Genomic DNA, 576,716 nt, shown 5'->3' with positions numbered 1-576,716 from the left:
CCCTTTACCTGTCTGACCTCCTAGCTTTCCATTGTGGTGGCATCACAATTGAAAGGGTGGTTGTCCTGCAGGTCGCAATGGCCATAGCAATCCCAATCCTGGGATCTCCAAAATTGGTCACCAGGGTCAGGGCTGCTGTTGTCCCTGACGCGCTGACTTTGGCGGTTCTGGCAGTTTGCTGGCAGTCTTTTGGCAGTCCGACTGCCAAACTCATAATCTGACGGTCTGACCTCCAAAGTTGCAGCGGTGAGAGCGCTACCATTGTAGTCCAGGGACCACCAAACTCGTAATGAGGCCCACAGTCCTTAAATCCAAAGGTATATCCAGGAGACAAAGAGAGTGATCCATCCACCTCGAAACCCACGTGAAAAGTGACCAGGACATGGACAAAGCACTGGGAGGAACCTGTCCAACAGAAACAGGAAGTTGGAGTTACTGATGCACTTCCTTCCTGTTTGAAAAAAAAAAAAAGGCTTCTCAATCTGAAAAACAAATTACATGGTCCACTGGAGTAGAAAATCTAATCAAAAATCTCTTTTTGACTAGATTAATAGTCATAAATCTCTTTTTGACTAGATTTAGTGGCTCTGGGGTAGAAAATCTACTTCAGAAATGAGTTTGCGCTTATGAGTGGCAGTTTTTGCTCCTGAGGTGGCCAAAAGCAGTGTGAGTGAACGTGAAGTCTTGCGCATGCCTGCTAGCAGCCCAGGAGTATTGTGGCGCTCGTGAGAGAGCACCAAAACCCAATCTCACTGGTGCAATTAACTCTGCTCCATGCTAGAGTGCAGAATTCAGGAACTCTGTGGGCGCTAAACAACACCCCAGGTGTAATATGTTGTCATATGAAAGCTCAGACCAGAAAATAGCATTCAGAAAGATATGATTTGAGGTACACATCCCATTCTATTGTGCTGCAATATCATGTGTGACATCTTCAGACATTCCTGTCATTTTACCCGAAAAAAATGTTGTATGATGGGACTTGCACATATATCTTTTTCTAGGATATGGTAGAGCCTAAAACTTTCAAAGTGAAAAGGAAAATACTGTTGGTGAAACATCTAGGAGAAGCTGAGTGTCTTGTGGTAGATGGCCGCAAGGGGATATAGCACATCTATAATTCTATGGGTGATGATGCAGGATGAGTTTGGAAATCACTTTTGATAATTATAAGAGCTGTGGCCCAGGAGGTTGATCATAGTGTAGTCACCTCACTCCATGAGATGGAGTGAAGTGGACATCCTATATTTACATTGTTTAGGCAGGGGCAGGCTACACATTGAGTTGGTGTAAGAAGCATGTTACCCACCTCCAGCTTTACAAGTCAACTGGTGTTAAAGTGAATCTCAGAGACCAGCATCTCTTCCCAAAAGAGTGATGTGCTTGGCCCAGAGGCACATGGCAGTCTTCAAACACAGTTCAGCTGGTATTCTTGATGTAGGGACTCCCATCAGCTATACTGACAGCTGATAGCCAACAAGGTGTCCCATGTCATAAGAGAGCATTTCCTTCAGTTATCCTGTTCTTTTCTTTGATTAAAACTACTTGCAATTTTTCATCTACTCTGGTGAAATGCCATACTTTAAGTAGCAAGAAATTCATAGCACAAAATTCTACTCTGACCAAACAAGGAACAACTTGAGCTCCCCTTTTGCTATAGCATTATCAATAACATAAGGTTTTGCCAAGTTTAACTCCTGATGTTCTAGAGAGGTTATGGGGACTGAGATGTGTAATAAGTGCTTCCCATCTTCTACCTTGGCTTATCACTAGTACTTTAGATACACAGGTGACATGAGGATGTTCCTTTTTCTTTTGTAAGTAGCTAATCCACTGCCAGAATACTCTGAGCTTTATAATGCTTTTAGTATGGCATTTATTATGGGTGGGCAGGATGTTCCATTCTGCCCACACAATTGGCAAAATTTGGCAACTCCATCTTATTCTTGTAATGCAGAGTTCAGACCAAAATCTGACAATTGCCATGGGGTGGAACTTTTTTCCTGCGAAAATCTGGAAATTGGATCTGGTGAGTGAGTGTCACCTAGTGTGATTTTCTAACGTGTGCGATTGTGAGCTGCTGTGCTTCTTGAGTAAATTTGCTGGGCCCAAGTAGATTTTCTACTTGGTGGCAGCAAAATCAACTTGAATGGCTGGATGCTCCTGCACACCACATTGTGCCTTTCAGACAGATTTGTCTGCACTGTACATGCAACAGGCACTAAATTGTAGCGCAAGCAGCATGACGTGCATATTTTCTGCCTATTGGCAAACCTCTGCAGAATCTCATTTGTATGTAACTCTACAGAACTCCACGAAGTGGAACTCTGTGAGGTCTGTCCATACCAATTACTTATAACAACATTATTTCTTTATACAATTGTATATACAATGTTAATTGCGTACACAATTATCTATAATGAAAGTTTGCTGAAAATTCACCCTACTACCAAACTTGATTTTGGCAACTCTGCTAGTCACTTTTTGTCGAGGCATTATTATTATCTGGAACATATTTACTGTCACTGTATGGTAACTCAATGGAAACACTTCACTGCCTTGCTTTCAACTATTTACTATAATTCTACTGTCCTATGAGCTGTTGAGAAAGTTGAAAAATGTTCTTCAAAATAAACAAGTTATTGTCTGTTGGCTTCCAATGGTTTTTGTTTGTTTTTTCTTTACAGTGGAAAGCTTGTGCAGCCTACTACGTTCAAGGGGGCTGAATAAGAGTTTGGCAGACAGAATCACCCATCCGCCCAACTCCTGACGGGGTGGTCTCCACCATGCTAGAAACCTTCCCGCCGCCCCTATTACAACTTCCCCACTGGGCTGACAGGTGGAAACCAGGGTTTCCTCCAGTCAGCCCAGTGGAAGAGGGGCAGCATCATTGTCTCTGGCTCATAATAGGGCCAGCAGCAATGCTCTCATATGCAGGGGGCACCAGCACCCTTGAAATGCTCACTGTCTGCACAGCAGATGTGCTGGGCAGGGGAACACCTGCACTGCCCATGCCGCAGGCATGTGTAGTGCAGGCTCCCCCATGGCCCACTGCACCTGTTCTCTGCCAACCTTTTTTCAATGCATTTGAAAGCCATGAAAAAGCTGTTGGAGAGCCAGGTTGAAATCAGCAGGGCTTTGTCACCCAGTTGGGATCACTGAGTCGGTCTGGGATGGCGGAAGGTTGGTAGATCGGCCTGCCAACCGTATAATGTGGCTGCACAGCCATGGCAGATCGACAGCCACCACAATCTGGCCCAAAGTGTTTTTCTTATGAATGTATACTTCACATCGTAAGTGCGCAGGACACCCGTTTCCCTGTTCAACAAAGAACTGTAAGACGTTAAAGACCACTCTAGAATGTCTCTTAATGCAGTAAAATATTGACAGCTTTAAAATGTTTGTATAAATAAATCAGCCAAAACATCTCATTTACTATAGAAATGTGCTTTAGTAGATACTGCTCTGGTACTGGAGTTTAATCAATGTTTATGTGACATATACATTTTTTTCGAACTGCAAATGTAGAACAGCCTTTTTTGTAATTATCTCAATCTAATGGTGCATGAAGATCTCCTGCGTGGGAAGGAAGTATACATGAAAACAACAGCTGCTAAATAGCAGCTCTTACAAGAATGGCCAGAGCAGAGATAGATAAATGACTGCATTTTCTACCAAAAATGCAATCAGCATACGTGAATTCAGATAGAACAAAACCGTATCTGTGATCATGTGCATCCTCTTTCTATACCACACAATTGAATGTGTTCATTACCAATCTGGTATTTACCCTATGGTAGAAAGTTACCACCATTTAATATATTCATAGTAACACTGCATTCTTAATTAGCAGAGAAAAATTAATGAGAACCCATATGTTGCAAAATCTGAAGAATATAGGAAAAGCGCAAAAATTCAGCCTGGCGTGCCAGGTTTTATTTCTCTATTCCTGTAAATACACAATTGTACCTCAAAAATCAAATCTTAAACTTAATGGATATTATGGTTATGAGTCAAAACGACACCCCCAGAAAAACACAGTCTTCCCAAATCAGTGGCTAATATCGCCCAACTTCGCACTTAAAGTCATACCTATAGGCTAATACACCAAAATTGCAAAATAGGTTATTCTTCATTAGATGTTTAAAAGTACAGGTGTAAAGATAAAGTGCAAAAAAATACAAGGTGGTGATAGAAGTTGTCAGTCACTCACAACATCAATGCTTCACCTAAACAAATAAGCTTTCTGAAGGTCACACGACCTTCACAATTATTATAATATAGTCACAGCATTAATTGAAACAACTTAAATATGCTCAGATTGAAGAAGTGAACACTTGCAAAACCATAATCCCTGAAGCACACAATTTCTCAGAGCTATACCACAGAATATTAACTACAAAAACATCCAGTTTAATGTATCTAAATGATTGACAAACATATGGACAGCAAAAATATCACCATTTAAAATTCGATATAAAAGAATACCAAAGATTAAAATAGGAAAGGAACATTATGGAAACATACAAAACTGTTAACATTTAAAACTTACAGCATTTCAGCAAGAGAAAAGCATTATTCAAATATATATATATACATTGATTTTAATAATCCCACCGAAAACGTAAGCAAGATTTTAAAGATCTATAATAGGCAGCAAAACAATCCTTTTCATCTAAATTAGGCCCATATTTATTAGCCCAGTTTCATTGCACATGTACCACTTAATGTGGTGCATGTGCAACACATCTCAAAAATGTGATTTAAGAAGGTACGCAAGGCTACCTTGAGTGACAGTAAGTGGTTTTATAAATCTGGAGTAAAGCAACACAACTATAAACCAATTTGAACAAAATATCAATTATTAAAGCACTATAAACCTAAGAAATCCCAACTATTATTGTGCCAACCCCTGGGAAAGAGTACCTAAATACAGCAACAAGTGATCATTTTCCAAAGAATAAAAACAGAAGACTCTGGCCCATATTTATACTTTTTGACGCAAACCAGTGCCGGCGCTGGTTTGCGCTAAACATTTTACCGCCGGCTAAATCCATTCCTATTCGCCATGCGGGCTCCTTATTTAAGGAATGACGTTAGCCGGCGCTGCGGTCTGGTCAGAGTAAAAAAAATTACTCAAACCAGGCAGCGCCGGCGTAGGGGAAAATGGGGGTTGTGTGTCAAAAAATGGTGCAAGTCAGGTTTGAGGCAAAAAATCATGCCTCAAACCAAACTTGTGCCATTTTATGACGCACAACCCCCACTGAAATGACTCATGCCCCCTTGCCCAATGGCCATGCGCAGGGGACTTCTGTCCCCTGGGCATGGTCATTGGGCACAGTGGCATGTAGGGGGGCCCAAATTAGGCCCCCCTATGCCACTTAAAAAAAAGAAAATACTTACCTCAACTTACCTGCACTTACCTGGGATGGGTCCCCCCATCCATGGGTGTCCTCCAGTGGTGGGCGAGGGTGGCAAGGGGTGTCCCTGGGGGCAGGGAAGGGCACCTCTGGACTCCTTCCATGGTCAGAGACCATGGAAGTGAGCCCACAGGTCTTTTAACGCCTGCCCTGACCCAGGCGTTAAAAAACGGCGCACATCTGGCTGTGCGCCATTTTTTAAGGCCCGCCCTCTCCTGTGCGTCAAAATGACGCAGGAGTATAAATAAGGTGCATAGGCCTTAAAGTAATTTTTTGAGGGGGAACACCTACCTTGCATGTCATTAACGCAAGGCAGTTTTCCGCATTCAAAAAATTTGTCACACGGAGGAATTTTGACATCCGCGGGCTCGGGCGTCAAAGTTTAAATATGGTGCACAGTTTGTGCCGAATGTGCGTCAAATTTTTTGACACACATTCAGAGCAAACAGAGTATAAATATGCCCCTTTGGGCCTTATCTAGATCTCAGCAGATGGAATGTTACAAACCTCACTGGATGTAATAGGATCATAATACGGCAGATGGGATCTTCGTCATGTTTGTGACGGAGTACCCTTCCACCAAGATCTAAATCAGACCCTTTAAGCTTAAAAATGCCCTGTCGTTTTGCATTTGCTGCCCTCAGTGCACCAGGTAAGCCCAAAAGTGGGCTCCGTGCACACTGTGCCACTGGAACCAAACTACAGATGGCTTAAGAGACCTAACTAGAGTGAAATCGGTGCGAAGTTGCTTATGTTCTGGTTCAGGGAGGACCTGGCCTGGCAGTTTGGGCTGAACTGTTCCCATGAGGAGCAAGGTTAAGACTGCTTTGAATATGGCTGAGTCCAAACTGAGGTGGCATGCTGGGCAAAACAAATGATGGATTGGGGTGCCTCCCCAAACAATTGCCAGTGGCTAAGATTACACAATTCTAACATATACAAATTGTACAGTCATAGATAGAAATATTTTAGTTAAGTATTAAATCAAAAATGTAAATAAATGCATGTATTTTTTTATCCTATTCTAAAGATTATCATAATTACTAGAATATTAAGGAACACATTTACTTTGATATTGGGTTGGGGCTGCATCACTTTTGTGGTACTGCCTAGACGCAAACTAATTTTGGGAATTACTAAGCCACACAAAGCTACTTTGCATGGCTTTGCATGGTTTAGTAAACACAAAGGAACATAATGCAGCGCACAGTGCTATCCTGTGCTACTCTGTGCCATGTAGGCATTACATGGGTGGAGCATGGGCATTTCTATGCATCCCCCAAGAATTTTGATGCAAAACCAGATTTACAAAGACTTGTAAACTTGGGTTTGCAACAAAATGATGCATATACCAGGCAGAGATGCAACAAGAAGAAATATCTCCTTGTTACTTTGTCTCTCATTCTATGTGTGCTACAATGTGAAGCACACGTGCAAAGAGGAATATGCTTCTAAAGATTGTTTTTGGGAAGTAAAGTGTTCCTTAATTCACATAAAAATCCTGTCCATAACATTTTTCATACAATTCTTGTTTGAATACTTTTTGCACCCAAATCCCCCACTTTATTTTGCAGTCCTGAAGTGCAACCATTGGACTACTCAGGGGGCTACACTGAGTCCTGCAGTAGTACCCTGCGAGCTGTGGTACCCCAAAAAAATATATGTATTCATTTTGGCTCCAAGGGTTGACCCTGAGCCCCACTCACACAAAGGCCAGGGAGTCAAGGTTCCCCTCCCTGCCACCTTGTATTTCATAAAAAGGACAAAGGGACTGAGCCCCAGAGTCCTCAAAATGGTGGCCATAACATTTCTATTGATGTTGTTCATAAAATTGTTTAGTCTCACCCAGAAACTACTAAGGCCCTGAGTGATCCTTTTTGATGCAAACCTGCATTAGTGCAGGTTTGTGTCAAAAAGTTTACCGCCGGCTAGCGCAATTCCTGGATGCCAGGCATCATTTTTAAGGAATGACGGTAGCCGGCGGTAAGGCCCGATTAACATCAAAATAAATGACGCTAACCAGGTGGGGGAGTCATAAGGGAAACAGGAGGTTGTGCATCAAAGAATGACGCTAGTCAGGTTAGCATCAGATAAATGACGCTAACTTGACTAGCGTCATTCTTTGACACACACCTATGTCCCCTGGGCATGGCCCTTGGGCACAGTGCCATGTAGGGCGTCCCAAGTTAGGCCCCCCTATGGCACTTTAAGAAAAGTAAAAAAACTTACCTGGACTTACCTGGGATGGGTCCCCCATCCTTAGGTGTCCTCCAGGTGTGGGTGGGGGTGGGTGGGGGTGTCCCTGGGTGCAGGGAAGGGCACCTCTGGGATGTTTCCATGGCCCCTGACCATGGGACCCATAACGCCTGCCCTGATCATTGTGTTAAATAATGGCGCTAAACATGCTTATCACCATTATTTAAGGCCCTCCTCCTCCTCCTGTGCATGATTTTTGCACAGGAGGATAAATAAGGTGCAAAGGCCTTTGATCAAGTCATTTTTTGCCCTGGAACGCCTACCTTGCATCTCATTGATGCAAGGTAGTTTTCCGCAGGCAAAAAATGACGTTAACTCCAATATTTTTACACTAGACGGGTCTAGCGTCAAAATATAAATATGGAGTTAAGTTTATGCCGGATTTGCGTAAAAAAATGATGCAAATCTGGTGCAAACAGAGTATAAATATGCCCCTAATGTAAGGCCCATATTTACAAAAAATTACGCAACACTGCACTAATGCAGTTTTGCATCATTTTTCTTAATGCTGGCTAACGCCATTCCTTAGAGCCATCTTAGCACCATATTAATTAAATGACACATGATGGTGCTAAGGAATTGCTAGCGTCTAAAAAAAAGACACCAGCTGGTCAGGGATGGTGTTAGGGAAAATGGCACTAGTGGGTCTGAAATGACGCTATGCTGGCTAGTGGCAAATAAAATGCCGCTAACCAACCTAGTGTCATTTTATGTCGCCCAACCAGCCCAAAAATGACTCCTGTCTAAGTTTAGACAGGAGTCATTACCACCACCCCAATGCACACCACAGGGGACTAGTCTCCCCTGGGCAGCTCACCATACCCTGTGCCAGGCAGGGGGACCCATGTAAGGGGCCCCCAATGGTACTTAAAATAAAAATAATTTTATACTTACCTTAACTTACCGGGGATGGGGTCCTCCTTCTGTAGCGTCCCTGTGGTGTGGGTGGTGGTGTTCCTGGAGCTTGGGGTGGGCATCTTTGTGCCTATTCCATGGTGTACCAATATGGAAATGGAAATACCAGCATCCTAATGCCTGGTCTGACCCAGGTGATGAACAATGGCGCTAAGTGGGCTTTGCACCATTATTAAGGTCTGCCTCCTCCTTGCACATTGTTTCTGCACCTGGAGTTAAATATGGCGATAGGTGGTTAGCATTGTTTTTAGGACGGGAATGCCTACCTTGCATTTCATTGACGCAAGGTGGTTTTGTGCATCCTAAACATGGCGCTAGCTCCAATATTTGTACGCTAGACAGGTCTAGCATCAAAATATAAATATGGAGATAGGTTAATGCCATTATAGTGCCAAAATTAATGGTGCTAAAGTGACGCTAAGGCCCATAAATGTGAAAAAAGATGCAAAACTGCACTGATGCCTTTTATACTCAAGCCATTCATTAGCGTCATATTGTGTCATTTAATAAATATGGCGCTAAAATGGCTCTAAGGATTAGCGTTAGCCTGCATTAAGAAAAACTACACAAAACTACCTTAGTGGAATGTTGCGTCATTTTTCATCAATATGGGCCTAACTGTCTCAAAAATGGCTGAACATTTTTGCACCAAATCTCAAAAGGCACCACTTCTGAGTACAGATCAAATTTTCTGCCAAATTTAGTGTACTTTTGTTCAGACATTGTTTATATATTGGTGGCTAAATAGTATGGCAAAAACATATTTTGGGACCTACAATTTTCCTTGGCCGCCGCTTGACTGTTCAGTCTGAAAGTTCCCAGGGAGGAGCTGGAGTGGATAAATGTTTTTTTTGGGAAAGTTGCTTCAAGATTTGTCAAACAGTGCCAAAGTTATTAGCAAAACAAAAAAAGTTCTTCCTATGAAAACTCTGACCTATGAATAACTGCACAGTAGAAAAAAGTGTGTATTATGTCCTGTAATTGACAGTGCTGAATTAATTTCCAGTATATTTATCTTCCCTAAATAAATGAAAATGTTAAGCATATCATTCCATCGTTCTCTCAGTGCTCTTAGAAAGAACAATGCTTTCACAATGGCAATTCTGCTCTAAGATCACCACACCTGACAAGCTCAGTGCAAGAATGTACCTATTTTCTGTTGTCTTACCCATTTTTCTCTGACTGGTGTTGCTGGTTTTTAGACTCTTCACATAGGAGCACTGCAGTCCAGGCCTTAGTGTATTTATTCAAGCCCCTAAAACATAGACGAATTGGCCAATCGCCTATTGACATATTTAACTTTACAGTAAGGCCTTAGTATATGGTGCCGGGAAATACACCAATGACATGGAAAGGTAACTGTCTCCTATTGTCAGGAGATTACCCATAAAATCAAACTTCCACAGGAGCAGATGCCTTTTACTCATCTCCATCCAACAGAAGTGTGCTCAGACTTTACTGATTATCTGAACCCTGCATCTGCTAGGGGGCAGGGGAATGGGAATAGAAAAAGAGAGACCGTCTCCAGTTCAAGTTCCAGCCTGTGTTTCTCACTTGAAGATATGATATTCAGTGTGTGCTTCTGTAACCTATATTCTTATTGGGATTTATTTAAAGAAAGAACCTGCAGTCGGATGAAAAGAGAATAGATACGTATATTCCTACTGCGCATTCAACTGTTCAGCCATTCCCATTCACCCAATTCTATTGTTCTCCTAACCTCGATCTTTTAGGAGACTAGCCTCTCTCCAAGAGAACAATGTTAACTTAATATCTTCTTTTCTCCAGGAGTCAAAGGTATCCAAGGTTCTCTAAAGAACAGTCCAAAGGTTCACAAATATACAATCTACTAATGTCTTTTACAGGAAATGAAAACTCCTTCTCAAGGTTCAGTTTCTCAATCACAGTCTCTAGGAATTAGTCTGAGCACTGAGGTTTGTCTCTAAGAATGGCAAGTCTGCAAGGCACAGAGTTTTTGAATATTTATGTACATATATATATATATATATATATATATATATATATATATATATATTGACAAGTCTAGAAACCATACAAAAGGGTTCCTTACTGTAGTTGCTTGAAGTTCTGTTGAGCCAAAACAAATTCTGCTCAGAAAGCCGACAGCCAGTTGTTGGAAGAAGGAAGAAATTTAGCTTCTCCAAAAGGGAAAAAGTAGCTGGTGTGCACACCGTAACAAGAAACAGAATTAATTACTCAAAACTGGAAGAATTCTCTATGAAACGTAGCATCTCAGGAACACTGCTCATTCTCCTCAGGATGAGAGTTAAAGTGCACAGCTCCCAGAGAGAAATAGCTGGAGGGAAGCTTTAGCACGAGACTAAGGTAGAAATTCTAGAGCAATGACCTCACAAAGGTATACGGCCACCCTCTTGAGTGGCAGTTGAACCCGAAGAAGCTATTTCTAAAAACAGCCTCTACAAGAGCCACCAGGAGTGAGGACGCCACTGCAACCAACGTGGGTATGAGGAAAAGGGGAATCAGTTGGATGAATGGTTTACGATTCCTACAAATTAAATGGACTATGAAGTAGGTCAACAAAAGTCTACATGTATCATTAATAAATGTTTCTTTTATGACAGCTCACAATACCACATCTAAATTCCCAATCCTTCAGGGTTCTAGATGTTGTCAGTAACCTCAAACATGACCACTCCAATACCCAAGGAGTTCCTGGAAACAGATCTAAACCTTTTGTTTGTCACTTTTGCATGCCTAAGGTGTCACAAAGAAAGAAAGGATCCTATCCTTGTGAATGAAACATGAGCTGTGATTATTAAGCAGATGAGAAACTAATGAGCATTATTAGAATGGTGAGAAAGACAAACAATTCAACCATACTAACTGTTCCTAAAGTTTCTCTTATCTGTCAGTAGGAGCTTAGATTTCGCATAGCCAGAATACCCTTCTGCCAGATCTGTTGGAATGATCTAAACCCATACCTTGGCACTATGTGTCAGGAAGCTGGCCTCTGTGCATTAACAAATACACCTGACTAGGTGCAGGCACAATAACTTCTCTTGCACGGCTATGTTTCTTCTCAGGATGAAGGTCTGGCCAGCAGAGCTGCATCTCAGTTACAGCTCACAGCAGTTCCATGATAACTTCAGTGTGACGTGTCTCTCATCAAACTTAGCATGTATGCTGGGTATATAATAAAACATCATTCTTAGCATACTGTGCCAGAGGTGCAGAACAGCCTCTTTAGTTAGACTGGGGAGAAAGTGTCGTCGCCTATGAGCACAAAAATATAACAAGGGCATTGTATTCTAATTGTGTGACTCCGGAACTCATTTTGTAGACTACAGGGTGACAATGCTTACCAGGAACAAATGAGTGTGTAGCACATTCTCATATTAGAGAAAAATGTGCAAACCACCATTAGAAAAAGCTAAAAATGAATGCTAAAATTAAAACTAAAGGCAAGCCCTTCCAACATGAACTTTTGCATGGCTACAAGAGGTCTTCTCCCTAAAGTGCCTAGCTGACCAGTAATAACTGAAACTAGACTCTGCCCTGCTGGTGGCCCTTGCTGCGAATCAGCCCCTTTGCGATTAGAAAACTGATTCATACATCTGGCCCCTAATTCCTTAAATACCTTGATTAATATAAATGGCAGCCTCTGATATGTTCAGGGAACCTTATAAAGTATAAGATTCAAAGTCTTAGAAGAAATGGGAGATTGCAACTCTGCAGATGAAAACGTAACTGTAGTTCAGATAGAACTGATCAAGAAACAATACCATCTTTTAAGTAATGTGCAAGTCCATGTAAACACAGATAGAGGGACTCCAACAGGAATCATTTCCACTGAAGAAATGTGGTCAATTCTACAAAGAAAATAATCTGAAGAATTTCCCAGCACTATTCAGTCTTCAACTAAGCAGGATGCCAACAAACAAAAAAGGGCCATTGGGAATCAAAGCTCTGCAGAGTAAGTGCTTTGATATGCTTGAGATCTAAATGGCCGCACATTTTTGTTAATTTTTGTTCTCATTTGGGATGTGACTTTCAATAGAGAGGACATCTTGTTGTAGGAAGCATACACCAAACACTTCCCATTTTGGCTTCAATTGTAGAGTTATAGAATACTTACTGCATGCAATATTAATTACGTGAAAACAATATTGAGGATGTAAATATTCTAAATGACTATGGGGGTCATTCTGACCCGCAAAAATGACTAAAGCACCGCCAACAGGCTGGCGGTGCTTTCTTCCCTATTCTGACCGTGGCGGTACCGCCACAGTCGCACTGCCGGGGCCGGCGGTTTCCCGCCATTTATGCCCCGGCGGTGATAATCCGCCAGGGCAGCCTGGGGATTATGACCCCCTTACCGCCAGCCTGTTTCTGGCGGTTTGCACCGCCAGGAAGAGGCTGGCAGTAAGGGGTGTCCTGGGGCCCCTGGGGGCCCCTGCACTGCCCATGCCTCTGGCATGGGCAGTGCAGGGGCCCCCTAACAGGGCCCCGGCCAGCTTTTCACTGTCTGCATAGCAAACAGTGAAAAGCGCGACAGGTGCAACTGCACCCGTCGCACGGCCGCAACACCGCCGGCTCCATTAGGAGCCGGCTCCTGTGTTGCGGCCTCATTCCCGCCGGCCCAGCGGGAATGTCGGAATGGGGGCCGCGTGAGTGCGCCCGCATTGGCGGCCTTATGGCGGTTTCCGCCTGGCGGGCGGCCGTATCCGCCCGCCAAGATCGGAATGACCCCCTAAGTCCCTCATTTTGACATTGGTGGTAAATCCCACTTACCGCCATGCTGACGGACGCCTATTTACCGCGGCGGCAAATATCCATTCACCATATTATGACACACACACACCAATCCGTCAGTATGCAGCCACATACACAAATCCACCAGACCAAAGGTCAGTGATAAAGTGGCAGTATCAAAACCCACACTGTTACTCCAACAGAACAACGCCCATCACATTATGACCCACGAATCACCACGGTGGACATTCAAGGGTGGTAACCCATTGGTGGTACATACCAGCACACTCAAAATGGACACACACATACAAAACACCACCACATTGGACAATTTAAACAACACACACCTGCCACCCATACACACACCACACCAACACACCCACACCACTATAAAACACACCCACACTACCCACAACCCTTTACCATTACAACCATTGCCAGCAGAGAGACACCAAGACCCACTGACACAACTAGAGCCACACACTATCACACCTATACACCACTCACACACTCCACATCACACACCCCAACACATTACCCAACACACCCACACCAACACACCTCACAGAACACCCATGGCACCACAAAGATACCCCTGTTTCACAGAGGAGGAGCTAAGGGTCATGGTGGAGGAAATTGTCAGGGTAGAGCCACAGCTATTTGGAGCACAGGTGCAGCGCATATCAATAGCCAGGAAGATGGAGCTATGGCGGAGAATCGTGGACAGGGTAACACCGTGGGACAGCAACCAAGAACTAGGCATGACATCAGGAAGAGATGGAATGACCTACGGGGGAAGGTATGTTCAATAGCAGCACGACACCAGCTCGCTGTGCAGAGGACTGGCGGTGGACACACACCTCCTCCACCACAACTCACAGCATGGGAGCAGCAAGTCTTGGCAATACTGCATGCTGAGGGCCTGGCCGGAGTTGGAGGAGGACTGGACTCTGGTAAGTCAACTCTCCACTATTATCACCCCCAAGCTGCATACCGTCACATACCCTCACCCTCACTCCCATCACTCTACTACTTCCCACACACCCCACCATCACATCTCACTCATCCCAATGCCAAGCCCTGCATGCTGTACCAATGCATGGACACCCCTCATAGCCCTGCATGGGCACTCATCACTAAAGCATGCACACTGTAGAGAATTAACTTCTCACCATACAATAACATACACAAGTGAAAGATGGCAGTGCAAATCCAACCATAGAGGACTCTGCCTCCTGGGTCCTGTGGGATGCAGCTCCCTCAGTTGCCAGTGCCCCTGCTCCTTTGCCAGATGACGCTAATGCACACATGAACAGGATGACAGAAGAAAATATGGGGAGAGAGAGAAAGGGAGCACTGGGTCAATTACAGCACCAACACCACAGTTGGCATACACATTACCATCACACACAGGGATCAGAATTGAACACTATGCATCGCACTGGCATTCCATTGGCTAAGTGCCACAGCAAGATGAGAGCCAACCACCGCCAACTGCACCCTCCAGGGACCACTAAGCCCTGTCTGACATGGAATACATCCTAGCTAGGTCACTAGATTTTGCTATACACACATTTATCTTGTGCTGGATCATGCAGCGATGGCTGAGCTGGCATTAAGGGGCACCCACTAACTGAAACCCCCCACCAGGATCCCATGCATCCCAACAATAACTGTTGTCACGCTCACTGTATTCACCCCCTTGTGGCTGCTGTGCTGCCCTCAAGCACCCAACCAGCTCGGGGTAGGCCACCGCCAGTATGCGGGCCATCAGGGGGGGCAGGTTCCGATGGACACCCCGCCCTTGTTGGGAGGCCGCCCGCATCTGGGCCTCCGTCTCGGGCTCAGTGCCTCAGGTCCTCCCACCTTTTCCTATAGTGGGTTCTCCTCCTGCTATACTCCCCCAGGGTCCGCACGTCCTTGGCGATGGCACGCCACAATCCCTTTCTCCTATGGGCACTGATCTGCAGAGGTAATACAGACAGGAGGACACCATTAACTATACAATCCAGCCTGTCACACATATGACCCACAAATACCATTTCCATCTCCATTGGCACACACATCACCTGGAGCCCTGCATGTACACTACCACCAGACATACCCCCACCCACATGACAGACGGCTAGCACACACATCTCCATGCAACCTTGTCACATGCATCGTGCCCATGGTGTAGTCACCTGTTGTTCTGGAGGCCCATACAGCTGTCTATACAGGGGTCGGACACCATCCCAAGGCGCTCTAACCTCTCCGAAGCAAAGGCATGGGCCCTTTCCCCAGGTCGCAGCAGCACACGCAGTGGAGGTGTTGTCCTGTGGAAAGTAAAGCATCAAGTGAGATTTTAGACAGAAAATGGTGGTCACATCCGCTGCGGTGTACACAGTCACCCCCGCCAGTGATCCCCATTGGGCACTGTACTCCATAGAGCCCTATTTTAGCCAATGAGGAATAGCACAGCGGTGCAAGACCATCTTCCACCATGACACCCAACGTCAGCGGAGTTACCTCACTTCCACCTTTCCATACTTACAGGACAGGTGGTCACCATTTTATGGTGGTGAAACCAACCCTTGCTGATAGTATTGCCCAATTGGCCAAAGGACAAAGACATCTGCAGATCTTATGGGAAGAACAAGTTAAAGAGGCTTGTTCTGATAGAGACGCTCTGCAGAACGCACTAAAGAACCACGCTTTCATAATAGCCAGTAATCAGTTGGTACATGAACCGGCCCTTGCGAAACTGACAGAAAGCACTGCTACTGCTAGGGTACAGCCAACAGTACCCAGCTCTGTGCTACAAAAAAATCAGGAAGGAGAAGACCCTGACTCATTCTTTACTAATTAAGTCAATTGGCCACCTGAGCGTTGGGACCAGTATATAGCACCCCTTTTGACAGGAACTCTACAATCGGCCTACCAAGCCATCAACCCAGGGGGAGTGACACCTTAAGGGGATATAAAGAAGGCTATACTAGAGCGGGCGGACTGGATAAGGAGAGTTATCGCCCACAGTTCCATCGTACCAAGTGGAATCCATCAGAGAATCCCTGAGGTCTGTTTTATCGAGTACAGGATGAGGGATGTAAGTGGTTGAACCCAACAGGGAGGGCCAAAGAAGAACTTTACAGGCCATATTACTGGAACAATATTTAGATGCACTTCCCATAAACACAAGAAATTGGATAAGACAACATCCCAATATTACTATTTCTTCTGCGATTGAATTAGCATGTGCATATCATGGAGTCCCAGACTTTCGAATGACCCAGGGAAAAAACCTACCGCCAGTCCAAAAGACTCCACATCCTCCCACACTCCCTAAGACTCCTATGGGATTTCCTACAGATAAAACCCTAACTGGGCACTTTCTAATTAAGGAACCCCTTCCAACCCCACAATGTTACAATTGTGCTCAGTGGGGACACATAGCATGGAATTGCCCTCACAAACGTCCAACCCCTGAACCAATGGAAATAGGTCTGGCAAGAGGAAGAGTCTTGTGGGCTGGAGGGAAAACTCCCCAATTCATGACCAGCTTGACTGTAAACCATATACCCAAACACGCCCTAGTAGATTCCGGATGTAGCCAGAGCGTCGTTAAGGAAAACTTGGTTACTAGGGAACAATGGTTATGAGAAGAGACTGTGGTCATCACACGCGTACACAGGAACAGTAAGATATGTCCAGTGGCAGAGATATTGCTGGGAGGAGAAAGTTCAGGTGGGAGGGGTTCCTAACCTAGTAGAGGACAATATAATAGGTACTAATTACTCTGCTTTCCAGTTCCTATTGGATAGCATCAACACACAAAAACCCACGAAGTCATGGTTGCATGAGGTGCCTTTCTCCCAGGAAGAAAATGAACAGACGAAAGATAAGAATTAAGGGGGTCATTCTGACCCTGGCAGTAATTACCGCCATGGCGGAGGTCGGCGGTAGCACCGCCAACAGGCTGCCGGTGCACCGCTGGGCATTCTGACCGCGGCGGTTCAGCCGCGGCCAGAAACGGAAAGTCGGCGGTGTACCGCCGACTTCCCGCTGCCCTTGAGAATCCTCCGCGCTCCGCCGCCATGGGGATTCTGACACCCCCTACCGCCATCCGGTTCCTGGCGGGTCTCCCGCCAGGAACAGGATGGCGGTAGGGGGTGCCGCGGGCCCCTGGGGGCCCCTGCAGTGCCCATGCCAATGGCATGGGCACTGCAGGGGCCCCCGTAAGAGGGCCCCACGAAGAATTTCAGTGTCTGCTTTGCAGACACTGAAATTCGCGACGGGTGCAACTGCACCCGTCGCACCTTCCCACTCCGCCGGCTCCATTCTGAGCCGGCGTCCTCGTGGGAAGGGTGTTTCCCGCTGGGCTGGCGGGCGGACTTTCGGCGGTCGCCCGCCGGCCCAGTGGGAAAGCCAGAATGACTGCTGCGGTCTTTCGGCGGGAACCGCTAGGCGGGCGGCGACCGCCATCCGCCGCGGTCAGAATCACCCCCTAAATGACCAAAAATCAGAAAAGGTGTCAAAAAGCAGCATATTGGTTGAACGAAACAAGGGGAGACATGGAAAGTGGATTAGAAGAGAAAAGAGTACTGTCTGATTCAGGGGAGTATAGGGTATGCCAGAGGGATGACCCTACCCGTAAGCACACTTTGAGTATGACTGTTGCTAATCCTACAGATCAGGTAGGTCCCTATTTTCTTGTAAAAAATGGGTTGTTATATAGGTGTGTCCAACAACAGCGGTCCCAGAAAATACAGCTAGTCGTTCCACGAGTACACAGGGAACAGGACCTTCATTTGGCCCATGGTCAGGTAGGAGGAGGTCACTTTGGTAGGGACAAGACAGAGGAATACTTACTATGCCATTTCTATTGACCAGGATTATTCTGTGATATCAGGAGATACTGTTGAGCTTGCCTCAAATGTCAATTGATTAACCCCAGTAATGAGCCACAGGCCCCACTAATCCCCTTACCCAAAATTGAAACACAACTTTCCAGAGTAGGAATGGACTTGGTAGGTCCACTTGTAGCTTCATCTAAAGGTTATCAGTACATATTAGTATTGGTGGCTTATGCTACCAGATACCCTGAAGCCATCCCACTCACTAGTATGATGACCAAAAGCATAGCACATGCCATGATTGGATTTTTTTCTAGAGGGAGTTTTCTGGAGAAATCCTTACTGAACAAGGAACCCCCTTCATGTCTTGCTTAATGGTTGAAGTCTCTCAGTTGCTAGGAGTCCAACAGATATGTACCTCTGTCTATCATCCACAGACGGATGGGCTGGTAGAGAGGTACAATAAAACTATCAAAAGCTTGTTGAGGAAGACCCTAACAGAGACACGGAAAGACTGGGACCAAAAGTTACCTTTAGTCTTATATGCTATCCGGACTCCTGTTCAGGCATCAACTGGACATAATCCGTTTGAACTGCTATTTGGGAGACAGCCATGAACTCTGTTAGATATGGCCACAGATCAGTGGGAAGAGACAAAGGAAGAGTCTCGGGATATATTGACCTATACCAGAGAGTTAAAAGAAAATCTACACACTGTAAGGGAGGATGTAAGATTCTATCGTGAAGAGAGTCGAGAAAGACAAAAGAAACAATATGACTTGGGAAAGAAATTAAAAAACCTGTCAATAGATAGTAAGGTCCTGATTCTCTTACCCTTAACCGAAAACAAACCTTTGGCCAAATGGCAGGGACCATACAGAATAATGGAGAAAATAACCCCTGTAACATATAAGATAGAAATCCCGAGGGTTCACAAAAAGGCCATATATACCATAATAATTTGCTGAAAAGTTGGGAAGAGGAGGATCCACCTATCACCACGAATAACACAACCTTACCCATTACAAAAACAAAACGCCTAGATATTCCTTTACTTCTTTACAAGAGGAAGAAGACCAGGGAACAGAACCTTCCTATGGAGTAGAAATAACCGAAGAACAAAAAGCACAAATAAAAATAGTGATTGAAAGAAACAAGAAGGTGTTCTCAAAAAGCCCGGGTAGAACTAATTTGATACAACATCAAATTAGAACCACAGAAGGAAAGATTGCTAGAAGGAAACCCTTTTGTCTTCCTGAAGCCTGACCCCAGCTGGTAGAAAAGAAGTAAAAGACATGTTAGAGGCAGGTATTATAGAGACATCCATTAGTCCCTGGTGTTCTCCAATGGTTTTCGTACCAGAACCAAATGGAAGTATCAGATTTTGCATAGATTTTCACCAGCTCAATTCATTTCACAGTTTGATACTTATCCCATGCCCTGGGTTGATGAATTAATTGAGCGTCTCGGCCAGGCCCGGTTTCTAAGTTCCCTAGATAAAACAAAACCCCTCGGATAAAGAGAAGACAGCCTTCTCTACACCTTCCGATCTTAATCAGTTCACAGTATTGCCTTTCTGACTACATGCAACTTTTCAAAGGCTGATGAATGTAATTTTAAGGCCCAACCAGAAACATGCAGCAGCGTATCTGGATGACATTGTTATATATAGTCACACCTGGGACCAACATTTGGAACAATTGTCCAGAGTTCTACAAGCACCTACAAGAGGCAGGATTGACCGCAAATGCAGAAAAGTGTAACATAGCCAAGACTTCGATGAATTATCTTGACTGTGTCATTGAAGATGGGAAAATTAAACCTCAATTGGATAAGGTTGAAGCCAAAAACAAATACCTATCCCTAAAAGCAAACAAGAAATAAGGGCCTTCTTAGGGATGATAGGGTACTATAGGCGATTTATACTACACTACTCCACCCTAACAGCACCCTTACCAAACCTTCTAAAAAAGGTCCGACCCAACAAGATAACCCAGTTGACCGAGAACCAGTATCAAAGCTATCTGACGCTCAAAGAATGCCTGACTACTGAACCCGTGTTACAGTGTCCCGACTTTAATAAACAGTTTTCCCTACAGACAGAAGTGTCTGATCAGGGATTGGGGTCTGTACTTTCACAGGATGATGAAGAAGGAGACCCCCATTCTATTGGGTACATTAGCAGAAAGTTACTGTCTAGGGAGAAGAACTATCCCACCTTGAAGAAAAAATGTTTTAGTATAAAATGGGCTGTTGAAGCCCTCCAATACTACTTGTTAGGTAGACCTTTCTTGCTTGTCATGGATCATGCCCCTTTAACCTGGCTGGCTCGACATAAGGACTTGAATGCAAGGGTTCTGAGGTGGTTCTTATCCCTTCCATCCTTTATATTTCAGGTTCAACATAGTCCGGGATCTTTACTGACCAATGATGACTATCTATCCCGATATCCTACCGACTCGTGGCAACAACAGCCACTCTTTGGGGAAAGCGAGGGTGATAGGGCCCGGAAGCCAGTACAGTGTGGGTTGTTGTTTGAGTCCCCCAGGGGGACTCAGAAGAGCTTCGTAGACACTAGCACAAAGAAACGTGCTTATGTCATCTGTGTGCCAATTCATCGGTAAAAAAATGCCAGGAAAAGGAGAACAGAGACACAGAAGAGCCGGGCTGAGACCGAACCGGAGCAGACAAGGGGAGCAGGGGAGCAGCTGCAAGAAACAGCGATAGCGGAAAAGCCAGCCACTTCCCTGGAGGGACGTGGGTAATTCAGGTAAGTGACAGCTTGCGTGGTCAATTGTCATAGCTAATAGGGAAGGTTGGGAGGGACTGGGGAGGAGGGCTGGGGAACGGGGAGTCACAGGCACAAAGCTGTGGAAATGGGGAAGTCCCCATTAACCATTCAAAAAGAAGGAAGGTACGTCACGAGGACTATAGTTTTTTTTATGTTTTGTTTCTCTCTCTATATAACTGCACCAATTACACAAACCTAAAATAAAATAAAAACAAAATACCGGAAAGACTGACATCGGACACTTTGGCAGCACTGTTTGGGAGAAACCCTTGTATATTCACAGAGAAGGACTCGTTCCCCCAGACCTTTCTAATCACTTCAACCTGCATGCTCAGCATAAAACAAAGCAAAAAAAAATATTATAAAAAAAAAAGAAAACACTTACATGACAAAGGCTTGTCATTTGTTTTCTCCCCCTTCTCTCGCTGGCTACTTGGGAGCGGAAGGAAGAAGAAATCCTGACATCCTACGCAGATAAAAACAAAGAGACTGTCATATTAGAAAGGAAAAAAGAGACCTGATAAATACAGTGTCACAGTATAATCTAAGAAACTGTGTATTAGGGTACAAATAAAGAACTTTTGTTCCAATATACCCTGTGCAGAGCACTTTAAAGAAGTAAAAGAAGCACTAAGGACCTCCTTAGGTACAACTCCCCTATCACAGTGTTTTTTTTAATATCTTCAGATTATCTTTGATTTATGTTTCTAATAAACTTCCATAAAATTCACATGTCGCATTGTCTTTTCAAGTCAGATGCTCTCTAGTTGACTAATAACATCTCTCTTGAATACATCGTCATTTTGACATTTCTAATTCCTAGACTATGGGCCTGATTACTAGTGCGGCAGTCTTACGACCAGAGAACCGTCAGCTCCGCCAGAATCTTGGATCTTGGTGGTCTGGTGGTGGCGGAGATCCTAATCCTCCAGGGCAGTGCTGCAAGTAGCGCTGTCCTAGAGATTACAACTTCGTTCTCTGCCAGCCTTTTCATGGTGGCAACACCACCATGAAAAGGCTGGCAGAGAACAGGTGCGGGGGCCACAGGGGGGCCCTGCACTGACCATGCACTTGGCATGGAAGTGCAGGGGCCCCCCTGCCCAGCACCATTGCAATGCTCTCTGTCTATTTTGCAGGCAGTGAACATTGCGAGGGTGCTGGTGCACCCTGCTGGCTACAGCATTGCCACCAGGAATTGCACTAGTTTTCTAGGTATGCAGATAAGCTTCTGCATCAGGGGCAGTGTCACCCCACCCTCCCAACCTGCTTTAGCAGTTACAGCAGGAATGGAGCTCTTGATGGACCTCTTCTGTCTGCAGCTCAGCAGACAAAAGTTCATAATTAACTTGGGAGGGTGAGTGAGTGAAACAAAAGATACGTGGATAGATGGAAGAAATTGTGGATGGATAGATGCATGCATAAATGAGTGAAAGGATGGATGTAAGAATGGAACAGTGAAAGGGAGAGAGGATGTAGGAGTGAAAGGGAGGGTGGATGGATGGATGATGGATCGATTGATGGATGAGTGAAAGGGAGAATGGGTGGAGGAGTGAAAGGATGGATCGATGGATGATGAGAGAAAGGATGGATCAATGGAAGAATGAGCAAAAGGATGGATGGATGAGTGGATTGATGGATGGAGTGGAAGTATGGATGGATGAGCAAAATGATGGGTGATTGAAAGGATGTATGTAAAGCTGGATGAGTAAAACAATGGATGGATGAGTAAAAGGTACGGTAGATAGAATTCTGGATGAAAGGATGGATGGATGGATGATGGTTGGTTGATGAAAGGGTGAATTGATGGATGGATGGATAGATGGATGAGTGAGTGAAAGGATGGGTGGCTGAGTGAAAGGGTAAGTGGAGGGATGTATGAGTAGATGGATGGGTGTAAGGATGAATGGCTGAGTAAAAAGGGTGGATAGATGGATGAGCCAAAGGGAGGATGACGGATGGATGGAGTAAAAGGATAGATAACGAAAGGGTGGATGGATGAGTAAAAGGATTGATGGATGATTGAAAGGATGGATGAATGGATGAATGGATGTATGGAAGATGAAGGCTAAGTGAAAGGATGGATGTTGGAGAGTGGATTATTGGTAAGGGCAGGTAAGTACCCACATTTAGCAATAGGCCACTAACCCCTGCTAGGTCCAGTTAGGTCTCAATAAACTAACCCCAGCTCAACCCTTGGTAGCTTGGCAACAAACAGCAAGGCTTAACTTAGGAGACAAAGGCCCTCATTACAACCCTGGCGGTCGGTGATAAAGTGGCGGTAATAACGCTAACAGGCTGACTGTAACTACTGCCAAATTATGACCATGGCGGAAAGTTCTACGAAAGACAGCCAATGTACCACACTGACCGCCAGGGCAGAAACAACAGCCACCACGGCAATAGCCGCCTACAGCCAGGCAGAAGTCAAAGTTCCGCTCATCATATTATGACAACACAATCGGCCACCTTTTCTGGGGCGGTACCAACGACATCAAAAGCCTGGCGGAAACTGAGCACAGAAGTGAAAGGACTCACATTTGGAGACACAGGGAAGAACCACGGCACCATGGAGCCCGAACTGCATGTTTTTCCGATGATATTCTATGTTCTGCTCTACCACGAACACCAACGTCGGTGAAGACGATGACGGTGAGTACAGCCCCCTAGCACACATGGGAGGGGGGAGGAAAAGAGAGTGACAGACACACACATGCACCATACACACTCCACACACACACACACCATACACACAACTAGCTGCACAAGAAAACAAGTTAAACCCCCTAAATCGGCTGAATAATGCAAGGACAAAAAAGAATTTACCAGAAAGTGATTCACCACTTTCTGGTGGCAGGTACAGGCTCTTTCCCCTTTAGGTTGGCTGGTGCAGGATCCTTCCCCTTCAGTAAATGTGGCCTGGATTCCTTTCCACCACAAGTGGATGTGGATGGAACTGGACCCGTGGACTGTGTGGCTGAGGTGCTTGGCTGGGTTTGTGATACCCTGGTCATATATGCAGGACGGGGGGAAGGGGTAGGAAAGAGGTCAATGGTGGATAGGAACAGTGTTTTAGGGACATTGGGGAGGGAAAAGGCAGAAGAAATGGGAGTGGAGATGAGGGAGTGGTTGTTGGAGGTGTCTGTCTGTTGGATTTGGGAACAGGTGCATGGGCTGTATGCTGTTGTGAGGTGGATGGCTGTTGGGTGTCTGAGTGCTTATGTCAGATACAGTGGGAGAGGACACAGGGGACGTGTGCATGGATGTTGTGGAGGTTTCTGCCAGTGAGGTGTGTGTTCTGCTTGGTGTGGTGATGATGCTGGTAGTGGATGATGATGTAGTGCATGCAGGTGTGAGTGTTGACATAACTAGGTGGGAGGTGGAGGAGGAGGAAGAGGACATTGGACAGTGGAAATAGTGGACATTGTTGTGTCTGCAACTGGATGATGATTTTGTGAGTGCCTGTGGGATGAAGTGTGGTGCTTGTGTTTGCCTGTGATACTCTTGGGTGTTGTATGGTGTGCATGCTCGTCTGCCTGTGTGCTTGGGACAGGTTGGGGTTGAGAAGTGTGGCACAATGGTTAGAGTGGCAGACCGTGATGCAGAGATCTGGCCCGGGATCAGGGTTCAATTCCCGCCTCAGCAGGTCTTGGGCTCAATTCCCTTGGACCAGATAATTCTTACCTCGGTGCCTCATCTAATTAATGGGTCCCACTCTGTAGCTCTGGGCAATAACTTGCCTAATCTCCACAACAGCCCTAACAGTGCTTGGATACCTGGCTTCACCCTGTGGGTTGCCCAGGAGTGGGCACCTCACAGGAAAAAGCCAGGAGGGGTTCCACAGCGGTATGTGTGCAGCGCCTTGAGACCCTAACGGGTGAGTAGTGCGCTACACAAGTGCAAAGTTTTAAGTTTTGGGTGTTGTATGGTGTGCATGCTCGTCTGCCTGTGTCCTTGTGACGGGTTGGGGTTGAGGAGAATGGGACTGGGAAGTGGAAGTTGGAGGGGGGACAGTAGAAACAGGGACAATGGCAGACATCAGAGAGGAGGCCAGAGCCTGGATCAATCTGCATTAGATTGTTTCATCTGGGCTGCCACCACCTGGATGGCATTCACAATGGTTGAATGCCCTACAGAGATGGATCTCAGGAGGTCAATAACCTCCTCACTCAGGGCAGCAGGGCTTACTGGGGCAGGGCCTGAGGTTCCTGGGATGAAGGAGATGCCCACCCTCCTGGGTGAGTGGACAGGGGCAACTTGATGAGGGGCTGCTGGGAGGGCAATGCTGGTATGGGGGTGGCAGCTGTACCTGTAGCTGGGGGGGTCACAGAGGTGTCCGCCACCACCAGGGACCTTCCATCGGAGGAGGTATCTGTGTCTGAAGTGTCCCCTCCAGTCTCCACAATGGGACTCCCCTTGCCCTCCATCTCACTGGTGCCCTCAGCATTGGTGGACTCTGCCTCCTGGGTCCTGTGGGATGCAGCTCCCTCCATCGCTGGTGCCTCTGCTCCACCGCCAGGTGATGCTAATGCACATAAGGACAGAAGGACAAAACAAGAAAGGGGGAGAGAGAGACAAAGGATACACTGGGTCAATGGTTTCACCAACACCACTGTTGGTGTACACAGCACCTTCACACACAGGGGACAGGCCTACGCACTATGCATTGCACCACCACTGATATTGCTCGCCACCAAGGCATAAGGAGGGGCACACACCGCCAACTCTAGCACACCTGGGACCCACGCAGACCTAGCCAGTAGTGGATGACTACGATCTAGGTAGCAGGATTATCCCTTCAGAACCCTAGCCACCAGGGAACCTACGCTGCAATGTCAGGCCAGACCTAGGGGCCCCACTGACACACATCCACCACTCGGATACCACCCTACCATGCGTAAGTTGTAAAGATGGGTACTGTACTCCCCCCTTGTGGCTGATGTGATGCCCTTAAGTGCCCATCCAGCTCTGGATAGGCCACTGCCAGTATGCGGGCCATCAGGGGGTCAGGGTTTGACGGGCACCCCTTCCTCGTTGAGAGGCCATCCCCAGCTGGGCCTCTGCCATCTTTCATGCCCAGCGACTCAGGTTCTCGCACCGTTTGTGACAGTGCGTGCCCCACCGCCCATAGACCCCCACGTCCACACCTTCTTGGCGATGGCACGCCATATACCCTTCTTTTGATGGGCACTGACCTGCAGAGGCCTACACACAGGGAAATACCATTAGACAATGAGTCCAGCTTGTTACACATATGGCCCACCATACCCGTTTCCATCACCATTGGCACACACATAGCCCAGCACACAACCTGTACACCGCCAAGAGGACTTCCACCCAACCCCCGTACACGAGGCCTTCACAAACACCACTCCATGCTTTCATGCCACATGCATCGTGCCCACAGTGTACTCACATGTTGGTCTGGAGGCCCATACAGCAGTCCGTCCTGGGGTAGGACCCCATCCACCAGTCTCTCCAACTCCTCCGAAGTGAAGGCTAGGGCCCTTTACCCAGTCACACGGGCCATGGTAGGTTCCAGAAACAGGTCACAGCAGCACATGCAGTGTAGGTCCTCTCCTATAGAAGGTCAGGTAGCATGTGAGGAATATGACAGAAAAGAGCAGTCACGTCTGTGGCTGTGCATACCATCACCGCGGGCGTAGATCACTATTGGCCACTGTACCCCATAGGACCCAATGTTAACCATTGAGGTGCTGCACAGCGGCTCCTGACCGCCTCCCGCAACGGCGCACAACATCAGCGGAATTACCTCACTTCCCCTTGTCCCTCCACACATGACAGGCAGATGACATTTCAGGGAGGGGGGGCAGGCCTCTGGAATAATGCTGTGTCACAAGAGGTATTGGCACATACTGGACAAATGACACTGACCCATCACATGCTTACAGAATGCAAACTACTGTTGCAGATCCATTGTTCAGGTTGTGACTGTCTCCTCACTCTTGTGACCCTTAGATTCCTACCGCTGCGGATGAATAGGAGATGGAGATATACCCCTGTGTACAGATCCCTGGTGGACTTGCCAACACTGGAGGACAGGCACATTATCCTCACCTATAGACTTGACAGGGCCACAATCACAGAGCTCTGTGCTCAATTGGAGCCTGACCTGATATCTGCTATCCGTCATGCCACTGGGATCCCCCCTCTTGTGCAAGTACTATCAGTGCTCCATTTCCAGGCAACTGGTTCTTTCCAAGTGGCAGTGGCCTTGGCAGCAGGAATGTCACAGCTAATGTTTTCAAACGTGCTGACAAGAGTGTTGTCTGCCCTGATAAAACACATGTGCAGCTACATTGTTTTCCCCCAGGTGGAGGATTTGGATACAGTGAAGGCCGAGTTTTATACAATGGGACATATCCCCAACATAATTGGGGCGATTGATGGAACACATATTGCATTTGTCTCCCCGCCAGAATGAACAGGTGTTCAGGAATCGTAAGAGTTTTCACTCCATGAATGTTCAGATGGTGTGCTTGGGGGACCAATACATCTCCCACGTCAATGCTAAGTATCCTGGGTCGGTGCATGATGCCTTTGTCCTGAGGAATACCAGCATCCCAAATGTGATGCCCAACTAAAGAGGCACAGGATGTGACTAATAGGTGAGTCCTGGTACCCAGCCAGTATATGTTGGTGTATGGGTATGGTGTGGGCCATATAGGATAGTGTGTGGCTAAATGTTGTCCCTCAATATTTACAGATGACTCTGGTTACCCAAACCTATCAATGCTGCTGACCCCTGTAAGGAATGCCAGGACAAGGGCAGAAGAACATTATAATGAGGTACATGGGGGAACCAGAAGGATAATTGAAAGGACCTTTGTCCTCCTGAAGTCCAGGTTTCGGTGCTTCCATCTAACAGGTGGATCCCTGTGCTACTTACCCAAGAAGGTCTGCCAGATAGTAGTGGCATGCGGTATGTTGCATAACCTGGCCCTCAAGACGCCATGCCCCTTTTCTACAGGAGGAGGAGACTGGAGATGCCTGTGTGCCAGCAGTGGACCCTTTGGACAGTGAGAACGAGGAGGCAGAGGATGAGGATGAGGAAAACAGAACATCTGTGATCCGGCAATACTTCCATTGACACACAGGTATGACAGTGTAACTTTACATTTCAACGACTTTAGTTGTAATCTGTGTGGCAATGGCATGCTGATATTTCCCACTTCTATGCCCACTTACTTTTCCCTCTGGCAATTCATTGTGCAGATGCTGGTGACCTGACATATACTCCTGGTGTGATCAGTACAGCCAATTACAGGTCATTAATCTCTGCTAATTTCATGTAGAGTTCATTTGCAATGGTTGTACCTGTTTCAATCAATACATATTTGAAATTCATGACATACCTGAAATAGATTTTGATCCATGAGTGTTTATTAGGGTGTTAATATACAGGGGGGATGTGCAATGGGATAGGGTGATGATGGAGGAAAGTCCAGGGTATTGTTTCAGTCTGTTTGTAGTACAAGTGCAGTGTCCATGGGGACATAGGAAGGGGAACAATGAAAGTTCAAGCTGGACAGGGTGACTGAGTGGGACACAAGGGTGACAATCAGGAGAGTCTTATTTCCTGGCAGGGGTCTTGACATGTGTCTCTGGCTTCTGTCTGGATTGCAGGGAACATTTGCGGGGTGATTCAACTTCTGCAGGGGGAGGGGTGCTGGTGGCCTGTGAGTCCTGTGGCGGGCCTCCTGGCCACTAGCCGCAGTGGAGGTGGAAGGCTGTTCAGATGTCTGGCTAGTGGCAGGGGCCCGCTGGTGTGAGACTGCCTCCCTCATAAAGTTGGCCATGTCTGCCAGCACCCCTGCTATGGAGATTAGGGTATTGTTTTTGGCCTACAAGTCCTCCCTGATCCTCTGGTACTGTCCCTCCTGCAGCCGCCTGTTCTCCTGCATGCTGTCCACGATCTGGCCCATCCTGTCCTGGGAATGATGGAAGGCTCCCAGGATCTCGGAGAATGCTTCCTAGAGATTCGGTTCCCTGGGCCTGTCCTTCCCCTGACACACAGCAGCCCTCCCAGTGTCCCTGTTAGCCTGTACCTCTGTCCCCTGAACTGTGTGCCCATTGCCACTGATCCCAGGTCCCTGATTGTCTTGGGGGTGAGGTGTGGCCTGGGGTCCCAGTAGAGGTGGACACACTGCTGATTGATGTGTCCTTGGGACAGAGGGGTGGGTGCTGTGATGGTGTTTCCTGATGGGGGAGGCTCTGTGGTGGTGTGTGACTGGGCCTGGGTAACCGGCTGTCCAGTGGTCCCTGATAGGCCAGGTAGGTCGTCCAGATCCTGAAGACCAGAGTTGCTGTCATCACTGTGGGCCTCTTCATTTATGGGAACTGGATAGTGCTGGCACCTCCTCTCTGCTGACATTGGCTGGGGTACCTGTGGGGATGTAAATGATGTGTTATGGTTTCTGTGTCTGACATATTGTAGATCCGTGGCTTCCCCCCTATGGTAGGATTTGCCCTGCCACCTTTCACTTGTGTATGTTAGTGTATGGTGGGATAGTTAATTCTCTGTAGTGTACATGCTTTAGTGATGAGTGCCCATGCAGGGCTGTGAGGGATGTCCATGCATTGGTACAGCATGCAGGGCTTGGCATTGGGATGGGTAAGATGTGATTATGGAGTGTGTGGGATGTAGTGGAGTGATGGGAGTGAGGGGGTGAGATGGCATGCAGGTATGGGGGGTGATAATAGTGGAGAGTTGACTTACCAGAGTCCAGTCCCCCTCCGACTCCGGCCGGGCCCTCAGGATGCAGTGTTGCCAAGACTTGCTTCTCCCATGCTGTGAGTTGTGGGGGAGGAGGTGGGGGTCCACCGCCATGCCTCTGTACAGCGAGCTCTCTGTCTTGCTGCTTTGGAACGTACCTTCGCCCGTAGGTCGTTCTACCTCTTCCTGATGTTAGTCCCTAGTTCTTGGGTGCTCTCCCATGGCGTTGACCCTGCCCACGATTCTCTGCCATAGCTCCATCTTCCTAGCTACAGATATCTGTTGCACATGTGCTCCAAATTGCTGTGGCTCTACCCTGACGATTTCCTCCACCATGACCCTTAGCTCCTCCTCTGTGAAACGGGGGTGTCTTTGTGGTGCCATGGGTGTTATGTGAGGTGTATTGGTGAGGGTGCATTGGGTAAGATGTTGGGTTGTGTGATGTGGAGTGCATGAGTGGTGTATAGGTGTGAATAGTGTGTGGCTCTAGTTGTATCAGGGGTCTTGGTGTCTCTCTGGTGGCAATGGTTTGTAGTCGTAGAGGGTTGTGGGTACTGTGGGTGTGTGTTTTATAGTGGTGTGGGTGTGGTGTGTGTATGAGTGTCAGGTGTGTGTTATTTGAATTGTCCAATGTGGTGTTGTTTTTTATGTGGGTGTCCATTGTGAGCTCAGCAGTATGTACCGTCAATAGTTTACTGCCGCTGAATGTCCACTGTGGTGATTCGTGGGTTATAATGTGGTGGGCGTTGTTCTGTTAGTGTAACGGTGAGGGTTTTGATACCGCCACTTTTGCACTGACCTTTGGGCTGGCGGATTTGTGTATGGGGCTGAATTCGGTCAAATTGGTGTGTCATAATATGGTGAACGGATTTCCGCCACTGTGGCGGTATGTTGGTGGCCGTCAGCGTGGCGGTAAGTGGGATTTACCACCAATGTCATAATGAGGGCCAAAGTGTGCAATATCACAAAATAGTAATAAAATAAAACACGTGAAATAGTTAAACAATCCAAAACCAATTTAACAAATAGGAAATATTTTATCCTTAATTTGACACCAAAACAAATAAAATCGGATAAGGAGAACCGGAGATATGAATTTTTAAAGAACAAACATGGTCAAAATTTGAGCGTTATGTGGCTACAGCAAGAGGGAGGCCACAGTCAAAAGTTTACCTTCTGACTTAGGCCCTTATTATGACATTGGTGGTGAGTGATAAAGTGGCGGTAATGCCGCCAACAGGCTGGCGGTAATTACTGCCAAATTATGACCATGGTGGTGAGAACTCCCATAGACAGCCAATGTACCACACCAATCGCCAGGGCGTTAACACCACTGACCACGGCAGTAGCCGTCAACAGCCAGACGGAAGACAATGTACCGCCCACCATATCATGACCCAGGAAACACCATGATTTCTGGGGTGGTACCAATGCCATCAAAAGCCTGGCAGAAACACACCACAGAAGACCAAAGACTCACCATTGAAGACACAGGGAAGAACAACACCGCCATGGAACAGGAACCTCAAGTCTTCCCGATTCTCATCTACGCCATGCTCCACCTGGAATACTAACACTGACGAAGAGAATGACGGTGATTACAGCCACCAAGCACACAAGGGAGAGAGGGAGGAAAAGCAGAGTGACACACACAAGCACAACACACACCCAACACACACACACCATAAACACAACCGGCTGCAGACGAAAAACATTGGCACAAGACACACAGCATAATAATGCAAGGGCAACAAGAATGCAGTAATGAGAATGTATTGATTGTGAACAGCTACCAAAAGAACCAATTGTATGAAAAACAGATATGTACAAATGTACAAAAGGGCCAATGCCCAGTCCAAAGTACTAAGGGCCCACATGGCCACAGGGCACAGGGCACAGTCCAAGGCCAAGCTCGAATCCTGACTTCATCCAGATAGAACTCTGCAGGGGCATCAGTTTGCAAGTGGGCAAGCACCTCAGGAGGAAGGGGGCGGGGGACACTGCAGCCAAATACGGAAACAAACCCACTGGTTCTGAAGGGGGCTCCATGCCCATTTCTCTGTACTGGGGAGTGCAAGGCCACAGTCTCTGGAGAGGTTGACTTTTCCACTGGTTCTGGAGGGGGCTCCATGCCCATTTTTTCTGTGCTGGGGAGTGCAAGGCCACAGTCTCTGGAGTGGTTGACCTTCACACTGGTTCTGGAGGGGGCCATGCCCATCTCCCTGTGCTGGGGAGTGCAAGGTCACAAACTCTCAGGTGGGGAACATGCCCTCTGCTTCTGGAGGGGGCCCCTTGTATAGCAGTCCCTGGAGGGTAGCCTACATGCCCTCCGCTGGTGGTGAGGGCTGCACTGTCAACTAGAGGTGAGGGCTGCACTGTGTCAGCAGGTGAAGGTGCCTCCATGGCAGCCTCTGCTGAAGGTGAGGGCTGCACTGTCTCAGCAGGTGAAGGTGTCTCCTACGCAGCCTCTGCAGGAGGAGTAGGCTGCACTTCCTCAGCTGGCTGTGAGGGCACCATGACCACAGGTGGTGGTGGTGTCACCGTGACAGCCTCTGCTGGAGGTGAGGGCTGCACTGTGTCAGCAGGTGAAGCTGCCTACTGGGCAGCCTCTGCTGGAGGTGAGGGCTGCACTGTATCAGCAGGTGTGGGTGCCTCCTGGGCAGCCTCTGCAGGAGGAGTAGGCTGTACTTCCTCAGCTGGTGGTGAGGGCCCCATGACCACTGGTGGTGGTGTCACCCTGACAGCCTCTGCTGGAGTCGAGGGCTTCTTCCCCTTCTTGGCCCTATCCTTAGCCTTCCTGGCAGGGGTTAGGGCTTCTTCCCCTTCATGGCAGGAGGTGCGGGATCCTTCCCCTTCATGGCAGGAGTTGAGGGCTTCTTCCCCTTCATAGCAGGTGGTGTGGGATCCTTAACCTTCCTGGCTGGTGGAGTGTGATCCTTCACTGTCTTGCCACCACGACTAGAAGGTGCTGGGCTGGGTCATTTGGACCCTTCTCTTACAGGCAGGATGGGGGGAGGGAAGAAGTCAAGTTGGTCAAGGAAAAGCTTCCTACGGATGGTGGATGAGGGAGGAGGGATGGGAGTGGAAGTTGAGGGAGTGGTTGTTGGAGGTGTATGTCTGCTGGACTTGGGTGCAGGTGTATGGGCAGTGTGCTGATGTGAGGTGGATGGCTGTTGGGTGTCTGAGTACTTGCGTTTGTGTCCTTTAGGAGGGGGGACAGACAGGGTGGGAGAGGACACAGGGGATGTGTGGATGGATGTTGTGGATGTATCTGCTAGTGAGGTGTAGGTGCTGATTGGTGTGGTGATCCTGGTGGTGGATGTTGATGCAGTGCATGCAGGTGTGAGTGTGGACGTGACTGTGAGGGAGGTGTAGGAGGAGAAGGAGGGGGAGACAGTGGAGGCAGTAGACGTGGTTGTGCCTGCAACTGTCTGGTGTTTGCGTGTGTGCTTGTGAGATGAAGTGTGGTGCCTGTGTTTGACTCTGCCACTCGTGTGTTGTCTTGTTTGCATGCTCGTCTGTATGTGTGCATGGGATGGGTTGGGGCTGAGGAGACTGGGACTGGGAAGTGGTAGATGGACGGGGGATGGTGGGAACAGGGACAATGGCTGCCATCAGAGAGGAGGCCAGAGCCTGAATCAATCTCTGTTGGACCGCCAATCTACCGTGGATGCCCTCCAGGAATCCATTGTATTGCTGCATCTGGGATGCCAGCCCCTGGATGGCATTCACAATGGTTTATTGCCCTACAGAGAATGATCTCAGGAGGTCAATAGCCTCCTCACTCAAGGCAGCAGGGTTAACTGGGGAAGGACCTGAGGTGTTTCGGGTGAAGGAGATGCCCACCTTTCTGGGTGAGCGGGCACGGGCAACTCGCTGAGGGGCTACTGGGAGGGCGGTGCTGGTACAGGAGTGGTTGCTGCACCCGCAGTTGGGGTGGTTACAGAGGTGTCCACCACCACCAGGGAGCTTCCATCGGAGGAGGTATCAGAGTCTATGTTCTCACCTCTTTTCTCTGGCGTAATGCTCCCCTCGCCCTCCGTCCCACTGGTTCCCTCGGCATCGGTGCACTCTGCCTCCTGGGTCCTGTAGAATGCAGCTTCCTCAGTCGCCGGTGCCCCTGCTCCTCCGGCAGATGATTCTAATGCACACATGGACAGGATGACAGAAGAAAAAAGGGTGGGAAAGAGAGAAAGGAAACACTAGGTCAATAACTGCACCAACACCACAGTTGGCATACACAGCACTGTCACACACAGGGATCCCGGTTGACCAAAATGCATTGCACTGCCAGTGATTTGGCTAGATGTCACGGCAAGATGAGGGCCACACACCACCAACTGCACCCCTCCAGGGACCCACAGAGCCCTGACTAACATGGAATGCTAACAAGCTAGGTTACCTGCATTTGCCACACACCCATTACCCTTGAGCTGGATCATGCTGCAATGTCTGACCTGGCATTAAGGGGCACACACTAACTCACACCCAACACCCAGTTCCTATGCCACCTACCAATTATTGTAGTAATGCCCACTGTACTCACCCCCTTGTGGCTGCTGTGATGCCCTCAAGCACCCATTCAGCTCTTGGTAGGCCATCACCAGCATGCGTGCCATCAGGGGGGGCAGTTTCCGACGGGCACTCCTTCCTCGTTGGGGGGCCATCCCCAACTGGGCCTCCACGGTCTTCCTTGCCCAGAATCTCAGGTCCTCCCACTGTTTCCGACAGTGGGTGCTCCATCTTCCATAGACCCCCAGGGTCTGCATGTCCTTGGTGATGGCCCGCCATAATCCTTTCTTTTGATGGGCGCTGACCTGCAGAAGTAATACAGACAGGAGGACACTATTACACATACAATCCAGCCTGTCACACATATGACCCACAAATCCTGTTTCCAACTCCATTGGCACACACATTGCCCGTTGCCCACCATGTTCACTACCAACAGACATCCCCTCCCAAGTGACACAATGCCTGCACACACATCTCCATGCAACCTTCACACATGCATCGTTCCCAAGGTGTACTCACCTGTTGCTCTGGAGGCCCATACAGCAGTCTGTACTGGGGTAGGACCCCATCTACTAATTGCTCCAACTCCTCTGCAGTGAGGGCAGGGGCCCTTTCCCCGGTCACATGGGCCATGCTAGGTTCCAGACACAGGTCACAGCAGCACATGCAGTGTGGGTGTTCTGCTGTTGAAGATCAGGAAACAAGCAAGGAATCGATTGGAACATGTCAGTCACGTCCACAGTGGTGTACACCGTCACCACTGGAGCTGATCCTCATTGGCCACTGTACTCCATAGAGCCCCATATTATCCAATGAGGAATTGCACGGTGGTGCAAGATCACCGTTCACCACGATGCCCAGCATTGGCGGAGTTACCTCACTTCCTCCTGTCTCTACATACAGGACAGGTGGTTGCCATTTCATGGTGGTGGACAACAAGTATATCAACCTTAACCTCGTCACAGCCTAGATTAGCACATATCTCACCATTCCCACTGTCCCATCACATAAATGCACTATGTACACTGAGGTGGTGGTTCCATTGTTCAAATTGTGACAGCCTACTCACTCTTGTGTCCCTTAGATACCTATCACTGTGGATGAATAGGAGTAGGACACAAACCCCTGTGTACAGACCCCTTATGGACTTGGCAACACTGGAGGACAGGCACATTATCCTCACCTATCGACTGGACAGGGCCACAATCACAGAGCAGGGTGCCCAATTGGAGCCTGACCTGATATCTGCTATCCGTCATCCCACTGGGATCCCCCCTCTTGTGCAAGTGCTATCAGTGTTCCATTTCCTGGCAACTGGTTCTTTCCAAGTGACAGAGGGACTGGGAGCAGGAATGTCACAGCCAATGTTTTCAATCGTGCTGGCAAGAGTTTTGTCTGCCCTGGTGAAGCACATGTGCAGTTACATAGCTTTCCCCCAGGTGGAAGATTTGGCTACTGTGAAGGCCAGATTCCATGCAATGGGACATATCCCCAATATTTTTGGGGTGATTGATGGGACCCATATAGCGTTTGTCCCCCCCTGCCAGAATTAACAGGTTTTCAGGAATCCGAAGAGTTTCCACTCAGTAAATGTGCAAATGGTGTGCCTGGCGGACCAGTACATCTCCCACGTTACGGCCAAGTATCCTGGGTCGGTGCATGATGCCTTTGTCCTGAGGAATAGCAGCATCTCAAATGTGATGGCCCAACTACAGAGGCACAGGGTGTGGCTAATAGGTGAGCCAGGGTCCCCACCCACTGTATGTTAGTGTATGCCTTCAGGTGACATCCCCATTGGATTGTGTAAGGCTAAATGTTGCCCCTCAACACTTGCAGGTGACTCTGGCTACCCAAACTTATTTTGGCTGTTTTTCCCTGTGAGGAATGCCAGGACAGGGGGTGTGGAACGTTATAATGAGGCACATGGGTGAACCAGAAGGATCATCGAGAGGACGGTCTGCCAGATAGTAGTGGCATGCTGCATGTTGCCTAACCTGGCCCTCAGATGGCATGTACCTTTTCTGCAGGAGGAGGAGACTGGAGATGCCCCTGTGGCAGCAGTGGATGCTGAGGATAATGAGGATGAGAAGTCAGAGGATGAGAACATCTGAACATCAGTTGTACGTCAATGCTTCCAATGACACACAGGTGAGACAGTGCAACTGACCATTACTCTGACTATTGATGTTTTTTGCGTGACTGTAGCATGATGGCATTAACTTCCTTTGAATCTCAACTTACTGTAACCTATGGCTTGTCATTTTACAGATGTTAGTGAGATAACAGAGATAACAACTGTGTACCTATGTGATGACTACAGACAGCTACAGGTCATTATTTGTATGCTCTCACAGTGTTCAGATCATTTGCACTAGATGTGACTGTTTCCATAAATGCACATTTTCAACACATAAATTACTAGTAGTTAAGATGTGTTCAAGGATGTTTATTGTAGTGCTAGGAAATTGAGGGAAAAGTGCAATGGAATGGGGTGATGGTAGAGGAAAATCCAGGGTATTGTTACAGTCTCTTTGCAGCACAGGTCCAGTGTCCAAGGGACCATAGGAAGGGGAGCCAAGGCAGTTCAAAGTGAACCAGGTGGCAGTGTGAGACACAAGGGGGAAAATCAGGAGAGTCTAATTTTCTGGTTGGGTCTTGGCAGATGTCTCTGGCTTCTGTCTGGGTCGCAGGGAATGTTTGCAGGGTGGTTCACCTTCTGTAGGGGGAGGGGTGCTAGTGGTTTGTGGGTCCTGTGGTGGGGCCTCCTGCCCACTAGCTGCAGTGGAAGTGGAGGGCTGGTCAATGGACTGGCTAGTGGTAGGGGCCAGCTGCTGTGCTGTTGCTTCCCTCATGACGATGGCCATGTCTGCCAGCACCACTGCTATGGAGATCAAGGTGGTGTTGATGGCCTGCAAGTCCTCCCTAATCCCCTGATACTGTTCCTTCTGCAGCCTCCTGTTCTCCTGCACGTTGTCCAGGAACTGGCCCATCGTGTCCTGGGAATGTTGGTAGGTTCCCAGGATCTCGGTGAGTCAGTTCCCCGGGCCTGTCCTCCCCCTGGCGCACAGTTGTCCTCCCAGTGTCCCTGTTGCCCTGTGTGTTGTGTACCCTGAACGGTGTGCCTATTGCCACTGACCCCAGGTCCCTGATTGTCTTGGGGGTGAGGTGTGGACCTGGGCCACTGTACAGGTGGGCACACTGCTGATTGACGTGTTCTGGGGACAGAGGTGTGGGAACGCTGGGTGGGTGCTGTGGTGTTGGATAATGATGGGGGAGGCTTTGTGGTGGACTGTGAGTGGGCTGGGGTGACCGATTGTCCAGTGGTCCCTTATGGGCCAGTTTGTTGGTCCAGATCCTGAAGTCCAGAGTTACTGTCCTCTCTGGGGGTTATCTTCTGTTGGAGGACTGGATAGTCATGGTACCTCCTATCCGCTGACATTGGCTGAGTCACCTGTGGGGATGTAAGTGATGTATTATGCTTCATGTCTGTGACATATTGTACATCCTCGGCTTCCACCCTATCGTTGCTGTTGGCCTGCCATCTTTGTTTGTGTATGGTGGTGTATTGTGGGATTGTTAGTTTCCCTATGCTCTGCATGCTTTAGTGATTGGTATCCATGCAGGGCTGGGAGGACTGTCCATGCATTGGCATGGCATGCAGGATTTGGCATTGGAGTTAGTTAGATGTATAGGTGCAGTGTGTGGGGTGGAGTGGAGTGATGGGAGTGAGTACCTCAAGATGCAGTAATGCCAAGACTTGCTCCTCCCATGCTGTGAGCTGTGTGGGAGGAGGTGGGAGTCCACCTCTAGTCCTCTGTATGGCGAGCTGGTGCCTTGCTGCCAAAGAATGTACCTTTCCTGGTAGGTCATTCCCCATCTTCCTGATGTTGTCCCTTGTTCTTGGATGCTGTCCCTCGGCATTCACCCTGTCCACGATTCTCCGCCATAGCTCCATCTACCTGGCAATGGATATTTGCTGTACCTGTGCTCCAAACAGCTGTGGCTCTACCCTGACAATTTCCTCCACCATGACCCTTAACTCCTCATCAGTGAAACGGGGGTTCTTAGTGGGGACATGGGTTTTGTTTGGTGTGTGTTGGTGAGATTGTGTTGAGTAATGTGGTGGGGTGTGTAATGTGGGGTATGTGAGGGATGTATGGGTGCATATGGTGTGTGTGTCTAGTTGTCTCTGTGCTGTTCGTGTCACTCTCCTGGCAGTAATTGTTTTCGCAAAGAGTTGTGGGTAATGTGGGTGTGTGTTTTATGGCGTTGTTGGTGGGTGTGTATGGTGTGTGTATGAGTGTCGGTGTGTGTTTCTCATATTGGCCAATGTAGTGTTGTTTTGTATGTGGGTGCCAATTGTGAGCGCAGCGGTATGTACCGCCAATGGTTTACCGCCATTGAATGTCTGCTGTGGTGATTCGTGGGTCATGATGTTGTGGGCGTTGTTTTGTTGGCGTAACAGTATGGATGTTGGTACCACCACTTTAGCACTGATCTTTGGGCTGGCGGATTTGTGTATGTGGCAGTGTTCTGTCGGAGTGGTGTGTGTGTGTCATAATATGGGGAACGGATATTCGCCACTGCAGTGGTATGTTGGCGGCCGTCACCATGGCAGTAAGTGGGATTTACTGCCAATGTCATAGTGAGGGCCTTAGTCTTTTTCTTGAAGAGTTTTCTCACCAGGATGAAGTCGCAGATTGGATCTGACCTCCCGGGAACCCTCTTCAGGTACGCATTACAGGAGACCTCAGTGGAGAATTCGAACTTCAGACTTAGTCAATTTTTCGGGACGGAAAACTTTGTCTGGGCTGAAGTTGAAACTGGATACAATGTCCCTGGAGCCCTCCTTGGCTACGCTGCGTGGGAAGTCCTGGTCAACACTTTACGTTCGGACTTTGTCACTTTTTTTTGAGCTTTTTCTCTCAGACGTCAGAAGACACTTCACAGCAAGCCAATTTCAAGTCAACATTGTCGGATTGCCTTTCCAGGAGCCCCCGGTGGAATTTTGGAAGTCTAGGGCTCAAGGGCTTTTCAGCAGGATGAACCTGCAAGTCAGGCTGGGTCACAGTCGACCTAATCCAGCTTGACTCATGATATCGGTTTGGTCCCTTTATGGAGCTTTTTGCCAAAAATTCTCCAAACTTCTGGACCTTCTTCCAGAAGATCTTTGAAAGTCCTTTAGGAGTCCACAGCTCACCCCAAGGTTCCAGAAGCTCTGAGTTGCTCCTTGAGGGTTAGGACTCCAACTCTCAGAATGTATCTGGATAAATATTATAAATGACCAATGGGCAGTGGTCAGCTGGTCAGTTTCTTCAGGATTTGATGTAAGGGGTTCTGGGTGGCTATTTTCTACCTGTAGCAAACAGGGAGTACCTCCTGGAACCAGTTGAAACCAGACAAAGTCCTTTTTGTTGTGAAGCACTATTGTGCAGCTGATTCAGTCCTTCAAAGTTCAGTGTCCAGGTGCAGGTCAGTGGTCCAGCACAGTAATCCTTCTTCTTCTTGTCTTGTTCCTGGTAGGGATCTGAGGTGTGGGTGCAACTCTGCCATATGTATCCTTGCTCCTGGGGTGGAAAGCAGGGGGAGCAATGTTCCAATCACATGGAGGTAAAAACCCTCTTAAATGGCCACTTCCCGGAAGTGTCGCAAAAATCAATCCAAGGAAGCAACATTCTTTAAATCTCCAAAATGGCAGACATTCAATTTGGGAGCTTAGGTCTGACTGAGTCCACCCACTGGTGTAGATAAAATTCCTTAACACACCCCTTTCCTGTCCTCTCCTAATCTAATCAAAGGGGGCACCCAGTTCTCTTGGTTTGCAGGAAATGGGGGCTGTCCTTACCTGCTCCAAATGTCTTCTCTCCTTTGAAGTCACAATGGTCTCATCATTCTGAACAAGCCTCCTGTAATACCAAGACAGGCCAAGAAAGGCCCTGACCTGAGTCTGGGTTTTAGGAGCCTCCCATTCCAGGATGGCCCAGATCTTGGGCTGGAGAGGCTGTAAATGGCCTCCACCAACACGGTGGCCCAGGTACACCACTGAACTCTGCCCTATCTGGCACTTACTTGCCTTTATAGTCAGACCTGCCTGGAGCAAGGCTTGAAACATTCCCTTAAGGTGGATCAGGTAATCCTCCAATGTAGGACTGAATATAGCTATATCATCCAGATAAGATTCACTTAAAGATTCCAACCCAGACAAGACTCTGTTCACCAACCATTGGAAGGTGTCAGGGTCTTCTTCGCTGCCACAATCTCTTTTCTCTTCCCTTGCCCACCTTCTCTTCTTTAGGGCCAGCTTCTCTGCCTCCAAAGCTATATATGACAGATGGTTTCCAGCTCTCTCTCTTTGAGGGAGAGTTTCTCTCCTTCTTAGGGGTTCCTCTTCCCCAACCAGCTTTGGGTATGGCCCTGGTGACTGTGTGTAGTGAGAGCCGGTCTTCCTCCTCCTCACTGAGGTTCAGATGCCCTTCCCTGAGTGGTTGAAGCTGGCATCCTTCCCTACTTCTTCCTCCCTATAGCATATTCTGTGCCTACCCCTTGGACCTCAGCTCAGGCTGTCAGGGATTTCATTAACACATTCTTTCTGAGATTAGTGGCTGCAGGCAACCCCTTCTCAGTATACAATACCCTGAACTAGACTACTTTTAATGAGGGTAGGCTAGCCAGATCAAGCTTCATGGTTCCCTAGTTTTGTGTGTCACACACAAAAAACCTTCTTGCAAAAATGTGAATCAAAAATTTTGAAAAATCACAAAAAGGGCCATTGGAAAGCAAAGCTCTGCAGGGTTGGTGCTTTGATATACTTGAGATCGAAATGGCTGCACATTTCTGTTCATGGTTGTGCTCATTAGGGACGTGACTTTCACTAGTGGGGATATCTTGTTCCTATTCCTATTTTGGCTTCCATTGTAGAGTTATAGAACACTTACTGAATGCAATATTAATTACGTGAAAACAAGACTGAGGATGTCAATATTCTGATTGACTAAATGTAAGAAACTGTAACTGTACCTCATCCTGATGACAATCTGCCTTGGTTAACCACTCCTACTTTAACCACAAGTAATGCATACAGTGTTGGTGTTCCTGACAGAATCCTTCCCAGTATTTGAAAATAAACACTGTAAGTGCTTAACCATGTCACCAAATTTACACTGTCCCATACTGCAATGTAATTGCTTTCTTTGTACAGTTCTTGTTAACATTTTTGCATAATGTCAATGTATTAAAAAAGAAAAGCACATTTTAGAATGTGTGTTTTTAATTTTAAATATTGTTGCATAAAACACATTTTACATATTACTGCATTGTTCCTAACAAAAGCACACTTTTCTCAAAACATTGACAGACATATCTTCAGTTGTAGGCAAACTTCAGCACTAAACGGATGAATCTTGCACTCTAAATCTTTCTAAAGATAATTAAAATAAACAATAAATCACTCTTTTGATTTGCAAATATCAAAACCTCTTGATGGTAATACAGGCCAACATTACACAATTACTCATAATTTATCCTCTACACATTACATTGACAATGAATTGTTTTTTTTTTTTCATAATGACGATATTTGATGAATCTGCACAGACTTTTCTGAAAAAAGGTCACACATTTTGTGTGTGGCATGGCAAGCTTCATACAGATCCAACCATGGAGGCTAAAAAAGGGTGAGTGCAGCAGGTGGCCCACCAACCCATCCTCAAGATGGAGGAATTCATAATCTCCCCCACCCTAGCTTGTTGCTGCCCTCTATATTTAGAGATCACTGCATGCCAAGTGGTGATCTCTGTTCTATCAGAGGAACAACAGTCAAAGTACAATACGTTTAATGCAGGACCACTGACTTTCAGGTGACTGTGCACCAAACCTTTTGTGGTCTCAAATCTTTAAACCTACTAAATTATGCCTCCTGGAGGCATCATCGATGATTTATGGGTTTTGGGCAGGTGGTTAATCACATATGCCAAACTATGTTTCAGGCAGAAGAATTTTTATTCCCCTCCACTAATGATTCCTTCATTCACCCATCTATGGATCAGGGCAAGAAGCTTATTCTAAAGGTTTGTAAAGTTTGGTGTAACTTTTTTCATTCTTCAATATTTGTGTTCCCTTTGTGAAGGTACTGATCTCTTGAGAGTACAACAAAATGGCCCCCTTATTTTATGGCCCAATTATTAACAGTCATGCAAACTGGGACTGCTGATAGTCTCAAACTATGATTTTCAGAGACTAGCATGGTATTTGGATCTTGAAAGAAACGAATAAGTAGAGATGTTGTTATGATCTTCCAGAACCAGCTTCTCAGAGGCACATATCATCAATGTATTGGAATGTGAGCTTGTAGTTTTAATATTACCTTCAGTTTCTATGAATCCGCCCATGTATTTTGATGCAAGCGCAGATTTTTAAAAACTTGCAAACCTGGGCTTGCAGCAGAATAGTGAGCACAACTGACAGAGGCATAACATAGAGATATATCTTTATTTCTCCTTGTTACTTCCTCTTTACACATGCTGTATTCTGCAGCACATCCAGAAAGAGGAATATCACTCTAAGGATTGTTTTAGAGCAGCACAGAGTCCCTTTCTGCACAAATCAATCCTGTCCCTAACACAGGCCCCATTGCACCATGGTGCAAGGGTACCTGCATTGCACCAGCACTGAGGGGATCGCATAAATTTGCCATATCACAGTAGATATGGCAAATTTATGTTGTCTCCCCTTCATGCAGCTCAGCAAATTTGCTTGCTGACCTGCATTGCACTGTTAAAATCCCCCTAAATGTGAAGGTGCAATCCATGTTATTTTATGTTCATCAAGCTATGTGCAAAATACAAATAAAAAATGAACCAAACTGCATGCATGATAGCAGGCCATGGCAAAAGGGAAGACACAGGTGGGGTGAAGAAAGTAGAGATTTTCAACGGGTATTACCATGAACAAAGCTCTTATTAGGTCCCCTACCCCCCTTGTTGTTGTTCATTTCTCTGCTATAGATTGATTGGACAGTTCAGTGTTAATAGTTAGATTGGTTGTATGCACACTTGTGGCTGCTGAGAGAGGATTGCACATGTCTGCGGCTTCTAACCGCATGGATTTGACATCATGTTTTATTGGCTATTGAATGTTCTCACATTGGCCCGAAAGAAGATTTATTTTTGGAACAAAGAGTCTGACACATGTTTGCATGCATCCTAGCTGCTGGAACCTTTCTTACAGACTTGGCCTTGGCTTTCATGGCTAGCCAGTAAAGTGGCAAGGTTTTGTGTGCATTCTTTTCTTCAATTTGAAGACTAGTCTAGCTGGCTGATTTTTTATTCCTGTCTGAATAGTGTAGCCTGGTCACATCTCAGTAGAATGGAGCAATCAGGCAAAAACCAGTTACCTCGTTAGCACGGGTACACGTTTCGTTTTCACGAGTTGTAGAACATTGCATCGTGCTGTTTACATCATGCGTTCAGTTTACCAACATATTGATTTACGGTGGAAAGCATGTTTGAATTGAATATTGCTTGTATGTCCCTCAAATATTGGTCTGAGGTTCGCCTGAGTGGAGAACCTGCAAATGGGAATATTGCCGTTTAAGTAACCATGTAAAAAAAAGGCAGTAAGTACATTTTTCAGAAATGTGCTTTCGCATGTTTTAATTATTTCTTGAAAACATTGCTTTACTAGCATTTGGTATTTGCATTCTTTGTGCAATATGCATTGATAACAAGGCTTGTAAACATAAATCCCTACCAGCGTGCAGTGTAACAGCACAGCATGGTTGAAGTAGTCGAATTTTGTTACAAAAAGTTCAAAGCACCACCTTTCCTAAGCTAAATAAAATCTAACTTTCTTGCTATCCCATAGATGTGGGTTTTTTATATTTTCAGGTTATCTTTGATTTATGTTTCTAATAACGATCAAAAAATTCACGTCTCTCATTGTATTTTAAAGTCAGATGCTCTCTAGTTGACTAATATCATCTCACTTGAGTTCATGGTCATTTAGACATTTCTAATACCTAGACTATGGACCTGATTAAAGTGTGGCAGTCTCACGACTGCCACACTTGCGATAGTGGTCTGACTGCCACATAACAAACCTGGAGGTCCAACCACCAGGGAACCACCAGCTCTGCCAGGATCTTGGATACCGGTGGTCTGGCGGGGATCAGAATCCACCAGGGCAGAGCTGAAAGCAGCGCCGCCCTGAGGATTACGACTTCGTTTTCCGTCAGCCTTTCCATGGAGGTAACATCACCATGAAAAGGCTGGAAGAGAACAGGTGCTGAGGGACACAGGAGGACCCTGGCACTGCCCATGGACTTCGCATGGGCAGTGCAGGGGCCCTCCTGCCCAGCACTATCGCAATGTTCACTATCTACTTTTCAGTGATATTACGAGGGTGCTGGTACACCCTGCTGGCTACAGCATTGCTGCCAGTTCGATTATGAGCCAGAGACAATACTGTAGCCTGTTTCCCGTTAGGCCAGTGGGCAGAAACATAGGTTTCCGTCCAGCGACCTAGCAGGAAACCCTTGATAACTTTGGTGGGCAGGTTGCCACATCGGCAGCCACCATATGTTGAGAGTTTGGCAGATGGAGTTTTCTGTCCACTGTATGCAAAATGACCCCCTATATGTCTAATTTGCCAGGGAAGCATCCTTTATTGTTCTTGCCCTTAAAAGTATCACTTTCAAAGTTTATCTGAACAAGTTTTTTAATGATGCTCTTTGAGCTTACCATTATATTCTAATACATCTACATAGGATGAAACTATTTTATTGTGTTATAATTGTTGTATAATTAATAATTCCTCAGAGAGCTAAAAGTTAGAAATTTAAAACAAGAAAAGAATGGCTATTATATATTTTTGTTGAATATAGTAAGAAAAATTATTGAGATGAAAAAGTATATAGCACATATTACAATTGGCACAGTTTTCTCTTCCCTTCGGTAATACAAATAGGTACATGTGCCCCAGCACAATCTTCATGCTGTGTTCCCTCATCAGGATGTGGGCGTGGCCTCATGCAAATGAAGGAACACCTTGCCTCTGCACTCATGCCATACTATAGAATGGGGCGCGGAGGCAAAAGAGCTGTAGCAGAGCATCTGACTGCCCCACAAAGAGGCAACACATTACACGTGAGTCCTCAAGAGCAAATGTTGGAATGGTGAAAAGTAGTCACTTGCACCCCATAAATATCCTCCTGCAGGAGGTGCAGTCACTCACTGCACACACCTGAAAAATGATCTCTATCCACCTTTGAAAGTTAGGCCATGCTGCCATCTGCAAAAAGAAAGGCAGACTGGCTGCTTTAAACAGCGTTTGCGGCTACCTGAGAGACAGAGCATTATCTGCAATCTAGTGCACTGGCTTGGTCTTCATCCAGCGTACCCTATGAAAGGTGTGCGGCTTGGCAGACCAGAGCAGTATGACCTATACATGATACAGCCCCTGATAATGATAAATAGTAAAAAGCACCGAACTGAAAATATTCAGATTTACTAATAATCAATGGCAAGTCATTGGATCAACCTAACTCCACTAGCAGGGGCAACTGGTGTTAATGGGCACAAGGGGCATTGCCTGCCACCACTGGGGAAGAGGCAAGAACAGGCAAATAAACACAGAGCACCTGAAAATAAATTACTGCTCCAAGACAGTGTAATGAATCTCCTGGGTGAACTCTAGTGAACTTTGCAGATGTCCTACTGCACAAGTTCCAGCCGGGCAAGGTTTTTTTCAACCTGCAGGCACAAGCTACAGAAGTGACATCATAGGAGAGGGAGTGCTGAATTAGAATGCCATAGATGTGGTTGCTTTTTGGCCACATAAACAGTTGCCCTGGGAGGGGTTAGCAATGCTCCATTCACTTCAATGGCTGGGGGTGGGGCAGGCCGATGAGGATAAGAAGGTAGTGGGTGGCAACAATTTGTTGATCATCACAGAGGGGCAGGCCATAGGAAGAGTGCAGGGGGCTGCTCTCCTTGCAGTAACATCTGCTTAGTACTGCTTTTGGTTTCACTTTGAAAAAACATTATGGAGCTGAGCACAACAGAGTGCTCCCCTTATCCCGACTTTTTAGAGGCCCGAGAGAAAGAAGGAACCAGCTGCAGACAACAATCACACTAGTTATCTCAGAGGTAAGCATGCCAATAACCTTCTGCATCAGGGGCAGTGTCACCCCAACAACCCACCCTGCTTTAGCAGCTACAGCAGAGTGGGGTTCTTGATGGTCCTCTTCTGTCTGCAGCTGAGCAGACAAAGGCTCATAATTAACTTGGGAGGGTGAGTGAGTGAAACAAAGGATAGGTGGATGGATGGATGAAATTGTGGATGGATAGATGCCTGGATGAATGAGTGAAAGGATTGATGTAAGAATGGAACAGTGAAAGGGAGAGAGGATGTATGAGGATGTATGAATGAAAGGGAGGGTGGGATGGACGGATGGATGAATGGATGAGTGAAAGGGAGAATGGATGGATGGATGATAGGTAATGAGAGAAAGGATGGATGGATGGAGTAATAAGAGAAAGGATAAATGGATGAGTGGATTGGTAAATGGATCAATGCGTGGATTGATGGCTAGAGTGGAAGTACGGATGGATAAACAAAAGGATAGATGATTGAAAGGATGTATGCAAAGATGGATGAGTAAAATAATGGCTAGATGAGTAAAAGGCAGGGTAGATGAATGTCTGGATGAAAGGATAAATGGATGAATGGATGGATGGATGAAAGGGTGAATTGATGGATGGGTGAATGGATGGATAGATGGATGAGTGAGTGAAAGGATAGCTGGCTGAGTGAAAGGGTAAATGGAGGGATGTATAAGTGGATGGATGGATGGAATGAAGGGGTGGATGGGTGTAAGAATGAATGGCTGAATGAAAGTGTAGATAGATGGATGAGACAAAGGGAAGATGATGGATAGATGGATGGAGTGAAAGGATGGATAAATGGAGCAAAAGGGTGGATGGATGAGCAAAAGGATGGATAAGTGATTGAAAAGATGGATGGATGTTTGAAAGGATGGATGAATGGATGTGTGGAAGGTGATAAATAAGTGAAAGGATGGAAGTTGGAAAGTGGATTATTGGCAAGGGCTGGTAAGTACCTACTCTTAGCAAAAGGCAACTAACCCACACTAGATCAAGTTAGGTTTCAATAAATTAACCCCACCTCAACCATTGGTAGCCTAGCAATGAGCAAGAATTCTTACCTTAAGAGACAAAGGGCTTCATTATGACTTCGGCAGACAGAAAAGCCCATCCGCCAAAGCTCTGAGGGGTAGGTTGGCGTCAGTGTGGCAGCCTCCCTACCAGAGCAATTATGAGTTTCCTGCTGGGTCAGCGGGCAGAAACTCAGTTTCTGCCCAGTGGCCCAGCGGGAAACAGCCTACAGCATTGTCTCCAGCTCGTAATAGAGCCGGCGGCAATGCAGTATTACATAGGAAATAATTTTATCTTTAAGTTGACACCAAATCAAATAAAATTGGAAAAGGGGAACCGGAGATTTTTGAGCAACATTCTTTAAAGATCCAAAATGGCAGAAATTCAATTTTGGTGGTTAAGTGTGGCTAAGTCCACCCACTCGTGTGGATAAAATTGCTTAACCAACCTCTTTCATTCCCTCTCCTAATCTAATCAAGGGGATACCTGGTTGTCTGGGTTTGCAGGAAATGGGGGAGGTCCTGAGCTGCTCCAAATGTCCTTCTTTCCTCTGAAGTTCAGTTTGGCTGCTCTCCCCCCATCATGTTTCACCATCTGCTGAGGTAGATTTCCTCCCCCAGGCACTTCCTTTGTCCTCAGCCCAGGCCACATCACACCTCATTAAGGCAGCCTGGCCATGCTGCCAGAGGATGGCCAATAAGAGGACACTACAGAGCTGAAGCTGGCAATTTTCAGGTAGAGTTCTAAAACTCTTTTCCTGAACTATTTATTTAAATTCAACAATGGCAAGTTGTTGGATTTATTATAACTATCGGTTTGATGCCAAACTTGAAATATTTAGCTCCTTTTGGGACTTTATTAATTAAAGATAAGGTCTCCCCATTTTAGCCTATGGAGCCCATTCACTGCAATGAGGGAAAACATATTTGACTATTTTTCCCTCACCAGGGTTTAAAAACATATTTCATAAGGTCCCTGCTTGTAGTTACATAGCATCCAGCCCTAGGGTCACTTAGGGCATACGTTAGGGGTGACATATTTATTTAAAATATATAGTTTAAGACTTTGGAAGTAGTTTTAATTCCAAAGTCGAATTGTAAGGTAACTTTAGATTATAATCAGCCAAGGCAGGTCTGTAATTAAAATGACACTGGGAACCTCAACAGTGCGTCTATGGGTGTGCTCCCTATGCTGGTTGTTGGACTTTTTTGCTTATGCAGGGTCATCCCTAATCCTTTTGCCTCCTGTCTCCTATTTCTTCTGACCTGTTGCTCTTGGTTTTTGAACTCTGAACACATTACCACTGCTAACCAGTGCTAAAGTGCATATGCTCTGTGTAAATTGTATTGTTGATTGGTTTATCCATGATTGGCATATTTTATTTACTAGATAAGCCCCAAGTACAGTGCACTAGAGGTGCCCAGGGCCTGTAGATCAAATGCTACTAATGGGCCTGCAGCACTGGTTGTGCCACCCACATTAGTAGCTGTGTAATCATGTCTCAGACCTGCCACTGCGGTGTCTGTGTGTGCAGTGTTAACTGTAAATTCGACTTGGCAAGTGTACCCACTTGCCAGGCCTAAACCTTCCTTTTTCTTAGGCACCCCTAAGGTATGCCCTAGGTAACCTAAGGGCAGGGTGCAGTGTATGGATAAAGTAGGGCATATAGTAATGTGTTTTATGTGTCCTGACAGTGAAATAGTGCTAAATTTGTTTCTCACTGTTGTAAGGCCTGTCCCTCTCATAGATTAACATGGGGGCTACCTTTAAATATGATTAAAGTGTAGATACCCTTTGGGAGTGGATAGACAAGTGGAGTTTGGGGTCTCTGAGCTCACAATTTTAAAATACATCTTTTAGTAAAGTTGGTTTTAAGATTAAGTGTTTGAAAATGGCACTTTTAGAAAGTGGGCATTTTCTTGCTTAAACCATTTCTGTGACTTTGCCTGTTTGTGGATTCCCTGTCTGGGTCAGTTTGACAGTTGAACTGTTTGCACCTCTCTCTAGACAGTGACGCAAAGGGAGCTGGGGTGTAGTCTGCATTTCCTGATGAGCCATCTGTGCTAGTAGGGAGGGAAGGAGTGGTCACTTACACATGAAAGGGCTGTGCCTGCCCTCACACAATGCAGTCTCCAACCCCCTGGTGTGTGTCTGGGGCCTGGCCTGGGCAAGGCAGGATATCACAAAACAAGAGAGACTTTCCTTTGAAGTAAGCCTACTTCAAAGGGCAAAATGGGTATAAGAAAGGAACCCAAAACCACAGACTTTTCAATCACTTCTGGACATCAAGAGGAACCTCTGCCTGGAGAAGAGCTGAAAAGGTGAGGAGGAGTGCTGCCCTGCCTGAGACTGTGCTTTGTGGAGCTTCCATGCAGTTGCTGCTTCTGCCTGTGCAAGAGGACAAAGACTGGACTTTGTGTTGCTTTCCTTCTTGTGAAGAAACCTCCAAGGGCTTGAAAGAGAGTTTGCCTCCTGTTGTTGAAGTCTCAGGGACAGCAAAGACTTCTCTCTGTCAGCAACTGGAGCCTCAGCTGAGACTCCGACCATGCCAAGTGGTGCCCATCCAGTTCCTGGGACCCTGAAAGGAGAAGCTGGCAGAACAAGACTGAAAATCCACACGCAGACCGCAGTGCAGGGAAAAAGTCGAGTCACCTTCCGAGATGTGGCTGAAAAACGGCGCGACGCCGGCTTCGCAGCAGAAATCGACGCTCCACTGCCATTGTGGCTGGAAAATCAATGCACGGAGCTGGAAGAACGACGCTCACACTCGCTGACGAAGGCTGTTAAGGTCGCAACCCACATTGCGCAGTTTTTCTGAGACAGTGCAGCAGGATTTTCGATACAAACCTTGCTGGGTGCGGAAAAATGACGCAGCCCCTGCCCGGACCCAAGTGCTGCCCGGATCGACACATAGCTCCCCTGAGGGGAGGAAAAATGGTGCACGCTGGCCTGACCGGAGAAGGAGAAATGACGCACAAGCTCACTTGCGGGTGAGAAATCGACGCATAGCTTACCTTTTTCGACGCACACTCGCCAGTGCCTGTTATTTTGACGCTACCCAGGTACTTTGCAACTCTAACATTGTTTTACCTGTTTTCTCAAGGATTTCAGACTTTTTGCTTTTTAATCAATAACTTGATTTGTTTATGTTGGATTTTTGTCGTTTTGGTCTTGTTTTGTTTAGATAAATATTTTCTATTTTTATAAACCTGTGTTGTGTCATTTTGTAGTGTTTTCATTAAGTTACTGTGTGTGTTGGTACAAATACTTTACACCTAGCACTCTGAAGCTGAGCCTGCCTGCTTGTGCCAAGCTATCAAGGGGATGAGCGGCGAATAGCTGAGGGCGATTTTCCTTTACTCTGAATAGAGTGAGGGTCCTTGCTTGGACAGGGGGTAACCTGACTGCCAACCAAAGAACCCATTTCTAACACTGGTGTCTCTAAACCTACATGCCCTACCATATGCTAGGGGCGTATAGCTAAGTTGACATAGCCAATTACAATTAGCCTAATTTGCATATCCACTTTACACAGAGCACTGGCTGTGAGACTGGTTAGCAGTACCCAGGACACAGCCAAGAATCAGTAACCACCAGTATCTGTCCAAGACGTTTGGGTGTGACCAGGCAAAAAGGAGGACTTTCCAACAATGGATGATTGAGTGGATGCATAGGTTTGAAGGATAGGTGTCCTGGACCAGTGGTGGCTCTCCTTTATGGGCTCCACAGCTACACTACACCCTCCTTCTTTTGTGGTCAATTTTTATAGTATCAAGAGTGAACAATTATCCACTCCTGATATAATAAAAATAAAATACAGGCTCACTTCAGGTCCAGCAACAAACTGAGGCAGTTAGTGACACTGTTTGATTGCTTATGCAGATTCATGAAGGTGCCTGTTCCAGTCATCAGAGATACTGTTCAGAGATGGTGAAATTCCAAGATTTGGAGGATGTCAGTGTGACTGTGTGTGTGAGTTAAGGTGAGAGAAAGTCAGTGAAGGAGTGAGTCAGGGTGAGTGAGAATGAGTGACAGTAACAATGAATATGGATGAGAAAGAATGTGAGTGAGTGAGGGAAAATGATAGTCAGAGTAACTGAGTGCTGCTGTGTGTGAGACACAATAAGACTGAGTAATTCGTAATGAGTGAGAATAAGTGGGACAGACTGGATCAGAGTAGAATGAGTGAGACTGCTCAAATCAGTGAGACCTAGAGACTGAGTGAAGGTGAGACAGTAAACTTAGAGCAAGAAAGTGTGACAGAACCCTTCAAGAAAAAGCTCAGTGGAATGGGTTACACCCCACCACTTTTAAAGGGCACCAGCTGCCACTGTCTACAAGCACTGGGTTCTGCAAACAGTAAAAAATGTACAGTATCACAAAAATAAGCATCAAAAGCAAAAATCGAATACGTTGAACTCATACTAAAAATGCCTTGTTGCACTGCACCAAATACAATTTAGCGTTGTGCTGTAGTGCAGAGGGATGTGAGATTTATACTGAAGGCGCACCCCAGCTACAAATCTATACATGCAGACATCTGCCCAAGTGTAATATTTGTAATTCTGCAGGAATTACAAATGTTATAATTGGAAATACTGTTCGCTATTCTGCTTGCACATTTTATGAAAAGCTGGGTCACGCTCTTTGGCAGGAATGGAGTAGGTCTGGATATCTGTGCAATCTTGTCGGTGTTTCTTCTGTTTTCGCCCTGGTATGGTTGCTATTCACAGATTTTAAGGGGGTTAATGCTATGCGGAGCAGTGGCACGGGATCTAATCTCGCATCAAGTTTTGGCTCAAAAATCCCCTTGGCAACTAAAGTTGTAGTGCTCAACTTTAGTACATCTGAATTGTTATGCTTTTTTGACTCGAGTATTACATCCAGAATCATAGGATGTGTTTCTAGTTGGCTTTGTTCTTAGTCTAAAACTTTAAACTTTGAAGTATTGGATACAGACATCTGTTATCTAAATCAATGCAAAAAAAGCTAGTCTCATTTATGCTTTCACCAATTGTTATTCATGGTCCTATTAATACATTTCAGTCTTGTAATGATGGAAGGTAAAGTTGAAGACCATTTTTAATTTTTCTGAATTTGTGGTTTTCTAAATAAATACGGAGGTTTGTACGAATACTTTGAGCCTGTGCAAAATTGTGGGTCTGGTACAGGCGTGATACTTAAATAGTTACTGGACATAGAACAATTTCTCAATGATAAAGGACATCACGAAACCCACGGAGCTCCCTGGATAGGACAGCGTATCCAAATGAAATTCAAAATTGGCAATTCATTTTAAATTTACAAATTAGCACTGTGAAATTGTTTTACATTTAAGATTTGGCCTGTCTCATTTGACAAGAAATTACCTTTTTTCAAACTGTATGTCACTGTAATGACTGGGTGATGAAGAACATTTGTGAACCTGGGGGCCTCTTTGGCCTGCCATGCTGTGCGCTGCAAACTGAGGTGACAGAGCTTTGTTTTGAAAGCATAGTTGCCGAACTGATCAAGTGTCAGTATCGCAAGGTGTATGTCCAAAAATCTTGCAGTTGTATTTAAAAACATCAGGCCAGATGTGCCAAACGTGTTTGTAGTCACAAATACTTTGATTTGGAGTTCGCAATGACAAAGAGAAGTTATTACTCAAGGAGAACCCCGGTTTTAGAAGCCAATAATGTGTCAATGACCCATAAAATGGGATTCGGACACAAAATCGAATCGCAATTTGGAAGGGGTGTGCTGCGGGCCTCCCCTGTAATTTGCAGTTCAGTACTAGATGTGTCACTGGTCTGTGACCTGACCCCCAAATTATTTCCCAAATAGAATGACACTTGTAAGAGAGGTGGGCCAATTTGGACTCTTTCCCCTTTGTGAAGTGGAGTGCATAATTCAAGGGTTATATGCAGCAGGCCATAGAACCAGTGCCCACCCTCACTGTAAGTTGTGAAAATTAAACCTTTTTCTAAAACCGCAGCTCCATTTCCTCCACTGACCCTTACAGGACACCATCGGCGTGATTGTGATCTATCATACTGTCAGAAATTTCGACCTACCTAATGAATATTCATTAGGTAGGTCAGACTGCAATCTACTGCAAATCTGAATTTTGCAAACCAACCTATAATTATGTAGGCCAATTTGAAAAAATAGATACTGGTCATTAAAAGATTGGTCGCAAATTACAGTCACTTTTTGGAACCAGCACCTTGCCACAACTGGCCCATTGTTAGCAAACATTGTATATGACAGAAATATCTTATCCTAAGTAATATTTGCAAAACATCACATTGGTGTAGATTTTCTAATATTAAGCCCTATGGGGTGATATTTTTTTAAACAAAAGTTGGGACACAGTATTTCTTTCACACAATATATTGATTATTATAATCTAGTGCAATACCTTGCTGAGAATGCAGCTTGACATGCTTTTTACCTGATTATTCACTAGTGGATTATTAAAGTGTTCCAGGGTCATACAGGCATGTGTTTAAGGTTTACAATTGTTACATCATATGCTGTAATGGAAGGTAATATTACCTCTGGGTCCAAAAGCTGTTTATGTTATGAAGTATATATCTGTAACCAGCCCCATTCATAAACGCAATCACATTATGGAAATTATTTCTACATGAGGTCACTGAGTTCCTACATGGTAATCGATACCCCTTTCTGAGGTCCTTCAATCAGGTGACCTATTCCAAGGAAAAAAATAACCAGATTTAACCCAGCTCGACAGTCACATATACAAGTTGAGCTTCAGGTTTGGTCCTGCTTGGATGGAGTTACCCTGATGTATTATTTATTTACCAACATTCCAGAGCATGAAACTGGTTCCTCTTTAGACCAGGCCCTTGAGCTGTTCACCCACTGGTTCTCTGTAAACTTAAGAGACTAATAATATGCAGAATTAGAGCCCCAGCACAACATATACCAACAGAATTGAATTGTTGGGACTAGATTTCTGCCAATGGTTTAGAAAGGGCAAGCCACCCCCCCCTGTGTGTATTTTCAACTGTATTTTCTGGCCCCATATATTTATTAACTGTCTAACGCCATAGTGGTGGAGCAGCTAAGCTAGACACATGGGGTGGGGTAACAATTAAACCAATTTCTTAAAAGGGGGACAGTAGTATCCCCCACTGTTACAGCCTATGAGGTTATTTGATAATCTGCAAAAGGCTTTTTGCTGACAGATTCTCAATAAGCTTGAACAATGGATTGTCAAGACAGGTATTTTATCACTTTTGCAGGATGGTTCTAGAGTTAATGTTAGCACCACTGCTCAAACCTTTAGGTTATCTTTAGTTTTTTGGAACTACATCAAACTAAAGTAATATAACTTATATGTTGGTTTTGTGGACCAGAGGGCAGCTTTGATCCAATTCTCAGATAAATATGTTGCATTTATGGACCTGAGGACAGTTTTGATCTAGTTCTCAGATATTCCCTGTAATAATTCCTCAGGTTTACGGGAGTTCGAACAATAATATTGACCACAGTAATAAAGCTTCTTAAAAACCTACTATGCTCAGGTGCACTGGGGTAGGCAGAGGACGTTTACACAATGCATCCCTATCCACAAAGGTGTGCAGCACATATGCGTTCTAGCTCTTACCCTTTACTCTCTTTACATTAATGATGTCATTGAGACTTTGCTGAACTATACTCATGACTACCCCCAAATAAATCGCTCATTTGTCACAGCTCTGCTCTTTGCAGTTGGAACACTGCTGCAATCAAGAGCTCCTATGAGTTTACAGAACCTGATGGCCAAGTTCAAAGCCTTTTGAGATTTGAAGTGCTTTAAAATTAATGTAAAGTAATAAGTATTTGGCCATTATTCTGCTTAAGTCTTTCAGGGGGAATATTAGCTTAGTGTCTACCTGTTTGGAAAGGGTGGAAATATTTGATTATTGGGGGATCTAAATCGATAGTAAATTTTCCTGGGTCCCTCATTATGAAAAGAACATGGCTATACCTCAGCCCAAAGGCTCAAACTGCTGCTGCTCTGTACAGAGCTGGAAAATGGAGACTTGAAAACGCTAAGGTATTATCTGTAATAGAGAATGATTTTGTTAGATTTATCTCAAGGTCCCACTTTGAAACCTTTATATTTTGATATTGTGCTACAGAAAATTGAGCATCTTGCTGCTCTAACACCCTTACTGTTTTGGGCCAGATTATGGTGAACTGTCGAACTAGCCTCTTATAGGGACAGATTCATTGAAATATTTCACCTTAATACACTGATTACTGTCCCTTTGCTTTGGCAAGGAGCCTCGGGATTAGGAAGATTATGGCTGGATTTGGCTTCTATTGCCCCTGGCTCAAAAGACCTTATGAAATGCTTATATTGGAATTATGTAATCAGACATTCACTCCAGAGTGTTGCTAATGTGAGTTTAGCTGCAATTTATTTAGAATTCAAACCTTTTCCTTTGTTTGAGAGGTTCATGGACAAAATACACCCATATCAATCCAGAACAATATTCTCGATATTTGCCCTTGTTATTTTGTGAATCAAAATGTTCACAGCAAAGTGGAAAAGCTGTTCTGCCTATAGCAGCCTATGCTCTCTATTTAACAACCATAATATTGAAAATACTGAGCATGTCTTATGTTTTTTGTCAAGTATGTCATCTACTGAGAAGGAAATGGATTTTTCAATTGTGCCTTATCTTAAGCTTCAGGCAGCACCTGTTTGCTTTAAAACTGCTTACACCAGATTCATCTTCGTGTATTGTGTTGGTTTAAGCAGGTTTCTACTGTGGTTGGTTAACCAGGAGGTGTTTGGGGCTTGAGATTTAGACTTCAGATAAGCACAATTTATTACCGATTTCATAATGCATGACACTTGTACATTTATTTATTCCTTTTATTTCTATATGCACTTTTCAAATGATTTGGTGTCATTCTGCAGCACACGTGGAAATAAGAATATGACACTAAGGTTTGTTTTGTGCAGGAAGGTATCCCTTAGTGCACAAAACCCATCCTTCCTGCAATGCATCATGGTGCAAGCATGCCTGTGTTGGTGCTAGGCTGCCTGAAAAGTACCAGAACTGGGAGAGAGCAGGAGTGTGTCATACTTGCACCCCTGTCATGCACAATGTTGTCATCAATGATGTAATTTAGGATATTATCAGTGGTGTTATCAATGATGTCATGGAACATTATCACTTATATAATATGTGAGGTTTAAAGCAGTGCAGGGGAAGGTGTAAGTTTTATTTAGTTCAGTTAAATATAACTGGTGAATTGTATTGGGTTTTTTCAGTTTAAAATGTTGTGTTTTTACTAACATTTTCACTAAAGTATAATGCCACTTACCTTTTGTTTTTTTAAGTGAATTTCTGAGTTTTTTTTTACTTAAAGTAACAATATAAAGGTGTGCCATTTAACAAAAGGCAGACATAATTCCTTTGTCAAGGGGTCTGAACACTAAAATGCAAAAGACAGGCCTATTGGCTTTATCTATGGGTCATCACATCAACATATATGAAGCAGACCTATTGGCTTTTTCAAAAAGTCAACACAATAGTTTATCAAAAAACACAATCAAATGTATTTTTTATTAATACATATTTAGCAAAGCTCAATAATGATAATTGTCACCAACATATTTAAAATAAAGCATTTTATGTTCAGAACAACCATGTTTGAGTGTTGCTTTAACTTTCTTCAGTCCAGAAAATGCAGTCATACTACAAATCACACATAAAAGCTCCAGTTTAGAGTGCTTTAAAAATGATAGTATTCTCTACTGGGGTTATGCATTCAATGCATTCAATGACCCAAGAGACATACAGTGTTTTGTTCAAACATTTCAGGGGCATTGCTATGTTCCCTGCAACCCCCTTCCCCCCACAACACGTACACCAAGAGAACTAGAGTGTTCTAATCAAAGCCATTGCAGGCTATTATGACCAGGATTTGTCACTGCTGCATTGTTCATGCACCCAGCTTGGAGTCAGGACAAGGGAGACAGAAAACCTCAAGATCTTCAAAGGGAAACATCTCCTACGTCCGAGTGGGAACCAGATATAAATAAGGGAACCTCTGACTCAGCTCATCAGTACATATCTGGACCTGTGGAAGGCTCAGAAGAAGGACTGTTTTGTTGCTTGGCTTCAGGACATTGCCACTCTGATGCCCTGCCCCCTGCTGCCTTCAGTACAAGTGGCAAGGCCTGGATCTGCTAGATGGATCCAGGATCACCAGAGTGGTTACAAGGGCTAGCTGCCTGGCCTCCTTATCAGATCCTCAGGGACAGAACATACTCCAACGATGGTGAACCCAGCTCTTGGGCTCTACCAGTTGTGAGTTTTGGCCCACAAGTGGTGCCACCCCAGGTCTGGACCCTTGAAAGTGGGCCTGAATGTGCTCAGCCAGCCCATCTGTGGTCTCGGGTGAACCAACGCAGCATCACACATTGCCTTGTCAAGCTCCACATTGGATAAGCTGTGCTACACATCCCTGATGCAAGTATTCACATCGCACCTTCATAGGCCACCACAACCGCCACTGCATGACTCATCTCCATGCAAGGAACTTGCAGCGCCTCTCCTGGGTGACACATCCTCGACACGTGGATTACATCGGTTCCAACCAGGATTTAAGCTACTATATTCAGCAGCCCTAATTTGGTCTCTGTAGCTGGCCCATTCTCCATCGTGGTGAGCCTCAAATTGTGACTTTGTCCCACTCCAGCACGACCAGATGACTATAGTTGAAGCTGTGTGCTTTTTGGCACTGTTTTCATGTAGATATTTAAAATTACATGTCTGTGTTACTACTGATTGGATTTCTGTTATTTTGGTCTTAAATTATTTATTGTATTTTAATCTATTTTCTAAATTGTGAGGCATTTTTCTTTTATTGTGTTTTCACTTTATTCCTTTTGAAGTGACGCATGAATATTTTACACATTGCCTCTAAGTTACGCCTGACTGGTTGTGCCAAGCTATCAGGGGAGTTAGTTCAGCACATGTTAGTTTGGGGTTGCTTGTGACTTCATCCTACCAGAGAACTGTAGTTGCTTCTTGAGTAGGGTTTCACCCCCTCAACCAGTAACCCGATCCCTTACAAATTTGTATCAGAAACTGCATGGAAAAAATGCATTTTGGGACCCCTGTCTTTTCTCTGCCCCACCTGACAAATCACACCAAACCTTTCCAGGAATGATCTAAAGTGGATGACCCTTTTTTGGAATGTTTTGTGAAGAAACATCAAACTGTGCAAAAGTTATCAAAAAATCTGACCTAACTAAAACTACTCTGTGACAACCACCACTGTGTATTATTTAACATTAAACTGTCTTTGTTTATATATTTTATCTATTTGAAATAATTATTATTAATATAACATTATTTTCTAATAGTTTTTATTTAAGTCCCTACCACCATTATTTCCTATTGGAATATGTTGCAGTACTATTGTTTGGCCTTATGTGGGACTAGACTTACTTCGATTGTGAGGTGGGGTAATTTGCTGCTGCTTTGGATCCCTTTTTGGCTTTAGTGGCTTTGGAGTGCAGCCATGGGCTGACTCTTTTGTTGGGGGAGGTGCAGGTCCCTCCCTACACCCCTCATCTCTAATACCCAATCCTTTAGATTTAAGTATTTCCCATTTTCCAAACACCCCTCTCTGCCCATCCCACACTGACTACTAAAAATTATACTTACGTATGCTTTTCTTTAACTGAAAATAATTCATCTCTAACCAGTATTTTAGGAGTAAATTAGTGTTTATTGTATGGGGTAGTGTTTTCATCAGTGAAGTGTCCAAAGGTATCAATTATTGTCTGAATAACACTCAAAATGCACAAGTTGTAATTTACCTTGTGATTATAGCTATACATTTTAAGTAACAATTACATAAATGCTCAAAAATCTACTGGACACAACTTTGCTACTGTTATTGGCCACTTATTCTAGTAATGTTCTTCAACTACAAAGAATCATGACCTCATTCCAAGAAATATTTGTCAATATGCAGGTTCAGACCAATAGAACCACATCTGATAAGATATCAGCTGTCATCCAAACCTCTCCATTTCGCAATCAGAATTAAATTGACTACAGCACCCGAGGCACATGCAATGATCATTCAAGCCTATTACAACTCAGTCTGTATGTAGGGCCAAGGGCAGGAAATACAATTTAGGTGGCAGACTTACTTCTGGTTAATGCAAGTCAACACAAAGCAAGGCAAGTCTTTAAATGGGATTTACAAAGCTACGCAAGGGGCTATTGGCACCGCCTTCTGTGACTTTGTAAAGAAATGTAGTGCATCGCAGCATCTTGCACTGTATACATTACATTTCATTCCCAAGCATCCACTCATCTAATTTGAAGCAATTCTAAATTTACTAAAGGTAGTAAATGTGTGATTGAGTCAAAATGGTGCACCTACCACAGAGGCGTAAAGAGGAGAAATATATTTATTTCTCCATGTTACTTCCTCTTTTTATGCTTGATCCATTGTGCATCATAGTTAGAAAGAGGAAAGTTCATTTTAGGATTATTTCTGTACAGGAATGTATACCTTCCTGCACAAAAATAATCCAGCCTGTAAGGCATGTTCCTTTTCAACATGACACGGGGTGCCTGTGTTGGTGCCAGGCAGCACATAGTTTGCAAGCACTAACAAAGAGCAGAAGTGCACCATATCTTATTAGAACATTGGAATGTTGGCAGCTCCACTGGAGACAATGGAGTGCTCTGGGCTTTTACTGGATGGTAAAACCCCGGAGTGACAACATTCCAATGTTCTTTGTTCACAGCAATAGCTGTGAACAAAGGCCTTATGGAGCCTGAGAGGATTTCGATCCAACTGGGCTCTGAAAGGCCTTTGTTTTTATTTATTAGAACATTCTGCCTTCTAGTGGCGGAATGTTCTGATAGCCTTATAGCCCTTCATGGCTGGGTTATACTCAAAATTAAAGTCCTGCTCCCCAGATAAAGGCCCTCGCATTCAGCTCCAGACGTTAACACTGGAACGGGCCTTTAATAGCCAGTATAGCCAGCTATGGCAGGCTTTAGTGCTATAGTAGATATGCAACATACTTGATCTCTCCTTTTGATGCAACACTTGCCTTGCTGTGTTGTGTGAAATATTAATAGACCTTCCCCTTGATGTACAGCAACAAGACAGAAAATCCTACAAAAGAGGAATAAATGATTTCTTCTTGTGTTCCTGTTCTTGTATATTATCCTTATTCCCATTTCAATTAAATCAATTAGAGAACTGGGGCAATTGTTATAAAATAATAATAGTATCTAACAAAATGGTGTACTTATTCCACATTTTATTTGCATTTTTATGTACAAAAATAAGATCACTTTTTTTTTCAAAGCACAACACCTTCTAAGGACTTTTCCGCAAGCCACTGGATAAAATAGAAAAGAGCCTACATCTGAAATTAACAAAATGTGTGTGTTTTCTCTGGAGAGATGCTACAAAATCAAAAGCTATTTTGATAATTATTGATTATATCAGAGGTACAAAAAAGGGAACATTTAAATTAATTTCTTGTGGTCTACAGTGGAATGTCTCTTCTCACAAGGAGTCAATAGTTTAAAGATCCTCTTTGCTCATGACAATATATTGCATTGTAGTGCAGAGTAACTGCATTCATATAGTGGTTCATACACCTGAGGAGGTGCTGGAGTGCTTTCTGCGGACACGCAGCATGCTCCTCTAGATGTTGAACAATGAGTAAGACTTGCTTCTCTGACAATGTTGGACTAAAAATTCCACCGCAGGCACTGCAGACACCCCCATGCCCAGCATCCCTGTGCCTCATTGAAGACACTTGGGTTCTTTTCTTTGTCCTGTAGTCTGAAATACATTCATATCTAATTTCCCACATTCTTCAGCACATTTGGGACCTGGGCTTGCTCTTTTGGCCTATGTATATGTGTGTGCATCACTATACAATTCCTCACGCATTTAGATAGAGATATTTGTGCAACATTTTCTATTGTGTGACTGCTTGCAAGCACAGTGTCTGCCCAGAAAACTTACAGGGTCATTTAGAGGTGGGCTGTGCAAACATCTGATGTTAATCTTACATGTCCCATTCGACCCACCATGTCCAATCCCTCATTTGGTACAAGGGGAATTGCTGGGTTTCTGACAGCAGCTTTTTAAATGACCGCATCGTAAAAAACCCTTATCAAAAAACACATCTGCCGTAAGCCACTAGCAAAGTAGCATTCTAAGGCCTGTCCTATCCACAGCAGGTCTTCCAATGTTCTTTTTAGGGTCGAGAGCGCACAAGTGCTCTGGCCTCTGCTGTAATCTCTCTGTGGGCTTTTAGCCACACCCATCAGTTTCGTTGGTTCGTGGGCTTGCCTTTTAAAATTCACTTGATTTCATTAGTGAAAGGCATGTGTGTGTCATGCCTTTTCCGGTGTTTAGCCCTCCTCTGCTGCATGCTCAACTACTGAAAACATACAAAGCTCTGTGTTTTCCGAATGGCTTCTGCACTATTTCTTTTTATGTCCTACACAGCATGATCTCACTGGGCAGTAGTCGAACGATTTGCATACCATCAACCCTGTTACATGGATAATTCTACTTTTGCTGGTTACATGGATAATTCTACTTTTGCCTGTTACATGGATAACTGCACTTTTGCCAATATGTTTCACTGTGAGCGAACTTCTGTTTCCTTTTCTGTGTCTCCGTCATGCTCATGGCGACCGTCGGCTTGCGTATGTGAAACTGTTTTACTTTTCATTATCAGTTTATGTGGCATGAAAAGTCCAGTTAGGTGTTTACAATGCTAATAGCTCTAACTCGAGCAAATGTGAGACCCATTGTATTGCATATGCTTGTTTTCTGTTTGTGACTACGTAAAAGGCAAAATGGTTGGAAACAGGATAAGGTAACAGTGACACCAACAATCTGGGAGATGGCTTCTAGCACATAATGGTCACAGATTTTTTGTTTTTGTTTTAGAGAAACAAACTCTTGATATGGATGTTGGGATGGTTATGTCTATAAAACAAACCAAAAACATGCTTAGTGGGACATCGTGAAGTGACAATCGTCTGGGTTTACATTTTCACCAAAAGTGCTTTGTCATCGGAGAAGGAGAATCATTGCAGAAAACTACCTGCAAATACTGTGTATAGCTTTAAAGACTCTGACCCAGCCTGTGCTGTGCCCGGCTGGGCCTTTGCCAAACTAGCCTCTTGCAGGCTTACTAGGGTTAAAACAGGACCTATTTCGTAAGGGAACATGTTCATTTTGCTACAGCTTAAAATTACCATATGCCATACCCAGTCCCCTACATTCAAAACTAGCATTTTATTGTTAACCTTCTTATGCCTGTCATTTAAACATATGAAGCCAAATTCATGCTGAATAAATTACAAAATACTATTTATACCTATATATATATTATAATAATATTTTACATATGCTTGAATAGTTTACAAATGTTCTGAATTACACCTGTATATGTGAAATATGTTTTGTGACATCTGTTTAAAAACAATCAATACTTGAAAAAACAAGCATTAACAAAGCACACAGGTCTGGCATATATCAACACATTAAGGACAGACATATTGACTTTGACAGTGTTTGCTTTAAGGACATCATATGGATCTAACAAGAGGGGACATGCAAGGCACCCTGAACAGCTAATGAGCAGCCCAGTGAAAGGATCAGGAAGACTTCCGGGTGCACTCAATAGGTAACTCTCAGTTTAGCAGGAGCAAAGGAGGGCAACATGGTTTTTCTGGCTTTTCGAATGGGAAATGAATGGTCTGGTAGGAGGGGCGGCTGTGTCACTAGGTACTTGTAGGAAAGTCCTCCTTTTTGCCCTGGTCACTCCCAAACTTTCGTGTAAAGTGGATATGCAAATTAGGCCAATTATAATTGGCAGTATTAACCTATCTATAAGTCTCTAGTATATGGTAGGAAATGTAGGTTTAGGGACCCCAACATAGGTAGTGCTCCCACAGGTGCACTGCTGAGGTGCTCTGTGTTGTTTTAAAGGCAGTCCTGCCTGCCTGCCTGCCTGCTTTTAAACTAAAGTTATATGCAAATTCGACTTTTGGAATTAAAAGTACTTTCAAAGTCTTAAACTACCTTATTCGTACATGTGCGTCACCCCTATGGTGTGCCCTAAGTGCCCCTAGGGTTGGGTGCCATGTAACTATAAGCAGGGACCTTATAAACATTGTTTTATACGCCCTAGTGAGGTAAAATAGCCAAATTAATTTTTCCCTCACATTAGTGAACGGCCTCCATAGACTAAAATGGAGACACTTTATTTTAATTAACAAAAGTCCCCATAAGAGGCAGATATTTTGAGTTTGGTATCAAATTAATTGTTTTATTAAATCCCACAACTTGCCATTGTTGGATTTAATATAATTAGTTCAGGTAAAGAGTTTTAAAACTCTACCTGAAAGTTGCCAACTTCAGCTCTGTAGCGCCCTTCCCTGATTGGCCAGCCTCTGGCAGCCTGGCCAGGCTGCCTTGATGAGTTGTGAAGTGGCCTGGGCAGAACGCAAAGGGTGTGCTTGGGGGAGGAGATCTGCTTCAACAGATGGTGGAACAGGATGGGGGAATAGCGTGCAAACTGGTCTTCAAAGGGAGGGAAGGACATTTGGAGCAGCCCAGGCCTCCCCCATTTCCTCAAACCCCAGACAATCAGGTGACCTCTTGATTAGATTACAAGAGGGCAGGAGAGGGATGTGTTAAGGATTTTTAGCCACACCAGTGGGTGGGCTCAGCCAGACTTACCCTCCAAAATTCAGTTTCAGCTGTGTTGGATTTTTAAAGAATGTTGCTCCCTGGGATCGATTTTTGCCACACTTTCCAGGAAGTGGTCATCCAAGGGGGAAGTGGCCTGTGATTGGACAGTTGCCCCCCACCACCACTTTTCACCCCAGGAGCAAGGATAAATATGGCAGAGTTGCACCCACACATCAAATTCCTACCAGGAACAAGACAAGAAGAAGTTCTGCCCTGCTAGACCCTGACCTGCACCTGGACACTGCTCTCTGAAGGCCTGCACCAGCTGCACACTTGGGATTCACTACTATAAGGACTTTGCCTGGCTTCAACTGGTTCAAGAAGCAACTCCTTGCTTGCTACAGGTGACAAATAGCTAACCAGAGTCCCCTGTGTCAAATCCTGAAGAAACTGACCAGCTGACCACTGTCCAGTGGACATTTTGGAGGTTGAGTCAGGTGCACTCTGGGAGTTGGAGTCCTAGCCCTCAAAGAGCAACTCAGAGCTTCTGGAACCTTAGAGTGACCTGTGGACTCCTAAAGGACCTTGAAAGACTTTCTGGAAGAAGATCCAGAAGATTGGAGAAAGTTTGTTAAAAAGCTCCATAAAGGGATAATACAAAACATACGCAGTAGGCTCTCTCCAACCCGGCACTGTGTTGTCGGGCTGAAGAGAGCAGGCACTGGCTCCCAGTCTGCCTGGGAGCACCCTGGCTGGGAGCTCCCAGCCAATCCTAGCGCTGCTCTGAGCAGCATCAGGATAGGCCACAGGGCAAGCTGGGAGCCTGTGCCTGCCTCCAGTGACCAGCAAGAAAGAGCCGCGGCATTGCGGCAAGGCAGGTACTTTTTTTGTTTTTTGTTTATTTATTTAATGTTTATCCTCCCTGCGCTGTCCCTTCAGAGTGCAGCAAGCCGCGACTGTGTGTGTATTGCAAGTATCCTCATTTTATGACAAGACCGGAGGCTCCTATTATGCGTTTCTTTTCTTACTTTAATAAATAGCAGCAGTCAAGAAATATACAATTCCCAGAAGGCAAAGGAACAACAGCCAATGGGAATAAAAACGTAGTCAGAACAGTGTACACCAATCACATGTATAAAAGGGTATTATGACGTCACTTGACTGCGAACAGCCCTCTTTTCTTGCTGCTCGCAGTCAAGTTAAGTACCCTTTTATCTTTGTCTGTGTAAAATGTTATAGTCTGATAGTTTATTTTGTTTTATTAATAATAATTATTAATAATTATATATATTGGTTGCTCGCGCTGTATTAATGCTCTGTGTTCCTATCTTATTTCCCCTGTTCAGATGGCAGGTTGCCGCATTCCTTCAGCGCTCCGCGCGCTCATTCCAAACTGCCAAGCATTCCTTTCTGCGCGCGGCGGCCTGCGCGCTTTGTTTACATTACCGGGTTTCCTCATGCAGCAGTTTGTATCACCGCGGTTGAGGAAACCCGGCGCCTCACACTTCTCTCTGCCTGACAGCTTTTGGCACTTCTCCAACGATCGTCGGCACGAGTGCTCACTTTTAATGTTATCGGAGAATTTCTTCACAGCAATTATGAACGTTTCGCTCCCTTACCTGCTTGTTGGTATCGAGGCTCCACAGCCCTTCCTTCTCCTTCGTTCCCTCTAGGTTTGCAGGTTTGGCGACGCCCACAGGCGGAGCTTCAGTAGTTTATCTTCCCGGTTTTGTTAACCCCTCACACTCCAGCTCTTTTTATCCCCACTATGGATTCAGACAACTCCCCTTCACATGACGTTGAGGATATCAGGCAGGAACTGTCTGCTTTTATAAAATCCTCTGTCCAACAGGCAGTATCATCCTCTATGCAAAAAATTTCTAAGAACCTAGAACTTTCTTTTTCTGACATGATTTCTAGGTCTATGTCGGCCCAGACTGCGGGGGAATGCAGTCAGCGCCTTTCTCCCAATAAAATTCCCCAAAAATCAAAAAAATTGGTGCAAAAGAAAAGTGAGACCTTCTCACATGTGGCAGAGGACGTGGTTCCTCAAAAGGCTCCCACCAAGGAGTATAAACATTTGGACGTTGGGAAACCAAGTTTAAAACACAAATCCAAGCAAAAGAATGTTATTGCTTCCTTGATAATATTGTCCTCCCCTGACACGAATGACGATCTTCCTGACCTTGACTTTGACTCCAATGTGTCTACCAATGGGGATGATGGTTCTCTTTCTCCCCCTCCCCCTAAGAAATCCAAGCCATCCTCCCTCCAAACTTCAAATCTTTTAGACCCTGAAGGTTTCCCGAAGTTTGACCCTTCCAATATCTTTCACCCCAACTCTACTGAGTGGGTTCCTGCAGACCATGTCGCACAATACGTCTCTGCAAAAATTAATTGTCCCTTAGATAAACAAACTAGAGCAAAATTAAAATCAGAGTGTCCTCGCCCCTCACTTTCCCGTAATCTCTCAGTTACTCCCTCTACTGACCAACCCCTCTTGATATTCTTCACGAAATTAGGCAAGGATCCACGCAAAGGATATGACAAGGCGTGGGCTTCTTGTCAGGACAAACTGCTTGATATTATGGGTCCTCTAACTCGTATAGCAGCTAGAATTGACGGCTCCTTTATCGATCCTGAAGAGCTTACCCTTTGGGTCCAACGTACCTTTTGCCTTCTAGGCAATGCGAATTCCGCTCTTACGCATGAGAGACGCAAGGGTCTACTCCTGAAACTCGATCCTAAACTAGTCAACCTGGCGACTGTTCAACCCAATGCTCACACCGACGGTGCTCTATTTAGAGAGTCTTTTATCAAAGACTTAAGTAAATACGTAGCAACTTTCACGTCGCTGGATAAGGTCCAACAATCGCTAAAAAAGATGTTTGCCCAGCGGGTTTTTGCAAGGGCTGGCAGAGGAAGGAACCGCTTTGCCGGCCGTCCATACCACTACCAAGGTTCCAGGGGATACCACAACGCGTCCTACCAAGAGTATAGGCTGCAATTTTATCCTCAGAGAGCAAGAAGTTTCCGCTCCAGACACTTCAGGAACTCGAGATCCTCTTCCCAACCAAGTAAGTCTTATACCTTCTTCTATACCTGTAGGAAGGCGTCTCCGTTTTTTCCTACTAAAATGGTCGGAAATCACGGCAGATCCTTGGATTCACCACACTGTTCAAGGTTATTCCATAGAACTTTATGCAACCACTATTCAGACTCAGTTACCCCCCTCCCACGTTTTTCCTCAGACATGGCATCAATCATTACCTCAGAAGTGCAATCCCTATTGCAAAAACAAGCCATCGCTCTTACCCTTCCCGATCCAACAGGTTTTACCAGTTCAATTTTCCTGGTTCTAAAGAAAAACAAAAAAATGCGGCCTGTGATAAACCTCAAGGGTTTCAACCATTTTGTAATCTATCACCATTTCAAGATGGAAACCATCCTCCATCTCAGAGATACTCTTCTTCAACAGGATTGGATGGTGCGATTGGATCTTCAAGATGCGTATCTAGTGGTTCCAATCCACCCTCATTTCAGGACGTTTCTCCAATTTCAATGGTCAGACCAGTATTTTCATTTTACCTCTCTACCCTTCGGTCTCTCATCTGCCCCATGGTGTTTCACCAAACTCATGAAACCAGTGGTAGCTTTTCTCAGAGCTCAAGGTGTCAGACTCATCATCTACCTCGACGATATCCTAATAATGAGCCAGTCTCCACAATCCCTTTTGTCTCATCTATCGCTCACGTGCTCCCTCCTTTCAGACTTAGGTTTTATCATAAACAGAGAAAAATCTATCCTAACCCCTTCTCAAATTATAGAATTCTTAGGTTTCCAAATAAACTCAATTTCTGCCACTCTTTTGCTTCCCTCTGCAAAGATCAAGACCATAAAGTTGGAAATTCTACAAGTCCTACGCAGTTCTCAGATCTCTCTCAGAACGTTAGCGCGTATTGTGGGTCTCCTCTACACTTCAATCCAAGCCATTTTTCCAGGCCCTCTCCACAACAGAGCCCTTCAAAGGTTAAAAATTCATCACTTAAGGAAAGGCCTCTCATATGCAGATATCATTCCATTAGACGTCGATTTTCGCACAGAGCTTCAATGGTGGATAGACCATTTAGAGGCCTGAACGGAAGGACTATCTTTGCCTCAGCCCCAGATCTAGTATTAGAATCAGATGCAAGCCGAACCGGCTGGGGGGCCCGATGTGGACCAATCTAGACTGGAGGCACATGGTCGTCAGAGGAGTCCAAAATGCATATCAATTGTTTAGAGATGCTTGCCGGCTACTTTGCGATCAGAAACCTTGCAAAAAACAGAGTTCGCTGTGCCATTCTCCTCAGAATGGACAACATCTCTGCTGTTCGTTACATAAACCACCTTGGGGGCACAAGATCCAAGCCTCTGGCGGAACTAGCCAAGGGGTTTTGGAAATTTTGCCTTTTAAACCACATTTTGGTTCATGCAGAGTACCTTCCGGGCTCTCAAAATTCGGTGGCAGATTGGCATTCTCGTCATCTTCGAGATTCAAGCAATTGGAGACTGCACACTTCAATTTTCCAGATCATTCGGAACAAATGGGGTCCTCTACAAATTGATCTTTTTGCGTCTCGCCTCAGTTCTCAGCTTCTCCAATTCTACAGCTGGCATCCAGATCCATTGTCCTTGGCTTCAGATGCCTTTTTACAGGACTGGTCCCTTTCCCTTAATTACGCCTTTCCCCCTTTCCTCTTGATCAGCAGGGTGCTGGCCCATATCAGGTGTCAACAAGCCTCTTTAATTCTCATAACTCCCTTTTGGCAATCACAAACTTGGTTCCCGGCTCTTCTTGAACTTTCAATAGATTTCCCGATTTTGATTCCTTCCTTCCCGGATCTACTTCTCGACCCTCTAGGCCGATCTCATCCTCTCATACTGGACAATTTATTAACCCTCTCGGCATGGAAAATCTCGGGCAATCTCAATCTTTCCCAAGCATGTCGACAGAAGCTTCCCAATACATCTCATGGTCCTGGGCCCCAGGCACAAAAAAGGCTTACACGTCAGCCTGGTCTATTTGGCACAGCTGGTGTCTGGGAAAACACATTGATCCCTTTTCAGCGGATTTGATTTTTATTATCAACTTTCTAGCGGCTGAAGCCAGCAAAGGCAAAGCTTTCCGTACGATCAACCTATATCGATCAGCTATATCTGCCAATCATGCCCTAGTCAATGGAAAACCTGTGGGAGAACATCCTCTGATTTGTCGCTTACTAAAGGGAGTAAAGTTTTCCAATCCTCCTTTGCCTAAATATAGTCAATTATGGGATGTTAACATTGTTTTGAAATTTATTCTGTCATGGCCTGATAATCTCATGCTTTCGTTAAAAATGTTATCTGCAAAGTTGACCATGTTATTGTGCCTTTTTTCTATAAAACGTCTCTCAGATGTTAAAGCTCTGGATATTTCTAATCGACAATTTACACCTACGGGGTTTTGTTTACTGTGGTTCATCGAACCAAAACCAACTTATCCTCAGTCTTTTACCCATATTTTCCTGACCACCCGAAACTATGTGTTGGACAATGTTTAAAAGCGTACAAATTAAAGACTGCAGATTTAAGATCTTCTTCTCATTCCCAATTACTAATCTCATTTAGGAAACCCCACTCTCCTCTTTCGGCTGCTACCCTAGCTAGATGGGTTAAATGATTGATGTCTCTGGCGGGCATAGATACTTCTATGTTTGGAGCTCATTCTTCCAGAGGAGCAATGGCTTCTAAAGCGTTCTGGGCAGGCTCCCGTTTAAAAGATATTCTTAAATCTGCAGACTGGTCTAATGACAATGTATTTAAAGTTTTTTACTGCAAACCTATCAATAATGTGTCTCTGAATGTAATTAATATGCTTTAAACTCGCATAATAGGAGCCTCCGGTCTTGTCATAAAATGTAGATTTTCCTAGTCTCATGACGGAAAGTCTTAATTTTATTAAAGACACGGAGGCGAGTATTATCCCTCCACTTTTATTAACTTTGTTCTTTATTTCGCCTCCCTTCTTTCAGCACCGCTGGCCATCACTCAACCTTCCACTTAAGTCTCTTCCTTCAGCTTGGTTTTCTACTCTTCAAACTTCCATGGCACTGTTCAAAGCTGGTCTTCCCGCTGGAACTACTTACTGGAATCTGTCTTGGTTACCTTGGATTTTTAAATTTTGTTCCGATGTTCTGTCTTTCATTATGGCAATTCTCGTTTTGTTTTCTATTGTTCCATTGTTTAATTCTATTTGACTCTCTCCCAAGAAAAGAGGGCTGTTCGCAGTCAAGTGACGTCATAATACCCTTGTATACATGTGATTGGTGTACACTCTTCTGACTATGTTTTTATTCCCATTGGCTGTTGTTCCTTTGCCTTCTGGGAATTGTAGTATATTTCTTGACTGCTGCTATTTATTAAAGTAAGAAAAGATACACATAATACTCGCCTCCGTGTCTTTAATAAAATTAAAACTTTCCGTCATGAGACTAGGAAAATCTACATTTTCCTGCCCTTCTAAAGTTAAAGCTGCCTGAGCACGGCCGATCTATTACAAAAGGTACACGAAAGCACAACGAATGATGGCCAAAAGTATTCATTCAATTTGACAAATGTCCTAACCTTATCAAGCTGATTTTGCTCAGTTCTAGGAATTCAATCATGTAGGGTGAGGCAAGACTCACATTCATCGGACCACGTGTTGTGTCCAATAATTCATAATTGTGGTCATAAATCATCAGTAGCTTTAAGGCGTACCTCTCCACATCTGGAATTTCTGACGTGGTCTCGCAGATTGCATAGTGCATATATGACCTAGTAATGTTGGCAGGCTCGTATAACATGTATTTACAAATATTTCATGCTTTTGAAATAGCTGTAAACTTGGCATACATTCATTTGAATTTTCCAACTGGCAATTATGCCTCCAAATGTAATTTCTTGTAGAAATGTACCTATTTTCAAGGCAACAGATCAACGTAAATCTCATTAATAGAACCAAATATAGAACAATATACTTTCTACCTGAAACATGATTGACGAAGCTTGGTCATTCTCAGGGTGACTAAAGTGATACAGATTTCAAACGTGTCCTTTATGTAAAACGCATCATTAAATGTGCTACTGCTAAAAGGAGCATGTTAAATACTGGCACATAGATTATCCCCTTGTTAGTCCACACTGCAGGCTGCACATTAATGTCAAGTACCGAAGACATCCATCGTCTCCTCAGGACGTGCCCAAGAACGAGTATTCACAGCGCATGCGCGTGCCTTCATCCTGTTACAAGTGTCCGTAGACTTTGTGCAGATGTATTTCGCACATTTCTCCAGAATGACAAACGAATCATTTCTCACTTTGCCCTTTGAATGTGGCAGCTTTACTGTCAGGCCCTGTCACGCTTTGCTACGCAAATGTGGTTGAATGCAGAACATGAGCACATTCTTCTTGCGCTAATATTCCCATTTTTTTAAACTATATCTTGGCTTTCGTGTTTTTTTATTATTATTTTATGGGTTTCCTCTTTTTATTTGTCCTAAAAAAAACTTGAAGCCGCGCCCATACGCTTCCCCAAGCCACACCCTTACAAAAAAAGCTTCAATTTTCATGTTATCTAGACTGCTGTAATATGTTCCTCCACCAAGAAATAAATATATGTTTCTATCAATCATTTCTACTTCAGTAGCTGGCAGATAATATAAAATGCCTCGCTATTTCTGCGTGGCAGCGAGCAGCAGTAAGTATCCATACAGAGGAAAAATGAAAAACACATTACGAGACCCTGAGTAACGCATTCGACCTTACCATTAATAGTCAAAACGATGGTCAAGAATGTTAGCAGAGAATAACAGCTTTCTTTCACACCTCTCGGCTCGCTCTCCCAATTAGTAACCTCGCATTGAGAGCAGCCAGGGCTCCGGGTAATGAATGCGCGCGCCTGTTCCTGCTGGCTGCTCCCGAGGATGCATTTATTTTTCTCATTATCCCGGACGCAATCTTTCAGCTATTGTCTGCCACTGCGGCTCGCGCAGGAAGCCCCAGAAAGTGCTAAAGATGTCAAGAAGCGATAAGCCTCATTTATTTTTACAGCCTTCATCAGCACTTTCCCTTTTTGCTTAAAGGCGTATAATAGAATCCGCTGATTAGAATCAAGACCATAGCAGAATATAGATATGAGAGCCCCTCTCTGAAGGTGAATGGGGTATTGAAGGGCGCGCGGCTCTCAATCGAAACTTGCAAATCACGGCGAAGCGGCATAAAAATTAATTATACTCCTTGCTCTTCTTCAGTGAAAGATCGTAGACGTTTGCGTCCCTTCCTTAAATAAAACAACACAGCAGGTTAACACGCTTAGAAGCCCTAACAATTGTAACCAATGTAACCAGCTCCTTGGCTTTCAAAAAGGTGTTCCCCTTGTAGTTCATGATTAACTTTGTTAATACTCTTCCTCTATTGACTTCAACCCATTTTAGCACACATTAACAACACTGAAGCGCTATCATAGCATATTTCAAAATCAGTGCAACAAACTAAAAAAGAACATTAGAAAAATATGATTACACATACTGGAAATCATGTGCTTGATATAAACAAGCTAAATATATTAAATAATCGTCCTTTGTGCTCTCTTGGGCTTTCCACATCAGTAGGGGACTGACAGTTTATTTAAGGAATATCTGCATTAATAATAAGTTTGATTGTCAGGCACAAAAACTAACTCTATATGTATAAATTTACCTGATGTCAAAGCATTCAAATCATTGTTAGAGATATCACCTGTGCGAGTAACAACATCAATTAAAATACTTCCTGAGAAATGACTTCTAAGATCATTAAAACATGGTCAAAAACTGAGGATAGGGGATAGAGCAACTGATTTACAACTCGAGTTGCAATCTCCTCTGCATCCTATGTGCTAAAACTTCACTTTGTAAATTGACTGTTCACAAGTGGGCGCAAAATGAGCACCCTAATAAGTAGTATTTAGACAAACAGCATCTGACCCCTCTCCCCCATCCCTGTGACCAGGGGCTGGTCCTCCATAAGGGCGAAGGAGCGTCACCCTCCCACCAGCAGCGGCACCTGCAAAACCTTTCAAAGAAAAGGATAATAAACTATGTTTATTATCCTTTTCTTTGAAAGGGGTGGGGCCATGTGGGTGACGGGCACGGAAGGGGAGTGCATAGCACTCCCCCTAACTGTGCATGTATGTTTGGCCATCTGTCTCGGGCCGTCCAAACACACATGCGCACAAGGTTCTCTCCATGGCTGGAGAGAGCCTGCACAGGCTTCCAGTCTGCCTGGGAGTGCCCTGGCTGGGCGCTCCCAGCCAATCCTGATGCTGCCCCAAGCAGCATCAGGATTGGCGCAGGGCGGGCTGGGAGCCTGTGCCTGAAGCGATGACGCAGGAGAGAGGAGTGGCAAGCAGCGGAGAAGGTACGTTAAAAAAAAGAATTCTTCAATACATTTTAATGTATTAATGTCCCTCCCCTGTGCGCCCCGCCCTGCCGCCAGGAATCCCCGCGAGCCGCTACCGTCTGTGAATGGCTGTGAATGTAAGGATAGTGGCTGCGAGGGACAGCAAACCACCCTGCTGCATTAGCTTTATCAATATCTAATTTGGGAACACATAATGGGAGCACCACTGCCTGCTTCCCACAGGCCATACAACATGATTCCTAAAGGGGAAGTTGTCTCTAGAGAAAGCTTCCTCTTTGACAATAAGTTACCACATCATTTTGGAAGGTGTTAATTTATCAATGATTTGTGGCCATGATTAGAATAACAATTCATAGATACATTTCTTTGCAACTTACAAAGGTGAAAATGTATCTTTCAAACCCCTCTTTGGTGCAATTCAGAAAGGGTAATTAAACTATTGTAAAGGGCCAATAAATGAGGTTTTGCACATTGCGAAAAGTTGTTTTGTGGTGAGTCAAACTACTTTGTGATTAAAAATCTGTAGCACTTGATGTTCCATACTTTGCAGAACAAATAAGTATTACAAGCGCTAGCCATGGAGTCATGAGGTACAGTGATATAAGATTTTGAAATCTAAAACAACTAACACTCGTCTTTTGGGGGGAATCAGCCATTAAATTCCAGAGAAAGATCTAAAAACTCTTGCTTGAACACAAGTGCTCTCCTGAATGGACTACTGTAGCTGTGTCTTGACTGGTCTCCTCAGACCAACCTCACCCCCCCTCAAATCGAACATACACTCAATATCACTGTTCGCATGCGGGGCCAAAAGGAACAATCAGATTAGATCATGCTGACACTTTCTGATGGCTGCCAATTTAAGCAAGAACTATTTACAAAACCACCTGCATCCCCTGTAAAAGTCTGCATACATCCACTTCCTGTTACCTTTGTGGACACTCTCAAGCTGTGAGGTGGCTCCAGACTAACCAAAAAAAGCTAAAGCAATGTTACTTGAACTGCCTTAAAAAGGAATGTCTTACATTTTATGGCACAATCCTTCTCGGGCCAAGCAACCAGAATCTGGAATTCATGCCTCCTTCACATAACTTCCTCACTGGCTACATGGAAGGCGGACATAAAAGCCTCTAGTCTCTAGCGATATTGTAACTAAGACACTGTAATCAACTCTTGGCACAGTTACCTACACTACCACAACCCATGTTTTGGCTGATATACCTCTTGTACATTCTGGTTTATGTAAGGCTCGATCATTTTGTAATCTCAACCTTTCTTATTACGTATAGCTGTACCATGAAAAAAAAATATTTCTCTTGTAAAGTGCTCTAGCACCTTTGTGTAATGTCCAGCTATATAAGCATAAATATATACATTAGCAAATATAAAATAAATACATACATCACTTGAGGATCCTGGGTTCAATAAGGCATGTAACCAGTTGAAGTTCTTCGTATCTTTCAGACAGCATTGGACACATTTTTACAATATCCAACTTCATTGTATCAGTGTCAAAACAAACTTTATTACATTTCTTGTAAAAAAGTGTGTTCTAGGAAAATAAGTGCAAGTACTTAAAATACCCAACACCTTGCTCGTTAAATTAGGTTTACAAGGGCAAACGAGTAATTGCAAAATTTGTTTAAAAGTGCTAATATGCAATTCAACACACGGAAGAGGTAATACCTTTAGTAAACGTGTGCCCCTTAGACATCCTTTGCCTCACAGACCTGTCCACAAAGGTCACCATATTTTCCCATCTGGTTTGTTGGGGGCATCTTTGGTGATGTGACGTGAGAACCAAGGATACAATCTAAAAACAAACGAGAAAGTCACAGTTTAGAGCAACAATGTACTGAAAAGTTCTTAAGCACTTCAAGAGCTATATCAAGTTTACATGAAAGACAATGCAACAAGAAGGAACAACATTGGATTAGTCTATCAAGAGTTATTAATCATTAAAAACAATCTGAAAACTAAAGACCAGTAAATAACACATCACATGTTTTAAAACTTAGGAAAGGGTAACTTTGTCAAAACTCAGTTCAAATTAGTAGTTGTCCCCATTGAACTTGTCTTGAGCTTGGTAATGAAGAATTGATTCAGTAGCAGAAGACAGTGCAGAAATCGTTCAAAGTGAAGAAATAGTGTCAAGGATGTTTTCAACTTGTTGCAAATCTTTGGGTCAGTCTCCACAAGCATCATTTAGTAAACAGTTGCAGGAGCCTCACAAATCTAGCTCTTATTTAAATTTGGCCGTGTTTGCTGCTTGGTGGCTGTAAAAACAAAAGCGCAAATTCCCCAAGCCAAATGGTAGCCAGTCTCCCCGGTTTAGATGACCTTATCTGTTCAGCATTAATTATCTTAAAAAATGTGCTTTCGCTGACACAGAAGGAGAACATTTTGCATGAAAATTCACATTGCCAACCATGTCTTGGTAGCGTAGCAGACTGGTCAACCAAAATTGAATAAAAGTTTTCTGCTAGGAGATATTTATGTAGGTTTTAATGGGCTGGATCACCAAGGGGACTCTGGCAATTCTGGCACAAAAATCTGATGGAAATGACATTGAAGGGACTGCCTTCTCCGACGGCATTCACCAAGGTTGAGAAAACCAAGGATTAAGATGGCAGGGCATCAGTCAATTTTTTATGGATGTCTGTGAACACCTGACTCTGTGTGGACCGTAATGTGCAAGGTTCTTTTAACATCCTCAGGTCAGCAGGAACCTAGCTCTTGTTTTGTTAGCTCCAAGAGACCTTTAGGCGTTTTGCAGCCAGTAGGTACCCTAAGAAGGTCAGGAGAATTCCAGTATGCTGCAGACTCGTTTATATCAAGGTAGGAGATTGGTCGGTACAATCCTATAAAATAGGTCTTGGAGTTGAGTTTCTTACTTTAATCTGTGTTCCAAAGTAGTTCATGGTGAGATTTATTGGTCCAGGTAGAGGTATTAAATGATGAAAACCTTTGCTGTTGGTGAAAGATCATTTTATAATTGCTTGTGGTATGACAGGTTGGAATTGCCAAGCCTTTTGGATATTTGCTGCAAGGTCAGTGGGGCAGCCATAGGTGAAGAATCAAATAATGTGCTCTTAAAGAGTTGGATTGCTGGTACCGCCTTTGACCCCCCATGGGCCTCAACACATCTGTTGGAAAAGGCAGCTCTGCTGTTAGCTAATGTCTCTACAAGATCTGGAGTGAGAGTGAGAAGGGTAATTTCATATACATATTGTCCTAGCTCAGATCAACATTTCAGCAAGATATTCTATCTTCTGGTTAGATTATGCTGTGAGATCACTTTTAAAAATATTCTTTTTTGTTGTTCAAAATGGGACGTAAGCAATATGCTGCTTGTTATACCTGACAGCTTTACGGTGGTCATCCCCCAACTTTTTGTCTGCCTCCCTCTACTTTTCTGACACTGTTTTTGCTGGTTTTAGGACTCTGCGCACTTTACCACTGCTAACCATTGCTAAAGTGCATATGCTCTCTCCCTTAAACATGGTAACATTGGTTCATCCCCAATTGGCATATTTGATTTACTTATATGTCCCTAGTAAAGTGCACTACATGTGCCCAGGGCCTGTACATTAAATGCTCCAAATGGGCCTGTGGCACTGCTTATGTCACCCACATAAGTAGCCCCTTAACCATTTCTCAGGCCTGCCATTGCAAGGCCTGTGTGTGCAGTTTCACTGCCACTTCGACTTGACATTTAAAGGTACTTGCCAAGCCTTAATCTTCCCTTTTCCTGCATATTAGTCACCCCTAAGGTAGGCCCTAGGTAACCCATAGGACAGGATGCAATGTAGGTAAACGGCAGAACATGTACATATGTGTTTTATATGTCCTGGTAGTGAAAACCTCACAGTTTCGTTTTCCACTACTGCAAGGCCTGCCCTTTTCATAGACTAGCATTAGGACTGCCCTCATATACCTTTTGAGTGGTAGATTCTGATCTGAAAGGAGTAACCAGGTCATATTTAGTATGGCCAGAATGGTAATAGAAAATCCGGGTTATTGGTGAGGTTGGATTTTATATTACTATTTTTTAAATCCCACTTTTTGAAAGTTAGCATTTCTCTGCACTTAAAACAATCTGTGCCTTACAGCCTGTCTCCAATCAACATCTGGTCTGTGGTGGTTGACAGCTCCCTTGTGCATTTCACCCAGACAGTCACAAACACAGGACATTCAGTCACATCTGCATTCATCTGCATACTGAATGGGACTTCCTGGGCTGGAAGGGTGGAAGGTTTTACACTTACATTTTGAAGACCAGTGGCCTGCCTTCAGACAAAGGACTGATAACCCCCAACCAGGACCCTGGAAGACAGGACTGGGCTGAAAGAGGAACTTGTGCACTTCAAAACCACTCTTTGAAATCTCCCCCACTTCAAAGGCATTTTTGGGTATATAAACTGGGTCTCTGACCCCACCATCTCAGACACTTCTGGACCTGCGCCTGAACGCTGTCAGAAGACCTGCTGACCACCCAAAGGACTCTCTGGCTGCTTTGCTGAGAAGGACTGCTGCCCTTCTGTTGCCCTGCAGCCCTGATGACCTCTGACTGTGTTGGAAGGACCCTGCCTTCCCCCAAAAGCGCCCTCCAAGGGCTTGCATTGAGCTTGCCTCCTCTTCTGAAGTCTCAGGGACAGAAAATACTTCATCTACTAGCTTGTTGCTGGTACCCAACTCCAGCGACTCTGGAACGACTTCAGCAATGCCAGCAAGGCCTCAGCCTTCTCCTTGGACCTCGCTGCACACAACGAAGTAGCTGCGACTCCGCTGACGTCACACATGGTCATTGCAACACTGCGAAGTCAACACATTACGTCGGGTCACGAGGAATCGAAGCATCGCGGACGAAGCCTCATCATCTCCCCCTGCAACTGGACGGAAATTATACCTCACCTCCACCTGCTTTGCAGCGCGGAACCAACAACTCTCTTTCCTTGAAAAGTGTAGGGGTCTGATGTTGCACCGACTCCAGTGCCACGTCTTTCCAACTCCGTGCGACGTCCTGGTTCTTCATTTTCAAAAGGTACTGTCACTGGGGTTCCTTGTGACTCAGTGACCAGCACCAGTAGTGGTGGATTATTGGGAATGACTCTGTGAATGACGCTGTGATAGCCCCAGACAGAGCTATTATGTTTCTAGGTGCTTTAGTTGGATTTAATCTTTAAAAAATCATAACTTTGCCTGTGTACATTGGCTTTTTCTTGTTTCAACAATATTTTATTCAAGTAAATATTCTCAAATTTTTCAAATCCTGTGTGGTGTCTTTTTGTGGTGTTTTCACTGTGTTATGGAATACGTTTTGCTCAAATACCTTAGACATTGCCTTCTAAGATAAGCCTGACTGCTCAGTGCCAAGCTACTGGAGGGTGGACACAGAATAATTTGGGTTGTGTTATGACTTACCTTGACTAGGATTGTGGCCCACAAGGGTGTATACCTCTGCCAAATCGAGACCTCATTTCTAACACTGCAGCATTGCACTAAAAGAGCTGCTTGCTGAATAAGTGAAGAATGACATATTAACGTTCTTTTTCGCTCCTTTTTTCGTTTAGATAATAATTTGTGCACACCCATTTCCCCCTAGTCATTAGCCATATAGCCCTTAACCTATTTCATTTGTTCCTTTTATTTGAAATCCAGCTTGCACACAGTACCATTCATAACACTGGTGCCACTTGTAATGCTTCCTGATGATTGTGTCCTTCATGTAAGTAAAGCAAAGGACCACGATTCATGGTAATTAATGTTCAAATTGAATATAGCCTTAGAGCCTGAAGTAGCGGGCTCTACTGGCCATTAAAGGCCCGCTCACATAAAGAAGAGAGCGAACTTTAATGTCCAGTAGAGCCAGCTACAGCGGGCTCTAAGGCTATTAGAACATTCTGCCACTAGAGGGCAGAATGTTTTAATAAATAAAACAAAGTCCTCACAGAGCCCAAGGGATTAAAGTCCCCTTTGGCTCCTTTGTTCACAGATGTTGCTGTGAACAAAGAGTACATTGGAATGTTGATGCTTGGGCGTTTACCTGCCAGTAAAAGCTTTACCTGCCAGTAAAAGCCTGGAGCACTCCAATGTCTGCAATGGAGCTCCCAACATTCCAATGTTCTAATGGGCAGTATTTTTCAAATGTGATGTTAATCCCCTATTAACATACTTTGGCAAAATTGATGTTTATTCTTTATCCTTTATTATTATTTTACGAACATTCATTTTAATGACTCAAAATATTATGCCCGTCCAATTTTCAAAGCATGTGCCTATCCTGCACACAATGTGAGGTATGCTTACTGTAATTTAAAGCATGATTTACTGTTTGGCGGACAGGTACTCCATCACAAACGTGACAAATATCCCTGGTTACAAGTGCATTAGGGCAGTGGTTCCCAACCTTTTGACTTCTGTTGACCTCCACTTTATGATCACTGGAACCCAGGGACCTCCACTGACTCATTATTGGAGTCTGGGAACCCCCCACTAAGTCATTGCTGAAATCTGGGGACCTAATCTGTTAATATTATTAAATTTTCTAAGCAGTCACCGACCGCCTGAGGAGGCTTTGCAGACCCCCAGGGGTCCCTGCGGGAACCACCACATTAGGGTGTAAATCAATCCCTAAATTTCGCATTGAGGGTGCGGTTCTCACCTACCACTTGACGATATTCCTGATTATAGGCAGTATTTCACGATAAATTAGTATGTAATTAATGATTGACTTTCCTTGAAGTATATAAAGATTACAATTTGATTTCATTTTTTAAAACTATTTAGGAAGAAGACTAATTTTTCCAGTAAAAATATTTGGAATATAGATGTTGGAGATGACACTTACCGATTATGTTTTTGCAATCCCCATTACTCTGTATTGATTTACAGATTTTAGGAGGTGTTCTTACTATCCATGTGTTTTGGTTTGTTTATGATGGATGATAAACTAAGGATTTTTGAATTTGTGACTAATGTAGTAAGTTTCTCTTCATCTGTATGCTTCCTGCCGTTAATCAGTTACATGTTAAAAACACGTTTTGGTAGAAAACCAATGTATATTAAGAACAATGCTTAATTAAGAAGCTTTACTGCTACAACAAAGAAACACCTATCGTTCTACTGTTCACTAACATTCGCATAATGCAGTCTTTAATACAGGACTTTGGATCTGTTAAAAATATAGAAGAAATGTAAATTATTCCAGAGTGATTCCATTATTTCTATGTTATAGCAATCTGAACGTGCAGAAGCACGACTGGAGGTGGGTGTGAGCAGTTCTTGCTCTGTGCTCAAAGAGCAGGGCCAATTTTAAAGACTGCTTGTGTTGTCCCTGTTTGTGCCATGATACACATTTAATTAGAAATGCGGGTCGCAAACCAGGATGCACAGCCCCCAGGACAGCACTGAACGTTTGCTGTCCAGAGGGAGTTGGATTAGTGAAATAATACGGAGTGGCTCTTTTTATTTGCTTTTCATCTTTGTCTGTCCAGGCAACAACCGTTGTAGCCTGCACTTTAGAGGGAACAGATCCTGCAGGCAACTGAAGTGAGTGACAGCACCTGCCTGTGTGGGCATATCTTGGGGGTCCATGGGACCCCCTCATTCTGCATACAAAGACATACCCTCAGATGGTGCACTAATAGCGCGCCTCCAAAGGCCCTGTTTTCCTCTGTGTCCACGTCCATAATAGGGAAAGGGCGCAGAGGCAAAGTGATTCCCTCATTTGCATTGGGATATGCCCCCATGTAAAATAGGGAATGAATCGGGACGTGGCCGCTCCGCCAATATGGTGGACGCACATGGAAAGTGCTCCATATCGCAGCCCCATTATCCTAGATGAATAACCCACACAGCGGGCCCATCGGACAATGAAACTGGGACAGCTGCACTAGAACCCGAAGCAGGGCGAGGCGACCCGTTTGGAACCATGAGCTCTCACCCTGGAGAAGTGAGATGTGACACGGGCACCTGAACGCTGCGTACACTGCGCAGGTGGGAAGCAGAGAACCATGCTGGTGCTGAACCTGACACCGTGAGAGGTAGCAGCACAGTCTGGCAAATGACCCAGATTGGATAATGACTGGAGTGGGGACCTGGATAGAGTGCTTGTTAGAAATGGGGTCTTTGGTTGGCAGTCAGGTTACCCCATGTCCAAGCAAGCACCCTCACTCTAGTCAGGGTAAGTCACACACAATCCAAATTATCCTGTGCCCACTCTCTGGTAGCTTGGCACTGAGCAGTCAGGCTTAACTTAGAAGGCAATGTGTAAAGTATTTGTGCAATAAATCAAACAATAACACAATATAGCACCACAAAAATACACCACACAGTGTTTAGAAAAATATATAATATTTATCTGGATATTTGCAGGTCAAAATGATAAAAGATGCAATAAGAAATTGTAGAGATATCACTGAAAAGTGATATGAAGTGTCTTAAGACTTTAAAAAGCAAACAAAGTATCTCTCAAGCACAAAGTACCTGGGTTGGAATGGAAAATCTCCACAAAGGGCCGCAGAGGAGGAGATGCGTGGAAAAATGGTGTGTGCGTCGGTTTCGCCCCTTCACACACGGACTTGCGTAGTTATTTTTCACATGGGGAAGACGTGCGTCATTTTTTGGCGCGCGGACAGGTCTCCTCTGTGGGTCTCGGGATTCCCAGATGTCCCGGGGTCTGTGCGTGGAATCCTGGGCTTGTTGTTCGGCTGCGCGTCGTTCCGGTGGGCGGTGCGTGGAATTTTCTCCCTCACGGCAGGCGTCGCATCAATTTCCTCTCTGGAAGTCGGGCGGCGTTGTCCAAGTGGGTCGTGCGTCGAAGTGTGGTACTGAAAATTCTGGACCCGTGTTATAAACATCGTCGTATCACAACGATTTTGGTATCAGCAGACCGAGAATGATTAGAATAGAATGCACAAGCATTGTATTCATATTCGGGTAACAAAATCACCCGAATATCAGAGTTTCCGTCCTGAACCCTCGTGTTCCATTTAAACGACAGCCATTTTGTGATTGCCCTCACATAGGCCAATGACTAATGCCGAAAACGAGTCTGAAGGACACGTACATCTTTGCTGACTCCTCTGTGACCTGGGCAAGCTGACTCCACTGCCTGAAGCCAAACCTGTTCGGCCAGTTTCTTTCCCAGTGGCCGAATGAGATTAGTATCAAGGCACAACACATCATAAAACCTTTCATCACACACAAACCATGCCTAATCTTACACACACCTGTCCCTGTTTCTTTCTTTATGACTTGCTTTACAAGGAGGAGGTGCCTGTTTATATTGGGGGTCCGTTGATATCTGATGAAAGTACTGAGCCTTGCCGGGTAATTGATTGAGGGCTGGACAAACTGAAATATGGGCTTGTCATCATAACCCTGCTATTTCTTTGTAATGAAAATATGTGAATGGTCAACTGTAAAATAAGGAATGTTTGCCTAAAGCAGAATATTTTGTATAAAAGAGAAGGTTAGCTTTGCAAAGAGAGCAGTCTACTGAGAATATACACCGTGTTGTACTTCTAGGATACCTGTTACTGGCTGCAGCCAATAAACAAGATCTTTGACTTCACCAAGAAGACTCTGTGTTTCTGTAGTCTGAAACAGGAAGGACTCGAAGTCTTAGGGTGTGTTCCCCGGCACCACTGGGTTCTGAAAAACCCAGTACTTCAGTTGGCGCCCAACGTGGGGCGATTTCAGCGGTACCAGTCCAAGCCAGAGGTTCGTGAGGAGCTTCTTGTGAAAATTCTGGGGGGAGGCCGCCACTTCATCGACCCCTGTATGTCGAGGTTCCCCGCTTCCCGACAGCTACGAAGGACTGCTGCCCTGACTATCGCCCTGTTTTGGACCCTTGATGACTTGGTAGAGCGAAACGATAAACGAGTCTTCTGGTGACGTCATCGATACCTCAGTTAAGTATAAGTGGAGCGTCTCCCAGTCCTTAGTTTGGTTCTTAGTTTGGTATCCCCTTGGGATCTTTGATTTGGAACTTGCAAGTACCAAAGCAGAGGGATTCGTGTATTCACGAGACTATCATATTCGATAATCCTTTGAAGTTTGACGCTAGACTAGAGAGCGAAGATGCCTGGTCTTAGCAGACATGGAAATTTGTTTTGTCTTGGTTATAATAGGGATTCCCGATTGGAGGACTCGTGTCCAGTTCCTCCGATTGGAACTCCAACCTATGAACTATATGTGAAACATGGCATAGGCCCCCTCACATATAATGAAGTATGGATCCGATACACCAGGAAAGATGGTGTTTTAAAATGGCCCCAATATGGTAGTTTTGACACAGAGATTCTGGATAATCTGGAGGTTAAACTTTTTAAGAAGAAAGCCCGGCCGGCGATGTTTGACTCTTTCCGCCTATGGCGTAAGGAAGCCAAACAGAAGGAAATTAAATTAGCAAAGAGAAATAAGAGGGAAGAGGGTATCTCGATAATGCAAGCTGCCATGCAGTTTAAAGATGATGAAGAAGAACAGATGAATGAGCAGTTGCACAGGCAACGTAAATTGGTGACCGATAAATGTTATCCAGTTTTTCCGCTTCTTCAGCAAGATGCAGCAAAAGAACTTGAGAAAGATCCTTTAATGTCACAGTTGTTGAGTTCGCCACCCCCTTATGCGCAAAATGCTACAGCACCTCCGCAACCTTTAGCTGTGTAACCTCTGGTTATTGTGCTTCATGTTCTTCCACAGCCGCCAGCTCCTCTTCAGTTGGCTCCTACTACTATGGCGCAGCCCCTTCAAGGGCCGCCGACTTCGCTACCTGCTCCATCTGTACCTCCTGCAACTTTATGTACTACATCGACTGCCTCTTCTGGTGTTCTTTCTGATACTGCCTCTGCGTCTGCTTCTGCGTCTGCCTTGCCTCCCTCTGTTTTTCCTCCTATTCTTTCATCAACTTCTCCTTCTGTCCGACAGAGAATGACAGATACTGTTGCCAGCCTTATATTTCCTCTCTTTGGGTCGTCTGGTGTGACCCCAGATTCGGAGCGTAAGCAGTCGCGTAGTCAACTGCCTAATTCTCAAGAGAGAGAAATGTTTGACCGTATGGTGCGTAAATGGGTTGTTTACCCTTTAAGATACGATGTAGAGTCTGTTATGGATGTCTTCCGTCAATGGGAAGCACCGAAACAAAGATATGTTTTTGAGAAAATGTGTGCATTCCTTTGTGAGGAATTGGAGGATAATGATTTGGAAACAAATCTGCCTGATTTGTGCCGTGTACGGTTTGAGTTTGAAAAAGGCACGATTGTGGGTCCCGATGTTGAGAAAGCAGTTGCGACGTTGTTGTCCTTTAGGAATAAGGATCCTTCTCAGTCATTGTTCCAACATGACTCCTCTGTTAAAAAAAAGGTGCGACAGTACCCAATGAGAGAAGTCCCTCCGGTATGGAAGGACGCCGTTGCGGCTGATGTTGCTAATCAAATTGATGCTGTCCCAGCTCATTTTCAGCGTGTTTGGGTACATGTTCCGTGGAAGCGAGCTGAAGTTTTAGCCCTTAAGCAGACTTTGCCTGATCCCTGTAAAAACCCTGCAGGGTATTATAAGGAATTATGACAGACTATAGACTCATGCATTATGAATTTAGCCGACATAGACATGTTATTTGGGAATGTTGTTCCACAGCCTTTGTGGGGATTGATTCGCCATACAGATCATGCACAAGAGTTAGGTGACTCATGGGCTAATATTAGTGCTGCAAATGATAGACAAGTTGGTGGTGCCAAGCCTGAGCCTTTGGTAGCAGAACTGCCTGCTAGGATCATTACTTACATGAAGACTATAATGCCTGCGATGCGTGTGAATTGGGATAAATTGTCTGCGTGTAAGCAGAAGAAAGATGAAACAGTGTCTGATTTCTTCACCAGGTTTGAGGAAACGTTTATCGACCACAGTGGTCAAGATATGAGTACAGAAGGTGGTCAACGGTTGTTCGTCGACAAGTTTGTGCACAATTTGCTTGCTGAGCTGTGTAAGAAATTGAAGGATTCAGAGAGTTCTTGGGCCGTTTCCTCTTCAGCACAAATATTGGCTACTGCACAGTACTACGAAAATAGGAATAAAGATGAGAAGGATAGAGCAGACAAGAAAACTAAAGAATTAAAGACGAAGGTCCTTTTACAACAGGCGTATCCGCCACGTGGTGGTCAGAGTAACTATCAGCAACCTCAACAGTTCCAGAGAAACTCGCAAAGGTTCGAGTTTTCTCAACCACGTGTTCCTGTAGGTCCCAATCAGTGTTCATATTGTAAAGAAGAGGGTCATTTCAAGTATAGTTGTCCTATTTTGTTACAGCGTACGAATGGTGCTTCTGGCGCAAGAGGTCGAGGTGTTCAACAAGCTCCTAGAGGTAGAGGACGTGGAAGTTTTCCCCAGAACACGCGTTCCTTTCCGTCTCAAAACTCAATGAATAGTTTTGACCAGCAACATAACGCGTCTGGTAGGACGGCTCAGTACTATGCTGACGACTACTATGCAGAAGATGAGAACTTGGAAGGTAATAATTGCTAGGACAGCCATAGACAAAGAGAGGGAGTTTTTTTAGCTCCAGTAGATCATAATGGACCTTATGTTAAGGTGATTACCTCAGGTGTGTCGGAGCCTTTTCTGTTGGATACTGGTGCTACAAAGAGTTCTATTATGCACTCAAAACTAACTGGCGCACCTTTGTCTGGCGAGATGAATGTTTCAGTAGGTTTTTCTGGCGCCCCGGTTAGGAACCCGATTTCTAGTCCTATGTCCCTTTCTGTTGGACCTTGTGAATTGGAAGCACCCCTTATTCTGACGACAGGTTGTGGTGAAAACTTGTTAGGATTGGATTTGTTGAAAAGATTGTATGCAACATTATATTGTTCTCCTTCGGGAGTACAACTTACACTGGGTAGGAAAATGGTCTCTCCAATGTATTTGTCAAAGGATAAACTTCCGACCGAATTGTCGTTTCTTCCTGATACCATTTGGGCTACTGGTCCTAATGACGTGGGTCTGTTGGAAATACCGCCTTATGTTGTGACATTGAAAGCCAATGTTAAATTACCACGCATTCAACAATACAAGATCTCTAGTGAAGGTGAAAAGGCGTTGCTAGCGATCATTTATGATTTAATTGAAAAAGATGTAATTGAAGAGACAAGAGGCAACGTTTGTAATAGTCCTGTTCTGCCTGTTTTGAAACGTACTGACCCCTTTAAGCCACCTGTTTACAGGCTCGTGATTGATCTTAGAGAGGTAAATAAAATAGTTGTGCCACAGTTTCCAGTTGTTCCTAATATCACTGCCCTATTGACTATGATTCCAGCTTCCGCCACCTGGTTTTCGGTGATTGACTTAAAGAATGCTTTCTTCAGCATCCCGATTGCAAAGGAGAGCAGGGATATTTTTGGCTTCAGTTTAGGAGGCCGAAGTTTCCGCTTCAAACGCGCTCCACAAGGCTACTGTGAAAGTCCATAAATATATAGTCAGGCTTTAAAAACACAGCTTGATGCAATTGTTTTACCTGACGGCGCTACCCTTATTCAGTACGTCGATGATTTGCTAGTCGCTACAGATACTGAAGAGATTTGTAAAGAAGCCACCTTGTCGTTGTTGCGTCATTTATCTGATTAACATCACAAAGTGTCCCTTTCAAAACTGCAATATTGTCGACAAGAAGTGACCTACTTAGGTCATCTATTATCGAAGGAGGGAAGGAAACTGACCTCAGAAAGAATTCAGGCAATTGCAAAATTGAGTGTGCCAAGGACACAGAGAGAAGTACGTGCTTTCTTGGGCATTACATCATACTGCAGACAATGGATACCGAATTTTTCTTTGCTGGCCAAACCTTTGGTAGCATTGACCTATAAAGATACACCGAACCCCGTTCCGTGGTGTGAAGATTGTCAGAAAAGTTTTTCCGAATGGCGTAATGCATTGTGTTCGGCTCCTTTGTTGGGTACCCCGACTACAGTAAGCCCTTTACACTGTATGTCCATGAGAAAGAGGGTTGTGCATTGTCAGTGCTGACACAGTCTTATGGAGACAAGCAGCGCCCATGCGCATATTTTTCGTCAACTTTGGATCCGGTAGCTAAAGCATTGCCGAGTTGCTTGAGAGCCACAGCGTCAGCAACTGTTTCTATTAGACAGTCTGCTGGGTTAGTGATGAATAATATGTTGATTGTGATGGTTCCACATGCAGTGGACACGTTGTTAAACAGGACCAAGACACAGCATTTAACTAGTGCTCGATTGTCAGGTTACGAGTTGACACTGTTAGCGAGTCATGTGCACATAAAGAGGTGCAATACATTGAATCCAGCCACGTTATTGCCGATTTCAGTAGAGACAGATGATGTTGAACAACATGATTGTTTTCTTAGGACAGAAGAAGAAACGAAAGGGAGAGTAGATCTTAAAGATACTCCTCTTGTAAAGTGTGATGGTACCTTATGGGTGGATGGTTCATGCTTCAAGCTTCCGAATGGTGATACGACTGCAGCATATGCTGTCACAACTTTGCATACGATTGTTGAAGCTGCACGTATACCACATAATTCAGCTCAAGCAGCAGAGCTGATTGCACTTACGAGAGCGTGTGTGTTATCGAAAGGAATGAAAGTGACCATATATACCGACAGCCAGTATGCGTTTGGTGTGGCCCATAGTTTTGGACGATTGTGGAAAGAACGTGGGTTCCTGACTTCGCATGGAGCTAAAATTCAGCATGGTCAGTTGGTGAATGAGCTTCTTGAGTCACTGACCTTGCCATTACAAGTTGCGATTGTGAAATGCAGTGCACACAAGAAGGTTACTGATGATGTCGGTCGTGGCAAAGCATTTGCTGACGAAATCGCAAAAGAAACAGCAAAAGATGTGATGAATCGAATGTATGTTGCAGGCCCCGCAAGATGGGTTGGTGACGTTGGAATATGCGAAGATACGATAGAGGGTGTGAAGTCTCTTCAAGCTGAAGCTTCAGAGAAAGAGTTGAGTGTGTGGAAAGAAAGTACGGGTAAATTGGATGAAAATGGTTGTTGGGTTGACTTGTCAGAACATCAGCGATGGTTGTTACCCGATGCGTATGTGCTTGCAGTGGTGACAATGGCTCATGGAATGGCCCATATCAGTGTGAAAGGGATTTGTAAGTTGTTGGCTCCAGTATCGCAAAATGCTGGAATTCCTAAATGTGCAGAGAATGTGGTCAAGAATTGCATGGTGTGTCTGAAATACAATCCTGGTAGGGGAACCCCAACTCCAGCTGGTCATTTTGCGCCTCCAACGTATCCGTTCGAGGTTTTGCAGCTAGATTTCATCCACATGGAAAGGTGCAAAAATCTGAAATACGTACTCGTTGTTGTTTGTGCTTTTTCAAGATGGGTAGAAGCATATTCCTTAAAAGACAACACTGCCTTTTCCACAGCTAAAGCCCTTGCCAAAGAATTCTTCCCTAGGTTTGGAATGCCGAGAATGGTCTGGAGTGATAATGGGAGTGAATTTGTGGGTCGAGTGATGAAAAAAGTATGTGAGGGGCTAGGTATCCAGCAAAAATTCCACGCTGCAAATCACCCCCAATCAGCTGGACTAGTAGAGTGCTATAATGACACGCTAAAACTGAAGTTGGCAAAGATACAAGCGAGCTCTGGTCTTAAATGGCCTGACGCTCTGCCTCTAGCACTCCTATCAACAAGAATGACTGTGCATTCGCGAGTGGGACTTAGTCCCTATGAAATTGTGTTCGGCCGCCCGGCCAACATATGGGGAGTGCCAAGACCAACAAAATTCAGTGAGATCGAACACCCTGTACTGCTTGATTATTTGTATGAATTGACGGCTAAATTGCGTGTTCTACACCAACAGGTTCACAATACTCTGCCTCAGGTCTCTGAAGCTCCAGGACATCTTATCGATCCTGGATCATGGGTGCTGGTCAAGAACTTCCAGCGGACAAAGAATGACCAGCCCCCTTGGACCGGCCCCTACCTCGTCCTTCTCTCAACAAGATCAGCTGTTCGAGTGGAAGGGAAAAAGAACTGGATCCACGGCGTACACTGCAAGAGGGTCCCTTTTCCTCTACCGTACGACCGATGGGTCCAGGAGGGGATCTCTGACTCTGAGACTGAGACTGTGCCTCGTTTTTTGCCATTTAGCGATGCACATGTAAAAGGAACAATTTCTGAACGAGAAAGTGACAATAATTTGCAAGAAGCTGTGCCACCGTCAATTCGATTGAACACTACAGAGCCTGAACTCTTGCTCCAGAACCAGACAGTACCTGGAAAAAGCCGTTATAATTTGAGACCAAGAACTAAGGACAAATAATTTTTTCCCGTTCCTTTGCTATTTTTTTTGAAGTGCGGCTCTCTCATCTGAGAAACTTTCTTATTTTTGTTTTTTTCTTTTCGAACCGCCATCCGGGTTCAGCTGTAGGGTCGTGGTTGCCCAAGTCTTTGGAGAGCAGCTGAAGACGTTAGGTCGACAGTTCTGGTCGGTCTAAGGGAGTTGCCCTGGACTGACAGAAGCATTCCCTAGCATAGAACACCCTACCACCACGAGCAGCAATTAGAGACGGTGGAGTTTTTCAAGAATGAGAGACCTGCCAGACACATGGACTTTAAAGCCAGAATGTGTATAATAATGACAAAGAAACGATTTTTGATATTATGTATTTTCATATTGCTTAGTGTAATGACGTTTTTAATAGGATATGTTTTATTCTCTTTTCAAGTGACATTTGCACCCATTACACAGCCCATAGCTCCTTCTACTGTTTCCTCGCATTCTTTTCACCCCCTGCCTGAACACGAGTCTGCCAGAAGATTAGAATTTGTCAACAATTAATTCATTCAGCTTCTACTCCAACACCAATTAGTAGTGAACACAACTAACTGTTGGGTGTGTGGTCTTATGCCTCATACTACTGATAAAGGTATCCCTTATCTGGTCCTGCCTTTCAGCCATAATGGTTCTGTATGGGCATATAGAACGGTGTTCATATACGCGTATGAAGCCAACCCCCTACGTTCTGTGAAAGATAATCCTAAGAATAGTGCTCTAGCTAAGGGTATAGTAGATATGATTAGGGAAGATATTTCCTATGAGACTATCCCGAGAGATGAGACACTAGCATATATTGGATGGAACATAACAGGATATGGAGTTACTCTGAGTGGGAACCAGCGAGCAAAGAGATCCTCCCCGATTTGGATTGTACCCCATCAGGGTCACCTATGTCTGCAAGGTAATGGCAAGAATCCCAGAGCTCAGTTAGGGAAAAGTATCTGCACTGAAACATATGTTTTTGCGTCTCAGACTTCTCCTTCGTTTTTAGCAGCTAAGGGTACCTATTTCATCTGCCATAATAGAGCCTATACATGGTTGCCCCCTGACTTCTGAGGCACATGTTTTGTTTCGTTCCTGTTACCTCCCACCTACACGGCCACGGCAGATTACCATAAGACAAGGATAGTTAGAGGTGTCATAAGTAAAGAAGACACTACAGGACAAGGATTTGGAGATTTCGTAAAGGGTATTCTGCCGTTTTGGGGTCCTATGGTTAACAGCAGGAACATAAGGCAATTGACAAAGGTGGTTGAATCCATGGTAGTTGAAACCGCCGGTGCCCTTGGTAATTTGACTGCTGAGTTCCAGTCGGATCGCCTTATGACTCTTGAGAACAGGGTCGCATTAGAAGTCATACTTGCAGACCGAGGTGGGGTATGTAAAGTGATCCAATCAAGTTGCTGTGTTTTCATCCCAGATAACGCTCCGACAGTCTACCAGGCCATTTCCAAACTGCATAAGATCTCCGAGTCTATTCACGTGGATAAAGGAGATTGGTCATTGATGGGGTGGCTCTGGGAGCTGATATCTGCCTGGGGATGGAAGACTCTGGTAGTCATTGGGATGATCTTAGCCATTCTTTTCCTGTCCTGTCTGTGTATACAGTGTGCTCCTGCAATATGTGGCCTCTGTGCTACATCGTGTGTAAGGAAACCTGTATCAAGAGACGAGCTAAGTAATAGGATGATGCTACAGCAACATCTCAACGACTTTATGAATAGAGACCTGGACTCAGATTAGCGTGAGTATAGGTTATTGCCTATGTAAGGGCAAAAGGAGTGTCTGTGGTACTGAAAATTCTGGACCCGTGTTATAAACATCGTCGTATCACAACGATTTTGGTATCAGCAGACCGAGAATGATTAGAATAGTATGCACAAGCATTGTATTCATATTCGGGTAACGAAATCACCCGAATATCAGAGTTTCCGTCCTGAACCCTCGTGTTCCATTTAAACGACAGCCATTTTGTGATTGCCCTCACATAGGCCAATGACTAATGCCGAAAACGAGTCTGAAGGACACGTACATCTTTGCTGACTCCTCTGTGACCTGGGCAAGCTGACTCCACTGCCTGAAGCCAAACCTGTTCGGCCAGTTTCTTTCCCAGTGGCCGAATGAGATTAGTATCAAGGCACAACACATCATAAAACCTTTCATCACACACAAACAATGCCTAATCTTACACATACCTGTTCCTGTTTCTTTCTTTATGACTTGCTTTACAAGGAGGAGGTGCCTGTTTATATTGGGGGTCCGTTGCCTTGCCGGGTAATTGATTGAGGGCTGGACAAACTGAAATATGGGCTTGTCATCATAACCCTGCTCTTTCTTTGTAGTGAAAATATGTGAATGGTCAACTGTAAAATAAGGAATGTTTGCCTAAAGCATAATATTTTGTATAAAAGAGAAGGTTAGCTTTGCAAAGAGAGCAGTCTCCTGAGAATATACACCGTGTTGTACTTCTAGGATACCTGTTACTGGCTGCAGCCAATAAACAAGATCTTTGACTTCACCAAGAAGACTCTGTGTTTCTGTAGTCTGAAACAGGAAGGACCCGAAGTCTTAGGGTGTGTTCCCTGGCACCACTGGGTTCTGAAAAACCCAGTACTTCAGAAGTTCTGGTCGCACGGCAGGTGTCGCGTCGATCTTTTCCTTGCGGGGCGAGCGGCTTCTTTCTGGATTGGCATGCAGTGAATTTTTCACAGCGGAGCAAGCTGAGCGTCGAATTTTTCGGCGCACAAGGAGTCCAGTTGAAAGATGGAAGTATTTTTGGTCCTGAGACTTCAGGGAACAGGAGGCAAGCTCTATCCAAGCCCTTGGAGAGCACTTCTGCAGCAAGGCAAGAGTTCAGCAAGGCAGCAGGCCAACAGCAAGGCAGCAGTCCTTTGTAGAAAGCAGTCAGGTGAATCCTTTGGGCAGCCAGGCAGTTCTTCTTGGCAGGATGCAGGTTCTGGTTCAAGTGTCTTCTCCAGCAAGTGTCTGAGTTGGTAGGGCAGAAGCCCTATTTTATACCAAATGTGCCTTTGAAGTGGGGGAGACTTCAAAGAGTGACTAAGAAGTGCACCAGGTCTCCTTTCAGTTCAGTCCTGTCTGCCAGGGTCCCAGTAGGGGCTGTGGCAGTCCTTTGTGAGAGAGCAGGCCCTCCACCCTCCCAGCCCAGGAAGACCCATTCAAAATGCAGATGTATGCAAGTGAGGCTGAGTACCCTGTGTTTGGGGTGTGTCTGAGTGAATGCACAAGGAGCTGTCAACTAAACCCAGCCAGACGTGGATTGTAAGGCACAGAAAGATTTAAGTGCAAATAAATGCTCACTTTCTAAAAGTGGCATTTCTAGGATAGTAATATTAAATCCAACTTCACCAATCAGCAGGATTTTGTATTACCATTCTGGCCATACTAAATATGACCTTCCTACTCCTTTCAGATCAGCAGCTACCACTTCAAAAATGTATGAGGGCAGCCCCAATGTTAGCCTATGAAGGGAGCAGGCCTCACAGAAGTGTAAAAACGAATTTAGGGGTTTTACACTACCAGGACATGTAAACTAGACAGGTACATGACCTGCCTTTCACCCACACAGCACCCTGCCCTAGGGGTTACCTAGGGCACACATTAGAGGTGACTTATATGTAGAGAAAGGGGAGGTTTAGGCTTGGCAAGTACTTTTAAATGCCAAGTCGAGGTGACAGTGAAACTGCACACACAGGCCTTGCAATGGCAGGCCTGAGACAAGGTAAAGGGGCTACTTAAGTTGGCCCACTAGTAGCATTTAATCTACAGGCTCTAGGCACACATAGTGCACATTACTAGGGACTTATAAGTAAATTAAATAGTCCAATCAGGTATGATCCAAGGTTACCATGTTTAAAGGGAGAGAGCATATGCACTTTAGCACTGGTTAGCAGTGGTAAAGTGCGCAGAGTCTAAAAGCCAGCAAAAACAGTGTCCAAAAAGTGGAGGGAGGCAGGCAAAAAGTTAGGGGTGACCACCCTAAAGCTGTCAGGTCTAACAGTGCCCATCACCCCTGAAACAGGGCTGCGCCCGAGGATTCCGAGGTGGCAGACCAACAGCAGAAGATGCCAGTGGAGAGCACAGCGGGATCTCCCCAGTAACAGCTGGGGGGAAATGCAGTGAATAGCAGGAGGCAGAAACACAAAGGTGAGCACGTGCTCTGCCGGGGGCTGGGAGGACAACAATGATGCGAAGGGGAAAAAAGGGTCTGGGAGCCGTATCAGGCCTAGGCGTGTGGTGCGAGTCTTCTGCCATGCGCCCGGCTGCAACAAGCTACATTAGACGCTGCCAGCATAGAAAGAGACCACTGGACTGACAGAAGGGGTGCTGCCTGAGATGATCTGAGATAAGAAAAGATAGCTGGTCTCCCTAGTAGCGAAATGTTGCCTGATACAGACTAGTCTGTAACTGACTAGCAGCTCACCTGGACCTCTGCACTAATGGCAGATGCAGAGAGACGCAAAACACATTCGCACAGAAGATGTGGCACAGGCCACAGCATACATGACTGTTGCAGTGTTGGTCCTGTAATAGGGGGCACCCATGGGACAACAAGACACACTACAACACGTAACTTTGCGACTGGTGCTCCCCCTAGGCACTAATGCGGGGACTGCCTTGTGACCCTGGTGGACGCCATGCATCGTTCGCAACCAAGAGCAGTGTGCTGCATACATCGCAGTTGGGGTTCCTGAAAAGCACACAAGTGGCATATCAGCAGGACATACGGGGACCACGCAGGCCTTGGTTGGGAGCAGGCTAGCAGGCAAGAGCAGAAATACTCACAGAGGTCATGGGGAGCGGCACCAGACATGGACCAACCACCAAACACAGTGCAAGGAGCTGCAAAACAACAACAAACAACATTTCACTAGAAGCCAAACTGGACACTGTACTGGCAGCAATGGAGTGCTCCAAAATGTTGCTAGAAACCAAAGTTAACAGCATGGCCTCGGATCTGACATTACTACATTCTAACAGATATAGGGGGTCATTCTGACCCTGGCGGTCCAAGACCGCCAGGGCCGGGGACCACGGAAGCACCGCCAACAGGCTGGCGGTGCTTCGCAGCCCATTCTGACCGCGGTGGTAAAGCCGCGGTCAGAAAAGGGAATCCGGCGGTTTCCCGCCGGATTTCCCCTGCATGGGCTGAATCTCCATGGCGGCGCTGCAAGCAAGAGATTCCGACCCCCTTCCCACCACCCTGTTTCTGGCGGTTTTTACCGCCAGGAACAGGATGGCTGGAACAGGTGTCGTGGGGTCCCTGGGGGCCCCTGCACTGCCCATACCACTGGCATGGGCAGTGCAGGGGCCCCCTAACAGGGCCCCATAAAGATTTTCACTGTCTGCATTGCAGACAGTGAAAATCGCGACGGGTGCAACTGCACCCGTCGCACCCCTGCAACTCCGCCGGCTCCATTCGGAGCCGGCTTCATTGTTGCAGGGCCTTTCCCGCTGGACCGGCGGGCGCTCCTTTGGCGGGCGCCCAGTGGGAAAGCCAGAATGGCCACCGCGGTCTTTTGACCGCGGAGCGGTCTTTCGCGGCCTGATTTTGGCGGGCGGCGACTGCCGCCCGCCAAAGTCAGAATGAGGGCCATAGTGGTGATAACTGAGCAAACACTAAAAGACCTACAGTCACAGACTAGCAAATTGGTCACTGTTCTACAGACTTTGCAGGACTCAGTCAGGACGCTGGAGTGAATGGCTGAAGACGTGGAAGGAAGATCGTGACAAAATAATATTCAAGTGTGTAGGCCTACCAGAGGGAACAAGAAGCGACATGGAACATTGACTGTGAGAACTGCTCTCTTTGCAAGAGCTGTCACAATATTTCACTATTGAACGGGTGCACAGGGTCCCAGCTTGAAAGCCCCTGCCCAGTTCTGCCCCTCAGAGACAGAGACTCAATCCTGTCCGTAACCAGGAAGCTAGTTGACATAAACGTTTTTTTTTTTTTTTTGCAGATAACACAATAGCAGTGCAGAAGCAATGAAGTTCCTTCATGGCGGTAAACAGATGACTCTGGGAGTTGAATTTAAAGTCCATTCTCTTTTTTCCTGCATGGTACAGAGTGATTGAAGGATACACATCGCATTTTTTTGACTTAGCAGAAGATGTCTGCCAATTGTTGGCTGTGTGCAACCCGACCAGCATGCTATCAGGCGTGATGCAACAGTTAAATCGAAGGCTGGGGGAGAGCAGGGAACAGCGGTCATCACCGCCGCACTGGTGGAAGTCATTCATTGGAACCGAGGTCGGTCGAAATCCTAATGGAACGGAGATAAGCACTGCAGCATCCTTCAACCGTCACAAAGCAGACTCACCTTACGGACCAAGACAATGGTCCAATTTATTCCACCAGTGACAAAAGTTCTGTATCTACCTGGCTCTACCAGGCCAAGTCAAGGCTGCTTCCCAAAGTCACTTCGCAGACAGCTGATGACATAATATGACCCTAATGAGGAAGTGCTGGGTCAACAAACAGTAAATACGCTGATATGCAGAGAAGCCAGCGGAATAGACTCAACCCAGCCCGAGTCAAACGCTTTGGGGTACAAATATATATTGGACATGCTTGGGCAAAGGGCAGAGTGAAGAAGTAGGTGTTATACCTGACAACCTTAGGGTGGTCACCCCTAACTTTCTGCCTGCCTCCCTCCACTTTTTGGACACTGTTTTTGCTAGCTTTAGGACTCTGCACACTTTACCACTGCTAACCAGTGCTAAAGTGCATATGCTCTCTCCCTTAAAACATGGTGACATTGGTTCATACCCAATTGGCTTATTTAATCTACTTGTATGTCCTGATTAAAGTGCACTACATGTGCCCAGGGCCGGTAGATTAAATGCTACTAGTGGGTCTGCAGCACTGATTGTGCCACCCACATAAGTAGCCCCTTAACCATACCTCAGACCTGCCATTGCAAGGCCTGTGTGTGCAGTTTCATTGCCACTTCGACTTGGCATTTAAAAGTACTTGCCAAGCCTTAAACTCCCATTTTTCTACATGTAAGTCACCCCTAAGGTAGGCCCAGGGTAACCCATAGGGCCGGGTGCTGTGTAGGTAAAAGGCAGGACATAAACCTGTGTAGTTTATATGTCCTGGTAGTGTAGAACTCCTAAATTCGTTTTACACTGCTGTAAGGCCGGCTCCTTTTATAGGCTAACATTAGGGCTACCCTCATATACTGTTTGAGTGGTAGAATCTGATCTGAAAGGAGTAACAAGGTCATGTTTAGTATGGCCAGAATGGTAACACAAAATCCTGCTGACTGGTGAAGTTGGATTTAATATTACTATTTTGGAAATTCCACTTTTAAAAATTGAGCATTTCTCTGCACTTAAATCCCTTGTGCATTTCACTCAGACAACCCAAACACAGGATGCTCAGTCACACCTGCACACATTTGCATACTGAATGGGTCTTCCTGGACTAGGTGGGTGGAGGGCCTGACACTTACATTTGAAAGGACAGTGGCCTGCCCACACACAATGGACTGCCAAACCCATTTCTGGGACCCTGGCAGACAGGATGAAACTGAAAGGGGACCTGATGCACTTCTAAGCCACTCTTTGAAGTCTCCCCCACTTCAAAGGTACATTTGGGTATTTAAACAGGGCTCCTGACCCTACCAACTCAGACACTTCTGGACAAGATACCACTGGTGAAGAAATTCTGAAGCAGAACCTGCAACCTGCCAAGAAATACTTGGCTGCCCAAAAAACTCACCTGACTGCTTTTCTGCAAAGGACTGCTGCCCTGCTGCCTCGCTGCCCTCTGGCTCTGCTGAGAAGTGCTCTCCACTGGCTTGGAAAAAAGCTTGCCTTCTGTTCCTTGAAGTCTCAGGGCCAAAAAGACTCCCTCCTGCAAAGAACTCCTTGTGCGGGGAAAATTCGACACACAGCCTGCCAGAAACTACGCACAGCCTGCATCTCAGTGAGAAAATTACTGCACCCTGAACTGAAACGGCGCAGCCAGGCTCCCGGAGAGGAGATCAATGCAGCACCAGCGTTGTGACCGGAACTTCAACGCACGGCCCACTGGATTGACGCATGGCCGAGCCTGAACCACGCAGCCCGACTTCCTGCGAGAAGAATCGATGTAGCGCCTGCAGTGCGACAGAAATTTCCCTGCATCACCCACCTGATCGACGCAGCTCCTGTGACTTCTTCCTGCATGGCCAGGATTTCTCCACATCGTCCCTGGGGTGTCCGAATAACCCGCAACCCGAAGAGGATCCAGAACAGCGCACCGGAAATCGATGCAAAGCCTTCCCTGCATGGAAAATTATTGACGCATCATCTGGGGGCTTGGAGAAACCAACGCACACCTCCCTGTTTTCTATGCATCTCCTCCTCTTTGGTCCCTTGCGGAGAATTTGAACACAAACCAGGTACTTTGTGTTTGCAAGAGACACTTGTTTCTTTTTAAAGACTAAAGACTCTTTTTATCATTGTCTTGATTGTTTTGACCTGCATTTATCAAGATAAATAGTATATATTTGTCTAAACAATACGTGGTGTATTTTTGTGGAGTTATACTGGGTTGTTGCATGATTTATTGTGCACAGGATAATTTGGATTGTGTGCGACTTACTCTGACTAGAGTGAGGGTCCTTGCTTGGACAGGGGGTAACCTGACTGCCAAACAAAGAGCCCATTTCTAACAGTGGTGCACAGAGATAGAGCGCAGCTCAGGTGGATATTTCAACTGCACCGTTGATGTGTATTCATGGCAGATCATTGATGGGCTTGCACCACTAGCAGCTGTTGACCCTTTCCAGAAACAGACAGTAGTTGAGCAAGTTTGATTAACGTTTGATGCTCACTGGTTTAGGTGGGTATCTGATGGGTACACCGCTCTTATGGCATTATGGCCCTCCTTACAACCCTGGCGGTTGGTGTTAAAGCGGCGGTAAGACGACCAACTGGCCGACGGTAAAAATAATTGATTCATGACCATGGCGGAAACCGCCAACATAGACAGCCACTTTAACACTCCGACCGCCACGGCGGTACAAACAAACAGCATGGCAGTCACCGCCAACAGACAGCCGGAAGACAATGTACCGCCCACACTATTATGAGCGGCAAATCTGCCACCTTTTCCGGGGCGGAACCAACGCGAACAAAAACACGGCGGAAACAGGACTTGGAAGGGAAAACACTCACCTCTACACAACCCACGAGGAACCAGGACGCCAATGAGCCAGAACTCCAAATCCTCCCTGCAATAGTATTCCTGCTCCTCTACCAGGAGCACGAACAATGGTGGCGACGACCACGGTGAGTACTGCACCTACAACACAGGGGAGGTGGGAGGGAAAAGAGAGTGACACACACACACAACACGCAACACCCCCACCCCACCCTCACCCACAACAACATACACACTAATACATGCTGCAACATTACATTTACACCCCCCAACTCCCCCTGGAAGAACGCAATGACAAAAGGAAATGAGTTGAACGATTGTAATCAATAAAAATCCATTAGTCAAAACTTGAAGAACAGTATAAACAATTATGCACACCAACTATACAAGTCCGGACAGTGCACCATTCATAGTCCGTGGACCACTGGGCCCAAAATGCATGGGCGAGGCCAACACTCAATACCAGACTCCAAACGGAGAGAACACTGCTGGGGCATCAGATCGAAATGAAACAGGCACCTCAGAGGGTAGGGAAGGGGGAGCACCTCAGCTGGATGAGTGCACAACACCAGCTCCACGAGGGGGCTCCATGTCCATTGATGTATCCTGGGGAGTGCAAAGCCACAGTCTCTCAAGTCTCTCCAGTGGGTGGGTTTCCCACTGCTTTATCCTGGGGAATGCAAAGCCACAGTCTCTCAAGTCTCTCCAGAGGGTGGTTTGCCCAATGTTTTATCCTAGGGAGTGCAAAGCCACAGTCTCTCAAGTCTCTCCAGTGGGTGGTTTGCCCACTGCTTTATCCTGGGGAGTGCAAAGCCACAGTCTCTCAAGTCTCTCCAGTGGGTGGTTTGTCCACTGCTTTATCCTGGGGAGTGCAAAGCCACAGTCTCTCAAGTCTCTCCAGTGGGTGGTTTGCCCACTGATTTATCCTGGGGAGTGCAAAGCCACAGTATCTCAAGTGGATAACAGTCTCCACTGGTTCTGGAGGGGGCTTTGTGCCCAGAGTGGTTCATTGACTGAGGTAGTGGATGCCTTTCTCACCTGGTTCAGGAGGGGGCTTTGTGCCCAGTGTGCTTCATCCTTCCAAGGACAGAGGTAGTGGATGTATCTCTCCACTGGTTCTGGAGGGGGCTTGGTGCCCAGAGTGCTTCATCCTGCCAAGGACTGAGGTAATGGATGCCTTTCTCCACTGGTTCTGGAGGAGGCTTTGTGCTCAGAGTGCTTCATCTTGCCACAGACTGAGGTAGTGGATGTGATACTCCACTGGTTCTGGAGGGGGCTTTGTGCCCAGAGTGCTTCATCCTGCCAAGGACTGAGGTAGTGGATGTGATCCTCCACTGACGGTGGTACAACATTCAAGCTGCCCAGGCTCCTGGAACTGACCACCAGCCTCAGACGACTGACCACTGGGGGTGGCAGCCATGTCTGCAGTGGTGCCACTTGCTCAGGATGTCGCGGGGCCGCTGGCGGTGCTGGCGGCGGTGTCAGTCACGGCGGTGCTTGTGGCTGCCTCAGTGGCATCGGTGCTGGCGGCGGTGACAGTAGCGGCGGTGCTTGCGGCGGACTCTGTGGCATCGGTGCTGGCAGCGGGCTCTGTGTCATTGGTGCTGGCGGAGGCCTCTGTGGAGTCTGTGCTGGCGGCGGTCTTTGTGGCAGCGGTACTGGTGGCGGTCTTTGTGGCAGCGGTGCTGGTGGTGGCCTCTGTGACTGCAGTGCTGGTGGTGGGCTCAGTGACTGCGGTGCTGGTGGCGGCCTCAGTGTCTGTGGTTCTGGCGGCGGTCTCTGTGGCGGCGGTGCAGGTGCTGGTAGCAGTCTTGTCTGCCGTGCAGGTTGGCGTCGACGTGGACCTGCCCTTGATTTTCTGGTCCTTCCCCACCTTGGAGGGTGGCGCAGCTGTCTTGCCACTTTCCACTTTTGATTTGCCTGAGCCCTTGGTGGCAAGTGTTTTCGCCTTCTCCCTCCGAGATGTGGGCAACTTTTTTACTTTTGGAGGTGGCGGAATGTCCTTGCTCTCTCTCTGTGGGACACTGGCATCCCTGTTGCTTGGCGCACTCCAAAATCCAGCTATTACTGGCACCACTGTGCCCGGTGATGTGGTGGCTGAGTTGCTGGGTTGGGACCTGGAAAGGTGGGCCCTAGGGGACGGATGGGGGGGGAGGTGTAGGGAAGAGGTCAACATTTGATAGGAAAAGCTTTTTAGACACACTGGGATGGGTAGATGGAGGGGGTTTGGGAGTGGAGGAAGAGGTAGTGGATGTAGGAGGTGTACGTTTGCTGACTTTGGGTGAAGGTGCATGGGCTGGAGGCTGTTGTGAGGTGGATGGCTGTTGGGTGGGTGTGTGGCTGTGTTTGTGTACTTTGGGAGGAGGGCTCACAGACACACTGGTAGAGGACACTGAGGATGTGTGAATGGTAGTGGGGGTGGTGAGTGCATGTGAGCGGTATGTGTTGATGGGCGTGCTGGTGATGGAGGTAGTTGCTGAAGATGTAGTGCATGCAGGTGTGAGTGGAGACGAGACAGGGAGGGAGGAGGGAGACATGGAGGAGGGGGACACAGTGAAGGCAGTGGATGTTGGTATGTGTGCATGGGTATGATGCTTGTGTGAGTGCCTGTGGGATGTGTGGTGCTTATATTTGCCTGAGCCACCTTTGTGTGTTGATGTGTGTGCATGCTGGTCTGATGGTGTGCTTGCGATAGGCTGAGGTACAGGAGATTGGGTCTGGGTGGAGGAAATTGGAGGGGGGCGGCTGGACACAGGGACAATGGCTTCCATCAGTGCTGAGGCCAGAGCCTGAAATGCTCGCTGTTGGGCTGCCTGACCAGAATGAATGCCCTCCAGGTATGCATTTGTTTGTTGCAACTGCCTCTCTACACCCATGGCATTCAGAATGGTAGACTGCCCAACAGTGAGGGATCTCAGGAGGTCAATAGCCTCCTCACTGAGGGCAGCAGGGCTGACTGGGTCAGGGCCTGAGGTGCCTGGGGCAAAGGAGATACCCACTCTCCTGGGTGAGCAGCCACGGGACACATGCTGAGGGGCTGCTGGGAGGGCAGTGCTGGGAGGGGGGGTGGTGGCTGTACCTGTTGATGCGGGGGCACAGAGAGGCCCGCCACCGCAAGGGAGCTCCCATCAGAGGAGGAGTCGCTGTTGCTGATGTCACCTCCTGTCCCTGCAGTGGAGCTCCCCTCACCCTCCGTCCCGCTGGTGGCTTCAGACTCCGTTGTCTCGCCCTCCAGGGCCATGTGGGATGCAGCTCCCTCCTGCTCTGGTGGCAGTTCTCCTCTGCCTGATGATGCTAATGCACACAAGAACAGGGAGACCACAAAAAGTGGGGGGGGGGAGAAAGAAGAAAGACATGTTCAGTGCATGCAATACCGCTACCGTTGGCGGACACTACAGACACAGCAGCCCTCTGCACTTTGCCATGCACTTAGAGTTCCCTGAGTTAATCACAGGGACATGGGGTACAAGGCCTAGGCCCGATTGCTGCACACATGGAAGTCACAGGAGCCTGACTAGGTGTAGATGGCTCTTACCACTGGTGGGGTTGGGGTGCCACATAGCCTGCCTCATGAAGGGAGCTTGCCTACAAAACTCGCCCTGGCCTAGGGGAACCCACAGCCCACCTCCCCCAACAAGACACCTCATAATGTGCTCAGAGTCAGATGGATGTGAATGTACCCACCCCCTTGTGGCTGCTGTGATGCCCTCAAGCCCCCATCCAACTCCGGATACGCCACCGCCAGGATCTGGAACATCAGGGGGGGTCATGCTGCGACGGGCACCCCTCCCACATTGGGAGGCCATCCCCAGCTGGGCCTCCGCCGTCTTCTTGCTCCAGCGGCGAATGTCCTCCCATCTTTTATGGCAGTGGGTGCTCCGTCTGTGGTGGACCCCCAGGGTCCAGACGTCCTTGGCGATGGCACGCCAAATAATTTTCTTCTGGTGGGCGCTGACCTAGAGGAATAATATAGGGGAAAAGGATAATCTTTAACCGTCTGGACCGTCACAGTCATTGACCCACGTTCCCACCCTTGTCCTGATGCACATACACTCACCATCAGCTCATGCAGGCCTCAGTCCCCCCCTGTATCTTCTATCCAAACAACTCCAAACAGGCATTACCCATACAGCATGCTCACAGTGTAGTCACCTGTTTGTCTGGAGGACTGTAGAGTAGCGTGTACTGGGGGAGGACCCCATCCACTAACTTCTCCAACTCCTCCGAAGTGAAGGCAGAGGCCCTTTCCCCAGACACATGAGCCATCGTCACTTCCAGACTGACGTCACAGCAGCACTTGCAGTGTAGGTCCTCTCCTGTTGAAGGTCAGGTATCAAGTGAGTGAACAGAGAGAAAATGGCGGTCACGTTCGCGGCGGTGAGTACCGTCACCGCCGGCGTACATCGTCATTGGCACGTGGGAACCATAGGGTCCAATGTTAACCAATGCAGAATTGCGCTGCAGTCTTCGACTGCCTACTGTGACGGTGTACAACGCCAGCGCAGTTACCTCATATCCCCTTATCCCACATTACAGGTCAGGCAGCCGCCATTTCAGGGGGCCACGTGGCATTAATTTTAAATGCGTCACACCTATCTAGGCCTTGCATACACACAGTGACAGGCACATTGCAGATTGACAAATGTGTGCAATAATTTTTTTTTTTTAATACCTTAATGTTGGCTGACTCTGTGCTCGCTGTTCTCGTCCATAGGGCACGTCCGCTGGGGCAAGTGAGGAGATGGCGGCATCCTCCAGTGTACAGACCACTGGTGGACCTGTCGACAATGGAAGACAGACACATCATTATCACTTACAGACTTGATCGTGCCACAATCCATGAACTGTGTGCCCAGTTGGAGCCAGACTTGATTTCAGCTATCCGCCATCCCACAGGAATCCCCCCTCTAGTGCAGGTCCTGTCAGTACTCAATTTCCTGGCAAGCGGGTCTTTTCAAACAACAGTGGCCATTGCATCAGGGATGTCCCAGTCAATGTTCTCAAACGTGTTGTCCAGAGTGTTGTCTGCCCTGCTGAAACACATGCTTAGATACATCATTTTCCCTCCTGTGGAGGATTTGCCCACAGTTAAAGGTGACTTCTATGCCCTGGGACATACCCTCAGTATCATAGGTGCCATTAATGGGGCACATGTGGCATTGGTACCCCCCCCGCAGGAGTGAACAGGTGTACAGAAACAGGAAGAGCTACCATTCGATGAATGTACAGATGGTGTGTTTGTCTGGCCAGTACATCTCCCATGTGAATGCCAAGTTTCCAGGCTCAGTGCATGACGCTTACATTTTGAGGAATAGCAGCATCCCTTATGTGAAGAGGCAACCACAGACGCACCGTGTGTGGCTAATAGGTGAGGATAAGGACCCTATACAGTGTGAATGATTGTCTGGGTCTGGAGTTGTCCCTGAGGGTTAGTGTGTGTCTAACAGTTGCCCCTCGACATTTGCAGATGACTCTGGTTACCCCAACCTGTCATGGCTACTGACCCCAGTGAGAAATCCAAGGACAAGGGCAGAGGAACGTTAGAATGAGGCACATGGGCGAACTAGGAGAGTGATCGAAAGGACCTTCGGCCTCCTGAAGGCCAGATTTCGATGCCTCCATATGACAGGTGGTTCTCTCTACTGCTCACCAAAGAAGGTGTGCCAGATCATCATGGCCAACTGTATTCTGTACAACCTGGCTTTGCGATGACTGGTGCCTTTTCTGCAGGAGGATGGTCCAGAAGGAGGTGTTGTGGCAGCTGTGGATCCTGTGGACAGCGAAGAAGAGGAGGCATAAGAAGAGGATATCGACAACAGAAACAACGTGATCCAGCAATACTTCCAGTGAGACACAGGTAAGAAGACATCACTGCCTCCCACATCTCATACAATTGTTAGACCTATCATATGTCTGTCACTTGCACCCAGTGTATGGACCCTGACTTGTCACTTTGCATTTCCATTTCACAGATGTGGGTCCCACTGTGTGACCTCTGCTATATTACCTCATGGAGTAGAGCTGTGTGACATAGGTATGTTGACAATACAATGGACATTGCTATTTTCCTTAGTTATAGCAAATACACATTTGTGAAAGCACAGACTGACTCCAGATTGTTTTGTGATTCAAGGGTGTTTATTTAAGTGCAAAATAGTGGAGGGGGTTGTAAAATGGTCAGGGGTGATGGTGGAGGAATGTCCATGGCAGAGTCCAGTTATTTGTCTCACAGGTGCATTGTCCAAAGGGGCATAGGAAGTGGAGCTAGGGCAGTTTAAGGATGGACAGGGTGACGAAGTGGGACAGAAGGATGACATTCAGGGTGGTTTAATTTCTTGGCAGGGGTCTTGGCATTGTTCTCTGTCTTTGTCCTGGATCTCAGGGACCGTTTGCGGGGTGGTTCTCCATCTGCAGGAGGTGGGGTGCTGGGATCATGGTCCTGTGGCGGTGCCTCCTGTCGGAGGTGGTGGACTGTTCATCATCAAGGCTAGTGTCAGGGGCCCTTTCTTGTGCCACAGTGTCCCTCCTGGTGTTCACAAGGTCCTTCAACACCCCTACAATGGTGACCAGGGTGGTGTTGATGGACTTGAGTTCCTCCCTGATCCCCAAATACTGTTCCTCCTGCAGCTGCTGGGTCTCCTGAAACTTGGCCAGTACAGTTGCCATTGTCTCCTGGGAATGATGGCATGCTCCCATGATGTTGGAGAGGGCCTTGTGGAGAGTGGGTTCCCAAACTGACTAACAGATATACCACAGTCTACCATTCAGACCTGCTGGCTACATCTAAGGATGTTGCATCGTATCTGTCGGGTGTACCCCTCCCTGATGGGGGAACAAAGAGAGGAATTGGATGCTGCGATCACAATCTGCGAAATACTCGAAGCAATAAGATCATTGGCGACAAGTAAGACACCTGGCTCTGACAGACTTGTGGCAGAGTGTTACAAGGCATACGCCCCACTTATGGTGCCTCGATTGCATGAACTGTATGCAGAGGCACTGGAGGCTATCAAACTCCCATATTCTCTAAATGAAGCACTTCTTGTACCACTGCCATAAGCAAATAAGGAACCCATGGTCCTGAACTCTTGCCGACCACTGGCAGGACTAAACATAGGTTATGAAATCCTGGCAAAAGTACTGGTGGAACACTTGCCTCCATTGGTCCAGGACCAGGTACTCCGAGATCAAAATGGATTTGTGCAAAACAGGAATACATTGTTAAACTTGAGGTGCTTTTTCGGCTAATGGCTTTTAGACCCGGCATCCTTAGCATAGTCTCCCCTGTCTTTTCTGCATCTGCTTCCTATGTTTTGTCTGTATGCTGGACTTTGTTTTTGCTGGTTTTGGTACCTGGGCACTTTACTACTGCTTACCATTGCTAAAGTGCAAGTGCTTCCTGTGTAAATAGCATGTGTAATCGGCTTTGTCATAATTGGCATATATGATTTACTAGAAAGTCCCTAGTAAAGTGCACTAGAGGTGCTCAGGGCCTGTAAATCAAAAGCCACTAGTGGGCCTACAGCACTGGTAGTGCCACCCACATGAGTAGCCCTGTAAACATGGCTCAGACTAGTGTGCAGTGTCTGTGTGGGCAGTTTTAAAATGCCAATTCAACCTAGCAAGTGTAACCATTTGCCAGGCCCAAACCTTCTCTTTTTGTACATTTAAAGCACCCCTAAGGTATGTCCTAAGTAGCCCCATGGGCAGGGTGTAGTGTATGTTGAAGGAGGTGCATGTACTGATGTGTTTTAAATGTCCTGACAGTTAAATACTGACAAATTTGTTTTTCATTGCTCCACGGCCTATCTCTCTCATAGGTTAACATGGGGACTGCCTTTAAAATCTTTTAAGTGTAGTTTCCCTTTGGGAGCAGATAGAGATGTGGAATTTGGGGTCTCTGAACTCACAGTTTTAAAAAAAAATTGTTTGGTAAAGTTGTTTTATTAGATTGCCAGTATGAAAATGCCACTTTTGGGAAGTGGGCATTTTCTTGCTTAAACATTCTGGGGCATATTTATACTCCGTTTGCGCCGGAATTGCGTTGTTTTTTTTGACGCAATTTCGACGCAAAACTAACTCCATATTTATACTTTGGCGTTAGACGCGTCTAGCGCCAAAGTCCATGGAGTTAGCGTCATTTTTTAGCGTGGACACCTACTTTGCGTTAATGAGATGCAAGGTAGGCGTTCACGTGTAAAAAATCGACTCTGAGGCATGTGCGTCGGATTTGTACTCCCGGGCAAAAATCACGCCCGGGAGTGGGCGGGTCAAAAAAAATGACGTACGGCCGCTTTTGCGCCGTTTTTTAGCGCCTGCAAAAGGCAGGCGTTAAGGGACCTGTGGGCTCTGAAGGAGCCCAGAGGAGCCCTCCCATGCCCCCAGGGACCCCCCCTGTCACCCTTGCCCACCCCAGGAGGACACCCAAGGCTGGAGGGACCCATCCCAGGGACATTAAGGTAAGTTCAGGTAAGTATTTTTTTTTTTTTTTGTGGCATAGGGGGGCCTGATTTGTGCCCCCCACATGCCACTATGCCCAATGACCATGCCCAGGGGACAGAAGTCCCCTGGGCATGGCCATTGGGCAAAGGGGCATGACTCCTGTCTTTGCTAAGACAGGAGTCATTTCTATGGGGGTTGGGAGTGAAAAAAAAATGGCGCAAATCGGGTTGAGGGGCAAAAATTGCCTCAACCTGACTTGCCCCATTTCTTGACGCCCAAGCTCCATTTTCCCCTACGCCGGCGCTGCCTGGTGTACGTCGTGTTTTTTAACGCACACCAGACGGCGCCGGCGGCTAACGCCGGCTAACGTCATTCAATAAATACGGCGCCCGCATGGCGCTTCAGAATGGCGTTAGCCGGCGCTAATTTATTTGACGCAAAACTGCGTTAGCGCAGTTTTGCGTCAAAAAGTATAAATATGGGCCTCTGTGACTCTACCTCCTTGTGTATTTCCTGTCTTGGTCAGACTGACAGTTGGGCTGTTCTTGATTCTCCACTAGACAGTGACATAAAGGGAGATGGGTTGTAGCATGCAAATACTGATGGGTCATCTGGGCTAGAGTGGAAGGAGGAGCTGCCACACCTGAATGGGCTGTGCCTGCCCTCACACAATGCGTTCTCCAACCACCTGGTGTGACTCTGGAGCCAGGCCTGGGCAAGGCAAGACATTGTGAATAACAAAGGCTTTCCTTTGAAGTTTGCCCACTTCAAAGGCAGAAAGGGGTATAAATAGTGGACCCAAAACCCCAGATTTTCAGATTACTTCTGGAACCAAGAGGACCCTCCGCCAAGAAGAAGATCTGACGAGCCTGGAGGAGGAGTACTGCCCCTTTGCCTGTGCTTTGCTGTGTTGGCCTGCAGTTGCTGCTTCTGCCTGAAAGAGGACAAAGACTAGACCTTGTGGTATATTCCTGCTTGTGAAGTGTCTCCAAGGGCTTGATCTGAGCTTGCCACCTGTTTTGAAGTCTAAGGGCCATGAAGGACTTCCTCTACCAGCACCTGGACTCTCCGTTGAGACTCCTACTCTGACAACTGGTGCCCTATCCAGTCCCTGGGTCCTTGAAAGGTGAAGCTGGTGGAACCAAGGTAGAAATCCATGCACAACAGCCGTGCAGGGAAAACTTTTGATGCACCACCTGCAACGCGGCTGTAAAAACGATGCGCTACCTGCATCGTGCCTGAAATTGATGCACCACCTGCATAGCATCTGAGAAATCGTCACATCACCTGCATCATGGCTAGAAAAATTCCGCAACACCTGCTTGCATATGCTGAAACGACGCACACCCCAGGGAGCACAGATTTTCATTTGCGTGCGGACAGATTTCACACACAATATCACCGGGCGTCAAAATCGACGTGAACCTGCAAGGACCAGAGGTGCCTGTCTGGAAATCAATGCATCACTTTCTTGCGGGAAAGAATAACGACTCATCGCCTACCCGACCAGAGAAGAAACAACGCACAGCCTCACTTGCGAGTAAGGAATCAACGCATCACTGACTTTTCCAATGCATGCTCGCCCGTGCATCTTTATTTTTGCCGCCAACCAGGTACTTTGTGTATCATCAATGCATCCATAGTTTTCTTTGGAGTAAGACTCTTTTTGCTTTAAAAATTCAGAACTTTACTTGTGTATGTTGGATTTTTGTTGATTTGGTTTTGTTTGATTTAGATAAATATTGGCTATTTTTCTAAAATGGTGCGGTGTTCATTTTGTAGTGTTTTCACTATATTACTGTGTGTGAGTACAAATACTTTACACATAGCCTTTGAGTTAAGCCTGACTGCTTGTGACAAGCTACCAAGGGGGTGAGAAGGGGTTATCTTAGGAGTGTAGCTCCCGTACCCTAACTAGAGTGAGGGTCCCTACTTGGACAGAGTGCAAACTGACTGCCAACAAGAGATCCCACTTCTAACAATAGCATATGCTCCAAGACGATTGCAAAGGGTGGGCTGTCTGGTCCTGGATTTGGAGCAGGCATTCAGTTATCTGGAATGGAAATACTTGTTCAAGGTGCGCCCCAGCTACCGGATTGGGATGCATTTCCAAAAACTTGTACGTCTGCTACACATGTCTCCCACAGCCAGAGTGAGGGCAGGCCAACTGATCTCAGAACCCATTAAGTGGCTAGAGCAGCCCTTTTTGGATGCCCACTGTCACTCCTACTGTTCTCACTGGTGGTAGTGCAATTAGCGGCCCAATTACACCTTTCAGGGCCCAACTAGAGTATACCCCTAGGAGATGGAGTACATGCTGTATCGCTCTATGCGGGTGATCTTCTAGTATACTTAAGGTACACCTCTGACGTCCCAATAGCAATAACACACACTGCAGCGGTTTGCTGAGCTGTCGGAACTTTGACTGATCTGACAGCTGCATATGTTTAGATATTTGGGTTTGCAAATCTATCACGCAAAATCGGATTACCTTGAGGGTAATCTGATGCGTGCTGTAGCCTCCTTGTGCGCCCAGATGGCCTTTTAGCAGACACTGCCCTTATCGGTGGCAGGCAGGGCGGTACTACTTAAAATGGTAGCCCTGCCCAGACTATTATATTATTTTATAAACTGGCCGGTATGCATTTGCACCTCCTTTTTCTGGGAAATGGAGCAGATCATTAGAAACTCCATCTGAGGAAATTCCAGGTGCTGAGTGGCATTGTGCAAGCTGTACTAGCCCATGGACAGGAGGGTTTTAGCGATTTCTAACTTTAAACAGTGTTATTTGGCGTCCCAGCTCCAATGGGTCACGCAATGTCTAGTGACTCGGCAGCTCACAGATACAGCCACTCTGCTGCCGGCATGGATGCACAACAGGATGCACAGACTTTTTCACCCTCAAGGTCGACCTCCTCCGCCTCTGCTGCCACTATTACTGATGGTTACAGATGTTTTCAACGCAACCGGTACATCACTAGTGCAACGGTGCCATGTGTACCAGCCCTGGCATTGCAGGCAGTGCCATGAGTGTGCAAATTTACTTTTCTGGCAGAGCTGGCCTTGTGGAGCACAGTGGGGGTGTCAACCATGGGAGACCTGTATGAAGACAGGATGCTGCTGACTTACGAGGTTCTGACGGAGGCAACAGGTCTACCGCCCAGGCAATTTTTGCTACATGCCTAAATCGTGGGTGCGCTATGCCGGTGGTGGGGTGAGATTACCAGTGAACCACCCATGCACCTCACCAGAAAATATCTCCAGGTTATGGGGGTGAGTCGACATTTGGTGCGTACACACACAGTGCCATCACTTGAGTTCCCACATCCAAAATGGGAGCAGAACTTCACCCTTCCCTTCACAGCTAAAGAGTGGTCTAATATTTTGCGGAGCCCCACAACCATCCCAAGTAATGCGCGTTTTAGGTTAATATATTTATATATCGTGCATAGGGCGTACCTTACTCCTCTCAACATTAACATGTTGTGAACAGATCAATGCGGACATAGTACACAAACTATCGAAATGGTCACACCTGCGGTCATATTGGGACGGAATACTGCGGAGACTAGCTCATTGCACAGACAGAGAAATTGCAGGTGCATGGGAGGCATGTGTCCTAGGCCTAAACCAAAGGAGAAAGAAACACAAGCTCACATCTTGATTCATTGAATTACGGCTTCAGGTAGCTAAGCGTCTGATCGCCGTTGGAAGTCACCAGACCTCCCACACTTGATAGCCTGGCTTCACTCATTGAGAAACTGGGCGCAGTCTGAAGATGTAGCCTTTTGGCGTGAAGGTGAGCTGGGCATAGGTAAGAACCCTATGGCCAGGGGGTTGAATGCATTAGTAGCGGAACTATGTACAGATCTCACAGACACATAAGGGGTGGTAATAGCAACCCACATACGGGACAAAGGGAAGAGGTTGGGAAACCCTTGAACACTCACACACACACATGAGGATCGCTAACAGGGATTAATGACTACAGCAGTGACCCTGGCTTTGTTGCCATACATGACTGAGAGGGCTCTAAATCGCCCACAGAGCGCAGGATGGAAAGGTAGTGAAATGAGATCAAAGTAGACCTGCTGGTTATTGTTCTATTGTATCTACAGACAGAGAGTTGGTGTAGGTTGTTTGAAATATTTTGATTAAATATAAAAATACACTATGAACTGTTGCTGAAAATCGCATAAATACTACTGCTGTGTTATTAATAACTGAGAAGCAAGATACCTGCACCCACATTCTGGAAGACTGTGAGGCAGACTTGCAGGAGTCAGAAAGCAGGTATAAAGATTATACAGGTTATCAGCACAAAACGGGATCGATGAATAAATAACAACCTATATCACGCCATTATAAGTTACCGAACAGTGAGAAATGAATATCGAGCTCATGTTGTCATTACAAGCATTGACGAGAAAGAATGATGTAATGTGAAATGTTTCCACACAAAAAAAGCAATAAACAAATTGAAACAAAAAAATAGCGAATGACTGCTCAAAATAGTGGTTGCCCTACGCATGCACTAATACCATCAATATTACCCAAAGGGCGACACAAGTGTCTGTGGTCCCTTCTGTAATACCATAGTGCTTCGGGGGTGCACAAAGGGGGCGCACACGCCTGTTGATGCTCCAAGGCACTAGGCATCATGGCCTCCAAGTCTAATCTTGATATACTTGCAAAATATACTTACTAATGCATAACACGTATTAGTGTAAACCATTTGAGGCTTAGACACACTAAACCACTGAATGTATGTTTGGGAATGCACACAACACATGACATACCTTTGAGTCTATGGTCAAATCGTTATCGCGTTAATGTTAGTTCAGTATCTGTTGTGTTAAAAACATGTATTTTGTTCATGGTGGTCGATTGTGAGTCATGTCAAGCATTGTGTGCCTTTCAAAATATAAATGTCAAATTGGAAGTGTTCTTGCATGTTTGCTCCTGAAATCTAACTCACGTTTTAACTGCTTTTCTGCAGTAGATTTATTTGTTCCTATGATTTTAATGTTCAGCTGCATGCAGCCTTTGGTGACATGCGCTGCTGGAGTTTTGCCACAGAGCCTGGTCTGCAGACAAGGCCCTGTACCCAACCTGCTGTTGCTGACAAACCCACAGCAAGTGGTGTTGGGATCTCTGGCCAGGCATTGCACCCAACCTTCCGAATGTGTTGCTCACAAGGGTTTAGTCACAGGGCTAGATGTGCGGGCAGGCCCTGCACCCTCCTCCTGCCTCACAGGCAAAGCCAAACCATTATTTTACTGTTTGACTTTGCCTGGGCTTTTTTTTTTTTACTAGATAGGTCAAAAGTGACTCATGAGTCAGGCACAAAATTCAACACCTGAAATGATTACGGCCGAGCTAATGAATTCTGCATAGAAAACAGCCTATTTTAAGGTGTACTATAGATTTTCCAATCAGTGGGCACCCTTGATCATTGCCCTGGTGTTGGCCAACTGAGGTTAGCTGCCCATGGTTGTGAAAATTATTCATTCTTTTTGCAGCATGAAAAGTACAAGTCAGTTTCAATAGGCCTAAATAATTAAAACCTGATTGAACCACTCACATTGACTTAAAATGTAAAAATCTGATTGACAGGATAGACGTGAGAGCAGGGCCAGACAAGCTACTGGTTGATTTGGTGGGCTAGGAGGGTGGGGCCTAGTTTCATTGCCATGGGTGTCGGTTTTATTGCTAGTGACCTGCTGGCCTCATTCCTACTTGCAGCCCTTAAATTAACAAGGCAAAAATAAATGGTTTTATAGCTAACTATTTGTTTTGCCATTGTTTATTTCAAACCACTGCATCCAAAATCCTCATTGCTGCTCAATAGCAGTAACAATGGTAATCCAGTGCGTTTTTGCGTACTGCGAGTCAATGACAAAGCAACAAAAAAAACTTTTTGTACTTTGGAACCAGTAGGGTCCATTTAGGGCTCCCTCCCCGCACATAAGGGTGGCAGGTCAGGATACCCCTTCCCTGCCCTCTTATAGGTTGTTTTATTTTAATTTTCATTCCCTAAGTCCTAAAATAACAGCAGCAACATTTCTCTTCACATTGCACTCAGCCAATCACAGTTCTCATTCTCCCAGGACTCGTCCTAGTCACTAGAGACCTGATGTTCAGAAGGTTTTATTTGTTGTTTGTTTTCCACAGTGGTACCTCAGTACTTCCTTGTTACTCCCTCTGTAGTACCACATCACTATATAGCTATATATCGTGAAGCTTAATTTGTCTCAAACTGCTGAACATATTTTCACTAAATCACAAAAAGCTCACGAGTTAAGAAAATAGCTTTCAATCAAATTTGATTTAATTCTTTCCAGCAATTTTGACTGTAGAATTGTCTAAAGTTTCTAAGGGAAATGTCATGGGAAAAATACATTTTGGGACCCCCATTGCTTTTTTTCTTTACCCAACTTGACAAATCACCTAGAAAATGCTTGAGGAAGTAGCTGAGGTGGAAGAATCGTTTTTTAAAAGTTTCGTGGCAATTCAGCAAACAGAGTCAATGTTATTAACAAACCAAAAAAATCTATTTCCTATGCAAACTTGATCCTCACAATAACTACACAGTGGCTACAAAGTGGCTTGACTTCTCTGGCTGAAGTATTGGGGGCCAAAGACAGATGTAGTAGGGATGTTGTTTTGTACCATTATGGATGGAGGTGATAGTAGCCTCCACTGGGATCTGTATTGGTGGATAGCATCTGGCATCAGATCCAAGACTTCCAAGGTTAACTCCCATCCTCTTGCAATAGTGCAAGTTCGAATTATGGCATCAAATTAGTTTCACCACAATAATTCTACCCTGCAGTAGAAAGAAATGTGGTGATGCCTTCAAGGGTGCTATTGCCACAAAGGTAATCCCAAAAGCTGGCACAGCATGACAGAAGAAAAAACTGGGAGTAGAAGAGCTTGAATGCGAGATAAGTTACTATCATTTTTGGCAACCAGAACCCCTCCACTACATGAAGATGGGCTGTGATATATATTCTCGATAGAGTGGTGGATTGTAGAGTCCTGAAGCACTTCATGTTCCCACTGAACACAGGCTAGAAATCCTTAAGCCTAAAAGACAAAGCTAAGCTATTCATACCCAGAGCATGAACTTCAAGGGAAGCATACAAAGAAGAAACAGAGGCCCACACTTAAGAGGGTCTAGCACCTCCTTGCGCCATATTAGCAGCATTTTTTATGACTCTAATGTGGCCTTACGAGGCCAAATTTGCCACGTCACATGTAGAAAATGGGGCAATGCATACATTGCGCCACTTTCTAACCCTTTGCACCACATTATGCCTGCGCCAGGCAAAATGTCTGCAAGGGGGGCGTTTCTTCTAAGAGATTCTATTGCACAATTATTACCGGCTATTTTTAATGCCTGCACTGAGCAGGCGTTAAAAGAGAGCATAGGATTGTTTTCAATGGGCCCCTACGTACTGCGCAGGATTAGCGTCACAAATGTTGACTCTATTGTCCATACCCATTCGCCATGGTGCACTGTATATTAAATAAGGAGCACACATGGTGGCGGTAAGGGGGTGCTAAGGGGCGCAAGAAAAGTGGTACTACATTGGATGCAGCACACTTTTCCTAAATGAGGCTCAGAGATCCTTGCACAGATAAGCACTTTCTTTTCCCAGAGTGAGCCAGCAGTGAGGGGACCGCTAACAAAGTTACATTGCTCTTTTCAGCATAGTGATATGAAGATGGCTACACTTGTAGGGGTTACAGAGGAGAGCAAAGGCATGGTGGCTGTAACCATTTGAGAATAATGGAGAGATATTGTGTCAAGCTTGGGTCATAACTGGTTTTATACAAGGGTTTTGTTTTTACAAAAGGAGGTTCTAGGTGTAATCTCCCATTGTTTTTCCACAACTTAAATATCTAAACTACTGCCCACAAGAGGCTCTTCAGTCAAAGAAAGTGGAGCAGATACAATGCTTGTGGGACTATCTGATTCTGAACTGTGGCGAGAAGTGTCCTTCCCTATTACTGTGAAATGCAATCTCACTTGGGTGAGGCTACAGTTCATGTGTTCCTATTTCTGAGCAGGCCTTTTTTTAAAAAGACTGAAGCTGCAGACAATCAAGAGAGATGTACACCCAGCAGAAGTCTTTTAGCATCACTGCTGTTTCCTACTTTACCTAGAGGAAATATCTGGGGAACATGTTCGTTTTCTTTCAGTAAGTGGCTGCTTTTCTGAAATAACACGGCCTGTTTCCGATGAGAAAAGGACTTTTGCCCACTGATACCTGCTGGGTTTGAATACGTGTTACCCGTTTTTATGGGCGAGCACAAAGTGCTCCGTCCATTCTGTAATCTCTCTTTGGGCTTCAAACCATGCCCATGGTACGTCAGTCACTTACTTTGGTTCGCTGGCTTGCCTTTTAAAATTCGCTTGCTTTCATTTGTGAAAGGCATGCATACGTCATGCCTTTTCTGGTGTTTAGCCCACCTACACAGCACCGGTAAAGTACCAAAAACATACGAGGCTCGATGTTTTCAGCCTGGAGTCCAGACTACTTTTTCTATTTATTTTCCATGCAGTGCGATAGCGCTGCATTTTACATAGTGTGATCGCGCTGCGTTTTTTATTTTGCTTTACAACACTAATAGCTCTAACTCAAACAAATGAGAGACCCGTTGCATTGAAAATGCTTGTTAATCTGGCCCCTTTGATGTTTGTCCTTCTTTTTAAGGTCTTTGGAAGTATTAAAGATGTAGGATTCTAAGCTTTGAGAGTGACTACCATCCTGGCGGTATGTTATTACTTAAGATTTTGCTTTTCTTAGGGGGGACTCCCTCCTTTTAAGACCTGTTTCCCCTCTATCCCTACTGTGGACGGAGACTGATGATCAGGGCCATGAATATATGGTATATATTATGCTAGGAGATGACTATAAAAATAGTGCTAGAGTGTTCTTTTAATTCAGACAATGTACTGTTGATTGGATGATGTGTTCATTTGTGTAGCGTCTTCCCCTGCCTGGTACCTGCTGAATGAGTAGGCTACACACAGAGCTGTAAATCACACATCTTTATTCCTCTGTGTGTACCTGTGAACTCCAACATTCTAAAGTAAGTTCATGTGCATTCTATTCTAGCTGGTTACCTCACACACTGATAGAGTCCTCAGGGAGCCAAAAAGGTTCCGTGGTAAATCATGCATTGTTCATTGGCAGTGATCCCTCTTTTGTGTGTCAATAAACATGTTTAAAGCACAAAATAATGTAGAAATAGTTTCTTATAAAATGTTTACCATAGTTAAGGCAATACATATGTGTGGGGAAACTTGTTTTAGCCTCACATAGCTCTACAATATGGGCAATTAAGATTTAAAAATATGAATGTGGGAGAATATGTCAAACAGATAGATTTGTTACATCTGGAACCTCAAAACCATGGTAAAGTGGTATAAAAAATATAAAAAATATATTATTTATTAATTTACATAAAATATTTAGAGATTAAAGGGATTGTGATCTCTGTTAGGTTCTGGATAACATGTAAGATAATTGTGTCAAATTTAGATTGCCTTTCAAAAGAGTCTCATTAATAATTATCTTGCTTCCATATCAAAGTGCTAAAAAGGATTTTTCAAATGTATCTGAAGATGGTAGATAGCAGCATAAGTGCTTGGAGGAATGTGTATAATATTGGATGACAAGAAGACATTGTTTGGAAAGCAAAAGCTACTGATGTCCTGATAAAATTATAAGGGCAACTTTATGAGAACAGCTACATTTAGTCTGTCACTTGATCCCGTAATCAATGCAGGGCACCCCGCCACCATTGATGAAATCAGACATTGCCAATGATTCTAAGACCTTTTCCAAGCATTACGCATATATTGATAATTATAAAACACAGATGTAGCTAGGGAACTCTACAGCAGTGTATGGGTAGGAAATGACTGCTCATGGTTCAGGATCGTTTACCTAAATTGGGGCAGTTGAAAGTTCATTTGGTCTCCTGTCTGAGAGGAGAGTGGTTCCTTGCTGATGGGTAATGTGATACTCTTTGAAGTGTTAGGAATTCAGCTTCATGATAAATGTTTTTGACAAAGCCGAAACTCGGCATGGACAGTGTGGGAAGCTGCCAAGGGCCCTGCACTATCCTTACAAACCCCCCTGGGAGTCTGGCACAGAGCAGTCAGGGTGAACTTAACCCCTTCTGTGCCGGGGACGTAATGGTTATGTCTTGTGGCACAGTGCTCCTGTGCTGAGGACGTAACCATTACGTCCTTGGACATGAGCTTGGAGGGAGTGCTAACGCTCCCTCCATGGGCTTTCCTCCCACCCCCCCAAGGCAGGGATGGCGCTGACATCATTATAGGGTACCAGTCACGCTGGAAGCCATATGCTTCCAGCGCGCGATCTGGAGAAACAGGTAAGTTTCTCCTCCGGCAGGTGGGGGTTTCAAACAAAGAGGGATAGGGTAAAGGAAAGGGTTTTCATTTCCCCGATGTCTCTTTGCGCATTCCTGCTGCCCGATCGCATTGCGATCGGGCTGCAGGAATGCCCACTAGATGCCAGGGATTTTCTTTTTTTTGTTTTCCTGTTTTTTTGTGTGTCGGGGAGTAGCCCCTTAGGCAAGGGTTGCTTCCCTTTGGGGGGGCATATGTTTTATGGCCATTTCTGCCCCCCTTGGGGGCAGATCAGCCTATTATTTTTAGGCTGATCTGCCTCTAAGGGGGGCAGAAACCACTGGAAAGCCAGGGATGTTTTTTATTTGTTTATTTCTGTGGGGGAAATAGAAATGTTGGCAATTTCTGCCCCCCTTGGGGGCAGTTCGGCCTATTTTTTTTAGGCCCATCTGCCCCCAAGGAGGGCAGAAGCCATTTAGGGACCAGGGATAGTATGTGTGTGTGTGGTTATAGGATAGGGGGCGGCCCCTTGGGCAAGGGTCACTCCCCTTAGGGGGGCATATTATTTATGGCAATTTCTGCCCCCTTTGGGGGCAGAAACCACTGGAACGCCAGGTATTTTTTAATTTGTGTACTTCTGTGGGGGGTGCCCCCTTGGGCAAGGGTCACCCCCCCAAGGGGGGCATAGAACTTTTGGCCATTTCTGCCCCCCTCGGGTGCAGATCAGCCTATTATATTTAGGCCCATCTGCCCCCAAGGGGGACAGAAGCACTTAGGCACCAGGGATAATGTGTGTGTTTATTGGATGGGGGAGCGGCCCCTTGGGCAAGGGTCGCTCCCCTTAGGGGGGATATTATTTATGGCCATTTCTGCCCCCCTTGGGGTCAGAGCGGCCTATTATTTTTAGGTGGATCTGCCCCAAGGAGGGCAGAAACCACTGGAACACCAGGGATTTTTTAAATTTGTGTATTTCTGTGGGGGGACGCCCCCTTGGGCAAGGGTTGCTCCTCAAAGGGGGGTGTAGAACTGTTGGCCATTTCTGCCCCCCCCCTTGAGTGCAGATCAGCCTATTTTTGGTTAGGTCCATTGCCCCCAAGGGGGGCACAAGCCACTTAGGCACCAGGGATAGTGTGTGTGTATCTGTTTTGTTTGTTAGGGGGTGGCCTCTTGAGCAAGGGTCGCTCCCCATGGGGACACACTACTAAAGGTATTTTCTGCATCCCTTGGGGCATATAGGCCTATTTTTTAGTAGGCCCATCTGCACCTATGGGGGGCAGAATCCACTTAGGCACCAATTTCTAAATGCTTGAAGGTGGGTTTTTTGTCAACTGGCAACGTATTTGCATTTGTGATAAAAAACATTTCTCCTTTTTGTTCTAGTTCAAAGCTTTTGCTTTGTTTGCTGTGGCTCCTTGTGGCTTTGGCGTTGGTTGACCTGCGGTTTGCATAGTTGCATGTTTTAGGTAAGTAAAAACAATTTACTCCAAAGGAGTATTGTTGCCATGCATGAATGACATGTTTGTAGGTGATGTACTAAATGCAAGATTGTGGGTGAAATTGTCCTTAGATTTGTGCACAATGATATTTGTGTTGTTTTATTTCTAATTTGCTTTTCTTTCTTTCCCTTTAGTGGGATATCATTGGTGATTGCTATGTCTGTGCATAGTAGTTGCTTGTGAGTAGGTTTTTCTGGCAAGTGAGCAGTAGCGTTTTTCAGTACATAACTCTTTGTATAAAGCCACACTTTGTTTATTACTTATCCTACACAGTGCTGGTTGTCTGTGGTGCATTTGTCCAGTTACTTTCCGTAGGAAGGATCATGACAAGCCACAGGATTACCGCTCAGCAGGTTGTTGGTATGCTTTTTGAGTCATTGTCTGATCATGATTATGAGACTGACTCTGCATCTGAGGCAGAGGAGGAAGTGAGAGATTCTGGCAGTGAAGTTTCTGTCGGAGAGGAATCTTCTGATGAGGAAGCCACTCTCAGTGCAGATGAAGGGCCTGGTTTAGAGGAGGACACTGACGTGCCCCAACCTGGGGCTGAAAGGTTTCCCGTTAGAAGACCTGAACTCTGGGTTGCTCCAAACATGGAGCAGCCAGAGTTGCCTGCCTTTACTGGTCTCCTGGGGTGTAGAGCCAATACAGATAACTTTTTGCCTGTCAATTTCTTTGAGTTATTTATGGATGATGTGTTTTTTTAAATGATTGTTGAGCAGACTAATTTGTATGCAGAGCAGTGTTTGAGGGACAACGCTGCTAGACTTAGGCCACGCTCTAGAGCTACCCAGTAGATTCCCACAAGTTTGGAGGAGATGAAAAGGTTTTTGGGTTTGACTCATTTGATGGGGTTGATAAGGAAGCCGTCACTGGCTTTTTATTGGTCTATTAGTCCCTTGATGGCAATGACTATATTTCCTGCAACCATGAGTCGTAGTCGGTATTTGCTTCTTCTTAGGATGCTGCACTTTGTTGACAATGCTTTAGCCTTGCCACGAGATCACCCTGATTCTGACCATCTTTTTAAGATTAGGCTTGTTCTTGATCATTTTGTAGATCGGTTATCCAAGGTCTATGTTCCATGCAAGGAAATAGCTGTGAACGAGTCTTTGGTCCTCTTTAAGGGTCATTTGGTTTTTAGGCAGTACATTCCTAGCAAGAATGCACGGTATGGAATTAAATTGTATATGCTGTCTGAAGGTAGTACAGGAAATGTGTTTAATTTCCGGGTCTACACTGGTAGGGACTCCCTGGTTGTCCTCCCACTTTTGGAGTTACTGGGAAAGTTGTGTGGGAACTTGGTAGACGACTGTTTAACAAAGGTCACAATTTTTATGTAGATAACTTCTACACTGGAGTGCAGATATTCAAGGAATTGTTTAGAGTGGACACTGTTGCTTGTGGCAGAATTCGTTGTAACCAGAAAGGCTATCCAAGGGAGCCTGTCTGTAAAAAACTTGAGAGGGGACAGTGCAGCGCTGAGCTGCTAGCTTTGAAATTTTCAGACAGCAGGGATGTCTACTTGCTAAGTACCACCCACGATGAGAGTACTTCCCTTGTGACTGTTTGGGGCCAGGTAGCTGAAGTGCTCAAACCTGTGTGCATTTTAGATTATAATAAGTACATGGAAGATGTAGATAGAGTTGGTCAGAGGTTGGAACCTTATACTTTTACGTTTGGCATAAGAAGTTAGCAATTCACCTCTTCCACTTAGCAACTTTTAATGCTTTTATTGTGATCAAGGCTAGGTCTCCAGAGTCAAAGATAACATTTGTGAAATTTCTGGAGTCAGTGAAAGAGAGCCTTATTATGGTGAAACAGGCAAGAGTTCCTAGAGAAGCAGTGGTGGAGGATGTGGCTAGATTGAAAGATCACCACTTTGCCGAGCACATTCCTCCCACGCCCAAAAAAGACTTTCCAGCTAAGAATTCTAGAGTCTGTGCTCAAAGAGGTATCCAGAGAGAGACTCGAATGTACTGCCCAGATTGTCCTTCAAAGACTGGACTGTGTGTCGGTGGTTGTTTCAAGAATTACCACACCCAGAAGAATTACTGGGAACTACCATGAGTGTAAACGGCCTGTTTTATATTTTCATGTGTTCAGTTTCATGGTTGGCTTTTCTGTCATGTACTTAGTTAGAGCTTTTGTGTTTGTAGTTTTGTAATGATTTCAAATTAGTGGTTTATTTGTTTTTAAAACAAAACAAAAGTGATGCCATTGTGTGTGGAGTGGCCAAACACCAGTCCACACACTCCCATCAGCTGGTGTGATTGCTGTATCAGGCATGTGGGCGTATGTAAGTGATGGGCCCTTGAGTAGCAGTGTCTGTCGATGCGAGTGTTGTAATGTGCTGGGCCCGTTGCTGGAAGCTTGAATGGTCTTGTTCATGTCATGTATGAAAGGTGTGTAAATGGACTGTAAAGCGGTTGGTGTCTTGTTGTGGCTTTACAGCTCATGAGCTGTGAGTCGTTGGTTCAGTTTTTTGGTCTTTCAGTTATTAACAGTGCATTTCATTTTTGTGAAATCTCTTGTTAATAACATTTGATTCACTGAACCATCGCTCACCCTCCAAAACCAGTATGTGTGGTAAAAATGACAAAACCTGCTCCGCTGCAATCAGGCGTCGCAGCACACCTGTGACACGCTAGGTGTCTCTGGTGGGACCCCGATGATGGAGCATGCCACCAACCTGGTTGATGGGTGAGGGGTCTTTTTAACATAACCTAAGTGCATTTCTTTTCAAAATTTTAGTGTTTGGAACATCACATAAGTACGTGGACACATCAAAACGATCTATTGCAAAACTACCTGTGTTTAGGAGGGCACCTATGTTTTTGGTCCCGGGTGCGGCTTTCATCTTGGGAAACTTACCAAACCCAGACATGTTTTAAAAATAGACACCCTAAGGAGTCCAAGGAGGTGTTGCTTGCCTGGCTCCCCCAACATTTTCTTACCCTGACTCCTCTGCCAACCTAAAAAATTGCTTAAAAAAGCATATTTTCCTCACTTTTCTTTGTCGGATCACCGCTGCGGCACAAATTTCCTACCACCCAGCATTCCCCTCAGTCTCCCAAGTAAAACAGAACCTGGTCAGAGCCCCACAAGTCACCCCACCTTGGACTTACCCTCACAAGTGAGGTACCATTTTTATCGAGAGACTTGGGAAACGCTGGGTTGAAGGAAATGTGTGGTTCCTCTCAGATTCCGGAACATTCTGTCACCGAAATGAGAGGAAAAAGTGATTTTTTGGCCAGATTGTGAGGTTTGCAAAGGATTCTGGGTAATAGAACCTGGTTGGAGCCCTACAAGTCACCCCATCTTGGATTTCCCAAGGTGTCTAGTTTTAAAAAATGCTCAGGTTTGCTAGGTTTACCTAGGTGCCGGCTGAGCTAGAGGCCAAAATCCACAGCTAGGCACTTTGCAAAAAACAGCTCTGTTTTCTTTGTGTCAACACCACGGCAGTGCGTGCTCTATTGGCGACTAGAATGCAAAAACCCAGCACTCTCAAAACAACGTAATTTATGCATTGTGCTGATATGTTGTTTTTTAACCTTTTGCATTGCAGAGTTCAATCCTGAAGACTTATTTTTAATGTGCTTACAAATGCAGTTCATTTGCAATGTTCAGGTGGAACAGTGGTGACTCTCATCAATGCTCTAAGGTGAAAAGGGGGTACTCTTTCCACAGAAAATGGACTTTATTCTGCTTTTACTAAACAGAATAGTACTTTAAAACAATGGCAGCAAAACAATCAGTCTCCTAACACCTAGTCTATACAATCACACGGAAACCTCTTGTGAAACCAACTATGCCCAGAGTCCGTTCAAAAAGCCTCTCTGGCAGGCTTCTATTGTCCATCAAATTTTCTTTTGTTGTTTTCTTTCGCATGGCCCTCTCAATTCAGGCCTCTTCGTGAGAAAAGTACTGCTTAGTTGGAGTGCCCTCCTGGCAAACACCCACAGCTCACTCGAAAGTCTCAATGTCTTAAAGCAATGCACCAGTGTCTCTCCTCTGTGGCAGACACTACAAACAATGTGCTCTTCATTGATCAAGGGCACAAATCATCTCGTGCAGACCCAAGCACCATTAATTGGGAAATAGCTCAAGCTCAGCAGCACTTTCAGACTCCAACACTCATTATTTAGTGTCAGAGGACGCTCAAGCTGCTCTTTCATGGGCACCACAATCTACAATAGTGCCTTTTTCCAAACTTGAAATCTCCGGTGCACTGCCCTTCTTCCGTTGGAGCAAAGAAAAGCGGGTGTGTGGCCAAAACTCAGGCCAAGGGGCTCAAGGGATTGCACACTGTCAGAGGTTACCAGCAAATGACAGGTAGAGAAATGAAACTTCAAAACAGCTCTGCCACCAACAACAGGAATCCTTCTCTTTAGCTCTTTTACACTGAAACTTTGGTTTTGAGATGTCCAACGCCGTCTGATGGAGCAAGTACGATACCTTGCGCTGGCGATCGCTGTCCAGCTTTGCTACTTTCTGGGTGCTGAGACTGTAGGGCCAAGACGTCCGTCTTTCATCTGTAGCTGTCACTGATGGGAATTAGGCTTAAATCAATGTCCTGCAGGTTATTATGACTTGATACCCGAAGAATCTAGTGACGTAGGAAATGTGCCACAGTTGTTAGTTTTCTTCAATTTAGTACAAAAACAGTTCATGGTTTTTAACAAGGGGACTGCAAGCAGGTGGTCTGCAATCTTCAAAGGAGTAGCCATACACCATGGGCATAAAATACAAAGACAAAGGCAGAAGGGCAAAACAGGGTCTCTAGCATCTTTAATTGGGTTCTTTCCATTATTCTCTGCCATCTATAGCTACATGAGAATTCTATCTGAATGGATTTCCTCACATAGTGGCATTGTCTAATGGGGTAAACACATATTTTCCTCAATGATTAAGTCTAGGTGTTCCTCCTTATCTTAGAACATCTCAATAGAGAAATCACATGATACCGATTATCAGGGACATGTAGAAAACTTCCTTTAAAAACTGTGCATCAGGTGCACTATGCAATACACAGGCTAATAGTCAAATGTGCAAACAAAAAGACAAGAACTAGAGGGTCCTGACATTTGCATGATTAGGACACATCTGATCCCACCAAAAATTAAAGTAACAGGAACAGAAGGGAACCGAAAACCAAATTAAAATAGACATTGAAAATTTGTCATGTTCAAAAAGGTAAACATAAGATATCTCCTATTGAGATGGAAAACTTGTCTTACTATAATATTGAGTCAGTTAACCAGTCTATCGCTACCCTGACAGTCAGGCTGGAAAACATTGAAGCAGGCCTAAGGCAAATTCTTGAAAACCAGTCTGGTCATACCAAAGGGAATTATACATAACATGGGGGTCCCTGGTACATCACTGCAGTCTGGAAATGTGAACCTGAACAATACATCAATAATAATAAAAGGGCTGACTGGTGAAAGGAATTCGAAAAAGAGAAATGGGACTAGGACATAGCTAAAAACTCAATAACTAAGCATGATGCGACATTGGTCAGGGGAAGTAACAAAAGAAAAAATCTATAGGAAGAACAAAAAAAATTATTTGGGTGATAGTCTGGCATGTGACACAACACCGAGAGTACGGGTGATACACAAAGGCCAAAGTTACACAAATTTTAACTCTACCGTTGGCGACTACACCATATACGGTACTCCTAGCTAATGTTTCAGTTCCTTCTTCAGGAAAAAATGAAAACCTGGTTTTCTTTTAAGGAACGAAAGCCATATGCTACTTAGGAAACAGAACATCATTAACTAATGTAATATAGAAATTAGGCCACCTTGAGTCACAGATCTATAATTTCATCCTTAGGTCCAATCAAGGCTACATAAATGTAGGGCTGCCTGTTCCTTTAAGGGAAGGGGCAGTAACGTGACTAACTGCAGGTGACGCACTTTGATCCTGTATATCTCTTTTTATTTTCCTTCAATACCATTATAGCCAAATAGACATGCACTGGTGAAGTGTTGTCTCTTATGTTCACAGTATGGAATATCATTATCTGTGGAATTTAGTAACCAGAACAAGTTCAACCAATTGTTGCGTAGCGATGGGCATCGTCATGACCATCCCCTCACAACACAGGGGAGCTTATAATAGTATCAAAAGCAGCAACAAACATGCAAAAAACAAATAAAAAATAATAAAAACGCACAAAACGTCAAGCCATCAGATATACTTGCTGTGTATCAAGCACAAAAAGCATAGACAAAACAATAGCATCTGTGAATAAGCGGTGACACACAACACCATGTCATGTACTTTATGCACTGTAAACCTGCAGCCCAAAACCCAATATTTGGGCCTGTTTAATTTGTTAGGTTTAAAATCCTTACCCTCCTTTTGACAGTAGATCACCAGGCAATGGAAATCTGCTGTCAAATATAACTTTACTGTTTCTCTTCTAACATACAGGACCAGCAAGAACAATTCATGATAGGACCAAATACATGAAAATAAATTTCCATTACTTAACTGTTACCCTCTTGTCAGTTACTTCCCAACATCAAGCCACCTTAGTTTTACCTTTCTAAAAGTAAAAATTGTTACACTGACACTCCATATTAATTTGGCACCTACAATTTCCTCTGTGAAAAATAAGTCTTAATTTGGCTAATCGTTCTCATTAAGGCAAGTAGCCTTCAAAATTTTAGAAAAGGGCTGCATCTTATTTTCTGTCTAAGACTTAATGCAACACTTCGTTTTCTGTCAAATAAAAGCAACTAGCAGGCATCATTTAATTTTTTTAGAGCGGACACACAAATGTATCAGTTCTGCAGAGCATTTAACATGATGCTGGGACTTTCGAAGAAACCCCTTTTTTTTATATTTTCCCTTTGGAATTAAGTTCTTTAATTGTATTGATGTTCTTCTGGAGAAACCAGAAATCCCACTTTTAGAGGCCCATAGGGTCATTCTGCATTTCACAGAGACAAGGCCCTAATTTAAAAGGTCACAAGTGTCAACATGACCGCCTCCTCCATTGTTTATGGGAAAATTAAAGATAGCATCTCAGCAGCGTGACTTGAGCCAGCCTCTGTAGCTCTCCTAGCTTCTGCCACTCTGAATCTGTCAAAGACAGTAAGCCTTCCTATTTTCCTTCTAACCTGCAATAATTCACTCAATTGAAAAACATTTTTTTTCCTTTTTAGGCGCTAAAAAAAATTATCTCTATTTCCAGATTATTAAACTACATTTACTGTGAATAATTCACAAACCTTAATAATACACATACCAGTTGTTAGAATAAATGCTTGTTGCAATCCCATGCAATGGTACATATTTCATCAACCTCGAATGAATGAACGTCTCAGTAGGCCCAGCTGAAGTTAGAACCTTCAACCTTGATATTAAAACAAGCCTTTGTACTGGCACATTGACTTATTGAATCATAAGAAGGCACAACCTGCAAATATATATCAAACCTAAATGTATGCATTTACTGAAGCCTGAGACACTTTAAAAAGTACTCTGAATGAAAGAAAATGCAGTTTAAACAGTGCTTTTGCCCAAAATCGACTTTGATATTTTAGGCATTAAAAAATCAATATCCTACAATTTTCTTGCATAATATGCATTACCAGAATGTCTATTACACAATCCATGAGTCAGCCATTGAAAATATTAACTTATACTTTATAGAAATGAGCTTGTTTGCTCCTGCGCCAAGGGAAAATTGCACATACAAATGTCATTTTAGCGGTGCAACATAACTTAAATTAAATTTTAATGTTAGGAGGTCATAGTATAGGTATTAAGCTTTAAAAATATTTAAAAAACGATTTTGAAAGGCACTTACTTTTTAAATAATTTTTCCATACTTAATAATTTTTTTTTTTTTTTTTTTTAAATAAAAACCCAATTATTCTTTTTTTGTGATAATTCCACATATAAAAGCAAGCTGCATCCCTTGCCTATTATTTGGGATACATTAACTCACAAGCCTAAGCGCATAAGCCTAACTTGAAATGCGTCACATTTTTGCGCCACTTTCATTTAAAAGGAAGGTTATGCAAAATTCCACCCATGTTTAACTGGGAAAGTGCTGGCTGAATTGAACATTCCTATCAAATATACTGCAGCTGAAAAGTTTGCCTGTGAACATCTAATACAATGCATCTAAGAAAAATGCTGTAAATGTATTTTTTTTTTGTTGCAAAAATAGATAATTTCGGTTTTTTTGGGGGCCCTATTTATATCTATTGAATGTGTTTTCTAATTTATTAAGCATTTAACGGCAGCTTTGTATATGTGCACAATTGCTCATTCTATAAATTAAAGAGCAACATATAGCTATGTTAGCACATCACATGGTTCATTTCTGGATTTTTTCTAAGTTTCTACTTAAGATTAATTAACCAACATTTTACTTAACAAACTGAAAACATCAAGAAGACCCACAAACACACATTGAGCTCATTTCAGATATAAACAGAAAACACTCAGGACACACAATACAGCGCGCTTTAGCCATTTTTCATAAATAGCGCCGTCGCAATTTACTTACAGAACCGTTTGCAGATCCTAGTTGTAAGTCATATTTACAAGAGAAAAGAAAACTTTTCTCAATGGTGTTCCAAAAAACTGCAAAAACAGCCTCACAGACATTTATTTCCAAGAATAGCGGACCCATACTTTATTAAACGTGATGGGGCCCACGCCGTGCTTCACATATAGTTCATAGGTTGGAGTTCCAATCGGAGGAACCGGACATGAGTCCTCCAACCGGGAGTCCCTTTTACAACCAAGACAAAACAAATTTCCAGAGTAACAAGCGTCCTAGAAGTACAACAGCACGGTTTGTATGTTCTCAGGAGACTGTGTTTCAATGCAAAGTCAGGTTTCCTTATATACAGTTTTTTAAGCTTCAGGCAAACATTCTTGACATTTTGGTTGGTCATTCACATGTTTTCACTACAAAGGAAAAAACTGTGTCATGATGAAACCTCATATTTCATGTCATCCAACCCATAATAAATTACCTGGCAAGGCCTAGTATTTTACATCAGATAAGTGTGGACCCCCAATAAAAACGGGCACCTCCCCCTCGTAAAGTAAGAAGAAGAAAAGAGCAGGTGCAGGTGTGAGCAAGATTAGGAAGGGTGTGTGAGCGACAATAAGGGTTTTTATGGCATGGTGTGCCTTGATGCTATCTGATTCGGCCACTGGGAGAGGGACTGACCAAACAGGTTTGGCCTGAGGCAGTGGTTCCAGCTTGCCCAGGTCAGAGAAAAGTCAATCAAGGTGTACGTGTCCTTGGAATCAAATCTGACTGTATTATAAGCCTATGTGAGGGCAACTTTTAAAATGGCTGCCGTGTATAAAATGGGAGCCACGAGTGCAGGACGAAAATGGCGATTTCGAGGTGAAAACGCTGCTGGAATTGAGCGAAAATGCTCATGCTTAGTGTACTAGTCATTATCGGTCTTTTGATACTAAAATCGTACTGCTGTGGCAAAGTAAATTAAATGGGTCCAGAATTTTTAGAACCACACCATGAGATCCTATGGATATCGTAAGAAGGCGGACGGGATATCCGTCATGTTTGTGACAGAGTATTCCTTCCGCCAAGACTTAAATCAGGCCCATAGTCCTTGAATGGAGTCTGTAGCTGGTACAGGCCAAAATGTATAGATTAGAGTGTATAAACAATACTTTGACTTTTCCTATGTGCCAGTACAGCCTAACGAGTGGCAATGTCATTTTGGGCCTAGTCACTGAGGGAAAATACAATTTCTAATTTCACACATGTTCCACTCTTCAATACTATGCACCATAGCTTGTGGGCAGCAAGGTGTGCTTACGGGTAACCTAGTTGATATTTTAAATCAGGTTTTGCTACATGTTAAAAGCGTGATTTTGGCAGCATGGCTGAAGCTCCTACTCTCAGGGTACACATTGTATGCCATAAGCCATGTTTTCCATGCCCTCTCTGTGGATGATATACTTGGTACTGCATTCCACAGGTGGCATTTAACTTCTAGGCCCTGGTACTTTTTCTATACTTTATACAAGGGGGCTCAAATGCAACATAAATGAGGCAATTAGGGTTAGGCCGACTTAACCATGTTTAAAAGGGGAGCACAGGCCCTTTAGTTTAGTAGAACTAACAGTGTGCAGAGCTCTAAGTAGAGAAATAATAGCATTAAAAAAGACGGAAAATCTGGGATACCCATGCAGAAAAAGCAGATTTTCTACAATAATGCTACAGCTTCCTACTTAAGATGGCAGCACTAGCATCCTGTGCAGAAGGTCTTATGAGTTCATAGTGCTTAAACTTCCTACATCAGATGACAGCTGTTAGAAATGGAGTCTCTAGTTGGCAGTCATTTAAGACACTGTCCAGGTAGGGACCCTCTCTCAAGTCAGGGTAAGGGAGTCACACTCCTAAGGTAACCCCTGCTCACCCCTTTGGAAGCTTGGCAGAGCAGTCAGGCTTATATCAGAGGCAATGTGTTAAGTATTTGTACCCACGCACAGAAACACAGTGTAGAACACTACAAATTGACACCACACCAGTCTAGAAACATAGCCAATATTTATCTCAGTAAAACAAGACCAAAACAACAAAAATCCAACATACATAAGCAAAGCTATGAATTTCTAAAGATGAAATCCCAATAAATTGCATAGAAACACAATAGCTCCAACTGGGGCTATCACAACATACATAGTTGATGGAGTCATTCCCAAGAGTACGGCACCACTCACGAGTGGTGCTGTGCCGGTCATGAAGTTGCACAGACCCCAGGTACAGCACCTTTGAAATGAGGAAACAAAGACATTGCATGGAGTCCGGGAGGTGAGGCGTCGCTGGAGCCAGTGCGGCCTCAGTTCCTTACTGCTACCAAGGCGGGGAGGCATCTGTTCCTTACTGTGAGTCAGGGGAGGTGGGGCGATGGTTCCCTTCGGTTGCAGGGGACTTAATGGAGCGTCAGTGGAGAAGCATCGATTACCACGATCCGGCATCGTCAATGAGTTCAGTGGGTCAAGATGTGATAAGGTGACTTTGCAGTGTTACCATCACACCACAAGGGCCAAAGGCACTACAGCTGAGTCGGGTGTCACATACATCGCGGACACGGCACTCAGGACTTACGATGTTGAAGGATGTCAGAGGTACTGCAGTGGCTTTGGGCCAGCTGTGCTGGGCCTGTGGTATTGCTCGCAGTCGTGGCACTTCAGCGGGGTTCATGGCTTTTGGTGCAGGCAGTGGCACGGAGTCAGGCAGCAGCACCAGTTCTGGTGTTTCTCAGGAGTTGATGTGCCTGATTCTTCTTGTTTTAGGCCAGCTTTTACCTCCAAGGGCCCAACAACTGGAATGCGAACTACCTGTTGAGTCAGGGTACTCAGCATGCAAACGCAGAGGCTGGCAGATGAAGTCTTTGATGTTCCTGAGACTGCTTAACAGAAGGCAAGCTCAGTCCAAGCCCTTGGAAAAACTTCACAAGCATGATACACACTAAAGTCCAGTCTTTGTCCATTCCAAAGCAGAAGCAGCAGGCCAACCCAGCAAACCACACACAGCAAAGGGGCAGTACTCCTCCTCACAGCTCTTCTCCTTAGCAGAATCTTCTCTTGATCCAGAAGTGTACTAAAATTGTGGGGTCAGTAGTCCAACACTTACACTCATTTCTGCCTTTGAAGTAGGCAAAATGTAAAGGAAAGGCTTTGTAGTGCACAAGACTCTGCCTTTTCTGCCCTGGTCCGAAACACACTCTTGGGGGTTGGAGACTGCACTGTATAAGACAGGCAAAGCCGTATTCAGGTACAAGTGTCAGCTCTTCCCGACACTTTTGCCCAGGAAGACCCATCAGGATATGAAGGGCACACTTCAGCTCCCTTTGTTTTACTTTCTAGAGTTGTAGGAAAGTACCATCTTGCCTGGCATGTTACCCCCATTTTTCACTGTATATATGTTGTTTTAGTTGTATGTGTCACTGGGACCCTGGTTACCCAGGGCCCCAGTGCTCATAAGTGTGCCTGTATGTGTTACCTGTGTAGTGACGAACTGTCTCACTGAGGCTCTGCTAATCAGAACCTCAGTGGTTATGCTCTCTCATTTCTTTCCAAATTGTCACTGACAGGCTAGTGACCATTTTTACCAATTTACATTGGCTTACTGGAACACCCTTATAATCCCCTAGTATATGGTACTGAGGTACCCAGGGTATTGGGGTTCCAGGAGATCCCTATGGGCTGCAGCATTTCTTTTGCCACCCATAGGGAGCTCTGACAATTCTTACACAGGCCTGCCACTGCAGCCTGAGTGAAATAACGTCCACGTTACTTCACAGCCATTTTACACTGCACTTAAGTAACTTATAAGTCACCTATATGTCTAACCTTTACCTGGTAAAGGTTAGGTGCAAAGTTACTTAGTGTGAGGGCACCCTGGCACTAGCCAAGGTGCCCCCACATTGTTCAGAGCCAATTCACTGAACTTTGTGAGTACGGGGACACCATTACACGCGTGCACTACATATAGGTCACTACCTATATGTAGCTTCACCATGGTAACTCCGAATATGGCCATGTAACATGTCTATGATCATGGAATTGCCCCCTCTATGCCATCCTGGCATTGTTGGTACAATTCCATAATCCCAGTGGTCTGTAGCACAGACCCTGGTACTGCCAGACTGCCCTTCCTGGGGTTTCTCTGCAGCTGCTGCTGCTGCCAACCCCTCAGACAGGCATCTGCCCTCCTGGGGTCCAGCCAGGCCTGGCCCAGGATGGCAGAACAAAGAACTTCCTCTGAGAGAGGGTGTGACACCCTCTCCCTTTGGAAAATGGTGTGAAGGCAGGGGAGGAGTAGCCTCCCCCAGCCTCTGGAAATGCTTTGTTGGGCACAGAGGTGCCCAATTCTGCATAAGCCAGTCTACACCGGTTCAGGGACCCCTTAGCCCCTGCTCTGGCGCGAAACTGGACAAAGGAAAGGGGAGTGACCACTCCCCTGACCTGCACCTCCCCTGGGAGGTGTCCAGAGCTCCTCCAGTGTGCTCCAGACCTCTGCCATCTTGGAAACAGAGGTGCTGCTGGCACACTGGACTGCTCTGAGTGGCCAGTGCCACCAGGTGACGTCAGAGACTCCTTGTGATAGGCTCCTTCAGGTGTTAGTAGCCTTTCCTCTCTCCTAGGTAGCCAAACCCTCTTTTCTGGCTATTTAGGGTCTCTGTCTCTGGGGAAACTTTAGATAACGAATGCATGAGCTCAGCCGAGTTCCTCTGCATCTCCCTCTTCACCTTCTGATAAGGAATCGACCGCTGACCGCGCTGGAAGCCTGCAAACCTGCAACATAGTAGCAAAGACGACTACTGCAACTCTGTAACGCTGATCCTGCCGCCTTCTCGACTGTTTTCCTGCTTGTGCATGCTGTGGGGGTAGTCTGCCTCCTCTCTGCACCAGAAGCTCCGAAGAAATCTCCCGTGGGTCGACGGAATCTTCCCCCTGCAACCGCAGGCACCAAAAAGCTGCATTACCGGTCCCTTGGGTCTCCTTTCAGCACGACGAGCGAGGTCCCTCGAATCCAGCGACACCGTCCAAGTGACCCCCACAGTCCAGTGACTCTTCAGCCCAAGTTTGGTGGAGGTAAGTCCTTGCCTCACCTCGCTGGGCTGCATTGCTGGGAACCGCGACTTTGCAAGCTTCTCCGGCCCCTGTGCACTTCCGGCGGAAATCCTGTGTGCACAGCCAAGCCTGGGTCCACGGCACTCTAACCTGCATTGCACGACTTTCTAAGTTGGTCTCCGGCGACATGGGACTCCTTTGTGCAACTTCGGCGAGCACCGTTTCACGCATCCTCGTAGTGCCTGTTTCTGGCACTTCTCCGGGTGCTACCTGCTTCAGTGAAGGCTCTTTGTCTTGCTCGACGTCCCCTCTCTCTGCAGGTCCAATTTGCGACCTTCTGGTCCCTCCTGGGCCCCAGCAGCGTCCAAAAACGCCAAACGCACGATTTGCGTGTAGCAAGGCTTGTTGGCGTCCATCCGGCGGGAAAACACTTCTGCACGACTCTCCAAGGCGTGGCGAATCCATCCTCCAAAGGGGAAGTCTCTAGCCCTTGTCGTTCCTGCAGTATTCACAGTTCTTCAGCCTAGTAAGAGCTTCTTTGCACCAACCGCTGGCATTTCTTGGGCATCTGCCCATCTCCGAGCTGCTTGTGACTTTTGGACTTGGTCCCCTTGTTCCACAGGTACCCTCAGTCAGGAATCCATCGTTGTTGCATTGCTGATTTGTGTTTTCCTTGCATTTTCCCTCTAACACGACTATTTTGTCCTTAGGGGAACTTTAGTGCACTTTGCACTCACTTTTCAGGGTCTTGGGGAGGGTTATTTTTCTAACTCTCACTATTTTCTAATAGTCCCAGCGACCCTCTACAAGGTCACATAGGTTTGGGGTCCATTCGTGGTTCACATTCCACTTTTGGAGTATATGGTTTGTGTTGCCCCTATCCCTATGTTTCCCCATTGCATCCTATTGTAACTATACATTGTTTGCACTGTTTTCTAAGACTATACTGCATATTTTTGCTATTGTGTATATATATCTTGTGTATATTTCCTATCCTCTCACTGAGGGTACACTCTAAGATACTTTGGCATATTGTCATAAAAATAAAGTACCTTTATTTTTAGTATAACTGTGTATTGTGTTTTCTTATGATATTGTGCATATGACACTAAGTGGTACTGTAGTAGCTTCACACGTCTCCTAGTTCAGCCTAAGCTGCTCTGCTAAGCTACCATTATCTATCAGCCTAAGCTGCTAGACACCCTATACACTAATAAGGGATAACTGGGCCTGGTGCAAGGTGCAAGTACCCCTTGGTACTCACTACAAACCAGTCCAGCCTCCTACATTGGTTGTGCAGTGGTGGGATAAGTGCTTTGAGACTACTTACCACTCTTGTCATTGTACTTTTCATAAGAGAAAAATATACAAAACAAGGTCAGTGTATATACACATAGCCAAAAAGTTTTGCATTTCCTCTTTTCACTCTTTTCTAAGTGCTGAAAAGTACTTCTAAACTTTCAAAAAGTTCTTAAAAGTTTAAAAAGTTTTTTTTTCTGTCTTTCCAAAAAGTTCTGAAAACTTTTTTCTCTTTGTCTATCACTTTAACTCTCTCTAAAAAATGTCTGGCACAGGCCAAAAAGTTGAACTGTCCAAACTTGCATATGATCACCTTAGCTGGAAAGGAGCAAGGAGTCTCTGCATAGAGAGAGGTTTGAGTGTAGGGAAGAATCCTTCTTTAGAACTGTTAATTAATATGCTTAGAGTACAGGATAAGGCCATAAGTGCCCAATCTGTAGAAAAAGTAGCTAATGGTTCTCAATCTGATCCAGGGACTCCCCCAGGAAAAGGTTCAGGAAAGAAACTTCTCAGCCTGCCCATTACTAGACAGTCTAGCATAGTTGGTACAGAGGTTGAATCACATCATACTGATGATGTGCTCTCACATTATACTGGTAGCCAAGCTGTTAGGGTGCCCTCTGTAAGGGACAGGTCTCCTTCTGTTCATTCCCATCATACCTCTGTATCTAGAAATGTCCCTCCCACCCACCCTGATGACAGATTGTTGGAAAGGGAGCTCAATAGATTGAGAGTGGAGCAAACCAGACTGAAGCTCAAGAAGCAACAGCTGGATTTGGATAGACAGTCTTTAGAAATAGAGAGGGAAAGACAGAAAATGGGTTTAGATACCCATGGTGGCAGCAGCAGTATTCCCCATAGTCATCCTGCAAAAGAGCATGATTCCAGGAATCTGCATAAGATAGTTCCCCCTTACAAGGAGGGGGATGACATTAACAAGTGGTTTGCTGCACTTGAGAGGGCCTGTGCTGTACAGGATGTCCCTCAAAGGCAGTGGGCTGCTATCCTATGGCTATCATTTACTGGAAAAGGTAGGGATAGGCTCCTTACTGTAAAAGAAAATGATGCTAACAATTTCCAAGTTCTTAAGAATGCACTCCTGGATGGTTATGGCTTAACCACTGAACAGTACAGGATCAAGTTCAGAGATACCAAAAAGGAGTCTTCACAAGACTGGGTTGATTTCATTGACCAGGCAGTGAAGGCCTTGGAGGGGTGGTTACATGGCAGTAAAGTTACTGATTATGACAGCCTGTATAACTTAATCCTGAGAGAGCATATTCTTAATAATTGTGTGTCTGATTTGTTGCACCAGTACTTGGTGGACTCTGATCTGACCTCTCCCCAAGAATTGGGAAAGAAGGCAGACAAATGGGTCAGAACAAGAGTGAACAGAAAAGTTCATACAGGGGGTGACAAAGATGGCAACAAAAAGAAGGATGGTAAGTCTTCTGACAAGGGTGGGGACAAATCTAAAAATGAGTCTTCATCAGGCCCACAAAAACACTCTGGTGGGGGTGGTGGGCCCAAACCCTCCTCTAATCAGAGCAAGGAAAAGAAACCATGGTGCTATTTATGTAAGATAAAAGGCCATTGGACAACAGATCCCAGTTGTCCAAAGAAAGGCACCACAGCTCCTACCACTACAACCCCTACTGCTACACCTAGTGTCCCTACTAATAGCAGTGGTGGTGGGAGCAAACCTACTAATAGCCAATCCAAGGGAGTAGCTGGGCTCACTTTTGGTAATTTAGTTGGGGTTGGTCTGATTAGGGAGACCACAGAGGCTACTTTAGTCTCTGAAGGGGCTATTGACTTAGCCACTTTGGTTGCTTGCCCCCATAACTTGGAGAAGTACAAGCAACTAACCCTAATAAATGGTGTTGAGGTCCAGGCCTACAGGGACACAGGTGCCAGTGTCACAATGGTGATTGAGAAACTGGTGCACCCTGAACAACACATACTTGGACACCAGTACCAAGTAACCGATGCTCACAACATAACACAAAGCCACCCCATGGCTGTTGTAAATCTCAACTGGGGGGGGGTATCTGGTCCAAAGAAAGTTGTGGTAGCTTCAGATTTACCTGTAGACTGTCTATTAGGGAACGATTTGGAGACATCAGCTTGGTCAGATGTGGAGTTGGAGGCCCATGCAGCAATGCTGGGCATCCCAGGGCATATTTTTGCTTTGACAAGGGCTCAGGCCAAAAAGCAAAAAGGACAGGGAAGCTTGGATCCTGGAACAATGGACCAAGTGCTCCCTAAAGCTAGGGCTAGTAGAAGCAAACCACTTCCTACTATCCCTCCCTCTACAGTGGATTCTAATTCTGAGGAAGAAGAATTCCCTCCCTGTGCAGAAGCTACACCAGAGGAGCTGGAAGCAGACACTGCTGAGCTTTTGGGTGAAGGGGGGCCTGCCAGAGAGGAGCTGAGTGTGGCACAGCAAACCTGTCCCACATTAGAGGGTCTCAGACAGCAAGCTGTCAAACAGGCTAATGGGGATGTCAGTGACTCACACAGAGTTTACTGGGAGGACAACCTCTTGTACACTGAGCATAGGGATCCTAAACCTGGAGCTGCCAGGAGATTAGTGATTCCTCAGGAGTACAGAAAGTTCCTCCTAACACTGGCACATGACATTCCCTTAGCTGGGCACCTGGGTCAAATGAAAACTTGGGACAGATTGGTACCACTGTTTCATTGGCCTAGGATGTCTGAGGACACAAAAGAATTTTGTAAGTCCTGTGAAACCTGTCAAGCCAGTGGCAAGACAGGTGGCACTCCAAAGGCACCCCTTATCCCACTGCCTGTGGTTGGGGTTCCCTTTGAAAGGGTAGGGGTTGACATAGTTGGCCCCCTTGACCCTCCTACTGCTTCAGGCAATAGGTTTATCTTAGTGGTAGTGGACCATGCCACAAGGTATCCTGAAGCAATTCCTTTAAGGACCACTACAGCTCCTGCAGTGGCAAAGGCCCTCCTGGGAATATTTTCCAGGGTGGGCTTCCCAAAGGAAGTAGTATCAGACAGAGGAAGCAATTTCATGTCTGCATACTTAAAGGCCATGTGGAAGGAGTGTGGTGTAACTTACAAGTTCACAACACCCTATCATCCACAAACAAATGGACTGGTGGAGAGATTTAATAAAACTCTCAAAGGCATGATTATGGGACTCCCTGAAAAACTCCGCAGGAGATGGGATATCCTTCTACCATGCCTCCTTTTTGCCTACAGGGAGGTACCCCAGAAAGGAGTGGGCTTCAGCCCCTTTGAACTTCTTTTTGGACACCCTGTTAGGGGTCCACTCACACTTGTAAAGGAGGGTTGGGAACAACCTTTAAAAGCTCCTAAGCAGGATATTGTGGACTATGTACTTGGCCTCAGATCAAGGATGGCTGAGTACATGAAAAAGGCCAGTAAAAACCTTCAGGCCAGCCAAGAGCTCCAGAAGCAATGGCATGATCAGAAGGCTGTTTTGGTTCAGTACCAACCAGGGCAGAAAGTGTGGGTCTTGGAGCCTGTGGCCCCAAGAGCACTCCAAGATAAATGGAGTGGTCCACACACAATTGTTGAAAAGAAGGGTGAAGTCACCTACTTGGTTGACTTAGGCACTGCCAGGAGTCCCCTTAGGGTGCTCCATGTCAACCGCCTGAAACCCTACTATGACAGGGCTGATCTCACCCTGCTCATGGCAACAGATGAGGGACAGGAAGAAGACAGTGATCCTCTACCTGATCTCTTCTCTTCCACAGAACAAGATGCTCTTGTGGAAGGGGTAGTTTTGGCTGATTGTCTTACTGCTGAGCAGAAAGATAATTGCATAAATCTCCTAGGACAATTTTCAGAACTCTTCTCCATTGTGCCAGGCACCACTTCTTGGTGTGAGCACACTATAGATACTGGAGACAGTTTACCTGTCAAAAGTAAGATCTATAGGCAGCCTGACCATGTCAGGGACTGCATAAAGCAAGAAGTTCAGAAGATGTTGGAACTAGGAGTGGTTGAGCACTCTGACAGTCCATGGGCTTCTCCTGTGGTACTGGTACCAAAACCCAATTCTAAAGATGGAAAGAAGGAAATGAGGTTTTGTGTAGACTATAGAGGTCTCAACTTGGTAACCAAAACAGATGCTCACCCTATACCCAGGGCAGATGAGCTAATAGATACACTGGCATCTGCCAAGTATCTAAGCACTTTTGATTTGACTGCAGGGTATTGGCAGATCAAAATGTCAGAAGATGCTAAACCTAAGACTGCATTTTCTACCATTGGAGGACATTACCAGTTTACTGTAATGCCTTTTGGTTTGAAAAATGCACCTGCCACTTTTCAGAGGTTGGTGAACACAGTCCTGCAAGGGCTGGAAGCTTTCAGTGCAGCATATTTGGATGATATAGCTGTCTTTAGCTCCAGCTGGGATGATCACCTGGTCCACCTTTGGAAAGTTTTGGAGGCCCTGCAAAAGGCAGGCCTCACTATCAAGGCTTCAAAGTGCCAGATAGGGCAGGGTAAGGTGGTTTATCTGGGACACCTTGTTGGTGGGGAACAGATTGCACCACTTCAGGGGAAAATCCAAACTATTATTGATTGGATTCCCCCTACCACTCAGACTCAGGTGAGAGCCTTCCTAGGCCTCACTGGGTATTACAGGAGGTTCATTAAGAACTATGGCTCCATTGCAGCCCCTCTTAATGACCTCACATCCAAGAAAATGCCTAAAAAGGTATTATGGACAGCAAACTGTCAGAAAGCTTTTGAGGAGCTGAAGCAGGCCATGTGCTCTGCACCTGTCCTAAAAAGCCCTTGTTACTCTAAAAAATTCTATGTCCAAACTGATGCATCTGAATTAGGAGTAGGGGCAGTCCTATCACAACTTAATTCTGAGGGCCAGGATCAACCTGTTGCTTTTATTAGTAGAAGGTTGACCCCTAGAGAAAAGCGTTGGTCTGCCATTGAGAGGGAGGCCTTTGCTGTGGTCTGGGCTCTGAAGAAGTTGAGGCCATACCTGTTTGGCACTCACTTCATTGTTCAGACAGACCACAAACCTCTACTTTGGCTAAAACAAATCAAAGGTGAAAATCCTAAATTGTTGAGGTGGTCCATATCCCTACAGGGAATGGACTATACAGTGGAACATAGACCTGGGAGTAGCCACTCCAATGCAGATGGACTCTCCAGATATTTCCACTTAGACAATGAAGACTCATCAGGTAATGGCTAGTCTTATTGTCCTTCGTTTGGGGGGGGGTTGTGTAGGAAAGTACCATCTTGCCTGGCATGTTACCCCCATTTTTCACTGTATATATGTTGTTTTAGTTGTATGTGTCACTGGGACCCTGGTAACCCAGGGCCCCAGTGCTCATAAGTGTGCCTGTATGTGTTACCTGTGTAGTGACTAACTGTCTCACTGAGGCTCTGCTAATCAGAACCTCAGTGGTTATGCTCTCTCATTTCTTTCCAAATTGTCACTGACAGGCTAGTGACCATTTTTACCAATTTACATTGGCTTACTGGAACACCCTTATAATCCCCTAGTATATGGTACTGAGGTACCCAGGGTATTGGGGTTCCAGGAGATCCCTATGGGCTGCAGCATTTCTTTTGCCACCCATAGGGAGCTCTGACAATTCTTACACAGGCCTGCCACTGCAGCCTGAGTGAAATAACGTCCACGTTATTTCACAGCCATTTTACACTGCACTTAAGTAACTTATAAGTCACCTATATGTCTAACCTTTACCTGGTAAAGGTTAGGTGCAAAGTTACTTAGTGTGAGGGCACCCTGGCACTAGCCAAGGTGCCCCCACATTGTTCAGAGCCAATTCACTGAACTTTGTGAGTACGGGGACACCATTACACGCGTGCACTACATATAGGTCACTACCTATATGTAGCTTCACCATGGTAACTCCGAATATGGCCATGTAACATGTCTATGATCATGGAATTGCCCCCTCTATGCCATCCTGGCATTGTTGGTACAATTCCATAATCCCAGTGGTCTGTAGCACAGACCCTGGTACTGCCAGACTGCCCTTCCTGGGGTTTCTCTGCAGCTGCTGCTGCTGCCAACCCCTCAGACAGGCATCTGCCCTCCTGGGGTCCAGCCAGGCCTGGCCCAGGATGGCAGAACAAAGAACTTCCTCTGAGAGAGGGTGTGACACCCTCTCCCTTTGGAAAATGGTGTGAAGGCAGGGGAGGAGTAGCCTCCCCCAGCCTCTGGAAATGCTTTGTTGGGCACAGAGGTGCCCAATTCTGCATAAGCCAGTCTACACCGGTTCAGGGACCCCTTAGCCCCTGCTCTGGCGCGAAACTGGACAAAGGAAAGGGGAGTGACCACTCCCCTGACCTGCACCTCCCCTGGGAGGTGTCCAGAGCTCCTCCAGTGTGCTCCAGACCTCTGCCATCTTGGAAACAGAGGTGCTGCTGGCACACTGGACTGCTCTGAGTGGCCAGTGCCACCAGGTGACGTCAGAGACTCCTTGTGATAGGCTCCTTCAGGTGTTAGTAGCCTTTCCTCTCTCCTAGGTAGCCAAACCCTCTTTTCTGGCTATTTAGGGTCTCTGTCTCTGGGGAAACTTTAGATAACGAATGCATGAGCTCAGCCGAGTTCCTCTGCATCTCCCTCTTCACCTTCTGATAAGGAATCGACCGCTGACCGCGCTGGAAGCCTGCAAACCTGCAACATAGTAGCAAAGACGACTACTGCAACTCTGTAACGCTGATCCTGCCGCCTTCTCGACTGTTTTCCTGCTTGTGCATGCTGTGGGGGTAGTCTGCCTCCTCTCTGCACCAGAAGCTCCGAAGAAATCTCCTGTGGGTCGACGGAATCTTCCCCCTGCAACCGCAGGCACCAAAAAGCTGCATTACCGGTCCCTTGGGTCTCCTCTCAGCACGACGAGCGAGGTCCCTCGAATCCAGCGACACCGTCCAAGTGACCCCCACAGTCCAGTGACTCTTCAGCCCAAGTTTGGTGGAGGTAAGTCCTTGCCTCACCTCGCTGGGCTGCATTGCTGGGAACCGCGACTTTGCAAGCTTCTCCGGCCCCTGTGCACTTCCGGCGGAAATCCTGTGTGCACAGCCAAGCCTGGGTCCACGGCACTCTAACCTGCATTGCACGACTTTCTAAGTTGGTCTCCGGCGACGTGGGACTCCTTTGTGCAACTTCGGCGAGCACCGTTTCACGCATCCTCGTAGTGCCTGTTTCTGGCACTTCTCCGGGTGCTACCTGCTTCAGTGAGGGCTCTTTGTCTTGCTCGACGTCCCCTCTCTCTGCAGGTCCAATTTGCGACCTTCTGGTCCCTCCTGGGCCCCAGCAGCGTCCAAAAACGCCAAACGCACGATTTGCGTGTAGCAAGGCTTGTTGGCGTCCATCCGGCGGGAAAACACTTCTGCACGACTCTCCAAGGCGTGTCGGATCCATCCTCCAAAGGGGAAGTCTCTAGCCCTTGTCGTTCCTGCAGTATTCACAGTTCTTCAGCCTAGTAAGAGCTTCTTTGCACCAACCGCTGGCATTTCTTGGGCATCTGCCCATCTCCGAGCTGCTTGTGACTTTTGGACTTGGTCCCCTTGTTCCACAGGTACCCTCAGTCAGGAATCCATCGTTGTTGCATTGCTGATTTGTGTTTTCCTTGCATTTTCCCTCTAACACGACTATTTTGTCCTTAGGGGAACTTTAGTGCACTTTGCACTCACTTTTCAGGGTCTTGGGGAGGGTTATTTTTCTAACTCTCACTATTTTCTAATAGTCCCAGCGACCCTCTACAAGGTCACATAGGTTTGGGGTCCATTCGTGGTTCACATTCCACTTTTGGAGTATATGGTTTGTGTTGCCCCTATCCCTATGTTTCCCCATTGCATCCTATTGTAACTATACATTGTTTGCACTGTTTTCTAAGACTATACTGCATATTTTTGCTATTGTGTATATATATCTTGTGTATATTTCCTATCCTCTCACTGAGGGTACACTCTAAGATACTTTGGCATATTGTCATAAAAATAAAGTACCTTTATTTTTAGTATAACTGTGTATTGTGTTTTCTTATGATATTGTGCATATGACACTAAGTGGTACTGTAGTAGCTTCACACGTCTCCTAGTTCAGCCTAAGCTGCTCTGCTAAGCTACCATTATCTATCAGCCTAAGCTGCTAGACACCCTATACACTAATAAGGGATAACTGGGCCTGGTGCAAGGTGCAAGTACCCCTTGGTACTCACTACAAACCAGTCCAGCCTCCTACAAGAGTGAAATCACAAACAGCATAACTGTAATCCTGACCCAGACGTATATTCCACAGCCAGGCAGAGGGACAGAATGGTTAAGCAAGAAAATGCCCACTTTCTAAAAGTGGCATTTTCAAACTTACCATCTAAAAACCAACTTCATCGAAAGATGTATTTTTAAATTGTGAGTTCACAGACTCCAAACTCCATGTCTCTATCTGGTCCCAATGGGAAATTACACGTAGAAGATAATCGCCATGTTAACCTATGGTAAGGATAGGCCTTGCACTAGTGAAAACCGAAGTTGGCAGTATTTCACTCTCAGGACATGTAAAACACACTAGTACATGTCCTACCTTTTAAGTACACTGCACCCCGCCCATGAGGCTACCTTGTACCTGCCTTAGGGGTGACTTACCTGTTCTAAAAGTGAAGGTTTGGGTTTGGGTTTGGCGAGTGGGAGGACTTGCCAGGTTGACATGGCACTTTGGAACTGTACACACAGACACTGCCATGGCAGGTCTGAGACATGTTTATAGGGCTACTCATGTGGGTGGCACAAACAGTGCTGCAGGCCTACTAGTAGCATTTGATTTACAGGCCTTGGGCACGCACAGACCACTCTACTAGGGACTTACTAGTAAATCAAATATGTCAATCATGAATAACCAATCATAATCACAATTTACACAGGGAGCTCTTGAACTTTAGCACTGATCAGCAGTGGTAAAGTGCTCAGAGTTCCAAAACCAGCAAAAACAAAATCCTGCACACAGTCAAAAGGTAAAGGCAAAAAACTGGGGAAGCTACACCAAATATGTCAGGTCTAACAACAACCCTACTACTACTGTATAATTGTACAGCTTCCTAATAAAGATATCATTACTACTGCCTCATGCATAAATTTGTGTGTGTTCATAATGCTGCACCTTTCTTGGTTTGGATTCTAGCACCACTGCCCTGGGAAGAGGACCCTATAAGATCACTATGCTGCAACTTGATAGTTAGACTGCACAATTACCTCCCTCCTCAGGTCTTATGTTCATGGTGTTGCAGTAATATTACACTATGCATAAGACTTTACAGCTTCATGAAGCTGCTGGATCAAATCCTAGACTGCAGCTGTAATACCCAATGCAATTGAACATACATTTTTGTAACACTATAGCCCTCCTACATAATATGCACAAAGGTTTACATCGTTCCGCGATTTTGCAGTGCTGGTATATATGAAATTAAATGGACTTATAAAGCTCATTATCTCTTCAAGGAGTATCCTGGTTCTCTTCACCTTTGGATGACTGTCCAGTAGCACTGGACTGTTATGCCTGATTAAAGAGCCATGTTTTTAGCTTCTTTCTGAATTGAGCTATGTCAGAAATGGACCACAGCTCTAGGGGCAAGTTATTCCAGGCTGCAGGCTCGAGAAAGGAAGCGGACCTACCATCGGACCTAGAGACCCTAAACGCTTGAGATTTTGGCCAAAAAAGCATTGGCTGAGTGTAGATGCCTACAGGGGACATAGAAACTAATCCCTGCCCTGAGATACCCTGCAAGCATCTTGAATAAAATCATCTTTTTACTGAGAGCCAATGGAGTGCTCTAAGGTGGGGGGACACACATGCTCTCAGAGGAGAGCCTAGGATTGTATGGGCTGCTGCATTTTGGACCACCTGTAGTTTGTTGGTCAAATAATCAGGAAAGCCCAGATACAAGGAATTGCTATGCCCAGCCTTGATATTATTAACATGACTAGTATCCTGACAGATGGCGAAAGAAAGTGTAAAAATATCCTTAGTGTGCGTAGCAGACCAAAATACATCCCTCCTGCAGAACTAACCTTTGGTGCACAAGACATTCAATCATCCAACTTGATGCCCAGCTTTTTAACTGAGTTCAGCTGCCTCAGCAGGCCCGAAGGTCTGCTATAACTCAGGAGCTTGCATGTAAAAAAGAGCAGCTTAATCTTTTCTGCATTGCATTTGCACTGGTGTTGAGTGAGCCACTTGAAAACTGCTGATCTACAAACTCTTATCCTTTCCCCTGGGAATCCTGAATCCCTATTCCAAGAGAAAAGTAATTGCATATGAAATTATTTTTGTTTAAAGCAAGTAAAGCAAGCCGAGCCCTGTAGAATTCCCACTCACAGTTCACAAGACCCAGATGAAAAGGGATGAATCAAGACCTCTTGACCACATTCCTCGAGGAACTAAGTCAGTCACTCCAGTGCTTGGCCCATAATCCCAATCAATTGCAGGTGAGTTAGAAGTGCGGTGCGGGGTACTGTGTGGAAGGCTGCAGAAAGATCTAACATGATAAACAATGCCTTTCCTCTGGCATCTAATGTACTCCTGAGGAAATCTTTCAAATCAATTAGTGCTGTCTCCCTACTGAAGCTGGGCTGAAAGCCCAACTGGCTCAGGTGTAAAAGATCGCTGCTTTCCAGATATCAAGAACGTTAATGATTGACATGTTTCTCCAAATGTTTAGATGAAGCTGGAAGCAAAGAAATGGGTTTGAAGTTGGATTGTTCACCTGGGTCTGCCTGGGGTTTCTTCAACAGAGGTACTATTTTAGCCTGCTTCCAGTAATGAGGCACTAAGGTGGTTGATAAAGAGTCATTTAGTAGTTTGTTGGACACAGGGTTAATGACACTTGCCCCTAGTACCAAGATGTTGGGAGGGCACAGGTCTGCCATGGATCCAGATTTTAGGCCACAAATGACCATGAAAGACACTTCCAGGGAGATTGGTTCAAACAAGGACAGAGTCATGGTGGGCATATGTGTTATGCCCACAGGCAGCCTTTCTTAGCTTAAACTCCTCCAATTGCATAAAATGATCTTTGTGAGAAATTGGCCTCTTGTTGCAATACCCCCACAAACAGCCCCCATCCCAGCATCCCCCCCCTTTTTGCCTGGTTACTGAATGCAACTAGGACTGGAGTGCACTAGGTACCTGCTAACCAGTTCCCCAGTGCCAGTGTTCTTTCCCTAAAATGGACAAAAATATTGTCACAATTGGCAATACTTTTAGCTGCCACTATAAATCCCTAGTACATGTTACTAGGTACCCAGGGCATGGGGTACTAAGGGCAGGCCCCTGAGGGCAGCAGCACAGATTGTGCCACCCTCACGGACCATGCATGCAAGTGCACCTAGCACTTATAGTGCAGGTTGAGTTTCCTGGTGCAATCCTAAAATAAAAAACTGACATGGCACACAGTCTGTGTGACCTGTCCACAATACACTGCATGCAGTATAGGTACATCACCCCTCTGGCAGGCCTTTCAGCCTGCATGTATGGACATAGATGCATGAGCAATATGCCCCTATTGTGTCCTTGCCAAACCTGGGACATAGTAAGTGAACAGGGCAGTCATTTTACATGCATGTGCTGGACAGCCAGGACTCGACAATCGCCGCTGAGGTGTTGCTTGGACATCGGACAGACTCTCAAAATCCCCAGAGGACCTCCAATCTTCTGAAAATTGCTGAAGATCTGCTTCCAGAGTGCAGGCATCACTCTTTTGCAACAAAGACCCATAGACCAATGAGGTCCAGTTCACTGACAGGCTGCTGACCAAGGAACAGGTGGCTGCTGCCTGAGCAAATTTCACCCAACATACCCGGAGGACAAACTCTGCAAGTGTGCCACAATTGGTGGCACTGGACTCTCCAGTGGCTGAACCACACAACTGCCTGTGGTACTGGTCACTCAACCTTGAACACCAACAGAAAAGTTCACACTGAACTCCAAAAGGACAAGGATGAAGACCCAGCCAAGGGACTTCAGAAACCACCACAACAACCCACCAGAGTGGCCCTGGTGACCTCCAAGCAATCCTCAAAGTGACCTTCCTCCTGCTTCCAAGGGCACATTTGCACCCAGCTCTTGGCTCATCTATCTGATCTGCACCTGGCCTCTCTGGGCCCTGCACCAGAGAACCATCTGTGCTCTAATGGTCTCCCACCCCTTGCAACCTCTGTGCATTTCTTTTTCCAAGTGGGCCATTGCAGTTGTCCTCCACCAGCTCCAGGGACTTTTCAGTAGCTCTTCCCACAAAAACCAGGAACTGGCCAAACTCCTCTAGTTGGCCCAAAGGATTTTTTTGAATACCTCGACTTAAGAACAAAAGGAGACATTGGTAAATACATTGCCTGATTTCATATGTATTTTTACATTTTTCTCCCATTGATTCCTATGGTGTGTATTTACGCACAGAAACAAGACATTTTCTAAACTTTGAAAAATCATAATTTTAAAAGTACTTACCCGATTTTGATGATGTTGCTCATAAACAAATTATAAAAATCTGAAGTAGTTTTGTATATTTGTCTTGCGTTATTCCTTTGAGTGTGTGTCTTGCTTTATTGATACTGTGGGTAAAACAAATGCTTTGCACTTCTCTAAGATTGATCTAACTGCTCAACCAAGCTACCATAAAAAAAAGCGCATTAGGTGATCTAGTTTTTACCTCTGGAAACCAACGTGTGGTTTCCTGGACTTTCCGCACAGTTTGCCTGGTTTTTCACACTACATAGAGAAACAGCCTCCTACAATCATGTTCTGAAAGTAGGGGACAAGCTGTTCACACCATTTGGCTGTGGGCTTCTTACATTTTGAGGTGGCATCGGGGGTCACCTTCAACTTTCTCTTCCAAGTCAACTTTTTTTGTAGTTTTGACTTCTTTACAGTATTCCTTTTGAGTTTTCTTGTGCTTAGTTTTAGTGTCTGTGTGGTATGTTCTCCTCCACCGTGTCTGCGATCATACACTTTTTTGCCTTCTTTTAGTGCTTCAGTACACCAAGGGCAAGAAGACTTAGCTTTACATTCATAGTAGGCGGTATGTCACAAGTGTGACTTCCAGCCAGTCCTGTGTTTTCAGTCTACATCAGTAAATATAGTGGAAAAAGTGAAAATTGGTGTGGATGGCATAAAGCCATACTCATGATGTGGCATGTTAATTGTATGAAATTGGTATTACCTTCTCGAAAGTGTTGTGCAACCAGACAATGCACAGAACAGAGTGTTGAACCATTGTAAGAGCCACCAGGGAGGTCATAATGTTCACGGACAGGTTACCCCATAAAGGAGAGAAGATATCAAATGATAAGAATGAGCATTTGATTGAGCTTATGCCGTAAAACATGGTTGTCACAGGTTTGAATCTCATTGTGGATAACTCAGCTTTTCATATTTACCACATTGATTAAATGAATATTATAGAATGATAGTGGCTATTATTTTAGCACCTAAAGACAGTTTGGCTGAGGACACGTAAGTAATAATCATTTTTGATATGTGACTTCCCAAATGTGGTGTGATAGTTTGTAGGTGTAAGTGGATGTTATAATTTGTTGTCCTGTTGTCATTTGAGTTTTTTTACTTTTATCTTCCATTCTTTTATATTATACTCATCATAGTTTTACTTTGCTGCTATTTGCCAGTTACAAGTTCGAGGTTCCAAAGGGCCATCTCCTGGTATTGTGACAGAAAATTAATTCATATTGGAAAAATTGATGTCAATATGCACCACGAAACATTTGTATATAAGAATGAAATCACATCACTATTGTTGAATTCACCCATCATGAGCTCTTTATCAACCCTGAATCAAAAGTTCGTGGTCAGACAGGCTCTGAGTCCTATGCCTGAGGTTACTGATTGGCAGGTCACAGGTAGGGCAGCACACAGCCAGCAGACAAACATGCAAACAGGAAACTCAGGTCAGTCCCACAGATAGGCACAGCAATACCACAATGGTCCCAGGAGATTGGCCCCAAAAAAAGCACACATGGAAGGAGGGGTGCATGCCTTTCCAAACGCCATAAAGTCAGTTGTCAAATGTAGTTAGGAACACTTAGCCAATCAGAACACAGCACACACAGTACACACAGCAATCACGTGCCTCTAAGACAGGAAATCTGGACACATTATCCACTGTCTTTCATTGTGTCCCGCAAGGTTGAGGGGTACCTGTATTTGTTATCAGGACCTTATATATGACTCCAAGACAAGTTTTCACATTCTTCACCAATAAAGGAATATTTAAATTGTTTTATGGTATTCAGAGATAAGTATAAAACTCTGCTTACATCAATTGTTCTTTGAGACATTCCTCAGACCCTGGTTCTGTAACTGTGCTCCTGACCTTAATGTTTGATTAAACAAACTGTTCCTGTTTTGCCAAATGTCTCCTGTCTTTTGTTTTTTTCAAGGTAAATTCACATTTGAACAACAGTTTCAAAGTAACATGGATCTTGTGAGGATTTTCCGGATAGCATTAAAACTGAAGAATCAAATCAGATTTTATGATTTAGACCTCTTCAGAGATCAACAATATATACAGCCTTTAATAAATACTGAAAGAAATTAAGAAAACATAATGAAGTCTGCAATTTCTTTCAGTTAATACAGGGAAAAAAAGTTTTTAAAAATGTATTCAAATTGTAACACACAAATTCATCAGAGGGTGACCTTGCTAAAGCAATCAGGTCATTAAACACACTATGGCCCTCATTACAACCCTTACGGTCGGTGATAAAGTGGCGGTAATACCACCAACAGGCCGGCGGTAAAAAAAATGGAATTTTGACCACGGTGGAAAACGCCAACACAGACAGCCACTTTAATACACCGACCACCACAGCGGTAGCAACAAGCACCGCGGTGGTAACCGCCAACAGCCAGGCGGAAGACAATGTACCGTCCACAGTATTACAACAAGCCAATCCGCTAGCTTTTCCGGGGCAGTACCGATGGCATGAAAGCACGGCGGAAACAGTACACAGAAGGGAAACGACTCACCTCTCGACACTCAAGCAAGAACCACAACGCCATGGAGCCCGAACTGCAGATCTTCCCCATGCGGTATACCTCCTCCTACACCAGGAACATGAACGCGGCGAAGACCATCACGTGAGTACCACACCTAGCACACAAGGGGGGGGGGGAGAGAGTGACACACATGCAACACACAACTCCCCCACCTCCATCCCCACCCGAACACCATAAACACAAACAGATGCATCAACATTACATATCCAATATCCACCCCGTGTCCCTCAGGAATAACGCAAAGACGAAAGGAAGTGAGTAAAGCCAGTGTAATAATATACATTTAGAGAAATACGCCCTTAAAGGACAAAACACTATCTACAATATATACAAATGGAGGGACATCGCCCAGTCCAAAATGTCCGTGGCCCACAGGGCCATAACACAAAGACAAAGGGCGCACTTGACTCCTGCCTCAATACGGAGAGAACACTGTTGGGGCATCAGGTCAAAGATACACCGGCACCTCAGACGGAAGATGTAAAACGCCACTGTTCCTGGAGGGAGTTACATGTCCTCTGCTTGGTCCTGGTCAGTGCAAAGCCACAGTCTCTCTAGTGGGTGGTTTGCCCACTGCTTGGTCCTGGGGAGTGCAAAGCCACAGTCTCTCTAGTGGGTGGTTTGCCCACTGCTTGGTCCTGGGGAGTGCAAAGCCACAGTCTCTCAAGTGGGTGGTTTGCCCACTGCTTGGTCCTGGGGAGTGCCAAGCCACAGTCTCTCAAGTGGATGGCTTCTCCACTGGTTCTGGAGGGGCTTTGTGCACAGTTTGCTTCATCCTGGCAAGTAGGGGTGAGTGGATGCCTTCTTCCACTGGTTCTGGAGGGGGCTTTGTGCCCAGCGATGCAGATCCTGGATGGTGCAAGGTCACAGTCTCTCACCTGGGTGTCACACCTACAGTTGTTGCAGGGGCCAGGATGCACTACAGCCCATGTAGGCACGACTACACACTGCCCGCTGGCAGTGATGGCTGCTCAGTGGTGGCAGTTGTGGGGCTGGCGTCGGTGCTGGCAGTGGTGGGGGGAGGCATCAACCCTTCCCTTGCAGCCTCGGACGACTGCGCACTGGGACTGCTGCTGCTGGCAGTGGTGCAGGTGCCGGTGCAGGTGACGGTGCTGGCGGCGGTGCAGGTGGCGGTGCTGTCAGTGGTGGGGGGGAGGCTCCAGCCCTTCCCCTGCAGACTCAGATGGCTGAAGTGCTATGGCTGATGTTGTTTGCCCAGATGCTGCTCCAGCACCAGGCACCAGATCCACCCTGCCTGCGGCATCTGTGTCTTTTTCATTGCCCTTGACAGCTGGTGTTCTCTTTCTGCCCTCGGCAGCTGGTAGTGCACCCTTGCTTCTGCCAGCTGGTGTTCCTTTCCTGCCCTTGGTAGCTGGTTGTCCCTTTTTGCCCTTGCTAGCTGGTGGTGCCTCCTTGCCCTTGCTAGCTGGTGGTGGCTCCTTGCTCTTGCTAGCTGGTGGTGCCTCCTTGCCCTTGCTAGCTGGTGGTGCCTCCTTGCCCTTGCTAGCTGGTGGACCCTTCTTGCCCTTGGCAGCTGGTGCAGGCATACTGGCAGTGCAGACGGGTGTCTCCTTGGAGCCTCTCCCACCTGCAGTAGCTGCAGAAACTACAGTGGCCGTGGACTGGGTGGCTGAGGTGCTGGCCTGGGTTCTGCCCACCCTGGCCCGAAGTGAAGGACGGGGGAGGGGCAGGGAATAGGTCATGGGTGGAGAGGAAAAGCCTTTTAGGGACACTGGGGCTGGAAGAGGGTGAAGGTTTGTGAGCAGAGGAAGAGGGAGTGGTTGTAGGAGGTGTCTGTCTGCTGTGTTTGGGTGCAGGAGCATGGATTGTATGCTGTCGTGAGGTGGATGGCGTTTGTGTACTTTGGGAGGAGGGGGCACAGACACAGGGGGAGAGGACACGGGGGACATGTGCATGGATGTGGGGGTGGTGACTGCCAGTGAGGGGTGTGTAGTGATAGGCATGATGGTGATGGAGGTAGTGGATGAGGATGCAGTGCATGCAGGTGTGAGTGGAGACTCTACTGGGAGGGAGGTGGACGAGGAGGAGGAGGGGGACACAGTGGAGGCAGTAGATGTTGGTGTGTCTGCATCTGGATGGTGCTTGCGTAAGTGCCTGTGGGATGAAGTGTGGTGCTTGTGTTTGCCTGAGCCACTTCTGTGTGTTGATTTGGGTGCATGCTGGTCTGAAGGTGTGCTTGGGATAGGTTGGGGTTGAAGGGATTTGGACTGGGTAGATGAAGTTGGAGGGGGAAGGCTAGAGACAGGGACAATGGCTGCCATCAGGGAGTTGACCAGAGCCTGGAATGATCTCTGTTGGACTGCCACGCCAGAGTGAATGCCCTCCAGGAATGCATTTGTTTGTTGCAAATGCCCTGCCATCCCCTGGATGGCATTGAGTATGGTTGACTGCCCAACAGAGATGGATCTCAGGAGGTCAATAGCCTCCTCACTGAGGGCAGCAGGGCTGACTAGGGCAGGGCCTGAGGTGCCTGGGGCAAAGGAGATGCCCACTCTCCAGGGTGAGCGGGCATGGGAAACACGCTGAGGGGCTGCTGGGAGGGCAGTGCTGGTACAGGGGTGGCAGCTGTACCTGTAGTTGGGGTGGACACAGAGGTGTCCGCCACCGCCAGGGAGCTTCCTTCGGAGGAGTTGTCGCTGTCCGAACTGTCCCCTCCAGTTTCCGCCGTGGTGCTCCCCTCTCCCTCTGTCCCACTGGTGCCCTCACCGTCAGTGGATTTGGCCTCATTGGCCATGTGGGATGCAGCTCCATCCGTCGCCAGTGCCTCTGTCCTCCGCCACATGATGCTAATGCACACAAGAACAGGGTGACAAAACAAAAAGGGGGGGAAGAAACAGAGGATACACTTGGTCAATGCCAGCAACAACACCACTGTTGGCATACAAAACACACAGCGAACAGCCCTATGCACTAGGCCATGCACTAACAGTTACAATGCTAGTCACCAGGCTATGGGGTACAATACCTAACGCCAATAGCAGCACACCTGAAACCCACAGGACCCTGCCCAGTAGTAGATGCTCACTAGCATTTTTGGGGTTGGAGTGCATCTGAGCCTGTCCATCATGGGACCTACCCTGCCATGTTCATCCTGGCCTAAGAGCTCCCACAGACCCACATCCTCCACCCAGATAACACCTCAACACGTGCAATTTCATGATACTGAAACTGTACTCACCCCTTTGTGGCTGCTGTGATGCCTTCAAGCGCCCATCCAACTCCGGATAGGCCACCGCCAGGATGCAGAACATCAGGAGGGTCAGGGTATGACAGGCACCCTTTTCTCATTGGGAGTCCATCCCCAGCTGGGCCTCTGCCATCTTCCTTGCCCAGCGGCGCAGGTCCTCCCACCGTTTGGGACAGTGGGTGCTCCGCATGTCAAGGACCCCCAGGGTCCGCACCTCCTTGGCGATGGCACACCAAATACCCTTTTTCTGATGGGTGCTGACCTGCAGAAAAAGATACATAAGAAAAGGTATTAGTCATACCGTCCGGCCTGTTACATTCATGGCCCACCATATCCCTCCCATCCCCTTACGCACAGACATTGCCCAATATACATGCAGCACTCTGCCCAGGACCCCTCAGCCACTCCCCCTACACGAGGCTTACACACACAGCACTCCATACATTTATGGCCCATGCATCGTGCTCACGGTGTACTCACCTCTTTGTCTGGAGGACCATAAAGTAAACAGTACTGAGGTAAGACCCCATCCACTAGTCTCTCCAACTCCTCAGAAGTGAAGGCAGGGGCCCTTTCCCCAGACCCTCGAGCCATGGTCTCTTCCAGACCCAGGTCATACCAGCACTTGCAGTGAAGGTCCTCTCCTGTTGAAGGTCAGATAGCAAGTGAGTGAACAGATAGAAAATGGCTGTCACGTCCGTGGGCGGCGCGTACCGTCACCGCCAGCGTACAACACCGTTGGCTCCTGGAACCCATAGGCCCCAATGATAACCAATGATGCGTTGCACGGCGGTCATCAACTGCCTCCCACAACGGCGCACAGCATCAGCAGAATTACCTCATTTCCACTTGTCCCTCCTCACAGGTCAGGCGGCTGCCATTTCAGGGGGGAACAGGCTATGGCACCTAACTGCGTCACAGCAGATGTAGGCACATCAACGGACCTACACGTTCACATACTGTTTCTGCAACAAAATGCAAGGCATTTTACTCTGAGGATATCTTTGAATATGACCATCTGCTCACCGTTTTTCACCCTAGAGTTCAACTGCTGAGGATGAATAGGAGATGGAGACAAATCCCCGTGTACAGACCCCTGGTAGACCTGGCAAAATGGAGGACAAGCACATTATCCTAACCTGCAGACTTGCTAGGGCCACAATCCAAGAGCTGTGTGCCTAATTGGAGCCAGACCTGATCTCAGCTATCTGCCACCCCTCTGGTATCCCCCTCTTGTGCAGGTCCTGTCAGTGCTCCATTTCTTGGCAAGTGTTGTCAGCCCTGATGAAACACATGCACAGCTACATCGTATTCCCCCAGGTGGAGGATTTGGCCACAGTGTAGGCTGACTTCTAGGCACTGGGACATATCCCCAACATCATTGGTGCTACTGATGGTACACAGATTGCCTTTGTCCCCCCCCCCCCGGAGAAATGAACAGGTGTTCAGAAATCGAAAGAGCTTTCACTCTCTGAATGTGCAGATAGTGTGCTTGACGGACCAGTACATCTCCCATGTCAATGCAAAGTATCCTGGGTCTGTGCATGATGCCTTTATCTTGAGGAATAGCAGCATCCCATATGTGATGTCTCAACTCCAGAGGCACAGGGTGTGGCTAATAGGTGAGCCCATGGTCCCCACCCAGTGTCTGTTGGTATATGGGTGTGGGGTTGGCCCTAAGTGTGAGGCTCTGGCTAACAAGTACCCCTCGATATTTACAGGTGACTCTGGTTACCCCAACCTCTCATGGCTACTGACCCCAGTGAGGAATGCCAGGTCAAGGGCAGAGGAATGTTACAATGAGGCACATGGGCAAACAAGGAGGATCATTGAGCGCACCTTTGGCCTCCTGAAGGCCAGATTCCAGTGCCTCCATCTGACAGGTGGATCCCTGTGCTACTCACCCAAGAAGGTGTGCCAGATCATTGTTGCATGTTGCACAACCTGGCCTTGAGACGCCAGGTGCCTTTTCTGCAGGAGGATGAGGCTGGTGATGGTCATGTGGCAGCGGTGGAGCCTGTGGACAGTGACGAAGAGGAGGCAGAGGAAGAGGATGTGGACAACAGAACAATTATAATTCAACAGTACTTCCAGTGAAACACAGTTGAGACACTGTAACTTCACCTTCCTTTGCAGTTTTGTGTTGGACATTGTACACGGCAGCCTGATTTTCCAAATTCTATGGCCACTTACTGTACCGTTTGGCATCTCTATTTTCAGATATCTGTGCCCACTCTGGCTCCTGGTGTGTTTACTGCTGCCCACTACAGGTCATACCTATGTATCCATAACTGTACAGTTGAATTGCAATGTGTACAGCTTGTTAAATGAATACATATTTCAATCAATTGACAGACTCCATACTTGCATTTGTTCCAAGGGTGTTTATTTATGTGCTAATAAGTGGAGGGGGTATTGCAACGGGCTGGGTTGCTGATGGAGAAAAGTTCAGGATAGAGTCCAGTCTATTGGTATCACAGGTGCATTGTCCAAGGGGGCATAGGAAGTAGAGCAATGGCAGTTCAAGGTGGACAGGGTGACATAGTGGGACACAAGGGTGACATTCAGGAGAGTCTTATTTCCTGGCGGGGGTCTTGGCAATGTTCTCTAGCTTCTGCCTGGATTGCATGGACCTTTTGCGTGGTGCTCCTCCTTCTGCAGTGGGAGGGGTGCTGGTGGCCTGTTATTCCTGTGGCGGGGCCTCCTGTCCACTAGCGTCAGCGGAGGTGGAGGGCTGTTTATCGGTGTGGCTAGTGTCAGGGGCCCGTTGGTGTGCCACTGCCTCCCTCATGGTGTTGACCATGTCTGCCAGCACCCCTGCAATGGTGACCAGGGTGGTGTGGATATCCCTCAGGTCCTCCCTGATCCCCAGGTACTGCCCCTCCTGCAGCCGCTAGTTCTCCTGCAACTTGGCCAGTATCTGTCCCATAGTCTCCTGGGAATGGTGGTAGGCTCCCAGGATGTTGGTGAGTGCCTTGTGGAGAGTGGGTTCCATGGGCATGTCCTCCCCCTGTCGCACAGAAATCCTCCCAGCTTCCCTGTTGTCCTGTGCCTCTGTCCCCTGAACCGTGTGCCCACTGCCACTGACCCCAGGTCCCTGATCATTCTGTGTTTGTGGGGTTGCCTGGGGTCCCTGTAGTGGTGGACACACTGTTGATTGACGTGTCCTGGGGACAGAGGGATGGGCCCACTGCGTGGGTGCTGTGGTGGTGTTTCCTGAGGGGGGAGGCTCTGTGGTAGTATGGGACTGTGCATTGGTCACCGACTGTCCAGAAGTCCCTGATGGGCCAGGTTGGTCATCCTGATACAGGCGTGCAGAGCTGCTGTCATCACTGTGGGCCTCTTCGGGGGGGGGGTACTGGATGTTGCGGGCACCTTCTCTCCGGTGACGTTGTGTGGGGTCCTGTGGGTATGTGAAAGCAGTGTTATTGTTACTGTGTGTGACATCTTGTGCATGGGTATGTTTACCCCTGTGGTTGTTATTACCAAGGCAGCTTTGGCTTGTGTGAGTTGTGATTTGGTTGGCTAAGTGATTGTCACTAGTGTGCATGCTGTGGTGATTGGTGTCCAAGCAGGGCTGTGAGTGGTGTCCATGCATGGGTGGTGTATGCAGTGCTGGTTACTGGGATGGGTGGGTTGTGATGGTGGGGTATATGTGAGGTGGTGGGGTGATGGGGGTGAGGGTAGGGGTGGGTGGAAGTAGTAAAGATTTGACTTACCAGAATCCAGTCCTCCTGCAACTCCTGCCAGGCCCTCAGGATGCATGATTGCCAAGACTTGCTCCTCCCATGTTGTCAGTTGTGGGGGAGGAGGTGGGGGTCCACCGCCAGTCCTCTGTACAGCTATCTGGTGTCTTGCAATCACGGAACGCATCTTACCCCGTAGGCCATTCCTCCTCTTCCTGATGTCATCCCTTGTTCTGGGGTGCTGTACCACGGCATTGACCCTGTCCACGACTCTCCACCATAGCTCCATCTTCCTGGCAATGCACGTCTGCTGCACCTGCGATCCAAATAGCTGTGGTTCTACCCGGATGATTTCCTCCACGATGACCCTTAGTCCTCTTCTGAGAACCTGGGGTGTTTTTGTGGTGCCATGGGTGTAGTGTGAGTGGTGTGTGTGAGGGTGTGTGGGGTGATGTGTAGGGGTGTGTGCTGTGAGGTGCGTGGATGGTGTATGGGTGATGGTGTTCTGTGGCTCTGGTTCTGTGGGTGCTCCTGGAGTGCCTCTCTCTCTCTATTGTAAATTGTTTGTGGTGGTAAAGGGTTGTGGGTAATGTGTGTGTGTTTTATAGTGGTTTGTGGGTGTGGTGTGTGTATGTGTGTATGGTGTGTGTAGTTTGAATTGTCCAATGTGGTGTTGTTTTGTACATGTGTGTGTGTATTTTGAGCGTGGTAGTGTGTACCGCCAATGGTTTACCACGGTTGAATGTCCGCCATGGTGATTCGTGGGTCATAATGCTGTGGGCGTATCTCTGTTGGCGTAACAGTGTGGGTTTTGGCACCTCCAGTTTATCAATGACCTTTGGGCTGGCGGACCTGTGTGTGTGTCTGTATAGTGGCAGATTTCTTTGTGTGGGTCATAATACGCGTAGCGGTATACCGCCGTGGTCGTGGTATGTTGGCGGCAGTCAGCATGGCGGTAAGCAGTACTTACTGCCAATATCATAATGAGGGCCTATATGTAAAATACAGAGGTTTAAAAAAATGATTCCATGCTTTTGACTCTATCTTACTGGGTTAGGCATATAATACGTGCTCAATGTCTTGAATCACACCCCCAGCATAGGTCACACATGATCACGACGTGTCTATTGAGTCTCTCCAGTGATTTGTACAGTTATTTAAAGGTAAAATGCCCAAACATAAAAATTGACCATCGCCTAGTACTTTGATCTAATGTAAACCTCAAATACTTTTGGGAGATCTTATAGGCGAGGTTGTCAGTATAGGGCCTATACATTTTGCGCTGTGACGAACATGCAATATCTAGCATGAAGCTTAACCTGGGCATCATACTTTTCAAAAACAGCTACGGATGTGCCGGTGTCCATAATTGCAGGTGAGACATAGTCCATTGGAAATTTTCTAATTCAATCACAATATTTCTATTAAAGATATAGAAACTGCTACCTTCTTTGAAAGTTTCACTCCTCAGGAGAGGTTTCAGAGAACCATCAGACGCATGCAGGAGGTTATGTGCCCACCTGATCACATTTGCCAAAGATCTAGAATAGGCACTGGGTAAGGAAAACTCTAAGTATGCTGCATGTATTGGAGTGGATTGACTCAAAGATGCTAACTAAGAGAGGAGTCTCCCCTTGTATAAATGTAAAATTTAACACTTGTTTATAGGGATATATTGGAGCGCATAAGAGAAGATAGGGGGTATCTTGGCCTGGTAATTATTGAGGTGGATTTTAAAATGTCTCCTTCCCAAGGAGCAATAATATCATGTTAAAGCACCTATGTGAGCGATTGACTTAAGACCAATGTGAGAGAAGTGAGAGGTACATTCTAATGATTGCGAGAAGACCCTCCCTAAATAAATGTAAGTTCTGGCTACATCAACGGGCCTTCCACTTCACTTCCAATCAGAGGGGCGATATTGTTTCCTCCCTCTAAATGGTACCATCTTAGTTTTGATAATATTAAATGTCAATAAATTATCTTTTATATACTTGAAAAGTGCATCCATATTAAGCTGTAGACCAATAGATGTAAGGTCAAAAATTACCACCTTGTCAGCGTACATTAAAACATGTACATTTTGAGAAGCACTTTTTGGGGGAAAGTTCTTTACTTTCAAGAAACAATTGGGTAACTCACTAAGAAATAGGGAAAACAAAAATTGAACTAAAATACATCCCTGTTTCAGGCCATTTTGTGTTAATATCTTTGGGATCAGCCCCTTTTCACCGCCTAAAGACTCTGAACCAGGTAGATTTATGCAGTGAAACTATTAGCTGTACTAAAGAGCTGGGAATTCCATTCTCACTAATTTCCTCCACAAGTTATGTGTATCAACCCTATCGAGAGCTGTTGAAAAGTCAACATACACACAATATACCGCTTGTCATTTGGTCACCACATACTTATCAATTACTGTTTGCAATGCTGCAATATAATCTGTCCATGAGCGCTTGGTCCGAACGCCTGCTTGGACTGTAGGTCTCACACCCTAGAAAAAGCCCATTCCTTAAGCTGATCCAAAACACTGGAGGTGAAGGTCTCCCTGTAGCATCAAGAAGAGCAATTTGACGGTAATTGCAAGGGGATAGAAGGGAGCCTTTTTTGTGAAGAGAGACCACCATGCTTCCGCACCATAAACTTGGGATGCATCCTATTTCATAACAATAAGAGAAAAGTGGAGAGAGACGCCTACTCCAATCTTCAGGGTCATCTTGTAGTACTTTTATTGATATCCTTTTAGGGCCCATTGCTGCTGAAGGTCTTGCTTTCCTTATATATGACTCAATTGGTTACGCATTAGGGACTGCTACATGCTGAACTAACTCAAGAGCTGGCATGGACACGATGGACCCCCCACTGTCAGGCAAGGCAAGCTTAGTGCCATTCAGTTCAGAGAAAAAATGTATCCATTTGTTCTGCGGGATAGTAATTGCAGGTGGCTTTTTCCTTCAACCCATGAACTTGGAGATGAGCTGTAAGAAGAGTTTGCTATGTTTTTGCATGGCTGCTTGCTGCAGTTAAGCCCAATTCTTATCCATGATGGCTCTTTTGTATGACCAGCAAATTTTCCTTCTCTTTTTCAATAAACCTAAGATTTATTTGTCCCGTGAGACAGAAAAGATGATGAACTGATGATTAATTAATTTATTCAGCTTGCGGGATAGTTCGACTACTGGAAACTTTTTCTAGGGTATCATTTCATTGCAAATTTCGGACCTCCTCTGAAGCATAAAGAGAGATGCAGAAGTTATATTTTCCAAAAATAGCATTGGATTGCCTTCTTCAGATGCATGGTACGCTTGTCATGGGATGCATTAATCTTAGTTGAATTGTTGAAGTTCCGTATAATTCGGCCCTGTTTGCAGGCTATTGAAGCCTCTCCATTTCCTTCTTCTAAGGACAACGACGATGTTTTATGTAGATTTAGCACAGGTTCTGAGTATGGTAGTTCATTGTCGCTATCTTGTACGAATTCAGCTTTAGGAAGCTAGAATTTTTGATACAGATCATGGCTAATTATAATATAGTCCAGTATAGGAAGGACTGTGACTCCCTTTCCGGGAAAGGCTGCCCAAATAGACACTTCAATTCTATCATTTATGGTCACTCTAAATATTCCATTTAGTGATCACAGTAGTATTGTTGTGCGTTTATCTGCCAAAATGGAAGCTGAAAAGACAGGGCCAGGGAGTGACCATGCTTCTTCAAGATCCTTATTTTTGTGTGCTTATACCCTGGCGTTAGAGAGTTTAGAATTAATTTTACCCATTATTAATGTTTGTGACTTTCCACCTGACTCAAGGGTATATTCTATTAGGTCAAACATCCTGACCATCAGTGAGTTAAATTCTGGACCAGGAGGAACATATATGTTGAAAAAAAGTATCAGCTGAATGAACACTTGCTTTAGGGAGATTTACTTTAATTCATTGTATATTGTTACACACGAGACAAACTATTTCAAAATCCCACTGTATCGCTACTGTCAATTGGGTGGAGAGGCCACACTTGGCATGTGGTGCTCTGACCCTTGTAGCAGGGACGTTTATAACAAATTAATTGTTCCATTCAAATTTAACTATGGACCAAGTACTTTGGAGGCACATGATTGCTGGAGAGAATCTAAACAAGCTACACAGCTTTGGTGCTTCCTATCAAGTGATATTCCAAGATCTAATAGATATGTTATTGCTAAAAAGGGGTTTTAGAGCCACCATTTAGTTTATTTTCATTTAAATTCCTCAAGAGCTAAGACCAGGCTTTTTGTTTTATCCTCTCTGGACAGCCTATGGTTCCAAATCTGTATTTTAACAATCTTAACAAGTCCAGCAATCCGTTATTGTACTCATGACCATTACTGCAGGGTGGAGAAAACAGATGTTTTGCACCCACTAGGTCGAAGTCATTTCTGTGGAGTCTTTCCCTTTTCTTGAAGCACTATCGAAGGATTCACACTGGACCAGAATTCTACCAGAACTTTAGATGGATCGTAAATATTGGGAAAAGGCACCAATTTTATTTCAGAGGAGGTGAGAGCTTGGTGGTGAGGAAGATTATGCAGAAGCTTGAAAACTCTTGCATTTAAGGGATAATTTGTAAAAAGGTCCGATATCTCAAGGACGCAAGACTGACTTTTTGTAGAATTTACCGAAGTTGACACTCCAATAGTGCTACTTAGCAATGTTGTTTGTGCAGGGGGTTGTTTTTCTTGTGAAGACTTTAAACTTACAAAGGTAGGGAGCCTGAGGATTTAATTACATGAGCGCTTCTTTTCTATCTGGCTGAAGAAACTTATTCGAATCTTGAGCAACCTCTGTGGTTACTGTATTTATATTTGTGGGCCCACTTACTCGTTTTATGGCATTGCTTGCAGAGGCGTTGGACTGGAAAGATTTTATTCTGCGAGACTTTTTCCTCGCAGGCTTTTTTATTTTTTCCTTCTTACCTTGTTGCCTTGCCTAGATATCTTTTTATCAGTTTCTTGTACAAATGGAGGGGACAGTGGGAGATTTTTTAAGGACCCCGCTCCATAATTATGGTTAAATATCGGATAACAGGGAGGGGCAACTAACTCTGTGCTTGCCTCCAACTCAGGTGAAGATTCCGAGAACAGCCTACGAAGTGAATACACTATTTCTGTCCTATCTCATTTCACTTTTTTTCCCTTTTGGAGATCTCTTCCTTGTTTGAGTTGCACTTTGTTTTATGGAAACATTCGCTGGACATTGCATTTTTTTTTACCATCAAGGGCCTCACTTGAATGCAGGACCCGCTCCAAGGTCAACTCTTGCAGCTGTAAGCAAGCTTTTTTGATTCTTTAAAAACGCTAATATTGTGGTCTAAATTTCCAGTGAATGATTTGAATTAGTTGTTGTTTTCTAGCAATGAAATGATAGATTCCAGTACCCTCTGGCCGGGATTGTAGAGACTCCGTGGAATGGGATAAATTGACTTCAAGTTCCGAACACTGCTTGGGGTAGCAGGCTGAGGTCTACATAGGGAAGTGGGAAATCCTCTGGAGGAGGACAGATTGTAGAGGCCTGAAGAACTGCCTGTTGATTGCTTATTTCAATGGAAAAATCAGTCCTGTTACTTTCTATATATTCTTTGGGTTTAGGCTCATGTTTCAAACTACCAGTTTTTATATTACTATATCACCTTTCTCTTCGCCAAACATTGTGACACTTCCTTTTACTCCTTGCCAATTTCCATTTATTGAAGAAGAGATTGTAAGGAAAGATTTAGGTATCGCTGTTAGCCTCTTGGGGGCGCCAATATGTGCAAATTTCCACTTGCTTAGTCTTCCTGAAAGTACTGCTCTTAGCCTCTTCATTCAGATGGCTTCTTAGGTTTTGATTGTCATAAGGGCGGAATAGCGTTTCCCTTTATTCAATTGGGTCTGATCGTAGCCATCACTCATTTCAGTAAAATGTTCAGAAGTCGTTTTTGGCTGGTGGCAAATTTTGAGATCGAAGAACTACGCGCTATGACCCTGGAGATGAATTTGAGTTAATAGGCACTGAAAGCCTGTTGGTGAGTGGAAGCCAAGGGTGAATGGTCCAGAGTAAGTGGGGGCCAGGAATGGGGGAGCACACCGCAGAGAGAAAGCCGCTCAACAGACCCATCTCGGCCACTTCCATGCTCAGCTGGCTCTACCCGCAAGACTAAGCACTAACTGCTCTTGTTCTCAGTGATCAAGTCAAAAGCTACTAATGTATGCCAACCCACATCAGCCAAGAGGTGACACCCAGTCTGAAGAAAACACTACACTCTTCCTTCCTTCTTCTTCTCACGCTCCCCTTCCCACTTTTCCTTGGAGTTTACTTTTGGGATTCTCTTCATACCAAAACGTTGACACTCTGGCATGATGTTATCTCCCAGGCTGCACACAGCTCCCCAACTAGACTTTTCAATCAGGTGAGAGAAGGTCAGAAGGAAGGCTAAGTGGAGCCACAGGAACAGAGGCAAACTGTATAGAAGCTGTATAGGAGCTAAAGAGAACTGGTTCCCAGGTCTTCGGGCCATGCAAAACACAGCATGTAGCCCCAGCTAGCAACACAGGGGACACCCGTATTTAAAGAGGACCGCAGGTTCTTGTGCATTCACCTTTTTCTCGCACTTCGGCACATGTCACACGTCCACCCTGCACCAGGGACCACAGGGCATGTTAAACCTGAAGACACATACAGTGCCACTCCCCCTTGAGCTGCTACCAAATTACTCCTTGCCGTATTTGGGTTGGTATTGATACCAATAATGGTAGCAGGATTCAATCCTCCTCCCCTGGAAGTACTGGGAAGATTGATCATCTAACTGTTTCTCTAAGGCAAATGTTCACTCTTGACTAGTCACTTCAAGTTCATCTTCCGTCTTATGAATTGAATGGGCCATTGCCTGCTGGGGATAGGCCTCAGTCTCCATCTTATGTGAGGCTCACAATCTGTCATGAATTGAGTATGCTGGGAGTGTGGAAGTCGAGATTGATCCCTCTGTCTTCCCATAAAGGTGAACTGAATCCATTAAAGTGCAATCAGAGGGTTAACAAAGGCCTAAACTAAAGAGAAAAAAAGATAAGAAGAGAGAAAGAGAGAAAGCACAGTACTGCAGGTTGGTGTTCAGGAAAGCTGGAATGGATATCAGAGGCAAAGAGGCTCAAGCTAATGTATCAAATATCAAGGCCTCCACTTGGTGCAAGCAGCAGGGATGATGTAACTAGCTCCCCAGATCCCGCACAGAAGCTGAAGATCAAATGGCTATGCTGCCCCTGTAGAGAGGAGGCATGGACCATGAGTTAAACGGACAAGAAGGTAAGGAGGCAGGAATCACAGAGGAAACTAGAGGACTAAAGGTAACTGAGCAAGAGAGAAAACGACAAAGGTAAAGGGTAGAATAACCTAATTACCGTATCGCAACAACCTCTGCCGCCAAACAAGGGATCTCTATACAAGTGAGATTAAAATACTTGGTTTGCCACTATTGATCCAGAAGTGAGCCTAATTATGCAGATTCGCTAGAGCCTGGAGCTATGCATGTGAATCTACGAATTGTAGGCTTTCAAATGAAAGTGCACATTTTCCAGTATTTTGTGAGCCATCCTTTCCAGGTTCCCAATCTCCTGCATTCAAACACATTTTAAGACCTGACAAATATGGCAACCAATCACCAGGCAACACACTGCAGAGGTAATGACCACCAAGAACGACCAGAAGGTATGCAGAGAGTATCCAGACTGACTAACTGATTTGGATTTGGCTGAATGTGCTCTTGCCTCTAAATTGCCTCCCTTGCGTGAGTCTGCAACTACAAACCTGCATTTTTGGATGCTTGCCTTTTGTCTCCTGGTTTCCCTCTCTATGATTGTAACCATTGTGTTTGATAATTGCTCATGTGAGTGTCCATTTTACACCATGAAAATAATGGTATATGCTAGATTATGCTTCTCATGTAATTAAGCATAATTACCAATAATAATTCCCAGTAATTTTGAAATAATTATGAATAATTATGCCAGAAAGAATTACACCAGTTATGTCCACCCCTATTCAAAACCTACCCCTCCTCACCAACACCACCAACCTCGTACTGACAACATAGTCCCCCACTACTGTCAATCATATATGTTTCCTAATCTGCATCCCATATTGCCAACATTGCTGCCACACTTTGTCACGAAAGAGGTAGTGGGATATTCTCAGGACTGTGGGGGGTTACACTTGTACACTTATAACTATAGACCCCATGTACGGAGGGAGGTCCATTTTTCTCAGAGACTACTAAGACAGGTGAGAGTGTTTGAAATGTATATAGACCTTTTAAACTCATAGCCAAGACATACAGACTACAGTCCTATGACCTCCTTTTAACCACTCCACCCTCTTTGGTTCACAAAGGCCTATCCTAAAATTGCCACTACAGTTTGCCACCCAATCAATCAACAATCCATAATGATTCACCACACATCTTACAATGGCCTCTGGCAAGCCCTAATGCCACTTACCTTTCACAAAGATGGTGGGAAGAAATAAGGTGACACCCCACCAGGCAACACAGGAGGCTTCTGTTGATACCGTGTTCATGGAGATCACTTTAGTAGGTTCTTGTCCGGGTTCCATGGACACGAAAATAATAGATCTTACAATGAAGACAAAAGCTATCAAGGCAGACGTGTTTTTTTCTATAAAATGGGAGCGACTGGAGAGAAGGTTGTCCTTGGCAGAGGTACAGCTGGAATGAGTGGAAGCCGGGAGCAATGACATCTTGCATCTTAAGCAGAAGTTGAGTGACTTAGAAGGTCAAATAACACATGACAGACATCATAGTTAATGGAATCCCTGCAAAGGTAAAAAAGAAACACAGTGTTAAAGGGTTCTTGCTCAAGCTTCTCCAACCCCTCACAGGTTTATCCTTTTCTCCAAAACTGGAGTGACAAAGGACACAAAGAATCCGGTCCAGGATGCCACTCAATAGAGACTCAGAGGACCCTGGCTGATCATAGCTTGCCTCCTCTGCCAAACCCAAGGCAATTCGATATTCCTGGCAGTGTGTAAGCATGTTCTTTAAAATATGAATGGGTGATCAGATTTCTCAGCATATTTCAATGCCAAAAGAAAATCCTTTGTAGCCTTGTAACCAAAACTGAAGAAGAGGGACATTTATTATGCACCTTTACAGTCAACGACGATATGGATGACAGTGGATTGCAAGTCCAGAGGCTATGTAGATTCGGAAGAACTGCATGATTTCTTGCTGATCTGGAGCACTGAAGAATGCAAATCATGTAATCACCACTGAAAGGTAACAAGCCAGTACTGCAGGGCAAAGGACATCCTCATCGCCCTTGTACATCACAAGATCACCCATTTCAGAAACAGACTTAAGGAGAGAAAGTGATTTGAACTGTAAAAGAGATTACAGAAGACAAATCTCGAGATAAATCTGAATCGCTACTGAAACTTATGACGTCCTCAGAAGAATAAACAGCCTCGCCATCCACCAATTGTAAAAAGAAAAGAACAGATGAGTACTTCACAAACATTAAGGACAACACAGGCATTTTGTATCTGTTCTCTACAACTGTTCACTACTATAATGATTGTGCCTGCTTTATAAGTTATTTATTAGTACACTGTGTGGCAAGGGATAATCCTCCTTTTTCATCCTCTTCATTTCCCCCTAACATCATCCTGACCACTGTGGAGGCTGTGCCCAAGGTAAATCATGCCCACTTATACTTAGATCGAGCGCATCATAGTTTTGGTGAAAACACAAACCATTTATTGCACAATATATGCACCCAGGAGTGAATATGCATGATTATTGATAGACTGCACTTTCATTATTTGATAGGATTAAAGCAGCAATTTGGAAATGTTGCAGTGTGAAATCACTTTCTCTGGTAGAAAAGTATTGGATGCCTCCATTCCTTTACCTCCTCTACTTATACATGTACTTTGCACATGCCTCTCTCTTCCTCTTGTCTCACCCTATCTCCCTATCATAAACAGCATCTATAATCGTCCACCTTGCCCTTTTTAACTCACCCTTTCCCAATACTCCCTACATGCACCACCAACCACCATCCTGACATATGGTGTTACACTAATCACCTATCAAAAATTAATCTGAAAAATATTTATACCACCAAGGCAGAGTATGAGCTTTACAGGCTTAAAGCACAACATTATGAACAGCAGAGACAAGGAGAGGCAATTATGGCTATTCCAGCAATTCAAAATGATTAAGGCCATCTGATCAGGGGAATACAAGAGATTGCAACAATATTTGTTGCCTACTATAAAGAACGTTATAGTTCTGAACTGGAGAATGGTGAGACACGAGAAGACATTTTGTTTTAACAATTAGGAATTATTATGCCTCAACACTTTTAGAGGGTGAGATCACCAAGCAAGAAGTAACTCAGGAAACTTTGGATCTCCTGTGAAACAAGGCTCCTAGAGAAGATGGTTTTCATGGAATCTTTTGTAAGTAGGTCAAGCATGAAGCAGGAGAACCACTTTACAAGGCCTTTAAAGAGGGGTATAAAACTGGGAACTCATCATCCCGCTTCATTAGAGCTCTGATGGCTGTCCTCCCAAAATGGGAATGGACTCTGTAATAGCTACTGTCCAGTATCCCTTCTTAATAGGGTTATTCATATTTTGACAAAAATCATAGCCGTACAACTTAAAAAATCAGAAAAGGATTTAGTTAATCACACCCAGATGTGATTCGTACCCAGACAAACATCGCACAATCATATGTGTACATTAGTCCAACTCATTTGGCTTTCACAAGACTCCCTGCCCCTATCCCTCAATGTAAAAAAGGTATTTGAGCATAAAGAATGGGACTACATGTTCCATACAGAGATTGGGCGTAGGGGATGATTGCATAACCAAAGTCAAATGACATTTCTTGCCGCCACTGCACAAACTGTGGAGGCTTCCTCTCAGACCCTTTTTCTTCACATAGAGGAACATGACAGGAGTGCCCTTTGTCATTCCTATTGTTCCCATTAGCACCTGAACTCCTAGCATCAGCTATTTGCCAGCCTCTGAAGTTATCAGGGATACATACTCCTGCAGATCATTCTAAAATACTAGTATATGCTGATGACATTCTGTTAACTCTAACACACCTCGAAATTTAGCTCTCCAATTATGTCTCATACAACAGATTTCTCTATTAGGCTACAAGGTCAACTGGGACAAAAGTTAACTACTACGTATGTCCAAACTAAGATGAAAGCTGTCAATACAAGTAATTATTTCCAAATGAAATTGAAACAGCTTAAATATCTTGGAACCAGGGAAGGGATGATATCAGACAACTTAGACCTACCCATAGCAAAGACCAATGTGGACTATGGAAAAATGTCACAACTACTTTATTTGCTATGGGGATGCATACAAGCCATTGAAATGGTGGTGGTCCTTCACTTTACACATGTCCTTAGTATGTTACCCTTCTTAGTCAGAACCTCCCTACTGAGATTCATTGACAATAGTATTAAAAGTTTGGTTGGGGTTCCATGAGGCCTAGGCTGAGAATATGTAAATTAGTCACTTGCAGAAAATGTGGGGGTTTAAGCCTACCATGTAAGTATCACTAATACATACCACAACAACTACCTCACTTGGGGGGTCATTACGACCCTGGCGGCTGGCGGAAAGGTGGCAGTAACACCACCAACAGGCTGGCGGTGTTCCGCCAGCTATTATGACCGTGGCGCAATAGCCACGGCCATACCGCCGGCCCCTCCACTTTACCGCCAGGTTCCCGCCTGGCGGTCATAATCCCCAGGGCAGCGGTGCAAGCTTATGAGCCCCCGACCGCCAGCCTGTCCGTGGCGGTACACACCAGCGGTAAGGGGACTTGGGGTGCCCCTGGGGGCCCCTGCACTGCCCATGCACCTGGCATGGGCAGTGCAGGGGCCCCCAGACATAGCCCCGTCGCGCATTTCACTGCCCGAATTTCGGGCAGTGAAATGCGCGATGGGTGCTACTGCACCCGCTGCACATCAGCATTGCCGCCGGCTCGATTACGAGCCGGCAGCAATGTTGATGTGACATTTCCGCTGGGCCAGCGGACGGTAACACTGTTACCGTCCACTGGCCCAGCGGAAATGTCATAATAGGGAGGCAGGAATACCGCTGGCAATGGCGGTATTCTGTCTCCCGCGGACTCGGCGGTCTTCTTGGAAGACCGCCGAGGTCGTAATGACCCCCTTGGTCTATTTGTGGCCTAGAACTAGAGAGCCTCCTATATGGGTTTGCATCGAGCGATCACCATACAAATAAGTTTCCAATAGCTTTATCAATACAAAATGCCGCCCTTGTTTACGCCCAACCCTTTGATCCAAAACATGTTGAGAACGTGGAATTACTCTCATAAACTGTTAGGAAGCAATACTAAATGACAAATTCATGTACTGGTGTAGAATAATCCAGTATATGTGTTGGAGAACAGATATAAGTCAAAGCCATTAGGAAATTTAAACCCCTTTGGTGTAATACAGGATAAACTTCACCTGCCCGCATCTCAAAAATTAAACTGTACATACAGTTAAGACATTGCCTGCACAGTATATTAGAAGCACATTGTGAGACATTCCAGATTCTTCCATCCAACAATACCGGAAAGCTAAAAGGGACTACATAAGGCAGTCCACAGCCAATTTCTATAACCTACTGCTACATCAGCTACCCTCCCTTTTATGACAGCTTTGAACTAAATGGCAAAGGTTGGTACAAGTGGACTACACAGAAAATGACTTGGGTGAAGTGACAGAGAACTTTCATAAGAGAACAAGTGAATCCAGAATTAAGATCTGCCTCATTAAAATGACTTAGGTCAGGTACTGGTCTCACCAGAAATCAACAACTACAGGGCTGCTACATCACTGGAACTGCTGGAGATGATGGCAAGCACCCTAAGATATGGTCCACATCCTCTATGACTGCCCATTTATATGGTCACAAATCAGAATCACCCTCTGTAAAACTCTTGAATCATCCACCCATGACCAAAAAGCTAGTTATGTTACACAACACAACTGATCTTTCCTCCATAGTAGGCAACAAAAGATGTCTACTAACCATGGCCATTACTACATCTGAGATCTGCATATTGAGACACTGATGATCATTGCAGTTACCGATTCGAGATGATTGGTTAACTGAAATGTACAAAGTTGCCTCATATGAAAGACTAATGTATACATTGCAGGACAATATAGAGATTTTCAGGAACAGTTAGTCTACATTTGTTGATGCCAATGTGGACACAGATGAGAGGTGCACAGCAAATAAGCACCCGTCTGAGTATTTGAATGCAGAGGTCCTCTGCCTCTAACCTCTTCCTCCCCACAATACATACTATTCCCAGCCCTATCTCCTGTGATCTTGATGTTTGGAGCTTTACCTCCTAATGGTACACCGGGAGAGTCCACTCTTTCTTTAAAAAAAAAGAAAAAATAAGATGCTCACATGTTTTTCTCCTGAATCCACTGTGTTTTCCTGTATCCTAAGTGTCTCAGGTTAGAGCGCAACAGAGACCATCCCTTTCTCGTGACACAAGGAGTCATCCATTATAAGTTAAAAACCAAATGTTTTCAATTTTAGAGTGAGCATTAATTATGCATAGCACCAGTTAGGAACTCTGAGCTAGTTGGCCAAAGTGCCCAGCCTTCAGCAAGGCCCTGCATCTAACCTCAAGTGTAGCCAACAGCCACTTCACACAGCCTTCAACAATGTGCAACTGTGGTGGCCCCAGGGCCTGGCTGTGGTCAGGCCCTTTGCCCAATCCCCGATGGGTTGTCAATCCCTGCTGCACTTTGGAGGTGTGCATCATGAATAGACCAAAGGGACTGGTCTTAATCCTGCACTTAACTGACCTAAAGGTCACTAAATCATCGGGCATGGCCTCTAGTTGGCTGAAGCTCTTACCTGGCCTGCCCCTGTGAGTGCTGAATTTTTACTAATAATTATTTAATGTATTCTATCTTTTGAATCTGCATAGAACATGCAACTCGAAAAGGTGCCCACTTGAATGGCCAGCATTAATATGTAATGTTCTATTAAAAACGTATTAATGTGTATTCAGAATGTATATGAATGTTAATTTTTGTAGCAGTGTGAGTAAATGCTATGTACTTGCTTAAATTAACTATAGGCCTTAAGTTAACGAGCTCTGGGCCTAAGTACTGCACAGCCTCATATTAAAAATACAATGTCTGAAAAAAAAATGTGATCTCATGTTTAGAGAAATAAAGATGTATTGCTCTAACTGAAGCTTGACCAAAATCATAGCAGTAGCAAATGTTTTCTTGTGAGGAAATGCATGCAGAAATATGTTATTCCTAAACTGTTACAAATGTTAACTTGACATAAAAGGGAGCGATGTTCCCAGGAGCTAACAATGGATGCACGAACTGAGGCACCAATGGATACAAACATGTTTCCTGATGAGTCGTACGATGTGTACAGGAGAAGAAGAGCCAATCATCAATGTGTGAAAGACTGTCAAGCTATATCTCAGATTTGTTTTACTAATTTTATTGGCCTAGTAGCTAACGTACAATTCTTTGACCAATGATAATGTGGGACAATTTTAACCTAACAGGACCGCACTAAGGGTTCTTATTCACGTTCTTCTTGTGCTCAATGCTCAATGCTGGTTCTCAAGTTTGCGCTCAATGCTCAGAGTTTGTTGCATCTTTGATTCTCTTCCTAGGAGAATTTTAGATCCTTGGTTTTGATGCTGATTCCTTAGACAATTGCTTTCAAATGGTTCGGAGATCTTAGAGTCCCTGATTCTGAACCATTCCCCTTCCACTGTCCTGTTTGCTGATGCTGATCGCAATAATGTCGGACTGACGAAGGGAGTTGCATCTTGCTGATCCATAAGGAGAGGTATTACAAATACTAATGTATTTGTTTTGCAATGTTGCCTTTTTTGTCTAGGTACCAACTGCTGCTTTTGATAGACCATAGCTAGTCATTTTCCAAATTTATGTCAACTAAAAACGTTTTTGCATGAAGTCCAAAGATGCTGATTCTAATCTGGGGATAGTGAGGATTTTCTTCCAAAATAAACTAATCTGCTATTGATGTTACTCAGTTGCTGAAATTCAAATGTATGTCATTTCTATTGCACAATTGCCACTATTGTTGATTTGTACTTTGGGTTTAGAGGGATTAGTGATTAATGCTTTAATTAGATTGAGACTCTTTAGAAGATTTGGTCAACCAGTGTTATATTTATGTGTATACCATGTGGTTTTGAGACTAATTTACATAATATTAGCGTTGTTAATCTAGGGAAATAAAATTTCTAACTGACACTAAAGGTGTGGTTATTCATGACCAAATGTGTCATGGTATGTGATAAGTCGCTGTCTCCAAAGGTTTTATGGATTGATTTGATGATAGTTGTGATGTCCTGGGGTTATGGTGTGAACTTCTTAAAAGCAGTCAAAAGGTCTGTCGAAACTCAAACGTGTCCCCTTATAACTTAATGAAAAGAAACCAAATAAGGTCAGACGTGCTCACACCCCCAACATGAGGTTTAGGAGGTTTAACATGTAAAAGTAAGAGTTACTGTCAGGAAGTGCCTCTCTTGGCGTGGTCAACACCTTTTTTGCTTGTTGATATTATAGGTTTTTGAACACTGGAATACTGATGTCCAGGCCCGGGTGTATGTGTTCTGGCCCATGAAATGCAGTACAATTGGTTAACCCCAAAAATGTCATATTTCACTATTCAGTAAGGCTTAAAATATGGTACAGGAGGGAAATACACCAATGACATGGAAAGTCAAATGTCACTTGTGTTACAGACTGCAACACCTATTGTGCTATCCACTACAGTGGCAAAGGAAAAATGGCTTCAGGTCTATGTGTATAGCCTGACTCCTTCAGTTTTTAAACTTGCAGGCACCACTTTCAAAATAACCCTTTTGACATGAAAGAACCCTACTTCTAAATATTAATATTTTACACTCTACCTGACTGAACCTCTAGTCATCTAATTAGCATTAGTAGACCCACCATTGATCCAATGTGTACATTTATAACTTCACACTGTCAAACTGGTTTTAATTAATGTGCTGAGTCAAGTCAATAGGTCCAATGAATCTTTATTCAAAAGCAACAGCTGGCATGTGTTTTGGCTCCTAGGCAGTGTAAACATGGGGCTTCCTCAGGGCTGTAGAAATATAAAAAATGAATTTGAAGGGAAAAATCAAAAAGCTACCCAGACTCACTCTCACCCAAGGTGTGGAATAAAAGAGAAAATTATAATATAAAGATTTCTTACGTCACATGTGTTGAAGGAAGAGAAAAAAGAAACAAGTGAGAAGATAAGTGGAAGAACAAAAGACAAAATTAAATCAATATCCATATTTTGATCACATAATGGTGATTAAGAAAATGCTGGGTATGTGAGTTATTTGTAGACAGATGCCGGAAATTGGTTAATATTTAATGATTAATTGAATATAAGAACAAAAGGTGAATGTTATTGATGATTACTACAACTAAAAGTCCAAGTGTATGAATAGAAGAAACAAGCCATACCTAAAAGTACAAGAGAAAGAAACCATGCTTAAATCAGTTAGTGCATGCTCATGCAATACTGAAAAATAAAAACAGGCCCAGAGCCCACGTAAACAAGGTCATACCATTCCTATCCCAATATTCAAAGCGATGTATCCATTTTTTGATTTCCAAGAAGATATGTTGGTGAACATATTACTAGATCTGTACTGACAAAAATATGTAGTAGTGGCATCCCTTAAAATAAAGAAATGACAGACAATTCAGTTCAGAGAAAAAGGGTCAACAATCGACTCGCATACATGTCTCTTAACAATTTTTATATCATCAAATGCTAAGGACACTACAGCCATGAGCTTTAGTAATGAAATGCGTGCAGTGGCCAAAATAAAGAAGGAGTAAGGCACAAGCCCACTCCATGCGATAGAAATCTACCTCTTCATAGCTACACCATGGACAAGAGGCATGAGCTACAAAAAACATAGGGGGTCATTCTGACCCTGGCGGTCTTTGACCGCCAGGGCGGAGGACCGCGGGAGCACCGCCGACAGGCCGGCGGTGCTCCAATGGGGATTCCGACCGCGGCGGTAAAGCCGCGGTCGGACCGGCACCACTGGCGGGGTCCCGCCAGTGTACCGCGGCCCCATTGAATCCTCCGCGGCGGCGCAGCTTGCTGCACCGCCGCGGGGATTCCGACCCCCCCTACCGCCATCCAGATCCCGGCGGTCGGACCGCCGAGATCCGGATGGCGGTAGGGGGGGTCGCGGGGCCCCTGGGGGCCCCTGCAGTGCCCATGCCACTGGCATGGGCATTGCAGGGGCCCCCGTAAGAGGGCCCCTAAATGTATTTCACTGTCTGCTGCGCAGACAGTGAAATACGCGACGGGTGCAACTGCACCCGTCGCACAGCTTCCACTCCGCCGGCTCGATTCCGAGCCGGCTTCATCGTGGAAGCCTCTTTCCCGCTGGGCTGGCTGGCGGTCTGAAGGCGACCGCCCGCCAGCCCAGCGGGAAAGTCAGAATTACCGCCGCGGTCTTTCGACCGCGGAACGGTAACCTGACGGCGGGACTTTGGCGGTCGGCCTCCGCCGCCCGCCAAGGTCAGAATGAGGGCCATAATGTTGATCCTCATGAGGCTGATAAAAAATACTGTATCAGTTTAAATCTGGTGTCTGTTAACACCATGGGGTGGTCTTATGGATAGTAGCCTAATCTTTATCTGAGATCAGAGCACTATGGGGGTCATTCCGACCCTGGCGGTCCATGACCGCCAGGGCGGAGGGCACCGGAAGCACCGCCAACAGGCTGGCGGTGCTTCCTGGGTGATTCTGACCGCGGCGGTAAAGCCGCGGTCAGAAAAGGGGAGCCGGCGGTTTCCCGGCGGTTTCCCGCTGGCCCAGGGAATCCGCCATGGCGGCGCTGCTTGCAGCACCGCCATGGGGATTCCGACCCCCTTCCCGCCAGCCTGTTTCTGGTGGTGTCCACCGCCAGAACCAAGATGGCGGGAACGGGTGCCGTGGGCAGTGCAGGGGCCCCCTAACAGGGCCCCACAAAGATTTTCACTGTCTGCTTTGCAGACAGTGAAAATCGCGACGGGTGCCACTGCACCCGTCGCACACCTTCAACTCCGCCGGCTCCATTTGGAGCCTGCTTCATTGTTGAAGGGGCTTTCCCGCTGGGCCGGCCGGCGGTCTTATGGCGGTCGCCCGCCGGCCCAGCGGGAAAGCCGGAATGGCCGCTGCGGTCTTTCGGCGGGAACCGCTTGGCGGGCGGCGACCGCCGACCGCCGCGGTCAGAATGACCGCCTATGTCTGCTGCCCATTGGTAGTGCTGCCCCTTCATGTCAGACGTGGCCTGGTGAAACAGTACATTAAATAGACTGCCCAGTGCTGTCATGTGCAGATAACTCACTAGTCATGGGGGCTCAGAGTTACTAGCCTGCCGGTGGATAAAAACTGTGGCCTTTATAGCCCCATCAATTAAGGAACAGTGGGGAGGGAATTTGAGTTCACCTATAAGTAGCTGGAAGTCCCTAAATAGCCCATTTTCAAATAGTGCCCCAATCAAATTAATTCCCTCTCTTTCCCACCCAGGCAGTCCGCTCCAGTCCAGTCACCCTTAGGATAATAATCATAAGGTGATTTATGGCGTGCATAGCTACCTTGCTAGAGGTGTTACAGTACTGCAGGATTCACTCCTGAGACTCAGCCCGGAGAAGCCACATCGGGCTCAGTTAGATATGGCAAAAGAACCAGATTTTCAGATTTTTCTGGAAAGCTAACTCAGAGGACTCATGTCTGAGTGATAAGGGGAGAGAGTTCTACATTTTAGCAACCAAGGCACCAAAGGAATCACCACTGGTATGCCCTTTTTAAAAGGTGGGAATATAAGCCAAGGAAGCTCCAGCTGATTTCAAACCCCTTGTAGGGACATGTAGTATAACTACCAAGTACAGATATAGGGGGCCTTCTTTGTTGAGAATTCTATGACAAAATCACAAGGCTTTAAAGGAGACTCTTTCCTTTGAAGGAAGCCAGTGCATATGTGGCCATCTTGATAGTTTCAGCAACAGTCGGGCTGCCATGTTCTGCACTGGTTGCAATCTTTTCAGGCAAAATTGGGAGACCTTCAGGAAGTGCTTAATTTGAGCCGGTGGTTGCCAATGGAGGGCACTGGTACTTATTTTTGTGGGCAGACATTATTTTTCTGCAGCATCCATTTAATTGCAAGCAAAAGGCATGTATGGGAAAGACGGAGGAAGAGAAAGGCATAAAGCCTCACAAAGGGAGAAAGCAGAAAGTTAGATGAGTGAGCTGACGGGGCAGGAAGTGTCTGTAAATATATTAAAGAGGCCTGAGATGGCTTTAGTACTACCCTGCCTCAGTATTCTGTACTTACACATTTAATTGCAGCAGCTGTGTGTTTCAGAGGAGAGCATGGGCACTGGCACATTTTTATTTACAAATTAACACCTGCTACCCCCCCCCTAACAACCAGGTATAGAACATTGCAATAGTCCAGTCTAGAAATCACTAATGACTGGACTACTGTCTTCCTAGCTGATTCTGATAGAAAGTCCAAGATCTTTTTTAAGGATCTTACAATCCCAAGACATTGACCCACCAGGCTTGTAACTTGATTGTCAAATGACAGACTTGAGTCAAACCAAATGACTAGATTCTTAGCTTTAGGCATGGATACAGGTAGTGGCACCAATGAATCAGGCCAGCAGCCTGAGGAGCAAATGGAGGGCTGCTTGGCAAAGATGAGGACGTCAGTTTTCTCATCAATAAGTTTAAGGCAACTGAGGTTCATCTACTCAGCGACCTCTGACAGGCACGATCTCAAAAGAGCTGCTGTGTTATTGGTGTCCCTTTCCTCCATTAAGGTGGAAAGTTATAAGTTTACATATTTGTTAGGCCTGGCATCCTTGGTGTGGTCCCCCCCTGTCTTTCTGCCTCTGCTTCCTGTATTTTTTACTGTGTGCTGGACTTTGTTTTTGCTGGCTTTGGTACTCTGGGCACTTTACCACTGCTGACCAGTGCTAAAGTACAAGTGCTCTCGTATGAACTGTATTTGTAATTGGCTTTTCCCTGATTGGCATATTTGATTTACTAGTAAGTCAACAGTAAAGTGCACTAGAGGTTCCCAGGGCCTGTAAATCAAATGCTACTAGTGGGTCTGCAGCAGTGATTGTGCCACCCACATGAGTAGTCCTGTAAACATGTCTCAGAACTGCCACTGCAGTGTCTGTGTGTGCAGTCTTGTACTGCCAATTCAATCTGGCAAGTGTATCCATTTGCCAGACCCAACCTTCCCTTTTACTACATGTAAGTCTCCCCTAAGTAGGCCCTAGATAGCCCCATGGGCAGGGTGCAGTGCATTTAAAAGATAGGACATGTACTGGTGTGTTCTACATGTCGTGAGAGTGAAAGACTGCCAAATTTGGTTTTTACTATTGCATGGCCTATTTGTCCTATAGGTTAACATAGGGACTTCCTTTAATTAACTTTTAGGTACAGTCCACTATTGAAAGCAGATAGAGCTATGATGTTTGGGGTCTCTGAACTCACAATTTAGATATACATCTTTTGGTAAATTTGGTTTTCAGATTGTCAGTTTGAAAATGGCACTTTTAGAAAGTGGGCATTTTCCTGCTTAACCATTCTGTGTCTCTGCCTGCCTGTGGAATGCACGTCTCCATCAGACTGACAGTAGGGCTGTTTGTGAATTCCCTCTAGGCAGTGACACAAAGGAGCAGAGGAGTTTCCTGCATGTCCTGATGGGTCTCCCGGGCTAGAGGGGGGAGGGAGGAGCTGATACTTATACTGGAAAGGGTTGTGCTTGTCCTCACACAATATTGTTGTGGAGACGGGGCCACTCACCTGAAAAGCAGGATGTCTGCAGGGGAAATCGTATGCCCCCCATCCTCCTGGAACACATCTCAGCACTTCCTGGGGGACACCAAAACCTCGGCAGGTGTCCCAAAAGGAAAGGCGGAGTGGAAGAGAAAGAGACAAAACACTGCCACGTCTTGCCGGTCCAGCCAGGCACCCTGTATCTTCAGGTTGGGCAGGTCCTTGTTGACAGAGTGATAGTAGAGCTAGTGCACTCAACTTCCTTGAAACTGAATCTCTCTTTCTGATATGGGCATGGAAGCGGTAGAAGAGCACCGGGACGCTCCAGCACTTTTCTTGGATAATAATAACTGTTGGCACAATTACTAACACTGCATTACCAAAAACCCAAACTGAGTTCCACAACAATAAGTACTGCAACACTAGGGCTGGCTTCACAGAGATTCACTGTTGCACACTACAGTTAGAACTGTGCTTGCATTTATCATGCACAAGAAAGACAAAAAAGGGCATCAATTATATCAAGCATAACTTTCCTGCATGCATAGGGTTAAACTAAAAGGAACAAAAACAATCCAAGAAATAAAAATGTCCACTCTGGGTTTAAACAGTTAGGGTGGCACAGCTTGGTTTGGTTTCACTCTGTGTGTGAAAAACCCTTCAAAAGCAAATTCCTCAAACCTGAAACACAGCCATGAATGACACAATTTAAATCCAAGAGTTATGCAATTAGAGAAATAAAAGTCACATAAATGCTCTTTTAAAATTGCACTGTCACTTTTTGTAGTACTTGAGCTCAAGCAGATTTCCTGAAGCACATTTAGGCAAGTAACAACAATAATGATGTAGGGTGTTCAGAAATGCATTTGTCTCTTCAAGATAAGCACTCTGGCAAAATACGAGGTCTGAAATACCCCAGCTGTCGTAGGAAAGCGCGGCATTCAAAGAACAAACTCCCTGGAGAATACTAGTCACTTAGCTGCAGTCTTTTCCGGAGTGCTGGAGGAATGCCTGCTGTCAGCTTGTACATGAATGAAGAAAAGAATTGTCTCAAAAGTCCTGAATGTGAGGATGACAGCAGGGGCTGGACTGCCAAATCAGATGCTGAGATCAGGAAGCAAAACAAAGCCAAGCAGTGAGGCATGCTTCATTCTGCAATTTATAGCCAATCAGAAAAGCAGTTGAGTTTCCACGTGTGGATGAGTCACCACACCCAATTAGAATCCCATGTCTACACCACACCCAATTAGAAGCACATGTCTACACCTGCTCACATTAGCAAACAAGCATTGGTAAAACAATCATTGATAAAACCAATTGTGTAACACAGCACATTGGGGGTTATTCTAACTTTGGAGGAGTGTTAATCCGTCCCAAAAGTGACGGTAAAGTGACGGATATACCACCAGTCGTATTACGAGTTCCATAGGATATAATGGACTCGTAAGACGGCTGGTGGTAAATCCGTCACTTTTCCGTCACTTTTGGGACGGATTAACACCTCCTCCAAAGTTAGAATAACCCCCATTATGTGTACTTAGAAACATGAAGGTTTAATCAAGAACAGAGATATGATTTAGCCCTAATCCCTGGGGAGAGATAATGCAGGAGGCACCTTGGGGATTCATGACAACGGTCTCCAACCCCCTGGTGGGTGTCTTGAGCCAGGTCTGGGCAAGGCAGGATCTTGTCAGCAACAGAGACTTTCCTTTGAAGTTTGCCTACTTCAAAGGCAGAAATGTGTATAAGTAGTGGACCCAAAACCCCATACTTTTATATTACTTCTGGATCAAGAGGAACCTTTTCCAAGGAGAAGAGCTTGATGAGCTGTAGCAGGAGCACTGCCCCTTTGCCTATGAGTGTACTTTGCTGGGTTGGCCTGTAGTTGCTGCTTCTTATTTAGAGAGGGCAAAGACTGGACCTTGCTGTGTTTTCCTGCTTGTGAATTGTCTCCAAGGGCTTGGACTGAGCTTGCCCCATTTTCTGAAGTCTCAGGGACATCAAAGACTTCCTCTGCTGGCACCTGGACTCTTTTGCTGAGACCCCTATCCTGCCAAGTGGTGCCCTTTCCAGCTTGGTGGAACCAACGCTGAAATCCATGCACCGGAGCCGAGCGGGAGGAAAATCAACTCAGCATCTACTTCCTGGCTGAAAAATTGACGCACCACCTGCATCGCAGCTGGAAAATTGACGCAACACACGCTTGCGGCTGCAAAAATTGGCACAACACCCATGTAGCACGGCTGTTCACCACCGTGTGTCAGGATTTCGCATGCATCCTTGCTGGGTGTCAAAACGGCAGTGAACCTGCACAGACCCGAGGCTGCTCATCCAGAAATCGACCATTCTATCTTCAGTGGTATAGAAAAACAATGCATCGCCTACCCCACCAGAGAAGAATCCACGCACTGCATCACTTGTGAATCAGGAATCAACGCATTGCTTACTTTTCCAAGGCACGCTCACCCGTGCGGCTTTATATCTGATGTATACCAGACACTTTGTGTAAAAACAATTATTCCATTGATTTCTATGGATTAGGACTCTTTTTAATTTAATTCATATCTTTGCTTGTGTAGGTTGTATTTTTGTTGTTTTGGACTTGTTTGATTTAGATAAATATTGGCTATTTTTCTAAATAAGTGTTGAGTGCCTTTATGGTGTTTTCACTGTGTTATTATGTGTGTTAGTACAAATACTTTACACATTGCCTCTGAGATAAGACTGACTGCTTGTGCCAAGCTAAGAAGTGGGTGAGCAGTGGTTGTCCTAGGACTAGAGTAAGGGTCCCTGCTTAGACAGAGTGCAAACTGACTGCCAACCAGAAACTCCATTTCTAACAATATTTTTCTGCCACTTTGGAAACAAAGGGAAGCAGCAATACAGGTCTAAAGATTTCCAGGTTTGTAATGTCCAATAGTGGTTTCTTAAGAAGCAACACAGTGGTGGTGGGTTTCAAGATTTGGAAATCAACCCAGACCTGAAAGAATTGGTAAGCAGTTCCCCCTATTTTGGGAGCCAACACCTCCATCCCTCGCTCCAGAATGGCGGGGGAGGCAGAGTCCCAGATTTAACAGATGCTAAAAGAGGGGTTAGGTCACCCACAGAAATAGGTTTAAAGCTGGAGAGTCCTGCATTGTCTCCCACAGTCTCAATCCAGACTTTAAAACAAGGAGCATCTCTTACCACCTGGGAAAAATAGAATAAATCATTACCACCTTGTTGTAAAAATATTGAGCCAGTGCATTGCAATGTTCTTCTGAGGGTGGAGTCACTGCCAACACCCGGTCAAGAAAGGTTAATGAATTCACTATTGTGAAAAGTTCACAAGAGGAATTCTGAGCCATGTCAATTTTAGCGGTGTAGTATTCATGATGTGTCATTCTAATATGCCAATGGTAACTCTTCAGTGGGATTCAAAATGGAGAACGCAAAGATCAGAAGCTCACGTGCACAAGGGAGTCTAGTGTTGGTTCTCTGTAGCCCTCTGGCCCAAGTATATCACAACACATGAAGCAGGAGGCTACTTGCATGCATTTGCAATTTCATGGAAGGGGTTGAATATGACCTGAAGCCATATCTACCATGCTTGAATCTCAGTCCTGCCCATATTGGGGGACTTCACCAGGTAATCTTCTACATCTGAGCCCATATGAGTTGGGTGACTAGGTAATACAGCTGAAAGTTTGGGACTGCCATTCCTTCCTCAGCAGAGGGAAGACAAAGTTTGGCAAAGGCAATTCTATGCTGTTTTATGCCACAGATTGAGTTCAGGATCATACCATCTATTTCCTGAAAAATTGCCCTGGGTACGTGGGAGTATGGTGAAGTAGTAAATGAGGGGCTGTAAGAATACCACTTTAATAAGGGCCACCCACGCATAACACATAATGGCAGCATGAGGCAGAAGGAGACAACTTGGAGCAGGGACAAAATGGTCACCCTGAAGTTGCTCTTGACCAATTGGACCTCCGACAATTATATCTGGAACCCTCAATATCTGCAGATGCAGGACTCCCACCAAATCTCATCACAAAGTTCAAGTGGTATAGTATTTATGTTTAGAGCATGAAAGTAATATGCACTGGACTTACTCCATTTTACCTGTAGATCATATGTCGCACAAAATCACACAAGTGCTGTGCAGACACCTTCCACCTCTGATCTCTCCCCACAGAGATAATACAGCATTTTGTCTGTGAAAAGAGAAATGTAAACTGGAGTGCCAATGATGCACAATCCCTGGAAGGAGTTACCCTGTCTAAGCTTTAAGGCTGTGATTCAATAGCTTTGGCAAATGTGATCTGTCTAGTACCCATCCCGCAACACAGATATCTGAGATTACCTTAAGGAAGCCGCTGCCCAGCCCCATACTATTCATGATTATGTATTGAAAGTCTGACTGTAGGGAGTCAAAGGCCTTTTCAAAGTGAATAACCCATGCCAAGGCCTTTGCACATGCTCGAGTAGGAGAGTTGATTAGGTAGATCAGTCACCTAATGTTAGGGGTCATGCTGTGAGAGGGTATAAACCCTGAATGATCAAGATGAATAAAATCATGAAGCTAGGAAAGTAAGCGAAAGAACAATATTTTATTGAGTATCTTATAATTAATGTTGAGGGTCAAAAGAAGTTGATAGATTGCAATTCAGTCCTCTTCTTTACACCTTTTGAAGAGCAGAACAATCAAGGTCTAGCACACAGGGGTTCATTATGACCCTGGTGGTCACTAGACTGCCATGGTCGTGATTGGACTGCCGCCAAAGTGGTGGTCTGACCGCAACTTTATGACCTTGGCCACCATGGTCCAACTGCCGACACCACCAGGCTGCTGCCAGCCTGCAGCATGTCAATCCCAGTGGTTGTAATCCGCCAGCCTGTCCATGGCGGTAAACAATGCCATGGAAAGGCTGGTGGAATGGGGGACCCAGGGGGAGCCCTGGGGGCCCCTGCACTGCCCATGCACTTGGCATGGGTAATGCAGGGGCTCCCATGCACAGCCCCATCGTGCATTCCACTGCCCGAGTTACGTGCAGTGGAATGCGTGACGGGTGCTGCTGCAATATAAAGGCTCTGTTGCCCTCTGGGCTGGCGGGCACCAGCCCTGCGGGGAAGCCTTAATAGGGCCAGCCAGGTTCAGGCTGCACTGGCGGCCTGATGGCGATATGACATTGGCGGGTGTCCACCGCCGCCTGCCAATGTCATAATGAGGGTCTATGTGTGGGTAGCCCATTCTTTGGCATCCTTATAGGGTTTAGTCAGTACAGGAGCCCGAACATGAGCATAATTCGAAAGAAAACAGGCACGCCATCATATCCAAGGACCTTGACCCTAGCTAGGCCCTCCATATCTCTTGGACTAATATGTTCCAACCTAACAGAGCAGCTGACTCTCTTCTCAGTCTAATATTCCCAGCCTTTATGAGATATGAATTTAGGTCTTCTGCAGGCATCCTCAGTCACTCATCATTAAGTTGTGTGTAAAAATCCTAAGAAAGTGTTAATTTCTGTCTGTGTAAAAATGTGTGTCCATCCGGTTCGAGAAGTATAGGATCGGGTATTTTTACCTTCTAGGGCTAGCAATTGAGGCAAGCAATCGCCCAGACTCATTTCGCTCATTATGGGCCTGATCCTCATATCCATGGTGGATAAACTTCCACACCTGATCTGGAAATCTCTTACCAACAAAAGGGGGGATAACGTAGCTTACCTACATTTGAAAAGCGACCTTTCATCATGGATTTGATATTGTCAAGCTTTGCTTACCTGCAGTTCAGTATTAATAATAAACCACTACTTCACATACATAATCAAAAGTATGTTAATATTTTTTTTTATTAAACCTCTTCACCCCAAAATGGGATTTGTTTACTTAAAGTTTAATTATTTATTTATATATAATCAAATCTTTTTATTGTGTTTTTACATTTTTTTTTTTTTAAATGTTTACATACAGTCTTAACAGTTAAAACAATTGTTTAAAACAACCGTCTATATATTTGTTTTTCCTTCCACACACCCCATAGTTCCTCTCAAGGTCCTGGACACCAGTTGGGGGTCCTAAGTTCACTAATTTAAAGAAAATCTAAAGTTGAAATTATGATTTGTTTTGTTAATATGTGAACACGTAAACAACTGAGACTGAGAGCATGTAAACAAGTTAAGACTTGGGACAGAACTGCAATTTCTGTCTGACAAAGATGCAATGCAGTGAACTTGATTTTACACCATCTCCAAATTATCACAATTAGTGGAATCAGATCAGTAAAGATAAAAGGAAAATCAGAGTTTGAAGTAGGTCCAGTTTAAACTGCAGTGTAATAGCGACCGATCTTCATGCAATTCTCTTAAAGCATTAATTTTGGTTTAATGTCACTTATCAGTCATTTCATATACAATTATATGTTCATAACTCACCTTTAAATGTTTTGTGTCTGGCACAGAAGTGCCAAACATCACACGTTTATGTTGATTTTTTTCAGACTATGTTTACAAAACCTTTTTTGTAAAAATCTAATAGTGTACATTGAAAAGAACAAGGCCACAATCTAAGTAGTAATTTACACTATACTATAACTGATAACCAATTACTATATAGAACATCTCAGGTAACACATGTGCACATATATTATAACTATCACATACATACATTGATGGTTAACAGTGTCTGTGTAAGTACATATACAGCACATGTATAATTTGTACAATACTGCTGTTTCAGAAGCTATGTATATTCACCTAAGAGGGAACATAGAAGAAAATACTTCAAACTGATCTAGATAATGGCATCCAAATCTCTTGCATATAAAAATAGCAACAAATATATGCCAATAAACATAATAGTATGGTAATACAGGAGTGTAGGCCTGCCTTTGACAATGTTGTTGTCCACAAAAGTGAATAATTGTGAAAACAAATTTTAGTGTAAATAATTTGCTTTCATTTACGTATGGAAATTGGTCAGTTTAACAGTTAGCAGATGACAGATGCTGCAGCTCTGATGTAGTTAAGCATATTGTGAAAGTTGTTTTAATCGTCCATAAGCCTTAGCAGAATTGCCATAGGCATTAATACAGTTGTTACCAGGTGGCATGTAATGTTAAATATCACTGACCATACAGCATCACTTACATTACAACTCTACATTTCGAAAGGGTAGCCTTCATATTGTCATAGTTGTGGCTTGTGTACCAATACTCATAATTTGTTTGTGATCCTGAGAAAACATTATTAATCATACAACACCATTCAAATAATCTTACAGTTATCCCTTTGTTGCTGCTCTCCACCCTTAAGCTCCTTATCAAGTTGTGGTTAGGCCACCCCTAAGATGCAGACAATTAAGGGGATCAAGTTTCACCCCACCTGCTTCCGCTCCTGGAAGGACTTTCCAAGTCGGACCACAGCTGTTATTTTGTTCCATCATCTCAGTTCCTCCCACCACTTCTGACAGAACAGACTATGGCACTTATGGGCCCACAGGGTCCACCATTTCCTTGCAATGGCCTACCAGATTTTCTTCTTCTGATAGGGGCCAGTTTCCTCACGGCACAAAAACAAGAAAAACAAATAACATATGTAAAATCTGACTACAACTAATGTGTCAATAGAAAAATACAGGATTGAATGGTAAACAACAATTACTATGTTGTCTTCCGAAGGTTGGATGTGTAGAAAAAGAATATTGATCTTAAAAACCAAAGGTTAAAGGGACTTTATAGTTAGGTGAAAATGTGGATTAAACATACCATTTTAAACAAGCAAAACCACTGAAATTGACCAGTTATATTTAGCCCAAGTAAATATAGCTAGCACCCTAGAGTAACTATAGCTCTTGCTCCTGCCATGCAAAGTGTTATCATCAATGATATTATTTCAGACATTGCAGTGATGTTACCAATGATGTTGTTGAACATGTCATGAGTGATGTCATATTGGAGGTAATTAGCAGGCCCTCCATCCAACCCCCATGTGCCTGGCCTTTATTGGTGCGCTGTGTGGGTTTGGGTACAGGGCCTGCACACAATCCGCGCAGGCGTCCACAACTGATATGTGATATAACAATATAAAGGGTGTCATTTTAAGTACAGCTGACCTACTGCCTTTGTCAAAGGGTCCGAACAACAAAATATAAAAAGTGGGCCTATTGGATTTATCAGTGGGTCAGCACAATAGCATATATAAAGCAAACCTATTGTCATCGTCAAGAAGTTAGCAATAATTGTTTTCAAATGTATATTTTATAAATTCAAACAAATGGATATTTAATAAAGGTGATTATCATAAAATTGTTTTTAATGTAGCCTTATTAAAAAAAAATTAAAAAAAAAACAAAGCTGTCAGTCTTTCTTTTAGCATTTTTCAGGCCACAAAGTGCAGCCATAGAACCGATAAAAAGAGGCCCATGCATTCCATCTAAAGAGTATATATCTCCTGCTTCTAATGTTTCTAATAAGATACAGTATGGTCTCCTGGGATCATGGATTTAATGACCCAGGAGACTTAGGGACTCATTATGAGGCTGACTGCCAGCCTTGTCATGGCGGTCAGGACCACCGCTGCTGTGGTGATCTGACTGTGACATTAAGACCCTGGTGGGCAGACGGCAAGGGTTCTTCTGTCTCCGCTGGGCTCAGTGATCTCGACAGGTTGACGGTAGGTGGAGGTCACAATCCGCCCGGGCAGCACTGCAAGCAGTGCTTTCCTGCTGTTTACAACATCTTCTCTGTCAGCCTTTCCATTGGCAGTTTCACTGCCATGAAAAGGCTGGCGGAGAACAGGTGCTGGGAGTCACATGGGGGGGTCCCTGCACTGCCCATGCACTTGGATAGGGCACTTAGATTGGGCAGTGAAGGGGTCCCTCCACCCCTCCCCTGTGACGTCAGCGCGCATCACGCCCTGATTGTCACAGAGGCCTACTCCTTCGCGCTGGAAGCTCAGCTTCCAGCGCGCTCGGAGGAGAAATGCAAAGCATTTCTCTTCCGATCAAGTGGAGGAGGTCAGAAAGGCTTTAAACGGAAGGAAAGGGATGTCCTTCCCTTTGAAGTCTCTCTCAGCGTTTCAAAAGCCAGATTGTAAAGCAATCCGGCTTTTGAAACGCCCACTAGACACCAGGGATTTTATTTTTATTTGAAATTGGCATAAGGGATCGACCCCTTGGGCAAGGGTCGCTCCCGGGAGGGCATTTTTTTAAGGCCCTTTCTGCCCCCCCAGCGCCATTTTGTTTGACTCCCACCCTCCATTGACATGACTCCTGTGTTAGCAAAGACAGGAGTCATGCCCCCTTGCCCAATGGCCCATGCCCAGGGGACTCCTGTCCCCTGGGCATGGTCATTGGGCATAGTGGCATGTAGGGGGGCACAAATCAGGCCCCCCTATGTCACAATAATTTTTTTTTAAAAATACTTACCTGAACTTACCTTAAATTCCCTGAGATGGGTCCCTCCATCCTTGGGCGTCCTCCTGGGGTGGGCAAGGGTGGCAGGGGGTGTCCCTGGGGGCATGGGAGGGCACCTCTGGGCTCCTTCCGAGCCCACAGGTCCCTTAACGCCTGCCCTGACCAGGCGTTAAAAAATGACGCAAAAGCGGCTGGACGTCATTTTTTTTTACCCGCCCACTCCTGTGCGCCATTTTTGCACGGGAGTTTAAATAAGGCGCACATGCCTTGGAGTCATTTTTTAGACGGGAACGCCTACCTTGCATATCATTAACGCAAGGTAGGTGTCCACGCAAAAAAATTACGCAAACTCCAAGATCTTTGGCGCTAGACGGGTCTAACGCCAAAGTATAAATATGGAGTTAGCTTTGCGTCGGATTTGCGTAAATAAATATGACGCAATTCCGGCGCAAACAGAGTATAAATATGCCCCACAGTAACACAATGGAAATACCATAAGAAGACTCCAAACAGGATTAGAAAAATAGAGATTTTTTATCTGAGTAAAATAACAAGATTCCAATCAGTAGAAGTCTATATATGGGCACATCTCCACATTTGTAGAAGTGACTGTAATTGGAGCTTATGTAGTTTAACTGATTCCTGGGCTACATGTTGTTGTAAACTTGCATTTTTTTTTTTTTAACAAAAGTGATCTGAAGCCAGCAAGTGGGATTACAAAATCTGTAGAGATTGCTGCATACAAATGAAAATTTAATTTGGGTTAGTCATTTTTAACACTTGGCAGTCCTGTGACTTACCAAACTGTTTACTAATTTCTGCTCCTCAAGGCAAGGTGTGTGAGACACATCCGTAATTCTTCAAGAAAGCATAATCATTAAAACAGGCCACATACTCCCAATTTTCCTTGGAGGCACAGGCCCTTGTTTTTGCAGACACATGTATTAATCTATTAAAGTCCCAATGGACGTTTTTTTACTTTCTGCCTCTCACGGCCAGAAAGACGGTGGCACATGCACTAATTTTCTCTAGGGTGGATTATTGTAACAGTCTGTACACCAGAACTACAAAACAAACTGTGAGAAATCTTCAAGTTGTCCAGCATGCAGCAGCCAGAATAGTTCTTAAATTACCAAGAAGTTAATCTGCCTCAGCAGCTATAAAAGCGCTGTATTGGCTGCAGGTGCATGAAATGGTCCTATATAAAATTATTCTGATTACTTTTAGAGCCTTCAAAGCAACTGGACCAAATTTTTTAACATCAAGGTTCTCCCATTTCTTCTCTGGCAAATCTGCTTAAACCTGTTGCTTTTCCATTAAGAACCTGAGGGGTTAAATATTTTTATGTTTTAGGGAATAAGGGGCATATTTATACTCTGCACTGAATTAGCGTCATTTTTTTAAACTCTAATTCGGTGCAAAACAAACTCCATATTTATACTTTGGTGCTAGACCGTTTAGCGCCAAATTTATGGAGTTTAAGTCATTTTTTGGAAGTGGAAACCTACCTTGCCTTAATGAGATGCAAGGTAGGCGTGCCCATGCATAAAATGAGTCTAGGGCCTTAACGCCATGTTTATACTCCAGTGCAAAAACGGTGCACAGGAGAGAAGAGGGGTCCACAAATGTGGCAAAGCTTGCTTTGTCCAATTTTTGAACGCCTCGGTCAGGGCAGGCGTTTAGGGGACCTGTGGGCCTATTTCCATGGTGGAACACCATGCAATAAGCCCACAAGTGCCCTCCCCAGGCCTAAGGGACACCCCCACCCACACCAGAAGGACAGCGGAGGATGGAGAACCCCATCCCAGGTAAGTACAGGTAAGCATTTTATTTTATTTTTTAAAGTGCCATTGGGGGCCCTGAAATGAGCCCCCTTACATGGCACTGGGTGCATTGGCCATGCTCAGGGGACCCTGGTCCCTTCTACTAGCCATTGGGGTGGTGGGCATGACTCCTGTCTTTTCAAAGACAGGAGTCATGTGGTATGGATGGTTTTGCATCAGAAAATTGCTCTAGGCAGGTTAGAGTCTTTTTTTTTTACTCTAACCTGCCTAACATTAATATTGGTGCAAACCCCCTTCTTCCATACTGCCAGCCCAACCCGACTAAAGTCTTTATTTTTTGCCGTTAGCCTACCCTTTGCACCAGCTTGCACCGTTCCATAAATATGGTGCTCGGCTGGTGCACAGAAATGGTGCAAGCCGGTGCTAAACTTTTTGGTGCAAAACTGAGTTAGTGCAGTTTGCACCAAAAAGTATAAATCAGAGCCTAAGTCCTGGAACAATCTCCCTACTCATTTAAGGTTCATTGAGTCAGAAACTACTTTTAGCAAGCAGTTAAAAACTTGGATCTTTGGAATCTGAGATACACTCTGCCATTCCCTTATCCTGTAAGCTACTGCAGTGTTCTAGGTGTGATTGGCACGCATTAACCTGGATTGCATGCTTTTCTCTGCTATAGAACCAGGATGCCCCTTTGGGAGTGACAGTTAGCTCTGTTTAAATACCTAATGCAATTCAATTAAATTCAATTCATATTTAAGATGGTACTAAGGACAAAAAGTAAAATGAGAATACCACTGTGAAACAACCGGTTGATGTACTTTTTTTTCTGTATCAGTGACACTGGTTTGGTTGTAATTAGGAAAGTTTATATTTTCCATGCCTTGATGATAGGATAGGGGCAAGACTGAGCAGCTCATAGATGTCACGAATTTTGATCTGACTTTTGGGGTCAGAGGGTGTGGCATTATGGCCAGAGCTGTGGACTGCGGAGCTAGGTTTGAGTCTCAGCGTTGGCTCAACTTTGTGTGATCTTGGGCACAGGGCCGGCTTTAAGCAGTGTGACTGGTGCGGCCGCACTGGGTGCTGTCCTGGGGAGGTGCGATGCTGACCTCAGGGAAGCACTTTGGTTAGCAAATAACGTTTTAAAAACACCTGCTGCTGAGTTCCTTGTACGTCCAGCTTTCAGGCAGCAAATAAAATGTCAAGGTAACTCTTGTGAGTAAAGTTCCTGCTTGATAGAGAGGTGGAGTTTTATCTAGTGGCAGTTTTAAATCATTATAAAGTAGCGCAGAGGGTTAATAAACTTACCGCAAAGAACATGCACTGTGTAGATTACAGATCTGTATTTAATGTCAAGATGAGTGGATTACTGCTTTTTCCACAGAGGTTTTTTTTGTTGCTGAAGTTCATAAAATACAGCTCTAAAACAGCTGCATGCAAACTGTAAAAAATAGGTTAGGACGTTAGGTGTTTCTATTCCTAATGGTGCGAAAACGAGTTCATTTGGGTGGATATACATTCTTGTTGGTAAAACCAGCGTTTACCAGTGCTTTGAAACAAATGAAATGTATGTGAGAGAGGGGCGTTGGAAGGATGAGGGGCATTGTTGCCCATGGTAGTGAGGGAAACCGAGGAAGAGGCCATGGGGGGGAACCAAAAATGATCGTTGCACTAGGCGGCACCAGCTCTAAACCCGGGCCTGCTTTGCACATCACTTAATCTGCATGTTTGTAAAAAATAATGTCATAGGACTAGAATGTGAGCTTGTTACAATATAACTGCTTCTTGGCCTACACAATACCGATTTGTAACCGGCAAGCAGGTTACAAAATCTGTAGACTGCAGCATACAAATGAAAGACGAATTTGGTTTATTCATTTTAAAACTTGTCAGAAGAGGGTGTTGTTATTTAAGGCAGACCTGTATCTCACCTGTTTTCTAGTTTCTCCGCATGAAGGCCCAGAGTTTGATAGGTTAAAGCTCATGTTCCAGGCTTGTAAGATGCAAACCTAGGTCTTTTTATACAGTTGTATTAAATGTTAGTGTATTTATGACTGCCTCTTTGCAACTATCAATCAATCAATCAATCATAACATTTATAAAGCGCACTATGTACCCGTCAGGGTTTCGAGGCGCTGGGAGGGGGGAAAGGAGAGGTGCTGCTAGCGTTCGTAGAGCCAAGTCTTGAGGAGTCTCCTGAAGGTGAGGAGGTCCTGGGTCTGACGTAGCGAGGTGGGGAGAGAGTTCCAGGTCTTGGCGGCGAGGAAGGAGAAGGATCTGCCGCCAGAGGTCTTGCGCTGGATTCGGGGGACGATGGCGAGGGCGAGGTGGGCAGAGCGGAGTTGACGTGTGGGGACGTAGAAGCTGAGTCTGTTGTTGAGGGAGGTGGGTCCGGTGTTGTGTAGAGCCCTGTGAGCGTGGGTGAGGAGTTTGAAGGTGATCCTTTTTTCCACGGGGAGCCAGTGGAGGTCCTTCAGGTGCGGGGAGATGTGGCATTGGCGGGGTATGTCGAGGATCAGGCGGGCGGGTGCGTTCTGGATGCGCTGGAGTCGTTTGATGTCTTTTGTTGGGATGCCTGTGTAGAGTGCGTTGCCGTAGTCAAGTCTGCTAATGACGAGGGCTTGGGTTACCGTCTTTCTGGTTCCTGTTGGAATCCACTTGAAGATTCTACGGAGCATTCGGAGGGTGATGAAACAGGAAGAGGAGACGGCATTGACCTGTTTGGACATGGTGAGAGCGGAGTCGAGGATGAATCCGAGGTTTCTTGCGTGGTTGGCTGGGGTGGGTGTTGGTCCGAGGGCAGTGGGCCACCAGGAGTCGTTCCAGGCCGAGGGGGTGCGTCCGAGGATGAGGACTTCCGTCTTGTCGGAGTTGAGCTTCAATCGGCTGTTGTTCATCCACTCGGCGATGGCTTTTAGTCCCTCGTGGAGGTTGGTTTTGGCGGTGAGAGGGTCTTTGGTCAGGGAGAGGACGAGCTGGGTGTTGTCGGCGTAGGAGATGATGCTGAGGTTGTGTTGACGGGCCACTTTTGCGAGGGGGGCCATGTAGACGTTGAACAACGTTGGGCTGAGAGAGGAGCCTTGGGGGACGCCGCAGATGAGGTTGGCGGTTTTGGAGCGGAAAGGGGAGAGCCGGACTCTCTGGGTTCTGTCGGAGAGGAAGGACGAGATCCAGTTGAGGGCTTTGTCTTGGATGCCGGCTTCGTGGAGGCGGGTCAGTAGGGTGCGGTGGCAGACTGTGTCGAAAGCGGCTGATAGGTCGAGGAGGATGAGGGCTGAGGTTTCGCCGTTGTCCATTTGTTGTCTGATGTCATCAGTGGCGGCGAGGAGTGCGGTCTCGGTGCTGTGGTTTCGTCTGAATCCAGATTGGGAGGGGTCTAGGATGGAGTTGTCTTCTAGGTAGTGGGCGAGCTGGGTGTTGACGATCTTCTCGATGACTTTCGCTGGGAAAGGGAGGAGAGAGATCGGTCGGAAGTTTTTGAGATCGTTGGGGTCAGCCTTGGGTTTCTTGAGGAGGGGTTGGATTTCTGCGTGCTTCCAGCTGTTCGGAAAGGTGGCTGTGTTGAAGGAGAGGTTGATGATCTTGCGGAGTTTGGGGGCGATGGTGGTGTTGGCTTTGTTGAAAACGTGATGTGGGCATGGGTCCGTGGGAGAGCCTGAGTGGATGGGATTCATGGTTGTTAGGGTTTCGGCGTCGTCCACTTGGGTCCAGGTGGTGAGGCGGCGGTCATGGGCGGAGTCGTCAGGGGTGGGGTCTGGCGGAGGTGCGGTGTTGAAGCTGTCGTGGATGGCTGCGATTTTCTGGTGGAAGAAGGTGGAGAGGTCGTCGCAGGGAGGGTGGGACGTCATTGATGTTGGCATTCGGGTTGGAGAGTTCCTTCACGATGCTGAAGAGTTCTTTGCAATCGTGGGCGTTGTTGTTGAGGCGTTCAGTGAAGTGAGCGCGCTTGGCGAGTCGGATCCGTTGGTGGTGATCACGGTTGGCGTCTTTGAGGGTGGCGAGGTTGTCGGGTGTGCGCTCGAGGATCCATTTCTTCTTGAGCTTCTGGCAGGTGCGTTTGGAGGTGGTCAGTTCTTCCGTGAACCAGGCTGGTTTTTTCTTTCCTTGGTTGATGGTGGATTTCATGAGTGGAGCTAAGGTGTTGGCGCAGTCGAGGATCCATTGATGGAGGTTGGTGGCGGCGTCGCTCGGGTCGGAGGAGTCGAGTGGAGGGTTTTTGGCAAGGGAGCTGGTTAGTTGGTCTTCGGTGACTTTTCTCCAGCAGCGGTGAGGCGGTAGAGGGATGCGGTGGTGTTCGGTGTTTCTCTTGAAGGAAAAGTGGACGCAGTGATGGTCGGTCCAGTGGAGTTCGGAGGTGTGGCTGAAGGAGATGTGGTTGCTTGAGGTGAAGAGGGGGTCAAGCGTGTGACCGGCGATGTGGGTGGGAGTGTTGACCAGTTGGCGGAGTCCGAAGTTGAGGAGGTTGGTGGTCAGCGAAACGGTGTTGGCATCGTTGTTGTTTTCCAGGTGGAAGTTTAGGTCTCCCAGGAGGATGTAGTCTGGAGATGCGAGGGCGTGGGTGCTTACGAGGTCGGAGATGGTGTCGCTGAAGGGGGCTCTTGGTCCTGGAGGGCGGTATATGAGGGTTCCTCTGAGGGTCGTGTTGGGGTCCGTGTGGATCTGGAAGTGGAGGTGTTCGGCTGTCGTGAGAGCGTCGTCCGTGTGGGTGTGAATCTTGAGGGTAGACTTGTGGGCGATGGCTATTCCTCCGCCGACTCCGTTGGTTCGATCTCTTCTGGTGATCTTGTATCCGTCCGGTATGGCGATGGCGATGTCAGGGGCCGAAGAGTCGTTCCACCAGGTTTCGGTCAGGAAGGCCACGTCTGGGGCGGTGGTGTCGAGCAAGTCCCAGAGTTCGATGGCGTGTTTTCGTGCGGAGCATGTGTTGAGGAGGATGCAGTGCAGGTGGTTTGTGCTGGTTGCTGCTGGCTTTGTTGTTCTGTTGCAGGAGAAGTTGCAGGTGTGGCAGGAGAAAGGTCCTTTGGTGTGCTTCGGGGTGGCCAGGAAGCACTCTGTGGAGGGGCCAGGGTTGAGTGCGCGGAGTTCGTTGGTAGAGTATCGGAGGCAGGGGTTGCGGGGGTCGTGAGGACCATGGGGGGTGGCGCTGAGCGCGGTCCAGGCGCGGACGGGCGCAGACGGGCTTGCCATTAAGAAGGGAGGGGGGAGGGAGGAGCAGCTGGGAGGCGGGGGGCGGGAAGGAGCGGCGAATGGGGGCGCGAGGGGGGCGTGGCCGCAGGGAGGCAGCGGCTGGGAGCGGAGAGCGAGGGGGAGCGCACAAGGGGCGAAAACACGCAATAACAAGGCCAAAAAGTCGGGCACAAATATAACAACAGTTAAACTTTGAAACCAGTCACAGAAATACACTAAAGGCACAGTATACAATCGGGGAAAACAGCAATCAGAGGGGCACAACGGGGGCAGATGCGCAGGAGGCGAGGCGCTTGAGACCAGTAAAAGCGCACTTACTGGACGGCGCAAAGTGGCACAATCAGAAGGGGCACGTCGGGGGCAGAAGCGCAAGAGGCAAGGCGCTGAAAAACAGAAAACCACTTACAGGACGGCGGAATACACGGCACACGGGTCAAGAGAAGCCTCGAACACGCTAGCAGCAGCGTGGGCGGGGGTCAGAGGCAGGAGACAGCAGGTTGGTGCTGCGGTCGTGGGGGGCGAGCTCCGGACCTAAAAACAGGTCAGAGGTCGCTCACTCGCGACGCGCAGCGCCAGCCATTAAGAAGGGAGGGGGGAGGGAGGAGCAGCTGGGAGGCGGGAGGCGGGAGGGAGCGGCGAATGGGGGCGTGAGGGGGGCGGGCCGCAGGGAGGCAGCGGCTGGGAGCGGAGAGCGAGGGGGAGCGCACAAGGGGCAAAAACACGCAATAACAAGGCCAAAAAGTCGGGCACAAATATAACAACAGTTAAACTTTGAAACCAGTCACAGAAATACACTAAAGGCACAGTATACAATCGGGGAAAACAGCAATCAGAGGGGCACAACGGGGGCAGATGCGCAGGAGGCGAGGCGCTTGAGACTAGTAAACTACATTTTACACTTATCTTTGATACCGGAAAAAAGAGTTGGTGTTTTCACTTTCAGTGCTGATCAGCCATGATGACACTCCAGCAAAAGAAGTGGTATGGCACTTTCAGTCAAGCTTTTCTGTTAGCCTTTCCAAAGGCCTATAAGAACTGCATTTCTAATCCTTTTATCTCTGAAAAGCGTGCTTAAAATTGAACCAAGACACACCAGTTCTTTTTAACATTTTTTGTGATAAACCCTATGCAATCCTTTGTAAACTGTCATGAGACTTGACACCTTATTTAGACCCACACAGACGGTCCCACAGATGGCCAAAGGCAGAGGTCATGACCTCCACCAGCTCGGCATGGGACTGTCCACAATATTTAGAGATCCTCACTTGCCTGGTGGAGATGTCTGTGCTATAAAGGTAGCCATCACCACAGCAGCTCTCATTCCAATATTGAAGCATTGTCGAACATACAGCATATTTAAAGTACTTGCTTTCTTAGTTTCTTTTCATCAGAGAAACCAAACTCCAAAAGCTGATGTTTATTTTCTCTATAAAATGAGCAAAAGGCCCTGATGCGCATGAAGTTTTTCCACGTGCGTGATGGGCATTTAATATTTTCCCTGCCAGTTTCTGCCACTCCTTGTGGAACAGGGCTAGAAACATGAGTGACAAGAATCCCATCCTCAGTCGGGGAGGAGTTACCAAAACTAAGACCTAGCAATGCTGTGTTGAAGCCAGCGCAGGCTCAATATATGGAAATCTTGGTTCCCCCAATATTAAATGGAGAGGGGCAACCACAGGTTTGACAGGGTAAGAGGACTACTAGTTTATTGCTTTCCTCCTGCTCTGGCAAACCCTAAATGTGACCCTTTGAGGCATATTTACAAGGAATTGGAGCATCGGCTCGGATGCACCAGTTTCCTTGCGTCACCCTGCACCCCCTAACATCAACATGGTAGTGCTGTATTTACAATACAGCTCACCATGGCACATGTTAGGACAATAGCATCAACATTTCTGATGTTACTGTGGGGCTTTGCCAAGCTAGCGCCAAAAATGGTGGCATTAATCCAGCAAAGCACAGGGAGGCCCATAGACTAATGCACTAGTGTCTCTTTAACCCTGCCAGTGGCCGGCATTAAAAAATGATGCTAGAATGGCTCAGTGAAATCTTGTAGATTTCACTGCACCATTTTTCGGCCCTCCCAGCTGGGGAACGCCCTCCTTGCATACATTATACCTGGCGCAGGAATAATGTGGGGCAAGGGGTTACAAAGTGGCACAATGCTTGCACTGCGCCACTTTATAAATATGGGGGACTGGTTAGTGCCGTCTTAGCGTCAGCTAAGGTGGTGTTAGGGGTTTGTAAATATGCCCCTTAGTGTCAGATTTAGCACTGAACATTGAATGAAGTCTTAATAAAGGAACTAAATATACCAACATATTTTAGGCTGACAGACATACACTCACACAGACACAAAGTTCAGCAGGAAATGAGCACGGAGCAAGAGAGAAAAATATATTTTGACTGACGGAATGGCACAATTGTGACAACTTTTTATCACAATGAAGAATAAATACACTTGCAGATAGGAAACGCACAGTTTTACAATTATGCAAATGTAGGGCCATATTTATACTTTTTGACGCAAAACTGCGCTAACGCAGTTTTGCGTCAAAAAAATTAGCGCCGGCTAACGCCATTCTGAAGCGCCATGCGGGCGCCGTATTTAATCAATGACGTTAGCCGGCGTTAGCCGCCGGCGCTGCCTGGTGTGCGTGGTAAAAAACGACATACACCAGGCAGCGCCGGCGTAGGGGGATATGGGGCTTGGACGTCAAGAAATGGGGCAAGTCAGGTTGAGGCAATTTTTTCGCCTCAACCCGATTTGCGCCATTTTTTTCAACTCCCAACCCCCATAGAAATGACTCCTGTCTTAGCAAAGACAGGAGTCATGCCCCCTTGCCCAATGGCCATGCCCAGGGGACTTATGTCCCCTGGGCATGGTCATTGGGCATAGTGGCATGTAGGGGGGCACAAATCAGGCCCCCCTATGCCACAAAAAAAAAAAAAAAACACTTACCTGAACTTACCTTAATGTCCCTGGGATGGGTCCCTCCAGCCTTGGGTGTCCTCCTGGGGTGGGCAAGGGTGACAGGGGGTGTCCCTGGGGGCATGGGAGGGCACCTCTGGGCTCCTTCAGAGCCCACAGGTCCCTTAACGCCTGCCTTTTGCAGGCGCTAAAAAACGGCGCAAAAGCGGCCGTACGTAATTTTTTTTGACCCGCCCACTCCCGGGCGTGAATTTTGCCCGGGAGTGTAAATACAGCGCACATGCCGCGGAGTAAATTTTTTAGACGGGAACGCCTACCTTGCATATAATTAACGCAAAGTAGGTGTCCACGCTAAAAAATGACGCTAACTCCATGGACTTTGGCGCTAGACGCGTCTAACGCCAAAGTATAAATATGGAGTTAGTTTTGCGTCGGAATTGCGTCAAAAAAACGACGCAATTCCGGCGCAAACGGAGTATAAATATGCCCCGTAATGTTTTAGTCAAGTAACTATGGGGGTCATTCTGACCCTGGCGGCCGGTGACCGCCAGGGTCACCGACCACGGGAGCACCGCCAACAGGCTGGCGGTGCTCCCAAGGGCATTCTGACCGCAGCGGTTCAGCCGCGGTCAGAAAGGGTAAACCGGCTGTCTCCCGCCGGTTTACCGCTGCCCCATTGAATCCTCCATGGCGGCAGAGCGCGCTCCGCCGCCATGGGGATTCAGACACCCCCTACCGCCATCCTGTTCATGGCGTGAAACCCGCCATGAACAGGATGGCGGTAGGGGGTGCCGCGGGGCCCCTGGGGGCCCCTGCAGTACCCATGCCAATGGCATGGGCACTGCAGGGGCCCCCGTAAGAGGGCCCCACAAAGTATTTCAGTGTCTGCTTTGCAGACACTGAAATACGCGACGGGTGCAACTGCACCCGTCGCACCCCTGCAACTACGCCGGCTCAATTCTGAGCCGGCGTCCTCGTTGCAGGGGCATTTCCGCTGGGCCGGCGGGCGCTCTTTTGGAGAGCGCCCGCCGGCCCAGCGGAAATGTTTGAATGGCCGCCACGGTCTTTCGACCGCGGTGCGGTCATTTGTCGGCGGTACCTTGGCGGACGGCCTCCGCCGTCCGCCAAGGTCTGAATGACCCCCTATATCTATTTGATTGTAACTTTTAATTTTAAAAAGTACATTTTAAAGCAGTAAGTCTCGTGCTGTTTCCAACTGAGTTATTTTAATTCCGCATGTAGTTCAGAGTCTAATTCAATTGTAGCTATTTCACATTTCGTAGTGTGGGTTTCAAACAAAGACAATAACTCTACCGTGCTTTTGCCTCATAGTTTTCACATTACATTAGGAGCTCATGCATGGCTGCTTATTACTGCCTTTCTAATGTTACAGAGTCATGTTCTTATGAGGGTAGTATAACTACGGGGATATCTTCGAGAGCAGATTACTGTAATGTCTTTAGAGGACGTACTACATCGTCTCCCTTGTTACATCTTTTCCAATTAGTTATGAATGTGTGGCACTTTTGGAAGCTTTATAGAGAAAGCTGTATCATATTTTAATGAATTTCATGCTGAATAATATGCATTTTGATATTCTAAAGCACTTGGGTGTAGTACTGCATCTTATAAATCAATGTTTTATTAAACTGTGAGCTACAGTGTGCCACTATAATAGATATTTATTCAGATATAATTTGAAAGCAATACATTTGGCATAGACATAGTTTTCAGACAAATATGAACAATTTACTAGCCTAATAAACCTGACAGACACGAAAGAAAGCAAAATGCATTGTAAATCCTCTTCTATGAAAACACGTCAGATATATGTTTATGTTGCATGTTTCTTTGGTGAATCACAAATGGACATTGCAGTATGGCATCAATGATTGTGAAAGACGAGCTTCATGTATAGTAAGAGGCCTATTCATAGAGATAAATTTACATGTGTACATTTACTCACTGGTAAATTTACTCTTGCACTTAAGCGTAAATGTACACTTTTTTATTGCTCACCATTTCAAATGTAGATTTATCCCTTATTGCAGACATGCATGTCTCCAACCCCTCCTTTCATGGGGTGGGGACATCTATGACAGCATTTCTTTTTAACACAACTTTATTGCATTTTACTGTTTACAAGTGCAGTAGCATGTTCAAACAGTATCCAGTCAGAGCAGTTACTGGAGATCTGCATTTACATCAATGTGACATATGAAAGGGTAATGGCACTATAGCATATAAAAATGAACAGTATCAGTGTGTTTTGCAATCATAACATTTAACCCACTAACGTATTGGCTGAGATGCTAACTTAACTATTCTAGAACCATGGGGGGACTAAGCATCTACAATATCATGAATAGACATGCATTTGTCTTGCCACAATGATCAATTTGTTAGTGAGTAAGCTCATAAACAGTGGATAAGCAAAGAATGTTACCTGGAGTCCAGATCCGGGGGAGCCAATCTAACATAAGTGCAAGCAGTATGAAATATGGTAGAAATTAGTAGAAGAAATGGCAACTCTGTGCACTAGACCCATGATAGCACATTAAACACCATCCTCGTCACTGTCCTGTGGGGAAAGTTTCTCTAATAAAGTGTCCCATTGCATCGCTATTGATCGTTTACGTAACCCTCTATACTCCTCACGGCAGATAGCAGCACTCTCCGCCAACCCCCAATGTTTTACCTTATCCCTCCACTGTTGTATCGATGGGAGCATAGCAGACTTCCAATGGCACGTAAGTAACCTCTTGGCCAACAGAAGTGCCATGTCTGTGAACCGGGTAGTCATGGACGCCTATTTGGGTCTAGGGTATAAACCCAGTATGCAGTCTGCCAAAATTTGCCAGTGAGTCCCACCTGTTACAGTCATCAGTGTTGTCCTAAGGTCATCCCAATAATATCGTAGTAGTGGACAAGACCATAACATATGTATTAGGTCCACACTTGGCAGATGGCACCGTGGGCAGAAGGTTGAAGCCAATGGGAATATCATATTCAATCTATATGGTGTGAGGCAGGCCCTATGGAGTATTGAAAATTGAGTAAATTTAAAGCATGAGTTTCGGGAGATTTGTTTTGAATACTTTAGGAGAAAGGCCCTTTCTCTCTCCGTTAGTGTCCTCTGTATATCAAGCTCCCATCTGTTCCTTAAGGAGTCTAGTGAAATCCTTACATGCCTCCTAAGTCCTCTATATAGCCATTTAATTAAGCGTCATTCATGCCCGATGGTGTGTATTGCCTGCAATAGTTTGTGCGTTTCAGGCATGTGTCCGTCTGGGGCCCAGTATCGACATACATAGCTAATAATACTAGCATGTGTTAAGAACAGAATATCGCCGCTATCGCACGGCCTAGATGGCCATCAAAGAGATCCTCTGGGTTGCAATATATTTGCACCCCTAGATACCGGAATGATTGTATAGCTAATTGTATCTGGAATGGTCTGGATGTAATCTGGGGTGTATCCAGCTGACCACTAAAGGAAAAAGCATAAGACTTATTGGCATTCATCAATAAGCCTGACAGATCCCCAAATGTAGTCATAAGCTGGGCTGCCTGCTCAAGGGAGGAACGCATATCCCTAAAGTAAAGGATCATATTATCTGCGAATAGCAATATCGTGTGGAGTGATCTGTCCACTCATATACCCCACATCTCTGCTTGTTGAAGAAAGCAGTGGGCCAGTGGTTCCACCGCCAAAACAAATAATAGAGGGGATGGGGGCAGCCTTGTTTGGTGCCACATGATATCGGATACGAAGTGGAGATACAAGCCCCAGTCTTAGCCCTGGCCATAGGGGACGAATAAAGTAGTTTAATCCAGCGGATATAACCGGGGGGCATACCATACGCTGGAAGAGCTGCCAACATAAAATCCCAGCTAAGGGAGTCAAAGGCCTGTTTAATATCTAGGGAAAGGCAGCCAGCATAAAGTTGCAGAGTATAAGAAGCAGCCATGACCTGAAATAGCTTACGAAGGTTTAAGGAAGTGTTTCTATGGGGCACAAGGCCACATTTGTCAGAGTGTAACAGTTGTGGAAGCAGTGGGAGCAAATGCCCAACAAGTATCTTGCTAAGGATCTTGTACTCAATATTTAGAAGGGTCCTGGGTCTATAAGAGGACATCTCTGCGGGGTCCCTACCAGGTTTCAGAAGAGAGGTCACCAATGCCTCCCAGTTTCTAGAGAATCCATATATAAAGTGAGGAGATGGGGAGCCACAATTAGGAGTATGTGGTGTAAAACTCCGCCGGGAAACCATCTGTGCTGGGTGTTTTATTACAGGCTAAGGTCCTCATTATGACATTGGCGGTAAATCCCACTTATCTCCACGCTGACTGCTGCCAGCCTGCAGCCGCCACGGTGAATATCCGTTCACCATATTATGACACACATACACTAATCCGTCAGTATTCAGTCCCATATACAAATCCACCAGCCCAAAGGTCAGTGATATACTGGTGGTATCAAAACCCACACCATTACACCAACAGAATTACACCCACCACATTATGACCCACGAATCACCATGGTGAACATTCAATGGCGGTAAACCATTGGCGGTACAGACGCTGTGCTCAAAATGGACACATATAAACAAAACAACGCCACAATGGACAATTCAAACAACACACACCGACACCCACACACACACCGCACCCACCCACTCACACCACTATATAACACACACTCACATTACCCACAACCCTTCACCATTACAAATTGCCAGCTGAGAGACAGCAAGACCACTGACGCAACCAGAGCCACACACTACTCACACCTAGACACCACTCACTCACTCCACATCACACACCCCAACACATTACCCAACACACCCTCACCTACACACCTGACACAACACCAATGGCACCATAAAGACACCCCTGCTACACAGAGGAGGAGCTAAGGGTCATGGTGGAGGAAATCATTAGGGTAGAGCCACAGCTATTTGGAGCAAAGGTGCAGCAGATATCGATAGGTAGGAAGATGGACTTATGGCAGAGAATCGTGGACAGGGTCAATGCCGTGGGACAGCACCCAAGAACTAGGGATGACATCAAGAAGAGGTGGAACGACCTACGGGAAGGTACGTTATATTTCAGCAGGACACCAGCTCGCTGTACAGAGGACTGGCGGTGGACCCCCACCTCCATCCCCAAAACTAACAGCATGGGAGGAGCAAGTCTTGGCAATCCTGCATCCTGAGGGCCTGGCTGGAGTAGGAGGAGGACTGGACTCTGGTAAGTCAACTCTCTAGTACTACCTGCATGACATCACATACCCCCACCCTCATTCCCATCATTCCACTCCATCCCACACACCCCACCATCACATCTCACTAATCCCAATGCCAAGCCCTGCATACTCTACCAATGCATGGACACTACTCACAGCCCTGCATGTACACTCATCACTAACGCATGCACACTATGGACGACCAATCATCCCACCATACACCAACGTACACAAGTGAAAGCTGCCAGGGCAAATACAACCAAAGAGGGCAAGACACGGATGCACAGTATGTCAGACAGAGAAACCATAACACATCATTTACTTCCCCACAGGTACCCCAGCCAATGTCAGCGGAGAGGAGGGTCCAGCAATATCCAGTCCCCCAACAGAATAGGCCCACAGTTATGGCAGCAACTCTGGTCTTCAGGATCTGGATGACCAACCTGGCCCATCAGGGACCTCTGGACAGCCGGGTACCCAAGCCCAGTCACACACTACCACAGAGCCTCCCTCATCAGGAAACACCACCACAGCACCCACCCAGCGTACCCATACCTCTCTCCCCAGGACACGTCAATCAACAGTGTGTCCACCTCTACAGGGACCCCAGGGCACACCTCATATCCATGACAATAAGGGCCCTGATGTCAGTGGCAGTGGGCACACTGTCCAGGGGACAGAGGCCAAGGCCAACAGGGAAACAGGGAGGAGTGTGGTGCGCCAGGGGGAGGGCAGGCCCAGGGCAGAAGGCACTTTCAGAGATCCTGGGATCATATCAACATTCCCAGGACACGATGTACAGGAGAACAGGAGGCTGCAGGAGGGACAGTACCAGGGGATCAGGGAGGACTTGCATGCCATCAACAACACCCTGATCCCCATAGCAGGGGTGCTGGCAGACATGGCCAATATTATGAGGGAGGCAGTCACACAACAGTGTGCCCCTGCCACTAGTCTGTCGTCTGAACAGGCTTCCATCTCTGCTGCCGCTAGTGGACAGGAGGCCTTGCCACAGGACTAACACTCCACCAGCACCCCTCCCCCTGAAGAAGGAGAACCCCCCGCAAACGCTCCCTGCGTTCCAGATAGAAGCCAGAGCCACTTGACAAGACCCCCTGATAGGAAATAAGACTCTCCTGAATGTCACCCTTGTGTCCCACTCTGTCACTATGTAAATGTATAATTTTTCAAGTATGTATTCATTTAAACAGGTACAAACATTGCAGTTCAACTGTACAGAAAATGAGCATAGATTAATGACCTGTAGCTGGCTGCAGTGATCACACCAGGAGCATATGTGAGGTCACCAACATCTGCAAAATGAATTGCCAAAGGGTACAGTAAGTGGGCATAGAAGTTGGAGAAAAACACCATGGCAGTGCCACTGAAATTCAAACAAATGTCATTGAAAAGTGAAGTAACACTGTCTTACATGTGTGTCATTGGAAGTATTGTCTGATCATGGATGTTCTGTTGTCCTCATCCTCATCCTCTTTCTCCTCATCCTTACTATCCACAGGGTCCACTGCTGGCACACGTGTATCTCCAGCCTCCTCCTCCTGCAGAAAAGGCACAAGGCGTCTCAGGGCAAGGTTGTGCAACATGCAGCATGCCACTACTATCTAGCAGACCTTCTTGGGTGAGTAGCACAGGGATCCACCTGTTAGATGGAGGCACTGGAACCTGGCCTTCACGAGGCCAAAAGTTATTTCATTGATCCTTCTGGTTTGCCCATGTGCTTCATTATAATGTTCTTCTGCCCTTGTCCTGGCATTCCTCATAGGGGTCATCAGCCATGATAGGTTGGGGTAACCTGAGTCACCTGCAAATTTTGAGGGACAACATTTAGCCACACACTATCCCATATGACACACACCATTCCCATACACCAACATATACTGGGTGGGAACCAGGGCTCACCTATTAGCCACACCCTGTGCCTCTGTAGTTGGCCCATCAAATTTTGGGATGTTGTTATTCCTCAGGACAAAAGCATCATCCACCGACCCTGGATACTTAGCACTGACGTGGGAGATGTAGTGGTCCACCAAGCACACCATCTGTACATTCAAAGAGTGGAAATCTTCAGATTTCTGAACACCTGTTCATTCTGATAGGGGGACAAATGCAATATGTTTTCCATCAATTGCCCCAATTATGTTGGGGATATGTCCCATTGCATATAGCTCGGCCTTCACTGTGGCCAAATCTTCTACCTGGGGAAATGCAATGTAGCGGCACATGTGTTTGATCAGGGCAGACAACACTCTTGTCAGCCCTATTGAGAACACTGGCTGTGACATTCCTGCTGCCAAGCACACTGTCACTTGGAAAGAACAAGTTGCCAGGAAATGGAGCACTGATAGAACTTGCACAAGAGAGGGGATCCCAGTGGGGTGACGGATAGCAGATATCAGGTCAGGCTCCAATTGGGCACACAGCTCTGTGATTGTGGCCCTGTCCAGTCTATAGGTGAGCATAACATACCTATCCACCATAGTTGCCAAATCCACCAGGGGTCTGAACACGAGGGTATGTCTCCATCTCCTATTCATCCACAGCGGTAGCAATCGATGGGGGAAAAGAGTGAGGAGCCGATCACAAACTGAGAAATGGTGCTACAACAGAACTTTGCATGCTGTTAACTTGTAATGGGTAAGTGTGATTTGTACAGTATGTCCTAATTTCACTAGTGACACAGCAATTATCCAGGGCCTGCCCCCCCCCTGAAATGGCATCTGCCTGTCCTGTGTGGAGGGACAGGTTAAAGTGAGGAAATTCTGCTGACGTTGTGCACTGTTGCGAGAGGCGATCGGAAACCGCTGTGCAACTCCTCATTGGTGAACATTGGGCCCTATGGGTTACAGTGGCCAATGGTAATCTACGCCTGCAGTGACGGTATGCACCGCAGCGGACGTGACTGCCTTTTTCTATAATATCCGTCACTTGCTACTTGATCTTCAAAAGGAGAGGACCTACACTACATGTGCTGCTGTGACCTGTGTCTGCAAACTACCATGGACCGTGTGACCGGGGAAAGGACCCCAGCTTTCACTTCAGCAGAGTTGGAGAGACTGGTGGAATGTGTCCTACCCCAGTACAGACTGCTGTATGGGCCTCCAGACCAACAGGTGAGTACACTGTGGGCAGGAATGCATGGAGTGGTGTGTGTGAAGGCCTCGTATAAGGGGGGTTGGATGGATTTCCTCTGGTCAGTGTATTTGTTGTGTGCAGGGCTATGTGTGTGTAAATGGTGATGTGAAGGGGTATGGTGGGCTATAAGTGTAACAGGCAGGACTATTGACTAATTCCATTTTCCTGTGTGTATTTCCTCAGTAGGTCAGCACCCATCAAAAGAAGGGTATTTTGGGTGCCTTCGCCAAGGACATGCAGACCCTGGGGGTCTACGGCAGGCGGAGCACCCACTGTTAGAAACGGTGGGAGAACCTGAGATGGCCTCCCAACAAGGAAGGGGTACCCGTCGAACCCTGTCCCCCCTGTGGTACTGAAAATTCTGGACCTGTGTTTTAAACATCGTTGTATCACAACGATTTTGGTATCAGCAGACCGAGAATGATCAGAATAGTATGCACAAGCATTGTATTCATATTCGGGTAACAAAATCACCCGAATATCAGAGTTTCCGTCTTGAACCCTCGTGTTCCATTTAAACGACAGCCATTTTGTGATTGCCCTGACATAGGCCAATGTCTAATGCTGAAAACGAGTCTGAAGGACACGTACATCTTTGCTGACTCCTCTGTGACCTGGGCAAGCTGACTCCACTGCCTGAAGCCAAACCTGTTCGGCCAGTTTCTTTCCCAGTGGCCGAATGAGATTAGTATCAAGGGTCAACACATCATAAAACCTTTCATCACACACAAACCATGCCTAATCTTACACACACCTGTCCCTGTTTCTTTCTTTATGACTTGCTTTACAAGGAGGAGGTGCCTGTTTATATTGGGGGTCCGTTGATATCTGATGAAAGTACTGAGCCTTGCCGGGTAATTGATTGAGGGCTGGACAAACTGAAATATGGGCTTGTCATCATAACCCTGCTATTTCTTTGTAGTGAAAATATGTGAATGGTCAACTGTAAAATAAGGAATGTTTGCCCAAAGCATAATATTTTGTATAAAAGAGAAGGTTAGCTTTGCAAGAGGAGCAGTCTCCTGAGAATATACACCGTGTTGTACTTCTAGGATACCTGTTACTGGCTGCAGCCAATAAACAAGATCTTTGACTTCACCAAGAAGACTGTGGGGGTCATTCTGACCCCGGCGGTCTCTGACCGCCGGGGCCAGGGTCGGCGGGAGCACCGCCGACAGACCGGCGGTGCCCTGCAGGGCATTCTGACCGCGGCGGTTCGGCCGCGGTCAGATGCGGGAAACCGGCGGTTTCCCGCTGCCCTGCAGAATCCTCCATGGCGGCGGAGCGCGCTCCGCCGCCATGGGGATTCTGATACCCCCTACCGCCATCCTGTTCCTGGCGGGTCTCCCGCCAGGAACAGGATGGCGGTAGGGGGTGCCGCGGGCCCCCGTAAGAGGGCCCCACAAAGTATTTCAGTGTCTGCTATGCAGACACTGAAATACGCGACGGGTGCCACTGCACCCGTCGCACCTTCCCACTACGCCGGCTCAATACTGAGCCGGCGTCCTCGTGGGAAGGTTGATTTGCCCTGGGCTGGCGGGCGGCCTTTTGGCGGCCGCCCGCCAGCCCAGGGCAAATCCCAAAATACCCTCAGCGGTCTTTCGACCGCGGAGCGGTATTTTGGTGGGGGAACTTTGGCGGGCGGCCTCCGCCGCCCGCCGAAGTTAGAATCACCCCCTCTGTGTTTCTGTAGTCTGAAACAGGAAGGACTCGAAGTCTTAGGGTGTGTTCCCTGGCACCACTGGGTTCTGAAAAACCCAGTACTTCAGTTGGCGCCCAACGTGGGGCGATTTCAGCGGTACCAGTCCAAGCCAGAGGTTCGTGAGGAGCTTTGTGTGAAAATTCTGGAGGGAGGCCGCCACTTCATCGACCCCTGTATGTCGACGTGGTCCGAAAGTCTTTGCTGCGAGGTTCCCCGCTTCCCGACGGCTACGAAGGACTGCTGCCCTGACTATCGCCGTGTTTTGGACCCTTGATGATTTGGTAGAGCGAAACGATAAATGAGTCTTCTGGTGACGTCATCGATACCTCAGTTAAGTATAAGTGGAGCGTCTCCCAGTCCTTAGTTTGGTTCTTAGTTTGGTATCCCCTTGGGATCTTTGATTTGGAACTTGCAAGTACCAAAGCCGAGGGTTTCGTGTATTCACAAGGCTATCGTATTCGATAATCCTTTGAAGTTTGAAGCTAGACTAGAGAGCGAAGATGCCTGGTCTTAGCAGACATGGAAATTTGTTTTGTCTTGGTTATAATAGGGATTCCCGATTGGAGGACTCGTGTCCGGTTCCTCCGATTGGAACTCCAACCTATGAACTATATGTGAAACATGGCATAGGCCCCCTCACATATAATGAAGTATGGATCCGATACACCAGGAAAGATGGAGTTTCGAAATGGCCCCAATATGGTAGTTTTGACACAGAGATTCTGGATAATCTGGAGGTTAAACTTTTTAAGAAGAAAGCCCGGCCGGCGATGTTTGACTCTTTCCGCCTATGGCGTAAGGAAGCCAAACAGAAGGAAATAAAATTAGCAAAGAGAAATAAGAGGGAAGAGGGTATCTCGATAATGCAAGCTGCCATGCAGTTTAAAGATGATGAAGAAGAACAGATGAATGAGCAGTTGCACAGGCAACGTAAATTGGTGACCGATAAATGTTATCCAGTTTTTCCGCGCCTTCAGCAAGATGCAGCAAAAGAACTTGAGAAAGATCCTTTAATGTCACACTTGTTGAGTTCGCCACCCCCTTATGCGCAGAATGCTACAGCACCCCCGCAACCTTTAGCTGTGCAACCTCCGGTTATTGTGCCTCAGGTTCTTCCACAGCCGCCAGCTCCTCTTCAGTTGGCTCCTGCTACTATGGCACAGCCCCTTCAAGGGCCGCCGACTTCGCTACCTGCTCCATCTGCACCTCCTACAACTTTATGTACTACATCGACTGCCTCTTCTGGTGTTCTTCCTGATACTGCCTCTGCGTCTGCTTCTGCGTCTGCCTTGCCTCCCTCTGTTTTTCCTCCTGTTCTTTCATCAACTTCTCCTTCTGTCCGACAGAGAATGACAGATACTGTTGCCAGCCTTATATTTCCTCTCTTTGGGTCGTCTGGTGTGACCCCAGATTCGGAGCGTAAGCAGTCGCGTAGTCAACTGCCTAATTCTCAAGAGAGAGAAATGTTTGACCGTATGGCACGTAAATGGGTTGTTTACCCTTTAAGATACGATGTAGAGTCTGTTATGGATGTCTTCCGTCAATGGGAAGCACCGAAACAAAGATATGTTTTTGAGAAAATGTGTGCATTCCTTTGTGAGGAATTGGAGGATAATGGTTTGGAAACAAATCCGCCTGATTTGTGCCGTGTACGGTTTGAGTTTGAAAAAGGCACGATTGTGGGTCCCGATGTTGAGAAAGCAGTTGCGACGTTGTTGTCCTTTAGGAATAAGGATCCTTCTCAGTCATTGTTCCAACATGACTCCTCTGTTAAAAAAAGGGTTTGACAGTACCCAATGAGAGAAGTCCCTCCGGTATGGAAGGACGCCGTTGCGGCTGATGTTGCTAATCAAATTGATGCTGTCCCAGCTCATTTTCAGCGTGTTTGGGTACATGTTCTGTGGAAGCGAGCTGAAGTTTTAGCCCTTAAGCAGACTTTGCCTGATCCCCGTAAAAACCCTGCAGGGTATTATAAGGAATTATCACAGACTGCAGACTCATGCATTATGAATTTAGCCGACATAGACATGTTATTTGGGAATGTTGTTCCACAGCCTTTGTGGGGATTGATTCGCCATACAGATCATGCGCAAGAGTTAGGTGACTCATGGGCTAATATTAGTGCTGCAAATGATAGACAAGTTGGTGGTGCCAAGCCTGAGCCTTTGGTAGCAGAACTGCCTGCTAGGATCATTACTTACATGAAGACTTTAATGCCTGCGATGCGTGTGAATTGGGATAAATTGTCTGCGTGTAAGCAGAAGAAAGATGAAACAGTGTCTGATTTCTTCACCAGGTTTGAGGAAACGTTTATCGACCACAGTGGTCAAGATATGAGTACAGAAGGTGGTCAACGGTTGTTCGTCGACAAGTTTGTGCACAATTTGCTTGCCGAGCTGTGTAAGAAATTGAAGGATTCAGAGAGTTCTTGGGCCGTTTCCTCTTCAGCACAAATATTGGCTACTGCACAGTACTACGAAAATAGGGATAAAGATGAGAAGGATAGAGCAGACAAGAAAACTAAAGAATTAAAGAAGAAGGTTCTTTTACAACAGGCGTATCCGCCACGTGGTGGTCAGAGTAACTATCAGCAACCTCAACAGTTCCAGAGAAACTCGCAAAGGTTCGAGTTTTCTCAACCACGTGTTCCTGTAGGTCCCAATCAGTGTTCATATTGTAAAGAAGAGGGTCATTTCAAGTATAGTTGTCCTATTTTGTTACAGCGTACGAATGGTGCTTCTGGCGCAAGAGGTCGAGGTGTTCAACAAGCTCCTAGAGGTAGAGGACGTGGAAGTTTTCCCCAGAACACGCGTTCCTTTCCGTCTCAAAACTCAATGAATAGTTTTGACCAGCAACATAACGCGTCTGGTAGGACGGCTCAGTACTATGCTGACGACTATTATGCAGAAGATGAGAACTTGGAAGGTAATAATTGCTAGGACAGCCATAGACGAAGAGAGGGAGTTTTTTTAGTTCCAGTGGATCAGAATGGACCTTATGTTAAGGTGATTACATCAGGTGTGTCAGAGCCTTTTCTGTTGGATACTGGTGCTACAAAGAGTTCTATTATGCACTCAAAACTCCCTGGCGCACCTTTGTCTGGCGAGATGAATGTTTCAGTAAGTTTTTCTGGTGCCCCGGTTAGGAACCCGATTTCTAGTCCTATGTCCCTTTCTGTTGGACCTTGTGAATTGGAAGCACCCCTTATTCTGAAGACAGGTTGTGGTGAAAACTTGTTAGGCTTGGATTTGTTGAAAAGATTGTATGCAACATTATATTGTTCTCCTTCGGGAGTACAACTTACACTGGGTAGGAAATTGGTCTCTCCAATGTATTTGTCGAAGGATAAACTTCCGACCGAATTGTCGTTTCTTCCTGATACCATTTGGGCTACTGGTCCTAATGACGTGGGTCTTTTGGAAATACCGCCTTATGTTGTGACATTGAAAGCCAATGTTAAATTACCACACATTCAACAATACAAGATCTCTAGTGAAGGTGAAAAGGCGTTGCTAGCGATCATTTATGATTTAATTGAAAAAGATGTAATTGAAGAGACAAGAGGCAACGTTTGTAATAGTCCTGTTCTGCCTGTTTTGAAATGTACTGACCCCTCTAAGCCACCTGTTTACAGGCTTGTGATTGATCTTAGAGAAGTAAATAAAATAGTTGTGCCACAGTTTCCGGTTGTTCCTAATATCACTGCCCTATTGACTACGATGCCAGCTTCCGCAACCTGGTTCTCGGTGATTGACTTAAAGAATGCTTTCTTCAGCATCCCGATTGCAGAGGAGAGCAGGGATATTTTTGGCTTTAGTTTAGGAGGCCGAAGTTTCCGCTTCAAACGCGCTCCACAAGGCTACTGTGAAAGTCCATCAATATATAGTCAGGCTTTAAAAACACAGCTTGATGCAATTGTTTTACCTGACGGCGCTACCCTTATTCAGTACGTCGATGATTTGCTAGTCGCTACAGATACTGAAGAGATTTGTAAAGAAGCCACCTTGTCGTTGTTGCGTCATTTATCTGATTTACATCACAAAGTGTCCCTTTCAAAACTGCAATATTGTCGACAAGAAGTGACCTACTTAGGTCATCTCTTATCGAAGGAGGGAAGGAAACTGACCTCAGAAAGAATTCAGGCAATTGCAAAATTGAGTGTGCCAAGGACACAGAGAGAAGTACATGCTTTCTTGGGCATTACATCATACTGCAGACAATGGATACCAAATTTTTCTTTGCTGGCCAAACCTTTGGTAGCATTGACCTATAAAGATACACCGAACCCCGTTCCGTGGTCTGAAGATTGTCAGAAAAGTTTTTCCGAATTGCGTAATGCATTGTGTTTGGCTCCTGTGTTGGGTACCCCCGACTACAGTAAGCCCTTTACACTGTATGTCCATGAGAAAGAGGGTTGTGCATTGTCAGTGCTGACACAGTCTTTTGGAGACAAGCAGCGCCCATGCGCATATTTTTCATCAACTTTGGATCCGGTAGCTAAAGCATTGCCGAGTTGCTTGAGAGCCACAGCGGCCGCAGCTGTTTCTATTCGACAGTCTGCTGGGTTAGTGATGAATAATATGTTGATTGTGATGGTTCCACATGCAGTGGACACGTTGTTAAACAGGACCAAGACACAGCATTTAACTAGTGCTCGATTGTCAGGTTACGAGTTGACACTGTTAGCGAGTCATGTGCACATAAAGAGGTGCATTACGTTGAATCCAGCCACGTTATTGCCGATTTCAGTAGAGACAGATGATGTTGAACAACATGATTGTTTTCTTAGGACAGAAGAAGAAACGAAAGGGAGAGTAGATCTTAAAGATACTCCTCTTTTAAAGTGTGATGGTACCTTATGGGTGGATGGTTCATGCTTCAAGCTTCCGAATGGTGATACGACTGCAGCATATGCTGTCACAACTTTGCATACGATTGTTGAAGCTGCACGTATACCACATAATTCAGCTCAAGCAGCAGAGCTGATTGCACTTACGAGAGCGTGTGTGTTATCGAAAGGAATGAAAGTGACCATATATACCGACAGCCAGTATGCGTTTGGTGTGGCCCATAGTTTTGGACGATTGTGGAAAGAACGTGGGTTCCTGACTTCGCATGGAGCTAAAATTCAGCATGGTCAGTTGGTGAATGAGCTTCTTGAGTCACTGACCTTGCCATTACAGGTTGCGATTGTGAAATGCAGTGCGCACAAGAAGGTTACTGATGATGTCGGTCGTGGCAATGCATTTGCTGACGAAATCGCAAAAGAAACAGCAAAAGATGTGATGAATCGAATGTATGTTGCAGGCCCCGCAAGATGGGTTGGTGACGTTGGAATATGCGAAGATACGATAGAGGGTGTGAAGTCTCTTCAAGCTGAAGCTCAGAGAAAGAGTTGAGTGTGTGGAAAGAAAGTACGGGTAAATTGGATGAAAATGGTTGTTGGGTTGACTTGTCAGAACATCAGCGATGGTTGTTACCCGATGCGCATGTGCTTGCAGTGGTGACAATGGCTAATGGAATGGCCCATATCAGTGTGAAAGGGATTTGTAAGTTGTTGCCTTCAGTATGGCAAAATGCTGGAATTCCTAAATGTGCAGAGAATGTGGTCAAGAATTGCATGGTGTGTCTGAAATACAATCCTGGTAGGGGAACCCCAACTCCAGCTGGTCATTTTGCGCCTCCAACGTATCCGTTCGAGGTTTTGCAGCTAGATTTCATCCACATGGAAAGGTGCAACAATCTGAAATACGTACTCGTTGTTGTTTGTGCTTTTTCAAGATGGGTAGAAGCATATCCCTTAAAAGACAACACTGCCTTATCCACAGCTAAAGCCCTTGCCAAAGAATTCTTCCCTAGGTTTGGAATGCCGAGAATGGTCTGGAGTGATAATGGGAGTGAATTTGTGGGTCGAGTGATGAAAAAAGTATGTGAGGGGCTAGGTATCCAGGAAAAATTCCACGCTGCAAATCACCCCCAATCAGCTGGACTAGTAGAGTGCTATAATGGCACGCTAAAACTAAAGTTGGCAAAGATACAAGCGAGCTCTGGTCTTAAATGGCCTGACGCTCTGCCTCTAGTACTCCTATCAACAAGAATGACCGTGCATTCGCGAGTGGGACTTAGTCCCTATGAAATTGTGTTCGGCCGCCCGGCCAACATATGGGGAGTGCCAAGACCAACAAAATTCAGTGAGATCGAACACCCTGTACTGCTTTATTATTTGTATGAATTGACGGCTAAATTGCGTGTTCTACACCAGCAGGTTCACAATACTCTGCCTCAGGTCTCTGAAGCTCCAGGACATCTTATCGATCCTGGATCATGGGTGCTGGTCAAGAACTTCCAGCGGACAAAGAATGACCAGCCCCGTTGGACCGGCCCCCACCTCGTCCTTCTCTCAACAAGATCAGCTGTTCGAGTGGAAGGGAAAAAGAACTGGATCCACGGCGTACACTGCAAGAGGGTCCCTTTTCCTCTACCGTACGACCGGTGGGTCCAGGAGGGGATCGCTGACTCTGAGACTGAGACTGTGCCTCGTTTTTTGCCATTTAGCGATGCACGTGTAAAAGGAACAATTTCTGAACGAGAAAGTGACAATAATTTGCAAGAAGCTGTGCCACCGTCAATTCGATTGAACACTACAGAGCCTGAACTCTTGTTCCAGAACCAGACAGTACCTGGAAAAAGCCGTTATAATTTGAGACCAAGAACTAAGGATAAATAATTTTTTTCCCGTTCCTTTGCTATTTTTTTTTAAAGTGCGGCTCTCTCATCTGAGAAACTTTCTTATTTTAGTTTTTTTTTCTTTTCGAACCGGCATCCGGGTTCAGCTGTAGGGTCATGGTTGCCCAAGTCTTTGGAGTGCAGCTGAAAACGTTAGGTTGACAGTTCTGGTCGGTCTAAGGGAGTTGCCCTGGACTGACAGAAGCATTCCCTAGCATAGAACACCCTACCACCACGAGCAGCAATTAGAGAGGATGGAGTTTTTCAAGAATGAGAGACCTGCCAGACAGATGGACTTTAAAGCCAGAATGTGTATAATAATGACAAAGAAACGATTTTTGATATTATGTATTTTCATGTTGCTTAGTGTAATGACGTTTTTAATAGGATATGTTTTATTCTCTTTTCAAGTGACATTTGCACCCATTACACAGCCCATACCTCCTTCTACTGTTTCCTCGCATTCTTTTCACCCCCTGCCTGAACACGAGTCTGCCAGAAGATTAGAATTTGTCAACAATTCATTCATTCAGCTTCTACACCAACACCAATTAGTAGTGAACACAACTAACTGTTGGGTGTGTGGTCTTATGCCTCATACTACTGATAAAGGTATCCCTTATCTGGTCCTGCCTTTCAGCCATAATGGTTCTGTGTGGGCATATAGAACGGTGTTCATATACGCGTATGAAGCCAACCCCCTACGTTCTGTGAAAGATAATCCTAATAATAGTGCTCTAGCTAAGGGTATAGTAGATATGATTAGGGAAGATATTTCCTATGAGACTATCCCGAGAGATGAGACACTAGCATATATTGGATGGAACATAACAGGATATGGAGTTACTCTGAGTGGGAACCAGCGAGCAAAGAGATCCTCCCCGATTTGGATTGTACCCCATCAGGGTCACCTATGTCTGCAAGGTAATGGCAAGAATCCCAGAGCTCAGTTAGGGAAAAGTATCTGCACTGAAACATATGTTTTTGCGTCTCAGACTTCTCCTTCGTTCTTAGCAGCTAAGGGTACCTATTTCATCTGCCATAATAGAGCCTATACATGGTTGCCCCCTGACTTCTCAGGCACATGTTTTGTTTAGTTCCTGTTACCTCCCGCCTACACAGCCTGGACTCAGATTAGCGTGAGTATAGGTTATTGAAAAGGAGGTTCTGTGGTACTGAAAATTCTGGACCCGTGTTATAAACATCGTCGTATCACAACGATTTTGGTATCAGCAGACCGAGAATGATCAGAATAGTATGCACAAGCATTGTATTCATATTCGGGTAACGAAATCACCCGAATATCAGAGTTTCTGTCCTGAACCCTCGTGTTCCATTTAAACGACAGCCATTTTGTGATTGCCCTCACATAGGCCAATGTCTAATGCTGAAAACGAGTCTGAAGGACACGTATATCTTTGCTGACTCCTCTGTGACCTGGGCAAGCTGACTCCACTGCCTGAAGCCAAACCTGTTCGGCCAGTTTCTTTCCCAGTGGCCGAATGAGATTAGTATCAAGGGTCAACATATCATAAAACCTTTCATCACACACAAACCATGCCTAATCTTACACACACCTGTCCCTGTTTCTTTCTTTATGACTTGCTTTACAAGGAGAAGGTGCCTGTTTATATTGGGGGTCTGTTGATATCTGATGAAAGTACTGAGCCTTGCCGGGTAATTGATTGAGGGCTGGACAAACTGAAATATGGGCTTGTCATCATAACCCTGCTATTTCTTTGTAGTGAAAATATGTGAATGGTCAACTGTAAAATAAGGAATGTTTGCCCAAAGCATAATATTTTGTATAAAAGAGAAGGTTAGCTTTGCAAGAGGAGCAGTCTCCTGAGAATATACACCGTGTTGTACTTCTAGGATACCTGTTACTGGCTGCAGCCAATAAACAAGATCTTTGACTTCACCAAGAAGACTCTGTGTTTCTGTAGTCTGAAACAGGAAGGACTCGAAGTCTTAGGGTGTGTTCCCTGGCACCACTGGGTTCTGAAAAACCCAGTACTTCACCCCGATGGCCTGCATACTGGCAGTGGCCTATCCTGTGCTGGATGGGTGCTTGAGGGCATCACAGCAGCCTCAAGGGGGTGAGTACAGTGACTATCATTACAACTTACGCATTCTAGGGTGGTAGCCGGGTGGGGATATGTGTCAGTGGGTGCCCCTAGGTTAAGCCTGAGATTGCAGCATAGGTCCCCTGGTAGGCATCCACGACTGCTCAGAGCTGGGTGGGTCCCAGCTGTGCTTTATTTGGCGGTGTGTGCTCCTCCCATGGCTTGGCTGCTAACAATATATTTGCTAGTGCTGTGGCATATTGCTTAGGGCTGTTACCTGTGTGGGAGGGTGCTGTGTACGCCAACAGTGGTGTTGGTGCAGCCATTGACCAAGTGGATCCTTTGTCTCTTCCCCCCTTTTTGTTTTGTCACCCTGTCCTTATGTGCATCAGCATCAGGCAAACACAAACACCACACTTCATCCCACAGGCACTCACACAAACACCACCCAGATGCAGACACTCCAACATCCACTATTTCCACTGTCTCCCCCTCCTCCTCCTCCTCCAACTCGCTCCCAGTTCCGTCTACACTCGCCTGCATGCACTACATCAGCATCCACTGCCAGCATCACCGCACCAAGCAGAACACACACCTCACTGGCAGATACCTCCACAAGAGCCATGCACATGTTCCCTGTGTCCTCTCATACTGTGTCTGCCCCCCCTCCTAAGGTACACAAACACAAGTACTCAGACACCCAACTGCCATCCACTTCACAACAGCATCCAGCCCAGGCACCTGCACCCAAAATCAGCAGACAGACACCTCCAACAACCACTCTCTCTTCCTCCGCTCCCATTCCTTCGCCCTCTTTCTGCCCCAAAGTCCCTAAAAAGCCTTTCCTATCCACCATTGACCTCTTCCCTACTCCTCCCCCAGTCCTGCATGTATGGGCAGGGTAGGAAGAACCCAGCCAAGCACCCCAGTCACCCAGTCCACTGGCCCAGTTGTCACCATACCCACTTGTGGTGGAAAAGGATCCAGACCACATTTCCTGAAGGTGAAGGAGTCTGCACCAGGCTGCCTCAAGGGGAAGGAGCCTGACCCAGCAGCTGCTAAGAAGGTAAAGGAGCCTGCACAAACTGCCAGGAAGAACAAGAAACCTGCCCCAGCAGCTTCTAAGAAAGTAAAGGAGCCTACCCCAGCTGCCAGGAAGAGCAAGGAGCCTGCACTTCAGCTGCCAGGTAGAGCAAGGAGCCTGCACCAGCAGGCAGGAACAGCAAGGGGCCCGGAGCAGGAAGTGCAATGGAGCCCCCACCACCAACCATGGTTGTGCAGATGTCCAGGGTTGCAGGAGATAGGCAGGAGCCTCCCCCCCACAGCACCACCACCACCTCCAGTGAGCAGCCGTCTGAGGTTGCAGGGGATGGACAGGAGCTTCTCCACCCAGCAGCAGCACCACCCCCAGTGAGCAGCCGTCTGAGTTTGCGGGGGAAGGGTAGGAGCCTCCCCCCACCAGCAGCAGCACCACCACTGAGCACTCATCACCTCCGGCGGGCGGTATGTAATCCTACCTCCATGGGCTGCTGTGCAGCCAGCCCCCTGCAAATCCAGAGGGTATTATACCCACCTGAGAGACCGTCACCTTGCACCCCCAAGGATCAAGAGCACAGGGTATCAAGCCCCCTCCAGAACCAGTGGGTAAAACACCCACATGCCCAAGACTCCCCAGAATCAAGAGCACAGGGCACGAGGCCCACTCCAGAATCAGTGGACAAGTCACCCACTCAAGAGACTGTGGCCTTGCGCTCCCCAGTATCAAGCACAGGGTCTGTTGCCCCCTTAAGAGCAAGTGGGCAAGTAGGCTAGTCACCCACCTGAGAGACTGTGGCCTTGCGCTCCCCAGGATCAAGCAAAGGGCATTTTGCCCCCTCCAGAGCAAGTGGCCAAGTCACCCACCAGAGAGACTGTGGCCTTGCACTCCCCAGGACCAAGCAATGGGCATGTTGCCCCCTCCAGAACCAGCGGTCTTGTTCCATCTCCCTGCTGAGGTGCCCCCCGTCCCCCTTCCCCCTGAGGTGCCTGCCTATTTACCAACTGATGCCCCTGCAGTGTTCTCTCTGTGTTGATGCAGGTGATTGTGTGGCTTTGGACTTTGGCCTGTGGCCATTTGGCCTACGAACATTGTGGACTGGGCTCTGGCCCTTTTTGTGTTCATATGTACATATTTATTATCTTGCCTAAGTTATTTATGTTGATGTGTTGCTCCCATAACATTCTCTTTTTCAAAATCGTTTTGTCCTTGCATTATTCATCCGAGTTACAGGGTAAATATGTTTTTGTGATGCAGTTGATTGTGTGTATGGTGTGTTTGGGGGGTGTGTGGTGCGTGTGTGCGTCACTATGTTTTCCTTCCTCCCACCCTTGTATGGTAGGCGGCTGTACTCACTGTCGTCGTCTTCATCGGCGTTGATGTTCGTGGTGGAGCAGCATGTAAAAGATCGATTGGTAGTCCAAGAAATGAGGCATAAATCATTTAAGGTTCATTGTCAAGATCCTATCTTGCAGGAACCAATCCAGATTACAAATTTCAACCCCCCTTTACTTACATTTTACAAGAACACAATTTTGTTCTTAGGCAACAACAAAGAAATGTTTAAATATACAATTTCTATTTATTGTCAAAATTGTTAAAGATATTTGTTTAAACAATACATCATAACAATTCACCAAAGACAACTCACATTAACCTGTTGTTGTCCTGAAAAACATGCATGTTTACATGCTCATAGGCATTCTGAAATCTGTTCTTTGGTGTAGAAATATTTGTTTTCAAGTGTAAAGCATTTACTTTTCTAATGAACCTGACAGACAGATGCGAAAGAAGGCAAAGTACATGTAGTTACTTTTCTGTGAAAGTCTGACAAGTCAGATGTATTTTTATGATGCATTTGTTTTTGCTGTATTCACAAATAGACAATGCAGAACAACACTTATTTTTAGGAAGGAATGGGGCATATATTTTGAGGGGGCTACAAATATAAATGTGTATGCATGGATTTACTCAAAGGTAAATTTAATTTACTATTGCACTGAAGTGTAAATTTACACATTTATGCTGTTAGTATTTACAAGTTTAAAATTACTATTAGCAAATATTCCCACATAGTTGAAGATCTCCACCACTGGAGATAAAATCTCCCTATGCCAACCATAAAAAATTCTAAAGTTTAATAATTCTTTAAAAGTATTAAAATTGTTTCAAAGTAATATAAAAAATGTGAATTCATTTAAAATATGTATTTATTTATTGGAGAAACGTTTGTTGCTGATGAGAAAGAAGACTGATCTGTAGCCCAGGAGAAGAGAAAAAAACCTTTTAAGATTCATGGCTAGATCCTACCTTAGAGTAACCAAACCATATTAGAAATCATAACCCCTTTTACTCATATTTTGAAATAAGTCAGAACGTGATTTAAATATAAAAGTATTTTTTATTGTCAAAATTCAGATAAAAGTGGATAAAATACTTCACAGAAAACTCACCAAAGAAAAAATAATGTCACCTTCTTTTATCTTAAGTAACTATAACTCGTGCCCTAAGGTTACTATAACTTGCGCCCCCACCATGCACAGTTTTCTGCTAAGTAATGTTACTGCAAATGTTACATTGATATTATCAACAATGTTATCAAAGATGTCATGAGGGATCTATGATGTGAAGTAATTTGTAGTGCATGGTGAGGGCGAGAGTTAAAGGTGCATTAGAGCACGAGTTATAGTTACATGAGATCACTCTAACTATAACTGATACATTTCAATGGTTGGGTATGCTTAAAATGTGAGCCTAACTATAATGTCCTTTTAACCTTTGGAGTTCTCAGTGAACTTCTTTTTTTTTTTAACGTAATGTAATTTTAATTTCTCTACGTTATTCCAACCACTGTGATTGGCCACAGATGCTGACCTGCAACCAGGCCCTGCAGGCAACCCCTATATCAACCCAACTCCGCACTGGGCAAGGCCTTTGGGCAGTGTGGGTTGGCCGCCAGGCTTGGCCTGCAGCCCGTCCTCATAACAACCCAATCCTGCATGACCCCCTCCTCCCCAGGGCAATCTCGGCCCCTGGGACCCCATCTCCCTGGGCCCAGCCTAAATATTTTATATTTTTTGGGGCATTGGCATATTGTGGCTCCCAGGCCGATCTCAGTTCCGGGGATCCCATCTCCCGGGTCCTAGTTTAAATTTTATTTTTTTTAAGGAGGGGGCTCTGCGGCCCCACTCCCCAGGCTGATCGCGGCCCCAGGGACAACCTTTCCTGCAGCCCGGCCTAAACATTTAATTTTGTTTGGGAGGGTGCATGGCCCCCCTCTCCAGGCTGATCTCAGCCCCGGGGACCCCATTCCTGAAACTTTGCCTAAATATTCTTTTTAAGGGAAAGGGGCACCCAACCCCCCTTCCCAGGCTGATCTGGCCTCAGGAACCCCAACACCTGGGGCGTAATCCCCACCCGGGGGCTTAGGTATTAAGAAGTGCAGGAGCATGTGTTTCGTTTTTTTTTTTTAATTGCTGCGGGTTTGTGAACCCATTGCGAATTTGCGGCAAAAAATGTTTGAAATGTACTTTTTAGTCCTGGGGGAGTCCCTATAGGACACAACTGCCAAGGCTAAGTGGCCAGGATGACTCTACCCTGGCCTCCTTTTTAAAAAAAATATTTTTTCCTGGGACACAGCTGAAGCTGAATGGCTTGTTGAAGTGTTGGCAGCCAATCAGACCTCCGCACAAGATCGAAAGGGATCGCAAATCCTTCACGTCCCTCTATATAAAAATTTAGATTTTCTTCATTTCTCTAAAACTACTGAACCGATTTACACCAATTACAAAAATGGCTCTTTCTGGGCCAAGAGCTACCTTCCTGCCAAATTTGGTGTAATTTCCGGATAACGTTTTGGGCGCTATCGCTGTTTAAAATCCCTATGGAAAAATGAATGGGAAAAGGTGTTTTGGGACACCCCCCCTTTTTTTGGGACTCTGCTTGACGGATCCCCTCACCCCAAACCTTTCCAGACAGACTCTGAAGTGAGTGTCGTATTTTCTTTGAACATTTTGTGAAGGTTTATCAAATGGAGCAAAGGGAACAGCAAAACAAAAAATGCTTTTTCTATTTCTTTATAGAAACTATAGAAACTAGGTCCTAACTATAACTACTTAGTGGTGACAGCCACAGGTAAAAAAGAAAAAAAAAATATATAGATAGATAGATAGATAGATAGATAGATAGATAGATAGATAGATAGATAGATAATCTGCTACATATCTATATATATCTCTATATATTATTTTATATATTTATATATATATATATATATATATATATATGGTTTTTTAAAATCTTTATTTCAGCACATATGGGCATAAAAGCACATAAACAAGCAACTATAAAATGATGCAGAAATACAATTGGCCTAGATTTTTTAAAAAGAACCCCTAGGGATCTTTATAAAACTTCTTTCAGTACATTAAAATTCAATGAAATCAATATATGAATATCATTTGTTATGCCCAGTGCTGATAATTATATAAGTTAAAACACAGGATGAACATATTACACTAAAATGAATAAACAGCAACTCTAATCCCTAAATAAATCCACTAATTTCTCTAGATGTAATCTCACCTGGCTGGCTAAAACAAGATTGGCAGGGCTTTTGATATCTAATTGCCTAACCCATGCCACCTCCTAAAGCACCCACGTACCCCATTTATGGCCCAGGTGGATTAGCCAGTCAGTATAACCAATGAACTAACAGTAAAATCAGATAAAAAAAACAAAAATTCCTGGTGAGTCAGTTGGAGATGGAAGTGTCCCCACTTCATAGGGACTCTTCACAGCAAACTGCGTCACAGCACATGTTCCTCCTTTTAAGGTCAGATATATCCCTGAAATATAACTATTTGTGATGACTCAAGGTTAGAAACTTGGCTCGCTTGTACCAGGCACTAAGAAGAAAGCGGTTCACTGAGTACACAATGGGGTCTGCTGTGTTTGTTTTAAAAAAGCGTAACGCCACTTGGTAATACCTGACCCCTAAGGATAAGCAAATAGGCCGAAGCCAACAACCCCTAATGTCTCAATAGCCTAGGCCAGGGTTCTGCAAAGTCGGTCCTGGAGAGCCGGGTCCATGCCAGGTTTTTAGCATATGCACATTTAGAAAAATGTAGATTTCTGAAACATCTTTTTTCTAAATGTGGATATGCTAAAAACCTGGCATGGACCCGGCTCTCCAGGACCGACTTTGCAGAACCCTGGCCTAGGCAAACAATGATGATATGATTTACTGTCTTGGGAGCAGATCTGCAGATAGGGCATGAAGCAGGTATACTTCCTTCGTACCATAATCTACAGAAAGTGTTCAGTGGCAAGTAGCTATATCTAAATTGCAAGTAGAGGCTTTTTTTTTGCCAATGGTAGGGTCACAGTGTCTAGAAAGTACTCATACATCAGGGCTGCCTTAACCCTGAATTTGTATTTCTGGTAAGTGACCCAAGATAACCCTGGATTATTGATACTGAGGATGTTGCGCCAAAATGCCAACTTTACAACCTGTTTGTCCGCCTTGCAGATTCACTCGGGGTTCTCCCAGAGTGCATTCAGCATCAGTCTTTTACACCAGGTATGTATAAACCTCAACCAAGGTACATTTAAGGCACAGTCAGAGCATATTAGCTCACTTAAACAATCTCTATAGACAACCAATGCAGGAGTGGACCAAATGCGAAACAAATAAAGAAGGGGTTTCAGTTAAGCAAGATCAGTCACCCTACTAATGCCTAGGTCATAGCGCAAGGGAATAAGCGGTGTATTGGCTGGAACAGCCACTAGGTCTCTAATGCAATTGATGTCTGACAATGCTAATCTATTTGTATTAGCATACCCCCAGCTTTCTGTGCCATAGATAGCAGTGTTCAGGGTCTTACGGCAGTAGGCCTCAAGGACAGGTGAAACTGACAGAGTGAAGGTCACTCTAAAAAAGATGTTAAATTGTATGAGACCTGTGTAGCAGCATAAGTGAACTCTTTAGAATTTCGTAATCCCACATAAACATATCCAACAGGGTGATTCCTAAGTAACCAAAACATGACACCCTGTCAAGATTTTCATTGCCCACCTTGACACATATAGTTCTAGTGGAGTTCTTTCCAAAGACCATGTATTAAGTTTTTGAACAGTTTATCTTTAGTCCTCTTTCTTCACATAAAAACATAAATTTGGTCAATAAATGTTGAAGACCCATTGGTGATTAAGAGATTAACAAAGGGTCATACGCAAAAATGAGAATTGGGATTTTGTCTCCACTCAAAGAGGGTGAATCATTGACACACTGCCTAAGGGTCTCGGTTATGTCATTCCTATAGATGGAAAATAGAGAGGGGGTGACCACACAACCTTGGTGCACTCTGTGGCCAATGGGGATCCTAGACGTCAGTTCCCCATGCTCCCCCCATTGTACTTGAGCATATTTCCCATGATGCAATCTGACCAGGATGTCACAAGGTCACTAGGTGCTCCCATATTCCTCAGAACCCTCCAAAGATTGTCACAGGGAATCAGGTCGAAAGCGGCTCGAAGACTGACAAATGCTACATATAACTTGTATTGTCGCAAGAGAACCTGCTTCCAATATAGGACAGAAAACCTAAATAACTGATCAGTGGTACTAATCTTTGCCAAAAAACCCACCTGGAGAGGCAACAGTATATCCTCATTAGCTACCCACACAAGAAATCTGTCAAGCACTTGCCTCACTAAACTTTTGTGGAGATTGTCCAATAAGTTAATGGGCTGGTGTTGGCATTGCAGCTCACGTCCACTTTTTTGAAAACTGGGATGATTTCAGCCCCATTCTAGGTTTCAGGCATCTTCCTCCTCTGACTATCGAATTTGACAAAGTATTTATATACCAAGTGCATAATTGGGGATCTGACTTATATAAGTCCCCCGGGATGCAATCCGGGCCGAGGCTTTTAAGGGTTTCAAGCTATCTATTGAGGCAAGGGTATCCTCCAGACTGAAAGAAAGTAAAGCACTTGCCCCATGCGATGAGTTAACATTGCTGGTATCCAACTCCTCCCACCACTCAAGTAGGGAGTTGTTATGATTGCTGCTCCCAAAATATAAAGCGCCAAAATGATCCTCCCACTTGTCTTGTGAGATCTGAGAACACCTGGGGTTCCCATGACCTCTGGTCCCAGCCGTAACTAATGACCAGAAGGTGCGATTATCTCTCACTTTAAGGGACAGAGGCATTCCTATAGAACCCATTGAGCTGGACTCAGATGAGGATGATGATCCCTTGCCACCCCTCCAACCAGATGACAGAAGCAGTGCAGCAGAGGGTAGACAAAGACGTGCTGACATCAGGCGCAAGTATTTCTGATGTAAGTAATGACAATACCACGTATATTTTATGTATTGCTGTAGGTAGCATATTTATTGCCTTGACTTCAGGTAATATATGTGTGATTAAGACATAGCTATGCACTATACACAAACAGGTGGGAGTAACAGTGTTACACTATTAGCATCATAGTATAACTGTTTTGTTACATGTTAAGGTAGCCCTCTGTACTTCCCAACATTTCTTCCTACGTCCACACACTCCACTTGAGTGCTCAGTGGCCTCAGTGGCACCTCATGTAGCGGGTTCAAAGACAGTACTGTGTCTGGTACTGCAACACCTAGGATCCATCACAGTGACTGTGAGGCTGCTGAGCCTAGAGAGCTCCTAACTATCCCCACCACCCAGTTAGCTGTTTGTAGCACTCCGTGCTGTCTGCATTGTCTCCAAAACATTGGTGATTTTCACCAATCCTTGTGCAACGTCCCGACTGCAATGTGCCAACTCCACTTGTATGCCCGCAGCACATCCTGATATCACGGCAGTTGTGGTAGTGAGACGATTGACAGATCTGTAGAACCCATCCAACCTGCCCATCAGTTGGTGATGGTGCCTACGGTGGCTGACATGCTCCTGCTGCATCACAGTGCAGAGTTCCCTAATGGCGTTTGTCATCTCCTTCGCGTTTTCTGCTGCTGTTTGCTGTCCCTCATGCAGCTTGCACATGTTTTCATTAAGAAACTCAAACTGCTTGTTCATTGCTCCCATGTTTTCATTAAATGCATCCACCTGCTTGTGCATTGCTCCTATGTTTTCATTGAGTGCATTCACCTGATTGTGCATTGCTCCCATGTTGTCATTGTGAGACTCTAACTGCCTGTGCATTGCGCCCCTGTTATGATCGATTGACACCAACTGCCTGTGCATTGACCTCATGTGTTTACATTGCAGGCGCTGCACTTTCAGCATGGAAGCCTCAAGGCTGCCAAAGAGTGATGGGCTCACACCTTCCGCTGTGTACTGTCTGCCTGCTTTCCGACGCCTCCTGAGGGGAGTTGACTGACGTTGGGGCAGGGGCTGCTGTCTTACTGTGCTTCTAGCCTTTGTGGGTGGTGTGGGTTCTTCTTCTGGTATTTCATCGAAGTCCAGGCTATACTCTGGGAGAGGTGGCACTCTTGCCCTGCGTCTAGTTGGTGCATGTATGAAGGACTGACTGGTATTTGAGTCGGACTGTGGCTGAGTTTCGCTATCCCCCACATTTCCACCTTCTCCTGCGTCAGGGTCTCGGAACATCTGCAACAACAATATGCAGGTTGTCATTTTTGATTAGTACTCAAATAGTTGCATAATAGTATTAAATGTACACTGTCATAGTATCACTACAAGTCTTTTGTGTTTTTTCTCTATTTCGCTTAACACACCGGGGGTTGGAGACTGCATTGTGTGAGGGCATGCACAGCCATTTCAGGTGTGAGTGACCACTCCTCCTCTCCCTCCTAGCACAGATGGCTCATCAAGATATGCAGGCTACACCCCAGCCCCCTTTGTGTCACTGTCTAGAGAGAGGTGCAAACAGCCCAACTGTCAAACTGACCCAGACAGAGAATCCACAAACAGGCAGAGTCACAGAATGGTTTAAGCAAGAAAATGCCTACTTTCTAAATGTGGCATTTTCAAACAAACAATCTAAAAACCAACTTGACTAAAAGATGTATTTTTAAATTGTGAGTTCAGAGACCTCAAACTCCACATGTCTATTTGCTACCAAAGGGCATCTGCACTTTAACAATATTTAAAGGCAGCCCCCATGTTAACCTATGAGAGAGATAGGCCTTGCAACAGTAAAAACCAAATTGGATAGCAGTGGTAAAGTGCCCAGAGTCACAAAAACAGCAAAAACAGAGTCCAGCACACATCAACAACCTGGGAAACAAAGGTAAAAAGTTAGGGAAGACCACACCAAGGATGCCAAGTCTACCATATATATATATATATATATATATATATATATATATATATACACATGTACTGAAAAAAACTGGTTAATTGAAACAAACACGGGAGCCTGCACTTGTTTTTTTAAAAACTTTTGCCACAAAATTGTGACAATTGATTTAATGCTTTTTTCCCCACCTAGTTCCCTTTGGGACCCTAAAACCAATGCTTGGGGGTGAGGGTATTCCTAGATTGCCCCCTTTTTTTCTGTTTTTTTGTGAAGCTCAGCTGAAGCAGAGTCCCAAGATGCTCTGATTTCCCCTGCACAAGCTCATTATTCTTCGTGAAGTCATCGCAGATCAACTGCTGCCCTAGATATAAAAATTTGAATTCCCTTAAATTTCCTTTACATTTTCTCAATAACTACTCAACAGATGTATACCAAATAACAAAAAACTCAGTCTGTGGAACTAAATCGAGGCTTTTGCCAAATTTGGTGTAATTTCATCCAGCGATTCGAGCTGCAGTCGTGTTCAAAACTCCTTTAGGAATTAAAATAGGAAATGCACTCCCCCCCCCTTTTCCTTGGCCCTCGCTTGATGGATCACCCAAAAACATTCCATGCACAACAAGAATTACTGGCACACTTTTTTGGGAAAATTTTGTGAGCATCTGTCAAACAGTGCCAAAGATATAGGCAAGTCAAAAAACATTTTCCTATGGAAGTCCTAACTATAACTACCTACTGGCGAATTAATCTCTCTCACACACACACACACACACACACACACACACACACACACATATATATACTCACACACAAGAGGATGAAGGGGTGTGTGGCCTCTCTTCCCAAGCCTCTAAGATGCCCCAGGTGCCCCTTTCCCTGAGGCCAATATGTTCTTATAGGGGGCACACAGATTTCCCTCCCCAGTCCTAAAAAGGCCCTGGGGACCCCATCCCGAAGGCCTGCATAAAACATTAAGGAGAGCAAATGACAGCCCCCTGTTAAGGACCCTCTTTTCTTGATCTTTAAGAATCCCACCAGATAAATTAACTACAAGGTCAGGTATTATTTAATGAACTCTAATCACAAAAAATGGAGAAAAGGAGCAGAACGCAGTCGTACATCCTCCTAGGATATTCTAAAAAAACACAACCAAATGTGACTGCTACAAACAGAGAAAACCAATTCTGGTTCTCCTTTCTTCCCAATGACCAAGAATACCTCCACTGAGGTGAGGAACGGGGTCTTAGGGTATGAGGGGTCTTTTCTTTATGGAAGAGGAAACTTCACACACCTAATAGTGTCATGCTTCATCATCAGCTTCCTCTACCTAACCTGGTAGGACAGTGCCACCAAGGCGGACTCAACCTCCTGAAGGATTCAGAGCAGGACGGAGTTCTTAAATAAGTAAACTATTGGATGAACTGGGATCAGATTAACTAATCTAAAAATACCTTGTAGTGCCCTCGCTTGTCACCTTTATCGAATGGGGACCACAGGTAATGTTAAAAACAGTAAAAATGGTGGCTAATCGAGAATTATGACTCAAACCACCTAAGGTCAACATGTTTCTGTCCTCTCTTCTAAGCCCTAGCGATTCTCGAGCATTCTTCAGGGCCATGGATCCCTACTCGTCCTTGCTGTCTATTCTGCCCTAAACTGTCTTTTTATACAAGGGAAGCAAAATATGTAGGTCAATCCTACCTGAATAAGGGAAACAGAGGTCTTAAAACACCAACAGGGACATAAAATCACAGATCAAATACATTTCTCTTATAATTTATAGCTCACCTATACCATCACTTTGTCATAAACGTGACAAAACAGACATCACTGCGCACACTTGTGACATGTGACCCAACACATGCAAAAAACCTATTCATGCTTGTTACTCTACTATCTACTATCTCTCTACTAATGTTAGAGCAATGTTTTCTCTAGAATTACTAGTCATATTATCCATAAGCTTACTTCTTTTAAATTACTTCACATGAGAGCCACCCTCACCCTAACTTTGGGTGCTGTCAGCTTCCTGGTCAAGGAAAGGATGGGGACCTTTGTAGTCACACACTGTAAATGAGGGACACGAGACAGAACAGAGACATGCCAAACACAAAAAAGTAATATGAGGGAAGGCATAGTGTATAATGCTCTTTTCACATGCAGTATTACTCGTGCTAGGAATTGCCTTGTGTATCTCGTTTATGCAAGTGTAACTGATCACACCTGCATGCTTATGTCCACTCACTCACTGTCAAAAAGGAGAGCAAACTAAGCGGTGTTCTACCACCGGCACACTATGGTATCAGGGAACCCAATTTCCCCTAAATTGTTCATGAAGTTCATCTCACTGATCGTGGCCCCACACTTAGCATCACCACACAGCTATGGTGAGAGGTGAGTAGTTACCATTCCTGGATCTACTAATCAGGGCAAAACATAGGCACCTGGAGTCTGAGGTGTTCTACAACTCAACAGATTGCAATAGCTTCCTGCAGTTTTGACAGTTCTATTACATTTTAACACTTGTGATTCCCCCCTGCTCTCAAGGCTTTGAGAACCATCTTTTTGCATCTCCATGAATGTACTCACAAAGACCAACCCCTGGGATATTCTATGAAACACCTGACTCTGTAAACTGAGTGGGCATGATGGAGGCAGGCACACATCCCCCGAGCCTAAAAAGACCCCAGGAACATATAAAAGATTACGGGAAAGAGACGCATGGCCCCCTCTCAGAGCTTTAAAAAGGCCCTGGAGACCGCATCCCTGCCAACATAATATTAATTAGAAAAGGAGGGGGGTCATGCTGATCCCAAGCCTAGGGTTTTAAAGGCCCAGTGGATCCCGATCCCCTGGGGCAGGCTCAGTGACTGTGCTTCGGGAAGCCCACACCCAGCAGGATACATTAGTTTTCCTTCAGTCACTGCTGCAGGCAGGAATATATATACATATATATATATATATTTTGGCCACAGGGAATGGAGTCCCCGGTTGCCTGATGGTCAACCCTATGCCACACACACACCAAAGGCCTTGTGCATCGTGAGTTGGCAGCCTGCAGGGTTTTGGCCCACCTGCCATCCACATACGGCACACTGAAAAAAACGACGGTTAAAATAAGGTTACAGTCATGTGACATACATATATATATATATAACTATATATAATATGTATATATATTCATTAATTTGGCAGCAGTAGATAGCTACAGTTAGGGAACTATGGCGTTCTTTGATGAATCTTCATAACATTTTCAAAACTAGTATGCCACTGACTTCAGCTGCTGTCTTGAGCGTTTCTGTTATTCGTCAAGCAGGGGCAAGAAAAATGGTGGGTCCCAAAGTGAATTTTACCCATGCAATTTCCTGCAGCGATTATAGACACAATTACAGCCAGACTCACTGGATAGAATTACACCAAAATTAGCAGAAAAACTGCTGGATTTCTATGGTTTTGTATGTTTAAAAGTCTACCTATAACATCCCGATAACTTTTGTTTTTTTCAGTGAATTTCTAAGGTTTTTAAAATGTTATTTTCCTAATTATGACGTCTCTGTAACCTTTAGTATTTTCAGTACATTCCTAAGATTTGTTTTTTAATTCAATTTTCCTAACTATAGCGTCCCGTAACCTTAGGTTTTTTCAGTGAATTTCTGAGGTTTTTTTGTGAACCGTTTTACAAAGTATAACGAAATTGAAGACCGCTAAACTGTTTGGCAGCAAGCATATTAATCTTCTGTGCTATTTTATCATGAGTAAACCTGGAAGTATAGTGGCTACAATTAAAATGCTGAATTTGAGGATAGGTGCAGTTTAAGTTGATGCCTGGGTGCTTTTGTTCCATCTTTCTTCTTTTAATTCAGTGTAGCATTTGGCTCTCGACACAACACTACAACATTGGAGAGGGACACGTTGTAATGCAGTGAAATCTATGGCCCATATTTGCAAGCGGCTTGCATCCCCAGGGCGTCACTTTTTGTGACACACTGGTGGCGTACGGTGCTGACCCATATCTCCTTTGAGTGGCTTTTTATGACCTTGTAGATATGGACTAAGGCAATGCAGCGCAAGTTGCTGTGTTGCCATACTTCGTGTCAGAGAGGCATTTCCATGGGTGTTGTGTGGGTGTTTCCACGCAACATCCATGCATTTTGACACATTTACAGACTCATAAAGTTTTGGAAACCTGAGAATGCGTCAAAAGCCTACGCCACCACAAGGGTGGCGTAAAAGTGACACAACGGGGAGAAATATCTTTAATATTCCCTCTTTCTATGTGTGCTGGATTCTGCAGCACACATAGAAGGAGGAAATTGCCTCCATTGTTTTTGTGCAGGAAGGTTCCCCTTCCTGCAAAAAAACAATCATCCCCACAACACAGACACCCTTGCATTCTGGTGCAAGGGTGCCTGCATCAGTGCTTGGCAGCACTTTGTGCACCAGTGCAGAGGGAGAGGACAGAAATGCCCTGTATTTTGTAGATACAGCGCATTTCTGCCCTTTCCCGGTGGTGCAGGTTGGTGCACCGCCCTGCACCGCCGGCCTTGGTAATATGACCCTAAGGTGGTCATTACAACCCTGGCGGACGGTGTTAAAGCTGCGGTAATACCGCAAAACAGGCCGGCAGACAAAAAAAGGGAATTACGACCCTGGCGGAAACCGCCAACAAAGACAGCCACTTTAACACATCGCCCGCCACGGCGGTACAGACAAACAGCGCAGCGGTCACCGCCAACAGACAGGCGGAAGTAAATGTACCGCCCACACTATCACAACACACCAATCCGCCACCTTTTCCGGGGCGGATTCACCGTGGATAAAAACACGGCGGAAACAGCTCTTGCTATGGGAAAACGCTCACCTCAACACATCCCACGAGGAACGACGACTCCATGGACCCGGAACTACAAATCTTACCTGCCCTTGCATTCCTGCTCATCTACGACTAACAGCGACGTAGGCGCAGAACATACCGGTGAGTACTGCACCTACGACACAGGGGAGGAGGGAGGCAAAAGTTACGGGGACACCCACCAAACACCCCCACCCCCACCCTCGCATATTACAACATACACACCAATGCAGTCACAAAAATCACAGTAACAACCCACAACCCCCCAGGAAGAATGCAATGACAAAGCGAATAGCGGTCAAACTTTGTATTGTGCCAATATACTACTCATTAAAAAATATACGGATATATATATCACGAAATCTGTCAAAAATAAATGTACAAAACAAGAAGTAGTGCAGATATATACACAACAATGTCCGTGCACCAACAGTCCAAAAATGCATGGGCGATGCCCACAATAGATACCTGACCAAAATCCGAGAGAACACCGCCGGGGCATCAGATAGAAACACTACAGGCACCTCAGGGGGAAAGGCAGGGGGGGCACCTCAGCCACATGAATGGGAAGCCAGATCCACGACTGGGCTCCATGCCCATTGATGTATCCCGGGGAGTGCAAAGCCACAGTCTCTCAAGTCACTACAGTGGGTGGTTTGCCCACTGTGCCATCCTGGGGAGTGCAAAGCCACAGTCTCTCAAGTCTCTACAGTGGGTGGGCTGCCCACTGTGCCATCCTGGGGAGTGCAAAGCCACAGTCTCTCAAGTCTCTACAGTGGGTGGTTTGCCCACTGTGCCATCCTGGGGAGTGCAAAGCCACAGTCTATCAAGTCTCTACAGTGGGTGGTTTGCCCACTGTGCCATCCTGGGGAGTGCAAAGCCACAGTCTCTCAAGTCTTTACAGTGGGTGGCTTGCCCACTGTGCCATCCTGGGGAGTGCAAAGCCACAGTCTCTCAAGTCTCTACAGTGGGTGGATTGCCCACTTCCATATCCTGGGGAGTGCAAAGCCACAGTCTCTCAAGTAGATGCAGGTCTCCACTGGTTCTGGAGGGGGACTGGTGCCCAGACTGGATGAGTCTCCCCGTGAAAGTACCTGTCCTGTCACTGTCCCAGCTGCACATGGGAGAACGATGCATGATGTGCTGGACTATTCATACCCACACGGTCTTTGCCCTGTTCAGCGGTCTTCACCATGGCGGTCTTGGCCTTGTTCAGCGGTGCTTTGCCATGGCTGCCTATGGACTGTTCAGCAGTGCTTTGCCATGGCGGTCTTTGCCCTGTTCAGCGGTCTTCACCATGGCGGTCTTGGCCTTGTTCAGCGGGGCTTTGCCATGGCTGCCTATGGACTGTTCAGCGGTGCTTTGCCATGGCGGTCTTTGCCCTGTTCAGCGGTCTTCACCATGGCGGTCTTGGCCTTATTCAGCGGTGCTTTGCCATGGCTGCCTATGGACTGTTCAGCGGTAGCCTAAGATGGCGGTTCAGATACTGACATTGGTGTGTGGCATGACGAACTCCACACTGGACATTAGTGTGTGGCAACACTGGACATTGGTGTGTGGCATGACGATCTCCACACTGGACATTGGTGTGTGGCATGACGATCTCCACACTGGACATTGGTGTGTGGCATGACGATCTCCACACTGGACGTTGGTGTGTGGCTTGACGTTCCATCATTGCCCAGCGGGGCTGTGGGATTCTGGACCCTCCTGGGCTGTGACTCCGGCGGTTGCGGTGGTCTCCTGACCAGTAACGATACTTGAGCCCTCCTGGGCTGTGACTCCGGCGGTTGCGGTGGTCTCCTGACCAGTAACGATACTTGAGCCCTCCTGGGCTATGACTCCGGCGGTTGCGGTGGTCTCCTGACCAGTAACGATACTTGAGCCCTCCTGGGCTATGACTCTGGCGGTGGTCTCTGGACCAGTAACGATACTTGAGCCCTCCTGGGCTATGACTCCGGCGGTGGTCTCTGGACCAGTGACGATACTTGAGCCCTCCTGGGCTATGACTCTGGCGGTGGTCTCTGGACCAGTAACGATACTTGAGCCCTCCTGGGCTATGACTCCGGCGGTGGTCTCTGGACCAGTGACGATACTTGAGCCCTCCTGGGCTATGACTCTGGCGGTGGTCTCTGGACCAGTAACGATACTTGAGCCCTCCTGGACTATGACTCCGGCGGTTGCGGTGGTCTCCTGTCCAGTAACGATACTTGAGCCCTCCTGGGCTATGACTCTGGCGGTGGTCTCTGGACCAGTAACGATACTTGAGCCCTCCTGGGCTATGACTCTGGCTGTCGTCTCTGGACCAGTGACGATACTTGGGCCCTCCTGGGCTATGACTCTGGCGGTGGTCTCTGCACCAGTGACGATACTTGGGCCCTCCTGGGCTATGACTCTGGCGGTGGTCTCCTGACCAGTAACGACGGTGCTGGCGGTTGTGTCTGGACCGCCGGAAATGATGGCGCACTTCTCCGCCGTGACACTCACAACAGGTTGGGGAGACTTCCTCGGACCTTCCCCACCTTCTTTTGAGTTACAGATGACTCACCAATCGCCTTGGATCCCATTTCACTGTTTGTACCACCAGGAGTCTTGACATGGTCCCGTCGTCCAATCTCCAATTTCGGAGCCTTCACAGGGGGTGGGCTGACAGTGCCTTGGCTCCGGGTCCTACTGCCTGCCCTGGTGGACGGGGCACTCCAAAAACCTGGAACACGCACCACTGGTACTGGAGGCTTTTTGGCTGAGGTGCTACGACGGGACTGATGAATTGGAGGGGGGGGGCAAAAAGGTCAATTTGACATAGGGACAGTTTCTGACGTACACTGGGATGGGTAGTTGGAGGGGCTCTGGGAGTGGAGGAAGAGGAGGTGGTTGTAGGAGGTGTCACTTTAGCTGTTTTGGGTGCAGGTGCAGGTACTGGAGGCTGTCGTGAGGTGGATGGATGTTGGGTGAGTGATTGCCGGCATTTGTGTACTTTGGGAGGGGGCGTCACAGACACACTGGGAGAGGACACAGGGGACGTGTATATGGCAGTGGAGGTGGTGAGTGCAGGTGAGCGGCTTGTGATGCTGGGTGTCCTGGTGCGAGTCCTAGTGCCTGTAGATGTGGTGCATGCAGGTGTGTGTGTAGACGAGACTGGGAGGGAGGAGGGAGAAGAGGAGGAGGGGGACACAGTGGAGACAGTGGATGTTGCTGTGTCTGTATGGGTCTGATGCTTGTGTGAGTGCCAGTGGTGTGTGTGGTGCCTATATTTGCTTGAGCTACTTTTGGGTGTTGACTTGTGTGCATGCTGGTCTGTAGGTGTGCTTGGGATGGGCTGGGGTACAGGGGATTGGGTCTGGGTGGAGGAAGTTGGAGGGGGGAGGCTGGACACAGGGACAATGGCTTCCATCAGTGCTGAGGCCAGAGATTGCAGGGTTCGCTGAAGGACAGCTTGACCAGAATGAATGCCTTCCAGGAATGCATTACCGTGTTTCAACTCTCGTTCTACACCCTGGATGGCATTCACAACGGTAGACTGCCCAACAGTGAGTGACATGAGGAGGTCAATGGCCTCCTCACTGAGGGCAGCAGGGGTGACAGGAGCAGGGCCTGAGGTGCCTGGGGCGAAGGTGATGCCCACCCTCCTGGGTGAGCGGGCACGGGGCGAACGCTGAGGGGCTGCTGGGAGGGTGGTGCTGGTAGGGGAGGTGGCGGCTGTACCTGTAGAAGTGGGGCGCACAGATGGTGCCGCCACCACAGGGGAGCTCCCATCGGCGGACGAGTCCGTGTCGCTGTTTGGTGATCCTGTGGCCGACGTGAAGCTCCCCTCGCCCTCCGTCCCACTGGTGCAATCAGAGTCTGTGGTGTGGCCCTCCATGGCCATGTGGGATGCAGCTCCCTCGTGCTCCGGTGCCACTGTACCTCCGCCTGATGATGCTGATGTACAGAAGGACAGGGAGAGCAGAAAAAGGGTGGAGACAGAAGAAAGAGAGTTTTAGTGCATGGCACACCGCTACCGTTGGCGGACAAGACAAACGCAGCAGCCCCCTGCATTACGCCGTGCTCCTGCCCTCTGCACATGCAATTCCTGGGAAATGGCCTACATGGCAATGGTAGACATCTGCCCACATGGATGGCAAAGGGGCAACTATACATCAATTTGCCTTTTTTTCTAGCTGGGGTAGAGTGCCACATGGCCTACATAACGGAGGGGCCTTGCCTACCTAACTCGCCCTGGCCTAGGGACACCCACAGCCCACCACCCCCACCCAGACAGCTCCACAGCACGCAAAGTCCATTGCATGAGGTTGAACTCACCCCCTTGTGTCTGCTGTGATGTACTTAAGCGCCCATCCAACTCCGGGTAGGCCACCACCAGGATCTGGAACATCAGGGGGGTCATGGTGCGACGGGCACCCCTCCCACGTTGGGAGGCCATCCCCAGCTGAGCCTCCGCGTCTTCTTGCTGCAGCGGCGAATGTCCTCCCATCTCTTCCGGCAGTGGGTGCCCCGTCTATGGTGGTCCCCCAGGGTCCGGACCTCCTTGGCGATGGCATGCCAAATGTCCCTCTTCTGGTGGGCGCTGACCTACATGACATGCACAAGGAAAGAGGAACAGTCATTACCTACTGCACCGTCATTGTAATTGGCCCCTCCCAACTCTATCCCTGTGGCCCATTCATCCCCATGCATGACTGTTCTATGTACTCTGCCCCCTTCCCTCATCCACCCAGCCCTCTCCACCCAGGCCTAACCCATACAACGTGCTCCCTGTGTACTAACCTGTTGGTCTGGAGGACCGTAGAGTAGCGTATACTGGGGGAGGACCCCATCCACAAGTTTCTCCAACTCCTGTGCAGTGAAGGCAGGGGCCATTTCCCCAGACGCAGCAGCCATCGTCGCTTCCAGACCGAGGTCACAGCAGCACTAGCAGTGTAGGTCCTCTCCTGTCGAAGGTCAGGTATCTAGTGATTGAACAGATAGAAAATGGTGGTGGCGTCCGCGGCAGTGACGTCCGCGGCGGTGCGCATCATCACCGCCAGCACACCTGTTCATTGGCTCCTGGGACAGATAGGGTCCAATGTTAACCAATGCAGCATTGCGCCGCGCTCTACAACCGCCTACAGCGACGGTGTGCAACGCCAGCGCAGTTACCCCACAATTCCATTGTCCCATTTTAGAGGTCAGGCAGCTGCCATTTCAGGGGCCCACATGGCTTCATTTACTACTGCGTCACACATACCGAGGCCTACACTCAAAACCTTTCCCGGATGGGTTAATTGTCTGGTGTAGTCTTCTGTATGACTGTGGGTACATACCTGGAGGAATGCTGACAGTTTTTTCGCTGTTGTCCTTCTTAGGCACCGTCAGTTGGAACATATTGGAAGATGGCGGAATCCTCTGGTGTACCGACCGCTGGTGGACCTGTTGACAATGGAAGAGCGACATGTCATCGTGACCTACCGGTTTGACCGTGCCACAATCCGGGAACTGTGTACCCAGTTGGAGCCTGACCTGATGTCACCAATCCGCCATCCGACTGGAATACCCCCTGACGTGCAGGTGCTGTCAGTGCTCCATTTCTTTGCAAGTGGGTCTTTTCAGACAACAGTGGCCATGGCATCAGGGATGTCCCAGCCTATTTTTTCCAACGTCTTGTCCAGAGTGTTGGCTGCCCTGCTGAAACACGTAAGGAGATACATCATTTTCCCTCAGGTGGCGGATTTGCCTACAGTGAAAGGTGACTTCTATGCCCTCGGACATATCCCCAACGTCATAGGTGCCATTGATGGGACACATGTGGCTTTGGTACCCCCCCGCAGGAATGAACAGGTGTACAGGAACCGGAAGAGTTATCATTCGATGAATGTCCAGGTGGTCTGTTTGGCAGACCAGTACATCTCGCAGGTAAATGCAATGTTCCCTGGCTCAGTGCATGACGCCTACATCCTGTGGAATAGCAGCATCCCTTATATGATGGGTGAACTCCAGAGGCATCGTGTATGGCTATTGGGGGACTCTGGTTACCCCAACCTGTCCTGGCTACTGACCCCAGTGAGGAATCCCAGGACCAGGGCAGAGGAACGCTACAATGAGACCCATGGGCGGACTAGGAGGGTAATCGAGCGGACCTTCGGCCTCCTGAAGGCCAGGTTCAGGTGCCTCCATATGACAGGTGGGTCCCTATTCTACTCACCGAAGAAGGTGTGCGACATCATCATCGCCTGCTCCATGCTCCATAACTTGGCATTGCGATGCCAGGTGCCTTTTCTGCAGGAGGATGATCCAGATGACAGTGTTATTGCAGCGGGGGAGCCTGGGGAGCCTGTGGACAGTGATGAGGAGGAAGCTGATAAAGATGAAAACGACAACAGGGAGTCAGTCATACAGCAGTATTTTCAATGAGACACAGGTGAGTACAATTTCATGTTTCACATTATATTACAGTTCACACATCTACCTCTATCCTGTACCTACATTTCACTCCCTATTTGTTAACTAATTTGTCCCCTTCCATTTCAGTTTCACTAATGTGTTGACCTACGTGTCAACAGCTTGCACCCTTGAAAGGCTTGTGATGTGTGACATTGGTATGTTGACCATCCAATGGGTAACCTTTTTTAACACTGTAATTGACAATACAAAGTTCACAATCATTGACGGACTCCAATATTATTAAGGTTTCAAGGGTGTTTATTGAAGTGCATAAAAATGTAGGGGGGTTGTGAAATGGGGAGAGGTCATGGTGGAATAATGTCCATGGCAGAGTCCAGTCTATTAGTCTCACAGGTACATTGCACATCTGGCCATTGGAAGTGGAGCTGGGGCAGTTCCAATCTGGACAGGGTAACAAACTGGGACAGTGGGGGGACAATCAGGGTAGTCTTATTTCCTGGGGGGGGTCTTGCCATCTTGATCTGTCCTGTTCCTGGATCTCAGGGCCCGCTTGCGTGGTGGTTGTCCATCTGCAGGGGGTGGGGTGCTGGTGTGGTGGTCCTGTGGTGGGGCGTCCTGTCCACTTGCGCCGGCGTAGGTGGTGGGCATTTCATCGTCCTGGCTAGTGTCAGGGGCCCCTTGGAGTGCCACGGTGTCCCTCAAGGTCTTTTAAATGTCCGTCAGCACCCCTACGATGGTGGCCAGGGCGGAGCCGATGGTCCTGTGCTCCTCCCTGAACCCCAAATACTGCTCCTCCTGCAGACGCAGGGTCTCCTGCAACTTTTCCAGGACCGTTGCCATCGTCTCCTGGGAGTGGTGGTATGCTCCCATGATGTAGGATAGGGCCTCGTGGAGAGTGGGTTCCCTTGGCCTGTCCGCCCCCTGTCGCACAGCAGCCCTCCCAGTTCCCCTGTGTTCCTGTGCCTCTGTCCCCTGGACCGTGTGCCCACTACCACTGCCCCCAGGTCCCTGTTGTTGTTGGGGTGGTGGGTTAGCCTGGGTGCCCTGTAGTGGTGGACACACCGCTGATTGACCTGTCCTGGGTAGAGAGGTATGGGTCCGCTGGGTCGGTGCTGTGCTGGTGTTCCCAGAGGGTGGCAGTTCGGTGTTGGGCTGTGGCTGGGCAAGGGGAACCGACTGTCCTGAGGCCCACGATGGTCCGGGCTGGTCATCAAGATCCAGTAGGGCAGAGCTGCTGTTGTCACTGTGGGCCTCTTCTGGGGGTGGAGTGGTGTTGTCTGGACCCTCTGGTGTGGTGACGTTCCTTCGGGTTCCTGCAGGGGTATGAGAACATGATTATTGCATGTGTGTGTTTCATGGTGTGCAATGGTTGGGTGTGCGTGAACCCCAGTGCAGGCATTCCTGTGTGGGGGCTTGTGTGGTGATGGTTGGGGGGTGTTGTGGGTCTGTGCAGTGGGCATGCTTTAGTGATGGGTGTCAATGCTTAGTTGTGTCATGCAGGTCTTGGGGTTGGGATTGGTGGTTGGTGTTATGGGTAGATTAGTAAGGAGTTAGGGTGATAGGGGAGGGTGTGAGGGTGGGGGTGTGTGATAGCATGCAGGTAAGGTGGGGGATATGATAGTGAAGATTAGACTTACCAGTGTCCGTTCCTCCGACGACTCCTGCGAGGCCCTCAGGATGCAAGATGGACAAGACTTGCTCCTCCCATGTTGTTAGTTGTGGGGGAGGAGGTGGGGGTCCGCCGCCAGTCCGCTGTACCGCGATGTTCTGCTGGATACCGTTGAACGCACCTTGCCCCGTAGGTCGTTCCACCTCTTCCTGATGTCCTCCCTATTTCTTGGGTGCTGTCCCACTGCGTTGACCCTGTCGACTATTCTTTGCCATAGCTCCATCTTCCTGGCTATGGATGTGTACTGTACCTGTGCGCCTAATAGCTTTGGCTCTACCCTGATGATTTCCTCCACCATGACCCTGAGCTCCTCCTCGGAGAAGCGGGGGTGTCTTTGCCGTGACATGGGGTGGTGTGTGTGATGTGTGGGGTGGTGTATGTGTTGATGAGTGTGGTGAGTGTAGTGGTATGTGGTGTTTTGTGCGTGGATGTTGTGTGGGTGATGGTGTAGTGTGCCTCTGTGTGATGGTGTTATCTATTCTGTGCTGTCTCTCTCTGGCCTTCGTCTCTAATTTGTGGTCGTAGGGGTTTGTGGCTGATGTGAGTGTGTGTTTTATATTGTATTGGATGTGTGGGAGTGGTGTTTGTATGTGTATCAGGTGTGTGTATTTGTAATTGTCCAATGTGGTGGTGTTTTGGAGAAGTGTGTGTATTTTGAGCGCAGCGGTGTGTACCGCCAATGGAATACCGCGGTTGAAAGACCGCTGCGTGGATTCGTGGGTCGTAATAGCATGGGCGTGTTTCTGTTGGCGTGGAGGTGGAGGATTTGTTTCCGCATATTTATCGCTGACCTTTGGTGTGGCGGACTTGTGTGGGTGTCTGAATTTCGGCGGATTCCGTGATGTGTGTCATAATAGCTGTGGCGGTCTCCCGCCGCCTCAGTGGTGTTTTGGCGGTCTTCTGCACGGCGGTAAGCGGCTTTTACCGCCAATGTTGTAATGACCCCCTAAGTATTCACACTCATTTCATGATTTAAATAGTGCCCTGTATTGTGTCTAAGGTGTATTAGAATCTTATAGGACACAGATATGTTTCATAAAATAATGCTGCATTCATCAGAGCTGTAGAGGCAGCACTGCTATGTCAGGAAAAGGCAGTGTCACTGTTATCCAGAGGGTGTTAACAGGCCAAAAAGTTGTCCATTTGTACATCAGCTAGTTGCCCCCACCTTTTGGGTTTTTAGACACCTGCTCTACCACAGTATGTGCCCCTTCTGATGCTGGTCTAGTACTGGAAGATACTGTATAACTTTGCCCCATTTTCTGTAATTTCTTCGCATTGCATCACAAGGCTGGCATTTGATCCCAGTGTTACCAGGGATCACAATGCTCTTGGTATCCCTTCAGACCCTGGTGAATGGTAGTTATCAGGGTGACATTGTTCCTGGAGTTGGAATTGCAGGAAAACACACCTGCTTTTCCTTCAGCAAGCCCAATAACATAGAATCAATTGTGCTTTGCAGAAGTACAGATTTAACTGGGGCACCTTCATTAAAAACTAAGGCCCTTATTACAACCCTGGTGGTCAGTGTTAAAGCGGCGGTAAGACCGCCAGCAGGCCGGCGGTAAAAAAAATTGAATCACGACCATGGCGGAAACCACCAAAATAGACAGCCACTTTAACACTCCGACTGCCACCGCAGTAGAAACAAACACTGCGGTGGTTACCGCCAACAGACAGGCGGAAGACAATGTACTGCCCACCCTATCACAAGATGCCAATCTGCCACCGTTTCCGGGGCGGAACCAACGCGAACAAAAACACGGCGGAAACAGGACTTGGAAGGGAAAACACTCACCTCTCCACACCCCACGAGGAACCATGACGTCATGGAGCCAGAACTCCAGATACTCCCTGCGATGGTCTTCCTGCTCCTCTATCAGGAGCACCAAAGACGGCGGCGACGACCACGGTGAGTACTGCACCTACAACACAGGGGAGAGGGGAGGGAAAAGAGAGTGACACACACACGCAACACCCCCACCCTCACCCACTACAACATACACACAAATACATGGCGCAACATTACTTATATACCCCCCACCCCCTCTGGAAGAACGCAAGGACAAAAGGAAATAAGTTGAACGATTGTAATCATGAAAAATCCAGTAGTCAAAACTCGAAATACAGTATATACAATTATGTACACCAAAGTCCGGATAATGCACCAATTATTGTACGTGGACCACTGGGCCCAAAATGCATGGGCGAGGCCCACACATGATACCAGACTTCAAACGGAGAGAACACTGCAGGGGCATCAGATCGAAATGAAACAGGCACCTCAGGGGGAGGGTAGGGGAGGACACCTCAGCCTGATGAATGCACGACGCCACTGCTCCACAAGGGGGCTCCATGCCCACTGCTGTATCCTGGGGAGTGCAAAGCCTCAGTCTCTCAAATCTCTCTAGTGGGTGGTCTACCCACTGCTGCATCCTGCGGAGTGCAAAGCCACAGTCTCTCAAGTCTCTCCAGTGGGTGGTTTCCCCACTGCTTTATCCTGGGGAGTGCAAAGCCACAGTCTCTCAAGTCTCTCCAGTGGGTGGTTTGCCCACTGATTTATCCTGGGGAGTGCAAAGCCACAGTCTCTCAAGTGGATAACAGTCTCCACTGGTTCTGGAGGGGGCTTTGTGCCTAGAGTGCTTCATACTGCCAAGGACTGAGGTAGTGGATGCCTTTCTCCACTGGTTCTGGAGGGGGCTTTGTGCCCAGAGTGCTTCATCCTGCCAAGGACTGAGGTAGTGGACGTGATACTCCACTGGTTCTGGAGGGGGCTTTGTGCCCAGAGTGCTTCATCCTGCCAAGCACTGAGGTATTGGATGCCTTTCTCCACTGGTTCTGGAGGGGGCTTTGTGCCCAGAGTGCTTTATCCTGCCAAGGAATGAGGTAGTGGATGTGATACTCCACTGGTTCTGGAGGGGGCTTTGTGCCCAGAGTGCTTCATCCTGCCAAGGATTGAGGTAGTGGATGCCTTTCTCCACTGAAAGTGGTGCATCATGGAAGCTTCCCAGGCTCCTGGAACTGACCACCAGCCTTGGATGACTGACCACTGGGGATGGCAGCCATGTCTGCGGTGGTGCCACTGGCTCAGGATGTCGCGGGACCGCTGGCGGTGCTTGCGGCGGGGTCAGTCGTGGCGGTGCTGGCAGTGGCCTCTGTGGAAGCGGTACTGATGGTGGCCTCTGTGGCAGCGGTGCTGGCGGCTGCCTCTGTGGCAGCGGTGCTTGTGACGGGCTCAGTGGCAGCGGTGCTTGCGGCGTTCTCTGTGGCATCGGTGCTGGTGGCAGGCTCTGTGGCAGCAGTCCTGGCGGCAGCCTCTGTGGCAGCGGTGCTTGCGGAGGGTTCTATGGCATTGGTGCTGGCGGTGGGCTCTGTGGCGGCGGTGCTGGTGGCGGGCTCTGTGGCGGCAGTGCTTGTGGCGGGCTCATTGGCGGCGGTGCTGGTGGCGGGCTCAGTGTCTGCTGTGCTGGTGCAGGTGGCAGTGCAGGTGGCGGTCTTCTCTGCCGTACAGGTTGGCGTTGACGTGGACAGAAGGTGTGACACTGGTCCCATTGTCAGTGCCACCATGCCTTCTCCTGACCTGCCCTTTGTTTTCTGGCCCTTCCCCACCTTGGACGGTGGTGCAGCTGTCTTGCCACTATCCCCTTTCGTTTACCCTGAGCCCTTGGTGGCAGGTGTTTTCTGCTTCTCCCTCCGGGATGTGGGCAGCTTTTTAACTTTTGCAGGTGGCGGAATGTCCTTGCCCTCACTCCGTGGCACACTGGCAGCCCTGTTGGTTGGCGCACTCCAATAGCCCGCAGTTGCTGTCACCACTGTGCCTGGTGATGTGGCGGCTGAGGTGCTCGGTTGGGACCTGGAAAGCCTGGCCGTGGGGGACGGACGGTGGGGAGGTGTAGGGAAGAGGTAAATATTAGCCAGGAAAAGCTTTTTAGACACACTGGGAGGGGTAGATGGAGTGGGTTTGGGAGTGGAGGAAGAGGTAGTGGTTGTAGGAGGTGTATGTTTGCTGAATTTGGGTGAAGGTGCATGGGCTGGAGGCTGTTGTGAGGTGGATGGTTGTTGGGTGGGTGTGTGCCTGCGTTTGTGTACTTTGGGAGGAGGGCTTACAGACACACTGGGAGAGGACACAGGGGATGTGTGAATGGTAGTGGGGGTGGTGAGTGCACATGAGCCATGTGTGGTGATGGGCGTGCTGATGATGGAGTTAGTGGCTGAAGATGTAGTGCATGCAGGTGTGAGTGGAGATGAGACAGGGAGGGAGGAGGGGGACGTGGAGGAGGGGGACACAGTGGAGGGAGTGGATGTTGGTATGTCTGCATGGGTATGATGCTTGTGTGAGTGCCTGTGGGATGTGTGGGGCTTATGTTTGCCTGAGCCACCCTTGTGTGTTGAGGTGTGTGCATGCTGGTTTGATGGTGTGCTTGGGATAGGCTGAGGTACAGGGGATTGGGTCTGGGTGGAGGAAGTTGGAGGGGGAGGCTGGACACAGGGTAAATGGCTGCCATCAGTGCTGAGGCCAGAGCCTGAAATGCTCTCTGTTGGGCTGTCTGGCCAGAATGAATACCCTCAGGTATGCATTTGTTTGTTGCAAATGCCTCTCGACACCCTGGGTGGCATTAATCCAATTGCCTCCTCACGGGATGCACGCTGAGGGGCTACTGGGAGGGCGGTGCTGGTAGGGGGGATGGCAGCTGAACCTGTTCGTGGGGGGGGCACAGAGGGGCCCGCTACCACAAGGGAGCTCCCATCAGAGGAGGAGTCGCTGTCGCTGCTGTCGCTGCTGTCAACTCCTGTCCCTGCTGTGGAGCTCCCCTCGCCCCCGATCCCACTGGTGGCTTCAGACTCCGTTGTCTCAACATCCACGGCCAAGTGGGATTTAGCTCCCTCCGGCTCCGGTGCCACTGCTTCTCCGCCTGATGATGCTAATGCACACAAGAACAGGGAGACCACAAAAAGGGGGGGAAGACAGAAGAAGACATGCTCAGTGCATTCAATACCACTACCATTGGCGAACACTACAGACACAGCAGCCCTCTGCACTACGCCATGCACTTATAGTTCCTAGATTATTCACAGGCCATTGAATACACGGCCTATGCCCGATTGCTGCACACATGGATGTCACAGGAGCGTGAGTAGGTGTAGATGGCTCTTACCACTGGTGGGGTTGGGGTGCCACATAGCCTACCTCACAAAGGGACCTTGCCTACAAAGCTCGCCCTGGCCTAGGGTAACCCACTGCCCACCCCCCCCACCCAGACACCTCGTAATGCGCGCAGAGTCAGATGAATGTGGCTGCTGTGATGCCCTCAAGCGCCCATCCAACTCCGGATACGCCACCGCCTGGATCCGGAACATCAGGGGGGTCATGGTGCGACGGGAACCCCTCCCATGTTGGGAGGCCATCCCCAGCTGGGCCTCTGCTGTCTTCTTGCTCCAGCGGCGAATGTGCTCCCATCTTTTCCGGCAGTGGGTGCTCCGTCTGTGGTGGACCCCCAGGGTCCGGACGTCCTTGACAATGGCACGCCAGATATACTTCTTCTGGTGGGTGCTGACCTACAGGAATAGCACAGAGGAAAAGGAAAAACTTTAACCGTCCGGACCGTCATAGTCATTGGCCCACGTTCCCACCCTTGCCCTGATGCACATACACTCACCGTCTGCTCATGCAGGGCTCATTCCGCCCCCCATGTATCTTCCATCCGCACCATTCCAAACAGGCATTGCCCATGCAGCATGCTCACAGTGTACTCACCTGTTTGTTTGGAGGACCGTAGCGTGGCGTGTACTGGGGGAGGACCCCATCCACTAACTTCTCCAACTCCTCCGAAGTGAAGGCAGTGGCCCTTTCTTCAGACACATGAGCCATCGTCGCTTCCAGACTGAGGTCACAGCAGCACTTGCAGTGTAGGTCCTCTCCTGTTGAAGGTCAGGTATCAAGTGAGTGGACAGATAAAAAATGGCGGTCACGTCTGCGGTGGTGCGTACCGTCATTGTCGGCGTACATCGTCATTGGCTCCTGGGACCCATAGGGTCCAATGTTAACCAATGCAGGATTGCACCGAGGTCTTCGACCGCCTACTGCGACGGTGTAGAACGCCAGCGCAGTTACCACATATCACCTTGTCCCACCTTACAGGTCAGGCAGCCGCCATTTCAGGGGCCCAAATGACATTAATAATAACTGCGGCAATTTACCAACATTTAACTATTGTTTCAAACACATACAATGATTAAGGGCAGTATGGAAGGGCTGCCGTATGTATAAGAGCGAGCATGGTTTCTGGTGATGTATGAACAAGTGAGTGTGTAGTAAGGGGACATACTGTATGGGTGACTGAGACCCAGTATTGTTTCTACCTGCAGCACAGGATATACTTTTTCTCATATGTGGCACCATAACATGGGTAAAACAGACAGCTACACATCTTTAAGAATGTGGGCTGCAGTTTAAATTGAAACAAAACATCAGACTACTCCATAACTTGAATGTTTTGTTTTTTCTTGAACTTTACATTGCTCTCATTTTGACATAGGGTTGTATTTTACACTTATACTACTAATACATTGTCTAATGGCCACTGGAAGTACAGGGCATGCATACTGTCAAATGAAATCTGAATTTGTGAGTAAAATGAGCTGAAACGTCATCTTATTCATTAAGATGACTTTTCATTTCAATTTTCAGACAATTAAAACTTTGTCAAGCATCATTATGTCCCCAGGTAAATTATTCAGTTTTCTACATTTCAATCACAACACTTCACTCAGGACCTAAAAAGGACAAACTAACAAGAGTATGAAGAAGGAATAAGTTACTTAGAAAATCATTTCCCTTTCAAACATGTACCTGTTCCTCTGGGATCCCATACAGCCAGCTGTAGAGAGACAGAGCCTCTGTGGTGAGGTGTTCCAGCTGCTCAGGAGAGAGGTTAGGGTCCCTGTCACCTGCTTTGCCTGTCATCCGTACCCCTGACCCTGCCGTTTGCCGCTGCAAAGAAGTTCAACGCCCTACACCACCTGCAGGCACCCACCTGCGCCTCATCCCTGGTGCCTAGTGGTAGGCGTGTCTTGTCTTGTATTTGCATTCCATAGCTCGTATTTCGTTTTTCTGTATTTAGTTTCCATAGATTGTATTTGGTTTACTGGATTTAGTTTTTCATTTTTAGATCTGTATTTGACCGTAATTGTGCCCATTCTGTGCTCCACTTCGTTTTTTGCACCTCAATAGTGCCTGTTTTTCTTACTGGGCTCTCGCCGGTTCCTCAGTCCCTGCTGCTGAGTCCCCTGCGGCCCCGCCCCCTCGGGCCCTCATTTGACCCTCCCCTCCTGCCTCCCAGGTGCTCCTCCCTCCCACCTCCCCTTCTTAATGGCGCCTGCTGCGCGGAGTCTAGTGTGAACCCCTGACCTGCTTTAGGCCAGGAGTACACTTTGGCTCCACCAGCCTGCCTCCGTGCCCCTGACCCCGCCGTTTGCCGCTGGAAAGAAGTTCGAGGCCCTCCACCACCCGCAGGCACCCACCTGTGCCTCATCCCTGGTGCCTAGTGGTAGGCGTGTCTTGTCTTGTATTTTCATTCCATAGCTTGTTTTTCGATTTTCTGTGTTTCGTTTTCATAGCTTGTATTTCGTTTAATGTATTTAGTTTTTCGTTTTTAGATCTGTATTTGACCTTAACTGTGCCCACTCTGTGCTCCACTTCGTTTTTTGGGCCTCTGCATCCCCTGCGGCCCACCCCCTCACACCTCCATTGGAGCCTCCCCTCCCACCTCCCAGCTGCTTCTCCCTCCCACCTCCCCTTCTTAATGGTGGCCGCTGGCGCGCCAGAGGCAAGCCCGTCTGCGCCCGTCTGTGCCTGGACCGCGCACATTACCCGTCCCCCTGGTCCACGTTTCTCTAACCCCCCAGGGCACCACTACTCCTCCACAGAACTCCATGCCCTCAACCCAGGCGAGCACCCAGTCTGCACCCAAGCCAACCCCAAACACACACACGGAACATTCACATGCCACTCATGCCATTTCTCCTGCACTCACACTAATACCAGCAACACCAACAAGCACAGCAATAACATCAAACCTCGCAATCACCTTAACTGCATCCTCCTTACCACCGGCTCCGTCCACAAGCACGCCATTGAGCTTTGGGACCTGCTCACCACAAACTCTCCTGACATCGCCTTCCTCACTGAAACATGGATGAACCCATCATCAGAACCCGACATCGCCATAGCCATCCCAGAAGGTTACAAAATCACCTGTAGAGACCGCATCAACAAACCAGGAGGAGGTATTGCCATAATACAAAAAGACACCATCAAAATTTCCACCAACACCAACGACACCCTAGACAGCGCAGAACACCTACACTTTCAAATACACATCTACGCCAACACAACCCTTAGAGGAACCCTCATCTACAGACCACCAGGACCATGGCCCCCATTCTGTGACTCCATCACAGATACCATCAGCTCCCACACCCTCACCTCCACAGACTACATACTCCTTGGTGACCTCAACTTTCACCTGGAAAGCACTCATGACTGCAACTCCACAGCCCTGCTGGACAACCTCACAAACCTCAGCCTCAAGCAACGGATCACCTCAACCACCCACTCAGCGGGACACACTCTAGATGCCATTTTTACCTCCAGCAGCCATATCACCTTTACTCACACCACTGAACTCCACTGGACTGACCACCACTGTGTCCACTTCTCTTTCATGAAACCCACCACCCACCACAGACAACACACTACACCCTACCGCAACTGGAACAAGATCTCTAAAGAACACCTGATCTCCAACCTCACACAAGCTCCACCTTCCATCACCAACGATCCCAACACTGCCGCCCACAACCTCACACAATGGCTAGCAACCTGCGCAGATTCTCTCACCCCTTTGAAAACAAACAACAACACCTGCACCATCAAGACCGCCCTCTGGTTCACCACAGAACTCCAGGCTTCCAAACGAGAATGCCGAAAAATTGAGAAAGCCTGGCACCAAGAACCCTCAATGTGCAACTTCTCCGCCCTCAAAACAGCCATGCGCAAACACCACCAACTCATCCAGACCACCAAACGGTCCTTCTACAAAGAACGCACAGACAACAACACACACAACAGCAAGTAACTCTTTGACATCGTCAAAGAACTCACCAACCCCAAATCCAGCACCATCGACCCTCCACACTCCCAAGACCTCTGCAACTCCCTCTCCAACAATTTTCACTGCAAGATCGCAGACATACACAACAGCTTCACATCGTCATCACCCACCATCACCACCACCAACACCACTACACCTTGCTGCAGAATCCTACTGAACACCTGGACCCCCACCAATGACGAAGACATTGGCAAAACCATGAACTCCATCCACTCAGGCTCCCCAACAGACCCCTGCCCCCACCACATTTTCAACAAGGCCAGCCAAATCATCAATTGTTTTGGCTGTATATGAATTTTTGTGACATGAGTTCAGTATTCAAACAACCAATCTGTAGCCTTTTAGAGGTATTACACTATTCCATGAGGAATTTGAAGCATCATGTGAAATGATCTAAAACGAAATGACACTAAAAATGTTAAGTTCATAACATCAGAACAAATGGGTCCATAATCTGTTCCCTACATGCATGAGATAATGTTAAAGTATACCTACGTATTCTAGCCTTTAAGCAGGTGACAAATTAAAATTAGGAAATGTTTTGATAGATAATCCTGTGCCCATTTTGAGTTGTACTCACCGTCATCATCTTCGTCGGCGTTGGTGTTCCAGGTGGAGCATGACGTCGAAGAGCATTGGGAAGACTTGCAGTTCCAGGTCCATGGAGGCGTTGTTTTTCCCTGTGTCTCCGATGGTGAGTCCTTTCTCTTCTGTGATGCGTTTCCGCCAGGCTTTTGGTGGAGTTGGTATCGCCTTGGAAAATGTGGTGGAAGGATGTGTCAAAATATGGTGGGTGGTACTTTGTCTTCCGCCTGACTGTTGACGGCGCGGTGAGTTTTGTTTCTGCTCTGGCGGTTGGTGTGGTACATTGGCTGTCTATGGGAGTTATCACCGCCATTGTAATAATTTGGCAGTAATTACGGCCAGCCTGTTGGCGGTATTACTATCACTTTATCACTCACTGCCAGGGTCATAATGGGGGCCATAATCTTTAAACTCCAAGTTAAGAGCAAGATGGTCACTTGATCCTAAATCGAGGACTCCAACATTTTTGCTCAAGGGAACTGATGAACAGGAACAAAAACTTAACCAATGGGCATTTTACTATTGTCATGTTTAAAGGTTCTGGAGGCAGGAATGTCATCACTGTATTGACCCTTGACATTAATCAAATTCAGCTGGGCTAAACAGGATAAAACCTTAACATCCCCTTCCCTTGCTCTTACTGAGAAAATACAGTCAGTGATATTTAATGCTAAATGCCACTCTTTTGTTAACTCAAGCTCCTTAAAAGCTGATTTTTTATTAAAATCACCTCCGTCCAGAAACAAGGCATCAGGATAGTTCAATAACATTTTTTTCACGTCATTGACCAAATTATGAAATTCTGATTCCAGAGGGGCTGAATTGAGGGAACATATATATTAAGACAAACTATCTGCTTCACTCCTACATCATTTGAAAACAAATCAATTAAGTCAGCAAGAGCCCATACACAAGAAGTTTTAAACTTTGTTACTTTCCTCCCAAAAAGAACGGAGACCAGTATTAGCAAACCACCCACTTCTCTACCTCTTACTGAGGCCTTATCATTTTAAATTACCGGAGCAAACCCCTCAACTGCTGGGCACTCCAACAGCCAGGTCTCCTGGAGGAACAACACTGGGTAATTGGTCAAGACCACTCAGTAATTTTCCACTTGCGTGAATTATTCAATCTTGTGTACGCTCCATACCAGTATACGACCTGGCCATAGCTGCCTCCCACCAATCCACATCCTCCACCCCTCCCCCACTCCAGACCAGGAAATGGCTACCTCCCACATCTTCAAGGGGGTGCCACTCCCCTCCCTTGGGAATATATCCCTGCTGCACACAACCATCACAGCTCCTAAACTCATCAAACTCTAGTGGGTATGATGACTTTCAATTTCTCACTTTTGGGCTCTACAATTTTGAAACATAATAGTAACTATTCTTTCTTGGGACCCATCCCCATTCCCACCAGCTCCTAACAGCCCTGATGTCCTGACCTCCACCCAGGAAACTGGAAAAGGTAATTTGATGATTTTTAACCCCCCATCTTCACACAGAAAAGGAGTAATCTAATGAGACCAGCTCTCCCCTTGTTTCCCTGCGACCTCCCACAAGGCTGTTCGTCTCCTCAGAGGCAAACAGTAACCTGGCTAGTTCTTCACCTTCCGTAGTTTTAAAACTAACTAGTGTTAAACCTTTTGAGGGAATACCCTTTAATTTTTTTCTTTTTAGTAAATACACTTAACAGCCAAGATCTATTCAGGGGTCGACTAACTGAGCTCTTTGTTTTCCTTTCAGATTGTAACTTTAGAAAAAACTGCAATGGCACACTCTACTTAGGTTCACCTCTTTCTTGGACAAGACAAAGCTTTTTCAGGCCAACCTTGGCCTACCTTTTGTCTCGGCATCAAGTACGCACTGCAAATTTACTAGGAACTCTCCCTTTACTGCTTCCATGCCCAGTGGACTCTTTTACTACCACTGAGCATTCTTGAGGATTTCCACCTGCCTAGTCATTCCCTCAATCTCTGCATGGCTCTTTTACCAGGCCTCCCCTATGGGAGACTTATTCTTCTTCACTGGTATCTCTGCTGGGGTTAGAAACTGAACTAGGGCCCCTGCTCCATGCAGTTCTGATGAGTCTGCACCTTTTCTGCTTCCCTTCTTTCAATGGCCACTTTTTCACACTCTGGTTTTCAGTAGAAGAGTAAGACTAAATTTAGATAAAACTAATTTTCCTGAAAACATTTCCTCTTCTCATAACAAGGTAAGGATATCTTGAGATGTAGGTCCCACCATTTACCAAAGAAACAGTAGGAAGTATCGCCACTTGAAAAGTAGTAGTAAATCCACACTTGAGAGGAACCCCTTCAGGACCATCACCCAAAGAAACATCCTTGCCCCCACCCTTAAGGGATTTACTGATGTCTTCAAGCAGCTGAATTAGCTTCACATTTTGGGTGATGTTCAGCACAACGGCCTTTAGCATACCCAGAAAAGATAATACCATAAGGGGGAGAATATTCAACATTGATAGATCCTGTGCAAATTTAGAAGCGTTTCCCATAGAAGTCAGTCAGGTGTGTCCCTAGATCAGCTCTCTGCCTAGTTATTGATGCAGAAGAAGACCTTGGGGGTCTAGCTCCTAAGTGAACCTCTCCTTGGCCTTGAGACCCCAGAGTAGACCAAGCTTGATAGAGCTAACTCCATTTCTCCTGAGACGTTTCTAGCACATTCACCTGGCAGATGAAAACACTCTACATCAAACTCCTCTTCAACAGGGGAACTGAGTTGAGCGGATCCCGGGCACAAGTAAGCCAGGATAGACTTTCGATTTACTGGGTTACATGGACTTGCAAAGTTAGTCTCTTGGGGAGAATCATCCCTATTTGGGAAAGCATACTGGGGTGACCTCTGTGAGACATTCACTGATGTTGGAATAATTACTGCCATCTCCTGCCTTCTTTTAAGCTTTAATAGAACAGCCACTCCACTCCTCCCATGGTCACCCCTTGAGTGGACTACTTCAGCTTCTGGTTCCACCATGAGTTGCCCAGCAGAGGTGTCCAGTGCTGCTGTCAGGATGTCTTGACCCGTGGCTCCATCCTTAATACTAACTGCAGAATGCAACTTTTCCACATCAACAAGATCATCTCCATCCTCAACAACACCAGTTTTACACAATTGCAGATTATTTCCCCCCCAGTATGGCTCTGGAGCTCCGGGGGCAGGACTTCTTACTTTAAAGTGCTTTGTAACAAAGTCTCTTAGAGAATGAATGCAACCCAGCAACTGACCTCATTGATTTACTAGCCTTATGGCTATGCCTTGCTGCTTGGGACCCTTCTATATGTAGAGAATGAACAAGAGAGGTCTATGTAAAACATGAGCTTGATGGCAACTCAGATGGGGCCTTCTCTTGAACTGACTGTGACAAAGGATCCATGGAAGCATCTCAGGAATCTTGGGCTGAATGCAAAAAAGGAGTGGATGGGTGGGGTGGTTACAGATGGAATTATAGATGTAATTCCAATGGGCAGGCATTGAATTGGGCATGCCACCTTGGCTCCCAGATAGTCCTGAGTTACCCTGTCTGACATGGTATCCATAGCAGACCCTAGAACGGTACCCTCTACCAGGCAATTCCTGCTACAATCAGCAGCAGATAACAACTGAGGAGGTGAAATGTTTGTATGTCTGATGTCTCTGACAACTCTAGCAAAAGTAAAGTTAGCAGACAACAATATTCCACACAATCCTGATGAACCTAGGATTGGCTCCTCCAATCTCGCCACCAGAGAGAGATACTCACTATAACCAGATTATAATAGGATTGTGTAATAGGGCTCAAAACACAGCAGACAATGCAGACAGGGCAGCAGACAACAGGCGCTACTGAGTTCCTAAGTGCCACCAAACAAAGTAAAAAAGGTAGTATTGGAGAAACATGGCACGAAGCCCAGTGTACAAACGGCAACAGCTCACTAAAGTGGCCACCTCCATACACTTAGCCAAACATACTGTACATTCCTAAGGCACCCACTATCATCTACCAGGTTCATTTCCCTTTTCCTCCTTTCCTTGGGGCACGCAGTTCATGAATTATAGTTACAGTTTTGCCACAATCTACTGTTTCACCACAATTTACGCGACCTCCTGCACGCCCCCCAGCTCCCATTCGCCCCCAGCTGACCCCTCCCCCCCCCTCCTACCTCTTATGGCGGCCGCTGCACAGGAGGCAAGCCCGTCTGCGCCCGCCCGTCCGCGCCTGGCCCGCGCCCAGCGCCACGACCCCTGGTCCCCAGCTCTCCCAAGCCCCGCTGATCCACTACGACCCCACCACCCTCCATGCCCTCAACCCAGGGCGCACCAACTCCTGCTTCCAAGCTCACCCCAAACGCACCCATGGACCCTTTGCCTGCAACTCCTGCAAACGCATCTTCCACCACGCAACTACCACGACCACAAGCCCACGCGCCATCAACCACCTCAAGTGCATCCTGTTCAACGCTCGATCCGTCCACAAGCACGCCGTTGAACTCTGGGACCTCCTGGACTCCACAGCACCGGACGTCGCCTTCATCACGGAGACCTGGATGAACGCCTCCTCTGCTCCAGACATCGCCACCGACATCCCCGAAGGCTACAAGATCTCCAGAAAAGACCGCACCAACCAAGTAGGAGGAGGTATCGCCATCGTCTTCAAAGACTCCATCAGCGTCACCACCTCCACCGAAGACACCCCTCTCGCCGCTGAACACCTGCATTTTCAGATTCGCACCGACCCGAGGACCACCCTCAGAGGATCCCTCGTCTACCGTCCTCCCGGACCGTGCGTCCCCTTCAGCGACGCCATCGCCGACTTCATCTCCCCGCACGCCCTCGCCTCACCGGACTACATCCTCCTAGGCGACCTCAACTTCCATCTGGAACAAAACAACGACCCCAACACCACCACCCTGCTCGACAACCTCGACAACCTCGGCCTCAAACAACTGGTGAACACCGCCAACCACATCGCCGGACACACGCTTGACCCTATCTTCTCCGCCAGCAAACACGTCTTCTTCAGCCACACCTCCGCTCTACACTGGACCGACCACAGCTGTGTCCACTTCACATTCCGACGCGAGACCCGCCACCTCCGCACTCAACCCATCCCTCGTCGACAGTGGAACAAGATCCCCGAAGAGCAACTCTTCTCAGCACTCGCCGCCAACCAACCCACCCTCACCACCGACCCCAACGACGCAGCCCTCAGCCTCACAAACTGGATCTCCAACTGCGCAGACAACCTTGCTCCCCTCAAACGCACGCATCGACAGACCAACACCAAAAAACCTCTCTGGTTCTCTGACACCCTCAAAGAATCAAAGAAAACTTGTCGCACCCTCGAGAAGGCCTGGCGCAAGGACCACACCGCTGACAACATGACTGCCCACAAGAACGCTACCCGCGAACACCACCGCCTGATCCGCTCTGCTAAAAAGAACTTTTTCACCGACAGACTGGACAAAAACAGCCACAACAGCAGAGAACTCTTCAGCATCGTCAAAGAGTTCTCCAACCCCAACGCCAACGCCAACGCCGTCACGCCCTCACAGGACTTGTGCGAATCCCTCGCCACTTTCTTCCATCGCAAGATCAGCGACCTCCACGACAGCTTCGGACACCAGACCCAACATAACACCACCGAACCCGCTCCCCCGGCCATTACCCTCAACAACTGGACCCACATCAACACTGAAGAAACCAAATCCATCATGAACTCTATCCACTCCGGCGCCCCTTCTGACCCCTGCCCTCACTTCATCTTTAACAAAGCCGACGACATCATCGCCCCGCACCTCCAGACCGTCATCAACTCTTCTGTTTCTTCTGCTACCTTCCCCGAATGCTGGAAACACGCCGAAGTCAACGCCCTACTAAAGAAACCTACGGCTGACCCGAGCGACCTGAAAAACTTCCGCCCCATCTCTCTTTTCTGCCTTTCCCAGCCAAGGTAATAGAGAAGACCGTCAACAAACAGCTGACCACCTTCCTGGAAAACAACAACCTGCTCGACCCTTCACAAACCGGATTCCGAACCAACCACAGCACAGAAACCGCCCTCATCTCAGTCACTGACGACATCAGAACCCTGATGGACAACGGTGAAACAGTCGCCCTCATTCTCCTCGACCTCTCGGCTGCCTTCGACACCGTCTGTCACCGCACCCTAATCACCCGCCTCCGCTGGGATCCAAGGCCAGGCCCTGGACTGGATCGCCTCCTTCCTCTCAAACCGTTCCCAAAGAGTTTACCTCCCTCCGTTTCGATCAGAACCCACCGAGATCATCTGCGGCGTACCTCAAGGCTCATCGCTCAGCCCGACACTCTTCAATGTCTACATGAGCCCCCTCGCCAACATCGTTCGCAAGCATGACATCATCATCACCTCCTACGCCGACGACACCCACCTTATACTCTCCCTCACCAAGGACCCCGCCAGCGCCAAGACCAAACTACAAGAGGGTATGAAGGACGTCGCAGATTGGATGAGGCTCAGCCGCCTAAAGCTGAACTCTGAAAAAACGGAAGTCCTCATCCTCGGCAACACCCCGTCCGCCTGGGACGACTCCTGGTGGCCCACGGCCCTCGGCACCGCACCGACCCCCACAGACCACGCCCGCAAACTCGGCTTCATCTTGGACCCTCTTCTCACCATGACCAAGCAAGTCAACGCCGTGTCCTCCGCCTGCTTCCTCACCCTCCGCATGCTCCGCAAGATCTTCAGCTGGATCCCCGCCGACACTAGAAAAACCGTGACCCACGCCCTCGTCACGAGCCGCCTGGACTACGGCAACACCCTCTACGCCGGGACCACAGCCAAACTCCAAAATCGCCTGCAACGCATTCAAAACGCCTCGGCCCGCCTCATCCTCGACATACCCCGCAACAGCCCCATCTCCGCACACCTGAGACACCTGCATTGGCTCCCAGTCAGCAAAAGGATCAACTTTCGACTTCTCACCCACGCACACAAAGCCCTCCACAACAAGGGACCGGAATACCTCAACCGACGCCTCAGCTTCTACGTCCCCACCCGCCTCCTCCGTTCCTTTGGTCTCGCACTCGCTGCCATCCCTCGCATCCGCCGCTCCACGGCGGGTGGGAGATCTTTTTCCTTCCTGGCGGCCAAGACCTGGAACTCCCTCCCCACCAGCCTCAGGACCAACCAGGACCACTCCGCTTTCCGGAGACTCCTAAAGACCTGGCTATTCGAGCAGCAGTAACCCCCCCTTTCCCCTAGCGCCTTGAGACCCGCACGGGTGAGTAGCGCGCTTTATAAATGTTAATGATTTGAATTTACAGCTTTGCCACAATATTATAGTTTTGCCACAACTGACCTTAGTTTGATTTGTTCTGCTGCAGGCACTAGGCCCATCCACGCAAGTGAGGTACCATTTTTATTTGGCAACTTGGGGAAATGCTGGGTGGAGCAAAGTTTTTGGCTTTCCTTAGATTTTAGACCTTTTCCTCACAGAAATGTGAGGAAAACCTGTTTTTTAAGATCAGGTTTGTAAGAGATTCTGGGTAACAAAACCTGTTGAGAGCCACGCAAGTCAATCCACTGTTGGAGCAGATATGCTAATACGAGAAATTTCTAATGATTTGCATATACATACTAATGAGAAATTGTAGGAGGCTGGCCTGGCTTATAGTGGTACTTACACCTTGTGCCAGGACCAGTTATCCCTTATTAGTAGATTAGTAGTATTCTGGCAGCTTAGGCTGATAGAGGTAGCTATCGCAGAGCAGCTTAGGCTGAACTAAGAGACATGCAAAGCTCCTACTATACCACTTATATCATATAGCACTATATCATATGAAATACAATACTCAGAGTTACTAAAAATAAAGGTACTTTATTTTAGTGACAATATGCCAAAAGTATCTCAGGTAAACAAAATACACAAAATATACACACAAACCAACATCAGGTAAGTAAAACACTTAGAAAAGTAGTGCAAACACTGTAAAACCCAATAGAATGCAATAGGAGACAATAGGCCTAGGGACAACACAAACCATATACTACAAAAGTTGAATGCGAACCGCAAAGGGACCCCAGGCCTAATGTAGGGTGTATAGGGTCGCTGGGAGTATAAGAAAACACTAAGGGTGTCCAAGATACCCCACCCAAAGACCCTGAAAAGTAGGAGTAAAGTTACCCTACTACCCCAGAAAGACAGTAAAGTTGAGATAGGGGATTCTGCAAAGACAACAACTGACTGCAAAGCACTGAAGACGGATTCCTGGAAGGAGACCAAGTCCAAGAGTCAAGCAAGTGTCCAGGGGGGGCAGGAGCCCACTAAACCCCGGATGAAGGTGCAAAAGGGCTGCCTCTGGGTGGAAGAAGCCAAAGATTCTGCAACAACGGAAGGTGCCAGGAACTTCTCCTTTGGTTAGAAGATGTCCCACGGCGTCCTGGAGAATGTAAAGTTGTTTCCACGCAGAAAGACCCCAGACAAGCTCAAGATGGCAGAGTTCTGGGACACACTGGAGGAGCTCTGGGCACCACCCCTGGGGTGGTGATGGACAGGGGAGTGGTCACTCCCCTTTACTTTGTCCACTTTCACGCCAGAGCAGGGGCTGGGGAATCCCTGAACTGGTGTACACTGGTTTATGCAAGGAGGGGGTACCATCTTTGCCCTTCAAAGCATTTCCAGAGGCCAGGAGAGGCTACTCCTCGCAGGCCCTTAACACTTATTTCCAAAGGGACAGGGTGTAACACCCTCTCTCTGAGGAAATCCTTTGTTCTGAATTCCTGGGACTGGGCTGCCCAGGCCCGGGGGGGGCAGAATCCTGTCTGAAGGTTGGCAGCAGCGGTAGCTGCAGAGAAAACCCCAGAGAGCTAGTTTGGCAGTACCCGTGGTCCATGGTGGAGCCCCGGGGATGCATGGGATTGGCACCCCAATACCAGATTTGGCTTGGGAAGTCAATTCCATGATCTTGGTCATGTTACATGGCCATGTTCGGAGTTACCATTTTGAAGCTACACATAGGTATTGACCTATATGTAGTTCACGCGTGTAATGGTGTCCCCGCACTCACAAAGTCCGGGGAAATTGCCCTGAACAATGTGTGGGCACCTTGGCTAGTGCCAGGGTGCCCTCACACTTAGTAACTTTGCACCTAACCTTCACTAAGTGAGGGTTAGACATATAGGTGACTTATAAGTTACTTAAGTGCAGTGTAAAATGGCTGTGAAATAACGTGAACATTATTCCACTCAGGCTGCAGTGGCAGTCCTGTGTAAGAACTGTCTGAGCTCCCTATGTGTGGCAAAAGAATTGCTGCAGCCCATAGGGATCTCCTGGAACCCCAATACCCTGGGTACCTAGGTACCATGTACTAGGGAATTATAAGGGTGTTCCAGTGTGCCAATCAGAATTGGTGAAAATAGTCACTAGCCTGCAGTGACAATTTTAAAAGCAGAGAGAGCATAAACACTGAGGTTCTGGTTAGCAGAGCCTCAGTGATACAGTTAGGCACCACACAGGGAACACATACAGGGCACAAGTTATGAGCACTGGGGTCCTGGCTAGCAGGATCCCAGTGGCACAGGCAAAAACAAACATACACACAAGTAAAACTGGGGGTAACATGCCAGGCAAGATAGTACTTTCCTACACAACCCTCTCCCCAAACGAGGGACAATAAGGCTAACCTTGCCCAGATGAGTCTTCTTTGTCTAAGCGGAAGTATCTGGAGAGTGCATCTGCATTGGAGTGGGTTCTCCCAGGTCTATGTTCCACTGTATAGTCCATTCCCTGTAGGGAGATAGACCACCTCAACAATTTAGGGTTTTCACCTTTCATTTGTTTTAGCCAAAGTAGAGGTTTGTGGCGTGTCTGAACAATAAAGTGAGTACCAAACAGGTATGGCCCCAACTTTGTTAGTGCCCAGATCACAGCAAAGGCCTCCCTCTCTATGGCAGACCAAAGATTTTCACTAGGGGTCAACCTCCTGCTGATAAAAGCAGCAGGCTGATCCTGGCCCTCAGTATTAAGCTGTGATAGCACTGCCCCAACCCCCAATTCAGGAGCATCAGTCTGGACTACGAACTTTTTTTGGAGTAGCAAGGGCTTTTTAGGACAGGTGCAGAGCACATGGCCTGTTTTAGCTCATCAAAAGCTTTTTGACAGCTAGCTGTCCACAATACCTTTTTAGGCATCTTCTTACTAGTGAGGTCAATAAGAGGGGCTGCAATGGAGCCATAATTCTTGACGAACCTCCTGTAGTACCCTGTGAGGCCTAAAAAGGGTCTCACCTGGGTTTGAGTTGTAGGGGGAGCCCATTCCATAATGGTCTGGATCCTACCCTCCAGTGGTGCAATCTGTTCCCAACCTACCAGGTGGCCAAGATAAACCACTTTTCCCTGCCCTATCTGGCACTTTGAGGCCTTGATAGCGAGGCCTGCCTTTTGCAGGGCCTCTAAAGCTTTCCACAGGTGGACCAGGTGATCATCCCAGGTGGAGCTAAAGACATCTATATCATCCAAATATGCTGCACTAAAAGCTTCCAACCCTTGCAGGACTGTGTTCACCAATCTTTGAAATGGGGCAGGTGCATTCTTCAGACCAAAGGGCATCACAGTGAATTGATAGTGCCCTCCAATGGTTGAAAATGCAGTCTTGGGTTTAGCATCTTCTGATAATTGAATCTGCCAATACCCTGCAGTTAAATCAAAAGTGCTTAGATACTTGGAAGAAGCCAGTGTATCTATGAGCTCATCTGCCCTGGATATAGGGTGAGCATCTGTCTTGGTTACTTGGTTGAGCCCTCTATAGTCAACACAAAACCTCATCTCTCTTTTACCATCCTTACTGTGAGGTTTTGGAACAAGCACCACTGGGCTAGCCCATGGGCTTTCTGAAGGCTCAATCACACCCAAGTCTAACATTTTCTGAACCTCTTGTTTTATGCAGTTTCTGACATGGTCAGGCTGTCTATAAATCTTACGTTTGACAGGTAAACTATCTCCAGTATTGATTGTGTGCTCACACCAAGTAGTGGTACCTGGTATCAGTGAGAAGAGTTCAGAAAACTGACTTAAGAGATTTACACAGTTGTCCTTCTGCTCAGCAGTAAGGCAATCTGCAAGTACTACTCCCTCCAATAAGCCATCAGCTTCAGTGGTGGAGAAGAGATAAGGGAGAGGGTTACTCTCTTCTTCCTGTCCCTCATCAGTTGCCATGAGCAGGGTGAGATCAGCCCTGTCATAATAGGGTTTTAGGAGGTTGACATGGAACACCCTAAGGGGACTCCTGGCAGTGCCTAGGTCTACCACATAGGTAACCTCACCCTTTTTCTCAACAATTAGATGGGGTTCACTCCATTTGTCCTGGAGTGCTATTGGGGCCACAGGCTCCAATACCCACACCTTCTGTCCTGGGTGGTACTGGGTCAGGACAGCCTTCTGGTCATGCCATTGCTTTTGCAGCTCCTGGCTGGCCTGAAGGTTTTTACTGGCCTTTTCCATGTACTCAGCCATTCTTGATCTTAGGCCAAGTACATAGTCCACAATGTCCTGGTCCTGTTTAGGAGCTTTTAAAGGTTGTTCCCAACCCTCCTTAACAAGTGGAAGGGGACCTCTCACAGGGTGCCCAAAGAGGAGTTCTCCTTCTGAGTTTTTCAGGGAGTCCCATTATCATACCTTGAGAGTTGTATTAAACCTCTCAACCAGACCATTTGTTTGTGGATGATAAGGAGTAGTGAACTTGTATGTTACACCACACTCCTTCCACATTGTTTTGAGGTATGCAGACATGAAGTTACTACCTCTGTCTGACACCACTTCCTTAGGGTAGCCCACTGTGGAAAAGATTCCCAGGAGGGCCTTTGCCACTGTAGGAGCTGTAGTGGTCCTTAAGGGGATAGCTTCAGGATACCTAGTGGGATGGTCCACTACCACAAGGAAAAACCTATTGCCTGAGCTGTTAGAGGGACAAGGGGGCCAACTATGTCAATGCCTACCCTTTCAAAGGGCACCCCAACCACAGGAAGTGGCATTAAGGGTGCCTTTGGTGTGCCACCAGTCTTGTCACTGGCTTAGCAGGTAACACAAGAGCAGCAAAACTCTTTGGTGTCCTCTGACATATGAGGCCAGTGAAACAGGGGAACAAGCCTGTCCCAAGTTTTACTTTGGCCCAAATGCCCAGCCAAAGGAACGTCATGTGTCAAGGTAAGAAGGAACTCCCTGTACTGTAAAGGGATGACCAATCTCCTGGCAGCTCCAGGTTTAGGGTCCTTGATTCAGTATACAGGAGGTTGTCATCCCAATACACCTTATGGCTATCACTGACATCCCCATTCTGTTGTTTGACAGCTTGCTGTCTTAAACCCTCTAGTGTGGGACAGGTCTGCTGTGCCACACTCAGCTCTTCCCTAGCAGGCCCCCCTGCACCAAAAAACTCAGCAGTGTCTGCTGACAGCTCCACTGTTGTAGGTTCTGCACAGGGAGAGGATTCCTCTTCTTCAAAAGGGGAATCTTCTGGTGAGGGAGGGATAGTGGGCAAGGATTTACCCTTACTACCCCAAGCTTGTGGAAGCACTTGGTCCATTATTACTGGATCCAAGTTTCCCTGTCCTTTTTGCTTTTTGGCTTGAGCCCTTGTCAAAGCAAAAATATGCCCAGGAATGCCCAGCATTGCTGCATGAGCCTCCAACTCCACTTCAGCCCAAGCTGATGTCTCCAAATCATTGCCTAGTAAGCAATCTACAGGTAATTCAGTGGCTACCACAACTTTCTTTGGACCAGTACCCCTCCCCCCAGTTGAGATTCACAACAGCCATGGGGTGGCTAATTGTGTTATTGTGAGCATCAGTCACTTGGTACTGCTGACCAAGTAGGTATTGATCAGGGTGAACCAGTTTCTCTATAACCATAGTTACACTGGCTCCTGTGTCCCTGTAGGTCTCAACCTCAACACCGTCAATTAGGGGTAGTTGCTTGTACTTACCCATAGTAAGGGGACAAGCAACCAAGGTGGCAAAGTCAGTGCCACCATCAGAGACTAAAACAGCCTCTGTGGTCTCCCTAACAAGACCGACCCCAACTTCACCTCCAATAGTGAGCCCAGCTACACCCTTGGCTTGGCTATTTGTAGTAGACTTCCCACCACCACTGCTATTAATAGGGGCACTAGAGGTTGCAGTTGGGGTTGTGGTAGTGGGAGCCTTGGTGTTTTTCTTTGGACAAGTGGTATCACTTGCGCAATGGCCTTTTACTTTACATAAATAACACCATGGCTTTTTCTGATTGTGAGAAGAGGATTTGGACCCACCACCCCCAGAGGGTTTTTGTGGGCCTGATGAAGACTCAGAATGTTTTTTTATCTTGGTCCCCACCCTTGTCAGAAGACTTACCATCCTTCTTCTTGCCATCCTTGTCACCTCCTGTATGAACCTTTCTGTTCACTCTTGTTCTGACCCATTTATCTGCCTTCTTTCTCAATTCTTGTGGAGAGGTCAGATCTAAGTCTACCAAGTACTGGTGCAACAAATCAGACACACAATTGTTCAAAATATGCTCTTTTAGGATTAGATTATACAGGCTTTCATAGTCAGTACCCTTACTGCCATGTAACCAAACCCTCCAAGGCCTTCACTGAACAGTCTACAAAGTCTGTCCAGTCTTGAGAGGACTCTTTTCTGGTGTCTCTGAACTTAATCCTGTATTGTTCAGTGGTTAAGCCAAATCCATCCAAGAGTGCATCTTTCAAAACTTTGTAGTTATTAGCATCAATTTCTCTGACAGTAAGGAGCCTATCCCTACCCTTGCCAGTGAAAGATAGCCACAAGATAGCAGCCCACTGCCTTTGAGGGACCAACTGTACCATACAGGCCCTCTCCTTGTAAGGTTGGACTATCGTATGCAGGCTACTGGAATCTTGCTCTCTAACAGTATTACTATCAAAAACACTGCTGCTGCCACCATGGGGAACTAACCCCAACCTCTGCCTTTCCCTTTCCACATCCAGAGATTCCCTGTCTAAGGCCAGCTGCTGCTGTTTAAGCTTCAGCCTGGCCTCTTCCAACCTCAGCTTTCTGAGGTCCCTTTCCATTAAGTTATCCTCAGGATGGGAGGCTTGGGAATTGTGAGACACAGAAGAAATGTGGGAATTGGCAGAGTTGGACATGTCCCTAACTGGCTGGACCCTAGTAACCTGGCCTTTAGGAGTGAAAGGTGCCCTACTAATGTGTGACTCCCTCCCACTACCAGTGTCACTAGGTGGCCTGTTAGCTGGCAGGTCCGTGGAAGAACCCTCCCCAGCACCCCCAGGGGACTACTCTGAGTCTTGCTGGGTACCCCCCTCCTCTACCTCCTGATCCTGGGATGGGCCAGACTGGTTCTCGTCACTTTCTAGGAGAAGGCTAAGGAGAAGATCTTTGGTAGGATTCTTACCAATTGCTAAACCTCTTTCAATGCAGAGACCCCTCAAACTTTAAAAGTTTAGATTCCCACATGTTGCCTGGACAACTGTGGGAGTAAGCTCCACTGCAGACATGACAGAAAGGGTGTAGGACAGAGAGAGAAAAACGTTTGGAAACTTTTTAAAGAACAGAGAAAAACTTTTTCAAACTTTTGAAAGTTTTCAGAAACTTTTTAGAACATTTTGGAGAAGGAAAGTTAAACTGTTTAGGTTGCTGTGTATATTCTGAAGTATTTGGTAGGTGTTTTTCTTATGAAAAGCACCAATGACAAAGTGGTAATGCAGTTACAAGTACTTATCCCACCACTGCACCACCAATGTAGGAGGCTGGCCTGGCTTATAGTGGGTACCTGATAGTACTTACACCTTGTGCCAGGTCCAGTAATCCTTTAGTAGTAGATTAGTAGTGTTCTAGCAGCTTAGGCTGATAGAGGTAGCTATAGCAGAGCAGCTTAGGCTGAACTAGGAGACATGCAAAGCTCCTACTATACCACTTATATCATATAGCACTATATCATAAGAAACACAATACTCGGAGTTACTAAAAATAAAGGTACTTTATTTTAGTGACAATATGCCAAAAGCATCTCAGAGGATATACTCCCTTAGGAGGCAAGTAAAATACACAAAATATACACACAAACCACAATCAGGTAAGTAAAGCGCTTAGAAAAGTAGTGCAAACACTGTAGAACACAATAGAATGCAATAGGAGACAATAGGCCTAGGGGCAACACAAACCACATACTCCAAAAGTGGAATACGAACCACAAATAGACCCCAGGCCTAGTGTAGTGTGTAGAGGGTCTCTGGGAGTGTAAGAAAACACTAAGGGTGTCCAAGATACCCCACCCCAAGACCCTGAAAAGTAGGGGTAAATTTACCCTACTACCCCAGAAAGACCGTAAAGTCGAGATAGGGGATTCTGCAAAGACAACAACTGACTGCAGAGCACTGAAGACGGATTCCTGGACCAGAGGACCTGCAAAGAAAGGGGACCAAGTCCAAGCGTCACGCAATTGTCCAGGGGGGGCAGGAGCCCAGTAAACCCCGGATGAAGGTGCAAAAGGGCTGCGTCTAGGTGGAAGAAGCCAAAGATTCTGCAACAACGGAAGGCGCCAGGAACTTCTCCTTTGGTCAGAAGATGTCCCACGCCATGCTGGAGGATGCAGAGTTGTTTCCACGCAGAAAGACTGCAAACAAGCCTTGCTATCTGCAAGAGTCGCTGTTAAAGATTATGGGTGCTGCCAGGGCCCAGGAAGGGCCAGAGGGTCGCCCCTTGGGGCACTCAGCAAAACAGAGAGCCCACACAGAAGCAGGCAGCACCCGCAGAAGCACTTGAACAGGCATTCAAGAAATCTGAGCATGGCAGTCGTCTCAACACAACAAAAGAGGGTCCCACAAAGCCAGAGGTCAACTCAGCGAGTTGGGCAATGCAGGACAGAGTTCTGGGGACCTGGGCTGTGCTGTGCATAAAGTAAGTCTTGCAAAAGTGCACAGAAGCCCTAGCAGCTGCAGATCACGCAGTACACAGGATTACTGTCTGGCGTGGGGAGGCAAGGACTTACCGCCACCAAATTTGGACAGAAGGACCACTGGACTGTCGGGGTCACTTGGATCCAGCTCCTGTGTTCCAGGGACCACGCTCGTCAAGATGAGAGGAGACCCAAAGGACCAGTGATGCAGTGTTTTAGTGCCTGCGTTAGCAGGTGGAAGATTCTGTCGACCCACTGGAGATTTCTTCTTGGCTTCTAGTGAAGGGTGAAGGCAGACAGCCCTCAGAGCATGCACCACCGGGAAAAAGTCAAGAAAGTCAGCAGGATTAGGCGCTACAATGTTGCTGGTAGTCTTCTTGCTACTTTGTTGCGGTTTTGCAGACGTCCTGGAGCAGTCAGCGGTCGATCCTTGGCAGAAGTTGAAGAGAGAAGTGCAGAGGAACTCTGGTGAGCTCTTGCATTAGTTATCTGACGAGAAACACACAGGAGAGACACTAAATAGCCCTCAGAGGAGGATTGGCTACCTAACCAGGCAATTAGCCTATCAGGAGGGGTCTCTGATGTCACCTGCCGGCACTGGCCACTCAGGCGTCTCCACTGTGCCCTCACACCTCTGCATTCAAGATGGCAGAGGTCTGGGACACACTGGAGGAGCTCTGGGCACCACCCCTGGGGTGGTGATGGAGAGGGGAGTGGTCACTCCCCTTTCCTTTGTTCAGTTTCGCACCAGAGCAGGGGCGGGGGATCCCTGAACTGGTGTAAACTGGTTTATGCAAGGAGGGCACCATCTGCGCCCTTCAAAGCATTTCCAGAGGCCAGGAGAGGCTAATCCTCTCAGGCCCTTAACACCTATTTCCAAAGGGAGAGGGTGTAACACCCTCTCTCAGAGGAAATCCTTTGTTCTGCATTCCTGGGACTGGGCTGCCCAGGCCCGGGGGGGGGCAGAATCCTGTCTGAGGGTTGGCAGCAGCGGTAGCTGCAGAGAAAACCCCAGAGAGCTAGTTTGGCAGTACCCGATGTCCATGCCCGGGGGGATGCATGGGATTGGCACCCCAATAACAAATTTGGCTTGCGGGGTCAATTCCATGATCTTGGACATGTTACATGGCCATGTTCGGAGTTACATTGTGAAGCTACACATAGGTATTGACCTATATGTAGTTCACATGTGTAATGGTGTCCCCGCACTCACAAACTCCGGGGATATTGCCCTGAACAATGTGGGGGCACCTTGTCTAGTGCAAGGGTGCCCTCACACCTAGTAACTTTGCACCTAACCTTCACTAAGTGAGGGATAGACATATAGGTGACTTATAAGTTACTTAAGTGCAGTGTAAAATGGCTGTGAAATCACATGAACATTATTTCACTCAGGCTGCAGTGGCAGTCCTGTGTAAGAATTGTCTGAGCTCCCTATGGGTGGCAAAAGAATTGCTGCAGCCCATAGGGATCTCCTGGAACCGCAATACCCTGGGTACCTAGGTACCATATACTAGGGAATTATAAAGGTGTTCCAGTGTGCCAATCAGAATTGGTGAAAATAGTCACTAGCCTGCAGTGACAATTTTAAAAGCAGAGAGAGCATGAACACTGAGGTTCTGGTTAGCAGAGCCTCAGTGATACAGTTAGGCACCACACAGGGAACACATACAGGGCACAAGTTATGAGCACTGGGGTCCTGGCTAGCAGGATCCCAGTGACACAAGCAAAAACAAACATACACACAAGTAAAAAATGGGGGTAACATGCCAGGCAAGATGGTACTTTCATACAGAAATATTGATAATAGAAACTAATAATTGAAAATAACGTGTATGAGTAAAATGTGCCCACGGGGAGTGGTCACCATGTGTGTGCTAACAATGCTAAAATAATGGAAAATATTAGAAATTCTGTATTAATATGTCGGATTTGAATTTATAACCTATGTTTTATGATGCTTCATATTCCTAACTTAGCCGGACTAGAGGCCTGGTCAGTGCTGGGTCTTGCTTGCTTAAACGTGGAGACGCGATGAGCTGCCGAGGACTGGAACTGGAGATAAGGACATTGAACTGCACAGAGTTCAGACAGGCTCTGCTAGAAATTTTTGCAAATGTACCAAATCGACAGGAGATGATGAGGACAAATTGATACAATTATGTGTACGGTAGGCTAAACGTACTTTCCCAGGAATTGCACAATAGAAGCACTGACTAAAAGACTGTGGGCAACAATTGTGTTACCTGAAGAACCGGATGATTTTCTCATCGACAAAAGGACCAATCACATTAATGGAACTTGATGCTTGAACCGACTCAAACAAGCGGTAAACAAAAACTATAGGTTAGAATCATAACCCCTGATGTGGTTGACCAATTAGCAGTTTGTGGGACGGAGTGAGAGACCCTAACAAAAAGTCATGACAAGGGAAGGAAAATCAGAGCAGAGAAGCGAAAGTTGATGACGTCCGGAGACCCTGTCCGAAGTGCTGATAAATGGGCTTACTCTCTGTGAGCCTGATACTTGCTGATGACTGATGACCTGGAGACGAAGACTGACTTATTACTGATCTATCTTGGAAAGGTAGCTATAACAATGTGACTGACTAATGTGTGTTTTTCTCCTAGGTACCAACTGCGCTGTTTTAAATTGTTTTTCTCTCTCTTGATAGATTTTTTCCAAATTAATGATTTTTGGCTAAATTGTTTTCGCATGCAGACCCACATGCTGATGCTAATTTGATTTAGGTAGGCTGACAAGGGTGACTTAACGGTGACAGTTGACAGACTGACTTGCATTGCTGAATTATTTAAATGTTAAGGAATTTGCTGACTTATGTTGATGCTCGTTTTTGCTTATCAATAATTCTTGATGAATGGTTGCTTATGATGCTAATAAAGTTTGACTAACAATAAAGTTGAATAAAGGTTTTTCATTAGAATTGTAACTAATAGGGAGTAAAGAACGATTAACCTTTTTGAGAGTGATGGTATTTTCTTATTAGATAGGGCTTTTCTTGATGTTTCATGTTGATTGCTATGTTTAAAGATGATCTATTGGTTACCACTTGACTAGGATACTCCATGCGATCCAAAAGGTTCATCGACCTATACGCGTCCCCTTGTAAGTTTACTTACTAATGACTAGGCGTGCTAGCATTCCAATGGTACCCCTAGATATCCTGTTTCCAAAAATATACAGACTGGCTAGGTTTCTCTAGGTACTAGCTGATCTAGGGTTTAAAATCTAGAACTACTCACATTGGAAAAAGAGGGTCAGTTTTGGGTGCAAAAATTTGCTGTGTCCATGTTGCCTTTTGGGCTGTTTCATATTGTTGGCACTAGACCTAACCACACAAGTGAGATGCCATTTTTATCGGGACACTTGAGGAAATGCCGGGTGGAAGAAAGTTTGTGGCTCCCTCTGGGTTCTAGAACTTTCTGTCACTGAAATGTGAGAAAAATTTGTTTTAGTCAAAGTTTCAGGTTTGCAAGGGATTCTGAGTAATACAACATGGTGAGAGTGTTGGAAAATGGGTTTTTGGTAAATGCAGGTAAGTACCTACAATTAGCAATAGGCCACTTAGGTCCAGTTAGGTCTCAATAAATTAAACCCAGCTCAATCCTTGGTAGATTGGCAACAAGCGACAAGGCTTAATTTAGGACACATATGTGTAAAGACTTTAAAAACCACAAAGCAGTAAATAAGTAAGACACAAAACACAATAAAAATCCAACACCAATTTATAAAAATAGATTATATTTTTATCTTGAAAATGACACCAATACAATTAAAATCAGATAAGGGGAACTGGAGATATGAATTGTTAAAGAATTATTGCTATAGTGCCCATCTGGTCACACCTCGACCGGGGCAAAGTCAAACTTTGAGGCCGACCGCGATGGAGCTATGCTTGGCTAAAGGTCAAAAGTTTACCTTCGGACTTAGTCGTTTCTTTAGTGGGACCAAATCGCCAGTCCAATCCAACCTCCTGGAACTCTACCTTGGCTCCATGTCACAGGAGCCCTCGGTAGAGATTTTTACCTTCTGGCTTAGTTGTTTTTTCGAGATGAAAATCCTTCGACCGGGGCAAACCTGAATCTTGATCCGAGGTCCCTGGAGCCCTCTTTGGATACACTCCCTGGGAGGTCCCAGTTTCCTTTCTACTTTCAGACTTAGTCACTTTTTCAGAGATTTTGCTCACCGGGACGAACCTGAAAGTTAGGCTGGGTGGCAGTTGAGGCAAGCCGGCTAGAGTTCCCGCGGCGGGTCGATCCCTTTATGGAGCTTTTTTTCCAAAAGTTCTCCAATCTTCTGGATCTTCTTCCAGATGTTCTTTTGAGGATCATTTGGTGCCCACAGCTCACCCCACGGTTGAAGAAGCTCTGAGATGCTCCTTGAGGTTGTGGACTACAACTTCCAGAATGCACCTGGCAAAAACTCCAAAACGGCCACTGGATCATGGTCAGCTGGTCAGTTTCTTCAGGAGTTGGTGCAGGGGACTCTGGTTAGCAATTTATCACCTGTAGCAAATAGGGAGTCCATCCTTGAACCAGTTGAAGCCAGGCAAAGTCCTTCTTGTGGTGAAGCCCAAGTGTGCAGCTGGTGCAGTCCTCCAGAGTGCAGTGTCCAGGTGCAGGTCAGGGGTCCAGCAGGGCAGTCCTTCTTCTTCTGTAGTTCTTCCTTGTTGGAATCTGGTAGGGATCTGAGGTGTGGGTGCATGCCTGCCAGTTTTATCCTTGCTCCTGGGTGAAAAACAGGGGGGTCCTGGTTCTCCAATCAGGTGCAGGGTCCTTCCACCTGTGATGACCACTTCCTTGGAAATGTAGTAAAAATCAATCCCAGGGAGAAACATTCCTCAAAAATCCATCATGGCTGAAAATGATTTTTGGAGAATACATCTGGCTGAGCCCACTCACTGGTGTGGCTAACAATCATAACCACACACCTCTCCTGTCCTCTCCTAATCTAATAAGGGGGACACCTAATTGTCTGGGTTTCCAGGATGTGAGGGCGGGTCTGTGTTGCTCCAAATGTCCTTCCCTGCCTTTGAAGACCAGTTTGACAGTCCTCCCTCCTTCATGCCTCTCCATCTGCTGAGGAAAGTTCTCCTCCCCCAGGCACATTCCATTGTGCGAGCCCAGGCTACTTCACACCTCCTCAAGGCAGCCTGGCCAGGCTGTCAGATGTTGGCCAATCTGAGTAAAGCACTACAGGGCTAAAGTTGGCAACTTTTTAGGTAAAGTTTAAAACTCTTTACTTGAGTAAGTTATTTTAAATCCAACAATTGAAAGTTGTGGGGTTTATTATAACAATAAATTAGTTACCAAACTCAAGTCATCTGTTACTTAAGGGGACTTTCTAAATTAAAATAAAGTCTCCCCATTCTAGCCTATAGAGGCCTTTCACGAGAATGAGGAAACAACGAATGTGGCTGTTTTACCTCACTAGGGCTTATAAAACCATGTTTATAAGGTCCCTGCTCATGGTCACATGGCACCCAGCCATAGGGGCACATAGGGCACATCTTAGGGGTGACTTATGTTTAAAAATAAGGTAATTAAAGACTTTGGAACTACTTTTAATTCCAAAGTCGAATTTGCATGTAACTTTAATTTAAATGCAGCCAGCAAGGCAGGCCTGCCTTTAAAATGACACTGGGCACCTCAGCAGTACACCTATGGGTTCAATACCTATGCTATGGTCCTTAAACCTACATGTCGAAGTAAGCCTCAGCAAGGCCTACTAGTGCAAGGGGTTCGCCTTTCTCTGCACAAAGTCCTCAGACCATATAGGAAGAAGTTGGCACAGAAACTGAAATAAAAGACAAAGGGGGTCATTCTGACCCCGGCGGTCATGGACCTCTGGGGCCAGGGTTGGCGGGAGCACCGCCAACAGGCTGGCGGTGCCCCGCAGGGCATTCTGACCGCGGCGGTTTGGCCGCGGTCAGAAGTGGAAAACCGGCGGTCTCCCGCCGGTTTTCCGCTGCCCAAAAGAATCCTCCATGGCGGCGCAGCTCGCTGCGCTGCCATGGGGATTCTGACACCCCATACGGCCATCCTGTTCCTGGCGGCTCTGCCGCCAGGAACAGGATGGCGGTATGGGGTGTCGTGGGGCCCCTGGGGGCCCCTGCAGTGGCCATGCCAATGGCATGGGCACTGCAGGGGCCCCCGTAAGAGGGCCCCACTTTGAATTTCACTGTCTGCATTGCTGACAGTGAAATTCGCGACGGGTGCAACTGCACCCGTCGCACCTTCCCACTCCGCCGGCTCAATTCAGAGCCGGCGTCCTCGTGGGAAGGTTGTTTTCCACTGGGCTGGCGGGCGGCCTTTTGGCGGTCGCCCGCCAGCCCAGTGGAAAACCCAGAATCACCGCAGCGGTCTAACGACCGCGGTGCGGTGTTCTGGCGGGGGTACTTTGGCGGGCGGCCTCCGCCGCCCGCCAAGGTAAGAATAACCCCCAAAGTTTATTAAACCTCATGAGGTGGTACTACAGTTCAAACAGCACCCATCGGTAATGTTTGAAGTAGCACACTGAACTGAGAGAGCATGGTCCTTTTATACCCACGCAGGGGCTGAAAGAAGGTGATACAATTATAGAAGCAAGACTTATATACATGTAAGGTCATATGGAAATGCTCAGTCGACAGGTAGGAGGGGCTAACAGTTTTCAAGGACTAGTTGACACATTACTGTCTGTTACTGATTACTAACAGCTTCAGATCTTACTGGGCATGTGCGAAAGTGGGAGATGCTAAATATAACTTGTCACTAGACAGATTTTCAAGAGTAGTTAACAGAAAGGTAGGACAGAGCACATGGCGAGCACATGGCAGCATGTGGTAGAGAAAATGGCTGCCATGAAAACAAAATGGATTTCGCAAAATGTTGACAATAGTTGCTAAATACAAGCTGTCTTCTGCTAATGCTTAATCTAATCGCTACTGACTTACAACATACATGCCCTACCATATACTAAGGACTTATAGGTAATTTGACTTAGCCAATTATAATTAACCTAATTTCCATACTGATTTTACAGAGAGCACAGGCCCTGAGACTGGTTAGCAGTACCTAGGGCACCATCAGAGTAAGGAAAACACCAGCAAAAAATGAAAAATGGGGACAAAAGGTCAGGGGGCCTCTGCAATCAGCCCTGTTTTCTCACAGAGAGCTTTGCAAGTCATCCCATCCTGAATACCCATATGAGTCTAGTTTACAAAAATGTTCAGGTTGGCTAGGTTTCTCTAGGTGCCAGCTGAGCTAGGGTCCAAAATCTAGAACTAGTCACATTGTAAAAAAGAGGGTGAGTTTTGGGTGGAAAAATTTGCTGGGTCCATGTTGCATTTAGAGCCATTACCTGTCACGGGCACTAGGTCTACCCGCACAGGTGAGGTAATATTTTTATTAGGAGACTTGGAGGAATACTGGCTGGAAGGAATTATGTGGACCCCACCGATTCTAGAACTTTCTTTCACAGAAATGTGAGGAAAATGTCTTTTTTAGTCAACGTTTGCGTTTTGCAAAGAATTCTGGGTAACAAAATCTGGTGAGGGCCTCACAAGTCAATGCACCCTTGGTAACCCTAGTTGTTTAGTTTTTAAAAATGTACAGGTTGGCTAGGTTTCCCTAAATGCCAGCTGAGCTAGGGTCCAAAACCTAGAGCTACCCACATTACAAAAAGAGGGCCAATTTTTGGTAGGAAATGTGTTGCATCCATGTTGCATTTTGGGCCATTTCCTGTTCGGATACTAGGCCTACCCGAACAAGTGAGGTGCCATTTTCACTGGAACACTTGGGGAATGCTGGGTGGAAGGAACTTGTGGTTCTGTACAGATTCTAGAACTTTCTACCACAAAAATGTAAGGAAAAAGTATTTTTACACCTTTTGAGGTTTGTAAGGAATTCTGGGTAACAAAATGTGGTGAGAGCCACACAAGTCAATGCACCCTGGATAACCCTATGTGTCTAGTTTGGAAACATTTACTGGTTGACTAGGTTTCCCCATCTGCCAGCTGAGATAGGGTCCAAAATCTAGAGCTGCCCACATTTTCAAATGAGGGTACTTTAAGTAGAAAATGTGATGCTTCTGTGTTGCGTTTTGGCGATTTCCTGTCGCAGGCACTAGGGCTACCCACACGAATGAGGTACCATTTGTGTCAGGAGACTTGGGGAAATGCTTGGTGGAAAAAAGTTTGTGGTTCCCCACAGATTCTAAAACTTTCCTTTTTCAAGGTTTGAGGTTTGCAAGGTATTCTGGGTAACAAAACGTCACGAGAGCCAGGCAATTAAACCACCCTGGATACTCCTTGTGTAGCTTTCAAAAATATACAGATTGGCTAGGTTTACCTAAGTGCCAGCTGAACTCAGGTAAGAAAAAACTAGAGCTACCCATATTGGAAAAAGAGAGCTAGTTTTGGGTGGAAAAATGTGCTGCCTCCATGTTCTGTTTTGGCTGCTTCCTGTCGTTGGCATTAGGTTCACCCACACGCGTGAGTTACAATTTTTGTTAAGAGACTTGGGGGAATGCCGGGCGCAAGGAAGTTTGTCTCTTCCCACAGATTCTATAACTTTACGTCGCTGAAATGTGAGGAAAATACATGTTTTTTAGTCAAAGTATGAGGTTTGCAAGGGATTCTGGGTAACAAAATGTGGTGAAAGCCATGCAAGTCAGCCCACCCTGGATACCCCTAGGTATCTAGTTTAAAAAAATATACAGATTAGCTAGGTTTCCCTAGATGCCAGCTAAGCTAGGGTCCAAAATCTAGAGCTACCGACATTAGAAAAGAGCCCGTTTTGGGCAGAAAAATGCTCTGCTTCCATGTTGCGTTTTGAGCCATTCCCTGTTGCGGGCATTAGGCCTACCCACACAAGTGAGGACTCATTTTTATCAGGAGACTTTTGGGAGAATCGAATAGTAGAAAATTCGATTTCACTGCATTTGTGCCTTTGAAATTTAAGTCAGTGCATAAGGAAGATGACATTTTGAAAAAATACCCCTCCAATCAAACACTAAAATGGGTACCCACAGACTCAGCAATGTAGAAATATTTAATGCTCCTAAGCTTTATCTTGTGCCCATTTCAGAAAAGCATAACATTTCTTGATACCCATTTTTCACTGTGCCTCTTTTGCTATAAGAATTAGTCTATACTCAGTACTCAATGAAACCCTTTGTACAGAGCAGCTCAGTTGTTTGCTCTAAGTACCTTGGGTTCTTAGAGAATCTACAAACCTTATATATCCACATAGCCACAAGGATCTAACGGATGTGATGGTATATTGATATTGTCAATTTGCCATCATGACAAAAAGTTACAGGTGAGAGTGTTGTCACGATTGCCATTTTTTTCCCACTTACTTTCAATATTTATTGATTTCAAGAATTATTTTCCTTAAGAAAACGTGGAGAAACCTACACATATGACCCCTTGCTGAATTCAAAATTTTGTATAGATTTCATAATGATATAGGTTTTCTGAATCACCCAAGGGTTTTACACTGGTTTCCACCACAAACTGGAAGTGGGTTGAGAGCACATAATATAGGGAAAATTGCTACCTCTTAGACAAATGCCAAAACTGTGGTACAAAATAAAGTTTATTTGACTGAGCACTACATATTCCTGAAAGCTGGAAGATGGTGACTTTAGTATGGTAAACCATTAATTTATGGCATTTGAGATTTTTTTTAAAAACAGACACTTTTACCAGGAATACTTTTTCTCTATTTAAAAAAAAACTACTTTTTAGCCAGCCTCAAGGCTCTCAAACGTGGCCTTTTACAGGGAGTGCAGAATTATTAGGCAAATTAGTATTTTGACCACATCATCCTCTTCATGCATGTTGTCTTACTCCAAGCTGTATAGGCTCGAAAGCCTACTACCAATTAAGCATATTAGGTGATGTGCATCTCTGTAATGAGAAGGGGTGTGGTCTAATGACATCAACACCCTATATCAGGTGTGCATAATTATTAGGCAACTTCCTTTCCTTTGGCAAAATGGGTCAAAAGAAGGACTTGACAAGCTCAGAAAAGTCAAAAATAGTGAGATATCTTGCAGAGGGATGCAGCACTCTTAAAATTGCAAAGCTTCTGAAGCGTGATCATCGAACAATCAAGCGTTTCATTCAAAATAGTCAACAGGGTCGCAAGAAGCGTGTGGAAAAACCAAGGCGCAAAATAACTGCCCATGAACTGAGAAAAGTCAAGCGTGCAGCTGCCACGATGCCACTTGCCACCAGTTTGGCCATATTTCAGAGCTGCAACATCACTGGAGTGCCCAAAAGCACAAGGTGTGCAATACTCAGAGACATGGCCAAGGTAAGAAAGGCTGAAAGACGACCACCACTGAACAAGACACACAAGCTGAAACGTCAAGACTGGGCCAAGAAATATCTCAAGACTGATTTTTCTAAGGTTTTATGGACTGATGAAATGAGAGTGAGTCTTGATGGGCCAGATGGATGGGCCCGTGGCTGGATTGGTAAAGGGCAGAGAGCTCCAGTCCGACTCAGACGCCAGCAAGGTGGAGGTGGAGTACTGGTTTGGGCTGGTATCATCAAAGATGAGCTTGTGGGGCCTTTTCGGGTTGAGGATGGAGTCAAGCTCAACTCCCAGTCCTACTGCCAGTTCCTGGAAGACACCTTCTTCAAGCAGTGGTACAGGAAGAAGTCTGCATCCTTCAAGAAAAACATGATTTTCATGCAGGACAATGCTCCATCACACGCGTCCAAGTACTCCACAGCGTGGCTGGCAAGAAAGGGTATAAAAGAAGGAAATCTAATGACATGGCCTCCTTGTTCACCTGATCTGAACCCCATTGAGAACCTGTGGTCCATCATCAAATGTGAGATTTACCAGGAGGGAAAACAGTACACCTCTCTGAACAGTGTCTGGGAGGCTGTAGTTGCTGCTGCACGCAATGTTGATGGTGAACAGATCAAAACACTGACAGAATCCATGGATGGTAGGCTTTTGAGTGTCCTTGCAAAGAAAGGTGGCTATATTGGTCACTGATTTGTTTTTGTTTTGTTTTTGAATGTCAGAAATGTATATTTGTGAATGTTGTTATATTGGTTTCACTGGTAATAATAAATAATTGAAATGGGTATATATTTGTTTTTTGTTAAGTTGCCTAATAATTATGCACAGTAATAGTCACCTGCACACACAGATATCCCCCTAACATAGCTAAAACTAAAAACAAACTAAAAACTACTTCCAAAAATATTCAGCTTTGATATTAATGAGTTTTTTGGGATCATTGAGAACATGGTTGTTGTTCAATAATAAAATTAATCCTCAAAAATACAACTTGCCTAATAATTCTGCACTCCCTGTATTGTTGGTATCTCATACATATATGGAACATTTTCGGAAACCATTGCTCACATTCTTTTAATTCCCCATACTAGCTCCTATATCATAAATGGCCTTCTGTTTTAACCACTTTTATTTCTCTGCATTAACTGTTTCACGCCTCTGATTGCTAGGGCTTTGTTGTTTAGAATACTAAACATATGTCCCCAAAAATACGGAAATCAGAAATACATTTGTACAGTGTGTTTACAAGGTCCAAAAATCTGCATCATTTATATTCACCAATATTAAAATATGGATCAATGTGTGTCCACAAATGCTGCAATGTTGTACCAATATGTCTATAAACTTAAAGCCTGTTTCCTTTGTCTGACCATTTCACAATGGTAACACTTTAAGTAACTAAAGTGTATTTCTAATGTACTATATATCATTTGGAGTCTGTACTGAATTAGCATAGCAATGTATTAGGCAGTATGTACATACCTATGCTGTGGAGGCTATTTCAAAAAATATTTTTGTGGTGGATTAACAAATGTATTTCACAGCATGAGTAAAACATATAGGCCTTCGGTACAGAGCAAAAACATTTTCATATTTCCGAAAGAGTCCTGGTTTGGGCCTGATATTGACTTTTCAACTTGGAATACTCCAACATATATGTCATGTAACCTTCCATCAGCTAAAGCCCCTTCCAGTATGAATTCACACCATCATTGATTTCACATCTGCCTGTAAATAAGGACATTTAAATGTTGTTTGAGGTACATATACCCCTGTCACCAATTTGGCCACATTTCTGTCTCTTTCAATCAATACAGTTGGTTTAAACAGACTGACTTATATGCACATTTGTGAAGGTCTAAGGCTTTATGCCACTCTGATACTGTCTATAGGAAATGACTTGAATCTTGCTGTGAATACATATTTCAAAATGTTTTTATTAAGGCATGATGCCATTGCACTAATTTCCCCTGTTGTTTCGGACCAGAAGCTCATTATCATTTGCTCATTGTACCAACTTACCAAGGTAAAGACTGAATCATCAACTGTATCATAAGTGCTTAGTATGCCATGGTACCTGTAATAGGGCCTACATTACCTACTCAAAATTTGTGATGGAGCCTAACACCTGACCCTATACCGAAATAGGGCATGTTTGGTTCAACTGTCCCTTATAAGATCTCCCTCATAAGATCTACAAAATGCAGGTACCTTTTTTTTCTTATGCAACCATGTGTCTGTGCAAAAGACTACTTGGCTTTTTATGATGAATTAGCGGCAACCTGTAGCACAATCAATAAACCAACACATAGAATCAGACACCGTGTGAAAACTGGATACCTCCAGAAATCTCTCATGGATGGTTGATGTGATTTTGATTGTCTGTAGTGCTGTGACACAATGTTGTTGCATCTTTCACATGCATTTGTAAAAACAGTCAGTACAGATTTTTTACAAACATTTAAAAGTTCCTATGAAATACTAATTTGCTGTGATCACTTGAGTACCCTTAACACTTTATATCTCCTTTTGTTACCAATCCAAGGCACAAACAAAATCTAAGCCAGGGTTATGAAACCTTTCCTGTTCTGAGACCCAATTTTGCTCAGTCCAAATCAATATTCACTACTAAAGATTAAACAGTCATTACATAATTTGCATATACTTCCACATATAGGGGGTCATTACAACCCTGGCAGACGGTGTTAAAGCTGCGGTAATACCGCAAACAGGCCGTCGGAGAAAAAAAGTGAGTTATGACAGTGGCGGAAACCGCCAACATAGACAGCCACTTTAACACTCCGACCGCCACGGCGGTACAGACAAGCAGCGCGGCGGTCACCGCCAACAGACAGGCGGGAGACAAAGTACCGCCCACAGTATTACAACCTACCAATCCGCCACCTTTTCCGGGGCGGATTCACTGTGGATAAAAACACGGCGGAAACAGTTTTTGCAATGGGAAAACGCTCACCTTAACACACTCCACGAGGAAGGAGGGCACCATGGAGCCCGAACTCCAAATACTCCCTGCGCTTGTCTTCCTGCTCCTCTACGAACATCAGCATCAGCGGCGCCGAAGACAACGGTGAGTACTGCACCTACGACATAGGGGAGGTTAGAGGCAAAAGTCAGGGACACACACACGCAACACCCCCACACCCACCCCGAACCTCACCCACTACAACACACACACCAATGCATATCCAAACATCACAGTAACAACCCACTACCCCCCCAGAAGAATGCAAAGACAAAAGGGAATCAGTATAACTATTGTAATGAATAAAAATACAGTAAGCTCATATATACAGAAATATATACACATTCCACATACATACATCACGATTAGTAGTGCAGGTATGCACAATTCAATGTCCGTGGACCACTGGGCCCAAAATGCATGGACGAGGCCCACACACGATACCTGTCCAGAAACGGAGAGAACACTGCAGGGGCATCAGATAGAAATACAACAGGCACCTCAGGGGGAAGGGAAGGGGGGGCACCTCAGCCGGATGAGTGCAAAGCCAAATCCAATACGGGGCTCCATGACCATTGATGTATCCTGGAGAGTGCAAAGCCACAGTCTCACAAGTCCCTACAATGGGTGGGTTGCCCACTGTACCATCCTGAGGAGTGCAAAGCCACAGTCTCTCAAGTCTCTACAGTGGGCGGGTTGCCCACTGTACCATCCTGGGGAGTGCAAAGCCACAGTCTCTCAAGTCTCTACAGTGGGTGGTTTGCCCACTGTACCATCCTGGGGAGTGCAAAGCCACAGTCTCTCAAGTCTCTACAGTGGGTGGGTTGCCCACTGATCAATCCTGGGGAGTGCAAAGCCACAGTCTCTCAATTCTCTACAGTGGGTTGGTTGCCCACTACCATCCTGGGGAGTGCAAAGCCACAGTCTCTCAAGTGGATAACAGTCTCCACTGGTTCTGGAGGGGGACTGGTGCCCAGAGTGCTTCATCCTGTGAAGGACAGAGGTAGTGGATGCAGATCTCCACTGGTTCTGGAGGGGGACTGGTGCCCAGAGTGCTTCATCCTGTGAAGGATTCAGGTAGTGGATGTAGTTCTCCACTGGTTCTGGAGGGGGACTGGTACCCAGAGTGCATCACACTCCTCATGACGGTCCCAGTTCCGTCACTGTCCCAGCCGCACATGGGCTAACGATGCTTGAGTTGGCGGTGCTTGCCCTATTCAGCGGTGCTTGCCATGGAGGTCTTTGCCCTGTTCAGCGGTGCTTGACTTTGCCGTTTCTGACCTGTTCAGCGGTGCTTGCCCTGTTCAGCGGTGCTTGCCATGGCGGTCTTTGCCCTGTTCAGCGGTGCTTGACTTTGCCGTTTCTGACCTGTTCAGCGGTGCTTGTCCTGTTCAGCGGTGCTTGTCCTGTTCAGCGGTGCTTGCCATGACGGTCTTTGCCCTGTTCAGCGGTGCTGGACTTTGCCGTCTCTGACCTGTTCAGCAGTGCTTGCCCTGTTCAGCGGTGCTTGCCATGGCGGTCTTTGCCCTGTTCAGCGGTGCTTGACATTGCCATTTTTGACCTGTTCAGCGGTGCTTGCCCTGTTCAGCGCGGTGCTTGACTTTGCCGTTTCTGACCTGTTCAGCGGTGCTTGCCCTGTTCAGCGGTGCTTGCCATGGCGGTCTTTGCCCTGTTCAACGTTGCTTGACTTTGCTGTCTGTGACCTGTGCAGCGGTGTGTGGCATGACGGTCCCTCAGTGCCCAGCGGGGCTGTGGGTGCCGGGGCCCTCCAGGGCACTGACGCTGGCGGTGGTCTCTGGACCAGTGACGATAGTGCTGCCCTCCAGGGCACTGACGCTGGCGGTGGTCTCCGGACCAGTGACGATAGTGCTGCCCTCCAGGGCACTGACTCTGGCGGTGGTCTCCGGACCAGTGACAATAGTGCTGCCCTCCAGGGCACTGACTCTGGCGGTGGTCTCCTGACCAGTGACAATGGGGCTGGCGGTGGCGTCCTGGCCAGCGGGGAGGATGGCGGCCTTCACCGCCGTGCTGCTCTTACCAGACTTTGGAGACTTCTTCTGCCCCTTCACCACCTTGGGAGGGTCACAGCTGACTCGACACTCCCCCCGGGACCCTTGTGGGCGGCTTTGCCGGCAGGAGTCTTCACCCTCTCCCGTCGGGCACTGTCCAACTTCTGGTGCTTTACAGGGGGTGGACTGGCAGTGCTTTGGCTCCGTGTCACACTGGCTGCCCTGGTGGCCGGTGCACTCCACATACCTCTAACACGCACCACTGGTACCAGACTTTTTTTGGCTGAGGTGCCAGTACGGGACCTATGAATTGGAGGGGTGGGGTGGTGGGACAGAGGTCAAGGTTGCTCAGGAAAAGTTTCTGTTGAACACTGGGACGGGTAGCTGGAGGGGGTCTGGGAGTGGAGGAAGAGGAGGTGGTTGTAGGAGGTGTAACTTTACATGATTTGGGTGCAGGTTCTGGAGGCTGTCGTGAGGTGGATGGATGTTGGGTGTGTGGGTGTCCGCGTTTGTGTACTTTGGGAGGGGGCGGCACAGACACACTGGGAGAGGACACAGGGGACATGTAAATGGTAGTTGGGGTGGTGAGTGCAGGTGAGCGGGTGTGCTGCTGGGTGTTCTGGTGCGAGTCCTAGTGGCTGTAGTGGTAGTGCATGCAGGTGAGAGTGTAGACGACACTGGGAGGGAGGAGGGAGACGAGGAGGGGGACACAGTGGAGGCAGTGGATGTTGCTGTGTCTGTATGTGGGTGATGCTTGTGTGAGTGCCTGTGGGATGTGTGGTGCCTATGTTTGCCTGAGCTGCCCTTGTGTGTTGAGGTGTGTGCAGGCTGGTCTGATGGTGTGCTTGGGATAGGCTGGGGTACAGGGGATTGGGTCTGGGTGGAGGAAGTTGGAGGGGAGAGGCTAGACACAGGGACAAGGGCTGCCATCAATGCAGATGCCAGAGATTGCAGGGTTCGATGATGGGCAGCCTGACCAGAATGAATGCCTTCCAGGAATGCATTAGTGTGTTGCAACTCCCTTTCTACACCCTGGATGGCATTCACAATGGTAGACTGCCCAACAGTGAGTGACCTGAGGAGGTCAATGGCCTCCTCACTGAGGACATCAGGGGTGACAGGGGTAGGGGCTGAGGTGCCTGGGGCGAAGGGGATGCCCACCCTCCTGGATGAGCGGGCATGGAACAAAGGCTGAGGGGATTCTGGGAGGGCGGTGCTGGTAGGGGGGGGGCGGCTGTACCTGTAGACGTGGGGGGCACAGATGGTGCCGCCACCACAAGGGAGCTCCCATCGGAGGACGAGTCCGTGTCGCTGTTTGCTGATCCGGTGACCGACGTGAAGCTCCCCTCGCCCTCCGTCCCACTGGTGTATTCTGTGTCCGTGGTGTGGCCCTCCATGGCCATGTGGGATGCAGCCCCCTCGTGCTCCGATGCCACTGTACCTCCGCCTGATGATGCTGATGCACAAAAGAACAGGGAGAGCACAAAAAGGGGTGGGGAAACAGAAGAAAGACAGGTTCAGTGCATGGCTTACCACTACCGTTGGCGGACAATACAGACACAGCAGCCCACTGCACTACGCCGTGCTCTTGGCCTCTACAGATGCAGTTCCTGGGATATAGCCTACATGGCTATGAGTGTCATCTACCCACATAGATGACACAGGGGCATGTATACCTGTACTTGGCACTCTACAGAGGTGGGGTGGAGTGGCACATGACCTTGATTCCGGAGGGGCCTAACCTACGGATCTCACCCTGGCCTAGGGAAACCCACAGCCCTCCTCCCCCACCCAGACCACTCCACTGTGCGCAAAGTCATGAGAATGTGAGTGTACTCACCCCCTTGTGTCTGCTGTGATGCCCTCAAGTGCCCATCCAACTCAGGGTAGGCCACCGCCAGGATCCGAAACATCAGGGGGGTCATGGATCGACGGGCACCCCTCCCACGTTGGCGGGCCATCCCCAGCTGAGCCTCCGCCGTCTTCTTGCTCCAGCGGCAAATGTCCTCCCATCTTTTACGGCAGTGGGTGCCCCGACTCTGGTGGACCCCCAGGGTCCGGACGTCCTTGGCGATGGCACGCCAAATATCCTTCTTCTGGTGGGCGCTGACCTACATGTCATGTACAGGGGAAGAAGAGAAGTCATTAGCAACAGCACCGTCGTAGTGAGTGGCCCACATCCCTGCCCTTGCCATGTGGCACATGCAATCACACTTCTACATTGTCACAGGACACTGCCCCCTTCCTACTGACATCCAGCCCTCTCCACCCAGGCATAGCCCATTCAACGTGCTCCCTGTGTACTTACCTGTTGGTCTGGAGGACCGTAGAGTAGTGTGTACTGGAGGAGGACCCCGTCCACGAGCCTCTCCAACTCCTGTGCAGTGAAGGCAGGGGCCCTTTCCCCAGACGCACCAGCCATTGTCTCTTCCAGACCGAGGTCACAGCAGCACTTGCAGTGTAGGTCCTCTCCTGTCGAAGATCAGGTTTCGAGTGATTGAACAGCTAGAAAATGGCGGTCACGTCTGCGGCGGTGACGTCTGCGGCGGTGCGTATCTTCACCGCCGGCGCACTTCGTTATTGGCTCCTGGGACCCATAGGGTCCAATGTTAACCAATGCAGCATTGCGCCGCGGTCTTTGACCGCCTACCGCGACGGTGTACAACGTCAGCGCAGTTACCTCACATCCCATTGTCCCACTTTAGAGGTCAGGCAGCTGCCATTTCAGGGGCCCACATGGCTTCATTTACAACTGCGTCACACATACCTAAGCCTACACGCAACACACATACAGGAAGGATATTGTATTTAGTGTTGTGTTCTGTGGAGCTGTGGGTACATACCTCAGAATTTGTTGACAGAGCAGTACATCTCGCAGGTAAATGCTATGTTCCCTGGCTCAGTGCATGACGCCTACATACTGCGGAATAGCAGCATCCCGTATGTGATGGGTCAACTCCAAAGGCACTGTGTGTGGCTATTAGGGGACTCTGGTTACCCCAACCTGTCATGGCTATTGACCCCAGTGAGGAATCCCAGGACCAGGGCAGAGGAACGCCATAATGAGGCCCATGGGCGGACTAGGAGGGTGATGGAACGCACCTTCGGCCTCCTTAAGGCCAGGTTCAGGTGCCTCCATATGACAGGTGGTTCCCTATTCTACTCACCAAGGAAGGTGTGCCAGATCATCATCGCCTGCTCGATGCTTCACAATCTTGCTTTGCAACGCCAGGTGCCTTTTCTGCAGGAGGATGGTCCAGATGACGGTGTTCTGGCAGCTGTGGAGCCTGTGGACAGTGATGAGGAGGAAGCAGAGGAAGGATATTGTATTTAGTGTTGTGTTCTGTGTAGCTGTGGGTACATACCTCAGAATTTGTTGTCTCTGTGGTCGCTGTTGTCCTTCCTAGGCACCGTCAGCTGGGACATGTGAGGAGATGGCGGAATCCTCCGGTGTACCGACCGCTGGTGGACCTGTTGACAATGGAGGAGTGACATTTAATCATCACCTACAGGTTTGACCGTGCCACAATCCAGGAACTCTGTACCCAGTTGTAGCCTGACCTGATGTCACCAATCCGCCATCCCACAGGAATCCCCCCTCAAGTGCAGGTGCTATCAGTGCTCCATTTCCTAGCAAGTGCGTCATTTCAGACAACAGTGGCCATGGCATCAGGGATGTCCCAGCCTACGTTTTCCAACGTGTTGTCCAGAGTGTTGTCTGCCCTGCTGAAACACGTGAGAAGCTACATCGTATTCCCTCAGGTGGAGGATTTGGCTACAGTGAAAGGTGACTTCTATGCCCTGGGACATATCCCTAACATCATAGGTGCCATTGATGGGACCCATGTGGCTTTGGTCCCCCCCCCACAGGAGTAAACAGGTGTACAGGAACCGGAAGAGTTATCATTCGATGAATGTACAGATGGTATGTTTGGCAGAGCAGTACATCTCGCAGGTAAATGCTATGTTCCCTGGCTCAGTGCATGACGCCTACATACTGCGGAATAGCAGCATCCCGTATGTGATGGGTCAACTCCAAAGGCACCGTGTGTGGCTATTAGGGGACTCTGGTTACCCCAACCTGTCATGGCTATTGACCCCAGTGAGGAATCCCAGGACCAGGGCAGAGGAACGCCATAATAAGGCCCATGGGCGGAGTAGGAGGGTGATGGAACGCACCTTCGGCCTCCTTAAGGCCAGGTTCAGGTGCCTCCATATGACAGGTGGTTCCCTATTCTACTCACCAAGAAAGGTGTGCCAGATCATCATCGCCTGCTCGATGCTTCACAATCTTGCTTTGCAACGCCAGGTGCCTTTTCTGCAGGAGAATGGTCCAGATGACGGTGTTTTGGCAGCTGTGGAGCCTGTGGACAGTGATGAGGAGGAAGCAGAGGAAGAAGACATTGATAACAGGGACTCTGTCATACAGCAATATTTCCAGTGGCACACAGGTGAGAATTTTTTTTTAACTATTACATTCACTTTCACACTTCTACCTCTATCCTGTCTGTCAATTTGAAGTAGTATCTGCTAACTGAGTGATACATTTCCATTACGGTTTCACAGGTGTGGTTACCAACGTGTGTCATCTGCTTCCATCCTTCATGGACTTATGATGTGTGACATAGGTATGTTGACATTACTATTGAGAACGGATTTTGTCACTGTCATAGCTAATACACATTTTCAAAATCAAAGGCTGACTCCAGATGTTTTGTGGTTCAAGGGTGTTTATTGAAGTGCTAATTATTGGAGGGGGTGGCAAAATGGTGATGGCTGATGGTGGAGGAATGTCCATGGCAGAGTCCAGTCTATTAGTCTCACAGGTGCATTGCCCATATGGGCATAGGAAGTGGAGCTGGGGCAGTTCCAATATGGACAGGGTTACAAAGTGGGACAGTGGGAGGACAATCAGGGTGGTCTCATTTCCTGGCGGGGGTCTTGCCATCTTGCTCTGTCCTGTTCCTGGATCTCAGGGACCGCTTGCGGGGTGGTTCTCTGTCTGCAGGGGGTGGGGTGCTGGTGTGGTGGTCCTGTGGCGGAGCGTCCTGTCCACTAGGGCCGGCGGAGGTGGTGGGCAGTTCATCATCCATGCTAGTGTCAGGGGCCCCTTGGAGTGCCACAGTGTCCCTCATGGTCTTTCGTATGTCCTTCAGCACCCCTACGATGGTGCCCAGGGCGGAGCTGATGGTTCTGAGCTCCTCCCTGAACCCCAAATACTGTTCGTCCTGCATGCGCTGGGTCTCCTGAATCTTGGCCAGGACCGTTGCCATCGTCTCCTGGGAGTAGTGGTATGCTCCCATGATGGAGGAGAGGGCCTCGTGGAGAGTTCCCTTGACCTGTCTGCCCCCTGTCGCACGGCAGCCCTCCCAGTTCCCCTGTGTTCCTGTGCCTCCGTCCCCTGGACCGTGTGCCCACTACCACTGTCTCCAGGTCGCTGTTGTTGTTGGGGTGGTGGGTTATCCTGGGTTCCCTGTAGTGGTGGACACACAGCTGACTGACGTGTCCTGGGTACGAAGGTATGGGCCCGCTGGGTGGGTGCTGTGCTGGTGTTACCAGAGGGTGAAAGGTCAGTGTTGGGCTGTGCCTGTGCGAGGGGAACCGACTGTCCCGAGGCCCACGATGGTCCGGGCTGGTCATCTGGATCCAGTTGGCCAGAGCTGCTGTCATCACTGTGGGCCTCTTCTGGGGGTGGAGTGGAGATGTCTGGACCCTCCTGTTTGGTGACGTTAGGTAGTGGTCCTGCAGGGGTATAAAAGCATGATTATTGCATCTGTGTGTGTCATGGTGTGCAATGGGTGGGTGTGCGTGTACCCCAGTGCAAGCATTCCTGTGTGGGGGCTTGTGTGATGATGGTTCGGGGGTGTTATCGGTATGAGCAATGGGCATGCTTTAGTGATGGGTGTCCATGCTTAGTTGTGTCATGCAGGGCTTGGTGTTGGGATGGGTGGTTTGTGTTATAAGTACATTAGTGAAGAGTTGGAGTGATGTGGGAGGGGGTGGGTGTGTGATAGCATGCAGGTAGGGTGGGGGATATGATAGTTAAGATTAGACTTACCAGTGTCCATTCCTCCACCGACTCCTCCGAGGCCCTCAGGATGCATAATGGTCAAGACCTGCTCCTCCCATGTTGTTAGTTGTGGGGGAGGAGGTGGGGGTCCGCCGCCAGTCCGCTGAATCGCGATGTTGTGCCTGGAGACCACTGAACGCACCTTCCCCCGTAAGTCGTTCCACCTCTTCCTGATGTCCTCCCGATTTCTTGGGTGCTGTCCCACTGCGTTTACCCTGTCGACGATTCTTCACCATAGCTCCATCTTCCTGGCTATAGAGGTGTGCTGCACCTGTGATCCAAATAGCTGTGGCTCTACCCGTACGATTTCCTCCACCATGACCCTGAGCTCCTCCTCGGAAAACCTGGGGTGTCTTTGGCATGCCATGGGGTGGTGTAGGTGATGTGTGGGGTGGTGTATGTGGTGATGAGTGTGGTGATGTGTAGTGGTGTGTGGAATTTTGTGCGTGGATGTTGTGTGGGTGATGGTGTTTTGTGCCTCTGTGTGGTGGGGTTCTCTATTGCTGTGCTCTCTCTCTGTCGCCTTCGTCTCTGATTTTGGGTCATAGGGGTTTGTGGGTGATGTGGGTGTGTGTTTTATATTGTGGTGGGTGTGTGGGAGTGTTGTTTGTATGTGTATCAGGTGTGTGTATTTGGAATTGTCCAATGTGGCGGTGTTTTGGAGATGTGTGTGTATTTTTAGCGCAGCGGTGTGTACCGCCAATGGAATACCGCAGTTGAAAGACCGCCGTGTGGATTCATGGGACGTAATAGCATGGGCGTGTTTCTGTTGGCGTGACGGTGGAGGTTTTTCTTTTCACCAGTTTATCACTGACCCTTGGTGTGGCGGACTTGTGCGGTGTCTGAATTTCGGTGGATTCCGAGATGTGGGTCATAATAGCTGTGGCGGAATTCCGCGGCCGCGGCGGTGTATTGGCGGTCTTCTGCACGGCGGTAAGCGGCTTTTACCACCAATGTTGTAATGACCCCCATAGATACATTGGCTTAAGTCCTAATTTTATAAGAGTGAGACACTATGGGGTAAACCACGGACAGTAACTAATGGCTGTTTTGAAGGGCTGCTATGTGTGTCAGTGAGAGCATGGTTTTTGGAGATGTATGTACAAGTATATGCTGTAGTGGGACTTCCTTGTATGGGTGAGTGGAAGCCTATGCCATTTAGACTTGCAGGACAGGAAATACCTTTCTCCATATGTGGCACCATGACACGTTGAAAACATATACTCTTCTTAAAAATATAGGGTGTAGTTTAACTTGAAAGAACATCATCAGACAACTCCATACCTCAAAAAATGTCTTCTTGCACTTTAGATTTATTTCATTTCCACATAGGCTGTATGTTTTCACTTATACTAGTGGTAGAGTGTCTGCTGACCATAGAAATGTGAGTAACATGAAAAGATATGTCAGCTTATTGTTTCAAGTCACTTTTCATTTCAATGTACAGACATTTCTAACATTGTCAAACATCATTCTGTACCCAGCTAAATTATTCAGTTCAATACCGTCTAATCACAACACTTCACTCGTAAACAAAAATGGACAAATTAGTCTGTGTATAAAGAAGGAACAAGTTACTTAGTGAAATATTCCCCACTCAAACATTTACCAGTTCCTCTGGGTTCCCATACAGCTAGCTGTACAGGGACAGGACCTCCATGCTTTGGAGATCCGAATCCTCAGGGGAGACGGTAGGGGACCTGTCACCTGCTTTGCCCTGCGTCCTGGCTCCCAGAGTTTGGTAACAGCAGCAAAATTTGAGAAGGTGTTTTTGGCTGCAGTGTTAGGAAGCAAGTGAGCTTTTTTCCAGATGCCACACACAAGTACACAGCATATGAGATCCACAACGTAGACAGATACAGCCATTGGCTTTTGTGCATAGCTGTCACACATACCTTAGCCTATGGCTTTGTCCGTCATGTACTGTTATATCTACTGTGCACTCAATTTCCACCAGCGGCCTGCGGATAGCCAATCCATGACACAATGAGATTACTAGTTTTACTAAGACATAAGATGTATGTTAATTATCAATGTATTGTTTAACCATTTTAAGTGATAGTTTGTATTCATTAAATGCAAACATATGAACCCAGGGAAGGTTAGAAAACGATGACTTTAAGTCTTCAGACTGTTTCCAGACGTTGCCACCATGGAGGAAAGGGACATCATAAAGAACTTCAGATTAAATAGATACACTTTACTGGATTTATGTCACCAGGTGCAACCTGATCTCCTACCTCACAATAGGAATACAACAGCAATAACACCAATAGTAAAACTCATGGCAATACTTCATTTTCTGGCCACTGAATCTTTCCAATACACTGTGGCAGTATCTGAAGGCATGTCACAGCCATCTTTCTGTGGTGTGCTACAAAAAATCCTTACATCAGTGAAGGGACACATCAACAGCTTTATCCAGTTTCCAAGACATCAGGATCTTGCCAAGTTGAAGGGAGATTTTTAAGCTTTGGGTGGCCTACCAAGTATGATTGGAGCAATTGATGACATACACATTGCCTTGGTGCCACCACATGCCAGGGAAAAGGTTGATCGCAATCGGATGAACTTCCATTCCATCACTGTGCAAGTTGTCTTCTTACCAGATTGGTACATCTCAAGGGTGTGTGCCCATTTTCCATGGTCAACACATGATTCCTTTGTACTACTGAGCAGCACCATATTCCTTCAAATGCCACAACCTGAGAGGGTCTGGCTGGTTGGTAAGTATAATATGACTTGACCATAATTTGCTTTATTCCTAGTTTAGAAATGTAAAAGGCTTGATATGATTTTAATCTATCAATTTGTTGCTTCCATGTAGGAGACTCAGCTTATCCTAACCAACCTTGGTTGTTAGCAGCCCGAGGTATCCAACACCTCCCGGGGAAGACTGCTACAATGAAGCCCATGGAAGAACAATGAAGCCAGTGGAGAGGACTTATGAGCACCTGAAAGCCAGTTTTCAGTGTTTGAACAAGACCAGTGGTGTGCCAGATCATGATTGCCTGCTGCATGCAGCACGACATTGCCCTGTGACGGAACATCACAATCATTGCAGAGGATGGAAACCGTGAAGAGACACCGGGTGAGGATGTTAAAATCCCCAATGAAGAGGACAGTGGTGAAGAGGTAGGAATTGACATATGCCAAGAAGTTACTGGCCAATTCTTCACCTCAGTGCAAGTGTGCCTTTACATATTGAAACATCCAATGTCAGAACAACTTGTGACGTACTGAACATATCAGTCTGTGATGGCAATTTAATAGGAATGTTCAGTTCAGGAAAGTCCAAGGCAAAGATGTTTGCAGATTAAAGTTTCCATACACTGAGTCATGTGTTTATTGACATAGATTTTCTTTGCTTGTTCTATGTATATGTATCCTTCTATCCTATTCTGTGAGTTAAAGTTCTTGTGTGAAATCATTCATTTTTCTTGTTCTTCTGTTTTAGGATCCTTTACTATGTTATCTTAATTTTTTTTTGAATGAGAGTTCTTGAGATTGTAACAGGCCTGTTTTCTGCTGGATGTTGCCATCAAAACAATATATGCTGCTTAACCTGCTCTTACCACATGTGTATTTAAAGCTACAGCATACTGATTTCCCTTCACATTGGCTAAATCTTCAATTTGTGTTCAGTGTGTGAACTTGTTGATGTTTCTCCTCATAGTTGAGAACATTTTGTAGCACACCACAAGGTGGTTGTGACATTCCACCAGATACTGCCACAGTGTACTAAAATGCTCATGTAGCCTCAAAGTTTGTTACTGCCATGATGTAGACTTTTTGTGTTATTGATGTAGGATTCCTATAGTGAGTGCATGATGTCTGGCTTCAGCTGAGGTCATGAATCAATTATGGCTTGAAAATTTAATTTGGTTTTATGAATTTCTTTCTTTCTTTCATGGTGTCATGGTTATGAGGTGTCAACTTCTAAATAGCAGAGACTATTTGGGCTATACATGGTTTATGAAAATCATCTTAAATTTGTCAAAGACGTGTTACTTACAAATGTATGACACCAATATATTGTGATTTCATTGTTTCTTTTTCCATCGGTTTTAAATGGGAAACACATAACCAACTTGGAATGTATTATTTGTTCTTGAATCATATTGTTTGACAGGTTTAATAAATGGTGGTGTACAGAAGACCTAATAAAGGAATTACTGCAATAAATACTACAAAAGTCTTTGACTTTGTGCTATGCACATTTATGTTTAAAAACTACTTGAGTGCAATATTTTTGAAACCAGAATGAAAAAGAACAATAATAAAAAATTAAAGTTCATCATGGTGGATGAAACATCACCCCAGTCAAGGAGCACAAACTGGAGTTGTGATTCAGCATCTCAGCATTGGTCTTTTTCTGCCCCTGCTTAATGTCCCAGAGCTCTGTAAGGATCTGGCTCATAATGTCTTGGGTTGTTGTAGTGCTCCCAAGACCGGGTCAGTGGTGGTCTGGGTGACAATGATGCCATCAGTCTCACTTTGCTAGCCCACAGATTCCCTCCCACGACCCTTAACCCCACTACCCTGTGCCCTTGAGGCAGTGTTGCAGTGTGACCCATCCTACTGGGTCCAACTGGAGGTCGTGGTGTTGGCTGCTCAATAGTAGCCAGGACTGGGGGGGCACAAGATGGGAAATGGGTGTTATATTCCTTTGAACACAGGAAGTAGAGGAATCCTGAGGCTGTTGAAGCAGCTGGGGTGGAAGGTGTAGGTTGGGCCGAATATGACTCACCAGAGCTCTGTGCCCATACAGACCACAGGGACCAGGCATGTCCACATCCTCCGGACTCACAGGAGTGGTGTCCTCACTGAAGGCTTGATCCTGGTCTGGAGTGAAGGTGTCTTCTGTTACAGAAGTTGGTCCACTGGCCCTTTACACATAGGAAAACTTCAGTAACAATGAGGGAGAGGTGTCTTGAAATGTAAAATGTTACAAAGAAAGTGTACATTGCATGTACCCGACATGCAAATCAACACAGTAGAGAGGGGATTTGAAAGCGGAGCCATTTCAAGGCCCAGCAACCTCAAACAGAAACTATAATACAACTTATTAGCATTAATGCAATTGGTCATCATATGAACACTGCAAAGTAAATTGCCTATCAATGCTACCTATTTTCAGCATGCCACAGAACATGATTGAAAACCTTTGAATAAACAAACTATAATTCATGCAAGCAAGCAGATCGATTCAATGGAGTAACGGGAAGGTGAAAACATACTGGATCAACACCCCAAATTAAATTTTCATGCATACCATTAGCCCCTTCGCTGTCAGGCCTTTTCCCTCAGGTGGCAGGTCTTTTTTTGGCTATTTGAAGCAGTTCACACTTAGACCCTCATAACTTTTTGGCAACATAAGCTACCCACGGCAAGTCTCGCGATAAAAATTGTACCTCACTTGCGTGGGTAGGCCTAATGCCCGCGACAAGAAACACAACATTGACACATCACATTTTTACATTGCAAACTGACGTGTTTTTTGGAAAGTGCCTAGCTGTGGATTTTGATCTCTAGCTCAGCCAGCACCAAGAGAAACCTACCAAATGTGTGCATTTTTGAAAACTAGATATCTAGGGGAATCTGAGATGGAGTGACTTGTGGGGCTCTCATCAGGTTCTGTTACCTAGCATTCTTTGCAAACCTAACAATTTGGCCAAAAAAACAGTTTTTCCTTTCGGTGATGGAAAGTTCTGGAATCTGAGAGGAGCCACAGGTTTCCTTCTACCCAAAGGGGTCGCTCCCCATGTCTAAACATTTTTTTTTTTTAATTATCCCTGGTGTCTAATGGCTTCTGCTCCCCTGGTGGCAGATCAGCCTAATTTAAATAGGCTGATCTGTCCCTGGGGGGGCAGAAAAGGCCTAATAATTAAATTCTCCCCAGGGGAACGACCCTTGCCCAAGGTGTCACTCCCCTTCATTATAAACATTTTAAAAAATCCCTAGTGTCTAGTAAGCATTTCTGCTGCCCATTGTGAAGAAATTCTGAGAGATACATCAAAGGAAAGGCCTCTCCCGCCCCCACTTCCCGGTCGGAAGACAAATGCTAAGCATTTATTTTCCGGATCAGTGGGCGGTGAAGTGCGATTTGCACGCTGATGTCATCAGACACCACTGGGGGTGTTTGGAAGGGGAAGCGATTCCCCTTTTATCCTTGCCCTGGAGGAGTGGGTGGAAGGCTCATGGGGGGAACTCTAGCACTCCCCCCATGAGCCGGGTGCAGGATGAGCTGGTCTTGTAGTAGCCAAGGATGAGACCAGCTGGTACCGGGCACCCAGCGCGTTTAATGGTGAATGACAAATATATAAACTTTGACATCTTTGCATACATGGAAGAAAAGGCAGGTTGAACAAAATTACATTGCACTATTGTTTTCCAGAGACAAGAACAGGGTACTATTGACAATACTTGTTAAAAAGTGGGTTACACAAAACTATTACATTACTACAGTAGACATTAACACACATTTACAATATGTACACAGATATGTGTATAATGTGAATAGGTGAAAATACCACTTACAAGCACTATACCTTCATGTGCAAATAGATGGAGTTTGGAACCTGTTTTGGAATACAAAAACCTACATTGAGATAAAGCAAAGGACTAGGCAAATTCAAAGGTATGATTAATGGAGAACAACACACAATCTGATAAAACATTTTGCTCATTGTTAAAAAGAGAGATGCAACCATAATGGTAGTCATTTGAATCACACAAGCTATTTAGGAGACTCAAATTTAGATACATATGTTTTGATGAGGGACTTGAACATTCTGAACAGCTAACTTAAATGCAAAAAATCAACTTGTGATTAATGAGACTGCAAAGTTCAAATTACCAGTCTCCAGTCTCCACTCCAGGAGTTAAAGTGCACCTGCAGGAAACTGGAAAAAAGATGGAGGAACAGCAAATCCCCAGAGAACCTTGCAGCCTTCAAATCCACTACAAGATCCCACCATGGCCTCATTACGTCCTCCAATAAACCGCACTCCAGAGCCTCATCGACGCCACCACTCACAACACAAAAGAACTTTGTGCAGTCATAGAGGAATTCCCTAAACCACAAGCTGAGGTCACTAACATCCCTCCATCCCAAGACCTTCAACAGACTAGTCACCTTTTTCAATCGGAAAATCAAGGATATCTATGACAGCTTCAGACCCCAAGACTCTCCGAACTCACCAACAATGCCCCACCCCGGATCCACAAAACCTCACTGTTAGACCTGACAGCCTTAGGGTGGTCACCTCTAACTTTTTACCTGCCTCCCTCCACTTTCTGATACTGTTTTTGCTGGTTTTAAGACTCTGCACACTTTACCACTGCTAACCAGTGCTAAAGTGCATATGCTCCCTGACTTTAAACATGGTAACATTGGATCATACCCAATTGGACTATTTAATTTACCTATAAGTCCCTAGTAGAGTGCACTGTATGTGAAAAGGGCCTGTAGATTAAATGCTACTAGTAGGCCTGCAGTACTGATTGTGCCACCCACTTAAGTAGCTCCTTAACCTTGTCTCAGGCCTGCCATTGGCAAGGCCTGTGTGTGCAGTTTCACTGCCAATTCAACTTGGCATTTAAAAGTACTTGCCAAGCCTAAAACTCATACATATAAGACACTCCTAAGGTATGCCCTAGGTAACCCATAGGGCAGGGTGTTGTGTCGGCAAAAGGGGGGGGACATGTATCTATGTAGTTTACATGTCCTAGTAGTTGTTTTTTCACTGCTGTGAGGCCTGCTCCCATCATAGGCTAACGTTGGGGCTGCCCTCATACATTGTTTGAGTGGTAGCTGCTGATCTGAAAGGAGTAGGAAGGTAATATTTAGTATGGCCAGAATGGTGATATAAAATCCTGCTGACTGGTGAAGTTGGATTTAATATTACTATTTTAGAAATTCCACTTTTAGAAAGTGAGCATTTCTCTGCTCTTAAATCTTTCTGTGCCTCACAATCAACGTCTGGCTGGGTTCAGTTGACAGCTCCTTGTGTATTCACTCAGACACACCCCAAACACAGGATTCTCAGCCTCACTTGCATACATCTACGTTTTGAATGGATCTTCCTGGGCTGTGAGGGTGGAGAGCCTGCCTTCACACAAAGGACTGCTACACACCCTACTGGGACGCTGGCAGACAGGATTGAACTGAAAGGGCACCTGGTACACTTCTAAGCCACTCTTTGAAGTCTCCCCCACTTCAAAGGCACATTTGGGTATATAAACAGGGCCTCTGCCCCTACCAACTCAGACACTTCTTGGAGAAGAAACTTGAACCTGCCTGGCTGCTCAAAGGACTCACCTGTCTGCTTTCTCTGAAGGACTGCTGCCTTGCTGTTGCCCTGCTGCCTTGCTGCTCTCTGGCTGAGGTGAAGAAGTGCTCTCCAAGGGTTTGGATAGAGCTAGCCTCCTGTTTCCTGAAGTCTCAGGACAAAAAAGACATCATCTCTACAAGAAGGACTCCTTGTGCGGTGAAATTTGATGCATAGCCTGCCAGAAACGATGCACAGCCTGCACTGCGGTGAAAATTTCACTGCACGCCGAACCGGAACAACGCAGCTCGACTTCGCAATGAGAAGATCAATGCAGCCGCACCGGAACGACACACCCCAACTTCCAGAGAAGAATCGACACATCGCCTGCCGAGCAGTAGAAAATTCAACGCAGCGCCCAATGGATCGACGCAGCACCTGTGACTTCATCCTGCCAGCGCAGGAAATCCACGCATAGTCCCTGGGTTGTCTGAAAACTCTGCAACCCAAAGAGGAACCACGACCGTGCACCAGAAATCGACGTCCCTGCGTGAAAACTAAACAACACATCTCCGTGTGCTGCCCGAGAAATCGACACACACCCCTTTGTTTCCACGCATCTCCTCATCTGCGGTTCTTTGCAGAGATTTTTCACGTGAACCAGGTACTTTGGGCTTGAAAGAGACTTGGGCCCATATTTATACTTTTTTTGCACCTCAGTTGCGTCATCTTTTGACGAAAAAGCGGCACAAACGTACAAAATATAATTGTACTTTGTAAGTTTGGGCTGCTTTCACGTCAAAAGATGACGCAAATGTGGCACAAAAAAAAGTATAAATATGGGCCTTTGTTTGCTTTTCAAAGACTTAAGACAATTTAATCACTTTTCAGTGCCCTGTCTTTTACCTCCATATATATTTCTTTTTGCTTGTCATTTAGTTATCCAACTAACTTTTACAAATCAACACTTTACTTTCTTGCTTGTTGCATTGTGGTCTTTACCTCATTTGTTGCAGCTTCATTTTCAATAATTGGTTTTCCAAGAGTATCTTGAATTAGAGGTCCTGGACTTTGTCTGTTTTCTAACTCTTCTTAGCCATCTCGGCAGCAAGTGCTTCTTCCTGTTCAGTCCCATCATTTAACATTTTCAAATAGTTTGGAAATACTGAACACTTTATGCTGTCTTTTACAGAGTTGAAAGAATCTTCTTAGCAGTTAAACTCTCCAAGTAATTGTGGCTCAGAATGCCAAGGCTTGAACAGTTGTAGAGATGCCAAATAGAAAAATTCACTTTCATCGGGAGTTTGGCATTTTAGGGCCAGATTTATAAGAAAGTGGTGCAGTGTGGTGCTGCACCAAAATTAGCAGTACCACACTGTGCCAGTTTTGAAATGCAGGGATGCACCATATTTACAAGAACACGGTGTCCCCCTGCACTTCCCCTATGCCAGCTCTAAATTAAGCAGCCTGCTCCAGCACAGACATCCCTGCACCATAGTGCAAGGGTGTCTATATGAGGGTTGTGATTGATTATGTGCAGGAAGATGTCCCTTCCTGCACATAAACAATCAAACAGTAGTACTTTCTGTAAACCGTTCCTTTAGTCCTGTACTTCTGCCAACAGTATTTGCCACATCTATGTGTTTGAAAGTGCAGAACTTGCAGTATTAGGCCTTTTTCATCATTGTCTTTTAGGATGGAACATGTCATGTACTGTTCTATGAAAGAAAGTACAGAGTGATCACGGTCTGTTCCAAATTTTGGTGACTCTTTCATCCAAAACAGCATTTGAATACGAGGAGCACATCTTGTTTTTTACTCTCTACGTCAAAAGAAATCAGTAACTTCTTCCAAAGGTGGGTTTGTTTTGTTGCAGATGAAAGACAGCATTACTTTAAACCCGTGACTGAAATACCTACAAACATTAGCAGGCTCCAAAGAGCAAAGTTCTCCTGGTGTCTTCAAATCAAAGTTCTTAATGTTTGCATTTGCTTCTCTCAAAAACTCAAGTAAGTCATCCCACACATAATCTACACGACTGAGAGTGACAAACCAAGTCGGGGCACTTAAATTGTGGGTTGGTCCCACATTGGCATGCCATCAAGTTCATAAAATTGTATTTCACGTTTTCATCCTTTAAATGAACTTTGTGAACAAATTCCTTTGCAGAGAGATTTTGTTTATTAACTTCTGTCTACAGCATATGATAGTCCAGACAAATCACTCTATAAAACAGATGTAATATATTTGGAATACATTTCCAAAATTAAGGGTCCTCTGAATATAATCTGGTTGACCTGTACTCAGCTGTTTGTATTTGCATGGGACAGTCATCATACTGGCCACCTACTCCAGTTATAAATAGTTGATAAACATCTCTCCCACATATTTGTTGGAGCTCCGTTTACTTGTTTTATTTGAAAGAGATCAATTGAGTCACCAATAACTTCTTTTTAATGGAGTGGATGGGTACGATAGTGTTCATATATTTCTTCTGATTTAGTTCTATACACTTTATCAATCTCTCCTCTTGGTGGTAACATTTCATCTATGCTGTTTTCATGCCCCACAACATCTACATGTTTGTAATAGATAATATTTTGTTTCAGGTATAATGTAGCTTTTTTTACTTTAGTAACATTCACCAACCCTTGCCAGAATGTTTAGTTTTTGGTAGGCACGCCATTTACTACAATGATAAGTAGTTCATCCATATCTTTCTCTCTACACCCAGAGTTTCCTTTTAAAAACCTAAAGGGAAGTAGACAATTCTACCTTTAAGGCCTCGTGCTAGTTTAGCAGTCTTTAGTTCCATAAGTACAATTGTGTAAAAGAAAAAGTGCAAAGATTTTATCAGCATTGATTCATAAATATTTAAATCTCTACGTTTTTCTGGAATTGAAACCAATACTAACATGTTATGTTATTGCTCTGGCGGGCGTTTTGTTATCCTCTAACTTATCATAGCAATACTTATGTATAATTTGTCATTTTGACGAATCAAAACATCAATCTACAAATAAATATACAACACATTTTTGCCACTTATCTCTGTTCTCTTTCACAGTTTTTGAGAACAAAACCACATCTTGAGTTTTGCTTTTGTGGTAAATGCATTGACAACAAACACAAACACAGTTTGGTTTCTCTGAAGAGACTCTGGTAAACATTGCAATTTATTGTGTAAAGTTACCAGCACTAATATCTGTTTTCTGCTCTTCTATAACTGCACATTTCAACTCCTGATTTTCCCTACACTCCTCTTCAGGACCAAAGAAATGAAACTGAACACCTTCACAAATGTTTTTCTCCTCTGAGAGTATACCATGCAATAGAGCTGTATTCCTAAGTTTTTTTCAATTGAATTTCCTAGCATAATGTCCCAGCAACCTTTGTTTATATATATATAGGTTCTGAATTTACTCGTACAAAACCATAGAAATTGAGCAGTTATAGTTCGAGTTCTTTCAAGTAACTATAGCTCACGCCCTAAGGTAACTATAACTCGCACCCCCACCATGCACTGCTAATTAAACCACAAATTACGGCACTCATAACATCTTTGATAACATCATTGATAATATCAATGTAATATTTGCAATAAAACCTTTGATGAAAAAACTGTGCATCGCGGGGGGCATGAGTTATAGTTAACTGAAGACACAAGTTATAGTTACTTGAGATAACTCTAACTATATCTGGTGAATTTCTATGGATTGGTATATTTAAAATATGAGTATATATATATATATATATATATATATATATATATATATATATATATATATATTTTATTATTATTATTTTTCCATATATTTAAAATGTAAGACTATATTAATTGTATTTTCCTTTATAGTTAATGAGTGTCAGATAGTAGGCATTTTGTAAAATACTATTCCACGATGGCACCCACGTTACTGATGATGCATTGGTCCTTTCAATGTTTCTAGCATGTTTATATTTGTTTTTGTAACTTTACTCCCGTTACCTGTGACAAAGGTCCGTTGGGACCGTAACTCGTCGGAAGATGCCTGAAATCAACTGATTTTTTAACGCACAGGAGATTCGAGAAATTCTTTCCTTGGGAAGGTGTGTTTATAATATATATATATATATATATATATATATATATATATATATATATATATATATATATATATATATATTATATGCGTGTGTGTATATATATTTATATATATGTATATATATAGATATAGATATATATTTGCTACCCATGCCATTCCAGTTTGACCCAGCCTTATGCAAATCAGTCCAAACTACCAGGCCAGCTCTTCACCAGACTGGAAACAAGCATCCTGGGATGTGTTTCTGGATATCACCCCCTCTTCAGCCAGTCTAGTTTGACTCCAGTGGCATGGGGAGAATGGGACCCATGTCTAGGAATACCCGTCCCACTTAAGGCAACAATTGCAAAAAGAACAAGTGGTGGACGGAATGCTGAACCATGTCAAACAACTGATTGTGCCACCCATTTCAGCAGCCTATTAAACTGGTCTCAGACCTGCCTTTGCAGAGCCTGTGTGTACAGTTTTAATCTTCCATGTCTACTTGACAAGTTAACCCACTTGCCAGGCCTAAACCTTCCTTTTAGGCCTTTATGCCCATGTAGTGAAAAACTCTTAAATTTCTTTTTCGCTACTTGAAGGCCTATCTCTTCCATAGGTTAACATCAGGATTGCCTTATTACATTTTATAAGTGTAATTTCCAATTGGGAATAGATGAGATCCCAAAGTTTGGTGTTTCTGAATCACAATTTAAAATCATAACTTATGGGGAAGTCAGATTTTAAATTCTAATTCCTACTTTAACTCATCTAGTGCCTTCTGCTTGGCTCTGACTAAATGTCAGAGTGGGTGACAGCTGGGCTCTTGTACATTCCCTCTAGGCAGCCACATAAGAAGAGCTTTGATGTAACAGAGTGCCCATATGCATGTTGATGGCCCATCCTGGGCAGGAAGAGAGGGGGGAGCTGACATTTACATCTGAATGAGCTAGGTCCTGAGTCTTTACAAAGGCTGCATAACTCCCTGGAGTGTGTCTGGTGCAGGGCAGGAAGGACAGGGACTTTGTGCAGTTCAAAGGCACTTCTGGGTAGAAGAACTGGACATCTAACCCTACCAATTAGTATGCTTCAGGACCTGAGGACATTCTGCCAGGAAGATGGACTGCTGTGCTTCTGAAGGTACTGTCACCCTGCTGGAACTCTGCTAGACTTTGCTGGAGTCCGGCATTGCTGTGCCTGCCCTGCTGCTTTCTTGCTTGGAAGTGAGAAGGACTGGACCTACATCTCTACATTCCCAGTACTAAAGTGACTCCGAGGGCTAGCTGGCTTGCCTCCTGATCTGAAATGTCATCAAACACTTCACTCAGGTCTGCTACAGTATCTAGATTTTGTAAACTTTGGGTCCTACCCTGCCAAGTGGTACCAAACTAGTCCTGGGCCCTTGAAAGTTGGTTCTGCCACTCTTTTCTAGAGAAATCCATGCATCATTGTGACTGCACCAATTGGAACCACTGCATCCATCTTGGATGCCAACGCATCACCGCTGAGGACAAAGACATCACAGTACCAACTGCACGGCTCGGAACGGGCATGTCGCCCTCAGGCCCAGCGTATCACCTGTGTATCGCTGGCTGTGTGGCTTGACAATGACGCATTGCCTTCATTGTAAAGGGTTTGATGCCAAACCACTGCTCTAGGGCATCACATTGACTACTGCACAGCTTGACATATCTCGGAGTGCTCAGATCAGAACCGCTGCATTGCCTTTGCATCATCCCCTCTGCACCTTGCATCGGATCCTCGACATCGACGAAACCCTCCACACAAGGTACTGTTAAGCAGGAGAAGGTTGGTCCCTGTGGCTGGCCCACCCTTCATCGCAGTCGGCCGGAAATTTTGATTTACCCTGGTCTAGCACGACTAGGTAGCCTGGTTAGAGCTATAAGTTTTTAAGCACTACACTTGCAGATATTCTTTAAAATGTTTATAGTATATTTTAATTATTGGATTTTTGTTGTTTTGATCTTGTTTTGTTCACTAAAGTAAGATGTATTTTTCGAATGTGTTGTGGATAAACACTTTACACATTGCCTCCTAAGTTAAGCCTGACTGCTCTGTGCCTAGCTATCAGAGGGTGAGCACAGGTTAGTTTATGGTGTGTAACTGACTTATTCTGACTATGATTGTGGTCCTTACTTGGACAGCGTGCATTCCTCTGCCAATTAGAGACCCAATTTCTAATACTATCCATTCCCCACATGTGACTAATGACATCATCTTTGAGGGGTTTTGCTTAGTAAATTCTCCTTTGTATTTGTTTTATATATACAGTATGCATTGTGGATACAATACAATACAAAACTTATTCAAATTAATTGAAAAAAGAAAAAAGATAAATTCTGAACTAAATTCATCCTCTATAGTGATTTTAAAGTGCATTGACAATTATTAATTTGTTCATCTTGATGGTTTTATTTCAGTCTCTAGCATGCTTAGTGATTTGCATTAATTTTCTATACTTTACCGCAATCACTATTGTTGTTCAAAACTAATGCATAAAAATGATGACTCTGTAGTGATATCAAGCTCACCAGGTTCTGCATATCCACAATATTTTCAAAGTCGTTACATTCATCCGTTTCATGCCCTACATGTGATTCTGGATTTTATCTTTCAATACCACTTCTTCAATATTCATGAGAAGTATACAACATTTTCGAGACGTTTCTCTGGGGATGATAGAATAATAAGTGATTACTGAATGAAAGCACAACGAAAATGGATCAATGACAGAATATTGTTTAACAACAACACAAATATCAGTGACCAAAATATCAGTGCTAAAAATATCTATTTCTCCTAATATCATAACTACAAATATTGCAAACCAAAATAATGTTAACTTTAAATAAATATACAAAAAGTAAAAAAATCAAGACACACAATATTGATTACAATACTGAAAAAAGCCAACTATTACAAACATACTATAATTCTATTTTACATTGAACAAGAAACATTAAACTCTACAAATATCAATAAAATGCCTAGCTACACTATTTAAATGTAGTAATAAAATAAACCTTAAACCGAAAATAAATTATAATACATTTCAAAACATCAAATAATTAACAAACATGTATTTCTTCAATTAATGAAATATAAAAAATAAACATTGTGAAATCAAATTAAACACAAAATTATGTACAAAATAACACAAGAGAACAAAAATATATATTTTACATTAAAACAGAAACATTGATTAGTTTCCACCATGAAAGGTAATAACTGATAAAAAAAAAATTAAAAAATTAACACTACCTGTAAAGCAAATTAACCAATAAAAATATTTAATGAATTATAATACAATACAAAAGGAGCATAAAATGTCAACACCCACCACATCAAAAACAGTAAAGCTGCATGACAATGACCCTCTGGAGATTATCAACAGAAAGCCAGAAAAGAAAGACTTCCTTTGAAATCAAGTAAAACATTCATTTTACCATAGTAGAAAATAACTTTTTATTAAAAATGTAGAAATACAAATAAATAACTAATCTTTCCTTCATTTATTTCCCAAAAGAAAGGTACTATCGAAAAAAGTACCACACTATTAGAAATTGGGTCTCTAAGTGGCAGAGGTATGCACCCTGTCCAAGTAGAGACCAAAATCATAGTGAGGGTAAATAACAGCACGACCTAAATTATCCGGTGTTCACACTTGAGTAGCTTGACACAGAGCAGACAGACTTAACTTAGAAGGTGTTGTGTAAAGTATTTGTGCAATAACTCATACAGTAATACAGTACAAACCATGCAAAGGTACTCGACACCAGTTTAGGGAAATAGGTAATGTTTGTCTAAATAAAATAAGACCAAAACAACTAATTCCCATGTGCACAAGTCAAAATATCACTTTAAAAAGGTATAGATTGCTTTTAATCCATAAGAATCAGTGGTTGTATCTTTTTAACACACAGTACCTGGGATGCGTCAAAAATAACAATGTAGAGGTCCGCAGAGGAAATGATACATTGGAAAGTAAAGCGATACTTCAATTTTTACAGCGCAGCGGAGGTGATGCGTCAATTCTTTCCTCACAGGTAAGGTGATGCATTGATTTCTGAATGCTCAGCCTTAGCTTCTTACTGCGGTGCAGTGATATTTTGACGGCCAGTGTCAATGTGTGGAAAATCCAAAACACGCTGGGAGGAAATAAAAGGTACTGTGTCAATTCAAATAGGCGATACTGCGATTTTTCAGCTGCGAGACAGGCACTTTGTTGAATTTTGTAGGTGTTGCATCAATTTTCTCTCTCTGGTGAAATCTATGGTGGCCCTGAGACTTCTTAGCAGGAGACAACCTGAGTCAAAGCCTTTGGAGATCACTTGTGGGGGAAAGCAGAGTTCTTCCAACAGAGTCAGGGAGCAGTGGGCAGCAGGGCAATAAGCAGGAGCGCAGCCCTTCCAGAAAAGCAGTCCAGATGTGTCCTTTGGGCAGTATAACAGTCCCTCTGACAGAGTCCATTTGTAGGTTCAGAAGTGTCTGATTTTAGTGGCTCACAAACCCAGTACCTATATCCAAATATGCCTTTGAAGTGGAGGAAACTTCAAAGAGTGGTTTTGAAGTGCACCAGATCCCCTTTCAACCCAGTCCTGTCTGTAAGGAGATCTGTAGGGGGTTATCAATCCTTTGTGTGAGATCAGGCTACCAGCCTTTGAAGTATAAGTGAGAGCCTCTCTATCCTTCCTGCCCAGGAAGACCTATCAGAATGCAGGTGAATGCAGATGCAGCTGAGTGTCCTGTGTTTATGTCTGTCTGGGTAGAATGCAGAAGGGGAGATGTCAACCAGCACAGACCAGATATAGATTGGAGGCAGGCGGTAAAGCACGGAGAGCTACAAGTGCAGAGAAATGCCTACTTTCTAAAAGTGGCATTTTTAAAATAGTAATGTTAAATCCAACTCCACCAGTGCACAGGATTTCTCACCACCTTTCCAACCATGCCAAACATGACAAGGCCTCTCCTTTCAGATCTGAAATTATCACTTAAATATATATAAAGGGATTTCCAGTGCTGGCCCCCGAGAGGAACAGGCTTAAAAATAGTGAAAATTGTTTTGCTTCTACACTACCAGGACATGTAAAACCTAAAGGTATAGGTTCTGCCTTTTATTTACATAGCACCCTGCCATATGGCCTACCTAGGGCCTACCTTAGGGGTGACATATGTAATAAAAGGGAAGTCTAAGGATTGGCAAGTACTTTTAAATGGCAAGTTAAGTGACAGTCAAATTGCACATAGGCCTTGCCATAGAAGGCCTGAGGCATTTTTAAGGGGCTACTAATGTGAGTGGCAAAATCAGTGCTGCAGAACAACTAGTAGCATTTAATGTATAGGCCTTGGGCACATATAGTGCATTTTACAAGGGACTTACACATAAATTAAATACCCCAATTGGGTAGGAGCCAATGTTACCATGTCTAGGGGAGAGAACACAGGCTCTTTAGCACTGGTTAGCAGTGGTAAAGTATACAGAGTCCTAAAAACAGCAAAAACAAGATCAGAAAAAATAGAGGGAGGCAGGCAAAAAGGTGGGGGAAGACCACCCTAAGGCTGTCAGGTCTAACACATACCGTCTACAAACTACAGACCCCCCAATAAAGTACAACTATTGAACACCTGGAGAAAGCCATACAAAAGTGGGTAAACTTAAACCACTTCTATATGTGGCTAAACCTTCAACAAAAAACAAAGAAAATCTCTAGCTCTCTGCAAACTACCCACAAATAACATTTTAAAATAAAACTAATTCAACTTTGTCCCCCAACGGAAAACAAAACCACCTGATCCAGAGGAAACTGGCCATGGAGAAAAGGAGATTGGCCTGTGAGCTCAGTGTCAGAGAGTTGGACATACAAGCCAAGCAAGTAGAGTCCAGCAATTTTGGTGGCAGCATACCTGAAGTGTCTGCTGAAGAGGTGAGGATCCACATACCAGAGGAGCTAGATCCCCCTTTTATGGTGGGAGATGATATAGATAAATAGTTTTCTGCTCATGAGATAGTTCTGAGGGTCCACCCGGTCCCCGGGGAGTACTGGGAGGGCTGATTGTGGAGGTACATGCCTACAGTGGAGAGGGACACACCTCTTAATCTTAGGTAGAGGAGCAGACCAAGTTTGTCCCCATGAAGACCATCCTTCTTTTTAAATTTGGGATAACCCCTGAGAAATACCATGATCAGGTACAGCCACAAAGTCCCAAACCATTCCTGGGGGGCAGACTTCTCAGACTATTCCAGCAAGGCACTGAAGGGCTGAGTGAGGGGTAGCAAAGTGGATGATTGTGTTTGGTTGTACAACCTGATAGTGAGGGAGCAAATGCTCTATACCTGTTTTACAGAGCTAATCCACCACCTGATAGATAGTAGGATGACTGATCTCAAGAAGCTTGCTGAGGAGGCAGACCTTTGGGTCAGCACCTGAGTGCCCAAGAAGGCATCTGTGGGGGTCTCCCAAAAGGGTGGTTAGGGTTCCCACCAGAAGAAAGATGGGAGAGATCAAAATAAGAAAGAGTTATCTCAAGACCCCCAAAATATTTCTAAGGGGAAAGTGTCCCAGTCTAGCCACCAAAAGAAATACTTTTTGTATAAAAACACTGGTAAGTTTATTCTCAAGCGCTATGAGTGTTACCAGTATAGAAACACCAAAGGTGATCCCAGAAGTCTCAGGAAGGCACAGTGCCCTAATGGTGAACAGACTCTGTGGTTGGCTAGCATAGTACTTGGGAAAGAGACAGCCCCACTTAGAGTGGGGAAGACAGCTGAGGCTACCCTAGTGTCCTTGAATGACAAGAAGATGGTGCCCAAAGCCCACATCCCTTCAAATACTTCCAAGTATAGTCAGTGTGTCACCATCAATGGTCAGAGTTTAGAGGTTCTGGGGGACAGAGGAGCCAGTACGCTTATTGTCAAGTTTCATCTGGTGTCCTAAGAGTAGGTGATACCCAATACATTTAAACTACTACCCTGTGGCTCTGATTCCCTTTGAATAGAGGGGAGGGAGGTTTGGGTCTCTTGAAAGTTGCTGTGAGCACTGCCATGCCTGTGGAAGTGAATGAACTGGACAATACTGCCTGGAAGGAAGTGGAGTTCAGGTCACACCTGGGAATGTTGGGGTTGTCTGAGTGGGTCTGTGTGACCACCCGGTCCGTGGCTATCCAGGAGGGGAGTCAAGGAGGAATTGAGCCTGGAAAGGTGGCCCAGACAGCTGCCAAGAGAGGTAAAAGCAGTGTTGGATGTCCCACAGTACAGGTGAATGGGATGCTGCAGGAGGCCGCCCAGGAGCCTACAATGGATAACCTTGCCTCCATTGGTGATCCTCCTGACCTTAATGGATGGCAACCAGAAGAGGGACCCATTATAGTTCTGTAAGGATTAGAAGGAATGCCCAACTCAGGAGGGCATGAGGTGGCAGGCTGAAGCTCAGTCAGCTGTGGATACCTCTGGAGATCATTTCATATATTGGGAGAACAACTCTTTGTAAAGTGAGCCTAAGGCACCTGTACATGGGACAGCACATGTTGGTAGTCCCCCAATGCCACAGGGACTTATGACCTCCACATTGTCATTGCTGCCACTTTAGAGTCAGGGCAGGTGAGCCAGGAAATTCCAAGTACTTCAAAGAGACCTTCTAGAAGTTTCTCACACCTTCCAGAGGGAGGGCATCAGGTATCAAAATAGGACCCTTAGACCAACTCTTCTGTTCACTCCTGGACTTGCGGAAGAACTCTCAGAGGACTGCCTGCTGCTGTGATCTGCTGTGCACTCTGCAAGACTGCTTTGCTGTACAAGACTGAGCTGACCGGCCCCAATTCACTTCTTGTATCTGAAGGGCACGCCATACTGGTCGGCCATATTTTTTTTACTTTGACCCAGTCTCACGTGGCTTGATGTCTGTGCTGGCGCTTTGATCTTTTAGGCTCTAGTTTTTACTAAAAGTGGTTGTACTGATTGGATTTCTTTTCAACTATTAAAATTTACTGTGGTTTTCTAAATTGGAATGGGATTTTTCTTGTGTTGTGTTTGACTTTATTACTGCACAAAATGGGCCTGATTCGCAAAGGTAAACTTAGAGCAAAAATCCACGTTTAGACCAAAAGTCTAGGTTTGGACCTAAAGTCTAACTTTACTCCTGCTCATACTAAAGTTAGACTTTTGGTCTAAATTTAGACTTTTGTCCTAAGTTTAGACTAAAAGTCTAAACTTATATCAAAAGTCTAACTTTACTCGTAGTAAAGTTAGGCTTTTGGTGTCAGCTTAGACTTTTGGTCTAAACTTATGTGAAAAGTCGAAACTTAGACCAAAAGTCTAACTTTTCTATGAGTAAAGTTCGATTTTAGGTCTAAACATAGAGTTCTGGTCTAAGTTTACCTTTGTGAATTGGGCCCAATGACTTTAAGTTAAGCCTCACTGCTTTTTGTGCTAAGCTACCCAAAGTTAAGTAGAGGTTAATTTAGTGACTTTTTGTGGTTCAGCATGCAAGGGTTTGTTACTGTTGCTGGACCAGGGTTGGCACCACAGTCAACCAACAACCCAATTTTTCACAGTCACAGAATACTTTTTTGGTGTTACATTCCATAATCACCTTCTCTAAGTCAGTCCCTTTAAAAGACATTGCTAGGCTGATTGGATAAGGTGTTTATCAGTTAAGATTAATTTGACATACTGTGCTTAGGTTCCATACCTTTATCACCTCCTGGAATAAGCTTTGTCTCCTCGCTATTGCCACCTTTGGATAAACAACTTTCTAAAAGAAATAACTCTAATCCAAATTAAAATAAATGTTCAGTTCTAAAGCACAATTATAAACAATAATGTCCACCACAGTTGCTGCCAATTCTCCACCTATTGCCTCTGACCCAAAATAAAGGATTAACAATATACTTGTGCCATTTTCCTTTTACATGAAAATACTGTGGGACTTTGGAGAAAAGGGAAGCACAAAAAGATGTCAGAAGATGCTGATAAATTTTGAGCCAGCTTAAGGAGGGAAACAACCATGGCCTGTTTGGTTTTTTACATCGGTCACAACTGATAAGTGAAGGGAAGGAAGGGGCAAACAAGATTTTGCAAATCAAGGTCAGGTCACGAGCTACAGTCTCTAGATCCTTGTTCAACACATGGTCAAAAGGAGCAATAGAGTACACATAGGACAGTGTGAAATTCAGCAGATGTGTGAAGGATAGATCAGGATCACAACCCTTGATAATAGATAGGAAGCTGCAAACTTCAGAAGAAGGTCTAATGGCACACTCTTGTTTAAATACATTTTTACCTCTTTTGCAGCCTCTTTTTTGCTGATTTTGCCAACTTTCATCCACCTGTCCCTTCCATGCTCTACTTCTCACCTCATCTTCTGATTTGAATATTACGTTCTCTTGCTGGTTTATCCCTTATTATATCTGTTACATCCCTGCATTATCTCCTTTTCACATCTAATGTCATCCCAAGCATCTTACGTTCTGTCTCCGATTCTGCTACTCTTATGTCCATCTTTCCTCGTAATGCTGTACCTTTTATCACTATGCTTTCCACCAAACCACTCACCTTCTCTTGCTGTTCTTGCCTTTCTTACATCCACATTTCTCTTCCCTGCCTCTCAACTCTCCACCCAGTCTTTTATCTTCTCTGCTCTTTCTGCCATTCTAAATACACCTATCCCATTTCCTTCTCCCATTTCATCTTATTGGTTCTGCCCCTGTTACTTAGACCTCTCCCATTCCTTATTCTCTCTCTTCTCTTACCTTCTCTTGCTGATTCTTACCCTCTTAGAGTGACCTCTACCTCCCTGATCCTCTGTTCATCTCTCACCAAGCCTTTTATTTTCTGTTGCTGGTTTAAACCATCTAAGGTCCACCTTTCCCTTCCTCTCTACCTCTGCCTGCCAACCCCTTATCACCTCTTGAAGGTTTTTGCTCTCCTACATCCATTTCTCACAACTGTCTTTATGGTGGAACCAGTTTTTCTTATATCCATGCTCCATATTCATACACTCCCCTTTAACTCTCATCTCCCCCCAGCCTCTTAAGTGTATCACTGGTTCTGCCCCATTGACATCAACCTTGTCATTAACATCCTCCCAAAACTTCTTATCTTTTGTCAATGACTCTGCTCCTCTTACACCCAACTCTCTCCTCCTTGCTCTACTCTTCTTTTCATCTCTTCCTTACCTATAACCTTATCTGGTGGATTCCACCCCTCATACATCAATCTCTCTCGTAACCTTGTCCCTTCTCTTTCCAAATCTGTTCCTCTTATATCCTCCTCTCTTCTCCGTGATGTATACTTCACCTCATCTCCCCCCGTCTCCTACTTTTCTAGTTGGTTCTATCCTTGTACTTCCATCTCTCAACATTCTCTCTTCTGCTTCTTCGCTTACCCTCACCTGATCGTTCTGCTTCTCTTATATCTCCCATCCATGTGCTGACCATCATCACTCATATCACCCTTTAGCCTTTTAACACTTTTTGCTGGTCTGTACTTTTTACATCTACCTCATCCCTCTTACACACCTTTTTCTCATTTTGTTTCCCCTTCCCTTACATTTACTCACCCATTCATGTTTTACACTACATCTCATCTCTCCCTCAGTCTGTGGTCTTTTCACTGATTCTACTGCTGTTGCCTCCCTTTCTTTCCTCCCTGATGTACTTCTCAATTCTCATCTCTCCCAATCCTCTAAATTTCCTTTGCTGGTTCTACCCTTCTACATCTACCTCTTCCTTATCTCCTTCAGTTTTATACCTGCTCTTGGTAGCCCTGCCCTCTTACATTCACTTCTCACTATTCCCCCTCCTCACCACGTAAGTTCTCCTGATGGTTCTGCCTCTTGTATCTCTTATATCCATGCATTATTATTCACCTTTCATCTTTCCCTCTAGTGTCAACTTCTTTTGCTGGTTCTGCCCCCTTCACATCAATTTCTTCCCTTTCCCCAGCTCTTCTTATTGGTTTTGCCCCTTTTACATCAACATAACTCCTACATGCTCAACACTTCATATTTCATCTCTCTCCTGCTTCTACCCTCATTTTGCTGGCTCTGCTCCACTCTTTCATAGGAGGCGATGTTGGCAAATGACAACAGTTGCCTATGATGAGTTATTGGGAGACAGGCTTGAATCCCTGCCTCGGCTCAGCGTCCTGTGAATCCAAATAAATTTCCCTGTGCCAGAAAATAACATTTAGCATAATCTGTGTTTGTTTTGAAGGACTTTTATGTCCATGGACAAGGTTTGTGATATATAAACCTGCCAAATCTACACTGTGGACTCTCCACATCAACCATGCTCTAGTCCCTTCATTCAAGAATTAAAGATAAAACATTGTTTAAATTTACCTCTTGCTTTCTGTGAATGTTGTACTTTACAGCTGAGGTGTTGTTCTACCCATGATATTTTACATTTCTCTTCTAGTTTTTCCCCTATAATGTACGAAGCCCCCACCCACAAGGTAAAAATGCAAATAGACCTCAGTGGCTACCCAGAATGTGTTTAAGATACTGCTTATTCTGCTTTATGGTTTAAAAAACACTATTGCAGCTCTCATACAATTAATACCAGCACTAATGACACACATGCTACAAGTTCAATATATAGGGGGTCATTACAACATTGGCGGGCGGCTAACACCGCCCGCCAATGCGGCCGCACTCCTGCGGTCCCCATTACAACATCCCCGCTGGGCCGGCGGGCGCAAACCTAGTTTACCCCTGCCGGCCCAGCGGGGATGCGGCCGCAACATAGGAACCGGCTCCTAATGGAGCCGGCGGTGTTGCGGCCGTGCGACAAGTGCAGTAGCACCCGTCGCGCTTTTCACTGTCTGCTATGCAGACAGTGAAAAGCTGCACGGGGCCCTGTTAGGGGGCCCTTGCACTGCCCATGCCAGTGGCATGGGCAGTGCAGGGGCCCCCAGGGGCCCCAGGACTCCCCTTACCGCCAGCTTCTTCCTGGTGGTGCAAACCGCCAGAAACAGGCTGGCGGTAGGGAAGTCATATTCCCCAGGGCAGCGCTGCCCTGGTGGATTATCACCGCCGGGGCTAAAACGGCGGGAAACCGCCAGACCCGGCGGTGCGACCGCGGCGCTACCGCCGCGGTCGAAATATGGGTCTCCGTACCGCCAGCCTGTTGGCGGTACGGACGCCACTTTAGCCCTGGTGGTCTCAGACCGCCAGGGTCCTAATGCCCACCATAGTATTCACTCCTGCAAAACAAAGTCACACTACCACCAAAACACAATCTGTAAACTGCCTACTAATAAATTATTGATTATTCTCTAAAAACAATCACCACATCTTTGTCCTACTCACTGACACACAACCTTACTTACTCTTCATAACTGAATCATGGTTGGGAGATCATGTTACTCCAGTGTTGCATGAAGCCACTCCTCCAGTCTATCAAACTATCACACAAAATCACATAGGTAAAAGAGATGGTGGACTACCTGTTATACTCAATCAAACAATAAATCTCACCAAAATTGATGATGTTTCTATAAAAAGGCTGTGAGGCCCTCATCACTAGATGCAACCTTACACCAACATCCTCCTGTAACTTCCTCCTTTACAGATCACCACCTAGCAATAAAACATCCCAGACACTTTTCTAGATACAATTTCAAAAATTATAACACTACACTATAATCTATGCATTCTTAGGGGTCTAAACATTTGGCTTGATAAATCTAATATGCTTCACCCAAAAACTATCAGGGCTTGCCTAGTCAGACTGAACCTACATCAGATCATACAGAAACCCACACGCATCGCTGGACACATCCTAGTTGCCATTTTGGCAAATCCAAAACTAGTTACCTCGCAATCGATTACTCTAGTCACATGGTCAGACCACATTTTGTAGCCTTCCAGCATAAAAACTACAAATCAAAACACACAAGACCATCTCATATGCATCCACCTTTCGGCAATGGAACAAACACAATTTTGAATACTTAGAAACACTACTAACAGTCAATACAGATTTAGACACAATTCATTCAGTTCAAAAACTTTATGAGTGTCTACAGTAAGCTTTCAATATCTCAATTCCACAAAGACAACAAAACAGGACAGAAAGAACAAGCATCTTGAAGAAAAACAGAACTTAAAAAGATAAAACAACAAATCAGAAGGCTGCAATGAACCTGGCTCACACCAAAGAGCATTCAAAACAAACTTCACCTTCACAAACCTAACAGAATATACAAAGCAACAATCAGAAAAATAGCACTATTCAGACAGAATTCTAAATGCTTAGTGTGCAAATAAAGAATTTGATAAAATTCTCATTGAATTTCGTAAACTCAAATGCACAGAAGGAACTCATCCCATTACTCAAGAGTTCACAGGCATGCTGGCAAATCATTACACTACCAAAGCAGTCATGTTAGACTTCTATATAAAACAAAGGAAAACCACCAGCACCAATCCAGTTCCAAATATCCCCTCCAAGAGTAAGCCAACCCAGCCTCTCCATTCCTTCAAACAATTATCACAAAGTACATTTATGGATCTGGTCAAATCAACGAGGCCTTCCTGCTTCTCTTCTGACCCTTGTTCTCCATACATTTTGTAGAACATTCTTTTATCTACCTCTGCTGCCACACCAGTAAGAAGAATCATCAATAATTCTTTAACTATGTGAATCTTTCCAGAATACCTAAAAGAGGCATACATACACCCATTATTAAAGAAAACAATCTTGGGCCCACATGACCCCAACAACTACAAGACCAATTACAAATGGACTTTTCCTGGGCAAACTGAGCAGCATTCAGCTAGATGTCACAATTCATTGAAGTTAACTTCATACTTTCAGACTACAAAACTAGATTATGCCGAGGAAGAGGCATAGAACCTGCCCTCATCAACTTCTAGGATGATTTTAAATATACAGTAGACCAAAATGGAGTTGCCAATGATACCGTAATACAAAGACTCTACGAAGTCAGTATAGAGGGGACTGCTCTTGCTGGATCACATCTTTACTTGAAAACAGAACAAATGTCATCCATACTCTCCCTTTCTTATATAAACTGTACTTCACAAAAGCAGGGATCCCTCAATCCTCAATCATCTCACCCATGGTTTCCAACTTCTACATGAAGTCATTACTAGCAATTATCAATGAATTTCAGCTTGCATTCTACAACTATGCAGACAACACACAAATACTCTTTAAACTGGAAAGCCAAAGACATTAGAAACTCATAAATGTTCAGTTGCCTCAGAGCAGTTGATCAGTGGACGATACAGAGCCATCTCCAACTAATTGCTTCCAAAACAGAAATACTCACTTGTGGCGATTGGAAAAATTATGGCCCACTCTGCACCAGGCCTGATGATCTGGGACCACCTCCTAGAGAATCTAAGGATGTAAGAAACCTTGGAATTACCATGGACTCCAAGTTAACAATGAATGCCCAAGTGGGCAAATTAGCAAGATCAAAATTCATCACCATGGAAACTCTGTGACACATCTTACCCCACCTGGAATTTCCACACAAGGTCCAGGCTACTATCTCCCTTGTGCTGTCTAAACTGGTTTACGCCAATGGCCTCTACCACGGATCATCTTTATCGCCTATGAAAAGACTACAACAGATTCAGAACACTTCTGCCAGACTACTCCTACATATAAAGCCATAAGCCCACATCTCTGCTGCCTTGAGGGCCCTACATTGGTCCAAAACCCACGCTAGGCCCTGTGTCCTACCCCCTATAACCATTGAACTCCTGTGCTACCCATGGCCTTTTGCCAGAAGATCCACTTTCAAGATTCTTTGTATCACCCACAAAGCAATGCATGGAACTGGATGCTGTTCATCAGGTATACCATCACCAAATACATTTAACAAAGGAACCTCCGCTCAAAATCGGCACCTTACCTCAAATCCCCATCATGAAAGAAAAAAAACAATAGGTGGTAAATTTTTCTCTTTTGAAGCAGCCAAATTTTGGAATTCCTTACCCCAAAATATTAGATCCACGGTTAACAATCCTATTTTCAGAAGACCACTCAAGAGTTAGCTCTTTCCTACATAACCATCATATTCAAACAACAATGTACAGCATGTCCCTGTGTATGTAAAGATTCATAATTCAATTATACATATATATATATATATTTATTTGTACAAATATGTATAATAACTATGTTAGTTTCTAAACATATATATATATATATATATATATATATATATATATATATACATATATATATATATATATATATATATACATATATATATATATATATATATATATATATATATATATATACTCTTTAGACCTGCTTAACAAATGTATATATTACTTACTGTTAAATATATATATATACACACACACACACACACACAGGGACACAGGGACATTATAGTTAGGCTCACATTTTAAATGTACAAAACCATAGAAATTCACCTGTTACAGTTAGTTAGTTCAAGTAACTAAAACACAGGCTTCATATAACTATAACTCGCTCCCTCCCCATGCACAGTTTTTTAATGAATATTTTTACAGCAAAGGTTACAGTGATATTATCACTGATGTTATAAAAGATGTTGTGGTTGCTTTAAAATCTGGGGTAATGAGCAGTGCATGGCGAGGGCATGAGTTATAGTTACCTTAGGGCATGAGTTATAGTTACCTTAGGGCATGAGTTATAGTCACCTGAAATAACTCTAACTATAGCAGGTAACTTTCTATGGCTTTGTATGTTTAAAATGTGAGCCTAACTATAATGTCCTTGTCACCTTTGGTTGTTTAAGTGAATGTCTATGTTTTTAATTCTATTTTCTAACTATAGTGTCCCTTTAATCTTTGTTTTTTTCAGTGAATTTCTATGTTTTTTAAGGTAAAGTAAGTGTTTTAATTACTATACCTTAATATACGTTAATCACTCAAAAATGTTAGCTGTGCGTGGCAGACATTAGCCACAGGCAACCACCCTATAACCACCCAACCCCCTGCCATGCTCAGCGCATCCGGCCATGTGCAGTGAGGGCTGGCCACAGGTCCTGGCCTGCAGTCAGGCCCTGTGGGCAACCCCCTGTTAACCACCAAAACCCACGCCAGGCCTTGTGGCCTACCCCCTATAACCACTGAACCCCAGTGCCAGATATGGCCTTCGCCTGCAAGTGGTGGGAGTTGGTCGCAGGTTCTGGCCTCCTGCCCCCTTTCAGCTCAAAACCCTGCGTTATGCAAGGCCGAAGGGGTTTGGAGCTTAAAGGGGCAGCACTAAATATGTAAATTTAGATGGGCCATACAGGTACCCTGGGCCCGGGGACCACCACCTCCCCACGGTACAAAATAAAAAAACTTGGAGGGGCTGTGCAGTCACTCCCCGGGTTGCGAGGACCACCACCTCCTTAGGACACCATTCAAAAAGTATATGGGGGGCACAGACCCTCCTGGACGCAGGGACCGCCACCTCCCTGGGTTGTATTTAAAAAAATATGAGGGGCCGCACAATGGCCCCCAGGGACCACCACCTCCCCAGGGCTAATTTTAAATTATGTATAGGGGGGCACAAGGACCACACTGGGCCCCAGGGCTATCCACCTCCCTAGGGCCAGGTACTTTTTAAAAAAAGGGACTCTATTCCTCAAGGCCCGGCCATATTACTGGGTGTCCAGGGCACACAGTCTAAAGTTTTTGGGACACATGTGGGGAGCTTGAAATCCCTGTGGTCCCAGCCTGCAGCTGTATCCTTCAGGAGCCGACATTCCTCCCGCAGGCAGGGGGCCACTTTAAATAGCAGCTCCCTGCATGCGGGAGCAATGTTTTCATTCCTTTCCCTGGCTGCATGCTAGCAGGTAGGGAAAGAGATAAAAACTCCACTTTCAGCAAGTGAGAGCATTTTTAAACCACCCGCTGCTGAAAGTACAGTGCTTGCTTTTGCTTGGCAGGAGCTGTCAGCTCCCACCAAGCGAAAGCACACAGCTACATCCTGAGGGTTGGTACCTCCGGTGGTAGCAGGAGTTGGCCCTGGGGGGGGGTAGAGGTCCACAGGCCATATGTGGCTCCAGAAGGGGGGGGCATATGGCCCCCTCCTTATATTCTATTTGCACAGGGAAGGTGGTGGTTCCCAGGTCCCGAGACATCACGTGGTCCCCTCCTATAATTGATGGATTCATTGCCTCAGGGAGGGGGCAGTCCCTGGGGACCCACGCAGCCCCCTGCATTCTTCATTCAGTCATTGTTATGGGGTGGTGGCAGTCCTCAGGGCATGAGGAACCCACATGGCACACCCACATTCTTCATTCATTCCTTCATTGCCCTAGGAAGGTGGCCATCCCCGGGGTGCATGGGGACCCACGCAGCACCTCTGCATTCTTCATTCAATGCCCCAGGTAGGTGGCGGGGTGTGGGGGCCCACTCAGCATTGCCACATTTTCCATTCATTGTACCAAGGAGGTGGTGGGTCACGGGGGCCTGCGGAGCACCCCCTACATTCTTCATTCGGTGCCCTGGCAAGATGGCAGTCCCCGTGGATTGGCCATGAAGACCCCTGCATATTTTTTATTCTTAGACCTGGGGAGTTGGTGGTCCCCAGGGCTACTAAAAGCCATAGGAGGAGTGACCTGTGTGCCCCCTCCTTTTAAGACCCCACAATGTCCCTGGAAATTGCCAACCCAGGTATACATATATAGTTGGGACCTAGTTTCCATATAAAAAGCATTTTTTTACTTGCCTAAATCTTTGGCGCCCCTTGGGAAACCTTCATGAAACTTTCCAAAAAATATTCCAGCCACCTCAGCTGCTGTCTGGAAAGTTTTGGGTGGATCCGTCCAGGGGGGTAGAGAAAAGGGCGGGTCCCAAAACATGTTTTCCCCATTAATTTTTCAATAGGGATTTTGAACAACGATAGCGCCAAAACTACTTGAAGGAATTACATCACATTTAGCAGAAAGGTAGGCCCCGGGACCAAAAAGAGACTCTTTTTGTTTTGGTGTAATTCCATTAAGTAGTTTGAGAGAAATTAAAGAAAATCCAAATTTATATAAATAGGAATGTGAAGGATTTGCGACCGCTCCCGATCTTGTGCTGAGTTCTGATTGGCTGATAACACTTGAACAACAGAAGCTGTTGAAGTGTTGTCAGCCATCTTGATACGCTGTAGAATAAAATGATAAAAAATATAAAAATGGTTAGGGTACGAACACCCTGACCCCTTAGCTCTGGTACTGGGGTCCCAAAGGAACTGCCCCAGGGCTAAAAAGTATTTTTAGAAATGTTTTACTGCGAATTTCCAATGGGATCGCGAATCCACGATAAAGATTAAAAAAACAGGTGCAGGCTCCTGTGCTTGTTTTTAACTAAGACCCCGGGTGGGCTAGGTCCTGGGGGTTAATTTTTTCATGGGAGTGGGCTCCTGGCTCCCAACAGCCCTGGGGACCACCACCTCCCTGGGGCAAATTGTAAAATATGAGCAGAGCATGCACCCCTGCGGCAAAAATGCTTTTAATAAGTGGAGGAGGCCCGATGGTCTCCCACAGCCCCGGGGACCACCCCCTCCCCGGGGCTTCATGAATTATGAGTGGGGGACCGTGCATCCACCGGCACCCTGGGGTCCACTACCCCTGGGGCACATACTCAATCATTTTAAGTGGGTGTGTTTCAGACCCCCATTTGCGCTGGGGACCACCACCTGGGGCTATGGAGCCACTGATGGCCCTGGGGACTGGCATCCCCCAGGGCAGGCTCCTGCTATGTCCCGGGTTGTCCACCCACGGGACATAGCTGCTCACAGTGGCTTGGCTGCAACCTTTCAGCTGCAATCAAGCCACAGCAAAAAATCCAGTTTTTGACAGCGGGATCTGTCAAAGCAGGTCCCGCTGTCAAAAAACGGACCTTACTTCTCTGTCCCCTGCATGCAGAAATGCGTTGCTAAAGCAATGGGACCATGGAGGAAGCCTTGACGCTTTCCCTGGTGTCCCAGATAGCCCAAAACCACTTGTTTATAAATTAATTTAAAAAAAGCCTTATAGGTAATGAGGGCCCCCCCAAGGTCCCAGATAGCTCTTAAAGGGACAAAAAAAACAGGCTGGGAAAAAAACAATAGCTCAGCGTGAAGAGCTAGAACTTTCACACTGAACACTAAGGGTTTGAGTCCAGCTGGACTTGTTTATCTCTTTTTCTTTTTAAATTACAATTGTTTAAATTTAAAAAAAAATCTTTTATTTTTTTTAAATAAAAAAACATTTTCATTTTTAAATTAAGCAAAAATATGTCATTCTATGTATATCCTACATCAGGGCCTAAAACATTCTCTCTCTCTCCCTCACTCTCCTTCTCTCTCTCTCTTTCAATCTCTTTCTCCCACTCATACACCCACTTAGACATTCACGCACCCTCTTACAAAACCACTCAGACACCCACACACCTACTCACACACACACTGAGACCCTTGTGTACCCACTCCCAGCCCTAAACAGACCTTAATCGACCCACTCACATATCTACTCAGACAGTCACACACCCAGCACTTTCATCCCCAGCAGGCACAGAATGGAGTTGGGTGGTTGGGGAGTTTCCCGTGGGGACTGGCTGCAGGCCAGCCCTTGCAGGCAACCCCTACTGAGAACAGGCAAAGGATGTGCACAGTGCAAGGTTGGGTGATTTATGGGGGATTGCAATGTGGCCAACCACTGCGGTGCACTGCTGAAGGCCGTGCGCTGGGGTGGTTGTATTAACGTATAGTAATAAAAATTGCTCTTCGTTAAAAAAAGCATAGAAATTCACTCACAAAAACAAAGTTTACAGGGACGTTATACTTAAGAAATATAATAAAAAATCATAGAAATTCACCTAAAAAAACAAAGGTTACCAGGAGGTTATAGTTAGGCTCACATTTGAAATGTAATTTGTTGGGTAATAAGCAGTACAAGGCGAGGTTGTGTGTTATAGTTACCGCAGGGCACAAGTTATAGTTACTTCAGATAACTCTAGCTATAACAGGTGAATTTCTATGGTTTGGTATGTTTAAAATAACCTTTGTTATTTTTCAGTGAATTTCTGTTGGCTTTTTAGCCTGAAGTAATTTTCAGTACTATATGTTCAGCTGCGCGCGGCGGCAGTTGGATGAAGGGCCTGCCCACATAACCACCCTACCCATGCTGAACATGGCCCTTTGGCCATGCACAGTGGGAGTTGACCATGGCCTGTCTCCCTGGGTGTGAGAATTGGTTTGAGAGGGTGTAAATGGGGGTGAGAGTGGCTGTGAGAGTGGCTGTCTTGGAGTGAGTGTGGGTGCACAGTCTTACTGGGTGCGTCAGTTTCTGTGTGGGTCTGAGTGGGTCTGTGAGTATGTGTGTGAGGGTCTGAGTAGGCTGTAACTGGGTGTACCAAGGTCCGAGTGGGAATGTGAGCAGGTTAAAGAGATTGAAAAAGAGAAATTGAGAGAGTGAGAAAGAGATTAATTACGATTAATAACAATTTTAAATGGCCACTGGCAACCTCTGATCCCATAATGAACGGTCACCCAAATCACCCAAAGACTGGTCTAAATATAACCGTGAGGATGATCTCGGGTACATATTTAACATTTTCCAGAGAGCTTGACTTAACCCATTTTCATTTGCAAGTTGCACGCTTTTCAGGATTTTAATAAATGCACCCTGTCTTGCAATCACTTGATTCATGTTCCCAAACTCCACAGCTTAGTACCTTTTCTACATGTTTGTAACATTTGCAATATTATTTTAGTATGTTGATAGATTTCCAAAGGGCCATCTGGCCAGTAGGAGCCAGCACTTGTAGTTATTCAGTGTATGAAATAAATATTTCAGTGGGATATGTTTTAAAACCTTTATTTAGGACAGGGATGGAATTGGATTAATTTAAAAGTTGACTATTGTTTGCATTTCATGTTTTGTTTTGCAAAACATGTATATGTTATGGGGTAATATTTTATGGTATAGTAGGATGTGTGTTGTTGTGACATTTTTATAGCTCAATTATTTTTCTTGTTTTGCATTGCTAAATTAATGTTGGTCACTTTTCTTCAGTGTTACCACCACCATGTCTCCTTACGGACAGTGTGTGTGTGTTTGTCATCATCCACCATTTCTCTTTGTTCTCCATGTAGTGTGACCAAGGGACATTTTCTGTCCAGAAGCTTGCATGGGTTCTTTGTTCTCCATACCTCCTTGTTCACAGTTGTTGTTTGACCATGTGGCTGGCAGACATTTTGTCCATCCAGCCAGAGTCCCTTTGCCACAGGCGTGCATATGTTCTTTGTTCCCCATGCATCCTTGCTCCCTGTTGTTGTTTGACCATGTGGCCATTTTGTCCTTCAAGGCAGTGTCCCTTTACCATAGGTGTGCATGCGTTCTTTGTTCTCCATGCCTCCTTGCTTGTTGTTGTTGATTTTTGACCATGTGCTGATGGCCATTTTTTCCATCCAGCCAGTGTCCCTTTACCATAGGCTTGCATGTGTTCTTTGTTTGCCATGCCTCCTTGCTAATTGTTGTTGTCGTTTGAGCATGTGGCTGGCTGGCAGCCATTTTGTGCATACAGCCACTGTGTCTTCGCCATAGGCTTGCATGTGCCCTTTGTTTGCCATGCCTCCTTGCTGTTGTTGTTTGACCATGTGGCTGGCTGGCGGACATTTTGTACATGCAACCAGTGTGTCTTTGCCATAGGCTTACATACAAAAATTATTAATTATTGATCATTTATTTTTTTAACTTTCTATTTTATGGTTTTATTTTTACTTTTATTAACCCCTTTGCTGCCAGGCCTTTTCCCCTGCTGGGCTGAACCTTTTGGCTATTTGGGGCAGTTCGCGCTTAGGCCCTCATATGTTTTTGCCCCATAAGCTATCCACGCCAAATCTCCTTCCTTTTTTTCCAACATCCTAGAGGTTCTAGGGGTACCCAGAGTTTGTAGCTTCCCCTGGAGGAGACCAAACAATTAGCCTAAATACAGCAAAAATTGGAAAAAAGGGCTGCATTTGTGCTATTTTTTTGTGAATTCAGCCTCCTTCCAGTTAGTGACAGAAATGGGTGTGAAACCAATTATGGATCCCGGAAAGCTAAACAGTTGTGAAAAATAAACAACATTCTGAATTTATCAAGGGGTCATTTGTGTAGATCCCACAAGTATTCCTACAGAAAATAACAGCTGAAATAAAAAAATATTGAAATTGAGGTAAAAAAAAGCAATTTTTCTCCACATTTTACTGTGTAACTTTTTCCTGCGTTGTCAGATTTTTGAAATACATATACTGTTACATCTGCTGGACTCTTCTGGGTGCGAGGATATATGAGGCTTGTTGGTTCATCAGGAACCCTAGGTACCCAGAGCCAATAAAGGAGCTGCACCCGGCAATGGGTTTTCATTCTATGCCGGGTATACAGCAATTCATATGCTGAAATATAAAGAGTGAAAAATAGGTATCAAGAAAACCTTTGTATTTACAAAATGGCACAAGATAAGGTGTTGAGAAGCAGTGGTTATTTGCACATCTCTGAACATACTGGCATGTGAATAACATGGCATTTCTCAAATAGTCGTCTTTTTTACACACTATCTATCATTTGGAAGGAAAAAATGTAGAGAAAGACAAGGGGCAATAACACTTATTTTGCTATTCTGTGTTCTCCCAAGTCTCCTGATACAAATGGTATCTCACTTGCGTGGGTAGGCCAAATGCCTGTGATAGGAAATGCAACATGGACACATCACATTTTTCCCCAAAAAACTGACTTGTTTTTTGGAAAGAGCCTAGCTATGGATTTTGGCCTCTAGCTCAACCGGCATATAGGGAAACCTACCAAACCTGCACATTTTCAAAAACTAGACACAGGGGGGAATACAAGATGGGGAGACATCTGGAGCTCTCACCAGGTTTGGTTACCCAGAATCCTTTGCAAAGCTCAAAATGTGGCCAAAAAAACACCTTTTCCTCACATTTCGTTGACAGTAACTTCTGGAATCTGAGAGGAGCCACAAATGTCCTTCCGCCCAGCATTTCTCCAAGACTCCCAATATAAATGGTACCTCGCTTGTGTGGGTAGGCCTAGCGCCCGTGACAGGAAATGCTCCAAAACTCAACATGGACCCATCACATTTTCTCAAAGAAATCAGAGCTGTTTTTTGCACAGTTCCAAGCTGTGGATTTTGGCCTCTAGCTCAGCCGGCATCTAGGGAAACCTACCAAACCTGTGCATTTTTTAAAACTAGATACCAAGGGGAATCCAGGATGGGGTGACTTGTGGGGCTCTCACCAGGTTCTGTTACCCAGAATCCTTTGCAAACCTCAAAATTCGGCAAAAAAAACACTTTTTCCTCACATTTCGGTGACAGAAAGTTCTGGAATCTGAGAGGAGGCACAAATTTTCTTCCACCCAGCGTTCCCCCAAGTCTCCTGATAAAAATGGTACCTCACATGTTTGAGTAAGCCTAGTGCCAGCGAAAGGAAATGCCCCAAAATACTATGTGGACACATCACATTTTTCCAAAGAAAACAGAGCTGTTTTTTGCTAAGTGCCAAGCTGTGGATTATTGGCCTCTAGCTCAGCTGGCACCTAGGGATACCTACCAAACCTGTGCATTTTTGAAAACTCGACACCAAGGGGAATCCAGGATGGGGTGACTTGTGGGGCTCTCACCAGGTTCTGTTGCCCAGAATCCTTTGTAAACCTCAAAATTTGCCCCCCAAAAAAAGTTTTTCCTCACATTTCGGTGACAGAAAGTTCTGGAATCTGAGAGGAGCCATACTTTTCCTTCCACCCAGCGTTCCTCCAAGTCTCCTGATAAAAATGGTACCTCACTTGTGTGAGTAGGCCTAGTGCCCGGTAAAAGAAATGGCCCAAAACATTATGTGGAAACATCAAAATTATCAAATACTAAACTACCTGTTTTTGCAGGGGTGAGGACCTGCGTTTTTGGTCCTGGGCTCAGCAGCCATATAGGAAAACCTACCAAACCCAAACATTTCTGAAAACTAGACACCCAAGGGAATCCAGGGAGGTGTGACTTGCGTGGATCCCCCAATGTTTTGTTATTGAGAATCCTCAGCACATTTTAGTGTGGGATCACTGCACCGGAATAGATATCCTACGATTCATCGTTCCCCTCAGTCTCCCGGTAAAAATGATACTTCACTTGTGGAGGTGGGCCAAATGCGTGTGACAGGGAAGATCCAAAAACGTATTGAAATTGAGGGGGAACCAAAGCGGGTCCAAAAGGGCAGGTTGAAAAAAAGCATTTTTAGGGTGACAAGTGGGGCTGAATTTTTATCGGTATAGATGAGACAATGCTGGGTGGTAGGTATTTTGTGGATTACTGCAAATTCCGGAAGGTTCCATCACAAAAATGTGGACAAAATGTGTGATTTTGAGCAAAGTGGGAGGTTTGCAGGGTATTGTGGACTAGACAATGGTGTGGGGTGCATGTGAAGCACACCACCCTGGAATTACTCCGATGTTTAGCTTTCAGATGTGTCTAGGTCTTGTGGATTTTTCTACATGGCAGTGTCCCAAAGTCCAAAAAGTGCAGCTCTCACCATTCCAAGTGGGACGATTTTGGGAGTTAGCTCTCATGGCCCAAATGTAATCCAAAACCCAAAATAATCAAAATTGCTCTTGCTTGCCGTGGGATAAGATGTTTTAGTGTGTGGTGGTAGAGCTGTAAGACTGTTACCCCTTTCAGTTGGGGCAGGGGCATAACCAGGCCCATACTGTTTTTTTTTTTTTTAATTCCCTGGCATCTAGTAGACTTTCTGGCCCCCCAGGTGTGGATTGGGGGTAATTTCCCCATCTGCCCACTGGTGGACAGAACAACTTTGGCCCCATTTATTTGGGGTGGGGTATAGCTATACCCCCACCCTCGTATTTTGAAAAAAAATCTTCCCTGGTCTCTGGTGGGCTTTATGCCCCCCCATGGGGGCAAATAGGCCTTTCAAAAATTGGCTGATCTGCCTCCAAGGGGGGCAGATATGGCCAACAGTAATGTGCCCCCATGGGGAGCGACCCTTGTCCAAGGGGCTGCCCCCCAAAACAAAACACTCACATACGCACACCAATCCCTAGTGCCTAAGTGGTTTCTGCACCCCCGGGGGCAGATTGGCCTAAAAGAAAGATGTCGATCAGCCCCCAAGGGGAGCAGAAATGGCCTAAAATAAATTTGCCACCCCAGGGATGCGACCTTTGCCTAAGGGGTCACTCCCCTTGCGTGAAATTTGCATGTGAAAACAAATCACCAGGGCCTCGTGGTTTCTGCCCCCTTGGGAGCAGATCGGCCTAATAATAATAGGCCGATCTGCCCCAAGGGGGGCAGAAATGGCCTAAAATAAATGTGCTCCCCAGGGCAAAGACCCTTGCCTAAGGGGTCACTCCCCTTGCGTGAAATTGATGCAAAAAAAATCCCTGGTGTCTAATCTTTTCTGTCCCCCTTGAGGGCAGATTGGTGTAATAAAAATAGTCAGATCTACCCCCAAGGGGGTCAGAATTGGCCTAATGACAATTTGCTCCCAGGGGAGCAACCCTTGCCTAAGGGGGTGCTCCCCACATATATAAAAAAAATATTTTAAAAAAATCCCTGGTGTCTATGAGTTTCTGCACCCCAGGGGCAGATTGGCCTAATTACAATAGGCCGATCTGCCCCCAAGGGGGGCAGAATGGCCTTCAACAAATTTGCCCTCCCAGGGGAGCGACCCTTGCCTAAGGGGTCACTCCCCTCGCGTGAATTTGAACTTCAAAAAAATCCCTGGTGTGTAGTGGTTTCTGCCCCCTGCAGGCAGATTGGCCTGATAAAAATAGGCCGATCTGCCCCCGAGGGGGGTAGAAATGGCCTAAATACAATTTGTCCCCCCCCAGGGGAGCGATCCTTGCCTAAGGGGGTCGTTCCCCTTGTCTGAAAAACAAACAAAAAGAAAACAAAACAATGGAAGAAAAATTATCCTTGGCTCCTAGAGGTTTCTGCCCCCCTGGGGGCAGATCGGCCTAATTACAATAGGTTGGTCTCATAACAACAGGTTGATCTGCCCCCGGGAGGGCAGAAAAGGCCTTGAAAATAATTGCCCCCTGGGGAGCAACCCTTGCCCAAGTGGTTGCTCCCCTTATGCCAATTTCACCAACAAAAATTATCCCTAGTGTCTAGTGGGCATTTCAGCAGCCAGATTGCTTCACGATCTGGCTGCTGAAATGCTCTGAGAGACTTCAAAGTGAAGGAAATTTCTTTCCTTCCTTTTGAAGCCTCTCAGGCCCCCATCACATGATTGGAAGGGAAATGCAAATGCATTTCTCTTCTGATCTCCCAGCGCAATGGGTGGCGGCCTCTGATGAGGTCAGCGCGCGATCGTGCGCTGACATCATCAGACGTCCTTGGGGAGGTCGGGTGGGTCAAGGGTAGAAGGTGAGGGCCCAGCACCATAAACAGAGTGAAAAACAAGATTGCCGTGCCCATGCAAACCATATGCTGCCATTCTCACTCATTTTGAACTCAAGTATGCACTTCGCATTGCGTTTAGTATCAAACGCAACGTGAACAGGCATGACAGAGAACTCCTACTGCTCGCAGAACTCCGTGTCGCACGGCAGGGTTTTTTTCATACTTCGTGGAGTTCCACATACTGCAACTCCACACACTCCACCCAGGCCTAGTGTTGTTATCTTGGTTTTCCTCAATTTAACTAATTATGTCAACACACCTATTAACAATCACTTGTAGGCAAAAAGCCCAAAACGCTATACAAGTGTCCAATTCATACACAGTGCAATGGTCAGTGACAATGCAGTGATGTGCAGATACACTAATTTACAGCAGTTTAGGACATTAATGCACTTCAGCAGGGCTGTTGACCATTATTTACCATTCAAAGAAGGCCTCCATGTGTGAAGTTAATGTGTTGGCCACTTTGTTTTCATTTGTTTCCACATCCACATTTTGGGATGCAGTAAAAGTATTAAGACTATTGCTCATATCTGACCATACTCAGTCTTTGCTTTGAAATTATATTTTATTTGGACTCATTACCAAATGTCTAGAAAATTATTTTTAAAAGAAAGTGAGAGTCCTATAAATAACCCAACCTACCAGTAATATGCAGGGTTCCATTTTCTATTAAATAGCAATGGATTTGGATTGTGATAACAAGCAACATTTATCAACTCATGCTCACCACTTATGATTACAGCATTGTTTTTCTTACACATAAACTTTGTTACTTGCCCTATGTAGTTAATTGGGGAATATAAAGTGTGGTTACTTCCTTCAGAATGGCTTCTGTACACTGTCACTATTATATTGGAGATAACAAATGCACTATCGATGCCATTGTTCTGTCAAACATCTGAAAAATGTCTGACAGACTAGTAGCTATGCAGCTGTCTGAAAGAACGATGTCTGACTGTTAGAAATGGGGTCTCTGGTTGGCAGTCCATTTGCACTCTGTCCAAGCAGGGACCCTCACTCTAGTCAAGGAAAGGAGAAACACACCTGGTTAATTTCCGCTCACCCCCTTGGTAGCTTGGCACGAGCAGAAAGACTTAACCCAGAAGCAATGTGTTAAGTATTTGTACCAACACACACATTAATACAGCATACACAAGTCAAGATATTAATTTTCAAAAAGAAGAAGAGTCTTACTTGATAGAAAACAATTGAAACGTTGCTGTTACACAAAGTACCTGGTTTGCATCGGAAATAAAGCCGCACAGGTGAGTGTGCGTTGAAAAAGTCAGCGTTGCATCGATTTCTCACTCGCTAGCGAGACCGTACATTGTTTTCTTCTCCGGTTGGGTAGGCGCTGTGTAGTTTTTCTCTCAGGCAAGAGAGCAATGCGTCAATTTCCATATGGGCACCTTGGATCCTCGCAGACTTGAGTTGACTTTTGATGCCCAGCGATGATGCGTATAAAATCTGGCTGCTTGGTGATGGAAAACCGTTCTCTGTGGGGTTTGCGTCATTAACCTCAGCCGCAGGCAGGTGTTGTGTCATTTCTCCAGCTGCTATGCATCAATCTCCCAGCTGCAATGGAGGTGGAGCATTGATTTTTGCCACAAAGGGGTAGCGCGTCTTTTTTTAGCCACATTGCAGGTGGTGGGTCAAAAATTTCCCTGCACAGCATTCTCTGCATGGATTTCAGTCCTTTTTCTGCCAACTTCACCTCACAAGGGCCCAGGGACTGGATTGGACACCACTTGGTAGGGCAGTAGTCTCAGCAGAGAGACATGCAGAAGCAGACATGCAGAAGCAGCAACTGCAAGATAGCCCAACAAAGCACAGTCACAGTCAGTGGCAGCACTTCTCCTCAGCTCTTCAGTTCTTCTCCTTGGCAGAGGTTCCTCTTGATCCCAGAAGTAATCTAAAAGTCTGGAGTTTTGGGTCTACTACTTATACCCCTTTCTGCCTTTGAAGTAGGCAAACTTCAAAGGAAAGTCTCTGTTGTTCACAAGATCCTGCCTTGCCCAGGCTAGGCCCCAGACACACACCAGGAGGCTGAAGACTGCATTGTGACAGGGCAGGCACAGCCCATCCAGGTGTAATTGACCATTCCTCCCGCTACTCCAGCTCAAATGGCTCATCAGGATAAGCAGGCTACTCCCCAGCTCCCTTTGTCCCACTGTCAAGAAGGGATTTACAAATAGTGCAACTGTCAGTCAGACCCAGAGAGGGAATCCACAAATAAGCACAGTCACCAAATGGTTTAAGCAGGAAAATGCCCACTTTCTAAAAGTTTCATTTTTAAACTGACAATTCAAAAAACAACCTTACCAAAAGATGTATTTTTAAATTGTGAGTTCAGAGACATCAAACTCGAAATTTGCATCTGCTCGCAAAGGGAATCTGCACTTAAAGGTTATTTGAAGGCATCCCATATGTTAACATATATGAGAGATCAGCCTTGCAACAGTGAAACTGAATTTGGCAGTATTTCACTGTTAGGACATGTAAAACACATTAGTACATGTCCCACCTTCAACATACACTGTACCCTGCCCGTGGGGCTACTGAGGGCCTACCCTACATGTATAAAAAGGGAAGTTTTGGCTTGGCAAGTGGGTACACTTGCCAGGTTGAATTGGCAGTTTAAAACTTCACACGCAGGCATTGTAGTGGCAGGTCTGAGCCATGTTTACAGGGCTACTCATGTGGGTGGCACAACCAGTGCTGCATGCCCACTAGTAGCATTTGATTTACAGGCCCTGGGCACTTCTAATGCACTTTACTAGGGCCTTACTAGTAAATCAAATATGCCAATCATGGAAAAGCCAATGACACATATAATTTACACAGCAGCACTTGCACTTTAGCACTGGTCAGCAGGGGTAAATTGCCCAGAGTACCAAAAACAGCAAAAACAGAGTCCAGCCCACAGTCAGAACATGGGAAGCAGATGCAAAAAAGTCAGGAGAGACCAAACCAAGAATACCAGGTCTGACACTGACAAAATACATAGGCCCATATTTAAGAAACCTTAACACCACCTTTGTGACATTTGTTGACGCAAAAACAGTGCTAACCTAGCTCTATATTTATATTTGGTCACTAGACTCGTCTAGCAACAAAACATTAGAGTTAGTATAATTTTTTGGAAGTGCCACCCCACCTTGCATCATTTAGCAACAATAATATGCAGGGTAGGTGTTCCCTTTCAAAAAATGATGCTAGCCCTCCAGCATCATATTTACTGCCAGATGCGAAAACAACGCATGTTAAGGAACCGGTCTCAAAAAATTACGCCAAGTCGGTTAGCGTAACATTTTAGCACCTTGTCAGACCAGGAATTAAAATGAGGCGCACGCAATACTAAATAAGGAAAACACACAGAACGAGCATTGGCAACCCCCTGAACATCATGTAACTCTTAATGTTCCAGCTTTAAATGACAGCAATGACAACAGGTCCTACCAGCACTACTGCAGCAACCCCAAACACCACCACAGCAGCCACATAGGCAGCACGGAAGGCGGGAAAGGATATTTAGACAGTGCACAACCATTCTTGCAGTCAGGGAACAAGATATCATCAGAACCTACCATCTGAAGCAGGAGTCCATTGTGTGCCTGCTGTACCACATTGCGCCAGACATCACTGGGTGGAAACTCCAACAACTATTCACCCATCACCAAACTCCTTGCTGTCCTCCATTTGCTGGTGTCAGGATCGTTCAAGACAACTAGTGCACAAGTGGGTGGTATCTCCCAGCCATCCTTCTTGGGCCTTCCTTCAAAAGTTTCAGGATGAAATCATCCACCTCACACCCCACCAGATCTGCTTCCCCAACATCCAGCAATTGCAGCAGGAGATCAAGCAAGATTTCTACCAAATCGCCGGGTTCCTGCATGTGCTGGGTGCAATGGACTGCACCCATGTCCAAGTTATACCATCTGCTGCAATGGAACACCTCTACAGAAACAACAAACACACCCATTCTACAAATGTGCAGGCTATTGTGGACCGCCGTGGGCTCTTCACAAACATCCTAGCCAAATATCCCAGCTGTGTCCATGATGCCTACATATTCCAGCACTCATCCATCAACGAGGGGTTCCAGGATGGGCAATATGGCAATGGGCTACTCATAGGTAAGCCACCATACCAATCATTACACAGACAACACACCAACCTTGTAGATCAAACAATACATACACAAGACTAATCATGCATGGACAGGGGAGCACACAACACATGTGCCACATACCACACTACACCACATTCATTGCACATCATACACACATACACCCATATGTACATAATACAGGCACAACCTGACTAGCACACCACGTTCATGACACCACATCATGTCTGTGCCAGGCAAGATGTATGCAAGATGGGGCGTACATACGGTAGGGGCTGTTTCAAAATGATGTACTGGAAAATAAGGAACTAAACTATATCACAACTCAGTGGGATAGCTGTAACGCCAGCAGTGAGCAGGTGTGACAAGGCAGAACACCATTGGTGTCAATGGCCAATCATGTACTGGTCAGGATTAGGGCCAAACATTTTACCTTATCCCTGCACCGTATATCAATGGCGTTGCGTACTGTGTGTACTATTAGCCCCAACGCTGCCACATAGTGTGCTGGCTTCCAAATATAACACAAACATGTTGGCTGTGGAGTGCGCTAAGGGTTGCAAGACAAGTGGAGCAGCAATGGGTGCTGAGCTTTTTTCCACAGATATGCCCCATAGCCAAGAATGATCATTAAAATGGGAGAATGCACCACCCCATTAATGTGTGGGTATAATGTAGGCAGAGTCTGTGGCACTTCCAATGTACATTCTTAGATGCCTCACACAATTGTGTTGTCTTGACATATGCCTGCAACCAATCTGGAAATACATGTGAAGACTGCGGTACCAGTGTATGGCCTAGGTAGGAAAGGGTTAGCAATTACCTACAATCGTTGGTTTGTGTCTGCAAGGTAACCCAGTATAGTATGTTTGATGTCATCACACACAACATATGAAAACACACAACTCATTGACACGCACATGTCTGACCAAGAGAAAATGACCTACTGGAACCAAAACCCTAAAATGTCTAGGTCTCCCAAATGCCAATCCAGTTTGGGATGTGCTTGTAAGTCTAGCAATGTCCAAACATGATACAGACCCATCAAAAGTTGTATGTGTGAAGAAGGAGAGAGAAATGTTGCATGTGGCAAATCACATAATCGTAGCTGAGATGACTTCACACACTGGCAAGATACACTCATGTTGAAAGTGACATAGGTTGTGCAATGCACATTTGAGTGCTTGCTCTTGTACACCAAAGGATGTGGAAGAACAGCTGAGAGACTCCCTCAGAGACTTGGACATATAACATGGGGAGGTCACTCAGACACTACACAAGTTCTGTGGCTGGTGTACTGTCATGTGTGTGTGAAAGTCACGTAATCTAGAAAAGCCTGGAAATGGGAGTGATACTATCACATAGTCCATAAAGAAGATGTGTACATCTTCAAAGTACAGAAGTCTTACCTAGCATCCTGTCCATATATGACTGGACAATGTTGCAGTAGAAAATGTGTAAAAGGGGTAAGTAGCCTAAAGAATGCTTGCAATGTTGGACCAAATCAGATCAAAACAAGATATGCTGTTAATGTTGGAGAAAGTAGACATATAGACCAATACTGACTGTGCAACACAACAATGTTACCCTGTGATCACCAAACATAAATTCACAGAGGATGCCTAGGTCAGTACATAACCTATTCACGTTTGCAACAACAACAATGTAGTTGCCCATTGCATAGTATTGTAACAGAAAGCAGGGACAGATAACATAATCCGTCCACTGGGTCAGAAAACATAAGCAAGTTACACTAGAGAAACTTGCCATAACCAACCTTTAAATGGAAAATACAAACAATGTATAAACATTTCTGTCAAACCATGCAGAATGATGAGACATGCCCTGAATGAACAAGCAGCCAGTCCCCTGTACATAATAGGGCAAGACTGACATCAAGTACCCCAGAGGAAACAAAACATGCCAGACCATTGGATCACATTTCTGCAGGTGTCTGTCTGCAGGGAACTGCGCAATGCACTGCTGAAGAGCTATCATGATGAAGGTAGATCCCCTCCCTACACCCCCTAACTCCCCTGGTGAGGCTACATTGACTCTTGGCACAGTTAGGGGCCTAATGCTGGTGCACAGTGGACTGAGCTGAGTGGAGCACCATCAATCTGCATCAGTAAATGCAACCATGGGTCTGTGTGGGCAGACAATGTGCCACAGGAGCAAAGATGACTAGGGTGCCATCATTGCCTACAGCAACCCTGCTATACAGTTGTATGCCACTGTTTGTAACAGTCAAAACAAACATGTGGTTGATTATATGTACCAAGTTGTGCCTTGCACACATGTGTCTTAATTTTCAGCACAGATGTACCATTTAAATGGTACAGGCAGTGTATTGTGTATTGGAGTATGCACAAATGTCAACTTTCCCCTATTGAAAATGTATATGCACCACATGATCATACATGACCTTCAGGTATGTTCCCATATAGGGAAACATAGGTGCCACTGATACGAATACAAAGCTATGAAGCAATGGCCAACAAATGTCCATGCTGGAAGATAGATTTGGGAGGTTTCATATCCAATGAACACACCACGTTGGCATTCATTACACATATTACACTACACATATCTTTCCACACACATGTCACATACCAACGTTCATTGACACATGTCAGTACACCATCTCCTGCATCATAGATGCATGAGGAACCATATGCTAAATGTGTAGCATAGCATTGTGAAGCCTGAACCATACAACACACCACAATGTGAACACACATGCACTCACATTACCATTGGCTACGTAAAATCAACCCAGCCATAGTCCACTACATCCTTTGTGTATGATTTGTCAAGGGTATCACATGCATGAACATGTATCAGACATAGCCCATCATGTCTAAAGTGGTGTTGTCAAACGTACATTTGGAAATCAGACATGACAATGTGGTAGACCCACAATTATGTTACATCACATATGTACACTCCCAGTACACATGCGGCAACATGTATGTGGAAAAAGTCTACCAACACATACACATATGCAAACAGTATCGGTCATTGCATGCACACACACATGCAAACATATGGTTATATATGTTACTATTACATATGTGAATGCACAGGCACACACACGTAGCCATACCATACTGACTACATGCATCCATAGCCCTTGTAATAAGGTATGTGAATCGGGGTGCAATGTGAGCCTCTCCCACAAAATCCACGCATTCCCGTTATGAGTCAAACTTTTTGACGCAAACAGCAATTCTCCGTACATTGCTAATCATTAAAATAAAGCCTGGTCCCTGCGCATCAATAGCAAGTCGGCAGGCCTTGTCAGCTTTCATGGGGAAAACAAACATGCATGACCGCCAATCGTCACATTTTTTTCACACAAATGGCAATTTTCCATACTTTGCTAACCAATAAAATGGTGCCTGGTCCCTGCGCGTCAATCGCAAGTCAACAGTCCTTGTCAGCCTTCATGGAAAAAAATGCCACGCATGACCGTCAGGTGTCAAAATAAACTACGTATATCAGAAAACATGACACACACACCCAGGAAGTGATGAAACAGGACTTCCTTGCTGAAAACATGGTACAGTGATTTTACTTTCACTTTTACTTTACAGTCTTTTTGTCTGTGATTGTCAGATTGTTTGGATCTGGTGTTTGTCGAACAGTGGTGGTTGTTTTTCAGAGTTTTGTGCTTTGACCTGTTGCTGTCCTGTAAATTTTGTAATTTTGCTAAGTCTTGTGCAGTGTTTTTGTCCTGTCATAATAACTGTTTTGTCAGGTGTGGGGTATTTAGGGTTACTTGGGATAGTGTTTTATTATTATTGGGGCTATTTTATTTGTAGTGGAGGGAAACTGCAATATGTCAAGAAAGGTGAGAGCACTAAGAATGATTGGAGATAAACTGGGAGGGTTCATCTGGCTGGTAAAGCACTACCTCCCCATGATGTTGAATATGGGTGGCCAGGTCATCCAGAGTCACGGAAACTGCAGTGGAGCAAGGTGCTCCACCACCTATGGTGGATTTTGGTGTTGTGTGTACTGATCACCAAATAAAACAGCGTTGAGCAGACCTCATTGCACAAGAGGGAGATCTACTGGATCACCTGGTGATTTGGATAGGTGGATCAGTTGGTAAGTACACCTTTTGCGTTGCAACATCCTCATTTGCATGTGCATGACAGGGAGACATAAAGTTGACTGCAGCATGTTTTTTATCAAGGGCCAGGACAGGAAGTTTTGTGCCTAAAGCAAACAGCATTTAAGAGAGCTTAGCTATGGACCGGGTGCAGACAAATTGCACATTCCCCTTTGTGTACATTGTGTATCACATATACCCCATAAAGTGTCAAATATCAGACACATGTGCAATGGTGCAAGGGTACATGTTTCCTATGCACAAAAGTACATGTTAATCATGGGCATTACAACTGTGTAAATTGGGTAATTAAAGTTGAAGTGATGGGAAACATGACACCGAAGTGTTGTCAGCCATGGGTGTGTGTGCCGAGTAATGTATGTGCAGTGACATGACAGTTACACATATAAGCAGGAGTGATTGCCTCATGATACTACATCTGTGTCTAAATTATTTTGAAGGTAATGTTGCCAATGGAGGCAACTACCACCTAACCATATGTCACAGTTTTGAAAAGTGCAAGTATTGGGGAAATATGAAAGGCTGGTGCCAAATGATGACAGAACTAGGCCTGAGGAATGCAAGCTGTGTATTCATACTTTAGGTGGCACCCAATAAATATAGCCTCAACATCAACTTAGTTACACTGTTCCTTTATTGGAGTCAACTTATATTTCTGCCTAAAGCTGGTTTGTTACATGACTGTTTGCTTGTCATCAAGAAGCCAGTTTCCACTGTGCATGTGTAGCATATTCATGTATGGTGCCAAACATGCCAAGTGCAACCATACTGCCAGAGTTCCCAACATCAGTGTCCTGACATACACCATGGTGTGCCATATGTTACATATGGCACGCACATGATGGAGATATGTGTTGGTGCTATATGATTGAAAACAGGCAAGCATCTGAGTGGTTACCTGCTTCTTCACATAGATCAACTACAAGAGTCAATGCATTAGCCAATAGCCAGTATCCTCTCCCCCTATATTGATATATTTGTGTATTTGGAGCATGTACCTATGTCTGCCACCCAAATCTGTGCATGTTCTTATGTGATAACTATAAGCCACATATTTGAGAAATAGGTGAAACATAGTGCTGTGCCAGCATCAGCAGAACTGTGCTGCACTGAATTATAAACACAGGCCTGCCCTGTATTACCTAGAGTACGGGGCAGGCCTGCGTCTGCGCTGGCACAGCACATAACTCAGCAGCCTGCACCAACACAGGCATACTTGAAACACAGTGCAAGTGTGTCTGTGTTGAGGGGAGTGTCTATGTGCAGGTAGGTGTCCCTTCCTGGACATAAAAAGTGTACAATGGTGATATGCCACTTCTATCTGTGCTGCAGAATGTTGCCCAAATAGTAAAGCCAAGACATCCATTATGTTATTTTGTAAATGTGCAGGAAAGGACACCTACGTGCACATGAGCAAACATCCATGGCATTTTACCTTTACTGTGTGTGCCTTCAAATGGCACACACATAAAAATCAAGAAACAAGAAGGTATTAATGCATTCCCCAACTCTTTGCCATGCTTACGCCACCCCTGGGCTTTTGTCAGTCTTTTGGGGCTGGCAACAAGTAAGATGTTTTGAAAATCTGGGGCAGCACAAAAAGCTATGGGTGCTACAATGGAATGGCCACTCCAACAACCATTGCATGCCCCTCTGACGTAGAATACTGTGTCATGCTGCCCAATGTGTACATTGAAGCGTTATGGTACAAAACGCTGCATAACAGATTGTTGGACCTGGCCCTTGTGGCAGGTTCATCCCCTGACTTTTTGCCTCCTTCCTCCTATTTTTTCTGACCTGTTGTGTTGGCTCTAGGATTCTGAGCACTTTGTCACTGCTGATTAGTTCTAAAGTGCAGGTGCTCTCCCTTCTAAAGTTGGTATGATTGGCTTATACCTAATTGGCATATATAATTTACCTTGTACAGTGGTATCTCTTTACCAAGGGCCTGTAAATTAAATGCTACTAGCGGGCCTGCAGCGCTGCGTACTCTACCCATTGAAGTAGCCTTTCAAACCTGTCTCAAGCCTGCTAGCGCAGGGCCTGCATGCACAGTTTTCTGCCACGGGGACATGGCATCTAAATTTACTTGCCAGGCCCAGAACTCCCCTTTTACTACATGTAAGTCACCCTTAAGTTAGGCCCTAGCTAGCCCTGTGGGCAGGCTGCTATGTATATAGAAGGCAGGACATGTGCCAGGTAGTTGGCCTGTCCTGGTAGTGACAAATAGCCTATTTGGTTTCTCACTGCTGTGAGTGCTGCCTTCTCATAGGATTGCATTGGAAATGCTCTGCCTTATGTATAGGGGGTATCGTCTAATTTATGAGGGATAGCATAGGCATGATTGGTATGGTTATAATGGTAGTGAGAAATGCTGCTTACTGGTGTGAGTGGATTTTTTATTACTATTACAGAAAAGCCACTTCTAGAAAGTGAGCATTTCTCTGTGCTTATGATTTTGGTGTTTTGCAGCTTGACTCCAAACCACGTCTGGGCAGAGTGACAGTTGGCTTTGTGCATACTTTTTAGACAGCCTGTACACAGGGAGGGTGGAGGTGTCACAGAGGCTCTTCTGCATACTGAAAAGTCTTCCCGGGCTGAGGGAAGGAAGAGGCGGGACACACCTGCATTTAAAAAGACTGTGCCCTGGTCTTACACAATAGGGTTGTTTACCACCAACTGATGTTTGGAGCCTATGCTGGAGGAGAGAGGGGCACTCCCAGAACCAGTTGTAACTGGTTGGAACCTCCTCTCCCCTTTCTTTGTGGAAATGCTGTAAAACTGAGTATAAGTACAGGGGAGTTTTCCTCAAAATTTGATGACATTTTGGAACTGGATGCAGAATGCTGGAGGGACTCACCAGGAACCATCATGGATTGCTGCTGCTGTGCTGACCTGGTACCTACCTGGTCATGTGGAGGAACTGCCAACTGCCTTCGTTCACCTTGTGCCGGTCTGCTGCTGGGCCCTGCCATCCTGTGCTCGTTGTGTACTTAGTTCCCCAGGGGCAGGATGCTGTGGCCCCTGACCCCTGCAACTGTCTGCAGCCAGGGTGTGAGGAGCACTGCCTGGGTGGTCCCTGATGGATCCTAGTGCCTTGTGAAGCGCTCTACTTTTGGGTCCTAGCGCCACATTTGGCACCCCCAGCGCTTCGTAAGTGATTTGCCAATTTCCTGGAATCACTGCAAAGAGCGAGTGATGCGCTGTACCCGGGACTTCCGGGGCACCATCAATTGAGGAAGAGGAGCGAGCACACACCTACCGTGCCCCTGGGGCAAAGCGCACTCTAAGGAGTGCCCCCGGGACACAAGCAGGCACCTAGTTTGGTGCTTGCACACTGCTGTGGCTTGCGAGGGCCTGTTTGAAACAGAAGATGTCCCACTGGAGCCCCTTCTCCATTGTTTTCAAGATGGGCAGGGGGGGAAGGAAGCCTCATCGGAGGCTCCCCCTGCCCCAAAAGAGCCCCAAGGTACCTTTACAGGACACAGGTGGGGTGGAAGCCTCGCCAGAGGGTCCCTGCACTGCAAGGTCCTGCTCTGGTTGTTTGCCCCCCTGCAAGAGACGGGCAGGGCCCCTACTGTTTGGCCTTTGTTGTTTTTTGGGCATTGTTTGCCCCCCGTTGTTGGAGGGCCAGTGGAGGACCAGGGGGGCCCCCAGAGATTGCGGGCCTCAGTAGGTTCCTGTTATAAAAACCAGAGGGGGTGTGTGTCGCCTCCCTCCTTCCCCAGTCATCGGAGTGGCCCCCAGATTGAGCACACGGAGCGCCGGAAGCCCAGTTTTGTTCTTCATGGCACTGGAAATGCCTTTCATCATGATACTGGTACTTTTAAAAAAAGGACGTATTCTATTCAAATGTTCCTAATATGGACATGATTGCGTTATATGTTAACCTGGACTTCTGATGAAGTTATATATATGTTTGCTAATGTTTATTTTATGGGCATAACATGCCAATATGTTTTTTTGACTTGCCATGTGTTTTATAATGTTCCTGGTATGGGCATTTATGATATTTCTATGACACGTGCATTTGTGTGGTAATGTGATTCCTGACTACTGCTTATGTTGCAGAAAAATAAGTAACCTGTGTGATATATGTGACTACTGCTGGTTCTGCACAGTAACTATTGTGTACCGTTCTGACAACTGCTTGAGTAGCAGGATACTACTGACATGTTGTGTTTGGTCCAATAATTATGTTGTGTACAATACAGTATATTTTCGTATAACTTGGTGTTGTGTGTCCTTTGTGGTGAGGCTAGTGCTTCACATTTGTTGTGTGTATTGTGCAAACAATTTACACATTGCCTCTGGGATAGTCCTGACTGCTCGTGCCAAGCTACCAAGGGGGTGAGCAGGGGTTATCTTGAATGTGTAACTCCATTGTCCTGACAAGAGTGGGTGGTTCTTCCTGGATTAGGTGCATACCCTAGCCAACCAGAAACCCCATTTCTAACACAGCTCCTTGTACATATGGTGCAGTGAAAAGCACCACATGAGTGTCAGGGAAACTGATGCTGTGGTGGTGGCTCTTTAATCTGGCCCTTTGTCTTACAGACAGAAATGTAATGGTTGGCAGTTGTTCAGTCCTAACACAAAGTTGACTTACTTACTCAGCTTAACAAGTTGAATGTGTAACAGTTGTCCATGCTCATAAATGTTTAAAAAAATCCCTAAGCTATGTGTTCCTGTCATGTCTTACAGATGGAACCCCACCCTACACAATTGAAGAGGTGTCCCAGTTTGAAGACCCGAATGCAGCCAGTAAGTGTCACCTTGTGCATCACATGTGTCATTCCAGGGTTTTGTGTGAGAGGGTATGATGTGTGCAATGTAATGTTGAAATGGCATGTGTGACCAACTAGATAACATCATCTGAGTTAGGGTACTAACGCCATGTCTGATGCAATGTTGAGTATGTACATTAAGCTGATTGTTGCACAAGTGCAAACCTGTGCTACTATAGAATTGTGGGTATTAGGAAAAGGAAAGCATGCCCACTTACACAGTAATGTCAGTCAAGATATGTGTCAGAGGTGCTGTTTATCTGATTTGAATGCCGGCTGCCAACATATTTGTCATATCACATTTTACCACACCTTGCTTTACGTTACTCAGGATATAGTGCAAATGATGTACACGTGTTGAGGTCTCTAGGGGGCTTATGAAGAAGATGCTTGCACCACCGGTGTCTCACTACTCTTCAGAAATTAAGTGAGGCAGCGGCCGTGCAAGGAGCCTTATTGTGCTGGACAACAGTCAGTTGAGTACACAATGAGATTTCAACTCTGTTCCAGATGGATGTGGGACATGTCTACGGATTGTAGCAAACTAGATGTGTGTTGATTAACCAAGATGATTTACCCATCATGATAATTGTGAGTTAGCTTGGTCACATCACATGTGTATAGAATGTGGCTGCTGAGTGTATACCTGCTACTTAGGAGATGTAAAATATGAAGGTGCACAGGTAGTTCAATAAGAAGGAATACTGTCGCTGCGCCCAGTGCAGTGCCACTCTTCCTGTGCCCATTAGGGTACCCATACATCCAACATGTGTGCGCTGCATAAGAAAGTTTGCACACCATGCCACAGGGTAGGGGACAATAGGCACAAATTCTGTAGACAATATAGATTTACTGTTCAGGCTTAGGGCAAATGATGTGGGCACTAACCCTGAACTGTACCTAGGGGCTCATTGTAAGAAATGGTGTGGTCCTTGTAATGCCTGCTCTGAGAAGGTGTTAACCATAGGAAACATGAATGGTGCACTGGCATTCTTTAGAATTCCGGGTGCCATTTTTCCTGCCGCCCCACCTGGTGAACCCCACCTTGCATCCATGGTGGATGGCCAAGGCTTTATGTAGTGCAAGGGGTGTCAAAGTGGTGAAATCCATGCATTGCGCCACATTGTGACTATGGCACAGGGAATTGGGACATGTTGGGCCACTTTATCCTCATAAGTATGACACACATGTGGTGCAAGGAGGCACTAGTCCACTTACCTTTGGTCCCTGATGATCAACAATGAATAACCGTTAATCCAGTGACATGAACATGATACCATAAATGGCTGGTAGGAAGTTTAGTCTTGAATTGGTAATTGGCATTGTTGTGGAATATCTGCTGGACAGCATGTGTCATCTGAGAATGCTGTGTACATTGCATGTTTGTTCTACCTCTACACAATGCAGTTTTTGATGCTATGTTCTCCTCATGTTTTAACTGCCACTGTGTCCACAGCGCAAAAGCGTCCTTTTGATAAGATCGCAGATTGTTTCCACCACATCATGGAGGTACAGCTGGGTACTGGAAGATGGGCAGGAAATATCGTCAATAAAAATCTTCTTGGGCTTGGCTTGCCTTCCCATATGGGGACTCCGAAACAGGCCACAGCAGTCCAGAGCACATCGGGCACGACACCAGGGGTTAGGGATGCCTTAGCTGGTCCAACACCCTCCACATAGATAGCACCTATGGCTACAGAGCCACCTGCAGCAGCCACATCGTCAAACTTTGAGGCAGACATGAGGAGGGACATGACAGCCATAATAGTGCAATTGGACAAACTCTAGCACATGGGTACTCCGAAAAATTTATCCTGGGGCCAAAAAGTTTGGTCTGTGATGTGACCGAGGGCCGCATTGATGTCATCGGTGGCAGTGGGGCAGGGGGCATTTGCCCATAAGGTGGATGTAGGGTAAGTGAAGCATATACATCTAGTGGGTGAATTGCAGAATTTGCCTTTAAATAAAAGTTAGCCTGTTTATTTAACATCTTTTTAATGTTTGTGCTGAGTCGCAAAAATAACAGTACAATGCTACTGCTGACCAGGGGGCCACATGTAAAGGTCAGGAGGGCCGCATGCGGCCCCCGGACCGTACTTTGAGTATCAATGCTCTAGCAGGACAATGCTTGCAATTTCAAATTGTTGAAATTTTGCAAAAAACCTGAAGAAGCTGTAATCATTGTAATGCACAGCCTCCCAGTTCCTTCCCTACTCTGGTTGTATTTTGTGATTATTTTAAGTGGGTATTTGGTGGGTAGTGACAGGTTAGTTAAATAGATTAGGTTAGTTGTAGGATAGAGTAAATATAGTTAGGGGGTGGGTTTCAGTATTTTGCTTTTTGTTTTTGGGGTTGGGTGGTGGTTATGTATGGGGTTCTATGTTACAAAAAATGGAAAAAACTAAAACAACATAAGTTCCATTGAAACATGTACAAAAAACTGTGTATTTGTTTAGGATATGGGTTAATTTAGTATATGTGTAGCTTTAGTTAATGTTGTACTACTCGGATCTTGGGCCAGATGTACCAAAGGATTTTACCCATTCTGTGTCTATGGGAAAAAGCTTTTGTACATATGGCCCCTTGTCTTTTAAGGGGAGTGGGGGGACAATGTTTAGTGTGTGGCATTAATGTATATGATATGTTTATATTATGATAGATAGCTTTAGGGGTACATTTAGATACGTTAGTATAGGTTAGTTTAGTGTATGATAGTGTCTAGGTTAGGTTTTAATACAATATTGTTTTTAAGTACCAATAAATCCTGTTAGTTGTGGACAATTAGGTGTCCATGTTGATTGAGTGTTTGGGTGCTCTCATGTGTGTACTGGCCAAGTTAGAGCGATGCCTTAGGGTATGCTTTTTGTATTGATTTACATGTATGACTGTGTATCCCCTATGACCAAGGAGCTGTCAGATTGGCTGCAATATGACCTCAGCTACTCAAAAACGTTGTCATCTCCAGTTCCTGACAGTCACATTGTGAATGTATATGAAATCTTGAAAGGCAAGAATGGAACATCAACTGTCATCACTGAGGTCTGTCACAAATAATCTTGTAAAGTGTAGCACATATTACTTAACATTATTTGGGGTACGTATCCTGGTACACTGACAGGTGCTGGTCACTGATCAGTTTTGCCTCTTCTGTTCCACACATATTAGTTGTACTGGTGCTCTCATCAGGGGAAATTCGGGTTCTGAACCATACATGCCATATGTCATTTTGCATGGATATATGCTCAATACATGCTTCCAAGGCTCTGTAAGTTGGTTGTAGCCTCAATCTGTCTTCAGTCTCCAACACAAACTTTTTTCGCTCATAAATAACCATCAAAGCATAAAACCACAGCAATCTAAAAATTACATACATAATAAATAAATAGATAAAAGAAATTAAAAACAACAATCACTAATAAGATGAAGTTTTTAAAAATGAGTATGTATGTACCATGCGGCCACAAGGAACTTGCTAACGCATAAATTAAGGCAGGAGAAGTATCACTCCTCGATATCCTAAGGGTAACACTGCATTGTCTTATACCCATATTCTGGCAAACTGGCCGTATCAATTTACGCCGGGAAAAGGCATATGCTGGACAGAAAATCATATAATGTGCTACAGTTTCAAGAATACAATTACAGCCAGGACATAAATCGAATGTCGATAATAATCTCCAACTACCGGTAAAATACTTTAACACAATTAGTCACCTTTTTCATTTTAGAGTCCTAGTGTGTAGCTTTGTCTCTGACAGTAAGCCACACATGTAATTAGGTTCTGTTCTTATTGAAATTGCTTCACACAATGCATACATTTAAATGAGTTGACGGATCACAGTAAAAGATGACATGATACATGTGAATATAGAGATTTATTTACATGTGCAAGTGTAGTTTCCAATGTAATACAACTACAGTGTCAAGTTCCCAGACCCCATGAGAGATCCTGAGCCATTTGTTGTATATTTAGACTCCAAGGGTGAGGGACTTGTCATGAGACATGGATAGGAGAAGTGTGCAATAGTGAGGAGGTGTCCAAATTGACAATAGGCAAATATTTAGATGATGGCAGGCTATAGCAGATAAGTCAAAAGTGGTTGAGTGAAGAGGGCACATTGCCAGCTGTCACAACACCGGCATGCCCTTAAGCAGAGAACTAAGAAGGTACTGTCTATGTGGCATAGACTGGTGCTACCGGGTGGTTTTCCGTGTGAATATTGTTCCTTCCATATCTTCATCCACTGATGTGTGTGGTGCCTCTTGTGCCATGGGTGGTGCTGTTGTTGAAGTTGAGGGGGCCACACACACATCAGGGGATAGAGATGTGGAATCAAAAGTCCCAGCAGCTGTGATTTGTGGGAACACATATGGCATCACTGCAGCAAAGAAGAACTGCTGATTTCTCAATACGGCAGCTACATAGTGGTGGTAGGGAGCCATGTTTTCCCTGAGGGAGGCCCCTTTCTACTGAATGGACTCCAGGGAAATGTGTATAGCCCCAAGCCTGTTAACTATCATTCTGCTGCCACTTTTGGAGGGCAATTGTTGAAGCCTCTGCCTCATGACAGTAGCTATGTCGGCCAGGGACTGCTGGATTCTATGTAGCAGGGAGTGGGTGCCTCTGATAGCAGCTGAGTTATCCTTAATTGGACTGATGCACCTCTGCACCCCCTCTAAGCTGCCTGACATGGTCTCCATCCTCAACCGCACCTGCTTGACCACCTCCCGCTGAACTCCTACCACTGTCCTCTTAAAGGTTATGTCTGAGTCCTCGGTGTCCAGGGCTGTGGGAGGATTGGTTGGTGCTGTGTGTTGGTAGTTGGGTGGTTCATGTGGAGATCTTGCAACACTGTGTGTCCTCCCTGTGATTGGAGGTGGTGTCTCGAGGGAACCTAAGACATCCTGGAGGGTCTCTTCATTGATGGGCAGCAGCTGGTCATCAATGTCATCTGTAAAATCCAGGACAGGCAAGTCGGCAGGAGGTAAGGCATCATCCTCTGCAATGAGATAATGAAATGTCAATCTTTGACTGTAATGGCTGTTGGCATGGTTCATCATTTGCTTGCTACAGGAGACTCAGTGACATGTTACAGACCCCAGGTTGTAGTTGTTTATTATGTGCTGCAATGTGAATCACACATAGGGCAACATTTCAAGGTATTTTGTGCATTGATCCAACATCACCATATTCCTTGCAGCCCCCTTGCCCCAGCCTGTGACACCAAGGTACCTGGTCATTTACATTCATATTCACCATAGTGGAGAGTCCCACAGTAGTGTAATGAGTATTGTCACTATTTTGGTGCTTTACTGCACTGGCACCATGAACAATAGCAGTGGTGCAGCAAAGCACAGGGATGTCCATTGCTTACAATGCTTGTCTTACTTTGTCATCTGCCTTTAGCAGGCCCCACAGAGGTGGTGTTGACTTTAGTCCCAGTCTCTGGTGAACATGTTGTCTTAGATCTGGGGCAACAATAATATGCAATGAGTGTTGTTGTGGCACAGATACAATTACACTGATTGCACACCCCTTCCAGGCAAAGTGATGCATGTGTAGGGGCCATATTTACAAGGTGGTGTTAAGCCACAGTAATTGGCTTAAGACCACATTGTCTATATGTCAGAGTGCATAGCCCGACCAGAGAGTCACGCTGTTAACCTTATCTACTATTGCTTGCTATATAGTCTCTCTCCTACTGATTGGCAATTTGGAGGTAATGAAGAGCTGGAATTGGTGCTGTGTCACCTCTCTGACCAAGATGTCATTCTCCTCCTCACTAAAGTGACACTTCCACTTCTGCTTCCTCTTTTCCTTCTCCTGGGACTTTGCTGAACCCTCTTGGCTGGTACTTGGTGGATTGGGATCTCCTGGGGGTCTCTCTTGGCCCGCATTCTCCATCTTGTCTTCCCAGTTTGTATTTCTTGCTCCCTCGTTTTTTTTACACTAAAGCAGTTAAATATGGTGCTAACACATTTTGCATCAAAAAAATGTGCTTCAAAATGTTCTAATGCCTCTTTTACAGCATTAGCATCATTTTTACTTATGGTATGTCGCAGAGGTTAGCGTCATTTTTTTTACGCGAACCATTCCTTAGCACCATCATGTGTCATTTTTTTAAATATGGCGCACAGAGGTCGATAGGAAAGGCATTAGCTTGCTGTAATTTATTGACGCACAACTGTGCTAGTGCAGTTCTGTGTAATTTTTCTTAAATATGGGCCATAGAGTGAGCTTTGCATTAGCCAATTCAATTCAAACACTGGTGTTCGGATCAGTCATTCTTAAATATAGGGTTGAGATCACAAATCAGTTAAACATTTCTCCCTCAAAATCAAGCCATTGGCTCTGCAGTGTATTAATAAACTTTCTAGGGAATGCATCTACAACCTTGAAATGGGGACTATTTGAATTTTGAAAATTACACTCATTCATCACACTTTTTGTCACCTTTAATTATTATATCACACATGCATTATATACAGAAAGCTATCATTTTTACTTTAGGAGGCATTTTTCACATCTTTTATCATAACTCAAGTATGAATCTAATGCTAATGTGACCTCCCAATTTTGCTTTGTTTTTCACAACAGAGGACCATCTTGTTGTCAGGTTTTCTGATGTGATAAAAAAGCAAGCAAAAAAAACAAGTAGGTGTGGTTACAAGATGTTTGTGTGTTAATATTTGGGCATTTAACCAGACCGCCAACAATGCTGCACGACCTATACGACTAGCTTAAATTCTACCATCAATAACACCTCCACAATACAATCACACTATCATCAGGAGCACCATCACCAATACCATTATCATTAACACAAACTATAATACTGATATCACTACCATAATACCACTAAACCTAATACCACCAACAATACGATAATCACCATCAATGCCAATAATATCATTATCACTACAACCAATACCAAAACCACCACTACTAAAACCACCTAAAATGCTAATATCACTGAAACAATACCACACCACCATCACCAGTACTTCACCACTTCATTATACCACCACAACACGTCCTACCCTTATAACATTAACAATGCCATTAATAACTCTCATGGTAGCAAAAAATCTAAAACCACCAAGACCAGTACCACCACCAAAACCACTATCAGCTCCAATACAAATACAATACAAATACATCACCATTACTACCAATACTACCACTAATACTACTACCACCACCATCACCATTACAATAGTACCAGCACCACTATGACCAACACTCCCAACTGTGTTAGACCTGTCAACCTTAGCATGGTCTTCCGCCAAACTTTTTGACTTCACACTCCTATTTTTCTGAATTTGCTTTTGCCATTTTTAGGATTTTGTGTACTTTACCATTTCTAACCCATGCTATAGTCATTGTGCTCACTACTTAATAGTCCCTAGTAAATTGTATAGCATACACCCAAGGCATGTATATTGCATGCTACAAGTAAGATTGCAGCACTTATTGTGCTACCCACTTAAGTAGCCCCTTAAAATGTGTCCCAGGCCTGCAATTGCAGCCTGCATGCAGTTATAAACTACCAATTTGACTATGTATTATAACCCCCCTTGCCAAGCCTTAGTCTCTTCTTTGTTTGCATATGCCACCCCTCAGGTAAGTCCTAAGTAGCCCGTAGGTGAGCATTCATTATAATAAAAAGTATCAACATATACTTTAAGGTGTTACCCATCCTGGTAGTGAAAAATCCTAAATTCATTTCTCACTACTGTGAAGCCTACCTCTCTCATAGGATAACGCTGAGTTGCAGTATTACTTTTAAGAGGTAGTATTTAGGCATTTTTCTGCCCTAGTTATAGTGTGCCTGCAGCCTGTTCCTGGATCACATGACTAGGAGTAGTTGACAGTTAGACTTTGTTTATTCCTCCGAGACAGCCACACAACAGAGGGATTAGGTGTGCCTGGGTGGGCATCACTCGCAGCATGGAGGGTGGAGCTAGGCATACCCCACTTATAAGTTAATAGGCTGTGCCCTGCACTCACCCAAAGGACTTCAGACTAATTTATTGTTCATGCAGACAAGGTAGGGCTGGGGCAAGAAAGGCAGGAAACTCTAAAGCACTTCAAAGGGAATTCTCTAGAAACTTCTCCTACTTCAAAGAAGGCACCAAGTTTTAAAAAAGGTCCCTCAGGACCACTCTTCAGTTCACTTTTGGGACCTGGGGAAGGACTATCAGACGACTGCCTGCTGATATGGCCTGCTGTGTACTTCTGAAGATTGCTTTACTGCACCTGGAAGGACTGCTCTGCTGCCTGAGGCCTGCCTTTAACCCTCAGAGGGTTGCCATGCTGTTTGAGCCCTGTTCCACTTCTTGCACATAGGTCTACTTGAGTTACTTTAAGGGCTTTTTGGCTAACCTCCTGGTCAGAGCCTCAGAGACAGAAAAGGCTCAAACTATCTTGAATCCACACCTAACCCTGCATGAGTGAGCCTAACCTTCTAAGTGATGCCTCTCTAGACCTGGACTTTTTGAAGTGGTGACAAAGGTGCTCAAATAGCTAAACATCAAAGCTTGGAACTTTTTGGCTGAAAACTTCCCTGAGAACAGAGAGAAAACTGAGATCAACCTACTTGTCAATCTGCCCAAGGTCCATCGCCAGTCAGCCTGATTTGTCATCAGGTCCCATTTAGTTTTGTCTCCGCAGCAGCAACTCCTGTTCAGTGGTCCTTTTCAAAAGTGGTATCTAGCCTTGTGGAGCCCTCATCAGCTACAGCTTTGTCCCAGTGGGGTCTTTTGCTTTCCACTAAAGAAACTAAGTCAGAACATGGAAATCTTTTACTGTAACTTCATCCAATGGGCCCCTGACAACAATGCCTTCTCCTAAGACACACCCTGCAGCCTTGTAACGAGGAACTTCTCTGAACATTTTTGCGGACATTTTTTCAGTCTGAAGGTAGGCACCTAGTGATCTACTTCTTCTATCAAACTTATACTCCATTGCAGTTGGCCATATTGTTTTACCTTGACCAGTCTAACCTGGTAGAGAATTTTAAGAACCACCATATTTACTGATTATTTGTCAAAAATTCTAATTGTAGTCAGTCAAAGTCCAACCTATCTTATGATTATTATTGAGGTAGGTTTCAAATTGTGACTTGTCCCGTTTGGATGCAGTCTCAGGTATCCTGGCCTCCTGGGGTCAGCAGACACCATGTCTGATTGCATTTCAATCCAGTAAACCTTTTTCAATGCAGCCTATTTTCCATTAAGGGAATTGCTGTGTATTGATGAAGAAATGTTCACTTCTTTGTTTGTTTTAGAGTTTACAGTGGTGCCCTGCACCATTGCCTAATAACAAACAAACTTATGTTTTTTAACATTCACAAAGGGGAGAGGGGCTCCAAGGGCCTCCTTTTCTTTTGCAAATGGGTTGCCACCCAAGAAGGAGTTAGTAATGTTTTGATGTGATATGACTGCTATTGTGGTCCTAAGCAAATGATAAATATGGATAGGAATTGCTGTTTAGAAAGGACACCTGCAACATGCCCCTGTTGTAAGACTCTTACCATGAGGGTAAGACTGCTGGTTTTCGGGTGGCAGCACCACCATGTGTGGGTGACTGACTTGTTTCCTCACTGGATGGAGGCTGTTGACCTAACCATTTGGGCTAGCTAGCAGCACCTCACCCAAACCTAGAAAGTAAAGGTGATTTGTGGCAGCCTAAGAAAACATGACACTCTGAGTCCTCAGGGAAGTCAAGGTAGGCATATCTTGCCCCTTCCTCTCATTTCACAAGTCTCACACATGCAAAGGCAGAGAAAAAGATGCAGGACAGTTTTCAATGTATTTATTAAAAAGATTGCATTCTATGATGAAAGACATGAGCTGGAATTTTTAGGAGGATGAAACATATAACAGGCTAAATGTGACCATTAGCGAGAAGATAGTCCTAGCATCCCGTAATAAACATATGTCTAAGAATCCCTACCTACACTTCTAGCATCTATGTGAGGGCAAAGTAGTGAAAGCCATTTCTGCCTGTGGTAATCCATGGAAGGAGCCCCCCACCCTCATACCTGAAGCAGGGGTCTGCTGGCTGTCTCCTCAGTTGCCAGTAGAGACAGGGCTGGGATCAGCAAAGATGTGATGAAGTGGCATACAGCATAGGATGGCTCCTCTTGCAAGAAGGACCTTCCCAACCCCCTTTGGCCTGTGTGATGTTTTTAATAACAAAACATGTTGTGTTCTGAGAATAGGCCTGATGTGACAATGTGTCTAAGTGACAAAGGCTGGCTCCACACTCTTGTGGCGACAGTACTAGATAAACTATCATGTACCACCCTGAGTAGAGGTATATATGATCAAATGTTGTGCAAAGGAACTAACAACAATGCTTTCACAGAAAAGCAGCTGATTACAAAATAAAACATCCTGCTAAAAGCAAGCCTTTGCTAAAATGAAAAAAAACAAATAAATAAAATAACTGGGTAAAAGGGCACAGACCGCAGGCCTAAGCTAAAATAAATATTCCCAAACAAGGTGCTAAAATGAACCCACAACACCCCTTCAAATTACATTGTTGAAACATTTTTAGGAGTAGGAAAAAAGTTATAGATGCCTAAAATGGGTTAAGTACAGTGCAAAAGCAGTTCTTCATTGGCAAACTCCAAATTGGAGCGTTTGAGACTGAAAACTGGAAAGTGTGTGTGTTTTATTTTTTTACCTAAAAGTTGCTGCATAAATGTGATTAGAAGCCAGTTACTCTAAGCCCACCGTAGCAAGGATCAGTAGGATAAATACATGCATTGGCACTGATTTGCATCTGAACTGTAGACTTCAGAACAAGGCATAACATACTAACTGGATGTGTTTCCTCTAACTCTGAGGTGCATACAGTGGGAGTGCATGTCCATTACCCTTCCATTTGCCACCTAAATGGAATTAAGAGCCAGACATTAGTTGGCCACTCTGGAAAAAATCAGAAGGAATAACACCAATTTAGGGCAAAATTAGTATACAACTTGTAATCCAGTTTCTCTGGCAAATAGGAGTATATTTGGAGTCTACTGCAGAATGGAACAATATATTTAGGGAGTCAATATGGATGACAAAGCCCTATCCATAAATGGGTTTGTCAGGAAGAGGCATGAAACCCCAGTAACCTGGATAATATACAATTAATCTAAGACATTGTTCATATTCGGAGCTTGATGCAGATGATATTTGAAAAAACTCAATTTAAGTGCTCAAACTGAGACCTATTAGTTAAAAGCCCAACTAAATTAAACGCTATATTTTTAGGTATTTGTAAGGAAAAATAACATTTAGAAAGTTACTGTTTTCCTGCTCCTGAAGTCTTTACATTAGCTCTCCAACAGCTGCCCAGCCAGTTCTGGACTCTAATCAGGTGAGAAAACTGCTCTTGGAGCAGGAACAATTACCTCAGTGTGTGTGTGGGGGGGGGGGGGGGCGGTGCTACTACTCCCCTGGCAGGAAGACCAGTTAGGGTGGACCCAAGAACATCATTAACTTCTAAAGTGGCATGCTCCTTCACAAGCAAATATAAAGTGAGACCTGGTAAAGGCAATCCTTTGTTACCCTAGCCAGGCAGGCACCAAGCCAGGTAGGACAGGAGTTTTTCCCAGAATAGGTTTTGACATAAGTTTTGAGAAACCACAGATAATGCAACTGCTCATTTCTCTTGTTCACCTGTGTGTGGTCACACAGGCTATGCACAAGGGGAAAGGGTTTTGTCATTTTTGATTTTGTGAGTAAATTGTATAATAGGATTATTTATGGTAGGGCAAATAGGAATTGCTGCGAACTGGGTAGGGTTACCCTCTTTATCCATTGATTAGGTAAAGGTTAGGAGTCACCCACATCCACTAGCTAGTGTCATCCTTAAATGTGGCACCCAAGGTACCCTCCTCAAAACACTCTTTGGATATGTTGAAGAACAGAAAACAAACTACTCTTGCTGTTTGAGACCTTTTAGGTGACCTCAAGGCCTGGACTCCCACTTTAACCAGGACAAATAGGTGGATTTCAAGGGTTAGTTGGTTGATCTCCAGGGTGTCAAAAAGGAACACAAGAAGCTGCAAGAGGTATTTTCCCACTGACCATTACCAACTGTACCTAGACTCTGCTGGAGTGAGTCTTGATCTCTAAGTGCTGTTTCTGAGTAATTGGGGCCCTTGGCTTTGTCTAGGTGGACTCCTGCTCATAACTCTGAAAGGTTGACCTTCAAAACAAAGTTGGACTTTCAGTCTTCAGGAGTAACAGTGCCTACTACCCAAGCCAATCTGCCCAGGGCACAACTACGCCGGGCTGAAGAAACAGGCTTCTTCTGCGTGGAGCTTTTTCACAGCAGCAAATCAGGTTTATAGGGCCTTGGCAAGAAGGTATCTGGTCTTGTGGAAATTATTGTATACAGACACAGTATGCAACTGTGTCCCACTAAAGGGTTCCGGGCTTTGAGGTTTGGTGGATGGATTACCCCATCACATACATGATGGATATCATCCACCATATTACGATTCCAATAGGCTATAATGGGATTGTAATACAGTGGATGAGATATTTGTCACACTTGTGATGGAGTAACCCCATGTGCTAAACTCTAAATTGGGCACTAAGACCGGCAGTGGAAATGTAGTGTAGACAAAGGTGCCAAATGTACCTAGCTGATGCAATGATTTCCTTGATTTCCCTGGGCATGGAGTTTTAACTTTGCCAGATGGAGCTTTTTTTACCAAAACCAACAGTTTCAGCTGAACCTATTTCAATGGCTTTTTCAACTTCAGTAGTGCTTCTTCAAATACAGCCTGCAACATTACCTAACTGGAGGATTTCGACTTCCATGTCAGGGATAAAGATCCTAGGTAAAACCTTCAACTATGATGATAGGTTGGTGTAATTTGCCTCTCCTCCATTGCACTCAGTCTGAAATCCTGACTAGGTGCCAGTCTACCATGACTATAGACTATCATTAGCACTTAGTGGGTTTTGGGGCTGTTTTTGCATAAGTCTTCTAAAGTTCATATCTCTACTTCCCATTATTGAATGTTTGCTGTTTGGTGCTCTTTTGTTCGTTAAATTTTACATTATTACTCTAAATACGAGTGGGATTTTTATTGTGTAGTGTTTTTGAATGTTCATCTAATTTGTACTTCTAAATGCTTAACACACTTTCTCTAAGATACGTCTGTTTGCGCTGTACCACAGCTACCAGGAGTTGAACTCATGTTTAAATTATTGAAACCCCTGTCTGGACCTAACCTGTTGAGGACTTTGGGCCAGATGTGCAAGCATTTCTCTAGTCGCAAATGGCTGGATTCACGGAAAAAGGACATTAGCAACAGGAAAAATGCTTTTTCAAATGTACAAAATACAAAGTATGATTCAGTAACTTTTTGCATTTCCAATTCAGTATTCGGAAGGGGCGTGTTCTGTGTGTGCCTCCCAAATACTGAATCAATATTATATGTATGTACTACTGTTTTACGACCGAATTTTGGTTGCAATACAGTTCCCACCATTTTAGAGACAGTGGTAACCCATTCCCATTTCAGAATGTTGAAAAAAAAATGTTTAACAGCAGGCAATGTTTCCACAAACTACTGTCTACTCTTCAAAAAAATGAAACTTAAAAGTTACTTTGCTGAAAACGAGCTACATTAAACAAAAGTGATTGCTTTATTAAAAAGCAGTCACAGACAAGGCAGTCTGCTAACCTCAATAGGTCACCAATCCCGTGATGCCTGCAATTCATATTGGGTTGCAAATTGTGACCTACCTCATTAACATTAATGAGGTAGGTTAATTTGCTACCTACTAGGAATCACTATTTGGGAATACAAAAATTCATACATTAGAAATACCAATTACCAATTTCCTAACTGCAATTCATATGTAATCGTAATTAGGAAATTGGTATTCCTATTGATTGTACATCTGGCTTTTTGTTACTAGTTGTGGAGTATCATCCAGCCCAATGAATAATTCACTTACTTACAGTTTTTGTTTAATATACGTGCACCCTGTAAATACAATTCTTTGTTGATGTTTCTCTAAAGCAGGGGGATGTGCACAGTGTAGTAGCGGTGAACGGCTATCAGCCACCTTGATATGCATCTCAGTTGTTACATGAAGAGCAGCCAATTCAGCAGATTTCGTGGTGGACTCACTGGCAAATGCAATACTCAAATTATTGGAGTTCTCATCATTACTTATATAAAATTGCCTCACTTGTTCTTGTAAATTGATTTATATTACCATAGTAACAAGAGAAAATACTGTTTACACACACACACACACATTGCATTTTACAAATGTATTACATTTGAAAAAACTTTCCTAAAGATCACAAGAGATCTTCAATATGAATTTATTATGCTGCACAAAATTAACCCCTTGAATCAGGTTTGGTTAAATATAATTTTTAACACAAACAGGAAAAAAGATATGGTGCAGGCAACAAATGCAGAGTTTATTACCATTGTTGAGGGAGGAAAGGGGCATGACACATCATGACACACTCAAAGCTTCATGGGCCCTCCCCAATGCCCTTTTATTGAAAAATAAAGTTTAAAGTAGCATTATAGTGAGCTTTGGTTATAAGAAGTTGGTTTAAAAAAAAAAGGAATTTCACTGAAAAACGTTAATTTAAGTTTATAGTGAGATGTTGAAATCAGGTAAAAATGTATGTTTAAGAAACACAAAATATCTGAACTTCACCAATTATAGTTTAAGGAGCTAACTATAACCTGTACCCCCGCCATGTACAGTGTATAACCTCGCATATTACCTCAGTCATGAAAAAAAGCATTACTGATGAGATACCCAGACAGGTGTCTAAACCATGCTGCACACGGCTTTTGGCTGTGTACAGTGGGCTGTTGGCCATAACAGGTCCTGCACCCAATCAAGCTATGGACACCCAAATCCCTGCTGCGCACAGCCTTCAGCTGTATGCAGTGGGGGGGTGGGCTGATGTCCTTGGGTACAGCAAGATGCAGTGCACACTCTGCCAATGCACACAGTCTTTGATAATGTAGAGCTTGGGGCTGGATGCAGGACCTGGCTTCTGTCAATGCCCTCTGTCAAACCCTTCCACCTGCGCCTGATCCCTCACTGTGCTCACCCTACGGTCATGCTCAGCAGCAGTTAAGGTGCAGAACCTGGGCTCAGGAAAGATGCTTTCATAATTAGTGTAAACTTGTTCAGCCATTTTTGAGAAATTTGTGTTTAAAGAAGGTGCTTGGGTGGGCTTGAAAATGTAAAAAAAACAGGTGTGTCTGAATGGTTGGTCCTGCATGGGACTTCAGTGGCACTGTAAATTCAGAAAATAACACTGCTACCAAGCCAATGGTGTGCATGGCCTTTGTCCTTTACGTGCAGGGGGTTGGGCACCTTCATGCGGTTGAGTGCAGAGCCTGATAACTTGCTCCTCCACCATGCACTGCTTATGACCTCACATATTACACTGGTTAAATTGCATCATTGATGACATCACTTTTGTGATGTTCAAAATGAGGATCAAAGCTTGTATCATGCACAAGGTACACAGGTGCAGAACAGAGCTGTTAATTTCTTTCTAAGTCATGCTGTCCAAAAACACATTCACTAGCTTGATAACTCTGCACAGATTTACTATAGTTTTGCGACAGTGCAAAGTGACTCAAAGCAACACAAAATGAAAAGTCTTACAAGGGTATTCATTATCCAGTGCCTTTTTCAGAGTAGCAAACCCCCTGTGCACTGTTTGCATTATTTTACGTTGAGAAGGCATTACTAGGATGTGACAAGGGCAGATAAGAGCAAATACCCATAGATTTTGATGCAAAGTCCATTTTACTAAGATAACCAGACTGTGCTTTGAGTCAAAAACGCATGCTTCCCTGAAGCAAACATAAACAAGGGTAAAATTAGTTCACTTCGCAAAGCAACCCACACAATGCAAGTATGTGCACTACAGTGCAGAACAAACATCCAATGTACAGGATCTTTCTGAGTTTGTCTAGGCATATGAATGTGTACTGGAAGGGTTGCTCCCACTAAAAATCCTATGCTATGCATTGCACACTCACCTCTGCACCACGATGTGTGAGACTATGCCTCACACAAGGCTCGAGAGCCAGATTAGGGGTTGACATCAGTGTTGCACAAGGTCGCACCGAGATAAAAAATTCGGCCAGCACTAAAATAAAAGTGGCACCCATTAGGGAGCCACACGGCTTCAAAATTGGTCCACAATTTCAAATCAGGCCATTTTGGAATATGTAGAGACACGCTACATGGGTATTTAGCGGGTTATGGGTGGAGGCATGCATTTCTGTTAACTGCAAGCAGTATTTGTGATAAAAAAAAAGGAAATCAACAGTGAAAAGCGGCACATGTGGGCATAAAACATGTAGACAAGCTGCTAAAAACTGTCCCACCATTGATATGTCACATCAGCCCATTAGGCATTTAGTCGTTGTCCTGAAGGTCACTTCCACCCTGGCGTTGCATAAAAAATAACGGAATCTCGACCTTTGAATTAGAAAATGCATGCATATCCACTCCGAAACAACGGATCTGTGGTTGATGCTTTCCATTTCTGAGTTCTGCAGCGCATGCGTTTTACGTGGGAGAGTTTTCGGGTTGTTTGTACGCTGTTGAGTGAGCGACTACATTCAGAAACATAGGCACAATTCCGTTTCCCATACCTTTATGATATGGCCCCTGGTTATAAATATGCCTGGACACAGGTCCCAATTGATAATCCCAATCTGAATGATTAAAATGGCCTGGCAGTCAACACATGGGCTGCACAGTTTATTGCCGGCATGGCCCCAGGGAATATTAATGGATCGGACACATACTTTACTGTAAAATATCCATACCCCACCATAGGCCATCTACGGTGATTGCCCTTCACCCTTGTCGGTCAAGAAGAACTTTCCTTTCTGTGGACTTCAGAAAGCACATTCAGAGAATTGTGAATGTTATTGTTAATCTTCAACGAGGAGAAAACATGAAAACCCGTGCACCAAACCCGCATGTGAACGCATGACCTGCGAGTCACAGGAGTTGTCAGCCGTGAGCGTTTAATTCACTAGTCACATTGCCAATCGAGGTTTCTGCGATGTCCTTTGTTCTGCTTTAACCCACTAAATATTAAATGACTTACGTTTTTGGTTCTGTCTTCATCATTAGGGTCATTTCACTGAACGTGAGTGCGTGTAGTACGTTAGTCATGTATAAAATCAATGAATAAACCATGTCCTATGATAAGATTGAACCTCTTTCCTGTTAGAGGGCACACTGTGAGATCATCGGTGCGCAGTAAGAATATTACGATATTTTTGGCCAAGCGAATTTACATTTCAATTAGTGTAATTTCCTGTAGGAAAGTACTCTTTATTACCTACATTACATTCTTACATGCTCTTCGTTTTTTTGCAGACTACAAGCATTTGTAATCGTTTTAGCACTTGATCGTGAAATTTCACTCCCAACGCTGCGTACGGTATAATTGTATTCGCATTCAAGGCTTTGAAAATACAAGAACAGCAGAGAAGTTGCTGCCGAACTGGATGGTGCTGCTCTATCCAGATAGACTTACTGCATTCAATTAGTAATTACTCTCAGAATGCTTCTTTTTATTACATTTTAACAGATAATGTTATCCAGTTGGTTGATGATGATACAAGCACCTTGGAGACAAAGAGATATTTTACAAGCCCCATGGAGACAAAGAGATACTTTAACAGCAGACTGTTAAAAAAATTCAGACATACTTTACAGTTTGTTGTTATTTCACATCACATGTTAATCTATGTGCACCGTTAATTCCTTTAGTCAAATACAGTCTTAATTCACATCTGCCTGGTCTGAAAGATCAGTACATGGAAAATGACATAAGAGGAATGAATCTTTATTTGCGCTGCTTCGAGTTGCTCAGCTTTATAATGTGCAAAAAGGACATATATACAGGATAGTCATCCAAGTGGGACGATTGTGATTAAAGGTCCAGTGTTCGATATTCTATGTCAAATAGGAGAAGCGTAGACCCAGACGTGCTAAGCATTTTAAGGCTCCTAAACAACCCAATTTGGTGTTTGCAATATTTAGAAAGCATTTTGAATGCACTAATTGCAAGCACTTTCATTTGATCAGTAATTTGAATATGTGGGTACAGAAGTACAAAGGGGTTTAACGCTCGCAAACCCTCAGATCTGGTAAACACAGGGTATGCGGATGCTAAAACCGTTTTTCAAATATGCTGCGCCTTTAAATGGGTTTGGGAATCCACACTCAATCTGCATTTTGAATGGGGTGCTTTGGGCATCCCTTCCATATAGTGATTCCTTATTCTACTTAATGTTTTGCGAGCCAAATCTGTTAATAAAACATTAATATTTTGCCAACACCTCAAAGGAAGTAGGAATAGATTCGCACGCAGGAATTCAGAAATGACACGTTTGTCAATGGTTAACAAAAAATGTTGGGGAGTACCCTATGGTCCATTGGACCACTGCTTACTCCTAAAAAAAGTTTGTGGAACTTTTCTTTTTTTTAAGACGTTTCATTTTCCTTCAAGGGAAACAAGCGATCTTTTAAAAAATGCTTTATTTAAAAGCAGTCACAGACTTGATAGCCTGCTAACCTCTGCAGGCCACCATCCCTGTGATGGAAGGGAATCACAATAGGTCACAATTTGTGACCTACTTCATTATTATTCATGAGGAAGGTCAATTTGTAACCCACTAGAATTCAATATTTTGCGACCTGACCTATTAGTTCATAGGTTGGTTCGTATAATACAAGTGCAAAAGATGGGTAAAATGTGGTGCACAAATTATGATCAATTTTACCAAATGCATTTTTAGTACAACTTGCCCCTGGCCTGGAGTTTCCTGCATTTTGAGGTTGGTGTGCTGCACTTGATCATTATGATATATGCTAATTGCAAACACAGATATGTAAACATGTAATCAAAATCTGTTTAACCAAATATGCTCAGCAAGCATTGACAAAGTCAGTAAAATCTAAGAATGATTTAAAGGGAAGACAAATGGCTAAATTGGTGACTGCATTAATGGACAGGTGAATAGAGGAATGAATGAATGACTGAATGCATGAATGGATAGATGATTGCATAGACAGACGAGTAGATAAATGAGTAAGTACATGTATATCTGAAAGGAGAAGGACAGTATAAGGCTCAAGGATGTTGCAGGTGGCTAAGCTTGGGTAGTGAGGCTGGCAAAATTAGGGGAGAAGTGTATGAGAAGTCACAGGAGTAGGATGAGCTCACCAGTGTTAAGATAGGGAGCCTGCATTTGAGCTGCTGCTATGAGAGTCGCTAATGAGCTGTTGTTAAAGTTGGTGAAGGTGGATTCACACCATGGGGAGACAATGAGGATGCTGAAGCAGTTGTCTTAATTAAAAAATGTTAATGAGTGTTTATGTATTTCGAATAATGACTTCTGTAGAAAAAAATGAATAACGTAGAAAAATAATGTGCATGCTTGAAAATGTGACCTTGAAGAATTGTCACCAGTGTTCATGAAATGTACTAAAATATAATTAATCCACGTGACATATTGAAAATGTATTAGATTAATGTATTAATATGTCATATTAAGGGTTATGAATTATGTTATTGCTTATTAATTGTAGGGCTTATCTTAGCGAGTGTCTTGGCCTAGTTTTGCCAGGCCTCATGCAAAAGTTGTATTTCTTAGCATTTAATACAAAATGCTGACAGAGTGAACTAACTGTGAAATGCTCATTGTTTTAATAAAATGCTTAGTGATTGGAAATTGGGGGCTAGTTTGGGGAACTTTGATATAACAACGTGACAGAGGAGATCAGATTCAGGATGAGAGAGACTTACTCAGATTTACTGCAATATTGAGAAGAGATTGGAGATTCTGTCATTGGGCTCATGTTCTCTGACTGAGAGCCTGATGCGTGCTGATCGATTGATGACCTGAGGACGAAGACTGATTCTGTTTGCTGACCCATACCATGGATAGGTAGATATGACAATATAACTGAATTGCATTTTATGCCTTTTCTTTCTAGGTACCAACTGCGCTACATACTTTCTTTAGGTAGATGTTTTTCCAAATTTGTGTTCTAAATTGTTTTGCATGAAGCCACACATGCTGATGCTAATCTGTGTTAGTTGAGGTTACTCACATGACGAATGACGAATTACAGAGACAAATGATTGACAAACTATTTTGCTGAACTTGATGGATATCATAGCTTTGCCGAATTGGGTTTTACTAATGTTTTGTGTTGATGCCTTAGAATGTCTTTTGATTCAAGCTTTGATTAGATCACGTCTTCTGTGTTTTTCTGATTAACAAGCATTATTAAAATTGTTTTGATTGAGTTGATGATTAGGATTCATGACTTAGTACTGTTAATATAAGGGAAATAAACTTACTAAACTTATAATTAAAGGTGTGGTTATTCATGGCTGAAGAGTCATGGTGTGTGAATTTTACTTACTCCATTAATTGTTGATTTGACTAATGGTTATTGCTAATCGAGTGTTGATTATTGATTCTGTACTGAAACTATGGTAAGAACACTCTATACGACACATCCCCTTGTAAGTTTACTTATTAAGGACCGACGCGCTAGCAAGGACTCTCTTGGTCTCATGTTCTGGCAGATATCTAAAGCTAAAGGACAAGTAAGTGTCACTATAGTGGTATTACCATGGACCATTGCAAGTTCAAGCAGAACCCTCAACATGGACCACTTCCAATATCATTCCTGGGGAATCAGATTTGTCAACTATATCAGCCTGATGGTCAGATGCTTTCAGAAATTTTGGGAATACTTTACCAGTGACCTGAAAACAGGAGAAAAGGCCTGATTTATTGGCAGTAGGACAGAGTGGGCTTAGCACTAATGTTAGATAAGGAAATTGTGAAAAGTTCAACCTCATTTGAATTCGTCTTTGTGACAGTGATGAGGCAACATTAATCAAAAAACTTCATAGGAATATTCTTTTTGTCGATGGTGGGCAGGAGATCAGCATACACACTTTAATGTCCTTGTATTAAATGATTTGAAAGAAAATAGCTGCTTTAAAAGCTCAAGCTGCTTTGTTTTTCCTCTGACTACCAGGAAAAAATGACCTATTGAGAAACATGACATGTTCTGCGGAATCACTAGTAAGCTTGTCATGCTTCTTTTGCTTAGGTAAGCAAACTGTCATCTCTACCAAATGGGAAATGAGGAAAGTGGTCTATTTCATTTGCCCACCTTTTTAAAACTTTTTTTTAACTATTTTACAAAAAACACTGTGCTCATTGTGAGTGAGGTCATCAATCAATCAAGGATGGTGTTCCCTAGACCTTACCTCAAATGTTCTTTCGAAAAACATATATTCCATGGACTCTCTCCAAACCTCTCATTATATGAGCTGATCATCCAAATACAATTAGGACTTCACCATATTCACTCCAAAGAACAGCCTTTCCTTATGTATTTGACCATGTGAGAAAGTGTCCTTTGTGCTGTGATTACCACCATTTTATTGAACCAATGCTGCTATTGTTTTGACTGTGCACTGGGGCACTATTAATCAGGCCTCTGTGCGGTGCTCTAACCCCTAAAACATGTGCAAATTAGCTAATCCTTGACTGACATATTTAACATCCCTATAATGACATAGCATATAGTGTATACCCTACAGGTAAGGTCCTGAAAGTTAAATGTCACCTATGGACTGCAGCACTTAACAGTGCCATCCATCAGTGTAACACAACATCACTTGGCTTCAGGCATAATATTGTAGTCTGATTGCTGCAGTTTGAACTTGTAGCCTGACCTGTCTAAATAACCTTTTTGAGAGGGGAACATTTTTCCTTTTACATTTTAAAACATCAACCCTATGAAGGTCTTGTACCCCTAAGGCTAGAAGGCATGGTGTTTAAACATGAAACATGTGGACATGTGATGTTACCATGTCCCTCAGTGACAAGGCCCAAAATCTATTTTCATTGTTGAAGGACGTGGCTGTGTTGTGAGAAAACTAGAGTACAGATTAAAATGTTAATTCTGCTATCATGGTGTGTCCAGGGCTAAATAACAGATTTCTCTCACTTTTAACTTTTTCACAGCAGCAAATGTATTTTAGTGGACGCAGCTAGAATTTATCGTGCCTTGTTAAACTCATTATCAAAAACAGCCTCCAGCCTTGTCTTGCTGGAAGATTCTGAGCTCAGAAAAAGACTTCATCCAAACATAGAAATCTTCACCTGGAAAGGAGTGAAAAGTATCCGGCTGATAAGAGGACATTTCTGGGTATGGAATTTGAACTTTTGCTGCTCTGAGTTTTTCTCACAAAAACAAAACAGCTACAGTGTACTTCGTCCAGTGACTATCCAGTTTGGAGGGGACTTTCTCGCATACAGCCTAGAACTTTGCCCCTCTGGAGGACTCAGACTTCAAATTCAAAAACTAATAATTAAGGTAAATTATTTGACCTTAACAAATCTGTTTGGTGTTTCCAACCTGCTCACCATCACAGTCGATCTAAAATTCTCACCTAGGTCCCAGTCCCACATGCACAGTACTTTCTATTGGAACTTTACTTTTTCTTGGTGCTTTTTTTCATTTTTTTTTTTTTTAATTCATAGCTCAGGTTCCTCTTATTGGATATTTGCCATGTCAGTGGCATAGTTTTTACTATGTTTTACTCTGTTTTTATACCTTTGAGTATGATGTTTATTTTGTTAACTTTTTATTGTTTAAGTGTTTTGGAACTTCTAAATGCTTTATACATTTTCACATTTTATATTGTCTCCTCTCTGCCTTAGCTATTAGGGGTTAAGTTCAGACTTCAATTACTGAAACCTAAGCCTTGACCTAACAGGTTAATGACTTTATACCTTGTGGTGGACACCCTTCCCTAAGTTCATAGTTCACTTTCTTACAAATGTTATTACCTCAAACCATCATTCCACCTTCCTTATCCCACAAGACCTTTGAGTAGCCTTGTCTACACTGCAAGAGACACTTTCACCAATAAAAATGACAGGCAAAGGTTTGTAATGGTGATTTTGTTTTGGTTTTTACAAGTTTCTTTTTTCTTTTCTGGTCCTCCTAACAATAGAAATGGGCAAGGATTTATTTTATCACAAGCATATTTTTAAAGTTCCTGATTTTTAGAAATCCCATAGTTTGCAAAGTTTCTTGATTTCCTTTCACCAGTACCTGGCTGTAGGTTTTCTTTTGTGAGTGTGATTTGATGTTTACATCTATTGTAAATAAGAAGTGTTTTATATGAGAATGCTTAATTTGGTTTGCTTTTCCTCAGGGGTGAGGTATTTGGGCAAAATATTGAGTTGCAGAAATATTGAGAAAAAGTATTGTGATACACAAATGTTGTGATGCAGAAATATTGTTGCCAATAATAGACATTTTTTAGGTAGGTATAATTATGTTCAAATATCTTTGTTGTTATCTTTTTTAATAATATAGTTATAAGAAATATTGTTTTTAAATTATTTTTATGGGTTTAGTTCACATTTTCTTCATGTGTTATTATTGTTTTTAAAGTTGCAGTAATATTTTAAATATAGTTTGCAATTTTAAGTGATTTATAATCTAATTACTAATAGTAATTTATACTGTCACAGTGGGTTGCGGGTTTTGTAGGGGTATAGAGTAGGAAGTTAATTAAGTACAAATTATTTAACAATTTATTATGAATTTATTTTTATTTACTTAGCTGGCCATTATTATTTAAATGGTGTAATAATTATACTTTTAATTGTATGTCAGGTGGGGGTTTGCTGGTTTTGTAGTATTTTAGGGTAGGACGTTAATTAAGTTATATTTTTTAGTAATTAAATATTGTTTTTTAAATATTATATAATTGAGTCTTAATTATGTAAAATTGTTGAAGAACAATATTTTAAGTTATATATTATGTGTGGGTTGCTGGATTTTAGAGGTATAGAGTGAGAAGTTAATTTAGTAATAATAAATAATTAATTATTGTTGGAAAGTGGATTATTGGTAAGAGCAGGCAAATACCTACACCTAGCAATAGACCACTAACACCCACTTAGGTCGAGTTAGGTCTCAGTAAATTAAGTCCATCTCAACCCTTGGTAGCTTGACAACGAGCAAGAAGGCTTAAAATAGGAGAAAAGTGTGTAAAGCATTTAACCATCACAAAAGAGTAAATAAGTACAACACAAAGCACAATACAAATCCAACACCAACATTTTTATCTTTAAAATGACACCAAAATGATTAACATCAGAATAGGGGAACCGGAGGTATGAATTTTGAAATATTTAAGGTGTTCTAGCGTTTAGAAGCAACTAGCTCTCATAGGGTTAAATAAAAAAAGGTCATATTGGACAGAGACAAACTCCAGAGTTCAGGCCACGCATGAGGTAACACTGTTACACTTACTTTCAGAAGTGTTTCTTGACTCAGGAAGGTGGTCCACAGCACCTACCAGGTGTTCAGAGCTGGTTTACCTTTTGGGGTGTGGGACTACAACTCCCACAATGCACCTCTTCAACCTATGGAGTTGCTCCAAACATCTCCATACTTCTGGATTTTCATCCAGAGGTCCTTTTTGGGTCGTTGAAGTGCCCACAACTTGACCCAAGGTTCCAGAAGCTCTGAGTTGCTCCTTGGGAGTTGGGACTACAATTCACGGACTGCACCTGGTCAGACTCCTCAAATGCCCACTGGACGCTGGTCAGGTGGGCTCTGCTTGCAGGACTTGATGCAGGGGGTTCTAGGCAGCTCCTTTTCACCTGTAGCACGCAGGGGTTCCCTTCTTGAAGCATTAGAAATCAGGCAAAGTCCTTTTAGTGGTGAAGCCCAAGTGTGCAGCAGGTGCAGTCCTTCAGAGTGCAGTGTCCAGGTATAGGTCAGGGGTCCAGCAGGGCAGTCCTTCTTCTTCTTTATCTTGTTCCTTGTAGGGATCTGAGGTGTGAGTGCAGCTCTGCCGTTCTTATCCTTGCTCCTGAGGTGATAAGCACGGGGACCTGACTGTCCAATCACAGGCAGGCTCCTTCACCCTGATATGACTACTTCCTGGGAAGTGTGGCAAAAACCAGTCCCAGGGAGCAACATTCTTCAAAAATCCATCATGGCTGAAACTGATTTTTGGAGATCTGGCTGAGCCTACCCACTGGTGTGGTTAAAAATCCTAACACATACCTCTCCTAATCTAGTCAAGAGGGCACCTATTTGTCTGGGGTTGTAGGAAATGGGGGAGGTCCTGAGCTGCTCCAAATGTCCTTCCTTGCCATTAAAGACCAGTTTGGCTGCTCTCCCCATCCCGTTTCACCATCTGCTGAGGCAGATCTCCTCCCCCAGGCACATCCTTTGTGTTTAGCCCAGGCTACTTAATCAAGGCAGCCTGGAATCAGAGAAGGGCACTACAGAGCTGAAGTTGGCAACCTTCAGGTAGAGTTTTAAAACTGAACTAGTTATATTAAATCCAACAGTAGCAAGTTGTGGGATTTATTACAACAATTAATTGATAACAAACTCAAGGTATCTGTCTCTGATGGGGACTTTGTTAATTAAAATAAAGTCTCCCCAGTTTAGCATATGGAGGCCATTTACTACAGTGAGGGAAAAACAAATGTGGCTATTTTACTTCACCATGGCTTATAAACAAATTGTATAAGGTCCCTGGTTATAGTTACATGGCACCCAACCCTAGGGACACATAGGGCGCACTGTAGGAGTGACATATATGTAAAAGTAAGGTAGTTTAAGAATTTGGAAGTACTTTTAGTTCCACAGACAAATGTGCATATAACTTTACTTTAAAAGCAGCCAGCAAGGCAGGCCTGCCTTTAAAACGACACTGGGTACCTCAACACTGCACCTATGAGGGCACTACCTATGCTGGGGTCCCTAAACCTACATGAACTACCATATACTAGGACTTATAGGTAGGTGGCCTCTGCAATCAACTCTTTTTCAGAATTATTAATTAATTAATAATTATTGAATTGATTATTTATTCTCCTTATTGTTTTATACTTATTAATTTTAGTTATAATTTAAATGTTGGTTTTGCTAGGTTTGCTTTCCCTACTGTTGCACAAACTAGAGTGGAAATAGTAAATCTTAACCGTCTGAAGTCCAGCACTGTCTATTATTGTTAGACCTTTCCTATTCTTAAAATATACCCATTGTTTTTATTTGTTTATTTTTTACTTTTAGATTTTTTCTCGCTGGCAACACGTTTTGACCTTATTGTCTTTATCATAGCCTAAAACCCCCAAGTGTCGTTTCACCATATAAACGTTTTAGCAGTAGTGAACATAGAAAACAGACAGTGTTTCATTCTGTGTGCCAAAAATATGGTCAGTTTTGACGTGATCAAGACAAAGATGTTGAAACGCGTTGTGGAGTCTGCTGGAAGTCTGTCTTTATGACCTAAAGGAGTTTGCTTAATGATCTTCTGGGAGTGCACCTCTTATTTTTGTGGACTGTTATTATAGGGGTTCTGGTCTTACCCCCACGTCTGCACCAGAAGTTTGAGCGTGTCACTAAAAGTTTGATTACAGTGACAGCTCCCGGTATTTGCAGCACTTCATGATCAGTTTGGAGTGGGCAAATAGTTATTTATCTCCTGCATGTGTACTGATACATGAAGAATAAGCGATTGGGATTCAGGACTTCAAAGAATGCCTGGTGCAACTCTAAACTGTTTTTTGACACTCTCATGATGGTGAATGATAATGAGAATGTTCCTTTTGTGAATGTTTGTATACCGATGTGACCCTGCGATGGAAGGGTCCGGTCGCCTTATTTTAATGACTGTTTGTTGGAAATGTTAGAGCTACTTCATGAATGGCAATGAACTCAGGATAACATCTTTCATTATGGTTGCAACAATTTCACAAAGCACAAACTGTTATCAACATCATGTTATGAGCCTTCTGTGATGAACAAAATTATATTGTGGACTATTAAAATCATGCTGGAGTGTTGTAATCGAGAGCTAAAGTCATAACGACTCCCAGGTGTGGACAGCATTTTACTCATCATCTATCTATCTATCTATCTATCTATCTATCTATCTATCTATCTATCTATCTATCTATCTATCTATCTATCTATCTATCTATCTATCTATCTATCCATCTATCTATCTATTTATCTATCTATCTATCTATCTATACACATATATATATATATATGTGCATATATATATATATATTTATGTTACGTTATGAAATCGCTTCACCCGTGATCAAGGCATCATGTGCGCCAAAATGCTTTTCATCCATTTGCTGTGTTATGGGTTTGTAATAAAGCAGAGGCCTGTGAGCACACACTGGTGGAGTGCTCCTTGCCTTTACTGGAGAGAATTGACATTTCCAGTGATTTCGTGAGGCCGAAAAAAAGTGGCGGTCCCAAAACGCTTTTTTCCCTTACCTTTTTCCATAGGGTTTTTGAACAAAAATAGCAGCCAAACCATTTGACGGATTTACACCAAATTTGGTAGAAAGGTAGCTTTTGGTACAAAAAGGTACCTTTTTGTTATTTGGTGTAAATCCATTCAGTAGATTTTGAGAAATTAAAGCAAAACCAAATTTGTACATGTAGGGACACATAGGCTTTGTGATAAGATCTGATTGGCTGACAACATTTCAGCAAGGAAGTGTTGGAAGTCACCCTGGGACTCAACTTCAGCTCAGTCACAGAGAAAAAGGTAAAAAAAGAAAAGGGGCTAGGGTAGGGACAAACCGACCCCTACACTCTGGTGCTAGGTCCCAGAGGGACTCCCCAAAAATAAAAAAGCATTTTTTCAAAAAAATATTTCACTGCAAATTGCGGCTGATCCAGCAAATATTTAAAAAGAAAAAAAAAACAAGTGCCAGCTCCTCCACTTATTTTTTTATGATCCACGGGTGGGCCAGGTCCCGGAGGCATAGTGTTTATTTGTATGGCCTCCCCCAAATCCCCGGGAATGGCACCACCTCCCCAGGGCTAACTATGAATTAATGCAGCCCTGCAGTCCCAGGGACTGCCACCTCCCTGGAGCAATTTAACTAAAATAAGGAGGGGCACTCGTCCTCCCTGCAGAGCTCCCAAATTATAAAAGGCTGGGCCCTGAGGTTCCCGAAGCCAAAATCAGCTGTGGCCCCAATCCCCCACAATGCACATTAACCCAACGAGTTAGCACTTACTACGTAACCGGTAGAAAGTGCTCTAGTTGGGTAAACATTTTTTGCAAAATTGTTGACTCTTGTTGGCTAAAGTAGCAGGTGAGATACCACTCTGGCTTTGATGCTCATTTTACATAAATTAAACATCAATAGGAAGCACTTACAAATATAAATGTAGCAGGTGCCCCAGTTGAAGTACTACTTCTAGAAAGGACAAATGATCTTAACTCCTGGGCTTGGCAAAGGCAAAGCAAGTGTATTTACTCTGTGTTTCCATATTGAAAAACGATCTGAAATCCTTTGTGTAGTTAAATGCATCTTTCATCTATTGCAGCACAATCAAACACTCTCACACCCACATAGGCCCTCTTACACTAAGAGAGACAAGCCCAGCGGTCAACTCCTGCTGCGCATGGCCAAGGGCGGTGCACAGCATGGGGTTGGATGGTTATGGGGCTGGTTGCAGGAACTGGCCACAGGCCCTGTGGCCAACCCCTACCACGCACGGCCAAACGCCATGTGCGTTAGTGGTTGGATTAATGTATAGTACTGAAAATTACTTTATATGAAAAAATTCATAGAAATTCAATGAAAAAAACAAAGGTTAAAGGGACATTATAGTTAGGAAATAGAATTTAAAAAAACCTTTGAAAGTTACTTAAAAAACAAAGGTTACAGGGGCGTTATAGTAAGACAAAACAATAAAGCAGTTATAGTTCAAGTAACTGTAACTCGCTCCCTAAGGTAACTATATTAGGCACCCTCACCAAGTACTGCTAATGACCCCAGATATTACAGACCTTATGACAACTTCTATAATGTTATTCAAACTATAAATGAAACATTAGCAGTTACATTTTTGGAAAAAAACTGTGCATGGTGGGGGCACGAGTTATAGTTACCTTAGGGCACGAGTTATAGTTATTTGAAATAATTTTAACTATAACTGCTGAATTTCTATGGCTTTGTACGAGTAAATTCAGAACCATAACATCCATGTAATCTTTCGTTTTTTTAAGTGAAAAAATATATATATAGATAGATTATTTTTTTATAATTTTGTATAAATTTAAAGTACAAAACATTAGGCCTAGAAAAACTTTAACATTTTATAAACATTGGGTGTGTGCTGTACAGTGCAGCATGCATTGAAGTTGAGAAAAGTTTGGTGACATTTTAAGATTTCTTTAACTTATCACCTTCACTGACGATGACTCAAAGACCTGTACAACATTTGTGGTGAAGTGGACTTTGTGTTAAAATTCATGGGTAGTAGCATGGGAAGACCATGTCACACCCATGGGCCACCCTTCAACAAAAAGTACCATAAAGGAGGAAAAATCACTGTTTCTGTTGCTTTACAAGCTACTTTACAGTACAAAGTTTTGCACTTTAAATTAGATACAATACACACTTTTTTTGCCAGTTTGCATCATTTGTTGTGACTTTGCACTGGCACAAAGTGCTTATAGGTTTTTCTCTTTATGTATTTTAGGCAGTTTTTTGAGAAATACAAAAAGGTCATAAAACATTAAAAAGACGTAACTTCTCACAATCGTATCACACTTTCACTAGTGACTCCTTCACTGGTTGGCCCCTGTTGAACAGATTTTATTTGCAGTGGCACTAACATTCAACTAATCCATTTCAACCATGCCAGACCACCAAGAAGATATTGTTGAGAACTATAACAACAGTGGCACACAACAAAAAAGCTCTGTTTCTACCCTCCATTTTCTGATGGCCCTTGAGACTATGACAATGGTAGTATGTAACTCCTCAAAAATGTGGACCTAGGGGCACCAAGAGGACAAGGTAATACTTTCTATATTCACACAATAGTGGGATTGTGTTATCACTGGATATATCCCTCCCAGCAATGATTTTGTTAATTGTTACATTTTCCAGATTTTCTGGTTATACATTAAACTGGTGCAACAGAGAAGTCCTGCAAATGTCTTATTACACAAACACACCAAGAGTACACCAAAACAGAAACAAAAGGGGTGTCCAAAGGATAGGAATGTCCTGGGAAACTTTACAAAACATCCTATCAAAGGTCAAGAGAAGGTAATGGAGAATAATTTAAATTCCCCATTTAACAGAATGAAAAATGACTTTGGGGAAATGATGCAACTACATTTTTATTTATAGAGAGGATCCAGGCTGTGAAAATGGAGCTGGCCCTGCAGTCATACGTTTGGTATGATGAATCTGCTGACACATATACCAACATGGAAATGCATCATGCCAGATATTAAGGGATTTGTATGGGGGCTTTTTAAATTTGTTGCTAAAAATAGACCAGTTGCATACTAGCACCATACAAAGTGGTCTGAGGCCCCAGCATGTGGAATCCTATTAAGGGTGCTACCTCACCAGCTGAATATATTCAGAAATCGGTTAAGCATAGACCCTTGTGGGTGGGTTTAAAGCAGCAGATATGGGGCACTACACCAGCTAAACTCTTAATCTTAAAACTGGGGAACCCCATCCTTACTGCAATGGGAGCAACATGGCATCATGTTCATAAAAGACCATGCATAGACCCTGGGCTGCACCAGACAGCAACAAAATGACATAGGTCTAAGGCTCTGCTGGAGGCAAGACAATATAATGGAAGGAGTGAAAAATGAGAGAAACTAAGATATTCTATAGTCAAACTGCATAATTTTATACCGACAGTCTATTGTTTCCAGAGTAGATTAGGTCCTGACCAAATTGATTTACCCAAAGGGCTTATCACACACACTATATTTAAGGACTTGGTACGAGCACATGGGCATGGTGTTGAAACTATATTCGATTCTCAAAGAGAAATATTATAACGAAAACAAAGAAAAAATCTCTAAGACACCCTGGCAGGTTCTACTATGAAGGAATATACTAGAAAGAAGACTGATATGCTACACTGTATTCCAATTATTGACAAGAAAAGACATCCAGGCTGTAATTTTCTTACTTTCAAATCTTTCATGAATGGATTAGGAATCTATTATGCCTCTTTCAAGTTGTATTCTTCAATCATTCTGAGTTCTGAAGATCTAGAATGTTGACATATGATCCAATACACATACTGTGACATGGCCTAATACCAGGCAGTAATCTGTAGCATATTAAATGTAGTGAAGAAAATCAATTTCCCACAAAAAGCTCATGTAGCACTTATATATGATTTCACTGAGGGGGAGGCTTAAGAGGGCACATCCATAGATGGATGGCAACCTCTCTAGCGTCAGATAAGTTCTGTATGTGAAGACACCAGAGGAAACCCACTGTACCTACATAAGAGGATGGATATCTGAGCAGATGAGCGTAGGAGAATATGACAACTTGGCGTGCACCATCAACGATAACCTAGATTTTGACTGACTGGGAACTTAGATGATCCTAAACTGTAAACTATCAAATTACAATCTCTAAACTTATTTCACCCCTCCTCAGAAAATATTGCTAATAGACAGTAATGTCAAAGGTGGAAGCACAACCTGAGAGTTAAAATGGGACACATCACCTGAGACTCTCTTACCTTGTCTTGTTTTGAATGGGCCCACTATTTTCTCTACCATGTCTTCATTCTTTATTTCCTAGCATCAGTGATAGAGAATATACATCATCACAAGATATCCACAAAACTATTGCTACATTATTTCTAACTCCTAAGTGACATATGGCAGTTGCTTATAATGCAACCTACGGATTGATATTTAGACTAGTTAACTTCCCCTAGAGCGAGACAAATATGTTTGGAAACTCTACAAGGTCATAATACCTTCCTTGAGTTTCATGATCAACAACAACTTCCCACATCCTACTGGCCCTTTATTCAGTCTCTTTACTACATATTTCTCCCAGTTTCCATTGTATTAACCTATTACCCTTTCAGAATGCTAGTGACTTAGTCGATGTAACCATGTAATTTGGTTTATAAGTTTAACTTTGATGACTTCTATATACTGCATAGGGATTTCTATGTGCAAATACACATGAATAAATGCTTTAAAAATGTACATGTCAATCACACACAAAAGCCCGCACACTCAAGCAACAGGCTTGCTATAAAGTACTCTTTCTTGTGTTCTAGGACACTCAAGAAGTAGCTAATGATTTTGTATCACTTTGTATAGTGAAGCATAATCCTAGGTGAAGACTATGCTTGACCAACTTGTAAACATTGCCATGATTCAGATTTTTTCTGTTATTGATACTGCTCTTTTGGAATGTACTTCAAAGACAAATCAAAGACACCCACGTCCAAAATGAATTCAAATTTAAAGTTAAAAGGAACTTAATAGATTTATCTAGTGATATGTAAAATGTTCCCAAAAGACCTGCCAACATCATTGTTCGAGATCTCTCGAACAAATGTCATATAATGTGGCACATTGACACATAGCTCTGTCCCTGCTCTCCACCTACATACACTTTCCCCTGCTTGACAATATCTGCCTAGCACCCTCTCACAGTTTAGCAATACATTGCCATGAGTGCCAGCGATACTCCCTCCTCCCACCCCAGCACATTTTGCTCCTGTATTTTTACTGTGAATAGCAAAGGGGAGTGTAGCACCATTGTCCATAATGCCTTTAGCCTTAGGCTAATAGTTGATGGAGTTAAAAGGGAGAATTAACAATGAAGAGGCTTTGATTTATTAGTCCTGAAGCACTTATTGGTAAACTAAAACTTATTTGTAAATAAAGTAGTACAATAGCAATTAATTAACAAACCACTCTCCAACTTCAATCTTTTTCATGTACTTCCTAAAAGAAAACACTAAAACTTCGAAGAGTGATAAACTGCCAGACAAAAACATAACTATCACAAACCAGCAAAAAGACATAGCAAAGTAAATGTACATAAAGTATTATAAATATAAATGAATCGCAAAGCAAACATAAATAAACCTAAGGAAGTCAAACACTAAAAATGTTCAACAATTAAACATTTAAAACTAAGCTAAAGCTTTTTTTTCTTCTAACAGTAAAGAGAATTTCTTCTCGACATTACAAAATCCCCAGCGGAAAAGCTGCAAAACAGTGTGAAACATCTAAAAAGAGGCTACAGGTAAGTATAAAAAACCAGAAATAGTTGATCATTTTATGTGTAAATAACAGACATATAAACGTTAAAAACAATATTTGATAGATGCAATGACAGAGAAAGATAAATAAATAACATCCCAGAAACAAAAAAAGTTACTAAGTCACATGTGCTACACCTACAGCCAAGAAGGTGCTCCAACAGAAAATGTGCATTGGAAAGGTACTAAGAATGTTAGTGCATGCCATCAGAGGGCCACCAATGATGAAGCTGTTTTGGTCACATAAATTATGGGTTCCAATTTTAACACAGGGATAGTTGGGGCTGAGGGTGGGACCAGGGGTGGGGTTCTTGTGTCAGAGGCTTTAGTGGAAGAAGTGTCTGCCCATCAGACATATGAGCACTGTTCAGCGCATTGTGTGTGCCCATCAGACATATGAGCGCTGTTCAGTGAATTTAAAGCCCAGCCAGAAGTTGTTGAGAGGGAGCTAGCAAAAATGAACCACACTATAGAAACAAATCAGCCTAGTAAGACTACCCCTGATTCCAACTCCAAATCCAAGGCCCTCATTACAACTTCGGTGATCTTTCTCCAAGACTGCGGCAGCTGCGCACCCCAGTATACTACCAGTGCTGTATATCTGGCTCCCTAATATGACTTTTCCGCTGGGCCAGCGGACGGTAACAGTAGTGCCGGCGGCAATGTTGATGTGCAGCAGATGCAGTAGCACCTGTCGTGCATTTCACTGCCCGAAAATTTGGCAGTGAAATGTGCAATGGGGCTGTGCCTGGGGGCCACTGCACTGCCCATGCCAAGTGCAAAGGCAGTGCAGGGGTCCCCAGGGGCACCCCAAGTCCCCCTTACAGCCAGCCTATCCATGGCGGCGTTTACCGCCGTGGACAGGCTGGTGGTTGGGGACTCATAATCCCCAGGGCAGTGGTGCTGCCCTGGGGATTATGACTGCCAGGCAGAAGCCTGGCGGTATGTTGGAAGGCCCGGTGGTGTGGTCATGGCTATTGTGCCATGGCCATAATAGCTGGTGGAACACTGCCAGCCTGTTGGAGGTGTTACCGCCAGCTTACCGCCGGCCACCAGGGTCGTAATGAGGCCCCAAATCTCCACAGAGCCTAGCACCATACTTACTTACACACAAGATGTGGGCTCTGTCTTGCAGCCCAGTAAGGAACTGTGTATTCAAGCAGAGCAAAGAATGTTGGAGGATGCTAAAAATAAGAATGAGCCCACATTGGAGGGGATGTGAGATTGAGGATCGTCTACACTTAGTAGAAGAGGGAACATTGAAATAGCCTGTTAAAAACAATTCAGAGCCTCTAAAGTTTGGTCCACCCATCCCTTTTCCATAACTCCACCCAGATTACACAAAATATGTCCTGGCCTTAAAAAACATGCCAGATCTAGCACCTCAAATACCAGAAAGCAAAGGGGAGACCCTATCACCCTAACCTGCCTAGGGTCAATAAAATATCAGAAAATATATATATAGGCGACAGGAAGGGACACATCTGATCTTAAGCTAAAAGAACAGTGCTTAGTTCTGTTACTTTTAAGTAAATTTCTTTCTTACATTTATTACCAACAATTTGAAAAAAAGGAAGCTATGATTGTTCAATACATAAATAAGTAAAAAAACAAGTATATATATATATTCAGATCTAGCACCTCATGCAAGGGAAGGATTTTCCATCATGAGAAATAAAGTACCGCACTGGTTGAGGATAAAACTGGGTGTAGGTTGGATTTCATGACTAGAAGAGAACCCTGGATTGGAGGAGGAAAGAAGGATTGCCTGGGGCACTATCTCATTATTAACTTCAGGTCTCATCACCTGGTAGAATCTCTAATGCAGTTCTTCTCATGTCATGGTTGGGAACTAGACCCCATCCAAGTTCTTCCTCTGGGCTACTTCTATTGACAACGTGTCTTCTCCTTCACATCCAGACAGGGGAGTTGTCATCAGCAGGAGGGTACTCATCAAGAATTTAGCATTGAAGTCCAGTATTCCTTTGAAGTCTTCCTTGAGGATCAGGATTGACTCACCAAGGACCTGGGGGAAGAGATACAGGCTGGTAGCAAGCAGGAAAAAGTAGAGGAAACTGTATTGATGTCAAGGGAGTGGGTGGGGATGGAAGAGATGCAAGCTCGTTCTCCCTACTTGGAAGTGGGAGTTAATGCACCCATTCCATCTTGCCGCAGTGGTCCAGGGGTACAAGAATTGGTGCTTGCAGTAACATCATGAAATATAGCGGGTATTCATAATAAGTTGACTGGGTTACCAAAATAAGAGAAGCCAATGTTATCTTCTTGTAGGAAGCTTCGTCGCTGGAGGGTTTCAGTGTAGACGGTTATTACTCTTTGTGTAGTACTGCCATGCCTTCTAGCTCAGGGAAGGCCAAAGAGGGCTTAGCCATCCTCATCTCATTCACCCGTCTAGGCACCTCTCCATGAAATCTTAAGTATTCCCCAAACTTCCAGCTTATTCGTACTCAGGCCCCTCACACTTTTAATTTAGTTCTGATAAATTTGTATGACAATATTTTTGATGCAAGAGTAACGGAGGTATTAGGGGAACTGGAGTCTGTCTTACATTATTTTATTGAAAGTCACAACAGGGAGACACTCATAATCTGGAAGGGGATTTCAATATTAAGCTCTGTGGGGCCAATAAACACATGTGCTATGGGGCAAATGATAAGGATGGTGGTGGCCTACTTCACTTTAAGCATTCTTTGATTGTGGACTATATAAATATGTTCATGACTGTCGAGACGGTGCCACTCACCTGAAAAGCAGGATGTCTGCAGGGGCGATGGTATGCCCACGGCCTCCTGGAACACCTCTCGACACTTCCTGGTGGACACAGAAAACCCGGCAGGTGTTCCAAAAGGAAAGGAGGAATGGAAGAGAAAGAGACAAAACACTGCCACGTCTTTCCGGTCCAGCCAGGCACCCGGTATCTTCAGGGGGGGGGCAGGTCATTGTTGACAGAGTGATAGTAGAATTAGTGCACTCAACTTCCTTGAAACTGAATCTCTCTTTCTGATATGGGCAGAGGAGCGGTAGAAGAACACCGGGATGCTCCATCACTTTTCTTGGATAATAATAACTGTTGGCACAATTACTAACACTGCATTACCAAAAACCCAAACTGAGTACCATAACAATAAGTACTGTGACACTAGGGCTGGCTTCACAGAGATTCACTGTTGCACACTACAATTAGAACTGTGGCTGTACTTATCATGCACAAGAAAGACAAACAAGGGCATTAATAATATCACGTATAACTTTCCTGGATGCATAGGGTTAAACTAAAAGGAACAAAAACAATCCAAGAAATACAAATGTCCACTCTGGGTTTAAATGGTTAGGGTGGCACAGTTTGGTTTGGTTTCACTATGTGTGCGAAAAACCCTTCAAAAGCAAATACCTCAAACCTGAAACACAGGCATGAATGACACAATTTAAATCCAGGTGTTATGCTATTAGAGAAAGAAAAGTCACATAAATGCTCTTTTAAAATTGCACTGTCACTTTTTGTAGTACTTGAGCTCAAGCAGATTTCCTGAAGCACATTTAGGCAAGTAAATACAATAATAATATAGAATGTTCAGAAATGCATTTGTCTCTTCAAGATAAGCACTCTGCCAAAATATGAGTTCTGAAATACACCAGCTGTTCTAGGAAAGCGAGGCGCTCAAAGAACAAACTCACTGGAGAATACTAGTCACTTAGCTGCAGTCTTTTCCAGAGTGCTGGAGGAATGCCTGGTGTCAGCTAGTACAGGAACGAAGAAAAGAATTGCCTCAAAAGTCCTGAATACAAGGATGACAGCTGGGACTGGACTGCCAAATCAGATGCTGAGATCAGGAAGCAAAACAAAGCCAAGAATGGAGGCATGCTTCACTCTGCTATTTATAGCCAATCAGGAAAGCAGTTGAGTTTCCACATGTGGATGAGTCACCATACCCAATTAGAAGCACATCTACACCACACCCAGTTAGAAGCACATGTCTACACCTGCTCACATTAGCAAACAAGCATTTGTAAAACAAGCATTGATAAAACCAAATGGGTCACACAGCACATTATGTTTACTTAGAAACATGAAGGTTTAACCAAGAACAGAGATATGATTTAACCCTCATCCCTGGGGATGCTGACAGAGAACGCAGGAGGCACCTTGGGGATTCATGACAATGACAGCTAGGAATCTGTTTTTTGCTGAAGAATATATGGCAGGTGTTTTGTATCTTCTAACCTATTTGTGGTCCTCTAAGAGAAGTAAAATGTACTTTTTATCATTTCAGCAGAAATGACCAATATAATACAAAATTGTGAGGTTAAGGTTTCATACATGAGTGATCATAACTCTCTGTCACTGATTCTGGTCCTTCAATTGGCGAACAAGGAGGTGAGTCAGGTAGCCCTACTGGTGTCAAAGTCACATAATAAGAAGTTAAGAGTCAAATTGGACTCTCTGGACAAGGGGGCTTTCTTGGCCAATTTTGTCAATGTTAATTTGCAATGCTTTTCAATACTGATCTCAATAGAGGAATCCCCAACATCGATTACTGATGCCTTTTCTTCTCGATGTTCAGCAGCTGATAATGGTTTGAGGAGGAACTGAACAGCAAACCACCTCCCCCTTGAGATGGTTTAATCATGAGTGCACTGTGGCTCACAGAAAATAATGGAGGCCCTATCTAAAAATGTCAATGTCCGAGAAGAGATAGTACAAGCTTGCAGGGTATATAAAGTTATCCGGGATGCTAGAAAATCTGAGTTTTTGAGGGCTGCCTGGGAAGAGTTGGAAAAGGCACCTGGGTTGAGAGACTGCACCTCTTTCTGGAGTGTGGTAAACCAACTATTTTTCACCGGCTATGAGAAGCCAACTCTGGATTCAGTAGTACTGGCAGAAGCATGGGTGGAGCATTTTAGAAAAACAATTTACTCTAAAAATTAAAAGGCTATTAGCTACTGAAGCCAAGATGATAGTTACAGTACCAAAACATACAAGGCTTTGAGACATGATAGATACCACTGATGCTATTGTCGCCATTAGGTGCAGCCCGGTGGGGAAGGCTCCGGTACTCAATGGGGTTCCTATGGACCTCTCTAAAGAAAATGAAATGTTTTGGGATCCCATTTTAACTATAGTTTTCAAAAATTCAGTTAAAGGAGACTTAATTCCATCATGGTAGGAAGCCAAAGTCCGCCCCATATTTAAGAAGGGGGACTGTAATTCCCCAGCTTGTTATCGAAAAATATCGCTCCTGGACAGCTCCATGAAAATTTTGGAAAGGGTAGTTGCTGCAGAACTTAAAACTTGGCTGGAGGAGAATCAGTCTTTGTCTAATGCCTAGTGTGGATTCTGTCCAGGGGTTGGCACAGTGGAGCAGTCTCCTAATCTGCCAATGGCCATAGGGAAATATGTCAAGGCAAGGAGAGGCTCCATCTGCCATGCATTCAGGGAGCTCTCCTCTGCCTTTGACTTGGTCAATGGGAGGAAATCGTGGGATTGTATGACTAGGATGGGGCTTGAACCAGGCTTAATTAGGCTCCCACAAAGAATGCACTGGAACACTAATGTTAGAGTTAGACTTAGCAGAGATGGGAAACGCTGAACACTTTAGGTCACATCTAGGGGTGAAACAGGGGTGTGTTTTGACCCCCCTCTTGTTTGTCATTTATATCAATAAATTAGAATCCCACCTGATTAGAACATGGAAAGATCTCCCTAGAATTAAGAGCCCTGCCCGTGCTGCTGTATGGAGATGATGCCGTAATAATGGTGAGGATCACAAATTGTCTCCAGCTTCTTTTAGACAGTTTTTATAACTTTATGGGAGCATTGATCTTAAAACAAATATTCAAAACTCATTCATAATATGTCTAGGCCTTAAAAATTTGAAAACTAGGACTTTCTTGGGGAGACATAAAACCATAGGATGAAGTGTTGTAACTGACTTTGGCTTTCCTTTGATCAAAGCCTAACCTGGCAGAGTTTACATCAATCTAGGGCTGCTTATACTCAAAGAGCTGTGGAGGCGGTGTTCTCATTTGCGAGAAAGCTGGGGCACAAACCAATCAAAGAACTGATGGAAATGTATTAGAATAAATGTATCTCTGTGGTGATCTATGGCTCAGGGGCAAGTCCAGCGGGTCGAAAATAAGTTTGCTGCTGGCCGCTCACCAATCATGCCCAGTTTTTATGTGTCTTTCAGAGCTGGGTTTAACACCTGTAGGGGATAAGATAAAGTTGGCACCACTTCTTTTATGGTTAAGGATCGACTACAGCCAAATACAATTTAAGCAAAGGCTTTCACACTCCAAATATAAAATGAAATAATCATACTTCAATATATACCATTTTTAAGAAAGTGTTGAATGGGTGACATTTCTTATTCCCACTCCAATCTAAACCTATTTGATGTAGGTGTTGGGCACTAAAAGAGGGACAATTACTATTCCCACTCTAATCTAAAATAGTTTTAGAAGGTATTGGACAATAAGAGGGTGACATTTAATATTCCACTTCAATATAAATAAATTTGGGGAAGGTGTTGGACATTAAAGGAGAGACATTTACAATTCGTACTCTAATCGAAACAACTTTAGAGAAGGTGTTGGATTCTAAAAGGGTAAAATGTACTATTCCTACTCCAATCTAAACCAATTTGGGGAAGGTGTTTGACACTAAAAGTGTGATTCCCAGTCCAATCGAACCCAATTTTGGGAAGGTGTTGGACATTAAAGGGGAGATATTTACTATTCCTACTCCAACTTATACCAATTTGAAGAATGTGTTGGACACTAAATGAGTGATATTTACTCTTGCAACTCCAGTCTAAACCAAATTGGGGAAGGTGTTGGACACTAAAGGAGTATGTTACAAAGACAGTGTCTAGAGTGGGACTCTTTTTCAAAAACAAAGCTGGAGACCCCTTGTGGAAATCAGAGGTAACCAACAGTGTATATATGCTTTACACAGCTTAATGGTAAATTCTTCTTTAGGTTGCAAAAAACAAGCACTGAGATTGGAAATGTTTATGCTGCTGTTATATATTCTCATACAGTACAGATGCAGATTACAGTGTGAGTCATACAAGGTGCAGACAACACAATTCTCAAATGTGTGCTCAAACATTAAAATATATACAAAAAGAGTCACCATCAATCATCCTTGGTTCATAGGCCAAGTTGTTCAAGCTAACATTTTTGTACAACATAAGAAATGCTGATTCATTATTCATCAAGGAACCAAAGGAGAAATATGTCGACGTTTTGACTCCTTGTAAGTGAAAGGTCTCCCACATGAGTGCATGATTGTTCAGCAGACTCCGCTGATGGATGGAGTGCTTTGCACGTTCAACAGAAGACTTGTGACTTTTAGGCAAGACCAGAATTATTTATCATCCGGAAATGGCGACCAGTGTTTTGTGTACAATTACTGTCCAAATTTGTTTCAGTGAACGTGTATGACATTCAGGGGGTCATTCTGACCATGGCGGTAATTACCGCCATGGCGGAGGTCGGCGGTAGCACCGCCAACAGGCTGGCGGTGCACCGCTGGGCATTCTGACCGCGGCGGTTCAGCCGCGGCCAGAAACGGAAAGTCGGCGGTGTACCGCTGACTTTCCGCTGCCCGTCTGAATCCTCCATGGCGGCGGAGCGCGCTCCGCCGCCATGGGGATTCTGACACCCCCTACCGCCATCCTGTTCATGGCGGCTCTCCCTCCATGAACAGGATGGCGGTAGGGGGTGCCGTGGGGCCCCTGGGGGCCCCTGCCGTGCCCATGCCAATGGCATGGGCACGGCAGGTGCCCCCGTAAGAGGGCCCCAAAAAGTATTTCAGTGTCTGCCCAGCAGACACTGAAATACGCGACGGGTGCGACTGCACCCGTCGCACCTTCCCACTCCGCCGGCTCAATTCTGAGCCGGCATCCTAGTGGGAAGGTTGATTTGCCCTGGGCTGGCGGGCGGTCTTTTGGCGGCCGCCTGCCAGCACAGGGCAAATGTCAGAATCACCGCCGCGGTCTTTCGACCGCGGTGCGGTCTTCTGACGGCGGTACCTCGGCGGACGGCCTCTGCCGTCCGCCAAGGTCAGAATGACCCCCTCAGTGTGGGTGTGACTTGGAATAGAAGATTTATTGTGCAATAGAAGATTAAGTCACCTGAGCGGTTGTAGAAAGGATATACAGTGGCAGAGCGGCTTGGATTGACCCTATTACATAAATATTGATGTTGTGCCAGATGACTTTGCCCTGAGGAGACCCTTTCACTTACAAGGGGTTGAAATGACGACATACATATCCTTTGGTTCTTTGATGTGTCATGTTGTACACACATGTTTGCTTTAAAAAGTAATAAATGTACAACATACTATACTGTTTAAAAATGGTTTACATTTTCTATGTAACAATACAAATGTATAAAAAAAAATTATTTATCTATATCTAAAAGTTTTTTTTTATGTTGAAACATATATGTACACTTTGAAAACATACTTTTTTTGGTGTGAGCCCTCCTTGCCTTGGTGTGCAGTGCTTGTGCCCGTCCACAGGCTAGACCGCTCAGCTGATTGTCGAGTGTCGATCATCTTCAATAGAAGATTAGGTCACATGAGCGGTTGTAGAAAGAATATACAGAGGCAATAGCGGCTTGCATTGCCCTTATTACAAAAATATTGAAGTTGGGCCAGACGACTTGGTCCTGAGGAGACCCTTTCACCTACAAGGGGTTAAAATGACAGCATACATCTCATTTGGTTCCTTGATGTGTCATGTTGTACGCACATGTTTTGAAAAGTAGCAAATATACATCATGCAATACTCTTTAAATATGGTCTACTTTTTTTATGTAACAATAAAAATGTATAAAAATGTTTTGGTTTTATTTATCTTATCTTTACCTTGGCTATAAACCAAGCATGACCGATGGTGTCTCTGTTTTTATATACATTCACTGTTGGTTACCCCAGATTTACACAAGGGGTCTTCAGCTTTGTTTTTTAAAGTGATCCATGGTGGATGCTGTCTTTGTAACGTATTCTGACCCTGCTACCAGTGGGCCTAGAGGGTTGTACATCATCATATAAGACACCAAAGGAGTGACCTTCACTATTCCCACTCCAAACTACCCCAATTTGGGGAAGGTGTTAGACAATATAGGTTTGAAAATACTACTTCCACTGCAATTTAAAATATATTATGCAAGGTGCTACACACTAAGACCCAGATTTAAGAGGGCCTAGCATCACTTTAGTGTCACCTTAGCATCATTTCTTTGATGCTAAGGTGGCCTTTTCCCAATGCCAAATTTACAAAGTACTGCAATTCATCCATTGTGCCACTTTGTAATCCACTGCGCTACATTATGCCTGTGTCATGCATAATGTACACAAAGGGGGCATTCCCCCGTTAAGGGCACTGAAAAAATGTAGCTAAGAAATCTAAGAGCTTTCTTTGCTTCATTGTTTTCGGCATTTTTAATTCCTGCTCAGAGCAGTAGTTAAAAGAGGGCATGCTATTGTTTTCAATAAGCCCCTAGGTACTGTTTTGGCTCTAACCCTGTGCAATACATCAATAGCGTCAGAAATGTTGATGCTATTGCCCCCTACCCTGTACCATGGGGTGCTGGATTTTAAATACGGGGCACACATGGTGGCAGTAGGGTGGTGCAAGCGGCCGCAAGAAAAGTGGCACTACTTATATTGTAGCACCACTTTTCTTAAATCTGGCCCTAAAAGTTTTATAGAGAAACTCAATACTTCATACTCACACATAATCCTTCATCCGTTAATTAAAATGAAATATATATAAAACATGCTACCCACAACTAAAAACCCATATATTCATAATTAAACATTAACATATATAATAATAGTTATATTCCTATTATTAATTAACATATTTTTTAAATATTTGCTACCGTTGCTAAATGTGAACCATAAAAAAAAATCATCTCATACTTCAAAATTAGCATAACATATAAAAAAATATGTGTACATATATTTTTACATTACATTATAATTGCCAATATAAAACATATTATAATTATTTTAATTTTGATAAAATTTCGATAAAAAAGTTTGTTCACAAAATGTATAAAATTAAATGGCTTTATTTTAAAAAACTGAAAATATTTATCTTTATTACATTTAATTTAATTTAATGTAATTGTATTAGATTTGTAATGTAATTGTGTTTATTTAAATAAATATTCTAATACAATATTTTTATTGTAATATAGTTATTAAATATGTTTTAATTATAAAATAGTATTTGTAAAAAGTATTAATGTAACAAAATACATTTAAACAGTTAGAAATAATAATTTACATATCATTAAACTAATTTACATTAAACTGACATTCAAATATCTAGGTTTTTTTAAAAATCCCCACACTAATCCCCTAAAAATCCAATATTGTGCTGCTAAAAAAAACAGTTATAAATACATTAGTTTTAAACATTCAAACAACTAAAAAGACAAATTTCAAAAATGTCATAATCAATTATCTTACTAAAACACAAATTAAAAAATCATTAACATGTGGAATCAAATAAACTATAAAATTACATACAAAATAATACTTACAAACAATACAACATACAACATGCAACAATATTTTCTAAATTGTTATTTTTTTAAATCACATTAAACACAACACTTAAAATGATATTTTTACCTTCCATATTCCTGTTGACGATATTTTTTACATCACGATAATCTTGACACAATATTTTTGTATCACAATATTTTTTATTCAATATTTTGTCCAAACGTCCTCTAAATATATATCAGCAGTATAGATAATACAATCAAAGCATTTATGTCAGGTGAGGTCCATGGCCAGCACCCACTATAAAACATTCGTCAACACCACTGTCACTGTGTTAATGTTTGTTTTCACAAGCATAAACCATGAATTGCACCATTGACCTTCAGCATGCCTGGAGGGTTTTTTGACGCTCAGCTGTTTAACAATGTGTAAGTCATCAGTGCAGGCTAAGTAGATTTTTTTGTAAATTATCCAGGAGGATCTGCGATTTTTACTGGCAGATAAAGCTTATTAAGTTTGTGATTTCGATTTACACATGTAAATCTTTTTATGAGGCCAACAGGGTCAGCCGTGCTGTCATCATCTGACATCTGCTTCAAACTCCTGTGTGGCTGTCTTTATTTCCATGTTTTGAGTATCAAAGGCCATTTTATAGCACATCAGGACACACTTGTATAGATTCTGCAGGCTTCATCTCAAGCGTTGTCCTTTCCCATCAAAGAAAGACTTATAGATTCCGAGATGGTGATCGTATAGTCCTGCTGTCCCACATTGGTTTGTTGGTTTTGAGCCTGGCACTTTCATTGGCTGCTGGCTTGCGAAGAAAGCCACGCAAAGATGGAAGCAGAGAAGGTGAGGTGTGTACGGGTTAGGAAAGGCAGAAGCTATGCTCCCCAGAGCACTCAATCAGTAATTGTGCAGGAAGTAGAATAGATTTGTTCCTCTAGGTAAATTGCGGTTGCCACAATCAGGGTGCTCCTAGTGTGAGGGGCATCTATGGCTTGTGTGGTGTGTTTGATGTGGTTCTCGTGACACACAGCACAGCTTTTCCACTATTCTTGGACTCAGCTATAGGAGAAAGGGGATTTATTCGGGGATTTATTCGGTCCCGGTTTCCCAAAGTGAAAACACTGTGCACCCGATTTTCTTTTCTGTATTTCACATCTCAAACAAATCAAAAATAGGTACAGTGTGAATATAAATGTGAGCCACTGAACCATACCAGCACATCTAAATAATTTTCATAACACATGGGCCAACGTGACAAACTTGGAAATTAACAAAATGCAATCAGTGGCAATTGGTACATCTCACAATGATGGATGGGGACGAGGCCCTGGAGACATATTTGCTGAAAATATTTTTAACATTAAAATAAGTTAAATAGCACTGACATGACAGCACATAAACGTACTAATAACCCAGTTGCTGGTGTCAGCATGTCATTTTCTACCGTTGGCGATTCCACAGCTACACAATTAACATTTGTAAGGTTCTACATGACTTACATGATGCAAAATGCATGTTGACAAGCGCCTATATTTAATATGTAAAGAAAAGCTATATATTCTGTATATCTTTGCAAGGAATATATTTCCATGCAATTTAAATACACTCTAAAAATAGTCTCTTCAGTTATTCTTATCGTGAAAACATCAAAAATGATGACAGCCCCGCTACCACTGAGAATTACACAGCTTGAGTCCCATTAGGTCCTATCATTTGTCATCGATGTATTCATTATTTCTGAAATGTTAACATTAACTCCAAGATAATGGATTTTGCTCAGCAAAAGTGAACCAGGCTAATTCAGTATGATGATAAAAGTCAATGCAAGCATATTTTACAACGTGAAGCAGAACATTTTAAAATAAACACAAAAGATATCATACATCCTTAACAGATATCAGACCTAAAGAACTAAAAATAATGAACAACTCGTCATCGGGTTCAAAATTCTGATTTTTTTTAGCTTCCGGCCAGCTTGATTGCTGTTCGTGAGCCGTGGGTCACCCTCCCCTGAAGCCTGCTATGCTCCAAAAATATACCTCATGTTAGACCTGATAGCCTTAGGGTGGTCACCCTTAACTTTTTGCCTGCCTCCCTCCACTTTTTGTAATTCCGACTTGTGCGTAACAGGGGTTTACACACGGGTCAAAATTAAATGACTCATAATCAGGGCCAAAGGCTTGTATTTGGAATTACCTTTTTTACACCTTTCTCTCATACACACAGTTGTCACAAAACTCTGTATTGCTCATCAAAAGAAGTCAAGTAACAATAGTATGACACAAAGAATATGCAAATGCTAAATTGATTAACACAAAATACATATGCATCACACTCCACCACCAGTAGGTTGTGAACAAATGTGAATATCATCCAAATTGTGGTACCCATACCTTTCAAAAAGATCAACAGTTAAGTCCAATTGAGGGGGGTCATATGAGTCCACTATTAAATCATAATCTGATGGTTCCTTCTGTATTGTTCTACTGGATACACTCTATATGTGTGTGAATATCTGGCCCTCATTCTAGGAGTTTTCTTTAGGAAAGGACCTATTGTGCATGGGTATCTGTGTTAGTTTACTTTACAATGGATGTACCTTGCTTGTGAAGGTGGGGACACTGTGCATAAGTATAGAAGTGGGATTCGGAGGTGAAATATAAAACAACAGGCTAGATGATCCTGGGCTGAATACAAAAACAATCTAAATTTGGCAGCTTAGTTAGCTAAAAGACTAAGTAGGATAGATCATTTAGCTTCACATTATGGAGAATTCAATGGCATCTAAAAGAAGAATAAGTGAAACGTCAGGCTGTTGCTATGATTCTTAAACAAGTCTATTAAAGAAGACAAATCAATAATAAAAGTACACAGACCCAGTAGGCTCTTGTATCTTTAGTTATGCATTGGCTAAGCAGTCGTAGATTAAATAGAAATGATTTAGGGAGCAAACTAGTTCAGGTGACTGGCCCAAAAATGAAATGAACTTCACAGTGATATCAAATGATCAATGATTTGACTAATTAAAAAAGAAAAACTAATATAAGAAAGTGGATTGTTATTTGTGGTGGGTGACTGCCTATCTCAAGGAATAATAACACTTCCTGTCAAGTCATACTCTCAAAGTCACTAAATTTACCTGAACCCAACCCTTGATAGCTATTTTACAGAGCAGACAGGCTTTATTTGGGCAAGGTATAAAGTATATATACACTAACAAAACAGTAATAAAGTCAAAACACTACGCAATAAAAGTTGCAAACAAAATGAACCAAAATTACAAAAATCTGTTAAGGAAAATCAAAGATTTAAGTTTCTAAAACATTTTATGTAGAAATAGCTCCAAAAAGCAGCAAGGGAAAATAATAATCTGTAGAAGTTGTAGACCATGGTGTAGGCATAATTTTAGGCTGACTGCGATGCCGATTGTTCCCAGTGAAAGTCTGAGAGTCAAATGTATGAAAATATTCGAAGTCACATTTCAGAAAAAGGATTTGTCACTTTTTTCAAGAAAAACATTTCAATTTCTTCTATGTCCAATGCAGAATAATTCTTTGTGAAGAAGAAAAATCTTCCCAGTGAGGATTGTCACTGAAATTGTAACCATGGACTCAAAGGCCTGAAGAAGGTTGGTCCCTCTGACACTGTAGAACTTTGGTGATTTTGGGATGAAAATGTTCTAAGTCCCATCGCAAAATATGACTTTCTTATTTTGTTAGTGGTGCAGACATCTCCATGTGTGATGAAGGGGAAATTCATGGTGCCCCTGTGACACAGCTGGTCCAATACGTTTTCTTGCGGGTCCTGCAGAAGCTCTGGATATTTTTTTTTTTTTAAAGTTTCAAAACTTTCTTTGATTGCCACACAACCACAGGAACACACTGCTGATGGCCCTAGGAGCTCTGGTGAAGTCACTTAGAGACAATCAGGGTATGAGGCAGGAACAGCAAAGTCCAGTCTAAGTTCACATGCCACTAGTCAGCTTAGCAGCTTGTTGTGTTACTGTAGCCACACAGAAGGGCAACCACCTGACCTTTGGAGTTCACATAATTGTCTTGGGCGCAAGAAGGATGAGGTTTCGTCCTTCAGGGTTCCTTTAAGGTTTTAGACAGCAGGTCAAGTCAGCTTCTGATCTTCTACAGGTTATGAAAGTGTTCTGAAGAAGGTGACTTGAGGTGACACATTAATGCATGTCACCAGCTCCTGGATGGGCTGACTCCTGCCTCTTCCCCAACCAATGGAATAAATGTTACCTGGGGAAACCCTACTCATTTGTGCTGCAGTTCTTATTTGCCTTACCTCAAACAGGTCTAAAATGTCATATGTCAGAGCAATGCCAAGATTGCCTAGGTCTTCAGCAACACTAAACTTAGATTTGAATGAGTACTGTAGAAATCCCCAATGTCTTTCCATATTAACACTATAATTCAAGTTGAAGCAGGCTTTGGACCCAAACAAAACAAGAAAAATACATTTGGTAGGACAAAAGCAGAGTCTCTCAGCAACCAGACAGGTGATACATGACAATTCCTGTTTAATGCCTTTCAGGGGTGCAAACGTTTTAAATTTACCCCAGACAGACCTGTCAGACAGGAGTTTACACTGTTGTGCCAACAGGATGGAAACAGACCCCACCTTGAATATTCTACTGATCTCACTCAGGATAAATTGTCATTCAAGGTGGTCTATTGTATGGCTCCTGGGAGGGAGTTCACACCTCATAGAAGGTTGAGTACAGGCTGTGAGGTGCTGGGAGGTTAGTGCAAATTAGGCTCCAGGAGCTATAGGCAGGTTGAGGGTAACTTTCTAAAGGTTCATTTTCTTTAATACTTGAATATCCATTTTCACAATTGAACTGGATTAATAATAACTATCAAAAGTAGAGGTTTAATTATTTTTTATCTGACCTCATTCCCAAGATAGTAGTTTTATTATTTAATCTTTACTCTGATTTTCTTCATAGGACAGAAGCCACACCACAGAGAAAACATTTCACTGCAGGGACATGGTGACAATAATTTTCAGCATTTCTCAATTTTAAATACCATGCACCCCACCTAGTGGGCTACGAGGCCTACATAGGGGTGACTTACCATTATTTAAAAGGGATGCCTCACTTTTTAAAACATTTTTTTCTGGCAGGTCACAACGCAATTTTTATATTTTAACAGTCAGGCTACCCTGGCAGGCCTGAAGCCATGTTTTGTATACACACCATGTGGTTGGCACAATATGTGCTGCACTCCAAACATGGCATTTACCTTCCAGGCCCTAGGTGCATTTTCAACACCATATACTAGAGTCAAGTTAAATGCCCCAATCAGAGTAGGCCAATTTAACCGTGTTTAGAATGGAGCACAGACACTTCACTCCTATCTAGTAGGGGTAACACTGCACAGATTTCTAAGTACAACAAAAATTGGGTCCGGAAAAAGGCAAAAAAATTGAATTGAGCATGCTGAAAAAGCAGATTTTCTTCAGCTAAGAATCATTGTATTTTATGACCATGCGTGCTATTCGTGAGAAATTGGGTTATTGGTTGAGGGGGGTGAAACCATACTCTACAAACAACCATCAGCCTTCTTAGGGAGAACCACAAAAAGTTATGAAATTAACCTGTACTCAACGTTCTGGTAAATTCAATCAATCAGGATTTATAAAGTGCGGCTAATCACCCGATAGGGTATCCAGTTCGCTTATCATAAAAGTATTCAGGCCTAATTTAGAGACACTGTGTAAAGTATTTATGTAGCACTTTAACAGTAAGAAAGTAAAAATGCAACACAAGAAATATCTCACACCAATTTAAGCAGAGTACATATTAATCAATTATTTGAAGCCAAAATAACACAAATCCAATCAGTAGAACTGGATGCAATTGTAAAGATTTAGATAGAAATTGCTCCAAAAGGCACAAAGTGCCAACTGAGGTATTTAGTCATGCTAGACCAGACCAAAGTCACAAGTTCAGGCTAACCACAAGTGAGTGCAGGACGGGTACAGGACCATTGAAAATTGCACCTTATATCTTTGGCACAAGTCTGTGTGGTGTTGCTTTGTGAGGTTTTGCATTGTCCATCAGTGGTTCCTCTGAAGCTGCAAGACTTTGTGGGTCCTTGCATTGCTCTGCTTCAGTTCTGATGAGGCTGACAGCTGTGTGGTGAGGCTTTGTGTTGCTCTGCATTGATTCTAATGATACTGGCTGCTGTGCTTTGAGGCTTTGTGGAGCTTTATGTCACCTAGCATCAGTTCTGACTGAAGCTTGCAGGTGTGCGGCAAGGATTGTGGGGCTTTGTGTTGCTTCACAACAGATTTGATGGAACCCTATGTTAGGCCAGGAGGTGCTCTCTTTGATGCCAGCCAAAGTGCTAGGATCTAGGGAGGCACTACTTGGGATCAGGAACTCACTCCAGCAGAGGTCGGCAAGGCTCAGGCAAGTTCAGTTGCAGGTCGAGACAGGTCCAGTACAGCTGGCCAACTGGGCAGTTCAAGAGAGGCCTCTAGAGGTTGTTGTGTCCCTGTAGCTCTGAACAGGAAGTCAGTCAGCTGACCCCAGGAGTCACTCACTCTGGGGTGGAAAGTACAAGGCCATTCTTCCCACTTACGGCGTACTTCTGTAGTATCACTGGTCCAGGAGTATACAGAAGAGTGGGTCTGAGGGTCTCCTTTTTTATACCTGGTCTCCATTTTGAAGTGAGGGAAGTTTCTAAAGTGTTTCTCCTCCAGACATGTTGGGAATATACTACTTTCCTGCCTTTTGTACGGTCTGTCTGGGCCCAAAATAGACTACTGTGAAGTCCTTTGTGTGTTTGCTGAAGGAGCCCATTGCCAAGTGCGAGTGTGGTAGGTGACATCTTTGCCCCCTCATAGATCAAAATATGGCCCATCCTGCCAATCCCTAGTCCCCTTATGGTGTGGCTGTCATACACAAAGGCCAACTGCCAAATATTCACGGTTACATGACCCAGGACATGGGCTACAGGCACCAAATGGTTAGGACAACAAAATTACAACTTTCTGAAAGCGACATTTTTAGAATTTAGACTTCAAATCTAACATTACAATTGAAGAGGATTTTAAATTACAATTCCTCACACACCAAACATCACTTTTCTACCTGCTCCCAATCAAAAGTTAACATTTATCAAATGTAATGAGACACTCCAATGTTATCCTATGGTAGAGGTCGGTGTCACAGAATTGAAAAACATATTTGTGAGTTTTTAACACCAGGACATGTAAAACTTAAAAGTGCATGTTGAACTTTTTAAATATAATGGCCTTCCTAGAGCCGAATTTAGGGGTGACAAATGTAAGGAAAAATAATTTTAAGGTTTGAGAAGATAGTTTAATTAGCAGATGATTTAATTAACAGTTAAAAACTGTCAACAGACTGCAATAGCAGGCCTGGGACATGTTTTAAGGGCTGCTTAAGTGGGTGGCACAAAACGTGCGGCAGGCCTACTAGTAGCATTTAATATACCAGCCCTGGGTATACTGTATAAAATTTAATTAGGGACTAATAAGTAAGCTAAATATGCCTCTCATGAGTAAGTCAATTTTACTATGTTCTAGTGAGTGAGGACAAGACATTTAGCACCGGTTAGCAGTCATGAAGTGCACAGAGTCCTAAAAGCCAACGAAAAGGTTGAGAAAACAAGAGAGGTGAAAGCAAAAAAATGGAGTTGACCCTGCTGAAAGTTCCAAGAACAACTCTATGTATTTTTCTGTGGTTTTGAAATCAATATATCTATGGGTTTTTGTTGCCTTCTGAATATTTTAGAGCATAATTTGGAGTGTTACTTACGAATAGGACTGCACAACTTCAATATTTTGGATTTGGGCATCTCAATGTAAAGTATGTTGCAGCATTCTACAAGCTCTACATTTAGCTGAGTTTCTTAGCATCTAAATGCTAAGTGACACCTCTCCATTAATCTTAGTAGGTCATGGGTTTCATGTTTATGCAGATACCACTCACTTATTTTTCCAAATCTCCGTTGTCATTAATAGGGATACTGGAGAACTTAACATTTTCAAGGACTGAAATAATGAACTATGGCTCACATAATGGCGCTCCTCAAGTTGTGTTGACTGCCAAACTGGGTCCCTCTTGTAATCATCTATATATTGTTGAATGCCCGTTTAACTGTTCATGTAGGCTTAAAACTATTGACTTACGTCACCAGTTAAGTATGGATGAACAGGTGAATAAGCTAAATAAAAAACAATATATTTTTATATTAGGGCCTTGGTTCTGTTTCAGCAATACCTCTAGAAACAGGATCACACCATGGCCACAAGAACAATCAAGGTTCTCATACCGAATACTGTAGCAGCATGCTTATTGCAGCATCTATGAAACTTACTTGTCAGTGGCAGAAAAAACAGCACCACGCTCAGAGGAGAGTGAGAAGAGTGTTGATATTGGCTTCCAGTTGATGTAACAGTTAAACTTAGTGATTTGGAGCCTTTACATCAAAGTCGCCCTCAACACTGGAACAAGTGAGTGTACAAGTGAGGGTACTGCTGTGTCCCTTTTTAGAGGAAGCTTTTGGTGGAAATACAATTTAGGGGGTGGTGTTACAACCCTGGAATGAGCAACAGCTTTCACTAAGATAGTTGTTGAATTTAGGTTGTTTTAAAGAAAGACTATTCTCTTCTGCTCTGTGCAATGTTCCTGTTGCTTACGATTATATGCCTTAATGCCTATTGGTTTAGGCCTGTTTTGGCAGAATTCCCTCCGACTAGTAGCTGTGCAGGATAAGGAGACAGGTAAACTCCTTCCCTATCTGGTGCAGAGTGACAGCACAAGGGTCTGCTAATCCTTCTCCAGGAGTTCATTCTTTAATCTGCTTCTGATGTCTCAGCTCATCATGTATTGGATGTAAATAACTGATGTAGCAGATTGCTTGGATGTACAATAAGTTAAGAGGCATCTAAAGCCAGAGTGCCCAATTCACAAAGATATTTTCAGATCTAATGCATGTTTACTGCCACAATTCACACATTTATATCAACCAAACAAAATGACTTCTGGCAGGAGTAAATTCGTTTTTTTAATGTAGACAACTGCAATGTGGAAAAATGTGATAAACCCCTAACAAGGGGTAGGAAGCAAGCATGGTGTGGTCTGCCTTGAAATGTGTGAATGTTCACGAACATTTATGTTTATGGCCATTCGCAAACTCTGATTCTATATTTTCCTAACCTGGAATTGGTTAAAATTCAAGACTGGAAGGGATCACCTCCAGATTTGGTAGTGGTGTAGAGAAAGGTCTCTCTCAACAGGAAAATACGTTTTCACTACAGAGGGAAGAATCTTTGTTTGAACAGAGTTAAATTTTTCTTGGGCGTAAATCAATGTTATTGTTAGAAATGGGGTTTTTAGTTGGCAGTCAGGTTACCCTCTGTCCAAGCAAAAGCCCTCACTCTAGTCAGGGTAAGTCACACACTATCCAAGATTATCCTGTGCCCACCCTCTGGTAGCTTGGCACGAGCAGTCAGGCTTAACTTAGAAGGCAATGTGTAAAGTATTTGTGCAATAAATCATACAATACCACCATATAGCACCACAAAAATACACCACACAGTGTTTAGAAAAATATATAATATTTATCAGGATAATTGTAGGTCAAAAAGAATAAAGTTGCAATGGAAAATTGTAGAAATATCACAGGGAAGTGGTATAAAGTGTCTTAAGTCTTTAGAATGTAACAAAAGTCTCTTTCAAGCACAAGTACCTGGTTAGGAGTGGAAAAATCTCCTCAGAGGGCCACAAGAGAAGAGGTGCGTGGAAAAAGGGTGTGTGCGTCGATTTCTCCCCAGCACACACGGACTTGCGTCGTTATTTTCCACGCAGGGAAGTCGGGCGTCGTTTTCCGGCGCGTGGACAGTCTCTTTCTGTGGATCGCGGGGATTACCAGATGTCCCGGGTCTGTGCGTGGATTCTCCTGCTTGTTCTCCGGCTGTGCGTCGATCTGCGGGGCTGCGCGTCGAATTTACGAACTCACGGCAGGCGTCGCGTCGATTTCTCCTCTAGACTTCGATCTGCGGGGCTGCGCGTTGAAATTACGATCTCACGCCAGGCGTCACGTCGATTTCTCCTCTGGAGGTCGGGCGGCGTTGTCCTTGCGAGGCCGTGCGTCGGATCTTCGATCGTCCCAAGAGCGTCGCGTCGATCAGCGTCGGTGTGCGGTGTTTTTCTCGCCGCAAAACAAGCTGTGCGTCGAAACTTTCGGCGCACGGAGCGTCCAAGTAAAAAGAGAGAAGTCTTTTTGGTCCTGAGACTTCAGGGAACAGGAGGCAAGCTCTATCCAAGCCCTTGAAGAGCACTTTCACAGCCAGACAAGAGTTCAGCAAGGCAGCAGGGCAACAGCAAGGCAGCAGTCCTTTGTAGAGAGCAGACAGGTGAGTCCTTTGAGCAGCCAGGCAGTTCTTCTTGGCAGGATGTAGTTTCTGGTTCAGGGTTCTTCTCCAGCAAGTGTCTGATGAGGTAGGGCAGAGGCCCTGTTTTATACCCAAATGTGCCTTTGAAGTGGGGGAGACTTCAAAGAGTGGCTAAGAAGTGCACCAGGTCCCCTTTCAGTTTACTCCTGTCTGCCAGGGTCCCAGTAGGGGGTGTGGCAGTCCTTTGTGTGAGAGCAGGCCCTCCACCCTCCCAGTCCAGGAAGACCCATTCAAAATGCAGATGTATGCAAGTGAGGCTGAGTACCCTGTGTTTGGGGTGTGTCTGAGTGAATGCACAAGGAGCTGTCAACCAAGCCCAGCCAGACGTGGATTGTAAGGCACAGAAGGATTTAAGTGCAAAGAAATGCTCACTTTCTAAAAGTGGCATTTCTAGAATAGTAATATTAAATCCGACTTCACCAGTCAGTAGGACTTTGTATTACCATTCTGGCCATACTAAATATGACCTCCCTGCTCCTTTCAGATCAGCAGCTGCCACTTCAACAGTGTATGAGGGCAGCCCTAATGTTAGCCTATGAAGGGAGCAGGCCTCTCAGTAGTGTGAAAACGAATTTAGGAGTTTTACACTACCAGGACATATACTTACACAGGTACATGTCCTGCCTTTTACCTACACAGCACCCTGCCCTAGGGGTTACCTAGGGCACACCTTAAGGGTGACTTATATGTAGAAAAAGGGGAGTTCTAGGCTTGGCAAGTACTTTTAAATGCCAAGTCGAGGTGGTAGTGAAACTGCACACACAGGCCTTGCAATGGCAGGCCTGAGACAAGGAAAAAGGGGCTACTTAAGTGGGTGGCACAACCAGTGCTGCAGGCCCACTAGTAGCATTTAATTTACCAGCCCTATGCACATAAAGTGCACCTTACTAGGGACTTATAAGTAAATTAGTAGTCCAATCAGGTATGATTCCAGGTTACCATGTTTTAAGGGAGAGAGCATATGCACTTTAGCACTGGTTAGCAGTGGTAAAGTGCGCAGAGTCTATAAACCAGCAAAAACAGTGTCCAAAAAAATTGAGGGAGGCAGGCAAAAAGTTAGGGGTGACTACCCTAAGGCTGTCAGGTCTAACAGTTATGTAGATTTCAGGATGGTGGATAGGATTCCCTGGGGAATATAATTTGCGATTCTAAGCAGAATGCATGAAAACCTGAACCTGGTGCATCTTTTCAAGCACACTAATTGGAATGTATGCGACCTGAAAAACAATATAGAAGTACTTTCAGATAGAGATGTACATCTCTGATTCTACTTTTATGTTTATTTTTGTAAATTGTTCCCAAGGTATACTCAATACTGGGTCGTTGTTTCTGTGCAATCGTAAGTAGTCTGATGCATGGTCCTGTAGTACTTGCTCCAAATGCAACACCCCAAAGACATACCCCAGATCAAAGATTTTGTCCCTACTAAAGGGAAATCAAATCTGTTCAAAAGTCAGAGGCTAACCTCATATGCATGGCTAATCCTCTTATTGGTCAAGTTAGGAGATGACTATTGCTCTTGTGCCTTCACTTCTAAGGCACATGTGGATTGTTTTAACTGCATATGTACAGAGATGTCTTCATTCTCTATCTATGAGGAACACATTCATCTTAGAGTAATGTAATTAGAAATTAAAATATTCTGGAAACAGTTAAGATGTTTGCCTGTCAACTAGACTGTGGAAACATTAGGAAAACTTACTTGTGGCTCTGCACTTGTAGTTCCAGTTGGAAAGATGCAGACAATGAGAGTTCAAATAGGTATCTTTCTGGAAAACACATGGGGACATAATCACAAGCTCCTTGCGCCTCCTGGTGGTGCCCTAGCATCATTTTTTTATGCAAAGGAGGCATTAAAGAGGCCTCCACTGTGTGCCATATTTACAAAGTGGTGCAATACATGAATTGCACCACTTTGTAACCCCTTTAGCGACAGAATACCTGCACCAGGTATATTGTATGCAAGAGGGGCATTCCCACATAGTGAGGCCCAAAAATGGCGCAGTTAAATGTATAAGAATTCACTGTGACATTTTTTGGTATTTTTAACACCTGCTCAGGACAAGCATTAAATTGACACTCTGGTAATAACCTATGGACCTCTCTGTGCATTGCTGGACCAGCACTAAAATTTCTAGAGCTAATCCAGCAAAGTGCCACAATTGCCTCATTAATTATGACACTATTGTGCTAATGTGCACCATGGTGCTCCGTATTGTAAATACAGCACTACCATGGTGACGTTATGGGTGCTCAGGGTGACGCAAGAAAAGTGGTGCATCAGAACTGATGTGCCACTTTCTTGTAAATATGCCCCATGGCCTTCACAAGTCATAGCCCATACACCACTAACTCATCAGCATGGTCAGTGTGAGTTGCAGAGAACACATAAAGGGAAAAACAACGAAGTGTAGACTCAAAGAGCATATGGTGCCTTCCTACTTGAGCTACCAAAAGATGGCTTACACCAAATAAAGCTTCTTACCAAAATGTCTATCTCCAGTAGGCCTCCTGCTTGCATATCCAGAGGTTAGGTACTAACTTGATTAATTTTTGCTTCCTTGCTAAAGACACAGGGCTCATTTAGAAGTCGATGGATTACCTGTCCATCTACATTGAGGTCTTCACAACTCATTTAGAGGTGGCAGAGCCGCAAAAACCTGGAACTCCCCCCCATCAACCTACGCAAGACCCAGGACCTCCTGTCCTTTAGAAAGCACCTCAAGACCTGGTTCTCTGAGCAGTACCACCCACCCTCTGCCACCCCAGCGCCTTGAGACCCTACTGGGTGAGTAGCGCGCTCAACAAGTTTATTGATTGATTGATTGATATTGTGTCAGTGATGTTTAAAATATGCTGAGAATGTACATCCTTGTTTCAGAGCCAGTATTATCTAGGAATAAGCACCATGGAGCCCTAGATTCACACAAATTATATGAACTATAACAATTAAACCAGGATGGTCCCAATCAAGGCAAAGTTGGAACTGGTGAGGGGATCCAAATAACCTAGTTGGTCATTGTGACTGTTAGACCTGTTTGCCTTGGGGGGGTTATCCCCCAAACTTTTTGCCTCTTTCCCTCCACTTGTTCTGAAATTTGTTTTTGCTGGCCTTACAATTCTGTGCATGTTACCACTGCTAACTAGCACTAAAGTGCTTGTACTCACTCCCCTAAACATTATAAATATGGCTTACACCTAATTGGCACATTTAATCTATTTATAAGTCCCTTGTAGAATGGTATCCCATATAACCATGTAACCAAGGCACGTCAATGAAATGCTATTAGTGGGCTTGTAGCACTTAGGGGGTCATTAAAACTCTGGCGGATGGTGTTAAAGCGGCGGTAAGACCGCCAACAGGCCGGTGGTAAAAACTTTGCAACTACGACCGTGGCGGAAACCGCCAACAAAGACAGCCACTTTAACACTCCGACTGCCACGGCGGTACAGACAAACAGCTTGGCGGTCACCGCCAACAGACAGGCGGGAGACAATGTACCGCCCACACTATTATGACAGGCCAATCTGCCACCTTTTCCGGGGCGGATTCACCGCAGATAAAAACACGGCATAAACAGGCATTTCAAAGGGAAAACGCTCACCTCTACACACTCCACCAGGAAGGAGGGCACCATGGAGCCGGAACTCCATATTCTTCCTGCGATAGTATGCCTGCTCCTGTACCAGGACCACCAACGCCGGTGGCGAAGACCACGGTGAGTACTGCACCTACGACATAGGGGAGGGGGGAGGCAAAAAACAGGGACAAACACACGCAACACCCCCACCCCCACCCTCACCCTCACCCTCACCCACTACAACACACACACCAATGCATATGAAAACATTACAGTAACACCCCCCAACCCCCCAGAAGAATGCAAAGACAAAAGGAAATGAGTGTAACCATTGTATAATATCAAAATAGAGTAAGCAAAAATATACATATATACACTATTAACAAAATATACAACACGAATAGTAGTCCAGGTAATACACCCTTCATAGTCCGTGGACCACTGGGCCCAAAATGCATGGGCGAGGCCCACACAAGATACCCAAACATGATGGAGAGAACACTGCAGAGGCATCAGATAGAAATACAACAGGCACAACAGGGGGAAGGGAAGGGGGGGCACCTCAGCCGGATGAGTGCACAACGCCAGCTCCACGAGGGGGCTCCATGCCTTTTGATGTATCCTGGGGAGTGCAGAGCCACAGTCTCACAAGTCTCTACAGTGGGTGGTTTGCCCACTGCTGCATCCTGGGGAGTGCAAAGCCACAGTCTCTCAAGTCTCTACAGTGGGTGGTTTGCCCACTGTACCATCCTGGGGAGTGCAAAGCCACAGTCTGTCAAGTCTCTACAGTGGGTGGGTTGCCCACTGTTACATCCTGGGGAGTGCAAAGCCACAGTCTCTCAAGTCTCTACAGTGGATGGTTTGCCCACTGCTTAATCCTGGGGAGTGCAAAGCCACAGTCTCTCAAGTCTCTACAGTGGGTGGGTTGCCCACTGCTTAATCCTGGGGAGTGCAAGACACAGTCACTCAAGCCTCTACAGTGGGTGGGTTGCCCACTGTTACATCCTGGGGAGTGCAAAGCCACAGTCTCTCAAGTCTCTAGAGTGGGTGGTTTGCCCACTGCTTAATCCTGGGGAGTGCAAAGCCACAGTTTCTCAAGTCTCTACAGTGGGTGGTTTCCTACTGTACCATCCTGGGGAGTGCAAAGCCACAGTATCTCAAGCCTCTACAGTGGGTGGTTTGCCCACTGTACCATCCTGGGGAGTGCAAAGCCACAGTCTCTCAAGTGGATAACAGTCTCCATTGGTTCTGGAGGGGGCTTTGTGCCCAGAGTGCTTCATCCTGTGCAGGACAGACGGAGTGGATGCATGTCTCCACTGGTTCTGGAGGGGGCTTTGTGCCCAGAGTGCTTCATCCTGTGCAGGACAGACGGAGTGGATGCATGTCTCCACTGGTTCTGGAGGGGGACTGGTGCCCAGAGTGCTTTATCCTGTGCAGGACAGACGGAGTGGATGCATGTCTCCACTCGTTCTGGAGGGGGACTGGTGCCCAGAGTGCTTCATCCTGTGCAGGACAGACGGAGTGGATGCATGTCTCCACGGGTTCTGGAGGGGGACTGGTACCCAGAGTGCTTCATCCTGTGTAAGACAGACGGAGTGGATGCATGTCTCCACTGGTTCTGGAGGGGGACTGGTGCCCAGAGTGAAACACTCACCCCGTGACGGTCCCTGTTGCGTCACTGCCCCTGCCGCTCATGGGCTAGCGGTGCTTGAGTTGGCGGTGCTTGCCCTGTTCAGCGGTGCTTGACTTGGCGGTCCATGCCCTGTTCAGCGGTGCTTGTCCTGTTCAGCGGTGCTTGGCTTGGCGGTCCTTGCCCTGTTCAGAGGTGCTTGCCCTGTTCAGCGGTGCTTGACTTGGTGGTCCTTTCCCTGTTCAGCTGTGCTAGTCCTGTTCAGCGGTGGTTGACTTGGCGGTCCTTGCCCTGTTCAGCGGTGCTTGCCCTGTTCAGCGGTGCTTGACTTGGCGGTCCTTCCCTTGTTCAGCGGTGCTTGCCCTGTTCAGCAGTGCTTGACTTGGCAGTCCTTGCCCTGTTCAGCGGTGCTTGCCCTGTGCAGCGGTACTTGACTTGGCGGTCCTTTACCTGTTCAGCGGTGCTTGCCCTGTTCAGCGGTGCTTGCCCTGTTCAGCAATGCTTGACTTGGCGGTCCTTGCCCTGTTCAGCGGTGATTGACTTGGCGGTCATTCATTGCCCAGCTGGGCTGGGGCTGGCGGTCCTTCATTACCCAGCTGGGCTGGGGCTGGCGGGGCCCTCCTGGGCAGCTGGGCTGTGGCTGGCGGGGCCCTCCTGGGCAGCTGTGCTGTGGCTGGTGGGGCCCTCCTGGGCAGCTGGGCTGTGGCTGGTGGGGCCCTCCTGGGCAGCTGGGATGTGGCTGGCGGGGCCCTCCTGGGCAGCTGGGCTGGGGCTGGCGGGGCCCTCCTGGGCAGCTGTGCTGTGGCTGGAGGGGCCCTCCTGGACAGCTGGGCTGGGGCTGGCGGGGCCCTCCTGGGCAGCTGGGCTGTGGCTGGCGGGGCCCTCCTGGGCAGCTGGGCTGTGGCTGGCGGGGCCCTCCTGGGCAGCTGGGCTGTGGCTGGTAGGGTCCTCCTGGACAGAGTCCAGGGGACTGGCGGTGGCCTCCTGGGCAGCGACGATGGGGCTAGCGGTGGCCTCCTGGCCAGCGGGGATGATGTCAGTCTTCTCCGCCGTGCTGCTCCTCCCAGACTTTGCTGCTTTCTTCTGCCCCTTCCCCACCTTGGGAGGAGTCACAGCTGAGTCCACACTCCCCCAGGACCCCTGTGAGCGGCTTGGGTGGCTGGAGTCTTCCCCCTCTCCCGCCGGGCACTGGCCAACTTCTGGTGCTTCACAGGGGGGGACTGGCTGTGCTCTGGCTCCGTGATACACTGGCTGTCCTGGTGGTCGGTGCACTCCACATACCTGTCACAACAGGCACCACTGGTCCCGGTGATTTTGTGGCTGAGGTGCTAGTACGGGACCTATGAGTTGGACGGGTGGTGGTGGGAAATAGGTTAAGGGTGGACATGAAAAGTTGTTTGGAGACACTGGGACGGGTAGCTGGAGGGGGTTTGGGAGTGGAGGAGGAGGTGGTGGTTGTAGGAGATGTAAGTTTTGTGGATTTGGGTGCAGGTGCATGCGCTGGAGGCTGTTGTGAGGTGGATGGCGGTTGGGTGGGTGTGTGGCTGCGTTTGTGTATCTTCGGAGGGGGCGTCACAGACACACTGGGAGAGGACACAGGGGATGTGTGAATGGTAGTGGGGGTGCTGAGTGCACGTGAGCGGGGTGTGGTGGTGGGTGTGCTGGTGCGGGACATAGTGGCTGTAGTGGTAGTGCATGCAGGTGTGAGTGTAGACGAGATTGGGAGAGAGGAGGGAGACGAGGAGGAGGGGGACATAGTGGAGGCAGTGGATGTTGGTGTTTCTGTATGTGTGTGATGCTTGCGTGAGTGCCTGTAGGATGTGTGGTGCTTATGTTTGCCTGAGCTTCCCTTGTGTGGTGAGGTGTGTGCAGGCTGGTCGGATGGTGTGCTTGGGATAGGCAGAGGTACAGGGGTTTGGGTCTGGGTGGAGGAAGTTGGAGGGGGGAGGCTAGACACAGGGCCAATGGCTGCCATCAGTGCTGAGGCCAGAGATTGAACGGTTCGATGAAGGGCAGCCTGACCAGAATGAATGCCCTCCAGGAATGCATTTGTGTGTTGCAACTCCCTTTCTACACCCTGGATGGCATTCAAAATGGTAGACTGCCCAACAGTGAGGGACCTGAGGAGGTCAATGGCCTCCTCACTGAGGGCAGCAGAGGTGACAGGGGCAGGGCCTGAGGTGCCTGGGGCGAAGGGGATGCCCACCCTCCTGGGTGAGCGGTCATGGGGCAAGGCTGAGGGGCTGCTGGGAGGGTGGTGCTGGTGGCTGTACCTGTTGAAGTGGGGGGCACAGATGATGCCCCCACCACAAGGGAGCTCCCATCGGAGGACGAGTCCGTGTCACTGGTTGCAGATCCTGCGACCGCCGTGGTGCTCCCGTCGCCCTCCGTCCCACTGGTGTATTCCGAGTCCGTAGTGTGGGCCTCCATGCCCATGTGGGATGCAGCTCCCTCGTGCTCCGGTGCCACTTCTCCTCCACCTGATGATGCTAATGCACACAAGAACAGGGAGACCACAAAAAGGGGGGAAGGACAACAGAAAAAAGACAGGTTGAGTGCATGGCTTACCGCTACCGTTGGCAGACAATACAGACACAGCAGCCCCCTGCACTATGCCACGCTGTTGGGCTCTACAGATGCAGTTCCTGGGATATGGCCTACATGGCTATGCTGGACATCTGCACACATAGATGACACAGGGGCATGTATACCTGTACTTGGCACTCCACAGAGGTGGGGCGGAGTGGCACATGGCCTGCATTACGGAGGGGCCTAGCCTACGGAACTCGCCTTGGCCTAGGGAAACCCACAGCCCTCCTCCCCCACACAGACACCTCCACTGCGCGCAAAGTCAGCTGAATGAAAATGTACTCACCCCCTTGTGTCTGCTGTGATGCCCTCAAGCGCCCATCCATCTCCGGGTAGGCCACCGCCAGGATACGGAACATCAGGGGGGTCATGGTTCGACAGGCACCCCTCCTACGTTGGGAGGCCATCCCCAGCTGAGCCTCCGCCGTCTTCTTGCTCCAGCGGCAAATGTCCTCCCATCTCTTCCGGCAGTGGGTGCTCTGTCTGTGGTGGACCCCCAGGGTCCGGACGTCCTTGGCAATGGCACGCCAAATATCCTTCTTCTGGTGGGCGCTGACCTACATGAAATGTACAGGGGAAGAAGAGAAGTCAATACCAACTGCGCCTTCAAAGTGAGTGGCCCCCATCCCTACCCTTGCCATGTGGCACCTGCACCCACCGTCTTTCAAGGACGCAGGACACTGCCCCCTTCCTTCTTATAACCAGCCCTCTCCACACAGGCATAGCCCATACAACATGCTCCCTGTGTACTTACCTGTTGGTCTGGAGGACCGTAGAGTAGCGTGTACTGGGGGAGGACCCCGTCAACTAGCTTCTCCAACTCCTCCGCAGTGAAGGCAGGGGCCCTTTCCCCAGACGCACGAGCCATTGTATCTTCCAGACCGAGGTCACAGCAGCACTTGCAGTGTAGGTCCTCTCCTGTCGAAGATCAGGTATCGAGTGATTCAACAGCTAGAAAATGGCGGTCACGTCCGCAGCGGTGTGTACCATCACCGCCGGCGTACATCGTCATTGGCTCCTGGGACCCAAAGGGTCCAATGTTAACCAATGCAGCATTGCGCCGCAGTCTTTGACCGCCTATCGCGATGGTGTACAACGCCAGCGCAGTTACCTCACATCCCATTGTCCCAATTTACAGGTCAGGCAGCCGCCATTTCAGGGGCCCACATGGCCTAATTACCAACTGCGTCACGCATACCTACTCTCAACACACATACAGGCCAGATTTTGTGTATGAATGGTGTTCTGTGTAGACTGTGGGTACATCATACCTCTGAGTTGTTTGACTCTGTGCTCCCTGTTGTCTTTCCTAGGCACCGTCCGCTGGGACATGCGAGAAGATGGCGGAATCCTCCGGTGTACCGACCGCTGGTGGACCTGTCGACAATGGAGGAAAGACATTTGATCATCACCTACAGTTTTCACCGTGCCACAATCCTGGAACTGTGTACCCAGTTGGAGCCAGACCTGATGTCAGCTATCTGCCAACAGGAATCCTCCCTCAAGTGCAGGTGCTATCAGTGCTCCATTTCCTCGCAAGTGGGTCTTTTCAAACAACTTTGGCCATGGCATCAGGGAAGTCCCAGCCTATGTTATCCAACGTACTGTCCAGAGTGTTGTCTGCCCTGCTGAAACACATGCGGAGCTACATCGTTTTCCCTCAGGTGGAGGATTTGCCTACAGTGAAAGGAGACTTCTATGCCCTGGGACATATGCCCAACATCATAGGTGACATTGATGGGACCCATGTGGCTTTGGTCCCCCCCCCACTGGAGTGAACAGGTGTACAGGAACCAGAAGAGTTATCATTCCATGAATGTACAGATGGTATGTTTGGCAGACCAGTACATCTCCCATGTGAATGCCATTTTCCCTGGCTCAGTGCATGATGCCTACATCATGCAGAATAGCAGCATCCCTTATGTGATGGGTCAACTACAGAGGCACCGGGTGTGGCTATTGGGTAACTCTGGTTACCCCAACCTGTCAAGGCTACTGACCCCAGTGGGGAATCCCAGGACCAGGTCAGATGAACGCTACAATGAGGCCCATGGGCGGACTAGGAGGGTGATCGAACGCACCTTCGGCCTCCTGAAGGCCAGCTTTAGGTCCCTCCATATGAGAGGTGGATCCCTATTCTACTCACCAAAGAAGGTGTGCCAGATCATCGTGGCCTGCTGTATGCTTCATAACTTGGCTTTGCGACGACAGGTTCCTTTTCTGCAGGAGGATGGTCCAGATGGCGGTGTTGTGGCAGCTGTGAATCCTGTGGACAGTGATGAGGAGGAAGCAGAAGAAGAAGACATTGACAACAGGGACTCAGTTATCCAGCAATATTTCCAGTGAAACACAGGTGAGAACACATTCCTGCCTACTACAAGTGCTTTTACACTTCTGCCTCTCTCCTGTCTGTCGATTCCACCCAGTGTATGGTCACTGAATTGTCACTTTCCCTTACGGTTTCACAGGTGTGGGTCCCAACGTGTGTCATCTGCTTAGATTCCTCATGGACTAGAGCTGTGTGACATAGGTATGTTGACATTACTATTTGCTGGATATTTTGTCACTGTATTTGCAAATACACTATTTCAAAATCACAGACAGACTCCAGATCTTTTGGTGGTTTAGGTGTGTTTATTTACATACAAAATATTGGAGGGGGAAGTTAAATGGTGAGGGGTGATGGCAGAGGAGTGTCCATGGCAGAGTCCAGTCTATTTGTCTCATAGGCGCATTGCCCATATGGGCATAGGAAGTGTAGCTGGGGCAGTTCCAATATGGACAGGGTGACAAAGTGGGACAGTGGGTTGACAATCAGGGGGGTCTCATTTTTTGGCGGGGGTCTTGGCATCGTGCTGTGTCTTGTTCCTGGATCTCAGGGACCGCTTGCGGGGTGGTTCTCCATCTGCAGGGGGTGGGGTGCTGGTGTGGCGGTGCCTCCTGTCCACTAGCACCGGCGGAGGTGGTGGGCACTTCATCGTCCATGCTAGTGTCAGGGGCCCCTTGTAGTGCCACAGTGTCCCTCCTGGTGTTGAGTATTTCCTTCAGCACCCCTACGATGGTGCCCAGGGCGGAGCTGATGGTTCTGAGTTCATCCGTGAACCCCAAATACTGTTCCTCCTGCATGCGCTGGGTCTCCTGAAACTTGGCCAGGACCGTTGCCATCGTCTCCTGGGAGTGGTGGTATGCTCCCATGATGGAGGAGAGGGTCTCGTGGAGAGTGGGATCCCTTGGCCTGTCCGGCCCCTGTCGCACAGCAGCCCTCCCAGTTCCCTTGTGTTCCTGGGCCTCCGTCCCCTGGACCGTGTGCCCACTGCCACTGCCCCCAGGTCCCTGTTGTTGTTGGGGTGGTGGGTTATCCTGGGTTCCCTGTAGTGGTGGACACACAGCTGATTGACGTGTCCTGGGGACGGAGGTATGGGCCCCCTGGGTGGGTGGGGTGCTGGTGTTACCAGAGGGTGGAAGGTCTGTGGTGGCCTGTGCCTGTGTGAGGGGAACCGACTGTCCCGAGGCCCATGATGGTCCGGGCTGGTCATCTAGATCCAGTTGGGCAGAGCTGCTGTCATCACTGTGGGCCTCTTCTGTGGGTGGGGTGGAGATGTCTGGACCCTCCTGTCTGATGACGTTGGGTAGTGGTCCTGCAGGGGTGTAAAAGCATGATTATTGCATCTGTGTGTGTCATGGTGTGCAATTGGTGGGTGACCGTGTAACCCAGTGCTAGCATTCCTGTGTGGGGACTTGTGTGATGATGGTTTAGGGGGGTGTATGGGTCTGTGCAGTGGGCATGCTTTAGTGATGGGTGTCCATGCTTTGTTGTTGCATGCAGGGCTTGGTGTTGGGATGTGTGGTTTGTGATATTGGGACATTTGTGAGGAGTTGGAGTGATGGGGGTGAGGGTGAGGGTGAGGGTATGTGATTGCATGCAGGTAGGGTGGGGGATATGGTAGTTAAAGGTTTGACTTACCAGAGTCCATTCCTCCACCGACTCCTGCAAGGCCCTCAGGATGCAGAATCGCCAAGACCTGCTCCTCCCATGTTGTTAGTTGTTAGTTGTGGGTGAGGAGGTGGGGGTCCGCCGCCAGTCCGCTGAACCACCTGGTGGTGTCTTGAGACCACGGAACGCACCTTCCCCCGTAGTTCGTTCCACCTCTTCCTGATGTCGTCCGATTTCTTGGGTGTTGTCCCACTGCGTTGACACTGTCGACTATTCTTCACCATAGCTCCATCTTCCTTGCAATGGAGGTGTGCTGCACCTGTGCTCCAAATAGCTGTGGCTCTACCTGGACGATTTCCTCCACCATGACCCTGAGCTCCTCCTCCGAGAACCTGGGGTGTCTTTGCCTTGCCATGGGGTGGTGTGGGTGATGTGTGGGGTAGTGTGTGTGGTGATAAGTGTGGTGATATGTAGTGGTGTGTGGTGTTTCATGCGTGGAAGTTGTGTGGGTGATGGTGTTGAGTGCCTGTGGATGCTAGTTTGTGGATGGTGGTGTCTCTCTCTGGCCTTCGGTCGTGAATTTTGGTCGTAGGGGTTTGTGAGTGATGTGGGTGTGTGTTTTATAAAGTATTGGGTGTGTGGGAGTGGTGTGTGTATGTGTATCAGGTGTGTGTATTTCGATTTGTCCAATGTGGCCGTGTTTTGTAGAAATGTGTGTATTTCTGTTGGCGTGATGGTGGAGGTTTTGTTTTTGCCAGTTTATCACTGACCTTTGGTGTGGCGGACTTGTGTGGGTGTCTGAATTTTGTCGGATTTCGAGATGTGGGTCATAATAGCTGTGACGGAATTCCACGGCGGCGGCGGTGTGTTGGCGATCTTCTGCACGGTGGTAAGCGGCTTTTACTGCCGATGTTGTAATGACCCCCTTATTGTGCCAACCACTTAAGTAGCCCATATCCCAGGCCTACCATTGCAACCTGGGTTCAGTTATTAGCTGCCAATTCAATCTGGCAATATAAACCCCTGTCAATCATCAAACATCTCATTTATTGGATATAAGTCTCATCTGAGCTAGGCCCACGTAGCCCGTAGTGCAGGGTACATTGTAAGTAAAAGGTTTATGTAAATGTTTTATGTTCTGGCAGTGAAAAGCTCCTAAATTTGTTTCTCACTACTGAGAGGCCTACTTATCCCATAGGATAATATTGGGTTACCGTATTACATTTAATAAGTGATAAATTTTGATTGGGACCAGATAAGCATTTCATGTTTGGTAGCTATGAAATTGTGATTAACAATACACTATAATAGTAAAGTCAGCTTTTAAATTACAATTTTGAAAATGGCACTATTACAAAGTTGCCATTTTCCTGCCCTTTTCCATTTGGTGCCTGCAGCCTTGGAGCACATGACAAGGTGTTGTTGGCAGTTGGACTTTGTGAATTCCTCTCAGACAGGCACACAATAGAGAGATTAGGTGTGTCTGAATGGGCTATCTGCGGCAGGATAGGGTGGTGGAGCTGCGTGCAGCCCCACTTGCAACTAAACAGGCTGCGCACTGCCTTTACACAAAGGGCTTGTCACCACTTCATTGTCCCTGCAGCCAGCTTGGAGCCAGGGACTCAGGAAACTCCAAGCACTTGGAGCCAGGGAGTCAGGAGACTCCAACAACTTCAAAGGAGCACTTTTAGATACTTCTCCTACTTTGGAAAAGGCAAAAGGTATAAAAATATGACCCTCGAACCCACACTTCAGTTCACTTTCTGGATCTGCAGAAGGTCTCTCAGAGGACTGCTTGCTGTTCTGGCCTGCCATTTACTGCACAACAGTGCTTTGCTGCATTTGGAAGGACTGCTTTGCTGTCTGGATCCTACCTTGAATCGTCTGAGATCTGCCCAGCTGCTTGAAGCCTGCTTCTTCACCTGAACCTAGGACTACCAGAGTGACTCCAAGGGCTGGTTTGCTGGCCTCCTGTTCAGAGCCAGCAGGCTCCTACCATATTGAACTCACACCTGGATCTACCCTGCTTTAGTCCTAACCCATCAAGAGGTGGCCCTCCAGTCCTGGATCCTTGATGGTGGTGCTTAAGATGCCTGGATAGCCAACATCTGAAAGTTGGCACACATAACATTTTTAGCTACAAATTTCTCTGAGAACTGAGTGAAGACCGGGACCACCCTGCTTGCTTATCCCCCTCAAGGTGCATCGCCGGTCGACTTGACTTTCCGGCAGCTCTCACTGCATTCTCTTCTGCAGCAGCAAATTCTGTTCAGTGGTTCCTTGCCAAATTAGTATCTGGCCTCCTGGAACTCTTGTTGGCCACAGTCTCCTGCCTTATCTCGCTTGAGATTTTTGACTGTTGAAATCTTCACCACAACTTCATCTAGTGGATCCCCGACAAAAACGCTCCGTCCTCGGACACTGTCTGCAGCTTTTCCCCATGGAGCTATACTTTCTCAGAACGTTTCTCATACTACTTCTACTAAGTCTGAGGGTAAGCTCTGACTGGGCCCAATCCACTTCTAGACCTACATTCCATAGCAGTTGCCCATATTTTTTTTATTTTGACCCGGTCTTGATCATCTGAATGTCTGAGTTGGCGCTTTGATCATTAAGGTGCTAATTATTACTAAATATTTAAAAAAATCATAACTCCAGTTCTACTGATTGGATTTTTGTATTTTTGGTGCCAGAAATGTCTTGAGATTTTGTCTATTTTTTCAAATTTGTGTGAGATTTTTCTTGTGTTGTGTTTTTGTTTTATAAATGTCTGGGGGCTGTATACATACTTGACACATTACAAGTTAAGACTGTTTTTGTGCCAAGCTATTGGAGTGTTAAGCACATGTTCATTTAGTGACTTTTATCGTTCACCCTGATAGAAATTGTAACTGTTGCTTGACCAGGGTTAAAACCACACTGAACTAAAACCCAAATTCCCCACAGTGACAGTAGTCATACAAGAGGGATTTTGAGAAGTTGACATGCACTCACACACTTAAGGATTCTCTCACACATATATACAAACACACAGGGACAAACAGGTCTTTTATTCCCCTTCAGCATTTCTCTTGTGGCCTGGAGCCATTAGAGGCCAGTTTTGAAAGGCCAGGGCTTCTTCTGGTGCATCAGTCACTTTCAACAGCTCCCTAAGAATAATTACAGCAAACACAGGAGGATATCAAACATATGAGAAGGAGCGCAAGAGAGGTGAGGAGAAAGAAATCAGAGCCAGAGACGAGTGAGAAGAGAGAGAATGATCAGTTGGAAAGAGAGAAATAGAGCTAGTAGAGGAAGGTAGTGGGGTTCATTTGAGAATTTTTGCAAGGGCTTCTTTTGGTTCTTGTGACTGGCCTTGGGTGCACACAGACACACACGCAGACACGCACACACACTTCCTGCATACAAGCACAAGCATCTATACACAAAAACACAGGCACTCACTCAGTGTGTCTCCACAAGCAAAGGACTTGATTTTGAGTTAGATGGTACTGGAGAAACGGCAAATGTGCATGGAGTAAATCCACCCCAGTACCACCCAATTACAAGGTAAACCACCTAGAATGAGCATTTACCATGTGGGAGTGATTTTAAAACCACATGGTAATCCCAATTTTGTAGAGATTAAAACACACTTTTACAGCCTACTCTGGGTAGGAAGTAAATAAATATGTAGTTCTCTGAGCATGGTGGGAGATGATGCAGAGGGTGCAGGGAGAAGGGAATGGAAATTAATTTCTGACAGGGGGAGTATTTTATTCTGTCACATGTTAGAACAATTAGGGTATGAGGCATGGTTGTTGCTGGATCCAAAGTATCACGCTGTTTTTAAGGCCAGATTTACTGGCCACAAATATTAGATTTGTTTTTCCCACATCCAGAACAAATTGATGTAGATAAACCTACCACTTATAATCAGGCAGAGCAGAATTCTGTGCATTAATTCTGCTTTATTTGACTCGTAATCAGGGCCATGGTGTGAGTGAGAACTTCAATTGTACATTCAGTAAGTGTGGGCTGTAAGGTAACTGAACCAGTTACAGAACCTGCTGCTGCTTTTCCCCACACTGAGGGCCTCATTTACAAGTCCCGTGTGCACAGTGCAGCGAAGCAAGTGCCTTGCTGCTGGTTCAGGTCCTGAGCTCGCCCCTCACGACGCAGCACCAACCTGCTGCCTTCTGCCTCTGCCCCACGACCACGCTGCCGTCTGCGTGTTCGAGGCCCTCCTCCACCCGCAGGCATCCTCCTGCGCCTCATCCCTGGTGGCTAGTGGGCTCACTTGACCCGAGTGCCGCTTCCGCCGTCCCGTAAGTTTGTTTTTCAGCTTTTTTCCGCTTTTCTGCGCCTCGCCGCCGGCGTTTTTTGCCCCATTGTGCCCCCTGATTGCTGTCTCCCCGATCGTATTTAATCCCAGTATTGTGTCCATATTGTGTTTTTTTCCTGCATTTGTGACTGTTTTTGCCCGATTTCTGTGCCTTTCGCCCCTTGTGCGCTCCTCGACCCCAGCCGCTGCTTCCCTGCGGCCCCGCCCCCCTCGCGCCCCCATTTGCCGCTCCCTCCCGCCTCCCGCCTCCCAGCTGCTCCTCCCTCCCCCCTCCCTTCTTAATGGCTGGCGCTGCGCGTCGCCAGTGAGCGAGTTCGGACCTGGTTCAGGTCCTGAGCTCGCCCCTCACGACGCAGCACCAACCTGCTGCCTTCTGCCTCTGCCCCACGACCATGCTGCCGTCTGCGTGTTCGAGGCCCTCCTCCACCCGCAGGCATCCTCCTGCGCCTCATCCCTGGTGGCTAGTGGGCTCACTTGACCCGAGTGCCGCTTCCGCCGTCCCGTAAGTTTGTTTTTCAGCTTTTTTCCGCTTTTCTGCGCCTCGCCGCCGGCGCTTTTTGCCCCATTGTGCCCCCCTGATTGCTGTCTCCCCGATCGTATTTAATCCCAGTATTGTGTCCATATTGTGTTTTTTCCTGCATTTGTGACTGTCTTTGCCCGATTTCTGTGCCTTTCGCCCCTTGTGCGCTCCTCGACCCCAGCCGCTGCTTCCCTGCGGCCCCGCCCCCCTCGCGCCCCCATTTGCCGCTCCCTCCCGCCTCCCGCCTCCCAGCTGCTCCTCCCTCCCCCCTCCCTTCTTAATGGCTGGCGCTGCGCGTCGCCAGTGAGCGAGTTCGGACCTGGTTCAGGTCCTGAGCTCGCCCCTCACGACGCAGCACCAACCTGCTGCCTTCTGCCTCTGCCCCACGACCACGCTGCCGTCTGCGTGTTCGAGGCCCTCCTCCACCCGCAGGCATCCTCCTGCGCCTCATACCTGGTGGCTAGTGGGCTCACTTGACCCGAGTGCCGCTTCCGCCGTCCCGTAAGTTTGTTTTTCAGCTTTTTTTCCGCTTTTCTGCGCCTCGCCGCCGGCGCTTTTTGCCCCATTGTGCCCCCCTGATTGCTGTCTCCCCGATCGTATTTAATCCCAGTATTGTGTCCATATTGTGTTTTTTCCTGCATTTGTGACTGTTTTTGCCCGATTTCTGTGCCTTTCGCCCCTTGTGCGCTCCTCGACCCCAGCCGCTGCTTCCCTGCGGCCCCGCCCCCCTCGCGCCCCCATTTGCCGCTCCCTCCCGCCTCCCGCCTCCCAGCTGCTCCTCCCTCCCCCCTCCCTTCTTAATGGCTGGCGCTGCCCGTCTGCGCCCGTCCGCGCCTGTACCGCGCCCAGCGCCACCCCCCCTGGTCCTCGCGCCTCCCGCGCCCACTTCTCGGCCGAAGAGCTCCGCGCCCTCAACCCCGGGCCCTCCACTGAATGCTTCCGGGCATCCCCGAAGCTCCTCAAGACCTGGCTCTTCGACCGCTAAACAGCCTCTCCACCCCCCCCCCACCTCAGCGCCTCGAAACCCTAACGGGTACATAGCGCGCTTTATAAATACTATGATTGATTGATTGATTGATTGATTGCTGCTCCTCCCTGTGCCACCTAGAATGTGCAGAAATGCACTGTATCTACAAGATATGGCACATTTATGTCCTCCTTTTGTGCTGGTGCACAAATTGCTGCCATGCACCAGTGCAGGCACCCTTGCAGCATGGTGCAAGTGTGCCTGCATTGTGGGATGAGTGTTTAGTGCAAGAAGGGACATCTATCTGCACAAAAACAATCATAAGCAGTGTTTTCCTCTTTCTATGTGTGCTGCAAAATGCAGCACACATAGAAAGAGGGGGAGAAATAAAGATATTTATTTCTGATGCATCACTCCTACGCCACCCCTGAGGTGGCCTGGGAATCTGACGCATTCCTAGACTTGTAAATCCCAGAATGCATCAGATTCCTTCAGGTTCCATGTGTGTTGCATGGGAACACCCAAAGCAACACCGATGGAACCTCCCTTTCATGCAGTGTTATGAGTGAAAGGAGTGAATATTTACAAGGCTAAGAAAAGCCATACAAGGTGGCTTTGTGTGGCCTTGTAAATACGGGCTGGCACACTGCACCACAGGAGCATTAAAAAAATGGCGCTCATTTGGCACAGTGTGCAAATAGGGCCTCGTAAATGAGAACCTAAGTACCTGTGCCTAGGCCTACACCTTGATGCCACCAATTAAGGTAGCTTTGATTTTATAGGTGTCCCTTGTTGCACAGCAGGACAAGCTGTAGTGTCACATCGGAAACCAGGGTAATAATACAAAATAATGATGCTTCAAAGCAGCCTGACCCAGAATAATTTAATAATCCTAAAGCTGAAAAAAATGTATTTGCTAGTCCATCGTAATATAAAGCAGATGAAAGGAAACACGTTAACAAGCCAGTTGGAAACAATCACGTTAAAATATAATTCTATGTGTACAAGTGCAATAAATAGTAGTTGTTCTTGGTTCATTTTCCCAAGATGTGTCTTTAAAGGCTTCATTTTATTCCATATTATATGCTTTATGCTTTTCAAACAAGCCTATTACAGTACTAGTGAAGGTGAAACGAAGAAGCACTTTAGACTAATGGTCCAGAAACTTTGGATAATTTGAATTTTGCTAAGTTGTTTTAACTTAAAAGAAGGTCAAATAATAAATTGTTCCAGTGATGACATTATTAAAATAAAATGTGTCGTGTTTTTTTTTATAAATGATTAATAACGTTGTCCATTTGGTTCAAATAGGTCTACAGAGCAAGTTTCATAAACTAAAATGCAACTGTGCACTTCACTAAGGAAGTTTTCAAAATGTTGCTGCGGGCCTGAGGGCCTGGTTCACAAACTACATTTTCTGTATGTAAAGTATCACTGCAGTACTACTACTCACTGTTTATGAAATGCATTTCATAAACCAGTAGTTGAAGACCTCATATCTTTTTTGTGAGCGGATCGCCACCCAACTGGCGGAAAATTCCATAGACATAAGTATACTATTTAGTTATAAATGTAGGAGGAAACTACAGTAGTAGTGGAAAAATGGGGATAAATTACTCAAAAATAGGTGGAGTTAAGGGAAAATTAGGGAAAATTTAGCAGGACATGCTAATACAAAACATACACCCATAAAACAATGAGACATTGTAATTCACAAAATATGCTTCCATAGTTGTTACACAGTGGCAGTTGAGAATTTCCATAGGTAGGGTATGTTTACTAATACCTTTGACACTATTTGACCAATCTGTGTGAACATTTCACAAAAACAATTCATCCACCTCGGCCCCTCCATTAAAGGTTTCACGCTGATCAGTCATGCTGTGTTAAGAAAGGGAGGGGGGGGGGACATTGATTCCCCATATAAATTCTCACAGGAAACTATGGTCTCCAATACAGAAGGCCGTGTACAGCCATGGGTTGATCGCTTAAAGCAAGTTAGGCTGCAGGAGCTACTGCACACAACTGAGGCTGCCAGCGCTGTGGTTACGTGTAGGGCCTTCCTGCATGGCCTTTGGACATTTACAGTAATTACAGTAGGGGTTGGCTGTCCATGATAGGGATGCACTCAGCGTAGTTGGCTGCAACACCTGCCAAAGTAGGAGCATTGGCTATAGGTTATTCAAAGTGATTGGGTGCGTGATCAAGTTTAAATATGATCAACAAACCCCATATATTCATTGAAAAAAAACAATGGTTAACGTGGCACCAGTGGTGTCATCAGTGTAGTAATTTTACATATTTGAAGACATAAGCAGTGCTTGATGGTGGTGCACATTTTAATTAGTTCGCTAAATTATAACTAAGGCTCCTGTTTTTTTGGTATTTATTTGTTTGACATTTCGGACTGTATTTATCCACATTAATTTTTGGGTAATTTTTTCTGTATTTATCAATATTCATTTGAGCATTGTGACAAAATGAAGGTGGAGCGGGCATATATCTACATTTAATTAGCTGAAAAACGTGCACTTGTGTCTGAATGCCTGATAGGTTTTTGTGGTATAAACACACTCAGATGACAAATGATGCAAAAAGAAAACATTCAAATTTTAGAGTCAAGATTGAGCATATCTAATGTTGTTTAAGGCTCTTGACTAAAATTGATTTACTTTTTTTAACCCCCATACCTGTCAATTTGCACAGCTATAGGCCTGGCAGACATGATGGACAGCATTTGTAATTACTCCCAAAAAACAACCCAATTTCCGTTTTTATCCACATTTAAAAATAAATACAGACAGGAAAATAAAATATGTACTGTCTGTATTTATCTGTCAAAATCTGTAAAAACAGAAAACAGGGAGCCTTAATTATAACTGGTGAATATCATTTGTTTTTCATGTTTACTCTCACCTCATATTGGCATTTAACTGTAACAGCACTTTATCCTGTGTCTTAGATAGATAGATAGATAGATAGATAGATAGATTGATAGATAGATAGATAGATAGATAGATAGATAGATAGATAGATAGATAGATAGATAGATAGATAGATAGATATCCCTTTCCCCATACTACAAGCATATTGTGTAATGACACTTGTTATAAGTATATCCAAGAATATCCTGTGTCTTAGATAGATAGATAGATAGATAGATAGATAGATAGATAGATAGATAGATAGATAGATAGATAGATAGGTAGATAGATAGATAGATTGATAGATAGATTTCCCTTTCCCCATATCACAAGCACTTGTTATAAGATGGACATGATGTCTGTCACATTTGTGATTCAGAACCGGTTGGGCAAGCTCTAATATATTCTTGGGCCCTTGTGAGAGGAACTTAAGAGTACATTTTACAATTGTGACTTCATTTTGCAAACTGAAAACTAAAGAGATTGGTTAAGAAAAAATACATATTTTTTCATGTGAAGATACTTACCACCATTTTCACTGCTCTCTATTAGGTCTGGGTAGGCCACTGCAAGAATGTGACAGATCATCAAGGTTTGCTACCTGGTACCTGCTTTTTTGCTGAGACGATCTTCCCTGGTTCTTAAACACAATGAAGGGGGTCCACCTCCTAAGGTCCTCACCCTATATTCTGAGTGGTTGCTGTAGTGTTCTCCCTGGCCTGGGTACACGCCAATAAATATGCCAACCATAAAGCTATGTTTTACACATTTTTATTCTTTTATTCTTCAGCGTGTAACCATAAACTCAAGATTCTAACCCTGCATTCACTTCAACATCATTTTAACACCTAAATCACAATGCTACGGAGTCCTTCAGGATCCAAAAAGGTTCCATCATACATACTCACAAGACACAACATCTCCCCCTCTGTTAAATAAAAAAATACAATTTGTTACAACATATACAAAATATAAGTCTTTATATGACTCATTAACATTGTGGGAATTAATAATCAGAGGGTACATGTTCTGCTTTGGAAATGTAGAAGTAATGATAGTCTGGGATTTTCCAAGGGTTCTCTTTGATTGAGGCTCTATATTGACATTAACATCCAATGAGTGTTGAGCCACCTGTTTGACGTGCAAGGAGTCTTGAAGAATAGATTTTCTCAGACGTTGGACTGTCAGCATGTGCCCTTCACTGGTTACAACTTGAAATGGCTTGGCTTCAAAAGAATCATCAGGTTTACGTCATTGTGGCTGATGACGAAGCACTGGATCTCCTTGTTGATGAGTTGGATGATGATCTTCGGATGTCGCCTTCCATCAGCATAGGCTTTAATTTTCTACTTTCAACTCCAGTGTGTTGTACGTGTTTCTATATCAGTTTTGAGACTGTATGTAGCTTTGAATCAAAATAAGCCATTTCAGTAGCATTTTCAATGGCTTGTTCAATTCTCTTTGCTCTGCTCTCATTCATGTGACCAGTGAAATGAAACATTCTTTTTCATCAAATCTCTTAATTTTTCACTCACAGTGGCAGTCTTAAATATCATGTACAGTAATTGGCCATGCCAAGGAATGAATGTAACATGGAAACATCTTGTGGGGGACTGGCAGTTGACAAAGCTTGTACCTTAGCTGAATCAGTGTCATGCCCCCATCCGAAAAAATCTGGCAAATAACTTTACCTTTGTCTTGTTGAATTCACATTTCTCAGCATTTAGCATTAAACCTGCATCAACAATTAAATGACACACTTGTCTTGAAGCTTTGTCATGTTCTTTCTGTGTAACTCCGAAAACCAATATGTCATTGCTATTGTTGAAAGCATTTACAACAAGGTCTGTGATACATCTAATGACACCTTGAAAATTTCGGCAGCTGATGACACAGAAAAACTTAGGGCCTTATTTGCAAGAAACTGGCACATCGGAATCCCATGTTTTCAAAGATGCATCAGAAATTCTGATGCATCTGCGGCGCTCAACTGACGCATTGCGGGACCAGCGTCTAAAAATGATGCCACTCCAGCAATGCGAGGGGGATCAAATGTTAAAAAGGCCAGTGTCACTTTAATGCCTGCTCTGGGCAGGCATTACAAAATTTACGCTGAAAAGGCACACAATGGCGCAGTGAAAGGCTTTTAACGGGGGGAACACATGCCTTGCATACATTATATCTGGTACAGGTATAATGCGGTGCAAGGCTTTACAAACTGGCACAATGGTCCTATTTGTTAATGTTGCTCACAGTTAGGGACTGCTTTGAGCCACCGCTGTTCCGAAACAATGATGCAATGGTGGCGCAAGAGGCTTGTAAATAAGCTCCTTAGGGCCAGATTTTGAAAAGTGACGCTACATTACATGTACCATCACTTTTCATGCAGCCCCTTGCGCCCCCTACTGCCACCATGTGTGCATTTAAATAACGGTGCCCCATGGCGCAGGGTAGGGGGAAATAGCATCAGACTTTCTGACGCTATTGATGTACTGTTTAGGGTTAGCGCCAAGATGTTGCTGCTAACCCCGAACAGTACATAGGGGCCCATTGAAAATAATGGAAGGCCCTGTTTTAACACCTGCTCTGAGCAGCCATTAAAAATGGCAAAATAAAATCCTTTGTTTACATCAAGACGAGAGAAAACTTTCACACCATTCATTTGTGTTACTGTTGGGAGCGGATTATTGGTAAGGGAAGGTAAATACCCACACTTAGCAACAGGCCACTAACATCCACTTAGGTCCAGTTAGGTCTCAATAAATTGAACCCTGCTCAACCCTTGGTAGCTTGGCAACTAGCGACAAGGCTTAACTTAGGAGACAAGTGTGTAAAGCATTTAAAAATCACAAGACAGTAAATGAGTAAAACACATAAGGCAATACAAAATCCAACAACAATTTATAAAAATAGATTATACTTCTGTCTTTAACCCTTTCGCTGCCAGGCCTTTCCCCCTCCTGTGCCAGGCCTTTTTTGGCCTATTTGGGGCAGTTCGCGCTTAGGCCCTCATAACTTTTTGTCCACTTAAGCTAACCAAGCCAAATTTGCATCCTTTTTTTCCAACATCCTAGGGATTCTAGAGGTACCCAGACTTTGTGGTTTCCCCTGAAAGAGGCCAAGAAATTAGCCAAAATACTGTGAAAATTTAGTTTTTTTCAAAAAAAGTGGAAAAAGTGGCTGCAGAAGAAGGTTTGTGGTTTTTCCCCTGAAAATGGCATCAACAAAGGGTTTGCGGTGCTAAACTCACCAGCTTCCCAGCTTTCAGGAACAGGCAGACTTGAATCAGAAAACCCAATTTTTCAACACAAATTTGGCATTTTACTGGGACATACCTCATTTTTAAAACATTTTGTGCTTTCAGCCTCCTTCCAGTCAGTGACAGAAATGGGCATGAAACCAATGGGCTGGATCCCAGAAACCTAAACATTTCTGAAAAGTAGACAAAATTCTGAATTCAGCAAGGGGTCATTTGGGTAGATCCTACAAGGGTTTCCTACAGAAAATAACAACTAAAAAAGAAAAATATTGAAATTGAGGTGAAAAAAACATAGTTTTTTTCTACGTTTTACTCTGTAACTTTTTTCCTGCAATGTCAGATTTTTTAAAGCAATATACCGTTACATCTGCTGGACTCCTCTGGTTGCGGGGATATATAGGGCTTGTAGGTTCATCAAGAACCCTAGGTACGCAGAGCCAATAAATGAGCTGCACCGTGCAGTGCGTTTTCATTCTATACCGGGTATACATCAATTCATTTGCTGAAATATAAAGAGTAAAAAATAGCTATCAAGAAAACCTTTGTATTTCCAAAAAGGGCACAAGATAAGGTGTTGAGGAGCAGTGGTTATTTGCACATCTCTGAATTCCGGGGTGACCATACTAGCATGTGAATTACAGGGCATTTATCAAATAGATGTCTTTTTTACACACTCTCCTATATTTGGAAGGAAAAAATGTAGAGAAAGACAAGGGGCAATAACACTTGTTTTGCTAATCTATGTTACCCCAAGTCTCCCGATAAAAATGATTCCTCACTTGTGTGGGTAGGTCTAGCGCCCGCGACAGGAAACGCCCCAAAACGCAAGAATCCAAGATGGGGTGACATGTGGGGCTCTGACCAGGTTCTGTTACCCAGAATCCTTTGCAAACCTCAAAATTTGGCTGAAAAAACACATGTTTCTCACATTTCTGTGACAGAAAGTTCTGGAATCTGAGAGGAGGCACAAATTTCCTTCCACCCAGCGTTCCCCCAAGTCTCCCGATAAAAATGATACCTCACTTGTGTGGGTAGGTCTAGCGCTAGCAAATGCCCCAAAGCACAACATGGACACATCCCATTTTTTGACAGAAAACAGAGCTGTTTTTTGCAAAGTACCTACCTGTGGATTTTGGCCTCTAGCTCAGCCGGCCCCGGGAGGGGGCAGAAATGGCCTAAAATAAATTTGACCCCCCCACCCTGGAGCGACCCTTGCCTACGGGGTCGCTCCCCCTGCGTGACATTGGCGCCAAAAAAGAACTCCCCGGTGCCTAGTGGTTTCTGCCCCCTTGGGGGCAGTTTGACCTAAAATCGGCCAATCGGCCCCCAAGGGGGGCAGAAATGGTCTAAATACAATTTGCCCCCCAAAGGAGCGACCCTTGCCTAATCTCTAAAAAAACAAACAAACAAAAAAAAACACACAATTTTTTTTTGCCCTGGCGCCTAGACGTTTCTGCCCCCATGGGGGGCAGAAATGGCCTAAAATAAATTTGCCCCCCCAACCCACACCCCCCCCTGGGAGCGACCCTTGCCTAGGGGGTCGATCCCCCTGCGTGACATTGGCGCCAAAAAACAAATCCCCTAGTGGTTTCTGCCCCCTTGGGGGCAGATTGACCTAAAATCGGCCAAAATGGTCTAAATACAATTTGCCCCCCAGGGGAGCGACCCTTGGCTAATGGGTCACTCCCCATCTCTAAAAAAAACAACAAACACAAAAAAAACACAAAAAAAATTTGCCCAGGCGCCTAGAGGTTTCTGACCCCCCTGGGGGCAAATCAGCCTAATAATAGGCCGATCTGCCCCCAGGGGGGACAGAAATGGCCTAAAATAAATTTGCCCCCCAACCCCCTCCCGGAGCGACCCTTGCCTACGGGGTCGCTCCCCCTGTGTGACATTGGCGCAAAAACAAAATCCCCTGTGCCTAGTGGTTTCTACCCCCTTGGGGGCAGATTGACCTAAAATCGGCAAATCTGCCCCCAAGGGGGGCAGAAATGCTCTAAATACAATTTGCCCCCCAGGGGATATGCAACCCTTGGCTAATGGGTCACTCCCCATCTAAACAAAAACGAACAAACCAAAAAGAAAACACCCAAAAAAATTTGCCCTGGTACCCAGAGGTTTCTGTCCCCCCTGGGGGCAGATCAGCCTAATAATAGGCCGATCTGCCCCCGTGGGGGCAGAAATGGCCTAAAATTAATTTGCCCCCCCAACCCCCGCCGGGAGCGACCCTTGCCTACGGGGTTGCTCCCCCTGCGTGACATTGGCGCAAAAAAAAAAACTGTGCCTAGTGGTTTCTACCACCTTGGGGGCAGATTGACCTAAAATCGGCCAATCTGCCCCCAAGGGGGGCAGAAATGGTCTAAATACAATTTGCTCCCCATCTCTAAAAAAACAAACAAGCAAAAAAAAAACACAAATAAAAAATGTGCCCTGGCGCCTAGAGGTTTCTGACCGCCCTGGGGGCAGATCGGCCTAATAATAGGCCGATTTGCCCCCCCAAACCTCCCCCCTGGGAGCGACCCTTGCCTAAGGGGTTGCTCCCCTTGCGTGAAATTCACAAAAACAAAAAAAACTCCCTGGTGTCTAGTGGTTTTGGCCTCATCAAAATAGGCCAATCTGCCCCCAAGGGTCGCTCCCCACTTAAAAAAAAACAAAAAACAAAACAAATAAAATAAAAAAAATTATCCCTGGTGCCCTAGAGGTTTCTGCCCCCCCTTTGGGCAGATCGGCCTTCCCAAAAAAATGCCCCCCCTGGGAGCGACCCTTGCCCAAGGGGTCGCTCCCTTATGTCACTTTCCCAAAAAAAAAAAAAACCCTGGTGTCTAGTGGGGTTTCAAAAGCCGGATTGCAAGCAATCCGGCTTTTGAAACCCTGGGAGAGACTTCAAAGGGAAGGAAATAAATTTCCTTCCCTTTGAAGCCTCTCTGGGCCTCCCCCACGTGATTGAAAGAGAAATGCTGAGCATTTCTCTTTCAATCGCACTGGAAGCAGAGCTTCCAGCGTGATGGGGGAGACCCTGTGACTAATCAGCGCGTGCTCGCTGGCTGACGTCACAGGGGGGGTCAGGGGGTTCAGGGGCGGAAGGGGAAGGGCTTCCCCTTCCATCCCCGCCTTTGTGCACAGGGGGGGCGCTCCAGCGCTCCCCCCAGTTCCTGTGCCTTGGACGAGGTGACCTCGTCCAAGGCACACGGGAACTGTAGCCTTGGACGTGGTCACCTCGTCCAAGGCACAGAACGGGTTAAAATGATAGCAAAATGATTACAGTCCGATAAGGGGAACCAGAGATATGAATTATTTAAGAATTAGGGGGTCATTACAACCTTGGCGGTCAAAGACCGCCAGGGCTGTTCCGACGGAAGCACCGCCAACAGGCTGGTGGTGCTTCCCATGGTATTATGGCCGCAGCGGAAGCACCGCGGTCGCACCACAGAGACCGGCGGTTTACCGCCACTTCAGTCCCGGTGGTTTTAATCCGCCAGGGCAGCGCTGCTTGCAGTGCTGCCCAGGGGATTACGAGTGCCCCTACTGCCAGCCTTTTCCTAGCGGTACGGAGAGTCGCAAGGCCCCCTGACACGGCCCGTGCAGCTTTTCACTGTCTACTATGCAGACAGTGAAAAGCGCGACGGGTGCAACTGCCCGGGGGGGCACATTTATTTTAGGCCATTTCTGCCCCCCCGGGGGCAGGTCGGCCTATTATTATTAGGCCGATGGGCAGAAACCTCTAGGTGCCAGGGCTAATTTTTTTTTGTGTTTTTTGTTTTTGTTTTTTTAGAGATGGGAAGCGACCCATTATGCAAGGGTCGCTCCCCTGGGGGGCAAATTGTATTTAGACCATTTCTGCCCCCATGGGGGCAGATCGGCCATTTTTTGTTAGGCCAATCTGCCCCCATGGGGGCAGAAACCACTTAGGCACCAGGGATTGGTGTGTGTGTATGCATGTGTTTTCTTTAGGGAGGCAGCCCCTTGGGTAAGGGTCGCTCCCTGTGGGGGCACATTACTGTTGGCCATATCTGCCCCCAGGCAGATGGGCCTATTTTTGGAAGGCCCATCTGCCCCAAGGGGGGGCAGAAAGCCTGCCAGGGAAGTTTTATTTTCCAAAAATAAGAGGGTGGGGGTATGGCCATACCCCCACCCCAAATAAATGGGGCCAAAGTTGTTCTGCCCACTAGTGGGCAGATGGGGCAATTATCCCTGATCCACACCACGGGGGGCAGAAAGTCTACTAGATGCCAGGGAACTTAAAAAAAAGAAAAAATATGGGGGTGGTGGCTACCAACCAGTATGGGCCTGGTTACGCCCCCACCTCAACTGAAGGGGGTAACAGTCTTTCATCTCTCCCCCGCACTCTAAAACATCTTATCCCACAACAAGCAAGAAGACAATTGATTATTTTGGGTTTTAGTTTTACATTTGGGCCATGAGAACTTGGCTTACTCTCAAAATCGTCCCAAATAGAATGGTGAGGGCTGCACTTTATGGACTTTGGGACGCTGCCATGTAGAAAAATCCACAAGACCTAGACACATCTGAAAACTAAACATCTGGGTGATTCCAGGGTGGTGTGTTTCACATGCACCCGCACCATTTTGTACCCACATTCCCCTGCTAAACTCCAGCTTTTCTGGAAATCACATATTTTTCCCACGTTTTTGTGTTGGAACCTTCCGGAATCTGCAGGAATCCACAAAATTCCTACCACCCAGCATTGTCTCCTCTATACCGATACAAAATTCTGCTGCACTTGTCAGCCTAAAAATGTTTTTTTGCAAACTGCCCTCTTGGACCCCTTTTGTTCCCCCTCAATATCGACATGTTTTTGGCGGTGATCCCACACAGAAATGTGGGAAAAATTAGATTTTTTAGCTAAATTTGAGGTTTGCTGAGGATTCTGGGTAAGACAACATTGGGGGATCCATGCAAGTCACACCTCACTGGACTCCCTCGGGTGTCTAGTTTTCAGAAATGTCTGGGTTTGATAGGTTTCCGTAGAAGGCTGCTGAGCCCAGGATCAAAAATGCAGGTGCCCCCCTGCAAAAACAGGTAGTTTTGTATTTGATAATTTTGATGTGTCCAGATAGTGTTTTGGGGCATTTCCTTTCGTGGGCGCTAGGCCTACCCACACAAGTGAGGTACCATTTTTATCGGGAGACTTGGGGAAACGCTGGGTGGAAGGAAATGCGTGGCTCCTCTCTGATTCCAGAACTTTCTGTCACTGAATGAGAGGAAAAAGTGTTTTTTTGGTCAAATTTTGAGGTTTGCAAAGGATTCTGGGTAACAGAAACTGGTCAGAGCCCCACAAGTCACATCATCTTGGATTCCCCTAGGTGTCTAGTTTTAAAAAATGCACTGGTTTGCTAGGTTTCCCCAGGTGCCGGCTGAGCTAGAGGCCAAAATCCACAGGTAGGCACTTTGTAAAAAACACCTCTGTTTTCTGTGAAAAAATGTGATGTGTCCATGTTGTGTTTTGGGCCATTTCCTTTTGTGGGCGCTAGGCCTACCCACACAAGTGAGGTACCATTTTTATCGGGAGACTTGGGGGAATGCTGGGTGGAAGGAAATTTGTGGCTCCTCTCAGATTCCAAAACTTTCTGTCACCGAAATGAGAGAAAAAAGTATTTTTTTGGCCACATTTTGAGGTTTGCTAAATATTCTGGGTAACAACATGGCCAGAGCCCCACAAGTCACCCCATCTTGGATTCCCCTAGGTGTCTAGCTTTCAAAAATGTGCTGGTTTGCTAGGTTTTCCAAGGTGCCGGCTGAGCTAGAGGCCAAAAGTCCACAGGTAGGCACTTTGTAAAAAACACCTCTGTTTTCTGTGAAAAAATGTGATGTGTCCACATTTTGTTTTGGGCCATTTCCTTTCGTGGGCGCTATGCCTACCCACACAAGTGAGGTATCATTTTTATCGGGAGACTTGGGGGAACACTAGGTGGAAGGAAATTTGTGGCTCCTCTCAGATTCCAGAACTTTCTGTCACCAAAAGAAGAGGAAAAGGTGTTTTTTTGGTCAAATTTTGAGGTTTGCAAAGGATTCTGGGTAACAGAACCTCGTCAGAGCCCCACAAATCACCCCATCTTGGATTCCCCTAGGTGTCTAGGTTTAAAAAATGCACTGGTTTGCTAGGTTTCCCCAGGTGCCGGCTGAGCTAGAGGCCAAAATCCACAGGTAGACACTTTGTAAAAAACACCTCTGTTTTCTGTGAAAAAATGTGATGTGTCCACGTTGTGATTTGGGCCATTTCCTTTCATGGACGCTAGGCCTACCCACACAAGTGAGGTACCATTTGCATCAAGAGACTTAGGGGAACGCTGGGTGGAAGGAAATTGTGGCTCCTCTCAGATTCCAGAACTTTCTGTCACCGAAATGAGAGGAAAAAGTGTTTTTTTGTCAAATTTTGAGGTTTGCAAAGGATTCTGGGTAACGGAACCTGGTCAGATCCCCACAAGTCACCTCATCTTGGATTCCCCTAGGTGTCTAGTTTTCAAAAATGCGCTGATTTGCTCGGCTTCCCCAGGTGCCCACTGAGCTAGAGGCCAAAATCCAGAGGTAGGCACTTTGCAAAAAACACCTCTGTTTTCTGTGAAAAAATGTGATGTGTCCACGTTGTGTTTTTAGCCATTTCCTTTCGTGGGCACTAGGCATACCCACACAAGTGAGGTACCATTTTTATCGGGAGACTTGGGGGAACACAGAATAGCAAAACAACCGTTATTGCCCCTTGTCTTGCTCTATATTTTTTCCTTCCAAATGTAAGGCAGTGTGTAAAAAAGACATCTATTTGAGAAATGCTCTGTAATTCACATGCTAGTATGGGCACCCAGGAATTCAGAGATGTGCAAATAACCACTGCTTCTCAACACCTTATCTTGTGGCCATGTTGGAAATACAAAGCTTTTCTTGATAGCTATCTTTCACTTTTTATATTTCAGCAAACGAATTGCTGTATACCTGGTATAGAATAAAAACCCATTGCAAGGTGCATCTCATTTATTGGCTCTGGGTACCTAGAGTTCTTGATGAACCTACAAGCCGTATATATCCCCGCAACCAGAAGAGTCTAGCTGACGTAACAGTGTATTGCTTTCAAAAATATGACATCGCAGGAAAAAGTTACAGAGTAAAACGTGGAGAAAAAAGGCAGTTTCAATTTCAATATTTGTTTATTTCAGCTGTTATTTTCTGTAGGAAACACTTGTAGGATCTACACAAATGGCCCCTTGCTGAATTCAGAATTTTGTCTACTTTTCATAAATGTTTTGGTCACTAATTGTAAGGAGGCTGAAAGCACAAAAAATTGTAAAAATGGGGCATGTTCCAGTAAAATGTCAAAATTGTATTGAAAAATTGGGTTTTCCAATTCAGGTCTGCCTGTTCCTGAAAGATGGGAAGATGGTGATCTTGCCACCACAAACCCTTTGTTGATGCCATTTTCAGGGAAAAAACCACCAGTTAATGGCTGAGATGCTCAGCCCCAAGATCACACTCCTAGCATGGAGTGGCCTTCTGACGGTGGCCCTCTCCAGCTGGCGAAGGAGCTTGAGGCGCATGGGCATATTTGTCACTTATACCCCTGAAATACAGCTGACGGGTGTACCATGAGGAACACTGGCTCGCACCTTCACGACGCTCCAAATGAGGACCTGAACGGAGACAGGAGCGTGACATTGTTGGAGGACTGTTTTCAAGATGGGGTCCTGGTGCCATTCACGGATCTAGTTGAGGAGAGTGGAGTGCCTGGGGGGCAATTCCTTACCTATCAGATGCTGATGCATGCCATAAGGGGCTTATGGCTTACAGTGAACGCAGAACCAGAGGTGTACAAAGTATTCCAGCTCTTACGGACAAAGGGAAATGGTGCACACTCAGGTCCATATTTATACTCTGTTTGCGCCGGGTTTGCGACATTATTTTTTACACAATTCCAGCACAAATTTAACTCCATATTTATATTTTGACGTTGGACCCGTCTAGCATGAAAAATTTGGAGTTAACTTAATTTTAAGGATGCGTGAAACTGCCTTGCATCAATGAGATGCAAGGTAGGGCGTTCCCTTCCAAAAAATGACTCAAACACCCTAGCGCCATATTTAGCCACCCGGGCAAAAACGACGCACAGGTCAGATGTGGACCCGATAAATGACGCTAAACCCGATTTGTGTCACCTGCAGCAACAGAGCACCTATTGAGGAACAGAAAGCCCACACGTTCTATCATTGTGCAGGCCACAGTTGACCACTAGTGTGTGTTCACAAACATCTTGACCAAGTATCCTGGGAGTGTCCATGATTTATATACCACTAATGGTGTGGGGTAGAAAGTAAGGGAGAACTGGATTAGTAATCCCTAATCTAGAGGCACTTGCTCGGTGCGTAATTGCTGGGTAAAGGGATGAGTATAGAATATCTATGGTTGTGGCTGTATCTACAGGAGGGAGTTCCTTTTACGGACCAGGTGGTCTCACACACATAATAGTGTCATGCTTCATCATTTGACCACCTAGTCCCACCCAGGTAAGATGGTACTGCCTGGTCGGACTCAACCTCATTGTTAAAAGAACACCAGAGGGAGTGATGAAATGAATGTAACTGGATATTTTACAGGGATCCAGATAATGGGGCTCATTCTGAGCCCGGCGGGCGGCGGGAGCCGCCCGCCTGGAGGGAGCCGCCAAATGGCCGCTCCGCGGTCGAAAGACCGCGGAGGCCATTCTGGCTTTCCCGCTGGGCTGGCGGGCGACCACCAGAGGGCCGCCCGCCAGCCCAGCGGGAAACCCCTCCCCACGAGGAAGCCGGCTCCGAATGGAGCCGGCGGAGTGGGTATGTGCGACGGGTGCAGTGGCACCCGTCGCGTATTTCAGTGTCTGCAAAGCAGACACTGAAATACAAAGTGGGGCCCTCTTACGGGGGCCCCTGCAGTGCCCATGCCATTGGCATGGGCACTGCAGGGGCCCCCAGGGGCCCCATGACACCCCTCACCGCCATCCTGTTCCTGGCGGTCGGAGCCGCCAGGAACAGGATGGCGGTGAGGGGGTCGGAATCCCCCATGGCGGCGCAGCAAGCTGCGCCACCATGGGGGATTCCCAGGGCAGCAGAAAACCGGCGAGAGACCGCCGGTTTTACTTGTCTGACCGCGGCCAGACCGCCACGGTCAGAATGCCCTGCGGGGCACCGCCAGCCTGTTGGCGGTGCTCCCGCATCCCCGGCCCCGGCGGTCGGAATGACCCCCAAAGTGTGAATAAAATTACCTTACACGTCACCTGTCATGGTTAGTAGGATACTTTAATAGAGGTGTATGTAGGTAAGGTTAAAACTTATTGGTTGGGATTCAGTTGTGATTAATGACTCACGGAGTCTAAAAAACAAGGACCAACATGTTTCTGCCCTCTCTACGTGCTGGAAGGTCAGGGGCATTCATCAGGGTCATGGATCCCCTAAGGATGAATGCTTTGTAGCATGCTTGGTGGGTGGTAAGAATAGAATAATAAGCCTACTCTAGAGCAATAAGGGACAATGTCAAAGCCTACAGTGACACTGACATTGACTGCACTGGAAGTACAACTTGGGAGATGAACCATTTACAATTACATTAGGCCACATTGTCAATCGTCCACCCTCCCAAAACAGTATGTAGCGTGGAAGGGGTGTGCAATGTGTGTTGCAGCAGGTCTAACACCATGAGACACATCGCATGAAGATGCTGACGCAGATGTAGGTGACACTGATATACTGGGCATTCTCAACATCATACAACACTCCTGGGGTGCTGTTTCCAGGTTGCAATAAGGAAGTGGAATGTGCTATGAACACATATTGATGTGGCACTAATGCAAACTGTACACTGCTGCACACACTGAAAGAGCCAATTGTCCATTAAAAATAGCATATGTACAGGGAGATGGCCCTTCCTGCACAGATACATCCACCTCCACAAGGCAGTTAGCCAGGTTTCCTGGAGCAAGTTCGGTAGTGTAGGTGCACGGTTGCATCTAACCTACTGGCAGAGGGAACAACAAAGGCTTGCTTAGAAACAAATCACACATGAGACAATTGTGCATTTTCAATACTGAGCACCTCAGTGCTGCCACCTTAAGGAGCCGTGTTGTGCATTGTCACCTAGCCAAATCAAAGGACCTCAGTGTCACATTTCATCTGCAATGACATATGTCTAAAGGGATGGGATGTCCAGGCTATGTAGTGCAAACATGTTACCACCACATCTGAATCCATTGTGTGTGTGGATGTATCATGTCCCATCCAGTGAAAGCACACTAAAACATGTTGGACACTACCCAATGCATGGTACATACATACTGACCAAGAGTTAGGAAACCAAATCATAGACCCCAGGTAAATGAGCCAAACACAACAGTGCAGATAAAACCTCACAGACGCCCAGGATCTCACACACTACCACAAAGACATATGAGTCACAGACGACACAAGATATCATCTGCCATGCTACATGACATTCCTGTTGCAAGCACTAACAAAATACTCACTCCTATTTTCTTTTGAAGTGGATCAGGGTTACGGGATCCAGCCATGTATCATGACCCCATTCCCCAACCCAAGCACAGCAGCAGAGTGTGCCTATAATGAGGCACATTGGAGGACATGCACCATTGTGGAAAGGACCTTTGGCAATCTGAAGTTGAGATTCAGGTGTCTGGACATCACAGGAGGAAGCCTCCTATATGCCCCACACATTGTGTGTAAAATTATACTGACCTGTGCTATCCTGCACAACATTTTTGTGAGGAGATACACCCTTTTATATGGGCCAGACCAAGAACTGCCTGATGAGGAGGAGGAGGAAGATGGTGGCAGGGAAAAGGAGGGGGAACAGTAGAACACAGCTGTAGGACTGCGCTGCAAACAGCAAATTATTCCCAATTCTTTCACTCAATAGTCACTTGACCCACCTTGTTAAGATATGTAAATAAACACCTTACTTGATCACACAATCCTTCTCTAGTTTCTTCATTCTCCATCACATGTTCCTTAGGAAAGTGAGTATTACATCAGGGAGCATGTTACAAAGACAAATATGACGACTTCTGATGCAACATCACATGTGATGCATATGATTGTTCAGCAAACATCACACAGACATATAAAAAATACTCATCTCTTGAATGTCACATGTGAGGGATAAAATCAATGGAACACAGCATATGACTCACATCCACGTTACCAACACGGTATACTGTAACACATGACACACAACTATGACATCTTCAGTCATAAGGTAAATAAGCACCCCATACATGAGGCAGTGGATGTGAAAGATCAGTGAAAACAGGAATGTATGAACAGGCCCCTGACATTAGTAAGTGTGACACTTGCAATCTCTGCAAGGAGCTTGTGTGACAAGGGGGGCATCATTTGTGAAAATGGATAGCATGAGTGTCCCAGGTATGACAAGCAATGTTCACAACACATGCCCTGCACAGTCCATCCCTGGAAATCAGTCCTGCCACTGCCATTTGTTATGTCTCTGCTCCTGCATTTCTAGGGGGCGCTGTAAACTGACTATCTGTACCCTGAGAATCATCATTAACACTCACCCAGAGTCCCTTTCTGACTCCAGTTTGCTTCCCTTCTCCATATGGCATGCTATAGAAGAACTACATTGGCTTCCATGGACTTCAGGTCCCATAATGCACTGCCTGGTAGTCAGTAAGACCTGTAATCGTCTGCGTATTTCTTCTTATGGGAAAAGTCTGGTTGTCCCTTTATACTGGATTCTCTCCTCCAGGACTTGTGAGAGACTAAAGCTGCACACACCTGTGACATCTCTTGTGCAGTCCAGCTATGTGACTGCCCTGACCTTGCTGCTGCCCGGAACTGCTTATAAGCTGCCATTCCCTGAAGCTCCTCATTGTGCATTGGAGTATGATTACTTTGTGTTCCAGACCCCTTGTTGGATTGTGTTACAGACCTGATTCAGCCTGAACCTGCTCTCTGTTTTCCCAGTCCTGTTCCTGCTTATTCCAGTCAGAGTCTGCTCCGTGTTTCTCAGCCTTGTTCCTGTTTGTTTCAGCCAGCTCCTGCTTTCTGTTTCCCAGCCCTGTTCCTGCTTGTTCCAGCTCTCTGTTTCCCAGTCCTGTTCCTGGCTTTGCGTCAGCCTGAGCCTGTTCCCTATTCCTGGCTTTGCCTCCTAGTTTGTTCCTTCTGTTTCTGTTTCCTCTTGGGTTATCGTGTCTGGTAAGTGTACTATCAGTCCTCACCTGTTTAGAAGTGTTTTCCGTTGTACTTGGGTTGGCACCTGGTTTCCCGGAGGCAAATCCAACCCCCATCCTTTGTCTAGTGTTGCATGTAGTCTTTAGTGCCTAACAGTGACATTGTGCTATGGCTGTTTTCCAGGAATTGCCGTTGTGTCCCCAGCTGGACCCACAAGGGCTAGTCTTGTGTATATAAGTACAATCCTTGATTGTCTCCCAAGGATCCAGAGACAGAATCACTTTTGCTGCCTCCTTTCTATGGGGCTTGCGTGGTGACTATCTGTAAGAGTAATCTGCACAAGAGCATTGAGGTTCTCTGTTGCTGTGGGAAGTTCTGAGCCCTACCCTTTGTACAGCCTTAGTGATAACCCCAGCATGTTTATCCATTACTAATCAGTTCCATATTTGTTCACACTAAGGTTGCTCTGCCTCTCTGCCTTACCATAGCTGTCCTTTCCCCTTGTATGCCTTTAGCTGCTCTTCTGCTTTGCTACACTACCTCCTTGCGAGATACTCTGTGAACTCAAGGGGTGCCCCTAACAGAGTCCTGACTAGACCCGCCCGAAACCGTGACACCATGGAGCCCAATCCTGACACAGGGTACACATACCCACACACTTGAACTGGACACTTCTGTTGAATGCACATCTGAAAATATGTGAACACATGCAGCCAGGGCAGCATATCCACTACAGCAACACAAGTAACATAGGTAATTGTAATGAGTCAAACGGATGTGTGCCAAACATTGTACGGGTGGAATTAAGGCACAGTGTCTCAAACACAGTACGTACCAAACATGTACACCTGTCAGACATTTGTGTAGTCCACACACGTCACCATGAAGTCGTAACCAACAAATAATGTCATATGAGGGGTAACATATCCTACATAGCACTCATCAGCCATTCTCAATGATACCTGAGCTCTGTTTGACGTGTGAAATGTAATGTCCCCTAAGTCAAACAACTACACACATCACATGAGTTAACACATGTTACAAACACATACCATGACTGTTGTAGATCACATTTGGCAAGTATTCATACATTTGCATGAGGTCCAAAGTATTGCATGCCATTCCTTCCGAAACACACACATCGCTGTTACAGATAATTCACTCCTAAAACACAAAGTTGCATGCTCTACTCCCTTTTGCCAAACACTATATTACACACTCCAGGCCATACCATCCTATCTTCATGTTGATACAGGGTGCATCCGTGTTAAATATTAGAAAATCACGCAATCACAGATAGAGTAAAAATAATTTTGACACAAATGTGTTGAAACGCAAAATAACCATCTATGGGCCCTTAGCTTGAATTCCACTTGCACACCACATGCATGCGCATATCAATTGAAATAGAAGTCTACAGGTAATGCATGGTATTTTGCCACACATGTAGGTGATGCATCGAAAATATTCACACAAACATCGTATGCATTAAAAAAATACACGCATGACGGGAAACGGGCCGCAAAGGGACAGGAAGCGATGTAATAGGAAATCCTGTTTACATGCATGGTACAGTGGGTGTACTTTCACTTTCATTTTACAGTCAGTCTGTGCTATTTCTTGACTGTATGGCTGTGTCTCAGTGTTGCTGGTGTCTTGACTGCATTTATGGTATCTTGTGGTGTCTCTCTTGTTATGTCTTTTGTGAAATCTGTTTGTTTCTTGTACCAGTGTATGTGATTTTGTGTAATTTAGTGTCTTTAATATTGTATTTGTACTGTCAGGTGTCTGTCTGAGGGTTAGATTAGTTGGGGTTCTTAGGTTTGAGCTGTAAGTTTCCTTTATTTTCATTTCTTTTTCTCTTTTTTTCTACATTTTCTGTTTGGACTTGTTGTTCAGGGACATGTCGGGAAAGGCGAGGCTGACACACATGAGGAGGAGGAGTTTGGGGGCTTTGTGTGGCTGGTGTGCCACTCCTTACCTTGATGGTAGAAATGGGTGGGCGGGTGTTACAGAGGTATCACACAGAGGGGACGCAGCTGTGGTGGGGCAAGGTGCTCTACCACCTCAAGGGATGTACCATACAAGCAGGAATGAGCACCAGCTAAATAATCGCTGGGATGACCTGGTGGCCAGAGAGCAGGATCACCTGGGTGTGGAAAAATGACTCTAACCTCTTCTTAGCACCACCCAGCGTCAAAGTATAAATATGATGCATGGGTGGCGTTAAGAAATGACGCTAGACAGCGCTACATTTTTTGACGCAAAACTGTGTTTGCGCAGTTTTGTCTTCAAAAGTATAAATCTGGCCCTTAGTTACTTGGCTCTACAGAGCCCATAGCGAACTGACCTAGAAGTCCTTGCAAATGCTGAGAGCTAAATGGGAAGGGTCACTGGGAAAGGAGATGGCAGACATAGAGTGGCAGAGGGTGTTGACCCAACCTCACAGGGTATCATGTAACGCACGTTTTCGATACATCCAATATAATTATGTACACAGAACATATCTCACCCCGCATAGGCTCAGAGTAATATACTGCGGCGACTGGAAGTCCCCTACAGGCCCGGTCCTGTGGACTGGAAATGAGATGTATCGAAAAGGGCACAGGCTTAACTACACGTGTTGCAAAGGGAGGAGGCATGAGGAATGCGTACGGACCCCATTGCCCCCCTATGGGCTGAAGTGCTGGAGATGTGGGAGATGCAGAGGCAGGAGAATGGCAGGGAACTGGAGGCTGAGGAGGACATTCCTGGTAAAGGGTGGGCTCCCACCTCTACCCTCGAGCCCCACCCACAAGTTGGTGGAATACTTGGGGAAGTGATGCAATTGAGAACGTGCTGCAAATACTAACCTGAGTGCCCACCAATGGAGGCAGATAGGTGAAGGCTGGTGGTGGGACTCCACTACACATATATTGCACTAGAATGTGAACTCTGCACAAAACCTACAACCTTTCAGAAGGAATCCTCCTCCAACTCTCGAGGTGAAGGGGGATAAAGATAATGACTTCCCAATCCTGATGCCCAGGCATGTATTGAATACTTCTTTATACCACAGCATAGATATGTCCCTCCAGCACTTTGTTCAATGCTTTTAGTTGTGTTTATTGTTTGAATGGTAATTCTAAGGATACTACTGAATGTTTGATTGCTGATGCAGTGTCACTGCTGCGGGGTTATGCGAATGTAGACAAGTTTAATGAACATATTGGATGCAATAAGTAAACCCCAGAGGGATATGATACCGCTGTAACGTCAATCGGGAACAGCAAAATGGTCGGACTTCTAGCATGTACCAAATTCCATTGTGTATTCGATGAACAAGTGATGTAACATATTTGAAAAAATACAAATAAACAAAGTTTTAAAAAAAAGTGGTTTGTAGAGTAGGGTACCTCTGGAAATGTGTAGACACCGGAATTTGGCCTTCAGTAGCACAAAAGTCCTCTCGATGACATGTCTCGACCTGCCGTGGGCCTCATTAAAATGGTTTTCAGCATTGGTAGTTGGATATCTCACGGGTGCCAGCAGCCAGGGAAGGTCAAGGTAGACAGAGTCACCTGTGTGCACAAAGGTTGGACCCATCTCACTACTGGTGGGGACACAGGGCAGATTGTGAAGAGAGGTGAGATTACGGGGACACACACACACTATTGGATACATTCCGATGACCCAGGCTTGGTTCCTCTGTAGTTGTGCCATCAGGTGTGGGACATTGCTGTTCCACAGAGTGAAAGAGTCATGCACAGAACCAGGGAACTTGGCCGTAACCTGGGAGATTTCTTGGTCAGCGAGACACACCACCTGGACATTAATGGAATAAATGTTTTTCTGGTTCCTGTACACTTGTTCATTTATCCTGGGTGGAACCAAGGCAGTGTGGGTCCCATCTATGGCCCGTATCACATGAGGGACATGTGCCAAAATATAAAAGGCAGCTTTAACAGTGACCAAATCCACACACTGGGGGAACCATATGTAGCAGGGCAGATGTTTGAGCAAAGCACACAGCACATCCTTCAACACATTACTGAACATCGGCTCTGACATCCCTGCCACAAAGCCCACTGTGATCTGAAATGACCATGAGGCAAGGAAGTGGAGAACTGACAACACCTGTACTGTGGGACGGATGGCAGAGGGATGACGTATGGCAGGCAACAGATCCGACTCCAACTGGGTACACAGCTCCATAATGGTCTGACGGTTCAGACGATATGGCCGTATGACGTGTCTCTCTTCCACGGTAGCAAGGTCGACCAGGGGCCGATACATAGGGGTATGTCTTATTATCACCATTGCATAGTATCTGGGAATAGGAGAGAGGAGAAGTAAAAAAGTAGATGCATTCAATGTGTGGACCTAGACAATCTATGCAGTAGTCTCTATATTTCATCCATGACGGACCTAAAATTCAACTACTAATCACTCATTACATGTAAAGTGGCCACCACATGTCCTGCATACACAGGACAGATGGAAGTGAAATCATTCTGCCGTGTTAGTCAGCATGTAGCTAGGCAGTCTCAACCGCTGTGCAAATCCTCATTGGATAACATTGTTGCCTATGGGAGACTGGGGTCAATAGTGATCACCACTGGCGGTGACAGTCATATACATGGCAGGTGTGACTGCCATTTACTGTGGCATAGCTCACTTGACTCCTGACACTTGTGCAAGCAAGACCTCCACTGGCTGTGCAGCTGTGTTCTGACTCTGGAAACCAGTATACCACATCCTGCAGGAGATAGGTTCACAGCGTCTAACCAGGAGGAGGTGGGCAAGCTTGTGGATGTGGTCCTACCACTGTCTGAACAGTTGTGTGGGGCACCAGAGCAGCAGGTGAGTCTTATGTCACTGTCCTGTCTGATAGTGATGTGTGTGAGGATAAAAAGCATTGGGATGAGGCAGATGGAGTGGATGTATGCAGATGGGTGAGGAGTCGGAGCATTAGTGGTGTGACCATACGTGAGTGTGGTCATGAGATGTGTCTAATGTGTGATGTCCACTGCTGTACCTGTGATGCCACTCTCCATGACTTTGTCCTTCTGTCTGTCTCACCCATGCAGGTTAGCGCTCATCAGAAAAAGGGGGTTTGGCATGCCATCCCCAAGCAAGTGTGGACCCTGGTGGGAGGAGCACCCACTGCAGAAAGCGGTGGGAGGACCTGAGACGTTGGGCCTATAACTCTGCAGAGGCTCAGCTGGGGATGTCCTCCCAATGAGGGGGGGTTGCCCATCAGACCCTGACCCCCCAATAGCCCACATTTTGGCGGTCACCTACCCTGAGATGCATGGGCGCTTGAAGGCAGCACAGCAGCCACAAAGGGGTAAGTACACACCCACACCTCGTTAATGTAATGCTTGTATGGCTTTAGGTTGACTACTAGTGAGAAGATGTAGAATATGTCATTGATACATGCACGGCGACTATGGGTATCAGCCACCCTGGCAGGATAGGTTTCAAAGATGTGTGCCCATACCATGCAGACAGTGACTTATCAGGGCATTTACTTCCAATTTTTTTTTTTTTTTGGTCACCCTCAACAAAGCTTAAGAGCTCAGCTTCTACCATCAGCATCAGTACACCCGAGGTGTCAGGGCATTGCAATCAGTAGCAGCCTACCACCGTGACAGAGGTAATTAGTGAGTCCTCAATCAGCTGCCAAGTACTATATGTGTAAATAGGCACAGTGGGCACAGATGTCACTGTTCTATTTGTCTTTGGATTAGTGGGCATGCTACCTACCCATGCAGGATTCTGTTGAGTAAGGAGTACAGAATATGTCTCCATAAACGACCATGAGATTCTGCCAGACACTGGGCAAGTGTGACTAGTATGACCCTCATCAAGTACATGAGTGCTATTGTTTCTCCATCAGCAGTTTACATCAGCATTGCTGTAGTCTCCCTCATGGTGTCCTACTGTTGTAGCATGTATAGGGGAGGGCATGGCCTGCCATGGCATTGCAGAAGATAATGATGTTGTTACTTTGTGTGAATGTTGTGTTAGTATTGACCCATTGTAACCTGTCTTTCGCTGCTACCCTACCTCTCTCTCCTCTTCGTTTTTTTTGCATGCAACAGCATCATCAGGTGAAGGAGAAGGGGCGCCAGGAAGTGGGGAAGCTGCAGCCCACAGGACCCAGAAACTGATACCAGCGGAGCCGAGGGAACCAGTGGGACAGAGGGTGAGGGTAGTGCCACGGGCAAAACAGGATCGACAACAACATCTTCAGATTCCTCCTCTGATGGATGCTCCCTGGCGGTGGCAGACCCATCTGGGACCATTCCAGCACCATCCGTGTTCGCCATCTCCCAAATCAGCACCGCCCTTGCCATAGCTCCCCACCCAATTGCCTGTGCCTACTCACCCAGGAGGGTGGGCATCTCCTTCGCCACAGGCACTTCTGCCTCTGCCCCAGCCAGCCCTGCTGCCTTCTGTGAGGAGGCTATTGACCTCCTGAGATCCATCTCTGTGGGGCAGTCAACCATCGTGAATGCCATACAGGGACTGGCATCACAGAGGCAGCAGTCCAATGCCTATCATTCACAGTGCCCTGGTTGCCCTGCAGAGATCCTTTCAGCCTCTGGCCTCCTCACTGAAAGCATCCAGTGCCACTTCTTTTTCCATCCCCCATCCAACTACCTAATCCCAATCCCACAGCCTTTTCCCCTCCCCCATCCAAGGTCACTTTCACACCAACATGCATCCATATCAACAGATAAGGTGCGCAAGGACAAACACAAGCACCACAAAAGACACCACTGCCATGCACACACACAACAGACACATGCAGACACAACAACATTCACTTCCCACACTGACTCCCCTATCACCTTCCCCTCATAGACACTACAGCACTCATACCTGCAGTCACCACATCATCACTCCTAGATCCTGCCACAAGTGTTCTCATTCCCACCATCACCACAAAAGCAGACCCCATGCATGCACCCATACAGCACAACTGTCAACACCCCCACATTTAGCACATCCACCCTACCTACAGACACCACCACAACATACATTCACACATCAACGCTGCCATTTCCCTGCATCTCCTCCCCCCTCCTCCCACTACACCTAAACATCTACACTCAACAGTCACACGGCACACACATGGCATTCACTCTTGCACCTGCACCCAAGGCACCTTACCGTACATACCTCCCAACCATTACCTCTTCCTCCACTCCCAAACGTGTATCCCTTGACCAACCTTGTAGCATTATAGAACGAGAATTTTCCCTGTTCCCTCCCACTGTCCCAGTCCCTGTTCCTCCCAAGTGCCCTGTTCCCCTCCACAAACCCCTGCCTTCCACCTCCCAGTCCTCCCATGGTCCCCCTGGTACAACCCATGCCCCTCCCCCACCTAAGACAGAGGTACCTGCATACCCAATTGATGCCCCTGCCATGTAGAGGCCGCTTTGCAATCAGGAGTCAAGTTGGAGCAATGGGCATTGCCCTGTGTGCCTAGGGCACATAATAGAGTTCGACTGGCCAGTAGGCCTATGTTGTGTATAGTTATTTAAGAAAATCTAATTTGTTTCTAATATATCCTCAACAGAAAGCTGTTGATGTTGAGGATAACAAACTTGTCCTAGCTTTCCTTCCACATGTATATGTTGCATATGTGCGATTTGTTTTGTGTGGTTTGTGTGTCTATGTGTGCGTGTTGTTATGGGTGTTTGTGTGTGTGTGTGTGTGTGGGCGTGGCTAGCTCTGCTGGGTGTCTGTGTTGTGTGTGGGTGTGTACTAATGGTCTTCCCTTCAGTGTGTTCTAGGTGGGTGTACTTACGGTTGGTGTCTTCGTCAATGGTTCTGGAGTTCTATGGCCATCAGGAGCATTGGGAAGACCTCCAGTTTGGGTTCCATGCTGCTGCGGATGTGCCTGTGTTCTTGAGATGAGTGTCCCCTTTCATGTTATTCATTTTAGCCAGGCTTTTCATGGCAGGACAACAGCAGCATAAAATCCTGGCAGGTGTGGCCTCATAATATGGTTGGCAGAAACATGCTCCCCGTCAGCCTGGAGATGCCTACCGCCGGCCATCGCGGCCCATCCACATTGGCGGGACTGGTAGTGACTTGGCTGTGTTCCCCCATGTATCTTCCATCCACACCACTGAAAACAGACATTGTCCATGCAGCATGCTCACAGTGTACTCACCTGTTTGTCTGGAGGATCGTACAGTTGCATGTACTGGGGGAGGACCCCATCCACTAGTTTCTCCAACTCCTCCGAAGTGAAGGCAGGGGCCTTTTCCCCAGACTCTGTAGCCATCGTCGCTTCCAGACACAGGTCACAGCAGCACTTGCATTGTAGGTCCTCAGGTATCAAGTGAGTGAACAGACTGAAAATGGCGGACACGTCTGCGGCAGTGCGTACCGTCACCGCCAGTGTACATCGTCATTGGTTCCTGGGAACCATAGGGCCCAATGTTAACCAATGCAGAATTGTGCCGCGGTCTTCGACCGCCCACCGCGACAGTGTACGCCAGCGCAGTTACCTCATATCCCCTTGTCCCACCTTACAGGTCAGGCAGCCGCCATTTCAGGAAGCCACATGGGATGAATGTTAACTGCGTCACACCTATCTGTGCCGGGTATATAGACAGATACTGGCACATTGCAGATTAATAACGTTTCTGCAAATAACAAATTGTGATACCTCAGTGTTCGATGACTCTCTGCTCGCTGTTCTCCTCCATAGGGCATGTCCCCTGGGGCAGGTGATGAGATGGCAGCATCCTCCGGTGTACAGACCCCTGGTGGACCTGTCGACAATGGAAAAGAGACACATCCTAGTCACATACAGACTTGATCGTGCAACAATCCAGGAACTGTGTGCCCAGTTGGAGCCAGACCTGATTTCATCTATCCGCCATCCCACAGGAATCCCCCCTCTAGTGCAGGTCCTGTCTGTACTCCATTTCCTGGCCAGTGGGTCTTTTCAAACAACAGTGGCCATGGCATCAGGGATGTCCCAACCAATGTTCTCTAACGTGTTGTCCAGAGTGTTGTCTGCCCTGCTGAAACACATGCGCAGCTACATCGTTTTCCCTCAGGTGGAGGATTTCCCCACAGTGAAAGGTGACTTCTATACCCTGAGGCATATCCCCAACATCATTGGTGCCATTGATGGGACACATGTGGCAATTGTACCCCCCAAAGGAATGAACAGGTGTATAGAAACCAGAAGAGCTACCATTCGATGAATGTGCAGATGGTGTGTTTGGCAGACCAGTATATCTCCCATGTCAATGCCAAGTATCCTGGCTCTGTGCATCACGCTTACATTTTGAGAAATAGCAGCATCCCTTATGTGATGGGGCAACTCCAGAGGCACCGTGTGTGGCTAATAGGTGAAGGCAAGGTCCCAATACAGTTGACCTAGGTGTATGGGTATTGGGCTGTCCCCAAGGGTTAGTGTGTGTCTAACAGATATCCATCGACATTTGCAGGTGACTAACCTGTCATGGCTACTGACCCCAGTGAGGAATCCCAGGACAAGGGCAGAGGAACGCTACAATGAGGCACATGGGCGAACTAGGAGGGTCATCGAGCCCACCTTCGGCTTCCTGAAGGCCAGATTCCGGTGCCTCCATCTGACAGGTGGCTTCCTATCCTACTCACCGAAGAATGTGTGCCAGATAATCGTGGCCTGCTGCATGCTGCACAACCTGGCTTTTCGTGACAGGTGCCTTTTCTGCAGGAGGATGGGCCAGATGGTGGCCTTGTGGCAGCTGTGGAGCCTGTGGACAGTGAAGAAGAGGAGGCAGAAAAAGTGGATATCAACAACCGAAACAACATCATCATGCAATACTTCCAGTGAGACACAGGAAAGAAGATGTAACTGGTTCCCACATCTCATACTGTTGTTTGAGTCAGCATAAGTCTGTCATTTCACTCAGTGTATGGACCCTGACTTGTCACTTTGACTTTCCATTTCACAGATCTGGGTCCCACTTTGTGCCCTCTGCTCTGTTTATTCCTGGCCTACAGCTGTGTTACATTGGTATGTGAACAAGTAAATTGACATTGCTATATTCCATAGTTATTGCAATTACACATCTGTGAAAGCACTGACTGACTCCTGATTGTTTTGTGATTGAAGTGTGTTTATTCCTGTGCAAATAAGTGGAGGGGGTTGTAAAAGGGGCTGGGGTGATGGTGGAGGAATGTTCATGGAAGAGTCCAGTCTATTTGTTTCACAGGTGCATTGTCCAAAGGGACATAGGAAGTGGAGCAATGGCAGTTTAAGGATGGACAGGGTGACATAGTGGGACAGAAGGGTGACATTCAAGGGGTTCTTATTTCCTGTTGAGGTCTTGGCAATGTTCTCTGTCTTGTTCTTGGATCTCAGGGACCGTTTGCGGGGTGGTTCTCCATCTGCTGGGGGTGGTGTGCTGGTGTCCTGTTGTTCCTGTGGCGGTGCCTCCTGTCCACTAGCGCCGGTGGAGGTAGAGGGCTGTTCATCGTCCAGGCTAGTGTCAGGGGCCCCTTGTTGTGCCACTGTGTCCCTCCTGGTGTTGAGAAGGTCTGCCAGCACCCCTGCAATGGTGACCAGGATGGTGTTAATGGACTTGAAGTCCTCCCTGATCCCAAGGTAGTGTTCCTCCTGCAGCCACTGGGTCTCCTGAAACTTGGCCAGTACCGTTGCCATGGTCTCCTGGGAATGATAGTAAGCTCCCATGATGTTGGAGAGTGCCTTGTGGAGTGTCGGTTCCCTGGGCCTGTCCTCCCCGTTGCACAGCAGTCCTCCCAGTTTCCCTGTTATCCTGTGCCTCTGTCCCCTGAACCATGTGCCCACTGCCCCCAGGTCCCTGATTTTCTTGGGTTGGTGGGTTTACCTGGGTTCCCTGTAGTGGTGGACACACTGCTGATTGACGTGTCCTGGGGACAGAGGGATGGGCCCGCTGGGTGGGTGCTGTGCTGGTGTTTCTTGAGGGGGAGGCTCTGTGGTGGTTTGTGACAGTGGCTGGGGAACCGACTGTCTCAAGGTCCCAGATGGGCCGGGCTGGTCATCTTGATCCAGGCGTGCAAAGCTGCTGTCATCACTCTGGGCCTCTTCTGTGGGGGGACTGGATATGTCTGGCACCTCCTGTCCAGTGACGTTGGGTAGGGGTCCTGTTGGGGTGTAAATGCATAGTTATTGTATCTGTGTGTGCCATTGTGTGCAAAGGGTGAGTGACCCTCTACTCCAGTGCTTATATTATTGGCTTGGTCCTTGTGTGATTGGTGATTTTGGGGCATGAGTGAGTCTCTGTACTGGACATGCTTTGGTGATGGGTGTCCATGCATTGGTGTTACATGCAGGGCTTGGTTTTGGGATGTGTGCGTAAGGGTAAGGGTGGGAGTATGTGATGGCATGCAGGTGGGGTGGGGGGGATAAGGTAGTAAAGATTTGCCTTACCAGAGTCCATTCCTCCTGCTACTCCTGCGAGGCCATCAGGATGCAGTATTGCCAAGACCTGCTCCTCCCATGTTGTTAGTTGTGGGTGAGGAGGTGGGGGTCCACCGCCAGTCCTCTGTACAGCAATCTGGTGTCTGGATACCACAGAACGCATCTTCCCCCGTAGGTCGTTCCACCTCTTCCTGATGTCATCCCGTGTTCTTGGATGCTGTCCCACTGCGTTTACCCTGTTGACAATTCTTCCCCATTTCTCCATCTTCCTTGCAATGAATGTCTGCTGCACCTGTGATCCGAATAGCTGTGGCTCTACCCGGACAATTTCCTCCACCATGACCCTGAGCTACTCCTCAGAGAACCTGGGGTGTCTTTGAGGTGCCATGATGTGGTGTGGGTGATGTGTGAGGAGGTGTCTGTTGTGATGTGTGAGGGGATGTGTTGGTGTGTGTTGTTTGAGGTGCGTGGATGTTGTGTAAGTGATGGTGTTGTGTGTCTATGGATGCTAGTGTTGTTTTTGGTTGTGTCTCTCTCTGGCCTGCTTTCAAATTTCTGGTAGTAAGGGTTTGTGGGTAATGTGGGTGGGTGTTTTATAGTGGTGTGAGTGTGTGGGTGTGGTGTGTGTATATGTCTCAGGTGTGTGTATTTTGAATTGTCCAATGTGGTTGTGTTTTGTAAATGTGTGTGTATTTTGAGTGTGGCGGTGTGTACCACCAATGGTTTACCGCGGTTGAAAGACCGCCGCGTTGATTCATGGGTCATGATAGTGTGGGCGTATTCTTGTTGGCGTGACGGTGTCCGTTTTGTTATCGCCAGTTTATCACTTACCTTTGGTGTGGCGGACTTCTGTGGGTGTCTGTATTGTGGCGGATTCCGAGCTGTGGGTCCTAATACCTGTAGCGGAATTCCGCAGCCGCAGCGGTATGTTGGCGGTCTTCTGCACTGCGGTAAGCGAGATTTACCACCAGGGTTGTAATGAGGGCCTATATTTTTATTTCTAATATGGAACCATTTTTAGAGAATCAGAGATTAACAGTTGTAAAATTTAAATTCTCATATACCATGCTCATCAATATATGTAAACCTTTGGCAATATACAATTGTATTTTCAAATCACATATAAAAGACAAACACACTTTGACTATGATGAAAGATGAAAAATCCAAAATGTAATTATTAGATTAGTAGCATAAATTGTGAAAGAAGTTATGTCCATATTGAATGCAAACAAAAAACATTTTTCATAAAGTCAAAGATGTTTTCAATTAGATAATTGCTGATCCATGTCAACCTCATGGGGTTCCCCCTGGTAATCAGCATTAGGAGTGAATGGAATTTTTCTCTGCAGGGCAATGTTGTAAAGCGATCAGCATAACACAGCAATCTTAAAGACCTTACCAGCACAGTAAAGAAGGTCTCCTCTTGTGTTACCACAGCATCTGAACTGGGTCTACAGGAGCCCAAAAGCCCATTCACCAGCATCTTTCATTCATGCTTGGGCCCCATTGAAGCAGACTTCACTTGCACTATTGAGTTTCTCAGAGGTACTAAATGCCCTGTATGCCTTGGACAAGCTAAGGGACCTGAAACTCTAATGACAAAAGCAAACTTAAGTGAATTTATGTTTGGAAGGGCACTACTTTCAGACTCAGGCACTCATTACGAGTTTGGCAGTCTGAGGACGTCCGCGGTGGAGGTGGCAGTCCCACTACTACAGGGCTGGCAGCGTAGACTGCCATGTTATGATACATGGGGGGGGGTTGAGGCCTGCATGTGCAGATGGTGAGTGTATGTGCATCAGGGCATGGGTGGGAACTGGTGGGCAATGAGTATGACGGCCCTGACGGGTAAGTAATTTCCTTTCCCCCTGTACCATTCCTCTAGGTCAGCGACCAACAGAAGAAGGGTAATTGGCGTACCATCACCAAGGTCGTCCAGATCCTGGGGGTCTACCACAGACGGAGCACCCACTGCCGTAAAAGATGGGAGGACCTGTGCCACTGGAGCAAGAAGATGGCAGAGGGCCAGCTGGGGATGGCCTCCCATCGTGGGAGGGGTGCCCTTCGCACCATGAGCCCCCTGATGTTCCAGATCCTGGCAGTGGCCTATCCGGAGTTGGATGGGCGTTTGAGGGCATCACAGCAGCCACAAGGGGGTGAGTACACTCTCATTCAGCTGACTCTGCGTGTATTAGTGTCTGGGTGGGGGAGGTGGGCAGTGGGTTCCCCTATGCCAGGGAGAACTTGGTAGGCAAGGTCCCTTGTGAGGCAGGCTATGTGGCACCACAACCCCACCAGTGGTAAGAGTCATCTATACCTAGTCAGGCTCCTGTGACTTCCAGGTGTGCAGCAATTGGTTTTAGGCCTCGTACCCCATGGTCAGCTGAAATGTCTAGGAACTGTCACTGCATGGCATAGTGCAGAGGGCTGCTCCATGTGTTGTGTCCGCCAACGGTAGTGGTGTTACATGCACTGAACATGTCTTTCTTCTGTCTCCCCCCCCGTTTGTGGTCTCCCTGTTCTTGTGTGCAATAGCATCATCAGGCGGAGGAGCATTGCTACCGGAGAAGGAGGGAGCTGCAACCCACTTGGCCCTGGAGGGTGAAGCAACGGAGTCTGAAGCCACCAGTTGGACGGAGGACGAGGGGAGCTCCACAGCAGGGACAGAAGAAGACAGCAGTGACAGCGACTCCTCCTCTGATGGGAGCTCCATTGCGGTGGCAGGCATCTCTGTGCCCACCGCATCAACAGGTACAGCCGCAACCCCCCCTACCAGCACCGCCCTCCCAGCAGCCCCTCAGCATGTGTCCCATGCCCGCTCACCCAGGAGGGTGGGCATCTCCTTCGCCCCAATCACCTCAGGCCCTGTCCCAGTCAGCCCTGCTACCCTCAGTGAGGAGGCTATTGACCTCCTGAGATCCCTCATTGTTGGGTAATCTACCATTGTGAATGCCACCCAGGGTGTAGAAAGACATTTGCAACAAACAAATGCATACCTGGAGGGCATTCATTCTGGGCAGGCAGCCCAACAGAGAGCATTTCAGGCTCTGGCCTCAGCACTGATGGCAGCCATTGTCCCTGTGTCCAGCCTCCCCCCTCCAACTTCCTCCACCCAGACCCAATCCCCTGCACCTCAGCCTATCCAAAGCACACCATCAGACCAGCATGCACACACATCAACACACAAGAGTGGCTCAGGCAAACACAAGCACCATCCCCATGCAGCCACATCAACATCCACTGACTCCACTGTGTCCCCCTCCTCCACATCCTCCTCCTCCCTCCCTGTCTCGCCTCCACTCACACCTGCATGCACTACATCCCCAGCCACTACCTCCATCACCAGCACGCCCATCTCCACACACCGCTCACATGCATTCACCACCCCCACTACCATTCATACATCCCCAGTGTCCTCCCCCAGTGTGTCAGTGAGCCCTCCTCCCAAATTACACAAACGCAGGCACACACCCACCCAAAAGCCATCCACCTCACAACAGCCTCCGGCCCATGCACCTTCACCCAAATTCAGCAGACGTACACCTCCTACAACCACTACCTCTACTTCCACTCCCAAACCCCCACCATCTTCCCGTCCCAGTGTGTCTAAAAAACTCTTCCTGGCTAACATTGACCTCTTCCCTACACCTCCCCCACCCCGTCCTTCACATAGGGCCAGGCTTTCCAGGTCCCAGCCCAGCACTTCAGCCACCACATCCCCAGGGGTCATCGACTGCGCCACCCATCAGGGCTGCCAGTGTGCCAAGTAGCGAGGGCAAGGACATTCCGCCACCTGCCAAGGTGAAAAAGGTGCCCACATCCTGGAGGGAGAAGCCGAAACTACCAGCCACCAAGGGCTCAGCAAAAACAAAAGGGGATAGTGGCAAGACAAATGCTGCATCATCAAAGGTGGGGAAGGGCCAAAAGCAGAAGAGCAGATTGTAGTACTAGAGATTTTCATTCTCAGGGTAATATAACAAAGAACTTGGCAAAGAAGCTGAAATATGAAAAGACATCTTTATTAAACTCAAATGAGTGAGACTACGTCTCCCAGAAGCTGACCTATAGCAACTGAAAGAGGCAGTCTCCAGAAATGGTCTTAGCTCAGACCTTTTATATCATTTATTATGCCCTAGGCATGCAAGGGGGCTGTACCAGTCACATTCCTAAACAAATGAGAAAAGCTAGAGAGGCAACATGTGAGAAGCCTTTGGGCTTTTAACAGGATTACAGTTGACCATTCACATATTTTCACTACAAAGAAATAGCAGGTTTATGATGACAAGCCCATATTTCAGTTTGTCCAGCCCTCAATCAATTACCCGGCAAGGCTTAGTACTTTCATCAGATATCGACGGACCCCCAATATAAACGGGCACCTCCTCCTTGTAAAGCAAGTCATAAAGAAAGAAACAGGGACAGGTGTGTGTAAGATTAGGCCTGGTTTGTGTGTGATGAAAGGTTTATGATGTGTTGTGCCTTGATACTAATCTCATTCGGCCACTGGGAAAGAAACTGGCTGAACAGGTTTGGCTTCAGGCAGTGGAGTCAGCTTGCCCAGGTCACAGAGGAGTCAGCAAAGGTGTACGTGTCCTTCAGACTTGTTTTCAGCATTAGACATTGGCCTATGTGAGGGCAATCACAAAATGGCTGTCGTTTAAATGGAACACGAGGGTTCAGGACGGAAACTCTGATATTCGGGTGATTTCGTTACCCGAATATGAATACAATGCTTGTGCATACTATTCTAATCATTCCCGGTCTGCTGATACCAAAATCGTTGTGATACGATGATGTTTATAACTCGGGTCCAGAATTTTCAGTACCACAGACCCTCCTTTTGCCCTTACATAGGCTACAACTATACTCATACTAATCTGAGTCTGGGTCTATATTCATAAGGCCATGGAGATGTTGCTGGAGCAAAATTCTAGTACTTGGTAACTCTCTCTGGACAGGTCTCCTCGAACATGAAGTAGCACAAAAGGCCACATATGGCAGGACAAAGTAAGGAATACCTCTATCTGCAGTAGGTGGCATAAGATCACACACCCAACAATTAGTGATGTTCACTACTAACTAGTGTTGATGCAGAAGCTGTACAAAAAAATTGCTTACGAATTCTGATCTTCTAACCTGCTCATGTTCAGGAAAAGGGTGAAAAGAGTGCAAAGAAACAATAGTAGGAAAAGACATAGGTTGGGAAATGGGTGCAGAAGTCAATTGAGTAGAGAAAAACAATCCCACCCATAAATGACAACGTCATGTTTAAAAGACACTAGAAAACACGTTATTAAGAACATATAGACAACGGGAGAAAGTAGTGACCACTATTACAAATGAAATAATAATTTTTCACAACCCTAACCAAAAAGCAAATCCTAAAATTATCTAGTAACATTTTTAGGGCTCCTCTGCATTTCAGTAATTTTTGCATGTTCAGGTGGAACAGTGGTGACTCTCATCAATGCTCTAAGGTGAAAAGGGGGTACTCTTTCCACAGAAAATGGACTTTATTCTGCTTTTACTAAACAGAATAGTACTTTAAAACAATGCCAGCAAAACAATCAGTCTCCTAACACCTAGTCTATACAATCACACAGAAACCTCTTGTGAAACCAACTATGCCCAGAGTCCGTTCAAAAAGCCTCTCTGGCAGGCTTCTATTGTCCATCAAATTTTCTTTTGTTGTTTTCTTTTGCATGGGCCTCTCAATTCAGGCCTCTTCATGAGAAAACTACTGCTTAGTTGGAGTGCCCTCCTGGCAAACACCCACAGCTCACTCGAAAGTCTCAATGTCTTAAAGCAATGCACCAGTGTCTCTCCTCTGTGGCAGACACTACAAACAATGTGCTCTTCATTGATCAAGGGCACAAATCATCTCGTGCCAACCCAAGCACCATTAATTGGGAAATAGCTCAAGCTCAGCAGCACTTTCAGACTCCAACACTCATTATTTAGTGTCAGAGGACGCTCAAGCTGCTCTTTCATGGGCACCACAATATAGTGCCTTTTTCCAAACTTGAAATCTCCGGTGCACTGCCCTTCTTCCGTTGGAGCAAAGAAAAGGGGGTGTGTGGCCAAAACTCAGGCCAAGGGGCTCAAGGGATTGCACACTGTCAGAGGTTACCAGCACATGACAGGTAGAGAAATGAAACCTCAAAACAGCTCTGCCATCAACAACAGGAATCCTTCTCTTTAGCTCTTTTACACTGAAACTTTGGTTTTGTGATGTCCAACGCCGTCTGATGGAGCAAGTACGATGCCATGCGCTGGCGATCGCTGTCCAGCTTTGCTACTTTCTGGGTGCTGAGACTGTAGGGCCAAGACGTCCGTCTTTCATCTGTAGCTGTCACTGATGGGAATTAGGCTTAAATCAATGTCCTGCAGGTTATTATGACTTGATACCCGCAGAATCTAGTGACGTAGGAAATGTGCCACAGTTGTTAGTTTCCTTCAATTTAGTACAAAAACAGTTCATGGGTTTTAACAAGGGGACTGCAAGCAGGTGGTCTGCAATCTTCAAAGGAGTAGCCATACACCATGGGCATAAAATACAAAGACAAAGGCAGAAGGGCAAAACAGGGTCTCTAGCATCTTTAATTGGGTTCTCTCCATTATTCTCTGCCATCTATAGCTACATGAGAGTTCTATCTGAATGGATTTCCTCACACAGTGGCATTGTCTAATGGGGTAAACACATATTTTCCTCAATGATTAAGTCTAGGTGTTCCTCCTTATCTTAGAACATCTCAATAGAGAAATCACATGATACCGATTATCAGGGACATGTAGAAACCTTCCTTTAAAAACTGTGCATCAGGTGCACTATGCAATACACAGGCTAATAGTCAAATGTGCAAACAAAAAGACAAGAACTAGAGGGTCCTGATATTTGCATGATTAGGACACATCTGATCCCACCAAAAATTAAAGTAGCAGGAACAGAAGGGAACCGAAAACCAAATTAAAATAGACATTGAAAATTCGTCATGTTCAAAAAGGTAAACATAAGATATCTCCTATTGAGATGGAAAACTTGTCTTACTATAATATTGAGTCAGTTAACCAGTCTATCGCTACCCTGACAGTCAGGCTGGAAAACATTGAAGCAGGCCTAAGGCAAATTCTTGAAAACCAGTCTGGTCATACCAAAGGGAATTATACATAACATGGGGGTCCCTGGTACATCACTGCAGTCTGGAAATGTGAACCTGAACAATACATCAATAATAATAAAAGGGCTGACTGGTGAAAGGAATTCGAAAAAGAGAAATGGGACTAGGACATAGCTAAAATCTCAATAACTAAGCATGATGCGACATTGGTCAGGGGAAGTAACAAAAGAAAAAATCTATAGGAAGAACAAAAAAAATTATTTGGGTGATAGTCAGGCATGTGACACAACACCGAGAGTACGGGTGATACACAAAGGCCAAAGTTACACAAATTTTAACTCTACCGTTGGCGACTACACCATATACGGTACTCCTAGCTAATGTTTCAGTTCCTTCTTCAGGAAAAAATGAAAACCTGGTTTTCTTTTAAGGAACAAAAGCCATATGCTACTTAGGAAACAGAACATCATTAACTAATGTAATATAGAAATTAGGCCACCTTGAGTCACAGATCTATAATTTCATCCTTAGGTCCAATCAAGGCTACATAAATGTAGGGCTGCCTGTTCCTTTAAGGGAAGGGGCAGTAACGTGACTAACTGCAGGTGACACACTTTGATCCTGTATATCTCTTTTTATTTTCCTTCAATACCATTATAGCCAAATAGACATGCACTGGTGAAGTGTTGTCTCTTATGTTCACAGCATGAAATATCATTATCTGTGGAATTTAGTAACCAGAACAAGTTCAACCAACTGTTGCGTAGCGATGGGCATCGTCATGACCATCCCCTCACAACACAGGGGAGCTTGTAATAGTATCAAAAGCAGCAACAAACATGCAAAAAAGAAAAAAAAAATAATAAAAACGCACAAAACGTCAAGCCATCAGATATACTTGCTGTGTATCAAGCACAAAAAGCATAGACAAAACAATAGCATGTGTGAATAAGCGGTGACACACAACACCATGTCATGTACTTTATGCACTGTAAACCAGCAGCCCAAAACCCAATATTTGGGCCTGTTTAATTTGTCAGGTTTAAAATCCTTACCCTCCTTTTGACAGTAGATCACCAGGCAATGGAAATCTGCTGTCAAATATAACTTTACTGTTTCTCTCCTAACATACAGGACCAGCAAGAACAATTCATGATAGGACCAAATACACGAAAATAAATTTCCATTACTTAACTGTTACCCTCTTGTCAGTTACTTCGCAACATCAAGCCACCTTAGTTTTACCTTTCTAAAAGTAAAAATTGTTACACTGACACTCCATATTAATTTGGCACCTACAATTTCCACTGTGAAAAATACGTTTTAATTGGCAAATCGTTCTCATTAAGGCATGTAGCCTTCAAAATTTTAGAAAAGGGCTGCATCTTATTTTATGTCTAAGACTTAATGCAACACTTCGTTTTCTGTCAAATAAAAGCAACTAGCAGGCATCATTTTTTTTTTTTTTAGAGCGGAGACACAAATGTATCAGTTCTGCAGAGCATTTAACATGATGTTGGGACTTTCGAAGAAACCCTTTTTTTTGATATTTTCCCTTTGGAATTAAGTTCTTTAATTTTATTGATGTTCTTCTGGAGAAACCAGAAATCCCACTTTTAGAGGCCCGTAGGGTCATTCTGCATTTCACAGAGACAAGGCCCTAATTTAAAAGGTCACAAGTGTCAACATGACAGCCTCCTCCATTGTTTATGGGAAAACTAAAGATAGCATCTCAGCAGCGTGACTTGAGCCAGCCTCTGTAGCTCTCCTAACTTCTGCCACTCTGAATCTGTCAAAGACAGTAGGCCTTCCTATTTTCCTTCTAACCTGCAATAATTCACTCTATTTTAAAAAATAATTTTTCCTTTTTAGGCGCTAAAAAAAATTATCTCTATTTCCAGATTATTAAACTACATTTACTGTGAATAATTCACAAACTTTAATAACACACATACCAGTTGTTAGAATAAATGATTGTTGCAATCCCATGCAATGGTACATATTTCATCAACCTCGAATGAATGAACGTCTCAGTAGGCCCAGCTGAAGTTAGAACCTTCAACCTTGATATTAAAACAAGCCTTTGTACTGGCACATTGACTCATTGAATCATAAGAAGGCACAACCTGAAAATATATATCAAACCTAAATGTATGCATTTACTGAAGCTTGAGACACTTTAAAAAGTACTCTGAATGAAAGAAAATGCAGTTTAAACAGTGATTTTGCCCAAAATCGACTTTGATATTTTAGGCATTAAAAAATCAATATCCTACAATTTTCTTGCATAATATGCATTACCAGAATGTCTATTACACAATCCATGAGTCAGCCCTTGAAAATATTAACTTATACTTTATAGAAATTAGCTTGTTTGCTCCTGCGCCAAGGGAAAATTGCACATACAAATGTCATTTTAGCGGTGCAACATAACTTAAATTAAATGTTAATGCTAGGAGGTCATAGTATAGGTATTAAGCTTTATAAATATTAAAAAACGATTTTGAAAGGCACTTATTCTTTTAAATATTTTTTCCATAATTAATAATTTTCTATAAAAAAGAAAAAACCCAATTATTGTTTTTTTTGGTGATAATTCCACATATAAAAGCAAGCTGCATCCCTTGCCTATTATTTGGGATACATTAACTCGTAAGCCTAAGCGCATAAGCCTAACTTGAAATGCGTCACATTTTTGCGCCACTTTCATTTAAAAGGAAGGTTATGCAAAATTCCACCCATGTTTAACTGGGAAAGTGCTGGCTGAATTGAACATTCCTATCAAATATACTGCAGCTGAAAAGTTTGCCTGTGAACATCTAATACAATGCATCTAAGAAAAATGCTGTAAATTTATTTATTTTTTTGCAAAAATCGATAATGTCGTTTTTTTGGGGGGGGCCCTATTTATATCTATTGAATGTGTTTTCTAATTTATTAAGCATTTAACGGCAGTTTTGTATATGTGCACAATTGCTCATTCTATAAATTAAAGAGCAACATATAGCTATGTTAGCACATCACATGGTTCATTTCTGGATTTTTTCTAAGTTTCTACTTAATATTAATTAACCAACATTTTACTTAACAAACTGAAAACATCAAGAAGACCCACAAACACACATTGAGCTCATTTCAGATATAAACAGAAAACACTCAGGACACACAATACAGCGCGCTTTAGCCATTTTTCATAAATAGCGCCGTCGCAATTTACTTACAGAACCGTTTGCAGATCCTAGTTGTAAGTCATATTTACAAGAGAAAAGAAAACTTTTTTCAATAGTGTTCCAAAAAACTGCAAAAACAGCCTCACAGACATTTATTTCCAAGAATAGCAGACCCATACTTTATTAAACGTGATGGGGCCCATGCCGTGTTTAAAATAGAACTCATAAGTTGGAGTTCCGATCGGAGGTATCAGACATGAATCCTCCAATTGGGAATCCCTGTTGCCACCAAAAACCAAACCAAGTACCAAATTAGCTACGATTAGGCATCTTCGCTCACTAACCAAGCTTCAAACTTCAAGGGGCTATCTCTATCGATACACTCGCAAATGTACGAGACCCTCGGTTTTTGAAAACTGCAATCTTCAAATAAAACTAAGGACCAATACTAAGAACCAAGAACCAAAAACTAAGAACCAAAGGACCAAAGAACTAAGGACTGGGAGCGACCCACTTATACTTCAACTAAAGCAGATGGAGAAAAAGTCTCTTCATTACCTGCCTACACAAATTGCAATTCGCGTATACAAACCTATACAAACCTATCAAAGCTATACCAAACAAATAGTTGTCCAAATTCTAATTGCCAAGTTCTAAATGACCTAACAGTCTTTTTTTTTTTTTTACTTACGCCAAAAAGGTTCTCAGTCAGGGGTGACATCATGTGGAGGATCAAAATCAGGAAGATCAGAAATATACTGGGCTGCATAATCAAAGAATCTCCAGAATCCCTGCGCACAGAGTACCTTCTTGGTAGAATCCTGTTCTGTCTTCCTCAGTAGATTTCAGTCTCCTGACAAGATCACTCCCACAGAAAGTCACTTCTCTGATGAGCCCCACGTTGGGTGCCATTTGTAGTACTAGAGATTTTCATTCTCACGGTAATATAACAAAGAACTTGACAAAGAAGCTGAAATATGAAAAGACATCTTTATTAAACTCAAATGAGTGAGACTACGTCTCCCAGAAGCTGACCTATAGCAACTGAAAGAGGCAGTCTCCAGAAATGGTCTTAGCTCAGACCTTTTATATCATTTATTATGCCCTAGGCATGCAAGGGGGCTGTACCAGTCACATTCCTAAACAAATGAGAAAAGCTAGAGAGGCAACATGTGAGTAGCCTTTGGGGTTTTAACAGGATTACATTTGACCATTCACATATTTTCACTACAAAGAAATAGCAGGTTTATGATGACAAGCCCATATTTCAGTTTGTCCAGCCCTCAATCAATTACCCGGCAAGGCTTAGTACTTTCATCAGATATCGACGGACCCCCAATATAAACGGGCACCTCCTCCTTGTAAAGCAAGTCATAAAGAAAGAAACAGGGACAGGTGTGTGTAAGATTAGGCCTGGTTTGTGTGTGATGAAAGGTTTATGATGTGTTGTGCCTTGATACTAATCTCATTCGGCCACTGGGAAAGAAACTGGCTGAACAGGTTTGGCTTCAGGCAGTGGAGTCAGCTTGCCCAGGTCACAGAGGAGTCAGCAAAGGTGTACGTGTCCTTCAGACTTGTTTTCAGCATTAGACATTGGCCTATGTGAGGGCAATCACAAAATGGTTGTCGTTTAAATGGAACACGAGGGTTCAGGACGGAACCTCTGATATTCGGGTGATTTCGTTACCCGAATATGAATACAATGCTTGTGCATACTATTCTAATCATTCCCGGTCTGCTGATACCAAAATCGTTGTGATACGACGATGTTTATAACACGGGTCCAGAATTTTCAGTACCACAAGATCAGGAGAGGGCATGGTGGCACCGACTAAGGGACCAGTGTCACACCTTCTGTCCATGACCATGCCAACCTGTACTGTGGTGAACATCGCTAGCTGCCCCGCCACCACAACCGCCACCTGCACTGCCACCTGCACCGCCCCGGCACCTCTACAGCCTCAGCAACAGTGGCCAGCCTCTTCCCCAGTAGGCAGCCATCCGAGTCTACAGGAGACGTCCTGCTTTGTCCCTCAGCAGGTGTTGACCCATGCACCGCTGCCAGCACCGCCGCCACAGACACCGCCGCAAGCACCGCCGCCTCAGACACCTCCATAAGCACCGCCGCCACAGACACAGCCACAAGCACCGCCACCAGTCCCGCGGCGTCCTCGGACACTGCCACCACCGCTCACATGGCTACCATCCCTAGTGGTCAGTCGTCTGAGGCTGGAGGAGAGTTCCTGGACCCTGGGCAGCTTCCATGAGGCATGACTTCCATCACTGTTTGCACCTGCAGGTAGAATGCGAAGCTGCAGCAGTGCGGGGTATGTCGCTGCCTCCATGGCGTATCATGCTACCTGAACCTCGCCAATCTCGTGGCACGCACACCCAGGTGAGGCAATTGTACTGGCCACACTGCACGTGGAGCACTTTGGGCACCATGCCCCCTCCAGAACCACTGGAGTATCACATCCACTACCTCAGCCCTTGGCAGGAAGAAGCACTCTGGGCACCATGCCCCCTCCAGAACCAGTGGAGTATCACATCCACTACCTCAGTCCTTGGCAGGATGAAGCACTCTGGGCACCATGCCCCCTCCAGAACCAGTGGAGAGATACATCCACTACCTCAGTTCTTGGCAGGATGAAGCACTCTGGGCACCATACCCCCTCCAGAACCAGTGGAGTATCACATCCACTACCTCAGTCCTTGGCAGGATGAACCACTCTGGGCACCAGGCCCCCTCCAGAACCAGTGGAGACTCTTATCTACTTGAGAGACTGTGGCTTTGCACTCCCAATGATAAAGCAGTGGGCAAGCCACCCACTGGAGAGACTTGAGAAACTGTGGCTTTGCACTCCCCATGACCAATCAGTGGGCAAACCACCCACTGGAGAGACTTGAGAAACTGTGGCTTTGCACTCCCCAGGACCAATCAGTGGGCAAACCACCCACTGGAGAGACTTGAGAGACTGTGGCTTTGCACTCCCCAGGATAAAGCAGTGGGCAAACCACTCACTTGAGAGACTTGAGAAACTGTGGCTTTGCACTCCCCATGACCAGTCAGTGGGCAAACCACCCACTGGAGAGACTTGAGAAACTGTGGCTTTGCACTCCCCAGGATACAGCAATGGGCATGGAGTCCCCTCTTGCAGCAGTGGTGATGTGCGTTCCTCTGGCTGAGGTGCCCCCCTCCCCTGAAGTGCCTGTGTATTTTCGATCTGATGCCCCAGCAGTGTTCTCTCCGTTTTGAGTCAGATATCATGTGTGGGCTTTGCCCATGCATTTTGGGCCAAGTGGTCCACGGACAATGATTGGTACACTATCCGGACTTGTGTAGTTGGTGTACACATTTGTATATTCTGAATTTTGACTTTTGACTAATGGATTTTTTTTTAATGATTACAATTGTCACAATCATTTCCTTTTGTCCTTGTGTTCTTCCAGGGGGAAGGGGGGTGAATGAGACGTGCGGGGTCATTTAGGATAGAGATGCCAGTGTGCAGTTTGGGATGTCATAGAGTAGACCATTACTAAGATCCAGATGCAAGAGTACATGTGCTTGTACAGCATTTGTAAAGTTGTGTTCTGTAAGAAACAGTTTGTATTTATTTAGAAGAGAGAGTTGGGAGCAGGTGTTCCTTGATGGACAGGTTGTGTCCAGGGTGAGTTCATGTGATTAGGAATTCTGTGGGAGCTGGGGGTCTAAACCATAAAGGTTCATGTCAATGAGCCAGCTTGTATTGTATCTTTTTCATTGTTTTTTGCAAATAATAAGAATTCTTTCTTGGTTGCTTTTAGCTTCAGTTAGCTGTTGGAGATGCAAGTCTGGATGATGTGCAATCAGTGTTTGAGACATGTCTGAAGCTGAGCAGACTTTGAAATAGAGTTGTGATAATTGGCATATCAATGAATATGTGAGTAGGGCACCAAGCAGTTCCATGTAAACATTGAAGATGATAAGAGACAGTATGGAACACTGGAGGACTCCACAAGTGATAAGCATATTTTGTGACCAGGAGTTGCCCATGTGAACAAACTAGTGCCAGTTGGAAAAGTAGGAAGAGAACTAGTGGTGGATTTTGCCATTTAACTTCATTTGCAACATGAAGGTGTGTATGAGGGTGGGGTGGTTGACTGTGTCAAAGGCAGGTGAGAGATTCAGCAATATCAAGAGGCAGGGTCATCCTTATCTGTGGTCAAGATGGCCTCAATGTTGACATGTAAACTGAGTGTCTCCATACTTCTGCTTTATCTGCAGTTAGCCTGGCATAGAGTAGGGCATACTTGAAATTGATATGATCTCAAAGTTGAACATAGACTGCTTTCTGAATAACCTTGCCAATGAATAGTAGGTGAGTGATGGGCTGTTAGTTGATGATGTCAACAAAGTCTAAAGTAATTTTTTTTTAAAGTGGTAGGATCTAATTGTGAGAGCTTCTGGAAATATTCCTTGAATGTGGGAGGGATTGCCAATGGTAGGTAGGGGTAGGAGAGCATTCCCAGAGAGAGTTTAGATGATAGATAAGGGTAGGACTCCATCTTCATTAGAAGAGGCTTTGGGAAGCTGAGTATGTAAGCCAGATCTGGAAGAAATAGAGATATGAAAGCTGACCATTGTGGGATTCTGCATAAAGGGCTGCATTTGTAGAGATAAAGGAGGCTTGGTATTATTGATGGGCTATCGGATTTTCTTTATTACTTTACTGAAGAATGATTTGAAGGCATTGCACCTTTCTGTGAAGTGAGCAATTTATCAGTCTGCTAGGGGGTTTAAGAATTGCTTGATTGTCTTCATAATTGTTCTGCATCTGTTGGTGGCTTCATTTATGGTGATGACATTGTGTGTTCTGTAATGAGCTGTTTGTGTGTTTGCAGACAGCTTCAGTGTGAAGAGATCCTCAGGAATTCTGTTGTTCTGCCATTTTCTTTCCTATCTGTGAATGGAATGTTTACTGTCAGGATGATATTTAGAATACGAGGGTGCTGGACACTTTGGCTAGCACTTTCATGTTGTAATGTGGGTATGGACATTCACACAGCTTTCCAAAAAATAGTCCAAGTTATTTAGAAGGGTTTGGGCAATGAATGTGGAGTTGTTGGGGTAAAAGATGAGTTCTAACATTAGATTGGGATCACTGACAGAATATTAGAAAAAAGTATCATGCAGACAGAATATTGTGTCAAAAATGTATAGGACCCAAATTTCAAGAAGATAAGTGCAGATAACTAAGTGTAGATATACTATTATTAACTGCAAATCTATGTACCTTGAAGGTATATATATATATATATATATATGTATATATATATATATATATATATATATATATATATATATATATATAAATAGATATTTGTAGAAAACCAAAGCAGCTCAGTTCAAAAGGGCGTCGCGCTCAAATACCGGTGCAACCGCTCTGGGCGAGCCGAGCCCATAGGAAAAATATGCAGACCAAGGATTAGCAGCGCACTCCATCAAGGATATGAGTAAACCTTGTTTTTATTGTAAGACTGGAAACAACGAACAACGCGTTTCGACCAGAAGGTCTTTTTCGAGTTCAAACATCCTTTTACTGTTGCAGATCCCATTTATAGTGACACTCTTATTACTATAACGCTGCATTCTGGGAAATGTAGTTCAATGGTAAATATGACCTAATTAGACTTTATTAATGAGTCTAATCAATTTGATTTCAACTAAATATTAAGGAGGAGTTATCATAACATTAAATCAAACACTGTCCTCGGTGAGTCCAATTCCAAAACGCCCCCTTTGCATACAATATGCCTGGTGCAGGCATAATGTAGCACAAAGGGTTACAAAGTGGCGCAATGCATGTATTGCGGCACTTTGTAAATTTGGTGTGGCGATTTTGGCCTCATTGGGCCACATTAGTGTAACAAAAAATGAAGCTAATGTGGCTCAAGGAGGCGCTAAGGACTCTAAATCAGCCCCTAAGTCCGAAGGTAAAACTTTGATCAAGGCCTCCCGCTCACTGTAGCCAATCAGGGCTCCATTGCAGTTGGCCTCACATTTTGACTTTGTCGCAGTCAAGTGCAACCTGGTGTCCAGATTGGCGCTTTTAGGGGCATATTTATACTCTGTTTGCACCAGATTTGCGTTATTTTTTTTTTACGCAAATCCGGCGCAAACTTAACTCCATATTTATATTTTGCCGCTAGACATGTTTAGTGCCAGAATACTGGAGTTAAACTCATTTTTTTCTAGTGGAAAACTACCTTGCGTCAATGAGATGCAAGGTAGGCATTTCCAAGCAAAAAATTACTCTAAGACCCTAGCGTCTTATTTATCCTCCCGTGCAAAAATCACACACGGGAGAGAGGAGGGGGTCAAAAAATGGTGCAAAGCTTGCTTTGCACCTTTTGTTATTTCTTGGGTAAGGGCAGGTGTTAGGGGACCTGTGGGCCAATTTCCATGGTGGATCACCATGGAATAAGTCCACAGGTGCCCTCCCCAGGCCCCAGGGACACTCCCACCCACACCAGACGGACACCACAGGATGGGGGACCCCATCCCAGGTAAGTATAGGTCCGTACAGGTAAGGTTATTATTATTTTTTTAAAGTGCCATTGGGGCCCCTGAAATGGGCCCCCCTACATGGCAGTGGCTGCAATGGCCATGCCCAGGTGACCCTGGTCCCCTGTGCCTGCCATCGGGTTGGTGGGCATGAATCCTGTCTGGATGGTTTTGCGTCAGAAAATGACTAGGCAGGTTAGAGTCATTTTTTTTACTCTAACCTGTCTAATGTCATTTTTTGGTGCAAAATCCCCTTCTTCCATACCGCCAGCCCCACCCGACTAACATAATTTTTCTTTACGCTAGCCTACCCTTTGCACCATTCCATAAATGTGGTGGCCCGCCGGTGCACAGAAATGGTGCAAGCTGGTGCTAAACTTTTTGGTGCAAAACTGCGTTAGTGCAGTTTTGCACCAAAAAGTAAAAATCAGGGCCTGAGTTTCTATGCGATAAAAAACATTTATTCTTTCAAAATTCATATCTTCGGTTCCCTTTTTTGGATTTTTGTTGTCTTAGTGTCATTTTAAAGATAAAATAAAATACTTTTTTGTGAATTGGAGTTGGATTTTTATTGTGTTTTGTGTTTGACTTATTTACTGTTTTGTGATTTTTAAATGCTTTACAGACCTGTACCCTAAGTTAAGCCTTGTCGCTCGTTGCCAAGCTACCAAGGGTTGAGCCAGGATTAATTTATTGAGACCTAACTTAGCCTAAACCACTTTCCAACACAAAACACCCACACGCATAGACTGTAATGACCGCTCTTCCATCTCAGCATACTACCAACAAGCCAAGGTCAACACAAAAGAGAAGTCCAAATCTTTGGTTCCTTTTGGCACAAAGTTTCTGAAAATCATGCAATTATGCCTGTTTGTGTACTCATGAATAATTTGGCACACAATTCCTACCAGAGGAGCACAGGAACAACAAACTTACCAAGCATGAATGGCTGCTAGATTTATCTGTTCATGTTCTGTTGCATTAACACTAGTTTTTTAGCGCTAAATGCATTCTTGGGTCTATTTTGCACTGAGAAAGCAGCTCAAAATTCTAAATTACACTTGTCGCATAATTCCACATAATCTCCTGTAATTCTGTTGTAATTTTGCATAATTATGCTACAGCAAATTATGCAAGTTATGCCCACCCCTAATAATCTTACTATGTGGGTTTCACTGAAACGGGGGTTCTAGCCCAAGGCCTAATACACCCAAAGAGCAATGCCCTTGTATGTTTCCACTCTTTGCAGGGATAGGCAATGAGAGAAATATTAAAAGTGGGGAGATGACAGGAAGTGATGTAAATTCTTGTGTGGATGGATGATGGGAAATCAAGTCTTCTTGCTTGGGACATGAAGTGATGCTGCTTCCTGTGGCAATAGATGTGGGATATTAAGGGGCATATTTATACTCTGTTTGCGCCGGAATTGCGTTGTTTTTTTTTACTCAATTCCGACGCAAAACTAACTCCATATTTATACTTTGGCGTTAGACGCGTCTAGCGCCAAAGTCCATGGAGTTTGCGTCATTTTTTAGCGTGGACACCTACTTTGCGTTAATGATATGCAAGGTAGGCGTTCCCGTCTAAAAAATTGACTCCGAGGCATGTGCGCCGTATTTACACTCCCGGGCAAAATTCACGCCCGGGAGTGGGCGGGTCAAGAAAATGACGTCCAGCCGCTTTTGCGCCGTTTTTTAGCACCTGGTCAGGGCAGGCGTTAAGGGACCTGTGGGCTCGGAAGGAGCCCAAAGGTGCCCTCCCATGCCCCCAGGGACCCCCCCTGTCACCCTTGCCCACCCCAGGAGGACACCCAAGGCTGGAGGGACCCATCCCAGGGACATTAAGGTAAGTTCAAGTAAGTATTTTTTTTATTTTTTTTTGTGGCATAGGGGGGCCTGATTTGTGCCCCCCTACATGCCACTATGCCCAATGACCATGCCCAGGGGACAGAAGTCCCCTGGGCATGGCCATTGGGCAAGGGGGCATGACTCCTGTCTTTGCTAAGACAGGAGTCATTTCAATGGGGGTTGGGAGTCAAAATAAATGGCACAAATCGGGTTCAGGCAAAAAATTTGCCTCAGCCTGACTTGCCCCATTGTTTGGCGCCCAAGCTCCATATCCCCCTATGCCGGCGCTGCCTGGTATACGTCATTTTTTTTCACGCACACCAGGCAGCGCCGGCGGCTAACGCTGGCTAACTTCATTGAATAAATACGGCGCCCGCATGGTGCTTCAGAATGGCGTTAGCCGGCGCTAATTTTTTTGACGCAAAACTGCATTAGCGCAGTTTTGCGTCAAAAAGTATAAATATGGCCCTAAGTCCTTTTCCTTGGCTTTTTCTTATTAAGACAGGTTTGATGGGGAAACAATGATGTCATTTCCTGGGCAAATATATCTTATGAGAAATGCAGTGATGTCACTTCCTGTACAGATGGATTGTTTGGAGAAAAGTCCTCTTACTTAGCTTCTTCGTTTCTTCATCTTTCAAAGACAGTTTTAGTTGGAAACCAGTGATGTCACTTCCGGTGCAGATGGATAATGGGAAATGCAGTGATGTCAAATCCTGTATGGATGGATTATGGGAAATTAAGTCCTCTTGCTTGGTGTCTTCTTTTAAGGATGGTTTTGCCAGGGAACCAGTGATGTCACTTCTTGCGCAGATGGATTATGGGAATTGCAGTGATGTCACTTCCTGTACAGATGAATGTGGAAATTAAGTCCTCTTCCTGGGCTTCTTCTTTTTAAGACAGATTTGGTGGGAAACAGTGATGCTACTTTCTGTGCAGATCGATTATGGGCAACACAGTGATATCACTTCCTGTGCAGAATGCTTGTGGGAAATGAAGTCCTCTTGCTTGGCTTCTTCTTTTCTTTGTCTTTTAAAGTCAGTTTTAGGGGTAAACCAGTGACATCACTTCCTGAGCAGATGAATGTTGGGAAATACAGTGATGTCACTTCCTGGGCAGATGGATGATCGGAAATAAAGTCCTCTTGCTTGGCATCTTCTTTTAAAGTTGATTTTGGCAGGGAACCAGTGATGTTATTTCCTTTGCAGATGGATTTTGGGTATTGCAGTGATTTAAATTCCTGGGCAAATGGGTGATGGGAAGTGAAGTCCTGTTCCTTGGCTGCTTCTTTTAAAGACGGTTTTGGTGGAAAACCAGTGATGTTGTTTTCTTTTTGGCTGGATGATGGTCAATGCAGTAATTTCACTTCCTATGCAGTTTAATGATCCAAAAATAAGTCTGCTTGCTTGCGTTCTTCTATGCAGTGATGGCTCTTCCTGTGCAGACTTCAACTTGTAGCTGCTGTCCTCCACCCTTTTTTTGAGTTAACTCCATTTGTTTGTGAGTTAAATCTTGAATCCTAATTCATCCCTCTGAGTTCTCAAATGTCTCACATATACCTTCATGTTAGCATGTTTAGCATGGAAAGGCTGTGATTTTACTTCATGTACAGATGGGAAATAGGGATGACTGCAATGGTTGTTCTGAAATGAGTTATTTAATTAGTAACTATTGCAGACAGGTTTCCCCCCTAACCCTCATATGTTTTACAACACTACATAGCATGTAACCACAGATCATCTGCCAAGACCCAAACACAGGACAGGGTTTGTCTGTTAAAGCATACATATGTGTACAATTGTGACAAGCAAGGGCTTGAGCCAAAAATCTTTCTAAGGCCTCAATGCCTTGACTGTAGTTCTTAACCGACTTTCTTGCCCTGTTCAAATTTGCCTATTTTCAACTTGCTTACAACCCTTGAATTCAGATAAGAAGCAAGAGTTCAGTTTAGGATGATGTAAACAGAGAGGTATATGATTGTGATAGTGAGGAGAAGAATGCTGGTCTCCGATAGCTTGCAGTTCTAGGGCCATACTCCTATATAGACAATAATTTGTGGTAGGATATGAAAAATGTGGATCACCAGACCATGAAAGAGGCCCACAAACAGCCACAAAGAGAATTGCCTAGACACTGACCTACCCGACCAAATCATTAGGCACAGTCAAATTGACCAGTAGGCCAGTCCAGCCCAGGTCATATTTGTACTGAATCTTATCCAACAGTGGATGGGTGCCAAAATGTTATCTCTATTGCCCAGGCTCATTTTAGATTCAAGAGGGTTACAATTGAGCACTACTGTTGCCTGTTTTTTTTGTATTGAAATATGTTCTCTTGAAAAGTGGACACTCATGTTTCACTATTAATTATCTGCATTCTGTCTTCAAATTCATTACTACAGATCTGCGAGAGAAACACTTGTCAAAAATCGTATGCTTTACCTCATTCTATGCCTTTGTTGAAAACACTACATGTCTGCTTGGATGTAAAGGATGTAAAAACACATACTTTTCAATTAATTATGACACCTAGCAATGACACATGTTTCAATTGCTTCTATTGACCTATTATTATTTCACTCTAATTGATTATTATTTCATGTTGTGCTGCATGAAAGGAAGAGAGCAGAAATGCTCCATATCTACAAGCATGCTCGGATTGAATTTATGGCATGAAATAGCTTTTGCTTCTGAGCTTCACTGCCCCCCCCCAATGCGCTCAACCACCTGGAAAGCAATTTGCCCGTACTGTCCCATCATCAAAAAGGTATAGTATCACTAATGATGATGTGACAGTGGGAGATGAAAGGTACCTTATGAAAAATGTATAACAAAGGACAGTGTACATGCAACCACCTCATGCATAACAATTAATATTTATGTAGACTCCCTAGATGCATACATGTGCTTTTATAGCAATAAAAAAGTTTGGAAATCATCGTAATTTAAAAAAACAAATACATTTTACCACCTACCTGCATGTTGCTGCATAACACGGGTTAGTGCAGTTTTGCAACAAAATGTATAAATATGCCCCTAAATCTTTGTTGAAGTAAAAGAAAGTGACTGTGATTAGAAAAAAGACTAATAGGTAATGATGTTTACAAATGTTACTCTTTGCACTGAAGGACAATCTTTAAGCGTAATATAACAATATATTGACTACATTAAATCATAAAGAGATACAGAGCCTGATCGACAAAGTTTGATCAAAGAGCATATGTGACTTTCTGTGATACTTTTCTTGGCTTATTCATAGATAGAAAATTCAGGAGTACTTCAAAAGTAAGGGCCTCATTACTAGGCTGGTGGTCTTCAGCCTGTCAGCCCCGCTGTGATGGTCAGGACCATCGCTGCTGCGGAGGGCCGACTGCCACATAAAGACCCTGGCAGTCAGACCACCAGGGTTCCGCCAGCACTACTGGGATCCATGATCCTGACAGCCTGGCAGTGGCAGAGGTCGTAATCCACCAGGCCGTCGCTGCATTCGGCACTGCCCTGCGGATTATGACCTCATTCATCACCATTTCATTACAATGAAAAGGCTGACGGAGAACAGGTGCAGGATGCCCCGGGGGGGGGGGTCAATGCACTTGGCATGGGCAGTGCAGAGGTCCCCCGCCCAACTTTGTTGCAAGGTTCACTATCTGCTTTGCAGGCAGTGAACATTGTGAGGGTGCTTGTGCACCCTGCAGGCTACAGCACTGAAGCCGTCTTAATTACGAGCCAGAGACAATGTTGCCACCTGTTTCCTGCTAGACTGGTGGGTGGAAACCTAGGTTTTCTCCCCACTGTCCTAGTGGTAACCTCCTAATTGGTCTGGGAGGGTGGTCACCAAGAAAGGGGCAGCCACCCTGTCGGAAGTTTGACGGCCAGGTTCTCCCATCCATCAAACTCATAATGAGGGGCCTCAGTCAGAACAAAATCCTTGTGAATTCTGGTCATAGTGTTTGGTGTTTCTTAAACAATCTGCAATACATAGATCTGACAACTGAGCTGCAACTCATAATGCATTTTCATTCTGTACTAAACATTTATTGATTGATAATGAAAAATCTAATATTTAAAATGGAGGTTGAATTAAAGGAATGCATTTTTAAAATGTGCCCAGGAGTCTGGGGACCCATTCACAAGTTGCATTTTGTAGTATGTTAGTAATACTACAATAGTACTACTAGCCTACTGCAAAATGCTATTCGATGTCCTACATATAGAAATATATATTCCTTCACCTCTCACACCTTTAATGATCAGAGATCTCAGCTCCAACTCGACCTCTCCACACATATAGGTAAAGGTTTAGTAGTAAATGTGAGAGGGACTGGGGAAGTGGCTGGAAAATTAGGAATACTTTCTATTAAATGGGATGGGTTAAGGGAGGCTACGGAGAGGTTTCAGGGAGGTTAAGGAGAGGTTTATGGAACGATGTGCATACAATCACAAAGTATGAGCTCATTCCTGTTCACAAAATCCACTTTTATAGTTGCTACAGAACACTAGAGAATGTAGTCACGCTCAGAGCTGGAGAAAGTCCAGCACCAATCATTGCCAACCGCAGGTAGTGCAACACCTTCCCATAGAAAATCATGGAGGCAGGGACTTACATAACACCGAGAGGAACTAATGTTAAATTAAATTAACTTATTTTACTTTTTTTAAATATAACTACATTTAATTTAAATAAAAGAATATATCAATAAAATATAATTACTTGTGTATTATAAAATATGCTGATAACTTTTTAAATTTAAAAATAGTGTTAAATTTAAAAACATAATTTAAATGTATTGTATACATAAATGGCAATACATTGTACTACATGATACATAATTATACATTTTCTACTTTTAGTTTTTTTTAAATTAAAATCTTGAAAAATTAAATTCAGTAATTTATTATATTTAAAATTATTAAATATTTCATTCAAGTATATACAGGGAGTGCAGAATTATTAGGCAAGTTGTATTTTTGAGGATTAATTTTATTATTGAACAACAACCATGTTCTCAATGAACCCAAAAAACTCATTAATATCAAAGCTGAATATTTTTGGAAGTAGTTTTTAGTTTGTTTTTAGTTTTAGCTATGTTAGGGGGATATCTGTGTGTGCAGGTGACTATCACTGTGCATAATTATTAGGCAACTTAACAAAAAAATATATATACCCATTTCAATTATTTATTATTACCAGTGAAACCAATATAACATCTCAACATTCACAAATATACATTTCTGACATTCAAAAACAAAACAAAAACAAATCAGTGACCAATATAGCCACCTTTCTTTGCAAGGACACTCAAAAGCCTGCCATCCATGGATTCTGTCAGTGTTTTGATCTGTTCACCATCAACATTGCGTGCAGCAGCAACCACAGCCTCCCAGACACTGTTCAGAGAGGTGTACTGTTTTCCCTCCTTGTAAATCTCACATTTGATGATGGACCACAGGTTCTCAATGGGGTTCAGATCAGGTGAACAAGGAGGCCATGTCATTAGATTTCCTTCTTTTATACCCTTTCTTGCCAGCCACGCTGTGGAGTACTTGGACGCGTGTGATGGAGCATTGTCCTGCATGAAAATCATGTTTTTCTTGAAGGATGCAGACTTCTTCCTGTACCACTGCTTGAAGAAGGTGTCTTCCAGGAACTGGCAGTAGGACTGGGAGTTGAGCTTGACTCCATCCTCAACCCGAAAAGGCCCCACAAGCTCATCTTTGATGATACCAGCCCAAACCAGTACTCCACCTCCACCTTGCTGGCGTCTGAGTCGGACTGGAGCTCTCTGCCCTTTACCAATCCAGCCACGGGCCCATCCATCTGGCCCATCAAGACTCACTCTCATTTCATCAGTCCATAAAACCTTAGAAAAATCAGTCTTGAGATATTTCTTGGCCCAGTCTTGACGTTTCTGCTTGTGTGTCTTGTTCAGTGGTGGTCGTCTTTCAGCCTTTCTTACCTTGGCCATGTCTCTGAGTATTGCACACCTTGTGCTTTTGGGCACTCCAGTGATGTTGCAGCTCTGAAATATGGCCAAACTGGTGGCAAGTGGCATCGTGGCAGCTGCACGCTTGACTTTTCTCAGTTCATGGGCAGTTATTTTTCGCCTTGGTTTTTCCACACGCTTCTTGCGACCCTGTTGACTATTTTGAATGAAACGCTTGATTGTTCGATGATCACGCTTCAGAAGCTTTGCAATTTTAAGAGTGCTGCATCCCTCTGCAAGATATCTCACTATTTTTGACTTTTCTGAGCCTGTCAAGTCCTTCTTTTGACCCATTTTGCCAAAGGAAAGGAAGTTGCCTAATAATTATGCACACCTGATATAGGGTGTTGATGTCATTAGACCACACCCCTTCTCATTACAGAGATGCACATCACCTAATATGCTTAATTGGTAGTAGGCTTTCGAGCCTATACAGCTTGGAGTAAGACAACATGCATAAAGAGGATGATGTGGTCAAAATACTCATTTGCCTAATAATTCTGCACTCCCTGTATTACTAACGCTGTAGCATTGTTTTATGTTGTCCTGCACTTAATATTGATATTTTAAAGTAATTTTCATAAATGTTATCTTTAAAATATTTTTTAAATTTTTTTTAAAGTTCATTTAACTTTTACTGTTTTCTCAATCTTTACCACAGAGAGATCTCCTCTCCGGTGGTGGCGATCTCTGCGTAGGTCTGACAAGATACAAGTAGTAACTTTACCTGTATGTTAGTCTCCAACCCTGATTTCAAAGAGTGGTTACATGCAAGCCTACACAGTGTAGTAAATGTACACTTATGAACGGTGAATAGCTTAAAGTAGTACATTTACTCTAGAGTGTAAAAGTACACTTACATGTATAGATTCACTCATGTGTACGTTTTCCTTTGTGAATAGCCTCCGAGATTACCAACATTAGACTTTTTTGAGGTTTTTAAAGTTGTTTTACAAACAAAATCCTTGATTTGTACTGATGCTTTCTCTGCCCCTGGGAGGGCAGATTAGGAGCTGCCAGCTGAGGAAGTATAGGCTGCCCACCTTTACATTCATATTTAATATTTATTTCCCTGATAATTTGTAGGTTTTCTGTCTCCTTGTGTGGGAAGATTGAGAGTGCCCCTGTGGTGGACTTGGCCTTCTCTGCCAGGCCACCACAAAACCTTTCCCTTTCTCCCTCCCTTTTTTGGCTTTAAGGACTCTGTGCATTTTGCCACAGCTGACCTGTTTTAAAGTGCTTGTGCTCATGCCTTAAAACATGGTAAAATTGTCTTACATCCAATTGGCACATTTAATTTACTTAGTAGTCCCCGGTACAGTGGTACCACATGTACCCAGGATCTGTAAATTTAATGCTGCTAGTGGGTCTGCGGCACTTATTGTGCCACCTATTAATGTATCCCATTAAAACTTGTCTAAGGCCTGCCACTGCAGCCTGTATCCAGTTTCAACCTGCCATTTCAATCTAGAAAAATAAGTCTTTTTCAGGTTAAACCTTTCTTTTTAATATTTATGTCACCCCTAAATTAGGCCCTCAACACCTCACTGGCCAGAGCGCATTGTATTTAAAATGTGGGGCGGGTGTTTTGAAGTTTTACATGTCCTGGTAGTGAAAAATTTCTAAATTCATTTTTTACTACTGTAAGGCCTACCGCTCACACAGGATAACATTGGATTACTTTATTACATTTAATTAGTGTTAACTTTTATTTGGGAGCAGGTAGAGATATCTTGTTTGGACTCAAATTGATTGCAATTTAAATTCATCTTTATTGTTAAAGTTAGAAATGTTAGCTTACAATATTGAAAATGACACATTCAGAAACTTGGCAATTTCCTGCCCTAATCTTACTGAGCCTTCTATGAGTTTTCAGCTGCCTGGACCTCCTAATTGTGCCCTGTTCAAGAATGGATAAAGGTCCTAAACAGTGAAAAATAGGACCTGAGTTTAACTGGAGGAGAGTCATCCTGTCAGAGCGGGAGAAGAAGAGGTTTTCCCTGCCCCACTTACATTTGAAAGGTGCTACCTCAGCACACTCACAAAGAACGTAGCAACAGGATTTTGTCACCTCAGACATAGGGATGAAGAAAATTCCAGAACTATCTGTGAGGAAAAACTAAAGAAGTGTCTTCTTCTTCAAAGATGGCATCAGGTATACATAGTGGGCCCTCATATCACCTCTTTAGCATACTCTTGGACCTGTGGAAGTCTAGAGAAGGACTGTCATGTACTCCAGAGTACTGCCATGCTGCTTGCTGCTTGAAGGAGAAAGGTCCATCTCATTGAAACCAGGATTACCAGAGTGACTGTAAGGGTCAGTTGACTGGCCTCCTGTTCTGAATGACTGGGACACAACAAACTCCAGAGGCCCCCCAGCAAATGTCCAGCTAACCTGCTGCAACTGGTTCAGCCTGGACCTGCCTAGACCTGAAATTAGAGTCGCCTGAACCCTGCTGGCCTGTGCTGGAGTGTGTTCCTGATCCTCAAGAGGTACCGCCTCAAGTAATAGACCCTTGGCTTGTATCAGATTAGTCCCCTTTGTGAAATCCATGTTTTTAACTCCGTGCATCAGAATTTTAGAAGGTAGCATTTTCAGTGGGACTAACCTGGCCCCCTTATTCAGCCCACACTACATTGTGGTCTGCCTGAATTTATTACTTTGTTCCGGTCTAGCGTGCCCTGATACCCACAGTTAGCACTTTCTGCTTCTTGGTGTTATTTTTACTTTAACATTGTATTTCTGCAGTTCTTCATGTTAGGTTTTTGTTATTTTGGTCTCATTTTATTGATTAAGCATGGCTCTATTTTCTTTAAATTGGTGTGGGTTTTTTATTGTGTTGCATTTTTGCTTTACTACTGTTTAAGTGCTGATTAATACTGTACACATTGCCTCTAAGTAGCACATGATTGTTTTTGTACCAAGCTATCACAGGGTCAAGCACAGCTTAATTTACTGACTTTTGTGGTTCACCCTGACAAGGACTGTGGTTGTTGCTTGAGTAGGGCATACTCCCCCCACCAACCGATAACAAAATTTCTCACTCATTCCCATTCTTCTGCCCAGACCAGGAAAGCTATTGTGGACCAAGAAGGGGTAGAACAATTGCTTGTACTAGAGGGGTGCTCCAATCTGTAACATTTCTAGTGGTCCAGTCAAGTGAACTCCTGCTAAGAGTTCGCAGACTTGTGACGATTCCTGAGCAGACATCAACTTGTGAAAACCTCCTCTTTTCCAGTTGAGCCCCAGCCCCATACACACTGAAAGCAGTAGGAACCTAAAGTCTTTGGGTGCTTTCTGTTTACTTTTCAATGAAGCGAATAGCATGGCGAGCTGATCATCATTAAAAGTAAAATTACCTCAGACTGCAAGAGAAGCTTTTCATGGAAGAGAACGTCCACTCAAGATAAATGATCAGTAATGCAGCTGCATACTTTCTGTTACAAAGTGCAATTCGACCTAGGGTGCTATACTTTAAAAGCAATGCGCTGAGAGAAAAAAATACAAGAAGAAAATAGAAGCTGTACTTTGCATTTTAAAAAATGTTGCTTGATTTCTGTCTATAACGATGTCAAAGAGTACCTTACCTTAAGCTGTTTAGTGCTCAAAATTACTTTATTTGGTAAAATATAGAATGCACTGTAGAGGGCATATCTCTGATATGTACGATTACAGTATAATTCATTTTTTTATCAACGTGTGAGTAACTGTGTTATATCGTTATGACCAATAGTGACAGACATTGCATAACTTGGAAAAAGAATAAATAAATTCTAATGAAAGACAAATATCACCTGGCCAGTGAAAAATGCTAAAACTTGATTTCAACACTGGATTTGTTAAGGGTATCTGGGCACTGTCGTATTATTGAGAGTTGCATAAAACTTAGAGATCTTGAAATCCTTATTGTAACAGTGTACACTTTTTCTCCAAAACATCTACCTTTGTATGTCTGGACGTGACTTGAAGCACGCCTGTCATCAGAAACAGTATCTTAATTTTAAACAGGTCCTACCTAAGCAGATATTTATTCAACATTTGCCTCCCACTGAGGCCCAAAGTAATTCTGCCTGCTGTAGTTCATTAGGGTTCTGTGTCAAGCAAGCATGAAATGATGTAGATTTAGGATCCCAGAGTACTTGCCCGTGTTTGCGAATGACTAATGCCATTAGGGAGATTGCCAGCCATTATCCGCTCATGGCTGAGTGGCAACTCGTCCGAAAAATATATACATTATGTTTCTCCTCCTAGCAGACTGATGTTAGAGGACTGTCAACTGTGTCATTGCAGGAGAGAAAGTAAGAGACTGCGCTAACGTCATCCTCATGTGACGGACGACTGGATCCAATCTGGATCTCAGCATCGGGTCGTCTTATCCCTTTTAATTGCAAGGGGCATTTGCAGCCCACGGGGGACCTCGTCCAGCCCCACCCAGTGACGGAAAGAACTTTAAACCTTCCGCCCAAACCACAGGAAATCTGGCAGCATCCGAAGAGTGATTTGTCACTCGTTCCATGTGTTCACACTGTATCTGTAATTAAGAGCATGTGATAATGCATTTGAGGGACTTTTTACTTATTTAGAAATTCAAACTACCAGCGATGTTGGTCAAATTGTGTGGTGAAATTATGAATCTGTTCTGGCACAATGTACTACTCTAATGCGCCAGTGACATCGACTTCTCATTACTCTTGTCATAGGATCTCATACTGTCATGACGAGCATTTTGCCTAAATATGTATCTCTATGTCGCTTTATTCTGATTTTTGTTCCCATTTTACCAACGTCCTGCTACCGGTAGCTTTAGATGGGTTTCTTCGATACGTCATCCGTTTATGAAGTTACCCTTACATAAAGGCGGGGTGGGTCATAACTTGATTCACGTTTTGATATTTGGCTGCGGCAATGTTTGGGATGTCTTATCACTAAAACTCATGACAGGTGACTGATGCACAAATAGCAAGTGGCCTTGGGAACTGATGCGCGCAGTTGCTTTGTCAAACACACAGATCCCAACAGTTAACCCCTTTGTTGCTAGGCCTTTTCCCCCAGAGATGCCAAGCTTTGCTTTTGGCTATTTGGGGCAGTTCGCGCTTAGGCCCTCATAACCTTTTGTCCACATAAGCTACCCACGCAAAATTTACGTCCTTTTTATCCAACATCATAGGGATTCTAGAGGTATGCAGAGTTTATGGGTTCCCCTGGAGGAGACCAAGAAATTGGCCAAAATACAGTGAAAATTCAGTTAAAAAAACAAAATGGGAAAAAGGGATGCAGAAGAAGGCTTGTGTTTTTTTCCCCCTCAAAATGACATCAACAAAGGATTTGTGGTGCTAAAATCACCATCTTCCCAGCTTTCAGGAACAGACAGACTTGAATCAGAAAACCACATTTCTCAAAATTTTGACATTTTACTGGGACATACCCAATGTTTACTATTTTTTGTGCTTTTATCCTTCTTCCAGTTAGTGACAGAAATGGGTGTGAAACCAATGCTGGATCCTTAACAGCTACACATTTCTAAAAAGTAGGCAAAATTCAGAATTCAGCAAGGGGTCATTTGCGTAGGTCTTACAAGGATTAAAGAAAATAACAGCTGAACTTGAGGTGGAAAAAACAGCCATCTAACGTTTTCCTGTTATGTCTGATTTTTAAAAGCAATATACCATTACGTCTGCTGGACTCTTCTGGTTGTGGGGATATATAGGATTTGTAGATTCATCAAGAACTCTAGGTACCCAGAGCCAGTAAAGGAGATGCACCTTGCAATGGGTTTTCATTGTATACTGGATATACAGAAATTCATTTGGTGAAATATAAAGAGTGAAAAAATAGGTATCCAGGAAACCTCTATATTTCCAAATTGGGCACAAGATAATGTGTTGAGAAGCAGTGGTTATTTGCACTTCTCTGAACTCTGGGGTCCCCATATTAGAATGTGTTTTACAGGGCATTTCTCAAAGAGACGCCTTTTATACACACTATCTTACATTTGGACGGAAAAAATGTAGAGAAAGACATGGGGCAATAACACTTGCTCTGCTATTCTGTATTCCCCCAGTTCTCCCAATAAAAATTGTACCTCACTTGTGTGGGTAGGCCTAATGTCCTCAACAGGAAACACAACATGGACTCATCACATTTTTACATTGAAATCTGACATGTTTTTGGAAAGTGCCTAGCTGTGGATTTTGGCCACTTAAGGAAACCTACCAAACCTGTGTATTTTTGAAAACTAGACACCTAGGGTAAACCAGGATAGGTTGACTTGTTGGGCTCTCACCGGGTTCTGTTACCCAGAATCCTTTGCAAACCTTCAAATGTGACAAAAAAAAAACACTTTTTCCTCACATTTCAGTGTTAGAAAGATCTGGAATCAGAGAGGAGCCACAAATTTCCTTCCACCCAGCATTCCCCTAAGTCACACAATAAAAATGGTACCTCAATTGTGTGAGTTGGCCTAGTGTCCATGACAGGAAATGCCCCAAAACACAACATAGACACATCGATCTTTACCCAAAGAAAACAGAGCTGTTTTTTGCAAAGTGTCTAGCTGTGGAGTTTGGCCTCTAGCGCAGCCAGCACATAGGGAAACCTACCAAACCTGCACATTTTTGAAAACTAGACACCTAGGGGATTCCAATATGGGCTGACTTGTGGGTCTCTCACCAAGTTCAATTGCCCAGAATCATTAGCAAACCTCAAAATGTGGCAAAAAAAAACACCTTTTCCTCATATATCGGTGATAGAAAGTTCTGGAATCTGAGATGAGCCATAAATTTCCATCTACCCAGCATTCCCCCAAGTCCCCCGATACAAATGGTACCTCACATATGTGGGTAGGCCTGTTGCTCGTGATAGAAAATGCCCCCAAAACACTACGCAACACATCAAAATTATCAAATATAAAACTGTTTTGTTGGTGGGCATCTGCGTTTTTGGTCCTGGGCTCAGCAGCCATCTAGGGAAATCTACCAAACACAGACATTTCTGAAAACTAGACACCAGAGGGAGTCCAAGGAGGTGTGACTGGCATGGATCCCCTTCTTTTTTCTTACCCAGAATCCTCAGCAAACCTCAAATTTAGCTAAAAGGTCACATTTTTCCCACATTTCCGTGTGGGTTCACTGCACTGGCACAAATGTCCTACCACCCAATGTTCCCCTCAGTCTCTTGATAAAAATGATACCTCACTTGTGTAGGTGGGCCAAGTGCCTGTGACAGGGCAAAAACATGTTGAAAATGAATGGGAACCAAAGTGGGTATAAAAGGGCAGTTTGGAAAACAATGTTTTTAGGCTGACAAGTGGGGCAGAATGTTTAGCAGTATAGATGTGACAGTGGTGGGTGGTAAGAGTTTTGTGGATTCCTGCAGATTCCTAAGGTTCGGCACAAAAATGTGGAGAAAATGTGTGATTTCAAGCAAAGTTGGAGGTTTGAAGGGCATTGTGGGTAGAAAATGGTGTTGGGTGCATGTGAAGCACACCACCCTGGACTCACCCAGATGTTTAGTTTTCAGATGTGTCTAGGTCCCATAGATTTTTCTAGATGGCAGCGCCCCAAAGTCCAAAAAGTGCAGCCCTCACCATTCCTAGAGGGACGATTTTGAGAGTAAGACAAGCTCTCATGGCCCAAATGTAAAACCAAAACCCAAAATAAACAAATGTCCTCTTGCTTGCCATTGGAATCAGATCTTTTAGTGTGTGAGGGCAGAGCAGAAAGACTGTTACCCCCTTTAGTTTGGCTGGGGACATAATCATGCCCATACTGTTTGGTAGCCACCACCCCACTATTTCTTTTTAAATTCCCTGGCATCTAGTAGGCTTTCTGCCCCCCCTCTCCCACCGGGAGTGGATTGGGGATAATTGCCCCATCAGTCCACCGTTGGGCAGAGCAACTTTGTCCCCATTTATTAAGGATGAGGGTCTGGGCATACCCCTACCCTCTTTTTTGAAAAAACATCTTCCCTGGTGTCTGATGGGCTTTCTGCCCCCCTGTGGGGCAGATTGGCTAAGAAAAATAGGGGGAGCGACTCCTGCCTAGGGAGTCATCCCCTTGTGTGAAAGTGGTGCAAAAAAAGAAATCTCAGTGTCGAGAGGTTTCTTCCCCCTTTGGGGGCAGATTGGCCTAAGAAAAATAGGTCGATCGCCCCCAAGGTGGGCAGATATGTCCTCAAACAAATTTGCCCACTAGGGGAGCACCTTGCCTAATGGGTCGCTCCCCATCTGTAAAAAAAAATAAAAAAAATAATCCCTGGTGCCTAGTGGTTTCTGCCCCCCTTCGGGGCAGATCGGCCTAATTAAAATAGGCCGATCTGTCCCCAAGGGGGGCAGAAATGGCCTAAAAATAATCCCCCCCAGGGTGTCGACCATTGCCTAAGGGGTCGCTCCCCACACAAAAAAAATAAACAAACCAAAAAATGTATCCCTGGTGTCTAGGGGTTTTCTGCCTCCCGGGGGCAGATCGGCCTAAATTGGGCCAAAAATATTTTGCCCCCTGGGGAGTGGCCCTTGCCCAAGGGGCCGCTCCCCTTATGCGTAAGTATAAAAATATATTTATATATCAATATAAAAAATTAAAACAATCCCTGGTGTCAAAAGGCTTCTGCCCCCGGGGGTAGATCGGCCTAATTAATATAGGCCGATCTGCCCCCAGGGGGGCAGAAATGGCCTTAGATAAAATGCCCCCCTTGGGGATCAACCCTTGCCAAAGGGGTAACTCCCCTCATGACATTTTCAAAATAACAAAGAAATCCCTGGTGTCTAGTGGCATTCCTGTAGCACGATTGTTATGCCTGAGAATGCACATGATTTGCAAACGTCTGCATCCTACCCTCAGATGTAGGTTTTATGACTTGATGTTGTGCACTGATTATCCTTGAAATTCCATATTAATGTTGAACATACAACCAGATGTATTATGTTGGATAATGATATGAATATTTCCCTTTATTGTGAACTTACCATATTTACATCAATCAAAGGAGCTAGGTTATTTATTGCCTGGGAAATGAATAGCCCAGTTGGTTCCACAGATTAATAAATTGTGGAAAGGGCACATGTTAAAATGATGAGCTAGAAGCAGATATCTTAATGGTCAAAATCTTAAATGATAGGAGGCGGCTGGGTAAGACATGCAGCCCGTTATTGGAGAATTTCAATAGTGTGTGCTAATAATGGTTTGATCTCTGTTGCTTGTATGTTCAATATTATTTTTTATGAATGAATGATCAAACTTCATGAAAATGTATAGATGACCACATTAATGTTCATTATTAATAAAACTCTTCTTTCTTAATCACAAACACTGACTTTTTTGTATTATTGTTACGTTATTCTATTGTGGTTTTTGTACATAGCAAATCTTCCTTTCAAATGTGTTGTAGTACAAATTCATTAATTTGATAGGTGTGCACCCTTAATGATGAACTCAGAATATTGATGATACTAAATATCGTAGACAGAATTTAGGAAGTATGTTGGTAAGTACATATAACTTTTTTCTATTTTATACAATATAAAATTTTAAACACCTGCAACATAAATATTGTTGCACGATAATATTGTTTTAAGTGTTATAACTTATCATTCATATGTAAATATTATATTGTTTCTTTAAATGTTGAATGTATGTATGTATAAATATGTTTGTTATAGTAGTTGCTATATACATAAAATACAGATGTACATATCTCTCTTGCGCTCTCTCTCTGTATCTCCATATATATATTTACATACATATATATATGTCTATATATATATATATATATATATATATATATATATATATATATATATATATATATTTATCTATATATACTCAAACCTCACAGACTCATACCACATCCTCTCTCACTTGATACCTCTCTCATTCATAGTCACTCCCCCAACACCTCACAAGCTAAATTCCAAAATATCTAAAACACTTCCAGGATTCATGGATTCATGAAAAGACTCGCATCAAACGAATAAGTCAAAACTATGGGGCTCATTACAAGTTTGGTGTCATGTTAGCGGCCATACAGACTGCCATATTACGAATTACACAGCCAGGCCCACCAAAAGACAGCCATGATCCCAACACTACCAGGACTCTGGAGGGCAGGAAAGAGGCAGTCCGACCGCCAGCAGCGCCAGACCAACAACCAACCATCGAACCTATTACAATTTGAAAATTACTATGGCGGTCTTGCATGGCATTCTTCCAATGGCAGTAGAAACTGCAGCAGTCACTGATCCCACCAGTAATACACAATACCACATTGGATATGCTTGAAAACAACACAGCTGACTCACATTCACACACTCAAAACCCTACCAACCACACTCTAAAACACACCTTTCCACACACCACAATCCTTTGCATCTCACATGCCAAACATAGAAGACAGAGCAACATCACAGCAAACCAAACCATAGATCAGTCACCATACCATCTCACACAAAACACATATCACACATCCTCACAACACCCTAACACAACTGTTTGATTGTGGTGCTATGTTTGTGCCATGGCAGATGGATGTATTTGTGTGTTGTATGTGTGGGCAATCCCTGTCCAGTGTTGGGTGTGAGATTGTGGAATGGTTTTGTATTTGTATATTGGTTGTATTGTTATTGCTGTGTGTATATTTGTGCCCTTCTATGTCCCTGAGCCTGCATTGTGTATTCATGCGTATGTGTGTGGTATTGCCGTGCAGTAAGTGTGTGTTCTAGCTGAAGTGTGAATGTTGTGAATGTGTGTGTGTTTGAGTTGCAGTATGCAAGTGTGTGTGTCTGGAAAGATAGGTGTAGCTTCTGGCCTTGGTATTCCCCCTATAATATTTTCAGTACAGGTAAAAAAAAGTTACACACGTTATTAATGCAGGTAGATATGTGTGCTTACAGCTGGTGTCATCCACGTTGGTGTTTTACCCTTTGTCTTGCAACGAGCAGGAGCAACTGCATGATGTTTGGGAAAGGCTCCATGGCAGCTCCAGATGTGTATTGCTGTCTGCAGGTGGGTGTCTTCCTTAGAACTGCTAATTTCTGCCTTCGGGTATGTGGTGGTTAGACCTCAGAGGTCAGATTGGTGGTTTGCAACCTCGTAAAAGCCCATCAGCACTGCTCACCACCACAGACCTAGCACCCTATCAGATACTGAAGTCCTGGACCCCCATCACCACAGAGGACACCCAAAGACTGATGAACTACATCCACTCAGGAGCACCCTCGGATCCATGCCCTTATTAATTCATCAACTTGGCCAGTGCATCCATAGCACTAGAGCTCTGCCAAACCATCAACCTATCCTTCAAGACTGCCAAAATCCCCTCAGACTGAGAAACATACCGAAATCAGCCCACTACTACAGAAACCTTCCGCCAACCCTAGGGAGCTGAAGAACTACAGACCCATCTCTTTGCTCCTTTTCTCAGCTAAGTTAACGGAGAAGGCCGTCAACCAGCAACTCACCAACCACTCCGATGCATTTGACACTGTCTCCCACTCCACCCTCTGTGACAGACTGCACAACGCCAGCCTCCGAGACAACGACTTGAACTGGATCAGGTCCTTCCTCACTGGAAGAACACAAGGGGTCAGATACCACCATTCACATCAGAACGTAATGACTCTTGCTGCAGAGTGTCCCAAGGAGCCTCACTCAGCCCTATGATTTTCAGCATCTACATGGCCCAGTCACTAAGATCACCAAACAAAACGAGCTAAACATAATCTCCTGTGCCGACGACACCCAGCAGACCCTCTCCCTGTCTGAGGAATCTGTACAACCCAAGAGGATCTTCCACAACAGGATGAGAGCAGTCACCACCTGGATGGAGGCCAGCTGCCTCAAGCTCAACTTGGACAAGACAGAGATCCTCTTGATCGGCTCTACCCTTTCTGCCTGCAAAGACTTGTGGTGGCCCACCACTCTGAGTAACACCCCCACCCTAATGACCATGCACACAACCTGGGCACCATCCTAGATTCCGCTCCATCAATGACCCATCCAGTTTAACGCTGTCTCCTCATCAAGCTTCCACAATCTCTGTCTCCTGCAGAAGATTTTCAAATGGATTCCCCCCAACACGAGGAAGGCAGTCACCCGAGTACTCATCACAAGCAAAATGGACTACAGCAGCGCACTCTCTGCCAGCATTACCAAGAAACCTCAATCAGGACTACAAAGAGTTCAGAATGCAGCAGCCAGACCCATCCTGGACATCCCCTGACACAGCCGAATCTCCTCCCACCTCAAAGACCTACACTGGCTCTCAGTCATCTCTTACAAACTCCTGATCTACACCTTCAAGGCACTGCACAACATAGGTCCAGCATACCTCAACCACTGCCTCACCTTCTACATACCCAGCCGACATCTTTATTTCTCCCGGCTCACCCTTGCAGCCGTCCCCAAGATCCAGAAAAGTACAGCAGAAGGAAGATCCTTCTCATTCCTAGCAGCCTGGACATGGAACACACTTCCCCTCAAGCTCAGAGAGACCGCCTCACTGAAGCAGTTCAGGAAGGACCTCAAAACCTCGCTTTTCAACTGAGCAGCATGCCTACATTCAACGCCTTGAGATCGTAAGGGTGATTAGCTGGGCTTTACAAATCCATGATTGATTGATTGATTGATTTAAATAGGTAGGGCAGAAGCATGGTCTCCTCCAGCCTGTTAATACCTCCAGAAGACCGTGGTGGTTTGTGCTGCCTAGCGGTGCCAGTGGTGAGCTGCTGGACTTCTATTTCCTTGGCCGCCAAACTCATAATATGGCAGTCTGCTCTGCTAGCCTGAAGGCGGTCGGACTTCCACCACCAACATGGCAGTCACAGGACCGCCAAGCACGTAATCAGGCCCGAAATGTTTCAATGATTAATTCTCAAGGTGATGTTGGATTCAGTCTCAGCAACAGGTCTACAAAAAGTCCTTTTGATATGGAGTTCTTATCCTCCAACAATTGGCTAATTTGTTTTATATCTATAGATCTTATCACTATTCATTAATTTGCACTTGCTGTCTTCCAGTGCTTCAATTAATCGGCCATGGCTAATTCATTCTGTATTTCTATGTGTTTTGGCCAAATACCTTCACCAGGATCACCACACCATGCATTTTTACATAATAGACTAAAACCTGTAAAAATATAACAAAAAGCAATTTTACCCACTGAGCCCTGTTAATCTGAAACCAACAATATTCTAAATAACCTCTATATGGGTGCTTGTGCACTGCCTTTCCACTATTCCTCAACATTTCTTAACCTTATTTTCATAAAATGACATGCTGGAACCAAATCCCTATCTCTCAAGAAAAAAACCTTGGCTAGCATAACTCATACTTGATATCTATCTCCCCATGGAAAGCTCATGAAAACGTATACACCCTAAATGTATTGTGGTAGTGGGCACTTCTTCCTTCCTTGGCCCTCCACTTCTCTTGTCCATACACCTTTAACTCAACCACCACAATATGTTCATTTAATCCAATCAAAGAAAAAAATAACTTCTGAAACTGGCTCACTTTTGCCTATGGTGTAAAAATTCACAAACAAAGAGATCACATACCGGTAACCAAGATTACATGCTAGTAAAAACCACTTCCATAGAAAAGTTTGAATTCCTTAAAGATGTATATTCAACCTTGTCAAAGGTATATATCTTATACCCAGGATTAGGAGTTTAGCTCATATGTTCTTGGGGGAGTAACTTTGAAAGAGAGTAGAATCAAGTAAGAAAGGTATCTTGACCCTATAGGACAAGTAGAGAAATCCCTAAGGGACCCCTCATGAGCAAAAAATTGCCCATTAGTTTTCAGCCGATCCATCGATACAAGGATCCACCTCAGATCCTGGGGAAAAGCAAGGCCCTGATTGGCTTGCCGCAACCTGACACAAATATTAGTATGTGTATTAAAAAACCCATAAAAATTCACTGAAAAACAAAAGTTACAGGGATGTTATTGTTAGGTTGACATTTTACTCATACAAAACCATAGAACCATAGAAATCAGCAGTTATAGTCATACTTATAGTTATACTCATCTGGACTATAACTCGTGCTTGAAAGTAACGTTAGGCCATGCGTTATGCAGGGAGTGCAGAATTATTAGGCAAGTTGTATTTTTGAGGATTAATTTTATTATTGAACAACAACCATGTTCTCAACGAACCCAAAAAACTCATTAATATCAAAGCTGAATATTTTTGGAAGTAGTTTTTAGTTTGTTTTTAGTTTTAGCTATGTTAGGGGGATATCTGTGTGTGCAGGTGGCTATTACTGTGCATAATTATTAGGCAACTTAACAAAAAAAAAAATATACCCATTTCAATTATTTATTATTACCAGTGAAACCAATATAACATCTCAACATTCACAAATATACATTTCTGACATTCAAAAACAAAACAAAAACAAATCAGTGACCAATATAGCCACCTTTCTTTGCAAGGACACTCAAAAGCCTGCCATCCATGGATTCTGTCAGTGTTTTGATCTGTTCACCATCAACATTGCGTGCAGCAGCAACCACAGCCTCCCAGACACTGTTCAGAGAGGTGTACTGTTTTCCCTCCTTGTAAATCTCACATTTGATGATGGACCACAGGTTCTCAATGGGGTTCAGATCAGGTGAACAAGGAGGCCATGTCATTAGATTTCCTTCTTTTATACCCTTTCTTGCCAGCCACGCTGTGGAGTACTTGGACGCGTGTGATGGAGCATTGTCCTGCATGAAAACCATGTTTTTCTTGAAGGATGCAGACTTCTTCCTGTACCACTGCTTGAAGAAGGTGTCTTCCAGGAACTGGCAGTAGGACTGGGAGTTGAGCTTGACTCCATCCTCAACCCGAAAAGGCCCCACAAGCTCATCTTTGATGATACCAGCCCAAACCAGTACTCCACCTCCACCTTGCTGGCGTCTGAGTCGGACTGGAGCTCTCTGCCCTTTACCAATCCAGCCACGGGCCCATCCATCTGGCCCATCAAGACTCACTCTCATTTCATCAGTCCATAAAACCTTAGAAAAATCAGTCTTGAGATATTTCTTGGCCCATTCTTGACGTTTCAGCTTGTGTGTCTTGTTCAGTGGTGGTCGTCTTTCAGCCTTTCTTACCTTGGCCATGTCTCTGAGTATTGCACACCTTGTGCTTTTGGGCACTCCAGTGATGTTGCAGCTCTGAAATATGGCCAAACTGGTGGCAAGTGGCATTGTGGCAGCTGCACGCTTGACTTTTCTCAGTTCATGGGCAGTTATTTTGCGCCTTGGTTTTTCCACACGCTTCTTGCGACCCTGTTGACTATTTTGAATGAAACGCTTGATTGTTCGATGATCACGCTTCAGAAGCTTTGCAATTTTAAGAGTGCTGCATCCCTCTGCAAGATATCTCACTATTTTTGACTTTTCTGAGCCTGTCAAGTCCTTCTTTTGACCCATTTTGCCAAAGGAAAGGAAGTTGCCTAATAATTATGCACACCTGATATAGGGTGTTGATGTCATTAGACCACACCCCTTCTCATTACAGAGATGCACATCACCTAATATGCTTAATTGGTAGTAGGCTTTCGAGCCTATACAGCTTGGAGTAAGACAACATGCATAAAGAGGATGATGTGGTCAAAATACTAATTTGCCTAATAATTCTGCACTCCCTGTAGTTTCTTAACATAAGTATAACTATAAGTGTAACTACAACTGCAGATTTTCCATGGTTTTGTATGGATAAAATGTCAACCTGACTATAACGTCCCTGAAGAATTTTGCCCTGATTTATACTTTTTGGAGCAAAACTGCACCAACGCAATGCACCATTTCTGAACACCAGCCGGGCCCCATATTTATGGAATGGTGCAAACCCGTGCAAAGGGTAGGCCAGCGTAAAAAAATGACGGTAGCCAGGTGGGGCTGGCGGTATGGAAGAAGGGGGTTTTACACCAAAAACTGACACTAGGCAGGTTAGAGTAAAAAAATGACTCTAACGATCCTAGAGTAATTTTCTGATGCAAAACCATCCATACCACATGACTCCTGTCTTAGAAAATACAAGAGTCATGCCCACCACCCCAATGGCCAGCACAGGGGACCAGGGTCGCCTGGGCATGGCCATTGCACCCAGGGCCATGTAGGGGAGCCCATTTCAGGGCCCCCAATGGCACTTTAAAAAAAAACAATACTTACCTGTACTTACCTATACTAACCTGAGATGGGGTCCCCCATCGTCCGCTGTCGCTCTGGTGTGGGTGTGGTTGTCCCTGGGTCTGGAGGAGGGCACGTATGGGATTATTCCATGGTGTTCCACCATGGAAATAAGCCCACAGGTCCCCTAATGCCTGCCCCTCCACTGCATGCTATTCTACTATTCCCTACTACACTCTGCCCTACTCCACTGCATGCCACTTCTCGCTACACCACTTCCACTTTACGCTATTCCAATCTCGCCACTCCACTCTATACGGCACACCAATGTATGTCACTCCACTTTACGCTACTCCACTCTAAGCTACTCTACTGTATGCTATTTCACTGTATGCCTCTATACTGTATGCTATTCCACTGTATGCCATTCCACTCTATGCCACCCCCCTTCAACCCCACTCCACTCTATGCCACCCCACTCTATGCCTCTCTATTCTAAGCCACTCCTCTGTAAGCTACTCCACTTTCAGCTGAAATTAAAATATCAAAGGTTAAACCTTTGTTATAGTTAGGACAACTTTATTCTTTATATACAAGCCAAGCATAAAATACACAAACATTACAAATTCTTAAGTTATAGTTATACCTTAAAATTAACATGTACGCAACCCCTTTAAATTATTAGAACTTTATTTATTCTTTAAACGAAACTCAAACTGCACAAAAATGTAACTTTCTAAATGTGTGCCTTTAATTCATAATTTACAAAAAAACCTTCAAATTATTATAACTGGCACATCTCTTTATACAGTGTTTTCAACTCTGTAGCCACACAACAACTACAACAACTCACCACTCTATCAAGCACTGTATTCTCAAAAAAGATGTGATTTGCAATGTCATAAATGTTCTTGTAACTACTTCTTATATTAGATGGTAAAAATTATATAATATACAATAGTATAAGCAGTGCATAGAGAAGGTGTGAGTTATAGTTAATGTAGCGTGGCTATAAGTCAGTTTGTTTGAGCTAATATATTTTGACCGACTGATGGGGTCCTTATTGAAAAGTTTCAAATATTTCTCAAAGGTCTAGCAGCTCTGGAACTAACTTTAAGTTGAATTCCATAGCTCAAGCCTTTCTCAAATTGGGTTGTGAGGTATAACACAGCCACAGCACTTTCTTTTGTCCCTCAATGCACCTTACAGAGCAACAATTAATTCTGATAATCATCTATTGCATCACAATGTTTATCAGATTTAGTTGACATGTATTTTGTCAACTAAATCTGTTGAACATTGTGATGCAATGGACAATTATCATTTAGAAACATCATGTATCTCAGACAATGATTTGCAAAGATTAGTAGTGGAAATTGACACATGTGTATTGTCTTATGTGGATCTCTCTGTTTGCAATTTTTTTAAATCATTTGTGTTTAAAAAAAAAAGAAAATTGGTTTATAATCCAAAATTGTTAATCATTTTTAAATTTTTGCCTAGACAGTTCACAGAAGTTGTTTATACACAGTGATATGATTAATGCTATGTTATCGTCTATCTGGGACTAACTGATGTATTCTTGGCACATATAGGCCCATATTTTTGCTCTGTTTGCCCCATTGTGCCGTCATTTATTTTGACGCTAAAACAGCACAAACTCTACTACATATTTATATTTTGATGCTAGATACGTCTAACGTCAAAATATTAGAGTTAGTGCCATTTTTGGATGTGTGAAGCCACCTTGAGTCAATGAGATGCAAGGTAGACGTTCCCATCAAAAAAATGACTCTATCCTCATCACGCCATATGTACCCCCCATGCAAAAATGATGCACGGGTGGGAGAATGACCCAAATAATGGCATTAGTCTTGCTTAGCGGCATTATTTAATGCGTGGGTCTGACCAGCCGTTAGGGTACCTGTGGACCCATTTCCATGGCTGAAGGCCATGGAATGGGACCACAGGTGCCCACCCCAAGCCCCAGGAACAACCACACCAGAGGGACACCAGAGGATGGGGGACTCCAACTCAGGTAAGTAGGGTAAGTAAAGTCAAGTATTTGGTAATGATTTTAAAAGTGCCATTGGGAGCCCTAACAAGGGGCCCCATGCATGGCACTGGGTGCAATGGCAATGGCCATGCCCAGGGCACACTGGTCCCCTGTGCTGGCCATTGGGGTGGTGGGTTTGACTCCTATCTTTCATAAGACGGGAGTCATGTGTTATGGATGGTTGTCCGTCAGGAAATGACGCTAGGCTGGTTGTAGCCATTTTGTTTGCCTCAAACAGCCTAGCATCATTGATTGGCACTCAACCACCATCTCCTCTACTGCCACCCCACCCAGCTAACGCCTTTTTTACGTTAGCGCAGGCTTAGCGCCACAAGAATGAGTGCTGTTTATTGATTTATGAGTGTGGAATCTTGATCTCTCCAGGGGAAATTGTTGACTTGATAGTCTAAAAAGATGCACTGTCCTCTTGAGTGTGGGGCCCTCTCTGTTTACTTTGGGTGCTCCATAACTCACTGATTTATTTTCATTTATTTCTACCCACTGGGGTCTCAGAGTACTTCACTGGTAAAGTGAAAACATACTATAGATATCAATAAATAAGGTGTGATAAAACAGAAATGTTCAAATATTCAAAAATACACGAGAAAGGAGGGCATCCTCAGCAGGGTGATAAGTGTTGGAGACAGAAGCTTGGACACCTTACAGGTAAAGTATACGCTTACATCAGATAATGATACACAATGTGTGATACACAGAAAAATTAAAACACACAAACAGATAGGAATGCACGTGTGATAAGAATTTGCAGTTGTGCGAATAATACCAGTGAAAGAGGGTCAACATCAGCATGATGCAACAGATGTCAAAATGAAAATGTGAGGTAAGCAAAAAACACAAATATGCACAAATACAAGAGAAAGAGGGCCAGTATCAGTATGATGGGAAGTACAAGAGTCCAAGATATGAGACACATGATTGTAATGGTAAGATTTGTTGCTGTCAGTGGATGCATCATGTTTGTTTGAGACTTCACTTCAGTGTATTTTTAAGTCAGTCAAGTATCGGAACAGGGAGGAGTCCTCCACTGGGAACATGGTCCACAGTCTGAGGCCGCTTCCAGAGGGGATTGCTGCAGAGCTGTATTTTCTTGAAAGCTGAAGTTTCTGAGAAGAGGTTCTTAGTACTCTGGAACAAGTATAAGCCACCAGAGGTAGCCAGTTTCTTAGAAATACATGGGGTACAGTCTGTGTGAATGGTCTTCTGGAACAGGCATGCTAATTCGAATATAGTTCTTGCCTCAGGGGAAAAACATTTAAATTCCTGCTGATAATGGGAGATGTGGTCAGGTTTCTTACACCAGAGATCAGATAAGCAGCTGAGTGGAGGTCTGCTTTGAGATCTGAGAGGTGTGTTTTTGGAATGCCTACCAGATTTTAGATTATGTAACAGAGTTTGGAGACAACAAAGGCTTGAAGTCACCAGGCTGAAAAAAGGGCTTTACTCCCAAGAGTTTGATTTATATGAGTGCATCCTTGGATATGGCATCAGTGTGGGCCTGAAGAATCAAGTTTCTCTTTAGGATGAAGCACAAGGATTTGATGTTTCAACAAGGTTTGGATTCAGCAAAAGAGAGGAGTCAATCCAGTCTTTCACTGGGGTGAAATATTTTGTGGGAGCAATGAGGTGGATCTCCATTTTCAGAGAATTATGTTTCAGATTTGTGCAGGGACATCCAGGACTGGATGGGTTTAAGCATTTTTGCAAAGTATCTGATGCCCTTGGGAGAAGACATTTTTAGATACAGTTGGCTGGCATAGGCATTGAGCTGGAAACACAGCGGTTTAATGCAGCAAACTGGACTACGGCAATGCCCTCTACGCAGGAACCACAGCCAAACTCCAAAAGAGGCTGCAATGCATCCAGAATGCCTCTGCACGCATCTCCTGGACATCCCCCGCCACTGCCATATCACAGGCTACCTGAGAGACCTGCACTGGCTCCCAGTCAACAAAAGAATCACCTTCAAACTCCGCACCCACACTCACAAAGCACTGCACAACACCAGACCACAAGACCTCAACAGACGGCTCTCCTTCTACACTCCGACCGGGCATCTACGCTCCACCGACCTCGCGCTTGCAACCGTCCCATGTGTCCGCAGAATTACAACCAGTAGCAGATCATTCTCACACCTCGCTGCCAAGACGTGGAACAGTCTTCCCAACCACCTGCGTCAGACCAAAGACCTCCTTACCTTCAGGAGACTTCTTAAGACCTGGCTGTTCGGGCAATAGCAGTACCTTCCCCTCCCCCCCTCAGCGCCTTGTGACCCTCATAGGTGAGTAGTGAACTTTACAAATTCCTGATTGATTGATTGATTGGTGTACACTTTGAATTGTTTTGTGCTAAGTATAGGCTGTTATAGGACTCATTGAGTCAGGAGTCACTTGAAAAGGAGTTTGCCTGTGTTATTTACTGATCACTATTGCTAAGAGTTGAGGCAACCCACCTCAGAACCATTCCTCTTAAAACAATCCCTAGCTCCAGGCTTTTTAAGAGAGTTACATGGTTGACTGTGGCAAAAGCAAATCACAGATCAAGAAGGATAATAAAACATGAGTCTCCAATGTCTAGGTTGTTGAGTGCATTGTCAACTATTGTGACCAAACCTGTATTGCAGCTGACTGTAAATCTCTGGTTGAAAATCTTCCAGAAGATTGTTTTATGTGATCTAGAGAGATGATTGCTTGGGAAGACTTTTTCTGAAAAGGGGAGACTGGTTGTGACCCGAAATTGTTCAGGTTCTCCGGATAAGCCGCTTGTTTTATGAGCAGAGGAGTGACTTGACCAGTTTTCAAGATATCCATGATTACGTTTTGGATCAGGGAAGAGCTGAAAGGTATGATTCAGAATGAGATGAGTGAGGGGCTGATATCTTTTAGCAGTCTGGTTGGTATTGGTACATAGAAGTGAGAGGAGGGAATGAGATATAAAATTGTCTTTAATACTTCTGCTCTTGTAGCCTCCTTGATCAATGACCAGAGAATTGCAAGATAAATTGTAGAAAAGTGTTAGAGACCAGTCAGGGGAAGTAAAAGGTCAAGACTTTTAATTTTGTCTGGAAAGAAAAGCAATAATTCTTCACAGATTTCACTGGATTTAGCAATGTGATGGAAAGCAATTGAAATTTGTTTAAATTATTTTGAAGGGCTTATTGGCTGGCTTGGTTTCTTACTGAATTAATTTTAGACCTCATGAAGGATACTTTTGCTTTGTATTTGTGTCTTTCATGGAGTTCATGACTGTCTCTTAGGTTCTCAAGGCTAGTGGGGGAAGGGTGTTCAGACCATAATTTCTTAGCTCCTCTTATTTGTTTATTTCCTCATGGAAAACAATTGCACACTGTTGTTTATATGCTGCCTTTTCAGGCAATGTGGAGGCAACTTATCTCCCACTTAACTCATGACTGAATGATAGTTGTATAGTATTGAGTTGATATCGGTGTCTGATCTCATATTTCATAGATTTTAGGAGATCCTATGTACCAATAACACCTTAATAATGGATTTGAAGATTCTTACACATATCTTAGCTCCTTTTTGTTGGCTGTACTTAAGGGATTTGGTACAGATAATAGATTAGGGTGCAGGCCGGCTACTGGACCACTTCACAGGAACGTGGTTGTCTTTCTTGATTATACTGATGTTTGTAATGAGGAGATCCAGGGTGGAGCCTTTTACATGGTGAATGCTAAGCAGAGTTGCTCTAGATCATAGCCTTCCAGGAGTTGATCTAGAAGAGAGCCTTGCACATCCTTCTGTACACCCCAGCACAGATTGAAATCTCTTAGGAAGATGTTTGTAGACATTGAATTAGAACTTTTTACAAGGAATCCTAACAAGTAATCATTGAAAAGTATGCTGTTTTTGAGATGGGGCGATATTTTAGGTGGTAGAAGCATGGTTTATTATTCAGGGTATTTACCTTGAGGTAAAGATGTAGTAAGGTTGAAAATTGATGTTATTTTAGCACATTGCACTGAATAAATGACTAGTGTATCTGGGCAGCCCTCCTATCTGCGTTTGCTTCTCAGTAAAGATATAAACTGTTGTGGTACTTTGGTAGGAGGAAATTGCGAGCTGATTGCGATAAGTCAGTAGGACAGATTTCTACCAAAAAGAATAAGTGAAGTTAGTCATAGATGATGAAATCTTCAATTTCCAGATGATGTCTAGCTTTTAATCTACAGTTTTGTGGGACACATTTCAGATATGTGTTGAAAGAAATTGGATTATTCGTTGAAGGGGCTGAGAACTCACTGAAAATATGAATTTCAATCCTTGTCTAGGTGAACCACAAAACACACTAAATATAGACATGTGCTTTACACTCAATCAAGGCAGGGGCACAGCTCTTCCCCAGCCATCCTGTCAGGAAGGTCCTCTCCTCTCCACACTCCACACTTGTCCACTGTGTGAGAGGAATGTTGTAAGTATTAAAAAAGAAGGATTATTGAAAAAATGATGTATTTTTATAGCTTGAAATGTCAGTTTAAAACTGCATTGCATACTGCAATGGCAGGCCTCAGACATTTTTTCAGTGCCACTATAGTGAGTGGCACAATGAGTGCTGCAGCCCACTTGTAACATTTAATTTACAGGCTCTACGTACATAGAGTAACAGATACTAGGGAAAAACAAATAAGTAAATTGTGTTATTTTGGTGTATTCTAATGTTTCCATGCTTAAAAGGGAGAGCACAAGCACTTTACAACTGATTATCTGGAGTAAAATGCACCAAGTCCTTTTGCCAACAGAAACTGTATTCAGCAAAAAAATACGGAAGTGAAGGCAAATAATCTGTAAGCATACCTTGCAAAAGACGGTCATTTCCAATAAGAGTGATCAGTTCAGGCAATGAGAGCTGAAATAATTGGGTTTTGAATCAAGTTATGGGGGTTAGTGACAAGTGCAATGTTTTAGCATTGAAGACTTTTATTTCTCATTATGATTGAGTATTTGATGGTGAATTTTGGTGATTGTGGGAGTTTGCTGCATTATAGGAAAGGAGTATATTTACAAGGTCTTCATTTAGAAGAGATTGGACAGCTTGTCTTGTGTGAAGATCATGTGTGCTGTTATTCTTGTGAGGGGTAGTGAAAATTGGGTTCTTGAGGTGGAGTGGAAAAAGCTGGTGGAAAATTGATTATTGACTGTTCCAGTTCCAAGAAAGTCAGAGAGCTGGTTATGTGGGAAGTGGTATTCAAGAAGTTAGAATGTTGGTTTGTGGTGGTCTTAAGCTGGTTGTGTGGAGATTTGGAGTCTGGGTCCTGAATTTTCGGGTGAAGAACACTGGAGCTTGTCTTGTAAGACCCATAGTGTGGCTCCACAGAGATCATAAGAACCCACTTCCTGCACCCCAAACTTCCTCACTCATGGAGTGATCCATAACAAGCCAAAATGATTAGGATAGAGAAGAGAGTCTTTGTTCTTGGAGTGATTGGAGTTGCATTACCCAGAAGAAGGCTATTTCCCTTGAAAATAGGAGACAATTTATAAGTGAAGCTATGGAGCTTTCTGTAGACTCCTATCTAAACCCCTTCAAGTAAATAGAGTTTGAAATCTAGCTTGTGGTCATGGGTGGGATCCCTGGATCTCTACTGTCTTGTCTTCTGAAAATCTTTGGGAAGGGATGCAAAGCATACTGGGTCTTCTTCCAAGAACAATGTTTTACATTTGCAATACACATACAACTACAATCACATGCAAATAACCCAGTTAGCAATCTTTTCCATAAGCCAGTCAATGTTTGTCCTTCATAATACCTTTGATAATTGTTTGTGATAGTTTGGTAAAAATGTCCTTTGACACTGTGTTTCTTCACACTGTTTAATTGAACTCCAATGAAATGTTAGTATTGAACAGGTAGTATCTGTATTATTTACTGGTGGTGTCTTTCAAATAAGATACTTTGAATATCATCCTCTTTAATCTTCATATGCTCATAGTAAGATTGAAAATGTACCTTGGAATGTTGGTTTAAATGCTTTAATCTTTTGTTCTTCTTTTGTAGGTTCTTGAAAGATGAAGTCCTGAGGGGCCACTACTGAGGAGGTGAAAGGCAAACTCCGGACACTGAGGTGAAGACTTTCTACTTCAAGGCAGGTAAGTGATATCCTTCTTCTAGGCAAAAACACAAGGCAGCATACGGTGCTGGCCCTGGGTGTGGTTTAAATACTACAGCACCCAAAATGGCAGCCAAGATTAGCTGTCATTTTCCATTTTATGTCACTCAGAACCCCTTAGAGAAAAATATCTCTGTTATTCACTGTTACCAATTTACAGTTCTATATATTTTCCTTCACCACTAAATCTTCCCATTGAATCCTACTTGGTTTTGCTTGGTTTTCTAAAGCTTTTCCTATGAGTCCCAGAGGCCACCCCTACATAAGCAATCTGTTCAAAAACGTTTTCTGTGGAATTTGTATCCTGTGGTATTTTTCAGTTCTTTTTCCTATCTCCCCTTTCTCCATACTACAATTCTTGTTTGATTTGTCTTGCTTTGTGAAATACCAATGTGCTAATATCATTCTCAGTGCTGTGATGCCAGAGTTTCAGATTGGTTTGCCTACATCCCTCGCCTCTTTCATATGTGCAAACCAGGTGTGCTTAACAATGTTGTTTATAAGTTTGAATTTCGTGTTTATATGCTAGACAATCAATATGGGTTTGAATTCCATGTTTTTAAAAAACCTTCTTGCTGGCTTAGGAGCTTCATTGTTAATTATATAAAGTTTGTTTTCTCTCTGCTTGTCTGTCAGAATATTGTTGACAAAAATATTGAATGACGTGAATATTGTGCCTTACATATTGTTTATAAAAATATTCCACCTTTGGGTGTAGATTTGCTATTTTGAACTCCAATAGAGTGATATTTTTGTATAAAAATATTCTCCATATTTTGTCAGATAATGTGGTATTCTGGTACTATACCTTTAGAGTTCTATTTTCATTCACTTTTGTAAGAAATTATTTGAGAGCGGACTATTGATTTTCTCGGATTCTGAGAAAGCATATGTGACATTATTGGGCCGTGAAAAATAAAGAAAATAGGATGTACACAATTCAGTTGGCCTAATGAATAACACACAGCAAAATACATGTTAATGACCAAAATGCATATCTCAAAATTTAGAAAAACACGCTAAATTCCGAAATCTTCATCAGCATAGTAAAAATCATTAGGCACAGAGAACAGAAATGAAAATTAACTGTATAAAATAAGCAATTACATTCCCAAATTCCACATTCTGATCAATAAATACAGAAGTATTACATTTTTTGATGTTTTGAGGCACAAACACTTGTGGACTGTACACCGTAGCAGTAACATTACAGATGGAATGGGTTCATGGGTGTTTGAAGGGTAGAAGCAGAGGGGTAGCGATTGGAAATGTTGGAAAAAATCATACCATTGTACATTTGTGAGTTTTAACAAGCATTTCTAGTGGAGCTTTACATCACTTGTACACACCACTAAGATTTCCCATACAGCAATTCATTAAAAGCAGTGGAAAAGTTATCCAAAACTTCAATTGTATTGCAGACTGGGTTTCACTATGGGTGAACTATGTTTTTACCCTTTAGGGAAAAGTAGGTTTTATCTGTAAATGCTTATTTATGGCATGTGGATTTTCCTGCTAGCATAGAATGAGCATGAATAAATATTGGCGAGTAGGGACATTCGTGGAATTGTGATCGACTTGCAGGACTAGCTACCCCTGGAGGTGCTGAATCCACAAAAAATGCTCTAAATGAAGGAAGAACTCTCCCAGACCAGAATTGATTTGCACATTTTTAAACCAGTATTAAGTGAATATAATTTGCTAAATAAGGGTATCCAATGCACGTTACTTTGAGTGCTCAAATCTCAGTTAAAACAGATAGTAGCATATTGCACAAGTAACACATATCATACGCATCCACGAAAACAAAAAATGAAACAAATATATATTGTGTTCCATTGTATTTTATCTTATCAATGTACTGACAAGCCTGTCGCTGTAACTTCTGTTACAAAACACTCGTGTGTCAAGAGCAACTTTTTTTTTAGCAGGAAGGGTATTAAAATATGACAGGTAAACACATCTCAGGATTTTGAATCTGGATGATCATGTGTCTTTCTTACAAATATTTTGGGACCTGGCCCACAGACACATTCAACTTAAATCATTGAAAGTTGTTGTCCTTGGATGACTAAAAAACCTTCTTTATATGCGTTGTTTTGAGTGACAACTGCAAATCCTCAGATGGCGCCAAGGAGTCAGTTAGATACATCATCTGTCAGCACCTACTTAGGACCTGTGCAGCCCATTGGCAGGTATCATCAACATTGTGGAATGCCCTGCTTGTTAAAGAGGGAATCTGTATGTGATATATTTTGCGAAACTGTACTGGATCTAGAAAATAAATATACAATTTGTGTTTCTTTGTTTGTGGTGCCCTAAAATATATTAAAGTGTACAACAGTTCTGAAACCTCAAGATTTGCTTTCTTTTTAAGTGTCATATATATTCATCAATGACATGCCACCAATAGGTAATAAGATTCAAAGATATGCATAATACATATGAAGATCACATCCAAATTCCAAATGTATCCTCCATCATTATTTGTGGAAGAAGCAACTTCAGCCTTCTAAGGCCATCATTTAAATAAATCCTGTGAACTAATTCTACTCAGGCTGAACACAATGAGAGACATGGTTTAAAGAACTGTCCTGTTTGTCAGTATTTTATAAGTAAACAAGGTTAACTTCCTGTGATCAAATACTTATGGATGGCAGCAGCCCCAAACAGCTTATTACCAAGCTCTACGGGGTGATGCAGGAGGCAATGCCTACACAGTTGGCTCCTACTACGGAAAGATGGACTGGGAAGCTCTTGCCCAGCAGTCACCTTTGACTGATACATCATTGTTTCCTTTGCAGCGTGTACCAAACTCCAGCATATGCAAATCGGGCATGAGAGCTGACTACCAATGTAAATGCTGCAGTGTGCCTGAAGGCCGCTTCTGCCACTTGGGTTGGGAATGTGGGGGCACCCAAGCATTCTGGTTGGACATGCCTACTACCATTCAGCGGAAGCCGGCTGTGCCTATTGACAAAAAAAAACACAAGTGGCACTGTTTAGCAGTGTAAAAGTCATAGATACGAGTAACAGGAAATTTGTGGTGCTGTAATTACTGCTGGCCAAGATTCTTGAGGCAAAACATTGGGGCAGAGGGTGTACCCAGATAAAACCTCACTCAATAGCTGCACCCTCTTACTTATCAAACAGCTGGAGATATATGTAGAACTACTACTGATAATTTCTCACCCATGGGATACATGTACACCCTTCAGGAACTTCCTGCTGACAGTAGGAACAGGGGAGGCCCTGCCCACAACTCACTTGCCCTCTACATCACCTAGTCTGGAAAACTTAACTGAGGAGAGAGAGAGAGAGAGAGAGATGTTAATTGAGACTGTTATCTATGCTTAGTATACAATTTGACAATGGATGTGATATAGTGATTTACTTAACTGTTTGTTATTTTTTGTTAAAAAATGAATGGATAAAGTTTGTAAAAAAAGGAATACAATCAAACTGGCATGCATAACTCTTATTTCATTACAAGATGGCAAACTAAACAATCTATTTATCAACTTTGAATTTCAAGAAGACAGCAACAACTTAGGAGAAGGGAGTTTTCAGAGTTTTAGAATTCCTCATAACTAAAAGCAGGTGATATATGGAAATGGGAAAGGGCATATTATTCCTCACATAATTGGGATCCTCGTGCGGATGTATACCCAATAAAATTGTGTCTGCATGTTATTCCCCATTCTTCACTCCAAATGAGAGCCTAAATCTGGTACTCTGATGACTTGTTTTTGTTTGTTTTTCAAGGAACTCTTGAGATTCCCGCAATCATGTAAATCTAGCACCTCATTAGATACATCTGGTGTTGCTCTTTCAAATTTTGTGTGTACAGTAATTTATTCCATCTTTTATCATATACAAATACATTGAAATCCTACATAATTGCAGTTAATACTTTTAGAACATTACTTATTATAGCTCACCCTAACTATATATTTGGTTTTATTTCAGTTTATCGGGGTACAAGGAATCTGCAATAATCATGTTCTGAAGTAAACAAATAAACATATCATTCTTTAATTTTGTTTTGACCGAAGACATCCTCAAAGTGTTTCATAATAAATGTCTAGGGACGTGAGTTACCTTTTTGAAATTAAAACATTCTTCAGTATACAGATATCCAACTATATGCATTTGACTACCTATACATAGGGCTCCTTGACATATAAAAGCTGAGTTGAAACAAGGGTGACTGGACTGGCAGCAGTCAACATGTTGAACATGATTTCCTTCATTCCCCTGGGTTCAATAGCACCTTAAGTTTAATGACCACTCCATCTGTTTAGCAGTTTTGCTTCTTTGGTTTGATGGTCTCTAAGTAATTGATAAATGCAAGAATCAGTAAACATCCGCCATGGTTTGTTAAGATTCTAGTGAATTAATTATTACCAGAGCTTGGCATGTTTCATTTTCCCATTTTTTTAAACAATGTTCCACAACTGGTGCTATTTAACTTTTCTTCCTCTTTTCAAAATGAGTTGTTCATGGAAATGGAAGTTTAAGCACATCGATTCAAGTATAGGATTCTCTGTTTTTGCTCAGACTACCAGGCACTTAATTCAGCAATTGTAGCTGTGCCCTATAAATTTCTTATGGCTCAGGGATCAGAAAGAGGAGGTTCAATGCCAGCTCTCTTATGGTTTCCTGAGGGGAATGTTGAAGCTCCTTGAGATCATTATCGAATAACTACAATATGTCTTTCTTTAACTGCAGTTTCCTTAATCCACTATGTTTCTACTGTGTCATGAAAACTCTCAGGATGTTACCGGTTCAGTCTTCGCATGAAGTCTTTGGAGAAATCAATAAAATGTTATTCCCTTCCCTGTAGGTTGGCTATAATTCCCACATATCAAATAAACTATATGAGAAAGGACATCTTTTTTAATGATTCTGACAACAAGGAGCAATGCTTCAGCAACTTTGTAAATCTGGTACTTGTTAATTTTTTCAACCTCCAGAGGACCCAGGAAAGGTGCAACCTTGGTGGGAAAGAATTTAAGACCACTTAAAGCTATGTTTAGGAAATACAAATGTTTCAGTGGGATTTCATGGTTAAAATGTCAGGCTTTTGGGTGGCCTGCCAAGTGAAAGAATTCAACTGTGCCCTCTCAGAGGGTTTTAAGAGATAAAAAAGCAACTAAGGATGTTGTTTAGAGTTTGACAGACAGAGTACCATAAACAAAGTTGTAGGATATCCTCACAGTTCACATGTTCTATTTAGAGCCAGGTAGACTGTCACGTTTTCAGCTGGCTATTTCCTTGCCGGCTCAATTGGCAGAAACCTTAGACTGAGGTGTGTAGACTTCAGACCATCAGTGCAAGGAACTGGTTGGCTTCTTTAGGGTGGATGCTTTGACATACTTGTTCCCTCTTCAGAAATGTCAGAAAAAGCATGGCAGTTTTGAATAGAAAGAAAAATATTTACCTCTCTTGTTTTTAAGAAAAAAATATCTTGCCTGGGGACTTTTTTTGAGGAGCAAAATGTTTGCTGAGTGAGTACAGGAAACAATATGGCACCCACTAAAATTACAGTGCCTTCAGAGAATGTGCTATGGTGGCGGTTCCTCTGAAGGAACATAGATATCAGCAGACAGGCAGAAAACTCTAAATATCATGCCAAACATTATATAACTCATTAGGTCAGCTATAAAAACTCGAAACCAGGGTGAGGCAGCATAGTCCTGAGAAAAAGCAATATCAACTGTTACAGTACCCAGATTTATCCAATTGAAAGTATATAGTTACAAGGCTGGACTTCACTGGGAGCCTATACTCCGCATGTCTGACTTTGAGGGGCTCTTGCCAATTTCACAAACCTAACTTCATGTACTGGAATAAATCAAAACCTAAAAAAAAGAAAAAAGTCCATAAGTGAGACCCGAGAGACTTACCTGAACTCGCCACATTGCTTGGAATCATCCCTACGTTCCAGCCAATTGCAACCATTAACTTTCATATGTTTTCTTTGTGCATTCTGCCATAAAACTTTAAAAGTGCATACTTCATTTAATCCTATTTAATATAATTATGTTTATAGTTTTCCTTTGACTAAATTGTTCTGCAAATTCTGTTCTTGGCTTAAATTTAATATTGTACTGGTTGAACGTGTCACACATTTCTTGGGGGAATAGCCTTATTCTTGTGCCACAACTACTATGGGTGTAGGATGATTTCTCATTGAAATATGGTGTGTCATAAAAAGTTTGTGTTTCATTAAATGTGTACCGTCACCTTCTCTCAAATTAAAAACTCAATTTATCGTAAACAATTTCCATGTTTTAGACTGAGAGCGAGCTTGGATGTCATTTATGTGTCACCAGAGATCAGAGTTGCAACCCCTAGCTTACATTTTGCACCATCTGGAACTTAACTTGTGACACCTGTCCTCATAAGTGGCAAACTCAGTGCCAAAGACCAAGGGGTGAAAGCACATAACACTCTTGTTTTCTGACAGTTTTTGTTTATTGCACTAATAGTAAGTAATAGTGTATTATGAGAGCCAGTGATAGGTAGTGAATGGTAGTGAATGAAAATGAAGGACATTAAGTGCCAGTGAATATGAGTGAGTCCAAGTAAGTAAGAAGTAAGGGCCAGATATAGCAAACTTTTGCGAGTCGTAAATGGCCCGATTCGCAATTTGCGACCCCGCAAAATCAGAAATGGGATGCAAAAATCCCATTTCCGATTTGCAAAATGTGACGCGAGCCATTACCGACTCGCAAAATTTGCGACCCGCAAATAGGAAGTCGCAATTTGTGAGTCGCAAACCATATGCAACAGCAACTCGCAAATTGCGACCAGTCGCAAAAAGCCCATTTTGCACTTCCAATTTACCACTAACTCAGAGCAGGTGGTAACCATTACCAAAGTATAAAAGGAGACCCAAAAGGCATCTGGGTTACTCAAGATGGCGGAGATATACCTGATAGCAGTGAGGAGGAGAGCCCACGCCACACAGCAGAGGAGGAGGAGGAGCCAGAGACAGGAGAAGATATACAGAACAAGGCAGACACTCTTCCAACAAACTGAGGAGGAAATATATGATAAATATAGACTTAGCAGCGCAGCTATACTAGATTTAATAGAATTACTCAAACCACAGCTACAACGCCAGACTGTGCACGGCTGCGCCATCCCTACGCATGTGCAAGTGCTATGCTCACTGCACCTCTTGGCCTCGGGTAGCTATCAAGGGGTCATTGCTGTGGCAGGTGGGGTATCTCAAAGTGCACTCTCACGGTTCTTTAGGGCATTCCTAGATGCCTTACTCACACACATGTCTCGATACATATACCTACCCAGGAATGAGGCAGAAATCAACAGTACCAAGTTGGAATTTTACAGGATTGCCAACTTCCCCCATGTCATAGGGTGTGTAGACGGGACACATATACAAATATGCCGTCCTGCAAACCTGGAATATCTGTTCCACAATAGGAAGTGTACCCACTCACTCAATATTCAGGTGGTATGTGACGCTCATTATTTCATCACTGACATGGTTGCAAAAATTCCAGGCAGTACTCATGACTCCTACATTTTTAGGAACAGTGGGATACACCAACGCCTGGAACGTGGGGAGTTTGGAGACGGATACCTCCTAGGTAGAGCTGAATACACCTTGCAGACATACACACAGGTCAATGTGCAAACCACCCATGCCCTGCTAACATTGTACTTTTTGTGCCAAACAGGTGACAGTGCATATGCACTATGACCATGGATACTAACTCCGTACCTAACACCCAGCAATGATTCCGAGAGGCGATACAACAGTGCAATAAGAGGACCAGGAACATAATCGAACGTACCTTTGGACTGCTGAAAGCAAGGTTCAGATGCCTCCACCGAAGTGGAGGTGCCGTCCAGTATACCCCAATAACAGCTTTCAAAATAGTTGTTGCATGCGCTATACTGCACAACATTGCCACCAGACGTGGGCTACCTCTCACCCCTGAAGACCCAGATTCTGAGGATGAAGAGCATCATGGGGATAGGAGCATCGCAAATCAAGGCAGACTGAGACGGGAACACATTGCAAACCAATACTTTGGAAGGTACGTGCTAACTTTTACCATACTCACCAATGTAACACACAAAGAGTCCATGTGTTAAGTGGAAAGAACAAGTGATTTAATAAGTGCAAACACAAAAACTATTTACAATAGGAACAGTTCAGGGGCTTCAATAGTCCACCTGGCATGGGACACATTGACGTCATGTGCCCCAACTCCAGGACTGTGTGGAGCTCAGACCCTACGGCAGGCTCGGCCAGCATGGCTGGTACTAGGGGGGTCAGCAGTGCCCTGCCTTGTGCTTCCACTGCAAAGCATCCTGGTGTCACCGGCAGAGACACTGCTGACAGTGGAGCTCTCCTCACTGTCCTGTGGCATGTCGCCTGTGCCCCTGGCCACCTGCCGTGCCTCCATTAGGTCTATAGCATGGCTGAGACGGCCCAGTCCCCGTGCCACGTCACTAGCAAAGTGGCCCATGTCCACCTGGAGGCTGACTGTGCGCCTAGACAGACCTGTTGTGTTCACAGCCAGCCTTACAATTGAGGAGGACATCCTGTCCAGCCGATTCAGCAGCTGGCGGTCCCTGCGCCGTGCACTCTCAGTCTGCGTTAGCAGTCCTGCCACTAGTTGGCGCATGGAGAACGCAAGGTCACCCATGTTGGAACTGATCACTTGCAACTCGGAATGTACCAGCTGCATACTGTTGCCATGATTGCGCTCCATGTGCCGCAATGCTCCGGTAATCCTCCTTAATTCCTGTGTTTGCAGGCGCTGACCCCGTAGGAGTGCGGCCTCGGTTTGTGATGTGGAGGCATCTCCTGACTCTGCCTGCCGGTCTGAGGATGGTGTTCCACGTCACCTGCGACGCGGTGGAGGCCCTGTGATGTCTCCCGTGGCACTTTGGCTCGTACCTGGTGCAGGCTCACACAACACTACTGCAACAGGTGTTTCATGAGGGGACATGGTGTCGGGGGTGCAGGTCGCTGTGGTGGCTGGTCCTGTTCCCTCATGTGTCTGCTGGCTGACCAGTGGCCCCTGGCTGCTTGGGCTGGTGGGGGTGTCTTGGGGAGACCTGTGGGACATAGGGAACACACTGTCAGTATCTACTATCTGTTATCAACTTCCTAATAAACTATTGCCTATGAACTGCCTACTTGACTACATTGCCCATAATGCATCATTCTGGTGTTTGCTACTCTGAAATGGAGCTATTTTGGTTGTGCATGCTCCTGTGTACAAGGTGGGTGGGGGTATGGCATTAATGAGGGTACATGCATGTCACATGGTACTCACCGGTTGATGGTCCTGCCTCAGAGGAGTCCAGATCTCCCATCCCGCTTACAGCCTCAGGCTCAAGGGTCTCTTCTACCCTTTCCTCCAGGGGTGTGGGTGGTGGTAGGGTTGATGGTCCCCTTCCTGTGCCTCTCATCTCCCGGAGCTGCTCTGCCACCCTCTCCTTGGTCCTGGAGCGCAGGTCGTACCACCTTTTTTTCAGTTCTTCAATACTCCGGTGGCTGACCCCCAGGGAGTTGACTTTGTCCTGGATCTCCTGCCAGAGTCTTCTCTTCTCTGTCTCTGGCACGGTGAGGGCTGCCCTGCCAAACAACTGGTCATGGTGCTGACAACACTCCTCAGTCAGCACCTCCAACTCCTTTTCAGCAAACTTCAGTTTCCTCTTCCTTGGGTTTTCAGCCATGGTTGCAGGAGCTCTGTGTGTTTGCTGTGCTGCATTTTAAATGGGTGTGGTCCTTCCTCCTCCCAGGTGTATTTGTAAACTTCCTGGCTGTGATGTCATCATCATGTGCCAGGAAGTGTTTTCCAGAGTGTTCTGCAGCACCTGCATTCAATTTTCGGCACAGTCGCAATTTGGGACACCCACTCGCAAATTGCGTGTCCGTTTTTTGCGCGGTCGCAAAAAGCGACCTCGCAAACAGCGGACTCGCTATCTGCGGTGCGACTCCGTGTGCGAGTCGCAAATTGTCCTCGCATTTTCTACCTGAATTGCAGTTAGCGAGTCGGAAATTGCGAGTCGCAAAGAGTCGCAATTTGCGAGTCGCTAATTTTTACCTACCTACATCTGGCCCTAAGTGACCTACATTAAGAGTGAAAGAAAGCTGTGAGACACTTCAAAGTGCTTAGTGCAAAATGTATTTTTACACTGTACTGCGACAAAAGCTCTACCACAGCACATAGTAAACATACATTTTGCACTCAGCAATATCATGTATGTCAGCACCTTTCCGTAACTCAGAGGAGAGGAGTGATTAGAGAGATTATCGAGGGTGGTGATCCCTGGGGAAGCCACACACTGCCTCTGTTCAGTTGCCTGATTGTGAGGAAGTGCATGAGAGTGTGAGTGCTAATGAGTTTGAGCGAGAATGAGTTAAAGTGAGTGGTGATGAGTGAGTATAACTAAGTGAGAATGCATGAATCAACTTTGGAGTGAATGAGAGTAAGCGTGAGTGACTGAAAAAGTATGAGAGATCAGAAGAGTAAATGTGAGTGAGAGTGGGTGTGACTGAATGAGTGAATCAGAGTGAAAATACATGAGACTGAATTAGAGTTAGGGAGTGAGTGTAAGAGTTATTGCAATTGTGTGTACATGAGCAAGAAAGTTTGAATGAGTAATAAAGACTTAGAATTCATGTAAATGAGTGAGAGTGAAGACGAGTAAGTATAAGAAAGTGAGTGAGGATGAATGAATGAGTGCAGATAAAAATTAATTAATACAAGTGAATGTGAAAGTATAAATGTCATTGACGATGAGGGAGAATGTGGGGTTATGCTTGCAAGTCTGCCATTGGCCATGGCATACTTGTTTTCAAGCAGACTAAACATGGTAAAATTCTGATTCTGGCACACAAGAGGCAATTCTCTACATATGAGGGACCTGTGGAAGAATGATAAATTACTTGAGTAAATGGTTTGTATAGGTGGCACCCATGGCAAAGTGCTGGTGCTAGCACATTGGTGGTCATTCTTGGTACAAGGGAAGACAACTGTGGCATATTGGAGGGAGGCAACCATGATACCACGCTGGCCCCTAATACACTGATTTAATTTTTGACATATGGATCACCCATGGTATATTGTGTGTTAAGATGCACTCTAATTTTTGCAAATGGAACCACCCACATGCCGAAGAAGTCAGATTCATTCATTTCAGTCACAAGCTATAGTTCAGGGTAGTATTATGCCTCAGCACTTCCATAGATCATGTCATCACTCTATTATAGGTGGCAGCTCAAATAGGTGTTTGTATTGTGTAGTTATAATAATGATAGTTATTATGGAACTTCAGCAAGGTCATGAGATATGATTTCTTGGGAACATTCAGTGTCAACAGTCATATGATATCACATTCTATCATAACAGTAGGGCAAACAGTGCGTTATGTCACTTCTGCTACCCCCTGACATGTATGGAGAATCAGCGTAATGAGAAGTGGAGTAACTGACTTCTGCTTGAACCAAATCATTTAGAATTCAGCTAAGAACATATACTATTGTTAGTTATATAAGAAAATCACTCCTCTTTGTTTTGCACTTTTATGTGATTAACTTTAACATTCAACGAGGCAAAATGGTGTTTAGTATCTAAATCTGCATTTTCACTTGAAATACATGTTTAATTGGCCAATTCTAGTACAGAGTTGACACCGATGACGTTTGTAAAAGCTCTCTAACTCTAGTACATGCCATGTTCCCATTGAATATGTGAAATGAATAACTTAAAGGAAGTCGAACTGAAGGCAAGGAGTTTTAGGCATCCTACATGCGAGAACTGTACTCTAATCATTTTTCAACAGTAAGGCACAGTAATTACCAATATAAATGCCTCCAGTCAAACACAACAGTTTCCTAAGAAGCCTAAGGTAAAAAGCATAAAAAAGTTCGGTCTTAGGCACTGACGCGTGTTTGGGACTGAATCACTTGATCAGATAAAGAATACTGAGAAGGGTGCTTTTGAGTTTGGAAGTCATTTTATTCGGCTTTTTGAGCCTTGTCAGTGAGGTGCTGCTTGAGTCCAAAGGAAAAGTGAGCACATGACACACGCCTGGATGGACAAATTGTACTAAAAGCAGCTCACTTGGAAAAACGTAAAAGTGAAAGACAGAATTCCTGAATTAATCTGAGTCACTGCTAATTACTCCGGCCACATTCTAGTGTTTTGTTTTCTGCCCGCTGGCCATTCTAGACCAGAACCAGTCATATGTAAAGCAGTCATGCCCAATCTCCAAAAGGAACTGTGAAACCAGACCGCCCTGGAGCAGATCCCCTCAAGATGTAAACTCAAGGAATCCCAGATCCGTTTTGGCCTTGTGGTCCTCTGGTTGAGTCGACACACAGTAGGTAAGGTACCTATGTCTCTGCTCACTGTCTAAGGTGGCACTTTGGGCAAAGTGGAATGGATTGGAGTGCAACTGACAATGGCTGAGAGTAATTCACATATTCCTTGCATCACTTTGTTGCTTGTCTCACTGTAAAAAACGTAGAGCATGATGACTGGAGTGAGTAGTTGTAAAGGAACAGAGACTGATGACACCAGCAGTAAAATTATTCACCTTCATTCGCAAAAACAGTGGTAAGCAACACTCTGGAACTTGCTTCAACAGTATTTCGAGGGTTTCCAAAAAAAAGTTTCAACCCCTTCTGAGTTAAAATCGCTTGTATTTGACGGTAAGGAGAATCTGCGTCTGTCACAGTTCATGTTTAAGTACTGTGTTTAAGTGGTAAACAACCTGCATGGATTTTCATGAGAGTTCGCCTTGTTCAATAAGTTTTTTAAAAGCCCAAATAAAAATCTTTGTCTCCTTTCAACCCTTTCAGTAGTAAATGACTTACAATTACGTTGAGTGTATGTATGAAGATTTGTATTGAGGGAAAAAGCTCTATATGTAAAAGAAAATATATGGCTCAAATTTTTCGAAAGAGCCTACTGCCACGACTGTCTTGTACAAAATCTAGTGCTTTTGATTTTACCTCCTGCCTAGTTTATCTCTTATTTTTAACTCACTCTTTCTTCCCTGCTTTCTCAATTTTTTACGTTTTATTATCTCTGTCTTCCTTTGTTAGCCCTTTTTTGTCCTTTCCCGCTCTGTTTCTGGGTCATTACCCAAAAGTGAGTGCTGTTACTCCCCACATGCAACCATAGGCACAAATATGGTACCATTTTAGTTACATCATTTAATATTGTACAATTCTAAGATTCCCCAGGAGGAAAATGCCTTTATAATAAGAAAGTGCAAATACACTATTATTTGACAGTAATAACACGAGACACAAACTAACTACCAAAAATATAAAAACTAAATATCAAAAACAGTACAATATTATTGATCCCTAACAAAATCTGAAGAAATATTATTTCTTTCCCAATGCTCCTCGCTGTATTACCACAGACACTCGATCCCATAGGTTCCATATTCTCAATAAGCACTGTAACTTACAGTGACCCATGAGGAACTGCAGGTCCAGTTGGGAGCTTTTAGAATCCTTGGTGTGGTCTCCAACCTGGGAGCAGATAGGCATATTGAGTATGGGGTCTCTGAGCTCACAATTTTAAAATACATCTTTTAGTAAGATGGTATTGAGATTGTGTGTTTGAAAATGTGACTTTTAGAAAGTGGGCATTTTCTTGCTTTAACCATTCTGTGACTCTGCCTGTTTGTGGATTCCCTGTCTGGGTCAGTTTGACAGTTGGGCTGTTTGCATCTCTCTCTAGACAGTGACACAAAGGGAGCTGGGGTGCAGCCTGCATATCTTGATGAGCCATCTGTGCTAAGAGGGAGGGGAGGAGTGGTCACTTACACCTGAAAGGGCTGTGCCTGCCCTTACACAATGCAGTCTCCAATCCCCTGGAGTGTGTCTGGGGCCTGGCCTGGGCAAGGTAGGATTTCACAAACAAATGGGACTTTCCTTTGAAGTAGGCCTACTTCAAAAGTCAAAATGGGTATAAGAAGAGCACCCAAACTCCTGAAAAATCAGATCACTTCAGGACATCAAAAAGAGACTCTTCCTGGAGAAGAGTTGAAGAGCTGAGGAGAAGTGCTGGCCTGCCTGTGACTGTGCTTTGTGGAGCTATCCTGCAGTTGCTGCTTCTGCCTGTGCAAGGGGATAAACACTGGTCTTTGTTGTGGATTCCTGCTTGTGAAGAAATCTCCAAGGCCTTGTCCTGAGCTTGCCTCCTGTTGTTGAAGTCTCAGGGCCATCAAAGACTTCTCCTGCCAGCACTTGGACTCTCTGCTGAGACTCCTGCCCTGCCAAGTGGTGCCCTATCCAGTTCCTGGGGCCTTGGAAGGTGAAGCTGGCAGGCCAAGACTCAAAATCCACCGCCGTGCAGGGGAAAATATCGATGCACCATCCAAGATGCGGCTGAAAAATGACACGCTGCCGGCATTGCGGCAGAAATCGACACTCCACCAGCATCGCGGCTGAAAGATCGACACACGCAGCTGGAGAAACAACACGCAACACCTGTTGATGGAGGCTGATAACTTTGCAACCCACACAGCGTGGTTTTGCTGATACTGTGCGGCAGGATTTTCAACGCAAACCTTGCTGGGTGTGGAAAAATGACGCAAAGCCTGCCTGGGGCCGAGTGCTTGCCTGGATCGACACATCGCTCTCCTGCAGAGAGGAAAAAGGACACCCCCGACCCGACCAGAGGAGGAGAATGAAGCACGGTCTTGCTTGCGGATGAGAAATCGACGCATCACTAACCTTTTCTGACGCACACTCGCCTGTATGTGTTATTTTGCCGCTACACAGGTACTTTTCAATGCTAGCAGTGTTTTAACTGTTTTCTTAAAGATTTAAGACTCTTTTGCTTTTCAAATTAATAACTTGACTTGTGTATGTCGTTTTGGTCTTGTTTTGTTTAGATAAATATTTCCTATTTTTCTAAACCCGTGTTGTGTTATTTTGTAGTGTTTTCACTGAGTTATTGTGTGTATTGGTACAAATACTTTACACCTAGACTCTGAAGTAAAGCCTGCCTGCTCCTGTTAAGCTACCAAGGGGGTTAGCGGGGGTTAGCTGAGGGTGATTCTCCTTTACCCTGACTAGAGTAAGGGCACTTGCTTGGACAGGGGGTAACCTAACTTCCAACCAAAGCCCCCGTTTCTAACATTGGTGATCAGCGGATGGGATTTGTCCTTGACATACAGTGATTAAGTGTACACTACTGTTTTCAGTGCAGACCACTACGTGATTATATACTACTTGTTTTATGCTTTTGCTTTTTCTCTTTTTTTGGATTTTTCCCTACTTCCATTTTGTGGTAATCCTTGATTCACTTTTTAACTTCATTGGGAACTTGTTTTCTGCTTTTGGAACTTTGCACTTCTGTTGATGTTTTCACCATGTCTCAGTCTGGTGATGCATCAGCTGGAGCTGCTTTTGATTTAGGGAAACTAGAGAGTTACACAGTGGCCCAATTGAAACAGTTATGTAAGGATCTTGCCTGCTCCATTAAGAGATCCACCAGGAAGGATGAGCTGCAAACGGCACTAAGGGCCTGGGTGGCAGCCAAGGAAGTTGAGGGGCACACAGAAGATGAGGATGAGGAGGAGGAGGAGGTGCAGAGTATTCACAGTAGTATTGTGGATGGGCCTGTTCTGTCTGGGGGGTGGATCTCCAGGGCAGGTAGCAGTGTTTCATCTAAGGTTCTGACTCCTGAAGAGTTTCAGGACAGACAGGCAGAGAGGGCTCACCAGTTTGAGTTGGAGAAAATGAGGATAGCCATAGAGGAGAAAAAGTTATTGTTGGCTCATGAGCACAGCTTGAGGGACCTGGAGCAGAGGAGCCAGTCTAGTATGGATGGCGGCAGCAATATCACAGTGCAGCATGAGAGGAGGATGCACATTCCTAAGGACCTGATGAAGGATTACAAGACGGAGACATGACATACTGCTGTGGTTTAAGAGGCATGGGTCTGCTCTCCATATGAATCTGGTCCCTGTAGCTTATTGGGGGGTGGGTCTGTGGAAGCGCTTTGAGGTAGAGGTAAGAGATACTATGCCATCCTTAGGGGATCCCCAGGGGCTCACTTACCCTATCATGAAGGACGTCCTGATCACTAGGTATGGTCTCACCCCTGATCAGTATAAGGACAAATTTAAGGTCCTATGAAAAGAAGGAATCCCAAACACGGTTGGAATGTGTTGATTCATTCTGCAGGTCACTGGATGATTGGGTGAAGGGCAGTAAGGTGACAACGTATGAGGGGCTTTACAATTTGATTGCTTGGGAGCACTTGTACAGTTTATGTTTTCCAGAGCTGCATCAGAAAGTAATTGACAGCAAGCTGACTGACCCCAGGAAGCTTGCGCAGGAAGCAGACCGCTGGTAGAGCACCAGGGTCCAGAAGAGGTATGGGGAGACCACGCCAAGGGTGGGCAGGGTCCCTCTCAGAAATAAGGGGGGTAAGGGTAAACAGGGGGAGTTCTCTAAAGGGCCCAAATCTGATTCCCAGGGTAAGCATTCCCAGCCCCCCAGTGAAAAGAAGCCATGGTTCTCCAAAGGGAAACCTGTGGCAGGGGGTTCCCCATGTCCCCGGGCACTTCACCAAGTAGTTGCAGTAGGCAACTCAGAGCGCCTGTGCAGAGTGGCGCAGGTTGCCTTTGAATGGGCGGGTTTCAGGTTCCTTGAAGGTAGCTGTCAGTCCAACCATGCCTGTGGATTCTTTGTTTGGCAATGACCTGGAGGATTCCCGTTGGAAGGAGGAGAAACACAGGTCACACTTGGAGCTGTTGGGTCTGCCTGGGTGGGTTGGTGTATCCACCAGGTCTATGGCAGTCCGTCAGGGTGATCAGGAGACCCTGGAACCTGAATGAGTGGCCCAGCTGTCTGCTAGAAGGAGGAAGAGCAAGGGGCATTGGAAAACGAGCCCAGAATTTCCCACAGCCCAGGAGGAGCCTGAAACTGAGGGGGAGACCCTGAAGCCTACAGGGGAACTGGTGGCTGAAGTGGGTGAGGCCCCTGAGTTGTCACAGTGGCAGCAGGAAGGGAGGCCCACCAGGGAAGCATTCTGTGAGGTACAGAAGTCATGCCCTACTCTGGAGGATTTCCAGCAACAGGCTGCAGACCAGGCGTCTGGCAAGGAGCCTGGATCACATCTGATTTACTGGGAGGATGGTCTCCTATATAGCGAGCCTAAGGTTCCTGAGCCTGGGTCAGCCCGTGTGCTAGTGGTACCACAGTGCTTCAGAGCCTTCCTACTGGGTATGGCTCATGACGTGCCTTTAGCACAAGACCTTTGAGCGGCTTGTCACCCACTTCTATTGGCCCCAAATGCGCAGGCACTCGATGCTCATTGTAGGTCTTGCCCAACTTGTCAGGCAAGTGGCAAGAGTGGGGGGAAATGCAAAGCTCCAACCCTTTCCTGTTGTTTGTACCCCCTTTGAAAGGGTTGGTTTTGACATTGTGGGGCCTCTGGTTCCCAGGACAGCCATGGGCAACAGGTTTATCCTGGTCTTGGTGGTCCATGCCACCCGGTACCCTGAAGCCATTCATTTAAGATCAATCACTGCCCCTGTGGTGGGCCATGCCTTGATGGGAGTTTTCACCTGTATGGGATTCCCCAAGGAAGTGGTGTCCGATAGGGGTACGAACTTCATATCAACATATATTAAGGGGGTCATTCTGACCCCGGCGGTCAAGGACCGCCGGGGCCGGGGTCGGCGGTAGCACCGCCAACAGGCTGGCGGTGCTCCGCCGGTCATTCTGTACCGCCGCGGCCAGAAGCGGAAAGTCGGCGGTGTACCGCCGACTTTCCGCTGCCCATGTGAATCCGCCATGGCGGCGCAGCTTGCTGTGCCGCCATGGGGATTCCGACCCCCTCACCGCCATCCTGTTCCTGGCATGGGCACTGCAGGGGCCCCCGTAAGAGGGCCCCACTTTGAATTTCAGTGTCTGCTCAGCGGACACTGAAATTCGCGACAAGTGCTACTGCACCCGTCGCACATCCTCCACTCCGCCGGCTCCATTCGGAGCCGGCATCCTCATGGAGGGGTGTTTCCCACTGGGCTGGCGGGCGGCCTTCTGGTGGTCGCCCGCCAGCCCAGTGGGAAACTCAGAATACCCGCGGCGGTCTTTTGACCGCGCAGCGGTATTCTGGCGGTTCCCTCCAGGCGGGCGGCTCCCGCCGCCCGCCGGGGTCAGAATGACCCCCTAAGTCTCTGGAAGGTGTGTGGGGTAACCTACAAGTTCACCACACCTTTCCATCCCCAAAGTAATGGTCTGGTTGAGAGATTCAACCGCACCTTGAAGGGCATGATAATGGGCCTGTCAGAGCCCTTGAGGCGGAAGTGGGACGTCTTCTTGCCATGCCTTCTGTTCGCTTACAGGGAGGTGCCTCAAAATGGACTTGGCTTTAGTCCTTTTGAGCTGATCTATGGCCACCATCTGAGGGGACTGTTAAGTCTGGTGAAGGAGGCTTTGGAAAAAGCTCCTAGTAAACCCCCCTAGGATGTATTCAGTTACATGCTGGCTCTGAGAAACCAGACTGCCCGCTTCAGGAGTCTCACACAGGAGTACCTAGAAGTAAGCCGGGGGCATATGAAACGGTGGTATGACCAGAATGTCACTCTGGTCGAGTTTCAACCTGATCAGAAAGTGTGGGTGGCACCAGTGGAGCCTAGGGCGCTCCAGGACAAGTGGGCTGTGCCCTTTGAGGTGATGGAGTGCAAGAGTGAAGTCACCTATCTGGTGGATTTGCAGACTCCCAGGAACCCTTTGAGGGTCCTACATGTGAACTGGCTTAAGCCACACTATGAGTGAACTTACTCCATGCTCCTAGTGACAGATGACAGGATGGATGAGGAGAGTGAGCCTCTTCCTGACCTGTTTGCAGGAGAGAAATATGGGTCTGTGGAGGGTGTGAATCTCTCTCCCTCCCTGACTGCAGAGCAGCAGAGGGACTGTCGCAAGTGTTGGGACAGTTCACCTCACTGTTCTCCTTGGTCCTAGGGGTCACACACTTGTGCACACATGATGTGGGCACTGAGGACAGTATACCCACTAAGTAAAAGGTTTACAGGGTGACTGACAAGGTCAGGGCTAGCATCAAGGATGAGGTATTCAAGATGTTAACCCTAGGGATTATTGAGCATTCTAGCAGTCTTTGGGCCAGCCCTGTGATTTTGGTCCCAAAGGCTGCTGGTCCTGGTACCACCCCAGATCTCCGGTTCTGCATGGACTACCGATGTCTCAATGAGGTCACTAAAACTGAAACGCACCCCATCCCCCAAGCTGATGAGCTCATAGATCGGTTGAGAGCTGCCAAATACCTCAGCACATCTGATTTAACGTCTGGGTATTGGCAGATTGCCTTAACTGAGGGGGCCAAGCAGAGGTCTGCATTTTCTACCCCAGATGGGCACTTTCAGTTTAAGGTGACGCCATTTGGGATGAAAAATGCCCCTGCCGCCTTTCAGAGGTTGGTCACCGAGGTCACCGAGGTGTTGGCTGGGCTGGATGAGTTCAGTGCTGCCTACCTGGATGACATTGCTGTCTTCAGTACCACATGGGAGGAACATTTGCAACACCTCTGCAAAGTGTTGGAAGCCCTGCAAAAGGCAGGCCTCACTATTAAGGCAAGCAAGTGCCAAATAGGGCAGGGTTCTGTGGTGTTCTTGGGACACAAGGCGAGGAGTGGCCAGGTGGCACCCCTACAGACAAAAATTGATACCATTATGGCTTGGGAACCTCCCAAGACCCAGACTGAAGTGAGAGCCTTTTTAGGTCTCACAGGATACTATAGGAGGTTTGTCAAGGGGTGTGGCACAAATGTTGCTCCCTTGACTGAGTTGAACTCCAAAAAGCAACCCAGAAAGGTGATCTGGACCGACTCTTGCCCGACCGCTTTTGATGCCCTGAAGGCTGCCATGTCCACAGCATCTATTCCAAGGAGTTTGTTGTGCAAACAGACGTCTCAGAAAATGGTATTAGAGCAGTACTCTCACAACTTAATGAAGAGGACCTAGATCAGCCTGTAGCCTTCATTTGCAGGAGGTTACTTCCTAAGGGAACATAGGTTTAGTGCTATAGAGTGTGAGGCTTTTGCTGTGTTCTGGGCACTGAAGAAGCTAAGACCCTACTTGTTTAGGACTCACTTCTGGGTTCAGACTGACCACAGGCCCTTAGATGGTTAATGCAGATGAGGGGTGAGAATCCAAAACTGTTGAGGTGTTCCATTTCCCTACATAGGATGGACTTTACTGTAGAGCACTGCCCAGGCACAGAACACGCCAAGGCTGATGGACTGTCCAGATTCTTCCGCCTTAGTGATGAGAACTCCCATGAGGTTGGGTAGTTGCTCCCCACTTTCAGCTGGGGGGGGACATGTGTTAGACTTGGCATCCTTGGCGTGGTCTCCCGTAACTTTTAGTCTCTGTTTCCCAGGTTGTTAATGTGTGCTGGGCTCTGTTTTTGCTGTTTTTGTTACTCTGGGCACTTTAGCACTGCTATCCAATGCTAAAGTGCAAGTGCTCCTGTGAAAAATGTATGTGTAATGGGATTTCCATGGAAGGCATATTTGATTTACTTGTAAATCCCTAGTACAGTGCACTAGAAGTGCCAGGACCTGTAAATCAAATGCTACTAGTGGGCCTGCACCACTGGATGTGCCACCCACATTAGTAGCCCCGTAAACATGGCTCAGACCTGCCACTGCAGTGTCTGTGTGTGCAGATTTTAACTGCCAATTCGACTTGGTAAGTTTACCCACTTGCCAGGCCTAAACCTTCCCTTTTCTTACATGTAAGACACCCCTAAGGTAGGCCCTAGGCAGCCCCTTGGGCAGGGTGCAGTGTTTGTTTAAGGTAGGACATATACTAATGTGTTCTATATGTCCTGACAGTGGAATACTGCCCAATTCGATTCACACTGTTGCTAGGCCTATCCCTCTCATAGGTTAACATGGGGGCTGCCTTTAAAAATGATTAAAGTGTAGATTCTCTTTGGGAGCAGATAGACATTTGGAGTTTGAGGTCTATGAGCTCACAATTTAAAAATACATTTTCTAGGGAAGTTGGTTTTGAGATTGTGTGTTTGAAAATGCCACTTTTAGAAAGTGGGCATTTTCTTGCTTACACCATTTTGTGACTCTGCCTGTTTGCGGATTCCATGTCTGGGTCGGTGTGACAGGTGGGCTGTTTTTACCTCTCTCTAGACAGTGACACAAAGGGAGCTGGGGTGTAGCTTGCATATCTCGATGAGCCATCTGTGCTAGGAGGGAGGGGAGGAGCGGTCTCTCACACCTGAAAGGGCTGTGCCTGCCCTCTCACATTGGAGTCTCCAACCCCATGGTGTATGTCTGGGACCAGGCCTGGTCAGGGCAGGATTAAGTGAAGAACAGAGACTTTCCTTTGATGTATGCCTACTTCAAAGGCAGAAGGGGAAATAAGTATTGGACCCAAAACCCCGGAAAAGTAGATTTCTTCTAGATCACTTCTGGAATCAAGAGGAGTCTCTGTCAAGGAGACAAGCTGAAGAGCTGAGGAGGAGTGCTGCCCCTGCCTGTGACTCTGCTTTGTTGGGCTATCCTGCAGCTGCTGATTCAAAGACTGGACTTTGTGTTATATTACTGCTTGTGAAAGGGCTTGAAATGAGGTTGCCCTCTTTTTTGAAATCTTAGGGCCATCAAAGACTTCCTCTGCTAACATCAGGACTCTCTGCTGAGACTACTACCCTGCCAGCTGGTATCCTATCCAGTCCCTGGGCCCTTGAAAGGTGTAGTTGGGAGACAAGAGTTGAAAATCCACACACAGATCGCTGTGTGGGGAAATTTACAATGCACCCTCTGCAACAAGGCTGATAAGTGACGCTCCACCGTTTTTGCAGATAGAATCGACACTCCACCTGCATCGCGGCTGGGAGATAGACTCATCATGGCTAGAGAAATGACATGCAACACCCGCTTGTGGCTACTGGTAACAACGCAAGCCCTATGCCGCATGGTTTTCTAACACCGTGCGATAAGATTTTCCATGCATCATCCCTGGGCGTCAAAGTCAACTCAACTCTGCACAGATCCAAATTGACGCACCGCTCTCTTGCGAGGGAGAAAAACAACACATTGCTGACCTGACCAGAGAAGAAACGACGCACTGCCTCCCTTGCAAGGAAGGAATTGAGGCATCACTGCCTTTTCTGACAAACACTCGCCCGTGCAGCTTTGGTTTTTATGCTAACCAGCAACTTTGTGCAAAATCATAATTTCTATTGTTTTCTATGTAGTAGGACTCTTATTCTTTTGAAAATTCATATTTTAACTTGTGTATGTTGGATTTTTGTCATTTTTATCTTTTTGATTTAGATAAATATTGCATGTTTTTCTAAATTGGTGTGGTGTCCTTTTTGTAGTGTTTTCACTCTGTTACTGTGTGTGTTGGTACAAATACTTTACACATTGCTTCTGAGCCAAGCCTGCCTGCTTGTGCCAAGCTACCAAGGAGGGGGAGGGGAGTGTGGTTTAACAGGTGTGTTTCTCCTTTGCCCTGACTGGAGTGAGGATCCTTGCTTGGACAGGGGGTAGCCTGACTGCCAACCAAAGACCCCATTTCTAACAATATATCATAACTATATATATCTCCATCTATATATCCACATCTATCCATCCGTCAATCAATCAGGGATTTTTAAAGCGCACTACTCACCTGTGAGGGTCTCAAGGTGCTGAGGAGGGGAGGGGGAGAAGGTGGGGGGAGGTGCTGCTACTGCTCGAACAGCCAGGTCTTAAGAAGTTTCCTGAAGGTAAGGAGGTCTTTGGTCTGGCGCAGGTAGGTGGGAAGAGTGTTCCACATTTTGGCAGCGAGGTGTGAAAATGATCTACCGCCGGTTGTAGTTTTGCAGATGCGTGGGACGGTTGCGAGGGCGAGATCAGCAGAGTGGAGATGCCGGGTCGGGGTGTAGAAGGAGAGTCATCTGTTGAGGTGTTTCTGTCCAGTGTTGTGCAGTGCTTTGTGAGCGTGGGTGAGGAGTTTCAAGGTGATTCTCTTGTTGACTGGGAGCCAGTGCAGGTTTTTCAGGTGGTCTGTGATGTGGCAGTGGCGGGGGATGTCCAGGATGAGGCTTGTGGAGGCGTTCCGGATGCTTTGCAGCCTCTTCTGGAGTTTGGCCGGGGTTCCTGTGTAGAGGGCATTGCTGTAGTCCAGTTTGCTGCTTACGAGGGCTTGGGTGACTGTTCTTCTGGTTTTGGTGGATATCCATTTGTAGATCTTTAAGAACATGTGGAGGATGTTGAAGCAGGAGGAGGAGATGGCGTTGACTTGCTGGGTCATGGATAGTGAGGGGTCCAAGATGAATTCTAGGTTGTGTGTGTGGTCGGTGGGAGTCGGAGGGGTTCCGAGAGTGGCAGGCCACCAGGAGTCATTCCATGTGAAGGGTGTGGAGCCGAAGATAAGGACTTCTGTCTTGTCCAAATTGAGTTTGAGGCAGCTGCTTTTCATCCATTCGGCGATGGCCTTCATTCCTTCATGGAGGTAGGTCTTAGCGGAGTCCTTGGTGAAGGAGAGGATCAGCTGGGTGTCGTCGGTGTATGAGATGATGTTGAGGTTGTGGGATCAGGCGATGTTAGCGAGTGGGGCCATGTAGATGTTGAAGAGGGTCGGGCTGAGGGACGAACCCTGGGGTACGCCACAGATTATTTCAGTGGCCTCCGAGCGGAATGGGGGGAGGCAGACTCTCTGAGTTCTACCGGTGAGAAAGGAGGTGACCCAGTCCAGGGCTCTGTCACAGATTCCAGCATTGCTGAGGCGTGAGCGTAGGGTGTGGTGGCAGACAGTGTTGAACATGGTCGAGAGGTCCAGGAGGATGAGGGACGCGGTTACCCGCTGTCCAGTATGGTTCTGATGTCGTCAGGGGCGGTGATGAGGGCAGTTTCGGTGCTGTGGTTGTTGCGGAATCCGGATTGGGAAGGGTCCAGGGTGCAGTTCTCCTCTGGGAAGTGGGTTAGTTGTCTGTTGACGGCCTTCTCGATGACTTTTGCCGTGAAGGAGAGCAGGGAGATAGGCACGGTGTGGTGGTAGCTGCTCTGTAGTTACAGTTAGGGTGACAGGAAATACATTTCTTTGGATGTTTGCCCCTTAATAAATTTCCACCAGATGGACAAATGTGCGTGAAACTTTGCAGACCTGTTGCCCCTTTTCCTTTTGGGAGGACTGAAAGTTTTGGCATATTTGTTCAAGGGTATGCAAAGAAAACAAGCATTTGCAATGCAATAGGTCTCACATTTGTGAGAGTTATAGCTATTGGCTTTGTAAATGACAATGGCACTCATTACAATCCTGGCAATCGGTGATTAAGTGGCGGTAATACTGCCAACAGGCTGGCGGTAATAACTGCAAAATTATGACCACGGCGGGAAAAGCTCAGACAGGCAGTCACTTTAACACACCGACCACCAGGGAGGAATCAACAGGCACTACAGCAGTAACTGCCTACAGCCAGGAGGAAGTCAATGTTCCGCTCACTGTATTATGAGACAGGAAACCGCCATCTTTTCCAGGGTTGTACCAGCGACATCAAAAGCCTGGCAGAAACACTGCACAGAAGGGAAACGACTCACCTGCGGAGACTCTGGGAAGAACCAAGCCACCATGGAGCCCGAGTTGCATGTCTTCCCCATGCTCTTCTATGTGCTTCTCCACTACAATCAGCAATGACGTCAAAGACAACGATGATGAGTACTGCCGCCTAGCACACAGGGGAGGAGGGAAGTAAAAGAAAGTGACACACACACGCAACATGCAACATCCCCACCCCCAACACCATACCCACAAGCAGATGCAGTAACATAACATATTGACCCCATACCCCCCAGGAATAATGAAAGGACTACTACAATAGAGTAAAAAGAGTGTAATAAGATAAATATAGCAGTAATACGTTCATCCAAATAAAAAAGTATATACAATTTACAAATCAAGGGACACTGCCCAGTCCTCAATGTTCATCAGCCACAGGGCCACATCACAAAGTCCAAGGCCCCACCTCACTCCTACAACAACACAGAGAGAACACTGCAGGGGCATCAGGTCGAAAATAGCCAGGCACCTCGGGGGGACAGGGAATGGGGGGCACCTCAGCCAGAAGATGGTACAATGCCACTGGTCCTGGAGGGGGCAACATGCCCTGTGTTTGTTCCTGGGGAGTGCAAGGCCACAGTCTCTCAAGTGGTTGATTTGCCCTCATGCCCTGGAGGGGGCAAAATGCCCTGTGCTTGGTTCTGGGGCGTGCAAGGCCACAGTCTCTCAAGTGGGTGACTTGCCCACATGCTCTGGAGGGGCATCGTGCCCAGTGAGCTTCATCCTGTGGAGGATGGGGTGAGTGGATGTCTTCTCCACTGGTTCTGGAGGGGGCTTCGTGCCCTGTGATGCAGATCTCAGGGAGTGCAAGGCCACAGTCTCTCAGCTGAGTGTCATACCCAGAGGATTTGCAGGGGCCATGCCGCACAACAGCCCATGGATGCAGGACTACACACTGTCCGCCAGCGGTGACGGCTGTTCAGTGCTGGCAGTGGGATGGTGCTGTGAGATGGTTTGGGAGTGGTGGTAGGAGGTGTCAGTCTGTTGTGTTTGGGTGCAGGTGCATGGGCTGGATGCTGTTGTGAGGAGTATGGCTGTTGGGTGTCTGAGTGCTTGTAATTGTGTACTTTGGGAGGAGGGGGCACAGACACAGTGGGAGAGGACACAGGGGACATGTGCCTGGATGTGGGGGTGGTGACTGCCAGTGAGGGGTGTGTACTGATAGGTGTGCTGGTGATGGTGTTAGTGTCTGAGGATGTAGTGCATGCAGGTGTGAGTGGAGACGCTACTGTGAGGGAGGTGGATGACGAGGAGGAGGGGGCCACAGTCGAGGCAGTGGATGGTGTTATGTGTGCTTCTGGATGGTGTTTGTGTGAGTGCCTGTGGGAAGTGTGGTGCTTGTGTTTGCCATGTCCACTCTTGTGTGCTTCCTGGGTGTCTGTTCATCTGACTGTGTACTTGGGATAGGTTGGGGTTGAGGGGAATGGGATTGGGAATAGGAAGTTGGAGGGTTGAGGGTGGAAACAGGGACAATGGCTGCCATCAGAGAGGAAGCCAGAGCCTGGATTGTTCTCTGTTGGGCTGCCAAGCCAGTGTAAAGGCCCTCCAGAAATGCATTGGACTGTTACATTTGGGCTGCCAGCCCCTGGATGGCATTTACAATGGTTGACTGCCCAACAGAGATGGATCGCAGGAGGTCAATCGTCTCCTGAATCAGGGCAGCAGGGCTAAATGGGGCAGGGCCTGAGGTGCCTGGGGCAAAGGAGATGCCCATCCTCCTGGGTGAGGGGGCATGGGAAACTCACTGAGGGGCTCCTGGGAGGACGGGGTGGTGGCTGTACCTGTAGCTGGGGTGGGCACAGAGGTGTCTGCCACCACCAGGGAGCTTCCATCGGAGGAGGTATCCATGTCCAAACTGTCCCCTCCAGTCTACGCTGTGGTGCTCCCCTCGCCCTCCGTCCCACTCGTGCCCTCACCATCGGTGGATTCGGCCTCCTGGGTCCTGTGGGATGCAGCTCCCTCCATTGCCGGTGCCTCTGCTCCTCCTGCAGATGATGCTAATGCACATAAGGACTGGATGACAAAACAAAAAGGGGGGAGGAGACAAAGGATCCACTTGGTCAGTGGAGGCACCAACACCACCGTTGGCATACACGACACACTCACACACAGGGAACAGTCCCACGTATTAGGCAATGCACTACCAGTCACAATGCTAGTCACAAGCCCATGGATAGGTACACCTAACACAAATTGCAGCATACCAGGGACACACAGACCGCTGCCCAGTAGTGGATGCCTACTAGCTTGGTTGGAGGACTTTCACATCAGAACCCTGCCCAACATGGGACCTACTCTGTAATGCCAGGCCTGGCCTGGGGCCACCCACAGGGCCCAGACACCCACTCAGATACCATCCCACCTGGCGTAAGTTGTGATGTAGGGCACTGTACTCACCCCCTTGTTGCTGCTGTGACGCCTCCAAGCACCCATCCAGCTCTGGATAGGCCACCACCAGTATGCAGGCCATCAGGGGGGTCAGGGTTCGATGGGCACCCCTTTCTCATTGGGAGGCCATCCTCAGCTGGGCCTCCGGCGTCTTCCATGCCCAGCATCTCAGGTCCTCCCACCGTTTCCGACAGTGGGTGCTCTGCCTGCCGTAGACCCCCAGGATCTGCACGTCCTTGGCGATGGCCACATACCCTTCTTTTAATGGGTGCTGACCTGCAGGGAAATAGACACAGGGAAAGGTATTAGTCCGACCGTCCTGCCTGTTACACTTATGGCCCACAATGCCCCTTCCCATCCCCATTAGAACAGACATGGCCCAGCATACATACTGCACGCTGCCCAGTGCTCACCCACCAACCCCCCCCCACATGAGCCCTTCACACACACTCCATTCATTCATGCCCCATGCATCGTACTCACGGTGTACTCACCTGTTGGTCTGGAGGCCCATACAGCAGTTGGTACTAGAGTAGGACCCCATCCAACAGTCGCTCCAACTCCGCCGAGGTGAAGGCAGGGGCCCTTTCCCCAGTAACACGAGCCATATTCGGTTCCAGACACAGCTCACAGCAGCACATGCAGTGTAGGTCCTTTCCTGTTGAAGGTCAGGTAGTAAGTGAGTGAACAGATAGAAAATAGTGGTCACGTCCACGGCGGTGCGTACCATCACCATTGGCCACTGTACCCCGTAGGGCGCAATGATAACCAATGAGGAGTTGCACAGCAGTTCTCAACCGGCTCCTGCAATGGCGCAAAACGTCATCGGAATTACCTAATTTCCCTTGTCCCTCCATACAGGACAAGTAGACGCCATTTCTGGGGGGGTTGCAGGCCATGGATCCTAACTGCGTCAAAGTACACAAATTTGCATTTTGGACATATCCCACCAAAATAATGTTACAGCCACAACATGCATTGAACTGTAGTGGTTAGAATGTACAGCTGCTCACTCTTTTGACCCACAGATTGCAACCGCTGTGGATGAATAGGATATGGAGACATCCCCCGTGTACAAACCCCTGGTGGACTTGGCAACAATGGAGGACAGGCACATTATCCTCAGCTTTAGACTTGGCAGGACCACAACCACTGAGCTGTGTGCCCAATTGTAGCCTGACCTGGGGGCATATTTATACTCCGTTTGCGCCGAATTTGCGTCGTTTTTTTCGACGCAAATTCGGCGCAAAACTAACGACATATTTATACTTTGGCGTTAGACGCGTCTAGCGGCAAACTATGAGTAAAGAGCGTCATTTTTTTGTGTGAACGCCTTCCTTGCGTTAATGAGATGCAAGGTAGGCGTTCCCGTCTAAAAAAATGACTGCGACGCAAATGCGTCGTATTTATACTCCCGGGCAAAAATGACGCCCGGGAGTGGGCGGGGCAAAAAACCCCGCATTTGCGCTGGATTTTAGCGCCTGGGTCAGGGCAGGCGTTAAGGGACCTGTGGGCTCAAAATGAGCCCACAGCTGCCCTCCCATGCCCCCAGGGACCCCCCCTGCCACCCTTGCCCACCCCAGGAGGACACCCAAGGCTGGAGGGACCCACCCCAGGGACATTCAGGTAAGTTCAGGTAAGTATAATTTTTTTTTTTTTATTTTTTTTTTTTGGCGTAGAGGGGCCTGATTTGTGCCCCCCTACATGCCACAATGCCCAATGACCATGCCCAGGGGATATAAGTCCCCTGGGCATGGCCATTGGGCAAGGGGGCATGACTCCTGTCTTTACTAAGACAGGAGTCATGTAAATGGCGTCTGGGCGTCGTTAAAAATGGCGCAAATCGGGTGGAGGCGATTTTTTGCGTCAACCTGACTTGCACCATTTTTAAGACGCCCTAGCGCCATTTTTCCCAACGCCGGCGCTGCCTGGTGTACGTGGTTTTTTTCCACGCACACCAGGCAGCGCCGGTCTGCTTGCGCCGGCTAACGCCATTCAATAAATACGGCGCCCGCATGGCGCTTCAGAATGGCGTTAGCCGGCGCAAACATTTTTGACGCTAAACTGCGCAGTTTAGCGTCAAAAAGTATAAATACGGGCCCTAATATCTTCTATCCGTCACCCCACCGGGATCCCACCTCTTTTGCAAGTCCTATTTTTGCTCCAGTTCCTGGCAACTGGGGGGCATATTTATACTCCGTTTGCGCCGGAATTGCGTCGTTTTTTTTGACGCAATTCCGACGCAAAAACTAACTCCATATTTATACTTTGGCGTTAGACGCGTCTAGCGCCAAAGTCCATGGAGATTGCGTCATTTTTTTGCGTGGACACCTACTTTGCGTTAATTATATGCAAGGTAGGCGTTCCCATCTAAAAAATTGACTCCAAGGCATGTGCGCCGTATTTACACTCCCGGGCAAAATTCACGCCCGGGAGTGGGCGGGTGAAAAAAAATGACGTACGGCCGCTTTTGCGCCGTTTTTTAGCGCCTGGAAAAGGCAGGCGTTAAGGGACCTGTGGGCTCGGAAGGAGCCCAGAGGTGCCCTCCCATGCCCCCAGGGACCCCCCCTGCCACCCTTGCCCACCCCAGGAGGACACCCAAGGCTGGAGGGACCCACCCCAGGGACATTCAGGTAAGTTCAGGTAAGTATAAAACATTTTTTTTTAAATATTTTTTTTGGCATAGGGGGGCCTGATTTGTGCCCCCCTACATGCCACAATGCCCAATGACCATGCCCAGGGGACATAAGTCCCCTGGGCATGGCCATTGGGCAAGGGGGCATGACTCCTGTCTTTACTAAGACAGGAGTCATGTAAATGGCGTCTGGGCGTCGTTAAAAATGGCGCAAATCGGGTGGAGGCGATTTTTTGCGTCAACCTGACTTGCACCATTTTTAAGACGCCCTAGCGCCATTTTTCCCAATGCCGGCGCTGCCTGGTGTACGTGTTTTTTTTCCACGCACACCAGGCAGCGCCGGTCTGCTTGCGCCGGCTAACGCCATTCAATAAATACGGCGCCCGCATGGCGCTTCAGAATGGCGTTAGCCGGCGCAAAATCTTTTGACACCCCCTGTCACCCTTGCCCACCCCAGGAGGACACCCAAGGCTAGAGGGACCCATCCCAGGGACATTAAGGTAAGTTCAGGTAAGTATTTTTTTTTATTTTTTTTTGTGGCATAGGGGGGCCTGATTTGTGCCCCCCTACATGCCACTATGCCCAATGACCATGCCCAGGGGACATAAGTCCCCTGGGCATGGCCATTGGGCAAGGGGGCATGACTCCTGTCTTTGCTAAGACAGGAGTCATTTCTATGGGGGTTGGGAGTCGAAACAAATGGCGCAAATCGGGTTGAGGCGAAAAATTTGCCTCAGCCTGACTTGCCCCATTTTTTCACGCCCAAGCTCCATATCCCCCTACGCCGGCGCTGCCTGGTGTACGTCGTTTTTTTCCACGCACACCAGGCAGCGCCGGCGGCTAACGCCGGCTAACGTCATTGATTAAATACGGCGCCCGCATGGTGCTTCAGAATGGCGTTAGCCGGCGCTAATTTTTTTGACGCAAAACTGCGTTAGCGCAGTTTTGCGTCAAAAAGTATAAATATGGCCCTGGATTCTTTCCAAGTGACAGTGGGCTTGGCAGGAGGAATGTCACAGCCAATGTTCTCAATAGTGCTGCCAAGAGTGTTGTCTGCCCTGATTAAACACATGTGCAGCTACATCGTTTTCCCCCAGGTGGAGGATTTGGCCACAGTAAAAGTTGACTCCTATGTAATGGGACATATCCCCAACATCATTGGGGCAATAGATGGAACACATATTGCATTTGTCCCCGTGAGCGAAATGAACAGGTGTTCAGAAATTGAAAGAGTTTTCACTCCATGAATGTCCAGATGGTGTGTCTGGCAGACCAGTACATCTCCCACATCAATGCCAAGTATCCTGGGTCTGTGCATGATGCCTTTATCCTGAGGAATAGCAGCATCCCAAATGTGATGGCCCAACTCCAGAGGCACAGAGTGTGGATAATATGTGAGCCCTGTTTCCCACCCAGTGGATGTTGGTGTATGGGTATGGTGTGGGCCCTAAGGGTGAGTGTGTGACGAACAGTTGTCCCTCGATATTTGCAGATGACTCTCATGACTACTGACCCCTGTGAGGAATGCCAGGACAAGGGAAGAGTATTGTAACAATGAGGCACATGGGCGAACAAGAAGGATTATAGAAAGGACCTTCGGCCTCCTGAAGGCCAGGTGCCTCCATCGTGGCATGCTGTTTGTTGCACAACCTTGCCTTGTGCCACCATGTCCCTTTTCTGCAGGAGGAGGAGGCTGGATATGGCTGTGTGGCAGCAGTGGACCCTGTGGACAGTGAAGATGAGGAGGCAGAGGATGAGGATGAGGACAACAGAAGTGCAGTTATTCGTCAATACTTCCAAAGAGACATATATAAGATAGTGTTTTTTCACATATAATTGACAGTTTCCATGTGTAAGATTGTCACTGGCAGGCTGTGAATTCCTACTTCTATGCCCACTCACTGTCCCCTTTGGCATCTCTTTTAGCAGAGGTTGGTGCCCCATTATTGCTCCTGGTGTGTTCAGTGCAGCCAACTACATGTCTTTCCCATGTAAACATTACTGTACAGTTGAATTGCAATGTATGAACCTGGTTAAACAAATACATTTTGAAAACATTTGACATACACCTTATTTTATCAAAGTGTGTTTATTGCACTGTTCTGAAGAAGAGGCGGTAGTGCAATGTGCTGGGGTGATGATGGATGTTCAGTAGTCTGGTTAGTGTCAGTGGCCCGCTGGTGTGCCCCTGCCTCCCTCATACTGTTGGCCATGTCTGCCAGCACCCCTGCAATGGAGACCAGGGTGGTGTTAATGGCCTTCAAGTCCTCCCTGATCCCATGGTACTATCCCTCCTGCAGCCACATGGTCTCCTGCATCTTGTCCATGATCCGGCCCAGAGTATCTTGGGAATATTGGTATGCTCCCAGGATCACGGTGAGTGCCTCCTGGAGGGTTGGTTCCCTGGGCCTGTCCACTCCCTGTTGCTCAGCAGTCCTCCCAGCTTCCCTGTTTTCCTGTCCCTCTGCCCCCTGAACTGTGTGCCCACTGCCACTGACCCCAGGTCCCTGATTATCCTGTGTTTGTGGGGTGGCCTGGGGTCCCTGTAGTAGTGAACATACTGCTGATTGACGTGTCGTGGGGACAGAGGAATGGGCCGGCTGGGTGGGTGCTGTGGTAGTGTTTCCTGAGGGAGAGGCTCTGTGGTGGTGTGAGACTGTGGCTGGGTAACTGACTGTCTGGAGGTCCCTGATGGGCCAGGTTGGTCATCCAGATCCAGGCATCCAGAGCTGCTGTCATAACTGTGGGCTTCTTCTGGGGGGGACTGGATGCTGCTGGCACCTCTTCGCCGGTGACATTGGCTGGGTTACCTGTGGGGATGTAAATGCAATGTTATTGTTTCTGCATGTGACATATTGTCTATGGTTGTTATTGCCCTGGCAGCTTTGCTTTGTGTGAGTTGTTATTTGGTGGGCTAGGTGATTCTCTCTAGTGTGCATGCTTTGGTAGAGCATGCAGGTCTGTGAGTGGTGTCCATGCATTCGTAGAGCATGCAGGACTTGGCATTAGGATGAGTAGGTTGTCATGGTGGGGTGTGTGGGAGGTGGTGGAGTGATGGGAGTAAGGTTGAGGGTGGAGGTATGTGATGGCATGAAGGTAGGGGGATGATAGAAATAGAAAGTTGACTTACCAGAGTCCAGTCCTCCTGCTACTCGTGCCAGGCCCTCAGGATGCGTGATTGCCAAGACTTGCACCTCCCATGTTGTTAGTTATGGGGGAGGAGGTGGGGGTCCACCGCTAGTCCTCTGTACAGCGAGTTGGTGTCTTGCTGCTATGGATCGCACCTTCCTCCATAGGTCGTTCAAACTCTTCCTGATGTCATCCCTTGTCATCCCACGGCGTTGACCCTGTCCACGAACCTCCGCCATAGCTCCATCTTCCTAGCAATGGATATCTGCTGCACCTGTGATCCAAATAGCTGTGTCTCTACCCAGATGATTTCCTCCACCATGACCCTTAGCTCCTCCTCTGAGAACCTGGGGTGTCGTTGTGGTATGAGAGGTGTAGGTGAGGGTGTGTGGGGTGATGTGTTGGGGTGTGTGATGTGGGGTTGGTGGGTGGTGTATGCGTGTAGGTGGTGTGTGACTCTGGTCTTGTCCGTGGTCGTGTTGTCTTTCTCATGTCAATGACTTGTATTCATAAGGGGTTGTGGGTAATGTGGGTGTGTTTTATAGTGGTGTGGGTGTAGTGTGTGTATGTGTGTCAGGTATGTATAGTTTGAATTGTCAAATGTGCTGTTGTTTTGTTAGTGGGTGTATAGTTTAAGCGCGGCGGTATGTACCGCCAATGGATTACTGCCATTAAATGTCCGCTGTGGTGATTCGTGGGTCATAATGCTGTGGGCGTAGTTCTGTTGGCGTAACGGTGTGGGTTTTGATACCGCCAGTTTATCGCTGGCCTTTGGGCTGGAGGACTTGTGTGTGTGGCTGTATAGTGACCGATTGGTATGTGTGTGTGTGTCATAATATGGTTAGCGGATATCTGTCGCGCTGGCGGTATGTTGGTGGCAGTCAGCATGGCAGTAAGTGGAATTTACCACCAATGTCATAATGAGGGCCAATGTCTTTTACCTATGTGTTTTGATTTGGAGTGTAGTGAATATATGCCAGCTGCCACAGCAACCCTCCCAGGCCTGCCGCTGCAGGAGAGAGGACACAACAAGACCACAATCTTTGGTGTGTCTTGCCTGATTCCTGCAGACTGGCTGTGTTATTATACACAGGAGTACAGAGGGTGATAGGGAAACTGATCTGCGCCTGTGACAGCGACTGTGGGAGGTATTCGAGGTGGGGCCTAATCAAACAGGAAGCAGTGCTATTAGATCGCTGTTTTACACAGCACTTCCGGAAGGGGCATCTGCTAGGTTATAGAAGCCGTGAGGGCACTGTCAAAGCCATGACACGAGTTAATTCAGAGAGGAGGAAGTGATGGAGTTGCTCCGCTTTTGTGTCCTATGAGCTGCTGCTTCTCTCACTACGGCACCCCTGTGTTAGTTTTTTTAGGGAGAGACCACATGAACCTTAGCACTGGTTGGCAGTGGTAAAGTGTCCAGAGTCCTAAGGCCAGCAAAAGTGAGGTCAGAAAAGAAGAGGAAGACAGCAAAAATGTGGGATTAACTCTGCAGAGAGGACATTTCCAACACTTTGTATTTCCCATTGGGCAAAACTGTCAGCTGGATTTTCCTAAATTTTACAGCATTACATAGCTGGGTGTGCAGATTATTCTACGGCTCAGTACAGGTAAGCAGGCAAAGTATGTAAATATTAAGTGATAAGGCATTTTTTGTGATATTTGTGGCTGGGGTAGTACGCAGTACCACGTTGGTACCAATTGATGACAAGGGATTAACTGATTGGCTAAAGTGTTCTCTGCCAAAACATGAATGCTGTTGTGTTGTTTTAACAATCAACTTGACTGAGTTTTGTAATACACTTTAGCAATCTGTTAAATAATATTAGTGTAGAGTAACACTGATATGAAGGGAGTAGTATGTGCAAATCCTACATGTTTTCAGAAAATAACACATATAGTTTTATATTTACGAGGCCTGGGTGGAGTTCATGGGGTTCTGGTATGCGGAACTCCACAAAGTGCTATAAAAACTCCCCCATGCTATGCAGACTTCTGCAAGTCATGTTTTTTGCTCTGATTTTCAGCACCAGGAGTTTCTCAAACTGTAAATGGCATCACATAGAGTGCCAGAGGGGCTTACTTCTTTCTGTTGCTTGAGTAGATTTTCTACTCGAGTGGTAACTTCCTCAATGCCAGCGGAATCTTTCTCAATGTGAGCGGTAGAGACCCACTGTGACATCCTGTGTTCAGAAATCTTGTTTGTGCTCACCAACAGCCGCACAAGAGAAAAAACTCTGCTCTGTATCACTTTGCAGAGTTTTTCAGAACTCAGAGCATGGAGCGCAGAGTGGGGAAGGCTCAGCAAACTCCACCGACAGAGAGGAATTCTTTGCCCACCCCTAATATTTACTCATCTTCCTGTTAGGATGGCTCTTAAAATAACCTTTGATTAAAAATGTGTACTTTGGATTTAGATATGCTTGGGCAGGATGTAGTTAATGAACACATTATTGCCATCGGAAGTAAAACACACACCATCAGCACGATATAGATAAGCTTTTGAAAAGACATTGATTAGGTGATATATGGAAGACATGATGTGATCTCTTAGGAAGGCAGACACCATTTTGTTTATATGTCGTTTTCTCATAATTCCCTCCATCTGCTAACGAGTACCTCCATTTTATCCTTTGGCGAGTTTTGAAAACACAAAATGGGTGTGAGGAAATAAAGTCATTAAAGATGTAAATGTTTCTTTCATCTCTAGTTCAATTTAAACCCCAGAGAGATGACCAAAGGCATTACCTCTTCAAAGAATAATTATAAAATGGGGATGCTCACAAGCACCAAGAGAGACAATTTAAGAGAGGATGTTATTTCACCTTAAACCTCTTTCAGCTACCCATGTGATTTCAATGTTTGCCAAACCTAAATTATGCCCAATTCCATGCTTGCCATACTCTTGAGCCCAAAGGTATAACCGTGTTCAAAGATCCACACATGAACGATCTTCTTGAAAGATTAACAAACACCTTCAAGAAACACTGACTGGATCTAGGGAAGTGAAAAATGGGTTTGACTGGCCTGGAATGCTGTACAATTAGATATTATTTAACTATGGTTTTTCTAATGTTTGTGTAGTTTAAATGTGCTGAGTAGTGGCCTAGTATTCTAATAAACCTAACTATAATTTAGTTGTAGCCTTTGTTTTGTTGTGAATAAATACACACACTCACAAGGGCTAGGAGTTTAGGGTTTCCCTACCCTGGCACCTCATGTGTTGTTTTGGGAGGGGCTTTCAACAGGGGTGGGCATAATTCATATCATTCAGTGTAGTGTAATCACACAGAATTACATAGACACTCCACAAGATTGTGCGTAATAGTGCAAGAACAGAAATGCAGCCCCACACACTCGCTAAAAGTAAGGTTGTCTCATCCAAGTTACTCTAAATTAAGTGAGAAGGAGTAAACACATTATTATTGGTATTTTTGCATCACAGGCTAAATCAAAATTACCAACATTACTCCGATTGCTTCTGCAGAAACTCTGTCCTGGTCTTGTTTTAAGAAGGACTTGGGGAATGAGTCCCTGCATCTTAAATTGCAGCAGTAACCTTTCTCTTAATTTTGCATCTACCAACCACGTTCCATTGTTCTGTACAACATAATTACACCAAATCATAAAAACCAATACCAATAAAAATTCTGCTGCACTTGTCAGCCTAAAAATGTTTTTTTTCAAACTGCCCTTTTGGACCCGCTTTGGTTACCCCCTCAATTTCAACATGTTTTTGGCTCTTCCCTGTCACAGGCACTTGGCCCACCTACACAAGTGAGGTATTATTTTTACCGGGAGACTGAGGGGAACGTTAGGTGGTAGGAAATTTGCCCTGGTGCGATGATCCAACACAGAAATGTGGGACAAATTAGATTTCTTTAGCTAAATTTGAGGATTGCTGAGGATTCTGGGTGAGAAAACATTGGGGGATCCACGCAAGTCACACCGCCCTAGACTCCCTCGGGTTTCTAGTTTTCAGAAATCTCTGAGTCTGGTAGGTTTCCCTAGATGGCTGCTTAGCCCCGGACCAAAAACAAAGGTTCCCCACCTCTCCCCCGCAAATCAGGCAGTTTTGTATTTGATAATTTTGATGTGTCCAGATAGTATTTTGGTGCATTTCCTTTCGCGGGCACTAGGCCTACACACACAAGTGAAGCACCATTTTTATCGAGAGACTTGGGGGAACGCTGGGTAGAAGGAAATTTGTGGCTCCTCTCAGATTCCAGAATTTTCTGTCACCTAAATGTAAGGAAAAGGTGTTTTTTGGGCAAAATGTGGAGGTTTGCAAAGGATTCTGGGTAACAGAGCCTGGTGAGAGCCCCACAAGTCACCCCATCTTGGATTCCCCTAGGTGTCTAGTTTAAAAAAATGCTCAGGTGTGGTATGTTTCCCTCGGTGCCGGCTGACCTGGAGGCCATACTCCACAGCTAGGCACTTGTCAAAAAACAGCTCTGTTTTCTTTGGGAAAATGTGATGTGTCCACGTTGTGTTTTGGGGCATTTCCTGTGTCGGGCGCTAGGCCTACTCACACAAGTGAGGTACCATTTTTATTGAGAGACTTGGAGGAACACTGAGTGTCCAGAACTTTCTGTCACCGAAATATGAGGAAAAAGTGTTTTTTTGGTCACATTTTCAGGTTTGCAAAGGATTCATGTTAACAGAACCTGATGAGAGCCCCACAAGTCACCCCATCTTGGATTCCCCTAGGTGTCCAGTTTAAAAAAATGCACAGGTGTGGTGGGATTCCCTAGGTGCTGGCTGAGCTAAAGGCCAAACTCACCAGCTGGACCCTTTGCAAAAAATAGCTCTGTTTTCTTTGGGAAAATGTGATGTGTCCATGTTGTGTTTTGGGGCATTTCCTGTCGCAGGTGCTAGGCCTACCCACAGAAGTGAGGTACCATTTTTATTGGGAGACTTGGGGGGATGCCGGGTGCAAGGAAATTTGTGGCTCCTCTGAGATTCCAGAACTTTCTGTCACCAAAATGTGAGGAAAACATGTTTTTTTGGCCAAATGTTGAGGTTTGCAAAGGATTCTGGGTGACAGAATCTGGTGAGAGCCCCACAAGTCACCCCTTCTTGGATTCCCCTACTTGTCTAGTTTTCAGAAATGAGCAGGTTTGGTAGGTATTCCTAGGTGCCAGCTGAGCTAGGGGCCAAAATCTACAGCTAGGCACTTTGCAAAAAACACATCAGATTTCAATGTAAAAATATGATGTGTCCATGTTGCATTTTCTGTTGCGAGCATTAAGCCTACCCACCCAAGTGAGGTACCATTTTTATCGGGAGACTTGGGGGAACACAGAATATCAAAACAAATGTTATTGCCCCTTGTCTTCTTCTACATTTTTCCCATCCAAATGTAAGGCAGTGTGTAAAAAAGATGTCTATTTAAGAAATGCCCTGTAATGCACATGCTAATATGGGCACCCCCTGAATTCAGAGATGTGCAAATAACAACTGCTTCTGAACAGCTTATCTTGTGCCCATTTAGGAAATACAAAGGTTTTCTTTATAACTGTTAGCAATGGGGTCTTTGGTTGACAGTCAGGTTACCCCCTGTTCAAGCAAGGACCCTCACTCTAGTCAGGGTAAAAGAGAATCACCCTCAGCTAACCCCTGCTTACCCCCTTGGTAGCTTGGCAGAGCAGTAGGCTAAACTTCAGAGTGCTAGGTGTAAAGTATTTGTACCAACACACACAGTAACTTAATGAAAACACTACAAAATGACACAACACAGGTTTAGAAAAATAGGAGATATTTATCTAAACAAAACAAGACCAAAATGACAAAAATCCACAATACACAAGTCAAGTTATCAATTAAGAATCAAAAAGAGTCTTTAAGTAGTTTTAAACACACATTAACGCTGTCAGCGTCAAAAATAACAGGCACGGGCGAGTGCTCGTCAAAAAGGGCTTGCAATGCGTTGATTCTACTCATGAACTGGACTGTGCGTCATTTCTCCTTTCGCCGGGTCGGGCGTGTCATTTCTTCTCTTCGCAGGAGAGCGATGTGTCGATCCGGTCAGCACTCTTGGGTTCTGGCAGGCCTTGCGTTGTTTTTCCACGCACAGCAGTACTTGAGTCAGAAATCCAGCCGCTCGATGATCCGAAAACCCCGCAGCGCGGGTTGTGATATACAGCCTCCGTCAGCGATGCTGCGCGTCGTGCTCCGTGTGTTGATTCTCCAGTTGCGTTTCCTGCAAACATCGTTTCTCAGCTTCGGAGCCGGCGGCGTGTCGTTTCTTCAGCCGGAGATCGGAGTCGCGCCGATCTTTTCCCCGCACAGTGCTCTGTGCATGAATTTCCTTGTCTTTAGGCTGCCAGCTTCTCCTTTCAGGGTCCCAAAAACTGGATGGGCACCACAGGGCAGAGTAGTAGTCTCTACAGAGACTCCAGGTGCTGGCAGAGAGAAGTCTTTGCTGTCCCTGAGACTTCAAACAACAGGAGGCAAGCTCTAAATCAAGCCCTTGGAGATTTTATTCTCAAGATGGAAGGCACACAAATCCAGTCTTTGCCCTCTTACAATGGCAGAAGCAGCAACATCAAGATAGCTCCACAAAGCACAGTCACAGTCAGGGCAGCTCTTCTTCCTCAGCTCTTCAGCTCTTCTCTAGGCAGAGGTTCCTTTTGTTTCCAGAAGGATTTCTAAAGTCTGTGGTCTTGGGTGCCCTTCTTATACCCAATTTCTCCTTTGAAGTAGGCCTACTTCAAATTAAAGTCTCTTTTGAATGTGAAATCCTGCCTTGGCCAGGCCCCAGACACTCACCAGGAGGTTGGCGATTGCATTGTGTGAGGGCAGGCACAGCCCTTTCAGGTGTGAGTGACCACTCCTCCTCTCCCTCCTATCACAGATAGCTCATCAGGATGTGCAGGCTACACCCCAGCTCCCTTTGTGTCACTGTCTAGTGTGAGGTGCAACGAACCCAACTGTCAAACTGACCCAGACAGGGAATCCACAAACAGGCAGAGTCACAGAAATGGTATGAGCAAGAAAATGCCCACTTTCTAAAAGTGGCATTTTCAAACACACAATCTCAAAATCAACTTTACTAAAAGATGTATTTTTAAATTGTGAGCTCAGAGACCCCAAACTCCATATGTCCATCTCCTCCCAAAGGGAATATACATTTTAATCAGATTTAAAGGTAGCCCCATGTTAACCTATGAGAGGGATAGGCCTTGCAACAGTGAAAAACAAATTTGGCAATATTTCACTGTCAGGACATATAAAACACATAACTATGGCCCTCATTACGACCCTGGTGGTTGGTGGTAAAGCGGCGGTAAAACCGCCAACAGGCCGGCGGTAAAAAAAATGGAATTATGACCATGGCAGAAACCATCAACATAGACAGACACTTTAACACTCCGACCGCCACGGCGGTACAAACAAACAGCATGGCGGTCACCACCGACAGGCGGAAGACAGTGTACCGCCCACACTATTATGACTGGCCAATCCGCCACCTTTTCCGGGGCGAATTCAACACAAACAAAAACACGGCGGAAACAGGACTTGGAAGGGGAAACACTCACCTCTACACAACCCACGAGGAACCAGGACGTCATGGAGCCTGAACTCCAAATACTCCCTGCGATTGTCTTCTTGCTCCTCTACCAGAAGCACGACCGACGGCGGCGACTACCACGGTGAGTACTGCACCTACAACACAGGGGAGGGGGAGGGAAAAGAGAGTGACATGCAACACGCGCACGACCCCCACCCCCACCCTCACCCACAACAACACACACAGCAATACATGCTGAAACATTACATTTACACCCCCCAACCTCCCCTGGAAGAGCGCAATGACAAAAGGAAATTAGTTGAACGATTGTAATCATACAAAATCCATTAGTAAAAATGTTATATACACTATAACCAAATAAGTACACCAAGAATTCAAGTCCAGGTACTGCACCAATAGAGTCCATGGACCACTGGGCCCAAAATGCATGGGCGAGGCCCACACAAGATACCCGATCGAAACGGAGAGAACACTTCAGGGGCATCAGACCGAAATAAAACAGGCACCTCAGGGGAAAGGGAAGGGGGCACCTCAGGCGGATGAGTGCACAACACCAGCTCCACAAGGGGGCTCCATGCCCTTTGATGTATCCTGGGGAGTGCTAAGCCACAGTCTCACAAGTCTCTCCAGTGGGTGGGTTGCCCACTGCTTTATCCTGGGGAGTGCAAAGCCACAATCTCTCAAATGGATAACAGTCTCCACTTGTTCTGGAGGGGGCTTTGTGCCCAGAGTGCTTCATCCTGCCAAGGACAGATGTAGTGGATGCCTTTCTCCATTGGTTCTGGAGGGGGCTTTGTGCCCAAAGTGCTTCTTCCTAACTAGGACAGAGGTGGTGGATGCCTTTCTCCACTGGTTCTGGAGGGGGCTTTGTGCCCAGAGTGCTTCATCCTGCCAAGGACTGAGGTAGTGGATGCCTTTCTCCACTGGTTCTGGAGGGGGCTTTGTGCCCAGAGTGCTTCATCCTGCCAGGGACTCAGGCAGAGGATGTGACAGTCCATTGACGGTGGGGCAACATGGAAGGTGCCCAGGCCCCTGGAACTGACCACCAGTCACGTAAGGATGACCACTGGAGATGGCATCCATGTCTGGGGTGGTGCCACTGGCTCAGGTTGTCGCGGGTCCGCTGGCGGGGCTGGCAGCGGTGTCATTAGCAGCGGTGCTTGCGGCAGTCATTGTGGCGGCGGTGCTGGTGGCCTCATCACTGACTGCAGTGCTGGTGGCTGGCTCACTGACTGCCGTGCTGGTGGCTGGCTCATTGACTGCCGTGCTGGTGGCTGGCTCACTGACTGCCGTGCTGGTGGATGGCTCACTGACGGCGGTGCTGGCAGTGGTGTCAGTAGCGGCGGTGCTGGTGGCGGGCTCACTGACGGTGGTGCTGACAGCGGTGTCAGTAGCGGCGTTGCTGGTGGCGGCCACACTGACTGCGGTGCTGCTGAAGGGCACAGTGTCCGTGGTACTGGTGAAGGGCTCAGTATCTGGGCTGCTGGCGGCAGTGTCTGTGGCGGTGGTGCATGTGGCGGTGCCGGTGGTGGTCTTGTCCGTCGTGCAGATTGGCAGCGACGTTGACCTGCCTTTCTTCTTCAGGGCCTTCCCCATCTTGGATGGTGGCGTAGCTTTCTTGACACTCCCCACAATTGTCTTGCCTTAGCCCTTGGTGGCAGGAATTTTGGCCTTCTCCCTCTGGGATGTGGGTAACTTTTTCTGTTTTGGAGGTGGGGGTATGTCCTGGGCCTCGCTCCTTGGGACACTGGCAGCCCTGTTGCTTGGCGCACTCCAAAATCCGGGTACTGCTGGCACCACTGTGCCCGGTGATGTGGTGGCTGAGGTGCTGGGTTAGGACCTGGAAAGGCGGGCCTTAGGGGACGGACGGGGGGAGGTGTAGTGAAGAGGTCAACATTTAAGAGGAAAAGTTTATTAGACACACTGGGACGGATAGATGGAGGGGGTTTGGGAGTGGAGGAAAAGGTAGTGGTTGTAGGAGGTGTTCTTTTGCTGACTTTGGGTGAAGGTGCATGGGCTGGAGGCTGTCGTGAGCGGTGTGTGGTGATGGGCGTGCTGGTGATGGAGGTAGTGGCTGAAGATGTAGTGCATGCAGGTGTGAGTGGAGACGTAACATGGAGGGAGAAGGGAGACGTGGAGGAGGGGTACACAGTGGAGGCAGTGGATGTTGGTATGGTGTGCATGGGTATGATGCTTGTGTGAGGGCTTGTGGGATGTGTGGTGTTTATGTTTGCCAGAGCCACCGTTGTGCGTTGAGGTGTGTGCCTGCTGGTCTGATGGTGTGCTTGGAATAGGCTGAGGTGCTGGGGATTGGGTCTGGGTGGAGGAAGTTGGAGGGGGGAGGCTGGACACAGGGAAAATGTCTGTCATCAGTGCAGAGGCCAGAGCCTCAAATGCTTGCTGTTGTGCTTCCTGGCCAGAATGAATGCCCCTGCCTCTCTACACCCTGGATGGCATTCAGAATGGTAGACTGCCCAACAGTGAGGGATCTCAGGAGGTCAATAGCCTCCTCACTGAGGGCAGCAGGGCTGACTGGGGCAGGGACTGAGGTGCCTGGGGCGAAGGAGATGCCCACCCTCCTGGGTGAGTGGCCACGGGACACACGCTGTGGGGCTGCTGGGAGGGAGGTGCTGGTAAGGGGGATGGTGAATGTACCTGTAGATGTGGTGGGCACAGAGGGGTCTGCCACCGCAAGGGAGCTCCCATCAGAGGAGTCGGTGTCGCTGGTCTCTGCTCCTGTCGCCGCCGTGGAGCTCCCCTCGACCTCTGTTCCACTGGTGACTGCTGACTCCATTGTCTCGGCCTCCAGGGCCACGTGGGATGCAGCTCCCTCCTGCTCCGCTGGCACAGCTCCTCCGCCTGATGATGCTAATACACACAAGAACAGGGAGACCACAAGAAGGTGGGGGGGGAGAAAGAAGAAAGACATGTTCAGTGCATGCAATACCGCTACCGTTGGTGGACACTACAGACACAGCAGCCCTCTGCACTACGCCATGCACTTAGAGTTCCCTAATTAGTCACAGGGACATGGGGTACATGGCCTATGCCCGATTGCTGCACACCTTGAAGTCACAGGAGCCTGACTAGGTGTTGATGGCTCTTACCACTGGTGGGGTTGGGGTGCCACTTAGCCTGCCTCACAAAGGGTCCTTGCCTACAAAGCTTGCCCTAGTCTAGGGGAACCCACGTGCCAGCTCCCCCACCCAGACACCTCCAATGCGTGCAGAGTCAGATGGATGTGACGGTACTCACCCCCTTGTGACTGCTGTGATGCCCTCAAGCGCCCATCCAATTCCGGATACGCCACCGCCAAGATCTGGAACATCAGGGGGGTCATGGTGCGACAGGCACCCCTCCCACATTGGGAGGCGATCCCCAGCTGGGCCTCCGCCGTCTTCTTGCTCCAGTGGCGAATGTCCTCTCATCTTTTCCAGCAGTGGGTGCTCCGTCTGTGGTGGACCCCCAGGGTCCGGACATCCTTGGCGATGGCACGCCAAATATCCTTCTTCTGGTGGGCGCTGACCTAGAGGAATAGTACAGGGCAAAATTAAAAACATTAACCGTCCGGACCGTCACAGTCATTGGCCTACGTTCCCACTCCTGCCCAGATGTACATACACTCACCGGCCGATCATGCAGGCCTCATTCCCCCACTACCCTGTGTCTTCCATCCACACCACTCCAAATAGGCATTGCCCATACAGCATGCTCACAGTGTACTCACCTATTTGTCTGGAGGAACGTAGAGTAGCGTGTACTGGGGAAGGACCCCATCCACTAGTTTGTCTAACTCCTCCGATGTGAAGTCATGGGCCCTTTCCCCAGACACATGAGCCATCATTGCTTCCAGACTGAGGTCACAGCAGCACTTACAGTGTAGGTCCTCTCCTGTCGAAGATCAGGTACCAAGTGATTGAACAGAGAGAAAATGGCGGTCTAGGCCTTGCATACACACAGAGACAGGCACATAGCGGATTGACAAATGTGTGCAATAAAATTGTATTTTTACTACCTCAGTGGTGGCTGGCTCTGTGCTCGCTGTTCTCATCCATAGGGCACGTTCGCTGGGGCAAGTGAGGAGATGGTGGCATCCTCCGGTGTACAGACCGCTGGTGGACCTGACGACAATGGAAGAGAGACATGTAATAGTCACCTACAGACTTGATCGTGCCACAATCCAGGAACTGTGAGCCCAGTTGGAGCCAGACCTGATGTCAGCCATCGGCGATCCCAGAGGAATCCCCCCTCTAGTGCAGGTCCTGTCAGTACTCCATTTCCTGGCAAGTGGGTCTTTTCAAACTACAGTGGTCATTTGCCTCAGCCTATGTTTTCAAACGTGTTGTCCAGAGTGTTGTCTGCCCTGCTGAAACACATGCGCAGCTACATCATTTTCCCTCAGGTGGAGGATTTGCCTACAGTGAAAGGTGACTTCTATGCCCTGGGATATATCCCCAACATCATAGGTGCCATTGTTGGGACACATGTGGCCTTGGCCCCCCCCCACAGGAGTGAACAGGTGTACAGAAAATGGAAGAGCTACCATTCTATGAATGTGCAGATGGTGTGTTTGGCAGACCAGTACATCTCCCATGTGAATGCCAAGTTTCCTGGCTCAGTGCATGACGCTTACATTCTATGGAATAGCAGCATCTCTTATGTGATGGGGCAACTCCAGAGGCACCGTGTGTGGCTAATAGGTGAGGACAAGGACCATATACCGTGTGAATAGTTGTCTGGGTCTGGGGTTGTCCCTAAGGGTTAGTGTGTGTCTAACAGTTGTCCCTCGACATTTGCAGGTGACTCTGGGTACCCCAACCTGTCATGGCTACTGACCCCAGTGAGAAATCCCAGGACAAGGGCAGAGGAATGCTACAATGAGGCACATGGGCGAACTAGGAGAGTCATAGAGAGGACCTTCGGCCTCCTGAAGGCCAGGTTCCGGTTCCTCCATATGACAGGCGGTTCCCTCTACTACTGACCAAAGAAGGTGTGCCAGATCATCGTGGCCTGCTGTATGCTGCACAACTTGGCTTTGCGACGACAGGTGCCTTTTCTGCAGGATGATGGTCCAGAAGGGGGTCTTGTGGCAGCTGTGGAGCCTCTGGACATTGAAGAAGAGGAGGCAGAAGAGGAGGACATAGACAACAAAAACAACATGATCCAGCAATACTTCCAGTGAGACACAGGTAAGAAGACATCACTGCCTCCTACATCTGATAAAATTGTAAGACCTATCATCTGTCTGTCACTTTCACCCAGTGTATGGACCCTGACTTGTCACTTTGCCTTTCCATTTCACAGATGTGGGTCCCACTGTGTGACCTCTGCTATATTACCTCGTAGACTAGAGCTGTGTTACATTGGTATGTTGACAATACAATTGACATTGCCATATTCCATAGTTATTGCAAATACACATTTGTGAAAGCACAGACTGACTCCAGATTTCTTTCTTGAATCAAGGGTGTTTATTTAAGTGCAAAATAGTGGAGGTGGTTTTAAAGTGATCAGGGGTGATGGTGGAGGAATGTCCATGGCAGAGTCCAGTCTATTTGTCTCACAGGTGCATTGTCCAAAGGGGCATAGGAAGTGGAGCTAGGGCAGTTTAAGGATGGACAGGGTGACAAAGTGGGACAGAAGGATGACAATCAGGGTGGTCTCATTTCTTGGCGGGGGTCTTGTCATTGTTCTCTGTCTTTGTCCTGGATCTCAGGGACCGCTTGCGGGGTGGTTCTCCATCTGCAGGGGGTGGGGTGCTGGTGTTGTGGTCCTGTGGTGGTGCCTCCTGTCCACTAGTGCCGGCGGAGGTGGTGGACAGTTCATTGTCCAGGCTAGTGTCAGGGGCCCCTTGTTTGCCACAGTGTCCCTCCTGGTGTTCACAAGGTCCTTCAGCACCCCTACAATGTTGCCCAGGGTGGTGTTGATGGACTTGAGTTCCTCCCTGAACCCCAAATACTGTTCCTCCTGCAGCCGCTGAGTCTCCTGAAACTTGGCCAGTACCGTTGCCATCGTCTCCTGGGAATGATGGTACGCTCCCATGATGTTAGAGAGGGCCTCGTGGAGAGTGGGTTCCCTGGGCCTGTCCTCCCCCTTTTGCACATTAGACCTCCCAGTTCCCTGGTTTTCCTGGGCCTCTGTCCCCTGAACCGTGTGCCCACTGCCACTGCCCCCAGGTCCCTGCTGTTCTTGGTGTGGTGGGTTTGCCTGGGTTCCCTGTAGTGGTGGAAACACTGCTGCTTGACGTGTCCTGGGGACAGAGGTATTGGCCCGGTGGGTGGGTGCTGTGCTGGTGCTTCCTGAGGGGGAGGCTCTGTGGTGGCCTGTGACTGTGTAGGGGGAACCGACTGTCACGAGGTCCCAGATGGGCCGGGCTGGTCATCTAGATCCAGCTGGACAGATCTGCTGTCATCACTGTGGGCCTCTTCTGTGGGGGGGGGGGTGGACATGTCTGGAACCTCCTGTCCAGTGATGTTGGGTAGGGGTCTTGCAGGGGTGTAAAATCCTGATTATTGTATCTGTGTATCTGTGTGCCATGGAGTGCAATGGTGGGTGACCCTGTACCCCAGTGCTTCCATTCTTGTGTAGGAGCTTGTGTGATAATTGTTTTGGGGTCTGTGTTGGTATCTGTAGTGGACATGCTTTGGTGCTGGGTGTTCATGCTTTGGCGTTGCATGAAGGGCTTGGTGTTGGGATGGGTGGTTTCTGATAATGGGTCATATGTGAGGAGTTGGAGTGATGGGATTGAAGGCGAGGGTGGGGGTATGTGATAGCATGCAGGTAGGTTGGGGGATGTAATAGTTAAGATTTGACTTACCAGAGTCCATTCCTCCTGCTACTCCTGCGAGGCCCTCAGGATGCAGTATAGCCAAGACCTGCTCCTCCCATGTTGTTGGTTGTGGGGGAGGAGGTGGGGGTCCACCGCCAGTCCTCTGAACTGCAATGTGTTGTCTTGAGACCACAGAACGCACCTTCCCCCGTAGGTCATTCCACCTCTTCCTGATGTCATCCCGTGTTCTTGAGTGCTGTCCCACTGCGTTGACCCTGTCCATGATTCTGCACCATAGCTCCATCTTCCTAGCTATGGAGGTGTGCTGGACCTGTGATCCGAATAGCTGTGGCTCTACCCGGATGATTTCCCCCACCATGTCCCTGAGCTCCTCCTCAGAAAACCTGGGGTGTCTTTGTGGTGCCATGGGGTGGTGTGGGTGATGTGTGAGGTGGTGTTTGTTGTGATGTGTGAGGGGATGTGTTTGTGTGTTGTGTGAGGTGCGTGGATGTTGTGTAAGTGATGGTGTTGAGTGCCTGTGGATGCTAGTTTGTTGATGGTGGTGTCTCTCTCTGGCCTTCTGTTGCTATTCTGGTTGTAAGGGCTTGTGGGTGTTGTGGGTGTGTGTTGTATATTGATTGTATTGAGTGTGTGGGAGTGGTGTGTGCATGTGTATCAGATGTGTGTATTTCGAATTGTCCAATGTGGTTGTGTTTTGTAAATGTGTGTGCATTTTTAGCACGGCGGTATGTACCGCCAATGGATTACCGCAGTTGAAAGACCCCTGCATGGATTCGTTGGTCTTGATAGTGTGGGCGTATTCCTGTTGGCGTAACGATGGAGGTTTTGTTATTGCCAGTTTATCACTGACCTTTGGCGTGGTGGACTTGTGTGGGTGTCTGAATTATGGCGGATTCCGAGCTGTGGGTCGTAATTGCTGTAGCGGAATTCCGCAGCTGTGGCGGTGTGTTGGCGGTCTTCTGCACAGCTGTAAGCAGCATTTACCGCCAATGTTGTAATGAGGGCCTATATGTCCGACTTTAACCATACACTGCACTCTGCCCTTGGGGCTACCTAGGGCCTACCTTAGGGGTGGCTGACATGTAAGAAAAGGGAAGGTTTAGGCCTGGCAAATGGGTACACTTGCCAGGTCGAATTTACAGTTAAAAACTGCACACACAGACACTGCAGTGGCAGGTCTGAGACATGATTACAGAGCTACTTATGTGGGTGGCACAACCAGTGCTGCAAGCCCACTACTAGCATTTGATTTACAGGGCCTGGCACCTCTAGCGCACTTTACTAGGGACTTACCAGTAAACAAAATATGTGAATCATGGATAAGCCAATTACATACACATTATGTAAAGGAGCACTTGCACTTTAGCACTGGTTAGCAGTGGTAAAGTGCCCAGAGTAAAAGAAAAACAGTAAAATCAGAGTACAGTACACATCAACAACCTGGGGAACAGAGGCAAAAAGTTAAGGGAGACCACGCCAAGGATGGAAAGTCTAACAATACCTATTTTTCACTCTTTATATTTCAGCAAATTAATTGCAGAATACCCGGTATAGAATGAAAACCCATTGCAAGGTGCTGCTCATTTATTAGCTCTGGGTACCTAGGGTTCTTGATGAACCTACAAGCCCTGTATATCCCCACAACCAGAAGAGGCCAGCAGATGTAACAGTGTATTGCTTTTAAAAATCTGACATTGCAGGAAAAAGGTGCAGCGTAAAACGTGGAGAAAAATGGCTGCTTTTTCACCTCAGTTTCAAGTTATTTTTTAAATTCCGCTGTTATTTTCTGTTGGAAACCATTATAGGATCTGCACAAATTACCCCTTGCTGAATTCAGAACTATGTTTACTTTTAAGAAATGTTTAGCTTTCTGGGATACAGCATTGGTTTCACTCCCATTTCTGTCACTAATTGGAAGGAGGCTTAAAGCACAAACATTTGTAAAAATGTGGTATGTCCCAGTAAAATGGCAAAATTGTGTAGTAAAATTGGGTTTTCTGATTCAAGTCTGCAGCCCTTTTTTCCCATTTTTTTTTTTTTTTACGAACTGTTCGCTGCATTTTGGGTAATTTCTTTGTCTCCTTTAGGGGAACCCACAAAGTCTGGGTACCTCTAGCATTCCTAGGATGTTGGAAAAAAAGGACGCAAATTTGGTGTGGGTAGCTTATGTGGACAAAAAGTTATGAGGACTTAAGTGCGAACTTCACCAAACAGCCAAAAAAAGGCTTGGCACCTGAGGGGGAAAAGGCCTGGCAGCGAAGGGGTTAAATGTGTGCTATAAGGGCAGCACAGATGCAATGTGTGAAAAGTTTGTAGGAATAAATATGTTTTCCAATTTTTCACATGCTCCACAGAGGTCTTCTTTTCTGGTGAAAAGCATAGTCAGTCAATATAACTAATTAGGCCTTTTACCATAAAACTAAGCATGAGTGATTGCTCTGAAATGCTCAAGAGGCAACCTTGTAAAACTCCCTTAATGCAAAGTAGTGCAAAGCGCACAAAGCTCTATTTGCATGAAAAAAGGACACCCTTTTTCAGCGCAAAAAAGTTTGACTCTGGAAAGTAAATACACTTTCAAGATTCCCTATAGCTCCCATTTTAATTAGAGTTGGTGAACAATTTTTCATATAAACGATTTTTTTATTTTGCGTGAAAGAAAAATTGTGTCTGTTCCCCAAGGCTACATCAAAAAAGTAATGCCCAGTAGACAATCTGCAAAGTTGTCGTTAGAAGAAATGTACCTCTGGATGTAAGTTTCTGAAAATTGTGGGTACATGGAAAAAAATGTAAAAGTCTGTTATGGATAGGCTTAAATCCATACATCTGGCATTGATTACTTTTTTTTGCTACCGAGGCTCTAATCTTTTATTAAAGCTCTCCAGCCTGGCTTTATGGCTTGGCTTCTCCACCTGTCCTTCATCTCATCGACACTGTTGTCATCATTTGGTGAATGTGATGGGTTTTGTTCAACATAGGTGACATTTAGCCCTTCGTACAGGTTGTGAATTTAGAATATTACTTGTATATCGTTTTAATTTTTTGTGTTTCGGGTACCGATGTACAAACTATATGCTGGAGAAAAATCATAAAATTGTATTTTGCTCCTTTTGTGAAAAATGGATTAGGTGAATGCTTAGGTGTCCCCAGAATCATCAGCCTTAGAAAATCTCACCAGAAAATTGTACTTGTCAAAGCAAACCTTAAACAACCAAGGAGCACGATCAGTGCAGGCCTAAGACCAATATATAATCATTGCTTGTACTTAATAAATAGATGATTTTAAAATGATAAACCTCACACAAGATTTGATATGTGGTATGCTACAGTGAAGAATATACAAAATAGCTGCTTAGAAAGAGAATTTAAAGCATATTATACTCCCCTTGTTTGACATAGTTAAGCAAACCAGCAATAATGAAAGCATGTTATTGCAGCAAATAAGAACTTTTGAGTTTGTTATTTGTTTTGGGCGAGAATGGGCTAAACACCAATTGACACAAGCTCAGAGAATTTTCTGTGTTGAATGAATTCCTTCAGCAGTCTAAGGAGCAGGGGCCTGGGCATATATTAATGCCAGCTGCTGTCTCTAGATAGACAAAAGCAGATTATTGAGCCTCATGCTGTCTGAAAATCTTTTTCCCAATCATGTGAAATTTGGAATAGGTTATTGTAGAAATGGGGTTATTAGTTGTGTGGCTTGCCTAAGTAATACAATGTCTCCTTACTGGAAGCATGCTCGTAGGTTTCTGCATTCCCAGTGGTAGAGCAAAAGCTCCCCCCTTGAGACTTTTTGAAAAGGACTGATCCTATGTTGTCAGGGTCAAAGAATCCAGGACCCTTCTAAGATTTTCTGTAATGTTTTCAAAGCACTCCCCAGGTTGGAGCTTCTGCAGCGCTCTCTAGGGGTTTGTTCTATTGTTGCATTCCTTTTGGCGCAAATATGTTAAAGAAGGTTGTGTGTTCAGCATCCTTTAGGGTCCAAGGGGCATATTTATACCTGTGTTGCACCGGATTTGCGTCATTTTTTTTTAATGCAAATTCGGTGCAAAACAGACTCCATATTTATACTTTGGCGCTAGACCTGTCTAGCTCCAAAGTTACTGAGTTAAAGTCATTTTTGGATGTGGAAACGTACCATACATCAATGAGATGCCTTAGTGTCATATTTATCACCCATGCTAAAATCATGCACTGGGGAGGAGAGGTCAAATAATGATGCAAAGCTTGCTTTGCATCATTATTAAATGCCTGGGCCAGGGCAGGCGTTAGTGGACCTGTAGGCCTATTTCCATGGTGGAGCACCATGGATTAAGCCCACAGGTGCCCTTCCCTGTTCCCAGGGACATCCCCACCCACACCAGAGGGACAGCGGAGGATGGAGGACCCCATCCCAGGTAAGTATAGGTAAGTACAGGTAAGTATTTTTTTGAAGTGCCATTGGGGGCCCTGAAATGGGCATGACAGGATTCAAGTGGTATGGATGGTTTTGTGGCAGAAAATGATGCTAAGCTGGGTATAGTCATTTTCTTTTACTCTAACCTGCCTAATGTCATTTTTTTGGTGCAAAACCCCCTTCTCCCTTACCGCCACTCCCATCCGGCTAACGTCATTTTTTAAATGCTAGCCTACCTTTTGCGCAGGTTTCCACCATTCCATAAATATGGGCCAGGCTGGGGCTCAAGGATGGTGCAAGCTGGTGCAAAACTTTTTGATGCAAAACTGTGCAGTTTTGCTCCAAAAATTATAAATATGCCTCCAAGTATATTGCAGCATGTTATGTGATCATAACATGATGCCCTCTAGGGGCTGTTTTCCTGACTGCATTTCATTGTTGGAACATTTATAATAAAAAACGCAGATGTTTCACTCGATTTAAATGCTTTATTAATATAATAATGCTGACAGTCATTACTGATCAAAGTGAATAAGCTTTATTAACATTATTTGCCCATGATTAATACTATTGATCATTGCATTTACATACAAAATGATTGCTAGACCTGACAGCCTCAGGGGGGTCACCCCTAACTTTTTGCCTGCCTCTTTCCACTTTTTTGACACTGTTTATTGCTGGTTTTAGGACCAGTGCTAAAGTGCATATGCTCTCTCCCTTGAAATATCGTGACATTGGCTCATTCCCAATTGGCTTCTTTAATTTACTTGTAAATCCCCAGTAAAGTGCACTACGTGTGACCAGGGCCTGTAGATTAAATGCCACTATTGGGCCTGCAGCACTGGTTGTGCCACCCACAAAAGTAACCCCTTAACCATGCCTCAGGCCTGCCACTGCAAGGCCTGTGTGTGCAGTTTCACTGCCACTTCGACTTGGCATTTAAAAGTACTTTCCAAGCCCTAAAGTACTTTCCAAGCCCTAAACTCCCCTTTTTCTACATATACGTCACCCCTAAGGTAGGCCCTAGGTACCCCATAGGGCAGTGTGCTATGTAGGTAAAAGGCAGAACATATACCTGTGTAGTTTATATGTCCTGGTAGGTTAAAACTCCTAAAAAAATGTTTACACTGATGTGAGGCCTGCTCCTTTCATAGGCTAACATTAGGGCTACCCTCATATTCTGTGTGAGTTTTAGATTCTGATCTGATAGTGGTAACAGGGTCATATTTAGTATGGCCAGAATGGTAATACAAAATCCTGCTGTCTGGTGAAGTTGGAATGTTACTATTTTAGAAATGCCACTTTTAGAAAGTGAGCATTTCTCTGCACTTAAATCCTTCTGTGCCTTACAATCCACGTCAAGCTAGGTTAGTTGATAGCTCCCTTGTGCATTTCACTCAGACAACCCCAAACACAGGATGCTCATTCACACCGGCGCACATTTGCATACTGAATGGGTATTCCTGGCTGGGAGGGTGGAGGGCCTGCCACTTACATTTGAAAGGACAGTGGCCTGCCCCCATACAATGGACTGCCAAACCCTCTACTGGGACCCTGGCAGACAGGATGGAACTGAAAGGGGACTGTGTGCACTTCTAAGCCATTCTTTGAAGTCTCCCCCACTTCAAAGGCACATTTGGGTGTTTAAACCGGGTCTCTGACCCTACCAACTCAGACACTCCTTGACAAAATACCTCCTGGGAAAGAAACTCTGAACCAGAACCTGCAAACTACTAAGATAAGCTGCCTGGCTGCCCAAAGGACTCACCTGACTGCTTTGCTGTAAAGGACTGCTGCCTTGTTGTTGCCCTGCTGCCTTGCTGCCCTCTGGTTCTGCTGAGAAGTGCTCTCCAGGGGCTTGGATTGAGCTTGCCTCCTATTTACTGAAGTCTCAGTGCTAAAAATACATTATCTCTGCAAGGAACTCCTTTTGTGGCAAAATCAATGCACAGCCTGCCGGAAACGACACAGAGCCCGCCCTGCGGTGAGAAAATCACTGCATCACTGAACTAGAATGACGCAGCCTGACTCCCTGAGTGGAGATCAATGCAATACCAGCAGCGTGACCTGAACTTCAACGCACGGCCCACCAGATCGACGCATCGCGAGCCGGAACGATGCAGCCCGACTTCCTGCAAGAGGAATCGATGCAGCACCTGCCGTGCAACAGCATCGCCCACCGGATCGATGCAGCTCCTGTGACTTCATCATGCACGGCCAGGATTTCTCTGCATCGTCTTCAGAGCGTCCAAAGACCCCACAACTCGAAGAGATTCCAAGCCTGCATGCCACAAATCGTCACAAAGCCCTTGCTGCGTGGAAAAGAGTCGATGCATCGTCTGTGTGCGCCAAGAGAAACCAACGCACTCCTCCCTATTTTCCACGCATCTCTTCCTCTGCAGTTCCGTGTGGGTAATTTAGATGCAAACCAGGTACTTTGTGCTTGCAAGAGACACTTATTGCTTTTTACGAACTAAAGACTCCTATTTATAATTTTTAACAGTGATATTTCAACATATACTTATCAAATCTTGATTGTTTTCATCTGCTTTTTATCAGATAAATAACCTATATTTTTCTAAACATGTGTGGTATCTTTTTGTAGTGCTTCACTGTATTATTGCATGATTTATTGCACAAATACTTTACACATTGCCTTCTAATTTAAACCTGACTGCTCAGTGCCAAGCTACCAGAGGGTGGGCACAGGATAATTTGGATTGTGTGTGACTTACCCTGACTGGAGTGAGAGTCCTTGCTTGGACAGGGGGTAACCTGACTGACAACCAAAGACCCCATTTCTAACAATGATGTTTTTAATATGTGATATGTTGATGTTTAACCTTTGATCAAGCCAATAGACTTACAGTATATATTTGTATGACCCATTTAGGGCCTCAATGTGGTTATGCAAAGTCATCTATGGTATTTTCCAGCTGCCTAATGTACATATTTTCCCAATTATTACTACGTGTTTAGTAGTGTGTGTGTAATAAATGTACTTTTCCTTTTTATAAAGAAAAAACACTACCTGGACAATCATTTATTGGGTGTTTTAATTGTGTGCCCATAAACAGTGATTGCTAGCCTACGTCACCCCCCCCCCCCCCCGAACTGGCCTTGGACAGCTCTGCCTTGCCTCCCTGAGAGTCAAGTGCAACAGTGGGGGCTTGGTTCCCAGTAAGAGGAAATTGTGGACCTATTACTTGTGCAAGCAACATACCTAATAACCCAATTTCCTACACTTATGCTCAACACTGGGATTACAGTATTGATTTCTAGTATGGATTGATAACATTTACTACACATTATCTATGCACTAATGTGCAAATATCAGAGCCCAAGGATCTAAGAGGGGTTCCAAGGTTGGGATCTGTGAACTCTGGATGTGGGAGAGGAAATCCCTCTCACCCATATGCCATGTGAAAACATTGATGGTTGGTTAATGTATTATCTGTGTTTATTAGGTCCAATTATTTTTTTTTTAAATGATGTGATGATGGGGTGGGCTTTCACACACAGTGTTCCTATTACAGTGTTCCAGGCTAGAGTGTACTTCGAACCTCAGCACTACACATTAGGCCTGTATGAGGAAGATTCTTTCTATGTGTTTTGGCACTACAACATTTACCCACCCCATAGATCTTGTGGTTAAGGTGGGCCCTGCTTCTGTGGGTGTGGGAGATGATTGAGTGCTCCAGGAAATTCTTGCACTTGTCATGGGTGGTGCAGATTTCCCATGAAAGAGCCCACTGTGAATCATTCTTTTTACAGTTTTTTCCCACCATTGGTGCAGGCCAGAAACTACTGGAAGGGTGGGGGGAGTGGATACCCAGAAGGAGTTGACCCTCCTCCTGGGATTCCTGAGAGAAGGGTGGGAAGTCCGCAAGAATTTTCTTGTGGTGAGGGCGTGATAAAGTTGTGGTTCCCATGGTCCCCACTGGTTAACTGGAAGTGAGTGAGAGCTGGCCCCGGGTGGCCCATAGTGTTGGGTGTCTCTATGGAGGGATGTTTTCAGATGTTGAGGGTGTAGTGGCTGACCCTAAGGAGATCAGAGAGGAGTAGGACTCCCTAGATTACTGGCAGAGGTCAGTGGTGGATTCTGAAATATCTGGGGGGGGGGTGGTTAGCCACCTGCCAGAGAACAGTGAAGCATGTCATCCTAAGGCTGTTTTTTCCTGTACCCAAGGTGTTCGCTGGGGTAATGTTCTGCTGTATGTTCAATCAGGTAGGTCCTGTGGGGTCAGATCGCAGTACTGAGGAGGGAGGACTTGTAGCTGGTTAGTGAAGCCTCTGGTGTGATGTGAGGATGTGTAGGAGGCCCTGCCCTAAGCAGCCCCCTGCCTTGTGCATTACTGGTTGACCAGCCTTGGGGTGGAATCCTTGAGCATGCTTAAAGGTCTGGCTTGCCAGGCATTTGATTGCCTGGGTGTGCAGCCCCTAACATGGTTTAATTGTGCAGAAGGTGATTCTGCCCACAGTGGCCCAGTCAGGAGGCCAAGTGTGGCCTATCATAAGTGAAGAAACCCTGTATTTCAGACTAGGATGGTGTAGACGCTTCTTTCTAGGACTGTCACTCTGAGTCACCAGTAGGGCAGGCTGTGGAGGACTTTGCCAGGCAGACTTCCAGTAGATGTACTTTATGTGTACCAGTGGGGTGGAGGCTCATAGCGAGGATTTGCAGAAGGCGGGTATGCCCGTACTGATGGTACCAAGAGACAAGGTGAGCCGTATCGGAGGTGAAGAGACCCTCTGCTTGAGTCTGGGATCGTAATACCCACTTCTGTCCAGGAGGTTTGCTTTGGGCTGTCAGATGGACATCTGTCAAGGACTGAACCTCCAGGTGGTGCACTTCAGGTCTACCAGTCTATGGTGTTGCTCTCGACTGCTAAGAAGTCCTGGTTCACCAGGCAAGGATTCAGCAGGTAGGGGCAGCCCTCTTTGGAGCAGTGTAGGCTTCAAGGTGACCTGCTGAACCTTTCACTGAGGGGTTTTGTTTGATCTTCATGGCCCTTGTTTGGTCTTCATAGTTGTGGCATGGAGACTGGAGACTGGGAAGTGGCTTAAGCAGGGACTAAGTCGGGCAGTCACACTCAGTGCCCTGCCACAGTTCTGTTGACCTGGTGGGGCAGGAGGGAGTCCCTGTGATGGGAACTGCCTTAAGTGACTTTTACCTGGGAGCACTCTTTGATTGGGCAGGAGTCCCCTAAGGACACACAGTCATCCAGACGGGGTGTGATGGCAGCATAGACCCCAGAGTAAATACTGTGGGTGAGGGTCTGGTGCTTATATTATGACCCAGTTGAATGAAGGTACTTGGTCTGTAGTCTCCAGGTGGGGAAACAGCCAGTGAACTGTGGGACAGGTTTTATACCTATCTGTTGTGTTAGCTTCAATGCTAAGGCACTGAACCCTTGCATGGAACGGTGTGGTGGAAGCAGCATTGCTTGATCTAGGGCCTAGAGCAAGGTTGGTCCTAGACCCACTCAGTCTGTGTAAGTAGGTAGTAACCTGGATGTTTCTGAGCTAGAACCAGAAGGGTTCTTCGTGCTATCTGAGTTCCCTGTTGGGATTGATGACAACATGTTTGAGTTAGAAGGGTGGTCTTAGCATAGGAACCAGTGGAAGGTTTCAGTGGTAGTGGACAACTGGCAAATGGTATATCTGGTCAGAACCCATTGCCACTTGTTACCACTGAGTAGGTAAGAGTACGCATGAGTGATGGCTCTCCTTTCTTTACATTCAGCTGGTGACGATGTTTGTTGCAATTGGGTTCTATCCATTCAGTATGCCAGAATTATTTTTGCTTTTTGGATCCTCCGGTTTTAACTTTAATTGAGTCTCACTAAGTGAGTCTTACCCACGGTAATTGAATGGCAAATAGAATGCATGTGTATACCGCATTGGGACACAAATACTCATTGGTATATATACGTTTATGGGTATGCTTTGTTACCCAAATTGACCTTGTTTTTAAAACAAATTTGAGCAATTTATTTATCTTGATTTGCTTATTAAGTAAACTTAGTGAGGGGCAGGCCTAACACCCTTTATATCTCCTTCCACCTGACCAACTCTGTCACTTCATTTTATGTACCACTCCACTTCCCAAGTAGACTTTGGAGAGCATCACTTTCCTGGCACATCTACTTGATGCTATATCCCACCAAGACCATGAGCACCATCCACTCTGCTTCACCCGCTGATCCCTGCCCTCACCACATGTTCAATAAAGCCAGCCAAATCATCGCTCCCCAGCTCTGGACCATCATCAACAGCTCCTTCGAGACCGTCATCTTCCCGGAGAGCTGGAAACACAATGAAGTCAACGCCCTGTGCAAAAAGCCCAAAGCCGACTCCAAGGACCTCAAAAACTACCGGCACATATCCCTACTCCCCTTCCCTGTGAAGGTCATAGAGAAGATAGTCAACAATCAACTATCTTGCTTCTTGGAGGACAACAGCCTACTCAACATCTCCCAGTCCAGCTTCCGCAAGAACCACAGCACCAAGACCACCCTTATTGCTTGTACTGACGACATCAGGAGCAGGCTCGACAAAGGTGAAACCGTTGCCCTCATCCTCCTGGACCTTTCCGCAGCCTTCAACACCGTCTGTCACCACACCCTTCGCATAAGCCTCCACGACGCCGGAATCCACCACAGAGCCCTGGATTGGCTCACACCCTTCCTCTCTGGCAGAACCCAAAGAGTCCGCCTCCCCTGTTCCTGTCAAAAGCCATCAAGACCATCTGCGGAGTCCCCCAGGGATCCTCACTCAGCCCCACCCTCTTCAATGTCTACATGGTACCGCTCCCAACATCGTCCGATCCCACGGCCTCAACATCGTCTCCTACGCGGATGACACTCAGCTCATCTTCTCTCTCACGAAGGACCTCACAACCACCAAGACCAACCTCCACACCGGACTTCACGCCATCGCCAACTGGATGGAGGCAAGCCGCCTCAAACTGAACTCGGAGAAGACCGAGATCATCATCTTCGGCTCCAACAGATCAGCATGGGATGACTCCTGGTGGCCTGCCACTCTGGGATCTGCCCCAACGCCCACCACCCATGCATGCAACCTCAGCTTCATACTGGACTCATTGCTCTCTATGACCCAGCAAGTCAACGTCATCTCATTCTCATGTTTTAACACCCTTCGCATGCTTAGCAAGACCTTCAGATGGATCCCTGTTAAAACCAGAACGGTCACCCATGCCCTCATTAGCAGCAGACTGGACTACGGCTACGCTCTCTACACGGGAACAACGGCCAAGCTCCAGAGGAAACTTCAGCGCATCCAGAACGCCTCAGCACGACTCATCCTCAACCTCCCACGCCACAAACACATCTCAGCCCACCTCAGAGACCTCCACTGGCTCCCTGTCAACAAAAGGATCATCTTCAAACTCCTGATCCACACTCACAAGGATCTCCACGACGCCGGACCTGCCTACCTCAAAGAGCATCTCAACTTCCACATCCCGACACACCAGTTCCGCTCCACCAACCTCGCAACCGTCTCCCGCATCCACCGGGCCACAACTGGCGGCAGGTCCTTCTCCCACCTTGCCGCCAAAACCTGGAACTCCCTCCCGTCAACCTACATCTGACCCAGGACCACCTGACCTTCAGGAAGCGCCTCAAGACCTGGATGTTCGAGTAGTAGCACGCCCCCCTAGTGCCTTGAGACCCTAATGGGTGAGTAGCGCGCTTAACAAATTACTGATTGATTTATTGATTGATATGTGTTTCGGTGTCCACCCCACAAAAAAGTCTTGATAGGTGTGCATCAGGCCACTGTATTCTGTGCCTTCTCCACCAACAACCACCGCTACCAAACTCGAGACTGCTACCCAGAGCATTTGATTGACTCTTCTGCGGACCTGTGCATGGTCCTAACCTGACAATTGTGTCAGGTGACAGAAACATATCTGTTCATAAAGAAAAATGAGTAGCTATGCTTGGCGCTTGCTGTGATCAGCCTGAACAACACTTTACTCATTCTTATCTAATTGTAATTACCTAATTTCAAAATAATACGTTTAGCATGAATTTGCAGCTAAATATTTTTCAAAAACGTTTGTGCGGATTTAGGTTATCTGTAAATGATTCCAACATGTAATTTAGCCGGCACTTTGACAGGAGTTAAGATAGCATGACAGTGATTGCATATCTTGAAATTAAGGCCTGCCTTGTAAAATTAAAAAATTCAGAGTTGTAAATAGATATTGGGAAGGTATCGTTTGGCATGGGCCATAACAGTATACTAGAAGCAGTTGTTTGCTTATAATTAAGAACATTATTTGCAAAGATATGTGCATTTTGTTTGTGTTTGCAAGCATATTTTAATATTCTGCTATGAATAATAAATGATATGATGTGTATAATATTTTCATTTCAACTAAAAATAATTAGAGTTGTGCATTTTAATAAGAACGTTCCAAAAAGGTACCACAAATCTACTCATTTCAATAACACAAGCGATCTGATTTATCACAAAACACAACATTAAACATTATAAATATTGTAAAACACATTTTTTCATAACTATATTGTCAAATATATAATGTAGGTTTTATTGTATGTTATGCCATTTTCAACTTCATTCTTTTAAATAATGGCTCCTGAAATATGCATAATTACCAATAGGAATTATTAGACAAATTTGTACTTCTATTTATTGTATTGCTCTTGTTATTCCTTTTACTCTACTTATTTAAAGAGACAGTTTTCGTGATCTCCTCTATGCAAGCAAATAAAGGAACATATTGGAATGTTTACTGACTGCTGTTGGGATATTTTAATATTATCATGTACTTTGTAATGGGGTTGTAAGCACAACATAATAGTAAATTGTTGGAAAATGTCAACAAGATGACATATCAAATGATGATTTTGTCTTCTGTGCCAGTTAAATTGCACATGATTCAAAAGGTCAGACATGTTGATATCAAACAGCAAAGGCACGAGAGGCATGGACAAATCATGACAGAATAATCCAAGTAAATCAGTGTAATCCCCGAGCGACAAATCTAGCTGCTTGGAGGCAGGGGTGAAATATAGGGAATTAAATCATTCGAAACCAAAATCAGAATAGTCATGAGAACCAGCCATAAAATGATGCACCAGCCCGGCCCAGCACTACTCTGAAGGGGCAGAATCGTACCTGCGGTGTGGCCGGGTGGATCCAGGCGATGAGATTGTTTGTGACGTAATCTCGAAAGGTGCTCCAAAAGGCTTTAGGCCTAGCTCTGAGAATGTGCCGTAATACATACGTTTCTGGCTGATTGGCACAGAAAGTGGCATAATGTTTGAATTCATTGTAGTGATTATTAGCATTCCTAAATACTTGAAAGGACATCACAGTATACCAGAGCAATTTCGTATTGATTTGTAATCAGTGCTTAATTTGTGCTTGTTGTTTCCGGTGCGGAGCACCGGCACTCATTTCTCATGGCCGACGCTTATTCTTCTGCCTCAAGCATTTGCTGCGAGCAAAAGACACATATGGAAAGACGGAGGAAGAGAAAAACGAAAAAGCGTCACAATTTTTTTTTCCTTGAATCTTTTTATTGTTTATGAGCATCATATCAGGTAGATACAGTATTGATGTTTGACACAGCAATTCGGTTCAATTAGTGTACGTTTTGTAAACCTTTGGGCTTTAGCAGGAAGGATATACTCATATATATCAAGCGTGGCAGGTTAACATATTAAGTACCCAATCCTGTGCAATACACTTTGCAATCATTAATATCCATCAAAGCTTTAATACTAGCGATATGCGTGTTAATTGGATGTGCACCGGGTTTTAAACACCGATCATTGATTGCCCTGTTTCTATGTTGCTTCTGTGTGCAACAAGAAACACAGTTGTATACATTCATGTAAATGCTGATTCTAGGATAATAGTAAGTAAAACAAGAACATATAGGGGGTGATTCTGACCTCGGCGGTCACGGACCGCCGGGGCCAGGGTCAGCGGGAGCACCGCCAACAGGCTGGCGGTGCCCCGCAGGGCATTCTGACCGCGGCGGTTTGGCCGCGGTCAGAAAGGGAAAACCGTCGGTCTCCCGCCGGTTTTCCGCTGCCCTATTGAATCCCCCATGGCGGCGCAGCTTGCTGCGCCGCCATGGGGATTCTGACACCCCATACCGCCATCCTGTTCCTGACGGTTCTCCCGCCAGGAACAGGATGGCGGTATGGGGTGTCGTGGGGCCCCCGTAAGAGGGCCCCAAAAAGAATTTCAGTGTCTGCTTTGCAGACACTGAAATTCGCGACGGGTGCAACTGCACCCGTCGCACCTTCCCACTCCGCCGGCTCAATTCTGAGCCGGCGTCCTCGTGGGAAGGGTTTTTTGCACTGGGCTGGTGGGCGGCCTTTTGGCGGTCGCCCGCCAGCCCAGTGCAAAAGCCAAAATACCCTCAGCGGTCTTTCGACCGCGGAGTGGTATTTTGGAGGGGGGAAGTCTGGCGGGCGGCCTCCGCCGCCCGCCAGACTCAGAATGACCCCCATAGTAACAAAGGAGTGCATTGGATTTAGATACTCAATATAATTATTGCGATGCCTCTGTGTGTGTGGAAGTCCCCTAATAGTGTACAAATGTATCTATGCATAGAGCAATTAGTTTGCGTCCAAGGGCCCTGTGTCTTCGTTGCCCTGATTTAATTGTTTAATATTAAAGTACAATGAATAAGAAACACACCAGCAACATTGACAGAAAAGCACCAGTTACCCATGACCACTAAGCTGCTGTGAGTAGCTGAATTAAATTGACTCAACCGGGTCAGAATCTACCTCCGGGGTACGCACAGATGTCATCATCATATCCCAGCTGTCTGAGAGTGGGTATGTCCGCAAACCGAGTGCATCTTCCCGCTTCAGTGCCACCTCTTCAGCCCCGGCCCAAGTCAGAAAGGAGTGTCTCCAAGCCAACACATTTGATGCCTCTGCAGCCTTCCATCTATGCGTTATCAACCGCCTGGCCGTTATAAACCCTAGGTCTAGAAAAGGTCTAGAAATCTTGTGGTAGCCCTGTGGTGCGGGTTTCTAGGAAAAAGACCCAACACAAAGGCCTCCCATGTAGGTGACAGTGCGCATGATGTGCATGTGGATAGACAAGCAACAACAGCTCCCCAGTAACTACGCAAGAGGGGACAGGACCACATGTGTAGGACAACTGCGTCCAGATGTTTGCAACGGGGGCAGGCCGCATCACAGCGAAAGAAATATCTGTTAATGCGAGCTGGTGTAAGATATGCCCTGTGAATAATATAAAATTGTTTGAGTCGAAATCTGGAGTTGCAGAGGATGGTTGCATGGCTGGAAAGAGCAGACTTCCAATGCATGTCCGTAAATAGTGCGCCCGAGTCACGCTCCCAGGCAGCGCGCAACGTTCCATGGTCATGTAGCATATGAGTTTGAAATGCGCCTGCGAACCACTTGATCAAATGTCTGCCCTGTCCCATGACCTGTATGTATTGTATTAGCAAATGGGTTGGAGGAGCGATTGTTAGGTCACCCCACCTGCTCTATAATGATCTCAATAATGAAATGTATAACAGAAACTATCCCACTGGGAGGCCCGCGTCAGTAACTGTAGGAAGTTGGCTCTGTATATACTATTTCAAAGTAAGAAATAGTGTGCACAGAGTCCAAGGGTTCCCCTTAGAGGTAAGATAGTGGCAAAAAGAGATAATTCTAATACTATATTTTGTGGTAGTGTGGTCGAGCAGTAGGCTTATCAGGGGGTAGTTTTAAGCATTTGTTGTACACACACAGGCAATAAATGAGGAACACACACTCAAAGACTGACTCCAGGCCAATAGGTTTTTACATTGAAAAATATCTTTTCTTAGTTTATTTTAAGAACCACAGGTTCAAGATTTACAAGTAATACTTACAATGAAAGGTATTTCACTTAGATACTTTAGGAACTTTGAATGAACACAATATCATGTACAGTCTTTGTAAAAATGGCAATAAGCTATTTTAAAAGTGGACACTGCAAAAATCAACAGTTCCTGGGGGAGGTAAGTAAAGATTAGTTTTGAAGGTAAGTAAAACACTTACAAGTCTCAAAGTTGGGGCATAGGTAGCCCACCGTTGAGGGTTCAAGGCAACCCCAAAGTTACCACACCAGCAGCTCAGGGCCGGTCAGGTGCAGAGGTCAAAGAGGTGCCCAAAACACATAGGCTTCAATGGAGAACAGGGGTGCCCCGGTTCCAGTCTGCCAGCAGGTAAGTACTCGCATCCTCCGGGGGCAGACCAGAGGGGTTTTGTAGGGCACCGGGGGGGACACAGGAAGGCACAGAAAGTACACCCTCAGGGGCACAGGGGTGGCCGGGTGCAGTGTGCAAACAGGCGTCGGGTTTTGTATAGGAAGTAATGGAGAGACCCAGGAGTCATTTCAACGATGCAGGCAGGCACAGGGGGTACTCCTCGGGGTAGCCACCACCTGGGCTAGGTAGAGGGTCACCTGGGGGTCGCTCCTGCACTGGTGTTTGGTTCCTTCAGGTCCTGGGGGCTGCGGGTGCAGTGTTTATTCCAGGTGTCGTGTCCCTTGTTACAGGCAGTCGCGGTTAGGGGGAGCCTCCTGATTTCCTCTGCAGACGTCGCTGTGGGAGCTCAGGGGGGTCGTCCCTGGCTACTCACGGGCTCGCAGTCGCCGGGGAGTCCTCTCTGAAGTGTTGGTGTTCCACAGGTCGAGCCGGGGGCATCGGGTGCAGAGTGGAAAGTCTCACACTTCCGGCGGGAAACGTGAAGTCTTTAAAGTTGTTTCTTTGTTGCAAGAAAGTTGCAGGTTGTTGAACAGGGCCGCTGTTCACAGGAGTTTCTTGGTCCTTGGTTGCTGGGTAGTCCTTTGAGGCTTCAGAGGTCGCTGGTCCCTGTTGGATGCGTCGCTGTTGCAGTTTTCTTCTAAATTGGGAGACAGGCAGGTAGGGCTGGGGCCAAAGAAGTTGTTGTCTCTGTCTTCACTGCAGGGCTTCAGGTCAGCAGTCCTTCTTCTTGTTAAGGTTGCAGGAATCTAGATTCCTAGGTTCTGGGGAGCCCCTAAACACTGAATTTAGGGGTGCGTTTAGGTCTGGCAGGGCAGTAGCCAATGGCTACTGTCCTGGAGGGTGGCTACACCCTCTTTGTGCCACCTCCGTGTGGGGAGGGGGGCACATCCCTAATTCTATTGGGGGAATCCTCCACTCACAAGATGGGGGATTTCTAAAATTAAGGGTCACCTCAGCTCAGGACACCTTAGGGGCTGTCCTGACTGGTGGGTGACTCCTCCTTGTTTTTCTAATTATCTCCTCCAGCCTTGCCGCCAAAAGTGGGGGCAGTGGCCGGAGGGGCGGGCATCTCCACTAGCTGGGATGCCCTGTGGCGCTTTAACAAAAGGAGTGAGCCTTTGAGGCTCACCGCCAGGTATTACAGTTCCTGCAGGGGGAGGTGAGAAGCACCTCCACCCAGTACAGGCTTTGTTCCTGGCCACAGAGTGACAAAGGCACTCTCCCCCTGTGGCCAGCAACATGTCTGGTGTGTGGCAGGCTGACAGAAACTAGTCAGCTTAAACTGGAAGTCGGGTATGTTTTTAGGGGCATCTCTAAGATGCCCTCTGGGTGTATTTTACAATAAATTGCACACTGGCATCAGTGTGCATTTATTGTGCTGAGAAGTTTGATACCAAACTTCCCAATTTTCAGTGTAGCCATTATGGAACTGTGGAGTTCGAGTTTGACAAACTCCTAGACCATATACTCTTATGGCTACCCTGCACTTACAATGTCTAAGGTTTTGCTTAGACACTGTAGGGGCATAGTGCTCATGCACATATGCCCTCACCTGTGGTATAGTGCACCCTCTCTTAGGGCTCTAAGGCCTGCTAGAGGGGTGACTTACCTATGCCACAGACAGTGTGAAGTTGGCATGGCACTCTGAGGGGAGTGCCATGTCGACTTAGTCATTTTCTCCCCACCAGCACACACAAGCTGTGAGGCAGTTTGCATGTGCTGAGTGAAGGGTGTCCAGGGTTGCATAAGACATGCTGCAGCCCTTAAATACCTTCTTTGGCATCAGGGCCCTTGTTACCAGGGGTACCAGTTACAAGGGACTTACCTGAGTGCCAGGGTTGTGCCAATTGGGGAGACAAAGGTAGAGTTTAGGGAAAGAACACTGGTGCTGGGGCCTGGTTAGCAGGGTCCCAGCACACTTTCAAGTCATAACTTAGCATCAGCGAGAAGTCAGGTGGTAACCATGCCAAGGAGGCATTTCCTTACAGTAACCAAGGTGGAAAACTGAATCAGTTTGCCATCGCTGTACAGGTCACCCAGTGTATGCAGCTCTGCAGCATGCCACGGCCTGAGTTCAGTTTTTGTCGTGATTCCAGAGCCACGAGGTGTACCCAGCAGTGCCAAGGCTGGGGCGAATGGGATAGTTCCCTTCGTGAGTTGTAAGGATCTACAGTAACAACGGTGTGCCACAGTAAGGGAATACTCTTCAGGCGGCACCAAATGCGTGAGTGGATGGAAGAGGTTTGTTAGTCATGTAAGTGCCCAGGGCTCCAAGGTAGTCGCTGTGTCAGACAGATGAAGTCCTGTCAACCATTTGGATACCCACTGAAGCTGAGAGGCCAAGTAATAATGTTCTAGGTTTGGTGCTTAAAGGCCGCCCTGCGCCAGAGGTAAGTAGAGTTTCTTAAGCGCCACTCTACAGCGACCCTTGTTCCAAATAAACTTGCGTAATTTGGGTTCTAATTCTCTGAAGAAACTAACTGGTATGTAATATGGGAGGTTGGAGAAGTAATATAATAATCGCGGTAACACAATCCAGGATGTTCGGGAGAGCTACTCTGCCTGCAACAGAGAGTGGCAGCGATTGCCAAAAGGTCATTTGGGACCGGATGGATGTCGCCGCCCTTCCAATGTTTCCATCATGCAGTTCTTCTTTCCGATGGTATATGTGAATGCCCAAGTACCGAAACATGTGTGGCTGCCAAGGGACATCAATACCAGAAAGACGCAACCTCGGGTTCGGAAGATCAGGGGCAAAGGGGAAAATACATGACTTCGCCCAGTTAACGCACAAGCCAGAGAGAGCCTCAAAGTGTTGCAAAATAATTCCGACTGCTGGGGGGACCTGAGTAATGTCCCTTTACTATAAGAGGAGGTCATCTGCATATAGTGATACGGTATGCAGACCGTCACCTAGTGCAACACTCCAGTGTGGACCTCAGCTGCGCAGTACCACGGCCAATGGCTCCATAGCAAGGGAGAACATCAACAGGGAAAGGTGGCAACCCTGCCTCGTGCCTCTGCACACCCCAATCGGTACCGAAATATTCCTTCCCGTCTTGACCCTCGACTTTGGGGTTGGCGTACAGGAGCTTAATCATATGTAATAAACGTGGACCAATGTCAAAAGCCTTTTCCAGGTCAAGGACCAGGCACCCCCCAGCGGCCAGTTACTTGTTGAGTATCGCATGACGTGGAATAGTCGCCTTATGTTATGGGAAGTATCACGTGCAAGCACAAATCCATTTTGGTCAGGATGAACAAGGTCCGAGACCATGGGTGCCAGGCACGTCGCCAGTATTTTAGCCAGTATTTTATAGTTTGTGTTGAGCATTGCCAACAGTCTATAGGAGCCAAGTTCCGTTGGGTCTTTACCTGGCTTAGGAAGTGACACCAGTAGCACCTCGTTCTGCGATACCAACAAAAATCCTCCCTGTATAGTTTCCTCATATAGACAGAGGAGATGGGGCTCGAGGATAGAGGAGAAAGTCTTATAAAAGTCATTCAGAAGGCCGTCTGGACCAGGAGTGGTGCCTGAAGATAGGTCATGGATACTGCCCTGGATCTCAGAGGGTAATTGACGAGAAGAACTCTGCACAGGCCTGCCGATTCGGTGGTGTAGTCGAACTGTAGAGAGCCCCATAATACTTTGTAAACTCGGAGTGAATCTCTGAGGGGGTATAAAGCATAGTCCCAGTCAGTGAGCAAATCACCATAACAGGGCCGTGGTCTTGTTCACACCTGGTCAGCCAGGCTAAAAGTCTGCCCGATTTGTCGGCAGGGGCATGTGTGCGTGCCGAATGAGCAGCATAGTTTAAGCAACAAAGTTGCTCCAATAGAGATAAATGCTCAGCTCGGGCAGATGACAGTTGCGCCAACCCCATGGGGCTCTGAGTGACCTCCTGTCCAGGTCGCAGTAAAGTCTGCTCCACCCGGGTGAGTTCCCTCTCTACAGAACGACGTAGATTCCATTGCATTCCCATACAGTGGCCCTTAACATATACCTTGAATGCATCCTACTCAATCAGATCAGAGGATGCCGTACCTTCGTTATGTTCGAAGTATTCGGGGATCGCCCCATTTAGTGACGCCCTAAATGCTGCGTCTTCCAAAAGCTCAGGTCGGAGCCTCCAGGTAGGGACACTTGGGGGGTAGGTATCCCATTCCAGACGTACAAATTGTGGGTTGTGATCTGAGTGGGTGCAACCCAAGTAATCAGTGTCCAGTACAGCAGTCTAAAAATTAAGTGTGCATAGTAGTCTGTCAAAGCGCACATGGAGACGATGTGGGGCAGAATAGTATGAGTAGACTTTGTCAGTGGCGTTACGGTGGTGCCATATGTCTAGTTGGTTCCAATTCTGAACCCAGGCGTTTAACGCACGAGCAGCAACCATGGTAGGCGATGTGGGTAATGGAGGGTAGGATCGGTCTAAGTCAGGGTCCAGTACACTGTTAAAATCATCTCCCAAAAACCAGGGGTAATCGCTCCAGCTCGACAGTTGACTGGATAGAGAGCAGAGGAAGGAGGTCTGGTCCAAATTCGGCGCATATATGATGCCCAATACCAGAGCTCGGCCCGCAAGTCGCCCTCTCACCAGGGAGTAGCATCCCTGCTCGTCGACTATTTGATCTTCTGCCACAAAGGGGATGCCTGGCCTGATCCAAATCAGAGCGCCTCTGGTGTAAGAGGAGTGACCTGTCGTGTATAGCTATCCCCTCCAGCGCCACCGTAGGTTGGACACCTCTGGTTGCACTAAATGCGTTTCCTGTAAGAATGCTAAGTGTACTGAGTGTCTTTTAAGGTAAGAATATATGGAATATCTGCGCCCAGGTGTGTGTATGCCTCGCACATTCCATGTAAGAACGGAGTAAGTATTCATAGTGGGCTCTGATAATGGTAGTAGCTAATTAATTGGATGCCCCGTGCATGAGTGGCTCTAGAAAAGGTAACGGGGTTCTAACAGATCGGCAGGCTAATAAGGTTCAGACTCTATTCCAACACTAACAAACAAAATGCCATTAGAGCACAGGGACAACTGGTGTCTGCCCAAACCAGATAACCCATAAGGTCAGCTAAAACAAATTTGAACAGCAAGTCTCCACTAATAGGAGAGTGGGGTAGGCTAGGTAACTTGGAAGCAGTTGTGAGGTGAAGTGCGCACCCTGGAAAATATGAGTAAGGGTGAGACCAACGGAAGTTGCCCCATGCGAACTGCAAGATATGAAGTAGCATTAGGTACTCCGTGGGGGAAACTACTGGCCGCGCCCGGGCACACTAAAAAAACAACTACTTCACAAGAGTCAGAGTCACCGCCAGACTACAAATTATGGAACAGATGATGTACCTACAAACATTGCAAACATTGCTATTAAGGGGAGGACAGTTACGGAGAAATGTCCGCTTGAAATATCACTAGTGGGCTAGATTCAACACAATGGTGCTAGAACAGTTTGTCCGAGGCGTCACCTCAGGGCGCGCAGGGGACCCTATCCCAGAAAAGTAATCAAGAGAAGAAGGTTCCTCTCTATTGGACTGTGAAAGTTCAGTTTCTGCTTCTGAAGCAGCAGAAAGTACATTAATGGCTGCCGCTGACTGCAGTGCACCACGACGTTCCCGGATGATCTGCTCCAGATCAGGGATATACTTTGTTTTCTCCGGGGCAGCATCACGAGCCCTGCAGCCGCGTCTCACGCGGGTGCGGCGACCACGCGGTGCTGGTGGGTCCATCTCTGGGTCTCGTCCACTGATACGGCCGGTAGATTCTAACCATTCCCATGCCAACTCTGTTGTATTGAAGAAGTAAGATTTGTTCTCGGAGGTCAAGAGCCCAGAGCTTACATTTTAAGGGCAAATATTAGGCGCGTTCTTCCTGCACAGCCTGCGTATAATCAGGAAGCAGCATGACCTGGGTGTTGTCCACTCAGATCGGGGGGTGGCGATCTGACCGCCCAGAGAATGATATCTCTGTCTGCATAATGAAGTAAATGGAGCAAGAAGGGACGAGGTCCGCTCTCGGCTGGTCGCGAACTAACTGGTCCCTGTGCGCACGTTCCACCAAGAAGAAGAAACCCCGAAACCGAGTCTCAGAGTAGGAGACCGCGTCTCTCGGCCCGCCACGCCTTCCGGAAGGCCTATGACCCGAATGTTGTTTCTCCGCCCTCAGCATCTTCTGTGCGGTGCTCCAGTTCACCTATGCGGGTCAGTGCATCCCTCAGTGAAGTCTTTAGGTGAGACGTTGTGGGCGCCAACTCGTTAAGTCGACCCTCAAGTGCGCTCATCTTATCTGCTAATTTGCAGTGGTCTGCATGTAGCAAGGTGAGATTGCTGGTCACCCTATTTATCTTGCCCTCCAGGGAGGTGCGGTCCCGCTCCAATGAGTTACCTATGCGCTCCACCACTGCCAGTACAGTGTCTAATTTTTGGCTGTCCTGAGGTAAGGTCTCCGGCAAGGATTTTAACGCCAGCTCTAGAGTGAAGGCGGCCAGTGCCCGCCATATCCGCGACAAAAATGTTGCTGTTGCTGCTGTAGTGTGTCACCATGCACGCAGGTTAGGCCCCAGCAGGTATGGCCGGGAGGGGCCCGCCTACACGCACTACTTATAGCTCGAACTTAGCAGCACGAGCAGCTCCGACTTGCACCTCGTCCGTGCCAAAGGGTAAGTCAATATGGATACAAGCCAACCGACAAATTGTAGCGCCTCTATGAGTCTCTCAGCAGATGCGCGTCATCTGCTCCCCCATCGGTGAATCTGTGGTAGGTGACTAGATGGCTGGCAAGGGGCTGCGTCCAGGGCACAACAGCTCAGGCCCGATTGCGTACGCATCCAGTGCAGTATGGCGCAGCAGCACCAGCAGCCTCACCGTTTTGTTCAGCGCATTCTCCCCAAGTGCTCAATCCAGGTGGCTACTGCATGGGATTGCGCCAGTACGCGTTGGTGACCACAGGGTGTTTTGGGTATAGAGGAACAGAGCCTCCCTACCCCTGTCTCGTTCACAGGGCCGCAGTGCGATCCAGGGCTCTCTCCGCGTGTCGGATGTTCCTCAACAACCCAGGGCACCTCAGCCCGCTCGGCTTGGGCACACGCCAGCTGTCAGCACTTTTGTGAGTATCACCGCCACTACGGGGCGTGTGCGGTCGCGGCACGCTCACCCAGCAAGGTCTGCTCCCCACTCTCCGTCTATGTAGGCCACCGCCAGCAGCCCAACAAGCGTTGTCGCAGGGTTCATCTTGATCGCGCACCCACACCGACGCGGTTGAAGCCGTCAGTGTTCTGGGGGTTTACCTCGGTAGGGCGGCGGGTGTGTGGCACTCAGTGGTCACCCATGCGTGTTGTGGTGCCAGATAAACTGGGGATAACACGTGGAGCGCGATCAGTTCGTGTCCACCATCTTGGCTGGCCAGCCACGTCCCCACGAAAAAGCATCACAATAGGAGAAAGCAGAAAGTTGCAAGAGTGAGCTGAAGGGGCAGGGAGTGGCTGTACATGGATTAAAGAGGCACGAAATTGCTTCAGGACTACGTTGCCTCAGTATTCCATTTTCGCACATTTAACTGAAGTAGTCGCATGCTTAAGAGGAGGGTGTTTGAGCACCGGCACATTTTTATTTACAAATTAAGCACTGTTTGTAATGTTCCTATGGGCGTCATGTATTCGGTTTTAGAGTTTACCAAAGACCTTTCACGAGTGTGAAAAGTGTTTCTAACCAATAAAAGAGCTTCTACGTCTCATTACAAATCGCAAATAAGAGGGAACGTGAAAGGGGTTTCTCTCTCCTGGCTGGGAGTCACAATAGAAGTACCAATTCAAAGTTTATGACTGCAGGTGGTCACAACCTTTTGAGCTGCACAAATACATCTTATTCCTCCTTTGGGAATCATTAACTTGGAAGACAATCTTCCCTTCTACAAGTAATCAGAAGGAGAGACCTAGAGGAAGCAGTTTTTGTTCCTTAGTCAGGTTGATATCAAACCCAGTGGCAAAGAAGCTATCCCCAGAGCTTGATTTAGAGTAGACAAAGGGGAGGGAACGGGTTGTCTGACCAGACCCCTGAGGATACACAGTGGCTCTGCACAAAGGTCAAAGGGTGGAATCATTTGCAATAGTACAAATAGAACTGTTACAAACGTGGGCAGGGTTGCCCTGGGACATTTGACCTAGCTGATTAGGGAAAAGCCAATAGTCACCTTCTTACCAGTATGTGCCAGGCATAAATGTGACAGCCAAACACACTATCCTCATAACACTCTTTAGACCTTCAGAAGATCTGAACAGGACTGTACCTACTGTCTGATACCGGAGATGAACCCTGAATGACGGGACCTGCTCCCTCTTGCACCAAGGAAAAAGAAGTTTACTACAAGAGTCAGTTGGCTGCTCTTTTCCGTGGCTACAGGGACACAACAAGCTACCTTTTCCCTGAAGTGTCCAGCTGACCAGTGGCTACTGGACCTGGACTAGACTTTGCTTTTGGCTCCTCCTGACACTCAGAGAGTATCTAAGTGCCTTACACTGGGGCCTTGGGGGACTTGGAAGTGTACTTCCGTGGTTGTGTTGTTTGGGCAACAGAATGTAGTTTTTGAAACTTTTGGAAAACTTTTCCATCAAAACTGCAGAGCTTCAGCTGGCCCTACTGCAAAAAGTGTTCAGCCGGGAGTTCTGTTGCATGAATTACAGCTTCATTCCACAAAAAGGTCAAAGTCCCAATCTGCAAGACATTTTTAACAAGCAATGTTCAAAGCGTCAGAGTGCCAGAGCGAACAACCTGCTTCAGAGATACAGTCTTCAGTTCCATTGTAACGGGCAAAAATTATAGTGGTGTCCTGCATGAGAATTTTTAACCTCAAAATATGACAAAGCTCCATTCTTCACTGGTAGTTAGAAGAAATTGGCATGCTTTTCTCCAAAATGGGAAATGGTCCCTTCCTGAAGTGGATCACAGAAACCTTGTTTAACATTTTGACTTCCACACTTTTACTTTGTCCACTCCACTTGGTATATCCAACCAGGGCTTCAATGCAGAAAGCTTTAAATTCCACCCAACTCTCGATCTCCTGGGAGCTCTGAGCACTATTGGACCTTGTGCTTTTTGGCACAATTTTTGCCTGAAACTTTAACCCCTCTGGTGGGCATGTGTAAAGGAGAGCTCTAAGCTGACCGAGCACCCACCCATGGGGGAAGCACTGTTGCTTCCCCCATTGGCCACCCTGCAACATGCCTCTATTGGGGGTGGCAGCAGAAGTTATTCTGTTGCAACCTCCCGATGCCCCCCTAAGTGATCTGATGACATAAGCATGCATGCCGTGCGTGACTTCAGCAAAAGACACCAGGACGCTTTGGAAGCTATTTGCTTCCAGCATATTAGAAGAATAAGGTACATTTTTCCTTCAAGGACGGGTGAGCCACTATCACACAGCAGGAGTGCACCCACTGGGCTACCAGAGATTTTCATTTCTTTTGGGGAATGGCTTCTTGGGCAAGGTTCGCACCCCATTATGGGGGCACATGTTTTGGTTGTTTCTGCTCCCTTTGTGCTGATCAGCCATATTTTTAGGTCAATCTGTCTCCAAGGGGGCATAAAGCCGCTAGACACCAGGGATAATTTTACTGGCATGTCAGGGAGCAGCCCTATGGGAACCTGTGCACATTTTACAATAAGCACATGGTTGGTGTTGATAGAGTAGATCAGAGTTTAGAGCCTTACACTGCTGTTCATAAAGTTTACATTTGGTATAAGAAGTTGGATTCATTTGTTTCATTTTGCATCATTTGATGCTTTTGTTGTATTTAAGGATTGCTTTACAGGTTTAAAGATGACTTTTGTTCAGTTTCAGCAGTCTGCGATAGACAGCTTTGTTGCATTGGAGCAGGCAAGTGTTCCTAGAGTTGAAGTGATAGAGAATTTGGGTAAAGAATGCCACTTTACTGATTATATTTCTCCCACACCCAAACAAATCTTTCTCTGTAGAAGATGTAGAGCCTATGTCTGAAGAGGCATGGGGAAGGAGAGTCATATGTATGGCTTGAGTGTCCTCCTAATTCTGTGCTACGTGTGCCTGCATGTTTTAATTTATACTACACACAAGAGTATTATTGAGAGTAACCATGAGCATAAAAGTGAATTGACTGGTCTGTATTGTTTTATATTTATTGTTCAATTTTAATGGTTGGCAGTAGTTTGATGTATTTAATAAGAGCTGTTGTGTTTCTAGTCATAGTTGTTTTTTCATCTCCTTTGTTAAAAAAATGCAATGACGGTGTGTGTGTGGACTGGCACTTGGTTAGTGGTGTGTGTAGATTGGCGCCTGGCCGGTGGTGTGTGTGGACTGGCACCTGGCTGGCAGTGTGCTGTGTAGACTGACACCTGGCTGATGGTGTGCACAGATTGGCACTTGACAGGGGGTGTGCGCGGATGGTGTTTGGTTGGCAGTGTGCATGGGCTGATGCTTCCCTGGGGTGTGCAAGGATTGGTGTCTGGCTCGCAGTGTGCATGGACTGTTAATTGGCTGGTAATGTGCATGGACTTGGGCTTGGCTGGTGGTGTGTGTAAGCTAGCATTTGTTGGCGGTATGTGTATAAAGTGACTTGGTGCACACACACTGCCAGCCAAATGGCAATCCACACTACGTCAGCCACCAGCCGGTGTGATTGCTGTGTCAGTCAGGTGGGTGTATGAAAGTGATGGGCCCTTGAATGGTGCTGTCTGTTGATGTGAGTGTTGTGATGTGCTGGACCCGCGGCTGGCAGTGTGAATGGTTTTATGTATATCACTCATTAAAGGTCTGTTTATGGCCTGTAAAGAGGTTGGTGCCTTGTTGAGGGTTCACACTCATAAGCTGTGCATCATTGGTTTCGTTTTTTGAACTTTCAATTATTAACAGTGTACTTCATTTTTGAGAAATCTTTTGGTAATAAAACTTGCATTCTGACCCTTTCACTCACCCTTGTGCCAAATCCAACCAGTATGTGTGTGTAGTTAAGAAATAAATGGTTGTGCAGTAATATTTGCCTTTTCTGACTTTCTCTGCCAGGGTGTATATTGTCTCTAGGAAAAATCTACCAATTCTAGATACCTTCATAAATGAGACACCAAAGGTGATGTGCATCTCGTTGTTCCCATCAAGTTTTCTTGCACACAAAGACCTGTAACCCTCAAAAAGTGACTAAAATCACACATGTCCCTTGCATTTGTGTGCCATCTGTGCCATGTTATTCCAGAATCAAAAGAAAACCACAAAATTCCTACCACCTAGCGTTTCTCAGTTTGTCACAAAACAAATGCTCCTACTTGTGAGGCTGGGCCTAATGCCAACGGCAGGAACAGATCAAACTCACATCAATGGGAGTCCTCGCAAAGGGCCCCTCTTTGACCTTTTTTTTTTTATTTCTTCGGTTGCTGACACTAGGCCCAGCCACACAAGTGAAGTACCATTTTTATCAAAAGACTTGGGGGAATGCTAGGTGAAGGAAGTTTGTGGCTCCACGCAGACTCCAATGCATTCCATCATAAGAATGTAGGAAAATGTGTTATTTTAGTCAACATTTGAGGTTTGCAAGTGATTCTGGGGAACACAATCTGGTAAGAGCCACACAAGTCACCTCATCCTAAATTCCCTTAGTTGTCTAATTTTAAAAATGTACAGGTTTGCTAGGCTTTCCTAGGTGCTGCCTGAGCTAGGACCCAAAATCCTTAGCTAGGCACATTGCAAAAAATTGTCTTTTTTCATTGGAAAAGTGTGATGTGTTCATGTTGCATTTTGGTCCCATTTCGGCGCGGGCACCCCCACAAGGGAAGTGCAATATTTATTAGAAGAATTGGATGAATGCTGGGTTGAAGGAAGTTGCTGGCTCCCCTCAGATTCCAGAACTTTACCTCACAGAAATGTGAGGAAATTTTTTTTTTTAGTCAAGGTTTGAGGTTTGCAGAGGATTCTGGGTAGCACAACCTGGTAAAAGCCACATAGGTCACCCCATCCTGGATTTCCCTACATATCTAGTTCTTAAAAATGTGTAGGTTTGCTAGTTTTCCCTAGTTGCCAGCTGAGCTAGGGCCCAAAATCCACAACCAGACAAATTGCAACAAAAGGCTCAGTTTTCAGTGGAAGAATGTGATGTGTCTGTGTTGCGTTTTGGCCCTTTTCAGTTATGGACACTAGACCTACACACACAAGTGAGGTACTATTTGTGTCGGGAGACTTAAGGGAACACAGAATAGTAGAACAAGTGTTAATACCAATAGTATTTCTTAGTATTTGTGCCTTCCAAATGTAAGATAGTGTGTCAGAAAGAAGTCATTTTGAGAAATGCCCTCTAATTCACATGTATAGGTATAGGTATCCACAATTTCAGAGACGTGCAAATAACCACTGCTTATAAACTTCATATTGTGTTCCCATTTTAGAACTACATAGGGTTCCTTGATAAAATACCCTTTTTTTCAATGTGGATAGCTGTCAGTTTTAGGCCCTAGCTCAGCTGGCACCTAGGGAAACCTAGCACAAGTACACATTTTTGAAAAATAGACACCTAGGGTAATCCAGGATGGGCTGACTTGCATGACTCTCACCATATTTTCTTACCGAGAAGCCTTTCAAAACTCACACTTTATCTAAAACACACATATTTCTCACATTTCTCCAAGCATTTCTCTAAGGAAAACATCTGTGATCTGTGGGGAGCCACAAGTGACCTACCATCCAAAATTCCCCCAAGTCTCCTGATAAACGTCGTACCTCCCCTGTGTGGATAGGCCTTGTGCCCATGGTAGGAAAACACAACATGGACATCACATTTTACCACTGAAAACTGTCCCCTTTTTTGCAATGTCAGTAATTGTGACTTTTGGGACATAGTTCAGCCACCACCTAGGGAAACCTAGCAAACCTGTACATTTCTGAAAACTAGACACCTAGGGCAATTTAGAGTGGGGTGACATCACACAAACAGGAATCTACAAGAGTCCTACCACCAAGTGTTATTACACTTGTGCCAATAAAAATACTATCATGGCACATTGACTTCACAGATGGGTGGGAGAGAGGATCCAGGTCTGATGTGGAACTGACTCCACGTCGCCTGCTCTTTAAAATAAAAAAGGAATCCTTAGGTGGAAATACCGAATGATCCTTTTTAATACCACCCTAGTGTTGGCCAAACACCAAAGGCATACTCGGGAGCTGTCAGCTATTGGGGGACAGCCAGACATGAGGGGATAGTGCTAATAAAGCACCTCTATGAAACAGTTATTGAGATGTAAAAGCTCGACCCTGAAAAAAATAATCCTATAGAATTTTAACCAGTTTACAGTTAGCTGAAAAGTTTATTAGTATTGACTTCACTTTTTCACATACTAGTCTAAAATACAACAGAAACAATTATTTATATTGATGAATGAATGCAATGAAATGAAAGCATAGAAAAACTGTCTGCCCTTTCGTGGAATATAGATTCAGTTTTGAAAATTGAGTGTACATCTCTTGATCTCACAGCTATGCTAACTCTTTTTGAAAGTGGTTTAAATTTCATGTAACTTCTTTTGCCAGCACACAGATTTTTTTCACAGAAATATTTAAACAAAAATCCTTATCAATGTTTTTATTTCAATTTTCATAAAAAATCAGTTTAAGTGATCTTATTCTTACAGTGCAAAATCTAAGGAATTATGAAGTTTGTGGGTTACGGGGAATGACACAACCGATAGTCAACCAATGACATAATATCATAGATGAAATCACAAATGGCATCATCAACGACATCAATAAAGTCAACATCACTGTTGTCATCCCATACCACACTGCAAATGGAATGATCAATGACATCACTGACGTCGCTCTAGGGATCTACAACTGACTTTTGAATACACTCAATATGCATTTACTCCGTATCAATAAAAATTAGTTTGAAACCTCACATATGCTCTCTCTTTATTTTTAAGATTTTTTTCAGATCCATCTAAAACCTCTAGACAATCCTCTGATTTGGTGTGATATAGAGTTTAAATTTTTGAGGATGAGAGTCACATTTATTACTCCTTCTCTGGCGAAATTAGAAGGGATATTAGGGACTGTAGGCTGTTTCAGGTCGCAAATGAACTGTTTGGGTGCAAATCGTCTCACTCTTAATTTTAATAAAAGCTTTTGTTGGTCAGCTCCTGTGTTTTTTTCAAACTTACTATGGCTAGTTAAGTGTTGGGGACATGGTTAATACCATGTCCAAGAAGGTTAAGGCTGTGCCCTTGTCTACAGGAAATATCATCAAAAGAGAAAAGGTCCTGTATCGACTAGTGCAACATCTTGTTCACCAAGACACCAAAAAAGTACAGTTGCAAACTTTGAATTCATTGGTAGGGGTGGTCAGTGGCCCAATTTAAGGCGAATCACTGGAGTAGACATGCACTTTGGTGTGATACATTAAATCGGCCTTCTGGTGTTCATTTTTAGATCATTATAGGGGATTTACTGATATACAAAGTGAAGGGGACTGCGTCTCCTGGCAACATTTTCCACAATTAGCACCACCAAATATTGATATACACAAGGTTAAAAAATACAACACATATCCTCAAAAATGGCCTTGTTCGCTTGGAAAATGGAGTGCCCAGATTTGTGCTGGTACCTGTATATTTTGTAAGTTGGTAGACAGAAAGCAGTGATGCAGATGGACATGAGCCACGGGAAATACAATTGGATAGACAGAGCATTGGCATGTTCACAGAAGTAGTTCCTAATATATTAGTGTGTAGTATTCACTGAAGAGGCGTTTCTTCCTAAAATGCTGAAAGTTGGGGGAAGTTTAGGGCAGTCCCGATGTTGACGGGGTTGTCATTCGAGAACCAGGGAGCACAGATGAACAATGGCTGTTTTAGGGTTTATGGTCACTTTTTTCCTGATATGGTTATTTTTATGGCCAGAAAAGCCAAGTAAAGCGCCATCGGAGCAGGTTGGACACCAATCTTACAAAGGATTGCATTGCATGAAAGACAGGTCAGGTGGTGACGTCACAGCCATCTATAAGTCAGCCTTTTAACTGGGGTAGTTTCAAAAGTAAATTGAACGTTGTCTCATTCTTCTTTGAATAATGCTTGCACCGATAGCTGATGCACGCCTTCATTTCTGTTTTTCTAGCCACTTTATCATTTTTTGGGGATTCAGAAAGGTTTTAATCTATAAGGCGAGGTACACAATAACTGGTCAAATATTTGTCACTGCTCTTCAAAAGCATTCCAAGAAGAGGTACTGAGGCCCATATTTATACTTTTTTTGTGCCTCATTTATGTCGGTTTTGACGCAAAATAGGCGCAAAATTATAAAATACAATTGTATTTTGTAAGTTTGAACTGATTTTGCATCAAAAAACGACGCAAATGTGGCGTTAAAAAGTATAAATATGGGCCTGAATGTCCTTATAAACAGGGAGATATGACGCAAATTTTAGATGGGAAGAGTTGGACAATTAGTGTGAACATTGCCCTGTATTGAAAATAAATCATGAAATACGAGACAGAGTTAAGAGCAACTGATATTTTGCATGATGCACTTACTATATGTTGAGCCATCTGTCTCTAGTTCCTGAGAAACTGGTGAATATAAGGCACCTGATAGCACTAGAACTTTGTGTAAACCACATTAAAGATTGAGGGGCAGATGTAGATAGAATGTATGCAATGTAGTGTAACAAGAGAAGTTGCTGCACTGCGATATGTGAATGGAAGAGAGCTGACAAGCAACATATCTACTGTGGTATGATGCCCTTCAGCTCTGTCCTTGCACTGGGGCGCTTGAGGCTGGCTAGCACCAACACAAGCAGCTCTGCACCGTGGTACAAGAATGCCTGTGCTACATGCAGAATTGTTTTTGTGCATGAAGGGATACCTTTCTGCCCAAAACAATCCTTAGAGGCATATTCCTCTTTATATGTGTGCTAAAGAATGCAGCACACATAGTACGATGAAGTAAAAAGAAGAAATAAACATATTTACTTATTGTTAACCCTCACTGGGAAAGGGTTACCATTTTGACACATTCCCAGATTTACTAGGTTTAGTAAATATGGGAATGTACCAAAATCCATGGATGGATGGATAGGAACGCCCATGATTCACCCATGGAATGCCTTTTATCCCAACATTATTTGCATTGACTAAACCATGGTTTTGCACAGGTTATTAAATACCAAATTTGTTTTCAATCTGGGCTGTGCCACAAAAGTGATGCAACACCACCTACGCACATCCACTACTACCTTCATTTCTTGTTGAATGATTATATAGGTTGATATAAGCCAAAGACAATAACCAATGATGGATGATGTTATAAGATCTTAATGAAAAAAAAAAAAAAAACTTTCAATAAAGGCATCAGAACATTTACTGACTGTCTTCAAGGTGTTAGAGAAACAGCTCTATGTATACGTTTAGATGTCATAACATGTCCCAGGAGCAGACACTAGCAATCGGTGATGGAATAGTACGATTTGCGCAAATGGTAAAGCTGTAGCTAAGGAACAACAACTTTGAATATTAACTTGGTATTTAACATTTCACATTCATCACTCAGAAATTGCAGCCTCACGCTTTTGAGCACTCCCTTGAAAGTCATCAGAACGCTTCAGTTTTGCAAGGGCTTTCTGCAATCAAAGTAACATCTTGACTCTTACTGAAGTTCAACATCCCTCCAATGTAGTGAAAAACACTACCCTTCAACACCACCTCACTGATGGATAACAGCCTCAATTATGTCTCCGTTTAGCATTAATAAAGACATACATGTGACACTTCAACCTACGAGCAGGTGTTAGAGCTTCGTTACTAAAGACAGATGTGTTATGAACTCAATGTCAGGTATCATCAAGCTCGACCCCTGGAGATTTCATCAGTTGATGCCCCATTTAGACAACTGAGAGGTTCCCAGTGTTGATCTGACCCTGATATCATTGAGTAATGTTGCACGTAGCATTTTAATTTGCATTCTTCATAGGCAACTTTTATGTTTACAATGACATTTGAATTAATTCAAGAAAGATCCTCTTTGATATTAGCAATTTGTGCTGCTTTTTTAGATAAATAAAAATTAATCGGGGAACGGTGACAATTCATAATATTCTAGTTAAACTTATTATGGATTTTGGCGACCGATGGCAACATCTTCCATTACTAATCAAAAGGCTTACAGTAACGTAGGCATATTTTTATATTTGCTGTTTGGTATCTGCCATCTGTACTACCAGCATGTGCTAGAACACAGGTGTCTTTCAGATATTCTGGGAACCAGAAACCTTTACCGGGACATAACGCACAAGTGTTATTCAAAAAACACCGACCTCCAGCCACTGCTAGTATAAGAAATGCATTGACTTAATTGAAAGACGTTCCTTAAATAGACAGCTGATACGTCACTTTCGCACAAGTCTCGCCTCTGCTAAAGTCGGCCCACCACGCATGTGAGTGAACTTTGGAAATAGAAATAGACGCAGGCCAAAATTAACAGACCTTGTACTATTACGATTTTGAAGGACTCTCACAACATATTCAAGGAGACCACAAAAAACATAAACTATGGACTGACGTGAAGAAAAATCCTGCAAGAAAATGACTGGAAATTTTGCATTGCAATGTTGTGCTATGGTGGACATGCCACAAAGATATTGGCAGATCGAACAGCTATATATCAAGCTTCACACAGTTTGTGTAGGTATTTCAAAAAGGAATTATAAGGCACAGTGCTCTCTTATATTTTCAAGTGTGGCACCGAATGCAGTGTTGAGGCTTTTGACCTGGGATGCAGGGGTGGCTCCTCCGCTATGACGAAGGGACATTGCTTCCCTCCTTGCCAGCAGCAGCAGCTGAAAAACTTAAACAAGAAAATGATAATAAACTATGTTTATTATCGTTTTCTTGTGAAAGGGGCAGGCCACTGGCGATGACAGGGAGGGTCTACCCCTCAGTGCGCATGTATGTTTGGCCCGCCATCTCGGGCCAGCCAAACACGCATGCGCACCACGGTCTCTCCAACCCGGCACTGCTTTGCCAGGTTGGAGACAGCAGGCAGAGACTCTCACTCTGCCTCGGAGCACCCTGGCTGGGCACTTCGTCCAATCCTAATCCAGATTGAACTACCAGGAACAGGAATACAATGGAGGGTCAATTTGCATAGTTATTCATTTTCAAGGTGAGTTCAGTATCCCGATAAGAGGGTTCTTTATGTAGCTCTACATCTGTGATTCCTCCCTGCACTTGAAGGCTGAATTGCGGAAACTGGATGCTATGGAGATTTTGATGAAAGGTGAGCTGGTTGGAACTATTGGATCCCTCTATGCTCTCTTTGTTCAGAAACTTGATGACAGCCTATCGCAGTAGGTGCTAAAATGGTCGGCATTGCTTGGGGAGCCTGTAATAAGCGATGAGGTTCTTAGCACCATTAAGAGTGAACATGTTTAGTGAACACTAATGGCCAGATTTATTGAAAGGTGGTGCAGCGTGGTGCTGTGCCAAAATTGGCAGCGCCCGCTGAGTCACTTTAGAAACACAGGGATGCGCCATATTTAACTGTATATGGCACACCCCTGCGATTCCCTCTCCGCTAGTGCTAAATTTAGCTGCCAGCGCCAACGCAGGCATCCTTGCACCATCGTGCAAGGATGTCTGTGTTGAGGGGTGTGATTGTTTATGTGTGGGAAGGTGTCGCTTCCTGCACATAAACAATCACAAATGTCGCTTTGGCATTTCTGTGTGTGCTGCATAATGAAGCACACACAGAAGTGCAAAATCATCATGTTCATGGACACCTTCCCGCACATAAACAATCATTTCTTGCATTTTGCTCTTTCTATGCATGCTGCAGAATGCAGCACACATAGAAAAAGCAAAAACAAGGAGGAATGAAAGTATTCACAATGTCAGGCATCATCATGCTCGACCCTTGGAGATTTCATTAGTTGATGTCCCATTTGGACAACTGAGAGGTTCCCAGTGGTGATCTTACCCTGATATCATTGCATAATGTTTCACGTAGCATTTTATTTTGCATTCTTCATAGGTAACTTCTGTGTTTATAATGACATTTGAATTAATCCAAGAAAGACGCCTCTTTGATATTTACAATTTGTGCTGCTTTTTTAAATAAATAAAATTAATCAGGCAATGGTGAAAATTCATAATATTCTAGTGTAAACTTATTATGGATTTTGGCAACCGATAGCAACATCTTCCATTACTAATCAAAAGGCTTACAGTAACGTAGGCATTTTTTCCCATTACGATATAGAAATAAACGATAGTCTTAAAAATCATTTGTTTCTACAAAGTGAGTGAGCAAGGATGCCTCTTGGTCCCTATATTTCTTTCAGACTACAGCTATGGCCTTGCCTAAAAGTTACAAAGCAAGACCCAAGACTCTCCCCGGAATGGCGCCAGGGCGATCATTTTGCTAAAGAAAACGACAAAAATGCTTTGTATGCCAGCCAAATGTTTTCATTGGACCTCACAAAATTAGCAACGTCACACATCATGGTACTGGCATCACGGAATTTAAAGTAAAAGATCATGGGATTTACTCAGGCATTGTCTAATCAGAAAATTCCAGAAGCCTGCTCTGTTTTCTGAACCCCCAATCATTCAATGTTTTGATCAATTTATGACCAAAAATCATGCTTTTACATTTTTTTTATTATCTAAGAGGATTTTCTAATCAATAATGACTCCTGTTTTGGGGACATTTATTATTACAGTGTTGGATCCTCTATCTTTTTCATCATTGGTGAGGAATAATCTCTAACAATCAGACTAATCTTTGAATTTATTAGATATTTTTGGTGGCCACTAACTGGTTGGAAGCAAGGTGTTCCCCTACCTTTTGTGCCTCAGACAGTTATTCTTTACAGTGTTATGTGCAGAGAGAACTCTGTCCTGTCATCATAGCTGCTTAAAAAAGAAATGAATCAGGCAATCTATAACGGTTTACTGTACTAGGGACCTACTAGTAAATCAAAAATGCCAATCATGGAAAGCAAATTACACATACATTTACATAGGAGCACTTGCACTTTAGCACTGGATAGCAGTGGGAAAGTGCCCAGAGTGTCAAAAACAGCTCAAACAGAGTCCAGCACACATCAACAACTTGGGAAACAGGGGCAAAAATTAGGGGAGACAATGCCAAGGATGCCAAGTCTAACATCAGCCAAGGATGATAAACAAAATAAACTGCAAAGAATAATATTGCACCTGCTCCAACCAATATTTTTCTATACAACTCCCATTACAAGGGACTTCTTATATATGATGGAGCTGGTAACAGCAGTAACTGGCCCAAACAGAATTTTTTTGTTGTTGTTTTACTTTCACCTGAAAACTGCTATCCAAACTGAGGAGATACCAGGAAAATCAGACCTAGTATAATTGATTCCCTAGTAATTCATCAATTCTTAGTGTACCTTCATTATCCAACTTGTATTGGGCCACATTTTGCCCACCTGGCCATAAGTTCAGGGGTGGGAAAAATCAAAACCAGTAGGGATGAATAGGGATGCATACAATTTGTGTAATCTTCTTTTGAGTAATTGCATACAAATTCAGAAAAATAATGCACAATTATGCAAAATAATGTAAATCTGGAATTTAGTGCCATGTTTCAGTGCTAATTGCGTCCTCATGCCAATTGTATATGAGGGAACTCATTTCACACTAAAACAACTAGTGCAAAAACACAAGTGCCACAAACAAACACCTCTTATGCTAGTTTCATTCATGTTATTCCTGTGCTCCATTGATAAAATGTTCACCAGATTGGACTTAAAGTTATGTAACCTGTTGTAATGACATAATCCTTCTTATCTTGCACAACAATGCTACCCTGGCTTTATTTTGATATCTTTTCGACACACCAGCTAGTACAAGGCAGCTTGTTGTATTTTAGAAAAATTGTATTTCACCTATCTATTTTGTTTCAAAACCTGTTCCACTTTAGCCAAGCCTACATTCTCAAGGGTTATCAGTTCCTTATGCATGAGGTTTGTTGATGGATAAAAAGTCAAAGGACAATGTAAACCTGTAATATCCTGATATTCCTTGATGGGTGTAGCATGAAAAAATATTTCAATCTCAAAGCTCTGAAGAATTTACACAATTCAATTTGTGTCATAAAAGGATCATTCTGTCTGGTAGGAACAAAGGATAAGCCCAAGCTTGAAACTTCAATTTCGGTACAACTCAGATCACGTGATGATAAATTAAAAATGGGGACTGTTTTTAGAATCTTTAATAGAAAACCGAGCCGCTACCATTTCAGAATCCTTAGTAGATGACTGTGCATCTACCATTCGTGATACTGGTTCTGTGTTTAGGGGAAGCCTGGAGTGTACCGATTCCTGTACCACCCTCCTCTTGTGTTCCTTACTCTGCCCATTTGGTTTCTCGGGCCCAGGGGTAAAAAAGACTGATTAGATGTGAATGGACCAGGGGCAAATCCAAGGCTCGTAGTACCCCCTGAAGTACTATCACTGTCAGAGCCTGACAAACTACTTTCAGGAAATGTGAGCATTTTGTGTTGGAAGCCCCCTAAATTTGGACCTTGTTTATAGAAGTCTTCTCTCAAATAAGGATAAGTACCTTCTTTATTTTACTTTCTAATGTCTTTATGAAGCTTGTCTGTCTTTTTTAATATTCCTATTTTAAGAAATTCCTCAGTGGAGGCTTCGAGATTTTTCAAAAAATCTTTAGCATCTGAAATCGTTTGATCCTCTAATTCAGCAATTTCTTTTTTAATTACCACAATATGCTTGAATAAAGTTTTAATACTTAAAACCATCCAACTGCAGGAGCATGTATTGGATATAAAACTGAGACTGGTCTTAAATACATCATCCTCAATAAAGATCACTGGGATATTTTGTACCTGCAACCCCACTGGAATTATATTGGCGTTTAAACAATCAGTCAAAAATGTTGCATTTAATTCTGTCCTTATTAACTTTGTACGCAGTCTCTCAAGACTAGCTTTAGTGGAATCCTGTGGAATACCTACAAAGGATATTTTTTGTTGACCTAACAGAGAACGATCACTGGAAATTTGAGCTATATACACTCATCACTATAGATGAGTATTTCCTGTTCAGACATTTATGTTACAATACTCATGACTAAATATACATTAAAAATAACAGGGTACAAGACAGCTCTCCTTCTGTCCCTTGGATGAAAAGGGATTGTGGACTGGAGGGGTCACCAGTGCATTGTATATAAACACTACAAATGATATTTTGTTGTTTTGCTACATTGATGGATATATTATTGGTGAACATGTATAAATTCTTCATTGTCCCAGAAACAAGTCGTATGCTGTTTGAAGATTTATACGTTTATGGAATTTGATCTATGGTTAATTAAAACGTTGTTAGGATTTAATATCACTGAAATATTTGGATGCAAACGATTCCTCCATGAACATTGTGTGCTCTACAGTTTAGATTACCCAGTTCTGTGGGGAATATTGGGTTACCCTGTTTATTTGTAACGTTTTGAAAGTTGGCATTTTCTCAATTTAGCCACTTGGTGCTTTCCTATCGTTCTCTGGTTCTTTGTCTTAGGTGGGTGACAGCTGAGCTTTGGGTATTCATCCTAGACAGCCACAAACAATGGGAGGTTAAGTGTGACTTGATGGGCCTTAATGAGCCATCCTGGCAGGATGATGAGGTGGAGCTGGCCACAGCCTCATTTACACCTGAATAGGTTGTGTCCTGTCCCCACAAGAATGGCGGCATAACCACCTGTAGTGAGTCTGGAGCCAGGGCAGGAAGGCCAGGTCCTCTGTGTACTTTTTGTGACTTTAACGTCTCCCGGACTTCGGAGGCCCAACTGGGTATAAGTACTAGACCTCTGACACCACCAATTTACTACACTTCTGGACCTGTGGATACCCATAAAGAAAGAAAGGCTGCTGTGCTGCAATGAGGACTGTCACTCTGTTTGACTGATACTCTGCTTGCCTCCTGATTTACTGAGCTGACCCACTGGTTGCTGCCCCCTTGCCTGCCATTTCCACAGCCCAGAACCCAGAGTGACTTCAAGGCCCAGCTGACTGGTCTCCTGATCTGAAGTCTCAAGGACATAAAAGTCTTCCAATAAACCTACTTCTGCACCTGGACACTGCTGTCTATGAGTCTGTCCTGCCAAGTAGTACCACCCGTTCCTGCACCCTTAAAAGTGGGCCTCAGGTGCTTGCTGCAGCTGAACTAAATCACCCAATGTCAACCTGAAGCACTGCCATTGCTGCATGGATTGGAACTGGTGCATCAGCCTCATTGTGTGGACCGTAACAGGCACATCGCCTCTGCTGAGGAGATCGACTCCAAAGTATTGCTAGTGTTGCGTAACCGAACAGGTGCATGACCTTCAAACCCTCTGCATCTCAGAACCAAAATCAATGCATTCCCTCTACTGTGTGGGAAAAATCAACATCTCTGCTGCAGGGATCTACTCCGGTGCATCGCCTTCAGACCTGCTGCATTCCAGCACCGACACATCGCTGCTGGTGCATGGAGAAAGTTTATGCATCTCCTCTACTGTGTGGGGAAAGTCAAAGCATCTCCTCTGATGCAGGTATTGACACCAGCACATTGCTTTAGCTGCACCCCACATCTTTAATGCTGACACAACCAGAATTAAAGTACTTTTGTTCATCAGGCATCACTGGATCCCTATATCCAGCCTGTGCTCCAGCACATTCAGCCTGAACTTTTGACTTTTTCCTGGTCCGGTGTGACCAGATATCCCTGGATGTTGCTTTTTGCTTCTAAACATTATTTTATAGTTTAATCTTAAAAAAATCATATCTAAAGTTCTACTTATTGGATGTTTGTTGTTTTATTTATTAAAATCTGCTGTATTTTTCTAAACTGATGTGGAATTTTTTGTGCGGTGTTTTCACTGTTTTACTGTTTGAAGTATTGCACAAATACTTTGCAAATTGCCTCTAAGTTAAGCCTGTCTGCTCTGCTACCAGAGGATAAGCACAGGTTAATTTCAGGTTTACCCTGACTAGGATTGTGGTAGCCGCTTGACCAGAGTTTACCCCCAGTCAACTGACAACTCAAATTCTAACTCTGAGAATGTTGAGGATGTGTGGAGAATCACTGGAGCTGGAGAACTTATCATCCAAGTAGACAGAGGCACCAGTCATTATGGCTTTGTAGATGATGCAGGCTGGTTTCCTTGGACCATGACTGCAAGGCACTGGGGGTGGGACCAGGCCTCTTGGGTTGTCACCTGGCCAATATTTGATAACCATGGCCATCATTTACATGTTTAAGCAGAAGAAAAATTGGATAAAGGAACAAAATGTAGTATTTAAAAAGAATATAATATAGTTAACACTTATAATTTCCAAATCAGCAAATCCAAGTAAGGCTACTACTCTCATTGCATTTAATCCTATTAAAGACGTATTCCATATTATATTAAAACTACAACCTCCTTCAGCTTCCTCAGCTACATCACTATCTCGAAACAACTATTTAATAATCACACTCAATTCAGATTCAACAAGTGTAAACTATTACATGACAATATCCAGGCAGAACAAATTCTTACACCCAATAACCTTTCTGTTACAACTCAAAATACCAATATTTTAAACTCTGTCCGACTGATTAATAGGGCTGACCTTGATTCCACCACTACAAGCTCTCATTCTATCTGTTTCACCCAGCTAAAGTCATGCAACTTCCCTTCCCTTTTCTCAAAGCTCAACTCCTGGACATGTTTAACTGTTATTTAAGACAAGGTATTTTCCCATGACATGGGAAAACGTTGCTGTGAAATAAAAATTTTTATTTAAAAAATAACTTTGACCAACAAGATCTCAGTAACTTTCAGCCAATTATCCTTGTACCATTTAATGCAAACATTTGAAAAAACTGTTTTAAAAAACCTCAAGTAGTTTTTTTAAACCAATCTTTTCTATACCTTCCAAACTAGATCCTAAACAGGAAACAGTACATAT

Source organism: Pleurodeles waltl, chromosome 8 (genome assembly GCF_031143425.1).
Source record: "Pleurodeles waltl isolate 20211129_DDA chromosome 8, aPleWal1.hap1.20221129, whole genome shotgun sequence".
Lineage (NCBI taxonomy): Eukaryota > Metazoa > Chordata > Amphibia > Caudata > Salamandridae > Pleurodeles > Pleurodeles waltl.
This window is presented reverse-complemented; position numbering follows the sequence as displayed.